We start from the raw sequence: 576716 nt of genomic DNA, 5'->3' as shown, positions 1-576716 counted from the left end.
TCTCTTCCAATATAACATGATTCCAGTGGCAGTGGATGTCCCTCTTATTAGGTCAGATGAAAGTGGAAAATTAGCACAATTCCCCCAGGCTGGGATTTATCCCACATCTCTTCCAATTAGCTTCCTGAGCTTCTGGAGATAATTGCAGTGTACAGTGCAGAGACAGCAGCTCACACAACTTTGCTGCTGCTGCATTCCCATCTATATTCTACTGTCACTTATGCACTTCCAGATAGAAAGACTGAAAAAAGAAACTTGGGGAACTGAGAGAGTAACTATAGGATCAACATCCCATCTCTAATCCAGCTTGTAGGCGGCCCCATCCCTTGAGCCTGTTTCTGTTAAGTACTTACATACGCTACCAAGAGTTTGGAGTTGGGAGAAGTTTCGCATGTGTTGTCATTTATAGCGCTATCATCTTTAATAACGGGGAGGGATTAGCGCCATTGCCTTTTGATCCTATAATCCGCACTGCTCAAAATCCCAAACTTTATCGGCTTGCCTCACTGCTGGACCCGCTGATCTGCCGGGAAAGACAGAAATTGACCTCAAATGAGGCGCTGTCCTGTGAAATTTCCGACAGGTGACAGCAGTAATTCACGGTGGCGAGGAGAACCGTTGGCCTAATGTGGCCATGCTAGATGAGCCTTTTGGCTCGTATGAGACTGTTGTCAAGGGAGATTAAAGAACTTCATAAATATGCCTTTCCATTTTGCTGTGCTGTATATCATGAGGCTGCATTAATCAGTGCTGCCCATCCATAGCACAGTAATTGCATCTGAAAATGAAAGCTGAGCAACTTCCATCTTCCTACCTGTACCATTCGTTGCCTCACCAATTTTTCTTATCTGATTTCTGTCAAATATGGAAACAACCATATGTCTTCCTTCCAGCACAGATATTTTTAGAAATGTTACATTAAAAATCTATACAGCAGAAGAGTTGGCAGAAAGAATAATTAATTCAGGAAGTCAGCATACCCACAGTCAGGACCACTGTTACGACTGGCTTCCGTTGCTCTCTTTATTAACATGACATGGACTTTCTCCCATCGGGTCCTCAGGATTGATGTTCCACTTTCATTTATGGCCCTCCCTTCTCCACCACCAAGCTTCAGATTGAGAATGGGCTGGTTTCATCGTTTAAGAGCAGTGGCTCGTGATTGCACACTGGAACTAATTAACAGGCTAGGCCTCCATTTATGTTAAGCAACGTTTTCAGAGCGGAGAACGACAGGAACTTAATTACATGGTGCTGGAGACGAGAATAGCCGCTAAAGGTTTCAATGGCAAAAGTGTGTGGCGTTGTAGGGGCTTGTGGCTCACGCTTGCATGCGCCGTCACTGAGGGGATATTAAAGTCGGGTGTCACATTGTTTCTCTAGAAGATTTGTGAGTTGCTTTGTTTTTTTGTTTTTTTTTGTCTTTTTTTGCTTGTTTTCTATTCTTCTCTCAACAGGTGATCCAGGAGATTTTTATTTTTTTTCTCCCCCCCTTTCTCACTGTCCCTCTCCCCTTCTGTTTTTCCTTTCCTTCCTCTTTCTTTCTCCCTTTCCTATCTCTCACTCATGTCTGTCCCGTCTGTAACATCTGAAAATAAAATATAATAAAAACAAAGATCGACCAAATGGACCAATACGGCAATGCCACGATGATCCATTTGGCAAAGTAAATCCATTGGGTATCCTTGTTGGTCTTCAGACAACAATTCTGATGGCTAAAGAACCAAATGGGACAGGCGGCAAAAAAAAAAAAAAAAGAAGATTTGTGAGTATCGTATTTCTGCCGGGACATGGATCAGATGAAGCGCATACAGTAGATTTATTCAGCGCTTTTTCTTTTTCAAACTGCATCACTAATGAGCTTCCCCACTGCAGGGGTGCTTACACTTGGCTTAGAAATAACTTAAGGTTAGAATTAGGAGGTCTATTCTTCAGTACAGAAACTGACTTTGTGTGCTGACTGTTTACTGGTTGTATTAATGTGTCTTCAATGCTCTGTGTCCATGCTGCATTGATACAAACAAATGTCCCATCCTAGTTCAGCTAATTCAGTACAGCTACCCGTCGCAATAATGCTGTTAATTTTGCTGATCATATTACTAGATTTGTTGAGGACAGCTTTTCCTTCCATCAGTATTGGGTAGTGTTGTATTGCAGCCTTTTTGCCCAGTCACATCAAAGGCAAGGGCACTTTTAACTGCTGCATGTTAAAGAGGATGTAATATAATCTACACACACACAAACTATTATTTTTGACAGTTGATTTGTAGGATCTAGACCTAACATGGCAAAATATGTTTTTTCCAAGAGGTGTAAGACTACATTGTGCACAAATGAATCCTTACTTCCAAATTTACTTTCATGGCCTGATCAGACACATCACATCAAACACTGCTGAAAGTTGAAGTTGGTCAATCCTCTCTCCAAAGCAGGGGTGGGCAACTCCAGGCCTAGAGGGCCGTTGTCCTGCAGGTTTTAGATGTGTCATTGATCCAACACAGCTGATTCAAGTGGCTAAAATACCTCCTCATCATGTATTGTAGTTCTCCAGAGGCCTGGTAATTAACTAATCATTTGATTCAGGTGTGCTGACCCAGGGTGATATCTAAAACCGGCAGGACACTGGCACTCAAGACCTGAAGTTGCCCACCCCTGCTCCAAAGGAACGTTTGTTTCAAGTGCCTCTTTAGCTAGCCATGGCAGGGCTTGCAAAATTTCAAAATCCCTGGTAGCCCTTCGGGCAGGCACTGTTCAGTTTTTGGTAGCCCAAAATAAATTGAAGTAGCCTGAATAAAATAAATAAATAAATAAAAAAAAAGGACAATTTTTTTGATTGATGTTTCGTTTCCTTTACAATATTATACATTAATCTAAAAATATTTAAAACACAAATTACAACAACAAATTACAATCATCAACTCAAATATTTGGTTCTAATTGAACAGAAACAGACATTATGTTATTTAGCTCGTCATATTCCAGCCACATAAATTCTTTTGTCCATGAAACCATAAAGCTGCGCTTTCCTTTTGCCTCATAGTCTGATTTGTAATAACTTTTCCGTTTTGTGGTAGGCTTTTCTTTGCTGTCCCTTCTTCACCCTGACCTGTCTTGTTTGGCTCTGCAGAACTAAAATACCTGCGTAAATCCATCTGCTTTTACACACATACTTACATAACGATCAGCAATTCTCTGCGCAATCAACCTCTATCACATGTTTAAGCTTGCTGCAGGAGATTTCACTTGTCATGTTTGATAGTAAGCTAACGATTGATAAGACGATGTCAGAGGAATTGGTGCGCAATTAATCTGTGACTCACCAATCAGTGCTGCCGCTCTCTATACACACTTCGCGCGATCGCAGAGTGAAAGTGAAAGCAAAAAACAAGCGCAAATTCAAACGCGATTTCAATGTGTCACATATTGACAGTGGCTCATCGATGCCGATGACATAATTACTCAGCTACATTTGCGAAAGAATGCAAAAGCATTGACATATCGTTCCTTCCTATGATAGCCCAACGGGCAGGGCTGAAATGGATTTTGGTAGCCCGACTGGAAAAATCGCTAGCCCCAGGATGTCCGGCTAGCGAGTTTGCGAGCCCTGCATGGGCTAATGTTCAGCTAGCTGTTGGTCGCAGTGTTGGGGAGTAACGGAATACATGTACCGCCGTTACGTATTTAAAATACAAAATATGAGTAACTGTATTCCATTACAGTTACCATTTTAAAAGGTGGTATTTAGAATATAGTTACTTTGTTGAAATAAATGGATTACACGGCGGTATTTTCCTGTTTCATATTGTCGCGGGTCAGGACCATTGACTGTTTTCTACAGTCAATGGTCAGGACTGTTTGAGTTTTCTTTGACAGCTATGTTCCAGGCGGCAGCGTTACGGTTGCCATGGTTACAGTGTGACGCTCTCTGCGACTGTGTGTTTCCTGGGTGAGAGAGCGCCTTTTTGTTGTTGTTGTTGTGCTAAGCTACAGAATGCTACAGGCATAGCCCTAAAGAATGTAGCCTCATGGGCAGTGTAGTCCATGCTGCAGGGAGAATGGACCGCCATACCCGTTATGTGTCTTTGAGCGCGAGGAGGGAGAAAAAGGAAGTAGAAAAGTACGAGCTGTCATCGAGCAGAAACGGGAGCTGGAAGCATGTAAATATAATAATAACCACTGCAGCCAAGAAGAGTGCCTGACGAGCCCAGTTGTAAGTAAGCTATTAAGACTCAATTGTACACTGTGTTCGTGTTTTCCTCCGAAACAATAAGTTCCGTTGGAGCAGCCTTTCAACGCCTCTCTCTGTCTCTGGCTAGCAAAGTTGACCGAGACAACAAAGTAAAGCTAGTTTCCAGCTACGAGCCCGACAGGGAACCCGACGTATTAGCCAGAGGTCCCTTTACTATGGTTCGGAGCCGCGGACCTTCAGTAATAGTAATAAATCACACAGCAATAGTACATTCATGCAGTTGTAAAAAGCATGATACTATGTTAAGTAATCCAAAGTATTCAGAATACGTTACTCTCATTGAGTAACGTAACGGAATACGTTACAAAATACATTTTGGGGCATGTATTCTGTAATCTGTAGTGGAATACATTTTAAAAGTAACCTTCCCAACACTGGTTGGTCGGTAGCGTTAACATAAACCGTTTCATTAACACTGGTGTATACGCTGTTTTTAGGAGTCTTTCCTTTGGGTTATTAAAGTTTAAAGAGGGTTTTAAACTGCACATATGCAGCAATACCTTCATAATTCATGACGATAATGTCTGTAGTAAACACCTGATTAATAAATTAGGTAAACCATTAGTGAATTTCCTGTAGTGGACCCCTCCCATAGCCACTGATATCAGTAGTTCTGATTGAGGACTAGCACTTTTTTTAGTACTTGTCTTTTATTCAGTCACTGGTCTCCTATATTAGGTTTTAGTACACTACACAGAATACTGCCTATTCTTCTACATCTATCCTCTGTTAGTAAATATGTAATGGGTATTTGCTGACCTATGTCTTAAGTTGCCTGACACTGTGATGTGGTAATGTTGTGTGAGAGTGTTTGGTCCACCATGTGTGCAACAGGACCCCCACCCAGCCTCTACCTCTTGGGTTATAAGGAATGTCTGCTAACCTAAAGACGGGCATGGAAAGGTTGACAGGAAGTGAGGATGGGGTTAGTTTGGGGAGCCTTCCAGAAAATGTAGCAGCCATAAAACAACACAGGCTTTTGAAATATTTAACTGATAGATTTATAAAGTTCAGGCTGAGGAAAAGTAAACTTGGTTTATTTGAAATGTTTTTTCATCTGTAATGACAAGAACCTCTCTCCATAAGATCCCCTCTCCTGTTGGACTCATGAAAAATAACCGTAAGACTGTTCCCACCACAAACACATGACCCTATACTGTGTTCTCTGGATCTGTTCCATTTTTGCACTGATCATCACCTGCATTTATGTATATAAGATAAGATAAAACTTTATTAATCCCTCGGGTGGGTTCCTCTGGGAAATTCGGTATATATCTATATGTTTAGCACTTTTAATTTTAATTTTGAGCTTGTAAAGGAGGAAACTATTAACAGAGGTTCATGTGATGAACTGTGAGGATGGCTTAAAGCCCTTTCTGGCTTTTATCGTTTTACACTTGAGCCACAATCATTTACCTAAAGCCTTACATTAAAATGCATGACACTCTCTGCACCTTTAGTTCTGTGTGTTACTGCTGTTGAAGTAAAATCTGCAACTGTTCTCATAAATTCACAGTAACAGTGATTTATAAGAGTTTCCACATTTTCTGTCGAACACTTACAGTAAAAAGTGGTTTCAGTGAGACCAGCAATTATAAGTGATTTATAATACAAAAAGATATCAAATGTTTTAGATAAATATTTTCTATCCTTTCCTCTAATGTAAGGAAAGTTGGTCTCACTTTTAACATGAGACTACGATACTCAGAACACACCAGACTCTCGGGAGTGAATGCTGACAGTTTAATCTACTTATGGAAACATTTTTGTAACTTTAATCCAGTGAAACCAATGAAAACCATATACTCACATATGCTTTATTTTGAAGATGTTTACATGGGTGATATACTATGTATAGTAAAGCAGTGTGCCATTACCGGGGTTTATGTTTGGCAGTAAAACCTAGACCTGTTCTGGGGCGAATATGGAATCGGTTTATGTGGAGGAATGTGGAAAACTCCAGTTGGTCACATGGTCTTGTTAGTCAGACACGTTTAAACAGTTTGTTATTTATGATGTTGGATTCCAGAGTTTTAGCACTCGCCATCCTCACCTGCTGTCTGGGTTCAACAGGAACCCTCAGACCATACCGGCTTTCCTCCAGCCATGTGTAATGGCAGGAGGAAAGAAGGATCATACGAGTTTCATATGAATCCACTATGTAGGCGCTGAGCTGAGGCCTGTAAATACTGAGAAACTGAGAGAAAAGAGCACTGTGCTATGGCTCTGGAAGATTGGTCTGCCTTTATTCCTGCTTGTTTTCCAACTAAGTGGCTGCTTTTATAGCCGCATATAGAATAAACACCGCACCATCACTGAATTACTGCATTTGCTGTAGTCAGGTGACCTGGACATTCAGGCGTTGATAGTCATTGTCTGTGGTCTACATGCTCTCTGGTTGGTTAACGTCCTTATCTATTATCGGACACCCTTTTACCTTACCACTGCATCACCATCACGAAACAGTGAGCTGCTTTGTCTAGCATTATGTGATCCATGCCCACTTACAGCTGTCAACAGAAAACCGCATGGAATTCCCCCGTGCTTTGCTAAATGTCACATGTGAAAAAAGGAAAAAAGCTCAGAGGCATGACTTTTTCCTCTCCTGCAATGCTACTGTGTGAGCTGGTTGTTGTGTCATTATAGTTGTGGCTCTCTGGTCCACAGCGCACAGGATGTGATTTGTATTTTTGTCAACCAGTGATCAGCAACCAGCCTAATTACATACTAATCAATCAAATGTAATGAGTCTGAGCCTGGCCGGGTGTGGCCCCGCTCCACCCCTAATCCACTGCATCTGTCTCGGGGTAATTCCACAACCACACTTGTTTAACTTCACATGCTACTTTTTTTCCATACATTTCTAGGACACAGGTCCTTAGCTTTGGCTGCAAGAAAAGTCTGGGTTTTACCCAATGTTACACAAATACTGACAAATATGTAATATATGACAAATATTTAAGATTATATTAGCCATGTGACACAAAGCAAACAGAAAAAAGCAATTTTTTTTAAGTTTTATGAAGTAAGGCTGTGCTTTTGGCTCCGTAATTTTCACTTCTGATTAAATGGAGTCTTTCATTTTTTTGTCTAGTTGGTGGTAAACTTTTTAGCTTCAATCTGGATCTATAAGAGAAACCTAACAGGTTTTATAGCCAAATAAAGATGGTAGCCTGTTAAACTAAGACTACATATCAGAACTGCTATGAGCAGGACTGATATGTTGCTGCCTACTGCTTTACTGAGCTCTCAAACTTCCTCCTAAATTTTTGTTCAGTGTTGTAAACATGTTGTTTTCCTGCCAGTCTGCAGCAGTCATATGTAAGTAAAATGTATTTATCTAGCACCTTTCTCAATAAGGATCACAAAGTAGCTTGTAATTTGCTATCCATTAACCAGTGTGAAGTGTTGTCAGCTGGAGGAGGCAAAGCTGACACTTTTGATATCAATACTGTGCAAATAGGCAATCCAGTAGAAATCTTTAGCATTGATTATGTATGTGACAGTTTTTTGAGGGCCTAATCGAAGATCCATTGACTTGAATTAGCTGGTTTTCCAGGTGATGTACCTGACTAGTGAACGGTAAATCACATTCTGTGAAAGGTGTTGGTCAGTTAATAAAGTTGTTCCTCTTTACCTTTAAGTGTTGCTGGAGTTCCTACGTTGTCAGTTTCTCATCCTCTCCATGCACCTTGGAAGAAGGTCGAGTTGTGCCAGAAATTTTTCTTGCAACATTTATTAGTTCAAAGTCTGACAATTGTCTCATAGTGTAAAAGATGTATGTAGTTGCTGTCTTGTGAAGTGCATTTGTGAAGCCTTAAACTGAGCATTTTCACTAGCTGCCACACTAAATCAAACAAGCGAGGGGTGGATCAGTGAAAACACATGCTCACAGGCTACTGACTTGTCAATCACTAGTCATTATCCTTTGACTGTCTGAATGACCATAATTAAGAAATTGACTTCACTTATGTTCCTGAAGTTGATCCTAAATTGAGATTGACCCCATAGTTCAGGTTTATCTTCCAAGCTGGGAGTCCACTGGCAACCACAGGTATCACCTCCTGGTGGACGTTACATACAATGCAGACACTTCCACATTCTCTTTACTTTTCAGACCCAGTAGCTATGTCCATCTTTTATACTGTCTATGGTCGCTTAGCATTGAAGTACTAGAAGAAGCTGAACACAGCATAGCAAATTCACTGTTTAACACTGACAACAGCTGAAGTGCAGTTTATTTTCTATTGGATTTTAGGTGTAAGGGTACATTCAACTATTTCGCAAGGAGCTGCTACAGTAGATGAATCTGCCTGTTTGATTTGGCACAGACTTTTTACACCAGATGCAGTCCTAACATTACCCAGGTATGTGTCCAGTACTGTCGTTAGACTAGTCTGTGACCCCTGATTGACTACCAGTCAGTTATATTTCAGAAAATAATCAAAAGATCCTAATTAGTGGTCATATTTTTTTTTGAAAGAGGAAAGCAGAATTGTCCAAGAAAAATTCTAACTGGTGCAGCTCTAGAAAAATGCATACTGTTCTGTTTTTAAGCTCAAAGTACAGAAAAGAATAAATGAATCTAAAAAAATGTCCCAGATTGGGGTCATTCAGAATAGAAAAGAGAGGCATTTTCTCCATTTCCAGTCATAAATCCCAAATCCTTTCCAACGTTCTACAAATCTACATGAGACAGCCTCTACAAGGTTCTCTTTTATTTTCCCTTTCTTTCAGCTCCACAGTTCTAGTGTGGTTCTTTCATGACATTTCAGTAATTAAAGCCAAATGGCATATCCCCCGATTAGCCCCGCAGCTGGTTGCATTTAATTTCATACAATCAAAGTGTCCCGTTGAGCTGCTCGCTGTCACAGCTACCAAAGCTATTTGTCACAATAGAGATAAAAGAAACCGTTATGACCGGAAAAGATATTGTGTTGTTTTAAGGCGCTAAGGCTTATTCAAGAAAAGAAAAGAAAGAAAGCTGTACAACATTTTGAAAACAGCGGTAGTTTCAGATATTGTTTTTCTACCCGCAGAAGCCACTTTTCACATGCATTTCTACGGAGAGTCACAAAGTGAGGTGTTTGTTAAAGTCAAACACAAGCCTGTTGGGAACCTTAGAAATGAAACCCTGTCAGACGTGCAAGAGCGTTTCCAAAGTTGACACTTGTGGAAAAAATACAACCCAAGTGTTACCTGATATTCTGCACCCCTGTGTCATAGGTTCCTCCAGATGGGCTTTTTTCCTCAAAACCCTGTGACCTTTAAAGAGCGGCAGTGGTGTGATCCCTTGAACACCCCCAAATGTCAGTGCACAAGCTTGTTTTTGTTTTTGGACCCGTTTCCTTATGTTTTGACTGGGTTGAATATGTGCCAACTATGAAGTGAGCTCATGCTTTTACATAAATGAACTCATCAGCAAAGCTTATTAGTGCAAGAAGAAATGCCCTACTTCTCAACCAGGGTCTCCTTTTTTCTGCTGCCTTCACATGTGCTGGTATAGAACTACACGTTCAGCTTTAACGGGGATTGCACGTAATCATAAGAACTTTCTTTTGTTGTTTTTTCTTAACCTCCTGCCTTGGTTACATCTGAGAAATACTAGAATACAGGGGTTATAGGATAGAAAAGCATATCACAGGAGGGAGGGTTGTCTCTCAGAATGAAATACATTTGTTTTAATAAAAACAGCAGTCACATAAAACTTTCCAGCCTCTTAAAACTGTCTCGTCTTTTCTTAACTGCAGGCAGTTATGTTCCACCGGGTAAGATTAATTCATTTCTTGGATTGAAATTGTGCCAAAATGATCCTATTTGTGGAGGACAATCTTTCAGTTGCTCATTTTGACTTTTTTTTGGGGGGAAAAAGATGCACTGAAAATAATGTAGTTCTTACTGATTATTATTTCCACTAGTGAAGACACAGAGCGATTGCCAGTCCATTGTATCGGATCCAGTAAGGAAACTTTCCCTCTTCAACACCAGGCCTGCCTTGTATCCTGGAGACAAGAGGCCTAAACACTTCAGCTTGAATTTAGTGCAATCGTTAAACTATTCTGAAGTAATTATGAGCCATTAAATGAAGAGTGGGATTGCACTGTCGCCGGTGGAGCAAAAAGTCACTCCACATGAAGGTGATTTCAGGAGACGCATGGGCCTGCGCGCCCTGGCTGCAGGCCGACGGGGTCTCAAAGCGGGCAGACCTCACACACAGACGCACACGCTGGAGCTGTGAGGGCTAATGACATGAATGTTCACCAAGGCTGCTTAACATTCAGGCATGGCTACATGTACAGGCAAGTAAGTATGCGCACCGCGATATGATTGCACATCTCCCAGGATATTATCTTAGAACTTGTGAAGCATGATGATTTAGTTCAGTGTCACATTAAGGCAACTCGCTCATCCTTTGCAGCCTGAATGAGGGTACGAGGCAGCAGCTGGAATGCACCACAGCAGGCTTTTAACGTTCACGCACCTACGACTGTAAAAATGTTTGAAATGTTTTCAAAAGGTTTGAACAGAAATAACAGAGATCAACTCATACAAATAAGAAGTTATAAATACTATTTTATCTTTCTCATGCTACTGGAGAAATATGACTTGGCAATGGATTAGTCGCAAGGTTCAAATTATAGGATTAAAATGCAGAGTAAAAATCATGATAATAACAAGAACGACTACAGAGAAGGCTGGGAAAAAGAAAGCCACCAGGGTAGATCCACTCACCACACCACCACACATCATTCCCGTGGTCCTGCCCTTTAACAAGCGCACATTTGCTGCACAAAGCAGTGCTGTTGAGCGGTAGAGTAAAGCATGCTGAAAATGGTACAGCCACTAACCCCACGACCAGTTTTGACCGGGGAGATGACGTCGGGAGTTTCAACCATGTTTGCTGGGTTTTTCAGTTTTCCCTGGTGATATTTTTACTGCTTGTTTTTTCTTTTGCTGTTTGTTTAGGTGAACACAACAAGATTCAAAGCTCTTCTGAGTTCATAGGATAAAAGGTGGATGTAGTCACTCTCATTGGCTCAGGTTTTAAAACAGGGCCTTTGGCAATTGGAAGGGTGATGGATTCATCCCTGGCTGATCTGTCCAAGTGTCAAAGTAGTTATGTTATTATAATTATTCACCTAACTGTGACTCTTAGGTGTAATTAAGAAGGCGGAAACTATCCATAGAGGCCAAAAAACATTTTTGGTACCCAGCTGAAAACTCCCTGTTTAATGCTGCAAAACTACACACTCTAACATAAGAGTCTACAGAAACCAATTTTTTTTCTTTCATTGTGTCGCCTTCATTTTCAGCTCTGGAGCATTTCTGCTTGGCTTGGTGTAATGAAAATACAGGAAAAGGTATCCGTGTTAGCCGTGGGAACAGGATATAGTTTCAGATCTACAGAACCTGAAAGAATTTGTTAATCTCTTGTTTTGGTTTTCCTGGTCTGCAGTGTTATTGTTTTGGTCCCCACTCAGCACTTGAGTGACATTTGTAGCTGCAGCAGATGCAGTGCTGTGAAAAAGGGCTCCTCAGGCTACATCACTGGCCCGGATAAATTTGAAAACGCCCTTTTCGTCTGAAAACGCTCCACGTCCACATTATCGTTTTCACAGAGTTGTTCATCCACATTGAAACGGCCGAAAACGCTTACAGTCCAGCGCATGCGCGAAACGCAAGAAGATTCGGCCTGCTTCATTTCTGTCTGTCGTTTATTTACTTTCCGGCTCTTTAAAACGTCGCGACAAAATGTTGAGGAAAAGCACCGAGTTTTTTAAATGGACTAACAATGAGGTGGTAACACAAAAGTACAAAGTTGCAAAAGCGAGTGAGAATTAAAGAGAGAAAAAAAAACTGTTGTATAATGCCCTCCGCTATCTTAGTTTAATTGGTCACATGACTGCATCACATGACTAAAATGCGTCATCGTTTTCGAAAAGGCTCCGGGTTTGCCGTCCACACTGTGACACGAAAACGGCGTTTTCAAATGTATCCGTTTTCAAAAGAGCTCAGTTTTCCTTGCAAAACGGAGAGAAAAGGATGTGTTTTCAAACAAAAACTTATTAGTGTATTCCTTAGTTTTTTGTCACACGTAATTTTTTTTAAAATAATAATGTATACTTTATTGATCCCCTTGGAGAAATTCCTCTCTGCATTTAATCCATTCATTCGGTGAAGCAGTGGGCAGCCATTGGGTGCCCGGGGAGCAGTGTGTAGGGATGGTAGCTTGCTCAGGGGTACCTCAGGGTAGCCGTTCAGTGGATTCAAACGCCCGACCTTCTGATGACAGGGCCACCACTCTACCTACTGAGCTATCAAACTAATTTTAATATTAGACAAAAATAACTAATGGACTAAATACAAAACACAGTTTTTAAATGATTATTTAATTTATTAAGCAAAATAAAATATTCAATCCTTCCTGACCCTTGTTAAATCATGAACTTTCAAGGACATTTTTTGGAAAGTTGAGTCCAATTTCACTGTCACACCAGGCCTGATTACTGCCAGACCTGCTGAATGAAGAATTAAGATAAACCTGTATGACAAAGCTCAAGCACACTAGTTTTGCCTCCTCATGCTTAGAAGAGAAAAGTAACTATAGACAAATTGTAAATGATGGTGGACAATTAAAACTGTCCATCATCGCCATTGTCTTTGCTTCTCATCCATGCTTCTTTTTATCTTTCATGACTATTTTTTGCACTTTTTTCTTGAAGCATTTAACTTACATATATTGTCAGTCTGCATGATCAGCTCATGGAGGACTGAACTGTACTGCAGCCAACAGTCTCAGCTAATTGAATTCCCACTGCCGTTTTAAAGCAAGGGTCAGCTGGTTTATCAAGACGTGATCTAACAATGACGTCACGTTTTTAGAGTGAAAAAGCAGTCCGACCCACAAAAAAGGTTTGGACTGACTGCAAGTTAAAATTCATGCTGCCATTATGAAGATATGAAAACTCATAACCTGACCCCATCTCATGCTTCATGAAGAACAGCAGGCCTTCGAATTAAAGCGTCAGAGTCGCTCAGCCTCAGTGTCAACTTATCTGACTTCCTGATCGCCTTCAGTGTTAGACACAAAGAAGGATAAACACTTCACTCATTCTGCCTCGCACCTCAGAAATACACCCTTCTTCCCCCTGTGGAGACGGGGGTCGGGTGCAGAAGCTGCAAGTGTGATCATCGTGTCCCCATGCTGACACGGCATTGATCACAGAGACGCTGATCCAGGCTCTTGGACAGATGTGATTCATTTAGCATTGTCTGTTGACACATCCAGTCTTCATTGCATGCAAAGGCAGCATTTCACAGTAACATTAAGAGCAGAGCCAGCAACACCAGAGAACCTGCACTCAGCAGTGCTGTCTTACAATGCGCTCTACTCAGCATGCATTAAAAAAAAAAACCTCAGCAGTGTTTCTGCTTTAGAAATGGTCATTTTGATACTTTAGCAATATGAAGGTCAAAAGTCAGAAGAGAGAAGTAACATTTTCTTTCTTTCTTTTTTTACGTGCAGAATGATTGTAGGGATGCAAATGACAGTATTGGAAAGCTATTGGATAGATCACCATAAAATTTTGTGTAGACTGAAATCAGAAGATCCCATTAACTTCTAGCAGCACTGCTCGGACTTCTTCAGTCAGTTTTGTATCCAATAAAATTAATTGTGTCTCTCAGTTGCTATATTTGACGGAATGAGAGTCCATCACCCACTCATTCACTAAGTAACAAAATAACAAAATATTGGAAAAATAAATTATATTTCAGGATGAAATTGTGAAATCGTATCTGTAACTGTTTGTATTCTAATCCACAAACCAATGCTGGGTTTAGACTACACAATATTTTTGCCTCATCTGTGTGTCATAAATTCTTTCTCAGTTCTGTGATAGATTACAATTTTTTTGTTCATAAATCACACGTTGCTGTCTTTCACAACGTTGTGATGTTATGATAAAGACGGTGACCAAGTAGTATAATCGTGAATGTAACTAAAGTGATTTTAGCCAGTCAGCCTCACACACACCTCACAATTTAGACATGAATTTATAAATAAAATTTCCATCGCGTAATCTGCATTGATTGTAAACTCTGCATGATCCCTCGCGCCTCATTGCTCTGTTCTGTTCTCCAGAGAAAGGGGTTGACTCACATATGTGTGGATGCTTTGGCTGAACAAGAGCTGACCTGCAGCGCTCTGATGTGGTCCAGGGAAGTGACCCACCCTCCCACATGCACACCTCCCCTGCTGGTCGCTCATGAATATGGCTCTAATTGAATTCACCGCAGACAAACGAGTGTTAATTGGGAGGATAACGATGACCGTGGCCAACTATTCAGTGGACTGGTCTTTAGAAAGCGGTAGACCTCCTACCCACCACAGTCCTGTTCTTCCCAGCAGGAGCGGGGAGGGGTTGTGGGGATGGGGGCTGCGGAGAGGTCGGGAGGGGATAGCTTCACAGTCTCTTGTGCTCCTTTACTTTGGGAGGAAGCAATAAAGCAATAAAAAGCCTGGGTAGTTGAGTCTTCTGTGCTCTTACTCCCCCTCTGAACGCCAGTGTGAAAGAGAAGGGTGGGGGTGTCCTATGACAGATCATAACTGCTAACAACTAGCCTGTGTGTGTGTGTGTGTGTGTGTGTGTGTGTGTGTGTGTGTGTGTGTGTGTGTGTGTGTGTGTGTGTGTGTGTGTGAAGTACTGTTTGACTCATTCAAATTCAAATTCAAATTTTATTTGTCACGTACACAGTCATACACAGTACGATATGTAGTGAAATGCTTGGACAACTGCTCGTGACCTAAAGAAAACAAAAAAGGAAAAGGCTATGAATAAGATAGGAAATAAATATGAAAAATTAAAAAGGGTAAATTTAACTAGGAAGGAATAAAATATAAATTAAGGTTAAAAATGAAATAACTGTACAACACAAATTAGAATGAAGGGTAAATTTAACTGGGAAAGAATAAGATAAAATATATAAATTAAAGTTGAAAATAAAATAACTGTACAACAAAATACACAATACACAATATAGAACTATATAAGAATGTATGAAGAAATCTAAATATAAATAAATATATACACAATAACAGCAGCTGTACAATTAACTGGAAATGAAGAATATAGTGACCAGTGTTGTGCAAAACCAAAGTCCAGAAAGTCCAGTGTGTGTGTAAGAACCATATGTGTGGGTCAGTACTGTGTGGTGGTGTGATTGAGAGACCGTATCGCCTGCGGGAAGAAGCTCCTCCTCAGTCTCTCTGTGTTGGTCTTCAGGGAGCGGAATCGCTTTCCTGACCTCAACAGAGAGAACAGTCTGTTGTTGGGATGGCTGAGGTCCTTCACGATCTTCCTGGCCTTAGTCCAGCACCGCCTGCTGTAGATTGAGTGCAGGTCAGGGAGCTCGGAGCTGATGGTGCGCTCAGCTGACCGCACAACCCTCTGTAGAGCTCGTCTGTCCTGCATGGTGCTGTTCCCGAACCAGGTTAAGATGTTTCCCGCCAGGATGCTCTCTATGGTGCAGGAGTAAAAGTTCCTGAGCACCTTGGAGGGCAGTTGGAAGTCTCTCAAGCGTTTGAGGTGGTAGAGACGCTGTCGGGCCTTTTTCACCACGGTGTTGATGTGACAGGACCATGACAGGTCCTGCGTGATGTGAACTCCGAGGTATTTGAAGCTGTCCACTCTCTCCACTGGGCACTCGTTGATGACGGGGGTCTGGTAGTTCCTCTCCTGCTTAGTGCTGAAGTCCACTATCAGCTCCTTTGTCTTACTGACGTTTAGAAGGAGGTTGTTCCTCTGGCACCAGTTCTCCAGATTCCTAATCTCCTTCAGGTAGGCCGTCTCATTGTTATCAGAGATCAGGCCCACCACGACGGTGTCGTCAGCAAACTTGATGATGGTGGTGGAGCTGGTAGTGGCCACACAGTCATATGTGTACAAAGAGTACAGCAGGGGGCTCAGAACACACCCCTGGGGGGCTCCAGTGCTGAGAGTGGTGGAGGCTGAGACATGTCCGCCCATCCTTACTGCCTGTGGTCTGCCAGTTAGGAAGTTGGAGATCCACTGACACATAGATGAGCTGAGTCCCAGATGCTCCAGCTTGGTGGTGAGTGTGGAGGGAATTATGGTGTTAAATGCAGAGCTGTAGTCTATGAAGAGCATTTTAACATAATTCCCCCTTCTAGTGTCCAAGTGAGTGAGTGATGTGTGGAGGAGATGAGAGATGGCATCGTCTGTGGAACGATTTGGACGGTAAGCAAACTGTAGTGGGTCCAGTGTGTCTGGTAGTGAAGAAATGATGAAGTCTCTGACCAGGCGTTCAAAGCACTTCATCACTACTGAGGTGAGGGCTACAGGGCGATAGTCATTGAGAGAAGCAGGGTGGGGTTTCTTCGGGACAGGAACAATGATGGACTCTTTGAAGCATGTGGGGATCACCGACTGAGATAAAGAGATGTTGAATATCTCAGTGAACACAGGAGCTAGCTGGTATGCGCAGTCTCTTAGGATACGACCTGGGATGCCGTCTGGTCCTGCTGCTTTCCTGGTGTTCACTCTCTTGAAGGCTCTCCTTACTTCATGCTCGGAGATGACGAGCATGTTTCCGGTGCTGGCAGTATCTTCCTGTCTGCAGCCGTTAGCGCCGCTAACACTAGCATTGTTGGAGACCTTAGCTGCAGCCTCGAAGCGAGCATAGAAAGTGTTCAGCTCGTCTGCCAGAGTCACGGCCGCGTTCGTCATACCGGTTGTTGGTGCTTTATAGTCCGTTATTGTCCTTAGTCCCCGCCACAGGCTCCTAGAGTCACTCTGTTGGAGTTGTGACTCTAGTTTCCTCCCGTAGCGCTGCTTCGCCTCTTTCACCGCCCTCCGCACGTTATATGACGCGGCTTTGTACGGGTCCATGTCCCCCGTCATGAGTCCCGTGTTGTAGGCAGCGGTGCGGGATCTCAGAGCGTCGCGGATGGTTTTATCCACCCACGGCTTCTGGTTGGGAAACGTTGTGATAGTCTTTGTCTCCACGGTATCATCCGCTAGTTTCCCGATGAATCCCACAACCGCTTCCGTAAACACGTTGACGTCATCGTCGGAGCTGTTTCTGAACATGCCCCAGTCTGCGTCATCGAGTGCGTCCTGTAACGCGGCCACCGATTGATCCGTCCAGCACGCGACCTTCCTCTGAACCGGAACTTCCTGTTTCAGCCTTTGTTTGTATTTTGGCATGAGGAAGATGGCGGCGTGATCAGATTTGCCAAACGGGGGGCGGGATTGTGCCTTGTAGCCGTCCTTGACCGTAGTGTAGCAGTGGTCCAGTGTCCTTTCACCCCTGGTGGGGCAGGTGATGTGTTGATAAAAGTTCGGCGCTGCGCGTTTGAGGTTGGCGCTATTAAAGTCCCCCGTCACAATAAGCGCAGCGTCCCGGTGTTGTGTCTGGTGCTGTGTGAGTGCCTCATGCAGCTCGCATAAGGCGGTGACCGTGTCCGCTTGTGGTGGAATATAAACGGCACTTACAATGACCGATGTAAATTCCCGAGGTAGATAAAAAGGACGACACGTGATGGACAGTAGTTCCAGATTTGGTGTGCAGGAGCGTGTGAGAGGAACAACGTTTGCACTGTTGCACCAGTTGTTGTTCACCATTAAACACACACCGCCTCCCCTTGACTTCCCCGAGTCCCGTGTCCTGTCCATGCGGTGAACCGAGAAGAACTCGGCCGGCTGGATGGCGTGGTCCGGCACCGCTGGGTTCAGCCATGTCTCGGTGAAGCAGAGGAGATTGCAGTCCCGAATGTCTCTCTGGAACTTTATCCTGGCCCTGAGGTCGTCAAGCTTGTTCTCCAGTGACTGGACGTTGGCGAGCAGGATGCTAGGCAGAGGTGTGCGGTGTGCACGAGCTCTCAGCCTGTTCCTGACGCCGGCTCGCTTCCCTCTAGGCCGCCGCCGCTTCCCTTTGTTCTCCCTCGAGATCTCACTCGGCCAGCTCGGATCCGGAGTTAAAAACTTCGAATTGTGAGTACATTGTATACCAATAGAAACAAGAGTGTCACTGTCATACCTAATGTACCCAATGGTGATGATTTTGCCGATTTAGAAACGCTGAAAACTAACTTAAAAAACAAAGACAAAGAAAAAGTGGTCGGAGCAGTCGTGACGGCAGCCGACCTCACCGGCGCCATCATTTCAACTTGTGCAGAAGTTTTTCACACCCAGAGAGCAATAATTCAATATTTTTATGATGCAAATGCAAAGTGGCTGTGGCATAAACATATCCATTATTTAACAGGCGTATGTGTCATCACCATGAACGTACACCCACGTACAAAAACAGCCTGACTATGATTATAAAGTATATGAATTGGCCTGCAGGACCTCTCCCAGATGCTTTGGATATTACTTTTTGTTTCCTTTATTACAGTCCTACAGAAATGTGTCAATATTTAAAAAGTATGAAGGCAAATGTCTTTACTCTCACTTTGCCTTTCATATTTCTTATTGTTTTGTTATAAATTTTTCATGAGGTAATATGATCGGAAATACGTCAACAATGGAAATTATGAGGAGGTAACTGCTGCCCGCTCCATTTATTTATTTACTTCAACGTTGATTATATTCACGAATAAAACCACATGATGGTACAATAACCGGTGCTCAAGGCCAGACACTGAAAACGTACTCAGTGGCTTGAATTTCATTTGATACTTTCTGAAGTTATACATCAATGAAGATTCTGCTTATCATATCAGCTGTTTAGATGCTAACGCTTACAATGAACAAAGATGAACCGTGAGAAGTATCGCTGTGCACTCATAGCATGCTAAGGCTTTTGTAAGCAAACACATTATTTCTAGCACTGCTAGCAGTGTAGCTCTGGCCATGATAAAGCTGGACAGTTGATAGTCCACCACTCTGGTCCTGACTGAAACATCTCAACAACTATTTAATGCACTACCATCATATTTTATTCATGGTGCATTTATGGTGCCTACTGTAGTTGATCGATTTTTGTGACCTTGGTGATCTAATGACTCTTCCCCCCCCCCCCCCCCCCCCCCCCCCCCCCAAGCACCACTTCTAGGTCATATGAACTTGGTTTTCAGATAGTGAACTGCACATTTTGCCAATGTGCAGTTTTCAGATTTTCTTCTGGCTCCACCACAAAGTTGACATTTGAATGATATCTGTTGGTTTACAATCAGATTAGTCAGTGACTTTTGTGGCTGTGATGTCATGATGTTATCTCCCTTTTCATTATTTTATTACTTTTTATTACTAAATATATGATGAACTGATGTTTCTATCAGCCTCGGTTCTACTTTGTCTGATGTTAGCATTTGGCCTACAGAGATTTAAGCAGATATTGAATGTTTTTAAAATATATTAATAAATTATAACTTAAAATGTAAAAATCTTTCCTTATTTCTCTTTTAAGATTGTTTTCTTGTGCATGTCAAGCCATTTTCATTGTGGCTGGTGTTTTTAGATCGGATCCTGTAAGTCAGCGTATTAATATTTGTACTTGGCCATCTTTCACTGGAAAGTTTTTATGTTAAGGATCATCACTGGTGGGTCTCTGGATATGGGCCAGAAGATTTCAGTTGAAGGGTACACAGTTGAGCCTGAAGATGGCATGTCAGCAGAAAACCACAGCTAGCAGCATGTTTGTCATTTTTTGACAAGCATGCTGCTAGTCATAGTCGTAGTCATTGACATTGCACTTGTGTGCCAAAGGGTGTTGAACCACCACTTGCTCAGCACCCTCCTTATATTGCAGGGGTGTGCAAGTGCAAGGAGGACTCTGAAAATGCATTAGAAGAGAACTTTGAAGGGAAGAATGGGCAAATTTAAAGCAGTAAGGTTTTTAAATGTTTTATTAACCTAGTAAGATTTTGATCACACTTTGTATATTGTCATCATCAGAAATTTATCTTGATTATGTTTATTCATTACAGAATCTATGGAGTTCCATGTGATCTTCGTTAGTACAGACACAAGTCTTATATAATGTAATAAAATTTTACAGATGGTAGGCTACGGCATGTTTTCTTTGATTCTTTTAAAAGCCGATGCCTTAGTGCACTGCAAACACCATGGTTTGAGGTTCTGGCCTTTTCAGATCATCTTCTTTCTGTTTGCTCGCTGAAAATAAGTTCTCATCCTTTTCCTGTCCTACGGGAGCACGGCAGCAGCACTTAATCACCCCCAGCTTGACCCTGGACTGTGGCAAGAGTTCAAAGCTACACTCAGCCTCCGCATCACCCAGAAGAATCTGTCCAATCACCTTGGTGTCCCACTGCCTCCCTCGCTGGCATCTGTCTTCTTTCCATATATCACAGGTGAGCTTTGGTCATAAAGGGGATTGCTCCACGGGGAGACTGTGCATCCATTTCCACCATTAAACTAGATTCAGCTGCCGCTTCTTCTGCTCTCCATAGGCATCCAGTGAGTAATGGATACCCCGGTGCCTCTCGCTGCCCTTTCTTATCTACTGTACAGCCTGCAGTCACACACTGACTCACACAGACAGAAAGACACAAGCACCCCCTCACTTACTCAAATAGAAACACTTAGTCACTTTTAGTTCTCGTCTGGAGGCTTTTATACCGGAGATCTGTGTTCAAAAGAGGAATTTTGGATCGTGACCCATTAAGTGATGGATTGGCCTCTGCATTGTACCACGTCCTTTATCGCCTGTCCTCTGGGGACTCTTAGAGATGTAATGTGCTCTCCAGAATTTTGCCATAAAGTCTTTGTGTTTAATCAGTGCTTTATTTCACTGATGTCTTTCAGGAGGTAACTGTGTTGGTGCGGGACTTTTTGAATGAGAACTGCGGTCTGACTTTGCCATTGGCGCCTGTACGTTGAGTAGCTGTGAACTCTTCAGCCACGTTGCACAGCTGGCAACACTTCATTGGTCTCAGTGTGCTAAAAGCCCATGTCACAGGGCTGTGTCTAAACACAGGAATGATTTTCACAGCTGAGGGTACGACTCTCCAAAGTAGCGTTAGCGGTGGAAGACGAGATGAAGTAACAGCTTAATTTGTCTGTAACTTCTCGTTGGCAGAAAGAAGATGGGCTAAAACACACAAAGGAAAGGACGTGGTATTATCCGGTCAGGACTGAAGCAACAGTGTTGAATTTTTTTTGCCAAAAGTCGCTCTCAGACAGAGTGAAAGCAGATTATACGAAAACACAGAAGAAGAACTAATTACCCTTATAAATAAAGCTTTGAATAATATTTACACTCATCAAGACATAATCCTAAAAGTCAGTTTATTCATTCTTTCTGTCTGTCCGTCACCCACTCATTCACTCTGTTTTTCTCTTTGGAATGACTTTGAAATGTTTTCAAATAGGATTATACATTACCAGCTGTACTCCATTTAGTCATCTAGGCAACATACGTAAAGCTATTACTTCAACAGTATTTTGCTAAAGTGGCATGTTTCATTTCAATAGCAACTAATCTCAAGTGAACACATGTCATGTTCTCTAAAAATACTTTTAATAATGTAGAATTTGTTTCAGTCAACTTCTTTGGTCCGGACTATTCGGTTTTCTAAGGTTTGCTGATTTTTTTTCTTTAATCTTTAGACTGAATGATTCAACACCCACTGCATAGATTAACTGTAAAAACACAAGGTTTTCCACAGTATTTGCTGTACCTGCAGGCATTTGAGTAAATGTAAATATGTCACCTTTTTGATAAATAATAATCAGCTTCCTCTCTGGTGACTCCTACCAGCTATGGACAGAAATTACCTTCTTAACCAGGGTCTGTTTTCTCCACATCTACAAGACTGGTAGTGTCTGCTCGGGTCCCAGTGATGTAAAATTTGTAAAAATTTGTAAAATTCCTGTCAGTTTTTTGTGACCGCGGACACATTCTTGCAGAATTTACATTACAATGTATCAACTATGCATGCTCCCCAGGCATTTTCTTTTCTTTTTCTCTGCAGCACTGATGAGCTCAGCACCAATTTTTAAATAAGTTTTCATATATGACAAGTTCTGGCTAGTGGCCTTACAGCTAGGGTGGATCTCCCTAGATCAGATGAAAGAATAAATTTGCAAGCTGCAGCCCAAGCCAGTGACCATGAATCCATCCAAGCGCAGGAAAATATCCTCTAAATTGGAAGTTGGTCAACCTGCCAACAGGAAATAATGAGCTACCTGGTTGATAGAAGCAAGAGATATTAAAATGAATGATCAAATATAACATGGCGGTGTTAAACACTTCAGTAGTGTTATGCTGGATATTCAGAATGGCAACGCGAATGGCAGCCTTTCTTGTAATACATAAAGCAGTTAGATGTTGTGAATCAACACACGGATTGAGCCGTGATAAAAATATAGACATAGAATATGTTCATGGCAATTCCATATACAGTATAATGACATTTACATGTCCTCACCACAACCTCTGGTGAAGGCTATAACTCAGAAAGCATGTAATCTTTCAAAGTCCTACTATTGTTAGAGCAACAGTTAATACCTCACTCTATTTAAACGTTACACAAAAAACCCTTCAAAACGCAAACATCCTGTTTTCACTCAGCAGGGAAGTGATCTTGATTTCAAGTAATCCAAAACTCAGGTAATGTGAAAGATACTTAACGTAATGGCTGAGATGAAATGCTGTCGTGCAATGTTGCCTGTTACATGCATCTGTCTACTGCATGAGGTCATGTCTGGTCAGGTTCAACATGGCTGTGGTCCCCAGCATGGAAAAAACTGGGTCCTGCTTGATTCCCTGCCAACGCTGAATCAAAAGCATTTAAGTCTAAATGTATTCCCACAAAGGCTCCACAGTGCACAAAGGCATTCTGTGGTGCCCAAAGTTAAAGTGAAGCCATAGAATTGGGGAAACTTTGATGCCAGAGTTTTGTGCACAGGTACAGGCAAGTGAAATAAAACCCTCCCCTGACGTGAAAAGTTCCAGAAGTGTTAAATTATTCCTCCACGAAACTCCATCTATTTTCCCATCATCGCACCGGTTGGTCACATTTGATCCTGCCACCCTCACTTTAAGGTTGTTCGTTTTGATAGGCTGCTTCCTCACAGCCATCGTAATTTTGCATCTTTTGCGTCTGAAGCACAAAAACTTTGATGATTGAACTATAGAAGATCAGAGATTGTCTGTCGAGGGGCACGTATTACTCATCAAAGACCTCCAGCGGAACCATAACCCTGCTTCAACAATGCACAGGCAAAGTTGAGGCAAAGGCTTCTGGGAGATATTCCATATTAAAACTTGTTTGAACACCTGAAACAGAAGGCAGCGCATCGAAATGGGAAATTCCCATCGCCAGAGAGGAATGGCGACGTATCCTCGGGGTTGTGGGGATGCAAGCTCCTGTTGTGTAATTACTGGACTGGAAAACACAGTATAGTTCAATATACCAGTCAGACCTCACATACTGTAACAGTGTTACAACAGAGTTGAGAAAAAAAGACATTTATTGCGAATGACAAATGAGGGAAGTATTAAAAGTACGTAAAAAAAAAAAAGCGGCTTAGTGTCACGGCAGGTGGATCAGACTTTATTTTATATTCATGAGGGTTTTTTCTGCCTTTGTTGCTATCCAAGAGCAGTACAGGTGTCGTTTAAATTCCTGCAATGTAAACATATGTGCTGTAATTACAGGTTTAACCTCTGTCTCTCTGAAACACACAGAAAAGTGCTCAGTGCTGTGTGTGAGTGTAAAGGTATTAAATGTAATGCTTTAAAGATAGTTCTAAAATGAAAAGTGTAATTTCCAGAATGTTATCCAGGCTACATCGATTTTAAACTGTTATTCAGTCAGTACAGTGTGTGTGTGTGTGTGTGTGTGTGTGTGTGTGTGTGTGTGTGTGTGTGTGTGTGTGTGTTTGCCTTTTTAAAGTGGCATCTATGTGTAAATTATAGATAGAATTTCTGACACACCCAACAAAAAACAGAAAATGTATCTCAGGGTATGTTGCACACTTTTTAAAGAAACGTTGTGGGAGGGGCATCATGGTTTGTGTAGTGGTTAGCATCGTTGCCTCACCGCAAGGGGGTCCTGGGTTTGAATCCACTGGCCACCTGGGGCCTTTCACCCTGTGCCAGTGTGGGTTCTTCCCAGGTATTCATGCTTCCTTCCGCCGTTCAAAAACAATCATATATTTAGCGTTTTGAGCGAGTTGGCAATTCTAAATAGATGTGTGTGTGAATGGCTGTTTGTGTGTTTTTATGTGTTAAACTTGCGATAGGCTAGCAGCCAGCCCAGTATGTGCTCCCCTGCCCCACTCCACACTACCCAGAATAACAGGTGGAATAGACTCCAGGCTCTGAACTGGAAAAGCAGAAGAAAAAGGATGACTTTTGCACATGATTTCAATGTTATCCCAACTTCTGCTAGATGTCTTAATGAACATTTTGGTGGATGGTCTACTGTGAGGAAAAATAAGACACTACCCACATAAGCAGACCTGCGATTCTCAAACTTTTTCTGACTTTTTCACACCTGTAATCAGACTTTACCCAATGAAGTTTGAAGCGCCGGAGAGCCTCTCACATTTTCAGATGAACTGTGTACAACAGTTTTCTGTCGATACTTGAAGCCTTACTCTTCACTCATCCACTGAGCACAGCACAGAGACACATAGTGTGAGTGCTGTTTCTTTGCCTGGAAAGGACGATGCTGTGAATCAGTAGAATACTGCCCATGGATATTTCACTTGCTCCTTCTGGTGGAAAAATTAATTAATTTTAAAATGTTAAAAAAAAACATCCTGGACAGGCGTGAAAAGTCACTACTACTTATATATATTTTATTTTCTCATTAAATGCCTTAGCTGAGAAAAAGAAATGCACCATGCTTCCATAATACTTGTAAAAATCTGGCAAAATTAAGCCAACAGTTTGTGTTAATTTGTGAGTTTCATAAATACAGATCCTCAGCCGCTTGTAACCTTTCATGCACAGAAAAAGCATGAATGCAGACTGGGTGCACAAGTTAGCAGAAACAGTGAAGCAGCCACTGCAATAGACACAAACTGCAAAAAGAATGTGATCTATATACACAACGTGATTGCGTTTGACTTCAAGAGAATGTGGAAGTTTAGTTAGTGACGACAGAAGCCGTGTTTGTGTATCTTACACTGACTCTGGGCCAAACAGAGGGGACACGGGCACCTCATGACATGTATGAGAGGTGACTGGATGACAGATGCTAACGGCGGAGCCGTGTGTAAACACGCCCATTGAAGACAGTGTCAATCAACACCCCAGATTAGAGCTCAGCCTATTAGTCAAGTCAGAAATCCTTCATCTCTCCTTCAACAAAACTTCAGGACGGCAGACTAATTGAAGTGCCGGCAGACTGACCCGACTCGCAGACAACAAAGCGATAACTCTAAATTATAGCAGATTAACAGAGACACTGGTTATGTAAAGCTAAAATAAGTTTGAGATAAAAGTTTTAACAAGAAGACGAGGCCAGATAGCTTGCATTAACTTTCAGAGCCCAGATGACATAATATTTATTCAAGGGCACTATAGGGGGAAAAAAAGTCAGTGTCACAAGGCACTGATTGCGAACACTACATTTCATACCAATCTGGCCCAGTCAAACAGCTTTAAAGTCAAACGTCCATGTTGGGGTGATAGATGTCGAAGCTGAAAGAACAGGGAAACCACTTGTTATTCCAGTTTGAGATTTACAAGATAGGTACTTCAAACCATCCATCCATCCATCTTCATCCGCTTTATCCGGGGCCAGGTCACAGGGGCAGCAGCCTAAGCAGAGAAGCCCAGACCTCCCTCTCCCCATCCACCTCCTCCAGCTTATCCAGGGGAACACCAAGGCGTTCCCAGGCCAGCCGAGAGATATAATCTCTCCAGCGTGTCCTGGGTCTGCCCCGGGGCCTCCTCCCGGTGGGGCATGCCCGGAACGCCAACCCCTTGTCAGATTCCCGAACCAGCTCAGCTGGCTCCTTTCGATGTGGAGGAGCAGCGGCTCTACTCTGAGCCCCTCCCGGATGGCCGAACTTCTCACCCTATCTCTAAGGGAGAGGCCAGCCACCCTTCGGAGGAAGCTCATTTCCGCCGCTTGTATCCGCGATCTCGTTCTTTCGGTCACTAAAATGGCCTGTATTTGTATAGCGCTTTTCTAGTCCCTAAGGACCCCAAAGCGCTTTACACAACCAGTCATCCACCCATTCACACACACATTCACACACTGGTGATGGCAAGCTACATTGTAGCCACGGCCACTACCAACAGCTCGTGGCCATAGGTGAGGGTAGGGATGTAGATCGACCGGTAAATTGAGAGCTTCGCTTTTACACTCATCTCCCTCTTCACCACAATGGACCGGTGCAGCGTCTGCATTACTGCAGCTGCAGCACCAATCTGTCTGTCGATCTCCGGCTCCCTTCTCCCATCACTCGCGAACAAGACCCCGAGATACTTGAACTCCTCCACTTGGGGCAGGAACTCATCCCCAACCCGGAGTGGGCACTCCACCCTTTTCCAGCTGAGAACCATGGCCTCAGATTTGGAGGTGCTGATCCTCATTCCCGCTGCTTCACACTCTGCTGCGAACCGTTCCAGTGCGAGCTGGAGGCCTTCACCCGATGAAGCCAACAGAACCACATCATCCGCGAAAAGCAGAGAGGAGATTCTGAGGCCACCGAAGTGAAAGCCCTCTGCCACTTGGCTGCGCCTAGAAATCCTGTCCATAAAAATTATGAACAGAATCAGTGACAAAGGGCAGCTCTGGTGGAGCCCATCACCCACCGGGAACGAGTCCGACTTATTGCCGGCAATGCGAACCAAGCTCTTGCAACGGTTGTATAGGGAACCATTGGCCCGTAGCAATGGGCCAGACACCCCATACTTCCGCAGCACCTCCCACAGGACACCCCGAGGGACACAGTCGAATGCCTTCTCCAAGTCCACAAAACACATGTAGACTGCTTGGGCAAACTCCCATGCACCCTCAAGTATCCTCGAGAGGATAAGGAGCTGGCCCAATGTTCCACGACCAGGATGAAAACCGCATTGTTCCTCCTGTATCCGAGGTTCGACTAGCGGACGAACTCTCCTTTCCAGCACCCTGGCATAGACTTTCCCAGGGAGGCTGAGGAGTGTGATCCCCCTGTAGTTGGAACACACCCTCCGGTCCCCCTTCTTAAAGATGGGGACCACCACCCCGGTCTGCCCCAAGCCTTCAGGAACTTGGGGTAGAGCTCATCAACACCAGGGGCTCTGCCACCAAGGAGTTGTTTAACTGCCTCAGTGACCTCGCCTCCAGAAATTCGCGGGTCATTCTCCTCATCCCCAGACTCTGCTTCCTCCTCAGAAGACGTGTCAGTGGGATTAAGGAGGTCCTCAAAGTATTCCTTCCACTGCCTGACAATTTTCTCAGTCGAAGTCAGCAGCGCTCCGCCAGCACTATACACAGTGCAGGTAGAGTACCGCTTTCCCCTCCTGAGACGCCTGACGGTTTGCCAGAATCTCTTCGAGGCAGTCCGAAAGTCTTTTTCCATGGCCTCTCCGAACTCCTCCCACACCCGGGTTTTTGCTTCAGCCACTGCCCGAGCCGCATTCCGCTTGGCCTGTCTATACCTGTCGGCTGCCTCCGGAGTCCCACAGGCTAACCAAGCCCGATAGGACTCCTTCTTCAGCCTGGTGGCTCCCCTCACCTCTGGTGTCCACCATTTGGTTCGTGGATTACCACCACGGCAGGCACCAACCACCTTGCGGCCACAGCTCAATGCAGCAGTTTCAGCAATGGAGACACTGAACATGGTCCATTCGGACTCAATGTCCCCAGTCTCCCTCAGAATGCTGTTGAAGCTCTGCCGGAGGTATGCATTGAAGATCTCACGGACTGGGGCCTCTGCTAGACGTTCCCAGCACACCCTCACTACGCGTTTAGGTGCACCAGTTCTGTCCAGCGTCCTCCCCCGCCACCTGATCCAACTCACCACCAGGTGGTGATCAGTTGACAGCTCAGCCCCTCTCTTTACCCGAGTGTCCAGAACATATGGTCGCAGGTCTGGTGATACGATTACAAAATCAATCATCGACCTGCGGCCTAGAGTGTCCTGGTGCCACGTGCACTTATGGACACTCTTATGTTCGAACAAGGTGTCCGTTATGGCCAAACTGTGATTTGCACAGAAGTCCAATAACAAAACACCGCTTGGGTTCAGATCAGGGAGGCCGTTCCTCCCAATCACGCCCCTCCAGGTCTTGCTGTCATTACCCACGTGAGCATTGAAGTCTCCCAGCAGGACAACAGAGTCTCCAGGTGGAGCACCTTCCAGCACCCCACCCAGGGACTCTAAGAAGGCTGGGTACTCTGAACTACCACTTGGCGCATAAGCGCAGATGACAGTCAGGACCCGTTCCCCGACCCTAAGGCACAGGGAACAAACCCTCTCATCCACCGGGTAAAACCCCAACGTACTGGCAGCAAGCCGAAGGGATATTAGAATACCCACCCCAGCCCACCGCCTCTCACCAGGGGAAACTCCAGACTGAGACAGAGTCCAGCCCCTCTCCAGGAGACTGGTTCCAGAGCCCAAGCCATGCGTAGAGGTGAGCTCGACAATATCTAGCCAGTACCTCTCAACCTCACGCACTAACTCAGGCTCCCCACCAGATAGGGGGCCATTCCATGTCCCAATTGCCAGTCTTGGCAGCCGGGGATCAGTCCGCCAGGGCCTCATGGCCCCATGGACTAAGGCCCGACCACTAGACGCTCGCCCTCAGGCACCCTCCCCGGGCCTGGCTCCAGGGCGGGGCCCCGGTATCCCTATCCCGGGCAGGGTAAACTGTTCCCTCAATGTTTTCTTCATAAGGGCCATTCCATGTCCCAATTGCCAGTCTTGGCAGCCGGGGATCAGTCCGCCAGGGCCTCATGGCCCCATGGACTAAGGCCCGACCACTAGACGCTCGCCCTCGGGCACCCTCCCCGGGCCTGGCTCCAGGGCAGGGCCCCGGTAACCCTATCCCGGGCAGGGTAAACTGTTCCCTCAATGTTTTCTTCATAAGGGTCTTGCAAACCATTAAATGAAAATGTAGACAAATCAGCTACATTTGCATTACTATGAATATTGTTGGAGTGGTTTTTCAGCAAGAGAAAACAAATGTTGGATTGTTGGATTCCTTTGGAAATTCCAGTGATGGTGAGCGGCAGTTATTTAGCTACAGGTGTGTTGACACTTTGCAGGGATGAGTGATCGAGCCAAATGATCAGATGACAATCCTATAGGGTAACAAAACATAACAGCTCTCCCCACTGACGTAGTTGGACTCATGTTATCATATTAGTTGTGCAAGGCTCACAAACCACCACATGCTTATCTGGTGATTTGTATCTCCCGCACCTTGATGCATCCTTCAGGATGTTAGTCTGCCTGCTGCTATTCTTCATCCAATTTATTGTCTTTTTTTCACAAAATAAATAGCTTCTACTGCTAAATTGCACCTTGCAAAGCTTTCAAGGGACTCGGTGCAGTCTTGTGAAAACTAAGTATATGATTCAATACCTTTTATCGCATGTATAACCACTTTTAGCAGCAGTAGCTTGAATTAGACGGTCAGGCTTTTATGTAATTCCTGTGGAGCAGGACATCTCAGTCAGTCACACCAGCAATCTACACGTCCAAGTTCACTACAGCCATGAATCATCTTGTGATCTTACTTCCTTATTTCCTACTGCCTGGAAGCTCCATGTTAAACAGCCTTTGCCAAACATATCCACTGTCCCTCCTGTGCACATCCATTGTTGAGAAGCATTTAATATACCGTAATTGTCGGGCTATAAGCCGCTACTTTTTGCACCAGCTTTGAACCCTGCGGCTTTTAGTCAGGTGCGGCTTTTCTATGGATTGTCCATGATTTTTGTCATATTGTAAGACGATTTGTTTTGATTGTTCCGGTGTTGTACGGCACTACGTTGCCTGGCGGAAGGGCATGTGATCAGACACACAGTATCGGGTTCAAGAGTGGTATGTTGGTCACATGTCCATCCGCCAGGCAACATAGTGCCGTAAAAGTAGTGCGAAAAACAAACTTCAAAGTAGTGCTATGCGTTCAGCGGGAGTCGTGGATGATGTGCGGCGATAAATGTGCGAAAAGCAAGTTATGCCCAACTCCACCGGTGGAATCTGACAGCGTGGAAAAGTGTAAAAACATCCATGATCACCAACGGATTTCGAAGGGCTGGACTGCTGCATGATGGAGAGGAGGACACCGCCACGGCCCTTCAGAGGGTGTTCGACTCTGACACTGACAACAAAGGAAAGAAGCTGAGAGTGGATGACGTAGCCATCCTGAGCCTGTTCGTATCCGACACTGGAGAAGAGGACTTTGGTGGTTTTAGTGCGCAGGAAGATGGTGGTGAATGACTGACTTTTCTTCTTGTTAAAGCCATGTCACTGCACCTGAGCCTAAAAGGTAGTCCAATCTATTTTTCTGGTGTGCCCTAGGTTATTGTTATGTACTACATTTGTTACTCATTTATGAAGCACAGTACATGTTTCCTACTTGTAATTACCGCTACTTGTACATATACCTAAAAAGTTATGCAAATATGTACCCATAACTTGTTTTTCAAAATATTAATAAAAGGGATGTGTCTCCAAACAGCCATCTCTTTCCTGACAATTCGCTTTGTGCATATTCTCTTACATATGATAAGTCAATATTGAAACACCTGCGGCTTTTAGTCAGGTGCGGCTAATGTATGTACAAAACAGGATTTTCCCCTGATTTTAGCTTGTGCGGCTAATATTCAGGTGCGCTTTGTAGTCCGGGAAATACGGTATATAGTTTAAGATTACATGTGACATAACATCACTCCTACGCTTTTGGAAGGATCTAGTTTCCCTAAGAAAGATGGAATATTTTCAACTTGGAAGTGAGAAGTGGTTGTGGAAGTTTGCAGAGGTGAATACTAAAGTCAGCATGCTAACATGCTCACAGTCACAATGCAAGCATGCCAGCACCTAGCAGGTATTGTTTATCATGTCTTAGCCTGGCATTTTAGAAAGTTGACACTTGCTAATTAGCACTAGTCGAAGCTGGTGGGAATGTTCTCACTTCTGTAGGACATATTTGGTGATAAATCAAAGTACTGGATGAAGCTACAATAATGTTTGGGTCCATCGGTGTATATGCTCCACCTGGGATCAAATTAAGGCAGTGTGATCAGTGTTTACAGCATCTGGTCTGTGTATGAAATCTGAAGGACTGGATGTCTTTAGCAGCTCTCCTGAGGCACACTGAAATCCACACTGCCAAAGACCAGGTGTTTGTTTAGAGGTGCCAAGATTTTCTTCTCTTTGGATCCTGGCAGCTTGAGAAGAAGAGTAATAAATTACCATTCAGTACCTTTTGTAGAGCATTGATGTTTGTCTGTCATACTACGAGAATATGAAGTTTAAATCTAGAGGATAAGAAAGCACTGTCTTATTTCCCCCTTTCTTTCTTTCACTAGATCTGATTTGAGAAAGAGTTTGCGGGGAAGCAAGGTGATGTCATGGAGATCTCTCCTGATGGGGGAGCTTATTTTCTTGTCTTGTCACACATCGCATACACCAAAGTTTATAAAACCTGCATGCCTTTATATTTTTCCTGGTAATCCCCCTCTGTGAGTGTTACGCCATGTTAAAGCCATTATTTTTGTTCACAGTAGTTTAGATTGGATGGGTAGAACGGTGTCATATAAAACCATGCTGGTTGTCGTAGAAAGGCCGCATTGGACTAATACGACGTTCGCAACCTCTGTAATGAAGAGCAAAACTTTAATGTTTGTTTAAGTTCAACATGAAACCGCTCCATGGATGATGTCATCACAGCAACCACAACCACAAGAGCCATATTCATTTTCACTGAAAACAAAGATGACCTGAAAGTTTAAACTACCAGCATGCAAGATACACATAACTGGGACACATAAATAGAGTACTGTACAGCATCGGGGGCTAAAAGTGCACATGTGATTTCTATTGTACCTAAGAGTTCTGGTTTACAGATCCTTTTTCACTCGTGAATCCGCAGCTGGCCTTTGGGTTTACATACATATATATATATATATATATATATATATATATATATATATAAATGTTTTTCTTTTTTTCTGCAGAATGTGAAGTCACCCAATTTATGCATGTATAGGTCACACTCCTGTGACACCACTCTCTGCGGAGGTTTTTACTGTGTAACCTGATGATTTGCTGTAGTATCCAGTGTCCATTTGAGGTCTTTCTTTATAGCTTCTTGAGAGACTATGTGACTGAGCTGTGGAATCTGAGATTGAAACAGGAGCACTGCATTATGGTAGCTTGTATTTTCCCATATCCAAAAATATCCAATGATCTCGTCGATTTTTTTGTTTTTAATTTGGACTCTAACTCTTTTACTGAACTAGCTGCAACCACTCAATTCACCGAGGGAAATGCACTGCATCTACTGAGCTACTACAATTAGTCCCAACACTTAGGTCTCATGGGATCCATCCATCCATCCATCTATCCATCCATCCAGGGGCGTAATTTCCCGGGGGGTTAGGGGGGGTTATGGCCCAATAAAATTATGAGTTATGTTGCATAAATAGGCTGTTGATTTTCTTTACTCATTTCAGTTATTACCAGCAAAATAGTTGCATGTTTAAACATCTGGGAATTTACCCAGATGTATTTATTTATTTAGACAGAGATCTTGACCCCCCCAGTGTTCTGCACAAAGTTACGCCCATCCATCCATCCATCCATCCCCTCTTATCGCTCAAGCTGAGTTTTTGCCCTCTTTGAGAGTAACAAATTTCAGAATATGTCTAGATCTGAATCTTTACACCGAGATCGTTGGTGTATCAAAGGTTAAGTGCCTTGCTTAAGAGAGCCTCATCAACAGTCATTCACAGAAGGGGGAGAGTTACTCATTCATGTTCTGTAGCCAAACTTTTTCTGTCAGAATGGATTACAGTGCCTGCTTTAAACAGCTTCTATGTGCAGCACTGCCGGCATGCAACCATGTGCAATCATATACAAACACTGACATTCCTGAGCCTCTGGAGGTTCTTCTCTCCTGCTCTACATGCTGAACCAGGATATGTGATCCACCGCTTATTAAACAGAGCTTACTTGTAATTAAGCTTCCCAGATGGGTTTTGCTTGAGGTTCGTGTTAAGCTTCTTTCTCCATCTGTCTCCCTAAAAGTGACGAGTGAAGAGTAATAGGTTTCAAAATGTGCCACAGAAAAATGACAGACTGTCAAAAAACAAGAGGTGGCCGTGAGAGCGCGCGCTCAAAGAATTCAACTTGTAATCATCACTGTCCTGATCTTACCCCTCTAGTGATGCCATATGCAAAATGATTATACAATGTAATTACAGCACCGGCTGCACAATAAAGACTGAAAAGGGAAACCGGAAACATTTCGAGTGTGGTTAGAAATACATTCTCTCATTGTTTATCCAAACACGCCTCCCGTGCAGCCATCTCCAAAGGCAAAGTTATGATGTAATAAACCTCAGAATGAGATAAAGTCTTTCTTCGGACTTATCGTTCCCATGTGTTTGATGCAATAATAAAAACAATTCTGCGTGATATCTCTGTTTAACACTGAACAAAAGCTGACAACATGAACAATATGTAACGTGAACAAAGCGGAATAGTCTGAGTATGATGTAGCACATGCCAGTGCACAGCTGCGCAGGGAAGCAGGAAGCCAGGTGTCCAGCAGGAGTGGTCCAGGATCCTGACGGCTCCCTCTGATGCATATATAGGCCTCCAACACCTCGCTATGGACCTGTGCCTCGCTAACTGCTTTTAAAGAAACATCTGGTAGGTGACATGTCTTTTGTGCCAATTAGTGTTTCTCTGGACTCCTCTGTGTTCCCATACAGTCCACACACACACACACACACACACACACACACTGAGTCTATATTCTCAGCCTGCTGGCTCCTGCCAGGTTGGACGCACAGGGAAGCAAAAACATGAAAAGAAAACAATTTAAAAGGGCTAATCTACCCATTCTTGAACATGAAGTTTATTTTTACAGTCTCCAGCTGGACTGGCTTCGAGTGTGTGGAAGCAATCAGGAAACACACAAAGAGAGAGGGAAAGAAATTATGATCACAGATTCAAATGTCACTAAGCCTCGAGGATAAACTATAGAAATGTATAAAGGCCCAACTGAAATGATCAGCCTACTTGGGCAATTGCCTCCAAATGGATGTCGCATTTTGTCTTTATTTGCTGAGATGGGGGGGTTGGGGGTGGCAAGGGGGAGGGATACTTTACAAAAATAGAAACATTTGGTTTGTGAGAGCGTGCAACGTGCCGATCATTACCCCTTAAAACCCACATCAAAGTGTGCTGGTGTGTTGATCGCTTAGTGGAGAAAAACAAGAGAAAGCTCTGATCGTTTTCATGTCTTTGTGTTCATTTGTTTTCATTTATAAAGTGCTTTCTCAATACTGTGCGCAGGGAATACGCACAGTATGGAACACATAGCAGGGGCGGTTGTTTTATTTTTATTTTTTGTTTTTTTTAACAGAATATTGCATGAACTGTTTAGGGATTAGAGCCATTTTTACACACAGTCACCCATTTTCAGAGCTTCAAAATTCATTGGTAAATTTCTTTTCAAATTTCGGTTTGTCTACATAAATTCTGTCTCATTTTTTGATTACTTAAAAGGTCTGGATTGTCCAGGACAATAGCATCAGATTTTTTGCTGTAGTTGCTGCAGATTTGTCGGCAGATCCATGATGTGAATCTCCTGTTCGACCACATCTCAATGGTGCTCCACTGGATTGAGATCTAATGACTGTTGAGCATAGAGAACTCTTTGTCATGTTCAAGAAACCAGTTTGAGACTATTTGATCTTTGCGACATTGTGTGTTAGCCTGCTGGAGGCAGCCATCATTAGATGGGTACACTGTGTCTGGCTCTGGGTGTACATAGTGACATAGTCAACCTGGAGCTGGAGTTGTTTATACCAAATTCTGACCCTACCATTGAATTTCACAGCAGAAGTTGAGAAATATCAGAAAAGACAACATTTTGCCAATAATCTTTGTTCACTTTGGTGAGCCTGTGTGAATTGTAGCCTCAGTTTCCCATTCTTAACTGGTAGGAGTGGCCACCCAGTGTAGTCTTCTGCTGCTGTAGCCCATCTGCTTCAAGGCTCAACAGCTTTTGCCTGCTGTCATTGTAACAAGTGCATATTTCAGTTACTCTTGCCTTCCTATAGGCTCAAAGCAGTCTGATGATTCTCGACAAACTTCTGGCATCAACAAGGCATTTTTTCCCAGAGAACTGCCGCTCACTAGATATTTTCTCCTTTTTGGATCATCTTCTGTAAACCCCAGAGATGATTGTGTGGGAAAATCCCAGTAGATCATCATAAGTTATTTAAATCACCTTTATTTCCCATTCTGATGCTCAGTTTGAACATCAGCAGGTCTTCCTATCCATGTTTACATGCCTAAATGGATGTGGTGATGCAATGTGATGAGCTGATTGGATATCTGCAAGTAGTATTCATAACAATGCGGCCAGTGCATGTAGATAACGGCACCGACACTACCAACATTTTATATAATTTCAGTAGGTAAGTTATAAATATCATCTTTATTTTTATGAGGTGGGAAATTAGCTTTTTTTTTTTTGCCTGTAAACATTTTAATTTCTTCTCTAAAGTTGGACATTTTAACATTTTAATCTCTATTAACTTGGACTCGAGTGGCAATGAAAAAACTGCAGTTAACTGCACTTGATTTTCTTCTTTAGTCCTGGAGTATGCTGCTTACTACCAACCTTGTCACTTTTCTGTCAGATCATCTACTCTTTTTGATTGTCTCTCTGAGTCTACACCAGCATAACTCGGCTGTTTTTTAAAAATTCTAATACTACTGCCAAGCTCCACCTGCAAATGCATTTAATAGTTTCATGGTATTATAGACTGTATATGAAGTATGAAGCCAGTGCCTAATGGACCATTATACTCACTATATTGGTCATGTTGTGTGAAAAACGTGACATCACCACAGCTCGATGGGCACGATTACTCACTTTGGAATGCTTTTCTCTTTCTGAAAGATAGGTGTTGCCGCCTCAGTGATGCCTATCATCTTCTAGTCATCTATATAATTTGTAAATCTCTGAGCTTCTGCATTCAGAAAACATTAAAATGGCAGTAAAATACAACACAATCATCCACTTATGTCTTTAACACGGCTATGACAACAGTGGCACCATGCAAGATTACAAGAAGAGAGGAAACTGGTGCAACTGAAGTTATACCGGAGTGCAATATGGTCCCATGGATGTGACATTACTTCTTCTTATTTGCACAAACAGTGAGCATAAAGGGCCCATGCATACCTTAACCATGCATTCTTTCCAGTGGCTGACAGGTATTGTGGTTGGAAAAACAACATCATATTGCATAGAATTGATTCTAATATTCACTTGTTTTATTAGCTCAGTAAATAACCTGGTTGTGGCCTTAGTTGCTCATCTTACTTAATGCACTATGATGCTCAATTTGTATTTATGTGGTGTAATGTAATTGTTGTCCCATTTCGAGCTAAATAGATATTATTACATGGTTTGTGGTTGACAACATGCTACAGTATGAGAGTGCAGCGTCCTTGGTTTCTGTCTTAATTTGGTCATTTTAATATTTCTTTGAGATCAGGTTAACACAGTCTTTAGTATTTCATAGTGTCTCTGCTGCTGAGAGTTGGAGGTTATATCACTTTTACAGACTTCTGCTTGATTTCTTTGTTCTTATTTTTCTGGAAACACAACAAAATATAGCTAGTATTAATAGATAATGTAATAACGTGATTGATTTAGCATAAAATGCCCTTATACATAAAAAGTAACAACTATGAGCTGCACAAACACACACTTCTGTGGTGTTTGTTAGGTTTAAACCTCTGTCTGACCAGGCCTATAGCGTTCCTTTGCCCTGTGGATGACTCTTCACTGCCCTCATCGTTTGACATGTTGCCCCTCTGATGGATGTTTGCCGTCTGGACAAGGTGGCCCTGTGCTTTCATCAGGCCCTCAGCAGGCAGGGAGATGGGCTGAGCATCCCATTCCTTCTCACAGGGAGATAAAACAACCTTACCATGTCACCATGCAGGAGAGAAAAAAGAGACTCCTCTTTACAGGTCATACATCAACATTATTCCATCTGACGCCAGGAAGCAGCAAAGCATGCTGGGTAGCTGACACACCTAGGAAGATGGATCTCTCTAATCTGAGGAGTAAACACATAAATTATCCACAGATATATTTAAACACTTGCATGGGGAGTAGGTTTCAATTTAGCTGAGATTTTTCTTGTCGCACACTTCTACATACAGTTTTTAAAGCTTAGATATAAAGATAGATATATATTTTTTAAACACACATCTCATGTCCTGTGACGTTTTTAACCATGGCGATATTCAGTGTGTGAGAGAGAGACAGTAACATGTCACTTACCTACTGGGACTACTGGGACTTGAAAGCCTGACAAGTACATATATAGCAGCTTCCTTCATCACACTCTTCATCTGGGAGTCAAAATGCATCATCTTCACATCTCCACCACGTGCTGCATGCGCGTGTCTCTTTAAGATCGACCGCACTGTGATTTTTCAGCAGACCTTGATGATCTTGTGCAGAGGAGGCAGAGAGAAATGACTTTATAGGTCTTCATCTTTCACCTCGGCTTACAGGCCATTTTTTTTCTGTGGCTCCATGCATTGCCCTCCAGGATGCTATAAACATCCCAATGACAGCTCACACTCGCAGACAGTTTGAGTTTGATCTGAGTTTCCAGTTGTGGCCTGACAAACACTTGACATCAGAATCTCATTGTATCCTCAGTCCCTCTTCGTGTTCTCAACCTTTCAAACCTGATTATTCGTGATTGTTCTCTTATCCTCGGAACATGCTGGAGCCACCTGTCATCCTTTTTACCACTTAACTAAATGTGGTTTTCATCTTTCTAACATGGTTTGGATTTCTCCTCCGAGGTGAGCTGCTTTCTCCTCTTTCCACCGCTGTGAACTGGATTATCATGTTCAGATGCCCGCTCGGTTGCAGGGGGAACTGTTTATTTGTAGAACTTGCTCTCTCACAGTGTCTCAACAACCTCCCAGTCAAGTGCACTACAAGCTTTAATGACAGGAGTTTGAAATGAGGCTCCATTAAAATGAATGACCTTCATTACAGCGGTATTAAGGGACAGATGCCTTTGTTCGTAGGCTAAACATGCAGTGAGAAGGAGGGAGCGAGAGCACTTGTCCAGACGTTCAAGTGCCTGAATAAACAGAGCAGCAGGTTTTTCTTTCTTCCACCCTCTGAGGGTGAAGCCCACTGCGACTACCATTGAGATTACAACCACCTGGCTGTGCGTCCTTCTCGCCCCTTACCCCAAACATTTTAATCATGGATGAAATTCATTTATATGTTGCGATAATTGTGTTTAATTGTTTCTTTGAAGGGGAGTGAGGCCAAAAGCATCTGGCTGACATATGGCTCGATGCTTGTGAGAGCAACATTGTGCCCAGCAGGAAACTGCGGCCCTGATCAACGCTCCACTGCCCATTTGGCCAAATCGCTGTGGTCTAAGTCATGCTTCTTAGGTAATGAAGCGGACCTGGTGGCTGAATTAGATTAGGTCCCTTCCTGCACATGTTTGGGCCTAACTGAATCTCTGCTCTTTTAAGCTGCACCGGTTTCTTTCAGTATATTGCATATGGCCTACAGGCCCAGTAATGGTAAGCACAAACAGACCTACAACACTTAAGTATTTGTGTAGTGTGCAGTAATGAACAAACAAAGATGAGTACTTCCATCAGACACACCTATCAGATCTTATGGACGATTCCGCACCTCACCATTTATTTCCAGTGCCAACTAAAAGTGCCATTCCAAGAAGCAAAGAGCTTTTTATGTAGGCCAAGCAGCAACCTCCAGGGCTGAAAAAGTCACCAAAGTCATGTGCCAAATAGTGTATTTCACTTGAGGCTGGCTCCAAAAGTGACAGTCCCCGTAGATTCTCGTCACCATGACAATAATATGTTTTCATCCTGATACGGGAGGAACAGGTTTGTCTTCTGCAACTATTTCTCTCATTCCTAACAACTGATCACGGCTACACTTTCTTATTATTCACTTAGTTGGGTTTTACTGGGGCTTAAAATTACAGGTGTAGTAGCTGTGATTGACAGATAAGTCAGCATAGGAAGCTGTAGCCAATAGATGGTGTCTGAGCATTTTAATGGGATAAAGTCAAAAAATAGCCATAAGGTACACCCCATAGAAGAATTGTGTGCTCCCATTTTCAATTTCAATTCAATTTTATTTATACAGCGCCAAGTCACAACAATAGTCACCTCAAGGTAGACCCTACAATAATACATACAGAGAAAAACCCAACAATCATATGACCCTCTATGAGCAAGCATTTTGGCGACAGTGGAAAGGAAAAACTGCCTTTGAACAGGAAGAAACCTCCGGCAGAACCAGGCTCATGGAGAGGCGGCCATCTGCCGCGACCGGTTGGGGTGATAGAAGGAAAACAGGATAAAAGACATGCTGTGGAAAAGAACCAGAGATGAGTTCTCCTGAGTTCAACTCCAGCATCAGGCCAGGGTCTTTCTGTGTGGAGTTTCCATGTTCCGTGTTTGCATGGATTCTCTCCAGGTACTCCGGCTTCCTCCCACTCTCCAAAGACGTGCACTTAGTGGGCATAGGTTAGGTGATCAGTCTAAATTGCCCATAGCTGTGAATGTGAGTGCGAATTGTTGTCTGTCTCTGTGTGTTAGCCCTGTGACAGACTGGTGAACTGTCCAGGGTGTACCCCACCTCTTGCTCTATGACAGCTCCAGCGCCCCTGCAATCCTAAAAAGGATAAGCGGAAGCGGATGGATGGATTGGACTTGTACAGTTTATGCAGCTCACTGATAACTTCACCCTCTGGTCTATAAAAACAATTCCAATATCATCGCTTCAAAAATGCTAAGACCAGAAAGTAATGGCTGGGGTTCAGGGGCTATACTGTATGCATCTTTTATACGATGTAGAGACTAATGGTTTACTAGTTACAGTCCTTGAGTTTTCAGCATCATTTCCCAGAAATATAACAGAACAGCCATTGTTGTTTACAGGGCAGCCAAACACGCTTTTGTTTTGACATTAACAATCAGATTTTATGCTGAACACGGTTTCAGTAGATTTCCACACATTAGCAGAACAAAGTAAAGTTATTTAGCTCCAATTGATCAGTAAACAATCCACTGTGGCTTTTAATTATTTTATTCATTACACCATTTGCAAAAATGAGCCTGTGTTTACTTCTAACAATAACATACATTTGCAACCTGCTAAATACTGAAATACATGCACACATCATTTGAAGGTAATTTACGAATGGAAATGAAAGTGAGATACAATAAATCAGAGCCACAAGGTTTTGGTTAACTGATGTTATATTGCTTTTCTGATATTCATGTTTGGCATTTTATCCATCTTCAGTTGTAGAAAAGTAAAGGTCTCTAAAGAGAGTATGATTTCTACATTAAAGACTTTGGCACCTTTATTTCATTTTCTTATAACTCGGTAAACCAACAGAGGATATTACATTGCCAATGAGATTTAACAGCTTCTTCTATTTTGAACTCTCAAGATTAAATTCTTTGGACCATAAATACAGCGCTCCAGCGTCAACACTATCACAAAGATACATGATTGAGAAGTGATTTTGATACTAAACTGTATCTATATATTGAATATACTATGTAATGCATTCCCTCGACCTAACCATTTATATTGTGTATACATAGGATATAAAAAGCCGTGTGATGGTGATTCTGTTGGTGTGTCATGTTTTCACTCACATGTTCTGATGTCATTTTCACATCACATGATGTCCACAAAACATGGACACAAACTCAAATGTAATCATTCAAATGTTAGCAGACATAAACACAGTTTACTATTGCAAAGGTGACTATTTTTCTCTCCTCTGGAGGGATATTTTCGATCGCGCCAAGAGCCCGTCAGTCACTCAACCCCCTACCCCCTCAACATCCTCACCTCGTCATTGAGTGTCTTTAATGCTGACATGTTACATCTGGAAACTCTTCCCTACATGTGATGCATAGACGTTTCTCTGCTCACTTTCCCCGTCCCAGGAGGCCTGATTGTGAAGCTTCTGTAATGATGTAGAAAAATGAGACTTGAGATTTGTACTTAACAGTTCTGGGCTAATGAATGCATTCAGGACACATTCCTCCCTCGATCTTACGGGATCGGTTTCCTCAGTAGGTGAAAAACACGGGCAGATCAAAATGGTAGCAAATGACTTTGAGACCCAGAGTGTTTAACACTTGGTGCTTTGTAGAATGTTAGAAAAGTGAAACCTATTTTTTCTAAGTCGACACAGATGAGGTGCTCTGTGGCATTTTTGATGGCATGCTAACATCCACTGTAAGCAAAGCATGAAATGTTCTGGACACTTGCAGCAAGAGAGCCTCTTCAAGTCTCTGTTTCCTGTGGAAAATGTTTGCATGGGCTGTACTGTTACAGAAAAGGGAGTTTCCTTGGCAAGAGGAGAGAATGAAATAATCATTAATATGTCTTAAGGGTAAATGATGTCATGCACAGTGAATATACAACTTGTTGTGGTAAAGCTGTGGGAGACATTTGTAGGGAGACTGATACTTTGGAATATAGGTTTTCACAAGCACGCTGAAATATATACGTTCAAAATATACGCACACAGACAACATAGGTGCACACCCACACGCCACACACACTCAAAGATATTTAACATGTGCAGCGTGGTCCGCTGATGAAGGTTAGGATGATCTGCTTCCAGTTAGGTCGCACACTGTTCCTGTTCGCTGGGTGTACAAAGAAACGGATCCAATTTCAGGACATGCTTTTAATGAAACTCAAACTGAAGCGCGTTTCTGATTGGAGAACAAAGAGGGGGGAATCGAAAACTGTTGCAGAGGTGACCCGGGCCGAGGCACGCTCGCAGCTTTAAACACCAGCTCTTCACAAAAGGCCAACTCCAAACAAGGCCCCACTGAAGCGTCCTGTTCCCGAAATACTGCAAAGCAGCCTGGCAAATGTAGCCAGACTTTGTGCCTTTGCTATCTAGAATTACAGTTTGTTTTGAAAAGTCTGTGACATATGGATAAACTACAGTTTAGTTTGCTTATTGCCTCCAGAGATGTAAGAACAAAAAACTGAGGCTACTGAAACCTTGAAACACTTTGAAGACAAGAAACAGCTTAAATATCAGTTGAATGAACTGCATCTTACTTTTGAATCAAAAGCTCTTTTTCTCATATCAAGTTAACCAGATGTACAAAAAAAACATTTTAACTTGTAGAATTTTTCTTTTAAAAATGGCTGTATTTAAATCAATAGCTCTTCCTTCTAGTGAATGCTTGGCTGCAGTCTTACAGAGATTTTAGAGAGGAAGTTGATATCACAATCAGAGACGCAGCTCAGAATTTCTTCTTTGCTTAGTTTGTACAAAAACTGTTTAAAAAATGTTGGCATATAATCCTCAAAATGTCCAAAAATTTCACCGTCATATTTGTTTTCACTCCTCGTTGCCGGTACTTGAAACACCCTATGTAGTAAAAACATCGGAAACAACAGATATTTAAAGCAAGATCAAAAGTAGATAGCAAACACACACCCAACTTTTGACACTGGATTTTAAGTATCATTCAAACCAGAGTTTTCAATCACTGTTTAAACTTATGGGTCAGGGTCAGAGGAAGGATAAGGCTTTGTCCAAAGGTCTATTTTAACCGAAACAAAAACTATATTTTCTGGTTTAAACCTAGAGCAGATTCTACATGCTTGTATTTACACAGTACAGGAAGCAGCTTCAGTTTAAAGCAACTATGGATCATTAAAACTGCTTCAGCAAATTACTTCTGGGGGCTCTTTTGTGCTTGGGGTACTCACAAAGTGTCTTAACCCTATAATGCCCTTTGTATCATATTTGATACACGAGTTTCTGAGACATCAACGTGATCAATATGTGCCATAATTTCAAAATGTTATGGACAAAACTCTTCTTTTTTGTCTAAAATTAACATTGTTGTTAACAAAAAGTTGCCAGAAATTCCCAGTGTTTCAAATGTGATACAAAAAAATGAATAAATATATAATAAAAATATATCATCCAAAAAATGATATAGCAAAAGAAAATGTGTATTTTGTTGTAAGGGTTAATAAACATCGCAGTTCCAAAAAATCTGGCTATTTGTAATGGGTTGGGTTAAAATCTTCTGCTTTACGTACAAGACTTGGCAGACTAATTAGTGTCGATATGATACGATATGATATGACATTAAAGATGAGGTTTTTCACACATCTAACATGATTTAAAAATAGTTATGTTTCTAATTCTCAAAATGGTTAATTTTAGTTAAAAATATCTGTATATTTTAAACTACATCAAGTTGTTACCCTTTAAAAGTCCTTATGCACATGCACCTTATGCTAAGGGAAGTCAACCTGCTGCTAACTCTAGGTTTCTGTATACCAGCATCTTCTTCTTCTTATCAAAGTTTTGACATGAAAGCCTATAAGTATTTTTTTTTCCTTAAAACAATTGGTTAATCCCAAGGTACCTGTAAGAGCCAAAGTCAATGTTTATGTTTTTCCTTTTTGTTTTGGTGGCACAGGTGTATAGCTTTACCTGCGTCTCAGGTGATGGTATGTGGGTGTGGTCACAGTCTATTTACCTGCGTTTGCAGCAGGTGTGTTGGGTGTTGGTCTGTTGACCGTCATTTTTTGGCACACCAGTTAATCCATGCGCTATTTGTAAATTGATTGAAAACGCAAATGTTTGTTTTTGTTTTGTTCTTAAAATAAATGCGCAAAGTACAAGTACGACTCATTATGGATTATTGGAGGCGTGTCACAGGGACACAACCAACTCAGCCGGCCGCGGCTTTATTTACGGATGAAAGTCGCAACAGTACCATTCCTTTGGACATTAAAGCTCTTTCAGGTGAAAAGGACATCATCCTTTCTACGTCAACATGACACACAATTCTTTAGGGAGCAAAAATCAAATTCAAATGATCCGTATCTCAGCCGCGTCCTCCCAGTCAGACAAACAGGAAGGTTTATTACTTTCCCCTCAGAGACTGCTGTGTTTGGTGGTCCACTGCCTCAAGGTCTCAGAGCTCAGCCTGCACCTGTGGCTGGTCGCGTACACAGCTCTGGAAAAGAAAACAAATACAGTAAATAACCCCTCCTCTGCTTAATGGAGCTTAAGATGGCCTCGCTCATTTGCCACAAGCAGAGGCTTTGAAAGGACTTGGAGCACAATGACTCCCAGATAGCCCTTCATAGTGTCAGCGGCTCTCCGCTTCTGGTGTGCTTACATAGCCTTGTGATCGTATCAGCTTAACGGATAAGGGGGATGTGAGACCAGTGGCTGTAAAGATTTGATGCAGAGGTTAAATATACGGGTTGCCCACATTTGCCAGGAGAAACAAGCGGAAAGTCCTACACAAACATCATTGTGTGCTACTGAGCCACAAAGACTAGAGGTTATATCATCAAAGGCTCATTCAAGGACACGGAGGTAAACTGTCTCAGACCTAACACACTCTGAAACGTGAGAAAGAAAGTGAGGTCTTTCTTGAGTCACTATCTAGATATTTTTATTTCAGAGAAAGAAAGGCTTTTTGTCCCTTTGGTGCAGGTATTGTCTCAAAAAGTCAATACTACCATGGTGTATCTGTAGACAAAAGCACTATTCTCTGTCTTGTGTTATGCCTTGCTTTTCATTGTAAATGCCAGATTTCACTGCTTCTCCCAGTTTCGCTCTGCACGGGGGATTTTATTTATAACAAGGATGTAATTTATGAGAATCTGAAGGCCCTGACTACTCCATAACCCAGGTCAGACTCACTCATTCTTCAGCTTGACAGGGCTGGGCTCCTGGAGTTATGGGATCAAGGCTGATGTCTTACAGAGCACCGCTCGGGGGAACAGGTATCTGCACTTCCTTATTTTATCAGCCCTCCAACAAGTGAACATGAACAAGGGCCACTATAAATCATTTGCTCCTGATGACAGCCGAGAGGCAGGAAGGCACAGCATCGTCTGATGTTCTACATGTGTGCCGTCATTTTTTTGCCTTTAAGAAATGAAGCATGACAGGCTGAGCCTCTCTTAGGGCTCTGTGTGGGTGTACACCTGCGTAGAGTGGGAAATAATTGACTTCTTAATTGGTTGATAGTTGCTTTATTATTTCAGCAATCGTCTTCTGGTAAGTTATACTAATGGAAATGTTTAAAGTTCAAGTCTGGTACCTCTGGTCTGTGAACTGAAGTCGAGTTAGCAAGTTCATCAAAGTCAGTTCCTTTGGTATCTCTTGAGCTGCACTTTTTTGGTGACAGTCTTTTTATTTTTGTTGTTTTTATTAAAGTTTGCGGGGGGAAATCAGTTGTTTCTCTTGTTTTAGATTTCTGTCAGTGTAGCAATAAAAAGCTACTAAAATATTCCACATTGTCTTCAAGGGTGTCATTATAGTAGGTGTGAAAGAAATAGTGGTGTTCTATCAGGGCAAGCAAGGCAAGAAAGGCACTGCTTGTCCAGTGAAATGTAAAAACAGACATCAATTTAACACATATTGCAGTTAAAAAGAAAAATCTCTTTCCTTTTACCGCAAACATTTTTCTTTCATAAAGAGTCTTAACTGTTTGCATTCATCCTTTAGATTACTGCCTTCTGTGACCACGGTTGGCAGTTGTCTCTGGAAGCAAGCATTAACTCTGCTTGACTGGGAGCCATAGGAATCTTGTAGCATCTGCCATTTATCATGTGCCTGTCCTGTTAACAAAGGCTTGAGCTGGTCTAGCTGTGAGGCCTGCAGCTTTTTCTGGTTGTTTGCAGATGCACGTTGTGGATAAACCTCTAGTCTTTCACAGGAAATTGATAGGAGACTAGTGTACTAGACAAGCTGCCACTTTCACTGTACTAAAGTCTAAACATAATATATAGATACATAAAATATATAATTGATTCTTTTTTTTTAAAGTCTAAAATCTTGACTTTTACACATTTTTACACCTTACATTGTAATCCCAGTGGCATCCGACGTGACCTTACTTACTTCTTCATTACACTAAAACCAAGACTTCATTCTCTCTTAATAATACTTTGTTCTTACTTTCTATATATAATTTATTATTATTATTTATATATGACAAAGTGTTACATTAAAAAGATCAATTTTTATTGCCTTCACATCATAAAAGTTCCAGATGGGTGTTTTAATTGAACAACTTAATAAGTATTTAAGGCTATAATTCTGTACTCTAAAAACAGAAATTACTACTGTTGATCAATAATTCAGATTTTGAGTAAAACTGCTACACCTTAAAAGTTCAAATCCATCTTGACCTTGTTGGATTTTTATGTAAAGTTCAATAGTTGTACTTGAACTTTTATACTTCTGCGACAGAAAAGGGAGCAACACATGTGCAGCCTACTTTCTTTCTATTGGACCACTGACTAGGTGACACCATATGTATATTAGGACCTGTTACAACTAATAAACCATCTTATAACACTGTCTATATGTGCATATTGCATGTTTATACAAACTACTGCTACAGCATTTGTTGACTCGGTGCTGAAACGGAATGAGTTTGGAAGTGAGCCAGCCATCTTTTATTCAAGTGACCTTGACGATCTGTCCACACCACCATGTCTTTTAAAGTGGCGAGAGAAAGAGGAAGTGAGAGTGAAAATACAAACATGCACTTTTTCTTTTTTGTTTGTTTGTTCTGTTTTGTTTTTTGAGCGCACATATATTGTACAATTGGGCCGTGTGTGTGAGGGAGAGACAGACAGGGTCACGGTCAACAAGGCAAGATCAACAGATTCATTACGTTTGTTTGATCAATAACTTCCTGTGGGAGATAGATGTCTTTTGGCTTGAGCAGCTGTTCGCTCTGACAATAGTCATTCCCCTCACATGATATTCCTGTGTGGTGAGGGAATTGTCATTCAGCGCATGTTTGTGCGTCATTCAGTGTATGTGTGTGTGGTCCGGGTGGGTAATTCACAGGGCCCAGACAGAAACCCCCAATTCCACCTCACACTTTTCAGAAGGGTCACCCACACTAGAAGCCCTCGCTCCATAAAGCAGGAACACAGTGCACGTTTGCCTGCGTATGCATGTGTGTGTGCGCACGTGTGATTGTGCAACGGACTGAAACTTAAATCAGCACATGAAAGGTGTGTATCTCAGTGTTGCTTCTCCTGCTGCTCTGACAGGAAACAGACCTTGGCTGCGGTGTATGGTTTCTCCAAGCTCCCACACAGGACTCGGTTTCAAACATGGTGCAAAATTTAAAACAGAAATGCAGCATGAGTGGGAACAATGAGGCCAATGTTATGTCACTAGTTAAATTTAATGCCACAGATTACTCACTTCTGTTCCAAGTATTTCAATTTTGCATTATGAAAAAAAAAACTGAGATAGTTTGCATATATCAGAGCCTCAAAGGTTTTTAAGAGTTGTTTAATTGTTTATTTTCCCTGTGTTTCGTATCTATTCAAACTAAATCCTCTTTACAGTTCCTATACACCAGGTTATTCACCTCAGCAGGAGATTGGTATTATTTGTGTGTGTAACGCAGGTCTCCCTAAACATCATGGATCATGAGGGCTGAGACAACAACTGCACAGGGGAGGATGAGCAGCAATCAGAACAAAGAGAAAGAGAGGAATTACGGCATATCTCTCAACACATTTGCACAAATGTTTTGGCTAGACTAGTTGAGTCTTCTCTGTCATCACTAATCAGCTAACAATAAATCCCCGAGCAGCTCTTGGTAGTGAAGTAAAGATCTAGAGAGATGACTCTGTCTGCAAGAGAAGGGTGCTTTTCACACAGCATTTTCAAATATTCACTGAATAATGAAAAGAATGGGTTGAATTTGGTTTTCTGGCAGTCCATCATAGAGTTTTTCTCCTCTGCGGTTCACAATGAACCATAGAATAGGTCAACATCTTATTGGATTTTCTGTTTTGTTGAACATTTTCTGCCAAGTTGAATTTCTACTTCGACAGCCGAGCTAGCTCGCAGAATTTGTGCCGGAGAGTTTTCTGAGCTTTTGCATTTACTCTGTTGCTACAGTGCAATGCATGGCCACGTAATGGACACAAGACGCTGCTCAGCATGTCTGAAGTGAAGACAGCGCTGTAGTTCCTAATGAGGCCGAGGAGTGATCGCTCACAGCAACAACGTGCTGACAGAACTGACCAACGCTAAAGCTCCAGAGGTGGACCAGCACGCTGACTGATCTCTTTAACTCTCAAGCTTTTCAAAATGAGCCTCTATGCTCAGCAACACACTGCAGGGCTTTTTAACGCGTGTTTTTCTTCACAATGAGGAAAAGTCAGCAAATTCCAATAAACATTCTTGTTTACTGGAATCATCAGCTTGGTTTAGGCTGAGCCGTTCTTACAGGGTTTTCCTTCCCAAAGAGGACAAAAAATGTGAAAATGAGTTAATTCTCTATTATTCTTATGGAGCATTTCCTGGCCAGCTCTTTGCTTTAGTATTCGGTTAAGTTATCGTCTTTCTCACGACTCGGTGTCCAAGGCACCATTGTGCTCCAGAGTTTTAAATGTGGTTACATTTCCTGAAGGCTGTTAAAACATAAACAACCAGGGCATGCCACTTCCCATACTTCTGGTTTTTGAATAAGATTTTCATGGATGGAAACACAATCAGATGCAAAATGACAGAACAGTAGATCAATATTCAAGCCAGTATGGAGTGATGTGTTTGGTGCAGTAGAAATAGGCTGTAAAACAAAACTGACCTATTAACACATTTACTAACAGAGTATTTCTAGTCGGGAAGAAAGGACTCTCTTTGAGGATGCCGATGTTCACATTTTGTACAGAGAAGACAGATAGTGTTAGAGAGGAGTAAAGGAGGCCATCTATATCCACTGAGAATGACCATCATTGAACTGAGGTGGTGGCTTACGACACCAGCCAACTTCAATGCAATCCTGAGATCCCTTCCCAGGTGTCTCAATCTCCTTTCACACCTTGCTTCAATTGACCTCAATAGCTCACCTGATGGCGGGCTGAGCAATGTCTCAGAGGTTTCACCTGTCGGCCCCAGTGATGGTAATGACCCATGCTTTTTTTTCACACCTTGGGTCATGTGAAGACTCGCTTGATCAATAGTGGGTTAATGACCCTCAGGACTGCCTGTTACGGGACAGCCCCCATTAGGGGTTAATTACCTGCGTCTCTCCACCAGTTGTTCTAGAACTGAAAAATCTTCTTGGATGAGAAGTGATTGTCTTCAAAAAACTAAAGAAGTCCAGATGTCTTCTTTTCAAGCTCTCAAGATTGTTTTGTATTCTAGCATGTGACAGACTGCTGCATCCTAGATGCATGAAGGAGCGTTTCCGCAGGTCCTTCCTCCCTGCAGCTGTCAGACTGTACAATCAAAACTACTCCCAACAAACATAAATGTTTACATCAGCGCTGTAATTTGCACTAATCAACCAAACAACTACTACTGTTATAACTCTTAGATTATTTTTCTCAGTTCATATAAAAACTCTGTACTTTAAACTTAATAACTGTACAGTACTGTTTTTGTAACTATTGTCCATGATGTAAATATTTTTTCTGTAAACTTTGTGTGTGTTTCTACTCTGTATCCTGTTCTGTTTTCTTTCTTTTGATTAAGTTGATTGAAAAAAGTAATTTCATGATGAAAGCTTTACCAGCCCTCATGACATTACACACCTTCTTCTCACTGTTATACTTGTACTTTTGTGGCGATCGTGGCTCAAGAGTTGGGAGTTCGCCTTGTAATCGGAAGGTTGCTGGTTCGAGCCCCGGCTTGGACAGTCTCGGTCGTGGTTTCCTTGGGCGAGACACTTCACCCGTTGCCTACTGGTGGTGGTCGGAGGGCCCGGTGGCGCCAGTGTCCGGCAGCCTCGCCTCTGTCAGTGCACCCCAGGGTGGCTGTGGCTACAATGTAGCTTACCATCACCAGTGTGTGAATGGGTTGATGACTGGATGTGTAAAGCGCTTTGGGGTCCTTAAGGACTAGTAAAGCGCTATACAAATACAGGCCATTTACTTTCTGTTAAGGGGAAGTTTGTCTACAACATTTTTTAAAGTCACCTTTATGACAATGTTTGGTGGGTAGTCTTGTTTGCTGGTTTATAAAACCAAGCAATAGTTTTAGTGTTACAAAGTAAACAATTCACAGGAAAAAAGGAAGGAAGAACTCATGTTTAAGTGCTGGGTTATCTTGAGTATGGTGGCGGTGGAGGGTTTGGTTTTTAATGATGGTCCCCTTCCTAATTTCCACCTAATGAAATAATTCCCATCTACCTGCAGTGATACACCACTTTTTTTGCCTGGAGTGGTGTTTGGAGATTAAATTAAAACCATCGTGTAAGTCACAGAGCGAGAAAGAATATTATGAGAATTGTGAGTGTGTTTTTTTTTTTATTTCCTCAGGCAGGCAGGTTTTCATCTGAGGCTCTTGTGTCAAGCATTTGACCTCTTTGCTGGTTTTTTAGTGTCAAGGATTTTTAGGTACTCAAGAGCCACAGTCTGCTTCCATGGAAATATGGCTTGAGGGCATGTCCATCACTGCCGAAAGGGTGACCCAGAATACCCAAACACACCCTGCCCAATCGTATTAAAATTCCTCTGCATGGCACACACATTCCACTTTATTCTAGTCTATAGACGGGAAGGGTACCTGTTGCTACGAAACACCAGCCAAACACACGGGTCAGACAAGCGTGTCCGTGTCATTCCTAACATGACAGTGGTTTGCCATAAATCTGTACCGGCACGGTAATAATACTCCTGCGCAGTGGGCGTGGCTGGTGTTTGGCTCTGTGATCGCTGGTTGGAGCCCAGTCTGGCCCACACTCACAAATGGGGAGGCAACACAGGAAACTGGGGCTTCCAGTAAAAACATGTAATTAGAAACACATTGACTGGGAGCTCTGGCATGATACACCCATCAGGAAGGGAGAGACACATGCAGGCAGGGATGCACGTAGGTTTTTTTTTTTTTTTAAGTGATTGAAGTGGAGGACAAGATCACTGGGTCACTGGGAAAGTCCCATGAGAAAATCCAGTGTTGTAAGACTAAAATGGAAAAGCAGAGACATGGACTGTGACATGTTGTTACAGACACAAGCTTAAGAGAGCAGAGCGATAATCAAAAGCAGGGACATCTCAACACCCAATCTGACCTGTCAGCCACTTTAGTTTGATATGTGGCAGACAATAATATTCCACTGCTGCAAATCCCTACTATTACTACTGTTTACAAGATGCAATATAAATGCCACTGTATTTAAGATTGCGTCAGTATGGCCTGGAGGCCTCGCCACTAAAGAGCAGACGGTGCACAGCACGAGCTTCGCGGAGAGCGTGGGCCTCAGCGTGGCCGGGCGGCTCAGGCCATGCCCTGCATGCCCATGTGGTGAACCAAACTCCAGAGGGAAAGCCAGTTAACCCGGCCACATGTGATCTGAGAATCCTCACTAACCATGCTCCCCTCGAAGCATGTCAGGAGCTCAGAGACACCCTGCAAGTTTATATTTATGTGCAGGGGAGCTAAAATGTAACTAAACACAAATACCTGGAATTAGTTAATAGTTTTAAAAAAAATGCACATGAGCTAAAATGTGAAGTTTACTGCAGCATACTGCAACATTTGTATGATTTCAGGAAGCCAAAGGCACATGTGGCAAGATTTACCAAGTTTGAATAAGACACACAGCTCTCCCGCTTCAGTACGATTCTCACAGTCATATCCTGGGATACCAGATAGCCTCTGCACAAGGACAGATGTGAGAAAGAGTCCCTACATCCACAGAGAGAAACCATCAGAGGCACTCTTTAGTGTGTGGTTTTACAGATCAGGCAAGTGGTGACTGTGGCTTCAGAAAGGGAAAAAAAAAAAGGCTTAATTAGCCTTCACTCCCAGCAGACTGCCAACCTAAGAATAGGGGATAGATTAACAACGAGAACTGAACACTTTTAATCAACTCTCAAAGCCTCTTTTTCCTTGTACCCACCCCCACCTTAATGTCAACAATCTACAAACACATAATTACAAAGAGTAGAGGAAATGGATGTTTCATAGGTGATGAGGTTTTATACATTTTAAAATACAAAGGTGTGAAGTGACAATTCACAGTCTCAGAATAAACTGCTGGAAAATGGGCATTAATCAAATGGGGAGTAATTGAAGGAGCAAATGGAAGTAGATGGAAAAAACAGAAAAGAAGTGCACTTTTATTGAAATGCATGAAGTTCTGGTTTGAACAATGATTTAAAAAAGAACAATGTAAACACATATTTTAAGGCACAAAACCCTTGGGACATTTATATGAAACCATACTCTACAAATCATTACCAGAATCAACAGAAACAGTACTTTGCATTTTTTATTTGCCCCAGATTTGGGAAACATTTGTCCAGAATCTGTGACACGGGTATGCTAACAGGCTTTAAGCACCGCTGGTTTTCATACAACAAGGTGTGGGAAACGAAGGAACTGCTCAACCCATTCCTCAAGGTAAAGATGAAGGTCACACCCAACACATTCATCCAAAAACAGATTTCAAGAAAGATGCAATAGCAATATGTTTACAGCTATTGTGTAAAAACTATTTAGGACCTATTTCAGATTTTCTAGGCATTTTCAGAACTCATAATGCTATAGCATGCTTCTAAAAAGTACAGTACATCTGAACAGGTTTGGACCCGTGCCTTGTATTTTCATCTTTACATATAATCTTCCATTTAAATCAGTAAAACATGAAGTGAATGAATGAATTTTTTGTGTTTATTAATTTAAATAAGACTTCTGGCCTGTGCTCTGTGTTGCTATAGGCACCATAAAGCTCAATAGAAAGTCTGCATAAAAAACAACTGACATGGACATCTTGACACCAATCATTGTCCTGTTTTAAGGCCTGTAATTCACCATTATGGCTACTAGAGTTTGTTATTTTTTGGAGCCAAAAACGACAATATTTGGGTGAAAGACTAAAGTGTTAAGTTGACATTCAAATCCATAGATTATGGATATCGATAATTAATAAACTACTAGATTTTACTCACCAAAAGTGAAATACACTTCTCTGCCACAGACCAGGCTGTGAAATTTGTCAGATAAATGTATTCAAATACTCAAAACAGCACCAACACCACAAATATGGTCAGAATCTAGTTTAGTGGCTCCATTTAGCTAAACAATTTTAGCCGAGGCCTGCAGTTTTTGTCACTTCGCTGGCTTTATTTTTCTGCCCTTGAGACCCATGCTTTGTTTTGCCTCCTGAACAAAAGGGTTTAGCCTCCCGACAGGAAAATATGTAGAAAGTGTACAGATAAAACTAAAGTGCACAGAAAAGTTTTTGGTCACAACTTGTCTTCATCATTTGGCAACTGGCCACAACTGTACAGTAAGGTATTCAGAGAACAGTGGAATGGGTCATGTTGTGGCAGTATGTACAGTAACACTGGTTAGAGTTCAGAAAGACTGGAGCAGACACAGAGGCTCCGGAGGCAGATCAAACATATCTGGGATTCTGTTTGTTCAGATCTCCAAAAACAATATGGAAACAGTATGACCGAAAGAAAGTACAAATACACAGTCAGTGTTTCAATTTTGAAATACTCGCCTTAATCTTTTCCATGTCCTACATGCATGTATCATTATTAGCAACATTTCTGCTATCTTTCTATCTGCATATCATCTTAGAGCACAAGACTTAAGTTTATCTGAAGAATAAGATCTCGTTTTTAGCCAGTGCTTCCTTAATTGGCTCTAACTCTCCGTTTCCCCGTGGACATTCTCCATATGGACTTTGAGGTAGTCGTTCCTGGTGAACTTCTTGTGGCACAGCTGGCACTCTGCCATCGGTCGGTTGGGGTTGTGCGTCAGCTTGTGCCTGCTGAGCATCTTCTTCAAGCTGAATGAAAGGTCGCAGACCTACAGAAAACAACAAATAGAGGATTATAGGAGTCATAATTACACTATTTAAACACACTTTATTTAAATCTGGCAATATCTGCTCACTGTAGAGCCTCGGTGCAACAAAAATGGGACACGCACTTGGCAACAGAAACGTCTCTTTTCTCCACACTGGTAGCAGGGGGAGGGGGGATGCACGTAACTTAACATCCATCTTAAATGAGGCATTTTACACTGTACAAATGACTTCAGGGCCCTCTATCAATCAGGATAATCCGCCAATGGCTGGCGTTCAGCTGCAGTTTAACATACAGCTTGGAGAATCGCAGCATGTGTCCTCCTCGCTCCATCTGCGAAGAACGTCAGCGCTATGAATTACATTCAGAAAATCTCACAGACAGCTTACATCTGTGGGTGAACGGCAAATATAGAAGCTATGAATGAAAACAGCAGAACCATCACATGATACCATTCCAATAGTTTATCAGGTGGACTTCCACATTTTCATTGATGCGCTATCATGTTGTCATTTATGTTGCTCCAGCAATCTATAAATCTGCTGCTGTGTCAGGAAAAATATTTTCAATTTTGCAAAGTGAAAGAAGGACAGCAGCTGATGAGAGCGAGAGAGAGAGAGGGGCCTCCACTTCTCATGGTATCCCAGATGTTGCTTGATGCTTCGACAACATTTTAATGCTGGTTTGACAGACGCTGCATTCAGAACCCCTCCAGCTCGTCTGGAAAATGTTCCTGGGACTGTGTGATCTCTTTGTCTGACTCAAAATCCACCCCAAAATAAAATCCACATGTTATTTCTATTATTTCTAATAGTTTATATGTTGAATTATTTCTTCCAAAGCTGGGAAAAAGGATCCAGATGAACGCTTGATGTTGCCGAGAGACACGTTCCAGTGATGCTTCACCGGAGATGAATGGGATACTGATTGTGTGTCCTCAAACGACAACTGTAGATGATTCTCAGTGAATATGGGCGCATATGCTGTTTTAGAATTCAATGATCTTGTGGATAGAGGATTAGTGGCGTGTTAAAGCTCAAATGATAATTTAGGAATCCAGACTGGTGCTTTAAGCTTTGTTTGAATAAGACATGCTTGGAATCTACAGTTACGAGCTTAAAGTACTCTGCGTGACTTCAGCGTCCACATCAAAAGTCAACAAAAACGGGATAACAGAAGTTGCATCAGTTTGAAATCTTCAGAGCTTTTGCCTTGAAGACTTTCAGCACAGGGAAAATCCATGCGAGTCGTATTATTATCATAGTTTTGGTTTTGTAGCAGTTTTAGTCAGTGTCTCTTTTTAGTTAGATCACTCACCTTATTTCTTAGTGTTGAGCTTTTTCCTGTATTTCCTGTGATTGTGTTGTTTTATTTTCTTTATACATAGCATAAGTTTGCTCAATATTTGCTTCAACTTGAGCCCAATGGTAGCATTTTTAGGGTCTACTGTAACAGGCCATGTTTTTGTTGAACTTTAGGCTAAAATAAATTTGCATAAGAAATAAACATTCATATTTCACAAGACTAGAATGATTTAAATATGCATTATCAACTCCACATGGAAAACTAGTGTAAGCAACATGAAAACATGCCATGGTTTATCTTTATTATATAATGCAGGTTACTAATTCTTACTGTTTCTCATTTCATATCCCTGTAGCCATTTTTGGCAGGTGGGGGTCAGACAGGCCTCTGCCGCTGACCACCACCAAATTCACCCAGGATACAGCCAGCTTAAATGACTTAGTGGTCAAATATCCAACCAAAATTCTGCCAGAAGTTTGTTAATGGCTAACAAAACTGTCTTGCTAAAGGGCATTTAACCAAATATTAGGGGGGATGTATGTATATATTGCAGTGTGTATCTATACTTTTGACCCTGTGTGGATTAATTAAAATCCCCAATAAATTCAAATTTGTTTTTTAGTAATTAATAATATATTCTGTATAATCATTCCACCCTGGAGAAAGCACAGTTCAAAGAAGTCATTAAAAGCCCCAAATTAACATGACATTCAGGCTCGTGATGAGTGTATGGAAACTTCAGACCACAACTGTGGATGGATGGATGAATGATTTGCTGACGCTTGCTGAAGCAGTGACGCAACCCCTTTGTTTCTCTGCCGTGGCTGTCACATGATCCTACTGATATGTCTCTGTCACCTAATCCTCTTACTGTTTTATGTATGTTTATATTTATGTACCAAGTTGCTGCACTTTTTAATACATCAATGTCATATTGATGGCTCCATTGTGAAGGTAATATGAAGGTAATGAAAGCAAAGAAAATAGGGAGTTAAGGGAGTTGTCACATGGGAAAATGGACCTGCTTGATGAGTCGGTGAAGATTTGTGTCATGATTTCGCTTTCAGAGTTACATTCCTAATTTTGAAAAAAGGCATTTTCAGCTCCTGTTTGTTGTGTACTGACGAATAAACAAGAAACAGTAACTGCTTTTCATACTGAAATCCCTTGAAAACCTCACAATTATTAGGCAAGTTATAAATAACATCTCTTTTTCTGTGATTTCAAAGAGACTTATGTATATTTATTCACGATAGACATGAGAGATAATGATGTTCTTGGAAAGTGTTAGTCACACTAAACCAAAAAAATATGTGTAGCATCTGTGTGTACAGATTGGACTGTTATGACTAGCAGAAGCGGCTTACATGAATGAGTGTCTCTGTGACCAGGTCAAATCAACAGAAAAAGCTCCAACAAAATAACTTTCTTTTCAAAGTCTGTAAACCGTTGCTTGGGAATAAAAAAGCAATCGCAATGTTAATAATGTTTAAAGGTGTCCTGCAACCCAGACCCCTGTATTGTTTAGCCAGCACCATAGTTCGGCGAGTTCAACTTCCAGGACAGTTGTGGCTTTATAAATGAAAAACAGAAAACACAAAATTGGACAAAAACAAAAGCAGGGAGAAAATTTTTCCAAACACTAAAAACAAATTCTGTCGCGTGTTCTCTCCTCAATCTCTGAGAATAATTATTACTCCTGCAGCATTATAAGCAGAGAGTAATTTCTCCCTCTGATCCTCTAAATGTGTTTATGTGAATCAGCCCACTGGGCCCCTCTAAAGAAGAAAGATCGCTATCTGCCTCTAACTGAGCCCCAACTCTTCCACACATCTGGCCCTATGCCAGCAAAACAAGAAAGAACAGACAGTGGTTGATGGTACGGAGGACCAAAACCGCCAAATTTTTTAAAAAGACCAATAAATTGTTTAAAATGTAATTAAATTAAGAATTAGATATGACATAAATTGATATTTCTGGTTTAACTTGTTTTTTGGGAAAATAAATGTTGTAATAACTCCCCCATTTATTTTCTTTTTGAGTAAATTTCCTTTGTATTTATTTTTATTAATTTTCCATTTCTGTTGTGATGCTCGCATCAGTCAACCAATAGACACAAAGTTGAAATAAATGATGAATAATTAGTTGAATTTATTTTTCTTTTAATTCTTTAGGCACATTTATAGCTATAATTAATTTACTGAGTCAATTTATATATTTTAGGCAGTTGCAGTGTTCCACAGAGCTGCGCACTCACATCACATTGAAAAGGCTTCTCTCCTGTGTGAGTCCTCATGTGCTCGTCCAGTCCTCGTTTCTGACTGAAGGCCTTGTTGCACTCGCTGCATTTATACGGCTTCTCCTGCAGTGAAAAACACACAAAGGCACAAATTTAAAGAGGGCACTTTGTCTGTCAGTGTACAGCAGAAAAATACATTAAACAATAATTCACCAGCTTTGGTCACATATGGACAAAATCTGGAGGGAAAAGTGTAATGACAGACATATGTACAAACAGGCATGCACAGCACAGTGGAAAACACAATAAGATGTGGAAACACATACATTCACCTTCACGCACTGATGTTTTCTCACTTCACACCACAGCGGTCTCCCTGTGCGTTTATGAAGATATGAAATGAAAGATTGTACAGTGCCTGCAGTAGAGAGGAAATGAGCACCATAGAGGCCATCAAAAACACATGGATTCCTCAAAAGAGAAAGGAAAACAAAGGAGAGCAAATCTCTTTGAACGCGTATCAGTGCACTGGCACTCTGGGGCTGTAGAATATCACTCCTGCGTCTCCACACCTCATCGGTTTACCGAAGAACATTTCCTCTATGCCTTTCGGAGGCCTGTCTCACTGTCAGTCAAAGCTGCTATATCACAGTGGGTGTGTTCACAAAAATCTCCCAAGTATGCCTGTGTGTGTATGTACAGTCGAACGGTAGGCGTGTGCTCCCCACTTCGAGGGGAAACGGCGGTGACACCTAAAAGACTTGAAGAGAAGTAAGACGCATGTAGATAGCGAGGAGCTGTTTCCCAGTGTCACTCTTTGGAAAGCTGTTTTTGACGAGTCTGGCTGATAGCAGCGACTCTACCCATTTAAAGCTTAGTTGTCATGGGAACAGGGTGAATGCAGGAAGTTAGGGTCCTGGGAAAGGCACTATCATGTGGGCGGGGCAAGGAGCGCCCAATGACACAGGACACAAAAGGAGGTAAAGATCAGGTCCACTGCATGAGCGGCTTTAAGTATGCAACAGTTTGTGTGAATGTGACTGAATAAAAGGGACGATAAAGCTGGATCTGTGTGTGTGTGTGTGTGTGTGTGTGTGTGTGTGTGTGTGTGTGTGTGTGTGTGTGTGTGTGTGTGTGTGGGCAAGAGACCGCCGTCTCAAGGAAACAAACTCTGTCTTGATCAGTGTGATGCAAATTTCCACTTAAACCTGCAGCCATAACAAGTTCACTTCTTTTTCCATCAGGGGAGGAGGGTTCTTCTATGAAAGACTGAAAAGGTCAGTGTTCAAAGGTCCCGAAACACATGGATGGACTTAGGTGATGTGGTGTACCCAGAATGCATCACTACGACCCCGGTAACATTGAACATCTGTACCTGGTGGCCTTCATTGTTCAGCAGCTGTTCCCCCTTTGACATCTGACCTGGCCATTCTTCTGGATCTGACCACTCTCCAAAAATGTGCACATCTATACATGCAAGGATGGAGTCTCGTTTAATTACTCCGACAGAGCACATCTTCTCGTATGACATTTGAAAAGCTGGTATTTGTAAAGCAGCATGCCAACGGCACGTTGTTGTACTCTATTAGGCTTCAGGCTCCAACCAGATATCAACAAACAGCCCATTGTAGGTTTGAATGGTTTTCAGACATGCTAGCAGCACGGCTCCAGGCTGTGTCAGTCTGCCAGTCTGTCTGCTTGGTTGTTTTTTTTCTCTCCTTTGATCGAGAACGGAATATCTTAACAAATACTGGATGGAGTGCCGTGTTCTTTTGTGCAAACATGCGCTGTCCTTTTTTGTCTAGAACCACAACAAGATTGTATTATTGTGGTTCACAGTGAAATACCAAAAACAAGAAATCTCACCCAGGTCTTTATGATATTATGGCTTTAATCAATATTAGTCGGTCCAAAAAATTTGCAAAGGTGCAGTGTCAGCTTTGAGTTAATGTGCAAAAACTGACTTGATTAAGATGTTGCCCAGAAAACAAGGAGAAACTGAATGTATTCAACATCGTTCATTTTGTGGTTTAACTTAAAATTGTTTTAATTATAAAGGTGGTGACATTATCAAAATGACAAGCATAGCTCTAGCTTTTTCTTGATCTCTACTAGAGTAGCTTTGCATGATTAATTATTAAAGTTATTCTTTATTTATCTTTTGAATGGAAGATGAATCCGAAAGATAAATAATTCAGAACCAGGACACGCTGGAGAAATTATATCTCTTAGCTGGCTTGAGAGTGCCTGAGTGTAGCTCCTGGATGAGCTGGAGGAGATGTCCAAGGAGAGAAAGGTTGAGACCGGCACTGTTAGTGGATGGATGAATGCGTGTATGAATGAATGACTAATTGAGCTTGATGCACCCACTCAGGTCATCCGCTATCTTAAACAAACAGTTTTAACTCAACTCCATTTAATTTTATTCATTTTTAATTCTATCTATTTTTTTAATGTACTGTATTTCTCACATTAATTAACTGTACATTTACAGACCTCACTTTTTGAAACTTGGCCATGTTTAGTATGAGCATCCACACTGGCAAAATACATATTAACAGAAACTAAAGAAAGGCATAATAGATCACCTCTGAGACTCACGCATGAATCAGGTAAAGCTTTTGCCTTTTGGGAAAAAGTGAAAGGGGCTAATTTCATGAGTAAACCTTAGTGTGACACATTAGTCTTATTAAACTTACATATAAAGCATTAGCATTTAGAAAATAGGAAACTGGGGAATTGGAAATTCTATTCCATATGGCTGAAAGATGACTGGCTAGTGTTTCTGTAACCACAGAACAAACAGCCATATCAGTTTTCATTGAAGATCAAAATTGTTTTAAAAATCCTTTAACTTCCAAAATATCGTCATCAGACGTGTTCCATTTTGGTTTGCAGATGATGTGGTTTGCGGTATAAACACAAATCACACAATCTCCAGTCACATCCATCTCACATCATCTGTACATTAACAGTGAGCTGCAGCACTTTCAGCCAAATGACATTAATTTTTCTCAACAGTGACTTCATCTGCCTCTGCTGTGTGTAACTGTTCAGCCCATTTCTCCGAGCGCTGTGAGCGAAGGCAGATCTGGGACGCTGGGAACAAAACATCAGTCAGTTTAATCAGCTGCACGCTACAAAATCATACCTGCATGTTCTTACGGAGTCACAGCAACCTGGGCAGGTTACCTTCATTATCGGCACAGTGTAACAGAGCGATGTGCTCTGGACAGCATTAAAGAAGAACAAATCTTTGAAATTAACTATGCTGACAGGCTTCGATTGTCACAGTCAGAGTTGTATAAACTGATGATGGAAGTCTATGATGAAACGCATATTAGGTCTCATTCGTCAAAAGTGACACTAACGCACACATCCAGATGGTTACAAAGAGCGCATGGAAAGTGTCGCTTTGGCAGAGAACTTTAGTGGGTTGAGAAATGACGCAGGAAAATGAGCCGTGTCCCAGCACAGGAAATGACCTCATGACATTTAGAGGGAAGCCTACCTTTTCTTTTCTCCATCCCAAACATGGCCTCATTTTGCAATTACATGTTCACACCATAAAACAAATGCTTGTTATGAATTTTCTACATCCTCAAACAGCTGTGTCTGTTTATAATGAAGTAAAAAAAAAATCTCTGAATGTGTTCAAAGCAAAGTGCAAGCATTATTTTTCCAATTCTCTCTCCTGTCTTCACTACACCACTGCTGCCTTTTTATCCATAGGCCTTACTGGACAAATTATGAAACTGGTGGTTATTGCCTTATAATTAAATTTACTGGGAAAGTCACATATGTTAGACACGGAGTTCTCACACTATCTTGCATTAGGCAAGGTGTGTGAGAGTTAATTCATTCTTCATGCAAACGTTGCACTTTACACAGTGGTACACAAAAGAAAAACCCAAAGTGTGCGCTCAAGGTAACCGTGGAACAGAGCCGGCATCCCATTCACTCTTTCTGTGTCTGCACCTATTCACTGTCTTATCATCCTTTATCTAATCCGTCTGAATTATGCATGGCAGGTCAAATGTCTATTAAGCAGACATCACATATGCTGATCTATTTACTTTTTGAGGTCAAAAAGAATAGTACCAGCCACCTGGTTGGCTTGTTAATAATATCAGTGAACCTAAAAAAAACCTCACAGACAGACAAGCAAAGATTATGTCTTCTGGAGAATGGCAAACCACTGACAGAGGTGTAATTATGCGTTAACTGGCAGCAGACAATGGCCTGACAAAGGCTACGTTCACACTGCAGGCGAAAGCGCATCAAATCCGATTTTTTTGATCCTATGCGACCCATATCCGATCATGGTGTGACAGTGTGAACGGCACAAATCCGATATTTTCAAATCCGATCTGGGTCACTTTCGTATGCGGTACTGAATCCGATACATATCCGATGTTTTAGAAAGCGACCGCTGTTTGAATGGTTATGTCGCATTAAATCCGTCTTTTACGTCACTGACACAAGACAGACGCTAATTATCAGCGCCGGAGAAGACATCGTGAACCTTTCCTGGCCATCCCGTGTAGATGTTAGTGAAACTGTTGGGAAGACAACGTGAACATTTTATTTGTACTGTATAATCTGCAGATTCTGACAGAAATCACCAACTATCCTTTGAAGCACCGCTCCTCTCTAAAACAGCAATAAGGATAATTATTAGGTTATTTACATTATTATGTAAATAACAAAATAACTTAAAGCAAAAATTGGGAAACGTAAAGTCCAAAGTCTTTATATTAAGGGCCATCAGTTAAATAATACTGTTTGCTCTGGGTCTAAACAGAGCGCGTTGTGAGTGACGTCTTCTTTTGCGCATGCGGGCCGCTTTGAGCGTTCACACTAGAGCGCGTTTGCTGTCGCATTTTATTTGTAGTGTGAACAAGCAGACAAAAAAAATCAGACTTGATCAAAAAATCGGAATTGAGCATTAAGACCTGCAGTGTGAACGTAGCCAAAATCTAGCAAAGAAAGAATGTTAAGGTGTCTGATGGCCGGACGTGGAGCCACACAACTCTGAAGTTGGGCAAAAGATTTGCTCTGGGATGTAGCACTAAAATATACAGCAAGTGCTAACTAGGCCAACCAAGTGCAGCTTTTTCATGGAAATTTTTCTCTGGCCAACTTTGAGACAAACGACCACTGTTTCAAAACTACAGTGGAACCCCGACTTACGAAATTAAATCGTTCCCGAGGGTCTTTTGTAAGTCGAAGCACCCATCGCTCCTTTTGAGTGAACGATAGGCTATAGGCTAATTGCTAACTGAAACAACAATACTTCGTTCAAGTGGAACAGCGAAGCGCAAGTACGAAAGCCAAGGGGTTGTCACATGATTCGGAAGGCATTCTGGGCTCAGCCAATCAGAGCCAGCGGATTTCGTTACGTGGGCATTTTGCCGTAACACGGGCAGAAATATTGCTGTTAAGTGCCTTCGTAACTTGAATTTTTCATTAAATGGAAATGGGGTATTCATAAGTCGGGGTTCCACTGTATCACTAAATATAGACGGTATAAAAGGTAGGCATAGAGATGGTGGCTTCTCAGAATTAACATTCGGTTGCTGCCATGTTGGTTTTATTTTGTTTTGGACTTAAGTTACCTTATAGGCTAGAATGCTAATTTATCATTTACCGCTAGCTAACTTGGTTAGCAAGCTGCATTCATCAACTATGCAGGTACAACTCACACGCACACATATCAACTACTTGATAACAGGCTGATAAAACTGCACAATCTAGGGTGACCAGATCCTACAAACTAAAATGTTCGTCAAACCCTGTTTGTGTGGGACAAAGTTGGACACGTCAACAAGGCTGAAAGAGTCTGAAATGTTCATATCTAACCTAAAAAAACCAATAAGTTGTCCATTTTACCAGACAGTCCAAATATATTATTGCTGCTTTTCTGTTTAATAACACTTTTGGGTTTCAGTGTGAAAGTATCCATAGACTGACACACCTTTTTTGAGCCATATCTAAGAATTTTATCCAATTATGACACACATATGCCGAGTCTCCTCACACAGTGCTTTCCCTTGTGTAAAACTGAAAAATAACTTGTTGTTTCCATGATATTCAACAAAATCTGCACAGCTTTTTTGGTTATTTGGACATTTCCTTGGTGGCATTAGACAGACTAACTTTCTGACTATAATAAAAGTACTGGCAGTCTGTAGTACCCCTCAGCCTCCTAGTAGATGCACCTATAGTATAAACTTCCAAATTCAAGGTCACTTCCTTCTCGAGATGCTGCATTCACAAGATTTTGAGGAGACTTTGTATCTGACCTTAAAGTTGAGTTCATTGAGATTCAAACATGTCTAACATTTTTAGCTGATACACCTAAGGTATCAATTTAAAACTTCTATGTTGTTTTTTGCCCAACAGGGTGACAGCTGAGGGGTAAAAAGCTTTCCCTTTATAGGTAAATAGGTTATCTTATTGTATATTTTTATTCTATTTTATTCTACTGTATATAGTATATTATTTTATTCTATTCTGTACAGCTGTGTACTGTATTTATTCTTATTGTATTCTAATTTTTGCGTCATAACTTTTGCACTGTCCACTTCCTGCTGTGACAAAACAAATTTCCCACGTGTGGGACTAATAAAGGTTATCTTATCTTATCTTATCTTATCTTATCTTAAAAGCCAGACTTTAGAAAAGTGCATGTGCTATAGAATGTCCCACATTTGAGAAAATTGGGGGGGATTGTCTCAAAATGTGGGATGGGACATATAAAGAAGGACATCTTTTGTTTGTGCCAGCCATAAATTAGTCATAAAAATACTACAAAAGGCAAAACAATACACGCAAACAAGGTAAAGGTCTGGAAACCGCTCTTTGGGCATCGCCATAATTCATCCATAACAGTCAGCTTTTGTCTGTGACAGCCAAGAGTATAACAGCTTCATTTCGTGTACAATGGTTAGTATTAACGAACAATACAAAACTAGGAAAGACAGGAAAGAAAAATTCAGTAAGAAATGGAAAAACTTACACGAGTGTGTGTGCGGATGTGCATCTTCAGGCCATCGTTCTTGCTAAATGCTTTGTCACAGTAAGGACACTGATATGGGCGCTCACCTAGGAAAGGAACACCATAATACATCATATATGTATATGAATTTGATATGGCATCACAGAGGAGTAAACAGTTTTTGAAACTCGTACGTATATCAGTAAGGCATCACTTGTAAAGAACCCCACAAAGAAAATATGAAAGAACACGTATGCTGCTCACTTTAAGGCTAGCGCTAGCAGCACAGAGGTCGGGAGATACAGCTACCATCAGTGCAAGAACTAGTGCAGTTAGTTCTTGCACATGCAAATAAATGGCATGAAAGTAACTACTTTGTGTACAGCCTTTAATTGGGACCATCAAACATGTGACTAATCTGGCCCAGTGGATGGCTTTGGAAACTGTGAAAACTACAGTGGAGTCATCAGATATCGACAGGTTCATTTGCCTAACTTGTGATTGATTTTAGCTGACAGGAGTAGAGTAGCACCAGGTGTTGTCTTCTCATGCTGTAGCTCATGTGCGTCTAGGTTAAATATGCTGTTTATTTGAAGCTCTTCTGCATACCTTGATTGTAACATGTGGTTATTTCAGTTGCTGTTGCCTGGCTATTAGCTAAAAGCAGTCTAACCATTCTTCCTCTGACCTCTGACATCAAGAAGGCATTTTCACCCAGAGATTTAGTCTTTTTTAGACTATTCTCTGTAAACCCTAAAGATGATTTACAGTAAAATTCGTAGTAGATCAGCAGATTCTGAAATACTCAGACACCAAACAGCCATGTCATGTTTAACCTCCTAAGACCCCAACTCTTACATGGCATGCATTTTTTAATTCTCTTTGCTATTTGGGCTGTTTGGGACCTGATGAATGTAAAAACAAAGAATTTCCAGAATTTTTTTTTTTTACCTGATTTTTGTCTCTGAGAAAAATGAGATCCACATAAGAGGACATTCATTTGAAATTTCAATAGAACAGTGGCAGTAAAATGTCCTCGTAAGTGGATATCAGGCCGTTGTAGAGCAAAATTTAGTATTTTGGTCTAGACATCCCAAAATGTGATGTCCACATTTGTCAATGCCAGGTCCTAGGAGGTTAAAATCATTTAAATCACTTTTTCCCCATTCTGACCATTTCTCGACGCTGGGTTTGATGTCTAAAACTACCCCTGCTTATTCATATATTCTGCTGCCTTTGTCCTATTCAGTAAACTGTGTTTTTGTCCTGCCCCAATACAAATTTGACCTGGTTACTGGTGAAGAACTTCTCATTCATTGTGATGCACACTGTCTTTCTACTGCAGAGCTAAAGCTTGTGTTGGCTCGCTATCTTAGCTTCAACTGGCCAACCATTTAGGAGCACATCACAGGCAATGTGGCTTCTCTTGGTTGGATCAAAAACATTTAAGCCAACCTCCTGCAGATCCTATCTGAGCACACACCGCTGATGACAAAGAGAAAGTGACAAGCTGTCAGTCAAACGGTTCACTGACACATGGATCTGTTTACCTTGCACTGATCGACGGGTCAGATAAGAGTCACAGAATGGATTTCTAATCTATAGAAGGGATATGAGGTAACCTATAGGACTGTGCTGAAATTAAAGATTCTGACAGGATAATACAGTACAAAAACTGACAAAAAATGCAGGTTCCATTATTGCCTAATTTAATTCATACTCTGCAAACTAAACATTAAATTCACCCCTATGTCTAGAAAACAGATACATCAGGAAATCACAGTGATCAGGATTTTTTTTCTCCATGTGAAACTTGGCTGAATTTATATACATATATATATATATATATATATATATATATATATATATATATATATATATATATATATATATATATATATTTCTGCCCGCAAGTGCTCACAGTACTATTTAATGAAACGCTATCAAAAACAGATACCTAAAGCTACACATTTGTTGTTCATTTCTTCACTACAAGCATCTAATTTCTTATCAGCTTCACAGTAATCTCTCTTTAGTGAATAATTGTTGAACAGGCAAGCAAGGAATTTTATTGATGGGGGAGATGTTTTACCCCTTTAAGTAATAAGGTTAATTAGCCGTGTTTCCGTGGGATTCAAAATGCAGAGATGCTTATTAAATCAGAAAATCCATCTCGGGAATAGACGAGTAATATTATCCTACCGCTATAAACAGGACTGTGTTGGGGTGATTTTGTGCTTCTGTTTCTACCATTAGGTCCATCTCTGTTTCAACAATGAAAGCTTGGGCAAGGTATGGCAATTTTTTTATATTATTTTCTAAAGACTAAGTTACAAAAACAGAAGGTCGAGGGCTTTATTCTTAACACATCCTACAAAGCCTGCATCTTTCAACATTAAAGCTACAGCAGCTGTCATGTGCAAAACATACAAATTGGGCTCTAAACACACCATAACCCCACCCACCCATCCGCAAGACAGCTTTAAAGAGGCATGAGGAAGAGCGCTCTAGTAATACAACGTGTAACCTCAGGTTGGTGTGCAAAGGATTTACGTGACATATGTGAACTGATTACACGTACTGAAACATGTGCACGAGGGCAGCTCGGCATTCTGTCCCAAAATCCCCTTCTGAGCAATTTCAGCCTCTAGGAGGCCTTTTGTTGACAAACAGGAAAATCTGAATCCCAGATGTGTTTTCAGACAAACCCTATGTCTTATGTAGCATGTGTGGTATCAGGTTAAGGCCCAGCGCTAGCCTTGGGGAGTCCTGGGGAAGGCATTAGTGTGCTAATAGCACCAGAGCACAGAGTGCTAGTGTACTCTGCAGCTTGGATCACATCCCTCCCAGGAGCTGGCTATTGTCAGCAAATATACAGCACAGACAACCACACCCTGCTAACACTGAGCGTTGCTACAAGTGCATACCAATTCACCTACTTAACCTATACATTGTTTGGTTCTGAACATGTGTGTTTCATCAAGAAACTACAAACAGATTAATTGATGGTATCCAATATTTTAAAAAGAGGTCAGTAATAAATATGGTCTCTTCAAACACCCTACTCAAAATCAGTTCTGTTCAACAGTCAAGGCTTTTCCAGGGTTTCAGTCTGATTGGACTAAAACAAGAACCCCTCAATCTCTTAGCGGAACAGGAAATAAACAAATGCTACTTGGAAACCAAAGCAGTAACTTTGGAACATTGGTCTCTATTATTCAGCGTCTGTTCTGCCGAGTGTTACTGTAACTAGAAACCCTCCACTTATTCTCCAGATTGAGCCAGATTGTTTGGGGATTATGAGGGGTGGCTGCAGCACTGAGCCAGGGCTTTATGTGTGTGGAGATGGTAACTGATTTAGCATGTGCTGAAACAGTACACCATCTCTTTGACCCTGGGTGTCTCCCCCAGCCCCCTGCTGTGGCCCTCACACTCCTTGTCTGCTAATCGATCCGTTTGGCACCCCTCGTGCGTTGTATATGTGTGCGCATACGGCCGTGTATCTGGTTAGCAGATGGTCGGCTTTGTCGTTTTGCCTGCCGCACGGCGTTCGTGTTATGGAGAATGCTTTGTAGCTTCGGGGCTCCAGTCTGAAAGACATTAGCGCTGTCCATCAGAAATTAATTCCTGGCTTCCTCCAGTTTGGGGGAGACAGTGGCCCTCCGCTGTCCTTCTCTCCGCTCTGTGCCACATGCCGACAGGGGCCAGGGAGGTAACGTGATATCAGTGTGTTAAAGATGATAAGAGATTGCCTTTGATGAGCCATAGGAACGTCCAACAACTTTTACACTTGACCTTTCCATTATAGCAAAGGGCTCAGAAGTTTTCACCACTTCCTCAAACAATTCGCTCAAAGTACCATACCAAGGTACCTCTATCGAGACGAGTCCGTGCCCGAGCCTCGCCACACATGGTGCAGATCTGATCCAGACATACCTCAAAACCAAGCCCTCAATCCAAATTAACCATCTCAACACCCATGCAACAGTGACGTACTATTCATCATCGAGACAAACAATAATTCACTACATGGTGATTTTGCTTTACAAGATTGTAACCATGACCACAGTCAAGACAAACAAAGTCATCTGTACGTAAATAGGTTCAGTGATTCCAGAGTTCTGCCAGATGTCAGTTCAGGGGCAGCTGTTCTGGCGTGAGACCGCTACAAGCTGAAACGTGTAGCTTTAAAAACATCAAAATATGGGCTGCATATAATTACTATAAAAAATGATACCATGATCAAGACAATTAGTAACCTCCAAGCTGTGCCAGCAGTATGGATAGTATAAGTTAAAACATTATAGTATTACTATGTGTATTGCTTCTAATATAATTTGTGGTCTCGCTGAGAAACTTATTTGTACAAAGAACAGAGCCTTTCTTATCTTGTGCCAGGGGGCAATCTCTATTACAGCAACCCAGTGTTTAAAAAAAGCACATTGAATATTAGTTTTCTGGCACGGCCATCTGTGTAATTATACAAATGTTACAAAACTCAGGTGGCAATGATTTACCAACGTTATACAGAGCACACAACTGCAGCTCACGCCTCTGAGTAAATGCTAGCATTTACTGGCCCTTGCTCTACATCTGTGGAAACCATATACAGAGAGCTGTATTTACATTATCTACTGTATACAACCTGTTAATATTAGAATGCAGTGTTTGGCACTAATGATTATCTGGTGGCCTGCATGGCTGAGATCTCAGGCTTTTCAAATTGTCGGCGTGGCAGGGTTCATCAAGCTGTTAAACATGATGACATTAACAGGTTATTTGTATGTAAATGTGCTTAATGAAAAGAGTAATCTCCATAAGCAGATACACACCTGTGAATACAAAGTATCTATTTGTAGCCTGTAGTGTGAGTTCTACTGACCAATCACGATTAAGTTGCATGGAGACGCACAATATGTGCGGTGAGCAAAAGAGGGACTGTGATTGTCAAAATGTAACCGCACACTGATTGGTTATTATCTGGCAATGATTTAAATATAACAATACAGCAACATTTATAACAACAGGTCAAACAGGAAGCTTTGACCACTGATATCAAAAACCTAAAAGTTGTCCCCAGAGACTAAGTTAGCAGACTAGATTACTGGCTCTCAGATTGTGGAAATAGATATAAGTCATACAGTAGAAAAGCTACAGTAAGCTGAAAAAATGTAATGTTATTGATGTTTTGTCACTTAAGCCTTAATTAATATCTATTATCAGCATGAGGGGCTAAAGTCAAGCTTCTGTTTAGCGAATCATTTTCATATTTTTAATGTGGATTATTAAAACATACACAAATGCATATAACCAGACGGTGCGCACACAAAGCCTGGCAGTGATTTAATCTATTTAGATCTAATTTATCCAACCAGATGACACAAATTAAAGCTAAAACTACAAAGATGAAGACAGCTATGGTGGTTTGATGCTTTTCTTAGTTCTCTGAACCGAGCTGCACCACAACCAGAAAATATTTTTTTTTAAGAAAAGGAGCTCTAAGAAAGATCCCTCTCTTACAAATAACTTGACTATTTGTTTTCTTTAAGCCGTACAAGATGATGCTTAAATTAGAAATCTGATTAGAGTAATCTTCTCTCCAATGTCTCTCTGTGTGCTTAACCTTGTTCTGTTCCAGTACTTGATTAATCTAAGGGTATTTAGGGCTAATGTGTTCCTTTTAACCCAATCGTGCTAGGTGACACATAGTGGTGTTGATGCATCCCATCTCATTTAAACAGGACTTATTGCGCTCACTTATAGCTCCAACAACAAGAGTAGTTTTACATGATTTTCAGTTCAAATTAATCCTTATTTATCTTCTGCTGTTCCCTGGCGTGCTGCAGCCACCCTTTAAATCCTTGTTTGTGGTCACCACATTAGTTGTTGCATGTGAAAACTATAATGTCTGTAACTAAGATAAAGATCTCTGCATCAGCAGTGGTATAGGAAAAGAGAAAGATGAAACAGGAAGCAAGATTATTCCATGTTTGTTCCGAGTTTTTTTTCCTCCTCACATTCTCAGGATGTTTCCAACTATGTAATCTGGGAATCTCTAGGCACCTACACTGATAGATAATTGAAACTGCGATAAATAACAAACTGGCTGCAGCATTTGTAAGGGTGACAACGGCAACAATAAACGTTCCTAAACGCCAACCTCCCTTTAAAGACATGTCCACACTAATACGTTTTCGTTTGAAAACACATCTTTTTCTCTCCGTTTTGGCCTTCCACACTGAGACGGCGTTTTTGGTCAAGGAAAACTGAGCTTTTTGAAAACGCTCCCAAAAGTGGATACATTTGAAAGCTGTTTTCGTGTTGCAGTGTGGATTGTGAAAAACGGAGGCTTTCAAAAACGATGACGCATTTTAGTCATATGATGCAGTCATGTGACCAATTCAACTAAGATGGCGGACGGCATTGTACGGCAGTTGTTTTGTTTTTCCCCCATTTTTCTCAGCCCTATTAAAGATTGATATCAGTTTGTACATGCTCCTCATAGCTTTTCTTCAAAGAAGACGGAATGTTAATTTCAGTGTATTTGGTACGTCTCCCAGTCTATATTCTCACTCGCTTTTGCAACTTTGTACTCTTGTGTTACTCGCAGCAAGAACCCCACCTCATTGTCAGTCTATTTAAAAAACTCGGTGCTTTTCCTCGACATTTTGCCGTGATGTTTCAAAGAGCCGGAACATAAATAAACGGCAGACTGAAATGAGGCAGGTCGAATCATCTTACGTTTCATGCATCCGCGGGGAAAGTAAGTGTTTTCAGTCGTTTCAGTGTGGATGAAAAACTCTTCAGAAATGACTGAAAACGATAGTGTGGACGTGGTGCATTTTTAGACGAAAACACCTTTTTCAAATTTATCCAGATTAGTATAGGCGTAGCCTAGGTCATCTTTCTTTGGATGGGCTACCTCTATCGCATGGCTTCTGCAAGCAGAACATCATTCCTCACTCTTAATTGGGAATGGAAACTTCTGAAATCTTGTACATATTCAAGCCAAAATCTTACGCAGAACCTTGAGCACACGGGTGCTGTTTAAAATGTACCCCAAAAATCCCACTAATTGACATCAAATAGAGCAAAACGGCAAGCATTTAGAGCACCTGAAGGCTCATGTTTTAGCTCACAGGGGATCCTTTGCACATAAGCTGACATCACTATTTAAAACTGGCCATTTTTACTGAGCACACACTATGTATGACAGAAAATGTGGAAAAGTCAGGTCAGCTTTAAAGCTCATGTTTTGTTGTCTTCTTTCTTCTTGTTAAATTTAATTAAAAATGTGCTTGTAATTAGTTGGTTATGTGGGTGATTATGAACTTAATTTTACAACACAATTTCCTTTATGGTCAAAAAGGAATGGTACACTGGAGACCAGTGCACGTGTCAAAAGTCTGACTGTTGGAGTGTCATTTTTAACCCTTGTATGGTGTTCGGGTCTGTGAGACCCGTGTTCAGTTTTTTTCAAAAGAAAAATTAAACAATTAATTATTTTTTCACGTGTAAATGTGTTGTGTCTTTCCACTCACTCCACTTGATTATAACTGATTTATTTATAACATTTTATATAAAAGAAAAACGAGAAGCACATTAATTCATAAATGTGATCTAACAAAGGTAAAGGGAAAAAATTAACCATGTTTGCTGTTCATATGTCTTGTAATTGGGATGAAGTAAACATCTGTTGAGTAATTTAACATAAAATTGTTTGATAGTGTTAATTTGGAAAGCCAAAACTCTAGCGGGTCCACCAGACCCATGAACACTGGCTGAGTAACAAAAATACGAACACCACACAAGGGTTAAAGGGTTAAAAATGACACTCCAATTAGTTGTTACGCAGCTCATGGGCTTACACTGCTCGTTGCCAACTTGAAATGTCCTATGATGTCAGTATAACAGCAAGTCACTGGGCTCTGTCAACATTTTCCCTTGGCACAAATAATTTTCATGACCCCACTATGGTTATTCACCACTTCATGGCACACGTGGTGGGAAAATCTGCTCTCACTGAGCTGTGATGTGGATTAGAACATATTCGCTCCATCACAGGGCCAAACAGAATAATTTAGAAAATGATAGAAACATCCATCATGACTACAGACTTCTACAGCGTCCTCATCCAGCTTTTTGACAGCTCGCATTTTATGGGTGATCTCATAAAGGGTGCTCTGTGAGAAGATGCCTGTCTTTGTGGCACTAAAACTAATTTGCCCAACATGATGTTCTAACAAAATTAAACTAAAACTAAATCCAAGTCACATATGCGCTACATCTCTTCCAAAACATTTTATGCTCTCAGGTTGATTTTCTTTCAATTTTCCCTTTAATCCATTTCACACTTTTTCTATCCTCGTTATTCGCCTGTTTCTCTCATAATGCTCCGTAGTGTTTGATGGTAAAGTGATACGGGACGGAAATCTCCAAGGAATCCTTACAAAGTCCTCTGTGTTTAGCAGGTAAACAATCAATGCTGTCTTGTTCCTGTGAAGCAGGAAAGACAAACAAGATCAAGCTTTCCCGCCTTCCATCCAGGGGAGCTGCCGATTTACAGGCATCTAACTCAGCTAGTGGCCTTCATAGGAGATCACCCATGGAACAGAAAGCGGTTGTGGAGATCTGTACTTACACTAACAGGCTCATTTTATCTATATATTCACAGATGAGCTACATGAGCTGTGTGAAATCACTCTTCACTGTGTGAGAACAAGATGATTCTTGTTAGTGTTGTCGCTCAGGGAACGACTCACACTGTTCACCAGAGCTTTTTTTTTTTTCCCTTTTGCCCAAAAACACAACAAATAACAACAACAACAAAAAACCCGGCCTATAGAATGAGGGGACAGATTTACAGCTAGTCGGGGTCAAGGGTCATCCGGCTAGATGCTTTCTTGGAGTGGTCTTTTCTCTCTTTCCTCCTTTCTTTCTTTTAGGTGTCCCCTAGGCTCCCACCCCTCCCCCAGCATTCCTCTCTTTTGTTTATTCTATATAAATACGATCAGACTGGGCTGCAGACCACACTGGTATACATTCACCCTTTCTGTTGGTTTGTCCTTCGCACATACACATGTACGCAAACACACAAACACAGCGCACGCACACACAGATACAAAGGGGGCTGTTGACAAAGCGTGGTACGCTTGTCTGTGGATGGCAATTCAAACATACATCAGGTGGACAGAAAGTCTAACAGGCTTCCACAAATATTCCTAAAATTATTTTTAAATTTGAGGAGCTAACGCTACAAGGAAGATGAAGCTTTAATGGGTTTAAACATTGATTACATTAGGTAGGCTTCATAAAAAACTGCATTTACTGAGTTTAAGAGGCTTACTACAGGTAAGGCTCAAATAGACAGACAACAATAAGAGGACACGGCTGAGGAAAAAATAGCAGTGGATGAAGTTTAAGTTGGAGTGAGGAAAAGAAGATTTCCAGAGACAGACAGAAAGAAGAAGAGGGAGTGAGGCCAAGAAGTGTGTGTGTGGCCGTGCCAGGTCTCTGCACCAGTCTGTTGGTAAGGAAACGCACAGGAATGTGTAGCTTTCCAGTTTAAGGCAGTTTAATGAACATGCAGGGCTTTATTTTTGTGGTGGTGCAAAGGATAGTGCAACCAGCGCTCCAACACGTTGCCATTTTCTAACATTAAAATGCACTCCGTCTCACTGCTTAGATGTAACATGTGCAGAGCGAAGGTGGGAGGACAGGAGCGTTTGGATCTACAGGATCTACGGATACTACGAAGAACAAACGAGGAACGGGTCTGTTTGTGAGACAACATCTATCTCGTGTGGGTGCATTCGATATAAAGCCACAGCAAGCAGATTATAAGACATGTCATTTGTTAATTGTGCACAAAAATAACTACAAGTAGTGGTTTTATGAGAATGTATGTGCTAGACTAATTCTTGGCTGTGAACATGGATAACATAAACAAAACATGTTCAGTTGGTGAACTTTGCAGGTGCTTATTGTTGGATTTTGTTACCATGAGACGGTGCCAGGCTGTTTGTCCTTAACTCCAGGGTTTATGTATGCTCAGCTTAGCTACCCAGCTGTTGGTTGTAGCTTCGTATTTAACTACAAACACGAGAGTGGTTTTGATCTTCTCATCTAACTTTGCGCTCAGAAAGTAAAACCATAAAATATGTGCATGATGTAATGCTTTTTTGCTATTTTCTGCTTTTTTTAATTACTTCACATACGAGTGACCTAGAAGATGGATTCATTTGCAGAAATCCTGACACCAAGTCATGCATGTGAAGATAATAAACAGCTACAGTGTGAACTCTGTTTTCACAATCTGACTTTAAAGCACATTTATATGATCTCCCAGGACATGCAACTCTATGGAGCAAGTTCTGCAAGGTTACATTTCCCACCTTCTTCCCAAATGGTATCACGTATGCCCAGTAATCAAAACTCTATGGACTCTCCTGCTTGCATTTGCTCCCTACCAGACTGCCTTTGTACTTCACAGGAATTTGCTTGTGGCTTGATTTTTATTCTAGTTTTTTCCTTGTGTATTTTCCCCACACAGTTCCCTGTTTCATCTCATTCTGGATTTAACCTTTTGCCTGCTCTTCGCTTGGATTCCTTGCTATGCTAGCTGTCAACCTGCGTATGACTTCAGCCTGTTGATTAAGCATTTGAGTTCTGAACAAGCACACACTTGCCTCTGATGTCCTGCTTTAAGGCGCTCGCCTCTTCTTCCAACCAATTCAGGAATAACGTTGGTAACAAATTTCCAACCAAACACTTTAAATAAACACTAACCTTTTTAATATAATCATAAATAAAGTAAATGAAACAAAGTTCAGTGAAATGAAAGCACTGCAAATTAATCAGTTTGTACTAATCTGAACTGATATGTTACTCTGCAACTTCCAATGCAGGTGCAGCGGCTGTAAAGTCGATTTAACAAAGCACTGAACCACGGAGGGCCGCTGACCTGTATGGCTGCGGATGTGGACCCTTAGCGTGCCGTTGCTGGCGAACTTTTGCCCGCAGTATGGGCAGATCTTCTCCTTCTCCCCCGTGTGTGTCTGGCAGAGAAATGATAAAAGAGACATATGGTGGATGTTAAGGAAAAAATTTAGAAAATTCACATTTTAACATCTTTGCTACATTACAAAGTAAAATGTGATCAATGGTAATAACTGGATTTCAAAGTCAGAACATGTGTCCATAACCAAGTTATCAAAAAAGATAATTAAGGGGCTTTTTTTCATACTCGGGTCTTAGAATACATCTGTTCAACCAAACACTCTCAGATTTTAGTGCTTTTTTCATTTGGTAAAAGCAACTCCAGAACTATATGACTGTGTCCAGAATAAACAAGTTCTCATAATGCAAGTAAATGGAGATGCTCATGTTCACATGACAGTTGATTCTGCAAGCTTGCTGGATCAAAGAATTCAGACGATACACATTTGCCAGGGTCCAAAACCCAAGAGACCTTTTCTTCTCCCTCTTCTTCCTCTCCCTTCACCTCCCAGCTGTCCACCGTGGTGAGTTCCATGGACCCATAAGGGCCGCACATGCAAACAGAGAAGAAGAACATGTGGCAAGAGTGCACTAGCTCCTCTACCTTTCCCCACCCTACCCCCCTCACTCCGCTCCTTGCTGAAAAGTACACTCTAAATTCTTCCTGCTGGCCTGTTGTAAATTCCCGAGAATAATCGTGAGTATGAAAGGCTCAAACTCAGAGCGACAGTTTCAACAGCAGTACAACAATGCAGGAACACCTCCTCTCTGCCCCCATCCTTTCCTCCGTCACCCCACTGTGTCCCTCTGACACCTCTGGTGTTTCGTTACAAAGGCTCCATCCACACACACACACACACACACACACACACACACACACACACACACACACACTCAGTCTCGCACAAACAAGCACAAACAAATCCATTTATATGAACACATGCATCCCAGATGGAGCAATGTTGCATTATTTAATACAAACAGAGAAAATACAATTCATATTCTACCTTTATAAACAGACAGCCCGCAGTGACGTCTGCGATTTCACATGGGAACATCACGTCTCAAATCACAAACGTGCAATTGGCTGGGGATTTCTTTTATGACAATGATTTTTATGTCTGTATCTATTCAGAGTAACCTGGCAATTTTCATTCATCTGTACATTCCTCCAGCATGCCACTAAAAGAGATAAGATTGCAAAACACACATTGTGTGCACATACATGCTTTCACGCACACACACAAGCGCACACACCCCCTATGTAGAACCTAAATTCAGGCTCACTGAGGATAAAGTATTTACTGTAATACAAGAGAGCTCAGTGAATCCGTTGTCCTGTTCTGCCAGATATGTACATTACTGTTCATTTACATAAGCTACCATTACACACACACACACACACACACACACACACACACACACAGAGTAGTGCTTGAGTCACCCTTCATTTCTTTATATTCTGCTTCAGAAAATGGGAACTAGGGGCAGCAATGTATTGAAACATATAAAAACATCAAAGGAAATAAGGCAAAAATTCTAATGAGCTTCAAAGTCAATCTTTCTGTGACCACTTTCATTCTTTAACGCAGCCCAGACTCTCTTAGGCAAGCCTTTAAGTAGTCTTCAGGAATAGTTTTCCAGGTTTCCCGGAGGACATTCAAAGCTTTTCTTTAGATTTTGGGTGGTTTTTATTCCATTTTCTGTCACTGCTTCAGTAATGGGGAGGCCAGTCCATGACTTATAATGTTCCATTGTGTGTTCCAAGGTATGTTTTTACTGCACTGGCACTTTGTTTGGGATCGTTGTCATACTGATAAATGAAGCTGTTGCCAAACAGATGCTTTCCTCATGGATAAAAATCTGATTTAGGCAAGATTCCCAAACCACTGGCTTAAAAGCAGCCCCAAAACTATTTCTCTATTTCTTAAGAACCTAAACATATCGTTTATCTGCTGCAAATAGCTTTTTAGGCCTGCCGCTTCCACTCGGTAAGTTTCCTTGGATTTTTAAGCAAAGCCTGGAGAACTATGGCTCAAGACCACTTTAAAATAGGATAAGAAAGTCTTACTGCTTGGAAGTACAATATCAAGAAAGAAGAGGTTGCTCGAGACATTTGCACTGTACAATATAAAATGAAGCTCAAATTCATGCCATCCATTCAGTTTTGCTTGAACAAGCAAAGAAGAAAAGAAAGCAAAAACTGTTTGTTTCAGCAAATCAGTGTCACTTTCAACCTTGAAATATTTGATTTTTCCTCCGTCTTGTAACATAAAATCTTGGTTCAGGTGAGATGACAGCATTTGTCAAACGAAATGTTTCCATAACGATTGCGCCGACTAAATAAACTCACACTGATTAACCCTCGAGGGTCAAGCACTCAACTCGTACTTTCCCTTGTTTCCTGTGGTTTTTGGCTACATGTGTTAAAGAAACCAAACACACACATTTCTTGTGCTTATTTAACTATTTCTGATACTAAGTAGAACTACAGCAATGCTGAATTCACTGAATTTAAAAAAACTACTCACTGAATCTAGTGAGTAGGGATGCACTGATTTAGAAATTAACAGAAACTTTCAACATGGGCAGCACGGTGGCATGGTGGTTCACAGCAAGAAGATCCTGAGTTCTGTGTGGAGTTTACATGTTCTCCTCCTGTCATCCGGCTTCCTCCCAAAGACATGCACTTATTGGGCGTCCTGTCCAGGGTTTACCTTGCCTCTTGAAATAAGTGGTTATATTCTTCCTCATCTTTGAATATTTAGCACAACTAATGTGTCACAACAGATAAACACTGTAAAAACATGACTTTATTTGGCATTATAACCTGATATATCAGTTTATATCTAATAGAAAGAATTGAAGCAACTACCAAATGACAACAGAGTTCAGGGTGTGGTGTTTGCTGTTTATGGCAAATTCTGGCTGAGCATGGGTACCTAATGACGCGGACGATGAGTGAAACTGATTCATTCACTTGATGAACTAAATCAAATTATTCCAGTTCAATGGCTGCTTCTGTTTCTGTTCTAAAAGACGTCAGATGGTGGCCAGCTTACAAAAACATAACCGGCAACTAGTTTTAATAAACAAGCAATTATTTTTGTGTGTGTGTGTGTGTTTTTAAGTTTAACAGTTTCTTTTTTTCAAAAACTCCAACTGAACGACAGTAATTGAAAAATATCTGTTCTAATCAACCTGCAGCTGCAGCCCTGCATAAACGCCTCATGACCTTGGTAGTTAAAAAAGGGAAGTAAGCTCTTACTGTGATCATAAGAAGTCTGACTCACACGTTTCCTGAGGTTAAGAAAGATTCGTATCCTTCTACATATATTTTAGATTCTCGTCATATGTTCCGAATTGTGAGCGGAGCTCCAGTTAGAGCGTGGGTGTGATAATTATTTGTGAAGCCAGGTTTGCAGAGACAAACAGTTGCATAGTATCAAAGTGCATATTAAAAACAACTTCAACAATAACGCGGCCAAAAGTGGGGTTGCTCCACGCGTGTAAACACAGTCGGCAAGTTGTCATCTCCTCAACAACCTGACTTTGATCAACGCCAGATTTCTCAGCAGCCTCCAGACACCCCGAGCACTGAGACAGTTCAACATGCCTGTCTTCAGCCCTACTGTTCTGAGACAACCTCCAAGACATTTTCTTTTGCCGTGTGCCAAGAAACTGTTTGGTTTCAATCTTGATCCATAACTGCACCGGACGTTGTCAGATTTAGGGCTCGCAATCTGCAGCGAGATCTGTTCGGGGCTCTGAAAGCCTGCGGCGCTAATGGACTAACTGCCATTTCTAATCAACATATGAACTGATTTCCAACTTAGGCAACAACGGTCAAGATGGATGTTTCCAGCAGATTCAATAGTCTGAAATATTAGTATAGTTAGAGAAATCAGTGTCAAGGGGCAAGGAGCAGGACAGAATGTGAAACAATGGAAATATTTTGTTAGAATAGATGTTCACCATGCCATTGATTTTATTACAATTTAGTTTGATAGCAGAGTGATGATGATGGAAAATCAGCTTTAAGCTGCAATTTAGCAAAGTTCTTCCATTACTTTAACATTTATCTCAAAATGGCATATAATCTTAGTAACTGTCTAAAATTTACTTTGCAAAGTTTCACAACTTATTTTCTAACTGTTATGTCTGTGCGCATTTCAAATAAATGCAACTACAATTGTGTTTGAACTCAATTTCAGGACAAAGCCCCAGCAGACGTGCAATCACCGCGTATGATTGAGGTCGTCTGGCTCCAGCTCTTTTCACCCACCTTCTTGTGGCTCTTGAGGACAGAAGGAGTGACAAAAGCCTTCTCGCACAGGTCGCACTTGTACTTCTTGTGGCCGTCGTGCACCACCTGGATGTGGACGTTGAGCGTGTCCTTCCTCTTGAAGGTGGCGTCACACTGGTCACACTTGAATGTTCTCTCACCTGCAGCAAGGAAAAGATGAACATTTGCAAGAGCCTCAGCTATTGTTAAACGTCTGAACACAGAGTCATCACGCACAACAAGAGGGGACCCAATTTCACCAGGGCTATTGTGTGGGCAGATAACTACAAAGAAAACCCAGACAACCATCTTTTAAAAAGCTCTGGTTGCCTTTTATTGTGTATGTGTAGCTGAACACACGCCAAAGTAAACAATAAAATAAAATACTCTGCCATATGTTTGGCCTGTACGTCAAAAAGTTAAAAAACATGCCCTATTTTATTAATCATTTCCCTGAACAGGCCTAAAACTCCAGACAGACAGCTTTTAGACAGTTATGTCAGCTGCTGGGATAGCGAAGCCTGATGTTTTCCTTCACGCCTCGGCTCTCTGCCTCCACACAACAGCTTCTATTGTTCAAGAAAAGATGTTTCAATTATATGGAGATCATTCAATTTCCACAGAGTAGTTTAGATGGAGGGAGCAAGTGGTTACAAGCTTGCACTCATTCTCCTATTACCAAGGCAGATGATGGTCAGCTCAGTGAAAAGGAACACCAGCGAAAGCTGAGGCTCGCTTTGTTTTTTAATTTAGATGGAAACACTCTCGTGATGGTAATTAACGTCAACGGCACACTCGCAAAGTGATTCCATGAAAACACAGAGCAAGGCTTCAGTCTGATAATAAGGTACTCACGCTCCTACATAAGCATGCACAAACTTTAATTTAGATGCAAACACACACACACACGCAGGGGTTATGCCAAAGGTCTACAAATGGGGTCTAAACACATAAATGTGCCCTACCCAAAGCAAGAACTACATACTGATTTGTCACGTTGTTACGAATACACTGCAACTTTAAAGTCGTGTACAGAAAAGGGCTAAAGAATGTGGGATTTAAGAATTATGATGACATAATATGAAAGAACCAAAGGTTTAAATAGAGCGAAGCCTGTGAGCCAGTTCAGGCAGGTAGCTTCAACTGCACTGCTTCACACACACTCTCATGTCAGGCACGTCATATGCCAGACACACCCTCTCAATTTGATGGTCCACATATGCTGCAAAATGTATAAGTATACATTTATAAATATGCTGCTGCTTTCTCTTCTAACCCCTCCACCACCCCAACATCTACCTATAATCTCTGGAATTGCATTTTTTAGATCTAATAAATAATTTCATATCTATAAAACAACTGAAAAATACTGAAACACATTTTGTTATTCTATCACAATAATAACCCCAAAATATGGCCTTTTTTGTTTCTTTTGGCACATTTACACAATAGTTCTGCAGTTTTGAGCAAAATGTGAGAAATGGGGGGTTTTTACACTTGGTTTTAAAGCGCGCGTGTACATGTCTTTTGTTATGTTAAATTTTACATCCTCAGCTAGAAAAGCAGGAAAATATACCATCAATGCAGGACTTAAAAAGTCAAGTCCAAAAATGGGCAAACTCCCCGAAACATTTTCTCCTCTTTGCTCAAAAATCTGCCACTTCACTGGTGAACACAGAGACCTCGAGGAAAGACTTTTGACCTTCTTATGGAAGCGATACTGATAGTAACACATATTAGATTCAGGTGTAAACACTTGAGTGTCTTGGTTCTCTGTCTGTGATCCAACTGACCAAGAAGCACTTAAAAAAAAGTCTTTGAAAATTACTCATTGGCCAATTACTGGATAGCTTTACTGGTACATTATTTCTGTTTTCTCGCCTAGAGCACAATGAAATCACACATCCAATCCTCAAGCCCTATATCCCATTGATACATAATAAAAGTCCTGATATTATATTGCTTCTTGCCGCCTGAGACAGCAGCAGGAAATGCCTTGAGCTTTACAATCCTTTTGTTATCTGGCACAGTTTGAGGACGACTAATGCATCCTGCCAAGACTCATCTGCAGCTCAACTGTCCAGGGAGAAAGTTTCTGTCAAAGCAAAGCATTCAGGGGGGACCAGACAATCAGACAACTGATGTCTTAACAGGGAGACTTTTGATGGGGTTACAGCGTCTGGAAATATCCACAGTGGTAGGGATGAGACGGCAATAAAAACAGTAAAAATACAGGACTATAGCCTGTAAAACTTAGTAGGCTGGTTTTAACGGGGCAATTTTATTTTAAAATGTTGTGAAAGAATGTGGCGAACTCGTCACTTTAAGATCAAAGATGTCTATGTTTTGTAAGGAGATATCTACTTACAGCTTCTGAGGCATTATAAGGAGAACACATGGAGCTCAAAGAATCCTGAACAGAAACCTGTGGGAGTAACTGTGTTTCCACTGCAGCTGATCACAATTAGCCAGGAAATGTATGAGCTGGTCATATTGCTGTACTCATGTATGTGCACAGGAGCAGTTTTCAGCAGTTTCAACTGGATAGTAGCAGATTTATCTACTACTATCATCCCAGATAGGGGGTTTCTATGTCAACAGTGTTTGAGGAGTCTGATGGACACATAAATGGTTATACTTACTATTGTGGATGAGAAGATGACGCTGTAAAGAGAAGGGGGTGCGGAACAGCGCTTTGCATTCCTCACACTGGAAAGGCCTTTCCTCAGAGTGCGTCTGCAAAGAGAATCGAGCAGCATGTTTATAAAGTGTAACACAAGCCGTCTCCCGCCTCGACGTGGACGTCGGGGAGGCTTCGTAAATTGATGCAGGAGGATTTTGCTTAAGGCTCCGTAGCCAATTAAGTTTGTTGACTTGATGAAGACAAGCAGCTTGAGGGGCTTTAGATTCAAAGTGCTTCTGTTTTTGCGACACCCGTCTGTCCCCCCCCACCCCCACATATCTGTCTGAGTGACAGCTCAATCCCAAAAGTAAACACAGGGAACCTCAAGGGTGGAAATGCCCAGAGACCCCACAGATAACAGCAACCAACGAGACCCTGATTGATCACAGCTTCACTAATAATTCTAGCTTTGAAGTGACACTGACTTTTAAGGAGTATCTCCTCTTTGAAAGCACCGATCGTCTGGATACAGTGGTATAGTTAACATAATTTACCTAATTATAGAACATAAAAATCTAAAGTGGATCTTCACATCTTATACACTTGCTCACCTTCTTGTGATTCTTGTAGACATTGCGGTGTGCAAACTCCTTCCCACACAGCTTACATTTGTACGGTTTGTCCTCGCTGTGGATGATCTTATGAGCCGTCACCTGGTCCAAACGCTTGAATGACCGACTGCAGATCTCACAGGTGTACGGTCGCTTCTCTGATCAGTGACAGATTAACAGAGATTATCTCCGAGAAGCAGAGAGAACGCATGAAGCAAAAAGGTCAGCTCATCGTTGCAGCGTCATCGTCTTACCCGAGTGTGTTATCATGTGGCGTTTCAGTTGATTCGTAGAGATGAACTTTTTGTCACAAGCGTGGCATTCAAATATTTCGTGTATCTACGGTACAAGAGCAAAAAACAGAGCGAGAGCATTTGAAGTTTTGTTCTTGCTGACCACTGAAAAAATTCAGGGGAAATGAGCTGCGAAAGTTCAAGGATCTCAGTGTGCGATGGTCAACTGAAACTAAATCTTGTCCGCTTTCATTAGACTGATGTCTACAGATGGAAAAGCAATTAAAGTGATGAAAACTTTCAATCCCTTTTCTGCTTCACAGCACAGTTCCAGTAATTGCATATTCAATAGCTCCCCGGCGTACAGCTACAATAGCATATGCTAATGTAACGCAGCTCCTCTTGTCAGCTGCTTCTGCAAAACCTTGTTCAGCTAAATGATGATAAAGGCAGTTTTTAAGCTGCTTTGGAGCCAAATTATCAGTATGGAAAGTTTGATTTCTCTTCTGTAAGAATAATACTAAATGCCCATTGGCTTTGATTGAAGCTATAAGAACATGTCAGATTTTTGTCAGAAATCTGACATATTTAAAATAACACTTTTAATGGGACTTGATTTTTACTGTAAAAAAAAAATAGGTAATTTATATAAACCCCGTGTGGTTGTGGCCTAAATTTATAGAAACATCTTTACTTTACTTTCAGACAACAGTGTGCGATTAGAAAACACATTTACTATAATAGAAGATGTAAAACTGGTACACAGACAGATCCAGAGGCCACACAGGAATATCACACACTCCTATTTTAAAACCCCTTGGAGATCTGAAACTGGAGAATACCGATGCATAGACAGGTGAAGTAGGTTAAATGATTCTCTGCAGAACTGTGTCACTTCCAGGTGACTTTACAACAGTTGCACGGTTTGGAAGAAGCTTGCTGATGAATGAGTGGACAGGGATGGAACAATGTCAGCTGATTAATCTGGATGATAGATGTTGACAGCAGAAAATTACATTTCACAATCACCAACTGGGATAATTAATGAATGACTTCTAATAAGACAAATTATTTGAGACAACTTGCAAACTAATTTATTAACCAACATCACTGAAAAGTGCTGTACAAAATAGGTTCTCAAGACTAAAATGAAGGGATAATTAGCACAAAAAACAGTAGACTAAGATATTATAGTTTTTCCTTAACACCTTTGACTTACTATTATATATAAAATGCATACAACTGGATAGAGAGCAGTTTGCCTAGTCATACAACATGACCCTTACACAAAAAAAGCACATGGTCTTCAACTGAAAATATTAAAGCAGCTTGATATTGCTGACAGCAGCAGGCTTATTTTATGCCTCAGACTTTTCTCTGCAAATCAAGATCTGGCTTGACCGGCGTGTAAAGAATGAAAAAAAAAAAAGGCATCTTTTTCTTCAATTGAATATGACTGAGCTCAGCAAAGATGCTTAAACAGGTTCAACTTGTGCTGGCGTATAAGACCATCTGGTAAGAGATTGTTTTGAGCAGTTGAGATTGTTTTGTTTTGAGTTTTCTTGCAGTCTGAGGCTGGTTCACATTATGCTAATGCAGAAGGGACACAAACTAGAACAGTCATAGATTCCCATGTTAACATGGCCAGCATGAGTATAACCTTTTTGGTCTCAACGGATAGTTTCCCCAAATTGATATTTGCATATATGCATTTTAATCTGCTATGATACATCGCAGCAGATCTCACTATCATCTTGTAAACAAAGGGGTGATGTAACAAATGACCCCTGGCACTCGTTTCCACCTGCTGCACCTCGGCTGGACACTCTTCCCCCTCGTGCGCTGACCATTGCTGTGGATGGTTGACCCCAGGTATTTGACTCATCCACATTCACTATGTCTACTCCTTGCAACTTCAGCATTCAAACTGTCTCTCTCTCATTCACACACATTTATTCTGTCTCACTTCTACTGACTTTCCTTCTTCTTTTCTCCAGTGCATACCACCACCTCAATTCAATTCAATTCAATTTTTTTCAGTTTTATTTTTATAGCGCTAAATCACAACAACAGTCACCTCAAGGCACTTCATATTGTAAGGTAGACATACAGAGAAAAATCCAACAATCATGCAACCCCCTATGAGCAAGAACTTTGGCGATAGTGGGAAGGAAAAACTCCCTTTTAACAGGAAGAAACCTCCAGCAGAACCAGGCTCAGGGAGGGGCGGGGCCATCTGCCGCAGGCTCTCTTCCACATGGTCCATACTCTCACTACAGATCACTATGTCGTCAGCAAACATCACAAACTATGTGATCCTGAACGCGTTTGTCTAATTATACTAAGTACCAGGGATCACTTTAATAACCAGACATGCTAGCATTAGCTAATAATTTAACACATCACCATCTGGTTAAAATATGTTCACAAAAAACAAGAACAGCATAGAAGAATCCAAAGTGCCAAAATCAAAGTTTCAAAACAGAGCTTCACAGCTAATGGGTAATGTCACAGTGGCTGTGTCCATTTTTTATATACAGTCTATAGTTTGACGATAAAAATGTTTAAAAATGTAGCAAAACAGGCTGGAATAAAAAATAAAATGACAATATCTAATGTCTTTACAAATATTGTGCACCATGTTTTACATGCCTTAAAGCCCATCTGGCAAATCAAGACATTCAGCCACATCTGCTCTTACTGCAGCATTTACACATAAATAGAAGAGAATATAAGCGAAAGCCAAATAGCTGTAGTGTGACCACGCATTTACTTTTTTTACATAAATACCATTCTCTAGTGTTTATCTTGGCATTGTCATAGCAAACGTTAACCCCTCAATCATGTCAGCTACATTATTAATAACTAGTTAATGCAATTAATTTAATAGAATGTAATTGCAAAGAAAATACATCTTTGGATGACCCATTAGCCTACTCAACAGAGGAATGTAGCTTGGAAAAACTTGTCTAATCGCATGTGTTAGACATAGAAAAATCATGTACTGAAAAAGGGTTTATATACACAGCAATAAAATTAATTTTAGCTGTATAAAAATGTTTTAAAGAACTATTTAAACAGCTAAATTCAAATCTGTAATCCATCAGTGAGAAAGGGGACCCTGTTAAAACCTTGTGCTTGGCAAGCAGAGCCTCGTCAATTTCAACAGACCTGTGGGATGAGCTAGTGAAAAAGAAACCGCCGTCCTCTCTCTGCTCTGTCATCCCAAATAAGTTTAAACCTGATCGTAAAGAGGGAATAAATGAACCCTAAAGCATGTGAAGCAGACGCAAGATTAAGAGGTTAGACTGGGTTACAGAAACAGTGGAGATTGACGGATACCACTGTAGAGCGAGAAACGGCACCAAAGAGACATCGCTGTAAAAATGGATCATGCAAAACTGCGTAAGCTGAGCAAATCCTCTCAGATCCAATGCAAAGTATCCGCCTGGGATAAACTGAGCTGTACAGAAGATGTTAGAGAAGCTCACCTTCCTGTGTTCTTGTAAATTCAGGGAAGAGGAGCATTTTCTGTTGCATATGGTGCATGTGAGTTTCCGTCGTGCACTCCCTATAAAGAAACAAACAAAGTGCATTACAAAACTCCACGTACAGAGCTGTTAGCAATGAACAACAATTTTGGTACACTAACACATCATTACGTGGTTAAAGAAAAACACCAAATGTTTTATTTGTCATTGAACTCCCTTACTCATAGCCCCAGTGATCCCACCATTTTGGGACCAGTGACACCCTCCCTTTATCCCCGTCTGAATTACATGACCCACATCTGTTGCGTCTGATCCACTTCCCCCTTCGCCCACACATTCACACACACACACACACCACTTAGTTCTGACTGCACTGGGAAAAAACATAAAGGCGCAGATCTCAGCTCCATCAGCCTCTCAGATTAATGTCTTAATCTCGGGTTGATATGTAAGGCTGCACAGATTCCCACTGCCCTACATCCCATCATAAATAGCTATGGAAGTCCAATTATCTGAAAGAGTGAGCTGCCCCAGCACACACAGGTCAGCAATTATGGAACACAAGTAATTAGAGATGTGTCTTAACATCGCAGAGATTTTAACTGATCGAGGTCATGCACTCTAACTGCAGTTCCTTGAGTGCTGAGGCTGCTAATGGACGATTATCTTTATTACATGAAAGTGCTACGCATGTGTACAACAGAGAGAACGAGGCAGTGAACATCACAGAGAAACACTGCGAAACAGAGAGAGACAGAGGTGCCAACCTGTGTGAACATTTCCTTTATGCTTCTTCAGAGCGTCTTTGCTCTTAAATCTTTTGCCGCAGCTCTCGGCTTTACATATAAACCTGGCATCTCCTTTACAGGCTTCCTTATGTTGTTCAAAACTGCACACACAGAGATATCAAAGATGAAAGGAGAAGAGGAAGAGTTATGAGTTACAGAGTAACAGTGGTGCAACTGCATGCTTTACACTGTCCTGTACTATGGTTTGGATGATGCATGTTACCTGGACTCTGAGCCGAATGTGTAATGGCACAGGGAGCACTGATGGGCTTTGGAGTCAGCTGATGGGTCTAGTGACTCAGAACAATGCAAAACACTGGGGGAGGATTGAAAATAAAAACAAGTCCAGGATGACTACCACAAATAATCAAGAGCAGAAAAACATCAGCGTAACATTATTAAAAGATTTTCCACTGAAAAAAGTCAAATTATTTTCTTCTTTTAAGTAAATTTAAAAAAAAAACTGAATTTAAACATTTTTTGAAACAGACTCTTCATTCAAATACTGCAAAATAAAGCTAAAGCTAGCACCCATTTAGCTTAAATTAGCATTAAGAGTTAAAAGAAGGGAGAGCAGTTAGCATATCTATTTCAAAAGGTAAAACTAGAATGAATGCCTCCACTAACCACTCACGTTCAAGCCTCTAGGTCTCTATGCCTGCCCAGACTAATGTTAAATATTTTGTAAAGACTTGTAATAGCCAGGCACCAAAGACTGTTGCTAATTCAGTTTTGGGCCAAAGATGAAATATGACATTAATTTTACCTGATTATGGCTTTAAATATTGGCCAGTGTTTTGTGCAATGTGATCAAATGTATTTACTTGATGTTATTATATGTTTGTGTTAGATTGTGTCAAATAATAGCGTATAAACTGTTGCTTTATGCCATATTAATGTTTTGTGGGGTCAAAGTGATACACATACTTCATCCTCGACTCGAAATCAAAAATTGGGCCAAACTTTTATCTATCTAACACATAATCTAATCAGTTCCCTGGATTGATTTAGCATCTCTTCAAACTTCAGACTTCTCAGAGATCAGAGAAACGTTGAGCATGAAATAAAACTACACTAGAAGTAATGAAAGAGTAAACCCACTGGCGCTGCAGAGCCTGTTTGATGGGAAACTTTTTGCCACAGTTCCTGCATTTGAACTCCTTCTCCTCTGTGCTGGGCCTCTGGTGCAGACTCTGGAGGTGGGCAGCCAGGATCTCTTCACTCGGAAAACTGCTCTCACACAGCAAGCAGGGGTGGTCCTCCTTCTTTATTACTAGTTCTATTAAGGTTAATGAACACAGTACGACATACTGTAGGGCAAGTTTTTTTTTTTTATGTGTGTGCTATAAACTGATCACCTGTAAATGTGTATACATAAGAAGGCAAACTAAAACATTCCACTGTACCCATTTCTACAAGGTGCTTGGCCTCTTTACTGTTCTCATCTTCATCTTTAATATCCTCTTCCTCTTCTTCTTCCTCCTCTTCCATATCACTGTCCAGGTAGCCTATCAGGAGCTCCGTGTCTGTCTCTATGTCATCCACAGCCAGGTAGAAGATGTTCTCCCCGTCCTAAAAAAACACAAACACAGCCTGAACATTGGCTGAACGTGACTCGATATATTTAACAATGTAAAAATAAAAAATTAAGCCTGGCTGCCCCTGGGGGGGTCCGGGACGGGCGTGGAGGCTTGGGGGTCTGGGGGTGCTCCGCCCCCTGGTCTGGGGTGCTGGCCGGGCCTTGGGGGCTTGGGTCCTGGCTGTTGTGTCGCCGGAGCAGTGGGCGGGTGGGTGCAGGGGACCTCTGGTGCATCGGCCCAACTAGGGGGCTCTCTAACTGGTGGGGAGGTTGTTATATCTTTGCAGGTGGTCTCCTCACTACAGGAGCTCACTCTGCAGGTGGGGGGAGAGATATAGGAGAGGTGGAGAATGAACTCAACCTGGGTGTCTATTGTCTTGTGTAGTTTGGGAGATGGTTGGATGATGGGGTGGGTGCAGTTTTCTCTGGGGTGGAGTCAGGTGGGCTGCCCCGGACTCTGTGGGGCTGGGCGGTGCTGCTGCTGCGGGCCCCGGTCCGGATGGGCCTGGGCCCCCTTGCCCTGGTGGGTTCCAGAGTGTGGGGGTGCCTACTGGGGTCAGCGGGGGAGCTTCATACCCTGGTGGACGGGGCTATGGCTCCCCACACTCCCTAGCAGATCGTTACATGGAGAAACCTTTGGAATACAAGCATGCTGATCCACACAGGTATGCACACAGGTGTACAGACGGGTGTTCACAGACGCGGACTACACCTTTCTTGGCTGCTGCCTCAAAGCACATTGTGCGCTGTTTATCTTGCGTGCTGCATAATATCGTTTAATATTTAGTATCTAATGTTATCTACTGCTAGCTAGTTTATTGTGATGGTGCTGCTTTTTTTATTATGTTGCTCTTTTTTTGGTTTGCTTTCTCTTCTGTTTTTTTTTTTTTCTCCATACAGGTGATCCAGGTGTTTTGTTTGTTTTTCTTTCTTTCTTCCCCCCTTTCTCACCGTCTCTTCTCCCCTTTGGTTTGCTTTCTCTCCCTCTCTTTCTTTCATTCTTTCTCCCTGTCCTATCCCCCAGTCATGTCTGTCCCGTTTGTAGCAACCGAAAATAAAATAAATTCATAATTATAATAAAGGTCAATCAAATGGACCAATATGGCAAGGCCATGATGATCCACTTGGTAAAATAAATCCGCTTGGCATCTTTCTTGGCCTTAAGACAACAATTCTGATGGCTAAAGATCCAAACGGGACAAAAAAAAATAAAAAAATTAAAAATTAAAAATTAAAAATTAAAAATTAAAAATTAAAAATTAAAAATTAAAAATTAAAAATTAAAAATTAAAGTCAGTTGCTAACAGTTTTAACCTTCTGCGGTAAGGCTAGCTGAACTTATTACACCCTGACAGCAGTCTGTTAATGCTTGATTGAGGCCACAGGTCAAACGGTGAAACTCTTAAAAATATTGTCATTCACTTCCCTGCCTTAAAGGTCATGTTAATAAAATCAAACTGTCATTTGGTTTTTAACTATGGGACCCTAAATATACATAAATAACGATTAAGAGGATGAAAGCTACACAATAAATGTCACCGTTGATGAAACACAGAGATTTAACTCACATGTGTGACCTTTAAAAGACCGATCACTCCGTGTATTCAACTATTAATGGCAGCAACTTGACCCTCAGACCTCAAATGTTCATCTTCTCTTCCTTGGACTTTCATTTTTCTCCCAAGATGAGCGGATAACCTCTTTTCATCTTTCACATAGAAGCGCAGAAGCTGAACTTTCCCATATCCACTGTACTGTATTCACAAGACTGTGAAAATCGACATTGTGCGTTTGGAAAATTCTGCATATTTTCCGATTCTCATTTCCCGCATAACTGTAGTTAACACATTATTTGTCAATATAATAACTTTATAAAAGCTGGTCTTGGAAATAAATTAAGAAAAGGAATTTTGCAGCTGCAAAATATTCCCTCAACAAAATCCAGAAAAATGTATAAATCCTAAGGACACCAAGGATAAAAACAGAGAAAAGAAACAAATACACTTCTCTCTTTCTCCAACTTAATGTCCTTTTTACGTTAATAACAGCCTTTAACAGTTTAAACATCTGGCAACAAAGAGACTTCGAGCCAACGTAATTTGTTTTGCAATATAAATGAACTCTGAATTTTTTTGGCAGAAATTTCCCTTTTTGCCTTAAACCTTTAATCATTAGAAAAACAATCAATTTTCAAGCAGTATTCCATTTCAGTTCAGCTTGTAGGTCTCCAGACTTTTTTCTTACCCGTGCTTTTTCTACTAACGTTGCTCTTTTGCAACTACTTTATCTCGCATGCACATCTGTGATTTTTCACACAACAAAAACAATAAATAGCTGCTGAAAAAAGCCTGTCATTTCGATCTTGTTTTCAAGGTTTTTTCCAGAAGAAAATAAGATTTCCGTATTTTCTGAGATCAAATTTGAAATAATTTACATAATTTCGAACTTCGGGTTTGGAGGTTTGACAGATGTCTGTAATATTTATCATTTTCTTTCTTTCAGGAAGGTCTGAGGGATTCATTGTCTGCAGAGTGGAAATGTACCTGAATGGCTGCCAAGTTCTTCTGCTCCTGTGAAGGCGCCTGATGGACAAACCGCAGCCAGTTGGCATAGCGGGGATTGCTCGCATCCAGAATATACAGAACATCTCCTTTACTGCCACGGACCTAGAGAGGGGGAAAAAAAGAAACAGCAACGACATGAGCTGTCAGATGAGAACAACTGATTCTTTTTCTTCTTCTTCTGCTCTCATTGCCTTCTTTGAAGGTTCGTCTTCTGTACATCAAAGCGTGCTGGCCTTACATATGAACACCAGTGTGGCAGCTACAGATAACTACATCACAGCGTTTCTACACAAGACGAGATAAGACTGACTTTCAGTCAGGCATTATGGTTCATTTGTCTGCAACGTAATTAAATGTTTCCTTTATCACAGAAAAAACAAGAATGTACTCAGACAGACCCACAAGCAGCTGCATCGTGTGATAAAGGACTGATCTGGGGCTTTTTTGCATTGAATTGTCATACAGGTTTTTATAAGAATATTTACTGTGTTTAGTTGTATTAATGCTACACAAAAACATGTTTCTTAAAGTTGTTATGTGTCTGTTTTCTCCGCTGCAGCTGTTTATGGTTAAACTGGTCTTAATACAGTTGACTAGCTGCTTCCACCAGAGCGGTTATTTGATTGGTTCAGTTTGTCTCCTTTTTTATACAGTACTGTGCAAAAAGTCTTGAGTCACCTTTCTATAAATTTAGCTTCCAGTGATCCAGACTTTCTTGTAATTCTTTAAAGTGGTCTTGAGAAATAGTTCTACAGACTTTCTGAACTTTTTATCTGAACATTGGCTGCTTTTTCACTCATTTTCAGTCCAGTCCTTGTATGTGACCATTTTTAAAGGAATGTTTTGGTTTAGTTTGGTTTGGTCAGCATTAAAACACTGACTCATTCAAGCATAAACAGGCACAAAGCTTACAACATAACTAAAAGAAGCAAAGAACCAAGTTTAAATTACATCTTTAGGCGCTTTAGTTGAATCTATGCGGGAAAAGCCAAATATAACACAGTTTGAAAGACATAAAATTGTTTTTATGGACCAAATAATAGCTCTCAAAGAGCTATTAGCTGAAAACTTGGCATGGGTTGCAGTGTTTCCTTAAAAAATATGTGGAAATAGGACAAGTGGAGAATAAAAGAAGACATGTTAGGCATCAGACAAGCAATATCTGAAAGTAATGACTTTAAGAAATAGAAAAAAATCCAGCAAAGACCTGACAAAGGACCTGAGAGGTGCCTCTGGCCCTTCAGTTGATCCATCTACTGTTCACTGAAGCATCACCAGAAATGGTCACAGTGGAACCGTGGCTGTCAGGAAGCCATTCTTAGTAAAGGGAACCAGGGAGAAAAAACTGAGGTATGCCAAGTTACACAAGACCTGCATCCAAACCTGTAATTTTTGGTTCAAATCATCATCAGTATTTATGGAGGTCAGTAGAGAGGAACAACACTGAGCGTCTGCATCCATCTGTAAAACGGGATGGAGGCTGTCATGGTTTGGAGCTGCATTTCACCCAGTGGCATTGGGAATCTTGTCAAAATTGATGGATTTTGACACCATCAGTACCATCTGTTAAGTGTGATTGGCAACAGCTTGATTTTTTCACGTGACAGTGATCCCAAACACACTTTCAATACAGTAAAAGCATACCTGGATTAAAAAGATGTGCAACACTATCAGTCATGAATCAGAGAGTGCTGACTGTGATGATGAATGAGGGCAGGCATAACAAATATTGACTTACAAAATGTATATATGCAATATATACTGTTATTTATACTGTATTTCCTTGTATGTTTGCACATGTTTCAATAAACTGTTACACCCATTTCCAAATTTCCTAGCAAAGGATAAGGAAATGAGGGCTGGCTATAGATGTTTGCACAGTACTGCAAGATTACTCATCCAGTTAGAAATGGATTTGAATGAAATTTTCACCAAAGACTGGTCTTGGCCCAATGTGGTTAACACTTGGAGTTGATCCCAATCCAGTGAAAGATTTTTTGGAATGATGCTTTGACATTGTGAGACTGCAGGATTGGGTACTATTTATTGTCAGGGGTGGTGACATTTTTTGACAAATGTATCTCTTTGGACTTTGAACAGAAATTTAAATGAAACCATGTGACAAGACCAACACTGACTTCTTACAGACATTTTAAACATGACAACAAGACACCACAACACCCTGATTATTATGGTTAAAAATCACAGGCCAAAATGCAGAGAAATACCGGATTAATCTTGAACAGGGTATTGGATTGCGGTATCTGTTAAATTCTTATTAAACATAAGATTTTATTCTGAAATATAGCTTGTAGCTATAGCTGTCGTGTTATGCAGCATCACAGAAATAACACTGTTGTAGTAATTGGAAAGATTCGGGTACGTTACAGCATTTTACATGTTTGGTTTTTGCTATCAGAGGTGCAGTCGTGGGAACTCTGGAGTTAAAACTACTTGGTCTGAAGGATGTCTGTCAAACTGGCTGAAGATTCAGCATTTCCATTCCCTGAGGTTTTAAATTTTTAAAAAAGAAGCGCATTCACCTCCCACATCAGCCTGGTGTCCGAGCTTTCATCCAACTCACTGGGCAGCTTTTTCTCACCAGCAAAGGGGCCAAACTTTTCTCCCTTTAACACAAACAGAGGGATCACTTGTCAAACACGATGCCTTTAAAGAAAACAGTGGCAGCCAAAAATGAATGACATTAAACCATAATAATACACCCCAGAGGACATGATTTCTGCACTGATGAGTGTTGGGTGGATGGTGGGCCCGCCTACTGTTTAATGTGACATGTACATGTGTCCCTCAGTACGGGACATTTTTCCTTTTGACTTCCCAGGGGGCGTGGTCAAATTGTGCCGCTCTTCTTGTTGTATTCATGTTCACACTCTGCAACTTTTACCACACATTTAAATGACCAAACATCCCCAGTACAGACACTTCAACCCACTCATCCTCCGCAACATTCCCACCTCCTTTTCTGCATATATGGCAACAAAGGGTGGGGGGACATGAATGTGAATGTATAAGTTATTTGGGGTGAACAGTTAAAATCTTTACGTTGGATTTAACATGGATGTCTATCCGCGGAACGAGCCTTCTTTGCAGGCAGGAATACGTGAAGTGAACCCGGAGAAACAGCCGGAGTTACTGTAGCTACGTGGCACTTCACGTCACAGACGCCTTGGCTTCTGGCTGAGATTTTGACAGCGACTATCAGTGGGAAAAGGCGAACAGAAAAAAGTTTCTACACCTCTGGGAGTCTCTTAAAAAGCAACACGAAACTTTTCCCGCGTGTAAACCTGGTTACAAAGTTGCCCGAGTCAGAAACTACAAACCTTTTTGACTCGCCTCGCCGTGTATAGACCGATTCCATCCTGGACCTTTGACGACTTCAGGGAAAATCTGTCTGGCACATACATGCCCAACATTGTCATCGCTCGGAAATGTTTCCTTCGGTGACAATTAGTTGGCTATCAGATATGTCAGCGGAAGTGAAAAGGCATTGTCAGTATGAATTTAGAGCAGATAGTTTCTTCGTGAAGGGGTCCAGGTTGAACTTCTGTTGCTCCTGCTGCAGGAAAGCGAAGCAGCGCCCTGATTGGTCCAAAGTTTGTAACCAGAAGCTACCTTTTCTGTCGAGCAACATGCTGCTGCCTGTTTCATTCAGCCTGCACTCCCAGCTTACCCAGTCTGACGATGGTTGTGCAGGAGTATCAGAGGAGCTACAGAAATGAAAGTAATGACATTATTTAATAAAGACAGCTCACTTAATGAAAGGCTCCATTAAGAGCTCATAGATTAGTTTAATGAATCTTTTAGCTTTAGGATTAGATAAAAATTTCCATACTTTTATCTAATGTTCTGCAAATTTTTAACTCTAAGTGGACATCTTATGCTCATTTCCACATTTATATGTTTATTCTTATGCATTACCACAGTAGTTTTTCATGATTCCCAGGTTAAAGTAATCGGTGGTTATCTGACACCAATACTTGGTGCAGTCCCTCAGATCGTACAAGCTGTTTTACCTTTGAGCCAACTTTGTTGATTGGCTATTACTAGCAAGAAAAAGGTTTGAAAAGCTGGTGGGTAGGACTCATGCGCCTAAATAATTTGAGTGATATCTACTCTCTTTGAGATCATCAGAGCTAAGACCAGAACAACCGCTGAAAGAGCAGACTGAAGCTTGAGCTTTGTGCTCTCAGGGATTACTTATACATACACTGACCTCATTATTTGAATCTTTGGCCATGACTAAATATGAGGTTGCAGCACTATCACTGTATTATATGGCAAGAATAAGGTAAAAAAAAAAAACAGATGTTACTGTTTGGTGGGAAATAATTCCCACCCAAAAAAAAAGAAGTAATATAAAAGAGAATACTTCAGAGTCATTTTGTGTAGTTGAGTAAATGTACTTAGTTGTATTTTAGCACTGAGTATTCTCTATATACAAATGCTGGATCTTAGTAACAATGTAACTACCATAAAGGGTAACTAGATGGATATGTTATTGAGCATCTGTTTGCCCATTTAAGTAAGACTGAAATGAATTCATACATACCATCCAATGAGAAAATATATTACACTAATGCAGTTGTTGTGTAGACTGTAGGAGCTTCATGTGCCAGTTTGAGCATCACTAAAACTACTTACCGTTAGCTCGCAGAGATTAGTTATTACATAGAAAAATGTTGCAATACACTTCAATCCTGCACTTCACATAGCACAGAAATACAGCCCCCCTCAATTTCTCCATTCTCCATTAACCCCAGAAACCTCACAATATTGTGATGTTCTGTGTGTTTTGGCTTGAACATATCTGTTCTGTAATTCAGAAACCACACTGTACCAACAAGCAGAAGACCAGAGGCCTGACAGACCCTTTCAGTCTAAAACAGTCCTAACAGCAGGCCAGAAACCACAGTTTACCAACAAACTCAGGCTGCTAAGACAGATTTCTAGATGTCTGTTATAGACTCAACCACAATGCTCAACAACCATGTGAACCAAACATTTATTTCAAAGTAGACAGTGTCCTGCAAGTGAGGATGATGGTTTTCCATTGTTGGTAAATGATGTCCAACATTTCATAATCTCAACGTCTTTGAACCTTTGTTTTATAATAATGAAATAAAACAAAATAATGGTACATATGTGTTTGGCCTGTTTAATTCACATCTTTCTGTTATATATAAATTACAAATCAAACAGATTATATTTCTTTTGATATGTTTTTCATTCACCGGCTCGTTTTTAAATGCTCATTAATGCAAATATCTAATTAGCCAATTACGTGGCAGCAGTTGTGTGCATTTATGAATGTAGACACAGTCAAAACAACCCACTTAAGTTTAAACTGATATCAGAATTGAGAAGACGGGTTATTTAAGTGACGTTGAACGTCCTGTGGTTGAATGCACAACATGTCGAACCTTGAAGCAGATGTGGCTACAGCAGCAAAGACAAAGAAACTGAGGCTACAGTTCACATGGGCTCAGTAAAATTGGACAATAGAAAGAGGAAAAACATTGCCTTGTCTGCTGAGTGCCAATATCTGCTGTGACCTTCAGATGTTAGGGCCAGAATTTCATGTGAACCACATGAAAGCATGGACCCATCCTCCTTTGTATCAACAGTTTAGGCTGGCGGTGGTGTAATGGTGTGGGGAATCTTTTCTTGGCAAACTTTGGTTCCCTTAGTGTCGACTGAGCATCTACAGCTACAGCCCGGCTGTGTATTGTTGATGACCATGTCCGTCCGTTTATGACCACAGTGTACCAACTCCAGCAGCTCAAATCACCTAAAAATGGTTTCTTGTGCTTGACAATAAATTCAGTGTACTCAAATGGCTTCTAGTCACCAGATTTCAATCCAAAAACGGTACCTCTGTGATGTGGTGGAACGAGAGAGTCCTATTATGGATGTGCAACCCACAAGTCTGCAGCAACTGTGTGATACTGTCACGTCAATTTGGATCAAAATGAATGTTTGCAGTAGTTCCAGGGTACAACCATATACTATCAGTGTGTACCTAATAAAGTGGCCGGTGAGTCATTATTCCTCAAAGGGAACATTGGATTATTATCTTATTGGTTCTGTTTTCCAGTAAAAGCAGCATTACTGTCCTATTAAAGTGCTGGTTTAACTATGTAATTGTAAAAATGTTCATTTAAAATGGACTGCAAGTCAAAACTTTACTTCTCAAAAAAGAAAACAACGTTGAATAGCATCACTATTATTTGAGGAGGCTGAGAAAATGGACTTCAGACTGGATCAGTGTAAAGCGAATACATGACATTTGAAATTAAAGCTCTTTAAAGTGATGCCAGATGACTTTTCTTTTGTTCTTTATCTGACAAACAGTTCAAGCAGCCAACACTGGATGTGGTTTCACAACAACCATAACTCTTGAATATGGTGCTGTGGAAACGCTGAAAGTAACAGACCTCGCATTATCTCCATTATGTTCTTTTTTTTATCTCCCCCTCACCTTGATTTGTTGACTTTCACCCTGCAGAGAGAGATTAGTATCATCTCTAATCACCGACTGTTTGTGTACATTCTTTTTCTGAACACCTCTTCAGCAAACGTCTCACCCTTTTAATCAGCAGCATGTCAGTGCTCTGTTGGTTTTGTTTACTGTGTTTATAGCCCGTGTTTATGCCACTTGCTTCCTGTTATGTTGTGGCTCTATGCCCAACTGCTCCATGATTGGTCCATATGACAAGCGTTGGTAGACGGCTACGAAGAAGACTGAATCATGATGTACGCGTTTACATCAGAGTCAATGAGCTGGTGCGCTTGAATATCTCGACTGCTGTTTTTACAGGATTTGCGCTTCAAAACGGGGATAAACATGTCCTTCAATAGGGATTTTTTTCCTCCCAGGTCACTTTTGTATTCGAAATGTTTTCATCAGTGGCTTGGAGTCATATTCCCAGTGTATTCCGGAGAGTTAAGCCATAGGAGAGGGTTACACTTGGGTGACAAGCCTGATCACTGCACTGAGAGGGTCTTTGTGCGTGCCTGCCCCACCCATGTGCTTCTTGGTACATTTCTGCTCCCCCTCCAACCCCGACCTCTCTGTCAGTGCCTTGGCCTGTCAGGGCAGGACGATCAAATGTCATGACCCCTTTTTCCCTCTGTGCCCTCTGAGGACCCTCAAACCCATTAACTTTCACTCGGCTTTCACTAAGATCCCTTGGTTATCCCCAACACCTGCATTGAAGACACAAAGAGGCTCGCAGAGGAGTCTTCCCTGAAAGCAGGGACACCATTACGTTATTTTAGGATCAGTGAGAGTCTGTGGTGGTCTGTACAGATAATTCAATATTTTTGGTGTTAGCGTATCTTGAGCTAAGTTTAGGCATACTGGAATCATCCAAAAATCCCATGGTCTAAGCAAGAATCTCAAAACATTTACTACTAAATGTGAGAAAATTGAATTTTTTCATGTTAGATTTTAAGTTGTCCTCGTTTAATAAAATAGTCATGGAGTTGCACAGGGTTCAGTGCCTAGATGTCATGCAGATGACATGAAGTTGTAGTCATCTATGAAGCAAAATGACATAAATCAGCTAGATTAAGTGCAGATAGTTCTTCAAGGCATAAACCTGCAATGCTCTACTAAATTCTGACCCCTCAGGTCAGAGTTCCAGTCAGAAAGTTGGAGAAGCCCCACCAACACCAACTTCACAATTCAAGATGGCAGCAGTTTGCATGAATAGTAGTAAAACTGTCAAACTTGTCATCTGTACTACTTTTTGGTATATTTGTGACTTGCTAAATAAGTCGTCTAAAAAAAACTGGCCAGGCTCTGTCCGTAAATGTGCTCCATCAGCGTTTTTAAGCACAAAAACGAAGGACAGCATTGTATTGCTAGCCTACTACTACTACACTGAGAAGGCCAATTTCACACATGCACTACACCTCTAAATCTTTCTAGACTTTACCTAGAAGTGCTGCATGGGTAAATACAAAAGTCTAATCCACTCTTGGACTCATTTGAGAAGAGTTCAGGTAAGTGTTCAGTGGATGCACAATGTGCTTGAGGCTGTTATCTTTCGAAGCTTCTGCACTCTGTTTAACAATCAACCCTTCCCTAAACCAAAAACAGTATTTCAGTGAGAACACATCCTGTTAGAGCCAATCTATAGAGAAATATTTTGTGTGATACCGGAAGTGTTAACGTTATTTGGCTCTTTTGTAAGTGTTTGCTAACTGTCAGTCTTGACGCCCTCCAATGAGGGGGCTGGAAATGTTAGAGCCAATCTACAGAGAAATATTTTTGATACTGTTTCAGTTATTATGTTACATGTATGATTTTGTATAATATGTGGTTAGAGAATATATGCACAGCGCATGTGTGGTAGCAGGTTAGAATGAGCCAGGACGGTAATGGAAATGTGCGCTGTAGCAGCAAATAGTTTATTGACCGTGATATCGTTTGTTTGTATGTACAAGTTAGAAATAAATCTGGACAGCTCATATTAAGAAGTGAAAGAATTATTTTTTCAAAGCTTGGGACAGAAATTCGCCACTACACATCCAGTCCAGATCTATTGTTGTATGCTTAATATAAGAAATATTAACAATATCCTGACCTGATTGAAGACAAACACCACCTTTAGTTCATATGGGAAAATTGCTCAGGACTCCACAGACATGCTAGCAGCTCAGTAAGGCATCACAGCAGAGCTTCAAGTTAAACAGTAGCACGCACACAAGAAATCTCTCTGCTGAAGTAGGCTGCAGATGTGTAGAAACTGTGGGTTACCGAGATCAGCTGATCTGCTGGGATTATGGCTGAGCTTCACTCAGTTATAGCTGGGGGTTTTTTGTTTTTCTAACAACAAATGATTTTTGTGAAAAGGCATAGTTTAATCCAAACAATGGTCAGGTCCTAATCTTAACCAGTTCATTTCAACTAAAAGCTGAAACAAAAGATGAAAAATAAATAAATAATCCAACTAAATTACAAAAAAGTCAAACAAAAAGTGTCTTCCAAGTGAAATAGATCAATTCCTCCACCACAGCCTGTTCCTCAGGATGACTTTGTTCCGTCATTCTGCCAGACCTAACTTAACACCAAACTTCCTCGTCTACATTTCCTCGGCCTGTTTCTTTAAAGTTGCAAAGTTGTGTCATTACAGCAACAGGACAGGTCAGTTATGAAAATGCTGGAGGAAAATCACCAACACACGATAAATGATGGACCAACCCGTTTAACCAACATGCCTTGCAAGATTAAAGCTATGAGAAAACAATGCAAAACGGGGGGGACTTTAAAAAAAAAAATACTGCCAAAAGAGAGGGTTAGGGTCGCCATAGGACATTCCCTTTGAACGTGAACGTACCCAGCCCTGGAACTGAGCCACTCATTGCTGTGCTGCTGGTTGAGACTGTGAAGGCCAAAAACTACAGAAACCACATTTAGGGCACAGTGAAGGAAAGCACTGCATTGAAATAAATACTCTCAGCATTCCTTTTTTTCTAAGTAAATATTTTCACTGGGGAAAAAGCCTCAGTTTGGCAAACATACAAATGGTTCCACACAAGATTTTCCAAATGGATGGGTGCATTTTTCTGAAATCTCTCAAACCTGATACTGTAGATTTAGGGGCCAGACCACCTTTTGTTTCATGTTTCACAAACCCCCACAGTTCCTTACCACAGCTCCCTATTTCAAGGCTGTCGTTGAATAGCCAGCAAACCATTTCCTGAAGCTCCGAGGTCACTGGATAAATGATGTTTTCATTTGACAACCCCAGGTCGCCGCTAAAGGAGGGTCTTCAGAGGGAGCCTTTTGAAATTACAGTACTGATGAAGCGTGAGAAATTACAGGCACTTAGAAGTGATTTCATGAGCACAAGAGAGCTTAGGGACCACCCCCATGCAGGCAAGAGGGACCGATGGCAGTGAGTACACAAACACACATGGCCTTGCATGTGCACAGTGTTAATATATAAACACATCCGCACACACACATGCCCCCCCCCACACACACACACATATCTCCCTCAAGTGCAGATGAATCAGCACCATAACAGTTTCCTCATCCTCAAATGCGTATCATGTGTTGAGGATTGTTTTTCTGTGTACGATAATAAAATTGACCTTACAGTTAAGTACATGGTGGAGTTAAATGAAAGTCATATTCAGGAGCCAGTCATTGTGTTTTTTCACTGCTTGAGTTATCCTAATGGAGATCGGCTGAGACGAGTAATGCCCGAGGGCCACTGGTCCCTCTCCACCCTTCCTGGGAATGGGCTCTTGGTCAGGATGGGTTTGGAAGGAAGCCTCCGATTTTTTTGCCTGGCCCTCTGCTAAATCAGAGCTATGTAGAGCTGGTTTGGACCTGAGCCTTGGTAATGATCTATCCCTGGAACTGCTGAAGTGGAATCATTTTCATCATGGTCTATGCCTCTTTAGTCCCTAGAAGGGGTTCCCTCTGTGTGCATGTGTCAAGTTTTCAAGCATTATAATTTCATTTCACACTGTTTACTTTGGTGATTTGCAGCACATTGCACCAGTGTGAAACTGAATCATTTAATTTAACCACCCACAAGTATAATACCAACCCAATAGATAGCAGAAGCCCTTCATTCACTTTGCTATTGAGTTTACACAAAACAGTGTTTCCCTACTTTTCTCTACAACAGAAGCTGGAGTCAAAGCCCCCCCAGCGTGCCCGTCTGGTTGCTGTCTGTCTCTGTTTGGATTCTGTTCGAGCCTTGACTCTCTTTTCACGATCTCTGTCCAAAAGTGTCACTCAGCTCTAAGTTGAGCAGCAAGTGCATTCATGCACACTTACACAAAACGCTCGCACAAATGCCAACTCCTGAAACCTCCCTGAAGAGAGGGTGATGGAAATTCTGCAACAAATTAACAGCTATAGGACTACAAAGCACATCTGTGACATTACATTGGCTTGCTCAGTTTAACAGTACAAACGTTTATTTTCTTAGGCCTCTGCATCTGCTGAAATGTTACACTACTTTAACAGCAGTTGAAATTCTTTTAAAATAATCTTTTTGCGTTTCTTGTTGAGAATGAGGTTAAATTATTCATTAGAGTGGCGATAAATAATCGCTGACTCAGTTGTTAAATTAATCTTCAAAAAGATCTGATTGGTCAGATCTGTTTATTTTCATGCAAAAAATCTGAAAAATAAATGCTGCAAATTCATCCAACAAAATTCCAGAGTCGGTGCGAATGGCTGCGTTAAGATTAGGTGAGTTCAAAAGATATTTCTAACATGCAAAATTTTCACATGAATTTTATGCGTCTTGTGTGTAAAGTCCTTAACAATGGTCACTGGTGAGCTTTAAAACTCTGGGAGGCAGTTTTATTTATCATTCTGCTAGCAACTGCTAGCTAGTTAGACTGGCAGTCAAATAATCATTTTGGGTAAAGGTATTTTTACAATTTTTAGTTTTGATTAAGAAACAATGTTAGCTTAAAAATCCTTTTGATGGTACACTGCCCTGTAAAAGTGAGAAGGGCTTCTTAGATCTAAGTTGGGTGAACACATAAAGCCCTTTTCCACTAGTACCTGGTCAATTTGACGTGACTCGACTCGGTTTATGTTGTTTTCCATTACAATCAAGTTCCACCTAATGTGCAAGGCAATTGGCCGATATTTCTGTGACATCATTTGTGCAACATGAACACCACAACAATGGAGGAAGTCAAGTCGATGGTGTACCTGCTGCTCTGCAAATGGCTTTTGACAGACTCAGAGACCACAGTGTTGCCATTTTTCTCAATGCCAGGTTTCAAAAATGGCGTTTTTGATTTCTGCGAAAGAGACGTTCATTAGACTCACTGAGTGATACCACTGCCACAAACTATGGGTCTTTAGCTAGCTATAAGAAGAACCTAGCTCTGTATTCTCTGTAACTACGATAAAACAGACGAAAGAAGACCTAGACTCCAGTCACAGAGGCATAAAGACTGGTTGGCGACCCCACCTGGCAATGTACAAAACCCTCCGTGTGAATGCTTTGGTTGCTAGCATATTGCCAAGCTTGCTCACAGTATTTAGAGAAGATAATGGCATGCCTGCACACACTCGCTAACCACCAAGCATGAGTTAAACTTGAAAAGAATGTTTGCTTTCAAAGTAAAAGTTTGAAGCTGAAAACAAGTCATTTTAAAAAGCCCAACTTTCAAACTGTGCAACCTCAGATCAAGTTGGGATATTTTAGGTGTGGTACCATACACCTCTTTGCAACAAGCAGGACGACTGCAGGAGGTTTGCTTGCGACTAGCAAACAACCTCCTACAGTTACCCACTTATCATCTGAGGAACACTAATTTTTGCATTTTCCCAGTGAAAAGTGGTTCCCTTTGTGACTGTTGCTTTAATTTCCAGAGGCTCGGCCACTAGCTAGATGTCTTAGTGAAAAGTAAGGGACAACCGTTGGGGTGAAGGAACCAAAAATTGCAGTTTCTTTAACTGTCACTTTAGGCTGGCTCCAAAAACAAGTTCTTCTCCGTAGACTCCATAGACTCTTCTATATGGATAGCTTCCCCCTTCAAAGCAGCAGTATGGTGGATGACTTTTGTTATTTCTCATCTATCTGGATACTGAATGTATCCAAATGGATTATGCGCAGGCCACTGTAGCTGATTTCTGTCTGCTAGGCCTCCGTTCCACAAATCAGTTATTCAGCTGGACCTCTCCACTGAATTCATGCTGTTGGTGCTACAGCTTATTGATGCAGGTTATTGGCTGATGCCTTTGAATTCCACCCTCTCGTCCAAATATGGTGGCTAAAACAATATGGTGATGGATGGATGATGGATGATGGCTCTGGCGACAGCCATCTATTTTATGTCATCACTGTTTTCAAAGGATAATATTTATGAAATATTTCAAATTAAAATAGGTCAGCTTTGACTTGAACACAGTAGGAGGGTTCATTTTTCCTCCATACAGGATTTCTTTTTTGTGCCACATAAAGCGCCTAAGCCACCAGAAAATTACCAGCAATATAATATTCCAGTGCTATGATGGACTGGTGGCCTGTCCAGGGTGTACCCCGCCTTTTATCCCATGACAGCTGGGATAGGCTTCAGCCCCCCCGTGATCCTGAATTGGGTAAGTGGAAGAAAATGGATGGAAAATGGACGGCTGGATTATTTTTTAAATTAAGCTCTTTGTTTAAAATGTTTGATAAGAGACATCAAAAGCCTTTGAGCTCAAACATCTGGCTCTATGGGCGCAACTAACATTTTATGACATTTCCAGCCACAGTTTAATTGAGGTGTTATGTACAGATTATTTGTTTTATTCCATACACTGATCACTTCACATAAGCCCCAGAATCAGAGCCAGCTCTTCCGTGCACTGCTGTCATTACTACACCACTTATCCAGGCCCTACATGTCTGTCTCCACTCCTCGTCCTACTCATGTACACACATAAATACAAAACTCATACATCAAAGCGCTGCACTCGATTCCACGCAAAAGATAAACACGGGAAGCCCTGCAGATGGTTAGCTCTAGGATAGAGGTTTCTCTGTATGTTCATGTTTGCATGAGTGTTTGTGAGGAGATCTCCTGAAAGATGTTAGAAAAATAGAAGTGTCTGTATATTTCTTTCCATCTTAAACCTCTTGGGTGGACCAAAGACGAGGACTTTTTTTTTTTTTTTAGCACACAGCAGATATTATTCACACATGTAGGATAACATTTGAGCAGAGCTGGCCAGCTTTATTAGTGGCAGTTTACAGGGATATCTATGACAGTCCCATAGCTCTCTGGAAGCTCCTTTACATTATTTCGGGGTAATGGCAGGTTAATGGAAGCCAGGTGGAGCCTCACTCCACCAGGAGCACTTGATTGACAGTGAACTGTGTTGATGAATTGGAGTGCAGCTACCCACAATCAGGGTCGGGATGGAAACATGGCAATTCTCAAACAACAGCTGCTTTTCTTGGCCTCAACAGAGGCGCCATTTCCACTCATCTAAGACTACTCAGTACATGTAGATATGGTCATGCATGTGCGTCTGGCTTTTCTCTTTGCTTGTTTGTGATTAAATGTGTCTATTGACTAAATACTATTGCACCAAGTCCCTCGAATTTGAAGCCTGGATTTTGAGTGTAAGCACTTAAAAAAATAAGTGGAAATGAACAGCGACATTGCTTCATAGAGGGTGGCCTGTTCAGTGTCACTATGTTTATAGTGTAGTTAAAACCATTTGGAAAGTGCGAAGTCCAGAGTAGGATTCTGATGATTGTATTTATGTTTATTTTGCTTTAGAGCAAGGCATTCCCCACTTAAATATAATCAAGATTACGTTCACAGAGTTACTTGGTTTGACTATTAGTGATAAGTGGCTAATTTTTGATAGCTATTATTGTAGCTAATTACTATTGTAATTAGTTTGTTAGTTTGTTGACGTCACCACTTTTGGGTTTATATTCTTTGATATTTTTAATCTTGACAAAATCAGTGCTGAAGTAGCAGAGCTACAGTCAATCTGAATCATTCATTTCAGTTCCATAAACTTGTTGTAGTAAGAAACTGTCCGATTAAACTGACACAAAAAGGCTATCCTGTTTGTTTCTTTCTGGCATATTTGGTTTAAATCATGTTTATTTTCAGATTGATTTGACTATAAATGAAAAACAGAGCAACAGAAAGTCAGTTGGCAAAATCCGACTCAAAATTAGCAGAGGCTGTTTTTTATTTATGATTCACCGAAAACATTCTTGTGTTCATGTTGATGTCTTAGGAAAAATGTTTAGTAGCAGACCAAGAGTTAGACTGCAGGCTATTTGTGTTTGAAATGCAAAAACGGGTGTCATTGGACATTAGAAGGTTAAATTTGTCATGATATGCATAAACCTTGCATTGACATTATTTGAAGTAGATCTTTGGGAGATTACTTGATGCTAAAGGGAAAACCTTTTGCTGTAAGGCCAAGTATTTCTATGGAAGGGTGGAATTTGGCCATTAAGGCAGCTTTCGGTTACACCATAGATATTCTGTTCTCATTAAAAAAGAACATAAGATGAAACACCAGATATATCATATCTATTATATGTCATATGTATGGTAATGTGAGCAGAACTACTGCAGTACAAATTTGGATTTTTAAATCACCCATCCGATGCTCAACCTATTACAGCTTTTTTTTTTTTTTTTTTTACATCATTTTATACATAAATTTATCACTTCCCTTTCATGGTTGGTTCATCTTCCATCAGCAAAGCAAGCTACATGCTCTCCATTTTCTTAAATTTACAGTGGCACTAGTGTACAGAACAACAACACTGTATGACGATTTTTAATTTATACTCTTTTTATAAAATTACAGATTACACGGGGACCACGTGATACAGATGGTTCATACTCCCACCGGTAAAAAAAAATCAGATCAGGCTCTTTGCAGATCATCAAGACAATAACTTGTTCTCCAGAAAAAATCAAGAAATACACTTGAAACTAAATCTATTAGGATATACGCTCATTTCCTCATTTAGCCACTTGTGATGATATCAAGGGGTGTTTTTATTTTTTAAGATATATGCTTATTTACAGCATATATCTTATCTGTTGTTGTTCTTTTGCTGTTGCAAATCTTTTAGAGGGTCATGTTTTGATGTCAAAATCCCTCTTAGTATTAGGTTGTGCTTATGCAGCCCTGATTTAGATGTCTGAGTCTATAATCACAATATGCTGTTCAGCTCTTTCTCTGAGAGCCATGATAGGGATGTTAACTGCTTGGCAAAAGAACATGACACCCAGGGTGACACGGGGATTACATGTTCTATATTTAGTCTTTATGTACATGAATATTGGCAGGACAGCTCTGTACATGTGACACACACACACACACACACACATACACACGCACACACATACACAGCGATACAGTGATAATAACACAGATCTCCAGCACAGAACACATTTACAAGATGGGCTCTAGAGCAAACACTGGCTGAGATACACACGGGAATGTCTGAGCTACGACAACTTCCTCATAAAACTGGAATTTTCTTGTAACAGTTACTATTGTCATCAATAAAACAGACAATTAAAAAGAGAGATGAAAAGTATAAAATAATTTAAATTCCTCCTAAAATGCGTCATGAATATGCGGTGACAGATCTATACAAAGCGGGCAGCTACTGTATCTCCTTGACACACTGAAACCGAAGGATGCAACAAATATGACAGACAAAAGCGAAAGTCATGCAGCAACAAAGGAACAGAGAAAATGAAAAAGGGGGATCTTCTTTGAAGTTCTGCCCTCCCAGTGGCAGCATGATGTCAAGATGACAAGCCTGGTAACAAAGCACCTCACGCTATGGGCCACCCAGACGTGCCACAATGAAATGTAAACATAAATATACAGGTTGAAATCTCTCTCTACAAACAGTTCAGTCCCTGCCACGGGCCCATCAGCTGTGTGAGTAGTCAGTCTGTATACACTCCTTAGTAGAATATCACTTAGAGTTAAATAAACTTATTTAATATATATATTTATAATAGATTTATTCTTTGCAGAGTCTTTTAGCAGTATTTCCTTGTTTTCACCAGTTTGTTCTGGTATTTTACTGAGTGGCCACTGTGTCCCACCACGTAAACGTCCAGCAGGTAGGTCTTTCCTGGCTCCAGACCTGTGATGGTTTCTGTGGTCACAGCTTTCTGCAGGTTCGGGCTGTGGAAGTACTTGCACAGGACCTTTTCTGACTTCCTGCGGGTCTCTGGTCCAGCACATTGATTTTGTTCCCGGCGCCGCTGCTCCTCGCCGTAATTGTCAGCCACTTCCTTGCGGTAAATGCAGTATTTGTTGCGGTCCTGCGTGCCCAGCCAGGCCACAGTGACGGAGGAGCAGGTGCGCAGCTTGTCAAAGGCCTTGATGCGTGTATCCTCCGGAAGTGAAGGGAAAGGCTGTTTGCTGCTGGGTCGGGTGCTGGCAAGCACCTTCAAAGTGGAGGCTCCTTTTCTGCTGCCACGGAAACGGATCAGGTATTTGGCTTTTGGCTTTCCCCGTAGCTGGAACTGCCGTATCCCCTCCACATTCTGGGAGAGCAGCAGCTTGCCATCTCGCCTCACCTGCACCTGCACAGCATCCAGACATGTGTGTACAAAAAGAGTGACCCTCTGGTGGGAAGACACGGGAGCGAAGCGCAGGAACTTGCTGCCCTTCCTTTTGATGAAAACCTCTGATACTTTGCCGTCCTTCAGCTCAACTGTCTTCTGACGAGCCTCCTCTTTAGTGCGGGCAAAGGTTCCCACATATGCTGTGCTGGTGTTGGTAGCAGCATTTACTGCAAATACATCAAAGTAGTACTGTGTGTCTGGTTTTAGGTCTGACACCGTGAATATGTTTTTATTGCCAATGCACACCTTCTGGATGTCTGATACCCTGGGCTTGGCTGCGTATGCCCGTGAGATCTTGTTACTTGTGAGGCCCCGGTCTTTGCCAAAACCATTGTCAAAGCCAAAGTGCACAAAGTCGAACGGGCTAAAGTCTCTGCCGGGCTTCGGAGCCAGCATGAATGCATCGTCAGTGCTGATTTTAGCCTCGGCAGCACACATGCTTTTGAAATTGTGCTCCTTGTTGATCACTACGCAGTACTGCACAGGCTGGCCCATCAGCAAGCCGGTAGGTGTCGGTTTCCAGGCCAGTGTGACGGTGGTACGGCCAAGTGCAGTGACATCCACGCGGGGGTCGTAGGGCAGCTCTGGGTAGGGCTGGTCAGACTCCGGAGTCGTGGTTGCGTACACCTTGAAGTTGCTGTCTTTCTCAGTGGACAGCAGTTCAAGCTGGTAGAGACCAGAAGGCGTGCTTGTGGCCACATAGGACTCCACATCATTGCCCTTGTAGGTGAAGAGCTCCGTCCCTTCATCTACTGTCACCTGCTGTTTCTGTTGGTCCAGAGGTTCAGGCTCTCCTGGAAGATAAAAACCAAACACACACAACATGAGCTGTTTGCTTTAGTCACCAAATTAGACAACCCTTGCAATATTTTCTTTTCTTCTTTGGCTTTGATGAAAGAAAATTTCCACCCAAACTGAAAACTGTTTAACGCTGCAAGATCATGACTAAGCCTCATGGATCATTATCCCACACCCATGGAAGCCATGTTTTCACTCCAAACATCCCCAAAGATCTCAGGCCAGCATTCACTCAGCCTTTCTAGGGAAGTTTTGCTACAAAGAGGTGCCTTGTAGCTTCTATGTGAGAGGGACAGTCTAAGCTCTTACTCCAGCTTGAGCAAGAAACCATAATATTATGTTTGTCAACCAGAGAGAGTGTGCTCAGCGGTGTACTAAAAATTAAGCTCAAAGATCAACTCCCAATAGAGATTTCTAGCAGGAAAAGGCTGCAAAGACAGGAAAGATTTCACTAGCTGCTCTGTTTCTGCACCAGTTTTCGTGAAGTCACTGCCACTGCATGAGTCCAAATTTGTCATTATTCTTCCAGCTCAGGATGAATTCTCTTCTCTTGAAGCGCGGTCAGTGTCCACAACAGTGTAACTACCCATTTGATCTGACAGGAACAAAGACACACATGCAGGTGCTCATGTCTGGACATTCAAATATATGCTCACATCACACATCAGTGCTCTAAACCACTGCTTTAGTCATCTGGCAAGATCTCCTCTGCTGAAAGGACACCTTCCAGATGGGAAAAGGTTTTAATGTGAAGCAGAAAAACAGAAAAAATGAAGGGAAAAAAGAAGACAAACAGACTGAGTGTAGCGGGATTTATCTTAAGAAGACCGAGGCGACCTAAGTAAAGGGATGTAATGTCTTTGATTCTTTAGGGTGACTAGAAAACCACTGAAATTATAGACATCAAACTGGGCCGAGTCAGACCTCATAAGTGGTCAGACTAGACACTACATCTGTGACTTAATTAAAACCCACGAAAACACAAAGCCTAACATCACTGCGTAGGTTAATTGTGTGTGGGGATAGTCATATTTCCAGATAACGTGTAATTAACCTCTTCCACTGCTGCCTTATGTCAGTTATACCTGATCCTCCTCCGCTGGCGTCTTCTGGCAGCTCCTGCAGAGTGAGTTTCCACTCCAGAGGAGCATCACAAGGTGTCACGGTCACAGACAGGGGTGTGTTGTCTTCTTCCACCACAAAGTAGTACCTGTGAAAATAATAGGCCAGATATAAGCACCAGTGTTCATCATAGTTTGACATTATCCTAAATAATATGTGGAGTAAAGGCGTGAGCAGACTATAATAGGTGAAGCACGTGGTGGCATATAGTGTTTTGCCTTGAGTGGAGAAAGACTTTCTCATCTATTATTTAGTTTTTGCATCAACATAATAGATCCTATTACAGGGTAACATCTGATGTTTCCTATCTATTTACAGTAAGTAGACATCACCAGGTTTAATGTTTCCTTCAATGATTGAAGCAGTCACCAGCACACGGTTTAACTGGCTCATTTTTTTAACCACCACCCTGATATTGTTTGTCTCACAGAGCTCTTACCTTTTGGGTGTGTCTCTGAAAAGATAGCCACTGATCTCAGCTCCGTCCGGTATGACTGACGAGTCGTGGAATAGCGACTTGTCTCTGATCTGCATCTGAAAAAGACCTTCATCTCTCGTAGGCAGTTTCTGGGCCACAGATCCCAGCCCCAACAGTACTAGCAGCACCACCACGCTCCAACCTTTACACTGCCTCATCCTGAAAGACACAGAAAATTGACTTCAGTTTCATTCAGTGTTTTGTGATTTTTCGCAGATGCTCCTGATCGTCTGAGCAAAGAATTCACTCTTCTTCTTCTATGGTTCTTAAATGAGGATGTGAAAACCACATGACACAAAGATGTCTTTAAGTAGCACTTTATTAGCCTTTTCTTGAGTATAATAAGTTAATCATTGCTTTGCCTGACTCCTTACAAATAAGAAACCTTTTCAACTCAAGGTGAGTCTGTGAATGACCTTATACCACAAGACAAATTCAATGTTAGCAAAAAGCTGATATGCTACAGGTGAATTTGCCCATTAGTTTAAATTTCCTTCATCTTCACATAACGTTTACTTTCATCATCCATGTTTCAGTCTATATGCCTACATATAGACACACCTATACATATATAACCACAACACGGACAACCTTGTCAGTTGCATTGACTCACAGGTGTCCCGAAACAGACAGCTGGAGCCAATCATTGTCTGTTAGTCCTGTCTCTGCCATTTGATATCAATAGACCGGATCGCTTCACTGTGTATGTGGTGGTGGTGCCTTTTGGAGCATTTTATCTAATATTATGGCTTGCTGTGTGAGTCAGATGATTAAAAGTTCATGCTTCAGCTTTGGTGAGTAAAAAAGGCGAGTAAAATTGCTTGCTCGGTAACCAAGCTTGCTAATGTTAGCATTCCACCCTTTTCTCCATATAAGGAAACTTCTGGCACAAAAAAACACACCGATACAGTGGCGAGATCAAAATGCTACAGCTGACACTTCAAAATACAGAGTCCATAACCAATGTGTGATGTCATAGTGGCTATGTCCCTCGATTATTGAGTTAATATTAGCATACAGACTTGGATTGCCACAAGAAATTCCATATGTGTCACAGTAAAGACAAAAAACCTGCACAAACGATTTTTTTAGCCGGGTTATTTTTATTCTTTTCTTTCTTTACTAAGCTAAACTAATCAACCGTTCTTCCTAAAATTTCTAATTATTAGTTTACAGAAAAATTAAAAAAAACTTTGATAAAAGAAAAAGTTTAAGCATTTTTATTTCACATTTATTCGATCTGAAAGTACCCTGGGCCACCGCTAACACTGGCAGCATTAAAGTACCATGCACAAGCTACAGAGGAGAACATACAAACTCGAAACCACCTGCTGTGAGGCAACGGTGCTAACTACTGAGCCACTGTGTTCCTCATTGAGCTGAGCTGGCTGCTTTCATTGTTTCCAGTCTCATTATGCTAAGCTATGCTACTTGACTACAGAAAAGGCTGAAACTTGATGTTTAGCTTACGCGCATAAAATTAATATCAATCTCTCTTCTCAGCAAGAAACTGTATACCACACTGAGTACCTCGTGCGTTAATGCACACTGTCAGGAAATATTAAAGGCTCATATTAGCTAAAGTATGTCTAAGATTTCTGTTTTTCTAATGGAATTTCTAAATAACCTTGTTTTATCTCTCCTTTTATTTTGACATTGGTTCAAAACTGCTGATGTTAATGAGTGTGAGCTGTGACATGCATACAGTGTTTTAGTGAGCTTCTGCTTTTGTCCGCAATGTAATATATTTTATGCTAAAATGTGCTTCTTATCCATGTTTTCCTCCTAGTTTCAGCCTTAATTAACATTTAACTTAAAATCCTGATCACCATCTGGGAACGAATCAGAGACGAAGAGCCCCTGAATGAGTGCCCAAGGCCACAGAGAGGAAGGGGGATTAGATTTAAACAGGAATGTGTGAAGGAAAAGATATTGCTTGGCACTCCGGGGACCCACGCCGTTTCATAAAACGCTTAATATAAAAATCCCCAAATCCATGTAGTTTAAGTTTTATTGACACTAATATAAAAATGTTTGGAGATGCAATCCACAGTTGGAGCTGCAGCCAATGTGGCTGAGAGGCTCTCACGTATCCCCTGTCTATTGATTTCTGCCCATTGATTGCAGCTGATGGGAATGCCAAATCCCCGGTGATTTAATCAGTGTAATGATGGCAGATTAGCCAGATACTTTACTGCCATTTACTGCAAGTGAGATGGTGTCCTTTTAATGACCCCTCTCCCTTTCTCTGCTCGCCCTCCTTTGTCTGTCTCCTTCCCTTGATCACAGTTTTTTTTTTTCATCAAATAATCTCTTTCACACTTGTACACACACATCCCCTCCTCTCGGTTCGTCTTTATGCTTTCTCCTCCTTCACCGCCTCCCTCAGCAGAGGCAGATAAGTAAAACCAGAGGACTCGGGCATGGACGAATATCCACACTACACACAGGGCTTCATTTCTACATTATAGTCCTTTAAAAACACAAGCAGGGAAAAAAGCCCATGACAGCTCCTGTCAGTGTCTCTGCTGTTGTCTGAGCTCAGCCTCCCGTCACACCGCCAGACTTCAGAGAGCAAAAGGAAAGCCGCCTAAGTGGTACTTTGAGGTTTGACTCACACAGAGACTTGAGATCCTTATCGCCTCGGCCTGTCTCATTCCACTTCAGAAACATGTCAGTTGGAACAAAGACATGTCTAATAATACTTAAGACAGCGCTGAGGTAGTACGCGCAGAGTCTCTCAGTAGCATGCACAGCATTTCTCAGAGCTGCCTTTCTTTCAAAGATCCCAAAACACTCCACAGACACAACGAGGGCCTCGTCCCCTCACCCGGCTTTGTCCGCCGCAGTCACACACTGAGGTTTTTAATCACCGCTGCCTTAAACATTTGATGCGTGCCTTCCTCGTGCTCTTCACATGTGACACCACATACTGTATATTGCAGGGAGATGACATCTAAATATCAGAGCAGTTGTGTTGGGTCACTGTGGTTGCATGGACCAGCGCAGAGTCAACATGGTCACACAGCCGGCGCTGGATGTGCTTTTACATGCAGGCCTGCACCATTCTCATGCCACAGAGTTCCCTTACGAAAATAACACATTAAAAAAAGCTGCATCTGGAACAAATAAAGTCTAATGTTTAATTAGAATGGGGAAGAATGTATGATCCCAATTTAGGGAATGGATAATTTTAAGGCAAAGTAACCCACAGTCGTGTCAACTTTGTTTTGCTTTTGCCTTTCATCTCTTTATTTATATATTTATAGGTTTTTGTTTCACTTTCATTGGTATTTGCCAAGTATTTTCTGTAGAAAACATTGTGTATTTTCTAACTGGCAAGCTGTGGAATTTAGAGAACTGTGTAACTGGATTAAAGGACAAATGCAGGAGTTTACAATGGGTGAAAATAGTCCCAATTTTCTTTCCCATGGCTGTCTTTGACACATCTAGAGTATCCGTCTTAAACAAATAAAACAAGAAAGGACCCCCACCTCCTTTCCCTTCCTGTGTAATCTGTAGAATTGCATCCTATCAATTGAGTTTCTACTTTAACAACTTTGACCCAGCTCTAATTTGGGGTCATTACAAGCAAATCATGTGCACAGCCAAAACAAAAATGTTCACACTTTGTATTTAAATCTCCCAGATGGATGCAATCAGTTCAGCGACATCAATCCGTAGCAGAATCAAAATCGTTTACGATCCACTGAAGATTAAAGTGAGAAAAATATCAATTACATGCAACCATTTGGCCACAACTTTCATCCACCTGATCGACTCTGTGTGCATGTGTGAGAGGAGCGTATTTTCAGCAAGAACATGGTGATTATAAGCACGTGATTTTCACGTATGGGGCTTTTTCTGATCACAAGGCAGGCTATATCCATGCAACCCCCAGCCTTGTCCTGCGTGCGTGCACGTATATGCTCACGTGTGTGTGCGCAAAACACCCCCCACCACCACCTACACTCTCTCACTTCACTTTGTTTCTCTCCTTCCCTCCAGCCCCTTGTCAAGATGGATAAGCCTCCTGCCTGCTGCCACATGGAGCTCATTAACAGAACGGGAGGGAATAAAAGACAGTTTAATTTCAACACAAATAAAGAGACATTTCGGATTCCACCCAACAAGACGCCTGGCATGAGCTCGCAGGACCTGAAGCCTCTGTGTGTTTTCTTAAAGGAAGTCTAGATTTATGGCGGGTCCTCGGTAGCGAGCTCCATCATGGCTGTCACTTCAGGGCCAATGTGGAGATTAGAGTAAGTAAAGTATATGCAGGAGCCAAAGAGGGAACCACACAGGACCTGGACCTGTTCTATAGGTAGGCCAAACCAAATCAGGTCTGGTGCTCTTGGACAGCTAAACAGCTTATTAATAAATTGGTAGAGACTGTGGTAAACGCTCTGATCCAACAGTGGAGATTTTAATCTGGTGTGTGTGTGTGTCCATACGTGCACACATATGCGGGTCCAAACCATTGCATTCCTCTGCTCCACTCTGTGTGTAAGTCTAAATCATCACTCAGGACCTGACTCCTCGCCATCCACAACATCGCTCGCAGTTTGAGTTTCTGAGCTATCCACATCATCAGAACCACTAAGGCTGGCACAATAGCATCATGGAAACCAGAGCCCAGTTTCCTTTCCTTCTTACCCTCCCCTTTCCTCTTCGCTCCTTTATATTTCATCTCTGATCCCTGCCTTTAGCTCTGCATCCTGGAAATTCTCTATGAGGGGGTCGCGGGGGCGCTTTCTGTGTAAAAACAACTCAAATAGAATTGAGGGTGGGGGAGTGGCAGTGTCTCTGACTGATGTGCTGGCATTGTGGCTGCAAGGGTGATTAAAGATTACAAGAGAAAATGCCCCCCCATGGGAAAGTCATCCACCCACTGCCCATCATCCGGTGTACGCATGCACGGGCCTGGCCCCGTCGTGGGAAATGAGTCAATCATGATCCGGTATGTTGTGCTTGGTTGAGGAGGCAGAGAAGGGGAGCACAGAAAGCCTGTTCAGCAGCTAGTGCGAGCAGGCTCTGCCTCTTCTTGTGTCCATCTGAGGGAGCATAATGAGGAGCTTTGCAATGAGCGTGCCCGGGCGGGGGGAGACGAGGAGAAGCGCATGGTGTGTGGATATGATGAATAATTTAACAAGGAAATAAAAACTTTGCGCCCTTAATCTTCCACCACTGACTCTGGATATGTGACAAAAGGCAGCGGAGAGGCGACTGTATATACACCACTGAAGCCTGTCACTTCTCTGGACGCAAAACGGCTATAGCAACACTGGCGGAATTCTTTCAGCCAGAGAGTTTTCATATGCAAATCATGGTTTAGTTACGGTATGCGACGCAGACCTTCCCATTTTAAGACTTTTTTGTTCATGATTCATTCTCCTGAGAAAGTAGAAGGGAGGCAGTGTGGCTTCACCCTGCTGCTAAATACAGTTATTCAAATCCCCACTCCGGGTATGTCTCTCATTAAACACCGACTGAGAGCCTCTCACATGGACCGAATGAGGAAAACAACTCCCAACACCAGCTAAATTATCATTAATCTGCCTGGAATAATTCTAATTGAAACAATGCAGACGGTGACAAGTCAAATAAATCCAATTTTTCACTTATATTAAAAAGCAGTTCTTCATTACGCGCTTCACTAAAGCCTGTCTGGGCTCTTACAGGTGCGTAAAAGGAACCCAGTAGTGACACGGTGAAACTAACATTTATCAAAACTGTAGTCCTTATATAAAACTTTTACATTTTACAACTAAAAGCGAACAGAGTGAAAACACCACAATTGGTGCACAGGTAGCTAGAAATACAGCATGTATAGAAAAATCGCCTGTGTTGGGTGCTGTGTCACCCCTGGGAGCATGGGAACTGTCGCGAGGCACAAAACAAGAGGATTTTCGTAAAGTTCATCAGCTCATCTGCCCCGTGTGATATAAAGCCCAAAACAAAAATAAACTAGAATTAAAAAAGCATGCGAGTTGTGGCTTGAATGAAATGCGTTTGAAACTTTTAACTTCCTGGAGTTGTAAACCGCAAACCGTTTCAAAGGCACCAGCTACTTTACTCAGAGAGTCCGACTCTGAATTCATGCGGAGCTTGCATGCATATTACAAAATAAATAAATAAATAAATAAAGCTACAGAAAAGTTTAAGAAAATAAAGAAGTTTTTTCTCATATAATTGCTCGAAGAATCGGACAAACCGCTACACTGCAGAGAAATCAAGCGAAAAATAAATGCATAATCTTTACAAGAGACAGTCTTACCTCTCGCAATATGAATCGACGACGTTATCTGCAGAATGGTGTCTGTTTTTCTTTAAAAGAAAAAAACTCTTACAAAAGTGCTTTAAAACTAAATCGATTGATGTAAAAATAAAAAAAAATAAAAACACGCGCTGTCCTCTGCAGTGTCCAGTATCCCCTCCTTTAGTTTTCACTTCTATTGTTGGTGTCTATCAATCGGATTAGACGACTCTGGTGCGTGCTTGCAGTTTTCTTGTGGATTGAACTGGTCTCTGGTGGGCAGGAGTGTGTGTGAGAGTGTGCGCGAGTGTGTATGAGTGGGTATCCCGAGTGCTGGCAGTGCGTCCCTCCCCTGCCGCGCCGCTGCTATTGAAACCTCCACTGGATTGGAGGCAAAACTAGTGCGAACTTCTTCTTCTTCCCTGCGCTCCAAGACAGAGAACCAGCCCACTCTTTCAGCAGCAAGCCACAAAAAATATCCCAGCAAGGACCAGACTGAGTATTACTCCCAGGTGTGACCGGCCCTCATACTGAAAGCATATAAGGAGAGGGAAACAAATCCACAAGCCAAAAATCTTAGATGAACAGAAGCAGTGTGTTGCTGAAAACAGCAAGATGCCACCTGAGCGTAACTCTAACTACTCGTGGTTTTTAGAGACCGGGGTTCCCCCCACATACTTTTATTTGCAAGCTGTTTACTGTGATGCTCTCTTTAAATTATTAGTTTAGGCAGTAGCGCCCTGTTGAAGTCACGCAGCCCTCGGGGCTACAGTGTGCAGGCAAGTTTCATCATGGGAATATGGATACCTGGGAGGGCGTGAAAAACATGATCAGAACACACAGCTTTAACGGCGTCACAAGAAACAAAACAAAATAAAGACATAACATTTTCTATGTGGAATGTGACAGTGAACCTGCACCAACACAGGGTTTAACTGTGGAAATTCCCAGGGAGGTATTACTGGAGTTGTTGTCTCTTCCTGGGTTGAAGCCCTGGGAAGCAAATATTTATCCAAGATAAGAGCTCTTGACTGTCTCGGAAATGAATTGTCCGAAATTTATGACTTGATGGGTGTCCGTGTCTGATGACAAGACAATAGATCTAAAGGAAGCTGTCGTTTCCTGAGCTTCCTACACAGGACCGTCTCTAAAGTGGTGTATCTGCACATCTTCACACATGAGCGGCTGCAGGTTTCGCGCTGCTTCCTGCTGGTTCAACAGTAGCACCTTCATCTACAGGTTGGACCAGACCTCCCATCAATGCTTCCTACTAGTTGTCGAAAACAAAGGTTTATGTTTTCATAGAAAACAAGTTTTGTGAAGATTTAACCAGTGCATGTAGCTGCACTAAGAGGCTTAATCTTTACAGAGAGCAAGTAAATTGTGAATGAAAAAAGAGACACCGACAAACATAAAGATATCATTTTCATAATGTTTTCTATGATTTGACAAAATTAGAAAAACAATCCTGGATTTAATGAGCATACATACTGGTACAAATTTGCTGTGTCGCAAACTCCTGGCAGCAAAAAGAACGACAGTTTTGGTACAACAGCGTCATCTAGCGTTTACCAGAATAAGGTCACACAGGACACAAACGTTTGTAAGGACATGAACACAAGTGACTGCACAGCACAGAAAAGTTTCAGTTTAGTTGTCATGACGATTATTTTACATAGCAGATTTAAAAACACAGATGCTGACAACAGTGGCACACAATAAGCGATTGAAACAAAAAAAGCATTTAAACTATTACATTTAAACAATACACACAAGTGGAAATCATTTCTTTAAAAAACAATATATACAGAGTGAGAGAAGATAAGATCATAAAAGTGCATTTTTCTGTGATGCAGAAACTGACACCACAGATGTAACCCACACAGGTGTGTGATGCCTGGGTTTATGATCAGTGTTGCTGTGACTTCCACATCCTTGAGATGAAAATAGATGCCAAATTCAAACTGTTATTAACCCCACCACAAAGCAGTGAAAACGAATCCACTCTGGGGACACGTATATTCACAATAACCCAGAATCACACACACACACACACACACACACACACACACACACACACACACACACACACACACACACACACACATGCAGTGACCCGGCTACATGCCAGAATCTTGAAAACATATCCACACCAGGGACAGTTTAGTACAGATGGAGGGAGGGGGTGGAAAACGCTCCTGTAATCTTAATCCCTCTGCACTATTCAACTACAGAGACTGAATCAGTCAAATTTTATTAGATTTACTAAACATTTGCACACAAGACACATTTTTGACCTTTCACCCTTTTCAGGAAGTCAGCGGAGCCACTCGTGCTCTTTTGTAGCGACGCCCTGTTTCACACGTGCACGTCTCATACAGTAGATGCACATATGCTCACTGGGCGGGTTCACTCAAACATTGGTGGAATTAACCACCTTCCTTAGAAGACATCTCAACAGACAACCTATTTTTGTGAACTAGGATTATTTAGTAAAATTGAAACTGTTAACTTGCAAAATCTCAACTCAGTGCATTTTAACTTGATCTGATTTCTTCTAAGATGAGATTGTACAGCCAAGCAGGCTAACATGGTGAAGTTAAGGAAGTAGAGCATTTGCTATGTTCACCAACTTTTACTTATGGTAATATTACATGTCATCATCTTTGTTTCTTTCTTTGATTTATGTATTTTTCTCTTTATTACCTCGCTTCCTGCAGGTATTTATGGTACTTAGTGTTTACTGTTTGCTTTCTTTTTATCTCTGTGTATCACCCCACTCGTCCCAGCCCGGTGAGGCAGACTATTGTTTTCAGTGAGTCTATAAAAGCATCTTTTACAGCAATAAATTCAAGTCGTTTTTTTCTGTATGACTATGTGCTTTATTCTGTAAAGATCCTAGATTATTAGAGAGAAAACTCCAACAATTTGGTGACAGTGGGAAGAAAGAACTCCCTTTAAACAGGAACAGACTTCCAACAGAACCAGATTATTAGGCTCAGTGCAGACGTTTGTACATTCTACATTTTGTTGAGACACAAATCAACAGATGTGGATGTATCCTTCCACCAGAACTTTTTTAAAAAGTGTAACAGAAAAATAGGATTGACCGCTCATTCATGCAGTCAGCAGCTGTCTCTGTGCATGTACTTGAAATCTGCTCAAATGACACATCACAGTTGGTGTACTTATAATGTAGTGTAAAAAAAATTAGTGAGATGGTGATCTTTGCGTATATCCTTTGATGAGGAATTTTACATTTCAGACTCTAGCAAACCCCTGCCAATTCCTGTGTAGAGAAGCAGTATGACTAGTGGGTCAGCAAAGACTTACCCTCTGGGAGTTCATGAATGCCTGCGCAAAATTTCAAAGTAATAAATCCTGTAGTTGTTGAGAATTTTCAAAACCATAGTGGTGAAAGTGTGAGCCAAAGAAAAACATTTAAAGCTTATTGTTGGAATTGTCCATAGAAACTGGAATAACATTTATGTTAGACACATTCTTGGTAAAACTGTATTTTTTTAATGGTGGTAAGTGAGAATAATGGCCTTTATAATTTGTGTGAACCAGGCTTTTATCTATGTAAGCTTAACCCGGTGAACTTCAGCAAGGATTAGTGGTTTATTATCAGCGTGAAACTTTGTGGGGCTGACATGTTTGCTTTTGGATATCAAGTCACACACTCAAGCAAACTTGTTTTCCATCCTGATTGTTTTCTCGTAGCATCAAAACGTCAGCAACTGGTGTTCTTTTACATTTCCAGCCACTGCCTTAGACTGAGGTTTTCTAATGGAAACTGATGTCTTAGGTTTATGATGTAAGAGAAAATGTGAAGTATTTTGTGGCTTAGGTCAGTCTAAACAACAGATGCATGTTGAGGGTCTTTATATACTGGACCCATCCTCAGTGTTTGCTTTGGGGATTACTCTGTCACTGATTGCTGCCTCATCTGACTGATCTCCTTACACTTCCCCAACGACTTAGGTAATCCATTAATGCAGGGAGGTTAGAAAGTAAAATCTTACTGGACTGAAATGCATTTATATGATGCTGAGCAGAGTCTTGATGGTGCAATCTGCACCACTCACCTCAAATCCATTTAAAGTTGTCTGGGAGGCTTTCTGTCACAGCTACAAAAAGGTGACAAGGTCTGCCTTTTAGCAGTCTGCTTACTTAAAACGGAGTTCATCATTAACTCAGCGGAGCTGAGAGCCTTCTCCAGATAAACCACTCTGTAAACATCTCCCCCCATCATTTTTTCCCTCTTGTGTCTTGTTAAGGGGTGCAGGGAGGACAAACACTGACCTAGCTAAAGATGGTACACATCTTCTCATTTTTTTCTAATAGATACAGTGGTCAAAGTATGCAGTTTTGCACACTGAGTGATACCGAAGGCATCATCAGAGCAAGATAGAGTGGGAGGAGAGGCAGAAGGTTACAGTTCAAGGGAAAGAATGAGGGAGGGAAGGATGCAACGGGAAGTTGGGCCGTGCAAATTTTACCACATCGTGTACCCACCTGGCCTTTAACAGATACCTTTATCATCTCGTACCAAATGAACCTATGAGTGGAGATAAGACAGACCTAAACAGGGATTTTATTACATTTTTATGTTAAAGAGCTCCATTAAATTTGCAAAGACAAATACGGATAAACCTACAAACATTTAGGTTTTGTGAGCAGTTCCAAAATTAGTCTATATGCCATCTTTTAACTCCCTCATTCACTCATCTTCTCTTTTTCAAAAGCTCTTTTGGCTTTTGTGGGAACAAAAAAAAAAAGAAGACTAAAAGCCACAACTGGAAGCAGATGAAAGGCAACAAGAGTAAAGAGCGAATGTCGTGTCAGCATCTAACGTCTTCTCATTATCCAATAAGAGAGAAGCAGTTGTCAGTGTCCAACTTCATCCTGTTATCCAGAGAGAAAGATGGATGGTAGTGGTGCCTGAAATACTCAAGGGACCTGGAGAAATAAACAAAGTGCAAACTTTTAGTCTCACGATCACTCACGCACCGAGGGAGATTCTAACAGGAGTCTATCCTGGGCCTTTTTAGTGAAACTCTAGAGCATAGCTGCTCCAGGCATGGTATTCCCATTGTAAACACAGTCATGAGGAGGCAGAGACAAGTGGAGGAGGATCTGCTCTCCCCAATCTGTTTTCTGTCTACAAGCGAAAGGAGGACAAACTAGAAACATTACATCATGTGTAACATATTACACAACCGGTGTTCACACTTTTGTCCTCTAAACAGAAACTTCAAGTGATTATCTTTAAGATGTCAGAGACCATTTAAGGTTATTCTATCCTCTGCCATAGTCTTTACATGTATTTACATTAGCCTCCTATATAAAGTAGTTGTTATTGTTAATCGTTGTCGCCATTACAGCCCTGCATTCAAATTGCCTACATATACAGTAGCTTATTTAGGCTACACTGTAAACTGATACACAAAGTAGCCGCTCAAACAACACTGGCTGCAGCATTGCACCAGAACTTGTGGTTATCCTTAGAGTGCATATGAAAGATATCTGCAGCTTTCATTTGTAAGAAGTGACATCATTGCATGTGCCATGAATCTGACTTATAACAAAAAGAGTTTAAAAAAGAAGATTGAATTGAAGTGTACTGGAAAAGGGCCCTTGGCTTTCCTGCTCTATGACACCGGTGGGCAACATTTTTGGGGGGGAGGTCCATACTGACTTTGGTAAAGAAGTGATGGTCCGCATTCAAAACATGGTCACAGTTTACATTGACACAATTCAAATAACATTTAAATTAGCCTACATCTCACCAGTTGATATTTACAACTGCACAATTCATGAGATTATTACAGTACCATTCATTATTCTTTACACAGTCAAACTTTAATGCTCAGGATGGATTTCATGCTAAAGAAGCCCCGTGATTTTGTACTGTTAGTGTCTTAGAAATGTGTCCAAGGAGGAGTAAACGCAGAGCGCTTCAGAATATAACAGCTGCACCCATAAGCATGCACATTTCATACTATGCATGACAGTGTAACATATGACCCTGACACATGTTTATCCATGTCAGACATTCAGGAATATGTTTACACTTTGGCAGATGTTGCATAGGAATGTCATGGTTTTTTAAAAAAAAAAGAGTAAAATAGGACAGTCTGAATTTGTTTAATCTTCACAATAACAAGACCATTTGGTAAGTAATAAAGTCAAATATTAAAATTATTCACAGATATCTGGCATATTTAATTCCTTGCATCCTTCTTCAAGAATGATTTGAGTGGGTTTTTCAAATGAAACCATCAAAAGTATCATAAAAATGCTACTAGTTATGAATATTTTCATTTTTGATCATTTGCTTTAGCAGTAAAAAGGGTTTAAGAAAATCTTTTTACATTTTAAATTTGCAGATTTACAAAGGCTCTATGTGTGCTGAGCACATATCTACTAGTTAGTGCTAATTAACAGACTAATGAAATGATAGAGTTTCACTTACTGAAACTGAAGCATAAGCAGGAAGCCAGATTATTTCCCAGATAATTCCAGAAATTGTCCAAAATGGTTCAAAAGGCACCAACAGCAGAGGTGAGGCCCCCACTACATCGCAGCTCCCTGTATCAACAGGGATATCAGCCAAAGCCTAATTTTAAACATTGCTGGTATTAAAAAAAAATCAATCACTTTAAAGTTATTATAAAGCGAAAACTATCAATAGAGACCAAAACTATTTAATGTACAGGCCAGAAACACACTTATTTAAACTGTATTTTAACATGCAAGTCTTACTTTTTGAGCCAGCCTCAAGTGGCCACTAGTGGAACTGCAGTTTTTGGCAGTTCACGTTGGCTTTATTGTCAGCCTTGGAAATTGCTGCTTGGCACAGAAAAGACCCATATATTTGCATCCAGATTTGCATCCAAACAAATTTCTGAACAGAATTTATTAAGGCAAACTAAGAAGTAGCAGTTTCTTGCTATTCTTTTCGAAACTGTAATGACTGAAAACAATCACCTCAATTTTCATAGAGTACAAAATAACATTGTCTAATATGCATCATATTCATTCAGCTGGTGTTTTTTGTTTTTCCTAGATCTTTTTATAGTAACATCTCATATCATACCACTAATTTCTAAATCTAAATTATGTCACATTTACATGCATCCGTTCACTAACTAATCAAGCTATCAATCATAAAAGTCATAATATGTAATATATTGTCTAGTAAATTGTATTTGCATAATAATGCGTTTATCACATAATGTGACACAAAAGGTTATACACTGAAGTAAAAGTACTTTTATACTTACCAGTACTAGCTCAATGATCTCTTTAAACCCATGCACATATTAATCAGGCAATGCACTGGATTTACATACAAACGCATCTGCAAAAATGAGAAACTGAGAAATTCCTCGCAAGTTTTGCATTTCAACTTAATCTGGTAAACAAACAGATTATCCTTTTATGGCATTGCTGTGCTAATCCAGTGTTTCTCTTTGTGCCAGAGTTTCAAAGGCACTGGATTTACATATCATCATTTATGGTGCAGCTAAAACTAGAAACCTGCATTGCATTTTCAAGTGGATAAATTAGCAAAAAAACAAAGGTATTATAATTCAGTGCTGAGTCATTAACTTGCACTTTACAAGGCATCATAATGCTAAACAAATGATGATAACGATGATTCAAAAGTCGATTAAGCACGAGTGTCACACAGATTTAAAGTTTCTATCATGCAGGGAATGAATGTTGCAATCACCACAGAGACCTGACAAAGCCCAGCGAGGTGCTCAGGCTTTATTAGATTTGTTCTGTGGTTGTCAAGGGGGACTTTCTACAAAAATACTGAACATTCTGACTATTGAGGAAGATTTTCAGTCGGTCCCTTAGGAGAAGTTGCAGGGAAAGAGCATAAAATCCTCTCAGAGAACATTCCTCCAACAATATCACAGCCTGCTGGAGCAAGCCAACTTTATAGCTCTGATATGAATTACTAGAGATGAACGAATTTACCCAGCAGACACACACACACACACACACACACACACACACACACACACACGCTTACAGCCGTGGAGAAATATTCAGATCACTGGTCTGAAAAACATATAGACGAAATGCATTATAAAAAGATGTCTCATTGACTTTAATGTGGGCACATTAAGAGCTGAAGTGGGATTTGAGGAATTTAGTCCGTGCTCTGTACTGTCACGTCTGTTAAGGCAATTTGTTGAACAAGATCTGAGATATCTGAAGGGAAACACTGCGCCCTGCTGGCCAGAGACACACACTGTATCTATTTTTGAAGTGTCACAATCATAATAAGCAGTCATTAGTTTTTCCTGTATAGTTTCTCAACAAATTACTTTGTCACAAAGTAATTCAGAAACTTTATTCCACAAACAACAATAGCAAAATCTACACCAATTAAGGGCCCATTGGATACAAGTTTGAGCAGTACTGACATAATGTCTCAAAAGATATCCAGTACATATGTGTAATATATAATATAGTCTCTGAATGTCCACATAATGTCATCTAAAACATATATGACCTTTATATATACAGTTAAATATGAGGGTAGATAATATTTTTCTTTTTCTATTTGATCCTTTAGAAATACAACGCCAAACAATCCTCAGTTCTACATAAATTTACCTGGAACTATGTTGTAAAGCAACATATAAAGTACATCGACTTCATCAAACTTCACCTCATTCTATATATCTGCATCCACACTGCTGTAGCTTCCAATTTCAGTATCTATGTTCAATTATTAAATATTCTTCTTTTCTCATAGTTTAAACAGTCCTTTGAAAAAAACAGTACACCCCCTACTACTTTCACAGGAATGAAGAGTGTAAGTAGCAGGCAGGTGCTGCTAATCAGACGCACTTTATTAATTAATCATCAGCAAGTTTGAGTGTCTGCATGAAGGTGTAACTGTTTGCAGTTTTCAGGTCTAGTGGATTCAGGTTTATATTAACACAGTGCCACAATTTTCCCAGTACTGGACATCCCAGAAAAGTCAGGCCTCAGCTGCCATAATAAACATTAAAGATAATGACGGGAGAATTAGACTGAGACTCAATAGGAGCTGCCATGAGAAATCCTCTTCAGTCTAAACAGAATCTATCAGCATGGCTTAGTGTGCGATATACTTTTACATTCTCTTTTTCACATGATGCTAATAGTAGAATATCAAGTTAATCTGTTACAGATTAAAAGTCAGTCTTCAAACTGATCTAGACTCTCAGTTAGAGAGACTTTTTATACACTTGGCTGTGTGCATAGTTGCTGAGGGGGGATATTCCTTATATGGTCACACAGCTCCTGCTGTGAACACAGAAGCCCCGCCCACATGCTGTTCCATAATTTTTTTGTTTGCTAGAGGCAGCCAATTTAAGAGTCTTTGTTGTGTGTAAAAAAAAATTGTAAAAGTTCCCCCGAAGCTCAGACAAATCTACGGGTTTCATCTAAAAACAGACTTTTTATGGCAAACTTGCCTTTCTTGTTTCCCTTGTTCCCCTGTGATGGAAACACTAAGAGAGATAAAAACAAACAAAACAACACTTATATAGGAATTACTTTAATTAAGGCTTTTTTATGGACAGGATTAATGAATACAGGCATCAAATATTCTATCAAGGTACTGGTGCTGGTGCTTGTCTATAAACACACTCAGTGTTTATCATAATTAATGACCCCAGCAATAGGTGTGACATTTTTTAAATCAAACCTTTGTTTCATTATGTGGATTTTCATACATCCACATTATATGTTTAAAGAAAGAATGATTTTTGTGGCAGGTGACAGGTGATGAATAATATTAGCTCTGTTTGTGTCTCTGACAGTGACAGGCACACCTAAAAGAAACCCTTACCTGACAAGCATTTAATGACTGTGACACTAATCTAGTTTTGACTGACTTTATCAAGGCATCTTATACAAACCCCTCCATAAACCTGCTCGGGAAACCATCTGGCTCAGCTGCTTTTCCGCATTCACCTTCCCCAACCTTCTCTGCACCTTCAATGGAGAAACTGTCAAGCTGAGAAGCTGACAAGTCAACAAAGCCAAAGAGAGAGGTGGGCTATTCAGGGAAAGAGGGTATTTACTATGTCAGATAAAGCCTATTTCTTTTGTCTGACCTTTCATGGCTGTCACCTGGACTGTGCATATTCAAGTGAGAGGTTGTTTTGGAGTTCTTCAAAATATTAAATTTGAGGGTATTTGTGAAGAGAATTTTGTGTTTGCACATGTCTTGTCTCAAGAATATAAAACAAACCATAAGTGCTTGTATAGATTGTATTGATGAGCTTTGGCTCAAATATTCTGAAAATTTAAAAAACTTAAACCTTTATCCTTTCCTCTCTTTTTTTAAAAGGAGGCTTATCAAACTCAATTCTAGTACAACAGTTTTTTTCTTAGACTCTGTAACTTCATGTTATAAAATGATACTTATTTATCGCATGATGGTGCAGTCCCTCAATTCATCCTCTGCCTGAATAATAATAATAACAATAATAATAATAACAATAATAATAATAATAATAATAATACATTTATTTGTATTGCATGTTTTTAACCACACAGTTACAAAGTGCTACATTTGAATTGAATAAAACAACACATTAAAAATAAACACACATTTTCCAGCACACGTACACACAATCCAACAAACAGTCTTACATTACAGTTTTTCTCAGTCGCTTTGGTGCGTTTCTCAGATCAGAATTGAAATTCTCATAACTATTAGTTCAACCTCCACAACACTCAGTCATTTGTGCACATCATAGTAGCAATTTCTCCTCTCTCTGAACAAACTGCAAATGATTTTGGACATGAATCAGTTGCTTCCATACATTTCCCTGCTGCTTTCTGACATTTCCATTTGCTTATGTCATGTCAGTCAAAAGTAATCATACCTATGGATGCTGAATAGTCATTCCCAATAAAACTAATAGTCATACATCCATTGCTTAAGTCATCACACACAAAATTGTTGAACTAGTTATCACATGCCAAATATTGGCCATCTGTCAAGCAAATCCTATACCTTTCTGTATCATTGTTCTTGGAAATGTCTCCGAAATTGAACAATTGATCTCAGGTGAATTACAGCTGTCACTCATGAGGAGGCTCTACCAAATGGGTGATTTTATGTTTACTTGTATTCTACAGTGAACAAGTGACTGTAGCATATTTTTCTTTTGCACAATTCTGTAGGATTACAAACACTTCTACACACTGGAAATGTGAAACGTACGTATTCAGTGTCTTAGTTACTCCCAAGACTCCCATAACATCTACAGTGACTTTACTGCACATTTCAGATGGCTGTACAGGTAGGCCATAGTGCTGTTGTCAGCATTTTCAGGTGTCACCAATTGTTTTTGCAATGGGAAACACTGAAATTATAAACTGTCATAGTGGAAACATGACAATGCCATTTGACTATCTTGTTCATAAAGATGGTGTCAAGACTTTTCATTTTGATGGCACTGACAGTTTCATTGACATGGATACTTGCTTTTGAGGTATGGATAATCAATTCTGTGCATGTGACGTGCTTTTGCAGGCTATCCACTAGGTTTTGCAGTTTGCACTAATTGTTTTGGGAAATGCACTAACTGCTGTGCAAATGTTAATGGTGTTCTGAGAAACGCACCAAAGCGACTGAGAAAAACTGTAATTACAACATCCATTTATTAGATGCTAAAATATTTGCATTGTGTTTCGTTGTAGCCAGCTTTGATGTGCCTGTAATCGGATATGAGGTTAGTGATGATATGTGGTATGGTAAATGGTCATTTGTGCACAGGCAAAGCCTATTAAAGGAAGGCAAGAACAAGTGTTTTTTACCACAACAAGTTATACCAGTTTTCCTCTGAAGATAGATAGATAGATAGATAGATAGATAGATAGATAGATAGATAGATAGATAGATAGATAGATAGATAGATAGATAGATAGATAGATAGATAGATAGATAGATAGATAGATAGATAGGACAGCGTTACTTTTTTCATAAACGAGCAATCTAACTAATTACTATTCCTATCGTTACAATGCCGTTACAGTTACTGAGAAGAAAATGCGGTCCGTTACTATTTTTTAACAAACAGACGGTTGTGTTCAGCTTACAGCATTTTATATCAGTTGTACAGAAGTAGCTGACTACTTAGGTAATCTGGACGCTAAAGCTTTAAGCAGCTGCGCGCGCTCCCGCGGACGGTCACGATCAAACCTAACCTAAACCCTAACGTTTAGCATGTTTGGAGCATGTAGTTAATGTGTTGTCTTGTGTAGTTAGTGTGTAGTGTTGTGGATAGTTTTGTGTTGTGTGTCAGAACAATGAGCAGACTGCTGTCTCCAGGTAGAAACAGGAGTGGTACACCTGCTGCTGTCAGACCTGCAGGTATCAGGCTGTGATGTTGTCCTTTATAGTGGACAGAAATTATTTTTTTGGAGTGGCACAAATAATTTGTGTGGCATCTTATTGAACGCAGAACAGCTGATTGTTCTGTAAATAGTTTGAAATGGTTATTTAAAAAATCAAGGTAAAAGGTAAATGGATGCAAATAACTTTGTTGTTTGCAAAACTTGTGCATATGATTTTAAAATTGACAATTTATATTTGCATTTAATGTTATGAAATATGATTCATTAAACATGTTTGTGGTTGAAATAGTAAAAAAAATATATAACTTTTTATACTCAGATTTTATGGTTTTTGTCTGATTTTAGATCAATTGTGTTAATACAGCATGTCAAAATGAAAACATAACTGTAAATTCAGACACGTGCTGAAAAGGATGATACCAAACAAGGCAAAGTAAATAGTTTTTAAAGGTAAAATGTAGAGGGAAAATCAAAAGTAGTTAAAATGGCCAAGTATATCCTGAACCCCAGAGGGTTAAACGTTTTTGTTTTGTTTTTTTAAGTAACCAATAGTTACTTTGCAAGTAATTAATTACTTTGAGATTATATTGTAAATCAGTTACTAACTCAGTTACTTTTTTGAAGAAGTAACTAGTAACTATAATTAATTACTTTTTCGAAGTAACTTGACCAACACTGATAGATAGAGAGAGAGAGAGAGAGAGAGAGAGAGAGAGCAGATGCTACTTATACCACTAAGTGGCAGTAATGTGCAAAGTTTCTCCTTCCTCACAACTACTGGGCAAAGTTATTCAATCACTTATCAGTGATCAGAATTATCCAGATTTCTGTGATAATGAATTTAACATCTCATTTCACTGTTTAGCCCAAACAAAACTATTTAAATGTTTAACCATTTTGATATATTTTTTACACTTAATAAAATCTGTGAAAATGTTAAATGTGTTGTTAATGAAAATAGTTTGTTGATGAAGCACAGCAGTTCCCCTATGATGGAATAACATCAACCCACATGAGAATTTTTCTGTGTGCACTTTAATTAATATTTATATAAATATATTAAGGTGGGTATAAGGTATGAGTGGGTTTATTGTGAGTTCGACAAATAAAATGTAGTCATGGAAATTTCTGATAAATCTGAAATTTATCATAATGATATAACAAAAACAACATTATTGCAGGGTTAGTCTATATACAATACAGGGTAAGCTTCCAGTAGAAAAGGTTCTGTACAGTAGTAAAACAAATCTAAAGAAGTGACGATTATTGCCATTTTAGCTGTGCAGTAAAGAGAACGTGGTCATTGTGTTCATTTTCCAAGGTCGAATTAAAATTTTCCACATTCATCCAGCAGGAGAACCAGTTTAACGATACATAACTAACTCCTTCCACATATTCCGTTTTTAATCTGGAATTTTTGTCCCAGAATTTTTAATGTGAGAGTGGAATTTATTTTTTCCAGTTTTTATTATTTTGCTCACTTATTTATTAATAATTAATTTATTTCGTATTTGTTGTTTTTTATTGTTTTATTTTGCATTTCTAAACAAAATTATTGTTTATTTTACATAAGGTTTGATTTATTTTCTTCTTTTTCCTTGTTTCCTATTACTGTTATTGGTAACAAACCTTTCATTTCCTTCACACTTGTCTCCAAAGTGTGACACACAGAAAAATTAATTTAGATCATTTTTCTTAGTAAAAGAACAAATTTATTTTTAAAATGATAATGAATGTTATTTATCGGGACATGAGAACATCAGATGTTAAAAACAGGAGCACTAAACCTAACATGCGCAGTGTTGTCTTTTATTTTCTTTCAGATGAGGTTTCACAAAATAAAAATGATGATCTTGTTATTTCAGTGACAAATACTACACCTGCTTTCTCTCCCCAAGACATCTGTAGCCCTGAGGCACCTGGCACTGATGACCTTTGACCCCCAGCTGTAGCTCTGTTCTGGTGACATCTGAGACGCTGGTTTACAATCTATGGAACACACATGCAGATGTACACGCAGACTGACACACACCTAACTGCATTACCTGCAATAATGCATTACAATGACAAACAGGTGCTTTCAGAAAACACAAACTGTGCGTGTGTGTGTGTGTGTGTGTGTGTGTGTGTGTGTGTGTGTGTGTGTGTGTGTGTGTGGTTAGGCGGGTGCCCTCGTTGTTTCTCTTTCAAACATCATTAAAGGCATCCCCATATGTCTGAGACCCCTGTTGAGGCTTGACATTAGCGTCTGTGTCCATCCTATTCATGTATTTGTGTGCAAATAAACGGTGGATGGAAAACAGAAGGCTGGAGGATGTTATCTAGTCATGCTAATGTTTGCTGTTACAACAAAGCTCTGGCTTCTGTGCAACAAGCCAAGGAAATCTACCCTGACATTAAGATAACTGCATCTCTTTCTCTCTCTCACACACACACACACACACACACACACACACACACACACACACACACACACACACACATATAAGCTGAAGCAAAGAGAACAGACAGATGTGATGTGGACATGATCACTGGAGAGCACACATGAGAATATTGGGAATAAGATTAGTGACAAGGGCCAGGAGAGTCTTAGACAAAGAAAACAGAATGGGGTTGATCAAATATGATAAAAGCTTTCATAATTTGAGGTTTTGAAGTTTGCTATATTGCTGCAAGGTCATATACAGCCTAATCTAGTGATAACACCCTGTCACACTTCTAATACGTTTAAAGCATGACAGATGTCCATGGTCTTTCTCCGGCCTTGGAGAAACGAGCCACCTAATCAGTGTGGCAAGCCTTCTGCAGTGGGTCATAAAATGCAAATATATGCCGTTCATAATACTGCCCTCATTCATCTCAGAGAATAGTACCAATCATAGATGGAGGACCGTTTTTGATTGATTCTGAAGAAACAGTGGCTACAAGGAGGTATGACCAGTCTTGAGAAACCCCTGCTTGGATACAAGATAAGCTTATCAAGGCATCTGTTATCACGCTGTATGTCAGTTTGTTTGTGAGTTTGTGATCTAACATGGATGTAACATCGTTACCAACACTTCTAACTGGGTGTTTGTGTTTGTCTGTGTCCACGCATGTGTGTGTGACTAAGATAACTGTTTGCAGAAGCTTTATCAGTCAGCAAACACAAAGAGCTATTCGGTGCACAGAGAGTCACAACAAAGGGACAATTTAGCGCAACAAAGAAACCTCCATCCTGGAGGCCATGCCGGGTGCAAATTGGAACGAAAGCCCTCCCATGTGCTGGTATTATAAATTTAGGATAGGATGCTAAATTGGAAGCATAGGTACAACAAGACAGTGTGCTCAGTTTCTCTGGTAAACAAGACAAATGTCAAAATAAAGCATCAGTTTGCCATAATTTTATTTTTTCCCTGTTTACACACAGTGATATCCAGCTGTACATGTGCTTATAATACTTACTCATATTTAGAGATATCAGCTGACACATTGCTTGCAAAGGTCCTGAAGTGTGTAACACAACAACAGGTGAAAAGGTCCAGTTTGGTGACTAGAACTCGCTGAAGTGGTAGTTCGGATTGACGCAGCATCTGTTGCAAAGTGAATGCTTTACTGCTCTGTTGTGGCAATTTACTGGTCGATCCACGTTCCTGGCCTCACTTATGACCATGAGCTGTGAGTTGGGACCTAATGAATGATATTGCAAATAGAAGCAGATGAAAGAAGTCTCTTCCAAGGTGTATTAAGACTTTCCCCCAGAGAGAGGGTTTATTTTACTTGGGAACACAGTGCTATTCCCTAAGAAGTGATGGATGGATATTTATGACAACCGCCTGTGCTAGTACGCCAATCAATACAAGTGATCTTACCCCTTTAAGCCTTAGATTAGCTCCAGAAACCAAAGATGCATTTTGTAACAGGCTGTAAACATATCATTTTCTGAATTAAAGTTGGGAATTTTAAAATAGTAGTCTGTGGAGAAGTGTAGCAGCTATATGAGGAACTGGAATTTGCTTCCAAGTTAGCTTCATTTTTCAGCCTTTTATTTTTCCATTTTAGAAGATCATTAAAATGTGCAAAAGGTTTTAAAGGATGAAAGAAGAGACTGATTCAGTTATATAGGAACATGTTATGGGACTATCATATAGGATTTTCTATAATCTGAGGCAGATTATCCAATGGATATTCTTGGCACAAACTCAGGGGCTCACACACAGTTGAGGTTCTTCCTCCTTTCATAATGAATAATTCTTTATTGTTATTAAAACAGTTTTTATTTTTTTATTTTTTTATCATAAAGTAATTAAGTAATTGGTCTCTGTTAGTCTCTCCCAAACTCAGCTGGGTATCAAAATAAATGAACAGAATAGAGGCTGGGTTAGCAAATAAAAGAGGAAACAAAAAAGAGGACAGGGTGGGGACTCTGATCTGTCATTTTTATGGAAATTACCAACTGACAGTTGTTTTGTTCAAAATCAGAAAGAAAAGATTGCAGTTCAAATTAAAGTTGTTATGGAAATGTTCAGCAAGACATCAAGCATGTTAATTCAGAGGCTCACAATTATGGTGGTTTACTCTATTATGAAAAAGCTTGGGAAGCTGATTTATTATTTAATACAGCTCTAAGTTCATGATATGGATATGCATGTAATGCAGTTCTTCTCAACAGATAACATTAAACTATCATTTTGGCCTCTGAAAGCACACTTGAAGGAAGTGGAAGGTTGACCAGTGTTTTTTTGAAATGCTTTTTTTGTTTGTGGATTTTTGTTGGTGGTGTTTATGGTGTGTCCTGCACCTCAGGGCCACTACGCCTTACACTTTAAAACCTCATCCCTTTCTACAGTCAGTGCACATATTGCCCTAAACCAAGCTACTGAGTATAATGCTAAGTTTTAGAAAGTTGTTCCAATGAAAACTGCCCGTGGCAAGGTCTTTCATTTAGCAAGATTAAAGAGGGACTGACTCTAGAAAGGTAAACAGTTGTTTACTTTTTTGCATTAAGTTAAATGCTGTAAGTAAGAGAAACTATATTATGCCAATCTTTTTATATTTTAGTAATTAAACAAATATTATATATCTTAAAAACTGCAACCCCCCCCCCCCCCCCCCCCAAAAAAAAATCATCTTTTTTGTCATTCAGATTGATCTGAATTTAATATTAGCATTTATGTATTTACAGATCAGACATGAACACATTTTGAATCTCCAGGTACTCACTGAAAAACAAAGGGTTGTTGGTGCTTCTGTCTAAGGAAACAGTTGCAGCCCTGAAAGAATAGTTGCGTGGCATGCAAAAGGCATACATCCTGTATGCTGGGATGGGATTATAAAACCTGAATCACACACACTCGTGACTCTCAGAATACAATGTCATCAGTGCTGATGAATGCATCCGTGAGATAGAATGAGCTGATCAGTGGCATCAGCCCAACCCTTCAAAACATACAGACTGAGAGAGAGTGAGAGCCCTGAGTCAAACAGGCTAATCAAGCACACAAAAGGAAATGCAGATTACCTGTTGCTATGACGACTGCAGCTGCAGTGTGACTGCCATCCTCTCTGACAGAGACCTAAATAGATCAAGCTTTATAAACATGGTGAAATTTGAGATTGCTTAGTGGGCCAGGTGCTTTCTCAAAACCTGCTTTGAATGAGCGTAGCTACTTTATTTTAGCCACATGATGCACCCTCATGATCCAATGACATATGCTTGCTTGTATCATTATACTTGTACTTGTTGGCTCGATGTTTCAACATACTCAGACAGTTCGATCTGAAAGTGAATGCAAATATGGAGAACTGTGTACAGTATTTGGACAGATGTGTCAAATTTTGTGTGTGTTGGGCCAGGTGAGAGTAACAGAAAAGACCCCCACCCCCTTCCCTCCTCTCTCTAACACCAACCCTGCCTCCACCCCATCTACCAGGGTAACCCCCACCGTGTCACCCCCCCCCCCCCCCCAACTCATCATCATCATCATCATCATCATCATCAGGCGCAAGCAGCTGGCAGCCTGCCCCATTTAACTCCCTGCTGCACTACTGGGCTTGGCTAATCACTGGTGCTCAGCTCCAACTGTGGCCACCACACCTGCCCCCTCACTGGTGGGATTGTCCCATCTGGGACCTTATCATAGGGAATTTCCGGGGGGGCTTCTTCTCTCTGCTGCTTTATGCCCAAAAGACATAGGTGCAGTGAGTAGGGGGAGGAAAAATAAGACATCAGTGATAGGGGTCAAGTGCTTTCAGTGATCACTTTCAGTCTTACTTTAAGTTCAGATTGACTGTAAAGACAGAGATTCACTCTCCAGTATACACACATACCAGTGACTGTAATAGTTAAATATATATAACGCTTTATTCAAAAATATTTATCAAGTTCTTGATAAAATTATGGAATTGGCAGCACCGTTTTCAAGCAATACGCTATGTGTCATGTGAGCTATCATCATTAGCAGGGACCAGATGGTAGGTCCATCATGCACATTGCTTTGCTACTCTGGTATTTGTCTACCTCGTTAAAAATCGCCTTCAAACAGTGATGCCGCGATGATTTATTCAGTTTCACTCTTTAAAAAAAGTGAAATTCTTCATCCATATTTGTGCTAACATAGAAAATGCAGTGGAGTAACACACTGAAAGTGGGCTTTCTGTCGAAATAAGAACGGATTTTTTTCCCATTTGTATACCTCCAATTCCCAACGGATGCTTGTTTTGTATTTTAAAATGAATTAAAGGCATCTACCACTCAGCTGCTGAGGGAAGAGACCATCTAAAACATTCTGTTGTTTCTGCCTTGTGTCCTAAAACACAGTCAGTTGGTGGCATACCCGGGATGCGCTCTCTCACTCGCTCCAAAAAGAAAAAGATTACCTAGTAGCCACATAGAGCTGCTGCTGGTGGCAAATCATATGTTGGGGTTACTTGTCAGCTTTGAGTTCAGTGCAGGCGAAGAAGATTCATCTCCCCTGACACGCGCTGACATAGAAAACTATATTTAGCTTGTCGGCGTACATGCGTAAAGTGACGCTGGCGCAGACGCACGCACGATGGTTGTGGACTGAATACTGATAGGCACGGGCGGATGAAAACTGTACAACGTGTACCCTGGAAATGCTTGAGCTTTTTTCAAAGCACTATTGGGGAGACATGCAGAATAGAGAGGCCAAAGTGGCGTTAACATCCAGTTCAATAAGAGTGCGTAATGTATCCTGGCTGGGCGTTTGAATTAGGCTTCTGAATGTCACTTTAGTTGAAATAAAATATTTCAAATTAACACCATGTATTGTGAAATATAAATACGAAAGGGTTATTGGCTCTTGAATAGTTGACGATGAATATGAATATGATAACTGACTAGTAGTTTGCAATGGTTGCTATAGGGTCACTTCGCTACATGGCCATACAAATTAGTCACGCGGCAGTATTAGTCATAAAATTATTGGTCATAATTAGGGCCACAGTCAGCCTACAGTGGCCTTTTTTTGCTGAGGGTTTTAGGCCTACTGCACTTTATGAATAATGAAAAAGTGACGTAAACAATGCGGTCCTCTTTGCAGCTCGGGCTCGAGGCGGGCGCACAGGCGTGATGCGGTCGTGACGTCGATTGAGTCGGGGATCTTTAATCCTCTGCCGCAGCAGCACAGCCGGTAACCAGAGGAGGGGGCAGAACGGTCGGACAGGAATGGACCGTACAGGCTAGGCTAGTGTACAAGGCCTAAAAAGCTCGGTCTTTAGTCAGATGATAATATCACCGAGTGAAACAGAGATTAGGCATCGAGCGAGCTGACTATTTGCACAGGCCAGACCCCCTCCTCTCAGCACTGTAGTCTGCAGCCTTTTCACACACACTCTTTGAATAGACCTCATTTAGGAACGCTGGTTAAATATATTCTCGTCGGCATTTCTTGCCTTATTTAAACGTCGAATTTAGTATTTTACATCGGCGGACGGATACTACGCCTCGTCCTACCGGTTTTCCTCCCTCTTTTCGCCTTTCAGCAGCGTCGCCTCGTCCCTGCTGTTTCTGTCAGTTGCTGCGCATCAGTAAAACATGCAGGATGACCCTGTGGGGGTGACAACCACACAGTTACCCCCGTCAACCACGGAAACGGACCGCAGCAGCAGCCCGGTCAGCAAACCCGGAAAGCAGCCGAACCAAACCGACAGGCACAACGACGGCCAGCTGAGCTCGTTCACGCCGGATTATAACCACGTAGAGCAGAAGATAGCTTTCCCTGATCATTTCTGCCCGACGCAGTCTATCTGTGACCTTCAGCACAGCAGAAAAATACATCAGCAGTTAGGTCAGCACACTGAGTTCAGCCCCACAGAGCCGACCCCACCCCAGGGACGTTTCAGTCACCTGCCGCAGAGGCAGCCCTTCTCCAAGACCAAACTCAGCGCCGCTGACCCCCGCGGCTCTCCAGTGGAAGAGGCTGAAGCTGATGCCGCGTCGCCATTGCCCACTTCCGTAAACCTAAACAAGATCCAAATGGACTCCCCTATCGCCCACCATATAAATAACGGCAATGGCAGCAGCAGCAGCACCGGCAACATGTTGTCCGGAGGTCTCGGCGCCGCGTTCCCGAACCTCCCCACCCAGGAGTTGCAGAGCGCCAGTGCGGGTTCGTCTTCACCTTCCCTCCCTGGGTTCGGCACCCCTTGGTCCGTTCAGACCAGCTCCTCTCCCCCGCCCGCACCCAACTCCATCAACCCCATCCACGCGAACGCCATTAACCATATGCCCAACGCGGACTCTGACAACAGCTTCTACCCAGGTATCCCCTCCTCCATCAACCCGGCCTTCTTCCAGAGTTTTTCTCCGGTGTCAGCTAATCCGTGCGCCGGGATTAACGTGCAGGGCTTCAGCGGTCCTTTCTCACCCCAGATAAACGTCCCTCAGCAGCCGCAAAGTCGCAGGTCCCCCGTTAGTCCCCAGATGCATCCCCAGCAGGGCGCCTTCCTGCAGCAGAGGAACAACTACAACCAACATCAGGTGAGCTGCTGGGGAGCATGACCGGGTCTCCTATTCCCATTAATGTAACTATCATAAGCGAATGTAGATATTAAGACTCTCCAAATCTGTAGCCAATCCATTAGGTCTATAGTTTTGTGAAAGCTGACTCTGGCACGTCCTTAGGTTGGGGATATTTTGTCACAATGTAGTTATAAAGCCTTTATAGATTAATGTGTGTATGTGAATTCATGTATAATCTTTACCTTGAATAATAAACTATTTTTATCTTGATGCATAATGACAAATGCATAATGCATTATGCAAGGGCTCAAGTCTACTCTTTAGGCAAAGAGAGGGAGGGGTGAACAGGGTTACAAGGGAGCATCACTGAATCTAGCTGTTGTTCTCTCCTGGAAGCTGGCTGTGGGATGTGGTCACATGGCACAGGGCCATCCCTGCCTTGTGGTGCACTCAGTGGGAATACAAAGGTTTGCAGGGTTTGTTGTCGTAAATGGGTGCTTATATTTGGGTGAAATGAAAAGCGTCCAGTATCTTGGTGGTGTGATGGTTGTCGGTTGCAATGCCCTGAGGAAATGCAGCAACAGCAGAAGCTCACATGAGCAGTCCAGTCATGCAGCAGTTGGGGGTTTGTAGCCTTCAGCTTCAGGTTTCTCCGTAATGCAATTTGCACATTGGGTGTGTGCATGGAAGTATGTATGTGACTGGGTGTGCCTGTAGTGCATGTGTGGTGTTCCTGTTTCACTAACCTTTAGCCCTTTGCTCTGAGTCCTATGTAAATATATTTTCATGAAACCAACACAGACAACCGCATAAAGGTGATCCCCACCATTACGTGCAAGTTCAATTTTAAAGTGAAAAACATAAGAAAATGCTGCATCTTTTCTATTTTGTTAGTTACTAAATGCATATTTTGTGAATCGTGTTTTTTGTATGTGAGGTTTGGTACATTCATTTCTAACAGGACTCTAAAACAGCCTCTTTTCATGTAAATGTCCTTCTAGAAGCAAGTTTTGGTACTCGGCAGCCATCTTGAAATGTCTCTGGGTGCTTATTGGATCTTTTTTGTTTGTTTGTTTGTTTTTTGGAAGCTTCATCTAAACTAACTTTAATTTCAGTGGCAACCAGGACATGGATTTCCCAACAGTAGCTTTAAAAAGAGCGTTCTTTCAACTTTGCTCATAGATTTTTCCATTTCCCTTTCTCAGAGTGCTGAGTCTCTCTCTTATGATTCTGCTTAAAAGCACTTTTTTTTTTTTTTTTTTTTTAGATTATTAACTCTGTTCCTCAAATACAGCACTATTAGAACATGGACGTTGCCAGTGAGTCCAAAGGTTTTCAGTTTACATTAAGCATTGAGTGCAGAAGAAACAGAAAGTTGTTTCTCCTCTGTGTATGATTCACATGTGAGATTAAGCACAATGCAATCCAATGCATGATGCTTAAGAGGGGACCCAAGGTCCAGGTGGAGAGAGACTGTGTGTAAGTTACAGAGGTGGTGTTGCAGCGCACAGGATACTTAGTATTAGTCTTAAAGCCCTAAATCTTCTTATCCAGCCACCCGTTACAGGAGCAGATCAAGCTGTGGCTGTGAAAGGAAAGAAAGGCAAGATAGGATGAAATGGATGTTGTAAATACAAAAAATATTTGTGTATTACAGACATGATAAAGCTCTCAGTTCTCTTTAACTCCATATTATCTTTATGTTTGCACAGCCCATGGTGAAACCATCTCCCTGGGGTAGTCACCAAGGCAATGGCTGGGGCTCCGGGGGGATGTCCTGGGGCCGGGACCACCGCAGAGGGAGCGGCATGGGTGTACCTGGCTCAGTCAGTCACGTCTCACCCCTGAAGAAGCCCTTCTCAAGCAATGTCATCGCTCCTCCCAAGTTCCCACGCTCTGGCGGATCACTGGGGCCTAAGTCCTGGATAGAGGAGAACATGTTTCGCACAGACAGCAACAGCAACACCTTGTTGCCCCTGCAGGTATGTTTTGTAGGATCATTGGTTTGGTGTGTGTGGGGGGTAACAGAAGGGTTTTTGTTTGACAGTGTGAGAATCAGTGGGTTTAAAGGTGGGAAAGAGCTGGCGACAGAGGTTAAATCAATCACACGAATTAGATGTTAGACAAATTAAATGATGAAGGTCTCTGAAGGGATAGTTTTACTTAACTTTACTTGATGAGGTATAAACTAAAAGGGGATAATAATTCTTTCTATCAACAGCAGAAACATAAGCAAGAGTTTTTAGATCTGAGGATCTCGGCTGGGCTGCTTTATTTTCAGGAAGTTAACGCCTTTTGCCACTAAAACTGCTCCTTTGCCAAACTTTAAAAGGTCATATTCCAAGTTGTGGTCTACCTAATGAAAGTATCAGAAATACAGTTGTTTACTTGCATAAAATATTCAGGTTTTTGCTATTATTCAGAAAGACAAGTGTCTATACTATGGTCTTTATATGGCTAATGAAAAGTTACAATTTCACTGGTACTTGCAATGAAACTAATGAAAGTTAAGTTTTCTAGGTAACAAACTCACTCCTTCTTTTCTTTAAATACCTTCTTAAATAGACTTGTTGTGTAATACAAAAGGCCTCTCGAAGAGCAAATGATATTTAAAAGTAGATGTGTTTCTCCCAATGACCAAAAATGTGGGATTTTCTTTTGGGTAGGCATCTGTAGCCTGGCTTGGCAGAACTGACAGTAAACAAGAACGAGGTCGTGTGGAGCAAATGACATCAAAAGAGTAAATGCACATTCCAAATGTTCTCTATACATGTCTAAACAACATATTACCACATCCATTCCCATATCTTCATCAGAAAATTGACACTACAATATGCTGCCTATGTGTCTAATTTCTGAATATTGTCACGTTTCTAACATTAATGATATATTTTTTTGTGTACTTAAATGAACTGAGGGACTCTATGATCATCAGTGCATCTACTTTCCCCTTTTAATGCTTCAGGGTCCAGATGGTCATCGTTTAGTCATATTTGAATCACATCGTTCTAATTTTCCTGCCAAAAACAAAATTCCCATTTGTTCACAAAATTGGATTAATCTTCGTCTCTTTCGTGTCGCTGATACAGTGTTTTTCCAGGCTCAGAATGGGCCTCTGTGGGATGACTAAGTACAGTGACTTACCTAATTTAACAAAATTTTCCTTTTTCTCACTATTTCTTAAACAAGAACGTCTGTTGTGTGTGTTAGTAAATGAAATCCCAATTCACAAAACTGATTTAGGAAGATTATTTTATTACAGTTACCTCCTGTGTAGGAAAAATGTTTTTACCAGAACTAAAAACATGAACTGATTTATAACCCCTGAAGACATTTATGTAGTGCCTTGTGCTCGGTTTATTTGTGTATAATTATCTTTAATTAATGCATTGAACCACACACAGAGTCATCCATTTAACTTTTACACGTTGCACTCAGAATGTATCACTTTTGTACAACACATAGCTTATAGCACATGCTTCAGAACCAAGGCTTGCAGCACAATTCAAGTGATGCCCCATATGTCACTTTATATTTTTCTTAAAATTGGACCCAGACACTTGTGATCGTCATAGTAACACACCTCCCGTGCACACACTGAATTAAACCTTGCCTGGAGTTTCAAGTTAGCAATCAAACTTACACAGAATGCAGAAAAAAGCAAAGTAACCTGATGTGGAAGATTGCGAAGCCTAGATCTTTGCCAAGTGTAAAGAGACGTCTGCGTGTGCCGTGAGACTGGTTGCTATTTTCAAAGAACATAATTTGCATTGTGATTTGATGTTTCGATTCTCGTGCCTGCAAAGAAATGGAGTCATAGTCAGGAAAGCCTTCAGAAAATCTCCCCCTGGGATACAGGCACTTTGAACAGTGTTTTACTTGTTTTGAATTGATATTACTGAGTTCTTAGGAACATTTATGAGGCAGTATTGTTCCCTGAAACTCCATGTTTAATATCATTTTTTGTCATAGTTTATCATTTCCAGTGCGACTTGCATTGAAAGAGCTCGGTGTTGCTGTTGAATTCTTCTATAAAATCATTCAGTTATAGGCTTCATGTAAGAGACATTTTAATGTTAAAAACTGCACAGCTTGGACACTCAAAGTGCATCAATTGATTAAAAGTTTAAATGTGCCTTTAAGGACCTCAACACACAATTAATATAAAATCAAATCCACAAAACCTTTCAGATTTGGAGTGACTTTGCCTGAATCAATTCTAAGATTAATGCGGGTATGGCCGTGACTCATTCAGACCGATCTAATGATATCACCTTATTAATGGTGTCACCAAATGGTACGACTGTTGCTATGAGCTCAAATTATTAGTATTATCAGTGCCAAGAAGTGCAGCGCTTCCTATTCCAGGAAACAGACGCGACTGCATGGATTGTTAATTTCCATAAACAGTGTCACTACTGGAATTTTTCAGATTCCAAGTCTTTTCCTTCCTTCCTCTCTGTTTAATGTTTGGCAGTCAGTGACAGACTGTATCTCTGCTGTGTCATGTTTTTAACATAACACAGAGGTAAACTGGGGACAAAAGGAACAGCACCTCTGCCTTCAGTTAGCCTTTAGTGGGACTAGTCACTTGTTGTTTCTCTAAGAAAGGCTGCAAGTTTCCTGCAATTAACTGATGTGATCACCCTAAAATACTATGACGCTAAAGAAAAAAGATCATCCAGCAACGTCAGGTTTCCCATTGCTCATTGTCACCCATTACATCAGTCTTCTTGTTAACACAGAACCCTCCAGAATCCTTGGCCTGTCATGAAAATTACTCAAACTAAATGATCAACAGTAAACAGGTTGCTGTTTAGCACTTCAAAGAAAAAACACGTGCACTATTGATGTGATGATAGAAATATCACCAAGATTTCTTCAAGCCTGGAATATTTACATGAAAAAATCTGTGAAGGAAAGGGATATTAAAAAAATTAAGCCAATTTAAATTAACTAGTGGTCCGCTGGCAAGCAAAAGGTCCTGGTTCAATTCCAGCTGGAGACACAAATCCCCTGAAAATCCCCACATCCAGCCTGAAATTTGGCCACCCATCCCCTTTGGCAAGGAAGCAGGCAAAAGTCGCTGTCCTTCGTCTCTAAAGTTGGCAGGTTTATGACACATAAAGACCAGTGTGAACCTGTTAATCATTCTCATAATGCAGCAGTGAAAGGGTTTGGTCAAAAAGTTCCAAAACTATTAAAAAGCAAAAAACACTCACTTTAAAGTTGGCCCCCTTCAGGATTGTCTCACTGTGAAGCTCTGCAGCGCTCAAGCACTCCTGCTTCATTTGGACCACTCCCCAGACTTGAAACAGAGCGCTAAAGTGAACCTCGATCTCAAACTAATCTGCGTTTTTACATCTACCTGAACGTTTTCACATGACAGTGCACTCTAGTACAATGCAGGGAAACCGTTTCTGGTTACACCAGCACAGTTGTCACTTATCATCAGCCGTCCTTGTGAAATTTGACTTCCTGTGATTTTGTCCCCTTACCTGAAATGAAGTTCAAGTTGAAGCTTGACCAACACAAATACAAGAAGTTGCATGCTATTGCATTTTAATTGTAAATTTTTTGATAGCATTTTGTATTTTGCGCAGTTACCGTGTGATCATTTTCTGAATTACTGTTGCTTACACAGAAGCGACATGCTGCTATTAACTATCATAGAGTTGGGACATTAGCCTGTCATTGTGCTGTGTGTTATAAGATGGACTTGGCACTCTGGCTAGAATAATAAGATGATCAACTTCACTGTTCTGCTGACAAACTCCCAACCTCCATCTCAGCTCTATTGTGAAATGCCGCTCCTGGTTTTAGTTTCCATTTTCTCTCTTTGTCTGCATCTTGGAAGCAGTCCAGAGAGCTTGGGGAATCCGTTGTGTAGGCTGCCTGTAAACTTACCTTTAGACTCCTGAAGTGAATAAATACGGAAAAAATGTTAATCCGAGCGTGAGGCGCATGTTAAGCCAAATACCCTGTGCTTCAAAGGTTTTATTATTCATAAGCCAAATCCCGAAGGTGTGTGAGAAACGTGAGGATTTATTCGTGCACCGTGACGTTTGTTTGTTTTGTCAAACTCTGGATGATTAAAAAAAGAAATGTCACCTGTATTTTTTTCAGGATCGCACCAGGATGTACGACAGTCTGAACATGCACTCCCTGGAGAGCTCTCTGATTGACATCATGCGAGCTGAGCAGGATCCGATGAAAGGTAAGCTGGCCTTTCCCTTTCAGTCTCAGTTCGTGGGGTCAGAGGGAGGCGATCGTGTTCGCGGAGGCAACCCGACATCGTGCAGGGAAGTGACAGGCCCATTGCTCCCAGAGCTGTGCTGTTTTTCCACACACCAGCTTATTTTCTCCGTGCTGAGAGCTTAATACTTGTGCCACCAGCTGCACATTTACATGACCTTCCAGCTCTGATCCTGTTCCTACTTAACCTGAACAGCACACTGATCTGACTCAGAGCTGGAGGTCAGGAAAAAGAGAAACCATGGCATTTTTCTTTACTAATATCAGAAAACATCTGTAACTGTCAAACATGTGTATTTTACACCTTAAAAATATATTAACGGATCTGTGTAACTGCTGAATTATTCCTCACTTCTTGGCAGGACCAAGCAGAGAATTTATCGTAGATCGACACTGTCCTGGCCTCCTGTGCTCAACTGCTGGACATCAGAGGAGCAGTGTCAAATAACAGCTCCTACTGACGGCTGCTCGTAGCTCTTTTACAGCCTGACAAGCCAAAAACACTCTCACTTTAAAATATTACAAAGAAGAAAAACTCATCACTGGTTAAAAGACAAACAGTTGAGGTTTGCAAACACGTATAAAATTTCCTGTGTGGATTTTCTCATTTGCAGTTGGCTAAGATTATTACTCAACCTGCGCCCTCCTTTCTTGGGCGAGTTTCTTGTTTTTCCTGCCGGAGCAGATGGAGAGGACACGGGCCAGTGTGCACAGCAAAGCGTGGGGGGTTGGGGGGGTCTACTCTAATTTTAGATGTGATCACACTTTCACACGCTGCATATGACAGCTAAGAGAGGTGAGATGGAAGGGGGGGTTGCAGGGGTCCGCTCTGCCATTTATAGCACTGACATGGTTAACACAACACAGCATTCTGGATAACGGCTCCAAATGTAGCTTCTCATAAGGCAACACATTTTTAATATATTTGTATCTTATTAGTGACTTAATTTATCTGACATTTCACAATGAATGCTGTGATCTAGAATTTGGTATTTGTGATTTTTGATTCATTAGTACGATTGAGAAACCACTGTAAAACTAAATATGATGGGAAATTGGGTTACTATAACAAGTGTTTTTTTTCCTCAATCGTTTCCAAAGCAGAATGTAAAAAAAAAAAAGGGGAGAAATTGTCTTGTTCAGCTCAGAACTTGCTAGGTCTTTGCATTAAAATGTTTTTTGTTTTTTTTTTTTAAATGGACGTTGTTATCGCCTTAAATAAAACAAGTAATTCCACTGTAGTTTGGTCGGAAAGCTGAAACAGTATGTGGTCATTTATGGGGGGAAAAAACATTTGCTCCTGTTTGTGCTCAACTTAGACATGTGAAAAGACAGTTGTTTTTTCTGTTTATGTGTGTGCGTGCATTTTTGTGTGGTTATTCCCATGTACATGCATTGGCTTTGCCCTGTCTTCTCCATCTGCTCTATGTCTCATTCCTATTTGTGTGTGTGTTTTCTGCGTGTGTGTGTCTGTTTCTCACATCAGGCCGTGTGGGATGCCCTAACCCCGGGGCTGACGGCCTACTCATGCTCAATGGTAATTATCTCCTAGCACCATCCTCCTGTGTCTGCAGCTCTCATGATGCTCCCACCATTACTCTTTAGCCTCATTAGACGCACTCACTGTGGTGCAATAAGGCCACGCAGTGTCACCTCTGCTGCATCTGCTGCAGAGTATCTGACAGTACCCGTTAAATGGGTTCAGTTTTTTTAACCAGCTGTTCAACTGTTTTGTTGGCATTAAAGTGGCTATGTGGTATAACTGAAAATTTACTGTGCTCGTTTTGTGTAGTACTTGAATGACAAAGGTTGTTCCAGGTTGCCTCCAATTAAATTTTCTTGTGTTAATTAGAATAATTGTTGCCCTGAATAGTCCCTGTGTTTTTGTTTTTTTAGCTTCACATTTGGAGACACATCCAGTTGTCAAAAAAATAAAACCGTGTTTTGTAACAGTATTAGCGAGACATAAATCGGGGTCAGACAACATTTGGGAGTAATTATGAGTGTTTTTAATAAGTTCTGGTTGCCATTTCCTCCTGAGACTCAATAATCAGAAAATAATTTTTGTCCCCTTTTCAACGCCATCTATGCTGCTGTGTGTAATTAGATTTCTTGTCCCTGCCAGAGCATATTTAGGGCTTTGGCCTTTAAACAGTTTTCCTTTTTCTGGTTTTTGATCGCATTTAAAACCTTTTTGTGCAAAATAACAACATTTGTGTAAATGTCATTTATAGGCTTCTGGGCTTTCTGTGTATTGCTTTCATCAAGTATATGACAGATGCAGCCCCTCAGGCTTCCTTGCCACAGCATTTAGGAAGTTTGGAAAAAATAATAATTTTTGTTTTGGGTTTCAGGAGGATTTAAGTCCTTTTTTAAAAGTATCTCAGTTTAGCTCATTAGTCGGTGACTTGAATAAAAGCTGGTTGGGTTGGATCAGCAGATTAAAGTCTACAGTTACAAATGCCCTCTGAGAAATGTTTCATAGCTGAAACTTGCACTCTTGTACTTTTCTACATGCAGCCAGGAGCTATGGGAGGCGTCGAGGTAAATTCAGCTTTCTCTAGCGTGTCTCTTTACTTGTGGCTTTTTCCTTGTGGCATGTGTTATTGCTTAAATAGATACCAAACTGAGGCCTTAAGTCTGGACTTAGACTTCACTGTTTTCTGCTTTTAAATTTGGGAACACAGAATTTTGCTCATCAAATTTCTGATTGACTATTAAAAAAAATATACAAAGAAAAATGTGTTGTTTCAGTATCCAGACATACATTAAGTTTAGGGTTTCATGTTTGGTGGTGTTTATAGCCTCTGCTCTATGGAAACCCAAAGTATAAATAAAATAGGTTAGCATGTAGCACTTTGTATAGATTTTTGACTGTGTGCTTAAAATAAGGTCTGTGTTTTACACAAACTTTAGATATTTTCACGTTTTGTTCCCCACTTGTGAATTTTGAAACTGTATCTCAAGTTTTGGTAGCAAACAAAGGAGGTTAGTGATAGTCAGGCTGAAGTCATGCTGCTAGGGTGCAGCTTATTTATACCTCAAAATATGTGTTTTTACTTCTGCCAAATGTATCCACACTTAAAAAAAACTGTGAAAATGGATTGAATATGTGAAGATTATCTTGAAATCACTCGGCACCTATAACGAGGAGCCGCGCAAACCTTTAAAGAGAACCTTTATTTCCCACAGAGCTTATTTTCTGAAGAAGTCCAAAACCCTGTAGAAACATCCCATTGGTTTCTAAAAATAATAAATTATTAAAATATACTAATCTTCTAAAATATTATTATATCATTCATGTTCATAATAACAGTGATTTTATTCCAAAACCCCGACACCACCTGTTTGTTTGAGAAGTTCTGTTATGGACCTCCGAGCTCAGTATTTTAACCATCTACATCTTGGTGTTTCTGAACCAGATGTGCTCGACTGTGAAATGGCAAGCTAACAGGGTAACGACTTGTCAATGATAAATTATTATCCTGAATAATCAATATGTAATTTACAATAAGGTCTTGATATTTTCTTCAGTATGACCTTAAACTAGCAGCTGAGCCCATAAATCCTGCAGGAAAGTGTTCTACTGAGACCACAAATAAAGGGAAGTGAGGGTTGTTGTTTTTTTTGTTTGTTGTTTTTTGATTTTGCAACCACGAGTCGCCCCCTGGTGGCTCATAAAAAGAATCCTCTTTTAAGCCACTTCTGTGATGGCTTCACTTTTTTGGCTTGTAAGCTGCGTCTGTCCTTATGCTCTGACAGAAGCAGCTGCTAGTTGAATCAGATTAATTTGATTGCTTTCCTTTGCTGGCTAAAGACTTTGGTCCAATAATTCACATTTTATCTAATATAATGCAAAGAATGTGATAAAGAAATCCCCTCATTTCATTTATATTTGCTATATAATGAATAACTTAATTCATTATTTATTCTTTTAAAATAACTTGTGTCGTCTGGTATATATTTGAACACTTTGGGACTCCATAGTGCTTAGCCATTATGTTAACAGCTTCGCTCCACTCGGCCTGCCTTTCCACACACGCTTTATCTGCCACGCTGCTCTGGGTGGAGCACACATGATTGCGTGTCCCAGTCTCGGATCTGTAAAAAAACAAATTGTACATAATCCTCACTTTAAGCTGGTGCTTGGCCTCACATCCACTCAGCAATAAAGTGCAATAAAAGCAGAAACATTATTTTATAGAAAGCCTCTCATCTCAGTACGTCCCTGTCATAGCAGAGATGTAACATTGCCTCAAGGAGAGGAAATGTGACTGGGATTGGAAACATGTTCGTGAGGGTTTCTGCTTGTGAATGTTTAATAGCATGCTTGACATTTGCTGTAGCCTTGCCTGCCTTTTTTTGTCCACCAGGCCGCTCCTCTCTCTTCCCTATTGATGACAATCTCCTTGATGATGGCCATGGCAACCAGGGTGTCCCAGGAGTCCTTGGCTCTCCCAACTGTTACCCTCACCAAAACGGGGAACGCATCGAGCGCTTCTCTCGTAAGGTGTTTGTGGGAGGTTTGCCTCCTGACATAGACGAAGGTGAGTAAAGAAATGATTTCATGATTGTGTTGTACTGCCAGTCCTTTAAAAAAAAAAAAATTCTATGATTTATCTCCCTACTCACGTGTCACATGTCAAATTCCCTTAGATGAAATAACCTCAAGCTTCCGCCGCTTTGGTCACCTTGTGGTGGACTGGCCACACAAAGCAGAGAGTAAATCCTACTTTCCGCCTAAAGGTATTAGCAAAAGCATCAAGCTCACCTATTTATGGCTGGTTACCAGTATTTACATTGAGCCTGCACAGTATTATGATATGATGCAAATAAGTGAATGTCATTTGAATAGTGACAAACCAAGGTGAGCACCTTTGTTATACCCTCTCTTGTTCTTATATGCATGTACACTGAAGCTTTTTATATACGTTTCCTAGGCTATGCATTCCTGCTGTTCCAGGAAGAGAGCTCGGTGCAGGCTCTGATTGAAGCCTGTATGGAGGAGGATGGGAAGCTTTACCTGTGTGTCTCCAGCCCCACCATCAAGGACAAACCTGTGAGTTTTTCAAAAATTGCTTTTAAATCTTTAAACACTTAAATAATAATAATTTAAAAGATGGGTGTAGCTTTTGTGTCTGAATAGTGATGCCAACATGGAAGTACCTTAAAATGACTTCATTGTGTCTAACAGCCAGAGCGAGGGACTGATTTGATTGCAGGCACATGTGGTTAAAGCAGCAGAAAATATAGCAATATCCATCTTTAAATATACTCTGTGGCACAGCAGTACCAGCTCGCTGTGAAAAGAAGCTACATGGGCACAATTTTCCTATAGGGGGGAAAGGTGATCTAATCTTGTTAGACTTTGACACCAGGTGCAAATTCGTCCTTGGAACCTGAGCGACAGCGATTTTGTGATGGATGGATCTCAGCCTCTTGATCCCCGCAAGACCATCTTTGTGGGCGGCGTCCCTCGTCCTCTGAGAGCAAGTAAATATAGCCAACTTGTTTCTCTACGACTAGTATTGCATCTCAATAGAGATGAATTCAAGCTATGCGTGCAATGATAACTTGGACTAAAAATAAGCTTCTGATAGCTTCTCTTCTGTTCTCAAATCCACATCTTGTATCTGTTTTTTCACATATTTAAATTCATCTTTTTGTCCTCTGTTCATTTTTTTACTAGTTGAGTTGGCCATGATTATGGATCGCCTCTATGGTGGAGTGTGCTACGCAGGAATTGATACAGATCCAGAGCTCAAATACCCAAAGGGGGCAGGACGAGTGGCTTTCTCAAACCAACAGAGTTACATCGCTGCCATCAGCGCGAGATTCGTCCAGCTGCAGCATGCTGACATTGATAAGAGGGTATGACCACCCTCCTTTCATTAATATTTCCCCCGTCTTCGACTTTTTAGTGTATATCAGGGTTTCAGAATTTTTTTTGTAATTAAATGTAACACTTTTTGAAACCTCAAGAAAAGCAGCACACTATCAAAGGAATGTGGTCATTTGGTTTATAGAAACCTCTGTGCTCAGTGTAGTGGTCAGTGAAGCACTTTGTTTCACTGTTCAGTGTTGCTGGTATTTTGCATCTGTCAATGGCAAACAGTTTTTTCTGCTACTGGCTCTTGTTTCTTCTCATTTATTGGATTGGATGATTAAAAACTAAAGAAATAAAACATGTTGGCAATTTAAAAATGTGCTAATTTAACAAACAGAGGCCCCTGTAGCATGTGGAAACACCAACCCATTCTACAATCAGCAATCATTCACTCAAATAAATGAAACCAATCGAACTTCAGTAGATTAAGGTGTTTGGCATTGGCAGAGAAGATTTAGCAAGTTTTTCATGGGCACAACCCACATTCTCAACGCTGCTGCCCCACCCTCAAATGTATGTTACTTAGAAATGTAGCACCGTTTAGGAGAAATAAACAGGTTTTCCCACTTGTTACAATGTAGACATAATCAGCCAAACTTCTCTAGCTTTAATGTTGCACATTTGTGGGTTGTGACATTGTATGCAAGAACATAAGATAACATACTAATTCCATAAAGGAACAAAAGATGGTAGGAATCTACAGTATGATACATATTTCACTAAATATTTTATTTATAAGCAGAATCTCAAAATTTTACTAACGATCACAAATAAAAGGCTTCGAGATATTTTATTACCGTAAATTAAACTTTTCAGACTTTAGGAATCAGTAGGATTCATGGTATATGACATAGTTGTCATGGTGATGTGTAATTTATGCCATTCGCGCGTGCAAGTGTGTGTGTATTTGCATCTTTTTGTGTGTTATCAGCATCCCTACAGAGAAGAAGGGGCTTGTTGTTATGATAAGCAAACGCTTGTTAGGGCTGGTTAAATAAGGTTTTCTCTCTGCCTGTGCTTCGTTAAGCTTGTTTCCTTCGTTACAGCTGACATTATGTCTCGTTAATGTGCAGGTGGAGGTGAAGCCCTACGTCCTGGATGATCAGCTCTGTGATGAGTGCCAGGGTGCTCGTTGTGGAGGGAAATTTGCTCCTTTTTTCTGTGCTAACGTCACCTGTCTTCAGTACTACTGCGAGTTCTGCTGGGCTAACATCCACTCCCGTGCCGGACGGGAGTTTCACAAGCCTCTGGTTAAAGAAGGCGCCGACCGCCCTCGCCAGATTCACTTCCGCTGGAATTAGAGATTGCGACCCCCAATTTCATGGTAACACAGTTAGGGGAAAGGGAAATAGGGAAATTAAACACTGGCTAACAGGAAAAAGAGCATCGCTCAGCCTCTCCTGCTTCCTAAGCTATCAGTATAATCAAGTACATAACACTATACAGTATATACTATATATCTATATATCTTTTGTAGCAGCCAAACACCACAAGCCTCAGTTTTTCACCAAAACCCCCCGCACATCTCAGGCTCTGACAACTCTACAACTCTTTTGTGGTACTTTCATCTTTTCTAAGAGGAGATTTAAAAAACAAAAAAAGAGATTGATTTTTGTAGCTTTTTTTATTATCATTATTTTTGTATGTGAGATTTAACGTAGATACGGGAATGTTTTTGCATGGGGGCAGCTTGTCTGTCTGTCTGCTGCTAGCCACCCCACGGTGCGTTCAGTGCACACTTGTTTCTGGGAAAACCTCGATTCTATAATGTTGACGCCTGCCCCGGGTCATTAACCAAAGGTAGAAAAAAATATAGGAAGCTTAAAATTGACACATTTTCTGCCACAAAGCAAACCGTTGTTTGTTTGTTTTTAACTTTGCCATGGGCTCTTTCTTCTTGTTAGAGAGTTTATTGAAATGTAAAAAAAAGAAGACACTAGGGTTATTTTTGCGCTCATACTGACCCGTAGAGTGATACCTCAAAATACAAAATCTGCTTTTCTGCAACTGTATTCAACATTTATACTGACCGAGCTATTTCAGAAGCTTTGCTGCTATATATACATATATATGAATAGATGTGTAGGTATTATATTTAATGCCATTTATAAACCTGAATCATGTAAAACGAAATGCAGTATGCACTCGAACACTTCTGGCCCCCATTGCCATAGAAAGATTTAAGAGTGCATATAATGACAATAGGCTTAGCTACACAAATAGCATGCTGGATATATGTCAGGAAAAAACAAACCACTGAAATAATAAATGCAGACAAGACGTAACAATTCTATAATGAGTAGCATGATCATCAAGTACAAATGCCTAAGAGGGGAAAAAAAATCAGACTAAGATAAATGAGTTAAAAAAACATATTTAAACTTGCATGCTTTGATGTTTCTCTGTTGTTTGATCTGTTTACATACTAACAATACAAAAAGTGATATTGGTTCTACTGTAGACTTAGTGGATGCCATCACGTTGTCACGTGGTGGCTTGTATAGCAAAAAAAAAACAACAAAAAAATGCCATTGAGAAGCAGAGTGGTGTTCAGTGGTTTGTGTTTGTGTGTCGTCCATGTGCTGTGTGACTGTTGTTAGTGTAGACTGAGGCTCTAGTTTAGCTATCAACAGATTTCGTAGAGAAGAATGACTCCACCTTCACTCTTCCTATCCATATCTTTGTGTGGTTCCAAAGGCTAATCTGGTGTAGCTTCACCAGCAGACCAGACGCAAATGAAAGACTTTGTCAGTTTGGCGTGCTCCGTGTTATTGAGCATTGTTCAAACACACTAAACTGCTTATTTTGTAATGTAACAGTCAGGCTTCCATGCTGTGTGGCTGCAGCTCCATAAATCCAAGGAAACACTGACGCAGTTACCGGAAGATGAAGCATCTCCACATCTCCTCACCACACTTGTCCATGATGAAGACAGTGACGCGTGGTCTTCGCTAAAGATGATCTTTTTCTTTTTATTGTTTGTTTAATTTCCTCCTCGACCCTTGAAAAACTCTTTAGGGACAATCTTTTTTGTGAGGACGGTCGCCCAGCCGTCTGTTTGGTACTGTACAAGTGTGTCGCTCTCGTGTTGTCGTGGTTTTAGTGTCTCATGCCCCTGTGTGTGTGCTCCTCGGTATCAGTGTTCAGGCGTCAACTGTGTACTGTTACAAAACCTTAATGGAACTGAGACTAGTTGAGTTGTGTAATTGAAATTGTTTGTGTGAACAATTTACTCATCACTGGCCCTTCAATATGTTGTTTTTTTTGGTTTTTTTTTTAATATATAATATACATTATGCACTACTTTTCTGTATCCCTGCTCGTTTTCCGTCTCCTTCACCCCTTGTGTTTAGAAGCGAATTATGAAAGTTTTCACCTATTTATAGGTAGAATTTATCATATTTTTTCCCCATAATGACTTATTTAAAGTGTAGCGTGGAGCAGTGGTCTTAAGTTAGCTATGCTTTGTGTGAGTAGAGCAAAAAGCAAATGTTTTCTAATATATTCTAAAATGGTCCGGGTGTTACGAGGAGCGGGAGTCGGAAAGGCGTCGCGGCCTGCAACCTGATGGGAGGTGAAAGCTAAAGACTGGGCTCCCGCTCTGGCCCCTCTTCCTCCTCGTGGCTTTGGTTCTCATGGCGTCTGATAATGTTTGAATATCGTCACCTGTAACACTTGACTCGTGCTGTTTTTGTGAGCTTCTATTTTCTATGTTAAACACTGTTACTTGGTTCTGTATGTGTCCTTGCTTTTGTAAAAATCATATTTATTTCACTATTTTTGTAGACGAAAAAATGAGTTGATTTTGATTGTATTTTTCTATTTAAATAGGACTGATATTTCGATTTTATTTACCCCTAATTATGTCCAAAAGTTTTGGTTGACAAAGAATCACATCATTAGTAACATCAAAGTTTTTGATATACAGCTGATTCTTATTTTGATACACATGACACGTTTGATTTAATGGAAGGAAACATGAAGGTTTTATTATATTCTGGGAAGACACTTGAGATTCTCCCCTGTTGCATCGAGGCCCCAGCTGCCTGTCCTCGTAGATGCTCTGAAACTTGAATATAACACATTTTGAAAGGCTGACTAACCTCGAATCTGTGTTGTGATGTGCAATACTGTTTCTAATGTTTGTATAAAAGTAAGAACTACAGTGTAAACCTTTTTAATGCAGATTTATTTTTTTCATTGCATATTTTGCAAATTTCTGATCCACAGTGTCATTTTTTACTGTCAGAAAAAGATACCCCGTTTTTTCATTGCAAGTATTTTTAAATCCAGATATCTTTGTACTGATGTAAATGATTGTAGTTATTTTGGATAGTGTTTTGCTAACAAAAGGAGAGACTTTTTCATGCATATTTCTATTTCTTTTCATCTTGTTTTTTCCCACATTTTCTTTTATTTGATAGTAGCAGGTTCTTGGAATAATTTTTCATATTTAAATGTCATTGGTATTATTTTGTATTTTTATGTGAAAAACACTATATATAATTTAAAGATGCTAATTGCTAAAATATTATTTTGAGTTTAATTATTTTTAAAGCTAAATATTTGTAATTTTATTGTTAAAGTGACTAATTTCTAAATCAGAGTTTGTGTGTATAGCTTCACAAAAGTCGTTTATGAGATGTTTGGATTGTAATTATTACTGAATGGTTCTTTGATATGCAAAATGAATATCATGTTTATTTTTATTTTTGTTTTTGTATTTAAATGGGGTGTTGATTACAATCTCTTTTTCTTTCTTTCACTTCCTGAATAAAGACCCATTCTGTTTGGACATGAGTTTGCTGGATATCTGGCTCTTGCAGACACTTTTTATACTTTAACTCGTTCAAACACATAATGACATGTAGTATCCAGTGTGTTATTGCAAGTGAAAAGACTATAGTTAGAGATTAAAGGTTAAAAAGCGATCATATCCAATAACTATTAGCTATTTTAGCTTGTCGTGCTAGCAGATTAGCATTTGCTAATTAGCGAAAACACTGACTATACTGAAGTTGGAATTTATCACCAAAGTGTCGCCTCTTTGTTAACTTCAGGTTGAAAGTCGTATTTTTAGCATTTTTGTGTTTTGGGGGGGTTTTTTTGGGGGGGGGGGGGGGGGGAGTTGGCTGAGAGGGTGGAATGCTAAGTCATTATTGAATGTTTAGCTTTGCTAGCATGGTATATCTATTGACAATGAGGCCTGCTAATTCATATTAATAAATATTTCACTCACTAAATCTGGAGCAAAGACATCTTAGAAAGGGTCTAAGTACAGTTACAGACAAAGCAAATGAACAGTTATATCTTCTGTTCATCAAAGGAGATGAAGGTACAACACATAGTATTAGGGTTGCCAACTCCCTGAAAAATAAATAAGGGACACCTCGTGGCCAGGGCCGGGCGACCCAATTGTCTTCACCCTTCCCAGTGTGGTGAATTTTCTAGCTCTTTTTTTGTGTGTGAAATTATTTTTTTAACCATTTGACTTGAATTTGATTTAAGTAGATGTGTATTCTTTGTGATATGAACACATGTGAAACAAATGATCATTTAGCCATTTATTTTTAGCTCAAAATGACAACATTAACACGATAAAACAGGTCTCCTTCTTAAACAGAAGCCTGTCATGCTTAACTTTTGAGAATATAAGTAAATCTTTCTTTAAAAGAACTCTGTCCTGCTTAACTTAAAATAATAGAAAACAATAGAAAGAAAAACATTCTTGTAACAGTGCACATTTAGTGCATTTAGTACAATTGGCTTCAGTTGAGGTATTATTTCAGCTTTTCTAATGCTAATCAGCTGCTCCCGTTTGTAAACCCACTTGCTCCCATGATTACGCATCTTAACTCATCATCATTATTCATCTATGTATTACTTTTATGTATTAGTCATCTATTTGTTGTAATCATCTATTCTTGCAGTTGTTTATTACACAAAATATATTATATTATCACACTTCTGGCCACATAGCGCTGATATTCACTGCACATGCCCATATTAACTTTTTCCAGCCAGGTGTTTTCCTTTTCCCATTCTTCCCTTTCTCTGAGGGGAACAAACATTGCTGCTCTAATGCTGGGCTTACACTGTGCAGTTTTAGGCCCATTTTGAGCCGATTTTTGAGTGATCGGACCGATTTTGGCCTTCATCGTGCATCGTGTAGTATACGTGGGGTAACGAGAAGTGATTAACACCTCACGACCAGCTCCCGATCATCAATCGCTCGTGAGGGTCTCACCACAGCCGCTCACACTGCTCGCGCGCAAACACGTAAACGTTGGTGTAAAAGATGGAGCAGCACGGCTGTGCAGCCTGTGATCTGGACACAAGCGATGGAGGCACAACTTGTAGAACTTTGGAAAGCTCATCCGAGCCTTTTCGATGTGGCATCACAAAATTATCACGACCACAACAACCGTGAAAATAGTTGGATTTACATTGCTGCTCAGTCACAGCTGCCCGATCAATGTTTTTCATTAGCAATTTAGCAAAGTTGATGGTGGTGGTGTGTGTGTCTGTGTGAGTGTAAGACGGAGAGAGAGAGCGCGACAGATTTTCTGTTATAACCTTCATTTTATGGAGGCACAGTGTGAGCACTCAGGTCGCATCAGAGCATCGGGCGGTATAGTGTGAGACCTGCATCGTGACCTACCAACTGCGAGTCAATCGTGCAGTTTGAGCAGGAGCTGAATAACGTGACTGAAAAAAATTGCACAGTGTCTGCCCAGCTTTAGGTTTACTGTCGTCCGAGACTTGCACCGCAGTGTCTGCGTTTGTTTCCCTGTTGGCCATGCTTCTTGTTGTGGTCATTTGTTGTCTTCCGGTATTTTCTCCGTAAGCGACCTTTCCTCGACCAATGAGATGAGTGGTAATCTGAATTGTCATACTCGTAAGTGTGCTGTCAGCTCATTGGTCACAAAGCAGGAGAGGGGCTGGGAATTATGTTTTCAAACAAAGCGTTAATTCCATTAAAAGTTATAGACTACTTTTGATTCTCACTGTATTACGGGACAAAGTGTGTCCCTTATTAGCTCAATACGGGACGTGTACTTTTGTTTCGAAATACGGGACGATTCCGTATTTTAAGGGACGGTTGGCAACCCTACATAGTATGGAATATCACACCCCTGCATGTTCTGGCTGAACATATTCATGCCTTTAAGGCAGATGACTTGCAATAACGTATGTGGCCCTGCCTACACATATACCCCCGTCATCAGTCATTCCTCAGTTTGATAGCTGCTCATCACCGTGCCAAACTCCTTCAGGGAACCAAAGTTATAGGCACAACTGTTGGTCTCCTTTCAGTCGATTAACGTGGTGCAACACATATAGCATGGGACATATATACATGGAATCAGACCAGCACCACATGGTAGAACCAGCAGAAAGGACAGAATAAACCACTGAATGGGCTGTAACATCCCAACAATAAAACCAAACAAGTGTGTGGTGATGATAAGCTAGCTGCAGTACAAATAGCACACTCACAGGGAACCCTTTAAAAAGCGCCCATGAAGTTGCCATTCCACTGGTGGAATGTGTTCCTACTCCCTGAGGCAAAGAGAGACATTTGGTGCCCTACACTAGGGAGATAGCTTCCATTAACAAGTGGGAGAGCCTTTGTTTAGACAGAGCTCTACTTCTAGCTGGATAGCAAAACAGAGAGCGACTGGTCACATAAGCACACATCCTGAGCGCAGTCAATATAGGTATGTAGCACAAACACACCAGACCCAGAGAATGCCACCTCAGAAGCTCAAATTACATAAAGGTACAAGCTGCAGAAATAACCTTTTGGTAAATATGTGCCATTTGGGTGCAATACAACCTTGAGACCCTCAGAAGAGAACTGTATGCATAAGGGGTGTACAAATAAGTCATGAAGGTGATTTGGTACCATATAGATAAAAATTTAATATAAGGTCACCCACTTCCTTTACACAAGCCAAAGCAAGAAGCAATGCAGTCTTGTATGAAATAAACCTCATATCCACAGATCTAGTGGGTTCAAAATGGCCCACAAAGGGCCTCCAGCACCAATATAAGGCAGTAAGTGTTGACCCTGAAGAAAAGAAGATCCCATACCTGGAATCACCCCACAGGGTGCACCCTCCATTCCTTCACCAGGGAACAAGGGTGGCTCTTAGTGACAGAAAATGAGTGAGACAGCTTTAACAAGGGAAGGGAGCATGTGCACATGTCATCACAGGTCATATGCCTCAAAGGTGTAAATACAGGTGCCAGGACACATGGGGACGTGATATCCCATATTATACGTGTTGTACCGAGTGAATCGACTGAAAGGGAACATAGTTAGATAAGTGCTTCTAAATATTTCACAAAACATCATCACAGAACTATTGAAACCCTGCAATCCTACCAGAGCACTGAGGTCTACAAACCAGCTGCTCTCAGACATTCTTAGATCCAGGCTTAAAAGCAGAAGCAACAGAGGCTTTTCAGTAGCAGCTCCTAATATTTGGAACAATTTACCTTTATACATAAGAGCTGCCCAGACTCTCAACCATTTCAAAACACTTTTTAAAACCTACATAATAACAGTAATGAGGGCAAAAGATTTTCTTAGAAACATTTGAAAGATTTCTTATTGAGTCAGTTCTTGATTTTCTGGCTTGATAGTCTTATTTTTGCATTTTATTTTTGATCTTATATTGTTATTTGTATGATGTATGTATTTAGCAGGATTACCACCTGTAAAGCAAATTGCCTTCAACACAGCAACGTGACAAAGAAATAATCCCAGAGGTCCGTCAACACACTCACATGTCGTGCTTGGTGCCATCTAGGGGTAAATGTCAGAAATACAATTAAAACCGAGGTCAACTAGACACAAATGAGTTCTGTCATTTATTAATCTTGAAGATTCCAGTTTCTGACTTTTACACTGGGAGTCTCACTCTAAAAGAGTCTTCATCAATGACATAATGGAGTTTTTTCTGTATGCACATACTGGGCTTGCCTGGCTAATGGCTGTTTGCCTTAGGACATTTATGAGGCAGAAAGAAGGGAGTGGATAAAGGGGAAAGAGGGAGGGATGGAGAGAGAGTTGCACTGAAAGGAGTCCTGGCTGCTGCTTGTGCTGCTGTACTGCACAAGCAGCTGATCTCTGCACATAGATGTCTGACAGTAACATGTTCAACGGGGACTCGAATCTTGTGAAAGATGAGAATCTGAGCAGATAGGAGGACGGAGACACTCAAGAGTGAGAAGTTTGACCTGGTTTGGGGATGAACAGCTGCCAAGTGTTGGGTAAGAACATGGATTAAATGTCTCTGTCTACTGGTTTATTATCACAAGACGTTGTTCATTCAGAATGTTTATAAAAGTGATGAAAACTTTCTGCTCAAAACTGAGTACTTCTACCCACACGTGTTTTCTAAGCTTGTATAGTCAGATTGCATTGCAGTGCAATAATGCAATGAAAAGAAGTTACATGTCTAAAATGTCTGGTGTTTGTTTCACATGCATCTATTTCTGACATCAGAAACACTTTAGTAGCTGTCGGTCAAAGTGGATGAAAACCTTTATTTTCAGTAAAGGACTTTTTTTTTTTGGTGCAAAGTCTGCCTCGCTCTACATGTTTACAAGAAGATCAAATGAATGAAAAGAGCTTTTTTAGATCTTCATAGTAAATAAACATCTCTTAGGGAGCGCTATGCAGCAGGAGCTTTTAAATAACGCATATTACTAATGCGGCTTAGAAGGACTGCGTTTATCTGTGTTTGGATGTGTTTGCATGCACAACACAGCTGTGTGTGTAAACAGTTGTCCACTTCTTTAAAGCCAGCGTTTTTACTAAAGCTGACATCATTGCTGCAGACTGGAGATGGCGGGCGGGGTTTCTCTCTCCCAGGACCTCACATTGGCTCTGTGGCCAGTTCATTACCCGCAAAATCAAAAACATACTACTCTTACAAGAAGGAGGAGAGCAGCCTGCGTGTATGTGTGGTGTCTCCTTCCTGTTTAGCTCATCATGTAGTATGCACCTAATTTGTCTAATGTGCTTGCATTGACAGACAAACCAAATGTGTAAAGGCAAAGAAAAACATGCCGTAATAAATTTTTTGAAAAGGCAGACAAGGGGATTATCCTTCTTTGTAGACCTGACACATATGTTCCAACGCCCCCGCTGACCAGAGACAAGCAGCAGATGCAAAACTCACATTCTCACGCCCACATGGGCAAATCTGTGTGTGTGTGTGTGTGTGTGTGTGTGTGTGTAATAATCAAATCTGCGAATCCAAAAGATTTTCACACAGCGGAAGACATTTTCGGTATGTTTCCATATGATTTCTTTGCTGTGGAATGTTTGATGTTGAACATCAGGATGCAGAATCACCATTAAGTGTTTTTGCTTTTAATGCCTGCTTTACGTTCTGTTACAGAAATAGAGGTGTGATCATGTCTCCTTCTTTTCTCTCTTACATGTATGTATAACGCCATTGCTTCATGATCGCGTTCCCCTGACAGAAATTGTTCTGGGTGTTATGTCATGGCTCGGGAATGTTTTGGCACAAAAAGAGACAAGACTTGGAGCAGACACAAAGATTTCGCTTGAAGTCTATTACATGCAAATCTGTGGCAGGATGAGAACATCGGCGTGTGAAAAGGAATCAGAAGCAATTGCTTCTCATTACAAAAATCACATCTGGCCTCATGCTGCATTTGATCACAAGTTTGATTCACTGATATGCAGTTTCTCTGTCTGACACCCTGACAAGAACGTTTTGAGTGTTTAATGGCACTGATCAATATAATAGGACCGCTAAGTGTCTGGACTCACTGATTCATTATTGTTCGTTATCTGCCTCCTTTGCCCAAACATCTGCAAACACAAAACTAACTTGAGAGTTGCTCGGAACTTTGTGAGTTAACGTGGAGACACAAACATCTATATTAATGTTCTCTTTTGGCTGTATATACAGGTTTGAAGATGTGGACCTTGATGGGATTTGTCTGTCTGTGGCCCTGTGTCTCGGGAGAGTTGTTTGACACCAAGCTCAAACCCCCACGACTGATCTGCAGTGTTCCTGGGTCACCCGGACTGCCTGGCAAACCAGGTCCCAGCGGGCCCCCGGGAGCAGATGGGAATGTGGGTATCCCAGGAAGAGATGGCAGAGATGGCAGGAAGGGTGAAAAAGGAGAAAAGGGTGACACAGGTATAATATGAAACAGATACAGTATTACTTTATGTCTGCTGATAAAGAAATACTGCCAGTGTGTGCGTGAAGTGAAAAGCTGGCGCATAGAGAAGATAAAATGATGTGTGTGAAAGTTATTAAATGATCTCTCCTACAGGACTGGAGGCTTAACAATAAAGGGGAAGTCAATGTAAACACACATCAGGTCTCCAACTCCTTCAATCTGATCATTACAGACAGCACTGTGTGTGAAATGCCAACATTTATTGTAATAAAAAACAAGAAAAAGGTGCACCTTTGCCATAAAGTGTATCAAGTACAGTTACTGCCACAGGTTCTGAGGATCATTTTAGGGAGCCAGCTTATGATTGAGAAAGAAAAATGCACACATGCAATACATTTAATTAGTGCTTGTAATGTGTCTGTCCTTAGAATGGTGGTTTATGTCGCTCAGACTCATTTTCAAATTAGCTTTATAGTTTTTAAACTAGCTTGAGATGGCAAATCCTGGGTGTAAACAGTTTGATTATTTTAAAGCAGATGCTGCATGTGTTGCAAAAATCTTCCATAATGTTATTACAAAATATTTGGAAGGGCTGTACCTGTTAGCCTCATCCAACAGAAATATTATCCTAATATCAGCCTGTGAAGTCTGAAATGCCATAAATCTGTCAGGGATAAATAAACGTCATTCACCTGTGTTTTCCATTATGCCTGGAAACAGGAATTCACTTTCAACTGAACATGGAGCCACTTATTAGGAAAAGCCCTGCAGAAAAAAAACAATCACAATCACAATGTTGCCTGTCTCCAGGGTATTTACTGCGACAGTGGTGCTGACTGAATGCACCGAAGGGTTAATCAAGCCAGTTTGAATGTCAAGTGACTTTGTTCAAAGGTTGACTTAATCCCTGACAATGACTGGGGAGCTGTGTTTCTGGTTTAACAGTAGTAAAACTGAATCCTTCAATTAGAGACTGATGTTGCAAGCATTGTGTTTTGCTTTCAGGAGTGAAGGGCAGGGTAGGCCCGACAGGTAAACTTGGAGAACGAGGTGACCGCGGCCCTCCAGGCAAACGAGGCCCTACGGGAGAGAACGGAGATGGTGGCTTGCTTGGACCTCCAGGACCCGACGGGGAGAAAGGGGACAAGGGCAAACGAGGACCGCGGGGCACTGCGGGAACCTGCAAATGTGGCAGCCTCATGCCTAAATCTGCTTTCTCTGCGGGAATCACCAGCAGCTACCCTGCAGAGAAAACCCCCATTAAGTTCAACAAGATCCTCTTCGATGAAGGCGGACACTACAACCCACAGACGGGCAAGTTCATCTGTGCATACCCAGGCATTTATTATTTCTCCTATGACATTACACTGGCCAACAAACACCTGGCTATCGGTCTGGTGCAGAATGGTCAGTATCGCATCAAAACTTTTGATGCCAATACAGGAAACCATGACGTGGCATCTGGGTCCACCGTCATGTACCTGAATCCAGAAGACGAGGTGTGGATGGAAATCTTCTACCATGACCAGAACGGTTTATTTGCAGATGCTGGCTGGGCTGACAGCCTCTTCTCTGGCTTCCTTATCTATGCAGACAGCAACTACTTTGACACACTAGCAGATGACTACGCATAGAGCCTGAAAAACTCAAGAGAGAAAACCACAAGCTCCTATTCACTGTCACACACACACATATAAAGACTATATTTTTATACCAATATTTGTATTGCTAGTTATATTATTAGAATGGAGACTTATCTATTGTTTTAAAAGTATATTATTTGATAAAGTCTTTATATGTTCATGATTTAATTGGAATCAAATAAACATTGTTGAAATGTAATAATGGTTTACATGTTTCCATTTGCAAAAAGAAGTAAAACTGAAACATGTGTGAGACAAAGTTATTGGACAATAGAAAGCTGAAAAGTGAAAACAGGCCAGCCATGTGTTTGTTATTGGTGATATTTCCAAAAACAACAGCTGCAGAGGAGAACTTCCTCCTTTGCTTTATTTAGTGCAAGAAATATTAACACAAAAAAAACATAATATGAAACGTAGAGACCATTCTGACGTGGTGGAAATGATGGCGCAATCCTGGCTACCTCAGATAGCAACAAAAACCAACTAAAACTATATCCTGGCCCCTAAAGCCAAACAAAAAAAAAGAAGAAACAATCATGTGAACAAATAAATAAGACACTGAAATAAAAAAAATCAAAGATAAAGTTGTGTACCAGAGTTTGTATTGGTTTTGGGTTTTTTTTTTTGTTTTTTTACTTAAGCTAGCTGAAAATATGAACAAAGCGTAAGATCAGCGAGATGGTCGTCAACTTCAGAAGAAAAAGGGCAGCATCCTGGGATGGGATGTTGGAGGAGTGACAAATACCTGGGCGTCCACAGCAACAGCAGGCCAAACTGAAAGACCAAAACAGAGGCTGCATACAAGACAGGGATGAGCAGGCTTTATTTCCTCAGCAAGCCGGGATCCCTTAGCATGTATAGCAAAATCTTAGAGCTTTAAGCCAATTGGTTGTGTCTGTGTGTGAAGTTTAGACAGCTTATGTGGAGGAGGAACTGTTATGCAAATTTTCTGCTGAATAATACTTTTGCTTGAATTATACTCCCTCTCCCTCTGTTTAAGAAAACTTTGTTCTGAATGGCTGTTCCTTGTAAACTGAGGAAGTCTAAACTTTTGGCTCACAGGAACTGCTTGTACACTGACCTTATTATTTGAAACTTTGACCATGTTTAATAGGAACATCTGGCTTTGTAACAGTATATATTTTGTCATGTGAAGATGTTTTCACAGGACTCTTCTGAAAAGCATACTCTATGATTCAGCAGCTATTGGATCATTCTTTAGCAGCAACAACTTGAAGCAATTATTTTCTCTGTTTTTATCAGTTTCTCATATTGGAGGAATTCTTCCCCACATTTCTTTACAATGTGACTTCAGTTGATTGAGGTTTGTACATGCACAGCTCTCCTAAGGTCATGCAACAGCATTTCAGTGGGGTTGATGCCTGGACTTTGACTGGGCCACTGGGCTAGCTTTAACTCTTGATGGTATAACATTTGACTCTATAATGCAGAAGAATTCATGGTCCACTTGGTGACTACAGTGATCAGACAAGCCAAAGAGGTATGAGGTGTATGTTGTGTTGATTTTTTTGCCAAACATAGTGCTGTGTAGTTTGACCAAATCTCCACTTTGGGCTCATCTGTCCAACTAAAACTGTACCAAAAGTCTTGCCAACATGCAAACGTAAACCATGCTGCCAACTTTTTTTTAGAGAGTAGAGGTTTCTCCTGGCTTTCCCCTTCCACATAAAATCCATACTTGTTCTGTCATGGTCCTGAGTCTTCAACCCAGTTTTTGTGTTTGTTATGGTCTATGTTTATGTCTTTTGAGATCAGTGTTCCCTAATCTCTCAAACCAGCTGGATGGAGTGGGTTTTTTTTCCCATTTCTCTGAGAATTTCAAGGTCTGACCTTATGGTGAATTTGCTGGGATGTCCAGTCCCGAGTAGACCTGAGAAGCGTTGTGTTAACACACACCTGAATGCTCCAGACCAGCAAACTGCTAAAACATCTGCTTTAATAGAGGTGCTCAAACTTGCTGGTGATCAATTAATCAATAAATCAACAACTGTACTTAGTTTTTCATAGTAGAAATGCATAGACTCCTGTTCAGATGGCTGTAAGCTTTCTTTCTTTATTAGGAAGGGTAAGAAAATAAGCATCACAGGTCCACTTTAGCAGAAATTAAATTTACTGATATACAAATTCCCTAGTATTGTAATGACAATCATTATCGACCAGAAACCAAAAAATGTTAAAAACCCAACAACACAATAAATAATAGTAAGAAAATCCCAACACAAAAATAAAGCAATTGAAAAAATAGACAATAACAAACTTAGTAGTTTTGTTTTTCACACTACATAAGATAGTGTTATATTGTGATATTATTTGTTCATACATTTGACGTTTTTATGGCAAAATGTTTTTTAAAAAAACACTTAATTTCATTTTCTTTTACCTCTTTTTTAATTAGTTTCGCTGTACCCGGCATTCTAAATGAGCACGGTGCAAAACAAAAAAAACGGATCTGTACCTTCTCGGACTCCGTACTACGCGGGTTCACGCGTCACTAAGCTGTTTGATTGACAGTCAACTAGACGAATGAAATCCAAAACTGCTTATAAGTTTAGGTTGCATCGGTCGTCTTCCAAGGTAGGTCGAGAAATAGTTTATACCGTTACTAGGCAGCGATAACGGAATTTGTTTGCTTAATGTTAAATATCTAATAATTGCGGGAAAGGTGCTTATGGATATCTAGCTGCAGTAAAGTAGTGGTTTTTATTTCAAACCGTTTACTATTGTTGAGAAAAAGCATCGCAAATCTGGCTTCCAAAAGGTAACGCTTCTCTCTTTGCTCTCAACCATAAATAATACGCCTGTGAGATGCTAAGCTAAGCTAATTTGTTTCTGTTTTAAAACAATTTCATTTCTGTTTCTGTTGCAGTGATATACGAGAAAAACTGCATAAGAAACGACGGGCTTTCCAAGAAACTCTAGTTAAGAAGAAAAATGAGGACGACGTCCAGGTAAAGTCACAGGCTTTGAAAACTTGGTTATATTTTTATTTATTTATTTTTACTGTGAAGTGACAGCTACCTTGTCAAGTTCCGCCAGCATTAAATGAGCGAGCGTCATTCTTTCCTGACAAGACACAACATGACCGGAGGAGCCAGGCTCATTTTGAACACACTCAACATCAGAAATGCACACAGGAGCACAGATAAGGGAGCTTGTAACGCTTTAGTAAATCTAACTGTACTCGATAGGCTCTGGTTCCTTCTATCAAACTGAGTGAAGAGGACCCACGAACTACAATGGAGGTTGGTGCCCTTAACTAGGTTTTAGCTGCTCATTCCTGCTGGCTGCTGAACACCAACTTCTTACCTTCTTCAGCCTTTCTTCCGGCTTTAGTGCGCTAAATACCAGCTTGGATGCAAGTTTTCATTTTTCTGCTATCCATATAAAGTGTATCTTTGTGTATGCCAGGCGCCTGAAGACGGTGAAGAAGATGAAAGAGAGGCTTTGAAACGCCATTTAAGAGCTGAGAGACAGAAGAGAAAGAAAAGGGTAAATCTTTTGGTATCCACCTCATTTCTGTGATTCCACTAATGGCACGGTTAAAAATTCTAACAGTTTTGATTGCTTCTGGCTTTTATTAGCTGCTTGAACAGTCTTCCATCCAGAAGTCCCGTGATGCTGATGATGTCAAGGATGTCACTTCCATCCAGCAGTACAGTGCAGATGAGGGACCATCTGAGAAAGCGGACGATTCAGTGGTTTTATCGAAATCTCGCACTGGTTCTCAGAAAGGTCTGTGTTTATGTCTTAATCAAATGTACCTCTACTCCTTCATCATACAAGTAATGAGTGATCTGGTAACAACACAAAACAGTACTCAACTGTTTGTTTTTTTCCCCAGGCTATAAGACCATAATAATGATCATCTTTATATGTAGTAGACGTTTCATACAAATATAGAAAACTTGTATTTTTTTATTTAATACAAAAATAAAACCTACAAGTCATAAAATCATAAAATTAAAGTGTCATGTAGAGAACAGAAGAATTTAGGGGAAGTTACAAAAATTCTTAAAGGGATTAGAAGGCAAAATCACTGTAAAACATACTTTGAGTCATTGTAAAAAGCCTAAATTGGTGTGATGTGATACCTTGATTTAGGTTTGGTTAAAAACTTTGCAGCTTAGCTTTGCATAGTCTAGAGGCAATTAAAACGTGCTATTAGAGATCAGTTCAGTTCACTTTATTTATATAGTATTGATTCACAGCAACAACCACTTCAAGATACTTTATTTTGCAAGGTAAAGACACTACATTGTTTGAGAGAGCCCAAACATTTTTAACTGTGAGTGAGAACTCAGTGACGTTGGTAGAGAAGAACACCTTTTTAATAGGAAGAAACCTTTGGACGAAGCCACCATCTGTCACTTGGGAGGTGCAGTGAAAGAGGAGGGGGAAAAAAGGGAGAGTAGAGAGACCTCAAACAACTAACAGTACAAACTCTGAGTGAGAGAAAAGCTGATAATATGCAATCGTATCATACAAATGCTTAGTTAATAATAGAAGGAAGTGAGGGCATGTATAAAGAGAATGAAAGCTAGTTGGCTCAGGTCACATACCTGTGGAGGTATGGCGATGTCTTGGAGAAAGAGTGGTTGTCTTTTTAGCCAGACAATTTTAGGGATAAATGAAGAAGAGGTGTACTGTTACCAGTTTTCAAGAACAAGGGTGATGTACAGAACTGTAGTAGGTACAAAGGGTATAGTTGATAAGCCTTACCATGGAACTATGGGAAAGAAATGTTGAAGCTAGGTTAAGAAGGAAGGTGGTGATCAGTGAGCATCAGTATAGCTTCATACACGGAAAAAGCACTACAGATTCTATGTTTGCTTTGATAATGTAGATATGTATAGAGAAGCTCAAAAGTTGCTGCTTGTGGATCTAGAGAAAGCATATGATAGGATGGTAGTGAATCTTTCTACGGTATATGGGTTGGAGACTGCCACATGGCCTAGGATTCTTAAAAAGCAAAACTCTTTTACCTGGGTAAAGAACTGAAAATTATGTATGATTTAAATCTGGAAACTCTTAATCAGACACCAGGTATCCAAATGTAAGCAGCATTTAATATCAAAATTTGACAGAAGGTAGTTGATGTTGTTTAAGTGAGCCTTAAACAAGTGCTTTGTGCTCTAGGTCTCACCTCAAGAACTCAGCACACTCACCATTTAGATGACTTTGTGAAACGACGCTTGGAAGAGAAACTAAAAGCAGCCAGGGTAAATGGAGTTTCTTTTTCTCACACACAGCACACGATCTGAGTGAAATTGTTGCTCTATAATCTGTGGCTTGTATTTCAGTCTAAAGGTGAGAGCCTTCAGGATAAGGAGGCCTCTCTCGAGTTTCCCAGTCGTCTCCATAGCCTCAGAGACAGAGACACCGTAACAAGGTTTGACAGAGAGGTGAGCCTCTATCTCACCTTAACTGGGCTCATGTATTGCTTTCCATTGGTGGAAGTTAATTCCTGGTGTTTCACAGGCTGATGCAGACAGAGCTGGAAGACGGGACTCCCCTCCACCCCTCAGCACCAGGGTCAGGTTCAGAGAAGCAGCAAGACAAGTAAGGCATGGATTGAGATTGAAATCCTGTATACAAAAAGCAGTTGTATAATGAAATTTAATGTATTCATTTTATTCTTTGCAAATACAGGTAGGAAAAGGCCTGCCGACAGCTGAAGAAGCATTCAATTTCTTCACGTTGAACTTTGACCCCGATCCACCAGATGTGATTGAGACGAGCAGCAGGAGAAGACAAAAACAGAGGAAAACAACAGATGAAGACGAAGAGCATGAAGATGTTGATGAAGATATTCAAGAAGAAAATGAAACCCAGGTAACAGGGCAACCAATATTTTTTTTTTTTTTGTCAAAATTATTTCTTACCTTTTTTCATTTGCATAAGATGGACTAACTGCCTCATCTTCATCCTTCTCTCAGAGTGAAGAAGCTCCTCTTGTACAAACCCAAGAAGATTTATTTGTCATTGACCAGTCACCCCAGGACTTCTTGGAAATAAGGAAAGCCGAGTATGTCGGGTACCAAAAACTTCTTCAGCTACAAAGCGAACTCCTGTTTACACCCAGCTTTCGAACAGGTATATAATATCATGTCTTAAATATTTTAATTCACATCTGCACCTCCCTCATATGGGAAAAAATTATATTATGCTTAATTTTCATAGTTCCAACCTCCATCAAACTGCCTGAAAACATGAAACCTCGATACCTGGAGGATGAGGGTCTCTATGTAGGGGAAAGGCCTCCCGTATCCCTGACCAATGAGAATATTCTGGAGAATCGGATTTTGAAAATGGAGGAGGTAACATCAGCTAAAAAGCCAAAATTTCCTGAGTAATTTTTAAGGTATTTTCAATTTAAAAAAATAGTTTTTTTTAATGTCATTGAGTGAAAGACGTTTTTGATCCCCACGTAACACATGACTTAGTAGAAACCCTGGTTAGCAAGCACAACAGTAAGATGTTTGTTATAGTTGGTCACCAGGTTTTCACGCATCTCAGGGAAGATATTGACCCACTGGTCTGACCTAAGTGTACTGCTCTTATATTAAAGTTTGTGTATAGCAGTGTAACAGTCTGTGTTGTTCATGTTTTTGGAATATAGTTTAAGGAGACACATCACTTTTTCTTGTATTTTGATTAGAGTGAAGACCTTCTGGGTTTTTGGTTGACATTCTACCTCTCTCCATTAAAATAAAACTACCATAAGAGACTTTTCATTACTTTGTTTTATTATATTATTATCTGTGTATTCATATCCCTACTGTGTTGTTTTTATTTGCTAAGGGGAAGAAGTGGTTTGGAGATGATGGCAGGATCATCGCTCTGCCTAACCCCATCAAGGAATCATCCACAAGACCCCCCCTTTTCCACATGGAGGAGGCCCTAGACCCTGCGCTACAGACTGTGTATAGGAAGGTCTGACACACACACACACCAATCATTTTGTTCATTTTCATCATCTAAAGCACTGTTTGCATTCCTACACTGAGGGCGTTGCGATGCCCTCTCTTCTTTTCTAACCTCTTTGCCTTTTAGAAAAAAGCAAAAGGGCAGTTTGGCATTTGGTACAAAGAAATAGAGAGGAGGTATGCATTTGTTATTGGAGGACAGATCAGTGATGGAGGCCAACACATCTGTGATATGCTATCTTCTCAAAATTTACAGCAACATCAAAACTCCAAACTCCATTTGTAGACGTTAAAAGTATTGCAAGCTGTGAAATTACATCTGAAGAAGAGCCAGCATTAAAATTAAACCCTAGCTTTTCAAGGCTTTACTTTTACCCCTTACTTATGATTTTTAAACAAGAAAGAAGAGCATGGCTGTACCTTAACTGTTATTTTATTATTTATTAATCTATCAAATACTTTGATAATTTTTTGAATAATAAAACAACACTTTTGAAGATCCCTTTAAATTCTTAAGTTAGCTGCTTTGTTTGACAAGCAGTGAAAACAGTTAAATATGTAATAGTTTCAATAAAAACACTAAAAACCTTTATTGGACTATTTTTCAGGGTTGTCCTTGTTCCCAGCAAGAAACGGTCGTCTTCAGACATGTTTGTCTTTTGTACTGCATTTCCTATCTAGTGATAGGGAATGGATAGGGTAGTGATACGGTAGTGACAGTTGCTAGGGAATGGCAAACATGATTCAATGCACACATACTTCCTACTAGATAGCTGACCGGTTAAAGAGGTGCATCTGAAATTTGTGTTGTCACATACACTTCTGTCAAGTGAAGTCTAGTTCATGGCTGCATGTGTTACACAGAGAAGAGGAGACACTGGTGATAGCTTAACTTGAGTTGAAGCAGCCTCATTACAATAATTTCATTTTAACTTATTAATTATTATTACTTTTATTAAATAATATTAAAAATCAACATTTTTAAAACAACAGTGAGAAGATGAATAATGGGGGGGAAAAATCACCAGTAAAAATGTTCCCAGCTGCCCTGACCTAACCGTGCTCACAGTTTCCATGGCTTACCTTCTCAACAAAGTGATGAAGCCTTGTGGAAAATAAAATGTGAAATAAATGGGTAAACTTGTGTAAACAAATTCCTGGATAATTTGAAACGGATGGATGAGTGTTATATTTCCTGTAATTCATTAGACTACATCCGCATCTTTATTAGAAGCAGTTGATTCCAGCCTTATTAGCATTTTACTGGTATGTGTGGTGTGACTGTCCAGTTAAACAAATATGTAAACCCTGAAAAAATAAGTTACAGATACAAAGGGCTTTGAGTTTAAGCACAGTCTTTATCTCTAGGGAAAACAAGTAGTTATCGTCTCTTGTTCATATTTATTTATTAAATTCTGGAGACGGGCACAGCTGTCATACGTGTTCATCCTGAAAACACAGTGTTCAGGGTAGTTAAGTTGGGTGTTTATAGCACATTATTTTCATGCATGACTTTGCATTACAGCACTCCCCTGATGGTGCTTTCAATCTTGCCAGCTATTTCATGCTTCCTTTAAACTGGCACATACTTGGAAACACACAGGCAAGGCACAAGTGCCAAGTATAATTCATAGTGGTTTTCATTTCCCAGGATAGTGCATGATGGATTGTGTTATTCTGTCTCCCAGGCGGTGAAGTCCAAGTATGCAAATCTTTACATTGCTGGTGCAGCAGATCCTGAGGGAGACTACCAGCTTGATGTTGATGTCTCTGGGCTGATCTTCTCCCATCACCCACTTTTCAGCCGCGAACACATCCTGGGCGCCCGCCTAGCTCAGCTGTACGATCAGTACCTAACCAGGCAACGCAATAATCTCACAGGTCACCTCACTGACAAGGTAAAGTGAGCTATGAAAGGGACTCCAGAGTTTATATGCAGCATTCAGTGTGTTTAGTGTCTTATTTTCTGCTTTAGTTGAATGGACTAAGGAATGCACTGCGGAATATGCTGGAGAGCCATAGTGGGCTTAACCCCACTCAGGCCTTGCAGCAGAGGATTTCTGAGTATAATCTGGAGGTTAGGTGAGTTCATCCCTTAGCATCCTACGAAGTCCTTGTAGCCTAAAAACATGCACTGTAACATTGACTCTTTGAGCAGTAGTGTTTTTCCAAATATTACAGGAACACTCGACATCTCCGAGACAGTGAGCAGGAGAAAGACAGGACTCTTCTGAAAAATATAGTTAAAGTGTGGAAGGAGATTAAAGCCCTGAGAGAGTTCCAGAAGTTTACCAATACACCCTACAAGCTCTACCTCAGAAGGTAACAGCTAAAAGTGACAGAAATTTCAGTGAGGCGGTAACAGTAAAATAATGTGTATATTCTTTATGGGGATGTTTTATGCAACTCCATAAAAATACTAAATGGGGTCTGTTTTGTTTGTCCAATTTTTTTTTTTTTTTTATTATATTTGTTAATTATAATTGCTAACGTTAATAATGGCCAGAGTTTTCAAAGTCCCAATCCCCGTGAGCCAAAATCTGAGACTTCCAACACCCTAAATTCTCCCTGATTTAAAATCTGGTATTGTTTTATCACTCATCCCTAATCGATATCAGCTGGATAGAGTAAGATTTGCTCTGTAGAGAGTTCTCCAGATTCTTGTCCCAGTGTCATTAATCTGTTGTGCTGTCTATTGCCTCTTCAGGGAGAATGTGGATCGGGTGTCAGATGAGCAGGACTATGAAGATGAAATCTTGGCAGAGGTTGTAGAATTAGAGGCAGAGACTGAGGAAGAATACCAGAATAAATTAGCTGAGTACAAGAAACGGCTGGAAGAATGGAAACTCTGCAGAAAGAAACAGGTGCCTACATTTTTACCTGCATTCTTCATCTAATCTTCCCCTGCATACGACACATTTCAATAAATGTTTTTTAATAAGGATCATGCATGCATTAAAAAAAATTGAAAATGTGGTTTAAAGGCAGTCCACCTGACTTTGTATGTCAAATCATAATGTAAAGATATACCCACACACACACCTCCTCATGTTCACTGTTTTCAGAAAGCCAAAAAGAAAAAGCAAAAAAAGAAGAAGAAAGGTCAGGCACAGGATGACACTGAAGGAGAAGATGAAGAACAGGATGTGAGTGAATCAGAAGGACCTACTGACGAACCCCCCCCAAAGCCGGAGCCCCCAGAGAGACCAGACCTTGGCTCCATAGAGCAGTGGGTGAGGGAGAAAGCCCTCAGGATACGTAGAAAGCCAGGAGAGGCCATCCTGATTCCTGAGCTGTCTGCATCTGCAAACATCACTGCCAGTGAACTGTGCCCCAGGTAGACACAGCAGAAACACAAAGAGGGTCTAGGTTTCTTCAAAACATGTATGAACCAATCAGCAAAGAGTAAATATTTGGGTGAGGGTTGTTTGTTTTGTTTTTTTATTAAAATGAGAAAACTTAATAGCAGAATATTTGTCACAGGTGGGAATATCACACCTATTTGCAGGTGTTTCAGTTATGATGATGAACTGCACTTTCACTGTGGTTTTGTGAATGTTTTCATCACGTTTGTTTTCTTCGTGTTTAGGGCCGAAAAAGCTCGAAGAGAAGATGTTGCCAGGCGCTCTCTTTTCACCAAGATCCTTTATAATGACAAAGAAGTTTCACGAACAGACAGTCGCTCCCTGAACACCGACTTCAGGGTGCACTTTGGACAGATATTCAATCTCAAGATAGTCAACTGTCCCCAAAGCATTAGTTTGCAGGTACAGTAAAGAGTGCTGAACATGCTGCCACTTTATGTATCCACGCATTTACTTGATAAATGACTGCTGTGATCTATTCTAACAATTAATTTTTGTGTTTACTGTGTGTGGGCAGGTGTTTGAGGAGATTGGGTCATCATGCTCTCTCCTGGCTCAGGTGTTTCTTCCAGTGCCAGAACCCTCTGTCGTGACAGGCAGCGTCCCTCTTGAGGAATTTGAGTTTAGTAGCAACCAGAGAGTGATGTTTGACCACGAGGGAGTTGGAAGTGGTACATTTTTTTTTTTTTCAGATATGAAATATTTGAATATTTCAAGAATACTTTTAATTATACTAACTTATCAACTTCTCTCTTACACTCTATACACCTTCTCAGATGTGCCCCTCTCCTTTGAAGCTGATGGCAGCAACAAGCAAAGTCTTTTGACTTCTGGGAAGGTCTCGTGCTGTGTTTCTTGGGGTATCGGGGACGATGATGTACCCCTTGCGCCTCCTATTTCTCAACAACCTGGTGGCGTTCACAGGTAGTATCTTTCTTGATTTTCCTAATAGAATTATGCACACCCCACTTTTCAGTTATTTATTTGTAAAAAATGTTTGGAATCATGTATGATTTTCGTTCCACTTCTCATGTGTACACCACTTTGTATTGGTCTTTCACGTGGAATTTCAATAAAATTGATTCATGTTTGTGGCTGTAATGTGACAAAATGTAGAAAAGTTCAAGGGGGCCGAATACTTTTGCAAGCCACTGTGTATATATATATATTACATACATATATAGTGCTGTCAGCGTTAATCTCATTAAAATAACGTTAACGCTCTAACTGCATTAACGCGGCAAATCTCCGTTGGCAAGTTAGCGCGGATCGCCCCGTGTGTGGGTTGCATGGCTTCAACGCGTTAGCACGGTTAGCTCACTAACATTTGTCAAACATTTTGCAGTGTACAGCAGGAGAAGTTTTTAAAGGACTATTTTGTGTTTTCTTACTGAAAAAGCAAATTTACACCCCCCCACCGAGACAGCATAACTTTTCAGCATGTTATAACTGAAGTGATCTGAGACAGCACCTATTCTTTGCTTTCAGGTTTTTAAAATAAAGGCTATTACAGGAGGCTGAGGAGCTTATTGTCCCTTCAGATGGTAAAAACTGTGATTGAAAGGAGGGAAAGCCAGATGCAACAACCACATACACTGAAAAGCAAATCAGAAAACTGAAGTGTATGACAGACTGTGCAATGGCCATCTCTATAAGACTATGGCGTGTCCTTGGGTTAGGATGAAGTGCTATCGTGATACTGATTTTCTGCCTGTTGGTTGGAATTGGTTTATTACTGCAGCAAAATATGCAGACATATGAAAAAGAGAGTTTTCACATGACTGGAGGTTGAGATTGGTGTCTAGGCATCAAGCTCATCACTCCTTATAAATATGTTGCATATAACATTGGGCCACAATGTGGAAATATGCCCTTGCAGGTAGATTCTGGCATGAAGGAGTTGAAATGGCATGAAGCAATGCCAGATCGGGGGGATGTGTTTGGTATATGAAGTTGTCAGTGTCAGTCCAACAATGTGTTGGTTTTTAAATTGATCTCTAAATGTTTTACTTTATCTTCTGTGCAATATAAAATATTACAAAATTGCTCAAAGACTTGTTGTTGTTGTTGTTTTTATGTTATTGTCAATACTGATCTGTCTGTGTTTCTTAGTGGCAAGGGCCATCTTGATGCTGTTAGCTACATTGGGGCATCTGGACTATATGACATGAAAAAAATTGGTGAGTGGGCCAAGCAGTCGCGTCTGGATCCAAACGATCCGAAAAATGCCTCCATCATGCAGCTGCTAAAAGTGAGTATCAGAAGATGGCTATTTTTAAGGACATGAACGCATCAAATGAAACATTTTCCCATGTAACTCTATGTGTTTTTTACAGGTGGCCAGTAGTGGAGAAGTAACAGCTCCAGAGTACTTCCGCCTGGAACATCTCCAGGAGGAGTTTAATTTTGTGACTGATGAAGAGTTAGAGAAGTCTGGAAGGTTTCGTCTGCTCAAGCTAAGGAACCAGGAAGTTGCAGAGTTTCGGAATTACAAATTCATTCCTGCTTTAGAGAGGGAGGTCACTGATACGGTTTTCCAGGTCAGCTTTTCAAAAGTGTATTGCAGAATATTATCAATGTGGTATAATGAAGATGCACAAGCTCTATAAAAGGATAATAGTTTTTTTTTCTTAACTTTGGTTAAAATTATTTCAGGAATATGAAAAAAGATTGAAAGAGGGAGAGGTAATTGATACCAAAGAGCATTTGGATTCACACAGAGCTTTAGTGGCCAAATACCTTCAGAAGGTGAGCTTTTTAAAAAAGAAAAAAAATTCATACGCAAGTATTTAGCACACAAGAGACTTAAGTGTTGTGTAATCCTGGCATTTGTCCACAGATCCGAGAATCAGTCATCAACAGGTTTCTTCTTGCCAAGCATCACTACCTCCTGTCTGATTTGGTGACAGAAGAAGAGATACCAACCATTGGGTAAATATGCACTGCTAGCAAAAGCTGAATAGCCTGACTCAAAATATACGAGCTTTTTTGTTTGTGCTGTGTATGTTATGTTTTCAAGTATGGCTATTTCTTTCTTTATTCACCTGTGGTGCAGTGTACATTCACTCAGGTACTCTCCTTAAGTACAGATTTAAGGTATTTGTACTGTACTTGCATCTTGTCATTCAACTGTACTTTTAGTCTACTGCTAATAATCTAATGATGTTGTGCGCAACTGACACAGAAGTCACTTTCCTGTATTAAGCACTTTTATGTTTAGTATTTAACACTTCCAGTGCAATACTTTCTTGCACCAGAGTCATAAACAGTACAGTATTAGTACTTTCAAAAAAGGAACTGATAAAAAATACTTCCCTCACCACTAAAGCTAAGGCTAGGAAATTTCACGTTTGCTCAACAGTCATCAGAAAGAGTTGCAGGGCCAGCATAAAATTACACGCTGATGTAACTGTGCATTTTGGCAGCTGCTGGGTTGGTGTATTTGATCCTTAACTCAACACTGCATTCGCCTGTCTAATTTGTTCTCTCCTCTAGAAGTTAATACATTGTTGTGCTAGAGCTGGTTTCACAACATGTGGACATGATAACAGAACATTTGAAATCAATTTCAGTCCTTGACTATTTTTAAGCAGATTTATATATTTAATAATGTACATCAGTGTCAGTCATGCTGTTGATGTACACTTTGTTTCATTTATTATTATTTTTTTCTATTTTTCTGCTTTTCTTCTTTTTTTCTTTTTTTTTCCTTTTTCTTTTTTTTGTTTGTTTGTTTGTTTTACAGTGGTGCAGGTCCAGGGTATGTTCTTGGAGTTTTGCTTTGTTTTGTTTTTTTGTCTTTTGTGTCTCTGTTTCTCCTCTTAGTTTAAACCCTGAATACGAGTGCATGAATGAATATAACAGACTGTTTCCAGTGTTCAATCCTCCCAGGGTTTTGTAAATAATGAAAAAGAATTTAGTCAGAATATGAAGCTAAAGATTTTAAAAGCTGTAAAATTTCATAGAGATTAACACCAATAAAATGGTAAAATATTAGAAGCTGCTAATATAAGAAGAATTTTAGCATTCTCTTGCGGCAGTACATTATACTGATGGATATCTTTATATGCTCTACTCTATTGTTTTTCTTCCCCATCAGGCTGCAGTAAATGGCTGCCCCTCCCTTAGCATGGTTCTACCAGAGGTCTGTTCTTAGTAAAAGGGAGTTTTTCCTTCCTACCGTTGCCCAGTGCTTGCTCCTACGGGATCATCTGATTGTTGCCATTTTAAGTCAGTCCAGTTAATTTTTTCAGATTTATTTAAAGTCATTTCAAGGCATCTTACATTAGGGTAAAGACCCTACAATATAAAAATAAACCCCAACAATCAGATGACCTCCTATGAGCAAGCACTTAGTAACAGTGGGAAGGAAAAACTTCCTTTTACTAGAAACGGACCTCTGGGAGAACCATTGTAAGAGAAGGGCAACTTGTTGGGGGTGAGGTAAAAGAAAAGACAGGGCGACTTGAGGTACTATGATTTACGACAATAGTAGTAATAATAATAATGGATTGGATTTATATAGCGCTTTTCAAGGCACCCAAAGCGCTTTACAATGCCACTATTCATTCATTCTCACATTCATACACTGGTAGAGGCAAGCTACAGTTGTAGCCACAGCTGCCCTGGGGCAGACTGACAGAAGCGAGGCTGCCATATCGCGCCATCGGCCCCTCTGGCCATCACCAGTAGGCGGTAGGGTAAAGTGTCTTGCCCAAGGACACAACGACCAGGACAGAGAGCCCAGGGATCGAACCGGCGACCTTCCGGTTACAGATGTGATTCCCAACCCCCTGAGCCACGGTCGTCCCAAGCTTTATCAAAATAGAAAGAATCTTAAAAGTAGAGTGAGTGTCTGTTTCCCAAATCCAAACTGGGAGGCAGATCCAGAGAGGGGCCTGATAGCTGATGGCTGTGCCTCCCATTCCACATTTAAATACCCTAGGAACCACAAGCAAGCCTGCAGTCTGAGAGTGAAATGCAGTGAAATTATATAAATGTAAATCTACAACAGGGCATTATCCAACTGATTTGGTAAATGAAATGATACTTTTAGAGCACTTTTCTACCTTTACAGAGCACTCAAAGGCTTCTGTGCTACATGCCTAAAAAATGCAAGCGCTTTTGTTATCTAAATTTATGATGCACATGCTCACACTCAAATGGATGCAAAAATAAAGGATACAAACAAATAAATCAATGGGATTTAGTATAAAGGACATGTATACGGTCGCTGGTTTAGCTTAGTGCGTTGAGCAGCCGGTGGCTGCATTACTTCCCCTCTCGCTCTCTCTCCCTCCACTTTCCTGTCATTTCTTCACTGTATCTATCAATAAAGCTGAAAAAGGCCCCCCAAAAAGGGACAAGGATATGTTGACAAACAAAGTGGAGAAGTCAGAGATTAAATCACAGTCCTTCCAACTGGTACTGTACCTGTGCTACATCCTGAATCATAGCCATTCTGTAAGATACCAGATTATATGCCGGCACATTTATACCAGGGCTGTCACAATATCCAAATTTGACTTCACATTTATCAAAGAATAAATTGTGATATTTATTACAATATCCGTATAATTTTGGGTGGAAAAAAAGTATTTAAAAAAAATTATTGAAAAATTATTATTATCATTGTTGATGTTGTTGTATCTTGTCTTTTTGTCAGATCAGTTAAACAACTGTTAACAACTATAATTATACAAAAGCTTGCAAAGGGAAGAATTTCTGATATTAACAATATTATTCTGTGCGTTATTAATACAATAACTGTTTATTTTTAAATATCACAATTATTGTTCAATACACACTTATTGTGATATGCCTATTTTAGACTTTAGATACAGGATAAGCAGCACAGTATGTTTCCAGCGGTTCTTGTTAATGCCATTAAAGCTTAAGTTAAATTTTCAATTCAATTCATTTATATAGCACCAAATCAGAACAACAGCGGCATCAAGGTGCTTTATATTGGAAGGTAAAGGCCCTACAATAATACAGAGAAAAGCCTAGCAATCATATATACCCCTATGAGAAAATGCTTTGGTGACAGTGGGAAAGAAAAACTTCATTTTAACAGGAAGAATCCTTAATGATATTGACATATAAAACTACAAATACCTGGAGGGACTGAGTACTGTTGGTGGTAACCCCGACCCAGAATTAGAGCAAAAAAGCTTTGTCATATTGCCACAAATTCTTATCTACATTACAGTAAGATTTAATTTTAAATGAATAGTCCTGCAGGCTGTTGACAAAGTGATTACATGTTTGTTGCATTTATCAGGATTTTAGGAATAAACCTTTTCAAGCTGGCTGAACCAAAACGACCACTGAAACCTCAGAGGAAAGAAAGAAAGAAGGTGACGGCCCAGAATCTGTCTGACGGAGACATCAAATTGCTTGTTAACATCATCCGGGCTTATGATATCCCAGTCCGCAGGCTTCAGAGCAAGTGAGTTCAGCCATTCAAATTTAGAAACCAGCATATATGTTTAGAAACCTTACTGGACACTGAACTGTGTTTTAATGGGTTTCTATTGTAGTAAACCAGGACAGACATCTCATAGTGCCCTTCAGGGCAGCATTGGGCTTCCCGACCAGGTACAGCACAAAGTCTAATCTTATTTTGCTTTACACAAGCAGCCGAGCATAATCTGATACCAATACAGAGTCTCTATAATCAGTGTCAAGTATGTGGAGTATTTGTGTGTCTAATTTAGATACAGGTGAGGCCATTTGTGGAGGTTTCCTTCCAACGCACAGTACTTCAAACAGCCACAGCCGATGGACCAAACCCATGCTGGAACGAGGAGCTGCAGCTGCCTTTTAGGTGAGTTGGGTTTTTCTTTTTTTGTTCGTTTGTTTGCTTGTTTGTTTTTTGGGGGGTGGAGGGGTGTCTCTTTTCCTTTGGGGGGGGGGCTTTGTGTTGAATGATCTCTCTGTTGGACTGTCAGATTTGTAGATTTCCACTATTTAGTGTCCCAATATAAAGAGGAATTCAGAATATAAATACCTTAGCATTTTTGATGCATATTAAACTATAAATATGAATTTCAAAATGTTGGACAATCTTGTTGATAAACTATAACAAAGTAATAATTTTCTTGTACAGGAAAAGGAAAATAAATAACGTTCTTACGTGTTTTGAAGGAAAAACTTTATATAAGACACTTTTCTCTCCATCCTACATCTTTATATCCTCAGGTTTATTACTACCAGCTTTTATAGTACGATGTGGGTGGTCTCACAGAAGTGCCGTGTGGCTGTTTACTTCTGTGGCTCTCACTGGGAAACTGCCATTTTACTTCACTTCTCTGCTAGTGCTCTGGGACTCAAACTGAGTCCATTAAGTCCCAGTTGTTGCAAATCCTTCAAGTCTATCCTGCGTTTGGAAGACATTTAGTTTCTATGCTCTGGCCAACTATAACTCTTTACAATACACCCTAAAGTGTCAGTTTACATTTATAGTTACAAGGCATTTAGCCTCAGCACCTGTTTTACTTGATGCTGTATGTCGTATAACTGATCGTAAGTGTATGTTATGTTTTATTGGATTCCTTTTTACTCTGCTTCTTTTATTATTAATTATCTCTTTTATTGTTTTCTTTTTTGTTTGTTTGTTTTTTTTGAAATGCCCATTATAATTGTAAATGGGAGGCTAGCCATGTGTGACTTTTAATTAACAGTTTAAAGATTTTCTTTTTGTTTTCCGTTATTCATCCACAAAAACTCAAGCATGCACAAAAATAGTTGTTGTTTAGGATCTCCTCATGCCTTTGTACCTGTCCTGCACAGGCTCCTTTAATCAGGATGAAACTGAGCTGGCTAATGCAGTGTATCACAAAGTGAAAGCTTGGTGTTTTTGACCAGATACCATTATAAGAGAGACTTTTTGAGCACTTTTCATCAGATTTGACTGGTGATTCTAAACATGCATTTTCCCATCATTGTTTTTCAAAATAACTGCCCAGCACAATGGCTGCTGAGTGGTGTTACTTACCTAATGTTCCTCTCTACAGCGCTCCAAATGGTGACTACAGCACTGCTAGCCTGCAGTCAGTCAAAGATGAGGTTTTCATCAACATATTTGATGAAGTGGTACATGAGACTGTGATGGTGAGTAAACACTGTTCACTTTGTCTCACTTCTCACATCCCTCCATTGTTTTCCTGTCAGGTTTAGATTTCGGTTTAAGATCCTGGTTTAATATCCGTGAATCAAATGGTAAAAATCGAGTTTATTTATATAGCACATTTCAAACTATGCTTTACAAACTAAAATGCAACTAAAATAAATAAAATGCATGACAGTGATGCAATAAAATATAAACGAGAAGGGATAAGACTAAAACAACAACAAGGCTGTAAAAACAAAAAATGTTGGGGTCATAAAAATGTGTCCTCAGTAAAGATTTAAAATGTTCCAGTGTTTGTGCAGATCTAATATTTAGAGGCAGACTATTCTAGAGTATGAGACCTGCCACAGAAAAGGCTCTCTCGCCATGACTATAAATAGAAGACTGGTACAGACAAGTACAGAGAAATGCAGTACTCCAGTCTGTATGTAATGAACAGATGAATAACACGTTTAAAGAGATTAGCTGGAACATATGGCTTTACTTTGGCTAGCTGTCTCAGATGGAAAAAGCTAGATTGGACTACTGCACTCACCTGCCTACACGGTTTAAAAGAACCATCAAGTTACACACCAAGGGTTTTAATATCTGTCTTACAATAAGATAAGGGGCCCCGAGCACTGTCGATGACAAAAATGACAATCTCTGTTTTGTTTTCATTTAATAAAAAAAAAGAAACTAAGGACATCCACTGTTTAACGTCTTGAAGGCAGCGTAATAACAGCTAACAGTGAGCGAGTCCCTGATTTTAAAGTCAGATAAGTGAAATAAAAGGTTATACTGTGAAAAATGGCTTATGTTTAATTTCTGTTAAATGTGAATTTCTATCTATGTAGACAGCAACACATGTCATTTTAGTGATATAATACAATTAATTTCTGTATTATCAGATATTGATGTAATTGCCAACTTGACTTTGGCCTTTATTGATATCTCCTAAAGACCTTTGTGACTATGTTTGTGGGTTTTTATGCTCTTCAAGAGTGAATCTAAAAATAAATTTAACAAAATTCTGCATCCTCACCCTCATTACTTGCTGCTTGAATTATTTGTATTTTTGCTCCTCAGAATGACAAAAACAGAGGGAAATCAATTCAAACCCACATAGAGAAGCGCTGGTTGGGCTCAGTCAAGATTCCTTTCAGCACAATTTATTCTCAGTCCAAGGTGCGTCTATGATTTAAGCAGACCTGATGTACACACACTAAATGGCTGTGACTGACTGGACTTCTCACTGACATTTCTCTTAGATTGATGGGACATTTAAAGTGAACACGCCAGCTGTGCTGCTGGGTTACAGCAAGGAGAAGAGCCACTTCACTAATAGTGGTTTTGATATCTTGAGAAGTCTGAGTGAGGGAACATTTATCACGCTGTTCATCACTGTCGATCCACAGCTGGTACCTGGAGAGTCTGTTAGGGAGAAGGTAAGTTTAAACGGCGACCTCAAGAAACCCCTAGTCATTCAGCATCATGCTTTGGTAATCTGACTTTGCAATGAGTCTTTAGAGAAGCTTTTCTCTCTCTCTCTCTCTCTCTCTCTATATATATATATATATATATATATATATATATATATATATATATATATATATATATATATATATATATATATATATATATATATATATATATATATATATATATATATATATATATATATATATATATATATATATATATATATATATATATATATATATATATATATATATATATATATATAATATTATATAATATTATATATATATATATATATATATATATATATATATATATATATATATATATATATATATATATATATATATATATATATATATATAATATTATATATATATATATATATATATATATATATATATATATATATATATATATGAAGGAGACCTAGTATGCTCATTTCTAGCTCCATGTTTTGATTTTATTATTAGTAATTTTACCTACTCACTTTTTCAGCCATTTTCCATCTGATTGGTGGGGCTTCTGTGCTCAAATACTGAACTATGTCCATGAGATAACCATGTTGGGAATATCTCTTCCCTTTGACATACAGAACCCAAAGAAGGAAAAAGAAAAAAACTAAAACCAAAGGAAGAGTTTTGGGTTTAAGGAATGCCTTTTAATAAAGGCTGACCTCTTAAGATTTATTCTTTGCTCAGAATAGGTCATAGCGTTGTCAGGTGATACATAAATGATACATAAAGTAATAATGAATGATTTATAGCCATTTGACAAACAAAAACGCTTAAGTAAGGAAGCCCCATTTTTAAAAAATTACTTAGTCTCACAATCCCGGTGATGTTCATTGGCGCCAAGTGAAATTTTCTCTGTGTAGGAAAAGCCCTGCTCATTGTTTGAAACTTAAGCAATTTTTAATGTAACGTAAGAAAATGAGCAAAGCAAAGTATGTCTGCTTAAGTGTTTAAATAGATCCTATACATTTTAGACACTTACATGCATGTTTCTTATTTTTGAAACAATTTGTTATGAATTAATTTCCTCTTATTTCTGTCATCCTCTTGTATCGCTTATTTGCTTTTGCTGCATGTACTAGATAAAGGAAATGAAGGTAACTGCTCCATTAAAGCATTTATCCTCCTTTAATCACCCATTCATGACACAACATTTGAAGTTACTTCTTTTTAGCTATCGCTCTGTGCCCTTATTCATTGTTCATTTGACCTTCTCTTGCAGTTTGACACCCAAGAGGATGAGCGCTTATTGCAAGCTTCAGAGAGATTTGAGAGGGACGCAGCTCAGAGATACCCAGACCGACCCTGCATTACCACAGTCATAGACCTCAGTGGGAAGACTGTCTTCATCACACGTTACATTCGACCACTCAGTCCCCCAAAGGAGCTACTGGATGAATTCCCCAATAACCCATTGGAAGCCACGGTCAGTGTGATATTACTTAATGTAGAAAACGTCTTCGGTAATTAGATATAATTTGCTGATGCACTGATATTTATCCCCGCACAGCCCCTCGTTGCTCGATTTGTGTCACTCATCCCTTCTCTGCCTGACCAAGTTTCATTTTCTGCAACCTGCGATCTTTGGAGCACCTGTGACGTAAGTGAACTTTCTTCAAGAAGCCAGCATTGTATACAGAAGGGCAGTGCTCATATTGTAGTACCTTTTGGTAGCTGCTTTTTTGTTGTTGTTTGTTTTTAGCAATTCCTAACCCTTCTAGCGGGTGATGAAGAGGAACACGCTGTACTGTTGTGCAACTACTTCCTGTCTTTGGGCAAGAAAGCCTGGCTTATAATTGGCACAGCCATACCGGAGGTGGGTGACATTTATTTCTTAAACCTGAAGACATTTCATGTGTGTCACAGTAACATTTTTAAGTAGAGCACAGCTTTAAAAACTTGCACATAGACTGTAAATAAATGTTGAAGTAATTACCATTAGCAAGCTGTATTCATAGACTGCTATCCCAAAACCAGAATAACTCATAAACACTCAAACACACTGCTGCTGCCTACATACCAAACAGGGGTAAGAGGTCCTTGCTTCAGTGTTAGTTTTGGTCAGTTCCATGTTAGTTTTTATTGGCTAAAGACAAGCAGACAGCTAGCGGCTACACCCACTGTGACCCACAGTCTCTAAGCAATATAGTTTAAATATGTTTTATTTTAAAAAATTCATAGAGACCAAAAGAGTTTTTGTTGGCTGTGAATATGCTTATCTTTGCTGTAAAGTTCCATAGTTTGATAATGGAGTCTATGGGGACTGACTTTTGCAACCAGTCTTCAGCCACCACTGCAAGAACAGCTATTTTTGCTGCTTCATTTTTCAGACTTGTTCTTGCAGCAGCACTAAGAGTTCTAAAATCTTCCCTCCTCAGGGACCCACGGCTTATGTCCTGACCCTTGAGCAGAACCTTTACCTTATCTGGAATCCCAGCAGCGGTCAGTTCTACGGGCAGTACGACACCTTCTGCCCACTTCAGGCAGTTGGCTGCTTGGTCAATGCTGACAATGTGAATAAAGATTTATACATTTATTTATTCTTCATCATTTTTACAATTTTGCATAGTTTTATATTCATGTCTGCTTTTTGTTGTGGTTTTTTTTTTTTGTTTGTTTTGTTTTTTTTTATTTTAAGGTTTGGTTCAACATTCAACAATATACATCACCAATGAGGGTCAGTTTTGACATCACAAAAGCTAATTTGTGGAAACCGTTTTTCTCCCGAACTTTCTCCCACCCTGGACTGTCTAGCATACAAGTAAGTGTTCAGTATTACTGTATAAACCTATTTTTACTTCTTTGTTTGTTTCTCAAAAATTTGTCATTGTCTTTAGCCAGAGGAGCTGGTGTATCGTCGCACAGACAGGGCAGCTGCAGCAGAGCTTCAGGACAGGCAAGTAAAACAGCAGAAACTGCTGCTTCTCAAAACAACCACGGGCTAAACGCAGCACATGCACCATGTCACTCTGAATAGAATCGAGAGGATCCTGAAGGAGAAGATAATGGAGTGGCGACCTCGTCAGCCAACCCGCTGGAACCGCTACTGCACTACCATCCTGAAGCAGTTCCTGCCCAAGCTGGAGCTGATCCGAGGACAAGATGTGGCTGAGGGACACCGCCATGAGCTGCAGAGCCTGCTGGGAGACTACAGAGTAAGTCTGAAAAAGGGTGTGCCTCCGCAAGAAGCTACTCTGAGTCACTGTGTTGTGTCATGGATCTTAAGTCCAGTGCTGAAGAAGTTGGCCGAAAGCGCGTGAGCTCACTTTGAAAAATTCATATCACTAACAGGTTTTTTTTGGTTTTCTCTTTTTTTTCTCTCTCTTTTCCTTTGAAGATTTCAGGATTCCCCCTCAATCTGGTGTTTTCTGAGATCCGGCCCATTATAGAGGCAGTGTACAGCACTGGCATTCACAGTGTTCAGGCATCAAATGTGGAGTTTGCCCTGGCTGTGTATGTGCACCCCTACCCAAATAACGTCATGTCAGTGTGGATTTACTTGGCCTCACTCGTCCTCACATGATGTAAGATCTGACTGTTTATCAAGCTTCAGCTTTATTAAAGCTGATGTTTAATGCAAATTACTGTAGATCAAGTTATCTTCATGATCTTTGCAATATTTTTTTGTACTTTTTTTTGTATTCAGCTTTCCATATGTGCTGGCCCATCTCACGATGTCTCCTTCATACTTTGAGTTAGCATGAATCGGCTGCCGATACCAGCTCATTCTACCAGCTGTGACAAGAACACTAGCAAAAAAGCACAACTATAGAATAATTAGTCAGGAGGGATAAGGAGAGAGGAATGGTCCGTGGAAAGCACTTGCAAAACGGTTCCCTGTTGCCTCTCCATTGCTTCCGATGTTACTTTTGTTACACCAAAGCAGCAGAAATGGCCTCACAGTGGTTTCTGCTTCCGAACTAGACAGACTGATACCCATAATTTTTAATCACATTTTTAAGGTTTTATTTATGAAAGCAAAAAAGACATTTGTGTTCATGAAATGGTCAGAAATAAACTGTAAAATGTATAAACATTTTCAAATAAGCTAAATTGTATTTGAATTAAATGCATAAACTTCTGTCACCACAGCTTGTTTGCTTTAAATATATCCAGACACTCTTGAGTCACGCCTCAAAGGTCTATATGTATATGTATCTATATATGGTAGAGCGAATTTAAGGGTGGAGCTCACTTATTCACTTCACAATTTCTAAACCTTCCAAACAATGAGTAAAAGTAATAGATGTTAAAAATTTCCATCTGGCTAGTGATTAAAAACCTGTAAACCAAAACCAAACAAAAAATGCTTGCTTATTAAAAGATTTATGGTTTACATTTTTCATGTGCTGTTTTCAGTCATAAGTTGGCTCCTTAAATTGGCACTAAGACTTTGAGAACCCCCCTTTAGATGGGTGTTACTTTCCACAGCAGGGCCCAGATGTTGCTCTGTGCAGACATCTGCAGATAGGCTCCAAGTGAAGCTAAGTAAACATATAGTTGGAACAACTATTCGTTCAAGGAGTCCAATCTCAGTGTTTGAGGGAGAGGTCGCTGCATGTGAGCAAAATTTCTCAGAACTGTTTTTTTTTATTGATTTTAATCTATGAAACATTCCTGACCTGAGGGGAAGTGGGACTCTTCCAGAATGATCTCCCATCAATACGATGAGGGGTTACCGAATGGGTTGAGTGTGAGAATGATGTGAATCAGTCTTCAGAGTACTCAGATCTCAACTCAAGTGAACACATATGAAAGACTGTACCAAAAACTTGGAGAGCACTCTTTAAAACAATCACCAAAACACCAGCTGAAGGAATTGTGTTCATCCATCAGACTTCCAGAGACTTGAAGAATCAATACAGAGATACAGGGTGCAACATAACCAATGGTCCTGTGGCTTGGTAAGAAATGTGTGTTAGTCAAGGTGACTGGCCAGCTGCTGAGGCAAATTGGCTTGAAACAAACCCTCACTAATAAGTGAGGGTTTGTTTTATTTTCCTTACAGTCAGCATTTTTATATTAAATTACCAACAAAAGTCCTTCAAACTGCCAGTTTATAGTTTAAATGTGAAGAAAAGTGACAGCATAATTAAATTAAGAAACTTAAAAAAAAAGATGCTTGTATGCAGACTCCTTTGTTGGGTTTGCCTTGACATTTATTAAATGTGGCAGATTTCTTATAAACATCCCTTGAGGCTGTCGGCAGCCTTTCTAGCAGCAAGACCTGCTGCATAAAAGAACATTTTTAAGATACTATATTTCTACTATGGAGTCATAATTTGTTGAAAGTCGCCAAGATGCACGGAGGATTTTCTGGCACTTTACTGACATTGGGTCGGCTGTAGCTCAGGTGGTGGATCAGGTCACCTACTACTTAGAAGGTTGGTGGTTCGATACTTTTTTGTTAACACAATAACAATAAGCAACTGCACAGTTTCTAACTCCAAGATGTTTTTATTAATTTGTTGTGAATTTTCAACAGAAATCATGCAAGGCTTTTGAACAGGAAAATAAATTCTGCTGCAGTATCATAAATGATGCAGTACTCTAGCTGGCCAAATACCCTGAAGACTTTTCCCAATTGACTATTTTTAATCCCGCTTTTCTATTTCTCTACAAACTCTTCAATCTTTCTCACAAGAACACTGGTCCATTTCTTTGCCCACTGGAGTGCATAAAGAAAAGTGAAAGCAAGAAACTCTTTCTGGACATTTAGTATCACAAATGTAAAAAAAACAAAAAAAAAAAGAGGGGGGGGGGGTTAAGGACTACACTGCAACATCAAGTACCAGTTCCTATGTCTGTGCATACTGTCGCTGTGCCAGCATCAACAGTGAACTGAACATCAATGTACGGCAGCACAAGGCAGCGAAAAAGAGTCACATGTAGGGACCTAACCATCAACAATCTGAGTGCCATTTGGAGCAGTCAGCTTCACCCAAAACTCAGACCACTTTGTTTCACCACACATTGTTATCAAATAAACGACGACGTTAGATTCAATTTAACAACAAAATTAACCCTATGCTGATAATGAGTTACAAAGTAAGGGGAGAAGCAGACTGGTGTAAATCTGTATCATTTTAGTGACAAAACAAACTTCGTTTAAACTACAGAAAACCACTGAGTTCTAGGTGTTCATTTTTTTCTAGGTTTTTACTTTTTTTAAACCAAAAAGAAAGAACCAGGATATTTGCAGACAGTTCAAATCCATTGTTACCCTTGTATGTTTTCCTTTTAGACAGCATTATTTCCATGAAATATAGACCGAAAGATTTAGAGCAAAATTACAGTTTCATCAAGAAATATTTTTAAGTGACACAAAATACAGCAAATGGTATTCCCAGAATAAAGTGCAATTAAAAGGAGACATTTCAGAATAGCATCGTTTTGCTGAATCACTCTCCAGAGCGGCAGCAAGCTCTGAAACCACACTGCAGGTTCTGGCAGCCGCTGGCCGTGTCTGCATGGGGACCTGCAGAGAAACACCACACTGCAGTTATCTACTGACCTGCAACCCACGCGACAAGTGAGAAACATCTGACACACACCCCCATATCCACAACATTTAAATATTTTCATTATGTTACTAAATAATTCAACTTTGTGTTACATAAAGTTCTGACAGTAAGGGCATCAATGTATTGTAATGCCTACTTACCTCCCCTCTCAGCGGCATCGGTTACTTACACTAGGACACATGCTATGCGAGTGGGGTTATTAATGTTTGTAATAGTTGCCACACACTGTAACACCACCGTGACATTTTATACAGTACAACATTAACACAGGCCTATGTCAAAACACATTACTAGGTGAAGAGCATGCAGCATTTTAGGTTTAACTTGTGTTACCGTTGATGTTGTCGCAATAATAGAAGTGCTCGTCATTGAGGGAAGGACAGGCCGACACCAGCTCCTGCAGCCCCACCTCAGTGATGAAGAGGCAGCCAGACAGGTTGAGATGCTCCAGCACAGGAAGCCCTCCACGCTGAGACAGAGCCCTGACACACAATGCAATGCAACCTCATTACAGCTACAACAACATGCAGACCAACACTGGGAACATCTAGATGAATGCAGATAATCCAGTCTTACCCTAATAAGAGCTGCACTGTATAATCTGAATTAGCTGATAGAAATGTTACTTGATATGCATTTTGAAAAGCACCTATATCTTTGTCTTAATTCAGTATAGTGGTGAGATGGCAGTACACTGAAATCTATGGTGGAATTCAAGAGCAAAAATAGCAGTAGAAGTATAACTTCCAGGAGGAAAAACCTAAAAACTCTGGAGCAAAGTCATAAATGTTTTTTATGACTAGTGATTTTATGTCCTCTTGACCACTGATATTAAACTTAATCTGTCGAATGCTTTAAAATGACTACATTTGAACTACTAGTAAGTAGCAGTTTACTTTTCATATGGCGCTGAATGTTTTTACCTTGTGAGTCTGTGAGAGTGTTTATCCCCGGACAAAGACAAATAAGGAAATGACCACAAGGCATTTCTTTGGGGTACGCTGGCAGGCGTTTATATTTCAGCAACCAAGGTTTGAAGGGGTACTGTGGCTGGTCTCCAGGTTAAAGTTTCATCAGCGCAATTTGACGAAATGTGGTATTTACAGTTGTTCACAGTAACTCATTCATTCCACTGTGTCATTTTAGTTTGCTACCAATCTTCAAAAAACCTACCTAAAAACAAGTCATTTTCATAGAGGGTCATAACTGCCAAACTAAATGTATATATTATTAAATTAATAAAAATAAAACAAATTTAGGCATTAACTCCTAAAATGTGACATAAGTCACTTCTGTATTTGACTTTGTATTGAAACTCATATTTAAACTAACTTATCTTTCATTAAAGTTGACCTTTTTTAATTTAATGCATCAGCTTTTCTTTGTATACAACACTCGTTTATTTACTGGAAACAAACAGGAATTTGTTTTTACACCTGTATTCAATCTTTACATTCCCTCATTTGCACCTAATTAAGGAAATAAGGGGCCCATTATTTAAAGTCACATGATGAGGTCAGATTTCTGCCTTTTGGTTGATCTAATTTTCCTATGTGTGTACAGTCAGGGGATTACTGGAGATCTGAGTCCTGCGGTAAGAAGTCAGTGGTTGTGTATACATTTTCTAAGTTTTGCCGTTTCGATCCTCTGTACAGATACTAAAAAATATATATGATGTGTTTTGTAGTTTGTTTGAAAGAGATTGATGATTTAACGTTACCTCAGGCCCAAGTCAGTGACTTGATAACATCCAGAGAGGCTGAGAAACCTCAGTGAGCGTTTCATTTCTGATTGATCAGTCCTGTTTTCAGGCTGGAGACACTGCAGGCTCCCCATTGAAGAGCATTTAGTCCGAAATTCTGCTGTGCCATTTCTGGTCATGCCTGACTCAGACCCAGTAAAAGTCCTGAGGGCCATGTCGCTTGTGCAGCAGGTGGAGTGACCGCAGAGCACTTCTGCAGACAAGGCATACTGCTGATGCAAATATGAGGCATCTGACCCAGTCCTGTGCCCCCGCCTCCTGCTCCTCCTGCAACAGCACGAACTTCCCATAAGTTGTGTCTCAACGAAGCTTTCCGCGTCAGTAAGCGGCATCCCACCACGTCGACTCCACTCTGCTGCGTCCTCAATATCAGCAAGGTCCAAAGGATCCAGGACCCATACTTGCGTGGGTGTGCAGGCGGCACCCCAGCGGCCAGCCCCCTGCTTGAAAATTATGGCCTGCTTTCGTCCCACTGGATGTAGGTTTCTCTCATCAACAAGCGTGATGGGACCTGGGGAACTCTTAAGAAGCTTGGCTCGCTTGTCTGAGCGTTTGTCAATGCAGGTGGAAGACATGAGGTCACCCAGCCCAAAAGACAGTTTCTTCAAGGTGTGATCAGTGATTTTCTCACACCCCGACAAATCCAGGTGCTCCAGAGAGTGACAAGCTCCGAGAGATGACCAGCTAAAAAGGAAAGGATAGACTCAACATAAGTTTTCTGAGTTTTATGTACATCCGCTTTGTCATAAACAGTTAGCATTTCAGTATTCATTTTTAATACTAACCTGTCAAATGCAAAGTCTGTAACGTCAGTCTGCGTCAGGTCTAGATGAGTAATATTGGGGCAGAAACTGAGGATTTGACGTACCTGGAAAGCAAGAACATTTATCTTACAACACAGCTCAACCAACGAGCTTTCTGAGCTTTGACATTGTGCTAGTACAACAGCAAAATAAAGGTTTGTGCTCCGCCTACCATTTTACTTGAGACTGTAGAGCTATATGCCAGAACAATGGACTTGACAGAAGGACCGACAGCTGGAAGAAGATTCTGGATAATCCCATTCAGAAGCCTCTTCTCCCGCTTAGCAGTGCTGATTGCAAGGGAGCCCTCAATTTGACCTGACACATCTGATGAACCATTGAACAACATGGGTGACACATTACAGAGCTTAAACTGGAGGTGGTATGACACATCTTTAGGCAACACTAGAGGTGTATCATACCATGATGACGCATAAAGCAGAGTCTGGGATCAAAAGCAGCAAAATACTTGAAAAGTAAATAGAGACGACTGGCTTCACCACATGTGAATGAATGTGTGACGCCCTGTTTAAAACTCTTAAACAGACACCTCTACATTTTTAATCTAGTTTTATTACCCAATATCAACAGGGCAAACAGTGAGGAACTATAAAAGTAGAGGTCAAAAATAGACACTAAATGTCTTTAGGTATCATATTTAATGAAGACTTGCCTTTTACACAGGCTGCATATAACCATAAACCTGTTTTACAGCCCTGTTCACACTGAACGTGTCACGTAGAACCAGTGCACCAAAACTGCTCGACCTGAGTGAGTAACTTCTGTAAAACGACACACTGTTGATTTCCTCGCAAACAAATATCTACATCAGTAGTCAGTTTTGGCTGGCTAATTTTATGCTGTTATTGAAAGCCAGTGAATTGTCAACGTTTTGAAAGAGAATGACAAGACACCCACAGATTGCAGTAGTTTATTTACCAGCCATTTTACTTAAACGGTGTGTTCAATGGGAACCGGGCTTAACATTACCGAGCATTTATAAAAGTGGGGGTTTTCTTTGCTTGTTTTTGTCACACATATCTTGCTAAATGTGGGCTGAATGGATAGGAATGACTGGGTAGGAACCTATAATACAACAGTACATCCCAAATGATGCCTTTCTGGCAGCTTGTGTCTGAAACATTACATTAGTAATAGTTGCTTGTGCTTTAAATACCACTTAAATCGCTATGAGACACAAGCCCTTTACCTAAGACAAAACCTCACCAGACTCATCGACATCAGCGTCCTCATCCCATTCCTGATAGGCACGACCCTCATTCTGCCGACTCTTCACCCACTCCTCATCTGGCTCCTGGTCAAGCTCCCCAGGGGGGCCATTATAATAATCACCTACATAACAGAGACAAAAATATTCATTAGTTGTGTACACACTTGAGTGAAATAATTCTTCACCAGTACATAAAACTCGAGCGTACCTCTGGCCCAGCGCACAGGATAAAGGTGCCTCCACAAAGAGCCGGTCTTAGCTAGCTCTGACCAGGAGCTGCACACTTGACTGCAGCGACACAGATCTTCAGGGCCTAAATAATGGAACAGCCTCAGCATAATTTCCGTGGGGAGCTGGGAGATGTGGGTGGAGGAATTCCTGTTTTTTTCCAGTTCTGAGGAAGAATATGGAATAGCTTTGCTCGTAAGTGTTCTCAAATACCAAAATGATGAAGTGTACCTTTTACAAATGTCAACCACTTTCTAAGACAGAGTGTTCTTTTATGAAGCTGGTGACTTTAACAGTTAAAACATTGTCCTGGTAGTACAGAGGTCCGTTATCAAGTATACATTTTTAACATTTTGCAGCAAGACAGACGCAGGTATAAACAAGTTAGTCATGCCTAAACTGATCATAAGAAATGCCTTAATGGACAGTCAAAATGTCTGCTGGACATGAGTTACCGCATTGCATTAGATCTAAAAGACAACTGATTGATATGCTTATCTAAACATGTCGTATATTGAACAGTGGGGTTACTTGACCAATTATAATGTGCTTAAGTACGAAGCACCAGCTTAAATATATACTCACTCACCATAATCTGTCTTCTCATGATCAGCATATTTGAAGGCTTTCTGGAGCACCTCCGCCTGGCTCCACAAACTGAAGCCTTTTAGCACCTCCGCGGCACTGTCCAATTGCTGTTGGTTGCAGTGCTGCGCTATCACTTGTTTCTTGATGTCCTTGAGCTCCTCATAGCTGAAGTACTGCATAAGCATAGGCTGAAACACCTGCAACGAATCTCCTCAGTTTACAAACAGCTTGCAACAGTTTAATTTACCTGGACACGAACAGACACGTTTTTATGATAACTTTCAGTGCATGTTTTTACCTTTTGTTGTTCAACATAAATTAGTCTTAATTGATGTCCCACACAATGGGTAATTAAAATATTATAAAAAAAAAATTTAAAAAAAAAAGAAAGGAAAAGAAATTTGAGCATCTTATACCTCCTCTTCCTCCTTCATGTGGGGCAGAAAGTCCTGTGTAAAAGCTTCTAGTCTCTCCTTCAGCTGCTGGGCATAGTTAAGCTGCTCATATTCACTCTAAAAACACACAACAATGATTAATTCATGGTCTGTGTCCAAATCACCCTTACTCAATCACTACTCCCTACATTGAGAAGTACATTTTGATTTTGCATCATCATTAATGGCTGTGTTGTGCAATAATTGTTGTACATTAAAATATTATTTTCTATTCAAAAATATTTTAATGTCATTACTACAGGAGTTGATTTACTCAGGGTTACTTCAGGGTTATTTCTCAGGGTAAATATCATGAACTCTTTTTTTAACACAAATGACGTTAATTCAATATAATTTAAATATTTAGGACAGTATTGTTTTTCCCAGGAGACAGTTTTCCTTGGGACAGAAAGCAGGATTACTCCTGAAAGCAAAAATAGAAAATGTTTTCTGATTTGCAAACTGGCAGCGGAAGTTCGGGTTTACACAATTGCATAATTCTAAAAAGGCCTTTATTTTTGCCTCTTATTTCTTGGGGTGGAGGTTTGCCCATGGCTTGACAGAACAATAACTCTTGTCTCTCGATAAGCAGATCACAAAAATAACCCTCCCTCTGCTCCAAGCAGTTCAACTTACTAACTTCATCCTTAATAACTTCATTCATCCTTTTTCTTCTTTTAAATGTGAAACTGTAACACTTGAGAACTGTGACAAAAGTGGATATCACAAATGAGTATTATTCCACACTTAAAGGAAGTGTAGTATGATTAACGTGCAGATTTCTCATGGCACAATGGGCCTTTAGGGACTGACTGCCCAAGTGTGTAAGTTAGCTAAAACTAATTCTCATTTATTATAATGCTGGTAATTTTGCTTCGCATGTGAGTAAAACCGCTTTGAAGAGGTGCCAGAAATTACATGTGTACATGAAAAATAAAAACCCTTGATGTCTTTGTATGTACTATAATCTTTGCGTTGCTGACATGATACTTATTCTAATGACTGAGTGGTACCCAACAATTGAGCACTGTACTACATGTTTTTCCCCTTACCTAAAGCCAATGTTTTTCTGGTTAGCTATTTTTAAAGTTGCATCAAGTGAAATATAGGATCATAGCATGTCAATAAAATGTGTATTTTAAAATGCCAGTCGATCGTTACCTTAATACTATGAAGCCCTTTCTCAAAGAGGGACAACATCTCTGAAAGTTTGTTGTCAGAGTGTACATTGTACACTGTGCAGCAGCGCTGCTGCAGCAGCCCGATAATGTACTCGTTCTCAATTTGCTCATGCATCTTGAACTCCTTAAATGTGGCGCACAGGGACTGGAGAAATGAGCGGAAATCATTGTTGTTGGAGAAGTTGGTGTTGGACAGCTGTGGAAGAAGAATTATCAAATAAGATCTTTGCGTTATTTCTTACAAAATAAATCATCACATAAGATCCATGTGATCTATGTTAGCGTTGCAGTTGGTAGGATTAGACACGTAACACGTAATACTATGTTTATATATACGTGATACGTATATGTAAACATAGTGGCTGTATGCCAGAGTGTCAAATCATCAGTGTTGTAACCGAGCTGGGGTTAGTGAAGCACACCCTTCGTGCATTAGCTGTTGCAGCTAAATGAGCTTACCTGGCTTGTCTTGTTAAGACACTTCTTATTAATATATGCACCACCCTTTGCGAGAACATTAGAAACTCCAATGTGGCACTTAAAGCACGTTATATAAGCTATCTTGCAAGTTAGTTAGGCTAGTAAACAGAAAAAGCTTTTAGCTGCGGAGACGAGTGGCTATAAAACTTTATTAGGTTCAGTCGGATAGGGTTCCACGCTGCTGGAAACGTGAATACTATCACGTAACGCTGACCACAGATCAACCAAAGGGTCTCAGTGTGGTCGTCAGACAGTCATCCGACAGTTCATCTCCTTCGACTGACTCAATTATTGCTGCTATTACGCTAGCTAGCTAGCTAGCATGCTAGCAGGTGTTCGCTTCACCTTCAGACACCAACCTCCAAAAAATTGTTCGTAAATCTGCAAAATAAGGAACGACAGTTAGTTGTACACACCTTTTCGCAGTACAGGCCCACCAGCTGCTTCATTCGCCAGTGTGGGCCAGTAAAAACATCCACCTCGTCCGGAAAAGGAGCCATGTTTACTGGACCTCACTGCGTCATCTGCTCACAGCCTTCGATACAATCAAACAAGGAGGCGTGAGCGAGCCGCCCGCGTCACCGCGGCTTGTAAATCCAGTAAATGTGTTTAGGAATTTAGTCTAAATTTTAAAAAAAATTAATTGAATAAAATAAAACAGAATTTTACATTGAGATATGTATTTTTTGTTGCTTAATCGTTTGCGATATTACATTTTTTTGAAAGACGAATACCTTTGTGAATTTCATTTTGCTGTGTTTAAACAGCCAAATTCCGAAATATATAGTATGCCAGTATGCTATACCTATTTACATATACAGTATACTTTATATATGACTTTCAGGTTTTTGTCAGGTTTTTATGTGGCAGAGCCCACATAAAGTACGGAAGACCTAAACCTAAAATAAGACTGAAATAAATTAATCACTAAATAAACAATGTTACTAAATGCTGTGAAAATAAGATTAAATTGGGGAAATTATTTCATTAAATGTCTGACCCACCATCCAAAGAGAACGACTACTGCAATTGCTGCAGGAGCACTAAACTAGTGTTTACCAAACAATTAAATTAAGTTCACACTGCAATAACTTATCCACCATGGTGGGTGTTTATGTTTTTCATTACCAAACTGTAATAATTGATTTAAGATATATTTGAAGTCAATAACAATGGAATCAATAAACCTTGAAGCCTATCCATAATGAACACTTTTAAAAGTAAATAAAAAAATGGAGAATTTTATTAATATTTTATAAATAAATAAGTAGACAATTAGATAATAAATACAGAAGCAGCTTTTATATAATTTATAATTTGAATCAATACTGTGGTCTTTCAGTTTGACAGTTACGGTATTCCATACAGGTAAGATAAGATAAGATAAGATAACTCTTTATTGTCATTGCACAGTCATACATAGTACAGTAGTACAATGAAATTGGAAAAACTGTCCTACGTCGGCACTACATATAACACAACACGATATGACACATCACAACGCAACAAACAACACAACACAGTATATTAACTTAGTATAAAAAAGAAGAATAAGTGTATGTGTATTGCACACTGTTATTATTAGTGATGGGATTTCCGGCTCTTTTTAGAGATCCGGCTCTTTCGGCTCCGAACCGGCTCTTCAGGTTGTTTTGTTGCTTTAATTAATTTATTATTAACAATAATATAAAATTATGCACAAAAGGAATTACTAACGTAAAAAAAAGTGGTTTTATTTATATATGTTTATATATAAATATATGCGGTGGCCCCTAGAGACAAAACACATACAAACTCCAAAACACATTTCTAGCATGAACTGAACTTCCAAAGCAGAGCTACTAGATCACTTAAATTACACAATTGAAAGCATGTGTGTATTGTTTGTGTATTTATACACAGGCACTCATATATATTCAAATAATTTAAAAAAAAGTTCATTTACCTGTTATTACCACACACCAAATCCGGTCGTTGGTACTTGCTGGCTTGTGTAGCCACAAGATAACAAAGGCTCAACACTGCGCCCGGCATCCTGGAGCACTTCTGTTGTCTTTTGTACGTGTTTTGAGTTTTTATGTGCTTCTGAGTTTTTATATGCTTCTGAGTTTTTACGTGCTTCTGAGTTTGTACGTGTTTTGGAGTTTGTACGTGTTTTTACGTGTTTTGGAGTTTGTACATGCTTCAGAGTTCGTACGTGATTTGAAGTTTGTATGTGCTTTGTCTCTAGGGGCCACCGTAAATATACTTTTATTTATTCACTCCACATAAAATGTAATAAATAAATCATATAATACAAAAATCAACTATTCACATTTCAAGTTTTAACTATTTAAATTTTCAGCTTTTTCCTTTTACAAATTTAAAGTGAAAAGAACACAAAACACTGCAAACCACAACACAATTAAATATAAATTATAATATGAAAACAAACAGAAGATGCACATTCTCTGTCATATGGACCTGCATGAATAAACTTTCTGAATCCTTTATCATCTGCAACCGAAAATAGTTGTGGATGATTACTATACCTTTCTAATGTTGTTGTCCCTGCCTCTCTTTCTCTCTCTCTGTCTCTGTTCCTGTGCTACTGAGTGTAACTACCGCCCCTCCCCCCTCTGCCCAGCGTAAAGCACAAGGCTCGCGTGCAGAGTGAAGCGGGAAAAAAGTGCGAGAGAGAGGCTGAGAAAAAAAAAAAAAAAACCCACGTGACGGCTCGCGATAAGGAGCCGGCTCGCGTCGTTCACGTCAAAGTGCCGGCTCTAAGAGCCATTTCGTTCGCGAACGACCCATCACTAGTTATTATTGCACATTAATTATTATTGCACCTTGTTATAAATATAAATATTATTGTTATCGTTTTAAACATTGTTACCTCCCCCCTAAAAAGTCCAGGGAGGTATCCAGTCAGGTCAGCTATTTACACTGATCAGGGCTATTGCCCTGTTGTAAAAGCTGTCCTTGAGTCTATTTGTTCGGGACCTCAGCAGCCTGAACCTCCTGCCAGACGGCAGCAGCTTAAACACCCGGTGTCCTGGGTGTGTGCAGTCCCGTAGGATGCTGCGTGCCCTCTTGAGACAGCGAGTGCTGTACAGGTCCTTCAGGGAGGGAAGAGGATGTCCAATGATTTTTTGGGCCATGTTGATGACCCTCTGGAGTGCCTCTCTGTGTGCTGTGGTGCAGCTGTAGAACCACACACCGATGCAGTACGTCAGCACACTTTCAATGGAGCAGCGGTAGAAGACGGTCAGCAGCTCCTTCTTCAGGTCCATTTTTCTGAGGATTCTCAGAAAGTGGAGACGCTGTTGGGCCTTCTTTAAGACCGCAGAGGTGTTAGAGCTCCATTGGAGGTCTGTGTCTATGTGCACACCCAGAAACTTGAAACTGGAGACCCTTTCCACGCACTCCCCGTTGATGCTGACAGGCTGCAGCTCGGACTTCCTCCTTCTGAAGTCAACTACCAGTTCTTTTGTTTTGGTGGTATTGAGGTCCAGGTTGTTATCTGCACACCAATCTGACAGCCTCTGAACTTCAGCGCTGTATGCAGTCTCATCTCCCCCTGAGATGAGCCCCACCACGGTGGTATCATCTGCAAACTTGATGACTGTGTTGTCTGGGTGGGAACTAACACAGTCATGTGTGTACAGAGTGTACAGTAGGGGACTCAGTACACAGCCTTGTGGAGAGCCGATGTTGAGGCTGAGGGCTGAGGAAAGATGAGGCCCCACTCTAACTCTCTGTACACGGTCTGAGAGGAAGTCTCTGATCCAGCGGCAGGTGGTGGAAGGAAGTCCAATTTCCAGCAGTTTAACTATTAGTCTGTCCGGGAGTATCGTATTGAAAGCAGAGCTAAAGTCAACAAAGAGCAGCCTGGCGTAACGGCCCTGCACTTCCAGGTGAGAGATGGTGGTGTGGAGCGTTGTAGCAATGGCATCTTCAGTTGATCTGTTAGCTCTGTATGCAAACTGGAGCAGGTCGAGTGTGGGTGGCAAGCAGGACATGATGTGACGTCGGACCAGTTTCTCGAAGCACTTCATTATAACAGGTGTTAGAGCAACTGGTCGGTAGTCGTTGAGGCTGCTAATGTTAGTACGCTTTGGCAGTGGGACAATTGTGGCTGACTTTAGGCACGGCGGGATGCAGGACTGGGACAGTGAAGTGTTGAAGATCTTAGTGAAGACCCCAGCCAGCTGGTCTGCACAATCTTTTAGGACCTTTGCGGTTACCCCATCTGGTCCGGTGGCCTTCCTGGGGTTCACTGCCCTCAGTGTGCGCCTCACCTCATATTCCTGCACTATGAGGCTTGGGCTGCTGCTGTCCGATGTTTTTGCTGCTGCTGCCTCTGGTCCCTTCACCTCAAAGCGTGCGAAGAAGTGGTTCAGCTCCTCCGCAAGCTCCGCGTTACCCTCAGTCAACGTGGTATTGCCAGGTTTGTAGTTGGTTAAGTGCTGAACTCCCTGCCATACCTGTCGTGAGTTTTTGGTGCTGAAGTGGTCTTCGATCCTTCTCTTGTACGCTGCCTTGGCCTCTCTGATGCCTCTTTTCAACTCAGATCTGGCTGCACTGTACTGCATACCATCACCGGATCTAAAAGCGGTGTCACGTTGCTTCAGCAGGACCTGGACCTCTTTAGTCATCCAGGGTTTCTGGTTGGAATACACCCGGAGACGTTTGTCCACAGTGACACTGTTGACACAGAAGTTAATATATGAGAGCACTGATGTTGTGTGCTCTTCAAGGTCCTGATGTTCGAACACGCTCCAGTCCTTGTTTTCAAAACAGTCCTGCAGCTGATGTGATGCACCTTCTGGCCAGGTTTTCAGTTTTTGTGACTGGGGGGGCTCTTCTCCTAATGGGAGTGTATGCAGGGATCAACAGCATGGACATGTGGTCTGACAAACCTAGATGTGGTAGAGGGGTTGCTCTGTAGCCTTTTTGGATGTTGCTGTAGGCTTTATCCAATGTGTTTTTCCCCCTCGTTGCACATTTTCAGAATCAGAATCAGAAAGGGGTTTATTGCCAAATGTTGAGCAGGTTTACAACATTAGGAAATTGCTGCGGTGCTTCAGTGCAAACATAGTGTCATAAATAGCACTTAAATAGTGTCATAAATAGCACTTAAATAGACATGAAAAAATAAAAGTAGGGATAAGAATTAAAAGTGCTACGTAGAAAGATATGTGCATGAGCTATACATGAGATATATACATGAGAATAAGAATTAAGAGTGCTACGTAGAAAGATATATACATGAGTGCAGGTGGTGATCAGTGCCAAACATGGAATGATGCAGTGACACAGCGTAGGGTCATGTGTTAGTGGTGGGAACAGTCATATGGTTATTGTTCATGTGTCCAACAGCAGAGGGGAAGAAACTGTTCTTATGGCGAGAGGTTCTGGTGCGAATGGACCGGAGCCTCCTGCCTGAGGGGAGCAGGTCAAACAGACTGTGTCCAGGGTGAGAAGGGTCAGCTGAGATCCGAGCTGCACGCCGCAATGTCCTGGAGGTGTACAGGTCCTGCAGAGATGGGAGTCTGCAGCCAATCACCTTCTCAGCAGAGCGCACAACACGCTGCACGCTGTTCAAATCTGGGGAATACTGACCTTAAATCAGCATGGTTGAAGTCCCCAGCTATAATGTGCACTGCGTTTGGATGGGAGTTCTGCTGGTTGCTTATTGTCTTGTGCAGCTCCTCCACGGCAGAGTTAGGTATTAGGAGGATAGTGTGTTACTAAATTTAGCGAAGCTCTGTGGTTTAGATACATAATATGAAAATACTAAATGAAGTACCTAAAAAATAAATACATTTTAACTAAATTAATCGCCAAACGTTACACGTTCTCCATGCTTCTCAGTTGGTTTGCGGTTGCTATGGAAAATGTCCACAGCAACGGTGTCATTGGGGGCGGAGACTGGTAAGCGTCATCCACAATAAAAGATGATGGACAGTCGTGTCCACCAATTAATGTTCGGTCTTGGTACATCTGACCAATGAAAACGTACAAAAAATGTAGCCGTAGTTAGATAGAGAGTGCGGGGATAGTATCAAGTACCCAAACCTCTATGAGAAAGGCAGCGAGAAAAGACTAATGGTAAGGCACACAGAAACGTATACGGCTACACAGTGAGCCGGTGATATTATATCAGTTAGAGTTTTGTACATTCACAAGGTAAATATTTTATGAAGCTCCCATCTTCTTCTAGCTTCTAAGTAACGGGAACGCTAGCTGTTTTGCTACCAGCTGTGTTGTGTCTTGCATCTCAGCATCACAGTCCGTCTCTTTCTGTCTGACAGCGGTCCACAATGGAGCTAACATTACATTTCCCGGACGACGCACAATTGTCATTATTAAGACTACCAAATGTTTGCCTTTTATAAAGCTTCTGTCACGGAACCCTCGATTAAAGCCTAGTTACACCGAGCAATAGCATTAGCATGTTCTTGATGTCTTTGTAGATCCAGCATGTGGAGCCAGTCATTCCAATAACATGGACAAGTACGAAAAGGTGAAGAAAATTGGGGAAGGTTCATTTGGAAAGGCTATCCTGGTCAAATCCAAAGATCATGGACACCAATATGTCATTAAGGAGATTGGCATATCTGGAGTAAGCTTCTGTGCATATTTTTTACACAAGCTTGGCATGTTCTTTTCAGCGTGCGCTTCATCTCGTTACCCTCCTCTTCATTACTTTGACAGATGTCCAGCAAAGAGAGGCAGGAATCTCGGAAGGAAGTTGCTGTTCTTGCCAACATGAGTCATCCAAACATCGTCCAGTATAAGGAATCTTTTGAAGGTATTAATGCCATTCAAATAGCTCATCTGTTTATGTGAAGAAACTATTATCAAATGTGCACTGTGTGATAACTACATACTATAAGTTTTTTTTATTTTATTTGTATTTTTTCCCAGAGGGTGGCTGCCTGTATATTGTGATGGACTACTGCGAGGGTGGAGACCTATTCAAAAAGATCAACTCTCAGAAAGGGGTACTGTTCTCAGAAGCGCAAGTAAGCCAGCAACTACTCAAGGCAGTCACTGTGCAAACAGTATACAGATATTTGGTTAAACTGATCACAATACATATGGTTTACTGTAGTCTCCCTTTTTGAGATCCTAGATTGGTTTGTGCAGATCTGCCTAGCGCTCAAGCATGTGCACGATCGAAAAATTCTCCACAGAGACATAAAATCACAGGTATTGTTTCATAAATCACAAGATTCCCTTTAAGTGATAAGTTGTTTGTTTGCATGTATTGGATTATTTACATGTGTTCTCATAATGCTTGTGTAGAACATCTTTTTGACAAAAGATGGAACAGTTCAGCTTGGAGACTTTGGAATTGCAAGGGTGCTGAACAGGTATGCACACTGTTGTCTAAATAGCCCTGCAGTTTTTCATTAAGCATAGATTCCAGACTAAAAGTTGAAGAACACTTTGCATTTCTGGTAATAAGACATTCTGTTTTACTATATTTAAAAAATATTATAGTTTATTTTGTTGAAGTTTGTTATTTGTACACTTTTTAACTGTTCTTACACAGAAATATATTTTGGTTAAATCAAATATGTCTGATCTTATAATGTATTATGTGTTTTATGTATTTATACATTATGTTCTGAGGTTCTTAGGTGCATTTATTATTGATGTTGATTTTTTTCCCTTTTTTACAGCTGTTTTTGCTTTGATTTATGTCATTGTTTGTATTTTTGCACATTAGACAGTGCTTATTTGAAATATTGAAGCTTTAATATTAAAATGTGCTATTTTTCTGTTTTTCAGCACTGTAGAACTGGCAAGAACATGCATAGGAACACCATATTACCTGTCACCAGAGATCTGTGAAAATAAACCATACAATAACAAAAGGTACTTGGACTTCTGGAATATCGTACATTGGTGTCTAGTTGTCAAGCAAATTCAATAGTAATCAATGGGACAAGGTGTCTCCCCACTGAATCTTGAGTCTGCAGGATTAGGTGGTGGCTACAGTGTAATGTAAGGAGATCACCTCGCCTTTTTATTGAGTAAACTTGCTCGCTTACATCTACAGCAGGAAGCTGGTATTGATTTTTCTCCTTAACTATTTTAAGTGTACATGCAATTTAACCCACTTTAGTTACAATGAGTGAAGTAAATTTAGCTCAGTCTAAATGATCTGGAGTTTTCTTGTCAATAAAGTCTTATTTTCATCTCAGTTTATAAAAGGAAAGTAAAGGGCATGCACTTGACTGTTGATACCTTATTGAATGAATAATAAACTTAACCCAGAACTTATCCCTGCCCACCCATTTGTATGTTCTCGCCTCTCATTTTCCTTGCTTTTCCTTCCTGCTGCAGTGATATTTGGGCCCTAGGGTGTGTTCTGTATGAAATGTGCACTCTTAAGCATGCAGTAAGTATTCTGTGTGAGCTGTTTAATTATAATTATACAGTATTTTAAGGTGTTTTATGCAGCATTTACTGTTCTCTCACATACTAATTTTGATCTCTTCCCTGTATATTCTATATGTATAACTGTAGTTAGATAATGTACTGTTAGATAATACACTGAAATTAATTTCCAGTATATTAATTCCTAATTTAATCTGTAATCCAGTACAGTCCCCACATTAAGAATCCCTATATAGTTCAATTGTCTTCAGTAATTTCTATGCAGTGGTTACAGCTGTGTGAGCCTTTGCATTTGTTTATTCTCAGTTTGAGGCTGGCAACATGAAGAACTTGGTTCTTAAGATAATTCGTGGGTCGTACCCTCCTGTGTCTTGTCACTACTCCCAAGAACTGCGATCTCTCCTTGCACAGCTGTTTAAACGCAACCCTCGAGAGCGACCCTCAGTCAACAGCATACTGGACAAACCTTTCCTCTCCTGCAGGATTGAGAAGTTTCTCACACCACAGGTAGACTCTGCAGCTGATTGTTAATTCTTTGGGGTTTTTTTTTTTTTTTTTTTTTTTTGCAAAAACTAGCTTGCTCATTAAATTTCTTACTCATTTCAGATCATTGCTCAGGAATTTCGCCATACTTTTCTTCACAAGCAGCCTAAATCGGGTGTGGCACAGGTGCCATCAGGTGAGCAAACTCGTCATGAAGAAGACTACAAGGGGTCTGTCTTCTACGGCTTGTTTGTAGATTCTAGAACTAATCAGCCACCAAGTCGGGCACATATTCATGGCATTAAAGAGGACCTTGACACCTTAAATCAAAACTGATAAATGAAGTATGCTGGACTTTTGCATCTTTTGTACAATAATCTGCTCATTTCTTTTTGATTTTTATTATGATGTGAAAATACACTGTTTATTTTGTGTGTGTGTGTGTGTGGTGCGGTGCGCACATTGGCTGACTAAAATACAAATTTTGTTAGTTTTTGAGTTTTTCTTCTAAATTACTTCTGGATATCTCATAATATCAGCCTCAGCCCAGAAGATTACAAAACCAGCCGCCAAATACGGAGTGCCTTTAACTGTGAGGAAGGTCCCAGATGGAGCCAGAAAGCCTGCAGACAAGAAACCAGCTGGAAAACACAAACCGGTTAGTACCGGTAGGCTGTTATTGTTGATGACAAGCTGGTATGACCGATCTTTAGTCATGACTTTTGTTTGGTTTTTTTTTAGGGGGGGGGGTTGCCTTCTTATGCCAGATGCTGTATTTGTTGTCAATGCTTCTTCCATTTGTGTGTGTGTGTGTGAGTGAGTGAGTGAGTGAGTGAGTGTGTGTGTGTGTGTGAGTAAGTGTTTATTGGTACATCATGTTATGTTGGCTACCTCTGAAGCCCAGTGTCATATGTTGCTCAGGCCCTTCTCCCAGCAACCCCCCAGAGAAGAGTGAGTCAAGTGGAAGAAGAGAGGAAAAAACACGAGGTACACTGAGAGCGCCATATTATATTCTCTAATAGGCTCCCTTTTTTTTTTTTTTTTTTTTTTTTTTTTTTTTCCTCTCTCGCCATTCACTTACACGTGAAGGTCCCTTCTTATTAGCATTTTCAATTTTGCTCCCTCTCATTGCGCTTGCTTCCCCATCTTCACCTGTTGTCCGCTCCCGGCACATTCGGAGTGCTCTGCCTGATATAGCTTTCTCTTTTAACCAAACTTTTCCTCCTCGCCCACCTGACCTCTGACAGAGCAGTCCTGCTGGCTCTTTCCCTTGAGGCGGGTTTCTTTAAGATGTCTATTTTGGGGTTTGAATGGTTTTGTCTCATTCTATAGGATGGAATCAGAAAGAAGAGGATGGAGATGATCGAGAAAGAAAGGAAACAGAGAGAGCAGGTGAGCATACTGTTTAGTTTCTATATCTCCATGCAAAAAGTTTTTATACCTTTCGAACTAAAGTCTTTCTTTCTTTCAGATGTTCATGTTGAAAGCGGAGCAGATGAAGAGATATGAAAAGGAAAAGGTGGGTGATTAACTGAGCTTGGGTGTGTGGTTTTTATTTATTTTTTATTTCATTAGTGAAGGAAAGGGGATCCTTTTTAGGACAAAGTTAAAAAAAAAAGTATTAAATATAAATTTTAATCAAGTAAAATTCTTACAAAAAGTCTATTAATTCAGTTCAGTTTCACTCTATATTCGTCCCATGGCCTAGAACACAGTTTGAGAACACTGAATGTATAGAAATTTATGGCTATGGCCACCATGACCCCAACTTTTTGTGTACTATAGTTTTAAGCTTCCTAAATGTTGGCAACATTTTTATATGAAGGAAATGATAAACTAACACATGAGTTGTCAAAGCACAGCCTGCAGGTCAGTGGCAGCAGTAGAGGGGGGATTTAGTCTGGATATTTTCTTTATCTTCTGCTAGGTGATTGATCTGAGCTCCACAGTGCATTTGTAGTTCACACACTCTGTACAGCTAAACCTAAATCTGAACCTTTAATCTCTTACAGATCAATCGAATAAACCAAGCGAGAGAACAAGGCTGGAAGCATGTCTTGAGTTCTAGTGGAGGTAGCAGCCCAGAGAGAAAGGTAATGTATATATTTTTTGTTTTTGTCATATAAAGAGTTATGTCAGGATGCCCTCAGCGAGGGTTGCGACATTGTTTTGTTCTCCATACTCAGTGTTTTGTAGGAGGTGGAAAGAGAGGTGCACATGTTGCTGCTGTTCAGGGTTCTACTCTAGCTCCTCTCCCTGGTAAAAGCTCTTATGAACACTACCATGCAATCCTCGACCAAATGGGTAGACCGACGCCTAAAGATGTCAGCAGGGAGAGCTCCTCAGCTGGGCCTTGCAGTCCCATTCGGTAAGGTTATTTTATTTATTTATTTTTGGCTGTTTATGTGTGTTAAGTAGTATTTGTAATGACATTGCCTATTTATGTACTGACTAGTGTACCAGCTGCTGCAGGCACAGTGCTTCCTAACAGCCCTGCTCGACGACTCGACCCTGACTTAATCAAGAGAGAACTCCACAGGCTGCAGCATGTTTCCAAACAAGCCCATATTAGCAGGTCAGCTAGTCACATAGCTGTGTTGTTGTTCTCAACGGTGTAAAAGTTGAGTACGAATATTTATTACTGTGTTCTTTTCACAGGCAGCGCGGTCAAATGGCAGTTGGGCGAGCCTTTCAAGTTGAGGAGTTTTTGCAGCGGAGGAGGGAAGCTATGCTCAACAAAGCCCGTGCTGAAGGACAGCTGGTACATATTATAACTACTAATAAGTATATAGCCCCCATCATGAAAATACTGCATGATAACCTGTTACTATACTGGTGAAATTTATATGAACAGAAATAAAAACTGATATTGATATTTAGTAAGAAACGTTTTCAATCTAACAGCTTAATTAAGCTCTATTTCTGGTCTCAAGATTGAATCAATTATAGACCTGTGACTGCAAATCACACTGAGAATCAAACGACTGCCTGCGAATGTTTTTATCCTTTTCTATTATTTTTGTCTTACACATAATCTTGTGGCAGCTAGCTGTTAGGGCCCGTGTCCTAAAGTGTGGTTAAATTAAATGGTAAACAGGGTACTCGGCAAAACCTGGCAGCAATCTATGGAGGCCGGGCTGGTGGTGTTCGGTGCAGGAGGTCTAAACCCAACAAAGAGGAGGAGGTAGGAGGCAAAGGCCTGAACGCCCAGCCTCACACTTCACCTTACTCACAGCACGTCTGGCTTGGCACGTTTCACACGTCTGCACAAAGCTCCCTTTGACCCGCCCACAGTTCAACCCAGCAGCTCTAACTCATTGCCACTCCTTGTGCAATGTGTGGTGTTCCATTATCCCAGTTATGGCTGCTGTCTCATTTCAAATAACCACCCGAGTTTTGAGTTTGGTCATAAATGTTTTGCTCTGAATTGAATACATCTTCATTGCTGATTGTAAATTTGTGTTGTCTTTTGTTTTGTTTTGTTTTTTGTTATTTTATCTAAATGGCTGATGCCTTTGTGTATAACATTTTTTTTTTATGTACAAGTCCCAACAAAGCATGTTTTGTTTTTTGTATGTCTGCTAATATCAGTACTGTACTCTCTGCTTTGTGTGTGTTCATTCAGTATGTAACATTTCTGTATTTGTTCTCAGGAGTACTTGGCAAGGCTCAGACAGATCCGCTTGCAGAACTTCAATGAGCGCCAGCAGATCAAAGCTCGACTCAGAGGAGAGAAGGTACATTATTCCACCTCTTCACAGGGTGCCAATAATGAAGGTAGTTTTCAATTTTTGCTGACATTTTTGTCTCCTGGGTGTTGATGTTGCTTCCTGTGTATTTCAGTATGATAGCGATGGTTCTGACAGCCAGGAGTCCAGTGAGGAGGCCGAGCTCAGGAGAAAGAAGATAGAGGCTTTAAAAGTGAGTCTAGAAGAAGCAAAAAACAATTGCATTTTCCAATATCCGATGTTTATTTGATAACTTCATTTGCAGAGACGTTAACAATGATTAAAATGACAGCAAGAGGAAGATGATGTAATCCTCTTCCTTTTCTGCTTTGCCTGTAACTTGTTGCTGTAAAGAGGCTTAAAAAGTCATGGCTGTCGTTTTGTCCTGAAACAGCACCGGAAAATATAAAAAAAACACTGTCATCAGAGAAGACATTGGATTTTGTACAGCCCTATTTTTAGTAATCATATTTTGATCATTGCTACAGCCCCTAAAATCCACGGCTCAGAGTAACCAAACACGTGAGATTTCACAAAACTTCCACAGATCAAAACATGGTTTATTAAGCAAAAACAGTGACTAACCCTAAACCTCGAAACAACCACCCAGTGGGTCACCGGTATCAATGTTTTCTCCTGAACTAATGTTTAGAAACAAAACTACTTCAAGCAAAATATGAAAACGGGACCATCGGTAATTCCCAAGTCAACTTATAATAAACAAAACTGCAAAAGACAAAGGTCTGTACTGGTGGAGGAGAGATGACCCTCTCGATTAGTGTGCATGCAGTTTAGCCTTCCCAGCCAATTGTAACTGGAGAAAAAAGGGAGAAGAGAGGTTAATATAATAAAAAATAATAATAGACAGAAATAATGTGTAACATTTATCAAAGCGTGTCATTGTTTTGTTCTGTTTTGCAGGCACAAGCTAATGCCCGTGCAGCTCTTCTGAAAGAGCAGCTAGAGAAGAAGAGGAGAGAAGCATATGAGAGAGAAAAAAGGGCATGGGAGGACCATGTAAGCATTTGTTTTTGGTTCATCCCTGTCTTGTCTTAGTGTGACCTTACTGGTGCATTAGTTAAAGTATAAGCTAACTTTGCATGTTGACTGTTATGGAAGCTTGCAGCACGAGGGGTCAAAGGTGGCATGGCGGGAGCAAATATAGTGGCCTCAGAAGCAGTATCGTCTACCTCTGATAGTCCTCTTCCACAGCCAGGCCCCTCTCAGCCAGAACCAGCTGCCAAAACTCCAGCCCTGCCTACACCCAAACCCTCCACCCCAGCTATATCCATGACTGCTGCCCTAAAGAACGTTGGAGCAGTCAGTATATAATTGATGTATAACACTATCTCTCACAGTACTTTGGGATATTTATTTATTAGCTACATGAATTTGGCTTTTTTTTTTTTTTACAGATGACGCCACTAAAGGAGAGCTTGCCTGAACCAGAGTCTGCAACCATGATCCAGGTGAGGTGATTAGTTGTTAAAATTTATGAAATCAAATAACAACGCCATTCGTTCTAATGAAAAAAAATACTGTTATGCAATCACTTCTGTGTAACAGAGTGAGAAGAAGCAGATTCTGCGCAGACTTAACCAGAACCTTAAAGCTCAAAGCCCAGTGGAGGAGGTGGAGGAGTCTCCTTCGGCCCCAGCAGAATCAAGTCCTGCTCCAACCCAAAACCAGTCTGATACAGACAAGCGCCCCTCTTCCAATGAAGACCGGAAGAAGTGGGAAGCAGCAGAGCTACCTGTACTTCCCGTGGCTCAGCAAACTTTAGAGGAAACGTGTGCCACAGCAAGCAGTGAGTTGAGTCTAACTAGAGATGAATTAAGAGGATTACAGTATGTTTTGTTTTGTTTTTTTTGTGGTGTGCCATGCCCTGACAAACAGAGAGAAGTCTCACAACTTGCAGCGAACTTCATAAAACGACTGGGCAGTTTTTTGAAAGCCCCGATTTGGACATAGGGTAACTGAGCCAAAGCTTAAGAACTGCATGTATAGAATCACCAGTCAAATGTGATTGACAGCCAAAAAAGGTTTGTTTTCCTCCCAAAAAGAAAGTTTATAAAACTCTTTACCCACAAACGTTTAATACACATATACAAACTCTAAAGCTTCATTAAAGGCTCAGTCTTCTTAAAAAAAGCAGTAAATGCACATAGTTGAAAATGTGGTGGACATCTGACCACCAACTGTCGTCTTTGCTATTTAGTGAGTGTGTTTATCATTTCATCTTTTAAATTTTAACCAAATAAAACAAATGAAATTGGCCTTTTTAGCCTGTATGAATAAAAGTTAACACCTGTCTGAAACCATGATGTCAAGCTAGAAATCGTGGCATAAACAGACTCTGACCTAAATTTTGACAGAAGCATTACGCAAGTTACAGTTGGCCTACAACCACATTTAAAATCAAAGTAAAGGATTTCTGTCTAAAGCAGGTTAGATTACTATAACAATGACTTCATAAGTCAAAAATTCAATGAGACAGCTGCAGCTCATGCAACATGCTAACACTAAAAAAATTGGATTACTTTAAAATCCTTGTACTGCTTTACAAAGCACCAAATGGACCTACTTAGATTTCACATTTATTCATACTTCATGAAACATCCAGACTTTTAAGGCAATTAGGACCAGGTTTACTCTCTATTACTGGAATCACAACAAAATAACAAATGCAGCTTTCAGTGTTTCAGCTCCTCAGTTCTAGAGCAAATGTCTTGAACACTTGATGTCAGCTAAAACTGCTGCTCCGTTTAAGTCATTGCTAAACTTTACTGTTTGAGGGGCCTACCAATAAAATCACACCTGTAACCTCCTAACCTTTGATTTGCTTTAATCTCATCTTTTGTTTGTTTGAGATTATGCTCCTTGCTACATTTCCCATTATCATCATGTTGTGTTTTTCATATAGTTTATTTCTGCAAATAAGTGCCTTGTATCGAAACAGATCAATTGAAATATATTTGTTTTGACATTATAATTCTTCAGTTGATTTCTATTCAGGATCTGTTGGTTTCTCTACTAAAGGGCAGGTTTGCCAAATTTCCCCTTCTGTTATCTCATTAGCCACTTCAGCATCTCCAGATGGTAGGCCGTCCTCTGGTGGTGACAGGAAGAAGTGGGAGGCAGGAGTTCCACTTGTCCTTTCTGCAGCTCAGCAAACTCTAGAGGATACATCCCTCATGACCATTGGTAAGTCCTTTCCCGCTGAGTCAGAACAAGCACACAGCTTTGCATATAACTGCTCTCTGAGTATTACACTCTCTCTCTGTCTCTTTCCATTTCTGTTTTTGGTTTGTTTGTTTGTTTGTTTGTTGTTTTGTTTTTATTTTTTTGTCTCAGAGCAAACAGCGGGCGAAGTTATACAGATGGCTGTGCTACAGGAAGATGCTCCCAGGAAGATGTGGGGAGCAAGTCCAGACTCTCAGGTGCTGAAGGTACTTAAGGAGGCAGAACTTCAGCCACTCACCCAGCCACTGGAGACTCTCACCATATGTGAGGACGAGTCTTCTAGTCCTGGTTAGTCTTACTTACAGTTTCTCACCTCATGATGATTTTTATTTATTTTTTTTATGTGTGTCAACATGAAACAAATTCAGTTTGCTTCTGGGCTCATGTCATGTCTTTGGGATTTTTTTTTCTCCCCTGACTCTGAGTTAATGTGGTCACAGGAACAGCAACAGGTCATGTTTCACTATTAAAAGGCATTTTTTGTTTTTTTTTATATTTCTAACAATTTGACTAAATTAGGCCAAAAACTTTGCTTGGTACTGCAGGAATAGTTTTGATGTGAAATTTAGAGAATATTTCCCTGTATTTGTCCCAAAGTTGCAGATTTATTTATTTATTTATTTATGAGAAACTACATAAATAGTGAGTTAAGGTAGAAAAGTACTGCAAGAGCATGTCTGGATTTACTTCAACACATGGAGAGATGAAGAGTCCTTTAATTTTTACATTTTTCTTATTTGGTCCTGCTTTAAATAATATGCGCTTGTCATGTACTATTATTATTGTCTCTTGGTTTCTTTCAGTTAAATTAAACCAGATGACAGCAGAAGCTGGCATTGTGAAGATACCTAAAGAAGTGTTACCCCCTGTAGTGGCTGAGAGTCCTACAGCTACAGATGTGGCCTCACATCAAGAAATCTCCATGGCTGCTGCAATAGAGAGCCCAACACTGCCAACCAGCATTACTGAGACTCAGGGTTAGTACCTGATATTGATCCAATCTTTTGCTGTTTATTTAAATTTTTATTTTTGTTGTTTTTCCCCAGCTAAGTCCAGTGATGCTTAAATTCCTTTAGATCCAGCAGACTTGGAGTCGGTGTTTTTAGAGGAAACCCCTAAACAGGCCTCACATCCTCCAAACAGTGTGCAGCAGGCTTGGGAGCAGGAAGGCCAACAGCAAATGTGAGTGTTAAATGAAATCCAAAATTTGCATTTTTCATACCAAAATGAAAATTGAGCTTTTTGTTATTATGATTTAAAACTTCTTTAAATAAATAAATGCACAAAGGCAACATGCATGTCTGTGAAGCTAAGCTGGATTTCTTCTACAGGCCAGCAGAGGGCGATATAAGACCAACAGGCAACAAAGAGGCTGAGCAGAGTGCAGACAAAGCTCCTGAGCCATCAGGTGAGATCAATGTGTAGTGAGCCAAGATTACTTTTTTCAGGGTAAGTATTATCTTAATTAAACCTGCCCCCATTTTTCCTCTCTACTGGTTTAGCTCAGCATGAGGAGCCCCTATTTATGAAACTGTGTTCCCCGGCCCACCGACGCACTGCCACCCTCGCTATCCTCTCAGCCCAGTCCTCCATGGATGAATCATCCTCCTCTCTGGCCTCTCGCTCACGCTCTGTCTCACCTCTACGCTCCAAACACCAGAATGCACTCCTCATTGGTCTTTCTACAGGCATGTTTGATGCCAACAACCCCAAGGTGATTACTAGCAGAATATAACACTTTTTTGTGTGTGTGCACGGACATTGTGTTACATAATAAAGGGAAGCTCCAAAGTTAATTATCTTAAGTATTAAACCCAGGACATTGTTAGCTGTAAGAGTGATCAGGTGTTTCAGGACATTTATCTCTTCTCCCTGGTGTGATGTAGAGGCTTGTGCAGTATTTTGGGTAGGATTTCAGTCTTCTTTATTAATGAGAAGGCTGAAATGAATCCATTAATCTCCCAGTCTGAACCTCCGCTGAGTCTTATATTACAGGACGAGCATCCATCAACCATTATCTTTCACGACCTTCATCAGGGACAATGAGATCTGCAGAGCTCAACATTTTTAATATGCATATAAAAATGGCTACGTAGAATAGGATCTTGTCACAGAGTCATGTCCTATTCTGGCCCCTTCTTTGCATATTAAGCCGTTGTTTATTGTGTCATATGAATTCCACTTGCAGTTGTGTTAGTCAAACACTCAGAATATTCTGTCACTGTGTTTGGTTTGTGCCCGCAGATGCTGCGGACATGCTCTCTACCAGACCTGAGTCGACTCTTCAGCTCTCAGCAGGACGTTACAGTGACTGGCGAGGCTAACGTTGCTCCAGACAACAACCTGGAAATTGAGGACCTGGATGAGGCAGGAAAAGATGATGACCAGTCTGAGACAGAGGAGTAAGAAAAGCACGAAATCTAAAAACATCCTAAGACATTTTCTGGCCCAGCTGTTCATGATTATGAGTAGTATTTTTAAGACAAAGTTAGGTTAGGTTCTAATTTTTCCATAGGCGTAATCAGAAATAACAACAACCTGCATCTGTAAACTATATAAAGACAGGTAGTTGTTACAATGACAACTATTGCAAGCAGCTTTATATTTAAGGTAATGACCCTACAATATTAGAGAGAAAACTATTGTTTTCTAAGAAACCTTGTTCTGTTTCTTAGTGCTTATGAAGATGAAGATCTGCGTGACATCAGGGCATCCATGGAGAGACTGCTGCAAGAGGAGGTTGGAGCTGGCGACTTTAATGGAAACCCCCCTGAGAGCAGAGACCAGGAGCTTTTCAACAGGATCGCAGCTGAAATCGATCAGGACAACAATCAGATGGCGGTAGACGATGATGAAGATGAGGATGAAGAAGAGGAAGATGATGAAGGCGATGAGGAGGAAGAAGAGGAAGAGGAGGAGGAATGCTCAAATGGAAGTCCTGCTGATGAGGAGGCAGGGGAATTGCTTACCAATGGTGTGGGAGAGGAGAACCACAGTAATAACAGGCAGCTCAATGAAGAATGGCATTCGGGTAAGGACAGAACATCACAGAGACTCAGACGTTTCGGTCTATTTTACTCAGGTTGCTTTAAAACATTACCTAACTCTAGTTTTTACATTTAGCTTGTTTTATGTTTGAAACTGCTTAAGACCTTAGAATATTAATTAAAGATTATATTTATATTCCTTCAGCACCTTCATAGTTTTCGAGACCAAAAGTTTGAGATTTTTATGTGAAGTGATTGGTTCTGCTCCACAACAGATGGCAGCGGAGAAGAGCAGGGCGGAGAGATGGAGCATCATGACAGCATCTTCAGCCGTCTGGAAGAGCTTCGGTTCAACCTAGAGCAGCAGATGGGTTTTGAGAAGTTCATTGAGGCCTACAATAAGATTAAGGTATGAAATATTCATTATTTCTCTTTGAAATCTGGAGTTTGTTCGTATAACTTCACAGTTAAAGTGACAATACAAGTCAAAATCAAATTTACATTTTTTTTTTTTTTTTTTTTTCCTCTGGACCGCTGTGCTATATCTGGAGTGTTTTTAGCATGAGGTGCCCAGTTTTGGACATTTCAGCTGTAGAGATGTCTGCTTTAATACTGCAGCTCAGCTTATAGGGGGTGTCATTAAGGTTTGTATCTTTTGCATAGTGATGCTGCTGGCATGTGTAGTTCTTTAGAAGGAAAATAGCTTGTGAGTGAAACCGCTTAGAGCAAGATTTGAAGATTATGTTCATGACAAAGTGCATCTTCTCCAGTGTGGACAGCCGACTAAGCAGCTACTTTTGTGGGGAGTTGGGGGAGGTGCGTATATTACATATTCTCTAGCATGTCCTGGTCTGCCCAAGGTCTCCCGGTGTGAAAAACACCTCACCTAAGAGGAGCGAGATGCTCAAACCTTTGCAGCAGACTCATTTTGGCTCTACTTTTCCTGCATCCAAGTGAAAGACCAGACATAGTCTCCCTCCATGAATTGTCACGTTCACATTTTGCGTGCCTGAGTGATCCAAGGAGCTTTGTTGTTGGGAGAAATTTGCCCCAATAATATGACTATAGAACATAGCTGGTAGTGTCTCCAAAGGAAAAATTGGAAAAATGTATGGCCACAATAAGTAATATTCAAAAACGACTCTATTCAAGAAACCTCATCTAAATCAGGGGCTTTGAGGCCCCACCCTGGAGCCAGCCAAGGGGAATCTCAGACTCTATGGGATAAGGTTCAGCCCAAGTGATCTGCATGGGCCCAGCATCCACTGGAGGAACCATTGGTGTCGTATTGGTGGATTGGACTGCAGTCAAGGGTGGTGGTTCAGTCTCTCTCTGCATTAACTGATTCTCCAAAATAATGCAGTCATATTTAAAACATATACATCTGTGCTGTCCTTTTAAGCGTTACATCAAACGACTGATAGAAGAGACTTGTTGTTGTTTTTGATGCTCAAGGCCATACATGAAGATGAGGATGAGAATATTGACCTGGGCTCCAGTTTGGTCCTAAGCATTCTAGGAACTGAGCACCAGCATCTGTATCCCAACATCCTTCATCTAGTGATGGCAGATGGCGCTTATCAAGAAGGTGAGTGACAGTTTTATCATATTATCATTTTCAGTGTCTCTGATTTAAATAAATAACATTTAAAATGATATTCTTTAATGTTATTACATGACACACAATAAAAGAGTTCAAATTAGTTTTTCACTTGGACCTGGTTCATTTTATTTATTTATTTTTTCTTTCATATAATTTTTAATTTTCACACCGTTTTCCTTCTGAGCCACAAACATCCGAGCAGGTTTCTTGTCATTGTTCTCGTCAGCGACAGCATCAGCACCGTGTCAAAATTCTGTCCTCTTTTCTCACGTTGTTGCTCAGTCTCTTCACCAAGTCGTGAAGAGACTGAGCAGATGTGAAAGACACCCTTAACTCTGTTTTCTTTGTCGTGCTCTGTGCTGAGCGTGTCGTCGGACTTGGGGGGCCACAGCAGAAATAGAAAGCAGTTAATCCCTCAGGATGGGAGCAGGCTTCAGATATATTTTCTAATTGAACATCTTTGTTTGATAGTTTGTTCGTTTTCTATTTTTACTGTCTTCTGAAGTAGAGATGGATGATGCAAATGTCAGATATCTCCCCTGAGGGCTCGTCTCAAGATCTGTTATCTTATGGCTTACATCCACGCAGTGGTGGATATAATTATATAATTTTGAAGCAGCAATCAGAGAGCAAACTGTTGTAAGGCAGCATAGTCTATTAATTGTGCCAAAATCTCAAGTTCTTCTTTTTTTTCCCCCTCCCTTTGGCTCTTCTTCTTGCCAAAAAGGGCAAATATTCTTACTATTGTCATCTCATACTGCGTTTAAAACTTTGGGAGGGGCAGCATATTAAAAACAGTTTAAAAAGAGAGAAGCTTGATAAGCTTGTTTTAGACAGTAGATAAACTGATGAGCTGCAACAGATCCAAATATGAGACCAGTACAGATTGGCAGATGGCTGCCAGTGACCTGGTGAGGTTAAATGTTTGGTTCTGTTGTTCATTATAACAATGCTGTCATTGTCTCTCGCCTCCTCTGTTGTTTACTTTTAGGAGTAATGGTCCAACTGCTTTGTTGAATTGTCGTGATTTTCTTTGTTGTCTTTCTTTTAGATAACGATGAGTAATGTTTCGTGCAATGGAGCTGCTGGCAGCTTTGACAATCTGCTAGCAATCTGATGTCTTCCTGTGACACACACGATCGGCAGAAGGATCTATGCATGAAGTGTCCCAGCCTCACATCTAACAGTGTTTCAGGCACACTTGCATGATGTATAACTAATACACTCAAGACTGTACTTCATACTTTGACTATCAGCACCTGACACTCTTTTCTAACCAGTGTTCTTTCAAAAGTGCATTATGGAAAAAGACATGTGTTGTTGTTAACCAAAGTTTACTGCAAAATCAAGTAAATGTTTCGTCCACATCTGTGAGTGAAAGACGCACATGGGTTGTCACGATTAAAAGCATAGACTTTGTTGTGTTTAACATTGTTGTTGGTTCAGTTGGACTCTTTGGTGGGTGAAGATCTGGTCCTCTCAGGTGCTCTCTTTCTGTCCCATCCTCAACCACAGCTTCAGAACTGGTGAGGATTTTATTCAAAACCAGTTCAGCCTCTTTTTCTTGTGATTGTTGTCACCAAATAAGAAGTTAAATAATATCTAAGGCATTTTCCATGTTTCGTACTGCTTGGATTAAATTAAGCAAAGTTAAACATTTTTGTGAGTGAGACTGTTGTATATGTTGCCAAGGAACTGTAGCAAGACTGTGGTTGGTGTGACGAGTGGAGCAGGTCAGAGTTGTACTGATGATATAACTTGTCATATCGACGCTAACAGTAAATCATTTTTGTTTCTAAATTTAAATACTGCAGAACTTTATATGAAATAAAAACCTTTTTTAAAGAAGTTGAAGAGTTATTCTATTTCTTCCCACAAAGAAGGGTTTAGACAGCAGACATCAGGCTTGTGATTTAACTGCCTTACAATTTATTTTTTTATTTTAAAGGTTGAGTTAGGTTGTTTTAAACAAACAAATTAACACATAATTTTTTGAAATCTGGTAAAAACGACTTCTTCGAAATTTGGTGACATCTTTGACCACAAGGTGGCAGCATTTTAGCAAAAGGTTCCACCCAACCAACATAGATTAGATTCTTTGTTAGAAATTATCTATTGCTACCCCAAAAGACAACTTTTAATTCATGCTTTCCACAAACTAAGTTGGCTAATTATGGTTATAAAATGTTACATGACCTCATTTTAACTTCAGTTGTTATCTCTGCTACAAAATACTCATCTTGGATGTAACATCATAGCTTTTGTTTCTTTATATTTTGTTAGTAGTTTTAATTAATTCAAACTGCTGTAAAAAGCTTTCAAAATATTCCTGAAGGCAGTTTTTGTAATTATGTTGTGCAGGTAGGCCTTTGCCTTTTGCCAGGTTACAGTTGTTAATAAGAATGACTGACTCACTGCACCATCTCCTGGTATTATATGATTGGTATTATATGAAAGTACAGCCTGGCCCTGGCTTCATTTAAGTTAGTTTCTCTTCAGTGCAGTACATGGATGTTTTGTGAGACTTGGTACATTTAGGTTTTAAACAAATCGGTGTACAACAAGTAACTCACAGCCCCCAACATTTTACATTATTTTTTTAAATTTAATGTGTCTTTATTTTTTCCTAAAACCATCTTTAGATTAGAAATGTGGTTGTGGAAAGAGAATCATTCTATTTTTCACAGGTTATTGGATGACTGTGCCACTGGTGAGGACACGAGGCTATTTTCAGCTACAACCTGTTTCAACGGACAACTAACACTTCCCGTCAGCTAGCAAGATTTATTTGAAGTCGTGATCCCTGTGGAATAATATAACACGAGGCAGTGTTCTAAGACCACATCTCATTTACCATGACAGGAGACTTCGGTATGTGTCCTACAGTATGGGTTGGAGTATACTTGAGTAGCTGACCTACAGTGCCATCCTTTCATTAAGAAAAAAATGGTCTCATACGATTTCCCCAGTAGTTCTAGGTCCCTATGTTTTTATTTGTCTGTAGTTAACATATCTTAGGTTTGAACTCGTCAGGACAAAGCAATGAATTATATTTTGATTAGTGCCACTAGTATTGAAGTAAAAGTCAGCCTGGTGATTAGGCCAGAAACTGAGAATGATAGAATGATGAGAATGAGCTGAGAATCTTCACATCTCTACAAGATGTTGCTTTTATAAATTAAATCTTTCCTAGCCGGTGATGAAGGACTGAACACTGATTTCTGACACCAGCCCTAACATAAATATGACACTACTTAAACTGCAATATGTCATTGCCCTGCATATGTTTCAAAGCTGAGGCGTGCAAAGAGGGTTACACATTGGATTTCATGTCAAATAATACACAGATATCCAGTGGATTAAATTCTCTTTACATGCATTTATTCCTTTTTTATTTTGCTTTTTTTTTTAACTGAAATTAATCTGAAGTTTGAGTCTTTGCACATAAATGCATGCACTTATGTGGGTTTAAGCCTCTAAATATATTTAGACCTTTAGTCAAGGGCCCGACAGGAGCAGCTCTTAACGCCCTTAAATGACGTCATTCATTATTTATACTGCTCGGTGTCATTGTGCTTGTTTGTTGTTCCATGTCTGATTTAGTTATTCTGTTTTAACTCCCACCATGTGGCTTGTATTATGCATGGGTGGTTGTTTTATCTCTGTAGTGATTAGCATTTTTACTTGTTAAGAGGGACATATATAGTACATGAAGGCAAGCAACTGTCAGTATAATCAGAGCATGAGGGACTTTGAAACAGCACTTATGGCTTTCTTTTAGATATAAGCGCATTATAGGCTCAGTGTGGAGTCTTGGTACAGCAAATCTAATTTTAGGTCTTGCAAACATAGAATTGTCAGAAAGTCACTTTAAAGTTTTGCCTTTATCTCTTCAGGTTTGTGGTTATGAGGTCTGTTAAGTATCACAGCTGCAGTAAAATGTATGGTGGCCCAGTGATGCCAAAATGCAACATCCAATTTCTTTAATGCAAAATTGAATTTGGGGTTGCAGGGACGGCGGGTGTGGGAGCCATCTAAGCTGTTAAAGTGCAAAAGGCTGGTACACCCTGGACAGGTCATAGCTCGCCATAGGGCGAATCCAAAGACAGACAATCATTCACGTTCAGATTCACACCTACAGACAATTTAGAACCAGTTAACCTAAAATGAACCATCCATCGATTCTCTTCCACTTATCCTTAACAGGGTCGCAGAGGTGCTAGACCTTATCCCAGCCACCGTGGAGCGAAAGGCGGGGTACAAGCTAGACAAGTCACCAAGCTGATGTAGGGCTAACACAGAGAGACAGACAACCTTTCGCACTTACGGACAATTTAGAGTTACCAGTTAACCTAACCCTACTAAGTGCATGTCTTTGGACAGTGGGAGAGAGCCAGAGAACCTAGAGAGAATCCAAGGAAAACTCCACTCAGAAGGGCCCCAGCCAGCTGGTGGGTTCAAACCCACAACTTTCTTGCTATGAGGCGACAGTACTGACCACACCACTGGGCCACCCACAGAAGAAAAAAAACACATTTCAGGAAATACAACATAACAGAAAACACCACAAAACTACCCAAAACACAGAAACATAACAGAAAAACACAATGTTACAAAAACCTCATCAAAACAGAGAAAGTGGAACAACAGCAAGGAAACATAATAAAATTGTGTTTTCTGAAACCTTATTGCATTTTTATTGTGTTTTCAGAGGGTTTTGTTTGTCTAAATGAGGTTCTGTTTGAGGCCTTTTGTATTTGTAATTTCACGATAATATCAACTCCAAGGCACTCTCTTACAAATATCAATACCTTCAGTGTCACCGTAAGGTCACATTTAGTCATGTTTAACCTGAATTGGTGGGTGGCACAGTGGTAACAGCTAACACTGTCATCACAGCATGAAGCCACCGGCTTGCTGGGGTTTTCTCTGTGGAATTTGCATGTTCTCCCTGTGTCTACGTGGGTTCTCTTCAGCTTCCTCTCATACTCCAAAATATGTCCATGTTAAGGTAACTGGTGATTCTTAATTGTCCGTAGGTGACGGTCTGTCTTTCTGAGTTAGCCCTGTGATAGACTCGTGACCTATCCAAGGTGTTCCCTGCCTCTCCCGTCTCCCCACCACCCCAAACTGGATAAAAACATGAACAGAGTTAAATAAATGAGCTAAATAGTTTCAGTCCCTCCCACGCAAAGCCCCTGACATTATAGTGAGGATGTAATGAATTTAATTCTTCTCGGAATTTTCCATAGGGCCTCCTTGATCCAAGCATGAAAAGAGGAAAAATCACCCCACAGAGAAACGTATGCGCTCAAGCATTACCATGCAGTGTTCGTTGACATTGAGTTTACGATGCCTAATCTAATTTGAAAGCAGGTTGCCTCAGGCTGAGTTAGTAAGTTTGAAAGCCTCATCAAAGTAATACAAATGAAGATCACTGGATGTGAGAGTCCTGATTTTAGGAGCACATTAGGCTTAAAGTGTTTGGGCTGCTTTCAATTAAGACAGTGAAATGTCAACTGGTGAGCAACACTACATATAATAGCTCTATAATCTGTGCTTGCTAATAAAAAAAAAGGCTTTCCTCTCTGGTATTGGCTGTATTTCAATACTTTGTGTCTCGCACATCTATTTACAGTAATGGACTGTACAAGAGAGAGCAATATTTCTGTCAAGGCCCATCCTTTCGTGGAAATTGGGACATATGTCTTGTCATGTCCTCTGCTGCTTTCCTCGTTTCCATTTATAAGCAGTAAGCAGTAAGTATAAGCACAGCTGTCCCCTTCATCGTGTGCAACTCTGCATGTGTGTGTGCAGTGATGGGGTTTTTTTTCTGCCCTCAGGTGCAGTCATTATGAAGGATTATTGCCTTTCCGCGTGTACAAGACATTCCCGTTGTCTTTCCGAATAACATCATTTAATGTCTCTGAATGCGAGTGTGTGGTAATGCACAGGGGTCAAGCTGAAAAGGAGGGGCAGGGGCTATTGTCTGGGAGGAGGTGGAGGGGCGGAGTGCAGCCTCCTTACGGCGAGGAAATATGACCTGCGGGCTTCTACCAGCTCCCGTGGGATTGCATGTGACAGAGGAGCGCCACCTCTGAATAAATCTCTTTTCTTTATTGCCTTTTTTCTCCCTCGCCTTCATCTCTCCCTCTTGCTCGATATACAGTGTCCTCCAAAAGATAAAAATAAATCACATGTTTATTGTCTGGCTGTGTCTCGCTTGCTCTTCTCTCCCTCAAGTAGTTCTATGTTTGCAGAGAAGGTTATCACGAGTCAGAGGTCCATTTCAAATGTACATCTTATAATAAATGGTTAAAGCAGCACCTCTGGAGATATGTCCTCCATCTCCCTTTTTTCTTTTATATGACTCAGTGATGGCTCCATCAGTTTGCCTTTGCCTCAAGAAAAGATAGGATAATATCATCCCAGTGTCATAAAACTACAGAAGCATCGGAACTTCAGCTCAGGACTAAAAAGTATTTTACATAAAAGTTAAAACAGAGGCGTCAAACATGCAGCCCGGGGGACAGAACCAGCCCACCGGGGGCTCCAGTTCGGCCCATTAGATGGCTTTGTAAAGTGTGAAAAATGCAATAAAGAAATTAATTATTCAATGTTTTTGAGTTAAATTGCTCTACCCCATGTCGGGATGAAGTGCCAACATTACAATAAAAACTATTTTTACATTTAGACAATTTGTTTGAATTATAAAGATATAAATTACTGTTGTTGTTTATGAAACTCTGCATGTGAAGCCTGGCAGAGATAGGAGACAAAAGATTTCTAAGACTGTAGAAATGAAAGTAGTGAGACATGTGTCTAAAGATCCCACAACGACTGCCAAGACACTCACGAGTTAATTAGTTAAGTCAGGAATTGTAGCCTCAAATAAGACAATGACCCTGCACAGGAAGAACTGTGAGGACTGGAGAAATCCACTTCAAGCCACTCTGAAGTGTGCTAAGGACAATCTAGAGAAAGATTATGAATACTGCAAGCACATCCTTTGGTCATACAAGACAAAACTCAAGCTCTTTGGCCACAGAAACGCTGCTTATTAGTGATGGGATTTCCGGCTCTTTTTAGTGAGCCGAACCGAAAGAGCCGGTTCTCTAAAAAGAGCCGGTTCTCTAAAAAGAGCCGGCTCTTTCGGCTCCGAACCGGCTCTTCAGGTTGTTTTGTTGCTTTAATTAATTTATTATTAATAATATAAAATTATGCACAAAAGGAATTACTAATGTAAAAAAAAGTGGTTTTATTCATATATGTTTATATATAAATATATGCGGTGGCCCCTAGAGACAAAACGCGTACAAACTCCAAAAAGCACATACAAACTCCAAAACTCATTTCTAGCATTTCTAGCATAGGTGATCTATGTAGCTCTGAACTTCCAAAACAGAGCTACCTAGATCACTTAAATTACACCATTGAAAGCATGAAAGCATATGTGTATTGTTTGTGTATTTATACACAAGCATTCATATAGAGTCAAATAAAATTTTAAAAAAGTTCATTTACCTGTTACTACCACACACCAAATCCGGTTGTTGGTACTTGCTGGCTTGTGTAGCCACTAGGTAACAAAAGCTCAACACTGCACCCAGCATCCTGGAGCACTTCTGTTGTCTTTTGTACGTGTTTTGAGTTTTTATGTGCTTCTGAGTTTTTACGTGTTTTGGAGTTTGTACATGTTTTTACGTGTTTTGGAGTTTTTACGTGTTTTTACGTGTTTTTGAGTTTGTACGTGCTTCAGGGTTTGTACATGCTTCAGGGTTCGTACGTGATTTGAAGTTTGTACATGCTTGGTCTCTAGGGGCCACCGTAGCCTAGCAACCATGATACTAACAGCTGGAAACGTGTCATACAACTTTTTTGACAGAAATGAAGGAGAACATATTTTTTTCATTTGTTTGTTTGTTTCTACAAGAGCTTTGTGTGATTTGATAAGTATCTGAGGCTGAGACCACAGGACAGTAAAACATGATTTTTGGGCTTCATTTCTGTACTGAACAGTCATTTAAGATTAGCTAGTAAATAACAATTAGCTAATGTTGTTCATAACACTAAAGTCATATCACTTTGGTAATGTAAATATAATATGGCCAATATTATGGTTATTATATTAGTCATTATTAGCTATTACAGCAGTGAACATGAACTCTGTGTCAAATACTGAGCTTCAGTACAGATTCAAGTTGCAGTTATTTACATGGCATCTGAATAAAACCTCTCTTGACATACCTAGATGACATTAAAGCTTGGTTGGCTCTAAACTTTTTAAATTTGAATGAAAAGAAAACAGATTTGTTGGTGTTTGGACCCAGTGGCCCCTGTGAGTCCTCTTCTTTTCATTTGTAACCCCTGGAGGTTTATTTTAAACCTGTTGTTACTGCCCTTGGTTTTAAGTTGGACCAGTCCATTTTTATCATTTAAGGCGACTGGCAAGAGTGAAATCTTTTCCTTCTAGGCAGCACTTTGAAACCGGGATCCATGCTTTTATTTCTTCCCCTGTAGACTACTGTAACGCACTTTATGTGGGGGTCAGTCAGTTGTTCCTCTGACATCTGCAGCTGGTTCAAAATGTATATTGACAGTGCATATATAGGTGTATCATATATAAGAGACAAATGTTGTTCCTTCAGTATGTTGGCATTACTAAATTTGGCTCAATGCTTACATACATGTGTAAAAAGAAAATGTACAAGCTGTGATAACCGTTTCTGATAAAATGAAGAGTAGACTGATGTATTAAATATTCCTTTATTGGGTGAGAAAATCAGACCATGTCATAACTGCTTTAAGTCATACAGAATATATATCAGAGCCTTAAACAGGCTGACTTCTGCTAAATGGGTCAAACTGGGCAGAAAGTATACAAACACATAACATCCTTATAGAATATGATGTAACACTATAGATCAACTTACCTCAGAATATATAAAGCATATAAACAATTACAGCAATATGATGCAACAAACACACAGTGCTACTAATCCAAAATACTCAAAGCTTCATAGAACTGAAACAAACATTTATTTTTAGCTCCATTCTGCTGCTGATACATACTTTAGGTTTCTGAACATTAAACTTGTTGCTGCCTTTCATAGTGTGTAACCTGAATGCCCTGAGTACTTTCTCCCACACTGAAAACACGGGAATGATAAAAAATTATTTGAACATTACCTAATAAGACTGATTCAGGACAGACAATTAGTTATTTTAAACTTTTCTAGCAGTCCTTCACAAACAGGGAACAGTCTGTCTATTCTCTCCATCTGTCAGCTGCTGCTGGCTCTTCCTCCTCCTCTTCCTCACATACTGCTGAGATTGTCCTGGTGGATCATCAGGGGTGCAAAGCCTCACAGATGATGTAATGCAGTGGGTCCCTCAGTCTGTCCTCACTCTGGACACTTGCACGTGTCACACATAGAAATCAAATGTGTGATAAGCTGCAGGATTCAAACACAAGTGTGACTTATAAATACATGTTCATACTTTTATTCCACAATCAGAGAGAAAGAAACAGAGAGAGAGTGCAGGACAGACAGACAGGTGACAGTCTCAGGTGTACACACTGCTACAAAACAGCACCAGAGAAGGAGGATTTAGTGTTTGTGTCATTACGAGTGCTAAACAAGAAGAGTTCCCAGATGGTACAGTGGACACATGTGTGACTCCTGTGATTAAAGCATCTTTCTTTCAGCTTAACGAGTGAACCGTCAGCTGACTGACATGACTGACTTTAATTACGCATAAAATCATCACATATTCTGTAAGATTAAAGTCAGCTATTGAACGGCGAATATTTTGAAGTAAAGGCTTTAAAACCAAGTTAGTACAAACGTCGCTAATGTCACATAACTTTCCCGACATGTTGCCAACAGTAATGTTTTAATGTTCTTCATTATAAAAACATTTGCGCATAAATAAGTGACATAATATTCAGTACTTACTTCTGAAAGTTTACTCTTCGTCCGCTCCGCTTCCGCCATTTTTTTTCGGCAAAATTATCCACACCACCGCCGCGCTATGAAGTCTGGGATATGTTGGGCCATGAAGGCTACACCGACCCATCCTTAAAATTCAGGGAAATTAAGGACGCATTTGAGGGCCGCATTTCGAGCAGCCTTTGAATTGGGACAGTCTTCGTCGTGTCGCTGTGACATAATCGGCCTTAAAATGCGGCCTTTAAGGCTGCAGACCCCAAATGACATGCATTGGTACTTCCTGGCTTGTGTAGTTACTAGGTAACAAAAGCTCAACACTGCCCCTAGCGTCCTGGAGCACTTCCGTTGTGTTTTGGAATTTGCATGTGTTTTGGAGTTTGCGCGTGTTTTGGGGTTTGCACGTGTTTTGTATTTTGTACGTGTTTTGTATTTTGCACGTGTTTTGTATTTTGTACGTGTTTTGTATTTTGCACGTGTTTTGTATTTTGTACGTGTTTTGGAGTTTGCACGTGTTTTGTATTTTGTACGTGTTTTGTATTTTGCACGTGTTTTGGATTTTGTACGTGTTTTGTATTTTGCATGTGTTTTGTATTTTGTACGTGTTTTGTATTTTGCATGTGTTTTGTATTTTGTACGTGTTTTGGAGTTTGCACGTGTTTTGTATTTTGTAAGTGCTTTGGAGTTTGCACGTGTTTTGGAGTTTGCACGTGTTTTGTATTTTGTACGTGTTTTGGATTTTGCATGTGTTTTGTATTTTGTACGTGTTTTGGATTTTGCATGTGTTTTGGATTTTGTAAGTGTTTTGGAGCTTGCATGTGTTTTGGAGTTTGTAAGTGTTTTGGATTTTGCAAGTGTTTTGGAGTTTGTACGTGTTTTGTCTCTAGGGGCCACCGTATGTACCTGTTTTGTAGGGATGTAAGAAAATATCGATACAACGAAATATCGCGATATTTCGCGCAATGATACTGAATCGATATTTAAAATCACTGTTATCGATTTTTTTAATTGAAAAATGACTGCATTTACTGTTTATTTCTTTTGTATGTTGGAATTCAAACTCCGGCCACTGGTTTGCAGTTTTCACCGCCTTTACTATGACGTAAAAACGAGGTCTCGCGATAACTGTAGAAGCGTCTAGTTTGCCAAAAGAACGAAGTAGAACAGTCAGTGGACGTGTGTGATGCTAGCTAACTGATGACTGAAGAGGAGAGGATACAGCCGGCCCCCGCAGCTTTCAAAGCTGATGTGTGGACTTATTTTGGATTTAGGACAAAAGAAGGCAGTAAAGACTATGACAAGAGCTATGCAGTCTGTAAAATCTGCACCGCCAGAGTCAAATATTCCGGTAACACAACAAATTTACGAACACACGTGTCTAGACACCATAGCGACGTAGCGTCAAATGCTAATTTTAAAACAAAACGAGGTGATTCCTCTCAACGGACAATTGAAGAAGTTAACTTTTCGAAACTACCAGCAACTTCAACTCGTGCAACAAAAATAACGCAGTCAGTACTTGTTTTTATTTGCAAAGACATGCGCCCCCTGAGTGTTGTGGAGAATAAAGGATTTCGTAATATGATTAAAACGCTGGAGCCCCGTTACACCGTTCCTTCTCGACAACACATCACGGACATCGCTCTGCCAAAGTTGTACCAAGAAGTCAAAGCGACAGTGCTGGACTCTCTCAACTCGGCTGAGACAGTTGCTCTGACATGCGACGCTTGGACTTCGAGAGCCACTGAATCGTACGTAACTGTTACAGCACATCACATAACAGACCAGTGGAACCTTCAGTCTCATGTACTACAAACCCGAGCCATGCATGACAGTCACACAGGTGAGCACATTGCAGCGTTACTAACTGACGCTGTGGCTGAATGGGGATTGAACGCAAAGGACCTTGTTGTTGTTACCGATAATGCACCAAACATGGTTCTCGCGGCTAGACTTGCAGGCATGACGCACATACAATGTTTTGCACACAGTCTGAATCTCGCCTCACAGAAAGCACTGAAAATACAATCCGTGGTGCGACTTCTCGGGAGGATCCGACGTGTAACAGCCTTTTTCAGGCGCAGCACCACAGCCAGCAACCAGTTGAAGCAGAAACAGTGCCTCCTTCAGCTACCAGCTCACAGATTGATCACGGACATAATTACAAGATGGAACAGCTCCTATGATATGATAGAACGATTTTTAGAACAGCAACCAGCCATCTGTGCAGCTCTGCTTTCTGCAGAAGTTAGGAAGAGTGAAAAAGAAATTTTCACATTAAGTGAGTCTGACATCACATGTGCAGAAGAAGTTGTCAGGGCACTCAAGCCTATGAAGGACGCCACCCTGGTGATGTCAGAGGAGAGTATGCCAACCCTGTCCATCATTGCTCCTCTTCATGCCAAGCTTGTGATGGGTGCACAAGAAAGTGTTGATGATACACCGACAGTAAGGGACATTAAGACTGCCATAGCAGAAGATCTGGGAAAGAGATATGTAAATGAGAGGGAGACACTATGGATGGCATCAACTGTTGATCCTCGGTTTAAGGACCTGCCCTTCCTGTCTGAAGCAGAGACCAGTGAGACCTATTCCAGAATGTTGGACACTGTGGTGACTGTGATAAAGAAGGAAGAAAATGTAAGTAAATAAATTAGTTTATTTGGAAAAATTCAACTGAAGTTATAAGCAAGTGAATAAAGTAAAAAGCAAAAAAAAAAAAAAAAAGCATATTGATGACATTTGTCATCAAATATTAGTGAAAAACAGGGTGAATCTTGGATTTGAATTTTGACTTTCTGACATTAATACTATTTGAATTTAATGTTTTTCAGCAGCAAAAGAATGAGGAGACTGACAAACAGGTGGAGGAAGAGAATGCCACAGAGGAGGCTCATCACCCACATATCAAAGACAACTTTGACTCCATCCCTCGGCCACCCCTAAAAAGACAGAGGACCTCATGTGCATTGGTGGACTTGCTCGGAGCTACGTTTGCCTCTACTAGTGACAATACTGCACCAAAATCAGAACATGATGTTGCTGCAGCTGAGATCAAGAGGTATAGAGATGAGACCCCTTTGCCTCTCACAGGAAATCCTCTCAGTTGGTGGAAGGACCATGAACAGGAATACCCTCAGCTATCCAAAGTAGCAAGGAGTTTCCTATGCATTCCTGGAACAAGTGTCTCTGCAGAGAGAGTTTTCTCCTCTGCAGGAGACATAGTAAATGCACAGAGAAGTGTCCTGAGAGCTGACCATGTCGATCAGCTTGTATTCCTGCACAAAAATCTGGAAATTGAAAAATAAACACTGAGAAAACACTACACATGTAAAATCTCTGATATGAGAATGTTTGACATTTTGGTTGAGTCTCATAAGCACTTATTTAGATGAGTAAATTCCTTTTTTCAGGTTGTACTAAAAGTGTTCCATTGATGGACACTGCAGAGCTGTACTTTATTTTATTAACACTTAATTGTAATAGCACTTTACATTTTTTGTTAATGTTTACTTGGATGGATTCTTCAAGCAATTTCATTTTTGATTTATATTTGTTTATGTTAAGGTCACATAAAAAGTGCTTTGTTTTGATGCTCCATAGAGCAGTTTTTGGATAAGTATTTTACAATCATAGTACTTAGAAAGACTTCAGTGTTACATGTTTACTTTTTTCATGTTAAAAAATACTTGATATTTCAGTAAAGTAGTTTTTGTTTGTTTATTTGACATGACTTCTAATAAGGCAGATGTTAATTTCTCCATTCATTTTGAACTTAGAGTGTTTTTGTTTCAGATGTTTCATGTCAAGCATTAAACAGTTTGGACTGTTTACTTGAGTTTTCCTAATTAAATTTAGTCCTACTAAACACAAATATCGTCTGGCTTTTAGTATTGCAATATATCGTATCGTCTACCCTGTATTATGATACATATTGTATCGCCAGATTCTTGCCAATACACACCCCTACTGTTTTGTATTTTGCACGTGTTTTGTATTTTGCATGTGTTTTGGATTTTGTACCTGTCTTGGTGTTTGCACGTGTTTTGTATTTTGCGTGTGTTTTGGATTTTGTACCTGTTTTGGATTTTGTACCTGTCTCGGTGTTTGCACGTGTCTTGGATTTTGTACGTGTTTTGGATTTTGTATGTGTTTTGGAGTTTGTACGTGTTTTGGAGTTTGCATGTGTTTTGGATTTTGTACGTGTTGAGGAGTTTGTGCATGCTATTTGGAATTTGTAAGTGTTTTGGAGTTTATACATGCTTTGTCTCTAGGGGCCACCGTACTTTTCTACTCTAACTCAAGGTATTTTTGGTAAGAGTCAAATTTCCTCTCTCACACAGTGGTGTACTCTGTTCCATAAAAACATTAAATAAAACATTAAATTAATGTAGTAAATTTTGTAAGTTTAAGTTTCATGAAGGAGGATAACTCAGGATGTGCTAAAAGGCAACCAAGCAATGCAAGGCTTGCTTGTTGTTTTGGGCACCAGGCCAGTAGTGAAAGGTTGCAGTGATAGTCTGAGATTCCTAACCTCCCTGAGGGGGCACACCTGAGTTCCCTTACTCCCACTGTAAGTGGCAATAACAATTCTGTTTAAACAAACCTTATGAAAGCAATGACAGTCACTAAGTGAAAATGAAAAGAAGTTATTGTTTTGAAAGTGAAAAACAAAGAAGAAAAAGAGAGAGTGGAGAAATCTAGCACCTAAATGCTGCCTAAATCTTATCTAACCAGCTGTGCCGTAACAGAGAGTTACATTCACAAACTGTTTTTTTTTGTTTTGTTTTTTTCTTTTTTTTTTTTTTTAGAATATTTATAAAGTAATGGCAGTAAAGGCTGGATGAAGGGGCCCCCTGGGAATTTTTGCCCTGGCAGTTTTTAGAATTATCACCGCCCCTGCCATGTTATTGGTCCCTTCAGTGGAAAAAGAAATCCTGCAAAAGCCCCTGGCTTTAAATTTTGTTGGAATCTGGTCACCTTAATGTGAATACTTTTTCCCAGTTATATATCAGCTATATCACCTTTAAGATGTGTATTTTCCTACTTCCATCTACTTTTATTGTGCATTGAGCCTCCATAATGTTCCCATTTCCGACAGCACCGGAAGGCCACTTCACTCCCTCCCCCTCTCGGCTTGTTCTAGCAGCAGTCCCGCAGAGCAGAAGTATCAGCATGGCGCTCGGTGAGGCTGGAGTTCCGTTGTCTCTCTTGTATTGTGTTTCTCATGTCAGGTTTTACTCCACTATCTGATAGAGGTCTGCGATTCCTGCGCGGTGTGCGCCTCTAAACAAAACCTGTCTGGGTAAAAACGGCAGCATTTTCCTGCTGGATACTCACAGAGAAGTGGTTTGTAGATATCTGAGAAGGCTTGCTAACTAGCAAGGAGGCAAAAAAAAAAAAATTACGGGAGATACAGAGCAACAAGAGGAGGAGTCCTGTTCTGGAAGAGGTAAGCTGAATTACATAATAATAGTAGTTGAAGTACTTAGGAGTGTATAAATATATTTGTTTGTGTCTTAAAGTTGTTAAAACTCTTTATTTTCCAAGTGCGCAAACTTAACTGTTTGTTGGGTATTTTTTAAAGGGGGACGACGTTAAAGCAGCCTTCTTGTTGTGAAGCGATACTTGCTAACAAACTTAGTTTAATTTGCTTTCTTGTAGTTCAGTTCGAGAATAATCCACCTCAAAAGAAAGTAGCTTAAGAATAATCAGTTACTGTTTAGCGTCGTTATGTAATGTTTTCGTTTTTTGTTACAATGTTGCGGTATAAGCGTAAGATTTTGTCATTTTAAAAAAAGAAAAAAAAAGAGGATTAATAATTAGTTTGTTGTGTTATTAGGATTTGTTGTTTTTTTTAACCAGGTTTACTTAGTCGTGTGAATCCTCCTGCATGACTCCGTTCTTTAAACACAAATCACTGCACTTCAGTGCTTCACCGCTGCTGCAGGTTTCTTTTTGTGTCTGGCTCGGCGGTGTTAACCGTACAGTCAGTTTAAAGGGTCCGATGATCCAAGATCACAGTTGCCAGGTGTAATTATCCGCTGTCGAGTAAATGAGATTAACTTGGCCTCCTGTCCCCCGCTAGGTAATCTAATGATAGACCTTAAAACTGTTCTTTTTTCCTTTTAATGTTTTTGCGAGATTTAGCAACAATTCTCTTATGCATGTTAGGTTTTAGTGCGGCAATTCATTCTGCATTACAGTGCGGATATAAAACAAAACGAAGAAACCCCATTTTAAAAACAGTAGGGTGTAGATCTCTTATAGAAAGACACATGCAGCAGTGTCTCCATGCCTTGGATTGGTACTAAATCTTAGACTTTATAAGCCCACCATGATTTCATTTTCAGAGGCACTAAGCTCGCCGATAAATTTATGCATGAGGTTTCTTAAAACTGCTTTAAAAGTATTGACTCCTGGAGCCACAAACATTTCTGTTGCTCTGAAAAAATCGAGGTCTCCTCCGTAATAATCTCATTATAAACCATTTGAAGTCTCCGTAGGCTTGTTTTTCGATACTTTGCCTTCAAGTGTGCAGTAAACAGAAGTGTTTAGTATGCTCTAAATGGAGACATCTTCATCCTTACATGCAGTAACCTTGGTAAACTTGCATTGCGTATAAATAGCCTTTAAAATAGGTCGTTTGATTTGCAGTTGCTATTAGAGACACTAAGGTTCTTATCAGAAGAAACGGGAATTTGATACAGTTGTCCTCTTTGGCTTTACTAAGAACGCTGTTATGGACGTGATATAATTCTCAATATAAGAGACATGAGCTGCTGGAGACGAGTCCTGTAAGATGGATGGCATTTTATTGGAATCAGTGCTGTTATCCATTCTTCCTATTGATCCTTATTGATCCATGATCAGTTTTCTGTGTGCAGAAACAAAGTAAGCTTACACAAATTTCCAGCTGCTTTATCTTTTCCAAATCTGAACACATTGTTTATAGAAAGTAGAAAAAGGACTTGAAATTCTCAGGTGTGCAGAAGCTCTGCTGCCCTGAGTTTGACTTCACTGCTCTGCAGTGTGCAGCTGTCAGAAGTGATTAGCTTGGATGAATGCAATACCAGTGGACTGGACTTTTTTGGAACTGGTTTTGGTTCGTCATGGCTTGATGCTCAAATTATGAAGCAACACAATACAGCTTCAGCCATATGTAAGCATGTAAGGAGTTTCCAAAACCACAGTTCAGTTCATAGTAGGAGTTTGCATTCCCAGTAAAAAGTACTTTGAATCAATATTCACTGAGAACTACGTGACAAACTTTGTGGATGTTTGTGTTAAAATTTAAGTCATTATCTCGTAATTGTTAGAGTTGTTACAGCCATCTGCGATGTCTGTTAAATATGTATGCCATGACCTATTTCTTGTGTATACAGTTGATAAATATGAATGTCTTGACCTTTTTCTTTTTTCTTTTTTTATTATTATTGTTTTGTTTTTTTTACAGCTGATGCAGGTGCCATGGCAATAGCCGAGGCATGGGAGTGACGTGACAGTACTTGATGTGCTTCCAAACAAAAACCTTATCAGCATCATGTTTTTCTGCTGAATTAGAGGCAGAACACACAGAGAATGGACGAGTCCGTGTTGTTGGATTTGCTCGAGTGCCCCGTTTGTCTCGAGCGGCTAGATGCCTCGGCAAAGGTTCTTCCTTGTCAGCACACCTTCTGCCGGCGTTGCCTCCAAGGTATCCTTGGCTCACGCGGGGAGTTGCGCTGCCCAGAGTGCCGGACGTTGGTGGATTGTGCCGTGGATGAACTTCCCAGCAACATCCTACTTGTGCGGCTCTTGGATGGAATCAAGCAGAGGCCACGGAGGGTTGGTCCTGGGGCGGCAGTCTGCACAAATGGTACATCTGGAGCCATGGCCAGGGCACATGGAAGTGGATCTCGGGACCAGGGCACCCCGGGAGCACAACCCCAGCGAGCTCAGGCTAAGAGCACCCTCGTCCGGGTTAGTATATTAACTACCTGAGCATGGCTCAGTGAGTACACATCTGTGTTTCCCATTGTTATGGTCAAGCTGAAACAAAACAGAGAAAATCTGTGTGGATTAAAAACAGCATGTTGCATTACTAGCTCTCTAATCCTTGCTGCGGATTAACGGTTATCATGGTGACCCCAAAGCCAGCCAGTTGACTAGCAGCCCAACATTACTGAAGGCAGTGATTGAGAGCAGTTAATAGTTAAGCCACCAAATGATCCTGCACTCTATGCCAGCAGTAGATGGACTTACTCCCGTAAGAAGAGCTCGCAGGCCTTTCTTAGTTGCTGACATTGTCATATGCCACAGACAGCCTTCCTCTTGCGATCCCTGCTGCAGTGTTGCTTGTGAAATTCAGGGTGGATCTACAGGGTGGTTGTTTTATCTGCAACACTGAGGGGACTTGTAAAGTGTATTTAGAGCAGAAAGAAAATTGTGAAAGACTTGGAGTCTGTGTTTCAGTAGTTTTATTTAGATACCACTGATGAGACACAGATGACGGTGAAAGAGTGAAAACAACACACAATATTTGTTTCTCAATCTCTAAGCCTAAGAAAACACGAGTTTGATGATGGTTTAATCTTTAAGGGCAAAATAAGCTGTTCAACCTAAGATGGCATGTGCTGTTGTGTCATGCCATATTCAGTGTTTGACATGCAGATTCCCAGACATGGATTATACCTAATCCTAGACTAAATTCTTTACTCTATGGGGATCTTCATTGAATTTTTCCTTTTAGTCTAGGACTAGGATTATCTATGACGAGGAAACTTGCTCATAGACTTTATTTGGGTGGGCTGCCCAGGTCTATGGATGGCTATCCAAGTATATTTTAAAATAAATTTTATTTATTTGACTGCCCCAGACAGCAGTGCAATCAGTTTACTCTCAGACAATCCCCTCACCCTCATTTTGGCGGTGCAGTCTGGTTGCTGTTGTGAAGTCCTCGATGTCATTCACCAGTCAGCAAAACGTTCTGCCTACAGTTGAGCAGACTTTGACCACCACCTTCTTAAACTACATTTGATGACTACAGACTGTTTATTTTAAAGCAAGTGCACATTTAACTCATTTCAGTTCCGATACAATGCTGAGGTATCTGCATCAGGTAATGATCAGATACCTGTGTTAATTTAATCAGCTAATCAGCTCCCTGTAGGGGAGCATTAGCTTGACTTACACGTTACTTTGTAATAACCTTGTAAAAGTATTGGTGTTGATTAGTAAAATGATAAATGAGAACAGGACCAAGATAAATAATTTTTTTATAAATATGGTCACGTTATTGATTTAATTTATTTTCACTGGTCACATTTAAGGTTGGTGTTAAGAGTCATTAAGCTGCTTCATACTGCTGTCATTCATAGTTGTGCTAGTTTCTGCTTTACTCCCTCTCAGTCTAAGTGGTCATCCTTGCTGCTCCTCACACACAAACACACATCATCTGTGGAGCAGAGCTGTCAAAAGACAGGTGAAATTAAATGACAGCGTTGACAACAGTGTATTATGTCATTGTAAGTTCAGCAAAAGCTTCCCAGCAAGAGTTACACTAAACCTATAGAGAGCGAGAAAGAGCTGACAGAAAGTCTGTCGGTGTAAGAATATATACTGGAATATACTTCCAACCTTTTTATCCTTTGTTGTAAACTTCCTGCACGCTGTAATGCTTCTGCTGACTCAAAGTGTCATAAAAAACAGATCTGGTGTGTTGTCACTGATATGCAATATCAGATCAGCACATCCCTATTCACTGTCACAGTGGGCACATGGTATTTATTTATCAATTAACGTAAAACAGCATAACTGTACCTCCTTAACATGGTTGTGCAGCCCTTTCCTTCACACTAGCACTCGTAGAATCCAGCGGGAAATTAAAAAAATGCAACTTTTCTTCATAATGTGTTGTGATTTATGCTATTTATGCTTTTCTCCAAGCTGCCCAGGCCTATTTACTATAAAATGACATGTGTGTGTTTTAAAATATGTTTAAAATATGTTTTAATTAACAAATTCTCTTTAGATTCTACATACACCCTTCTAAATACACCCATGACAGACCCGTGGGCCTTTCTTTGAACAGCTCTGGTCTCCACGAAGGGAGGATTGGGTAGATGAAAAGATGTCAGGGTCTTGTGTAGAATCACTGGAATGTCAAAGCTCTGATAATGTAGCTGCCGAGCCATGCAGGTATGAAGATCAGAGGCCTTGCTGTAAATTGCTGCTGGGGGACCCGCCTCATTTGCCAAAGTATCACTTCAGAGCTTTTGTGCTCATTTCAAAGCTGTTTGTGCTTTTTGGAATTTCCCCTCAGTGCTGAAAAGCCTGTTTGTTACAAAAAAAAGGGGGAGAGCGAGAGATGGTCATTCGAAACTAATACACTGATTCCCCTTTGAGGGTATGCTGCCCATGTCATCTATGAATACGGTTTTCTATTTTCTGAGCACTTCTATAGATTTTTCACAGTGTCATACTATTGACTAATGACCTCTCTCAAGTCTGCTCTCCTAAGGCTCTGTGCTGATAACAGAGAACAAGAAAAGACATGGCAGTGCAGGTGTAACATTTTCACAACATAAAAGCCAGAGATCAAAGCTCTCACTGATCTCTGGCCGGTGCTCCTTGGGGACTGAGCTGCCTCAATGCCCCCGGGTGACACCCTCAGTCCCACTTCTTTTTTTCTTTTCTTTTTTTTCTTTTTTTGTTCCCCTGGATTTTTTTTGATTTTTTTTTTTTGGGGGTGGGGGGAGATCTTTCAAGGCTTGATGCGGCTCTTGTGCCATTCCTCTGTTGAGGGAGAGCTCCACCTCCAATTCTTATATGGCCAGAGAATGGCTCTGATTGGGGACTGCCTGACAGATGCACAACAGGGTTTTGTTTCGGGTCGCGTCTGATCCTAGTGACTGACCGACACATGTAGAGAGTGTGTGTGTGTGTGTGTGTGTGTGTGTGTGTGTGTGTGTGTGTGTGTGTACACGCGCGCATGAACGGAAAGGCCACCAGTAACAGAAACTGATGAGTGTTAAGTGAAGGCGTTAGGACCAAATGGGACAAATGTTTCGGCTTTCTGCCCCTCCTCTTATCATCTCCGGGGTTGCAGCAGTTGTTTGACACAGCAGCCTGGCATTTCTCTGATGAGAGGATTGAAAAGGCTCATCTTGAATGTAGCTCTGTGGTTGTCTGGGCCCTCGCAGTCAGGTTGATGACTCACCTCCGTGGTGCTCCGTTACATGAGTGTTTTGTCTGCCTTTCTCGCTCGTTGACTCGTATAACATAGTATTTTGTTCATGCGGATTGAGAACAAATAACTCCTATGTTTTTGTTTTGTTTTGTTTTATGCATGAGAGCGAGTAAAGCTATTGGATCTGTCTGGAAGTCAAAGGTCAGGGTTCAGGTGTCATAGCAGTTGGGTCAGAGCAAAGGAAGGAGAGAGGGGAAGAATCGCAGAGAGTTTTTAGTGAATATCTTCAGCTATCATTGTCTCTCTCTGGAGAGTTGAGCCTGCACTGAGAGTATAAAAATAGACTGTCTTTCATGATAATTTCTGCCTTTGTCATAAAACTGTCAGAGTTAATTTTTAATTCAATTCTCCACTCTGCATTAACTACAGTTTGGAGGCTACATTTAGGAGGAAAATACATACAAATGATGCTTGTATCTTTTGTACGCTATGAAGGATTTGAGTGTTTTTCTTTATGAGTGTGTGCGTGTCATTATGTGATTAGCTGATGTGAAGTGAAACAATATACTTTCCTGACCTTTTTGGGATGTAATTAGGTCGTTGTCTCTTCTTTGGTAATGAGGGCTGCCTTTTTCTTTTTATAGGCCTGGTGTGTTTGATAGCCTTTTCTTCCTGGCATTATCTCACATTGTCCTCAAGGATTAATTCTAAACACACAGGAAGCAAAGCGCAGCCTTCTAATTTAGTATTATTTTCAGCTGATTGAAGGAAGTTGTCTAATATCTAGGTACCCACAGGACATTGGAAAGCGTTTTTGTTCCTCAGTTATTTTTGTAATAAAGTTGTGGCGTGTTCTGTCTCTTTTGTAGTGGATTTATTTCTTCAGAGAAAAAGAATGCTGTTTATGGGTTCCTTATGTAGAGAGATGTCATTAAAATTCCTGTGCACCTCCCTCGTCTGAGGTCGATGAGTCACGCTGGCGGTCTTTGATGACATCATATAGTTGTTGAGGCCTTTCCTCTTGGCCGGCTGGCTGACCTCTGCCTGCGCGGCTGAACCCCTTCATTACACCCTCACGCTGCCCACATACTGCAAACACATACTTACTGCTTTCCACTGGGAATTTTTCAAGAGGGCTTTGGTCTGTTCATTCCAGCTCTCTCAACACGCTCACACTTTTCTCTCGCCTCCTCTATATTTCCCACGCAGGTCTGCAAGTAGTTGCAACCTTCTGGACAGTGCATGCCGGGATTTTAGAGCCACCTGTAATTTTCTCTTATGAGCCACTGACACCAGCTGAGTTTTATTTTCTTTTTTGCTATATTTCTTCCATGTACCTCCTCCTCCCTCCTCACTGTCTAAATCTGTGCTGAAGCCTGTTAAAGGACTAATGAGATTAGAGTTTATTAGACACTGAGTCGGCTCTGCTCCCCGTTCTTTTACTCCCTGTCTCAAAGTGCTTTCTCAAAGGGAATTTTTGGGTCTGTTTATGATGTTTTAAGGTCTTGACCTTCCTATGTAAAGTGCTCTGTTAGGACTTTGGGATTTGGCGTTATATAAATTGAATTGAATTACTTTTGACTGCTGACTTTCATTCCTAGGAAACAAACAGTTGCTATCTAGTGAAGTAATCAGCGTGTCTTCATCTCTGGTTCCCACTGTGTATCTTTTAATACTCATCTAATGCACTTCATATTTTTTATAGTTTTTATACTTGTCCTTTTTTTGACTTTTGCACTGCTACAAAGATGGATGCTCATATTAAACATGAGCTTCGTGTTTGTTCAGGATTCAGCTTGCTCTCAGTGTTCAGTTTATTATAGTTTTTATGACGTATTGAAAGACCCAAGAAGGCTATGGACATTGTTTAACATACAAAAGCTACAACCCTTCAGCTAATGTATTTCGTTAACCTTTATAAACCTACTGTTCCTGTTAACTTTACCATATAGAAAAACGGCTCCAGATAACTATGGTAAAAGGACCAGTTCTTGTATTATATATTTTCTCAAAACTTTCAGTTCAAGAAGCCTCATGAGAAACAAAATTACAAGTTTAACAGATGCTCGAATTTCAAAAGTCAAGTTTTTTGCGTTTGAAAATTGTGGTTTCAATACTGAGTAGTCATAACCAGTAAAGTTTTAGGAACTAACACTGTTGCTCTTGCTCAGCTGAGGGTTGTCCACTGGGATTCCCTACATGTTACTGTGTCTTGTTGCTGGAAGGGGAAAATATACTCCCTGCTGTCTCTGTCTGTCCTCCTCACCTCCTTTTTACATAATTGCACATATGAGGCTCCAATTTCATGTCTGTACCACCACATATTCAGCAGTTAGTGTTATAGCATGTAGCGCTACATGAATCCACTGTGGCATTAAATTGTACCACTAAGCTAAACCTTCTAACCAGCTCTAGACATCCTTGTTCGTTAACACTTAATATTGCTGTCAAACAGACGGATCGCTGTCATGGAGGTCTGCTTTGCTGCGACATGTAGTTCCATTTCTATGTTCTTAGATTTAACACTGGTCTCAGAGGGTTAGTTTCATTGTGTAGGTTTTGTAAGAAGTGTGTTAATGTGTTTCTTTTATGTTGTTTTAACACTAGGTTTTGGGTGGTCCGTCAAACATAAAATGCCACAGTTGCTGGGGGGAGGGTTCTTTGGGGAAAAATATTTCACAGATACCTTGTAAGAAATGTCAAAAAATATCAGTTTTTCTTGTGTTTAGACTGCAAAGCTAGTCTAGTAAAGTCCACAAATATAAAGATGGAACTGTAAATGAGCAGAATGCATCCTCCTCAAAGTAAAAATTTTAGTGCCAGTTTGTAATTTTAAATCCTAGTAGTAGATGGATAGTAAATACACTAATCCACAGTCTCACAGAGGAATGAAGGCTATCCTATCATGCCTTCTACATAAAGACGGGAACCTGGGCAGCTTGCCAGTTTATCACATTACTGATGTCATAGGCAAACATGCTCATAATAATAACCGTAATCATCATTTTTGGCAATTTTCAGATTCCTACCTATGTTTTGGAACAAATGCAGTGAATAAGAATGCGTGGGGTTGCGTAATACGCAGGGAGAAGCAAAAAAGACGGAATCAAGTGAGATTAAGGTGCATCTGAAGCATCTTCATTGTAGGGTTTTACCGCTTCCGAGACAACAATGAGACGAAGGTGTACGTCTGCCTTTTGTGGTTTTTAGTCCATCAAGATTTTTAGTCGAGACGCTTAGAGGAAGAGACTTTTGTTCCGAGTATTTTCCCAGACAGGCGGGGATGTTTTGTGTCGGTGTGTCTCTGAGGAATGTCATGAGCACTTGTAGGTCACTGTTTCTCCTCTAAACATTGGGCTTGTTGGGTCTCGTCCTACTTGCCAGCTCACATTTACCCTTTTCAGTACATCTTAAAGCATCAACATGCATTTTATGTGCATCGTCTGCGTGTTTGCGTTGTGAGACATCACCTCTTTAAGGTTTATGTGGTGATTGTGGTTACAAGTCTGTGTCTTTCACAGTAACTAAGGTGTGTAGTTCTGTTGATAATCAGGCATGCAGTGATGTGCTTCTGCACCTGAAAGCCTCCAGGCAGACTTTATTTAAGTGGTAATATTTTGTTCCAAGGCACTGTCAGGTTTATACCACATGCAGGAGATGTGTCCATCATTTTCTTTGGGCTACCTTTTATAAATTCCTTATTACATTTCATCTTATGAGATCTGATTGCCTGAACTACCCAAACCCTGAATTTTGAAGAAAAACAAAATACATATGTTGAAAAAGATTTAAATAGTTTTTGATTTGTGGTGTGTGGAGGATATCGCCTGTGCTGGCTTCCATTTGCAAAGGCAGGGTTTTTCTTGAATCACAGTGCATCTTTAAGGGATCTTACAGTAAAGATAATGAGACTCTGGCCTTATTCAACAATTTTGATAATTTGATAGGTGGAAACGTCTTTTATGCTTTGTTAAATATTTTCCTTTGGCCAACTTTATTTACTGGGTCTTCATTTACTTGAGTGCTGCTGATTTCCCACCTCTGGCTCTGGATCACCTTTTTAAATAGTGGGGTGATCAGAATCTTTTCTATGCAGAAAAAAAAACCTTGATAGAGATTTGGTTCAGAGCGACTGTGGCAATCTCAGCTAAGCAAAAAACCTTCAAAAAGACTTTTATGTCACTGACTGTGTATTGATTGCTTGAATGCTTGCTTTATAATAACCTTGATAATGAAAATGAGGTGACAGTGAGTTCACTTCAAAGAGGGAAAAAAACCAAATGAAGAAAAAAGTGCAGATTTAACAAATTTAATAGCAAATTTATTTTTCTATTACATGGAAAAAAACAATTGATCAAAGCCTTACGTAGCACTTACAGACTAGACCGCACAGCCATGTTGTGGTAAATCTTATGTTAAAACACACATCACCCCCAAGATTATCAAGAATTACAAAAACAATTTTCAAAATACAGAAGTTTTTTTTTCCTTATAGCATGAGGTCATGGTACCAATGCCTTAAGCCTTAATGCGTTGAATCCCTGCTGTGTGTGCGCCCGTGTAAGTAAAACTAAGCTGTTCATGTTGCACTTGAAGCAAACACATTTTGAAGAAGTCACGTTTATTAAATCACAGGAAGGACCCAGAGTCTATATAGTGTCACAACCAAAAAATGAGGAAAAACAGCATGTCCATCAGTGTCCTTCGACAAGTCAATAATGTGTTTACACTTAAAATTGCTCAAAAACAGACCAGTCAGAGTCAGAGGTCTGCTTTGCTGTGACATGTAGTTACATTTTTAGTTCTTAGATTAGTGCGATAAAAGAAGCATCAGACCTCACAGGGTTAATTTCATTGTGTAGGTTTTGTAAATAGTGTGTGTTGATGTTTTTCTTTTATGTTGTTTTAACACTAGATTCTGGGTGGTCCTCCAAACATAAAATGCCACAGTTGCCAGTGGTCGTCTTTTTTTTCTGGTTTTTTTTGTCTGTCACATCTCCTGGCATGTCTGTCAGCATGACGATACTAAGACAAGCATCCACGACCTTCTTTACCTCAGTCCCAGTCACACCTGTGGAAGCTAACAAAAGCCTTTCTTTAGATCCTGTGTTGTGTGCGAGTATGTGTGTGGTCGAGTGGCCGCCTGGGTAAAGGCTCTTAGAAAAATGTTTTGGGGACCAACAACTTGTCAGCTTTTTGTTTTACAATCCTCTCAGTTGTGCTTGTCACACAATAATTCAGGTTATGTCAGCAAAATAAAAATGTCATCTAGTCTGTCTTGTGCGTGATGAAGTAACACTAAATTGTTTTACAGTTGTTTTCAGCATAATTTATCCTTTTGATGTTTTGTCAGCTGTTTGAGGGCAGGAGTCCCCCCTAACCACAAAGTATTCCCGAGGCACCTCTAATACCTGGCTGACCTTAACATAACAGTTTCACCTCTCACCCTGTGTTGTGTTTGGTGGGCCAGGATTGGTCATCCATGGACCGTTTGACTGCTGGCATGTTAAGTGTTCAGTTCCCATCCCTCAGGCAGAATCATGATTCGCTCAGTTTCATTTTCAGTTGTTTGACCTCTGACCCTGGGGCTATTGCTTGCTCTTAACCCACCTTTTAAGCAGCTGCAGAAGCCTCTGACTCACCTTGCTTATTTCCCAAGTGGGGGGAAAAAGTACATCAAATATTTGAAATGTCTGCTTAGGATTTCTGGTCTTGATTTTCCATGTTGGTGTTCTTGTATGTGCTGAAATGTTTCCTGTTTATTCTTCAAGGCCCAGCGGTGCAGTTAATCTGCATTTGTCCCTGAGAGACATCTCAGCAGTGAGAAGGGACTGGGTATCCAGATGATGAAGTGTTAATGATAAATGTAACTGTCCAGCCACATCTTTTTCACCACTGGATGCCATAACACATTTACTTGCAGTGTGAACAGTAATCGCAATCGGAAGAGGCTTGGAAAGTACAGTCTACTCCCCGAAGCACAAGATTATAGTTGAGTTTGTCACAAGTTATTTGGATCACAAAGTAAAACTAAAATGTTGAGGGAAAGTGAACTGCAGGATTGTGTACGTCTTGAAAAATCAAATTGCATGCTAATCACTTTAAGAGCTCTGGGCATAAAATCTTGATTTATGAAAATGCCTTTTCAATTTAACAAACAATCTGCATCTAACACATTTTCAGTGACAGCTAATTGAATAGTCATAAAATCTATGAAAATGTGATAAGTGGCTCAGGTGGTGTTTTCAGATTTGTTGGATTTGACAAACAGCCCGAACCACATATCATAAAAGACAACGTTTCAAGAATATCAATCTGTTTTGTGGAACAATAGTGTTTGCCTACCTTTCCACAAAGAGCCAGTCTATAGCCAAACTGAGAAAGATCCAAGCCAGTCATGGTGTGGTTGAACTTCAGTAGAAGCTGAACTTCAGTAGAAGTTCACCGGGCATATTTTATCATAGTAAAATTGTAGGGAAAAACAGGGTTTCGACTAGGAACACCTGGCCGTCTATCAGTGTTGCCAACTGCTCATCCAACTCACGGGGGAGGGAACTGGAGCCTATCCCAGCTCTCATAGGTGGTCAGTCTATCAGCATTTTGCACTAATGTTCACAGCTACAACCAATTCAGAATCAGCAATGAACCTAACCTAACCACTTAAGGAGGAAGCTAGGCTACCCAGAGAGATCCTTGACAAGCACAGGCACAAACTCCACACATCCCCATCCGGCAGCTGCATTTGAAGGAACCCAAGCAACAGTGCTAACCACCGCATCATTGTTCCACCTCCTTTTAGGATGGATTTGGGCAATTTCATTGTTCCACTAAAGCTCTTTGCTTATTATGTCTCTTGCTACACATAATTCATGTAGCACTTGCCACTTTCCATAACTCTGGCTTTGTTTGGGCACAAACGAAAGATAACTGTTTGTGTGCACCTCTGCAAACGGGAAGAGAAGATGAAGACTGAGAAAATGAGGGAGGTTATTTTTACATTTCCAGCATGAAGAGAAAGTAGTGAGTGTGTAAATGCATCAGCCAGGGTGAATTCAATCTTCTTTAAGCTTGTTTACATACAGGAATGAATAATTTAGCTTACCGTAAGTGATGCACAAAAGTGGACAGATGTCGGTTTAATACAAATTAAGGAAAATGTTGTTTTTTGTGAAAAAAATGCATTTAATATAATGGTTATTAGGAGCAGCAGGCTAATAAGATATATTAGGTAATGTAATAGTTGATGCTCTTTTCTTAAATCAGAAAAAGTGAAATCCAGCTTACTGTTGTGCAACAGTGCCCATGTTTAGTAGTAGTAAAAGCTGTGGAGGGGGTTTACTTACAATCCTCATTTCCTTATTTTTACTTATTTGACTATAAATGTAACTTTTATGTGTCATATAATTAAAAATATTTAAGTTATGGCTTTATATTTATTCGTTAGAAGTTTGGTCGTGTTAGATGAAATAACCATGTCGTGGAATTACTAACCACCTGACAAGACTAGCTTCTATAGATCTTTGCTGTAATGTAAAAAGAAAAAGCTTTCAGTGACTTAAACCAGGAAAGATGATGGTTAAAAAAACTCATTGTGGTTAATCATTTGTTTATTGAATACATTCTTTGAGCTCTTGCGTCTCTTTTCTGGTTCAGATGATTAAAAAGGAGTCTTATATGACTTATTTTGCAAGAAAGTTCGTCATAATATTCAAAACTAGGCTACTGGATGGCTGTGTTTTCAGTAACTCCGCGTGTGTGAGGTCTCACTTGCTGACAACACATGATTAATTATTGAAGGGGACTTGAATAGAAGAGAGATCTGACCAAGACTCATCCATTATATGCTTTCTGCACTCACATCCCACCACAAGCACTGACTTGAGAATTGCTTTCAACTTGTACCCCATCATAACTCTTCTGATTGGAGACAAATGTACATTGAGCCCAACCCCCCACACACACACACACACACACACACACACACACACACACACACACACACACACACACACACACACACACACACAGTACTCTATGACTGGTCTGACACAACCTGAGCAATGTTTGTTTTAATGAGTCACAGACTGAATTTAGATCCATGAGGGCCCATTATACGGTACACACCCACAAAAACACAGGTGTGCAGGCAGTACACAAACAGACATGTGACGGTTATGTTGAAATGTTGGTGCGAGTTTGAGCCGAGCAGTCTGCTTTTCTGTTCTCCTTTCTGAGAGGCTCTGAAATTCACGCTGATGATGTCGAGAGGCCAATTAGCTATGAATCTGGACATCCTGATTAGTTTCAGAAGAGCCAGCATCTGTCTTGCTGTGAGATGATTCACCAAAGCAACCTGGGATTTTTGAAATGTGAATCTCGTCAAATGTCTAATGAGCTCTGCCCATGTGTCTGCCCTTAATGGCAAATGTGGGCAGGAAATGTCAGCAACATGCTTATAAAAGAGATTTCTTGTTAATGCTTATTTTATTATATATTTAAAATGAAGATAAGTATTTATCGCCACTTGCCTGCAATTATGCAGCTCTGCTTTGTGCTGTCAAAACTGCTTCGATACACTATGCAATACATGTTCGGGGTCTGGTGGTGCCTGGCAGTGAATCTGGGGCTGGAAAACTGAGTCCATTGTGACTATTTTTGTCCTGCTGCTTTAAGGGCGTGCCATTGCTTGAAGGGGGTCTGCTTCATCTGCAGTGCCTTTTAAAATGTTGGGACTCAGAGTTTCCAGAAGCAAACTTTCATTGTAATGAGGTAATCGGTGTTACAGTCTTTACCTGTCTGTGGTTTTAATGTTGTGGCTGATCACTAAAACTAAGTTTGTACTTTATTAAAGCAGAGGTCTACAGCTTCAGGACTGACACAAGCTTATTAAATAAAGAGTGCAATGACCTTGTCAAGCAATACTGTTTCCCACACACTTGAACTGATTTGTTGCAGTAGGGGATGAAATGGGTGCGCCAAAATCTGCTGCCTCTATAGTTAGTTCTTTATTCCATGGATGAACCCCAACTCTATCATCTTGAAGTGCATAAAGCAACTGTAGTCACTGTTAGTTGAGTTGGAGTCCAGGAGAGACTCCCTGGAGAGCAGAGATATAAAATTCTGTATGAAATACCTTGAGGATCACCACAGCAGCTCCCGGTCAACTTCCTGGCAGGGAAACACAGGAAGGGCTAACCAGTTAGCAGAGACTGAACTTTAATAAGAGCTAAGGGATGGTCCACAGATAAGAAGAAGAGGAGAAATCTAAAATTCAGAAATGGGTTTCTCATGCAGGTAAACTGGGTTGTAGAGTACACGGGACTACACTTTCAGCTTATGCTAGTGAGGACGCTGAACTATTTACAGTTTTTCCCAGATTTGCTCTTTGGTTAGTTTGGGATGCCAGACACATGAAGGAAGGCTAGCAGTTACACGTTACATCTGCACTGAATTAGGGTGGACTGGCCAAATACACTCACACACTTTGCTAAGAAAGCAAAAAATGGTCACTGCTGTGCTGCTCCTTGACTCAGAGAACAGATGCAGTGTTTGTGCCTTGGCCTTTTTCCAGTACTATGTCAATATCCTGGCTTTGTTTGTCCACTGTAGAGGCGTACAAATATCAGCCAGTGCAAGCAAATGTTCTTCAGTTGACCACTGCTCTGACATACAACAGAGCAATTGAAAGATAAGCAGTTATATGAGAAACATGCACACATGCACAAACAAAGATTACTGGAACACAAGATAGTAGTGGTTATAGTAGAAAAGGTAGTCGCCCAGCTTCTTGTCAAATTTCCCTTTGCCTTGCAACACCCTGAGTAAATTAAAGTCAGCTGAAGCAGAGCAGAGCAGGTGGCTCACCCTGAATGACTGAGAGAACAAAAGGCTACAGACACTGCATGCTTTCACCAACACAGTGGAGAGTAATGTGAGGAAATGCTTAGTATTCAGCTCATATTGACTAGTACTCAATACACAGATACTGTGACATTTGCGAACTAATCCCGTTGTATCTTGGATACAAGTTGACTTCCTCTGTGCTAATCCAGGTTATTAATTATTATTATACGTGACAAAAGAAGCCTGTGAGCTCAAAATCTCACTAATGATTGAGTTGATTCATTTTAATCTAGTTAATGTGCTGATTAATGAGTTGCTTTCTCAGAAAATGTTATCATTGCGTCTACAGGAGACGACTTGTAATCCGTTTCAGTACAAAAATGTTTAAATAGTTTTACAGTGTAATCAGAGGTTGTGTAATACTGTAATTAACTTACGTGGACTTTCCTAACGTGCATAAATTTAGTTACTGTTTGACAGACAGCTTGATCTGGTCTACAAGACTGTAAAGAGCTATACACGACTTCCAGTAAACCATTGTAATTAAAAACACCTGCGGCCGTGAAACAAACTGCAGTTGGTTTGTTTATGCTAACAAAACACTACAGTGACTGGGAGACCATCATACATACTGTTGTTATTATACTGGCTCTCAGGTATACAAAGTAGACTTACATGAGACCATAGTTGGTATAGAAGATTGACTTATCTTTATAGTTTAAGTAGTGAAATGTCTTAAAGCTGCATTTTTCTTAATGGCCAACAGGGGGTGAAATATGTGGTTACAAAAATCTTTCCTGTGTATAGAAGTAAAGAAGTCCCTCAGTTTCCTTTTTGACCTCAGTAAACACGTTCCTTACAACTTTATGGGCCCGATTATTAGTTTAGTTTCATATTGAATAGAACCTTTTTCTCTATTTTATAAATTTTTTGCATTTGGTAGAGTCAGAACGGGCATGCTGGGGTGCCAGTTTAGCTCAGTAGGCGAGCAGGTGACCATATTCCACATGGCCAGAGTGCAGCGAAGCAGGTTTGAGTCCAACCTGCAGCTCCTTGCGGCATCCTGTCCTCCTCTCTTTCTCCCCACTTTCCTGTCTATCTTGACTGCTCAAATATCCAGTAAAGGCATAAAAATACCCTTTACATTTATAAAAATTACTTGAGGTAATGTTAGTGGGCGAGGAAGTGACGCTCTGCCTGCAAGCTTTAATCTGTATTTTAGCTACACTGGATCATCTGATGATGTCTAGTTCATAAACTTGGCTGGGGAAGTAATTTTAAAAAGACATTTTTAGAAACCATTCCCCAGAAGAATGACATTTAAGGGTTTTAGTTGATCCCACAAGCCAGATGAAGACCTACAGGAGTACCTATGACTCTGTTCATATTGGTATTGTAATGTCTGCAGGCTTTGCGTTGTGTACAAACATGCTTGTCTTTACTTAGAAAGACGGTTATTTTTTGATGTTTATGATTAGTGGACTCAATTTTAGAGTTAATGTTAGTTAGTATTGCTCACTGTTCAGGCTGGGACCTGAAAATAGCAGCAGCAGAGGACACAGGAGTGCATAGAAAGTCCAGCCCAAGTTCTTCAAACAGAGGCAAGACTGTTATAGGCAGCAGAGGTTCAGAAAGTCTTTAGTTTTTAAGTTGGAGTCTGCTGGCAATTAAAAGGTGTTTAAAACATGAAAAATGCTGCATTGAGCAGTTCTAATCATTATCAGATTATTGTTTTTGGCACGTCAGTTGTGTGCCCCAGTGATTTCTTGCCCCAGTTGTTTTTGCGTTGCTAAATTAGCCTGCTGACCAAATGGCAGTGTGTCTGTGCCACAAAGCTATATTATAGGTTCAGGAGGGCAAGCGTTTCTTCCTCTCTTTGCCTCATTTTCTTTTCAGTCTTTGATCTCGCTCTGTTTCTTTTTAGCTTACATTTTGCTTCCTCACTCTGTCTGCTCTGAAATTTGAGTGGGTTCCTGTGAGAGCCAGTGTTAAGCACAGTGTATGAACTGGCACAGACTTAAAGAGTTCTGATCTTTCAGTTTCAAATCAGACAAGCAGACTGGGTGATCCCAGGGCCACCCAGAACCAAGCTCTACCCCTCATATGAGGCCAGCCAGGTAAAGAAATCAGCCCATTTGCAAAAGGCTGCACAGAGAGACATGCCAGTTCATGTGCAAGTTGTTTTGTTTAAAGCCAGCACTTTTACCCACATGCGTAAGAGCTTCATGAAAACCGTATGTGTGGCAGATGTGCATTGTGTGTGTATATACCGTACTATAAATCCGTACCCCTTTACTTCAGAAATGCTTTCTCTCTGATGACTAATCTGTAGCTTACAAAGTGTACTTGGGCCAGAAACATCTTTTTGAATGTTTTTACAACCTCACTGTGATTACACCACCTTTATACAGAGATATAGTTCCTAGAGCTGCACATGGTATCCTTATGGAGTTTGTACCTCAACTCTAAAAAATATTATATTCTAGTGTCCAGATTCCCACCAACCCTAAATGTACACAGGAGGGCCAGGAACTGGCAGTAAACGGTATTTTGTTTGGGGTCAGCGAGTGGTTACTCCATAGATGTGTTTAGTAATTTGCATGTAGTGGGATGAAAGACATTGTGTCTGTAAATAAATTTCAGAAAAACCCACAGACGCTTTTGCTGACCTAGGAACAGAGAAGAACATGAGGAGGAACAGGAGGAGAGTTTCAAGGGCTTCTGAAAACTTCCTGTTCTTCTCACATGTGATCCAGGCCTCCATCTGGCCTCCAGACTGCCGAGTGTTTTCTTGCCTGTAGACAAATGTGTGGGAAGCAATTTGGTATGTAGCGAGGGAAACAAACAAGCTCAGTGAGTTGTTGTAGTTGTTGGAAAGCTTGAATGGATTATTGCTCGTTTCCTTCTATACAAAATTCAGCCATTTAGATATAGGATTTCTGCCACACCAGTGCTAAACACCACTTGAACTTTATGAATTCTGATTTCGGCATGTTGATTCTGGCAGTTTTTAGCCAGATATGAACAATTGTTTCTGGCTAATCCAGTGTAATTAGTACATACAGTTTATCTCATTTAGTCACAAATGTTACAATTTTTCAAAATTACAGAGCAGCTACCTAAACTTTACTCCCACAAAGGGTGATAATCTTGTTGAGTGTCGCACTTTCTGCAATGCTGAGTACTGTAGTTACTCTGAAAAAGAAGGTGAAAAATTGACTCTTTGGTGCAGTTCAAAAACATGAGCTTTAAAGGGGGTGGGAAGGAAACAGACTATTTTTCTAGGCTAGTTGAAGTTTCCAGCCTAAGTTTTTTTTTCTTTTTTTTTTTTAAACACCCACTATAAAGCTAGGACTTATTACTTAGATGAGCATTTTTCCTGTGTTCTGTCTCTATGCAAAGCAATGAGAACCAGCCAATGGCTGTAGTCTTGTACGATGAGCCAAGACATGAGGGTGACATTGATCTTTTCATCTAAACCTTGGCAAGAAAACAAACTGCATTTTCCCAAAACTCTCAAAGTATTTCTTTAAGGTGGTTACTTCCATTACTTTGCCACTATGCTGGGCCCCCATCTTCGCTCTCTCCCAGAGTAGGATACTGTCTGGAGTTTGAATGACTCTCTTTCATAAGATTCACTGCACTGTCAAGAGACCCATAAATAGCTTTAAAAAAAGTCCTCCTGTGTGGCGTTTCCATAGAAACTCGAGAATGGAAGTTTTCCTTTTGTCTCAGAGTGAGAGTGAGACAACAACTCCAGATGAGTAAGCTCTGTCATGAGGCTCTGGTGTGACAAGAACTCATCTCAAGGTCCCTGTGTGACGCCATTATTCTAATGTCAGAAAGTAAAACTTTGGCATGTCCTGCTTGTTACTTCCCAGTCTTCATTTTATTTTAGAGGTTGACCTGCCAAGTGAATTTTCTACATTTCAATATTATGTAATTGAGTATTATATATAAAAAAAAAAAAGAAACTGATTTGTGCCACTGGTAATTAGCATTACCAGTGGCACAGATTGGGACTATTCCCATAAGTAAAGCTAAAGACCTAGCACTGCTGGAGGGTAATGGCATGCTATTCATAAGCCTGTGTTTCTGTTTTAAATTTAAGAAATGATTTACGAGGAGACACACAGAAATTTAGACTATCATAATTAGTGGATGTATCTCGACGGGTAGCTTCGGTGTAGTCATCTAACCTCTCAGGTTCCAATTTTTTTTTTTTTATATTGTACAGTAGATCGTACAATAATAGATACAGAGAAAAACCCAACAATCATTTGACCCCTATGAGCAAGCACTTTGGCGACAGTGGGAAGGAAAAACTCCCTTTTAACAGGAAGACACCTCTGGCAGACCCAGGCTCAGGGAGGGGCGTGGCCAATTACTGCGATCGATTGGGGTGAGAGAAGGAAGACAGGATAAAGACATGCTGTGGAAGAAAGACAGAGATCAATAGCAGGTACGATTCAATGCAGAGAGGTCTATTAACACATTGTGAGTGAGAAAGGTGACTGGAAAGGAAAAACTCAATGCAGGCTACGTCTATTGCAGCATAACTAAGGGAGGATTCAGGGCCACCTGGTCCAGCCCTAACTATACGCTTTAGCAAAAAGGGAAGTTTTAAGCCTAATCTTAAAAGTAGAGATAGTGTCTGTCTCCCGAATCCAAACTGGAAGCTGGTTCCACAGAAGAGGGCCTGAAAACTGAAGGCTCTGCCTCCCATTCTACTTTTAAATACTCTAGGAACAACAAGTAGGCCTGCAGTGTGAGAGCGAAGTGCTCTAATAGGGTGATATGGTACTACAAGGTCATTAAGATAAGATGGGGCCTGTGGCAAACTTGATACACTCTTTGTGATTAGACATGTAAAAAAAAAATGTCAGAAGATGGAATAAACTTAAATTGTCAGTGTTGTATTATCTGAAAAATCATTTGCATCATGTCGGGTATAGCAGTTATAGTTGTTAGAGAAAAATGTGAATCGGTCAGGCTCATATATACACCAGATGTGGCAATCGGTGTCGCAATGGTTCTGATAGGTGTGTCATTGTGCATCAGTGCAGATTTAGGTTTGTAGACATGTCCCTCTCTATAAATAAAGACATACAAATTGAAGTTACGGACAAATAACTTCAATAAAGCTTGAAAGCAAGTGCTTGGTGTGAACCATGCCTAAATGACAACCTTCAACGGAGCTTAAATGAAGTGTTTTAGAGACGCAGAAAGCTGAGCATGGATGCGCATCAATTCATCCATACACAAGGAGACAAATTGACTACAGATGGAAGAATTTCAGGACTCTCATTTATAGTGGGCGTCCTAAAAAGATCTCACATAGAACAAAATGTGCCATCCTGCAAGAATTGAAAAAGAACTCATGAATAACAGCAAGACACCTGCAGGAGTCTCTGCAACTTGTGTCTAGTATAAGAAAGATTTGAATGGAAGTAGTATTAATGTAAGGATACCATGAAGAAAGTATTGAACATTGAGTATAAAACATTGGAGTACATTTCGTGTTTGCAAAAGATTACCAGGTTATTTAACAACTCCTCTGTGACAATGTTCCCTTCTCACACCAGGTAGAGGGAGCATCAAGATTTCGAGTGACTTTCTTACATCGGTGCATGATTGTCTTTTTGTTACCAAGAGAACAATTAAATTGAATTTATGTAACACATTTGACAGGATAATGTCAGGACAGCTGTCTGTGATCGGAAGATTAGGAGTGGTTGAAAGAGCACATAACAAGACATGGACTCAAAGCACCTGAGTAAATCAGCGACTAGTTGTTGAAAAAGAAGAAATTAATATTTTTGAATGGCCAGGTCAGAGTCCTGACCTGGATTAAAATAATTATGCCACATGACGTAAAGAGAGCTGTTCATCAGGATATCAGAAATATTAAACTGAAACAACTGCATCTGAGGAATGATCGCTGTTAACCATAAGAAGCTACAGGACACATCTAATGGAGCTCTTTGCTCAGGGAGGCTCTACAGGTTACTAAAGTCAGGTACTTTTTCTAGCTTGGAGTGTGAAAAGCAATGTGTGTGCCATTAACTTAATCTGTAGTGTAAGTGTAAGTTACTTTGATAGCAGTCAGCTGATCTTGGCAATTTCAGAAGAGCTGTAAATGCAAGATTTTTTTTAGGATGAAAACAGACCCACTGGTGCCACCAATAAGCATTTAATATTTGGAAGAAACCTTTAAAATGCACAGTCCATGGAAACACTGAAAGGAAATGTGCAGTAAAATAAATCTTAGGACAAAAAGTTTATAACACTAACAGCTTCAGATTTTCTGGATCAGATTGCTCACTCGTGTGGTTGGCACATTTTGTTTAACATCTTGGCTCTTTAACATCTCTCGTTCCTGGCTTTCATAAGCTTGACATCACTGCCCTTTGTATGCCCCTCTTTTTTTGTTTCTGCATTTCATGCCAAGAAACTCTTAGCCTTTTAGACATTATGCGGAAGCGGTGATAAAAGCCCACTCTGCAATGGTCATTAAAAAGACCTTTAGGAATCAATTTAAACTAATGGAAACAAGATGGCCTGAGAATTTTTCACTCCCATCATGTGTCAGTGCTTGTGCTGCAGCGTTGGTGGCAAGATCTTCACTTAACAGCAACTTGGTGATGAACAACAAATGTCCTATGACCACCTGGTCAGTTTGGCAGATGGAGCCTGTGCTGCTCTTGTAGAACGCTTGACATGTCTTGGCCTTGAAATATTTGTTGGGCAAACCAGACGGACAGACACCCCCACACTCCTCCCCACACCCCTCCCCTCATACACACACAGTTTTGGCAGTAGTACCCCTCTGCTCATTCTTCCACCTCCTGCTGAGAATCTGGAGGTGCCCATATGGGAGTGGAGTAATGTCTGGCACTTGCACATAGGGGGTAAAGGTTTCTGTCTGCTGTGGTTACACATAACCCTTGGACTGCTGACAGAGCAAAAGTTAGCTGTATCCCTGATGTTGCAGCTGTACACACAGATTGTGTACAACAGAAGCAGTTGTTACGCAGTGTAGAATTTTTCCTGCAAAAAGAAATTCCCGGAAACCCCAAAATGTAGTTACGAGAAGAAAACCAAAGGGGAAATCCTTCGTTCTACTTCAGTGATGTAATAAAATTATTTTTGTAATTAGGCCTTCACTTATTATGCTGGATTTGATTATATAATCAAATGTTACAAAGTTAGTTCTGATCTCATAATCGATTAATCTTCTAACAACAGTAGTTCCCTGGCTCCCAAGCACACAATTCAAAGATTGATTTATAGTTGGGGAATTATTGACCACTATGTGAAATATCACATACTGTGTGAGTCTAAGTCAGAACATCTGTGTATCGGTGAAGTTCCCACTCGCTTGAACTTCAGTCACGTCACTCTCGGTATGATTACAGAGTGATAAAGTGGTGAATGATGTAGACTTCTGTAATAAGCAAACCTAGATGGAAGATATTAACTGAACAACTATAGTGCCGTAACAAGTTGTATTTGTCTGATTCATGTTTTGTCCTTATTTTTACAGTTTTTTTTAATTGTACAAACTATTTTTGTCTGTTTCTGTTTATACGTACATGCGCGATAAACGAGTGTAGCTTGTGTTGAAAAAAAAACCCAAAACAAAACTCTTTTACAAAATAATCAGTATTAACAAAAAATAAAGGATTTTTTTGGTTAATATTAATCATTTATCAATAAGTTTTGTTACATTTTGCATTTACTAAAGCATGAGAGACATTATTGTTTATGAAATGTTCAAAAGTAACTGTTTTGTTTATTTTTGTCAAGTACATGTTTCCCACATATAGACCTTACTTGGGTAGGCAAACCCCTTGCTCTTATTTTGAAAGTCTTGGCACTGCTAACAATCTAGCTTCCCATCTCTTGTTTTAAATCCTGCTACCTGGCTGGCTAGGTCCTTGTTGAGGTGTTTCTCGTCATCTGTCTGTCTGCGGTTGGATGATCTTCAGCTCTAATGAAGTGCAGCTGGCATTCATAGTCCCTCCTCTCTCTACTGTAAGCTGGTGGACCAATCTAACCAGAACCTGCAGCAGGTGGAGAACTGGTTCATTCATATGCCACTCATCAAGGCTAAAGAGTAGAACAAAGAGTGCCGTCACCGTCTACGGCTCAAGATGGTGGAGTCTGAGTCTTTCCATGGAAAGAGAAAACTCAGTGAAGAGGCAGTTATTTGGTTCTCTATTATTTATTGTCACAAAGTGTATTCTTTATTAACTGCTTTAGAAAAGCACAGATGTAAAACCTTTCTCAAGTGCTCACACGTGCTAATGCATGAGTGCCCTGTGCCCCCCGTTACCTCCTCGAATACAGTCCTAATTCTGTGGGAAATGCTGAACTCACTGCCTGTAGTGTATGTGGACAATTATTCTCGCAGCTGTGGGTAGACACCCTCCAAACAGCGATTCTGAGCCAGGAAAAACCCTGCAGTACGTTTGATCATGTTCAGAGTTTATTTTTATTTTGGAGAGGTGGTTGATTGCATGAACCTTTTCGTCATAACAGTTTAACAGTGTGCTGGAACCATGTGCAACAGTCTCGCAGAAAGGTCTGCTATATTTTCTTTAAAACGTCTCTTGCAAACATGACATGTGTAAAGGCAAGCTGTTAGTACAATTATCCCCATATGACCTAGTCTTTCCTCCATGACATTGCATACATTTTATGCCTGCCTACTCGCTGGTTGTTGACGTGTTGCTGTGCTGTAGAGTAAAACTCGAGTAATTCAGTTATAATCCAGTGTTGTGGAAGGGAACACTATAACAGCTAAATCCCTTTAGTGCACAGGTCTAATTGCATTATCTGCAATACAAGAGTTATTGCTCACACCAGCTGATGCTCTGCACATTTGGGCTTGGCTCTCTCGCGTTCTCTGATCTGTCTGTACCGCTTTCCAGTGTATAAACACAGGTTAGTGTTCACAGCTTCTAGTGCAATTTTCCCCCACTTGTTACTGCTTATACATCACACTATAACATTCATGTTTGAAAACTGGGGAGGAACCACAAGTCCTACGTTTGTGTCTGATTATTCTTTTGGCAATTACTTTTAACTATGACAATTTCTTATCCGTTTCCCTGCTTAATGTTAATCTCATTGAGCTGCATTAGCATCTTACCCCCGTATCTCCATTGCTGCTCTCCATATATCTGTCACCTCGGCACCATATATTTTACAAATCGAGCAGCGAATTTTACCTTCCAGTTCAGTTGAGTCTTGTTTCACGTTAGTAATGTTGCTGTTACCTGGATCCTGAGGATTCAAGTTGAGTTTCTTTTCACTGGGACACCCTTTTTCCTTTGCTCTTTTCCTTTGACTTTTTTTTTTTTCTTGGAGCAGTTCCCACATCAGTTGATTTAGCTAGTTGCCTGTGCCTGTTTGCATGCCTTCCAGTTCAGATTTTAAAAAAAAGTGTAATGGAAGAAAATATGAATTCATAAAACCACAGTGGACTGGTGCAAACTGTGACTCTAGTTAGTCAGTCATTGTAAAAATACCCATAAAATGCCTAAAATTCAGTAGCACAAGAGGACAGATTCTGGGTTTGAAAAGTGAAACCTCAAGCCTTTATTTCTTATACTGACCAGCAGGTGGCGAGCACTCTGGTTGTTTAAAAAAAATATAGTTACAAAAATGTATGGTTTCATTTGGTAATTTCAAGTCATATTGAATTTAACATAATGTTATTTTGTAAATTATGATCCCACTAGACTCAAAAACGATAATAGAGTGGGCTTTACTGTGGGATTGACATTGAAAGCTAGCCTGTGAGCTTGTAGCCTCAGTTCAAGAGATGTCCTCTATAATGCAGACCTTTACATTTTCTTTTTAATTATTTATAATCTGCAGTGGTGCTTTGTTCACCAGAAATTATTATTTAAGTTTTGTTTTGGGGTAGCAATAACAACTACTACAAGTATTAACAACCTAATGCGGTCTAATGGGGTTATGAAACAGCTGCCTGGTGTAACTTGTGCTTTCTCAGTGCTCATACTGTAATTATTTATACGGTGTCTGCAAACCTAAATATTTCTTTCACCACACCACTTATCTACTATTTTAGCTGAAATTTAGCAGCTGGGTGGTATTAAATTGTCTCTAAGTAACACTCTTAGTGCTTTTGGTGTTGAAAAATTAATGTCCCTCAAATGTCTTGTGGCCTGCAAACTATCTCTTTTGCTTTTTGGGGGCTGAAGTGGGATTTTGCTGCTGTTGGTAATCATGGATTATAAATGTTTAAAGAGGCTAAAAGTCATTAGCCATCTGCGTATTCTTAGAGTAGCGACCTTGTGTTACAGCAACACGACAGTGGCTGCTGTTGCTGTATAATCACTTCTATAAACTTTCACTGCAGATGTTGAACAATTGAAGGCATGTAATGAAAAAAAGACGACTTGATTTGACCGTGTGTTGTAGATGGCTGTTCTCTTGGCTGTCTGGCAGTTGAGCTTGAAATCAGGACAGCGCTTTTTCCACAGCAACATTCATCCAGAGATGTACACTTCCCATCCTGCCCCCAGGGAGGGGTTAAAAGCAATAAAGATGAGAATGATTTGTGTGCACTTGTGTGTTTATGTAATGTGTGTGTGTGTGTGTGTGTGTGTGTGAGAGAGACTTTTTTTTTTTTTTATAGCATTCATGTGGTTGACGCTCTTTAGCTCGCCATATGTTCCTGTTAGAAGCTTCTTGTGCTCTCCAGGGTGATGTTTGGTCAGGGTTGATGGTGCTTCTTTATGAAAGTCTCCTGCAGAAACAACAGCACTGTCTCCATGGATTCACACCGGATATTAGCCCCCACCCCCAGTTTAAGACAGTCTTATGCACACTCTTGCATCTAGCTTCCAACAGCTTGTTTCTGGGAGATGATGAACTAAGTGGGTGCATTATAAAATAAATGAACATTTTTCTATACTTGAAATCATTTAACGCTACTCTAGTAGAATAAAAAAAAAATACAAATATGGAAGTAGAAATTGGAATAAGAGTGCCTCCTTTCACCAGGCATGAGGGGGAGATTGAAATCACAAATTGGTGGTAAAGGAAGTACCCCTGATGTGTGTCGCGGGTTTGTTTTCTGCTTTAAAATCATGCCAGGATTGCTTCAGAAGTACTGCGTTTCGTCTGCATCAGGTCCTTTATTTTGAAAGTTGACTGCACGCCTCTCCTGCGTTTGTCTTCCTCTCGGCCTTGTCTTCTTTAAATCTTCTTTAAGTTGTTTTTAAAACTCTCTTCAGAACTGAGAGCTACTTCTGTGTTTGCTCAAATCACGAATGTTATCCTGAGTGGGCACGATCAGCTCTAGTGGACAAATGAATGAAGTTTATTGTTATATTCAGTGAAAAGCTCCATCAAAAAAAAAGAAAGCTGACAAAGCATCCATTGCTAAGGTCCGTTGACCATATTATTAATTTATCTATGCATTTTTTTTAAAAAATGGTCCAGATTGATGGAATTATTTGGAAAATCTGAAATTTACATGGCTTTCAATGAGCCTCTTTCCAGTAGAGTTTTTGTACTTTATTAGCATGTTGAATGACTTTTACTGTGTACAGAAGCAATTGCATAAGAGTGCTGATTTTGGACACTGCGCTACTGCTGAAGGGTTTTTATTGAGTCCTGGCCTCAGTGTACAAACAAGTGGTTACAATTGTCCCAGTTTGAGGGGGACAAGCATTTTATATTTACAATGTAATTATATCCACTTGTTTTTGTATGGCTTGAACCTGTTCTGTCATTTAAAACAAAAATGTCAGAGTTTGCACTTTCATTTGCATTTTCATCACGAAACTCCCTGCCAGGCCTGGGTGGGCTCAAAAGCCCCGTTTCCCCCTGAAAGGAGGCCCAGTTCCAGTGCAGTGTGCAGGGGGCTGCAGCACCGCTCCTCCCCTTTCTCTGTCTCCCACAGGCTAGACCAGCAGAGTCGGAGAGCGATTGGCTCTGTGCTTCAGGCTGGGTGATTCTCTGCAGCAGGGCAATGTCACCCTGGCTCACCATCATGGTTCACTCTGTACTTTTACTCTCCACTGAGGCTTTAAACAGTTCATTAGTTTTTAACAATACTGCAGAGCTCCAAACTCTGCTTTTTTTTAACCCCTCACTCTCTTGTATCTACTTGAGTCTTCATTGCAGGCTCTACTCTGTGTATTTTACACTATCAGTTTTTTCCAGTCTGTTTCATAGCATTTGTGATTCTGATCACTCCAAAGGGAGCAGCATGATAAATGGTGGGGGTTGTCTGGACTGAAGCCTTCCTCATGGACACCCATCCTGAATAGAGAACATTGATGCTTCTCTATCCTCTATGCTGCTTCTCCCCCTTACTTGCTGTCCCTCTTTACTTGGATTGTCATTGCCTGAATGAGCCTTTCAGGACTCTGGTCTAGCAGGCTGAGATTAAAAAAAAAAAGTTCCTCTGCAAGATAAAGCGAGCAGGGCCCTGAGCCTTCTGAAGACGCTCTCTCCTCACAACCAGCCGCGGCCACACTATAAGTGTGAAAAGCACTTGTTGCTTTTCCTAATCTCGATAAACGGGTGAATATATGCGTAGTCCACAAGTTCTGTTTGATCAGGCTTTGATTGCATGCAGATTAATGGTCCTTTAGGAGAGTAGGTTTGTCAAAATTCAATCTTCAACCTTATTTTGAACTTGTTACATCCCTGAATACATTCATGGTAAATGGTAAATGGCCTGTATTTGTATAGCGCTTTTCTAGTCCCTAAGGACCCCAAAGCGCTTTACACAACCTGTCATCCACCCATTCACACACACATTCACACACTGGTGATGGGGCTGAATGCATGCTTGTGAGCTACATGTCCGCCACTGCTACGGTCCTGGTGTGGATTCTGTCCAATTTCCATTTAAAATGTCAGACTTTATTAATTTTTCTTTACCGTTTTTTGTTGTTCCAACTAAAGAAATGTTAAAACTACACAACAGGAAATGTTTTGGAGCATATATGGAATTTCACTATATTGTACAATAACATCCATCCATCTATCCATTTCCTGCTTAAACAGCTGAAAAAGATAAGTAGTCCTAAAGATAAGTAGTAGTCCCACTGGCTCCAGCACTGGGCAGAAGAGACTAAACAACCCGTCTGATTTCAAGTCAGACTTGACAGGATTGGACAGGCATTTTATTTACATGACTTCTCTCAGTTTTCACACCAGGACAATTAAAAAAGCTGTTTCGAATTATAATCATTTAAAATGTTATGTTTTATAACTATTGTGGTTGCTGTCGTGCACATTTTTGGTAAGAAAACAAGATTTAAAGTATTCTGTCTCATAAATGCAAGATGCTTCTAGCATCTACTTAAGAGTCAGTTAAAAATTCACACAAGCCATTATAAATTTAAACTGTGGATAGTCCTTCTGCCACGTTATTCATCATATATACATGTCATTTAGCTTTTTTTATCATGTTTTTTATTATTTATTTTTTGCATTAATAAGTAATGACTTCTCTAGATATCTGCTGGCTGCTGTGGAAGTCCTGAGAAATTGGCCATTGTCATCAGTACACTGACTTGTGTTTGTTGGCTGTTTGCTTTCATATTGATATTGACTCATGAAAACCCTGTCACTCTGCATCTTTGCATCATATAAGTGTGTTGTAGTTTCTCCTACACATGCTTCAGGCACAAAATGATTGAGCTTTATATGCAGCTGTCCACAACTAAGTTTTTCAATCTTTTCTCTCCCCCTCGGTTTTCAGGGCGTACCCCAGCTCCCGTGTGCCAAGGCGCTCTACAACTACGATGGCAAGGAACAAGGAGACCTCAAATTCAGCAAGGGTGACATTATCATCCTGCGTCGACAAGTGGATGAGAACTGGTACCACGGTGAGATGGGTGGAGTCCACGGCTTTTTCCCCACCAACTTTGTCCAAGTTATTAAGCCGCTGCCACAGCCGCCACCTCAGTGCAAAGCTCTCTATGACTTTGAGCTCAAAGATAAAGAGGCCGACAAGGACTGTCTGCCCTTCTCAAAGGTGAGGCGCAGCAGCACTGCAAACCCACACTTCTGCCACATGGTCAGTGTAGTAAAACAAAAATACCTCTCATTACAGTGACACTCTTTCTTCTAAGCTTTCATTTACTCAGGTTTTGTGTGTATGTTGGAATGTCAGGGTTGTTGACGCCCAGAGAAATGGTTTAGATTTTCAGCCAGACTTCTTGATGAACAGCTGTAATTAGGAACGTCTTAACTACAATAATTAAGCAGTTATGTCTGTCCAGCTGTTGGGTCATGGTCTGCTGTTTATTCTTTCATCAGTTTGTGCCACATGAGCAAAAACCTAAACAAGCTTACTAAGTATTTTTCCAAACACAATGACCCCTGTGTTTTTACTCGTGGGCATGTACCGTTTAATAAAACTTTGCACCCACCTCATTATTTCTGTTCAGTGTTTGTTCCTCAAGGATGAGCAACTCTCTTAGTTAGCAGTATCCTTAATGAGTGTTTTCCTGTCTGTCTGGAATTTCAGGACGATATCCTGACTGTGATCCGCAGAGTAGATGAAAACTGGGCCGAGGGAATGCTGGGAGATAAAATTGGAATTTTCCCCATCTCGTATGTTGAGGTAAGACGACTAACGGGACTCTACAGTGTCACCAATCGCTCCAGGAGCAGGTGTCTCACTAAGATCAGTTCCTTTGAACACCTTCCTTATATATCTCACAAAATATGTATGATACTCCGCATCCTTTTGAAATGCTTATGTTTCATTGAACCATTAAAAACGTCTTTGAAGATTTAGACAGTCGCGGTCTCACTGACAGTCTCGTGTAAAAGCTTTAGGAATAATTTAGACTGAATTAAGCAAATCTTTGCCCTTGAAAGATCATTTCATTTTCACTTGAAGAAACTGTTCACGTGAAGATCAAATAGGTGCGACTCGCTCTGCAAATGTCTGCCTCCTCTTAAATATGCACTCATTGACCACTTTATTATGTGCAGCTGGGATTTCCACACACTGGGTTCTGTAGAGTTTGCAGAGAATGATCAGTTTCCCAAATATATAATACGAAATGGAAATCGTGGATCCATCCTGCTTTGTGTCAGATGTTCAGGCTGGTGGTTGTGTTAAGTGTTCAAGATGTTTCATTGGTACATTTTGGATTAGTTATACCTACTGGGCTGAGCTGGTATGTTAGCCCTCTTCAACCTTCTTTTGATAGCAGATGTAAACCATAGGAAGCAAAAAACAAAAGTTTCCTAAATGAAACTGTTCACATTTTTGGATAATTGGATGATGATGTCTACAGCTGCTGACATTTTTTGTTTTTTGAAATTTGACCGCCTCAAGTCACGTTTTGTGGTTTAATTAGAAATCATGCACCTCTGTAGTCAGTATATCTCCAAAACTGGGCAACTCACCAAAATAATCTATATAAATTATTATAGAAACATTATAGATTTAAATGCATTTGGTGGAGACATGGTGTCCATCAATTAGATTGCGGAAGAATCTTGAGGTTAGTCTGTGCAAGTTTTTCAAAGCTGTGACAGTTGTTTTTTTGTTTTTGTTTTGGCATTTTTTTTTTTATTGCTGTTGTATGTTTTCTGTCCTTTTATACTCATATTTTTCTACACTGAGTGGGGGTTTTGCAGAAGCAGAATGCAGTGTTTCCAAGGCTATAAATCATTTTGTATCTTAACAACTGAAACTGCAGAATAGAACATTTTGTTGTCTTCTCCCCTCGATGCTAGGCAGTCGTTTTTCTGGTTTCATAAACAGTGGCAGAATCATAGCAAATGTACAGCGACCTAAAATGTTCTTTGTCTCTGCATAACCAGTGAATATCTAGGTCATAGTTTTTTTTTTCATCGCCTCAGGGGCTTTTTTTGCGTCTTCAGTTGTGCATATGAATTAATCTATAAAGTTGGCCTTATAATTTAATGAGATGAAGGGCTCTCACCTGGTGCTTTGCTCTTAATCCTGCATGTATATTTGTTAATGTGCTGACATGTCAGTGATGAACCTGCACAGGATCTGAGTGTAATGCATAGCTTTTATGTCCTAAGTAGACAGAGCTGCTTGGGGCAACCTGTGACAGCAAGTAAGCACACCCTGTGATTAACTGAACCCTTTTTAGTGTTGCTTCTTTGATTTATACCTCACTGTCAGTCATACATTATGGTGCCTGAAAGGGTTAAAAAGCCTGTGGTTTCATAGCTGGCTTTGAACCATCAACTCTTTCAGACTAAAGCCCCCTGCACAGAAGATGTATCATGAACAGCAGAAATATTATAATTTAGTATTTGTTTGTTCAGTTCAGTTTATTTTAATGTATTAAAAGTCATCCTTAGTCATATTAGTCAAAAAAAAATGTGTGCACAAACCTAATGCTAATTGTGTTGACAAATTTGACTAAAGGTAAAGAGGCTGTCTTCATATTGTAGTGTACTTTAGTGTGTTTTGTAAGGGAAAAATTGTCAAAATTATTGCTTTTTATTATTTTTAGTTTGGTTAAACCACAGACACACATGCCAGGAAGACATTCAGTGACCCCTGCCCTGTAACCCCCAGCCACTGGGGGAAAAATGCTTATTGTTTGCCTACTGGTTGGCGAGAGGTTTGTGGGGGGTGATTTCTGTCACTGAGTAAAATTGGTCACAAAGAAGGTACTGCGCCAAAGTCCTTGTGATTTCTTTGATTGCTGATCACTTTGATTGCTGTGGTCGGTCATAGTTTGTATGGAATATACCGATTTGTCTGCAAATACTGGCTAACTACTCCCTGACTGATAGTAAAACTAAAAGTGCAATTTAAACCAGAACCAGAGAACTGTCTTCTTCAAAGTAAAAATTGCACCCTTTAAAATGTGTTAGCACAAGCTTTCATCCCATGACAGGAAGCAGCCCCAAACAGCTACTCACTAACTGGTCAGGGGATCCGCTTTTTTTTTTTTTTTTTTTTTTTTTTTTTTTAAACTAGCGATCAAAGGTTGCCATGGAGTTGCCAACTGGTCTCTAGGCCTTTGTGACCGAGGCTTTAACTAAGACCTTGTTTTGGTTTTATATAGAAAAAATAATAGTTATCTTAATTTTATTTATATGGCATCTTCACAAAGTCCTTTTACAAAAAAGCAAAACCAGAATACTAAATTCAGATGGGCAGACATCAGGATCAAAAACATACAGAAGTTAAATCGGAGGAAAACATGACAGAGAAAAAAGTCAACACAGATTATCATCATCATCATCATCGTTTATTTATATAGCACTTTAAAAACACACAAGGCTGACTAAAGTGCTGAACAATAGAAACATAATAGATACCATGAGAATAATAAATACGATAAAATAATAAACATAGCAAAAACAATAAAATACAAGTCAGTCAACCACTGGGTCAAAAGCCAGTGAATAAAAATGCGTTTTCAATCCGGATTTAAAAACCAGCACTGATGTCGATTGCCTAATGTGAAGAGGAAGATTATTCCAAAGCTTAGGAGCCACGATCGAGAACGCTCGGTCTCCTCTCAGTTTCAGCCGTGATTTGGGGACTGAGAGCAACAGCTGCTCAGCTGACCGGAGTGAACGAGTGACATAGGGCTTCAGCAAATCAGACAGATACGCAGGTGCCAGACCATTTAAAGATTTAAAAACCAATAAAAGAATCCTAAATTCATTATAATACTAATAACAATGTAAAAGCATTTTTAACACAAAGCTGAACAGCTATTCATAAATGATGCAGGTGAGACGATAGGACTACAAAATATTGCATGAAAGCAAATATGTAAAAATGTGTTTTTAGGAAGTTTGTAAAGAATTTCAAGTGCATAAAAGCTTTTTTGTCTTAGTTAATTATAAGCTTGACAAGCAGCAACCTCTTTTGTGTCTGTAAAGGTGACAGTGCTGACATTGGAGCTTATTCATGTTTTCAAAGCTCTTGGACGCTGATACAGAATCTCTATATTGGTATAAAATTCACTTCTTGTGTTTATGGGTGAATAATTTGAGTTAAATTGAATTGTGTAGACATATGTAAGTTAGACAAATGTGAGACAGAGGACTGAAAATGTGATGTCCAACTTGGGCACGTTCTTTTCCTCACCCTCTCCAGTCAATACATTAAGAGAGACTTCCCATGACAATAAGATTAATTATAGAGAGTGACAGTTTTCGTGATCATTTTAATGCTTCTTCCCCCATCAGTCCTTCATTTTACTTACTTCCAACTCCTCTCTTCATAACCCTGCTGGCTCTCTTCCTCTCTTGTAGTTCAATTCGGCAGCTCGGCAGCTTATAGAGTTGGACAAGCCGTCCGACTCCAGTGGAGACTCCGGGGAAGGGGCCTCCTCAGGGCCTCAGACAAATGGTGCCCACCGGGTAGGGGAGAAGAAGAACAGCAAGAAACGACATTCTTTCACCTCTCTCACCATGTCGCACAAACCCATGCTAGCACCTCCCCCCCAGCGCCACTCCATGGAGATTAGCGGTCCGGTCCTCATCAGCTCCAGCAACCCCACGGCAGCAGCTCGAATCGGAGAGATCAGCGGGGGCCTCTCCTGCAGCGCACCTTCACAGGTATGATGCCATTGGGGAGTGCTGTTGCCTCTGAATGATGCTATACAAAATTTTTTAGATGGGTTGTACGTGCCCAAACATATGTTACACACAGGATTTTTCAGATAGTCAGAGCTGGAGCAAAACCCAGCATTATATAAACAAGGATTATTTTGAGCCATAAGTCATGCAAAGCTTCTCTAACAGAGTTCAAGAATAAGAATTTGCAGTTAGGAATGAGAATGAGAATAATGGGTCTGCTTTAAACACACAGAGTTGAAAAATGTACATTCCTCTTCACTCCATGATTCTGGTTGAGATGAGTCATTTAACCAGCTGACTTGTAAATATCCTGTTCCCTGGTCTGTAATTGCATAACTTGAAAAAAAGAAAAAGAAGGAAAAACAGAAACCAGCTTCAGCTCTTTTTTCCACAAGATATTTATTGCTTTTCAGAGGCTTCACTCTCCTTCTGTCAGCAATTAGGCCGACTTCCCTTTCCCCCCGTCATACCAAACAGGCCATTGCTCCATCTGAGCGTTTGAAATCATGGATGCGTGACTCCACTCATCCACAAAAATGACTCCAGCTTAGCCCTAAAGGTTTCCACACCAACCCTGACATGACGGCAGCTCACAGCTGCCTTGTGGTTGCCAGCCGGCTGTGATTGAGCTCTGACTTGGTGCTGTGCAAGACAAATGTTTTGTGGGTTTAACTTGGCCTGGAGCTGTCCGTTTCTTAAAGTTTGTGCATCTAATAATAAGTAAATGGTATTTGAAAAGAATTCAAATAGTTGTTGCTTATCAAAGGGAAGTAAAGGCTGTTAAATTGTAATGAATTCATTTCAAGTAATTTTATAAATGGTGCTGAACTAATCTAGTTAGTTTTATTAGGGGAAGGTGGATTCCCTGATACTTACTGGTAGTTTAAATTCCTCGGCATAATAGGAAGGGACCTGTTATGCCTTTTCTTATTTTAGTCATTAGCATCCACTATTGCTTATTTAACTGCTACTGAGTCTTAAGCAGCAGGTTTTCCCATCTCATTCTTAGTTTTTGGAAATCGTATCAAAGCAGATGTATCTGTGAAACCTTGGGACGGTGCATGCTTATTGGCTAGGGACTTGTCAGTCACACAGTGACTACCATGCTTTGTCCCGCTTGTTGATAGCAACGAGAACCATAATTTTAAAATTTGTGGCCATGTTGCATTTAGTATCACATAAAACTAATGATAGAAGACATAAACATATCAGGAAAGTGTTTACAAAAGTCACAGATAAGGGAGCCAGTTTGCCTGTAGACTTTATATAACTAGTTCGCTTTTGCGGCAGAGGAGTCGCCTCCTGCTGGCCAGAGATAATTCATGTAGGTTTAAGGCTTTGCTTTTCAGGCCTGTAAGAAATATTCATTTTTAAAGACACTGCATAGCTATAGTGGCTTCTTTCTGACAGAACATGAACTGAGGGGCTTCATCAAGACCCAGCACAAGACAAGTGGAAGGATTATTTTGAACTACAAATTATGCAGTAGTTGAATCCATTAATCAAAATATGGTAGAGTTGGAGGTTAATATAAGGCTTGTAGTTTATTATTATTTTGAGAGAGATTTTGTTGTTCTGGGAGTTGTCTGGGGAGCTTGCAGCTAAAACATTTTTTCTGTTACTTTCTGATTTTTATGTATTTGTTTTCTTCTCCTCTTTTTTTAACGTACTTACTTCATTGTCTGGTTGCTGCAGACTTTCAGAAATGCTACGTTCCAAAACCCCCTATTAAGCTCAATCATTAATCTTTCATCTGCAGTGAGTGTTTATGTGCTGCTTTGTGAGAGGGAGACAAGGCGAGCGCTTGTCTGCAGTAAAGCGGATATTGAGGATCATCCTGTCTTTTTTCTTCTTTTTTTTAAAACTAAAAGCTTTTCATGTAAATATGATTTACGTATCATCAAAGCCGTCTGTCTGTGCAGAAGGCATAATCAGGTTTATAACGACCTTATCCCAGTAATCATTATCATGATATTTCAGGAATAAAAGAACCTGTATATGTCTGCGTAAAGTGATCCCCCCCCCTACTGACAGCAGTGCTAATGATATGTGTGATTTATAGATCTTTGTTTAATAAAAACACGACAGAAAGAGTCCCCAGGCTTTATACGCACAGATTTTGTCTCCTGTCTCCCGTTTACCTTTTCTCATCTCCTCTTCTTCCAATTCCCAAACAATAGACAAAGGTAAGCCAAAGAAAACAGGCCGTGTTTGAAAGCCTTGACTACAAACCCCAAGGGACACGTATTTATTTAATTTAACATAGTGCACCCTCCTTGTATTTTGGCATTTATTCTTTTCAGACAGCCGTTTCACTAACAGTGCCACTTTTGAGTACAGAGTTAGATTTTTCTTGCCCTCCTTACTGAAAAATACACCTTAGGAGGCAGCTCTGTCTTAGGCAGTCATCCATGGAGAGAGACCACAGGCTACAGGGAGATATTGTGTGTCCAACAGTATGGCCTTGTTGCCAGCACACCATCATGACTCATGTGGATGACTGACTGGGAAAGCCGCCTCTCTTTACACGTCCAATGAAATGTCCTGCTGTGCAGTCACCTGATTTTTTTGTTGGCCTGTAAGGTCATGAGGCCAACTTTGTGGTTATAACTGGAATAAAAAGCCACACATGTGCGTCACTGTTTCAGTGAGAGTCATTTACACACAATGTGACAGGCGAGTCACAGGGTAATTTTTCACGTCAGTTTTCTCCCACACATAGACCGTAGACGTGTTTTTATAGAATTTTGTAGTTTTTAATCCGCCTGTTAGAACTACGGCATCTGCATTAGATTTACTAGCGCTCGTTATTGCCTGAATAAAAACTGGCCTTGTGGGGGTGATTATGCTAATAGGCACAGTTGAGCTGTGTGTAGTTACTACAGTGAGTCTCTCTTACCCTAATTAACACAAATGTTTGCCCATTCCTGTTGTTTTTGGCCTTTTGATAAGAAGAAAATGTGTCATATGATTTAGTAAATGAGATTCAACTGAAAGAAAAATGCTTAAAAGTATATTTTTATCATTTTCCTGGTGATTTTTATTAGTAAGACCAAAATCTTTTTGGAGAGCACCAAAATTATTGCGTGCAAGAGAAATCTTGATTGTTGACAATACATCCGTCCACTTCAAGGTCACGGGAGAGTGGAGGGTTGTAGGGTCCTGTCACAAGGCTTATTATCGACAGGCCCCTCACTTCTTTTAAAGTTCAGGCGCTATAAACTCTTTTCACTTTTTCCAGTGAGTCTCTTCTCTTTCCTGTGTTGGACTACAGCTGAAACAGATCTGGATATCTGCTGCTAACTAGATGGAATTTCTAACATGAATCTGGAGGCGGTGAAAACCTGCTTCATGTTGCTCTACGCAGACCTCACAGAGGCTGCACAACAAAAGAAAAACCACCAGCTGCAGTCCAAAGTCATGAATGCAGCTACTCGGAAACCATTCCAGTGGTCAGCGAACTGTTTATTGATATACACTCAGGTGTTTAAACTTATCATTAAGGGTACAGGGGAGGTTTTCCAATGTTGTGTTCATGGCAGAAAGACTGTGAACAAATGGTGCAATGCAACAAAGGACTAATGCAAACTGGTTTCAGGGAGATGGGAAACATCGGGCTACAAGACACAGCCGAAACAAATCCAAGATGATGAGACAGGGGAAGCGAAACTAGAAAAGAGGTCCCAGTGACAGAAACTACCAGTATAAAATGGGAAGTCATAAAACAATTAAATACCTAACACGGAAAGGGAGACGGTGAACACAGGATGAAAAACTGAAGCTCAGCTAATTATCTTATTTAGCTTATTATATTAACTTCTTACATTTTTTTTAAATTTAATATAATATAATTATTATATTTAAACTATATCTATTTATGAATCACAAAAGGAAACAGAACTGAGACAGGAAAGAATAAAATCCTGGAAAAGATAACAGGAGTTAGAAGCTCGAATACAAAACAAAATGACCAAAACAAAGGGCAAACTAAGAAGTAAATATACAGCAATAAACCTAACTAAAATCTAGGGTCAAAAACCCCAGTTGTTGCACAGTTATTTAGCTGTACTGACATCCAAATCTGTGCCATAAACACTCTGTGCTGGGATCAGCGGTGATGCACATATGTCCTCATCCTGTAGGTGTAATTAATCAGAATAGCTGGAGCTCATTTCTATTCTTTGTGTGTGAGGAGTCGTTGCAGTGTTTTTAATGGTCTACATTTGTCTTTTGTTGACAGGTACATATTTGCACAACTGGCCTAATTGTGACCCCGCCTCCTAGCAGTCCTGTTACTACAGCAACCGTCTTCACATTTCCCTCAGAGACGAGCTACACATCCATCCCTGTGGTAAGACTTTAAAAAAAAATTGCTCAAGACAGCATTTGTATGAATTTTAAAGTAAATGTTGATTGTTACTGGGGACTTAAGTGGTCTAATGATCATTGGTTCTCTTGTTGTTGGTTAATTTAGTAGAAAGACATCCACCCACCATAACCTCTTTTTACCCCTCAGCCTGTAAAAGGCTGATAGGGCATTGTTGTCAACCTGCCAGGCGGGCAACGTGGACACCCAAGTTTGTCAATATGACAACTAGAAAACGAAGCAACGTAGGAATTTGAAATTGATGCTATAAGTGCATCTACTAAAAATCTTGGACGACTTTGAATCTCAGTGACCCTGACCTCAAGGTGATAACTGGAGAAGGAAGTCACTCAGGATTTTCACATTCACAACTTAAGTGTATCTACTAAAAATTTCAGTGGCCGGTAGCCTTGATCTCAAGGTCAAAGTGTGAATGCACCGTCAGGCCTACCGGAGCTTAGATGGACTGTATTGCAGGGCTTGTAAAGAGTGGTAGAAGCCCAACATTTAGTACACTTCTTATGTCACTCCAGACTTTCAAAAACAGCATAACATCATCTGGCAATGGCATACATTATACCTAGTTAACTGATCCAGTAATCCCCTGAGGTCTAAGTTATCGTCTCTATCACCTGTAGGATTAAAATGTAGGTTTGCGGTTACCATCAATGAAGACTTAAACCTCAAAGCGTTAAAACGTGTTGCCGATGATTGGCCAGACATCCGTTTATGTCAGGGTCTTTTAGACAAAGTTTTGTTCATCTGTATTCTGTGCCGATAATGGTTTTTACAATTCTACACTTTGCAAACAACTTTTTAACAACACCTATATGTAGAGGGAAAAAGAATGAGTGCAGCTAAAAATGTCAAGAAGTTCCTGCAGCCCACACAAAGCAGCACGTACACTTCCTGTCTGTCTGTGTGTATGCTCTGGCATGTGGAGTTTCTGAATGAGCAGGAATGTGTACACAAAAGGTTGCGCTCTCCGCTTCACTTGGGAACCCAACATGATGTTTTTGTACAGATGATTTCTCCAGCCTGCAGGCAACCTAATTATCTCAGCTCAAGCGTCGGCAGCGAACCGAAACGCACATCGACACTCACACATACACACAGCCCGTACGCACACCGCAGGGCTGTCGGAGTGCCACTCTCCTCCCCCAGTGTGTCATGGAAGCTATTACTCTGCTGTGCAGAACTGCCAGCATTCGGTTTGGGAAGACTCATCTCGCTCCTGGATAGGAGAGTCCTCTTCAGCATCATTCCAACACACTGGGACTTCATCTGGGTTTTTTTTTTTTTTTTTTTTAACAGTTTACGATTTTATAATGATGTGTTGTTTTCTCTTTTTTTTTGATTATTTACTGTGTTTCATTTCCAAAGTTAATTATAAACCCGGATTAACTGACTCCAAAACTACGACTCATGGCAAAGAGAAAACAAAAGGATTCATAACCAAAGTTTGAACACAAATTATAACCGGTTAATGCCAATATATGTTGGTCCTGCCAGGTTAAATTGTTATTAAAAAATATGCCAGCCATAAGTACTAAATATATGCAAGTTAAAAGGACATTTTGTCACCATTTTGGAATGTAGAAAGAATAAAAGGGTTTGGGAAGAGCTCAAAGCGATGTGAAGAGGAAAAAAATAAGATGAAGTTTCACTAGACCCAAAATTAAATCTGTTTGATCTTTATTCAGAAGAACAAATTTCCACTAAAAAGAATATTATGTATTGAAAGATAACAAGAACATCTGTTTGAAAAGCTTCAGGGGCCATTTTTGCTGTTGTAAAAGAATGTCATTTTCCATTTATTTTTTTAAAAGAGAAAAACAAAGCTGTTAAAGACAGATCCTTCTATTCAATTTTGCTTATGTGAAGTTGGGTTTTGTTGGTAGCAGGCTAAGCAGGGTAACACTTTTTGCTTCCTCCTGCTCTTGAGGGGTTCCCAAGCCACATAAAACATTCTAGATCTATCCTAGACCTCCTTCAAATTGAGCATGCCCAATAATCTCCACAGGAAAGCAGCCAGAAAGCATCTTGTTTAGATGCTCCAATGATACCACCAAAGAGATGGAGAACTTGGGCGAGCACTAAAAAGTTTCCTCCTGGACCTGGAAGGGAAGCCTGTTGTCAAGCATCTGGTAGCTGTGATCCATATGGCTCAACTGAGCATATCCTGAATAAATATGTGTTTGCTGTCCTTTGGTTTGCCCATCCATCGTAACATATTTTAAGGTAGAGTGCAATGGAGGCTGGACAGCAGACAAAGGCAGACATCAGATAACAAGTTTATAATTTTCAAACATGAAAAATTAATCTTGTGAATTTTTGACTTCTTTCTAAAATTGTACTTCTGCTTTGTGTGGTGACAGAGGAAGTTGGTGACTTATATTTTAATCCTGTAATCCTAGAAGCACAAAAGACATACAAAGAAAATCCCCTAAAGGCCTCCAGTCAAAAGCTTGAGCCTCTTTTGACCTTAAAGACGTTCACCAAGGGAAAACAAGTGAGTCAAGATGAATCTACTCATGACTGGTTTGAGGGTTGCTCTCAAGTGTGCCAACAGACATGCTTTTCACTTCATATGTTCCCAATTAAATACTGCAATGGATTTAACATCAAGCTATGCGGTATCCTAGCAACAAACAAACAAGCAGAAAAGGAGATCCTCCGTTGCAATGGGACGTCGGGGACGAGACGACGGAGGCTGCCAAACCACTCTCCCTGGTGTTGACAGCTGGAGGGAATAACCCAAATGACAGATGATCTCTCATTCTTCTTCTTCCTTTGTTTCTCATAAACAAACTGGTTTCTGTGCTTATGCAACGTGCAGTCTGTTTGGTTTTTTTCTTCTTCCTGTGGTCCATTCTGCTTTTTTTCCTGATCTTTCTGATTCAAACTGAGAGGAAATAAGTGACATAGTGAAAAATAATGTGATTTTTTTTTTTTTCCTTTCCTCTATAGGATGCTCTCCCACCACCCCCACCGCCTCCCCCCCAGTCCTCCGTCGGTGGAGCTGCATATTCGCTGGCTGCCGGACAGAGACCCTCCCCCAGCATAAGCGACCAAAGTGGGAGACAAAGACCCACAGTGTGAGTAATAAAAACAGTCCCACATGAAAATATGCAGTCTTCTGAAATGTGCAGTGAAATGTCACAAGCGGTTTGTGCACTGATGGCCCAAAGCCTTAATGCACATGCTCGGATCAGAGGGAGGAAATCCTCATCTGTCTCTCACACAGCCCCCTCTTTCTCCCTCCCTCCTCCTCATCTGTCAGTTGAGAGTCTGCAGAGTGTGAGCTTCTGCTCAGGTGAAGGGGTCAAAGTCTGGGAGTGACAGTCTCCTGGGTCCCATTGGTCCATCCACTCGGTGACCCCTCACTTTTGACCCTTTCACCTTTTACCCTCATTACTCCCTGAAGACAAACCACCACCTGATAAGAATTAGATCCACTCATGCCTGTTTTCCTGCCATTGCATGCATGTCAGACTCATCCATTTATGTTCCCTCGCAGACAACACTGAAATCAGACTGAAAACATCCCAGCTGAGGCCTGTTTTTTTTTTGGCAGCGGCAGAGACATGACCCACAAATTGTTTTGTCCTCCAGTGCAGATTTTCTCTGGGTCAGAGGGCACTGTCTTTGCTGGAGGCTCCCAGAGGAGCTGATGACAGATGTACTGGATGATGGGATGAACGCAAAGCAAATGGCATGCTTTTATTCCAGAGGGGAGAAAGTCCGCCATGAAAGCCATCTATGTGTCTGGTAAATGTCTCATCTTTGTTTGTTTTTCATGCAGCTATGTGGCAATGTTTCCCTACACTCCTCGAAAGGAGGATGAACTGGAGCTGAGGAAAGGAGAGATGTTTCTGGTGCTGGAACGCTGTCAGGATGGCTGGTTCAAGGGCACGTCCATGCACACGGGCAAGATTGGAGTGTTTCCTGGGAACTACATGAGCCCCGTCAGCAGGTCAGGTTATTCTTATCAGCATACTGTATACACACACACACAGGTGCACTCGCTTTCACATCCTTTTGTTTATGATGCAAAGCTATAGCATAAAAATTCCTCCAGTTTGCTGATAGTGTAAAGTATGCTGTGTTTTATTGATAAAGCCACACCTGATGTTTATTCTGCACAAATGCTTTTTGCTGAGTTATTGAACCAGCTTAGCAAAGAATAACTCCCTTAAAAAATACATTTTGCTGCATAAATTCCTCATGAGAGTTTTTTGTTTTCCTGCATTCAGCTTTCAGTCTGACAAAATTGTAGACCTCATTTAAGGTTTTAGCAAGTTTTTGGTTTATGGTCAATTTAAACCATAACCGTGACTCTTATTAGTCACAGTTTAAGACCAGAAATCTTTACCTTCTTATGGCTAATGTAATTTACTAAATGCTACTTCAGTTCCAAACAACCACAGAGAGGCACACAGACTTAAAACTTTCCAGATTCTTTCAGGGTCAATAAAATGATTGGTACAGCTGCTCCTCCAGGTGCTAAAATCAAAAGTGTTGTCCAGGCATTATCGACAGAAAAGTGTTTATGAGGTGGATCGGGTAGTGGTAAGCTACTTAAATCTGGAAATGATCCTTCTAAAAACAGAGCTATGGTGCTGTGCATTTTTATTTGTCCATTTATAATCTTCCGCTTATCTGAAGTCAGGTCACAGTGACTGCTGGCGAAGCCGGGTATTCCAGACCTCGCTTTTCCCAGCAATGTTTTCCAATTCCTCCTAGGGGATCTCGAGGTGTTCTCAAGCCAGCCAGGAGAGCTGTGTAATCCCCAGTGAGTTCTGGGTCTATCGGTTGGGTACAGCTCGTAAACCTCCTAAGGGAAACATCCAGGTGGCATCCTTGTAAGGATGAGCGGTCTCCTTTTTGACACAAAGGAGCAGCATCTCCACTCTGAGCTCTTCACCTTGTGTCTAAGGCTTAGCCCAGCCACCCAGTGGGTTAGCTAATTATGTTAGCTTGTACCCGCAGTCTTGTTATTTTCAGACACTGCCCTCACCATCACTTTTAAAGATCCTGAAATATTTATACTTTCTTATTTGGGGCAACAACTGTCCTCCAAACCAGAGAGAACAATCTGCTCTACTGGAATATTTGGTTATCATAAAGTCAGGATCTTATATTTGATGTACTGAAATCTTAGTTGTCCAGGCTGTGATTAATCTTTTCTGAAACTAATATATTGGTGTTCTGGATGCTAGTGCACACACTAGAGCTGCCGGGCACACTTCACACTAAAGATGCATCTCATCATATAAAGCTGCACTGTGTCTTACACCTTTTTACTTCCTCTCTCCCTCTGCAGGACAGCGTCTGGGAGCTCTCAGCCCAAAGTGCCCTTGAGTCTGTGCACTCAGGCAGGCAGAGGTGTCACCATCGTCAGCCCTTCTTCTGCTCCCCTTGGAGCCATTGTTTCAGGGCCTGATTTTAACAAACCGCTGACTGTATGCCCCGCCGTTGCACCTGCCAACTCCCAGCCTGCAGCGGTGGTCACCACAGCTCAAACAGCCACAGGCCAACAGCCAAAAGTCTCACTGCACGTCACCTCCCAGATGACCGTGAATCAGGCTCGCAACGCGGTCAGGACAGGTAAACTCACTGGCTTAAAATGGATTTTGTCCTTTTGTATGAAGACAAATTTAAACCTTTAATTTTCATATATTGAATTTACAGCTGCATGTCACAGTCAGGACAGGCCCACAGCAGCAGTGACACCAATACAGTCTGCAACACCCGTGACGTATCTCCCACACCTCGCAGTGTGCTCGCAGCCCGGGTCAAGCCCTGCACAAGGCTGCACTCGAGTAGGGGTGGCAATGGGCTGCGCAGCTGCCTCCTTGACCCCACCCAATGTCAGCGCTGCATCTTTGGATAGTGACGCTTTGAGACCTGTACCTGTCCTCGCTGTGCCTGTCAACCCTGGGAGCAACTCCGCTCTCAATCCCACATCTAACAATGCAGCTCCTGCCTGCAGACTGGATAAAGACATCAAGGTTGGATTTGTTTTTAGACACTCTGGAAGAATTTAAATGGTCTCCAATTGTCTGTTGCTGTTTGTGTTTTTAATAGATACCTGTTTTGTTTTTTTCCATCATAGTAATGAATGTCTTCATTTGTAGCAGATGATTGAAATGCCCTGGGAGAGTTAATTTTTATTTAAATGTTAATCATGCAGGGACGATTCACCAGTAGGAACAACAAGGAGGGCTGTTATATATATATATATATATATATATATATATATATATATATATATATATATATATATATATAATTTTTTTTTTTTTTTTTTTTTTTTTTTTTTTAAATGTCTGCTTAACAAATAGATGCCATGTTTTTACACATCTACCTTGCCTGCAAAAATAAAAAATAAAAAATTGGAATTTGTCCCACCACAGTTTTTCGTTTGCGTAGGGAGAAACGAACAGGTCCAGACATTAGATTATGTCTGTCTGCGCGTCTGAAAATTACTTCTCATTGCCTCAGGGGTAAAAAAAAAAAAATGCTTGTCTTCATTTTGCAGAGAGAAAAGAAAAGTCTTCTGAAGCTGTTGTCCTCCAATAAGAAGAAGTCTCGCCCTTCGCCCCCCTCCTCTCCTACCCTTGAGGCTGAGCAGGCCGCTGCTGCTGGAGAGCTGCTACATGGCGCTGTGGGCCCTGACACCTCCCCTCCCTCTGGCCCAGCGAGCTGCCTGGACTCTGAACCTGCTGCTGCTTCTGCCTCGTCATCCTCCTCCTCCTCAGTCCCAGAGTCCTCCCATCGGAAGAGCAGTCCCCTTGATGGATGTGTTCCTATCGCTCCTCCTCCCCGCCAGCCCTGCTCCTCTCTTTTATCTCAACAGCATGACGCACGTCCCATCATATGTGAGAGGTAAATGCGCTGTTTCTTTGGACTGTTTCAGATTATTGTTTATCTGTACAACTAGATCAATCAATAGCCAGATTCATGAAGGCCTGTTTAGACTAGAACTTTGTGTCCATGTTATGGTGTTCCTAATTCAGTTCAGTTTGAGTGGGATATATACACTCAAATTTTTCCATGTGTGCATGTTGTTTGTTGTTTTTAAATCTGTTTCCAGGACACACTCATTGCCATTGTTGCAGTGTGTATCATTCACCATCTGCCTGGCTATTCTCTTTCAGGTACAGGGTGGTTGTATCATATCCTCCCCAGAGCGAAGCAGAGCTGGAACTTAAGGAGGGCGACATTGTGTTTGTTCACAGGAAGAGGGAAGATGGCTGGTTCAAAGGCACGCTGCAGAGGAATGGCAGGACGGGACTGTTCCCTGGCAGCTTTGTAGACATCATTTAATACACACACGTATACACACAAACACACAGTGATCCATCTGACTGCTGCTAGCCTCGTTAAGGTGTCACTGCTCCCAAGGTTGCTTGGACAGGTCAACCACGATGACACTTCAAGTCTTGAAATAGACCACTCGAGAGCGCTGCAGAGAAAAATCAATGAAAGCACATTGGACAGAGTTAGAGGAGAGCACACACTATTCATGAACTTTTCTTTACTTTTTTTTTGTTGGTTATTTATATCTTTGTAACAATTCAACTGTTAAATGTGTGCCTTGTACTGTTCCTCACTTTATTGTACATAAGGACACAAATATGATTAGTCCTAAAACATCCAATATGAACTGTTTATCCGTATGTTACACATTTTAACTTATTTCATAGATCAACCTTTTTGTAGTGCCACATGTTAAGGGGTTAAGTAAAGCACACGCCTTATTTTAATACATCAGATTTGCTTTTCTCTATATGACTGCTGTTCAGACTGTCAGAAGGCAGTTGTACTAGGTGGAACAGATCAGAACAAATTGTGCTGCAGAGTAGAAAATAAGATACTTCTCCTCCTCCGAAGGCATTATTGAATCCGGGGGATCCTAACAGAGATCTGCTGTATTGCACATTTGAGTACTCCGCTTTGACAAATTATTTCTGTGTGCCATTCACAGGCATCTAGTTTTTTCTCGCAGTGTGGTTACAGTGTAAAGGGCTGATACTGCATTGATCAAACATTTGCATGTGATTAGCAAAGCCATCCGCAGGAGACAAAGTGCTGCGGGACTGTTTGGCTCTGCCGTTTTTAATATGCGAAAAACACACTCCAAAATGGACTCAAATGATGCTTACTTTGTACCTTCTTTATATTTACTGACCAGAGTAGCTGCTCTCCTAACCTCCCTCGGCAGTAGCCAAACCTGGACAGAGCGCTCCATCACGGGAGCGACATAACATTTCAGTAACAGTGCACGGCCGATTCCTTTCAGTGTGTATTTATTTTATGTTAGCTACACATTTCAGAGACGCTGACACCTGCTGCTCGTAGAGAGAGTGTCATATAACTAATCGGACACAGTCGCCCCTCAACGGGCTCCGTTTGTGAACACGAACTCATTCCTAATGTGACTTGTGGCAATAAGAAACACTGCTAGCTAAAGCACAGAATGTTTGCCTAAAGTAGCATGTTGTATCACTCCACAGGAAGAGGTGCATTCAATCTGTTGAATCCAATCACAAGTTTTTATTGAAATCAATCACATTGAGCCCTTGATTTTTTTCCCCCCCTGTTTTTCATGGTTAAGCGATTCAAAGTTTGTTTCTTGTTTTTCTGTTAATTGTTGTACTGACTTGAATTACTATAAGATTTCTTAGTGATTGGAGGGGATTTGGCTGTAGGTTCGGTGCTTGTTGAACTGAAAATGAATTAGCAATTTTAGAATACTTTTAAAAAAAATGAAAGTGTAATCTTCATAAAAGATCATTCTTCTTTGCCTTGAAGTTGACCAGTTATGCTCATTTTTAATTTTGGACTCGAGTATTAGCTTTGCACAACTCACAGTTGGAAATAATCCTTCTTTATCTTATACTGGGCATTGGTGCAGCCTCTAAGTTCTTCCTCTGAAACAAGCAGTTTAGTTCCTCTACTTTTAAACCAGCTTTTATCTGATTGGCTGCACCTAACAAACAAAAGGCTTTTGATGATAGAGGAGCCAAAATTGTTCAGGAGGCATGCGGTTTTTCACTCTAAGAAGGTCCTGGGTTCAAATCCAGCAGTGAGTTGGGGCATTTCTGTGCAGTTTGTATGTTCTATGTGGTTTCTCTCCAGGTGTTCCAGCTTCATCCACAGTCCTTAGACTTCCATTTTTAGCTGAACTAGTGTGAATGTGACCATGAATGGATGTCTGTCAATCTGTGTTAAACCTGTAATAGACTGTACCCCACATCTTGCCTATTGACAGCAGGAATTGGATAGGTAGAAGGAAGTGGACAGATGGTTTCTCTATTATTATGTTAACAGTTTTAATCTGGTTATCTTTTAGTTATTAACTTAAAGAAATTTAAACAAAATGTGTTTTTATTGGGGATTTTCCTGAATTTTATATATTGTTCACATAATTTGGGAAGCATGGTGTTACAGTAGGAACTTCCGGTCCATCCGGCCGGTGTCCTCTGTGAGACGGCATCATTAGACGACAATGGAATCAAGAAGAGGAGAGGCGAGTGCAATGGAAAGCCAAAGAGTCGATCCAGCTGGCACCTCTGTCATACATCACTTTTGACAGAAACCTTTAGATTGATCGTGTCAACTTTAAAAAAAAAAAAACAAAACCCCAAACTCACTTCCAGTTTAGAGGACTAAACGTACAACAGTGTAAAAAAGATAACTGTGTTTGCTTGATTTAAAACACAATACATGAAGTAAACCTGCTAGTGAAATATGTGCACCTTTAGTTGTTTGATCCTGATCAATCAGATTTAAATTTAAATCCAATTCACTGCCCACCCCGTGGTGGGTCGCTCTGCTTATAGAGCTACATTGAGTCTACAGCTTAGCAGTTTGTGCTTAGATTGGATCACTTTTAAAGTCTTCTACCTGGTTTCAAGTCAGTATGATTAGTGTAGACACACTGGGCTCAGGTATAAATGCAAACAATGACAGGACCAATAAATAAAGCTTGAAGGATAGCTTTATTCAGAAGGACAGGACGCTGACATTTTACAGAGCCAGAAGTAGAAAAATCTGTCTGAAACCAGGAGTTTACTGCACTCTGATGCTCGAGCTTAATTGGTGACCTCATTATGTCAAACTTTGGCCATTTATAATAAAGCATCCACCTTTGTAGCAAAAGCTGTATCACAGAAAAGAAGGAAAAGCATGGTAGGTTCACTTTAAAAAGCCCTCTAAAAAATCAATGAAACCCTTTAGAGTAAACGCATTACTGTGAACCCACCCCCCACCTCCTCGCCTAAGGGAACCTCACATCAGTTAATGTAATGTGACTTATTCATCAGATTTTTTCAGGAAGTCGTTTGAGGTCCGTGGGGTGTTTAAACATGTTGAGGCAATCACTGAATCGTGCCAAATTTGGCTTTGAGAAGGAGTTTAACGACTGATTTAGACCCAGAGTTTCAAGCGTCTGTGATAATTATTTTTTAAGTCTTTTGTTGTTAATTGAGGGGACCACTGTGTAACTGACTGCTGGAAATATGTTGTCATTTGCTTGAAATTTGGAGCGAGGGCGGAAAGCGATGGTACAAATCACTGTTAGGGCTTCTTTTTATATAGAATTAATCTGATGTTTTCTTGTCGTCTTGGCCGTCACCACACCAACCTCAGGCGCTCTGCTCAAACTCTCCCTCATCGAGTGTCTTTTCATTTCACTGGGAAGCCTTTAATATACAGACATACTCCTACACAGAGGCACACAGTTATACTGGCGTACACACTACCGCACCGTTTTAAATCATACTGACGTCTCGTACATGTTTTTCATGCATAGGCTGCACAGTTTACAACTCAGAATATGAAGCATATTGAATGAAGACTAGTAATTATTTCTTAAAATAATTACTAGTCTTCATTCATCCAAACACACGGCAACATAAGTTTGCTCAATCCAGCTTAACAGATTTCTTATATGCCAAGGTGACTTACTTGATTTTTTTTGTTTTTTTAAGTCTGTCGATCATCTGTTATGTCTGAAAATGATGAAACTGAAATTGACGTGTTTGGCACAAATCTGTTATGTGAAAAACATTCTGAAGTATTTGAGGGAATCGCACTTTTTTTTTTTTTTTTTTTGTAAAAATCTCTAAAACAATAAAAGCTAATGGTTTCCATATTTTTCTGAGGCTTGGTCATCATTTTGTGAGGGCACTCTGGTGTTTTCTCCAGTGACTGTGTGTCACGTCACAGCAGATGTATCTGACCTGGTTAGTAATCAGAAATATGAAAAAGTAAAGTGCTGTTATTTATTATTATTTATTACCTTAAAATGTACGGGCTCTCCATTTATCTGAAAGTACAGCAGTGTGCAAAAGTCTTGAGCCACCCCTCACTTCTTTATATTTTGCTAGGAAAATGTGAAATGTATCCAGTGATTTATTGAAATGTAAAAAAAAAAACACTTGGAAATATATAAGGCAAAAACAGAGTTTTTAGTAATGAGCTTGAAGGTCAATATTTGGTGTGACCACCTTCATTCTTCACAGCCTGAACAATTTTAAGCTTTCCTATAGTTTCTTTAAGTAGTCGTCGGGTAGGATTCTTGTAGGACATTCAAAGCTCTTCTTTGGATGTTGGCTGCCTTTTGTTCTGTTCTATATCTACATGATCCCACACTGTTTCACTAATGTCGAGGACTGGGCTCTGGGGAGGCCAGTCTGACTGACGTGTGTGGTATTTTCAGGTATTTTACTGCATTAGCATCGTTGGGATCGTTGTCATCCTGAAAAATGAAGCTTTTACCAATCAGACACTTTCCAGATTGCATTATAAAGTGGTTCAAAATCAAGTGGTATTTTTCTGATTTTGCAGTTCCTTTAATTTCGACCCACAGCACCAAGATCACTGGCTGATATAGTTACATACAGTTCCAAACCAGCGCAGAACCTCCACAGTTTTCACTTTTCAAAATTTGAATTCTTCACTTCATGAGACCTGTTGGCACTGATTTTCAGGCTGGTTCTTGTGTAATTTGACTTCCTCTGCATTTTCCTTAAGAATGACATCTTGGCCTTTCCATTGAGACCATTCCTGGTGAGGCTGAAGGACTAGATCCATCTCTCCAGCTTTTGCTGGATTTGGTTTTACTATTTCTTAAGGACATCACTTTAAGATATTAATCATCTGATGTAGATATTTTCTTTAGGCCTGCTATTACTACTTTTTGTCCTAAATATTTATTTTTTATGGCTGAATGAGTCATAGGTCAGTGTTAAGTGGCTTAACAAACGAAAACTCTTCTGAATACTGTCCGGTAGAAGGACTCGACTAAAAAGAAGCAGAAAAAGGAGCCAATGTCCAAAAACAAAAAAACTTTGCCAGATCTTCAGAAAGCCTGCAGAACTTAAGTGTGACTTCTTGGAAGCAAAACATAAAGAAATAAGTGGTGACAGAAGACGTCTCCACAGTACTGTAAACACACACTGATTATTGCCAGGAAGAGAGATCTTTGTCCATCAACTGTATAAAAAAGATGGCCACCTTGACATAAACTGGCATTTCAAAGCCACAGTGTTAGCATTCTGGCTGCCATAGTGTTACCTTTAGGAGCCACATGTGTCTATATTTGGACAAGTAGTGAGAGTACAGACCCAGGTGCCTCCTAGTTAAAGACTAGAATTTGACTCACCTCAAGGTGGAGAACTTCTCAGGCAAGCTGCATCACACAGCAAACCACAGTGGAGAGGCCCAATTCAGTGACTGAAGTTAGCAGAGGTGAAGTCTAACAGATAGCTATTGAGTACAGCAGCTTCAAATAAAACTGAAAAGTGTAACTTATTGAAAATAAAAACTGAGCCTCTTTTAGCCCAGGCCTGTCACATTGTCATGAGAACTTCTACACTTCCCTTTCTGTCACTCTTCACCATAGACGGTATAAAACATGAATATAGTCACAGTGAAGCCACCTGCTGGTTTGTGAAGTCCTATTTTGAAGCCTAGAGATGAAACCAGGTGTGATGAGTGAGGGTCCGTCTGACTGTCAAACATAGGGTACATGTTCTTTAGCTAACGTCTGGTGAAAGCTGTTAGCCGATGACCTTTCTGACTTTTAAAATAACTAACATTTACAAAATTAACATATTTTATTCATTATAAGCCAAAATGCCTGACTAAGTCCATAAACCTCTCATTAAGATAATTACTGATGTCAGCACCTTAACTTTTTACAACTACAGATAATGCCCCCTGGTGGCCTTTATAGAGAATGGCAGTTTTAAGGCCAAAAACTGCTTTTTATCCAGTAGCTTTGTATTTCAGTTCAGAAGCTGACACTCTAGAGTAATCATATTCAGAAATATTTACCAGGATTATTTATTGAGTATTAAAGCATCTTTCATTTGTTCCACTTTATATTAGAAGTGGCTTATCTGATTAATTGAAACCAAAGTGTTTCAGAAACAGTGGCGTATTTCTTGGTGATCAAAGGCTCTTTTTTTCAGCCGTGTCTCAGACTGAACTAACGCTCTGAAAGCCTGGTGGTGTGGTGGTGGAGGAGGAGGGCAAGGAGGAGTCATGAAATAAAGAAAAGAACAGTAACAAGTGCAATACAAACTAAGCTGCATAACAACAACAGCAAAGAGCTGGGTGCTTCAAATTAAATCTATTTGGGTGCTCATTATAGTATCTGCTAATAAACGGTTGTTACTGCCAAGCAGTGTCTCCCATGACTTACAGCAGAGTAAAGAGAGGTGAGCCTTCCCAGAGTGTTCAGCTGGGAAATGTTGACAGGAACTGACAAGCACCCAGAGAGGTCATTGTGTTGCACACAGCTCCCTGCAGAGGATGGGTTTCCATGGAAATAAGTTACTCCAATATATAAGTATGAGACTATAGTGAGGAGGAATAAGGGGGAAAAAGTGTTTTGTAAGGAACATTTACACTTTAATCATTGTTTGTAATTCTAGGTTGTGTTATATCATCTGTCCACTTGGGTTGTTGTGCTTTAGTAGATTATGCACATGTGCTAAATCTGTTGCAGGAATATTTCAGGTTGACAGGACTGTGAGTTACAGGTTGGGTAGGGACTGTGTGTAAATATAGGCAAAGCTATGTATGCACAGCCCAGGTAAAATATTCAGAGTTAGGAGTGCTGTGTAGAGTTAAAGAATTAAGGCCCCAAGGTCAACAATTCTTGATAACGTTTAAGCACAAGGCGTGTGAGCTGATTCAATTGACTGCAGCAAAAGGAATCAAGTCCTCCTTGAACTTTTTAACAGTGCCCGAGGAAACGGGCAGGAGTTATGTGCTTGGCTTCTTGGAATAGATTTTCTGTGCAATTATACCAGAAAAGTAAACGTGTGTTTTTGTAGGGCATGAAGAAAATGTGACAGCATTTAAAAATAACCCAATGATCAGGCAAAATAGTTCCAGGAACTAAATAAATAAAGTGTTTTCTTTCTCTGAAAAGAAATTCAGTCTAGTGTCTCTCTGATGCACAAGCACACCTAATGAACTCTCGGTTGACAGGCTTAGAGTCACCACATTTAGAGAAATCAAACTGTTTGTAGTGTTTGCATTTTGTTCCTTTTATACTGTGTATGATTCACAGCGCTCAGGGCTACATATCCACTCTGGCACAGGTGATGAATGTGATTTTGCTTCAGCAAATCAATCTGGCAGAATAAGTCTCAGACTGATGAACTGTCCAGGTGTGGGCCAAGGCCACCCAACCGGTCTCAACATGATTCATTTTTTTTCCTTTTTTCTTTTTTTTGTGTGCACTGATGACAGATTTGCTTTTCTTCATGAGATATATTTCCACAAGGGAACAATGTGGAAAAATGAATGGCTGCAAATAGAAATCACAGTGTTATTTCACTGGCAGTAAGATAAAGATGAGGTATGCTGTATTTATTTGAAAAACGTTGAAGTTCCTGTGCTACATCAGTTAAAACAATAAATATAATTTCTAACAAAAAAGCCCATTTTAAAAAAGTAGCTAGGATGTAACAAAATAAAACAGCTTACTGAGATAACAAGCACTCTAACAGCTAAATCAAGGGAAGTAAATAAGCTAGATAAATAAAAATATTTTTAAAAATATATAATAAAACTATGTCAGAAGCTTTTGAATATATTACAATAAAGTGATTCTTTAAAGTAAAATAGATCAACAAAAACGAATAAAACGGTCAGACTAAATATAGCAAAACAAGCACAGCAAATGTCAGATGGCAAAGTGGGTCAGTGTACACACGGTGTAACGTACAGTGGACAGTGTAGGGTGGAACTACAGTGGCTGGGTAAAGGTTAAAAAAATCACCAATCAATCAAAGCAGTGCTGGTTCAGTTCAGCCAATCCAGCGTTACCACAGCGCCCTCTACCGACCAACAACGACCAGCACAATAACAACAAAAAACATGGCGGCGCCCATGACTACCCGCTCCTCTGGTATTCTTTATTTGTTCAGTAAATAACATTTGTTACATTTGTAACAGTGTTTCTCAAACGGGGTGTTAGACTCAGAAAAACGAGGTAAGTATCATATCGCTGCATAAACGTAACTGTACGATGACATTTAAAGCTAAATACGGCTACTATTTACCGGACAGCGACTGTGACTCTTAGCCTCACTGAAGTGACCCGGTGTCCTACTTTGTGTTGTGCTGCAGAGCATTTTGTCCCACATGTTAAGGCAGGGTGTCATGTTTTATAATCTTGGCTGTGTTTACTTGCCTAGACCCATACAGACAAACAACCAACCTTACCGTCACGTATTCATCCCAGCACGCGCGCTTCCGTGCACTTAAATAGATATAAACTCTGTGCCAAAATAATGGGGGAAAGATTAAAGGAAAATATATACTATACTATAAAATGAGTTTTTAAAACAAATCGCACATTCAAACAACCCGATGATGGCCGAAGAAGACTGCTCCAAATTTTAGGAGCTAAAAAAAATTGGTTTTAAAGTATAATCGCGTAGCCTCAGTGACAAGGTCTCTAAAGGTAGCCCTTTATAAATTAGCCGGTACCTGTTTATCTACAACTTAAGAAGAACAAGTGTGATATGTGAGCACCGGCCATCCCTCCTCTGCACATGTCCAAACCCTACCACCTTTGCCTCTCTCCCTTATTAACAGTGATGGTTAATCAATCTGTCCGTAGTATAGATAGAGCTGTCAAAGCCTGTTTTTCTGTTTGCTATCGCAGTGTTTCTTCAGCATCTAAAATACATTCAGACTGATGTGTGTTGACTCAAAAGACAAAAATCCCAGTAATCCCAGTGTTTCAGTCCTAAACCAAAAGAAAACTTTGTTAAAGCAAACAGGGTGTTATTATTACACATATAAGTTGTCATATAAATACATTATGCTTATATACTAGGGTGACCAGATCTCAACAAAAGATTGTTTATATGTAACACACATGGGACACATCATATTTGTATTTGTGTAACACTGAATAATAACTGACAAAAAATAACAATTTTTCTAATTTACTGTCACTTCATTTGTGGTAGTGTCCATCTGACACTGACTTTCCCCATACAGAGTTTAACCTGCACTTGACTATAATAAAAGCGTTCCCTACTTTCTTCAGCCAGACTTTAGAAAAAAGTGCCTGCAGAGCCGATTGAAATATGGAACAAGGGATAAAAATGCTGTGTGTTTATGCTGTGTAGCTTCCATTCAATAATCAGACTACACCATCGACTTATGAAGATCATAAAGGGAAGCAGGCATGTCTCTCCTGTGTTTCATCTGAGATAGTCCGGATGCTGTTCTGTAGCTGTAATTGAGCTGTTGCCTCTCCTGCAGGTCATCATGTCCAGACTGGCAGTAGTGTGTGGGGGTTCCAGAGGCATTGGGAAAGCAGTGTCCTGCCTGCTGGCAGAAAGAGGCTGCAGGGTAGCCGTCGTCTCCAGGAACAAAGACGTCGCCCAGGCAACTGTGGCATCTCTGCATGGAGGTATAATGCTGTGCTGTGTGTAATACAGTGCTTAACAAAATTATTAGATCACCGGATATAAAAAGAAAGCACAAGTATTTTAGAAGTCTGCGAAAAACAAATTAAATTACTGAACTCACTGAACTGAATTGTTGTTTTAATACCCAAATTATAACCAGCACACTGGACTTCTCTCAGAACTAAATTAATCAAGCAGAACATTCAACCACTGCTAGTAAAATAGCAATTTTTTTTAGGATTAAAAATATTATTTTTATTAACAAGCTTGCACAAACTGGTGCATTAACCATTACAGAAACATAAAAAATTACTTTGGTAATTACCAATAGTGTTGATTTAAGGTAGCTGTGGCGTAAACCTTACCCTGGATTTTGGACTAATAAATGAGTTAATGAGTAAAGTGTACAGACATGTGCCAGAGCTATTAGAGCTTTTCATTAGCGTGCTTTTTTCTGCACAACGGCCCTCCTCTAAAGGAAAATTACCAATTTTTATTTTCAAAAGTATGGCTTAATTTACTCAAGCTTAAAATGCAGATTTGTTATGAAATTGGCAAAAACAACAGAGAACAACAGCATATGTTGTCTTCATTCTTACTTACAACACCGAAAAGCCAAATTTTGAGAAGGAAAAAAAAGAATGAATTTCACAGTTAGTTTAAGTTTTTGTAATTTTTGTAATGTGGGGAGTATTTATAATTGAGATGTTTTAAGAAGTTTCATTTACCCACTAGATAAGCAGAAGAAAATGGAGTCACAGATACAGTTCAGATCAAACAGAGTAAATAAAAATATGCATCAAAACCTCCTTGTGTAGATTTATTCAAAATTACAAATAATAAAATTAAAGACTTCTCTGTATCATTTTGATTTAGTCTTTGCAAGTACACATTATAAATAAACAAGCATGTAGCTCCTTCTTTCTTTATAAATATGGGTGGGATATTTATTTTAAATAGTCTAGCTCTACACTGCCATCAACTGTAAGTAAAAGATGGACGTGACATTGGTATGATATCTCACACTGAGGGTTTTTTGGCTTTGAAACTAGATGTGACTAAACAGAGAGACTCTGTGCACTCTAGTAACTTGTCAGTCAGTCACATGTTAAATATCATAAACCAGGGGTGTCAAACTCAAATACACAGTGGGCCAAAATTCAAAACTAGAACAAAGTCGCGGGCTAACGTTAATATTTATTGAAATATATTTATTCCTCCAGATATATATAAGAATGAATCTTTTCTTATGGACTCAAACACGTTTTGCTGAAAAACTGAATATGGAACAAGCAAAGCTTAATACTAAACAATATATATTAGCTGTATAATACCAGTAGGCCAGCCCTTATAGTAATTTGGTATGGCTTCGCGGGCCAAATGTAATTAGGCTGCGGGCCAAATTTGGCCCGCGGGCCAGAGTTTGACACCTATGTCATAAACCATTAACCTTTGTATAATCCTTTGTGACTATAACGTCGAACATATTTTACAAAGACAACACTGTTTTGTATTTGGCAAGGCTTGAAATGAGAGCTTGAGAACATAAACTCATCAGTAAATAGTTTACTGAGGTCATAAACCAAGTTAGAAGATATGGTAGTTTTCTCACGGCAACTATACAGTCAGACTTTCAACCAGAGGAGTCGCCCCCTGCTGGCCATTAGAAAGACTGCAGGTTTAAAGCACTCAGAAGCTACGCCCATTTTTAATTAAATACAAGGTTCAGTGTAGACTTAGAGGACCTTTATAAACATACTGCAGTGATGCCGACAGTAGATCTGATGTGTGTCTTCTCTAGATGAGCACATTGCTTTTAGCTGTGACATCTCTAAAGAACAGGAGGTGCAGAAAACATTTGAAATGATCCAGAAGACCTGTGGAAACATCTCCTATCTCGTGAACGCAGCTGGTATCAACAGGTGAGCAAGCACTGAAGTTGACACCTCTACTGATTCTCAGCTGCATTTGCAGACATATTTAGACGCATGTAAATGCTGAACCCCTGCAAGTTGCTGTTGTCTGTTTGCACAGGGATGGTCTGCTACTGAGGACCAAACCAGAGGACATGGTGGCTCTGCTTCACACCAACCTGCTGGGCTCCATGTTGACCTGCAGGGCAGCGCTGCGCAGCATGCTGCACAGCCAAGGAGCAGCTATTGTTAATATAGGTACTTGATGATTCACATTAGTGGTGCGTCTTCAATTTAACCACTAGATGGCTGTGTTACTACTTTTATAGATTCAAGTCAGTGTACCCTTTAAGGAGGATATTATTTTGTACGGTGGCCCTGAGAGGCCAAACGGATTGCAACTTAAGAAAACACCAGCAATAAGAAAAACGCTGCAAAAGCACACAAAACACAATGGAAATAGGAAAAAGCAAAACAGAAATAGGAAAAAGACAACAGAAATAGGAAAAAACTGATTTCCAAAAGCACAAGGGAATTGTTTCTGGGGAGACAATAACCCAATGTTGCAGGGACCAAAATATGCTAAGAATTGCGCTGGGAGACACTTAAAAGAAGTGGAGGATCTATCGGTTTTGTGAGGAAAGAAAAGATGAGAGGTAAGTGTGTTAGCCTAACTATTCGCCTAAAAATCCATCATCAGTATTATATGAATCATGATAAAACACACCAAGCATGTTTTGGGTTCGTGCAACTTGTCCGTTGGGTTATTGTCTCCCCAGAAACACTTCCCTTGTGCTTTTGGAAATCAGTTTTTTCCTATTTCTGTTGTCGTTTCTCCTATTGCCATTGTGTTTTGTGTGCTTTTGCAGCGTTTTTCTTATTGCTGGTGTTTTCTTAAGTTGCAGTCCGTTTGGCCTCTCAGGGCCACCGTAATTTTGTGCTCATTTTAGTCCAAATAAAATCAGATACTGACAATTTCTTTGAATTCACGCAACAAGCTTGTGGATGTATGGTTTTACGTTTCTTTTTCCTCATGAACTGTAATCAGATACATTATGAGTGAGAGAGAGAGGTTACTAAAAGAATCCTGAATAGAAACCTCCCAGAGAAAAGATGGTGGCACAAGTAGGTGGTAAAGTTTGAGTTTCTAGTGTTCCAGCTGTTTTCTTTTTTTCTTTCTTTTGTTGGTACATTAAATACAGAAAATAATATGTATTTGTTGAAAAAAGCGGTTTGAGAGGCTAAAAACAACCTACATAATTTACAGGATAACGAATAAGTGAGTATAGAATATAATAAAATACTAAATGTAACAGAAAACAACAAGTTTAGTTAATGGTAGATGATATTAGTCTCAGTATTGGGGAAAGTGTAGTAAACGGTGCAGGCTTGGGGAAAAAAAGCTGTGAGGTGAAAGAACAGATGATTCTCTGCTAAACAGATGTGTGGAGTTATAAACATTACTGCATGAGGAAGAGATTACCTAAATCAGTCTGTTAGTGGAAGTTCTCTGCTGCCTGTTCAGTAAGTGGTGCAGAGGGTGGTCGGGATTATCCACAATGGATAAAAGTTTGTTGAGGGACTTCCTCTCAGAGTCAGCCTTCCTGGTCAGTTTATTGGTCTCTGATGTTGCAGACTAAAGGAAAGTATACACTGCACTCGTCACAGGGACAACTGAAATTAAAAGTAACTTGAATATACCTAAGTAACGGCTCAAGCTGTTTCAAGATGGTAAGACTTGCTCCTAGAAGGGCTTTGTTGAAATCTCGAATGCCACCGACACCTGGGACTGCAGCTCTTAAGAAGCACCGGATTGACTGCATCCTGTAAGAAAATCCAACCAGAATCTGAAACCACAAGCACGGCTATAATAATATTAATGTGATTTCTACCTCAAGGTTTACAGTGTTTATATTTCTTTGTAAAGAAAATCTATGAAATTATACAGACAGAGTAACAAATTCTTCATCCAGCACGCTGGGAGTCAGGTAATTTGATTGTGATTTATATTAAATGTGGAATCAAGTCATCTTAATGGATTTCTCTGGTCATGTCTGCAGGCTCTGTTGTGGGCCTGAAAGGGAACTCTGGCCAGTGTGTCTACAGTGCCAGTAAAGCTGGTCTAGAGGGTTTCACTCGCTCCTTGGCTAAAGAAGTTGCTTCACGTAATATCAGGGTTAACCTCCTGGCTCCAGGTACAGAATATGCTTCTGATTCTTTCACTTTTCTCTCTGTCTTCTCAATATCTGCTACAATCCACTGCTATCAGAGAACCACACTGAGCCCTTTAACCGGTCAGCGTTCAATTTACGCGTAGTGTCATTCATATCGAGGTACGTGTTGTTGGTTCCTTGGAGGACTGCGCGCAAGTGGTTGTGTATCTCTTTGAGTAGACTGTGTGGACAAATACCTAATACCAAACCAATGAGTTTATATACAGTCACTCATGCAAACAGACACAAACGCAGTACTGTAAAACAAACACAAATCTCTTGTTTACTTCTCCCACTCATGAGCAAGACTATGAGATACTTGAGCTTCTCCACGTAAGGCAGCAACTCATCCCTAACTTTCCTCCAGCTGCCTTATATTCCTAAGAACCGTGGCCTCACTTTCATCCCTGCCACTTGACACTCTCTGCTCCAATGCAACTTGCAGCAAAGATTAGATCCTTAGATTAGTGATTGGTAATTAGTACAAAGCACTGCTTGTGTCAGCCTCTGTCATCTCATTGCTGTTTTTTTCCCCATCTTTTGGTAGGTTTTATACACACTGACATGACTGCAGGGATGAGAGAGGAGGCTTTAGAGCGCTCCATCCCTCTGGGGAGATTTGGAGAGCCGGAGGAGGTAGCCCGGGCCGTCCTCTTCCTCCTGGAGTCCCGCTACATTACAGGAGAAACGCTGGTGGTGGACGGAGGGCTGCAGCTGGCCATGTAGGGAGTAACAGCTTCCTCCGGAGCTACTGTTTTGAATATTCAGTGTCTTATTTTAGGCATTAAGTGTCACTGTCGATTGAGAAATTTATGACTGATAACAAAAAGAAAAACTTTTGAACTTAAAGCCTTACATCTTAAGTTAAATCTAGAGCTCTGCCCAAACTAAGTTAAAAGTGATACCTGGTAAGCTGCTGGATTGTGAGATGTGTGTTTATTACTCGTATCAGATGTATTGCTACTGCAAAAGCCTTCAGATTAAAGCAAACATAATGTATGTTGTTAAAACTCATTTACTTTCTTCTGCTGAGTCACTCTGTTCAGCCACAGTGGGCGTGGCCTTTGAGAGTCAGTCATGACTAACGCTGCTGACTCCAGAGTGTCTGGCCTAGTCCAGACCTCCGTGCCCTGGGGTCCTAAATTTGATCAGTGAATTTAACGCTGTTGGTCTTTTTCCATGACTGTAAAGCACCCGCCCGCTTGCATGCCACTGATCCTTACGCTCATGTTTTGTTCCCCACGTCCCCCTGGGAGACCCCCTCACAGCCGCCACATGTTGCCCTCCACAGCCTCCTGCCTGCGCCCCCCAAGCCCACCTCTGGCGCGGCCTATAGAGCGAGGAGGCATTTGGGGCTGCAGCTGGAGGGAATTAAAGGTAGCGGTGGAGGTAGGGGGGTATTTTTAGTGCTGGGAATGTTTTGAGTGTCTAGTTACAGCTCTGGACCTGTACTGTGGATGTGTGGGGCTAGAGGTGACTGTCATGCTCACTGATGAGATTTGCAAAGCTGTTATCAAAACCTGGACTTTAAATGAGCTACAGTGTGTGGGGGGCTGTTGTGTGCATTTCTCCTCTAAGTGTTGTATGTCTTTCTAAACGGAGCAGCCAGCCAGGTAGATGGACTCAACAGCCATTTTTCAAGTCTATTTAAACTCATTTTAAACTGAATCTGGTCTACTTTTAGGTCACTATTTATTTTTTAGGTTACTATATATTTACTTTTTTTGCATCATCTGATGTTTGCTGTGATGTTCACTCCAGAAACCTTGGTTTTGTGTTAAAACCTGAATGCTCCAGACCAGCAACACACAAAACTCCTGCTTTTATAAAAGTGCTCACATTTCCTGACGATCAGTTAAGAGAGGAGCTTAGAGACCCAAGGTTTTGGGTGATGACACCATCTGGAACAGCTGCTCTAGACAGGACAAGGCAGCCTTTTCTGACAGGAAATGATTAATACAGACAGAACGGGTAAGTCTGCAAGGTAAGATTTAAACCAGCCTAACGCTGATCCAGACACACCCACTACTTGATGTAACCTGTTTAATGTGACTGTGTAACAGTGACGCAGTATCAAAAGCAGAACAGTGTAATTCCCAGCATCTGGACCCATCAAAATGTCATTTGTAACCCTAAGAAGGGCACTTTCAGTCAAATGTAATTTATAAAATTATAACTAAAATTTATAAAAAGTGTTATGCATTTCCTAAAAGGCTTCTCAGCTACAATCTTTTCTAAAATCTTTGGCAATTAAGGTCACCTGGGCTTATCCCTAGCTATAACTTTCCAGGTAAGGATAAATCCAGGTTAGATTTGAGGTTTTACAGCAAGGGTTGGGTTGAACAATAGCATGCTTATACCAGGTGTGAACAGAACCGATTAACATGAATAATAATATCAGGCCACACGAGAGTCGCAGTGACACAAAGTATATAAAATAGTTTAATTTTGCTGCTGAAATCAGTGAAACTTTCCAGATAAGGACAAAAATCACTAATAGAGTGAGTAGATTAAGGCACGACGCTTGAATGAACATGTTGTACTTTATCTACAACACAAACTTGAGCAGTAGTTCCCCAGAAATCCTGGCGAGCTATTGCTCAAGACCACTTTAAAAAAATTGCAGGAAGGTCTGGCTCCAAAGAAGCAAAGTAAAAAGAACTGAGGGGTGGCTTGAGACTTTTGCACAGTACATGTACCCCTTATTGGGAATCACTGTGCCAAATCACTGCTTGACTTTATAGCTTTTTAACGTATTTAGCACAAGTGGCATTTCCTGTGACCGATAATATGCCTTTTGGCATTCTTTTATTGTTTTAGAGAAGCCTACCAGTCCACAAAAACATTCACACTGTGCCTGAAGAGTTTGATTTTTTTATTAACATTTTATAACCTAAAATAGTATCAGGAGAACAATCCATATACAGGCATTGATTGGCATAGAAATGTGCAAACACAAAGTGTCAGCTGACCGAAGCTCAGAAAAAAGATGCCCACAAGGAGACAAATCGTAGATATAAATATGCTTTGCTGTTGATTTCTTAATGTTGAGAGTTTTTATTACCCATGAATACTGAAGGAAAGAAGCAGTTTTGTTTTTGTTTTTTTTAAATGCATCCTAGTAAAAGTTACTTGGCACTGTACAAGTGTCCAAAAAAACATGCAAAGAAACTGTGTTTGCATTAAGTGATTTAAGGCAGTAAATATATTTATAAAGCTTCATGATAGACAGGATTGTTTTATCGGTGAACTGAAGGTTGCAAATATAATTTATGTTAAGATTGCTTTGGAAAGTAAATAGCATTTTTTTTTTCCATACAAAAATAAAATGGACAATCTGTGATGTGTGTGACGAAAAACACTGAAACCCTTCACAGCACCCTCTCTTAAGTGAGAACGTTTCAATTCACACTTCAAAAAAAAGAAAGAAAAGAAAATCAAAGAAGAAGAAAAAGTAATCACCTAAATAACCCACCATCATTTTAGTTTTTCAGTATTACACTTCACATCCCTCCACTGACTTGCTTTTACTCCCATTTTCTCTTGTTAAAACCAACTTTCCTTAAGGTCTGCTGCACATACACATCCTTTTAACCAAACGTTAAATGTCTTCTGCCCCCCCAAAACAAAACAACAACAAAAAACACCGTTTTTAAGGTCCGGCCTTGTCCAGTATCTGATCTACAACCTAAAAGCGCAGATTGTATGATGCTTTAACTATCTGCACTGTGCTACATAAGCCCTCACAATAAAAGTGGGTGATCTCCTTCGTCCAAGCTACGATGCTTTGAATCATTCAGTCTCGTTTCCTCAGCTCGTGTGATTGCTACTTATAAATACAGTATTAGTTGGTGAATTGCAAATGGCACCACTTGAACATGCATAGTGATTTGGTTTCATTTTTTTGTATCTTTACAGAAAGAAAAAGGCACTTTAAAGGGTAAAACAGAGTCAGGCATACACTGAACAGTCTTTTCTTGTGGTAAACACCTCAATCACTTCCAGATCCAGTTAATAAAATGAAACTTGGGGAAACAACTTGATGAATTCTGTAATACATTAGTGTTGTGTCATCCTATTTAGAACAAAGAAACATGGCAACACCTTTCTCACTTTGCCCACCCAAGCTTAAATTCAGTATCTGCAGTTCATTGGTGGTGGACAAGAATATACTCTGCCTCTCCTCGTTAGGAGTGCCCGGATCACAGGCAGCTTTCTGGCTTTTCTGGGTAATCCTCACACCTCTGACTCGTCTCTACAGGTCGTCGCTTTCCACCAGGCCTCCGGGCTGCACTGGGCTGGAGTCGGGGAAGAAGGCCGCCTTCACATCCAGACCTCTCTCCGTCAGTGCTGCGTAGCGGCTGGTGGAGGGACGCACCTTTTTTGGCTTTGGGAGGTTAGGCTGCTGCCATTGAGCTAAAGAAGGAATAGAAGTATTTAAATAGTTTGTATAAAGGAAAATGCTGGATTCAGGGAGAAGTGTGTGATAGCTTAGACTTACTGTGGACATCAAGCCGAGCGGTGCTGGATACGATGCCGGCGTCATTCTTGGCTGACACGGTGTACCAGCCGGCATCTTCTTTCAAGGCTGGCTGGATGATCATACATAGGTAGCCACAGTTGTCCTGGTGCATGCTGGGAAAGAAGAGAAAGAGCATTGACATACATCAGATAACTGATATACATCAGATGTCAGAGACATGACACTTACATGAAATAAGGTAATATTTAAATATTGTTTTTCTTGGCGTACTGTATCTATAATATGAATTGTCATTGCATGTGTTGGTGCTGTGATGGCGTGATCCTAGTCCTCTGGATTGAAATGTTATTGAAACCATAACTGTGCACATGTTTAGGGCTTGTATAACTTACTGGGGAAAATGCTTTCTAAATCTCATTTTAGGGCAAAGTCACCAAACCAGTTTGGTTTACTTATTCCTGTTTACCTGATTCTGTCTGTGTTGTGAGTGAAAGACTCATTCTCCCTCTTCCAGAAGATCTGCGGATAGGGAACCCCCGTCACACGGCACTCCAGTCGCACAGGATGACCCTCTGCAACGCTCGTGTTCTGCAGTTTCTCGATGAATGAAGGGGCCTTGTGCATCTCTTTGGCTAAGGAGAGAGAAGGTGTTACTTAGATGCACTAATGAACCAGGACAGCAACATCTCCTGCTGGATGTTTATGGAAGCCATTCACAGTTAAAGTTAGTTTCCAGGTAGTTTCTAATTTAGACGTTATTAACCCTAGAACGGTCTGCTTTCCCATGAGTCCCTCAAATGCCACCCCATTAAAAAAAAAAAAAGTCTCTGTTCGTGCTGATCGTTCTGTTTACCTGCAACGATGAGTTCCAGGTTGAAAGAGTTCTGGCCGGCTCTGTTGCTGGCGATGCAGGTGTAGATGCCTGCGTCGCGGCTGGTCACAGGTTCGATGACCAGCGAGTGCACGCCGTTTTCTCTCACCAGCATCTTATGGGCAGAATCAGGGCGGATGGTCTGTCCGTTCAACTGCCAGATGAGGTCAGGAGTGGGCAGGCCGCTCACCTACAGGAGGGGAAAAACACAGAAGACATTACATTTGAGTGAATGCATGAATGCTCACGTCGTGCCTGTTTTTGTTGGAGGAATTTGATTGTTATCCGCATGTTCGTGTTTATTGGGAGTATGAAAACAGCTTAGTTAATCTTTGTTTGTCTGGGGGAGACTGGTCACCTGCATGCTTTGTCACGGGAATAAACTGGACTCGGAGAAGACATGTTTCTCTTTGCAGAGAAACCCAACACCTGCTCTGCTGCCTCTGGCCCACATGGAAAATGTGCCACTATTACAATGTTCACATTCTCACAAAACAGCAGACTAAGCAGTGATAAGTACTTCTGGAAGGAAACCAGTGCGCATTTAGAAGTTGAGACATTTTAAGAACGGAAAATCTAGAAAGCCTCAAATGACCTGCAAATAGATATTTGCTATAAATATCTTCGACATTAAGAGCTCTGAAGGAATGGAGACTCTGGGTTTATTTCTGAGAGGCCCAAAAAGACAGGCTTTTTATAGAGAGTTAATTGTGGGTCTGCTTTATTTTATTACATGCACCAGCTTTTCAAAGAGGTTCCTCGGTGCCTCAGGCCGCAGGGAGACGAGGTGAAGATGGAGGGGATGAAGAAAGAAAACGAGCACGGGTGGTGGGAGTGGTGTAAGGGGAAATAATTTTAGAAAAACCTGATACCACTTAATCCCTGAAAAATGACACCTGTGTGCCCTGTCTGTCTGTTGTGAGCCATTCATAAAGTGATGAAAAATCTTGTCTGCGCTAGTTCACTAGAGGAACTGGAATGCACGGAAAGGGAAATGCTTCCTTGGCAGCACTGACATGGAGCCTCCCTGAAAGCAATACAGACGCTGAATTAAAGGGTGGATTTGAAATGGTTTTTTCTCTATTACTATGATTAACATATTCTCTTTGGTGCGGGCATCTTTCTTTCTAGTCACGTCTCACTTATTTTAGACTCTTTGGTTTATCAAAGAATAGCAGCGATAGTGTGTTCACCTGCAGTCTATTCAATAAGCACAGCAGGTTAAATCAAAGCAATGGCTTGGTGAGTAGGGTTAAAGTTAAAATGACAGATTGTAACACACTGTAACACAGGGCTGAAACCACAGGCACATTAAAGTTCATAGCTTGACACGCCATACTCAACCAAAGAAAAAACACAAACCCAAAAAACAAAAAGTTTGTTTTTTCTTCTTTTTTACATCAAAAACGCAGCATCTCAAAACCAACTTTATAAAAAAGTTGGTTTTGAGTTATCGAAATTACTTTTTCAACCACGTGCAGCTTTTGATATTAGAAACTTCTTTTGTAAGAGTGTGCCAGGCCATCAACTTTATATGTTGTTTTTGAGTTCCTGAAGAAAACCTGGGTAAAAACAGGGAGGGTTTGCAATCTCCACATAGAAAGTTCTGAAATCAGGACCGTTTCTGTCTGGCAGCAGTGCTAGCCATATATTAACAGTTTTAACAGGGAAGACCTTTCTCAAAACAGACTGAAAAGAGAATCAGGCTGCCACTAATAAAACCTGCCATGTGCTATTACATCACATCAGTCCAAACACTGTGGAAAAACTCGATGCTTCCAGATTTGGACCATTTCATCGACTTGACCTCCTACAATAATAAAAGCTGTATGCACAGCACATTGGTATATGTATGCTCGTTTATGTAATGCAAGAAGTTCTAATCGTGAAACATTTTGTAACATTGTTAAAAAGTGCTGTATAGGTGTTTTTAATATTGTTATTAATTGACTGAGCAACCACAGTACAACCATAGTTCCTTCCTTCCTCTGTTTTATCACAGTGTACACCCATGCTGGCACATGTTACACTAGAGGTGTGTATTTACCTTGCAGTCCATTCGACACAGGCGGCCTTCCTGAACAATGAGGTCACCAGGCGCCTGCAGGAAGTGGGGGCGGAAGTGACGCTCTTGGATGTTATCGTTCTCATCACCGCTGTCTCTAGACCTGGACCTGGGCCTGATAGAGAGAGAGAGAGAGAGACAGACAAAGGGTTTCTGGGATTAAAATTTAAGCTCGGAATTAATGAGATGGTTTGGAAAAGAACAAACTTTTAGTTTTTATTTGCTGACTGTTAAACTCTCAACTAAGGCTACACGGGGAAGCACATAAAATCATAGGTGAAATCCCCCCTGTCAGAAAGAGTAGAATCAAGTCAAGTCAAGTCAAGTTTATTTATAAAGCACATTTAAAAACAACCGAGGCTGACCAAAGTGCTGTACAATAAAATACAAATATAAAATACAATAAAACACAAGTACATAAAACACCTCACTGATAAAACAATAAATTAAAACAATAAGTTAAACCTTGCTAAAAGCCAATGAGAAGAGGTGAGTTTTAAGAGCAGTTTTAAAAGTTCCAAGGATTGTGGAGAATCTGATGTGAGGAGGTAAACTGTTCCACAGTCTGGGTGCAGCCACAGCAAAAGCCCTCTCTCCCCTAGTCTTTAGTCTGTACCTGGGAACATCTAAAAGCATCAGGTCTGCTGACCTCAAAGATCTCCTGGGGCGGTAGCATGTACCGCCCCAGGAGAATACTTTAAAGAATACTTTAACCCTTTAAACCCTGACCTAATTTACCCTTTAAACCAGGGGAAGGCAACTCCAGGCCTCAAGGGCCGGTGTCCTGCAGGTTTTAGATGCGTCCTTGATCTAACACAGCTGATTTAAATGGCTAAATTACCTCCTCAACATGTCTTGAAGTTCTCCAGAAGCCTGGTAATGAGCTAATCATTTGATTCAGGTGTGTTGACCCAGGGTGAGATCTAAAACCTGCAGGACACCGGCCCTCGAGGCCTGGAGTTGCTAAAAATGCTAACCGTCATCGGTGACGGGTTAGGGTTTAAAGGGTTTAAAAAACCCTCCAGTTCTCTTTCCCCTACTTCCACTTCCTGTTTTGTGACATGTAAAAGTCTCTTTAAGACTTGTACAGCAGGACAGGACCTGGAGATGTTCTTATAACTATACTCAAACACAGTGACATCACCACACTGCCTGAATATCAGCCAAGGAGAGAAATAAAGAGAGCAGGAGACACTGATTGTTATCTGGATCTCTCTCCTTACTCAAAACATCCTTAAGCTCTAATTTAATCAGGGTGTGTTCATCTTGATAACAGATTACAGGTGTTTTTTATGTTCTGTAAGCGACCATAAGAATGTCTGCGATCGTCAGTGCATTTTTCAATATCTGGCCTTGCACGACTGCATACTGCATATACAAGACCATTAGAGCAATGAAAAACAGAGCCGTGCTAACAGGTGTTCCCTCTCATTAACACTGAGCTTTTCTCCCCCGAACAGTGGGATTCAGCTCACGGCAAACATTTGCTTAAATAGAAGCTCCTTGGACTGTTTTGAATCCGTGCGGAAATGTGTGAGCGAGCACAGAAGCACGTGCAGATGGTGAACAGCCTGCACCACACGCGCCAGACGGAGATTTTGTTTGTCTTCTCTCCCTCTGCTGCCAGCCTCACCTGCGCATGTGTCCAGGTGCTGAGCGCTGGCTGCGACCTCGCTGGTTCACCGCCTGGACCATCATCCTGCCAGTGCAGCTCACCCTGCCCTGAGAGAGGAAGAGAGGGAACTTATGAGGTGATAAAACGCCAGGAACGGCAAGTCTGACTGAGAGGAGGAAATGAAATGTGAGTGTTAGAGCTGGAAAAGACAGTTCGAGGGCCTGTTCGACATAAACTTTGGAACCTCTTCAGGGTTTTCCTGTCTCATTCAACCCCCTCTTCCCGTTCAAGCCAGAGAACATTATTTTTACGAGTGGTGACATATCAGACAGGCAGTCGAACATAGGTGTTTGCATCGTTTTTTCAACTCACCTCAGGGTTGCCTGCCAAGATGGTGTAGTTGCCGTCATCATCCAGTGAGGCTGCAGCAGTGTGCAGGGAGCAGGTTCCATCAGGATCTCGGCTGATCCTGTAGTGCTCGCTCCTCTTAGAGATCTGCTTACCATCTTTAAACCAGTAGACCTGCAGCACAAGATCATACAATTATCAGACAAGTTATGTTTTTCATGGACTGACTTTGGCACTAACATCGCAAAGAAATCACTTTTTTCCCCTAGCAATATTTGGTTTATATTGATGGGAATAAGGCAGACTGACTCCAGGTCGGCATTGGACTCTGCTACAAGTTCTGTTCATAACTTGTTATTTAAAGATGATATGATCCTGTTGGGCAAGCACAGTGGCTAGGACTAAAAGCAAAACTTCTAAGGACATTGTTCTTAGACAGAAAAGGATGGAGTGCCTGCTACAGGGGAGGAGAGCTGGAGATTGACAGACAGATTAAAGACATTGCTTTTGATTTACTGGGGAAGCTTTGCCCCAGTCCTCACCTGTAATCATAAATGGGTAATGACTTAAAGAATAAGATCGTAGCTACAAGTGGCAGAAAGGCTATTCCTGGAAAGGGTGAATGGGCTCATTAAAGACTGTAGGAAGACAGGAATAGTAGAGATGCTGCTCTACCATATCAAAAGGAGGCAGTTGGGGTTTTTTAGGATTCTACCAGAAACAAGCTGAGGAGAGATGGGTTTAGACATCTCTTCTTGGGCTGCTGCTCCCTGCCACCTGGTCTTAACTAAGCAGAACAGGATGGATGGATGAATGAAAGGTAATACTCCATGAATATTTGGCCCCTATGTCATTTCTTATTTTTTTCCCATTAAACCTGTCAACACAGTCTGATTAATACACACAGAGCCAACCAGCCAGTTAGTCCCAGAGTGTATTCCCGCAAAGAGCCTCTCCTTATCCCAGTGTACAATAAATGTACAGTATATACACTTTCCATCAGCACCATCACATATCAGGAACCCCCTCAAGCCAGGAATTTGAACCTTAATAAATGCTTCAGAATAACATATGAATCATCCCAGCTGTGTTTAAGTGCGTTGATGTTCTCTAAATTCGATGTAGACCCTCTCACCTTTGGTTTGGGGTCTCCTTTGATCTTGCAGGAGAAGGTGACTGGCATGCCCTCAAAGACTTTGTAGTGTTTGAGTTTCTGGTCGAAAGATGGTGCCACCCCTCGGCCACCAGAGTTCTCATCGTGCTCCACGTCATCGTCCGATTCCTCCACCGGAGAACGCTCCAAACGGTACTCGATCTCACTGATCAGACGCTGCTCAAAGCTCGACACTTTGTATTCCTAAATAAGTAAAAGAGACAAAAAAATAGATTTAGACAAACACTGCAGCAGAAACACTGCATTAGTGAGAGAGAGTGAGTGGTTTGTGTGAACCCATAGCGAGTGCAAGTGCATTTAAAAGCGTGAGGACAGCTATCGATACAACCCATTTTGCCCAATTTTAACTTTTTACAAACTCATAAAACTGTCTTCAAGGTTACTGAAACTACCAACTTTCTCCCAATTTCCTAACTGTCTTTACCCACATGAGGCACTCCTCTATCTCATCATCTTCATCAATCTTTCAGTGCTGGAACTCTGAGGAGGCAGTGGAGAACATCTGCAGAGCAGCTTGCTCTGATGACACATCACACAGATAATGACAGGCCTCCGGGCACAGCTGCAGAGCCAACATATATCTTCCTGAACTTGCTGTGCTGCTTAGGATCACAGCAATTATAGAAGTCCTGAACTGGCGAGCTATTATCCAGTAATAATACAGAGGCGGCTGGTTCCATGTTAAAATCTTTCAAAGTAAAGATGTGGCCTAAAACTACAGCATGCACTTTGTGATGGCAGCAAAGTGAGGACAAACATATGTGGTAGAACCAAATGTGCTGATTGATGGTTATGTTGCAATTAAGCTCTCAACATGCTTTAGTATCTAAAATTTATATTGCACATTAAATGAAAATAGGCAGTAAAAGGTGCAGATAAGGACAAACACTAAACACTCTTTTGTGAATATTTGCAAACCAACCGCAAAAAGCGACCAGTGGATATAAAAGCTGAGTGATCAGTAACAAATTCTGTATCCCTGTATCCTTTCTATAACACTTGTTTCCAAATAAGATAACTGTCACACCTGATCCCGCTTCAGTTAAACTGTACACGTTTATGATTTTTGTGTGCATAGCTTGACACAGTGATATTTTAGAGTGAAAGAAAAACCAGGAGAAGGTGTCAATAACCTTTTGAGGGTAAGAGTCTCTATCAGATGATTTGTCTTCCTGTTGGGAGAAAAAGAGGCTTTGTTTGTGTGTCTGTCATGATGGATTAAACAGGGCAAGAAACAGTTGTGTTTTAAAGTTTGCTGTTGCTAAATTCTTTATATAAAAGATGGAAGTAGCCACGGTGATGTGAACCACTGGTTTGTGGATTCCAGTTTGGGAGCCATCATCCTTACTTATTTTAATAAGCGAATCTATCTAAATAAAAAACTGAGGACACTAGCGAACTGTCAGTTACTACTAAGTATATTTTACTGCTTATTCGAATAAAAATCAGGATAACATATAGAAAATAAACATCATGCTGTATTAAAAGAGGCTTTAAACTAGTTATTGAGACCATAAATCCATCAGAAAAGTGTCTACTGGGGACACAGATGATTGGAAAAGAAGGGTCATTTTCTCATAGACTTCTAAAGATCTAACCTTTTATTTCCAACCAGATAAAGCGCCCCCTGCTGGATGTTAAATAATCTCAGTTTGAGGTACTTCCATATAGGCTACGTCCACCTCTTATAGTCTGGTTTGTGTGCATGTTCAAACTTACCTGCTCTCAAAAGAAAAAAAGAATACAAATACATGCAAGACACTTTATCAAATACAAAGTGGCATAATGCACTAGTGCTGATGCCTTTGCAAGCTTCGCCATGCAAACTAGCTGTATTGCTCTAATCAGCTGAGTTGCTCCGCATACAAAGAGGCAGTAGCACATAGGGGTGGCAGAGTGCTAACTCTGACATTGTGGACACAAGATGTGATATGGGGATGTTTACTGGCAACTTTCATGTAGTCTATGTGTGCATGTTGCTGAAGGATGATAATGCATCACTGTGATGTCCTCCATATAGTCTGATTTGAATCATTATTGGCTATCCCAGTCTAAAATGCTATTGAAATACACTGAAAGATCTAAAAAACAAATTAAGGCTTTGATTTCTCTTTCTTTGTCTTTGAAATTCATAACCAACTCTGTGGGGATGTTGTGCTTCTTTTCTGTTTCTCCAAAGTGACTATTTGGTGTCTAAGAGAGCCTTTGAACAACATGTTTGCAGCAACACTTGGTTCTAGGAGTTTGCATAAACAGAGCTTTTTATGGAGGGCTCTGGAGGACTTTGCAGTGTTTACACCCTGCTTTCATAACGTGCACTCAGCAGTGTTTACAGTGGCTTGGGGTGGAGGAAAGCCAGTGATCATGAGATAGGAATGACACCAGCGAAGTATCAGTGGACACACAGAGAGGTGCATGTGTGGTATGCATGCAGCAGGGGGATTTGTGCCGGTGTAGATATGCTGGTAAAACGGTTTCATGCCTGTGTGATTTCAGGTTTGTGCGTGTGCTGTTTTGTTCCTCCCTCCAGTGTGTGTGGATCCTGATAAAGAGCTGCCGTACCTGTGTGACTGGCTCCTCCTCTGTGTCCTGTGTGTTTAAGACCGTGGCTGCGTTGTCAGCACCCAAGAGCCTGCGAGCCATCTTCTCCTCATAGGTTAACCTCTGGAAGCAGTGATTAATGGGGTCAGTGCGGGTTAGTGTGCGAGTTAGAAAAACACACACTTTTACACTGCATTATTTGTATCTAAGCCTTGTGTCAATAGGGGATCGATTATATGTGGAGGAAGCATAATGAATTTCCTTGAGGGTGCATGAATCAAACGCTCTTTGAATTTTTCGTTGGTTGGATATGTTGGGACACTTGTTATTCCGTGTTAATGGTTACTGAACAAGCTCATTCAGTAACTGTCTGCAAACACACTGTTCAGTATTTTACTAAGAATTTAACACACCCACATACACCTACAAACACATACCTGTTGACCATTGCTGATGCGCTCCTCTTTGAAGCGCAGTTTTCTCTCCAAATCCTGGATGACCGCATCCTTGGATCCCTGAATGTCTGAGTCTGAGGCGATGCGTGGTGTCTTTGTGACAGAGGACTTCCTTGGAAATGCTTTGCTAAAAGAATGACAAAAAGTTGAAAATAACCTTTATTTATTATATAGGATGACTTGGTATTATTTCCACTGTCTGAAACAAACCGTTATATCCCCCTTACCCTTCCCTTTAAGCCCCTCGTAAACAGAAGTTTTGAACAGCAGGAAAGTGGCTGAGATCAATATAGGGTCTGGCCCCCCGTCACTGTGTGACTCACATAATCTCAGCACCTCTTTCCTCCATGGCTGCCCCACTTGCTTTCTAACATGAACCCTTATCTGGACATGTTCAGCTATAGCATTTCGCAGTGTGTCTTCTTATCTCTCACAAGTGCAGCAGGAATTCCAGGAATAGCAGGGGGAGTTCGGGAGTGATGAAAATTTACTGGCAAAGAGCTAAAAGGCGGAATGTCCTTGATGGAAGGAAAAAAAAATTACTCTCTTCAGGGACGCCATCAGACGAGGATTATCTACACACAAACAGATTTTTATCAGCTAACTCAATAGGCAGAGTGCAAAATCAGCTAGATACTCTGCAGAGTGATAGATTTTTTAAAAAAATATAAGCTAACGTTATTGTTTATATTAATTTCAACAAATCTTTCCGTCTCGAGGACTTTGTGTATATTTTTTTCCCCAATTGGGGTGAGGGCCTTGCACCTTTTGAGCAACTTTTGTTTATGTGTGTGGGGTCTCTAGTTGGCATTTTCCTGTAAACATGCTGCAAAAAAATGTAAACATGTCATCTTCCATCCAGCAGCAGACATTCTGCACTCAGCTGGCAGCAGTTAGTGCCTGACACACAGACTGTGCTGGCCTGATGCTGCTGACAGACTCTGTAAAAAAATATATGTGGTTAAAAGTGTATTTGAATGTCACTTACACAGTCCCGTTGCCTTTAGGAAGACCCATGGCATTGACTGTAGGGCTGCCAGGTGTGGAAGGTGTGGAGGGCAACACTGAGGAAAGGAAGCTGGAGGCAGGAGATGGAGGGACGGAAGAGAAAGGCGAGGACATATCTGAGTATGCTGGAGATGTGGCTACGGGTGGAGGGGGAGGAGGAGGTGGAGGAGGAAAGTCTTGGGCGGGACCTGATGGAGAGGACAGGCTGCCGGAGCTGAGGAAGGGCGGAGGTGGAGGAGGGAAGGAAGGAGAGCTTGGGGACTCGAGGCCGCCCGCCTTGGTGAAGGTGGGCATGGTGACCCTGCTGAAGGACTTGTGTGAGGTGGGTGGAGACAGAGGGGATGACAGGCTGGATCCAGAGGAGCCAGAGGACTGGGTGACGTAGCCCGCCCCACCGGGGCTCTGCGCTGCAATGAACTGCTTGGGCCGGGCATAGTTGAATGTGCTGGCTTGCATGGCTGTGCTGTTCTCCAACTCCTGGAAGGAGGGAGGAGGTGGGAGAGGTGGGGATGGAGGAGCAGGTGGAGATACTTCCTGAAGTGGCTGCAGAGGTGGAGGTGGGATTTCCTGATTCTGCTGCTCCAGCTGCTGCTGCTGCCAGTTGGCTGCTTCCTGCTGCTCCAACAGAATCTGGTCCTGCAGCTGCTTCAGCTGTGCCGCGTTCCTGTGAAGAACAACCAGTCATCAGAAAATAAAGTTTCATAAAAATGTTTTTTTTAAAAAAACCCTGAGGGGCAGATGATAACAAGGTAACAGTAAAAATGTTACAAAATCATCTGTTTTTAGTTTATGCATGACACAATAGCCTGGTCTCAATCCAACTGTAGTCAGAACAAAACTGGCAGGAAGGTTGGAGGCCAGATGTGAACATCATCAATGGAGAGTCAAAGTGTTTGGAAAGTCAAGTGAAGTTAGCAAAGATGTAAATTATTAAAGACGCAAAGCATTTTCAGGATGACATCAGCACTCGGCCGTCAGCCTGACAGTTGTCAGCAGGAGTCGAACTGTGTGAAATGTTTTTCCTCTGCTCTGAAGGTGATAGCTTGTCAGGCCAGAGGCTTGGGCAAAGTGTTGGTATGTGTGCAACTTCTGGGAGGAAACCACTGCACGAGCGGCACCGACTGATAGTTTATCAGCCTCTAGCCTCTAACAAAGACTTGTTAAAAACCCCGACTGTTGACAATACATCAAGCGTGGCACTGGAACCAGATGATAAGTGCAACAGTGAAGAAAACAGCTCTGTTCCTGTTGTTCAGCAGCGTTGAAGTGGATGGACAGAAAACTGGGGTATAAGCAGAGCTGTGGAAAAGTAAAACCCCAGGTGTGGCTCCTCAAATTTGCAGAATGAAGGGGAAAAAAATGCAATATTTCTGTGTCATTTTGCCAGGATCGTGATTTATTTTTGCACAGGCGTGGTCAATCAGTTCCTGTGTCATTGTGGAGGAGACGGAGGCTAACTCATAATGTAAAGTTTCAGTTGTCGAACCAGGAGGGTTTTAAAATGTTTTGAAAATCACAGGACATGAGTGAACTCTGAGGTGCTCTCCCTGAGGATCAGGAGGCCGTAGGTCTTTGGGAAAAAAGGATGAAAAGTTATAAACCTTGAGTCTACAGCTCACATGAGCATGTGAGACTGATGAGTTCTTCACAGGCTGCCTGCTCAGAATATACTGTACATCCCAGTGGTGCGTGTTGTCAAGAGTCCACCAAGTTCATGTGCCCAAATCTTTTCCAGATGTTGAATAATCAGCGGAGCGTTTCCACTATTTTTCATCTGTGACAATGCAAAGAAAACCCCCTTCCTCTCGGCTCGGGGTACAGATTTACAAATGTCACCAGTGCTAATTTGACAAAACTGATAGTCGTAGCATAATTTGACACGAGTCCTGCCAGATGGACTAAAAGAACAATTGTATCAACAATACCTCGGTTCAGATGTTTCAAACTACTTTTAGCTTTTGCCATCTACTCTCGGTGATTTCATTCAGCCTACCATTTATCAGTTGTAGGTACTGCATACATACTTTTACCCTTAATTGGAGATCATCACATAGACTGTGTCCTAGGCAAGTATTTTGGTAATACACTCCCAGAAGGGAATTCATTGGCTCAAATAAAAGTCAATAATTCAAAAACATCCCCTGCAGTCATTCCACCTGGTGCTCCCCTTACAGGACTCACTGAGCACACAATCAATTCAGTGTCCCCCCCCCTCTTTGTATACATTTTCCTTTACATTCCCCAAAGGTCTCCTGTTTGGGAGTCCACCAAAAGAGCTCTTTTACAGGAATAGTTTGGCAGCTCGTGAGGCTCACAGCTCTCCGCAGCGGTTTGATTCCTTTTTTGGCGGTGTTCTCGGAGGCATAAGCACCCTGCCCGTCTGCTCCAGCAGAGAGGAAACACTCTTAATTTCCTCAAAGCCTCATCCCACTCTCCTCGACACAATGCTTTACTGCCTCAGCAGGGGAAGACCTCAAAGACCTTTTTAGCATTTACCTACACTTTTGACACTCTCTTAGAGCTGAGTATAGTATTTCTGTTGGAGAAGTTAGTGTTTCCCCCCTCTTTTATGCTGTGTAAGTAGGATGAAGGGCAGATATTATCCTGTAACTGAGTTCATCCCTTTGTCTTAAAAAGAGCTCTTCACTTTCCAAGGGGTCTTCATTCATTATAAGTCAAACTATACATTACTACTATACAACAATATACTCCTAGTGTCAGTCAGCACTGAAATGCATTTCACTTCCAGCTAAATGCCATTTAGCATAGTCGGACTCTAATTTTACTAGATAAGACTGGACTCCGACTCCCATTTGGACATTTGCTTCACATTTGAAAGTGCATGAAAATGTTATGTTAGCTTGTGTTTGAAGCTGCACGAATAGTTTTATAGTCCACTCTAAAGTTTACATGAAGCAAGTGACCAGGAGTCTTCCAGACTTCTATGACCCTGCAGCTGTGCAGCCTCCAGCTCTCATCATCCGCACCGCTGTGACCACAAAGTGCATGACAAGCCACTACACAATGTCCGACTTCTTCATCCCATCTGCACTCCAGAAGAGCAGAATCCTTACTAAAACGTGACCTATACCTTGAGTAGATGATTACAAGTTGTTTAAAATGCGCCGAGAAGCAGAACAGGCTCCCATCACTCGCTCTTATTCTTTGTTCTTGCGGCGAGCGGGTCTGAATTAGGAGGGAAGTGTTCCTCTGTCGTCAAGCCAACGGCACTGTGTTTTGCTGTTCTGGTCTGAGCCAGCTGGCCCACAAAGCGCTCTGCTTCGCTGAGAGAAAATGCTCCAGCTCCTCTGTCTGTCATTCCAACTGAAAAGCAGCATTACTCTTATGTCTGTCTTTTTTTACCCTCTCTCTTTTTTGGTGGTATAAATAGGCAATAAGCCTTTGAGTCTCCTCTTATTTTCATCCTGAAAAATACTTTCCTTGGGCTGGATCCTGTCTTTAAATCCCTTTTTTATAAAAGGAAAAGGAGGGAAGGGTAAAAAAAGGGCTAAGAGGAATCCATCTCTGCAGTTTCTAAAAGCTCAATAAACAGACTCCAGAACAGCTTGACAGTAACTTAATTGAAGGACTCTTTTACAGCCCCGTGATGTATCAGCCTGCTAAACACTGAGATGTGCCAGATGCAGTGGGTCATTACCAGCAGCATGCTGCTTTAATAAATGAAGACCTCAACCTTCTAAATATCTGTGCTTGCACTGTACTGTTTGTTATTGTTCAGGAAGCGCAAACAAAGTGCGTGAGAAACTCATCCACTGTTCCACCGACTATCGAAGCAAGCTGGGAGCCATCCACAGGTTTATTTGCCGCCCATCTCGTTAGCTCTGCAGCTGGCTGTAAAAGACGGAGCCGCTTTATTAGACCCGTCCAGCTGATGACAGGAAGCGTACGAGGGAGAAGGGGGAGAACAGGAAGTTGTTGAGTGTACATCATCAGTAATGAGGGGTTTCCTTCTGTAAACAACAACATGAGGAGAACTGAGGCTGCAGTTCTCAGCAGCCTCAGCAGGAAGACTGAGGAATGGCTTTAGTGGGTATTATGCTTTCAGGCTACAGCAGACCCTATTGTGTGTTTGTTTCTACAAACACCTGTGGCTGGGTAACAGCACGGCTTCGCAGTCTGTAAATGATTCATAGAGAAATAGCGAAACTAAGCTCCGGTATCACACCTACAACTCAAACACTGCCTGGAAATAGTGTCGCACAAATGGTGACTTAAATCAGAGACCGAGTTCAAGAGAACTGTGAGATTAAAATCACACAGTTGCAGCACAAAAATGGGTATAGATATTGAAACACACATCTGGTTCACAGCTACTGTTGCTTATATTCACCGGTGAGCATTGCATCATTACTATTACGTGTGTCAGCACGAAGCTGTCCGATGCCCTCGAGCAAAAACACACCATCAGTCTGACAAAGTGACAGATTGACACACTGTTAGTAAGACTGTCTTGTTTAACTGTGCCGGAGGAGTCCCTTCTGACTCAAGTTTCCATTTGCTTACTTTTTGTGTTATCCTTCCCTAGAAAATGTGTCATGTTGAGAATTTCTAAACTTTGTGAGTACAGAGAAACTTGCAGTAAGTCTTACATGTACAAATCTGTTGTGTAATGTTGTGAAATTTTAATTTACACATGGCAACAGCTGGGAAAATAATTCTGACACAACACAAAGAAGCCTGCGCTCTTTTCATTCTCTCTCTGGACTCCCTTGTTCATATATGTCCACCTCTACTTACTTTCACAAGAGAAAACGAGCTAACAAAGAAACCGCTCCAATTTTCCACGAGCATTTCAGAATAATCTCACAGGGTTGTCTGACGCTCAGAATCCAGTCTGCTGCTGCTGCTTCATCTGCAGCCGCTCTCCATCATTCAGTTCTTCATCTCAGTGCATACGTTCTCTTTAGCTTATTTTCAGCCCCACTCTTCCCTGGTATACCTCCACCTCCTCATTCTCTTTGGCTCTAATTGCACACACACCACATAAAACAGAACCAGACTGTTTTCCTTTCTCCCCCTCTCTTTAAAGCGTAACACGGAGCATTTTTCTTATTCCAGCCACACCAAAAAAAAAAAAAAAAAAAAAACCAGCTTACGGCTGCCCGATCACACACTTCCACTTTCTCTCTGCCCTACTTTCTCTTTTTCTCTTATTCCCCCCCCCTCGCGCTCTATCTGGGCTCATATTTCATACGCAAGGTGAAGAGGCTCTCAACAATCAGCGAGCCCTGCTTTTCTCTATACACCTCCATCCATCTCTCCCTCTTCTCCCCACTCCTCTGGCTCAGCCCTGATTGTTTTTTTCCCCCTTTCTCTATAGAAGGAATGCTGAAGACATTCTTCGGTGGATTGAAGTGGGAAAGACATCGCCATCAAATGGGATTAACAGCAGGAGTGGAGGGAAAGAAGGGTAGAAGGAGGAGGCGGATGAAGGAAAAGGAAGAGCCAGAGAGAGAAAGAACTCAGTCAGTGAAGAGTTACAGCGGAGTAAGTCAGAAGTTTTTTCCACCTAACAGACTATTGTGTTAACTAATCCATCTGACTCCACAGAGGCGCTCTGCAAACAAATGAACCTCGCCACATAAACACAGTCGCACTGCTGGAAAGAAAACTAACAAACTAACTTCAGCTAAAGTCGCTCATAGTGATGCTACTCTTCTCCCCCCCCCCCCTTCTCTCCTTTTTCTTCTTTTTCTCTTTGCAGTCCAAACTCGCTGCCTTTCTAGAGCCTCCAAAATGAATGGTTATCACACTCAGCCTCCGTCTGCTCCTAAACCACACACCAGCTCTGACAACATATGATTTAAACATTAACATGTTGAGCTGGTAAACCCGGAGACTGTGAAGGAAAAAAAAGCTGCTGTTTATTCTACCTCAGTCGTTTGCCTCCCTTTTCTTCTCCTGCTCTCTATTTTTATTTTACTGACAAAGTGTTTCAGTCAGAAAATGCAAATAAATTCAAGAAATTCTGAGTTTTTGAAAGTTAATGAAAAGTCCCCAAGCTTAATTCAATTGAGATCTGAGTTTAGACAAGTAAAAGAAAAAGCTTTACCTTGAGTGGTAATGTCTGTGGTGGAGATATTTCCCTGCAGGAGAGTGGACTGCAACTGACTGCTCCACTTTCAGGTAGGAGACGCATATATAGCGGTGAGCGGCCAGACAGTGACAGACACAGTCTCTCTCTCTCTCTCTCTCTCCCTCTGAGTCAGTCTGTCTGTGAGCTCCTCCTCCTACACAATAAAAGCATGCAGTCTGCCAGCTGAAAGCCGGCCCTTTCAGAATAAACGTTCAGCACTGACCGCAGAGCTGATTTACTGTCATGGATAAGAATGAGAGAGACACCCATATCCAGTGTCTTTTGTTTGTCATTTTGTGTTTTAGATTTATAATGTTTCTTGAATGACTGAAGACTTGAGAGAGACAGGATGACTGAGAAGAGGTATAGATCTATGGAATTAATCATCTAAAGAAATCTCTCAAATTCAGGTGACACGAATGAGATTCATCCATCGTAAGGTACATTTTAAACTAGGCCACGTCTGGAAATAAAATCCACATTCTCTTTATGGCAGCAGAAACATTATCTATCTATGTCAAATGAGCAGGAGAGATATAATAGTTTCATGTAACGCACGCACACTGTTGTGGACCTTTGGAATCATTTAAACAGTGGACGCACTCCAAGTGTCACTGTGTATGTAAACACACCCATCACAACCACATAGATCTGGTTTCATTCACTGAAAGTATTCAGTGTAAAAAACAAAAACCTCTAATTTTTGTGGAATGAGTAATTTAAAAAAAAAAAGAAAAAGGAATTGATCATTTCTATTTTTGTGAGTAGTCTATTTTTAGAGGCCGGTTGAGTCATGGTGTGTTGGTGGGAGGAAAGTAGGAGGCTGGTGATCCGGTCCAGTGTAGTGTTTTTGTGTCTGTTTCAAGTGTGCGTGCAATGATTGGGGAAAGGTCAGGCAGTTTTGTAAACCGTGTTATCTACAGCAGTCATTCAGTGTATATGTAAGATACTTTTATTGTGAAAGGAAGGGGAAGAAAAGACGTCATTTTTACAAATTCAGTTTTTTGGTAAGATTCACACTTCAATAGGGTGAAACTTTCCCAGTAACCCTCATCGCACCCACAAACATGAAGACTGTGAATGTATGGTATTCTTAAATAAACCGCAAAATAGTTCAAACTAATCGAAAATAATCTGCTTAAAAAGAGTTTACAAGGAAATGTTAAAATATTTTTGTTAGCAGAGCTTTAGTTTTTAAATTAATTGAATCTATTTAATTTCAGTATTCCAGTTTACAGTGTGTTCTACTGTAGGTACAGATAGAAATGAGCACGGCCACAGTTTGTCTAACAAAAGGGATTTTTTTCTATAATTTTTAAGAGTTTTGCATATATTTTGTTCAGCAAGGCAGTTTTCACACAATAAAGCTGCTTTGAAAATCTTCTGAAACCCTTCACATCAGAGAGCTTTTAGATACAATGTATCAGTGTCACCTCAGCACTACGAAACCTGTTATTTCTAATGGCTTTTAGCAAAGTATCACCCAATCACTGTGTGAGGCTCTCGTGCACTGTGACCAGTAGCAACAAAGCAGTCCTAGCTGGGTGAGTAGGTACAAAATTCCAGTGCAGTGGCCAGCACAACATAAATTTTGGACCTTTTGCTCAACCTAGCAGTGCATAGTGTGTTTGCTTGTCTTCAGCATTCCTTCTGCTTGTCTATAAGTGAACAACACAGTGATGTAAACACCGTTGTATTTTTCCCAAAGCCATTTTCGTGGTTTTGGGTAAAATAAAATGAGATAATGAATCCCACATCTTTGGTTGGCATGGTTACCACTTTGTCTGTACAACATGTGTGGTATATACTTGCTACTTAAATACATCACTTACTTCTGCATTCTTACCTTAAATTTAATAATAATAATAATAATAATAATGGATACTTTATTGAGCCCCATGGGGAAATTACTTGTTTTTTCTCTGCATTTGACCCATTCACTCAGTGAAGCAGTGGGCAGCCCACTAAGCAGGCGCCCGGGGAGCAGTGTGTAGGGACGGTACCTTGCTCAGGGGTACCTCAGGGTAGCCGTTAAGTGGATTCGAACCGCCGACCTTCCGATCATGGGGCGACCACTTTACCTAAATTTACACATTTCCTTATTTTTTGTTAGTGAACAGAGCATGAGAATGTCTAAAGCCTGTGTTAAACTAGCGGTCCCCAACCCCTGGGCCTCGGACTGGTACTGGTCCTTCAGTTGTTTGGTACTGGGCCGCGAGATTTGAGGCTAGGTGTGAAATTTATGGTTTTCAGGGTTTTTAATCGTTATTTTTTTATTGTTTATATCGTTAACTCGATTTCCCTGGGTCTTTTCCCGTGTGTTATGAATAAATTGTTTTTGGTACAGGTACTGGTTTTAATTTGTTGTATTTATCCGCAACACCTTACAGGTCGGTCCGTGAAAATATCGGACATAAACTGGTCCGTGGTGCAAAAAAGGTTGGGGACCGCTGTGTTAAACACAGACCTTAGCTTATTCAAAAACACCCGCTGACTTTGAGGTAAAGAAACTGAAAAAACAAACTCTCTTATTCATACAGCACCTTACTTGGAGAGGGTCTCCTTGTCCCTTCGAGGTACGAGTCATTCCCTGCGACTCAACTCATTGACACTTAGAAGCGAGTCAGAGTGGGCCTCGTCTGCTCTCAGTGTCGTTTTCTTGGTGACAGCAGTGTACACATTATCACACCCTCTAATTAACATCCACAAGTGGAAGTTGTGTGGTAGTCTAATTGAGAGTGTGTTTAAAGAGAGATACCGTGTATGCCACACATGAAGCCGCACTCACCACTTGCACCACCACCCGTAGTCAGGATCTAATCACAGGTTGATTGACCTCATCCGGAAACAATTCTTCTCTCCGAGTGTATGTATGTTGGGTAATGTGTATTTATCTGTTTGTTTCTCAGTGTTTAACGTACCAGGCTGCTCTTTCCTGGGAAACACACTCTGCTTTCTATGAGGGGGATCACTGAAGCCGCTTAGTTTCCATGCTGTCAACTCCCAAGCATACAGCCTGTGCTCTTGCTCTCCTCATCCCTCCATGTGTCCTTTCATCACTCCCTCCCCGTCTGCTCACCCCTCTCTGTCTTCCAGCTCCCTCTCTGTGTTATGAAGGTCAGCTCCCACAAGTCTCTTCCTTATTTGGAAAGTTTCTCCATTCCATGCAGGTCACTTTAGCGCAGCCGACCAATCCAGTGTTTTGTTAGTCTAGTGTCTCAGCCAATCCTGTGTCTCCCATGTCCTTTTAAGGGCTGCCCATCTCTCACTCTGGAGGCCCAATTTGAAATTATCTGCTTTCCTGCTCCCTTGTGTCTCTGGTGACTTCATTTCAGCTTTTATTCTGTTGCTCAAACCTCGTCCTGTCCCCGATGAGAACTAACTTTCTGTGTCTGTCTTTTTCCAGTTGCATGTAATCAAAAACCTCTGTGGCCAGCAGTCTCTAAAATAAAGGTATACATTAGAGCAGTGGTTCCCAGTTTTTTTCTGACATACAGAAGTCCTCAAAAGCCTCTTGATCACCATCACCTCTCAAGCTCAAATGTGGTTGTTTCAACTCATTTTAAACTCAACTCTGGAGCAATTGTAACTTACTCTTACCTATTAGATTTGGCTTACTGTTAATCAGTTACAACAATTCACATCCTATTTAGACTATTAATCCACTACTTTTTGTTACTACTTTATTTAATAGCTACTAATTACGTTTATGTTTATCTACCTGTGACACTGGCTGGATGCTTTGTTAGGTATATCTGTTCAGTTGCTCAATAATGCTACTATCTACTTGGGTTATCACATGGCAGCAACTCAACAACAGTGCATTTACTGTAGGATTGTTGACACGGTCGTGATGACCTGTGGAAGATTCGGGATTTGAAAAAAAGAATATATCGTGTCAGTAGCAGTTATCTGGGCAAAAATACCTTGTGTATGTAAGAGATCAGAGGAGATCTGTTTCAAGCTGATAAGAAGGCAACAGCAGCTTAAATAACCACTCATTAAAAGGTCTGCAGGCAGCTAACAACAGGTAACTGAGGCTAACTTTCACACAAACTCAGCAAAATTGGATGACAGAACAGAAAAACGTGTACAATATTTTCTTGGAATATTTTCTCGGTACACTATGGATTGCAAAGCTCTAATCACCTCAGATGAGGTAGAAAACAGATTCACTTTTGGAAAATCATTTTTTAACAACTCTTTATCTAGGATGTTTAGCTAACATTTTGTTGTGTTTATTTAAACTTTTAGCTAACAGTTTTAGCAGTTAGCCATACTTTTAGCCACTTTCCAGTTTTTAATATGAATTTTATCTTTTTAAAATCTAGTATGTTTAGTTAACAGGTATTTGTTCTACTGTGCTTTTAGATATGTTAACATTTCTAGCCACGCTAGAATTTTAGCTCAATATTTCAACTTGTTTATTCAATTCAGTTTTATTTATATAGCTCCAAATCACAACAACAGTCACCTCAAGGCACTTTATGTTGTAAGGTAGACCCTACAATAATATATACAGAGAAAAAACCCAACAATCATATGAACCCTCATGAGCAAGCACTTTGGCGACAGTGGGAAGGAAAAACTCCCTTTTAACAGTAAGAAACCTCGGCAGAACCAGACTCAGGGAGGGGCGTGGCCAATTACTGCGATCGGTTGGGGTGAGAGAAGGAAGACAGTTTATTCATGTTTAGATGTTGTACGCCATTACTGCACATTACTTATTCAAGATGTTAAGTTAGCAATTTAATTGGTTTATCACAAATTTTGGCTAATGATTTCTGACTTTAGTTTATAATTTAGCTAGTTTTTTCTAGCTAAAGTTACAAAATGATTTCATTAGCTAAGAGTGTCTAAATTTACATAATTATAAAATGTAAATTAGTTGATGCACTCGGTAAACTATTTTATTAATTTTATTTACTTTTGCCCATTATATTTATGTATTAATTATTAATTTTCCTTTCTATTTTCTACTGTGTGCCTGTTAATTTTGCAGGTCCACACAATCTTACAGTAAATTAAATTGTAACTTTTGATTTTCTTCAGTTTAGCTGAACTAATTTTGACACATACCCACTGACCACTGCAGAAGTACCCCAGCTTGTGAGTTACTGCTTTTTATCTAGTCAGTGCTTTAGATGTTTGATGACGAAGAACCACAAGCAAAGATGTCAGTGTGCAGCTAGTACCATATGTGGTTCTTTAACATAAATGTTTCCACCACTTTCCATAAACCACAAGCAACACCTCGACAAGAAAGTGATTGTTAATACTTCATTAGAGAGTTCATGACTTGCACCTCGTAAACACAAACACACTGCTGAGAGGAAGCTCTGAGTCACAGCACAGATATGCGACATATCCTGGCAGCCCTAGCTCCTTGCTCAGCAATGCAGCACGGACAGAATGTGAATCCTGGTTTAAAGTGAGAAGAGTGAGGTTTTTAAAATGAACAAATGCATAAAGAGTCAATGACGACCTGTTGTGACACAAGTTTATTCTGTGTGTGTTTCTGAGTCAGTTTAGTGAGAGACTAATGAGGACTACTGAAGAGACGTTTGTTTGTGTCTTTGGTTTATACCCTGTTTCCCTGGCAACAACCTCACTGGGGTTATAGCGGTTTGGCGCAACTACGGAAGTCATTTAATCTCAGAGGTATGATAATTATTTCAGTGGACATTGACCTTCGTATACTTTTTAGTCTATCGGCAAGAAATACGGGCTGCATTAAAGTATATTAGTCCATTCTAATTTTATAACTATAGAATTCTATAGTAAAATTCTATTACTGCAGTATGTAAGCATGTCCTGTAAGCACTCTGTTGATAACATGTATGTAATGTCTGCATTTTGAGGTGTCTTTTTTTGTTTGTTTGTTTCAGAAGGATAATGAATGAAACTGAGTACCTAAAGTTGTTCTATAGACGGTATAGAACAGATGGATGTAGCCACCATGACTGCTGTCTTGTACAAAGTAACCACCTACCAAAATAAATAAATAAAAAAAATACTCAAACCAAAGTCCAAACTACTATCTGTACCAAGCAGCAAGCCAAATAAATCCATTAAAAAAGCTTGAAAAGTCATCAACACCACAAACATCTTTAAGTTGTATTATGAGACTGCAACTGGCTAAAGCCATACACAGTATAAAACACTGATGTAGCCTCCAGGTTTAAAAAATGAAGCTAACACACAAGTGCCTTAAACCTGCTTTTTTTAATGGCCACCGGGGGGCGAGACTTGTAATTGCAAAAAGAGTTTTGGTCCTATTGAGATGTGCACATTGTTTGAGAGTTGTCCGCCATTTTGAATGTGTTACAACCCAGTGTTGGTCAAGTTACTTGAAAAAAGTAATCAGTAACTAATTACTGATTACTTCCTCAAAAAGGTAATCCTGTTACTTTACTGATTACTTATTTTCAAAAGTAATTAATTACTTAGTTACTTAGTTACTTTTTAAAAACACGATTTACAACCTGAATAGGTGATAAAGTGATAGATCTTTCAGCCCTATTCCACTTTTTCTGCATAATCCATCATACAAAATGTAATTAAATGAAAAAGTCTCTTTTTAAAACTTGTTTTATTAGTTTTAATCTTTTAACTTTATGCATCAAGCAAAAATTTTATTATATGCAACATTCTCTGACTGGAAGAAAATAAAATATTTTTTGTGTTTACACTCACTCTTTCAAATAGATGCAAGTAAAACACAGCAGAAAATAAATAAAGTCAAAGACTCAGCGGTCCTGTTGCTCTATTTTCACCTGTAAAGCAGGAGTTGGGTAGGTGGGGGTTTGCCCTGGTGCAGGTGTGCTGCAGCGGTCAGTTCCGCGAGTTTCTCTGTGAATTTCCCATTACGTCGTTGCGCACTCGGTGCTTGCTCGGAAGTTTAGGGGTTTTTTTTCACTGTAAAAAGACGTTTTCTTCCCACGCACAACGGACGCTAATGTTTTTGTCACTTTTTATGGAATCAAACTCAAAATAAGGTCAGTACTTCCACGCTTTAAACGCTGCACGCTCATACTCTCTCCAGCACTCGATATATTATCCACTGTTAATCTGCACACAGCTGCTGCCACAAACGTCGCACTCGCTTACATCACTGTCACGAGACATTCTCGCAAAAAAAAAAAAAAAGAAAAAAAAAAAGAAAAAAAAGAAAATCACAGTTTTAGTAACGCAGCGTGCTTACGGGAAAGTAACGGTAATCTAATTACCGTTTTTGCAATAGTAATCCCTTACTTTACTTGTTACTTGAAAAAAGTAATCGGATTACAGTAAACGCGTTACTGCTCATCTCTGTTACGACCACCGGTTACTTGGAAAAAAATGTGTATTCCCTGATTGGCTGTCAGTGGTTCATGGCTCTTGCTGGGTGAAATTGATTCACAAAGATGTTGCTGTACCAAAAACCTCCTAGTGATTGCTTAGGTTGCTAGCAGACTGCCACAGTTGCGTGTAGTTTTTCATGACTGCTTGTAAACACTCGCTAACTACCAGCTGGGCAATGGACTTGGGCTTTAGCAATCATTTTCCTAGTGAAGGCAATCAAACCTCCACTAACCACTTACAACCTGTTGGAGAATGGTAATTTTTCCTTCACAACCAGTGCCTGTAAGATGGCCATGGACGGATCTCTATGCCTGTGTGATTGGGGACTTATTGACTTGATCACATGTCCAAAATGTCCAAAACAAATCAGGGTCAGATGATCAGTGATCATGCGTTTGCAAAACCTCAATAGTAGTCTATGAGAAACTGGTTTCATTATGAGAAAGAAGGATTATCTAGGGTCTGCTTTGACAATCACATGGTTTCCTTGTTTGTTACATCCAACTATGACACACCAAGATGGCTTCAAAACAGGACTTCAGAAACCAACTGGTGATGTCATATCTTTCATACTGTCTATGCCTGAGGAAATGCTGCCACACTCCTAACTTTAAGCTTTACAAGTATTTATATATAACTAAAAAGTTCACCTCCTTTAGAATTTAAATGCATAGCGAAATATCCACAGAGGCTAAAACCTTTTACTGTATCAGCCTTGAAAACATGCTTCATAGTTAAGCATTTTGAACGTGCGAGTCTGTGAGGATTGCTTCAACTGGCCATTAGAGGAGTTGCAGTTTTTGGCACTCCTTTTCTTGCTACATTTTTAAACCCTGGAGGCTGGTGCTTAGTAAAACTAGTCACTAGAATTCCTGTTGAAGTATACTCAAGTGAACTGTACAGAACATTCTTGTTAGTCTTAAGGAGGTTTAATTAATGTTGCCTTCATTTTTCAGCTGTTTTTTCTTGTGATATTCATGGTGTTTGGGACCACCCACCCTTTGTCTGTGTGTGTGTGTCTGTGTTAGGGTTGAAAAGTATTTGACTGTAATTGGAATTTTAGAATAATGACATGATCTGATTAGAATTTTTCAGACTTCTGTTATCCAAAAATAAATCTTATTAATATAACCATGATAAGCAATGATCGTGTGTGTGTGTGTGTGCGTGCATGCGTTAGGTCATGCCTTTTTACAGCCTGTATTGATCTACTTTCTTCATAAGGGAAACTTTTTACATACTGTCATCTGTGTAATTCCATTCAAATTTTCCACTTCCTCCCCTTTCCAGATTGATTGACCCCTGCTTTCATCATCCAGGCCACTTCTGCTTGCACTTAAAATATCAGTTCAAGACTCTTTATAATCAGGTGCTGTCACTGCTTACTCCATGTACAGTAAGTCTTTGGTCTGTTTAAAATCAAATACACAACTCGTGTTCCTCTTTCTTTCGCCCTCAGGCTTTGCACTAGCCACACACGCACTGCACATTATACAGTCAACCATTCATTATTACAGCATTTCTTTAACAAACCCACAAAAAAAAAAAAAAAAAAAAAAAAAAGCCCGAACCATTCTGAAACCTCTGCACAAACATCACGATCACTGTTGTGAGAAAAGTCTAAATTGAGGTCCTGCTAAGTGCCAAAGCTTGCCTGTTTTTCATCATACTGAGTAAAAATGAACATAATGTAGAGCTGTATATAAAAAAACAAATCCACAGCAGTACAGAGAGTTCAGCTCGCACGTACATAAGAAGCAGTTTGTGGAATAAAATCCATGCAAGAGAACAATTTTGACTGTCAAAGCCAATGCCTGGTCTTATGAACAAGAGATTAAGCTGTGGAATGGGTTTGGGGATAATTGTTACCTCTGCTACTCATGCTTGTTGTAACGCCCACCTAAACATTATGCGGTACCAACCTATAATATAATGCTTTGCCCTTAGTATCGCGGTCAACATCGTGGTGGTCACACCTTTTTAATGTTGCACTCTAGTGTCTCTTTCTGTGTCTTGGAGTCTTTCTTGGAGTATTTCAGAGTATGTAAGTCGTCGTGTCATATGTAGATTGTTAAATAACTTGTACATCAAAAGTAGGTATCGAAACTGCAGCTTCCCTTTGTTACTTACCAGATCCCTTAAGACAGCAAAGTGAGGAGAGAGGATGACAACTCAGCCCCTCAGCAATTTACCGCTGTTTGGCTAGCATCAGTCTTTGAGAATCATACTATTGATTTTTGCCAAAGGTGTCTCCAGACCATACTACCATCAACGCCAAACACACATTTGCTTGTAACTACACTTGCATGGTCATAAGGTCACAAGTAAAAAAGATAATGTAAAGCTCTCAAGCATGTCTTTGATATAAAGAGATGTTTAGGACATAAAGAAGCCTGAAAGTAAAGTCTTCCCTCTATCCACTGGGTCACAGAAAAACTAGCAAGCAAACAAAATCAGAAGGTTTAAGGGAAACATAACGATCAGCATGATTTGGTAGGGATAAGTAACATAAGTGTGCTTATTTTCAAGCATGTTTAATACTAACTTTGTATTTGGTTGCTCTTCTAGTTTTTGACTATTGATTAGATGTGAATAATATTTTATGGAAGAATAAGTATTCATAAATAAGTTAATGGGGAATATTCGGTCCATCCAGGACTGATTATAGTCAAACGAATGTGGGTATTTTCTTCAGTGGTAAAATATACAGTAGTATGGCTCTGTTTTGGGACCTCCCTGCCCTTTCATACCGAGTACTGACAAGGAACATTGAAGTTGGATTGCAAAATAGCTTGCAGATGAAGAGCAAGTTAAAGTAAAATAATCTGCACAATGTGATGTTTTTCGGGAGTAAGTCCAGAAGGTGTAAGTATAAATATAGAAGGCAAACAGCTGAGCCATCACCTGATGTGAGATAGCTGAAACCTGCTGGGACTGTGAGTGCAGCTTGACTTCATAGCCTTCATAAACTAATACAACCTCTGCGAAGATTTCATGTATCACGGTGTGACGATAACTTTTTCTTTTATGAGGTGTCTCAATAGACAAGCATGAACCTTTACCTGTAGGCGTATAAAGAAAACCAACCCTGGATACCAGCAACACTGACACGTCATCTGCTAATACATGTGCACGCATCTGGATTAGAGCACACAGATTTACAAGCTTAAGGTGTTACTCCGCCAGTCTGTCATGAAAGCACTTTACAGGTTGTCACGCGTTCACAGTTAAACCCTGCAGAACAGGTGAGACAATAACTCTTCCCATGATGGCCCTGTCCATATGTTTAGATGCAACAGATGTCTCACTGGCACGCAGTATTCCTCAACTGTTTAAGCTCTATATTTAAGGGCCTGCTATGGGAACTATGGTTTATTTCCCAGACAAGCACACACAATCAAATGAGCTCCAATGCCAAGAGAACTTTGGGTTGCCTTAAATAACAAATGTGCTTGAAGCAAAAGGTCACATTAACTAAACATTTTTACATTGTATGCTTAATCCTTAAAACAGTTTATAAAAAGACAAACAAAAAACTGTCCGTACATGTTTGTTGCTTGTTCTTTTATCCTGCTTGCAGTAGTCTGAAAATATCACATCCGTCAAATTCACTAAGTACTAAAGCACATAAATCAGCCATAATTCATGTCATTGTGTAGTAACGTTAGATGTAAAATAGCTGAATTCCAGATGCAGTGAGATAGTGTTTCTAGCTTGCTATCCATCACTTCACTGCCTTGTGGTAAAGAACTTTGCTTTCCATTCAAACACGAACCTTGGTTCAGATCTACCCAGACAATCTGGGCCTCTCCCCTGAGAATTTCCTATAATTCTTAATGCTGATGTCTGGCATCAACACCGGACATCAAACCCAAATGCCTACCAACCCAGCTCGCTGTTCCTTCAGCAGAGAGAAACAGCAGGTCTGTTTTCACAGCTCGGGTCTCCTGCAATCCCGCCTGCCTGCCAAGTCACACAGCGACTTCCTACATCTCATCAGCCCAGTATTATTAAAGCAAAAGTCATCCCTTACACAGGCTTCCAGTATGTTGTTCCTGTGATTTAGAACGTTTTATTTTAGATTTATGAATATGCTCTTTTCATTTGAAATAAACTCTAGCGATTTGCGATTATCTAGCAGCTGTTCTCTGCTCGATAATAGCCAGTGCTGTGAAAACACTGCATTTTTGGGAGCTATTTGCATGCACGACTTTCAGTAGTAAAAGCTTAAATGCACATAACTCCAGAAAACTAATGACGTAGCATGAAAGCAAGTAAGTCTAGACACTTATCCTTTAAGCTAACTAAACTGCTCACTCTGATAATTAAAGTCAATCCACACTGATCCTCACTGCCTTTGTGTACATACAATAAAACAAAAGCTATTTCACGATAAAACCTTATTTTAAATATACAAGACGTTAGTGTAAGAGTTTCCACACTGTGTCTGTCTGCTAACAAAGTGGTTTGTTGGAAAGTCTTATGTAAAAAAAACCTTCTGTAAAAAACAAACCCAAAAGTAATTAAAGCAGCAAAGTGGGATTACTTTTTAAAGTTGCTGCATTGCAGAATATTGCAGAGTATCTCAGACTACATGGACACTGAACAAACAGGACCTGATGAACTGAATGAAAAGCCCTGGGTGCTTTAAGCTGAGAGTGGTCAACCTCTGTTTATAGAGGCCATTTGAGGAAACGGTCTGGCAGAAAGATGACCTTTGGCTAATGGCATGGCTGCTGGTTTTACTGTGTAATTACAGATTTTAAAGGGGAGAGGGCAGGAGAGGGGTGGCTTACACTGCCTCACAGTTGGGAATTGATTGTTTCTAGTGGCGTACTTGTGATGTTATTGTGGAAAAACTCACAGAGAACCAACTTTGCTGATATGCTGCTAGTTGAAGAAATCCCACACATTTGTTAGAAATGTAACCCTCGTACACAAAGTTGCTGTACATTATGTTATACAAATTAGATTTGGAAGCTAAAGTCAGTATCATTGTCATTGGTATCTATAATATTAATCTCATATTCGTTTAGGAAAGAAATTTAAATGGAATGTAATGCCCGTTATAATCAAAACCTAAAATTCAATATGAATCATTTAACAGGATCTTCTGTTCCCATCAAGGTTTGAACCATTTTGGACAACAACCAGTTAGCTTACAACTAACTTGCTCTTGTCCCTGTAGCAGTGGTTGATGTTAGAATGATTTAGCCCTATGATTTTTGGCTTCTTTCTGGGTCTTTATGAGTCCAGTGGTGCTATTTTGGGGGCTTTTTTTTTTTACCCTGGGATTAGTTTTGATGTGTGTTTAGGTTGGAGGGATAACACCAGATCTTATAACCCTTAGTGGGATGGTCTGTGAGGCTTCCATCAAAGGGTTGTAAGGCCCTTTAGCCTTTTGCAATTCAGTGGTAATATTTTGCTGATTGTTCGGACTTCTGTTTTTTCTTTGTTGATAATAAATGGTAAAGTTTTTTGAAACTACTCAACTCGTTTTGGTTTTATTGGATGTCTTTCTGTAGGTTTGTAACATCATTTCGTGGCTTTTCTGGGACTGTCTGACTTGCTGATGTGAAGTTTTAATGAGTTTGATTTCTTGTGTGTCTACTATCGCTTTGCCTCTTTCATAGTTAAATTTACAAGGTCTACAGAACATGTGGCACAGCTCTACAGCATCGTCCTCATAGTCATATTTACCTGTAATTTTCTGCCTCCTCCACTATACTCTCAGCTCTGGAAGCACAGAATTAACAAGTCATAACATTTACATGAACACCAGATAGGAGCAGGTATCAAATCCAGCACACATGCAGTGAAACTGGACTGTGCAATGCAGGAATCAAGCTTTACTGCACTGTAATCAAACTGTAGACCACATGCAGACAGACATAAGCCACATCAATGCCACACTTAACCATCTGCTGTGGTTTTCATATACCAAATTAACTGTTTTATTTATATTTATATATATATATATTTGTTTGTTGCAAATCACCTTGTGGCTAACAGTTGGCATATAGTGGACATCCAGTCCGAGACCCAACAATGTATTTACCGAACTGCATATGTATGTCAACCAATGGTTTTCATTGGTAGTATCTTCAATGTCTCATCTCAAAATTGAGAACTGCTTTTGGCCGTTTATCTTACAAGAGGCTGAATTTCATTCACATCTGTTGGTGTTGTTCACCACATTTCCCCTTAACTTTTACCAGAACTAAAAAGATGAAATATTGCAGGTCAAATAAAACTAAAGACCATTGTGAGGGCACTTTTCGGTAAAACCAAAGTTCTGGCTGTACAGCATCTATCCATTAAACAGAAGAAGGTCAAGCAATTTAAGTTTGGTTTTTTTTGGTTTTTTACATATACTATTTCACTTTGTTATTTGTTGTGTCATGTGTACAGCACTTTGTTTTCAGCTGAGAGTTGTTTTGAAAGTTCTATATAAATAAATTGCTTGCTTGCTTGGTGTAGTACCTTCCTTGACAACCATACATAATTTCAGTTAAACCTTTCAGTTTTAAAGTTCCAGTACATGATAATTCAAGGATCATTTAGGTCATTAACTGGATTTCACTAGTGTCTTTCTGAAATTTGGAACCAATTCAATGCATCTGCAGGCTAGCCTGGGAGATCCGGGGCAGAAGGATCACTATGGTGATATAGGAAACCCAGTGGATTACCAGTATATGTTTCATTCAGCCTTTAAGAATCATCGGTGTCTGTGTAAAGTCTAATTAAAGTCCAATATTTGTTAAGTTCAGTGGACCAAACTGCCATCTTTAAAATAATTTCATTAGGATAACTCTAATGTGAATATGAAACAATACCAGTGTGGCACCCTGGAAGCATGAAGGGAGTGCTAACCACAGCTTCCCTGCTTTTAGGACAAAGGTGGAGTTTTGTTACATGTCCAAAAAAGAAATGCATCTGCTAGGTGGGTAAAACCCATGCACAAAAGGCTTGTTAACTGCAGACAAAACACAGGACTTTTGAAAATAAAGCCATACCCTGTCCAGCCCTTATCTAATAACCATGACATCCTACCTGATCCCTACAGAGCTGTCAGAAAGGTGCTCAGGAAAAAACACTATACTCTGTCCTGGGCTGGGCGTGCAGTGCGAGGTCAGACAGAAACAATAAGAGCCATCCAGCAAATGCCACTCTGATCTGTTTACAGGCACAGACAGACAGCAGCTCCCAGACTCACCCTGGCACACACGATGCCACACATAAAGGCAGAGGAATGCTTTTGTTCTGAAAAGGCCCCCTTTAACCCTCCTGACAAAACCGAGACTCAACACTATCATTCCCACCACACCTCAGACGATCATCCAAGTCTGTCTCCCTCCCTCCAGCAAGCCCCTTGCTGCTGAGTAGCATACACCGTAGGCACAAACACATGTGGACAGGACCGATACTTACAGCTTTGGTTTAGGTTTGGTAGGCAGCGGAGGCCCGTCTTTCCCAGGGGATGGAGACAGCTTGCCTGGTGCTGGGCATGAATCTGGTATCACAGGGGCTGGACTTTGAACTGGCATAGAGATATCTGTTGTGGGATCAGACTGTGGCAGAGGTGGCGGTGGGGGCGGTAGTGTGGTCTCTTTAGGAAGGCTTGGAGGTGATGGTGGATGCAGGGCTTGGCCATTTTGCACAGATTCTTTCCCTTTGTCCTCCATCTCTGTGCTCATCTGTACTGGAGGCATAGCTGACACACTGGGCCAGATCTCCAGCTCCTTGATCTGGAGAGTCTCAGCGCTGGGCTGAGGCAGCGTCTTGGGTGGCAGCTCCAGGAGGCTGATCTCGGTGGGTGGGGGAGGAGGAGGGAAGGCTGATGCATCCTCAAACCCTGAGCTATCACCAGACATGCCATTACTGGATGAGTCCTCAGCTGCTGAGGGAAACAAACAAGAAGAAGGTGGATTTTTGTTTTTTAACTTTAATGTTTAGTTTTTCTTCTAGCCATCACAGACCTTATAAAGATCACACACACACACACACACATACACTGCATCACTGCATATCTGATCTGAAGCAGCAGCTGGGTCCAGTCAGTTCAGTCTGATGCAATTCCTGTTTATTCAGCCTTTGCTTTAAACTGTGCGGTGAGTCCCATTCTGTACATACACAGTTCTGTCTGTGAGCATGTGTCCCGCTCCACTCACAAATTTCACCTTTCCCTCACATGCGACATAACAACAATACACACAAAAGAAGACAGTGATCTTCTAAAGACCTACCATGGCAGCTTTTATTAATGAATGTAAACTGTAAGACCTCAGGGGAACTACTGGACTATCAGTGCTAGTGCAAAGAGCCAGAACTGACTCCTTTGCCAGATTTCCTCTGTTTTGGAAAACTTCATCTTTATTTAATTTTATCTTTTGAAAAACAAGGATATTGGCGTAACTGTTTAAAGCCTAAAGCCTCTGAGGTCTAACTCATCAAGGTATTGAAACATTTTATTTTTACTGTTCTCCAAAGAACAATTAAAAACAGGATAGGGTTACAGTCATCTAGGTATGATTCAGACCTCACAGTGTTAAAGCCCAATAAGGAGAATATAGGCCATCACCAATGGATTTCTCAGAAATCAACCATGATTAAGATGCTTGCCAGCAAGTTCTGTTACTAAAGCCTGAAAAACAAAGTCTGGCAGCACGACAGCACCCAGAACCTGAAACTAGAATCATTGAAAGCAAACAAGTTAGAGACCAAAAAGTCTGGCCTTCAAAATTGCCAGGACACATGTAGGAAATTAGTTATTAACTCTGAAATTCCTCCGGATTTGGGGGATTTTCATGTGACTTCAACAATGGATAATACTGAAACCACAACTTAAGACAAGGATGTCAAACTGTCTTTAGTTTATGAGCCACATACTCCCCAATTTAATTCCAAATGGGCTGGATCAGTAAAACCAGTGAATTATAACATTTTTTTAAATCATTTTTTTCTTTCTTTCTGTGTAGAGAAGCTTGAGTAAATTCTGAAAACATTAACAATCAGTGAAGCATCCGTTTACGAAACATGAGACGTCTTAAGAAAAATAAGTCCATTTTCAACTGTAAGTTTCAGTTTTTCCACGTTCAGTCATTCTACTGTCATCGCAAAGAAACGCTATTGTTGTGAATAAAAGAAATGCATCTGCACGGCTCCTTGGCTTAACCAATCTGTGGTATGGCGGGTGATCAGTAATGTCTTAGTTACAAACAGAGCCGTAAAAGTGACAATGATTCAGACCTTTGGCTCGAACAAAATTAAGAGTTCTGAAAACCAGTCTCATGATATCATCCATTCCAACATCTCGCAACACAAAGCTTCCTGCAGATACAGTAGAAAAATCCAAACTGATTCAGTTCTACAATAATATTGCACAATGCAAGGTTGCGCAGTGGACCAGATGTAGATTGTTGGTTCTTGCTGAGAGGCCGTATGTTGTGACAGCTTTTTGCCTAACCCATATGTTTTGGAGATGGGGAACAATGTAGTCTTTTGAATTTTCCCCCTGGTCATCGAACATACTGGGATGGATTTGGCACCTTATGGTTTACATTGCATGACCAGTTACTGAACCTGAAAAATATAAGTCCGGTAAGCAACCAAGCCAGAGATAAAATGGTCTAGTTTTTAATGTAGCTGGTTATTGAGTCTTTGACTTTATGTGGGGAATTAATATGAGACTCCAACATCTCAAGGCACTTCTATATTTGCCTCATTGGCTTGTTAATATGCTGATAATGTTGTTCAGTCTGTTTCAGACGTACCTGGGGTAACGGTGAGTTGGGCTGTGCTGCTAACAGAGCCATAAAGATTGGAGGCAGTGCAGCAAAACAGACCTCCGTCCTCTGGAAAGGCCTCGGCAATAACGAGGGTGCAGATCTCCTCTAAAAAAACAAATAAACCACACCTCTGAAAAAAGTACATTTTTGATGATTAAGAGAGTTGAAGCTGAGAGACAGAATAAACACAGGCGTGAGACACTGAGACTTGACTTGTTGTGACTTGATTTGTTTGTGATGAGCAGAGTGACACGTTGACACTTGAATTGTTTGTAATGAAACATAATAGAGATATCAATATGGGGATGAATTACATACACAGAAGCGTGATGATTGACATGTCACGTAGACTGATGAATCACTATTCAGACACAGGGAGAAGATGAATAAGCACAGACGTAACTATTAATGAAGAACAGCCAGACACGAGTGCAGATGTTCAGGGATGTCTGAGTGATTCAAAGCCAGAAAGACGCACCTGAAATGACCCCTGAGTCACACAGGTGGAAAATATCTGACATAAATTAGTGTGTGTCATTGTTTATGTGTTGGAGTTAGCAGATGATGGGGCTTCAGGGACTCCCTGTGACTGCAGCAGATGCAATAATGAGTGTTGTGTCAGATTTATTGACTTGTGATCTTCTGTAGTTATGACCTAGGCTGCAGTTCAGCTTGAGTCTCCAGCCAAAGTTTATAATCCATTGCTAAATTTAACCACTGACTGCGGCTGGGAACATGAAAGCAGAGTAATTGATAGAGTAGTTCTTGGAGGAACTGAGGTGACATACCTGGTTCAGCTGCAGATCGAGGCTCTAATTTACAGCAAATAACAGACAGAGAGGAAGAGAACAAAGACATTATGATTATTAATGGATGTGAAATCAGTTTAATTCTAAAATCTAAAAATGCCTTAGCTACAACAGTTTGCTCAATTGTCTCACTTTTCTGGAGAATACGAAAATCAGGAGAGTCCTGGATCTCGTTTCCCTGGCGGTACCATCGGACCTGCAGAGGAGGACTTCCACGAACCCTGCACTCCAGAACCACTACCTGGCCCTCAGATGCCTGGGCATCCTGCAGGAGCTGCACACAGGAAGGAATGATAAGCCAAAACATAATGGAAAAAATAAGAGAGAGATCATGAGAAAAAGGAGCGAGTAATAGGTGACAAGTACAGAAGAAGGAGAAAGATGGCATGGCAGTAGCTTATATGCAAACAGCAAAGTGGATGAACTTAAGCTACAAGGCTATCAAAAAAATAAAAGCTTATTTTCACAGGACTTCCACTTTAGCAAACCAGGAGTCCCCTTTAATTGGCTCCATCTGGTCCCTTCGTTTTGTGCCTCAGGCAATCAGATAATGTACCTTAATCTGGCTGTTTACTCCATATATTTCATCTTTAGTCTAAAATGAGCATCCGTTTCCTTCCAAATAGCTGTCACCAAGTGCCGAGACTTAAAACGAGCTTAGATCACTTTGTCAAAATTGATGAAATTATTTCTTAAATATTTGGACACTGACAAACCGAATGTCCTTAAACAAAAGTCATTGTTTCCAACATCTGTTAATCATCATTGATATGGATGTGCACTGGAAGTTTTTGAAGCAGGATTTTTATCACATCACCCAACAATTACGTGATGGTTTTTGCTTCATAAATAATCTCAGTTCAAAATAATCCAAATGCATTTTATACTGGCCTTGGTGCAGCCATTTATTCTATCCGCTGCCTGTTACAACTTGTTTTAGCTCCCTTCACCCTCACTTTAAGCCAACTCGTCTCTGATTGGCTGCTCCTAATAGACATAAAATTTGAACAGTGGGTGGGCGGGGCTTCAGGGCAGCCAGAGTCCATGACGATATCTTCTCTCACTGATCATACAGAACAAAGAGGAGTAGGAAAAAAACATCCTGCTGTCTCACAGGGATTACTTGTGCAAACTCTGACCTCAATACTTGGAATTTTGGCCATTATAACACTCCTCATTTATAGAAAAGAAAGGCCTAACAGCTCCCTTTTAAGTTGGCTAACATAAGCTAGTACTTTATTAGTATAGCTTTTCTTATAACAGAATAAATTACACTCTTTGTTTGTTAATTATTAACCCGTCTAATATTTTCAGTTGTTTTAAGTTTGGTATAAATCGGGGATTTCAAGCTAATTTTAGTTCCTGAGTCAAAGCCCATTAAATCAAGTGACCCTAACCAGTAAAAACATTGCAATAAAATGTAGCTTTATTTTAGTGTGAGTAAGAAGAAATAAACAGTGCCTGTTAATGAACCATCCATTCACGATAAGTAATTGTAATATCAACAGTACGTCAGGTTAGGTGTGCACTGGAGTTCACAGTGAATCTACAAAATAGTTTTTTCAAACTAAAAAAAATTAAATAATTTGACAAGATCCAGAAAATATTTTTAACTTTTTATGCATTAAGTGCATATGCACATGTATGTGTGCTTTAAGGGGGATTAAACCCCCCACATGGGTGCTCTTTATTTCCCAGTTGGAGACCCTCCACTTTACAAATGACCACCTCTGTCCAATTAATCACACCACAGCTTATCAAGTTGCAGAAGTTAAGAAAAAACACATCCTTATGAGAGCTGAGGTAAAATCCACGGTGACATGGACTGCTACATCCCTCAACAGGAGGCACTCAGTGTCAGTGTGGATAAATGTGCCTCTCACTGTGTTTCTGGGCATACTTTGAGAAGAGCATGGGTTGAATGTACATCATGGGTGTGTGGGTGTATGGGTGCGCTGTAAGGGTGACATCACAGTGCTGACTTCACTACAGGCAAACATCCTCTCATCGAGATGATTAAAGCTTGCTATAGTTTTGAAAGGAGGCTGGGTGCGGGGGTGAAGAAAAACAAGTGACTTTTTGTAATGAAGTGCAAAATGATTTAGAGACTGACTGGCTCAATGAGAGTGAAAGAGACCTGACCCTTGTGGGTTTGGCGGGCATGTTTGAAGCCTCAACTCGTCTCATTCCTGCCATCACATGACCCACAGCCTGAGGAAAAGAGGGAGATGAGGGCTGTTGGAGGAGTGCTGAAGAGTCTGAGTTGGAAAAGGACGTCCTGGAGCCTGAAGAGGAGGAGCTCCCATCAAAGTCTATGTTTTATCTGACCCGCACTGCTGAAAGCCACAGCACTGCATGCTGTTATTATGGGAAGACAAAGAGTCTGAGGACAATGTTTAACAGGTTCTGTGTTTGTATGTGTACATGCATTGCATGCATGATGAATTGCATGTATCCTTTTTATGGTTTGGGTAACAATTCCCTTGTTCTTTTTAAAGGAAATCTTCATGGTATTGCATTCAAATATGTCAGACAATGGCAGGCTTCTAATTTTGCCACAGCAGCAATGAGTTAAAAACAGTGCTTTATGTATAGACTGTACATAAAAGATAGACATAGAAACCATGATGTCACCCATTGTTTTGTAAAGTAAAGTTCTGGGGCCTCTACTTTAGCCTTGTGGTTGTCATCTTGATGTTTTTTTGGAGCCAGACATGACGTATATGGACGAGATTTCAGAGTTATTAGCTAAACTTGGCATGCTTGGTTAGTGAGCTGCATCCCCAAACTATACAGGTACACCTGCAAATTAATGATGAATATCATATAAATAAAATCATTTCACTCACCAAGACCTGAGCACAGACTTCTTGGATGTGCTGTTAGTATAATTAACCACACACGAAGCCACAATGGTTGTCAGATAATTGTATTAAAAGTGCTTCAGGGTAACCAACACCACAAATGTTACCTAAACTTCCAGTTCAGTGACTCACATCAGTAACTAGCAACAGTATCGACAGCAACATAAAGCTCCCAAGCCTTTAGTAATGGTTAACTTTAAGTCTCAAAGCAATTCAGTAAGGGTAAAAAATTAATTAAAAAAGCTACTTTGGCTGGTTCCTTGCCTCAAGAGTTCACCACAGTGGGTACCTCTATATATTTAATTTTGACTTTATTTAATTTTACATCAGATGCCCTTCCTGTTTAAACTCCAAAAGAAATTTGTGTTTCAGTCTAGCATTGAAGAAGCAACCTTTCACTTGTCAAGCAAATATGTGTGTACTACACTGAAAAAAACAACCTTTTGAGAGAAATTAGCTATAGCTCGCTAAACTGCCTCAAGTGGCCATTCAAGAAATTGCAGTCTTTAGCACTTCTACCCTGGCTTCATTTTTCAGTCCCAGAGGTTATTGGTTATTGTTGTGGTTGATTATTGATGGGGTTTTTTAGCAGTCACACATGTTCATGATGTTTGCCATGTCTACTTACGTTTTGTGTAAAGTATGTTACACAAAAGTGTATGCACACTTACCTTGGTGAACAGAGGAGGGCCTGAGACTTCACCAGCATAGAGTGATGAAACTGGGCTCTGCATCTAGAAGACAACACACATTTACTTTTCCAAACAGATGAAGTTATTTAAAGAAACGGAAAGAGAAAGAAAGATGTTTTACCCGCTGTGGAGGCTGAGACAAGGACTGCACCAGGGTGGTGCGATGAGGTAGCACCTCAGGGGTTTTGGGTGAAGATGAGCGTATTGTTAGGGACATCGAAGTAGTCTTCTTCTGGACTCTAAAACAAGGAAAAACACAAACAAAAACTTATTTCTAGAAAGAAAAAAAAGAGCAACTTCAAAACTCTGTACGCTTTTATTTAAAATATAATGCTTGAAGGAAAATTGCCTCCACAGCAATTAAGATGATATCAGTGATCTTGGCTTCAGTGGGTAAACATTAATGGAAACAGAAACGAATATCAGGAAACAGTCCAGATGCAGGGAGATTTATACATAAGATAATGATGAAAAACATTTAGAAAAAGTGAAAGGACTCAGGGACTGCAAAAAATGCCCTATTGTAAAAATGGAATTGGAATTTCATGCCCAAAATGTCATTAAATTAATACATATTTTTCACGATTGGAGAGGAAATTGAATAAAACTAAAAGTTAAAGTCTCATGAATTAAAAAGTTTAACATTTGGAAATAAGTAAGAGACCAAACATCTCAGGTGATTTCCCCACTGTATTAACCCTCCCCAGGTCATTACTGTGATTGCTGACTATGTTCTGGGTCAGACTGTTGGCTAGCCTTTTTAGGACCCAGTTAACTAGGAGCAGGCAGCAGACTTGATTAGTCGCTCAAGGGCTCGGTTAGCCTGTTGGATAGTTCAAGGTTCACTGGGTCATAGTGTCAAAGGTAGTTGTGCAGGAATATACATACTGAGGCATGGCTCCTGATCTAGACTTCGATGCACCTTCTCCTTCTGAGTCTGATGACGACGCCCCTGCAGTGGAACACAATCAGAAGCTGCTGTGGTTTATGTGCTACAGAACATTATATAGGCCATTTATTTCCAATTAGCTTAACAGATTTACTGTTTTTAAATATGCAACTCTATACAATAAAATTATGACTAAGTGTTTCTCAAATCCGGTTTTGTGGAAGAAGGAAGTATTGGCTTTGTAATCTAAATTTTTGCTAGAGTTTAGTCACAAGTGTAAATGACTGCAAGGCTTACATTTATGGTGTTAAGATGAACACTGTCCCAGCTTCAAACACTTTTTCAGAAAATATAATTTATCTTCATGCAGTTTCTTCATCTCTTCTACCTTCATCTCTCCCTATCCGTATCCTTCTCTGCCACACCAACCCTCTGCATGGCCATCTTCACTACATCCACAATTCTTCTCTGTTGGTTCCTCTTTTCCTTCCACTTGGCAGCTCCCTCTTCACCATTCTTTGTCTTCTATATCCACTATCCTTTCTCTGCACACGTCCAAATGATCTCAACCTTGCCTCTGCACCTTTGTCTCCAAACCATTCAACCTGAGGCATTCTTGTGATGTACTCACTTGTGATCCGGTCCATCCGGGTCATGCTCAGTAAAATCTTAGCACCTTCAGATCCACTTCCAGGTCCACTTTCTGACATTTTGTTAGTGCCACTGTTTTCAAACCATACATAATAGCAGGTCTCATTACCAACTTGTAAAGCATTCCTTTCTCTCTTTTTGTTATCCTTATGTCACAAACCACCTCTGACACTAATCTCCACCCACTCCGCCCTACCAGGATTCTCTGTGTATTGCTTTGGATGGTTGACCCCACGTATTTAAACTCATCTACCTTCACTGTCTCTCTTCCTTGCAGCTTGACTGTTACACCTGTCTCCCTCTCATTCACACACACGTGTATTCTGTCTTACTTCTAATGACTGTCATTCCTCTTCTCTATAGTACACACCTACCCTCCCAAAGTTGTCTGAGAAAGAAAAAAAAAAAAAAAAATCACAGTCCAGTCCGGATCTCAGTCATCCGTTAACCTGCCCACCACCGCTGCAAACAAGCTGCACCTTCTGGCCTTATCTATACGTCTTCATCAACACTCTCAAAGCAAACATTGCATCTGTAGTGCTCTTTCTTGGCATAGCTTATCAAACCACAGCAATAAGATGAATTAAACAATTGGCTGTATTCTCCTGTAAGACTTAATATCAGTCAATACATTTGCAAAAGCATCTCTGTAGTCTCAGCTGGTCAGTTATTTGGTGTGTACTTTCATCTAACCAAATTTTCATTGGTTGGACAATTACTGTTATTACATCCATGGGGCAAAAAGCGCTATATAAATAGCCTTTCAATCTTTTGTAGCCTCCCATAATTTTTTGCATCAGAAGGAACAGATTACCTGTTAAACACCACCATGTTTTTCCCGTGGACTTCAGAGATGGCTACAAGCTAGATTACAACACGTCAAAGAATTTGCTAGTACGGCTGCATTTGCTTAAAACAGATTATTAAAAAGTCAAGTGTAAGTGCATTTTAGTTATATGACAACACACAGTCACAACTGCACCAGGCTTCAGCATCTGACCCAAGGAGCAACCCAAACAAAGCTGGATGTCTGTCTCAAATAAGTATAAAAGTTCCTTATTGTCTGTTGTTTTGTTTTCAGTTTGAAATAAGGTTTACAGTGTTTCAATGTGCTGCATATACTGCCTTTTCATGTGTGTATAATTAATTTAGGCTAGAAAGCATAACAGGCAGAGCGCATGATATACTTTGTGGAACATTTTGTTAATCTGCAGATAAAATTAACCCTCTCTAACCCTCCATTGCCTGGGAACAATTGACTACGCACAGTTATCATTTCAGGCAACCAAGACTTTGGTTGGTTGACAACAACCCCAAGAAGAAGTAATGAAACGATCTGTCTGACCTTCAATGTAAACCTCAGCTGAAGTATTATCTGCTCCGAGACTGTTGGAAGCCACACAGGTGTAACGTCCTGTGTCGTCCTCAAAGGCTTCAGCAATCACCAGTGTGTGCAGGTCACCATCCCTCCAGATTTGGATGTCAGGAGAGTTGTGCAGCTCACGGCCTTCACAGAACCACCTAAAGGAAGAAGTACAAGACAAGTTTGATTACCTCAACATGTTATAGTAATAATTCATAAGAGACCTAAATTAAAATCATTTTTAAGATCTTGTTTGCCTTTGGGTCAGTCTGTTTAGGGGTCTCCACAGCAGATCATCTGTGTCTAACTCACCGTTTCTTTAGCATCCTTCTCTGTCTCACCAGCTCTCTACATTCCCTCCTTCACTAAATCTATGAATCTTCTCTCCGGGTTTCCTCTTTTTATTCTGCCTTTTTAAAGACATTACTATTCCTTTTCTAAAAGGAGGTCCTGCTCAAAACAAATTCACCAATAGTATGCCATTTACTTACACAATCAGGTTCCTTATTAGACTTTGCAACACACAACAGCTCCATATTTTAAATGTTGGACTCTACAAAAGTATGATTGCGTCAATCACAGCTCAAAAAATCCTTATTCATCTTATACTGGAGTTTGGCGCTGCTCCTATCTATAACAATCCATTTAGGCTCCCTTCCCTTCCCATTAGGCTAACTTAGAGCAGTCTGAAGCCAGAGTATTTGGTTTACAGGGTTTACTCTTACATAAACTGAACTAATTTTTTTGAGACTTTGGTTCTATTTAAAATAATACTTCACCGCTGTAACAGTATATATGACAGAAAATAAAGAAAAGCATAACAGAGCACCCCCCGACCTTTATGGAAACTTAAAAAGAAGCCTATATTATAGACTCGTTTGACTCATAACAAAAATTTATGTCTTGTCTATCTGACAAGGAAAAGCCACAACTCATCCTGTCAAATACAAAAACTTAAATACACCTCTTCCAAATATGATGGAGGCCTGCCAAATAAATTAACATTAACATCTACTCATTCACACACACGCACACACATACCAGGAATGTCTAAGTTTCCATATCTGCCAATTGAGGCATGAACAAGACGCCGTGTTACGGGAAGCAGAAACACCCTTTCCCCCTTCCAATCAGAAGCCTGTGTGTCTGGATGGGCGCCTGGGCTCTGCACCACCTCCTTGGGGTTTTGCTAACACAGACTTTGTTCCCTGATCTGGGACCAAGGAGAGATGAGAGAGTCCACCACACAACCAGCTTCATACGTCTCATCACTCGTCACAGGGTTATGATTAAAGCAGACCCCCCTCTTCTTCCAGCCCTATGTTACCACATCAAATAGAGGATCAAACAGCAGGAATCAAATCAACCATCTCCTACAAAATACACACATTCAAGTCCTGGCTTCAAATGCCTCGATTTGTGGGGAAACTGTTACTTTTATCTGCACTTGTATCTCACATGAGCACACTTCATCAGAACCATACTAAATGGAAGTTGTGTATGTTCTATTCAGATATTGACCTCTGAATTGACAGGGAGAGGGTTGGAATTCCCAAAATGCCAGGAGAACGAACAGCTGTTATGTTCCTCCAGAGCCCAGACCTGAGAACATTCCTACTATCTGGGAGAGCTGCGTAAAAATTCCTGACATCCTGCCGTGTGGCCGTTACATGATTTTATACACCCTGGTGTGTCAGTCAAACATCAGGCCAACTCCTCTTTCAGAAAGCAATCAATCAGCCAAAATATCCAGACAACACTTCATAATCGGGGATTTACACCTGGGAGACTGGGTGTGGGTGGCAAGCGGAGAAAGTGTATGAATGGCAAGTACAGTAAGAGAAGGTGAATGAGCATGAGTCAGGTGGGGTCGGATAAGAAAAATTATACGCCCTGTCATGACTGAGACAGCTCACACTCAGCGGTTCATCAGGATCAGAGACAGACTGAACACTGCAGAGCTTTGTCTGCCTCTCTCAGCTTTCTCAGCCTTTAACACCAGCCACCTTCATAGATTCATAAAAGGATTTGGGGAATATTTGCCTTATTTTTCCTGTTACAGCTCATTTTAAAACATGACCAAAGTTTAAAAATTTTTTAGTTTGCATAAGCGCAAATAATCTGTAAAACCTAAAAGCTCTGGCTATAGACAGTTTTTTCTATCCTTGGCTCTGCGTGATGTCAAGAGATGGATGTAGCTGGGGCTGCCTTAAACTTGCATTCTTTCTGATAGACAGCAGGAGGCGACTCTTCTGGCTGCCAAACAACTTCAGCTGCATTAAGTCTATAGAAAAATGGTCCTAGTCTCCCTTGGTCTGTGACCTTTATAAACACTTTCTTGATAAGCTTACAGGCTCAGTTAATATTGTAAATTTTGATGTTCATTAGAGTCAGAAATCAGGATCATTCAGTGTATGCTCATTGAATGAGAATACTGAGACCTCAATGAACTTGAGGGCTACACCAATGGCGAGTCTATAATAGATAAGGATTGTTGACTTAAAGCTTATCTATAATAACTTATGTGGGATTTTTCCTCTCTCTGCAACAAAGGAAGCAGGTTAGCCAGGCACCAGTGTGTTAAATGATACAAAACAGACAATGTGGAATGACAGTAATGAAGAGCTACTCAAGGAAGGATACATTATCCACCGTCGTGTCAACCCTTGAAGCAACAAAGACAAGGAGTCATCTACCACATTTCAGACAACTAAAACCCAGACAGAAATGGCTGGGATGACACTAGATCCAGTTTAGTCCAACTTTGTTCTGAATTCTCATAATCTAATTCAAAATTGACAGCAGCCTGTGACTGAGAGTAAAAAGTTGACATTTTTGAGCAAACCAATATGTCTGTGTGGTTCTGGATTATAACCAGGCAGAGAAAAGGGAAAACAACTCATCTGTGTGACTGCAGTGTCTGCTGGGGATTTGCTTGGCTGCTCACCTCACTACTTTCTTTTAAGTCACTCGCCGTATTAATAAAAAAATGGTTCACAATGGACTTTGCAGCCATATGCACTACATCTGCAGATTGCACAATACAAATCCCCTTCAGTATAGGAAAATCACTTGGGCATTTCTCAAGTGCCATTAAATTAAACACACACAGGAAAGGGCTTGATGTAACACATGACATCATTAAAGTAATGACTATGGTTTTTGTGATGGAGGATATTAAAGCTGTCAGAGGCAGTGTAAGTGAGCATTTTGTGCATGAGTGTAACTATAGTGAACAGAGGCCAGCAAACAACGGGGGGATAGGTTTCCCACAGGGTGGCCTGACTCCATCCAGACATTTCCACGCAGCAACATGTGTCAAGCGAAATGAAAAAACAGAACTGCAATTAAAGCATTTATGATATTAGTGGTCTTAAGGTTTTTTTTTTTGCCTTCGGTAGTTTTACTTTGCAAGGGTCTCTCCTTAAATTTAAATCACAGGCCATGTACACAATAGACAAATGGAAATGGAAATTTGTTCAGACACACAGTTCTGACAAATCACAGAGCAAGGCAGGACTCATCAGCTCCTCTGAGGGTTGACAGAGCATAAACTGGGAAGCCAAGATCATCCCCAACAAGCACAACAATAAAAACCCTTATTAATCAACCTTAATGATCTACCATTATGCATAATTACTAAGTAAACTCATTTAGAGACAGACGGTAATGTTTATTTAATCTCCTCGCTATTTCTGTGGAATGCGCTGAGCATCATGATAGGCCTAAACAGCACGGGGATGGGGGGGGGAGACTTTGCTGAGTCCCATGCAGCAGTGCAGCACGCACAGAACAAACTGAGCTACCAGCAGGCTGATTTGGAGGGGAAGAAGGGTGTGTTAAAGAAAGCTGAGTGAAGGTAGAAATTTCTTGGCAGAGTGCAGAATCGCCACCCATTTCCTCTTAACACAATACTATTACAAAACACAAATATTCAGAACATGCATATAAAATAGCTGAGAATGAATGGGCTTCACGAGCAACGCCTCACCTCTTCATTCAACCCCTCTCCGCCCAAGGGCGCCAAGCCAAGAGGCTGATTAAACAACCCACCATCACCATCAAACAGCCTGTCACCAACTCTCTGAACAATGATAGCATGTGAGAAAGCAATTAGACAGATTTCAGTGAAGACAATTGAGGCCAGATGATGGCTTGAATAGCGCCGGGTGCTTTCTGTGCTAACTTAGCTCCATACAGAAGAAGAGAGCATTCCATATGACAGGCCAAACCAGAGGCTGTTGCCCTGGCCTCGATAATGCGTGCTGAGGGCCACACTCTCCTCGTTTGACCCTGTTGTTATTTGCCTCTGTTGATGGAAAATTTTATGAAGCAAAGCTCAGTTTCACCACAAACCCAGACAGATGAAGGCCAGAACACAGAGGGAAGAGAAAAAGAGAGAGAGGGGGGGTTCAATCACTAAGATGACCTTGGCAAAGATGAAGGAATGGCCAGCATGCAAAATGCACACAAATCATTAATCCATCGATATAGGGTATAAGGCATGGGCAGACTACTTCCTGACTACTTTTTCTATTCCTTCAAACTCTCAGTGTTAAGTTTCAAGCCTATAGACCACAAAATTCAGCCAAAGTTCAACTGGACAAGAGCAGCGGCATCTGGGCTGTCTTTATCCTTAATTACAAACTACAATAGAGGTCAACTGAAACTACCCACACTATAGCAAGCAGTGCTGATTTTATTATCCTCGACAGACAAATCTCTCAGTTTATGCAAACACTACATAGAAAGCATATTGAGTTTCCTTTCTTCACGGATGCCGACTGAAACCAGCAATCAATCCAGCTTTAAAGCTCCCAGCCAAAAGGCCAAAAGCACAACCTCCATAAATCAAGAACATTTCCACCACAGTACTCCTTAATACTTTAAATTATAAGATTCTCACATAACGCATCATTTAGCCACACCTCCAGGTAGCAGTTTGTACTTCCGGCAGTTTATTTTACCTAATGAATGAAATATTCAACCAACTTGATTTCTGGACCTTTCAAAAGTTTTGACATCTTTCATTGATGATTAAAAAAAGTGAATAGTTATGTGTCAGTTAGAATAATTATTTTAGCTGCTCCCTTATTACATTATAAAGACTTTTCGAGAACAATTAAATGAAAACGAAAATTACTTAATTCTGATTGTGTAGGGTTAGCGTTGGAGTTAAGTTCATCACAAATGATGGCTTAGAATTGAGAGGGTTAAAGCCTGACTCACAGCTATAATTGTTCAGAAATTTTAATCATACTAACAAGATTGTATTCATCTTAAAATTTATTTAATGCAATGGTAGATCTTACCAGTCTTATTGCTAGTTTTCCCACCACTTTGGTGCAGGGTGAAACACTAACAATTACATTGACATCAAATGTCATTGTCTACAGAGAATAAATCCTATCAATTTTATTTAACCTCTGATTTGTCCTCTTGCATCAGCTGTAAGTTGACAGCTTTGGTTTTTAGGTTTTTGGTTTTCACAGCTACTATTTGATGGATTAATTCTTGATGCATGCTCAATCATCCAGGTAAGTAAATCCCAAAAGGTTGATTCTGTTCATCTGGACGTAGCGTTTTCAGTGGGAGAAACATTTCGTCACTCATCCAAGTGACTGACGAAACGTTTCTCTCACTGAAAATGCTACGTCCAGATGAACAGACTCAACCTTTTGGGATGGATGGATGATATTTTTTCCCCAACAAAAAATGTGTAAAGTAATTGTGATGACATTAGAATCCGTAAACTGAGATTTGTTGATTCTGGAAGCTCAAATTGGTGAAACTCTTGCCATCTTTACCAAAGTCTGTGTCACACCCATTCGACGGGTTACACGTATCACTCAATTCTCTTTTATTTATTTATGTCTTCAAGTCTATCTGTATTGTATTTTGGCAGTAAGGGCAGCTTGAGAGGTGAAGCAACAGCTAAAACCGCAATCAGCTAACTGATCTGCTTCCACACACCTTGAATCTGGTTATTTGCTGCCCGACAGGTGTGTTGAAATTGCATGTAGACTGTGTTTCATAGACAATCTGGCAACTTGAGTAACACTAGACAAATATAAAACATGTGGATATGCATGCGCATGTATTCCAGTTATTCATTATAAAGTTTGAGGTTTGTGCAAATTACAGGACTTTCCCAGGAAAACAGCAAAAAGGGGAGGGTGCCAGGAGACTGTCTTAAAATGTGGGAGAAACCTAGAAAAACTGGGATTGTGGGCAAGCATGAACTTATCATCATAGTATTGTTGCTGTGAGAGTGTTCACATACAGTACTCAAGTTAGCATTTAGCTAGCGAGGTATAACCCAACAGTGCAGCTGGCATAGTTATATACTGTTAATCCTGTTAAATCCAGAATTAAATTCAAAATCCTGCTCCTCACATACAAGGTCTTAAATAATCAGGGCCCATCTGATCTTAATGACCTTGTAGTACCATTTCACCTTATTAGAGCACTGCACGCCTACTTGTTGTTCCTAGAGTATTTAAAAGTAGAATGGGAGAGAGAGCCTTCAGTTTTCAGGCCCCTCTTCTGTGGAACCAGCTTCTAGTTTGGATTCGGGAAACAGACACTATCTCTACTTTTAAGATTAGGCTTAAAACTTTCCTTTTTGCTAAAGCATATAGTTAGGGCTGGACCAGGTGACCCTGAATCCTCCCTTAGTTATGCTGCAATAGGTGTAGGCTGCCGGGGGATTCCCATGATGCATTGAGTTTTTTCTTTCCAGTCACCTTTCTCACTCACAATGTGTTAATAGACCTCTCTGCATTGAATCATATCTGTTATTAACCTCTGTCTCTCTTCCACAGCATGTCTTTATCCTGTCTTCTTTCTCTCACCCCAACCGGTCGCAGCAGGTGGCCCCGCCCCTCCCTGAGCCTGGTTCTGCCGGAGGTTTCTTCCTGTTAAAAGGGAGTTTTTCCTTCCCACTGTCGCCAAAGTGCTTGCTCATAGGGGGTCATATGGTTGTTGGGTTTTTCTCTGTATGTGTTATTGTACAATCTACTGTACAATATAAAGCGCCTTGAGGTGACTGCTGTTGTGATTTGGCGCTATATAAATAAAATTGAATTGAATTGAATTAAAAAATCAAAACCTCAAAGAAATTCTTTATCTTTCCTCATCTAAAATAGGATTTAGCATCTTTCAGGTCATTGTGTTGGGCAAGGTTTCAGTTTTAAGCTAAAGTGCTGTTGCCAACTTGGCAGCAGTGGGGAGGAAGAACTCCCTTGAGAGGACTGTTGTTCTGAATTGGTGCTATATAGATAAATATTACTAAACTGAACTAAATTAAATTGACATTAACGGTAACATTCCCCTTATTGCAGTGACAAATGTGTGAGAATGAGGCATGTTGTATAAAGTAAATAAAAGTAAATCAAATGTACTGATCATGTAAATACTTATGTGAGGCCATAACTTGTGAAATATTTATTCGGTTTATTGTTGGAGGGCTATTTTCAAGTAGTCAAAAAAAGTCTTTGTATATAATTGAAGCTGCGAAGGCAATAATTTTAAATGACATTCAGATTTGTTAAAGGATTTCTCAGAAACTCAGTGTTTATGCTTTAGTCAAAGCCAAAGTAAAGGATCATCTTCTATCTTGCAGCCTTTTTGTTTGAGTATTGTCATCTGGACTACAAAATAAGCACAACAGCTCAGTTTAAACGTTTTCCTGCGTGACTGAAGAACATGCATGTCTTGGTTAAAGATGATACATGGAGAAACCGAGCTTTACAAAGAAGCAAAAGGCCTCCATTGATGGAGCCTGGTTAATGATGGCACAGCATCAGGGGTCAAAGTTCACTGGAATATTCCAGCTAGAAGACAGCTGCAGTTGACAGTCAAAGCTCTGACCGGATGAAACGAATGATATTTTTCTCCAAGGAATTTTAACCAAGTCCATTAACTGGCATTGTCCACTGCAAGAGAGCAGAACTCAGTTTGGCTGTGCCAAGCAGGCAAATGGTTCAGTCTGAATCATCATTGTGAAATTCATACTGTGGGTAGCAGAAATAATAGATACTGAATGCTAACTGCATTTGTCAGTGCAGTAATTAATTGTTATAGTGACTGACGCGTGTGTCTGTTTGTGCGTGTTTACACATTCAGCTGAAATAGTGACGGACATTTGCAGCAGCTGAGCTACAAATGCACACACCTCAGCACTCAGGGGGATACCCCCCACCCCACCCCACACACACCCACACACATACTAACACATATTCCATCTAATTCTTTAAAGTGAGTAGCATCCCTAGAAAAAAATATGGATTGATATACATATGACACAAACAAAATCCGCAGTTTATCATGTGTTGTTTCAGAAAGCTACATTACTATTTTATTCAGTAAAAAGTTAGAAGTGTTCGTCTAGAAAACCCAAATTCTGATGAGTCTGTTACCCTTATTACAGTGATGTTCAATGAGGCTGAAGATCAAATCAAAGAAATTCATCACACAAGCTTGACTTCCATTTAATTGTAGCGACAGATGGCATCAAGGTTGTTTTTCAGACTTACCTGAGCTGCTGTGCTGTTCCCAGTTAGATAAATCAAACTTACACAGATTCCCTTGATCTTGAAGTTTTCACACAGTGCTTCTCCTCCTGACAGCGTGACACACACTGACACTCTCACACCAGGACAGCCACTCTGAGTCACGCAGTCATACAGACACACACACACACAACACTCGGGCTGAGCGGAGGGCTGAGAGGGAGGGAGCAGCCCAGGCTGCCAAATTCCACACAAGACAGAAGAGCAGAAAAAATACATTTAAGACTCATTTAAAACACAAAAACTGCTTCACAGTTGGCCACATTGAATTCATTCATATACTTCCAGTGGTTGGTTGAAATGTCTCCATGTTTTTGTGTTCTCTACACCAAGGATAAATCCTACCCAAACCAATCAAACTCTCTGCCACTCTAAAGCCTTCAAAGCTGGATGCAGGTAAACTTCCTCTGATGAGAAACATTTTGTGGCCTAAAAGGATTTTAACAAGTAAACCCAGTCTTTTTTTGTTATGTATTTCTGGACTCTGTCACCCAAACAAAGAGCAAAACTTCTGCTCCTATACAGATCCCGGCCACAGTCTGCTGACCATCAAAAACACCACAGAGAGCACTGGGTTTAAGCCAAATGACCCTGCCACCATGGAAACCTCTGGGCCTCTGATCTGTGACTGCAGGAAGAGGGATATCATCAAAATAAAAGATGACAGTGCTGCAATACACAATACAGTGTGCCCCAAAAAGAGAGGACACTAACTATACTGACCATTACTTAATAAATCCCACATGCCAGAACTAAGCAGGCCACTTAAAAAGCCTTGTTAGGCCTGCACAAAAATAACTTGGATAAGACCACTTTGAGTTGGCATCACCTGGCAAGTACAAGACAGATGGCTGTGGCTACTGCAAGCAGTGTGGGTACGTCATGATTTGTACACACCCATGCCGACACATACACACAATGAGACCATAATAATCTCAAATGCTCCTAGCTTCAAATTCACCTAGTTTGGCAAACATAAATGTGGTACTGGTGGTTTGTTTAGAGTCAGCAGATTTATGTCTGATGCACTATCCACGGCAGAATGAAAGGGTGCGGTGTGCTTCGCTCTCTGCGGGGGCTCCACTCAGGCTTCAAGGCAGGCTGAACTTGTGATATTTTGGTCGCTGCCAGAAAGAGCCTACCAGTAGGACGTGGCAGGTGGGCTTGTTTGTGGTGCTTGTTACGAAGATGGTCTGCTCCTTACATGTTTACATATGAAATTTTACCGGATTACATGCAAATATACAATGAAAAGAACCTTGCCGGGAGACTGCATATATATAAATATATCTTATCAACATTATAGTATCAGTATTTTCATATTGGAAATGTTTTCTTGTGGTTTATAGCGTTAGAAAAGCAAGACAGAGGACTAGAGCCTTTAGCTGTCAGGCTCCTCGGTTTGGGTTTACAACAGTCACCCTCTCTGTACTTAAGGGAACATACTAGCAACCACAGTAAAGATTCACACTTATATAACTGGACAAGAGGGGAAAAAAGCTTTTTAAATTACATTTTGTGACAAAATTGCCTAAGTTTTAAAACTGTTTTTATTAGACTTGAGAGATACTAATCTGAACATTTTATGGCCCAGTAACTACTGCAACTAAAGATATGAATTTCTCACCATTCATTTAGACAGGGGTTCCAAAATAACTGCCCAAACTCAATCCAAAATAGCTGCCAGTTTACAAAAGTTGCTTCTGGAAAGACTGTGCTAATGGCTAGGGCTGGATTTGGTGACTCAAAACCATCTCCTAGTTGGCTGCTATAGACACAGGTAGCTTTATCTAACCCTTAACTTAAAGCAAATGGTGTTTTTCCAAGGTTTTTGGATTAATGTAGAGAATAAACCTTTAAGGGACAAAAAAGGTTATGACGTAGATTTTTTTATAAATTAATATAACTTTCACAAACACATTTAGCTACTTGTTAACAAATGACTTCGCAGGTAATGGCTTCAAAATTCAGAGTGGGATATCACTGGGTTATAAAGTGTAAAAAAACCTCTAACCAAAAACCCATTAAGAAGAAACGCTGACTGCTTAACTAACGGTTTAACTTTTATCACTTTCAACAGCAAAGATGAGACATTAAGCTTAAAAAAGTATCTAGCACTCATTCCTGATCTACTCTCGTCTGGTAGAAGACCTCCCATGATGCACTGAGCATCTCCATCCTGCTTTCCTCTCTTTTACTCACCATGGATTTATATGCAGGAATTCCACATCATTAGTTTTTTGTCATTTCTCTCTCCTAGTCTGTCCGACCCTTCGTGCTCCAAGTCGTTTTTTTCCTCGCTCACTGGTATCACTGAGCTTCGCTCTATGACGTTGTAGCATCTGTGATTTGGCATTATATAAGTAAAACTGAAAGAACTGAATGTCCTGTCCCTCTTGCACAACCTGCCATTATGTGGTTTGTGAAGGAACTTGTTCTAATTTGTAGTGATAAAATCTGAAAAGCACTGTTCTTCCCCCTAAGTGACTATACAACCTGGGTTAATGAGAAGACCGGGTTTTACAGTCTCTGGATGTTCCCATTAATTACTAGGTATCTGACAATAGCCCTCGCAGACCCACTGCTATTGTCTTACTGTAAAGATGGCAAGAAATTTGCAAAATTAAGTCAACAACATAGCAGGCTGTATTCATAAACATCATATTATAAATCTCACATTATAAACATACAAACACAGGTTAACAAAGACACAAGGAAAAGCTTCCACACAAATCAGGAAATGTTAAATAATTTCCCATTCCTACCACAAACAACCAAACATGCGTATGCATTAAATCAGAGACTCACTTACACATTACGTCCTGTTTAAAAAGGTCTTGAAAGGGTCAGCTGACATCACAAAAATGTAGGCGATGCTGCCATGGCAACTCCTGTTTTTGCTCCAAGGAGACCAAATGACACTAACAAAAACAGAGGCTATGTCCTCTCATGATGTCATACTGTGATTGCAATAAATCGTCCAAACTTTCAAATAAATCCAGTATGAAAACCAACAAAAGTTACTTTCACAAGAGCCTAAAAATTAAACACATCAGCCATAAAAAATAAATGAGTACACATAATGTTGCCTGTACTTACAGGAAGTGGATCAGATGTCTAATTGGCCAGTTGTTATTGAGGTTACATATGTTTATGGCTTTTTCACATTTTTTTCTAAAACTAGTTATGGGTTAAAGTTACATTAATTGCAACTGGTGCGGTTCTGGAATTAAGGAAGTTAAGCAAAGTCTTTTCTCATGCGTTGATGGGAGTGCTTCTGTTAGTGCCTGTGCCATACTAAATTTCATTGATTTACAGAAGTTCTTTCATAACCGCAACTACTTATCTCCAACATCTGAGTAATTTCCGTTGAAGGCAAACCACGTAGTAGCTTGTGTCAGCACTAATTTTGGTATGTAGCACATATTTCTGGGAACAACCATTAGATATAGTTAATACCATATTCAAAGTACACTGAGCAGATGTGTTGTCATAAGTGTGGTTAAACAATGAGTCACCTACTGCAGTAGTTAAATCTTTTTTATCTAATGCCCCCACAGCAGCACTGTGAGATGGGCTGTAGAAAGTATAAGATGGATGGAGCTCCTCAGTCTGAAAAGTGGAGCTAGTGTGGAAGTGCATTAAACCCGCATTGTTTTTAATAGCCAGCGGGAGGCATTTTAAAATTGTATAGAAGCCCTCAGCTCACTTTCTCTATGACCTCAGTAAACACTTTCTGTTTATGAGTTTATGGGCTTAGTTGTTAAAATCAGATCATATTGAATAAAACGTAAAGTTTATTTTGCAAATTATGGCTCTACTTAGTTTCCAGAAAGACAAAAAGGCAATGGTGCTGGTTTCCAAATCAAATCCAACCCTCACTTGTCACTTCTTTTTTAAAACACCAAGGTGGCAATGGACTCTGATAACCAGCGAGTGACATGATTCTGGTTACTGCCAGCTTTTAAATTCAGTCTATAATATGGGCCTAGGAACCCCTTTGGGAACACAACCTTTCAAGTTAAAATATACATGTTTGAATTTGAATTTGAATTAATGTTAAGTTAGATTAAGACTGTTGCCATTAATCAGTCAATTATGGTTAGGCCCCAGTCACACAGGGCTAAAGACTGACTAGTAACCCCCTGGCAACCTTCAGTTGCTAGGGGAAAATATATAATTTTTATTGTTATTTCTATGGTTGCTAACAAATTGCCAAAAACCACCAAAAAACTGCCAACTACTCACTAACAGCCCTTTTCCTTGGACTTGGCTTTCAAAGAAGCGCACCCACAGCTGATGGGCCTTTTCTTGACCCAGTCTGCGGCAGCAGATCGTGTGGAGCGGAGAGTGAGGACCCAAAAGCTGACATTTGGGGGCAAAACTGGGTTTTAACAAAAAGCAGGCTGTTTATTAAGGCTGCATGAAAGCAAAGGGAGACTAAGGTAGTGGTAACTAAACTGGGCAAAACTAACACTAAGAACATGGAGGGAGAACTGACAAAGGAAGGAGGAAGACCGGGACGATGTGTACACTGAAGGATGATAAGGGAAGTGGAAACACATGGGAACACAACAAGAATGAATTAGACATAACGAGACGGGTAGCAAAAGTGAACACGCTGAACACAGGATGGGAGACTGTCAAAATAAGACAGGAAGTACAAACACTGAGACCACGGCGAAGACCTGTGAACTTGACACAAGGAGGAACAAGGGAACAGGTAAGGGAGATGAAATACAGACAGAGGAAGCGTGAGGGAAAGAGGAACACACACAGAGAGGGAGAGGGAGCAAGAGACAAGATGGGCTGGGGAGACTACGGAGCCCCTAAAGACAGAACACAGAGATAAAGACTAAGACAGATGGGATAAACTTAAGCATGCATAGTTCAAACCTATTTTGTATGGCTATGTATCAAAATGGCTATGCTCATCTTTTATACTTTCTATAACTTTAACCCAGAGTTTGCAAATCTTTTTTGGAATTTTAATTACTTGTTTCAACTTTTTATTCTGACAAAAACATGTATTAGACTTACAAGTATCTAACAGTTTCAAACATTTTAATATAGCTTTTTAAGCTCCTTAAACATACTTGTTTCAAGTAATTTCAAGATTTTTTTCTTTATTTTTAATTATTGTCTTCTTACATATTTATTTATTTTGGGTGTCTGTTTTTTTCCTCTAACTATTAATTTTATTTATTTTTTTACTTGTTTATGTCAACTGAATTGATTTTTTTTATTTTTATTAATTGATGGAATTTGTCCACGTACCCCACTGGCTTTTTTGAAAATATGCCCTACGATACTGGTTGGGGGTCACTGACTGACTGTACAGTTTCATCTTTCACAAGAGTAACTCATAAAGTAAACCTCTGACCATCTGTAGACCAACTCAAGTAAATATACAAGAAATAATAAACAAATGATTCCTTTTTTACCACTCAGCCATGACCATGCAACAAAATTACAAACATACAAAAACATCTGCTTCCGTGACAAATCACCTTAGTATCACCATGAATATTTACAGCTCGAAAGCAAATTCTTAGCCACCCTGAGACACTCTGTGAGGGTGGGAGTATGAGGAAAGCTGATAAGATATTTCACAAACTGGATGCACATGAGTCAGAAGTGAAACACCCTGCAATTCTGCTGTGTTGAAAACTGAAAAAGAGTAGAAGACATTTGCCGGCGGAGCCAGTGGCTGAAGTTTTTGTCGACATGGTCTGAATGAACTCTGTAACCTTCTCTCCTCCCGACAAATTTATAGACTTAAATTTGAGCTCACATCAGTTGCACCGAGAGCCCGACATTAAACATCTTCCTCTTTTCCACCTCCCCTTTCCCTTGATATGAAACCAAATCCTGCAGACCCCCCGCTACAAGTGTCGCCCCCTATGATATCAATCTCAGGCTTAAACTGAAAAGGGTGGAGAGGCAGGGATATTTTATTCAAGTCACAGGAAAAAAACAAACACGGAGAGACGAAGGAACGAAGATGCATATCTTGAGTTTCTGTGTAAGACAGTTTAACCTTCGCACAGCTGTTATCCTGTCACATGTACATGGGAAGGAAGACTTGAGCTTGTTTTTATGAGTCCCATTTGACCTCGTCTGCTCGTAAAACAGCCATCCCTGTGCAGACTGTTTTTCGCACAATACACTGCCAAGTGGACAGTACATGTACGCAAATTTTACAGTTTAAAGTACCGGCAGAGTCTGCTGCTATATCTGTACACATAATAACACTTTAGATGCACAAACTCTTATAAAAGCACGCACTAAATTCCACCACTTCAATATTGTCGGCGATCCATAATTGAATCGGGCTCAACTTCAAACGCAGCTCTTTGGCAGCCACACAGGAATCCAACATCCAGGAAAAATAACAGCCTAAAATATCTCATCAAAAGGCAGATTACTATAAGCTGAATCTAATGGCCATGCCTTATCAAGCATGATGAATAGTTGCGAGTCATTTAACAGGTGAACAGAGGAATGCAACCCGCTGCTTACTGTTCCACAGTCCAGCTGTGGAACAGACCCCGAGGCCCGGATGACTCAGAACTACAAATCTTACCTGAGAGCATAGACGCAGACAGCACCTAAGTGTCTAAGCAGAAAATGAAGTCCTTGTTACCGTCAGCAGACCTTTAGACCTGTCCCAAACGTGTGCTGTCAGTTTTGTTATATTATAGTGCAGAAGGAATTTTAAAGAATCAGAGGCTTAGTCTGAGTCTTCGTGTGTCACTGTCTATCGTAGACTTGATGGACTTGGTTAACGCTCATGGTAAGTGGATGCATGTTTAAAATGAGGTCAAGAGGCCTGCTAACATTAAAGGAGGAATAGAAGCTTCGGTACAGAGTTTAGATTTATGGAGTGTCCTCTGCCCATCCTCCTGCTGAACTTGTCTTGGATTACCATCCTCCTGCCGTGCATGACTGCTGCCTTTGTCCACAACAGACATGCTTCATATTAAATCTGGTATTCCACTTCTTCAACTGTCACTGATCCACTTATATAACTCCCTACAAATCTCACTCCACTCTCTTCGCATGTCTTATTTAACCCTTTCTGCAGTCATAGTTATTTTGGTGGTGATTTATTGACACTATTTAGGTTGCCCACATAATTGAAGCAGAATAAAAATATTCCTTCGTTATTTTTTACAGTAAATCATTCTATCAAATGATTTTTCATGGTATTTACCGGTAAAGATTCACCTACAAAGCATAAAATGTGATTTCAACATGATACTGAAAGTGAGCCCAGAATCCTCCTAGCCTTGTTTATGCTTTATGCACCAAACTAAGATTATTAGATGTTTAACTTTTTGGGTTAAAAGTTAGATGTTTACCACCCCTATTCCACTGACTCAGGTTCAGATTTGTGGTCAGTCTAGAACCGGTTGAACATGGCTGTGTTCTCTAAATGGACAGAACTTAACTAACCCAACCACCAGCAGAAAGCTGAAGTGAATGTATGCATAATGTTACCATTGATAAAACCAAGAGATAATTGCCTCTATAAGTATTTGGACCACTGCGCTAATGTACTCAATGCAATACTTTTGTGAATTAAAGCTGAAACTCTGCACTTCAGTCACATTCTGATTCAGTCACTAATTCTAAAATCCACTGTGATGGAGTACAGATGCTTAAAAACAACTGCTTAGATGCTGAGAAACTTAAAAACAACTACCATTGTGCAAATTCTTATGGAATTAACTGTGTATTAAAAACACATGTTACAAGCAAGACAGACCTGGTATGTGTCCATGACTCAAGCAAGCATCTATAACTGGATTAAAAAGATATCTGTGAATTTCACGACTATTTGTCACAAGCAGTGACAGTGACTCAGAAAAAGTCTCACCTTGTTGTGTGAAATCTCACACTCTGTCTCTAAGCCAGTTGAGGGCCAGAGGTACCGTCTAAGCGTGAATACTGCTGACGTCCATCAGAATTGTTTTACTTCTGTTATTTCAACAAGTTCATGTACATAATCTGTATTAGCCCAGATTTGAAAATGGAAGAATTAGTGGAAAAAGGTGTGTATATAGTCTTCTATGTCTGTGATATAGATTACACGAAAGCTGCTTTGTCTATTTATGGTTGCAACACAAAACTCTCTGGCAGTCTGCACTGGAAAAACTCAAATGTTCTTGGGTCTTGAATACATCTTTGCACACATATAACGCATAGTCATGAACACAGTTCAGTTGTCAGTATGGTGAGAACAGAATAATACGTCAAACTGACGATCTCACATCAACTTGCAAGATCTCCATTCAGAAAAGGTAAAGTCCCACCTTCCTAAATGTTTTCATGTTCCAGGAATGTTGCCGTAAAATAGTTCCCGTATCGTATTAAGTTAGAGCCTTACACCCACTCCAGGTTCTCTCATTATTTGGAGTTTAAATATGAATGACATCATGCTCTCCAAATGTTTTCTTAAAAAAGCGCAGGTATAAAAATACCAGTGCTTTTCCCTTTCCACTCCTCCTGCAGAGATCAATTGAGTCCATGAGGGAGAATTTAAAGTTATGGCTTTCCAGAAACAGGCCAAACAGTCAGCATTACAGTGGGACTACGTCATGAGTCAGCAGTGGGTCACCTGCTATGACCTCATTGCCAAGTCTGTTCCACAAAACATGGGAGGAAGGGCTACTGTTGCTGTTTGCTGGTATGATAACTACTTCTACAACAAGTAGCTGGTATCCCAGCTTGAATCTTTCATGTATGTCTGCCAGAAAGTGTAAGAAATTCAGTGTCAAATGGAAAAAACAACAGCCAAATCCAGAAGTTTAGCTAAAAACAAACCAGACTCACTTTAATAATGACAAATGATGATGACCACCTTTTTCTTAACATGTAATAGTGCAGTCATTGTCCCGTTTTGTCACAAATGCTAAATTTAAATACCTGGGGGTGAGGGGGACAAAAGACAAACTGTGGAAGAGAGATTAATAATGCCAGAGTTAAATAATAAAGTAACTTTTTGTACTTCTACTTCTACGGTTACAGAGTTTGCAAATTTAAGTAACCAAAATATATTGAGGATATATTTTAACACAGCTCACATATAACCTGACAGTGCAAACAAACCACCATTAATAAAAAGAAAAATAACTACAATGAAAAATACTTTGCAGAATATTTTTTAATGTGAAAAGGTAACAGGAAGTAGAAAGCAGGCAACACCTTGTGTTTGTCAATTTTGGCTGTGGGAGAATATACATTTTTTTTATCAAGCGGTTTGGTTCCTGAACTTCACTGAAACATGACTATTTAAAAAGCGACTATCACAAAGATTGACTGAATCACAATTATATATGACTGAAAATAAAGCGACACATAGTAGGTCAACTTTCATAGATGCTTTTGTGAGTATTTGGCCTTTTATGCCTTGACAACAAATTCCACCATCATTCAATAAAGTTTTGCCTCTTCTTGACGTTGGAGTGTCTTCTTGATGCTGCCTAGTGTAGATGTCTTAGCCAAATTCTTCCACAGCCTCTCAGCTTCCAAAAGTTTCCCCTGCGGTTTTGTGTATTTGGCTGAAACCAAGACGCCAAGGCTGGTCTCTACCCTCACATCTCTCCTCATTCAGCTCCAAGTGAAGTTTTGAAGTGCCTTGTTTGCACAGCATGCAGTTAGAGTAATGACATGAAAGAACAACAAGGCACGACACAATGGGAGATGGATTTTCTCTGTCACTTTTATAGTACACTGAAATAGCGAGACATCAGTTAGCAGCCACCTGCGGCGTGTTGGATGTTTCACACAATGAGACCTCACACTATCAATTTAGTGTTGAAATGCTCTCTTTAATAACACACAGGGGGCTTGGACAGACTGAATACATTGCCTAATTCTTCATGCCAAGAGCCAATCTAAACCCCCCCAAAACAGAGACTTGAAGAAGCCAAAATGACCTCACACTGAAAAAATGTGCAGGTTCGCATGGATGTAACTAACATGCACACAAATACTAGAAATGCATCATTAAAAGCTGGGCATTACATAAAACACTGTGAGTGAGGAGACTGAGGGCATGCTGAAGAATACCAGGCACTCAGCACCGTAAGATTCTCTGACCGAGACGAATTGTGGTTGACCACAAAAGACCGCGCCCAGAAACCAGGAATGCCTTCCAAAATGCTGGCATCAGCACATCCAGCACCAACTCATTAGCCTGAGAGAACGCGGAGGTGAAGAGGTGCATCACCTGCTCGAATTGGCAATTGCATCAAAGGCGCTGCCTGTGGGAAATGAACACTAAGTAGAAACGAGGCATTTGAATTCAACCTTTCAGGAATCTTTTTTTTTTAAACCTGTGCAACTATGCAACAGTAACCAAACATCAAAGAAATGCCTTGCAATACATTAAAAAAAAATCATAGGTTTCATGAAAAAACTTTTCCTTTTTACTCTTTAACTCAGACGAGCAACAGTCTTTAGAGGCCATATAGTTCCATATGTTCATCACATATAACTAGACTTGCAGCACAAAAATCTTTGTCTTTGCAGTTTCACCTTTTAAGCAGCTGCTTAAATATCTTTCACACTTACAGATGAAGATGCATGTCTGTTTTGAATGGTAAACAACTTGCTGCCATCTAGTGTTCACATTCAGTATCCAACGCAGGAAGTGATAGCCCTTGTGCATCGATTATACTGACTGCTTCTCACTTCAAGAGCAAAAAATCAGTAAGAAAACCTGCTGCTAGGATCTGCACTCACCTGCAGAATTTTCCAACTTATTACGTCACAACAACAACTCAGTTTGTTTTCTATGGCACAAATATCATAATCTTTCTGTAATGTTACAGTGGAAAGGTAAGAGTGAAATAAGTCTGTTGTTTTCCACTCTTCTCTGTTTGTTGTATTTGTTATATAATGGAGCTACCGCCGGTGTGTCTGGACTCTCCTGTTTCCCTACACACTACCTTCATATTTCCCAAAAAGGTGTTAGGAGATGTAGAGTCTGGTGACTGAAAATGCCTAGTCATTGCATTGCCTGCATTCCAGTGCCTGGCTCATGACTATTTATACAGCCGCAGAGGAGGCCCCCCATATCCTACTGGGGAGATTCATATCTTGAGCATGGGGCTTTATAGCTTCTTGTTACACAAACACCTCAAATGAAATTCCATACTCAAAAATCCCTTTAAGTTGACCTGTTATGTGTTCACTTATTTGGTATAATAAATATGCTGTTATAATACAGGATGCTCATATCAAACATGGAAAAGAGTTTGAAATAATAAGGTCAGTGTATATTTATTACAGTTTTTTTCTACTCTCTGATTTGTATGATGTCAGAGGGGATATCCATAATTTGGTCAACTCAGGCACATATTCAACCATCTGTTTATGAGATGCAGTCAATTAGAAGAAATATGACTTAAAGGATGACAGGATAAAACAGCTTGTTTCAAACTGTTAATAAATTTTTTAAGATACAGATAAGGAAAGATAAGGCTGGAAATAACTTAAGCGGAACCACAATTGGCTCTTTAGGATCAGGGATGTCAAGCGTGTAGCCCAGGGGCCACAACTGGCCTACTGGATGGCTTTACAAAAAAACTAAAGCCATCATATTTACAAAATATGATTGGCGAATGACTCATGCTGTATCAAATATGATGGTATTCCTGTTGCAGACGGATGGTATTTCTAGACGCCAAGTTGTTTGGATAATAAAGAAGTAGAATATTATTGATATTTCATTCCACTTTAGATCATAACACCTTTTCATCCTTTTGTAGATCCAGTCTGATCCATACATTTTAATGCTACATATAATGAGAACATCTGAATGTGGGAAAACAGGCACTGTTGAAATACTTATTTTTCTTAACTATTTGTTTCGTAAATGGATGATTCATTAAATACGGACAATGTTTTTGCCCATTTGACCCAATAATGATCAAATATAAGTCTGACAACCCTGCTTAAATTTTTTGTCATTAAGTGAAGCTGAAGTTGACGTACAGTAATGCACAAGACATCCAGATTTTCAAACTTCATGTAACCTTTGATAGCTTAATATAAGCAATAGAATGATTAAAAGAAGCACTTTGTGAAGTAAAAAATGTTTCTATCCAGTAGGTTAAAATAATCTTGAAGAAACTGTTCTAAAAATGTAAGTTTATTAGTTCAAATGTGAGAAAAGAAAAAGCTAAAGAATTAGAAGGATGTTGATGTTTCAAACAGACTGAAACTTTAATTACTTCAGGTATGTCTCTGTAGTAAACAGCAAATGTGTGGACTGAGATGTGAGAATGACTTATCCAGAAACAAGAGAGGAGTGTATTTTTAGTTTTCTGATGAACTGGTAACCAGGGGCCAGTGGTGCCGTCTCAAGAGCAATAACAGTTCATCCAGGCGTAAATTAGCAGCGTCTCTGCTTCATCTGGCACAGGTACCAAAGGACAAATGTGCTTACACAGAGTGGAAGTCCCCCCTGCTTGTCAACACATCGGCAACTCGCACCCCTCGCTCACCTTATCAGTAACAGCCAGGCCAGTGAGGCTGGATCCTGACAGTTGGTCTGTTGAGCATCACTGACACTGTGATTTAGACGACAGTTATATAGAGGTCAGTGCATTCTTGAGACATACTGATTTAACATCTTAGGGTCAAACTATCCTTAAAGGGTTATTTTAACCAAATTACAAAGGGCATGTTTGTTATACTTGGTGCTACTGATTCAGTGGTTTGTTTCATTTTGAGTTCTTGTTCTCTGAGATTTCTACATTTAAGATAATGAAATAGAGATAATAGGAACCTGTTTCTTTACACTCTGCAGCAACTGCAGCAGAGTAGCAACACAGCTAAGCTAAAGCGCAGGTTGGGGGAAGGGGGGGGGATTAGTTTTGAGAATATTAGAAGATATACTGAGATAAGAATTTTTTAATCCCGTTAATTGTTTTGGCATCAGCCCCAAAAATCCTGGATCAGTCAGTTTGCTATATAATTATATAGTACAGCAAATTAAACCAAGAAAACATCATGTTTGTGTAAGTGACCACATAAGTACCAAGGCAGTACACAGACTTCATACAACAGTTTTTACAAGGTAACAACTTGAGGTTATAAAATATCCAGAAAAACAAACCAGCTTTAATTCTGCTGGGTTTTCTACAGCTAAGGACAACTTCTAGTTTCTTTAGTCTCACCAGCCAACTTTAAAGGAATATACTTAAAATACAAATTATTGTCAACCGCAAGCAACTAAAAAAGAAGACAGTTCTTTTGAATCCTTGTCCTTATTCAGAAGTGCCTCAGTCCTTATTCAGTTAATGGGTAGTCAATACAACTAAAATCTACTTTTAAAAAGAGAGCTGGCTTAATAAATCTTAGTCTAATAGACACAAGTGGATCTTTTTTTTCATGGCACTAAACTTGAAAATCTATGAATTAAAAATCTCCATAAAATTAGGGAACCAAATACAATAATTATATACAAAATAGCAGGTACCCTTCATATGCAACCTGCACAATAAAATCCGGCTGACATCCAAACCTACCTGACCAATGGCAGGGGATTTCCTCTGACTCTGCACTCCAGACGAATGGGCCTCCCTTCTGCCACCTCCTGACTCTTCAGCTTCTGAAGAAAGCGAGGAGGTGACAGGGGTCCGTATACTGTTGGAGCTTCAGAATTTTGGTACCTTGAAGAAGCTGCCACTCCTGCTGGGACACCAGGCTGAGTGCCCGTGTCTGATTGGCTGTACTGTGCTTCCTCTTGTTGCCCAGGAGATAAAGAAGGACCAGAGGCTGATCCCTGAGGGACCGGCCGCTGGCTTCTTGGAGTCAGATAACCACTATCAGGAGAGGAGGAATCCTCCTCCATCCTTGCCTCTGAATGAGCAGGACCTTTAAAGATTGATGAGAGCTCCTCGATAAATGTGGCAGCTCTGCTGCAGAACTCCGTGGCTGAAGCCACTCGATCATTCAGCTCCAGGCTTTCATGAACCAGCCTGGGTTTATCCTGCTTATATACTGGTTGGATCGGTTTGTGACGTACAGCCTTCTCAACACAGGATGGAGCCTCACTGGACACATGTACAGGCTTACTGAGGGGGGCATTCTGGCTGGAGGAAACATTAACTGCTGCATTATCATTTGAGTTGGGGAATTTGGTCTGATGCTGCAGGTTTGGGCTTGAAGTGAGGTTTTCACTAGTTTGTGAGGGCACAGAAAGGGAGGGGACAGATTGGAGAGCCTGCTCCACTTCTGTTGGATTAGAGGGACCTGGATCTTCAGATTCGCATGTATCATTAAAGGCCTCCCGGGCCAGGTCCAGGCTACGATTAATCTCTTCAGCACTTAAGAAGGCGGTAAGATCCGGAAAGTCTCCATCTCCAGAATCCAGTTCTGTCACTGAGTCCAAGTAGAGTTCCCCATCAGAGGATGCCTCAGAAAATATGCCCCCATCACCCTCCAAAGTCGCGCCTGGTGGCGGGTCCTTTAGCAGCAGTGAGATGGGGAGTGGCTGATTCCAACTCCCGTCCTGCATCCTGAAATACACAGCAAATGTCATAACCAGCCATTTATACATGTTTACACAGCAGACAGTGCAGTTTGTAATCATCTGTAAAAAAAGAAAAAAAGAAAAAGGAAATGATAAGCTCACAGAAGAGAAGACAGCTTAGAAAATAGACTTTACTATGCTGTATCATTTGCTCACGCAGACATAGCAGGCAGCATGAGTCAAGCTGGTGTTGTTTGGACACAGTTGGTGGGTATTAGCAAAGGCCTTTACTGAAGTCATAGTGAGCATGACTGACATTTTTCACTCACCCCGCTCCTGTCAGGACATTTTATCCTGGGCCCCTGTTCTGTGTTATACTTTCCTCACACATGTTCCTTTGCCCCTCCACAGAGACTGCGATTGTCTTACATCTGTTAGGGCTGAAATACCTTTTATATTTGTTTTAAAACTTGTTCATATAATAGATATAAATACTAATATGAATACTCTTTTTATGAACACCAAGAGCTCATAAACCAGAAAAATGTCTGCCCTTCTAAACGAAAAGGTGAATTTAAAAATAATTTTTGTGGATACACTGATTCTTTCGACATTGATGTAAACATTGTTTGGGAGTTTAAGTAACAGTAGCATCAGTCCAATGATGGTATGCCAAAGAGCGATCAATAACATAAATGCATTTCCTGCTTATCCAAGGGTTGTGGGAATATTGGAGCCTATCCCAGCTGTCATGAGGTGAGAGTTGACAAATTCGTAAAATCGAGAGCTCATTCATATCCACGTCTATGACCAATTTAGAACCACCAATTACCCTCCACCTAAAAAATATGGTGCAGGTATGATATGCAAACTCCACAATGAAAGGTCGCAAAGTTCCATTAAGTTCAAACCATCATCCTTCTTACTGTGAGGTGACATTTCTACACATGCCACTACCATATTGCCATCATATGCTAAAACTATGAATGGATTAATGAAGGTATTGATGTTAAAAATCTAATTTGCTAGAATGTCAGTTAAACAGAATTGTAGAGCATTTTTATCCACTGACCCTCACCCCATCCCATATTATGATGATTTTTGGAATAGAAAAAGAAAAACAAAGGCTATCACATGAGACCATGTGATAGCCTTTGTAACTTTAACTTCCTATTATGCTTGTAAGAAGGTAAAATGCATACAAATTACTGTAAATACAGTCTATTTGTCGCCAGTCTACTCCAACTTCTCCATATTGTGCCAGAATACGTGATTTTTTTCATATGATGCTTCTTTATATGTGAGTTTGCTCTAGTCAAAACTGGAGCTTACTGGCGTCTATTCATGTGAATGGACAATGGATCACTTTCACATGTAGTTTAAAAGAGGAGTGTTGCTTCAGCTCTGATCTCTATGGCGACATCAAACCTAGATGTATGTATGCATATTGTAAAACTGTTGATGTAGTTACATATAAGACGCTGTGTAACACTCAGGGCCTCATGGCGTCCTGAAGACCAGCTGTTGTTATTTTTAATCCCCTGGGCTATGTTTCACAGCAACACTGCAACCCCACACACCCCAAGCACGGGGGAGAGGTTGCTACCTTTAAACACACACAGGTATAGCTGCACTTGCACAAAATACACTTATGGCAAAGGACTAAACCTGGACAGTGTCCCAAAGGCAACAGCAGCAGCAGCGCAGTGATAATTAAATATGAATAAACACTGGGTTTGGCTGACAAATGTTAATAACTGCCATTGCTGCCCAAGTTACTGCTACCTCCTTATCTTTTCTACAGTTCATGTTTTACATTATTTTACAATCTCACAATGGTATAAATAACAGCACAAATTCTTCAGAGTGAGAGGGAATCAAAATGCTCTTAAAAACATGTCAGAGGGGATACTGTATACATGATGCTTGAATCTGACTGAGAGACTATATTTAAAAACAGCTGTACTGTTACTGTCACTGTCAGATTAAATGATTTCAGTCACACACTTGATAAATAATAAAGAAACATAAACATAAAGCACCGAAAACAGAAGAAAGCATACCTTCGGGTGTTCTGTTCGTCCTCTGTTTGCTCTCTCCTGGTTTTGTGGGTCCAGGTTTGTCTTGTTTAAGTAAGAATGAGTCGAAAAAGAAGCTTCTCTTTCCAGAAGAGCAGCCTTATTAGTCAGGCAGGCAGCAGGATCTCTCGGGTTCAGGGTCCAATAGCGTACTGCCTCTGCAGTGGCCTGCTGTCCCATCTGTCCCGGTCCCTAACTGCTCACTGTGTGGGGCTATATTTGGCCCCTGGCTCAGGTTTCACAGCCAGAATACTGGCACGAAGAGATAGTGTTGAGGTAGTCCAGGGGAACAGGAGGCGGCGGTGACATTTTTATACTGAACCAGTATTTGTTAATTAAAAACTGTAAAGCCATGCTGTTATAATACTTCAGATTGCACACCTGCAGTGTACTCCTATAAGCCCTTACCAGTAGGTTTACAACACCAACTAATCTGTGTAGTCAAGATAAATAATATGCATCCTGCAGAGTATGTCATTCTCTATCTAGTAGAGCCATCTGACACTAAAGTGACTTGTTAGTGTTGCCTCTATGCCCAACTGAGCTGACCCACTGACCCCAGACCCTCCGCTAGCTGGTTTGCCTAGAGGCATGGCATCCTACAATGGTCCTGGGACCAACACTTGGGTCAAGCTCAGGGTTCAGCTTCAGTTTAGTCAAGGTCAGTACTGTAGACATAGCAGTAAAGGTCTAAATGCAAGTGATTGCTCCAAAATTCATAATTTAATTCCTTACATTTTAAGGGCATCAGAGAAAGATGGCAACTGCTTGTCACAGGGCTGATAGCCTCTACGGTAATGCCACCGTACATTTGACACAAGATACTGTGTCAAATGCTACAGGGTGGAGGTAAACAACATATAAGCAGATGTTGTTGCTTTTGATATATATACATATTGTTCAAAAGCAGGATGCACAGAAATATAAAACAGGAAACAATTGCGACCAACTACCTGCGTCAGAAAAATAAACAATATGAAATAAAGAGCAGCAACATTCTTACTCCTTATTTGATTAAACAAAAGAAAAACACTGTGTGGTGTTTGTGGGGTGCATCTAATTGCGTGTTTGCACCTAGCCAAACCACTGGCACTAATAATTACTTCAAAAACACAATTAACTTCACCTAGTATCTGCTTGCAACCTTGCAAGGTCCTGTAGCACACTGTTAACCTGCGCCCATGCATATGTTTCAGTTTTCAGTTTTATTTGTCATATGCAAGTTAGCACAGGGTCAACATTACAATGAAATGTGTTTGATGAGCAGCAGTCACTCAGCAGCATGGTACAGTAGAAGAAAATATAATAAAATAAAATAAAAAAAGAAAAAAAGAAAAAGAAAAATAGTAAAGAGCAAAATATTAGAGAGACGTGGTAAAAGAGAAAAGATGACTAAATATATATGTATCTATAAATATAAATATATGTACATATGTACATATGGGTAGTAATAGTAAAATTGCAGTTATAGCGACTAGTGATCATTTTGTGCTTTACTGTAATGGTACACAAAGGCACCTTTTAAAAATTTATTCAATTATGTATAGGAAATACACTATTTATATCCTGGTTCATTCACCACCTGCTTTGGATGTTATCAGTACATTCAAAGGACTTTATTAACAGTAATCAGCTCCACAGATATTAGCCAGTACACTTGGGAATGAACACGGGCATTTGTATAGTGCTTTTCTCAAAAACTCAAGGCTCTATTTATCTCATACACAAACCCACTCTTACTGTGTATGTGAGTGTAGAGTATAGATATATGGAGATCCATAATTAGCCCTAAAAGGTATATATGTGTCAACTGTGCCTTTAGAGAGACAAAAACGGAAAGGCCAGTACAGTGGGGTAGAAAGACGCAGACAGTGAAGGACCATGCAGCCTCACTTGATCTATTTATGGGCCACTATCACATTTTGTGCTCTCAGAGCTATTCTGGTTCTTCATCAATCCACTGATTACAGTCAAGAGTAGGCGATAAGTCTGGAAGGAATTTCCTCTGTAATAACTATCTAGTCTGCACGCACAGACACACCAGCTAATGAGTAATCTTACATTCAACTTGCTTGTCATCCTACCCCACTTAGCAATAACTTTGTAAGGTATCATTTAAAAATAACCACATTATTTAGCAATGACTTCTATGCATTACAGTTTGTGGTCTACTGTATGTAAGAATAGCCATGGAACATTTCCAGGAATCCTTTATAGGCTACCATGTGTGCAAAAGGTCTTCCATCATAAATTATATTTACAGTGTTTTGGTTATAGGTAAATGGTCAGACATAGACATCATTTGCTAATGCTTAGAAATATCAACACATCTATGTATAATTATGTAATGTCTAATTTTGTATAACATTAAGCCACTGGGGTAAGATTAATTCTTAAAGGGCTTCTAACAGCTAAAAACAACTTACAAAAGTACTTGTCTAATACAAAACAGCAATCCAGGAACACACAAGGAGTTTGAAAGCACACAGGGCCAAACAGGGACAGACAAACTGACAAGACAATACAGGACTCACTCAACACATGTAAAACGAATGAGGTCAAGGCAGACAATCAAAGAAAACAGAAAATGTCAGAAAAAAGGTAGGGAAGAAAACTAAGACTACGACAAAACAGATGGAAACAAAGACAAGGAAGTACATGAGACACTAGGAATAAAAGAAAGGATATTAAAAAAATCAGGAGCCAAAACTCAAACATGTGAAAGGAAACCAGAACTACTACACACATGAATCCAAAAGATTAATGCAACAGAGAATTAAAAGGTTGTTCTTTTGACACAAAATAATGAAAATGTTTCCCATAAGTAAACCAGGTATACACCCAGGAGGTCAAAAGCACCTGAGTTATTTATTACAGCTGAAGTGTTTCTACTGGTTCTACTGCTGCACAAAAACAGACATGTTAAAACGTGCATAAGTGAATGTGCACAACACAAAACAGTTTCTTTGCAATGGATTCCTGAAGATTAAGAAAGGCTAAAACTCTTCAGTGTCAATTTAAAATGGCTTTGCACATCTGTCTGCTTTTTTAAGTGCTAAAACTGTTTGCTTCAGTCTTCAGTTGTTTTTAGACTCATTAAATTCAATCATTAAACAATACAGACATAAAATTTACAAGTCTCTGCTTTTTTTTAGTTGTTTTATAACAATACAGAAAGAGCCATGTGTTGCATATAACAATGACAATGACAATTATATATAGCACATTTCATTACATGAAAAGTCGACATGCTTAAAATAGAAAATGAAAAAATATTAATAACTATGTAGGTTTAAAGTGCCCTAAGGCAGTGAAAACAGCAAAGCAGAACAAAACAAAATGTAAAAGAAAAATGTAAAAAAACAAACAAACTTATAAATTGTAGGACTGTGTGAATAGAAAGGTTTTTACTGTGTTTTTGAATGTGCATACAAATTGGTCTCAAATCAGCGGGTAGCTTGTTCCAAAGAATAGGGACACAATAACTGGACCTACCTTTAGCATACTTAGATCTGATTCTAAGAACAGTTAAAAAGTCTAAATCTAATGACCTGAGAGGTAAAAAAAAAAATTGCATTGCAATAATCTAACCTACCTGATGTGAACACATGGACCAATTTCTCAGACTCAGCTTGTGATGGGAATTTTCTAACCTTAGATATATATTTTAGTTAAGGTAACCTTATTGATGTGATTGTCAAAACTGAGATCATTGTCCAAAATTATGCCAAGGTTCCTGACTTGCTCACTGTTTCAGAAAAACTGATGACAAATAAGAAGAAAGTTTTTGTTTTTGACTTTTTGGACAAACAACACGTATTTGTGTTTGTTCTAAAAACATTTGATAAATCCAGCATTCAATGTAATCGATGCAGCTCATTAGTTTGTACAAACATTTTAAATCATCAGAGGAGATAAATGAGAAGTACAACTTTGTGCCATCTGCACTTTTCCAGTTGTCATTTCAAGTTTCATTAAATTGCGTTTCTCTCTTAGTAAATTTGTCCCTTGCTTTCCGCCGTCGCTCCGCAATGATTGGTTAAAAGAAAAAAAATGGCGGCGTCCGCGTAGTTGTAAAAACATCGCGAAGCCGTATTAAAATTAAAATTTCGGCGGCGCAAGACAATTTGGAACTCACTGTGGCGTATTATGGTTATCATATTTCTCCGCTTGTAATGTCCTAAATCATAAAAAATATTATCCATGGCCTTCTTTCTGCATTAGCTTGCTAGCAAAACCGCTAGCATAATATCAGTGGAACAGAAAGATCTCATCTGTCAGCTTTAAACGGTAAGTGAAGCTTCAGTTTAGTTTAGATTTAGGTTGTGGATTAGGTTTAGATATTTTATTTATTTTTATTTTTTAATGCCTGGCTGTTTTTAACAGAGATCATAAGAAGTAACCTCATGAGGTTCAGGAACCTGTCAGAAAACTATAAAGAATCAGTCCGTATCAGTCAGTGAATCTGTTTATCTTAATCACTGCACTATAACAGTGGTGTTTAATACGATCTCCATAATCATATTAGAGGTCCACAGATACAGATTTGTGACAACTTAAAGAAAAGTTCTGAATCTTTTGACACTGTGTTTAAGGGGATCTTTTTTGGCGTATGAGATCATTTTACGGGCATGGTTTGGCTCCACTTGCCCTCTTTGGCCTGGGTGTTAAGCATAACTCCCAAGGAACAGTAGTGACCCACTGGATGCCGTTGCAGTGGGTAAAAAATTGCAGTTATGTCAGAAATTACTGCAGTTTTTCAAAATACTCTGCTTTACTTTTTTTTTTCCTTTAAAAAGTTCAAAGTATTTTTAGATTTAGTTTCAGTTTTTTTGAATCATAAAGACATTCAATTTTAAATTCAATTCAGTTTTAATCATATAGTGCCAAATCACAACAGCAGTTTCCTCAAGGTACTTTGATATGACACCCCAGTACAAGGGCCAGTTCAGTATTCAACTGAAAGTGGCGTGAGTGTTATGTAGTGGTTACCACATTTACCTTATTTTAAAGCTCCCTGGTAAGTGAGAGCGTTACATCTGGTGCAAAATCTGCCAAATCAAACTTGTGGATTCATCTTGTTTTCAAGGGAGAAAAGGGGGTCACCAAAAGTTAAAAGCTAGTGGTGTGAAGAGGCTAATCTCCCCTGCTACCTTTTCTCAAAGACCCCTAACTGTCTTCTCCCCGAAATACCTGTACAAAAACTTTGGTTCACTGCAGAAACTTTTTCTTTGGACAGTTACAATGAGTATGTTATCTGCAGGCTATATGTTTTATTTAATTTTTTAAATAAACTAAGATACCTGACTTTAGTTTTTCCTTCAACAACACTAATAATACAATTAAGTAGCTAAAAAAATTGAAGCTGTTAATTAATTAGGTTAATATACTTTTTGCAAATAACTGATTGATAGTAGTGTCTGATTTGTGAATTGTAATAATATTGTTGATCAGTATCACAGTGAAAAATTTATATTTTTTCAAGGGAGGTAATGAACATACTATTTGTTTCTGCTGTCCAATAAAGAGTTTGACTTAAGCACAGTAGTGTCATTCTTCAACAAAAGCTCAGCTGATTTTTTTGGCTTTGACACAAATAAAAGCAAAACTGTACAGAGAAAACGTTCACGAAACGCTTAACAAAAAGTGTGTTTTTCAAGTATTTTTATTAACATTTTTTCAGCCAACAAAATGCCTGCCTTCCGGCAAGTAGGAGAGAAGCAACTTCCTAACCCTGTACTGTGTATGGCATGGTCTCCAAAGAGGGATCTGATTGCTCTGGCCAACACAACTGGAGAGGTAATATTAAAACAATTATTCTGAAACACAGCTCAGTATTCTGTGTGTGTGTGTGTGTGTGTGTGTGTGTGTGTGTGTGTGTGTGTGTGTGTGTGTGTGTGTGTGTGTGTGTGTGCTTTTTAATACTTTAAATACTTGGCTTATGTTTTTCCATAGTTGCTGCTTCACCGCTTGGCTGGTTTCCAGCGTGTATGGACCCTACCACCCAGTGAGTATACTGGCAAGGAGATCACAGCGATTGCCTGGAGACCAGATGGCAAAAGTAAGGAGTGACTGTGCGCATCTTTTGCTTTTTTTAGTCATGTGTTTGATGGAATCATGATGTAATATATCCTCTCTTCAGTTTTGGCATTCAGTCTTGGAGACACTAAGCAGGTAGTCCTGTGTGATGTTGAGAAAGCAGAGATCCTCCATGTGTTTCCTATGCAAAGTCCTGTAACTTGCATGCACTGGATGGAGGTGATTGAGGAGAGCAGGTATGCATCGATTGAGGCTCAGGAACCAAGCCAATGGTGTGGAGGGTGTGTAGAATAATGAGAGTGATTGTTTTGATGTGTTTCAGTGCCCTCAGCTCTTTTTACAACTCTGAGGATGAATCCAAACTCTTTCTTCCCAAACTACCAACTCTCCCCAAGAGGTAACTGCAATATTAATGGCACATGCAATTATAAGAAAACAGCTCCTTGGATGAATTATTAATATTTGTCCAAACTTTTTTTTCCAGCTATAGTACAACTTCAAAGATCTTCAGGTGGGAAAACATTTTAATAAAATGAAGCTGTTATCCAATGTGTGATTTGATCATTCCTTGTAGCAGCTGAGTCTATTTTTCTATCTCTTTCACAGTGAGGAAAAATCTGATGAGATACTTAAACTCCTGGGGGAAGTCCGGTAAATAATCAGTACATGAACAAACAGTTGTATCTCAAATGCACTGTGCTTTGTAAATGATTTCACCACCTTATGTTGTTTCCATGCAGGCTGAACATACTTGTTCTGGGAGGAAATGCAAGCTTTGTGGAGCTTTATGCCTATGGCATGTACAGGATTGCCACGCTGGAAGGGGTAAGGCTTTTTTTGCTTGTTTGCTTGTAAATCTACTTTACACTGATGACATTTTCATTAAGTGGCTTCCAAGTGAAGGAAGACCAAAGGACGCTTTTCAAAATGTCTTTTTATTTTGAGTTTAATAAGAATGTTATGATATCAGCAATAATCAGATATTGTGACAGCCCTAAATGATATAGATGTAGAGCTGTGCTAAGCATGCTAATCTGGTAAAAGCTATAAGTACATCAGATGGAGTTTATTTTTTTGTTCATGATCCAGTTCTGATAAAGTGAGCAGGCCTGTGAGTTGCTTTTGATATTCTGCCTTGCCAAAGAAAATCCAGAAGAGAAACTGTAGATCTGAAGGACTGTTACACCCCCTAAATGTAAGCGTATGTTATTGCAGCACCAGCAGCTCATATAATGTAAACATCAGCTGTGTGAGAAATGTAACGAAACAGAAAGAAATGTACTATTAAGCCTATATGCAATGCAGAAAATTGGTTTTGCCACATTATTAGCACAAGAGCTCCAAAGTGGTATGGATAGAGGTAAACCCTGTCTTCCTCACTGGGCAGGTATTAGCCACCAGAATTAACAATTTAACATCAGACTTCATGTCAAAAGCAAACTATTTTAGGACCGCTTCCCTTTAAGCCAACTTTCTACTGATTAGTGGACACTCATAAACAGACAGTGTGAACTATGCTCACAGCTCAGAACCAGGGCTTTGTGTCTGGGGTGACCATATTTCAGACATTGCCTCTCTTTGACATCATAAAGAGCCACAAATAAAAAGAAGACTGTCTGAAATGGACTATTAAAACCATGCTGACCTTATTATTTAAAACTTTGGCCTTATTTAGTATGGGCATCTACCATTACCAGTAGCTATGTGACAGAAAATGAGGGAAAGAATCCCCTATGGTCCACTTTAAATGGTGAAACAATAAATCCCACAAATTACTATCTAAATTGCACAAAAATAATATTGATTAAACTTTTGCTGCTTTTGTTGCCGTAACAACACCCTGCAGGTTTTGGGAACGTGCCGGAGCCTGAGTCTGTCCAGTGATCTTAAGTCTCTGTCTGTCATCACAGAAGTCAGATCTGCTGACGACAACCCAGAGATCTGCTATGTTCAGGTGAGACGGATTGTTTGACTTCGCTTTTCCATTTTCTGACATCCTCTCTGCTTTTACCTAAATTTCTCTTAAACCGATGTCTTCTTCTTCTAGCTGGACACAGGGTTGTTGTCAGATTGCCTGCCTGAGGTCACCAGGATGGCACGCAAGTTCACCCACATCTCCACCCTACTGCAATACCTGCACCTCTCACTTACCTGTATGTGTGAGGCGTGGGAAGACATCCTCATGCAGATGGATCTTCGACTCACTAAGTTTGTGCAGGAAAAGAACACAAGCACTCAAGTTCAAGATGAGTTTCTGGAGCTTCTACTGTGGGGGCAGTCCAGGTGGGACAGAATTACGTTTTTTTTCTGCTGTTTGGATTTGCAATGTCTAGAGTGTCCTGTAGATGGTAGCAACACATCTTGAGCTGCTAACTCAGCGTGTTGTTCTGCAGCAGTTTGAGGTAAATCATGCCAGACTGCTCTCTTTTTTTACTTGCAGCCCTGAACTGCAGGCTCTTCTCATGAACCAGCTGACAGTCAAGGTGAGGCTACAGTCCCTTTTCTTCATGGACTCTTCTGCTAATGTGGCAGCACATAAATGTGTCTTTTCCTATATTAGTTTCTATTCCTATTAGTTAGTAACTTTTTTAGCATTTTAGTAACAAAACTGTGAATGTGTCTCATTATATATACATTAAATGGTCTGAACAACACAAATTTCTGCATTTCAGTTCATATACTGGCATACATAAGTGATACTGGGTAAACTTTCAGTTTACCTCTGTACCTTGCTCCGTCTCAGCTCCAACACTCCTTCAAACAGTTGCTTTTTGCCATAATTTTCCCTCTGTGGACTTTGGACATGGAAAACTTTGAAGGAGCCAAACTTAAATACACTTTCAGTTGTGGTCAGAAGTATACATGGGGATGAATGTCATGGTAATTTTTGACTTTTAATGATTTCTTTGCACTGTTCTTTTTCCAGTGAGGAATGATTGGAAAGCATACGTCTTTAATGACTTAAAAAAAAACAAAAATCGGGTGTAAAATTTATTTTAGGTTTTCACACAGGGTCAAAATACATACAGACTCACATAGGCATATTCACTTAACTCTTAATAAGTGATGCTGAATATTCTATAATGTATTTTAACTTGAGGTTTATTAACCTCTTCTCAGCTATAACAGATGAAACTGTTATAGCTGCAAAGGATGGGCCGATATCATGTTATGCCCTGTAGGTATGGCCATATGCATGTCAAGGCAGATGAATTAATACTTTTGGCAGTACAGTATAAATAAAATAAAATTTTATTTATATAGTGCTAAATCACAGCAGCAGTCTTCTTGAGGCGCTTAATATTTCTCTGTATACAATACAGGGAAAACCCCCCTATGAGTAAGCACTTGGCGACAGTGGTAAGGAAAAACTCCCGTTTAACAGGAACACTACCTTCCAATTCTTCAGCTTCACCTAAAATCAACAGCTAGATGGTTGAAACTTGGGCAAAGTTGGGTGGTCCAGTAGGACAATGACCCCAAATACACATCAGAACTGGTTTTGAAATGGATAAAGCAGGCTTCTTCTGAAATGGCCTTCCACAAGCTCTGACCTGTGGAAAATCTGTGGACCTGCCAGGAACCCAACCAATTTAAAACGAACTGAACCAATTCTGACAAGAAGAGTTAAATCTCTAAAGTTGAATCTTTCCATTTCAGAAATATCCTTTTACAATGGCCAGCCACTCCCCAACGACTGGTATTATCCAGCCTTGTCCTTATTGTTTGTGTTACTGGGTTACCAGATTTTCTCATCTGGTCTTGCACAAATTTTCTTTTTGGAGTGAAAAATAAATTTCATCCTCCATTAAAAAAAAATTGTCTCCACTGAGCAGATCTGTAGGTGCTGGCACTTGTTTTACACATATTTAACCAATCTGTTTCCATCATTGTAATATTTGCTTCCATCAGATCTTAATGTATCATAGCATGTGTCTTAAGGGATTGCAAGCTGATTCTTGTTTTTTAAAGTTGTTAAAGATGTATGCCGTGTAATTACTCCACCCTGGAAAAAGAACAGTTCAGAGAAATCATTAAAGTCCTAAATTACCATGACATTCATGCCCATGATAAGCGTGTGAGTGCAAGCATCCCGGGGAACATATTGTTTTTCTTGAGAAGCCTGGGTTATTTGTGTATTGTATGCTATCTTGTTTATCTGTTGCACTTTAAATATGTCAATTGTGCATGGCCCCTGCAATGAGCAGTGCCATGTTACTTCCTGGTTAAATAAAGATAAATAAACAAATAAACCTAACACACAGACCTACCTAAACTCAGCTTTGCCATACATTTATGGTAAAGACAGTTTAGATTAAACTCTAGTGTTATTTTAGTTTTTTGCATCCAGCTGTTTCTAGAAGTCTTTCTCCTGAGCTTATAACAAAGCTGAAGTGTCACACAGCAGCAGTGTCTATTCAGAAGTGAAAGAATCATGCATTCTTTTACTTATCTGACACAACTCCCATGGCTTAAATAAATAACAAATCATTCCTAACATGGAGAAGGGATGTAACAGCAAATAACATTGTGTATATCACTGTCTGAGTCACACTCTAAGCACTATAATAAGCTGCCATGCTGTAGCTCATGTCTAATAAGCAAATTAAGTGTGTATCTGTATAGGCTGTGACATCTGTAATTTTTATAATAACCTACTACTGAAACTCTGACATGGTTAGATGTCACTTTCAGTACTCTCACAACTCATAGGATAGGTGTGAGTACTGTGTGCCATTCTCTCAGTGCTGTGAAATTATCCAAATCAAGGCTTCAGGTAAATTATGTAAAAAGGGGCTTTTTGTCCAGTTGGCAGAATACCGTCACCTTAACATATTGATGAAGCCAGCAATGTTTTGTCTCCAATGTCTAAAAACGGCTTAAGAAGCATTAAGGTATACGAGTTTGTGAGAAGTTGAAAATGATGGGGTTTTTTTATTTAAAATTAATTTCTATTACAGGGATTGAAGAAGCTTGGACAGTCCATTGAGTCTTCCTATTCCAGCATCCAGAAGCTAGTAATAAGCCACCTGCAGAGGTATTTTGTCTTTTACTTTTCATCATGGCTGCCCTACCCTTTGACTGGTTGTCATTTTAAATCTGTCGCTCTCTTTTGCTGGCTGCAGTGGCTCAGAGGCTCTGTTATATCACCTCAGTGAGGTGAAAGGAATGGCCCTGTGGAAACAAAAGTTTGAGCCCCTCGGCTTGGATGCAGCAGCTATAGAAGGTGCATTTCAGGACATGCACAATGATTTAAAACAGGTTTTTTATGTCAGTAGTCACATGTGTGTATTTTATTTTATTTTAGGCGCTATCACAGCAGTTGGATCCTTTTCCCTGAAAGCAAATGAACTTCTGCAGTAAGTTCAGGACCGTAATTGAGTAATGCACATGTTTTTTTAGAATTAGTGCTTCTGTTTTCAAGTATAATAACTTTTTTTGCCATTTAGGGTGATTGACAAGAGTATGAAAAACTTTAAGGCCTTTTTCCGTTGGCTGTATGTAGGTAAGAAATAAAAAAAAAAAAAAAGAATTGTTGATCTTGAAACATTTAAAATAATTATTGTGCATGTATGGTCTTATTTATAGATTTGAAATTACTGTTTATATGCTCACACACTTTTTGCTTTCCCACAGCAATGCTCAGAATGTGTGAGGAGCATGTGCCACCAGAACTCAATAAGGTGAGCTTTATTTTTTTATTTATTAAATGTTTACTAGAAGCAGTTAACAAACCGTTCCTCCTGTTCAATGTATGGTAATCTACATCCCAGCAAATTAATTGCACAAATTGACATAAGGAAAATAATGTTAGAAATAATGTTATTTTGATTTAAGTGTTCATGGGATTATTTTAACATCCATTATTTATCTAAACATGTTGTTTAACTCCTTAGATGACTCAGAAGGACATTGCCTTTGTTGCTGACTTCTTGTCTGAGCATTTTAGTGAGGTGAGCTCAGCATAATATCAGAAACATGCTAATAAGTTTAAAGACTTTTTTAACTTTTTAATTTAATGTGGTTTAACAGAATGAGGAACTCTTCGGTCGTAAAGGGAAGTACTTCAACGTAGAACGAGTAGGACAGGTAAATGGTTTTGTACTGTTTATCTTTAGCTGGTCTTTTTTTGTTTGTTTATTTGTTTGTTTTTAATGGAACTCCTGCTTGACCGCATAGTGGTTTGTCTTTCCTAATAACATTTACAGTACCTGAAGGACGAAGATGAGGACCTTGTGTCTCCACCCAACACAAAGGGGAACCAGTGGTTGAAGTTTTTACAGGACAGCACACACCTGAAAGGTGAATTATCACCTTTGTGCGTTTCGGAGTTGGGTTAAATTCTTTGTTTTGCGTGAAACTACTTAAATGTTGATTGTACTCAAAATACCTGTTAGTTACCTGATTAAATGTTTCATTGGTTTATTTAGGGAGCCCTTTGCTGTTTCCTTCATATCCCCAAAAGTCTTTGCACTTTGTCAAGAGGATGATGGAGAATGTGATTGAGGATTGTCTACAGAAACCCGCAGTAAGTTTTGTGCACTGTAGATTTCTGCAGTCATTCAAAATATAAGGCTGGCTGGCAATGTTGTGTCCTCTCTCCTCTTAATTGTTTTGTTTCTTTGTGTGTAGGAAGTAATTGGAAAGTCGGTAAAACAAGCCATCTTTTTGCCCTTGTACAACGTGCCAGAGAGGTATAATCTTATGTGTAAAATCTGTTGTATTTTAAATATAAGCCATACACTGAGACTAAATTTGTATTTACCTGTTTTTTAGCTCCGAAAACACTCCTCGGCTTTTTGAACTTCCATCTTTGTATGTAAAACACAAACATCATGCAGTTTTTTTTGTTTTTTTTTTATCTGTAAAAGCAAGATGGGGTTTTAATTAATGTTATTCATTTGTCAACCTATAGGTGGAATGACAAAAAGGCCAAAATGCATTATGTTGTGTTTTGCATGCCAGAGATTTCACCCAACAAACTCTACCTGTTACGCAGAGGAACTGACCCAAACAGGTACATTTCTGTAATTCAGTAAGTACTTTTTAGATATTTGCTTTTCATTTCTAACCTCATTTGTTTTATATTTTTGCAGACCTATCCCAAACAGCGTCATGTCGATTAATCTCACCCATCACCTTGACAGTGGGGATGATGGAAATGCTGCAGACCAGTGAGTCACGTTTATGTTGTTCCTTTACTGTATTAACAGATATAAATGCAAAGAAATGTGTTTATGTGAAAGGTGTTTATGCAAGGCCAAAAGATTTTAAGGTGTGTTTTTTTTTTTTTTTGTCAGGTCTCATTATTTTTACAGCTACCTGGATGCTCGTTTTTATGACGATGAAATGCTAACTGTGGTCTTACAAGGATCTGAAGAACTCAACGCCATGCGTGTCCTTGCTCAAATTCCAATTTCTTCCAGCTTAAGCTGTGAGACAGAATTCAACTGGGAGCCAAACCTGAGGTTTGTGTTTACGAATTTTTTTTGATTTATCTTCATTTAATAATTATAAATCTTTTTCTGACATTTAAAAAAAAAATGCAGATACACAGGTACATGACACATACATCATCAACGCAAACACTCTAGGAACACCAGCGAGTCCCATCCAGGTGCAGTCTGTAGGTTGATTACCTTTTTCTTGCATCCCAAATTAGAACTTGAACGGCCCACCTCAAATATAAAACACCCTACTTTTATTTGAAGTAAGGAATAAGTGGATTTGTAATTTTGTTACTGTTTGCTCTACAAAAGTAGTACCAACATTCCTTTTTGAACATTGCCTGGACAGCCTTCCATTGTTTTACTTTTATTAAATCAATTTTTAGATTACATATTTTCGCACACCAAAACTGAAGCACTGAACAAACTTCTTGGTCTATAGTAGGGCTGCTCGATTATGGCAAAAATGATAATCACGATTATTTTTACTGAAATTGAGATCTCGATTATTTGACGATATTTATTTAACCCTTTAAGACCTACTATAGAACCAAGTCCGCCAGAGATTATATATTTTTTTTTACATGTTGTAGTGCCATTTGTGGGAGCATTTCAAGTTGCTATACAACTGTTATAGCCCATATTTTAATAATATGTATGCATTAAGTCCATAGTAACTACATTAATTGCAAAAAAGTGCAATAAACTACAAAAAAATTGAAAATCGTTTTTGTTTTTTTTACATATATTTCTACTTGGAGAAATTTAAGAGGTTTATCCCTCAAAACTTTAAATACAAAAAAGTTGCACAAAATAGTTTACAACAACAGGAAACTTATTTTGAGTGTCTTCATAGTTTTATTTTGGAGATACACCAATTTTTATACACTGCAGGAAAAAAAAAAAACAATCCTATGATGCAAATTTGCAAAGAAAACAGCAGGTGCATCAAAATAAACTATTTCCAGCAGTGAAGTTTGAGTTCTAAGCATCCCAGCAACTATTCAGAAAAGTCAAACATGACCAGTATAGGCTTTTAAGGCCTACAAGTAAAAAACTACATTTCCGCGAAAATGACGTCACTTCCGGTTTCGGCCAGGAAATGGCGGACATGTGATAGTTCGCGCTGACATCTGTTTCAATGTGGGAAGTGTTACGAACAGCTGATCAGATCGGCAAAGCGTGTTTCTGGAATATTATGTTTTTGTTCCTGCAAGCGCTTTTTATGCAATTTTTGCAAAGCTATATGTGGAAGGAAACCGTGACCGAGAGCTGATGGCATCAGATGTAAGTACAACTCCTCCGGATTCATATGCAAAACAAATTATTGCACTAGCTTACACGGTTCAGGTTCTACAGGGATTTAAAAATAGTTACACAACACAGAGCGTGCTGCTCTGACCGGCTTTAAAGGGTTAACAATGACTTTAAAAAATAATATAAAATAGTGTGCAACACCACTGAAGTTTTTTTTACCTCTCTTTTCAACCAACGGCAGTCACTCTTCTCTCCAAATAACTTCTGCTTAGCTTTCCGAGCTTCCCTCGGATCCTCTTAATCAGCGGTCTTATACCTTTTTTGCGCCATGGACCGGTTTATGCCCGACAATATTTTCACAGACCGGCCTTTAAGGTGTCGCGGATAAATTAGGGAGGGGCTAATAATCAGCTCAGTCATTTTTAATGATCGTTGAAAGCCCAGATCGTAATCGTGATTAAAATTCGATTAATTGAGCAGCCCTAGTCTATAGCACATAACAAGCCACGATATTATTAAGATAACCCATGAAAATGCTCTAAAAATTACCAACAAGTACACACATAGTGAAGCGGTCCAGTTTCTTGACCAACAAAGCAGAGCTGAGGCATGTGAGACACTGATCAGCTCCTGCTGTTTTTTTGTCAGGACACTTGTCGAAGTTGCCGTACCTGTAACGCCACGAATCTATGAATGACTCATAAACAAAAATTCTCCCCACGCCCCGGAAATTGTCCAGTGCTCATAGTTTGATAATCACATTGCTCTCAAACCATAACCAATGACATAGCATTGCTGGTAGTCACAACCATGTTTGTTGTGTTTATCTAATTAAACCACCAATTTTAAGGTGCTGAACCTCAAAAGTGTATACATATATTATATCACTTATAAACTACTCGCATATTCACAGATTATTAAGTACTATTTTATTAAATCTTTTGGAAGTACTTAAATGTAAATGTAGTTGGTTTATGACATGTTGTAAAGCTAAAACTTTAACTTTAAAGTGCACATCTAACCTTGGCATATATTTACAGGCTGGACCAACAGAGCAGTTCCATCCCGTCCCAAGGCCTGGTGTTGGGTAATCAGTGGCGTGAACTGGAAAACATGAAAGCCCAGTTTGTAGCTGTTAATGGAATCCGCAAAGTGGCCTGTGTGGTAAGAATTCACATTATATTTAGTTTATGTGGATTTTGTTTCACGATATCATGAGTCATCTGCACTGCTGTGTTTTTCAGTGATCAGTCTAATGTCGTTTAAGCCATTTTCAGTCTTCTCATGTTTCTCCGGCAGTGGGGGAATTCCAGTGAATGAATATTGTGGACTGTGGCCAAACATTTACTTTTTCTTTCCCGACAGCTAAGTACCAATCTGAGGCACATACGTGTTTTTGAGATGGATGTGGAAGATGAGGATGAGGAGGGAGCTGACTCACAAAATGCCAGTGCTGATCAGGAAGGACTGGAAGCTACCATGAGCAGCCAGGGACAAGGAGAGGAGGAGAATTTGGAGGCTGAAGGTGGGGCTGGAGAGCAGGAAGAGGGAGAAGGTGTTTTTCAAAAATCTAAGGAGCACCTGGAATCAGAAGAGGCCCTGGATAGCTGAGAAGCTATCTCCAATAAATTAATCTACAGCTTTCTTTTTTGTTACTTACATTTTGCTGTTATTGTTGTAGTTTTTCACAGCATTTGTAAAAAATAAATAAATGAAGATGTAAAAATAAAGCTACATTCTCATGTTTGCTTTATCTTGACTAGTATTTTTTTAATGGGGTCCCACAGGAAGGGACCCACAGCGAGCATTATTTAAAAATATTTGGATCCTTTTTTTACATAAAGTTCTCAATTATACCTTAATAATAATACTTTAAAAGTTTTGTCATCAGATTATCAGAAGATGAAGGCTAGTATTTAATTTTACACTGCTATGTAAAAGTCTTTAACAATCCCTTGTAAGACCTTGTAATTTTTTGATTTTTAGTAATTTACAAATTGAGCAAAAGTTCTGAAGGCCTTTTTCTTTGAATGAAAAAGCAGCCAATGTCCAAGCATTTAATCTGTTCCCATTTATTAACTGATACTGTGAAAAAGGCAAAAAAAAAAAAAAAGACTGTTTAACGAGCATAAAATGTAAATTTATCTTGGCATAGTGTGCAGCATGTCCTTAAAAAAATCTGAGGATACTCCATAATTGGAGGGTAACAGAAGCAGCAGGCCTACAAAGCGATCTACATCTGATCAGCAAGTTAATTTTTTTTTTCAGAATTATTAGATATTTGAACTCTGTATCCCAGTAGTTATAAATGTATAAGACTGTACCCAGGCGGTTAGTTGTAAATATGTAGTAAATCACAAATAAACATTCAAAATCCTGCGTTTAGGAGTTCATTCATATGTTACAATGTGGTTTCTCTAGCCAAATTTTCGATCCATATCTATAACGGTGTAGTTATATGTGCACGCGCAAATAGGTGTTGGTTACGTGGTCGCTCCCGATATGGAACGTGGTGACGTGTGTTCTCCGCCGCCTGTTGGTCTTTCACAGTTGGTGACGAGTATTATGAAAATGGCCTCAACCCTACCCGTGAGCACGAATAACCGGAGAAGATGACGACGCTGAGCTTTTCAAGTCGGTTGAACACCAAAGTGTCTTCTTTGAACACCCATATAGCAGTGAAGTAAACAAAAACAAAGGGACTCTCGGCAAAGAAACGCCTAAAAATACCCCTGACCACCGCATATTTTCGTAGGGCTGAGAGGAGCCACTATGGAGGATATCAACTCTAATATCAACGCGGACTTGGAGGTGCGGAAGCTCCAGGACTTGGTGAAGAAACTCGAACAACAAAACGAGCAGCTCCGGAGCAGGTCTACGATGTTGTCTTCGTCCGGACCGATGTCAGGGAACCACAGACCCCTGAGCGCCGGATACGACTCGTCGTCCCTATCAGCAGGGATGGCAGCCGGTCTGGCCGGCTTCCCTGGGGTGGGGTTCGCTGGAACGGGCGGCTACGGTGGGCTGTTGGAGAACAACCGCTGTTTAAACCCCAGACTTTCTTATGACGGCATCAGTTTCAGGAGGGCGTATGAGGGTGAGGGGGCATCTGCTGCCACCTCTTTATCGAGTATGAACTCATTTTATTCAGACACTAGCAGGGGCTTCACGGATGAAGGGGAAACCTCAATTCTAGATGAAGTGGAAATCTTAGATCTGGAAGACATGGACTGTCTAAACGAAGACGAGGACAGCTGGTGAGTCAAAGCCTTGTCTTGGGAGGTAACTTGCCTGCTCCGCCGTGTTTTTGTCTTCGGGGCTGGGTGACAGCTTTAAATGCCTGGTCACAGCTGCTATACACATTAGCTGCCACCACAAACGCCTGGCATGAACAATCATTTCAGTAGCTTGTCTGAAATCTGAAGTCATCCCCACTGAAGGAGCCTCATTGTGGATTACTGACTGCAGGATGTTGTTTGGCAAGTCATATGGGCGATCCCAAGGCACTTCTGTGACTGTCTGAATATAAAAGACAGGCTTTGTCTTACAGTCGTTGTCAGACCGCTCTCCATTCTTTCCGTGCCTAGAGTTTGTTCATTAGTTTCAGAGATAGGCAATTAAAATCATCAGTTTCTTGGTGTTGTGATGTGACAGATTGCTTGGCTTGTCGTGTCAGTGTTGTACAGTAAAAAAATCAAAGTTGTTTTCCTGCCCAGCAGCCATGTGGGAGAGGTAGCCATGGTTATATTCCTCTTCTGAAATCCCTTTAGCGCAGCAGTTGGCACACAGCTACAAGTGCTCTGCAGCACCAAGTGAGAGATGTGAAATAGGACAGTTATCTCATCAACATGGAGAAATAAACGCTATGGCAGGGTCCTAAAGATGATTACAAGAATTGCATTAACAGGGGTTATAAACATAAACTGTTAATCTTATACACAAGAGAGTGTCTTGTGTATAAGATTAGCATTAGGCAAGAGTTGTAGCAGTTCCCTCAAACCAAGGTGTTGTGCATGTCCTGATGTTTTGTCATTAAAGTGACAAACAAAAAAGGGACAATGTTTTTACCACAGCCCAGATCATTAGATTGTGATTGCATCATGAACAAAAAGCAAGCTAAATTAGTCTGATGTATTTCCTGTTACCTCTAAGATCTTTAAATGTACTTTTTGTAATTTCCCCCCAAAAATAGAGACATCAGGGGGTTCGTATTTTAAATTTAGTTGAAATTTGCTTTTTAAATTTTTATATTTCCTGTTTAGATGCACCTATTGCTAATCCACCAGTTGTAATTAGGTCTTTCTAATAGCATTACTCATTTTAAAGCCAGACTTGGAATGCATAAAACTGATATTCACACAAGTTAAAAAAAAAAATTTCTATGTTAGGCCATTACAGTTTGACAAGGAATTCATGTTTCTTTGAAAGTAGTTGCCCTTGAAGAGATACCAAATCATACAAGAGGTGGTATTACACTGCAAAAATGTAATCAACGTGAAACATTTTGGATTGTAACATTACAGGCTAAAAATCTTTAAAAAAAAATATGACTTTCACTGTACTCACCAGACACTGACAGCAACACTTTAACATTCACAGTAGAGGAAGATAGAACCAATACAGTATTGTTGTTCTGCTTGTTAACTCCTATGTATTTCAATATCCTTTCCCGCTAGATTGTGCCCATATAATTTAACCAAGCACTGCGCATTTCTGCCCTTAGATGGCTTTAGAAAAGAAGTGCAGCCCGTCAAACTCCAGCCTAAATTGGATTTGACTGTTTTTGACTTCCAAGAACATCATTGTTGACTGGATGAAAATATAATGATGGCCCTTTTCTTCAGGAAATGGTTATCTATCTTATTAGGACGGGCTTATATGCATTGCTTCTGCTATGGTAATGATATTGTAGTAGGCAACACGAGGGCGTAACTCTTAATGCATCTTAATGGCAGTTTTTAAAAGCTGCTGCAATCAGGGCATATCATCTGTTTTGAAGTTGAACATGCGCCAAGTGCTTTTACATTTTTAGAACACTCCTAACACAAACACTGTTTCTTCAAGGGAGGATAAACACGAATCCTGTTAATCAGTTTGCATTTTTTGTAATTATTATTTCAGCTAACTCAGCTTTTCCTGTCTTGCTTGCAGCTGCATGCCCATGCCAGCTACTGAGCCCTCGGCATCAGACTACTTTCAGACATTGCTCGCTCATGCCCAGCCAAGCTAGTCTCATTATGCCCTGGCTGTTTGTCCATCCTCTGGATTAGATTGATATCTGGGATTAGCCTATAGTGCCTAGCTTTTGCCAGCTCCTGTCACAGACTCCTGTAATCCCATGAATTAGCATCAGAGTGGATTTAAAAAGGCTGCCTGCTCCTGCAGCACTCGGCCTATCAATAGATGCCCGTTGCGCTCCTGTTTCTGCATGCGCATGACACATATCATTGTTTCAGATGTAGTTTTACATTGCACTGTACCACATGTGAATGGCTGTCATTGTGTTGATAAACAATGACAATGTGCAGTATAAGTATAAGTATAAGGCCGGTATTTCTCTGCCCTTGCTTTGCCTGTAATGTTTCTGCTTTCATCTTGAAAGGCTTCCTCAATGGCTGCAACATTGCTGACAGCTGCTGACTCAGATTCCTCCTCTGAGTGGAAACTCAACTCTACTCTACTCTTCTCTTCTCTTCTCTTCTCTTCTCTTCTCTTCTCTTCTCTTCTCTTCTCTTCTCTTCTCTTCTCTTCTCTTCTCTTCTCTTCTCTTCTCTTCTCTTCATAAACATTTCTATTGCTTTTATAAATGGGGAACACAATTAAATTCAATTTTGATGAGTGAAAACATGTTTAGACTGTTAGAAGTTGAAAGCATATAAATTTTACAGCCACTGAAAGTGCCACAGTCACAATTCATTTGCTCCAATGCACTTTTTGACCTCATCTTAATATGGAAATGAGGCGAGACTGATAGCGCGTCAGCTATCTCAGGTAATGCTGTATGTACTTTAGTGTTATTTCTTTTCCAATGATCTTGTTAGGTTAGCTTATTTATGCATGTTCTATACCTTTGCAATCAAAAGTAACATAAATTTTGTCATTTTTCAGTTCAGCAACTTTATGAAGCCTTAGTTCTCTGTCTATGACTGTATTTCTTGCTGTCAAAATGACATCACAAATGTTATTTGTAAGCAGAAATTATGTCGTGGTAAACAAATGTCATTCTTTACACTCAGTAAAGCTGTAGTTAATTCAGTGTGTCACATGTGTAGAAATGGTAGATGTAGCCACCATGACATCATCCAGCGGTCCTGGACTCTGCATTTTGAAGATTCATTGTTAGTGTTTTGGCTGCTCCTATTTTGGTTTTTGCAGCCAGAAGTTACCATATGTGGAGAGAGGATGCAGCGCTAAGTTATGAGCTAATGCCGTATAGATTTGTTAGCAAGCTGCAAAAACTTGTATGGGTGCAGTGAACAGAAACAGATACCTGGTAACTGGTGCCAGGTGATGGTCTGAAAAAATACCAGAATTTTATTCATCAAAACTGGAGCCTAAACTTCTAAGCACCTAGCAGTCACTGACCAGCTCCAGTTGCCTGTCAACACCTCTCACCCAAAGCAGTCACACACCGCAAAAACCCCCAAACATTTTTGTACCAGGCTATAAATATGGTTTTTAATGCTGCTGAACATTTTAACACTGGAACCTGTGGGAATTGACCAATTAAAGAGCTAAATTTTTAGGCACTTTAACTTAATCTTCTAGCTCTGGAGGTTGCTCGGGTAAAATTATCTGCCTGCAGCATCAACTTTAAAAAATAAAAATAAATCCCACATTTTGTTTTTCGCTGGCTTGTCAGTTTGCATATGAGGTGTCATTGTGTCTCTCTGTTTAGTTTGGTGTGTGCACTTGGTTCTGCAGAGCAACTAGATGTGTGAGTGTGAAGTGATTTTCAGGCCGTATTTTCCCTGCAAGCCTTGAGTTTAACTTGAAGCCATATTAAAAGTGTTTGGCTATTTAAATGAGTACATATGATTAAGTATTGAGATTTATGGTCTTTTCAAAAAAAAATTTTAAGACTGTTTATTCTTAAAATTTCTTAAAACTCAACACATGCAACATAAATAAAAGGGTATTAACAGGGTATTTACTATATTTTTAGAGTCCCCTTAAATAATTAGCAAGGCTCAAGATTTTAAATATTTATGTCTGAAATAAATTAGCATTAAAAAAAATTTTTTTTTCTTTTTACTAAGAAAACATGAATTCCTTCCTGCCTCTCCACATCATCCACTATAAGGCAGCACTTTGTAATAAAACCAGGTCCAGATTAGCAGCTTGTTATCCTCTCAATCACATTTCCTCTTCAAGCTGTTGACTAACACCATATATGAGGTGTGATAGGAGTGATCTGTCGGTCATTATTAGAGGAGAAAAATAACTTGCTGTTGATATTTTTTTAGGTTATATGAGGCAAAGCTGAACAGTCCCCTGCAAAAAGCCTTGAGTCCTATCGTGTGGTGCCGCCAAGCTCTGGACAATCCGAGTCCCGAGATGGAATCAGCCAAGCGCTCCCTCATACACAGACTGGACCTCACCATGTCAGGTAAACAGGAGCATAGTTGTAATTGTTTCAACTGTAATTACAATACCGATGCACTTAATTTATCTTTCTTTTGGTATGTTAGAGGTCAGAAACAAATAACATGTGTACCAAACTATGTTATCTGGATCACTGGGCTTCTCTATTAGTGTCTGTATTGAGATATGTTCATTTGTGTTCACAATTGTCTGGCTGGCCTTCGAACAAACATGATGCATTTGAGCTGAAGAGAACCAAAATCACTGAACCAGCTCTCCTGCTAGTGCTTGCATCTGTTTTTTGGGTTGCTGATTTATGTTAAAATAGGGATGGGAATCAAGAACCGGTTCTTGTAGAGAACCAGTTCCCGGTAGTTCAGTTCCTTGGAATTGTTACTATGCCTGTTTATTGATGCCGCTTATTGGTTTCACTTACACTTGTGCTACAATTAGCTGATTTCAGTTCATGTGTTGGAAGAGGAAGGTAGTAACTCAGTCTGTGCTCCACAAGGTTCGTATGGATATTTAAGAAAAGTGTTCTGTGTAACATTTGTAATATATTACTTTTGTTTGTGTAATGACCCCAACACTGATCACATCAAAAAGGGGAAATGCATCCAACATTCAGAAACATTTGACCACACAGCATGCAATTAATTTGCATGAATGTAATGTCTTTGATGTACTGCTTAGCGATGGTGGTGACTCTCAAAGCCGTTAATGAAAACTCAAAGAGAAACTGATGTGATATCGATAACGAAATCGGAATCATTAAATTCTTATCAATTCCCATCCCTAGTTAAGAGTAGAGATGGACCGATCCGATATTACGTATCGGTATCGGTCCGATACTGACCTAAATTACTGGATCGGATATCGGAGAAAAATAAAAAATGTAATCCGATCCATTAAATATCACGAAAGCACCTCACAAAACTTGCAACACGCCGTAACTCACCTCAGAACGTTAGCACGTCGGAGCAGTATGCATCACGTGATAGAGCGGCTGTGGCATGCGGGACCTGTCGGTGGTCTGGATAGCATTTGGAGCTTCGCTAGCAACACGGCATTTCATCTCCGACAAAGTTATCCCGAGAGAAGTAAAGCAAGTGTGTAAGTCCATCTCTGAATGTTTGTAAAGCATTCCTGCATTAAGCTTAACAAACGATATATGGAGCGACTGCCTCTTCTTGCTGCTACTTCAATCATGAAACTGCTTAACGATCAGCTGATCGGCTTTTCTGTCGCGAGTCCGTGTCTCTAGTTTGCTTTTGGCCCACTTTGCACCAGAAAGAGGAAACCAGCGGCTGAACAACAGCAGCACGTTTAAGCTTGATCAGCTGTTGTTAGAATTTATTTATTATTACTTTCTACTCGAGGATCTTTTTCTACGTAGCTGACGCTGGTAACTGTGCAGGGGCGGATCTAGCAAAGTTTAGCCAGGGGGGCCGATAGGGCATTAACAGGGAAAAGGGGGCACAAAGACATACTTTTCTTTCTTATTCTCATTTAAAATGTCTAGCTTTTAATAAATAATTATCTGACACCCAAAGTTTTAATTTGATGCAAAATAAATAGAAGTCCATTACTGTATATAGTAACTATTAAGTCTAATATATATACCCTAGTAAGCTATAGTACTTTTTCCTTTGGGAAGGTACCATCTGTGCAGTCTGCAATTTTGTTGAAGAAAGATGTTGAATCTATTTAATATTTCTTGAAAAATAATTGATTTCTGTGCATTTTTTTTTCACACTGCATCAAATTAAGGTTGGTTACGTCGATTAAGCATCATGAGGTGGAGCGTGAGGGGTGGTTCCCTATTTTTTATTTATTTATTTTTGTTGTTGCTGGGAGTTGGAACCCTATTAGTTAGGCTGCTTAATATTTATGCTAAGTACTCTTTAAAATACCAGAATAGGGAGGATGGTGCAGGTTTAAGTTTATTAGATTGATCAGTATTGCTGAACTATGAAATATTTTTTTTTGCATACAGGTATAACAGAATAGCTTTAGTGTAGTTGTTGTTTTAAACTTGAGTATGAACTTATACAAAATGCAGCAAGATATTTAAAAAAAACAGTTTTGTTGATTAAAAAACACTATATCAGATTCATATCGGTATCGGCAGATATCCAAATTTATGATATCGGTATCGGTATCGGACATAAAAAAGTGGTATCGTGCCATCTCTAGTTAAGAGGCTGTTATACTTTCAGCCTGTTTGGATCCATATGTTTTGCTATTAAAGGGTGAACGCAAGGCTCTGATAGTAGGGTAGTTGATATCCACATGCCCTCTGGTTTTGGCACTTGAGGATGTGCATGCAGACAGCTGTGGACACTGCAGCTGTGTAGTCCTTTTTATATTTTCTTTTCAATACTGCTCAGAGTCTGCAAGAAGGGCGTATATGTAGTTGGCGCATTGTAGTATAGTGCCTCGATTGGAATAAAGGCACACTGTGGTCCACACGGAGCCTTGCATTCACAGTCTCTTGACAAAATTTACACCAGTAGGAGTCTGCCTTTCATGTGGATATCTGCTCGGCTGTTGAAGTCTTCAGCTGCCCTGGTCCACTAGTGAGCATAATGACCTGGCTGTGCCTTATGTGTATGTCATTTCTTATATGTACTCCTAAACTCTGGGTATTACAACTTAAGGAAAAGAAAATTGCTATATTGTCACTTGTATAGGAATCAAAGAAGTTGAAATGGATTTGATTTCTGCAGAATATCTCATTTCCAACTATCAAAGGATCTTCCTTTCAGTCAGAAAATAGTAATAATAAATCACTGCAATGCTGGTAAAGACCAACTTGCTCGCACACTTGTGTCTCCAACGAGGTTACAAAAATAAAGAAGTGCATGATTAACCAAAACAACACCAAAGTGTACTGCACAGTAGCAGTTATTATTTTCTGCTTATTTTGCTGGCAGATTGTATGAGGAGCTGTTGTGCCCTGGGACCTGCAAAATATTTATTATTTTGTGTCACGTGATAGTGCCTAATTGCTTACTTATTTATATTTACATCTGTGATTTTTTTTTTTTTTTGTATTCTTATTTTGCTGCTTTTGCAGCACTTTCTTCTCAAACAGCAGCACCGACAAACCTAAACTGATCCATACTGAATGGCCTGAGCTAACCAGCGGACCTATCAGTCTCTGGTCCCTGAGTGTATGGATTCAATGAATGAACTGCAGACACACTCAGTTTACATACATAAAGTCAGGTTTTTTTCATGTTGGGGTTTAAATCATTTAGTTGTGTATGAGAGTACGTAAAATAAGGAAAGATAGACTTATTGTCATAACTATACATGGAGCAATCGTGCTGACGTTTGCAGTCACTCTCGAAAGGCCCCTTCTTATAGTGAGAAGAACCTGAAAAAAGCAACTTTATATCACCCAGAGTTACCTAATTTCTTATGCCTGTAGAGTTTTTGATTTCACTAATTATATTTAACCTTTCAGTGAGGAGAACAGGGCTCCGTTCCTGAAAGTTAAACTAAGAGGCGAGTCATTTCCATTTTGACTGTGGTATGCTCATGTGATAGTTGGATCACGTTGAGCAACAGTCCAGTGAAGGTTGTCACTGGGGTCAGTGGGATTCTTTCAGCTGTTGTGAAAGAAACACCTGGTCACACATTTCTTCCCTCATCTGGGGATAGGGAAACTTGTTTATATGAATATTGTTGCATGGAGTAGTTATGTGTTGGACTGTCTTCTTAAGTAATGATAAGTCAGATCAGAGTGAGGCTTGTTTAATATAGCTTATTGCTCTTTATTGGCTGTTTATACCAGCTACTATGGGCTGGACTATGTGACCTTTTGTTGAACATTGCTCTTAGCCTTACCTCACCTTCCCTTGAGAAACCTCTTGCCTTACCAAACTAGTTGCTAATTATGGCCAATTCTGCTAACATTTCTCTTAATAATACTCACTGAATGGCTCAATTGTGGAATCTTCTTATACTCCTAAAAACTCATCTTTGGGAGCACAGTGATTTACTGCAGTACGTTAGGAGAGAATTGACCTCACTTTTGTATTTAAGTCATTAAATTCACACAATCTGTTAAATCCATGAAACCTTAATATGGAAGTTTGTTATCTTACTGTCCATTTGTCCGCCCCCATTGTTCCACTACTGGAGTCTGACCCACAGTTTGAGAAACACTGATTTAGGGAGTGGTGCTTACTTGTGGTGATATCATCGATGTAGGTGTGGCACGATAACGTCATGCTAAAAATACCCCCCTTGTCGCTAATAGCATCTGCCCCACCTCATTCATTCCTCAGATGGCACTGGTGGAAAGTGAAAGTGCACTATGGGGAGGCTTATGATTCACTGAGTAAAGTGGTTAAGACATTCAGATCTAATGAATTAAACACCAACATTGTGATTTTTAATAAAATATTTAGAAATTTTTCAAAGAAGACTTATAAGGTTACATAGTATCTCAGTGTCTGACCCAGACTCTCTATTAAAGCGAGGATCAGCATCAAGCAGTCAGTGTACATGCATTTACTTTCTACATCTCATCTTTTTACTTCTGCGAAAACTTAAATAACTTGATGAATTAGGAAGTCAGGTTGTATATCATCTGAGGGGAAACTGCTTATCCGCTCAGTGAACACTTTCCTGATTAGTTTATTGGCTCAGTCTCTAGTTGCTGGTTTTATTGAATGCAATGTAATGGTCATTTTCTAAACTGCGATCTTAGTTTTCAAAGAACGAAGTTTATGATGGCAAATTTGCTCAGCTTTACAACATGGATATGTTCAAATTTGATTTAGATTGTTGTAATCGAAAAATTCTTCACAGCGAAGTCAAAGTGAGAGTTAAATAATACCATTAAAACGTCTAATGCAGCTGTTGGTTGCAGTCAGCATCTGTCTTTTTGGGAAGACTGCACTGGATTCTTTGGTTAAACTCCCATAATCCTTCTCTCTGCATAGCCAGAGAGCTACGCAAACACAGGACCATGAATTTGGCTTTAAGCGCTACATTCTGAAAGCATTTGTGTCTGTGAGAGTCACCAGACAGGGCTTTATAGCTCCGGGCTGAATTATTTTTCATACCCAACCTCTAGCAGGAGCATGGAAATGCTGTTGCTATGGAATCGCCAAATAAACTCTTCACTTGCGGCAGATTGTTACCAAAAGTGTGTGAAGATTTCACATCTGTCTAAGCATTGTGCCATCTTCTGGAATAAGTGCATATTCAGATATTTTAAACATGACCTTCTGTGTGAGGAGTGACCCAAGCCTTTTGTATGCGCACACCCTGTTAAAATCTTCTCCACAGATGACGTGTCTCAGTTATATAACTAACAACAGGGAGGAAACTCCTGGGAGACATCTCCTTGAGTTGACTATACTAGTCAGACAGCACAACTTTATTCATACCAGACAGTTCAGATATGCAGTGGAACCACTTTGTTATTAGTGCTGTACAATTATACAAAGCTCATTTCCTTTGCACTGCTTTGACAGCTGTTCCACAGAGTACGTAAAAGACCCAAGAGGTCCCAACCACAGTCACATGGCTGACCTGCCCTGTTTTCAGCTCTCACTTTTGCACAGTTGTTGCACCTCCTTCTTGCATGTCTCTGCCAGTTTTATCCCCTTTCTTCTCTGGTGTATTTATCTCTAGCATACAATAGTTTTTCTATTTGCTTGTCTCTTGGATGTGCTTACAGCTCCGTGCTGCTGCTTTAACCCATTCATTCTTTTATTTTATTTTTGTATCAAATGGCCTCAATGAAAGGTTGGTCTTCTCTTTCCCTCCCCCTTTAAGGCCTTAAGCAGTCTGTTGTGTGCCGCCTCATTTAGTTTTATTTTTGCCTGTGGAAACTGGCCTGAAGTTTCCACAGACTGGCGCAGCACAATTTCATATCACAGTAAATGGAAATGACATCAGTCACAGTGGGCAGAAAGAACATTTCCTTTTCTTTCTACTGACTTGTTTCAGTACACGAGGGTGTCAAGGACACTCTATTTTTATTGGTCCCTGTGCTACTGATCCCATCAGATTGGTCTCATTCTACTGAAAGTGTGTTGCTAGGGTTGCTGTGATAGGCCAGGTCACCTAACCACATCTAAATCCTCTGAAACCTGAATTGGCCCTTTGAGCTGTAGCACCATTGTGATTTTAGCTTAGACCCAATACAGACTAAAGTATGCCAAGCTCTTCTGCTGTGTTGTACACAAACAGGCAGAATTATTTTTAAAAGTTGATGATCAACTTAAATGAAAAGTTTACCAGGTGTGGGGCTTAGCCTGACTTAGAAGTGATATTGAAAGAATGACTTCTTTCCCATTATGAGATAGAAATTGGACATTTCAAGCATATTGTAAAATAACAGACTGTGGATCCTGATATCCTTCTAAAATCAAGTTATGATACTTACAGAAACTAAAAGTCGATATGAAAAAACATTAATAAAAATAAAAATTACACAGAAAGTAATTAGAACTATATGGTGTACTTAGTTTTAATTCTTAAATTTAATCAAATTTGCCAGCAGAAACAGTTTGAGGAGGCTTTGATGTTTACTGAAATTGGGATGTCTGTGTAACCGTTACCTTGAAAATACACCAGCTCCAACATAGCCATCAGAACTATTTGCACCCACTCAGGACAGTGTTTGCAGTTCTGCCAAATGACCCACAGTGCATTTCAAAAGCTCGAAATGTAGCCTGGTCTATTTTTAACGGAAGCCACATCAAGTTGCACAGCGCAGAAGAGGAGCACAGGAAGTCGGATACAGGATTGGTACAGAAAATTTAGTCTTTTATTTTCAAAATAAAAGACAGTTTATAGGCTAAACATTCAGCTTCTAAAACAGTGAGATCTGAAGCTCTGTGAAGGACAGAACGAGACCTCATCTGAGATACGATGTCACACTCGTGGTCAAATAAATTTCCCCTTGTGGGACTAATAAAGGTATATCAATATCAAGTGTGGTATAGTGAACCTCTTGAATTTTGTCTTTTTCAAATATGTATCCATATTTAAATTCTAAAAAAATACTAAAAGTAACACTAAAAGTATTTTCAAAACAAAATCAAATTTAAATATAGGTTAGATATAGGAGCAGAACCATTCTGGAAACTGAATTTGAGCTGAAAACAAAACAATGTTATATATATTTTTTAAAAAAATATTTTAAAAAATCCAAAACAAACACTTGCAGCACTGTTCTGGATCCAGTAACCACTGTTTATGATTTTACTGTATGCAGTCACAGAAATATGCTGTTATATCAACTTTCTTGTGATGTAAACACAGTGGAGCTTTACAGAACATGCAGATTAGTATTTACTCTTTCATTTACCACTTCACCAGGTGAACTCTTTAAATCTGTTGACCTCATTGTTCTTTTCTGGAAAACAAAGCGTCTTTTGGCTAAGTGAGTGCAGCATTTCTGACTAAACACGTTCCAACGTTGTTGGCATTCCACAGGATCTGATCCATGTGGATTGCAGCAGAGGAGACATGATGGCGTTTTCTAAATAATGCAGGAGGACAGAGTGCAGAGCACGAGGTGGAACAGGAGAAAGTGAAAGGAGCGATGTGGAAAGAGCAGAGAGTTGATCTTAAAAGGCTGCCTCACCACCGAGCAATGTAAACACATCCAGTAAGAGAGATTAAAACAGAGTGATGATGGGTAAATTAACAAACTCGAGAGATGTTAACCATCTAAACCAATCAGAGTATCACTGTGACAGAGTGTCCAGAGTCTGATATCATAATTCAGACCAGCGACTTTGGACTGTAGCCTGTGACCGCTGCTTTGCTGAGTTTAACAGAGAATTGTATTGTGCTCTGTGCGTATATGGACTGAATGGTTTGCATTGTTAAGCGTTTGTCCCAGCTAATGATGTAGGAAGTCTCCATCAGGCCCACACTCAGCATACATTATAAGAGACTCAATCAGATTGAAAAGCTCTGCAATGTGCAGGCATAGATGTGCTGGCTCCGAGCAGACACTCCTGATGTTCATAGTCAAATGCTCAGAAGGCCAACAAGCTTCGTCAGGGCTTTTAAGGGGTTACAGCGTATAGATGGTGAATGAGCAGATTAAACAATGAACGACAAGTTTTGATCCCAAATTTCTATGAGTTGGATTTTAGACTTTCTCTAAACTTTCATTTCTCTAAAAGTTGTGATTCTTGGTAGAAACTATAAGATTGATAGCTGCAAGTTTGTTTTTATACGCAGGTAATTTATGAAGTTGAGGAAACAAAAATCCCCCTTCAGCAGGTATGCGGGGATGTTTATGTGATCGATGGTGATGAATATTTTTTGTTTTGTTGTTTTTTATTCTCTCTTTAGCATAAAAAAACAAATATTTTTTATTATAGTCTTTCAGCAATTCTTCATCTTTGAACATTCAGCCAACACAAACTTTATATTGCACAACAGAAAGGAATTTGCCACTGACCTGGTGGTCGCCTCCTCATTTGTTGAAAGGTTCAAAAGCAGTCAACAAGGCTGATGTTGGCCATGACCGTGTTTGGTTGACAGGTATTGTAGGATGAAGTGCAGATTTTATGATATCCTTTGAATGACAGAACCATTACTGAAGAACAGGCTGACTCAACTACCTCAAAACATTGAGACTGGACTGACTAATCAACACAAACACTGGACTTTTTGCACTAACTTCTTTACTTCCTAATTTTTGCTGCTACACTAAGGAATGTTTACTGTTCCTCCACTACCTCAACTCATCATCACAAAACCTTATTATTATTTTACGTTGTGTTTTTTTTTTGTCACACTGTCACTTTGTTGCTCTTGTTTGCACATTTGCACATGCACTTTGTTGTCTGCTGTCTGTTAACAAAAAAAAAAGAAGTCTTCCTTAGATAGTTAGTTAGTTTTTGTTAATTTATGTTGTAATTTATGTTAGGTCAGTCTGTCTTGTCTCTGCTAGCCAGCTAACTAGGCCTCTTAGTTAGCTAGTTTAGTGTTTTCTGTTAATTTATGTTGTAAATTTATGTTGCATGTAGCACCTTGGTCCTGGAGGAACGTTGTTTCGCTTCACTGTGTACTAACTGTATATGGTTGAAGTGACAATAAAGCCAACTTGACTTGACTAACTGGTCCCAGTTAAGAGAATATTATGGATTATTCATTGAGAACAGTCTTTCTTTTTCACCTATTAATGTAGTATACTTACCAGAAGAAATAGTGGTAAAATATGTTAAAAATAAGAAATCATATCACCTCAATAGAGTGATGAAATTGCTCAGGACACACATATTAATACTATTAGTTGTCCAGGACAAATATACAAGTACCTAATATAGTGAAAGTCTATTAGTTTGGTGCATTTGCTGTATTTCTCTGTCACATTTTCTTAGTGGTCAACTTTTAAAACAATAAAAACAACAAAACTAAATAGTTTAGTGGGTAATATTTGCCAGGTTCTAAATCTGCTTGTACAAGGTATCTAAAACATTTATTTGCTGACTTGTATAGATAATATAATAAAATGTCAAAATGAAAATAAAGGAACTGATGACAAAATAATTAATTGCAAGTAAATGTAATATATGATATAATTCTGTATTTTGATTTAACACCTCTACTTTCCCGCTTGAAAGTTTCATAGATTAGTGAATGAGAGGACGTGAAACTGCTTAACAACTCCACCACATGTAGACAGTATGGATTTTGCAACATGAAAACTTTATTGACAAGTCTTTCTGAGTCTCTCATGTGATGCTGTCTGACATTGTAGTTCTGCTTTTTGCCTCTACAGCCAACAAGCGCCGGAGCTTGTATGGAAGTCCGTACAACCAGCAGAGTTATGGAAGTCCTTATAGCACAAATGCAGCCAACAGCCCTTACAGCAGTGGCTTCAACTCCCCCTCCTCAACCCCAAGCAGAGTGCCCATCGTGCGACAGCAACTAATGCCCAGTAACGCAAGTATGGGTCTCTCTATAGTTCACTGTCTGTTTCAGGATATCTGTTTAGTTTATCTCTAAAACATTCACATATGATTTCTGCACCAGTTCATCAGAGAAACTCTGCAGCAGAGAGGAATCCTCCTGCAGTTAGTCCGCAGTCATCGGTGGACAGCGAGCTGAGCACGTCAGAAATGGATGAGGACTCAGTGGGATCCTCAACGACCTATAAACTCAATGATGTCACTGATGTCCAGATATTGGCACGCATGCAGGAAGAGAGTATGTATCCGTCATCCACAGCTTTATTCTTCAATTTTTTGCAATTACATTTTTTTTTGCACCACACCTTTTTTGCCAACAGGCTTGAGACAGGAATATGCTGCAACAGCATCCAGACGGAGCTCGGGTTCATCCTGCCACTCCCTGCGGCGCAGCACCTTCAGTGACCAGGAGCTAGATGCTCATAGTCTGGAGGACGACGAGGAGGCGGTGCACCCGGCCTTTCACCTGCCCTCCAACCGTTTCAGCCCCTCCCCTCGCCACTCTCCCCGTGCATCCCCGAGAAACTCTCCCCGCTCGCGCTCACCTGCTCGTTCCATCGACTATAGCCACAGCCGGGGTTCTCCTCAGCCCATCATCAGCCGCCTGCAGCAGCCTCGTCACTCGCTGCAGAGCCACGGGCATGACCTTCAGACTAATGTGGTGAAAAATGAAGGTAAGCAGTGGACATGAACAAGTTGCATGTTTCAGTTACTCCATTGTTTCACACATTAGGTCTTATTTTCATCACAAGTAATGTGTTTATTATCAGATGTATAATCAGATGGATTTTAAAGTCAGAGAGCAGCAAGGAAGCTGGGGATGGTTGTCCTTACTTTGTGATCTCAGTGAGATGGAGGTTTAGAACGACTGCTGTCACCAGAGGCACCAGTCAGTGGACACTGGACAAAAAATTCAAACAGCTGTTTATCAAAGACCGCCACTGCAGCGACTTGGCCAACAAGCCAGCCAAATAAAGACTGACTTTTCAGACCTAAATGTAGCTAAAAAAAATGAGGCAAACTCAGAAGTGCCCAAAACATGGGTTCCTTTTAGCTGACCCGCAGCCTACTTGCTCTGTAAAAATTAAATACTATTGTCTCAGTAGCTAGTTTCAAGGGTTTTCACTAGCTACTTGTCTGTAACAGTCGTTAGCCAGTGAGCATATCAATGAGTTTGGCATTTGGGATCCATGTTTTACTCGTTACCCCTGGTTTCAACACACCAAAATACCAGCATCCATTATTTTATATGCAGTCTATGGGAAAAAATAACAAGAGACAGAAAGGGTAAGGGTGATTGTCCATAACTTACCGTATTTCCCGGACTACAAAGCGCACCTGAATATTAGCCGCACAAGCTAAAATCAGGGGAAAATCCTGTTTTGTACATACATTAGCCGCACCTGACTAAAAGCCGCAGGTGTTTCAATGTTGACTTATCATATGTAAGAGAATATGCACAAAGGGAATTGTCAGGAAAGAGATGGCTGTTTGGAGACACACCCCTTTTATTAATATTTTGAAAAACAAGTTATGGGTACATATTTGCAAATGTAGTACATAACAGTAACCTACAGCACACCAGAAAAATAGATTCGGACTACCTTTTAGGCTCAGGTGCAGTGACACGGCTTTAACAAGAAGAAAAGTCAGTCATTCACCATCTTTCTCTTCTTCCTGCGCTCTAAAACCACCAAAGTCCTCTTCTCCAATGTCGGAAACGAACAGGCTCAGGATGGCTTCGTCATCCACTCTCCGCTTCTCTCCTTCGTTGTCACTTTCAAAACCAAAGAAATCCTCGTTGTCAGTGTCAGAGTCGAACACCCTCAGAAGGGCCGTGGCGGTGTCCTCCTCTCCATCATGCAGCAGTCCAGCCCTTCAAAATCCGTTGGTGATCGTGGATGTTTTCGCACTTTTCCACACTGTCAGAATCCACCGGTGGAGTTGGGCATAACTTGCTTTTCGCAAGTTTATCGCCGCTCGTCATCCACGCCTCCCGCTGAATGCGTAGGGCTACCTTGAAGTTTGTTTTTCGCGCTACTTCGTACGGCACTACGTTGCCTGGCGGACGGACATGTGACTAACATACCACTCTTGAACCCTGATCCTTCCGCCAGGCAACGTAGTGCCGTACAACAGTGGAACAAACAAAACAAATCGTCTTACGATATGACAAAAATCATGGACAATCCATAGAAAAGCCGCACCTGACTAAAAGCCGCAGGGTTCAAAGCTTGTGCAAAAAGTAGCGGCTTATAGCCCGACAATTACGGTAATCACATGGATAAGTATGTTACCAAATATGCTTAAACTAATACATGTAGGAGTACACCGGCGAGTAAAAGTTTATCTGTGGGAAACAGTGATTTGAGTTGACGCTGACTTTGATTCTGGCCTGTGCTACTGTTGTAGAAAAACTGCGCCGAAGTCTTCCTAATCTTACACGCACCTCGGTGGCCGCGGCAGTTCAGGCCCCAGAGCCCGTGAAGAACAGTCGCAGCTGTGAGTCCAACCTGCAAGTGCCAAACGGCGGCTCCCCCCGACACCAGAGCCAATCTGCCAGTGAGTACTGTAACAGCCACGGAGAGCATCACTTTTTAAGCCTTTTAGTTTGAATGCGAAATATTTATTAACTTGAAGCTTTAGACTGTCAGATTCATTACTGAAGTAACTTTTTGTTAGATCGATATTTGTTTTGCTCTCCAAGCGCAGCGACTGCACTGCTTTGTAGTGACATGGCTTTGGTGTTTGGGGATCCTCTTTTGTCTTTGATCTTTTTTCCTTGTAATATGTTTAACACACACAAACACACACACACACACACACACATCCTTCCTCTTATTGTCTTGGCATAACTTTCACTTCAAAGAAAAGCACTCATCCTGCAGAATAAAAGCATGATGCCAGAAACACTGACAATCCAGAGCGACTCGGGGGATCTGTGACACAAACATTGTTTTACATTTCATGTCCAATGGTTTTATGGTCTCTTTTAAGAGCTTAGAAATCCTCCTCTGCGAGTTAAGACTATCCATTTGATATAATCCTGTAATGGGAGATAAAGGTAATGATTTAGTCCTTAATCCAGAAGCTGTAATCTCTCCTCTGTTACTAGAGGCAGATGGAGGGGTCAAAGAGGAAGTTTCAGCGGGTTAATCATGTGGTAGCTGCCTCTTTCTTGCCTTAACCAGCTCCTAGTGTGGAAGGATGGTGTATTTGTGTGCTCCCTATGCATACATACAGAGCAGCAATTCAGTTTTTACCTCAGTCTTTATACATTTATCTGTGGTGACTGGTTTGTGTTTTTCTGAGCTTTGGCTGTACTGGACATGGGCACCTCTGCTGCCTCTATCACTGGCTTCTCTTCCCTGTAAAGCATGTGTAAACCATACACTCCTTTTCTCTGTCTGTGCTGGGATTGGTTGTTAAACCTGTCAAAGGCAGAGGGCACTTTGCTCTGATAGTCGTGCTCCTCCTTCACTATCTCAGCGTGTGTGCTTGGAGAGCCCTCTAGTGTCCTCAACCTGCACCTCAGGCTCAAATGGCCTCCAGTGCCAAAATAGCCCCTCTTTCTCCATGAATTCTGTGACAGATTGAAGTCTAGTGCTGACATGTTTCTGTTTTCCAGCAGCACCTCAGCTCCCGAAATACTTGACCCCTTCTCGCACCTCACTGAAACCCAAACAGCAGCTCCAAAGCCCCACTGCCCTACGAGGTAACAGCTAAAGGCTGTGAGACTGCTCTCTCACACAGACAAATGCACAATTTGTGACAACATAAAAGTCAGCTGAAGGTACAGATGACTGATGAGTTGTAATGATGGGTTGTTATGTTTATGGAGCGGAAATGAAAGTGAGGGAAGTTGCCAGCTCGTCATTTGAAGGGCTGAGAATGTAAAGCAACGCTGAGCACACGCTGAATTTAAGCCTTTTATTTTTGTTGCTTTCTTTGCAAGATGTTTAATACGAGGTAACCATGGAGTACGTTTGTTGTCAGAGATGAGGATGATCTTGCAACCTTGTAAGAAATGTGTGAATGTGTATTTTCTTTTGGTTGTGGTAATACTTTCTTTCTGTAAAGAATCATGCATGACAGGGTCAGTGTTGTCTCAGGTAGGTAACACCTTAGAATAGCCATTGCTAATAAATAGTAAACTGATAGTTAATTAGACTTCAGTTATGTTTTTTTATGATTCGACAGTTAGATCATAATAAAAATAGTTGTAAATAAACGTTGTGCATTTATAATATTTGTCATCTTGATAGCTGTTAGAAAGTTGCCCCTGATGTTCAAAATACTTGTTTTGTATAAATGGACGCACAGGTGACGCTGGCAAAAATCCAAAGGCTGGAGAGCGTGTACTGTTTCATTCACTGTTTAGTTTTCTTCTCTCTTGCTCTTTACCTGTTTGATGCCACACATACAAGACACCTGATGGCTTTCCTACGATGCAAGTCCAACATAGCCAGGCTTTCTTTGCGATAGCTGGCTCGACACAACGTAAAATCTCAGTCAGAGGTGGCGGGTATCACGATGGAGGTTTTTATAATCCAGGCGTTCTGCTTCAGGCTCAGCATAAAAAGGGATCGAAGCATCTTTTCACTCTTGGATGCAGATCTATAAAATCTAAAAACCCCAAAATATAATAAGAAAAAGAAACAACGTTCCTGAAAATCCTGTGAAATCTTGTGAATACATAAGTCAATACATATCTATTTTACTGCTAAATGTTGCCATGAGTGCTGCACGTTAGAGCCCTGAAACTTTAAACATGATACACATTATTACTCTGCATGTCTGGGCATAGCACTGTCCTGTAGCCTCATAAAATCCCCGTAGATTGTGGGCAGGTCAAAGTGAAATAAATGTTATTGATTGACTATTCTCAGTGATAAATTGCCAACAAACAGGCCGATGAGTTTTCTAATGTGTTCTCCGTTAGCTACAACCTCAGCAGTGTACAAAATGATTTGGCAGCAGATTGGGACCAAGCATAAATACAATATTACATTTTCTCCATGACCAACTGAATGCATGCAGTACACAGTTTGTCGAGCTGTAACTTTACTGCACAGCTTCCTTTTGTGATATTAGTAAGCCTATCAACTTGCCTGTATGAAATATAAGTCTAGAGAATCTGTATTGTACTTGCTTTAAGTGAAAAAAATCAATGAAAATCCATCCTGATGATTTTTAAAGAGAAGATCTGAACACAAACCTACTCCAGACCAGGTTATGTGCCTAGCCTAAGATATGGTGACCTAGCCAGGTACACAGAGAGTCAACTTCATGACAGAGCTCACTAACCCATTAATCTCGCTTTGTTGTGCACTTCCTCCCAGAGATGCCAGCAGCTTTCACTAAATAGCAGGAATAAGAAGGGCAATTACTAAGGAAGCAATTAAAACAAAACATTTGGTTGTCATTAACAAATACATAACATCGTTAAAGGTGGCCCCGAAGAGGTTTTAGTTATCCCAGCAGAAAATCCTCTCCTACGTCAGGTGTTGAAATTTAAATAATTTTTCTTACTGTATATTTAGGTGGGTTTTATTTAGTCAAAGGATTTTTCTTTATAGATAATTAAAAATTAGAGGAAACTGAATAGATTTCTGTCAAATAAGATGACAGACTCATTGCCTTTATCATGTGTGGCGTCAGCCCTAAAGGCCCATTTTGAGCAAAACGCCACATTACACTGCATGGTCAGCACGTTCCTCCCTCCCTGCTCTGAAATAAGGCCTGTCTCTGTTGTCTTCGTCTTTGTCTAGTCCCACTCTCCTGTTGCTTTGGAGAAGAAGGTGATTTCAGTGAGTATTCACTGAGAGCCTCCACCTTTTTAAATATCGTGATTGTGGTTTCCACGCCGTGGCCGCATCGATGTTGTGTTGTTGGTTTTTACTAGTAGAGTTTGCTCTGTGTGTTTGTATCATCTCATTCTGTCAATGCATCAAAAATCATAGCCGGCAGCTGTGCTAGTTAACCTTTCTGTTCATTTATTTATGTTTTTGAACTTATGTAGAAGTTTGTGAATTTGGAATGGATGTTGTTAGTAAAAGCTTGCATACTGTCTCAGATTTTTTTATACCGGCATCATATTTAAATTAACCTCACACCATCGTGGTTTTGATCATTACTTCATTATATAGATACTGTGTATGAAAGCAGTCCATCATAATCCACTTACACCTGACTTTTCTGCCCGTCTCCAGTTCCATCTCCCAGTAAACTACGGACTCCTGCCACCCCATCACCACTAGCCTTGCGGCAACCGGTAAAGGCCACATCTACCCCCAATTCTGCCACCTCCACCCCCACCCGCTCCCTAGCTCCTCCGCGCAGTGGCCTGCCCCGACCTAGTGCTTCTACAGGAGGAGGAGGAGGAGGAGGCGGTGGGATCCCTCTGCCTCGCAGCAAACTGGCCCAACCCGTGCGCAGGTATGTACAGACACGTCCTTATTGTGCACCTCTCTGTCTGATTAAAGAGGACGGTAACACTTTATAATAAGGGCGTAATTCCCCTGTAATTAAATGAAATTTCAATGGAATTCATTTTAAATTACAATGTAACTATATTTACCTACAAATACTTGAAATAAGCTGCAGCAGAATAAAGAGGTAGCAAGCAAGAAATAATTATACTTTAATTTAACCTCCTTTATTCCAGTGTGCCTACCTTTAAGTATCGCTAGGTAAATATGATTACACTGTAATTTCAGATAAAATACATTGAAGTTCCATCTAATTAAAGGGGAATTACACTCTTAGTCATGCAGCAGGTTATAAAGTGTTACCAGGCAGGCATATTGTGCTTATATATATATATATTTTTTCGCTCTTATGTGTACACCAGTGATGTTTCTGGCTGGTAATTTACTAAAAATTGACCAGTCTAATATCAAGACAACAGTCAAAGCTGAGCACAACAGACTAACAGACAATGTCTGTAATTACATTCCTCAACAATCAAATCGTAAATTAAACGTTGCTGAAATTTTTAGTTGCTGTCACATAATGTTGCACAGACAGTCTTATTGTATTTCCTGAGTGTAGCAGCAGCAGCAGCATTCTTCCCTTCCAGGTTTAAATAGCTGGCTGGTTATTTTACTTTGACCGAGAAAGAGAGAGAGAAATGCTGGTGTAGCCGCAGCTCCAGCTAGTGGTGAGTGGTTGTAGAATCTCCATCCACCACTAGCTCTTTTAATGTCTTTTGATTCCACTGTTCTTACAAATTCGTGCAGTTTTACTGTTATCGCCTGTCTTTTAATTTCTATAATTCACTTTCTGCATTCTGTGTGTTGCTTTGTGGTGGTTCCATTCCCAGATTGATTCCACTCTTATAAAGGTTGGCCAGTCTTGCTTCCTCCAAATAAGAACCTTCTAACTTTGAAACTAACACCCAGGAAAGGTTAATCCATCCATTTTCTTAACTGCTTATCCAGTTCAGGTTTGAGGGTACACTGTCATAGGACAGGAGGGGGGTACACTCACACACACTAGAGTCACACTTGTGGCCAAAGCTGCATCTCTTTGCCTGTGGGAGGAAGCACAAGTACCTCCAGGCAAACGCTGGCGGATTCGAACCCAGGACCTTCCTGCTGGAGAGCGACAGCGCTAACAATCACACTTTCTGTTCATTGTTATTGGTTTAATATGCAGACATTCACTTTGGAACAGCCTGGCTGGGAGTGCAAGGCTCGCAGAATTAATGACCAACTTTATATCAGTCCTTAAAACATATTTTTATGCGATTCCATCAGAGTCTGGCTGATGTCTTTCAGTTGTTTTGTTTATTATCTATTTTAAGTGCTTTAATGTGTCTGTGATATTTATTTTGAATTGTTTTCTGTCTTGTATCTCTTTATTTTTATTATTATTGTTGGCTGTTACAGAAATGCATTTTCCTTGCTTGCCTTTTCAGGTCCCTTCCTGGTCCGCGGACTTACAGCGGCGGCGGTGAGAACTGGAGAGAAGGTTGTTACTAAGGCGGGCCACCAGGGGGCTCTCCAGTCAAAACTATCAATAAAAGGAGGAAATATTTTAACATGGCACTTTATCTACCTAGATAACTCTTATAGTTCAGAAAGACCAAGCCCCCAAAAATACATTTGATTAAGAGTTTAAAAAAGAAAAAGGGAGAGGACAGAGTCCACATTGTGTCAAAGAGGACCTCTCATTGTGTCTCTCTGTGGGGACTGGCTCTGGAGGGGTCAGGCATGTAGTGCAGACAGCCCAGAAGATGCCAAAGAAACCAGCCCGACTCCAGCGCCCCCATCAGAGGACACGTCACCTGCCTTTGGTTCAACTGCAGTCATCCGTGAGACTGTCCATATCTCCACATGCCCAGCTTTCCTCCCTCCCCCTCCTCCTCGTCCTCCTCCCCCCTGTTCTTCTTTCACTTCCCTCAGGTTGAAATGTTTCCACGCATTTCTCTCTTTATGCTCTGTGTTTAACAGATGTCGGTGAGCGATCTCTATGATGATGCTGTGCAGGTGAACTGTCCCGTAACGTTAGAGAATTGTTGATGTCTTGAAACAGTGAAAGCACCTCTTGTGTGGGTTTGACATTTAAGAATCTTTCCTCTTTGTAAAATCAGCCAGAATGTATGCACAAGTTTGTTTTGGAAAATTATTTATTCAAAATTATTTAAGAAGTGTACATCCAAACATCCATATCAGTATTTTGTTTTAAAATTTCAGTTGTTTAAAATGTACGTTTTGAACCTCAACTGCAAAGCTAACTTTCCAAAGCCTTTTTTTGTTTGTTTGTTTTTGTTTTTAAAGTGTCAAACCGGGTGATTAAAGACATCCCAGCCAAAGCCTCAGTTCTGACTCGTACCACAGTTTTGCCAAGATTATACTTTTCCATTTAAGTGCTTAAAGTGGTCTGTTCAAGAACAGGGGCCAGTCTCACAAAGACGACTCAGTTCTAAAACCGTGTGTAAAAGATGGATTTTTGGTAAGCTGACAGCTAACGCTAGCATTCGTACAGCTCACAGATATACCTGCTGCTTCAGAGAGGAGGAACAGAGTAATTCAACACTAGAATTTTAAAATGCACTAAAGCTACAAACAGCAGGTAGGTTCAGTTCAATGACTCTGATTAGCAAATGTGCAGTCTGCTCCACGTGCATGTGTCAGGATTCAACACCCATATTTTAATTTAGTTTAAATTAGCGAGTTAAATTGGGGGGTGGGGGGGGGAAGACCCCAGGAGACTAAAACTAAGCTGTAGCTGTTTGTGCAACTTTATGCGTAAACAAACCAAAACAAAAAAAACCAACCAAAACACATGGTTCACCAAAGTGCTTTCCAAGACGGCAAAAAAAAAATACATAAATAAAATTTCAAAAAATACCAAAACACGTTAAATAAAATTAAAGATAACAATAAAACTGACTAATAAAAAAAAGAACTTGCTGGTTATTTTAAAACAGGAGTCTCTAGTGAGTTGCAACTCAGTGAACTGCAATTTTTTTCCCCAGCCCAGCAGCTTTCTGCTTGGTGACATAAACCAGTTTGTCCTGGACTATTTTTAAATAATTGAACATCATTTTATCAGCAGTGTCGCTGAGTGAATACATAATTTGAAGTTAGCCCTGGAGAATGGTGACGCTTTTGACCTAAAGGTACTTTTTTGTAAATCTTTGTTTTTATTAGTGGTTCAAAACAATAAAAATGAACCAAAGCTGTCAGAAGAAGAAGAAACAATCGTTCTAACTTTATGTCCACATTGCCTTTGAATTATGTTTAAGAGCTCAATCTGGGCCATTCTGTACTTTGAATTATGTTGTGGTACAATTTTGCACCACAAGATGGTGCAGTGACTCATCGTAACGTTTCCTAAACCTGACTAATCATTAGGAGGAACACGTGCTTATTTGCTCTGGTGTTTTGGGGAAAAGGGAAGCCTCTTGTATAAATAGGGAAGGGTAAAGAGAACTATCAAATTTAAAAAAATGGAACAGAAACATGAATGTGCTGCCCCCTGCTGGTGAAAGTTATAATTAGATTATGCAGATAACTACAAAAAGTACCTTTAGATAAAAGTCAGTGGTTCTTTTTGTGAAATTCAGACTAGATTACACATTGGTGACCCGGGCTTTTATTTATCTTACCTGCAGACAATAGCAGGCATTTCATTTATAATTGTTCATAATAGTCCTCTTTCCGCTGCAAGACCAAGCTTCAATTTGGGATCCACTCTGAGCTACTGAATTGTGCTTTTAATAGAAACACAGCACTTCAAGTAAGCACTTAAAGTTAAAAGCCCTTTCATTTGGGACTTTTATCACTGGACCTGAGCTGCTAATTGACTCTGTTGCAGAAATATGGCAGCCAAAGAGCACATTTTAGACCCTCGCACACTGGAGTCTCAGATCTCTTTGTGAAACTGGCCCCAGGTTAACATTAGCTCTGAGTTTTTACTGATGTCTGATTTAAAAAAAATGTTGAGAAAAATAGCCTGAAAGAGCTGTTTTGTCCCTGTTCACCCATTCAGCCAATGAAAACAAGGAAACTTTGATATTGTTTATCAAATCCCCATAAGAGATGTATCAGTGTGTATCATTCATACCATGAAAAAAAGGAATATGATGAAAATCTGTCTTGAATACATTTTAGGTTTTGATTGGCTTTTACCTCTTATGCTATGAGAATGAATCAAAAGGCATGCCAGTGTTCGGGAAGCTGTACCGGTGATTGATGTGGTGGGTGTTCTTAAACTAGTGCCTATAATTTAAAGTTTGAACATAATTTTGTTTGTATGTTTTCTTTTTTCTTGGTGCCAGTTTTTGGTTTTGCCAACATTGTTTGCAATTTTGCATCTGATTGCTTGATTGATTTGCTTGTTGCCTGTTTGGTTTTTTTTTTTAAATAGAATCAACACATTTATAATTGCTTTAAAAAAATGTTTTAAACGCGCCTTTGTATTTATATCTAATTACTCGCTCTGTAAATGAAACTATTTATTAAAGAGAGAGGTGCCTCTGTTAAAGCTCAGATTCAGTGGGAAGCTGTAGGACGAATGTTGCAAAAAGACATACCACACCTTTTGTGTGACAGGTTTTGTTATTGAAATTTTTTTTATATCCACAAACATGACATTCGGTTTCCCTGTGTAAAGTCACATTTCAAATAAAAGCTCAAAAGTATTCTTACATGTAGCTTTTCCTTTTTCTTGTTTGCAATTTTGCTAATTTGGAACTATAAAACTGTTTGTAAACACAAAGTGTACAAGCTGCACACCGTGGAGTTTGTACACATTTAAGGACAGTTTTTAAACCACATGTACACTGAGCAGACACTTTAATGTATCTAAAAAATAAATAAAGTGACTGCGGAGGCAGTGAACTCATCATCATGTTCAAGAAACCACTTCTGCAATATGGCATGTTATACAGCGGGGAGCAGCCATCTGAAGATGGTTCACTGTGGTCAGTACTAAGGGGCCCGAAATTGAGATCAGGTAATGTTTTTCAGAGGATGAACTGAGGGTGTGCACAAAGGCCCAGAAGAAGGTACATAAGGGAATATTTTTATGTTATTTATTTAGATTTTTACTTAAAACTGCCATAAAAAACACATCTTATATAGCACTGTAATATCTGAGCACTCAAAGCATTTTATACAACTTGTCACACTCATACAGGCTCTTTTTTTTCCTCCATGGTTTTAATAGGTTTAATAGAGTACACTCATATATTGTGTCAAAATTATTTCTGGGTATGTAAATCTGTCTCTGTGTGCTCTCACTTTACTATAACATTTATATTTTCTAAAAGAAAAAAGCAAACAACAACAACAAAACAATTTGCTTGCACTGTTCTTTGCTCTTGTCAGCTGTAATCAATTACAGTATTTATTCATTTTGTACTGTACTTTTGTTTTAGTCTCATACACTATGTCCAGCTGCTGATGGGGACACATTATGTATTCTGCACAGAGACAGCGTTACGTACCTGGAGTCACCCGCTGCTGCTGAGGAGGGGACATGGTGTGTTTCTCTGGGAAGGGGAGGAGATTGAAAGCCTGAGTCACCGACTGTTCTGTCCCCTCTTCAGCTCCGAAGAGTGAATTTATTTTTTCCAGACTCTCATCTTCGTGTGCTAGATTCACTCAGGATCATTTCCTGTGTGCTGCAGACACACAGAACAAAGACAGTTCATATGAGTGATGCTGAATAAGATAAACCATTATTGTGGAGAACACACTGTCACAGCAGCAGACCACAATATTTCATCGGTGCTGCCTATGCCGTCTACACAACAAAGGTTTAAAATAAGCAACGATCAAACCATTTACCATGTACAAGTTTTACCTCACTCATATTTAGGATTTCTGTTAAAAGATTTTCTTTGTCATATTGATGGATAAAAGATTTCAACATAAAAAATATTATGTATTACAGGAATTGAAATGTAATAATAAATATAGGCTTCAGGTTTATAAAAAGCAGATTCAGCAACAATATTCATCCTATTAGCTGTAATATTGTGTAACTGCTCTGCCCATTAAAGACCAAGGACCTCTGGGTGTGTCCTGTGCTTTCTGGCACCCAGGGAATCTTTTCAGTCCTGTAGGTTGAGGTGTGGGAACTGTGTGGTTTGCTCCGTGGCATCATGCATTTTAGGCTCAATGCGCCACAGCAAAATGTTTTTTAATGTTTATGAATCACACATGTCTACCTTATTTGAATTCAAGAATGAAAATATATGTGGGAGTGAGCTTGAGCCCGCTTTAATCACGTAAGAAATATATCAGACTCCACCAGGAGTACTTTTGGGAGCAACTGAATTATTTCAATTCCAGCTGATCTGACCAATATATATACAAATTCACTGTGATATATATGCTTTCAGGTTGGTATTTATAAAACACTAATCAGAGTTCCCAAGTTCTTGTTTGAGGTCAAACGCTGAAGTCTGATTTTAATAATAATAATCTACTGAACCAAAAGACTTATGCGCAACGTAACGTTTGAGGTGAGGACTCGTGCGTAATGCGACCAGCATGACCAAAAAAACGGGGGGGGAAAGAAAAGGGCGGGCGGATTTTCACAGTTTGCTGCAATAATTTAAAGATCAACACAGTCTCTGCTTACTCAACCTCAACAAGTAACTAACTTAGCGCAACTTACATTTCCCATAAATGTCAAGGATCTTTTCCATCCTTCTGCAGAACACGCGAGAGACGAAACAGCAACCACTCAACAGAGTCTCATTTTTCAGGATGGCAAACTGTCAGAGTGTAATAATAAGATTGAAGTTTGCGGGGTCTTTCTTCCTATACAGCGCAGAGCTCAGTGTAAATGGCAATTGTGGTAGTTATTAATTGGTCCAGCCACTCTTGCTTAAACTTACGACCCTGTGCTGTCTTTCCTCCAGCAGTTTAGCCCAGAAACAATCCGTGGCACCACTCAGACTCATTAGACTATCAGTACCATGGCACCATCACATACCCCGACTACTGGACCTTCCACAGTTTCTTATTAGTGACAGTGCGTCACTAGAGGAATCGTTTACGCACGAGCCAATACAGGCACAAGGCGACGGTTGAGATTTTCTGATCTCCTTTTGCGCCATGGAGAACTCCAGTCTGCCGGGTGGAAGTGCGCAAAGTGCTGGTTCGGTGGACTTTATTACTTTAAAGCAAGTGGATTCTCCGGAGGAGGGTGTCATGAAGGGATTAGGAGCGGTCGGTCGTGCAGTGTTTCTCCAAGGCAGCGGTTACAGGACTGTAGCCGAGTTTATGGCCGTTCTCCCGACGGAAACCTCTCACCTGATGCCTGCCTTCTGGGACTCCCCGCTCAGTCACGGCATCAATGTGTTCGTCGGACTGGTACTTTGCTTCACTATGTTGGGGCTGGGCTGCACGGTGGAGGTCAGCCAGCTCGGAGACCATATCCGCCGACCCATCGGGGTGCTCCTGGCTCTGGTGTGTCAGTTTGTTATCATGCCACTAGTGGCTTTTCTTTTGGCGCTAGCCTTTTCTTTGGATGATGTGGCGGCGATGGCCGTGCTCCTCTGTGGCTGCTGTCCTGGAGGAAACTTGTCAAATATTATGTCTCTGCTTGTGCACGGAGAGATGAATCTAAGGTAGATCCCCTTACTCACCTAAGCATGACTTGAAGTGGGTTTTGGTGTTAACAGTGTTTTGTGCGCAAATTCTGACATTAACGCACTGAAATAACAACACTTAAGAATAACTTTTAAGTTCTGCATGCTTTTTTTAAGCCATTGCTACATTTTCCTCAAACGATCCAACACCGTACGTGCTGCACGTCCACCATACTCCTTCTTTTCTCTACTCCTCCCAGCATCATCATGACCATATCCTCCACTCTGCTGGCGCTCGTTTTGATGCCGCTCTGCCTCTGGATCTACAGTCGAGCCTGGATCAACACCCCTGTGGTTAACCTCCTGCCCTTTGGGGCCATCATACTGACACTTTGCAGCACCCTCATCCCCATTGGGTTTGGAGTTATGCTTAGGTACCGCTACACGCGAGTGGCGGATATTGTTTTAAAGGTAATCTGACAACAATTAACTTTTATACATCCGTTCGATCATTTCGTTCCAGCCGAAGTGCTTTTGGTTAGGGGCCTTAGCCCAAAAGCGCATTGCGTATTTCTTGGTCTCAGTTATTACTAGTGGGGTGGCTGACCGCTGGAAGAGTGACATCAGAGGCACTATATCAGGAAGAGCTCCTCCCTGTGCTTTCTGATAAAAGCGACACATGAGGGCCTCATCAGTTAGAGTACACAGTTATGTTGGGCACCACAAGCACAACGAAATTATATGCTGTCCCCTTAGTGCAAAGAAAGCAGTCTATCTTAAACTTTTATTATATGTACACAATTTTTAAAAAGGAGTTTACAATAAATAAATAAAGCAACATAAAAATGTGATGTTATTAGTTATTATTGGTTGCGCAGATTGGATATTGCCTTTATGGTTCAAATGAAGAAAAAAACCGAAATTTTTTGGTTTTAAAAATCATGTCTTGTAGAAAGTTGCCGCCATATTTTTAAAAAAAATTCTCACGCTGAATTCTTGTGTTTGCAGGCTTCTCTGTGGTCTTTGTTGTTCACCCTGGTGTTACTCTTCATCCTTACTGGAGCAATGCTGGGGCCAGAGCTGCTCTCCACCATCCCGCCTTCTGTCTACGTGGTGGCTGTGCTGATGCCTCTGTGCGGTTACGCTGCAGGTTACGGGCTGGCAGTGCTTTTTGACTTGCCCCCCAACAGTCGCAGGGCTGTGTCTCTGGAGACGGGCTGCCAGAATGTGCAGCTGTGTACGGCTATCCTGAAGCTGGCCTTCCCTCCTCAGCTGATGGGGGGGATGTACATGTTTCCCCTGCTCTACGCCCTGTTCCAAGCAACCGAGGCTGGGATTTTCATCCTGGCCTACAGGATGTACAGGAGGGAGGTCCTGCATAAACCAGATCCCATGGTGGACGGTGAGGACACGGACATAAATTATCAAAGGTTTGAAGACGAGGACTTTGAACCGTCATATGGTGCGGTGACAGTGAGCGACCCAAACACTATCATGCTGGATCCTTGTCCTCCTGATCCAACTCCAGTTTAATCTGCATAAAAATAATAAAATAAAAAAAACAAAAATCGCTGCTCTTCTATGGAGGACCAAAACTGCCAAATTGAAAAAAGAAAAAAAAAAAGAAAAAACATATATATATGACTCAGTAACACAATTAATAGACATTAAATTATTACTTAAACACAGAAATGAATAAAGCTATAATATAAACACTTGTTTTTATTGTTTTCAACATGTCACTTGGTATTATAGTTATCCCACTTTATTACTTTCATTCATTTTGACTTTTATTTTACATTTATTTAATGATTCTTTTTATTATTTATCTATTATTTGACTGTATTTTTAGCCAAGTGGGAACTCCTAGGACTGAAAAATGAAGCAAATGCAAAGGTAATAAAACCTTCATCTAATACTGGTCCTTTAAAGACCACGTGAGGTTGGCTCCAAGCAGACATTATAAAAGATGGATCTAGCTACCGTGACATCACTTGTTGGTTTCTGAAGTCCAATTTTGAATCCTGGGGATGTGGTTTCTGCAATCGCCAGCTTAGTTGCAAAAATCCACATATGAAGAGATAACGGTCTGACTGTGAAAATGGATGCTCATTGGCTAACGCTCACTGACTTGTAGCTACATACCACAGATATCCTTCCATTCTGCTTTGCTTATAAAACAGACCTTGGTTTTTATTTTTAGCATGACCCGAAATGAGTGATTGAGACCATAAACTCAGCAGGAAAATCAGAAAATAATTTTCCCACAGAACTCTATAGAATTAAATGACTTTTCGAAACCACAGCTATTGCCATCTGGTGGTCTTCAAGTAGGATACAGATATTTTGGCACTTCTGCATTGGCTTTATTGTTAGACCCGAAGGTTACGTCCATCTTTGATACATGTGTATGATTTAAATTGGTTGATTGAAATTCGGGTGTTTTATTCGTTTCTTGCTTAAGATTAGCAGGGATGTGCACCTTTAGCTCCTCGCAGACTCTGTGCCGTGTTATTGTTTATGAGCTTTTGATTGGCCAACATTTTTTGAAGGTTGGGGTTATATCACCACCTGTTGCTTTAGCATGCTCTTGACTGCGCTCGAGATTGGTTTTGCATTTTCATGTGTAAGGAGACATTTTTTAAAGACAAACTCGGAAAAATCTTGTTTTAAAAAGTACCTGCGTAGCTAGCCTTCACACATAAGCTTTCCCTTTTCTAAATGGGTCACCCTCCCTCAACCCTCCCATTTATCCAGGCTTTGGAATAGCACCGGGAATCCAATAGCGTGTGACCTCGCCTTGGAAAAATGTGGGGGTAGGGCTGCGTTCTCCTAGTCTCAAAATGGTGATCATGCACATGTAAGGTGAATGTGTTAACCACTACACTATGTTGTTATATAAATCTGGAAACTTCAACCGCTGATAAAGCATATAATCTAATTACTGAGTCATTTATTGACGAATTTCTTTATTTTTTAATTTTGGCAGTTATGACCTTCCATACATACTATGACGCAGGGAAGCAGATTAAGGCGTTCAGATGGATTTATCATTTCATCGCTGTTATTCATAAAAGAAATGCCTGTAAAATGTTAACATGATTGCTAAAAAGGTGCTTTATGTCCTGAGCTTAACTCGTTCATCCTAACCACTGATGTCTCATTTCGTGATATAAAAAAAGCAAAAGAAACATGACTTCAAAGTTGCATTAGTGAAGCAGGACAGTGTTTCGTTCCAATGCTTTAAGTGTGTGTGTGTGTGTGTGTGTGTGTGTGTGTGTGTGTGTGTGTGTGTGTGTAAGAGAGACTAAAAGCCATTTTAAAAACATATCAGACTGATTCATGTGCAGTTTTCCCAACAAGCCTGTGCCAAAACTTTAGCTTACCTGTGCTCTACAGTCTGATCTTAATTGTACTGTAAAAATTGTGCCAATTAAAGACGTATAAACACAAAACAGGCACACCTCTGTCACGTGTCTACTTTCCCCTCCTTTCTTGTAATGAGACGTCCTACACCTGATCTTAATTAGGTCTAATGGAGAGCTCCACTCTATTTAACTAGTTACAGCAAAACCTCGGCCGGTTGAACAAACATGGCAACATATGGTGACGAGCCAGTGGACGCCTACTTCTATTCTTCTTACAATCCTTACATGGGCAGATACCCCCGGCCTAAAGACGCGGGGTGGAAATACAAAAGTTACTTCTCCCACTATGGAGACTCTTCTGACGCCTTCAACAACCACCAGCGCGCACAGCTGAAGTCCATCTTGTCCCAAATCAACCCCAAACTCACCCCGAGGCTCAGGAAGGCGAACACCAAGGATGTGGCAGTGCAGGTCAACCCGAAGAAGGACGCTTCGGTGCAGTGCTCCATTGGCCCGCGCACCCTTCTGGCCATGAAGCGGGACTTCCAGCGCAAAAGGAAGCAGGAGCCAGCGACGCCCGGCAGCCCCAAAGCGACGGGCGGTGTGCGTTACCCCCGCACCCTCGCCGTCTACTCCCCGATAGCATACAGGAGCGTCACCTCCTTCCTGGTCGATGAAAATAACAACAATAAGGAAACCTCCAGTGAGACGGTGCAGACCGGTGAGCCCCCGGGTGAGCCGCCCGAGCCCTCCGAGGACACCGAGGGGAAGGACGAAGACAGCCAGGCTGGTGGGGATGAAAAGACCGCAAAGCGAGCAGAGCAGAGCAAAAAGCTCAAGTCCAAACAGCTGGCCAGGAGTGAGGATGCGCAGCCAACTGCGGAGGACTCGAAGGGCAAAGCGCGTGTGCGGTTCCAGGTGAGTTAATCACGCACCGGGAGGTTCATACTTGGCAGTTTTTCGAAGAACGTTTGCGCCACAACTGCTTGGAAATTGCCTTGTATATTAAATGGCTCATTCAAGGACATGGGTTGGCGCATTTCTTTTTCTTTCAGAACTGAACGTCCAGTTTGGAAGCTGTAGTATTGTCCCCAAATAAGTGCGAAAATGGCACTAAAATACTCACTGTCCTTATAAACTAGTCTTTAATTTGTTCCACTTCCTGGATACTGTTTAGGTATTGCCCAAGCCTTAACGACCTTAAAGTTGTTCCCAAGTTGAGCAGCTCTTTAGCCTTGGTTTAACCAGACTTGAGGGCAGCATCTATCAGAGACCCGTCTTCAAACAAAACTATTGGCAAATTTCTGTTTAGAACATCATCCAGAAAATATGCTTCTAATTTTGTCAGTGTGCTACCTATAAAGTTTAATCTGTTTCAGTTAATTTGCTAATTAACAATCAACTCAAAGTATATTTGTTTAGCCCCCCTTTGCAAGTGTCATGATCATGGCTACTCGGATTGTTCTCCTCTCAAACAACATATGTGGATGGTTTATTTTTGGATGGATTCCTTCTAATGATTTCATTGAACTAATTTTGGTTTTTGTCCTTCAGTTTCTGGAACAGAAATATGGATATTATCACTGCAGAGACTGCAATCTGCGATGGGAGAGTGCCTATGTGTGGTGTGTTCAGGGCACCAACAAGGTGAGCAGCTCTGTTTAAGGTCCTCCAAAGATGAAATGTGCTTTATCAAGAGTCCACCATAGGAAGTCCTCAGTGCAACAATGACTGACTTCCAGAGACCTGCTGCCTAGAAAGTATCTGAGTCCTCTGCTTATCTTCCAGGTTTACTTCAAACAGTTTTGTAGAAAATGCCAAAAGGAATACAACCCATACCGTGTCGAGGACATCACGTGTCATGTAAGTCCTAATCTGTCTGTGTGGATTTTGAATGGCTTGTTAGTCTCCACTTAACACTTCCTCTCTCCTCAGACTTGCAACAAAGCACGCTGTTCCTGTGCAGTAACACAACGACACGTCGATCCCAAACGACCCCACAGACAGGATTTGTGCGGCAGATGCAAAGGCAAGCGGCTCTCTTGCGACAGCACATTCAGCTTCAAGTACATCATCTAAGGAGCGTCTCGACCGAACTGTCCTCAGTATGCTGGCACAACTTGTACGTGGGGGGCATCTTGAACCCACTGCTGGTGCAACGATGGCATCTTGGATGCAAAATGTATTTTTGATGTTTCTGTACTTTATTTCACACCAGTTCTCTTTGTGTTGATGAAACTGAAGCACCGCATGTGCTTTACGATGTAATAAACGGCTAGCTTGCATTCGGTCTGTAAGCATGCTCACTTAAACTGTCACTGATCTCAACTCAAATGCAGCACCTTGGAGAATCCTGTTGTCTAAAATCAGGCTGACATAAACCTGAACATGTGCAATAAACTAAGACTGACATCAAATTATTGGAAACTAGGTTGCCGTGGCACCAAAGACACTGAAACTGGTGGGTCGAAGACTAAACACTTGGCTTAAAAAAAAATAAAATCTGCTGTTCTGAATATCAGTGTATCCTACCCATTCCTTCGTAATTGTTTGCAGATCTGTTAGCCAAACGGTCACTGGTAGCTATGAATACTCACTCTGGCTATTGCTATGACTTTTGAGTGATGAGACCATACAGAGCCAAAGAGCACGGATTGGATTTAAATGGTTCATATGTACAGGGATTTTTACTAAAACCCTTCACCACTTTACCCAGTGTCTTAAGTGCTTTCTAATACACACTTGCACCACAGGGAATCTGGGTTTCAGTGTCTGGCCCAAAGATACTGGGACAGGAGAACCATCTACCTCCGGAGCCACAGACGCCCCTGTGGATTTGGGAATGTAGCTTTTTTTTTTTAAAACCTCCACACTGGTAAGCAGATGGGGGTGTGCCCATGCAGCACATCTTGTTTGCAGAATTTCAATTCAATATTATTTATATAGCACCAAATCACAACAGTTGCCTCAAGGTACTTTATATTGTATCTATTATTGTAGGATCAACTGTACAAATAAAAACCCAACAATTATATGACCTCTATGAGCAAGCACTTTGGCAACAGTGGGAAGGAAAAAACTCCCGGCTATCTGGTATTTTAAGATAATTAGTATATATTTTTTTAAACTTCCAGTGAGTCTGGCAGAGTCCAAGAAAAAAACACATGGAGATGGTGCTTTCAATTTTACTAACTGAAGATCAAGATCATTCTGTAAGGTTTTTATTGATCCAGAAAAGGCTGGTATGAGTGAACAAGGAAAAAATGTATAATGCAGCTCTACATTAAAATATCTTCCAGGTAAATAATCATTAAATAAGAACAGCATTCATATGTACCAGACAAGCAGGAGGAGAAAAAGAGAAGCTCTGAGGAATGAGTACAGTGACTGTTACAATGTGCCATGACAAGCTGTCCAAGAAGCATTCAGATAACGGTTCATGTCCTGCAGTCACAGCAGCAAGTAGGGGCATTGTGAGAGTACAGACACCCGCTTCCCCTCAGAAAATAAATAAACAGGATCAAAACGCAGCAGTGGATGAGCGCCGCTTTGCAACATGATCGACCTACATGGACAGATTCAAACCTCATCTCCTCCCTCGTAAGGCTTTAAGCAGAGCCTACGCTGCTAACAAAAAGATCACAGTGGAGACAAGGAATGCATATGTATGTGGGGCTTGGCTGGGTTGGTGGGATCCAGCAGAGGAGATGGAGGCTTGTTTTGATCTCCCATTCCATCGCCGCCAAAGGCGGACGGGTGGCTTGTCCCAAACGAGCATCGCTTCCCTCTTTTGAAACCACAACCACCAACCAAGGCAGCCTTTGGGAAATTTGTATGATTGGATGACTAAAGGTGGAGCGGACCATTAATGACTCAAACCTGTTTCTGGCTTTCTCATCACATTAGCTTTATACAGACATCCTAATCGGATGAACAGTGCATTACACAAAAGTACAAGGGGAAAAAAAAATACTGGTTTTACACTATACATTTTCTAAAATATATACAGAGTAAAATAAGTTATGTTTCCATAATGAGCTGTAGCCAGTCCGCACTTGTGTGCAATTATATGCATTTTTGTGTGTGAGCGTATACCAGAATATCCAATATATAATCACACAGTCAAGAGTCTCTAAAGGCATCTACTTATTTGGTTAAAGAGTGAGTTTTGCGTGAAGACCTGTTGAAGGGGACTCTCCTCTCAGAGCAGATCAATAAACAGATATATTTCTCTTTGTACACTCCCTGAAGGTAAACGTCTCCCACAGGGTTAACATGTTAAATATCCTAACATTTACAACCTAGGATGTTAGCTCTAATAAAAAATACATTTCTCAAAAAAATATTCTTGCAGTGCTTTTTCTCTTTCAGCATGCGTTTGAAAACTATTCGGTTTCTCAAAGACTTTCTGAGTTTGCTTATGAATCTTGATGGTGCGTCCTCACACATACGACACCTCCTCTGGACTGCCTCCCAGGCTTCGACGCCGACTCCCAGTCCAGACCCCGAGGAGCGCATCCGTTCGGTACGACGGGGCCCCTCGGATCAGATCCAGCGAAAAGAGAAAAACAAATAACAACAACAACAACAACAAAAAAAGTTATCATCCCACAGCGCCCTCTCTTATTCTTTCCCAGGCACGCCACCACATGACTTATTGCAACTGAATTTTGCGAGTTGGCTTAGTCTGGGAAAAGATATTAGCTTTAAGCATTCATACATGTAATAATATATATTAAGAGTCACAGTTATTCCCACGCATCCTTTAGCCCTTTATAGGTGGAGTCTCTCTTGTCCTCCGCCCCTCACCGTCTACACTCCAGCTGAGGGGAGGTGTAGAGGAGAGGGGTGTTTTTGTCCAGTCTAGTCCAGCCTGCAGTGCCTCAGGCTTACAGTCCGGTGCTGACTATGTCGGTGTGGGTCTGGCAGGTCTGCGCCTGACTCAGAGCCTCACGGATCTGCAGGTTGAGCTCCATGAGGCGGCTGCTAGCCTGAGACAGGTCTCTGCTGGGGCCTACGACCGCCAAGCAGCCTGTCTGACCCAGCGTCTGGTGACGGAAGTAAATGTGTAGAAGAGTCTGGACCGCGTCGTCCGTCTCGTTGCCGAAGATGTCGTTGGGCCACAGAGATCTGGAGATGAAGAAGAGATGTGAAGAAAAGGGGATTGTACCGAACACATTCTTAGCTGCTGGATAAACAGTTTTCCTGAGGTGCTTTGGGTTTGTTAGTCGACTCCTCTGAAAACATGTTCAGGTCTGTGAACAAATGCACTTTGGGCGATGTTGGGCAGTAGTTCACTGAGCTTTAGAAAGAACACAGTATTAAATTCTAGGCACTCATTGTTTAGGTAATGCTACAGGTGTGTACCATTGCACGGTTTTTGTTAGCAACTTTATTTCAAGGGGGTGTAGCAATTATTTTTATGCACAGTCCCTCATCTTCACAGACTCATGCCTCATCACCAGGCAGCGAGCCAAAGGTTTCACGACTGTTTACTGTGTGACTGGTGAGTCTACACGTACTGCTTTCATATCCCAGTGAACATCCAATCTCATCATTTAGATGGGATCTTCAAAATAACTGCCAAGAAGCATCACAAGCAGGCCTGCCAAGTCAAAGGAGCTTCTGCCTCTGAACATTTCAGTAATGATATGCGATAGAAACAGGAGTGCATTTTAACCTCCTTTTATCTTATATCTGGGCTTCTTACTTGAAATGATCATGCTGGATGTCCTAGTCCGAACTTAATCTGCAGCATCCAAAAATCGCAATATTAAAATATGTGACAGTGCCAAAGAACATCCTTATTATGTTAACAAAAAATGTTTTTCTGGAGCAAACTTGCAGCTGTCTTCCATGTTGTAGTAACCAAACTGAACGGATGCTGTGTCTGAGTGAACCCGTGAGGATCAGTTAGTAACTCGAGCCCTTAAGCGCAATGACATGAAGCACGAGACTGGAATGAAACAGCCAGGAATCAGAGTGCATTAAAAATAACAACTTTTTACTTGTTAAATAATGTTTGACTGGGCCTTTTACACAGGAGGCTTAATCACTGTATTGCCTTGTTATGTCACCGATTAAAGCCACTGTTTTGTTTGACTGTAGTGTTTATCTTACCTGAAGATTTTGACTTGTGTGAGAGCAGAGCTGAAGTCTCTGGCTCTCAGGGTTTCAATCAGCGACTGTATGGCTGTCTCGGTGTTCGTCTGGGCATTGTCTGACATGCACACATCCTCCTGACCATCATTTCCTGTTTCCGCCTCCTTCAGGCAGCTCTCTAAGATAGTGAGCTCGTCGGACATGTTGGTAACCTTAGGAACGGAGACAAAGGAGGATTATTGTCACAGCACCAAATAACACAAGCAGATCTTCCTCGGGAGGTGAACGAAATGAACCCAGACTAAATATTACCTGGACTAGCTGACCTCAGCGCTCAGTACGGGAAATAATTTAATTTTATTAAATGTCTAAATTAAATTAAAGCACAATTAAGATGCAGCTCAGAGAAGGATGGACTGCAATACAGATTTAGTAAAGCCTGTTTATCGATCCCGTGGGTAAAGGAAAATAATTATCCAATCAAATTGTGTTCCTTTGTTTTGCACATTTTTCATTGCATTTTCTGACTCCAGCTGTCTTTATATATATTTTAAGTTTTAAATGTATTTTTTCTCTAGTGTTACTGAAACAAGGAAAACTATCATACATTTTAAGGTATACTGTTTTGCAGTGGTTCCCTGTGGATTTGACAAGAAACTAGCACTGTCAGCGTTAATCTCATTAAATTGACGTTAACGCCATAACCGCATTAACGCGGCAATTCTCCGTTAATTCAGTTATGGCGTTAACGTAATTTTAATGAGATTGACGCTGACAGCACTACAAGAATCTAAATGAAAAACAAACAAACCCTAAAATTGAACAAGCAAGTCTTTACGTTCTCCATCTATAAAAGTGTACCCACACAACAAAGCTGAAAAGCTTTAAATTGAACGTCACTTTTCACCAGAGCCTCTTAATTTTGCTGAACCTCAGTAGCAGCAGCTAGTTCCTCCAACTATGGAATAACCCCCCAAAATGGATTATATAACAACGCACGGACAAACTTTTAACTCAGCAGACGCTAAACCTTGTGTCTCTCACCTCGGCCTCTCTCTTGATGGTGTCCACCCTGCTGATGAGCTTGCAGTAGGCCTGGAACAGCAGCAGCAGCTGAAAGTGCAATTTGTAGAGCCTCCGACATAACTCGAGCTCCTACAGAGACAGAAGACAGAAAAACACACTGTCACATCTCAGCAAAGCGATGATCTAACCTGCACTGAATCACTCTGATCACATGATTAGACAGATGGGTATCCTGGGTTAGAGGAAGAGATGAAAAAGTTAACACGGAGGGCCATTTGGTTTGGACCATGGTGAGTCTACTATAGGGTCGTCCCAAATAAAATAACCCAAATTGGAAAAATTGGTCCCACCTGACCTGAGTCAGCAGAATCAGATGATTTTATTTATTATATTAACTTTAGCTTATTTAGTGAAGGGATGCAAAATTTTACCTGCACACTATGAAGTACATGGAGATGGGTTGAAAAATGTCATAGCGTGCAGGTACATACTGCACAGCTTCAGATACCAAACAAAAAAAAGAAATCAGCTGCTTCTGATGGGGTCAGATGCGAAATACTGGCTGATATTTCATGGAATGACCCTACTGCTAGAATTAGTGGTGAAATCTTAAATTAGAAAACCTAGGGCATCATCTCATTGATCCCTCAGCATATAGAATTGATGAGTGAGGTGTGGGAAAACTAAAAGTTAAGCCCCTAATCTCGGAGGAAATGGGAGAAAATGATTTGAACAAATGGGAATGGAACAATGGAATCATGCAAAATGAAAGTGAATTCAAACCTAACAACACTGGACTCTCTAGCCATCATATCCTACTGATAACGGAGCAGCCCCTCTGAAATCAGGTGGCAACTCTACACTGAATACACATAGATAGATGAATTTATCTGCAGACACAATCAGTGCAACAAGCAAACAGAAAAAAATGCAAACAGGATAACACGGTACGTTATGATTGGGTGGGTGGATGAAGAGGTTGAGCTGGGTTACATGACCAATCAAGCAGAAACATAGACAGAGAAATGGGTGGGGGTAGAACACAGTCTGTTTCTGCACAGAAAGATGAGATGTCAGTGTTTTGTCCGGTTGGCAGCATTATTTAAGTCTATAATATGAGAACCACTTACTGCTAGATTTTCCATTTGCTAAGCAAGAAGGTGAGCAGGTCACACACACAAACAAACAAACAAAACAGAAGGAGAGAAAGACCAAGAATTAGTGAGCTTTAACATGACAGCTGAGACACAGTGACCTGACGAGCAGGAGCAGTGCTTTATCATCTTCCCTTCACACGGGTCAGATAATGTGAGCTCACGTCAGCAGTAACAGAAACCCTTATTCTGAAAAGGTGAACAACAGCATGTGCGATGACGGGCAGAAAAGACACGGTGGCTACGCAGAGAGGAAGGAGGAGGCAGTGAAAGACCTCTGGATACTTCTGATTGAAAACAGAGCGTCAGTTTAACCCAAGGTAACATCTGTGTGAATGTCAAACACAGAGGGAGCTCCGCAGATCTGTCCAAGGAGCTCGGTGTAAGAGAAACCTACAGACTAAGACGTGCAGTGAGAGATCATGCAAATACATCAAGGGTACAAACTCTGTCTTAAATCTTACATTTTTGAATTGAGGAAAAAAGTCTAAAAAAGTCCATCTGAAGTCATAGTTGCAATTATGTTGTTGAAGACAAAAGTTATTTACACATCTTCTTTAAATCTACTGTTAACATGTTTATCACCCAAAGCTATAAAAAATGGTTGCTGGCAAATTGTTAGAAACACTTCTTGCCCTCAGGGTTTATGTTTAACTGGCAGCTGACAGCGCCACTGCCACAGCAGTACAGAAATGTTACTTAAAGAATTTTTTTCCTCTGCTTGCCTTTCACAATAAAAGAAAAGCTGTTCCCCTATATCTCAAGTGGTCCCCACAGAAGATGAACCTGCATGTTTGATTTGGCACAGACATTATCCCGGATGTTGTTCAGGATGCAAACCTTAGATTTACCTGCATGAGGAGTACGCTAAATTGAACCGTCGATCTTTCATGTGTGTAATGTAAACCTTATGTAAGATATAGCTTTGTTTTTCCTTCCCACTGTTGTCAAGGGCTGCTCATAGGGCACCGTCTGATTGTTAGGGTTTTGTCTCTATAATTGTAGAGTGTGTTTACCTTGCAATATATAAAGCCCCTTAAAACAACTGCTATTTTGATTTGGCGCCACATATATAAAACTACGGCACTAGTTAAATGAAAGATCAAACATAATCTCAGTTTACCACCAAATAAACAGAATGACTGGAAAATGTTTGAATAAACTGCATAGAGAGGCTGTTACAGAAGTTCTTAATTATTCATTAAGCTAATTATTATCAGTAAGTACAATTTAAGGTAATCATTAACAACTCATGATTACATCAAACTTCCTTCAAAAGTGTCCTTAAAAGCACAGACAGGCCTAAATGAGTGCACTGTAATAGAAGAAATAAAACTCAAAAATAAAATTAATTTGCAGATGTCATGCAACTGTGTTTTAATGCAACACTAGCACTGTTAGTAACACTGTTACTAGAAATGTAACAAGAATTTTGCACATTTTCACAGGCATGTAACACAAATGGGATTTCCAGCGCATATCAGGCAGCAACTGGGAGGCTGAGCACTGGTAGCTGACTGAGACACAGGGCCATTTAATGGGAATGGAAAGTGCTGTTTGTGGTATTGAGGAATTAAAGCTCATTGAAACCTAAATGACTGTACTGATACATTCACATGCCTTTAATATGCTGCAGCTGAAGACCTAATTAGTGTAACGGCACATTAACGTCTCGGGTTTGATATGAACCTAAGTTTTGTAATCATGGTTTGACTCAAAATGATTAGCTGGTATGCTTTCTTCGCGCTGTGAGAACAACGACTGGTATAATTAGCGGATATGCGGGCCAAAAATTGAATTTCCTTAACGGAGATAAAATAAGTGAATAAAAAACGAAATCTTCAATCATCTTTACATGTTCATGGTTATCAAAGGCATTTAAGGAAATGTGATGCCGCCTTTTCTCTTTACATTGTTTACTCACATGCAACCAAAGCATGCTTGTACATAAATCCCTTAGTGCACTGCTGACAGTAACTGTTTAGCTCATAGCTAAATGTTCTACTTTGTGTACATGTTTCATTGATAAATAAATTTATCATTGCATTTTTACTAATAAGTAACTTGTAACATTATCCTGTATCCGCAGAAAAGCTGGTGCAGGTTCTCGCTTCTTTTAAACCAACATGGTTTTCTTAAAGAGATGCGCTTTGACTGGCTTGACGACACTTCGTTAATGTCTCTAATGTCTGTAATGCTGTGTAATTTCAGTTGGACGTTACCGATTCAGCTGCAGTGCAACACTTTCAAAAGTCAAACCGGTGAATAAGTATGACAAACAAATTCATGCATTGTAAAGTAAAAGTGTTCATCCCTACCTGTGCATGAGTATTGGGTCGCTGGCTGCTGTCTTTGTCCCCGAATGTTTTCCTGCAGTTCTCGAGCCACTGCGTAAACAGGCAGGAGACAAAACAGGAGAGAAAAACATAAAAGGCTTAGAGGAAGGAGAGAAACTTGGAAACAGAGGCATTTACAAGGCTTTTTTTTTACCCCATGGACATATGCATCTACATTTGTGTGTGTACATAATAAAAGGAGGAGATTTAATATGTGCGTTGTATTTAGCGAATTAAAGAAGGCCTGTTCCAGAGCATCCAGAGTATCTAGCCCTCCAGGGAACATTGCCGTCTCATTCAATTAGCGCCCCTGCATCCCAGAGCTCTCTGCAATCTCATCTCTTTTTTCCCCTCCCTTTTCCTCCCAGCTCCAACCCCTCACAGCTTCTCCCGCCTGGCCTTCTGTAACTGATTTAGGAGAGCTGAGGGTTATTTTTATCCCTTCAGCATGGTTTCTCACTGGTGATGCAGACACTAACGGCAGCTGAATGTACTCATACTGAACACTGATTCAGTGTCTGCAGCTGCTGATGAGACAGACTGGGCTTATCGTGTGCAACATCAGCTATTCGTCTTTATGTTCTCCTGGCTTTTTGCAGTGAAACTGCATAGAGATGAAAACCACTTTACGTGTTTTAAAAATAAAGAGGATGTGAAACAACATGTCTGGTGGGAAAAGGTTCCACAAGGATAAAGAGGCAGAGATGTGGATGCGGAGAAAGATAAAGATGGCTTACACGCTCTGCTGCTTCTCTCTTGGCGTTGTAGGTGTCCAAGTGTTCCTGCAACTCCAGCACACTAAACTTCAGAGTCTCCAACAGTCCACAAGAGACCAGCTACAACAACACAGGACACCACACATATTAAGCCACAAAAACATCCACTACATACACATAATGGCCCCAAGGCCTCGTGTTAGTGTTAGCTGGTCTCTCCTGAATGACAAATTGGTTTTCATTTGCTTTGACTGTGTTGCCGTTACCACAAATTTAAGCCACAGCCAGTTTTAATATGGTACCTATTCTTCTTTCACTTGTTGTACATAAAAATTAGATTAGATATTTTTTTGCTGTGTTGACTTCCCTTCTCATTTTTATCATAAATAAACTGGGCATAACACAAACTACACAAAAATATCTACACCAGGACACACACACACACTCAGCATGACATAAACCATTTATATAAAATAATCCAGCCGTGTAACTGCTACAGCATTACTGGAGTCTCGCTTTATCAGATGCATCAGAATGATTACAGACAAGCATGCGGGCCAGCCTCACCGTCTCTGCATCCAGCAACACAGTGGGACACTGCGAGCGAGACGTCATGACTTCCAAGGAGCTAAGGAACTGATTACCCATTCGTTGGAGCCTTTCCCCGAGAAAGCGAACAGATGCATGTGTAATGGAGCCAAACTTTCTCTGAATACTCTGGAAAAACACACACACAAAAAAGAAAACAAAGTAAGATCATTCGGAAATAAGCTTACTTGTACACAAGATGAAACAGATAAGGAGCAGTCCTATCAGTCAAAACTGCAAGAACATAAAAAAAACCCCCAAAAAATGTGGTACACATTTACCTGAAAGAGTCGGGAAAACACGTGGAAAGTATAAACAGCCGAGGACCCATCTGTGTCTGACAACATCTGGTTGACATGGCAACGCCAAGCATCCTCGTCATTGTCATAGGCAACTGGCTGGAATGCAGCCAGGATGGCAGAGAGGAAGGGCGAAGGGGGCGGAGAGGCCTGAATCTCTGGGAAGCCGTCTGCGTCACCTTCATCTTGGCTAAAACACACACGGGGGCCAATAAGCAGTCAGACATGTTATACCACCCCCCCCTTTCACTGAAGGACAAAAGTAAACATACACACGCGCATGTCGTCACTCGCAGCAAGTAAACAACCTCACATTGCTGCATCTCTGCCTCCCTCACTGAAAATTCTGCTGCAGTGCAACGAGAGCTAAAATCTGCTGCAGTGCTCTCACAATAACAGCGATTAGCATTTTAGCATTACACAGACGTGTCTGTTTCTCTCTCGCTCTCTCACACACACAGACGCACACAGATACTCACAGGCCTGTGGGACCAAACAGCCTGAAGAAGCAGACAGAATATAAGTATCTAAAGCCTGCGCTGCCGAGCGCTGCAACGGACACGGTCTCTGTCCTCATCCTAACTACCGCTTCTCTTTCCCGTACTCTCTCCCCTCGTCTGCAGCTCCACTGTTAGCAGCACTAGCGCACTGCACTCATCCCACACAGGACTGCAGAGAGGTCTATACAAGCTAGGCGTTTACACATACTGACTCACACACACACACACACACACACACGCACGCACACACACACACAGTACTGCAAGCAGAGCCAGCTCCCAACCCACTGAGGTAAAACGTTGCCGAGTTGTTTCATTTTACTCTCTCCCACTCACATAAATCCTCATGCACAGACACCTACACTAACTGGTTAGTGTCCTGCTGTTTTCAGTCACTCTAAGCTACTCACACAATTGCTTTCCATGCATGCGTGTCTCTGTTAATTGAAAGAACTTCAGTACAGTTACACATGGAGGCGAGTGAGTCTCTATTTTCTAGTTTGTTCAGCAGTGCTTCTTAATATTGCTTTAGAGCAGTTTAAAGCCCTGACTTTACAACTGTCCTCCAATCAGATTTGGCCCACCTTGAAGTGTTAGGAATGAACTGAAGCCTGCCAACACACGCATAGTTCTGATAGGCCACGCCAAGAAAGAAATTAGCTATCACACCATCTAAATCATGTCAAAGAAGTTAGATTAGTCATGCACTGTAGATTAGTCCATATCTTCTTCAGCCACACCTAAACTAGTCTACAATTAAAATGAAAGGTCAGCTGTTTTACTTTAATACATTTTTAAATGGGAGCTGTCTGACACAGTCTTCTTAAATGGACAGTTCCATTACTTATTAGTAAAAGGTCATTTGTAAAAACCATCTAAAAATTAAAGATTTTTAGACTGTGTGAAATTAAAATAAAACCAACTGTACAATGACTTGATGAGCTATCAGTCAGTTGCTCAGCAAATTGGTATAAATTCCACCATTTATTCAAACACAAAAGGAAATTAAAACTGTATGTCTTTGCATGTCTAAATGTCTCTTATCGATCAATATTTGCTTTTTGGGTTTCAGGTAAAAGGTGATTTACATGATACTGGCAAAACTGGCACAAAAGCCATCCAGCATTTTCTCAGATCTTCTCAAATTCTTTAATACAGTGGTATGAATTAGAGATGGCACGATACCACTTTTTAATGTCCGATACAATATCATTAATTTGGATATCTGCCGATACCGATATGAATCCGATATAGCTTATTTTGTAATCAATAAAACTGGTTTTTATGAATATCTTGCTGCATTTTGTATAAGTTCATACTCAAGTTTTAAAAAACAAGAGACTGAAGCTATGCTGTTATACCTGTATGCAAAAAATACACTCCACCCAAAACATTTTATAGTTTAGCAACACTGATCAATCTAATAAATTTAAACCTATACCATCCTCCCTATTCTGGTATTTTAAAGAGTACTTACCTACCTAACTAAGAGGGTTGCCAACTCCCAGCAAAAATATTAAGGGAACCACCCCCCGCCCTTAATCGATGTAATCAACTTTAATTTAATTCAAGTGTAAAACAAATGCACAGAAATCAATTATTTTTCTATAATAATTAAATAGATTCAACTTCTTTCTTCAACAGAACTGCAGACTGAAAAATATTTCTTTGTGCCCCCCTTTCCCAGTTAATGCCCTACCTGGCCCGCGATAAAACTTTGCTAGACCCGCCCCTGCACAGTTACCAGCCGTAAGCTACATAGAAAAGGATCCTGGTGTTATTTGTCTCTCAGAAACAGTTCATAACTTCCCTTCAACTCATTCATGTCACCTAAAAGTTAAACCCGTTTCTCCATCACCTTTTCAGCTCTGATGATTCAGTAAGGACGTCTCCTGGTTTCATATACATGTGTCCCTCTCACTACATATCCAAATGGATATCATGACCAGCAGCTTTTACAGCTGTGGCTCGGAGAGGGAGGGGGAGTGAGAACGTGTTGGAATGAGAGAAGTAGATGCAACTGCGCAGCAAAGACAGAATAACTCCAGCTTTGTGCCTATTTTTTTTTTTATTCTAGCTGAAGTAAGGGACAAATCGCTTCCTTTTCACCTTAATATGGAACTCCGATGGCCAGTCCAGCTGTGGCTCAATATATCAGTTGTTAAGCTTAACGTGGAAATACTATGCAAACATTCAGAGATGAACTTAAGACTCTTGCTTTACTTCTCTCGGAGGTCTGTCTCGCAGACAACAGCCGCTCTATCACGTGACACACACTGCTCCGATGCGCCGAGCTGGGTTACGCCAAGTAGCGCGTTTTGTGAGGTGATTTTGTGATACTTTGGATCAGATTACATTTTTTATTTCTCTCCGATATCCGATCCGGTAATTTACGTCAGTATCGGACCGATACCAATACGTAATATCGGCTCGGTCCATCTCTAGTATGAATACAAAGAAAGACTCTGAAACACCTACCTGGACATCCCAGAGAAGTCCGCCTCTTCCTCCTCACAGCGCTCATCCAGCTCTTTCAGCGCCTGTGTCACATCTTCTTCCCACACAGACCCACAGGTGCTGTCTGGATCTGGATCTGCATCCTGCTTCGTCTCTGATGCCAGACAAAGAGGCAGCACCGTTTGGGACTCGTCCTCACAAAGGAGCCCTGGTGGTGTGTCTATGGCCGGCGGGGGAGGGGGGGCTGGATCCAAGTCCTCCTGAGGGTCTTGAGTCTCCTGGTGATCCTGAGCATCCTGAGGGTCCCGTGAGTCTGGGAGGTCACACATCTCTTGGGGGTCAGAGGGCAAAGGAGGGGCGCTGCAAAACCCTGTGTCCTCGCTCACGCTGCTGCTCAGCTCGTCAGCCGCCGTCATGCTTATAGCATCCTGTAACATCAAAGCAGAAGGGGGGCTCAGCATGGCAGGTCCTTTCACATTACAAAACATCCATTAAAATAATATTTTTATTTCAACAGTGGCCGCCAACACTGATACATAAAACACAGATTCACAGTTGAGCCTCTCATAAAACTTGAATTAAGACCACTGTAGCCTATTCTCAAAGCTCACAGCTTTAATTACACAAGTGGGACTTTTAACTTTGTACCTTTTGCACTATCCAGTTTCTCTGAAATTGCTCTAGATGTCATGTCATAAGCTAATGTCTATTTAAAAAAAAAAGAAAAAAAGATCACCCAGTATTTATCACAAAAATGCCACTGAAAATTTGACGTCACTGCTAACAGAACAGCAACGTCGCCTGTCAGGGAGTGACAGGCCCACAAATGAATTAAATTAATCGGTGGTGACTCATAACATCTACATGACAACTGATTTATAGACAACTGCATAACTACAGAAACAACTAGTGGACTGAATTAGCAACCTAACAAATGAACCAAGTCATTGTAATAAATTGTAGGCAGACATCAAGCCAGGCCATAATTTATAGAAAACATTAGTATTACAAGCATCTAACTGACTCATATGTAAAAGGAGGACATGCCGATACATAGTTGGTAGACGCGCTAATAGGAGAGAGCGATATGTTCCTATGTGCTGATATGCTGAAGATGGCACAGGGGTATTCTAATTAAGAGGTCTTTGCTTTTTTTCCTTTTTGTTTTCCCTTTCTTTATTATTCAAAGTCCAGTGCATTAGGGATACTGTGCATGGCAGACAGCCAGTACATCACAGAGACAGCAGCTATATTACAGAAAGCTTTTAGAAGTGGTCATGGCCATCCCGGAGGGAATGAGCAAGACTATTGATGGTTTTATCTAGAGCTCATTACACTAAGAGCTGGGGCTGTGACGGGGGAGATGTCCTTGGGATGATATTGAGACCACTTGCTTGGTTGTGTTCCTAAAAGTTACAGAGGTCACTGAGGGATAGATAGGGGAACCTGATAGAGAACTGTTTTGCACTATACACACCAATGAATTTAGTGGTTATTCATATTATACGGATATAAAGCTGAAATATGTTAAACTTCAAAATGCCATGTACATGCAAATGCAAATCAGAACAAAATGATATACTTACCATTGTTAGTGGAAGTGATAAATGTCAGTAGCAGTAAATACAGAAGGCAAGCTATGGCATGTTAATATCATAGCAAATTTCATTGGCTAGCTTTTGAGTTAACTGCACTTGTAAAACTAAGACACCACTTATAAAGGACTCATACTCACACATGCATCTGCCGAGGATTAAGGAGCTGGTGTCTCTTTCACAAGTTTTTAAATGGAGGATTTAGTTGGAAGGGTCAGTTGCTGTGTTATTGTAGGTGAGGTGAGCAGTAACAGCTGACCTGAGGTGAGCTTTAATTTTTTAACCATTCCCAAAATCATACAATCAAGCCCCACTACTATTAAGGCTGCAAGAGCTACACAGTTAAGACTTCAGCAACCATGCAGAGCAAAGTAACAAAGAAAGAGCAAGAAGCAGCAGAAGCAGCAAACACAAACATGCACACACACGCGCATATATAGATCTTAACCCGACAGCAGCCAGACAGTCCCTCAGAACCAGCACTTTTACTCCATCCTGTCCAAAACCCCCTAAAGGTAGCTGATCGTTTGTCTAAATGACAGATAGGCCAACAAATACAGCAAAAGCAGATACGAAATGAACGAAAAGAAAAAGGCAGGCTAAAAAGCACCCGAGCACCACAGTTTATTGTTGCTCCTGATTCATCGCACCTCAGGCAGCTGACTGCTGGTGCTGTCTGAGTGGGTCATCTCCAACATGGGACTATCCAGTCGAGGGAGGGAGGGTGCAGAGGGCAGAGTGGGCAGGACAGTTGCCTCCTCCGTCATGGCACTGCTGGAGGACTCTTGGGACTGCTGCAAAGAATCCACATGGTTGGATGCAGTGTCATCCGTAGCAGAATCACTGTTGAGCTGGAAAAGAGAAACATGAACTGTTTGGCTTTTTTGCTGAGGGATGTATGAACACAATAGAGTATGATGTAAACCTTTATTACAAGTGTACTAATGCCTAAAGCCCTACTATTTCAAAACCTGAAGTGGACAACGGTTACTTAGGAAGGTCATTCAAAGAGGTACCTCAATAATAACATAATGGTCTTGAGAAGTTGCCTAAAGAGTTTGGAAAGAAGACGACTGGACTTGTTTAATCATGAGGTATTGTGGAGATACAGAAATTCTTTTATTGCTGCCATATAATCTGCATCATTATAATTGCATTAATAACATTCTTTACAGCATTATTTCATCTAATAATATTTCTCACAGTATTGATATTGCATTAAAGTTGTTTATTGAAGATGTTCATTTGAGGATCCTTCCATTATGTTCACTTTTATTACAGGTACGGCCAGAAGTATTTCATACACATTGCATAGTATTTGTGCTCATTAAGAGTTGTTGCTTAGTCTACAGACGGTCTTAAGCTTTGTGAAGCGCGACGTCTTCACAATCTATTGTGTTAAAGACTAGAGCATAGAAGGATAACTGCAATACATGCTTACAATACACATATAATCTAGAAATGTGCCAGGCCTGAGGCCTTAATTCATTTAGCTTCTAACTGCATTTTAGTCTACTTGGTAACAGATGACCGGAGTCAATAACCAGCCCTCGGAGAACCTGAAGGCTTGAAGTTATTACCTTGTTTGGAAGCTGTTATAGAAATGAGAAGTTCTATGTCTGTTTATAGCCATCTAAGATGTACCATTTACTGTAACTAACGGCTTTAACCTATTTTTGCCTAGGAGGGGCGGGTACCTCACTGCTTTAAAAGTGTTCACAATATGTATTTTTGTCAGAAGACATATGCGGATTTTTTCTCTCCTGTGTGTTAATAAACTCATCGTTTGACTGCACTCTTCTGGGCCTCCGTGGTTTGTGTCACTGCTCTACATTGATTGATTCCGCAACAGTATAAATACATGGAAAGAGGCCGTTTTAGGCTATAAGATTCTGTGTGTACTCAGTGAAAAATATTATTGTTACAAAACAAAAAATAATGGTCTTCAGCTTTGGAATAAAACAGTTTGAAAAACCTGTCTCACAAAAAAATAATAAAAGACAATAATAACAGGCAATTTTCTATAGGATTTTTCCCCATATGATTTCCACCAATTGATTATTGATTTCCCCCCCAAAAACCAATCACTTTGCAGTGGGATAACCATATTTACAAAATATAAAGTGACTTTAACATTTATTTTTCAAATACTGATCCTACCAATTACTCATACATTAGTCTACCCATTTAATCACTGAATTATTTAATCAGAGGTCCAGAATTAGTGCTGATTACAAGTTCTCGCTTTGGCACAACTGGTTTCTGTATGTATGTTAATTTACGTACGTAGTGTAAGCAGTAAAGTAATACTGCAAACTTAAATTAAGTCACTGCATGTGCTGAGATATCCCCAAATATCTTTATGAAATGCAGTAAAACAATCTCATTTGAGTATTTTCATAATAAACGAAATTAGATCATCAACATAAAGCAATAACATTTTAATCTTAGTAAAGCAGACACGCCTACAGATTAACTTTTGACAACTTACAACAACATCACCCCCGTTTCTTTATCAAGCAGAGCATGTTTAGTCATTTTAGTCATTACTGCATCTTCAAAAAAAAATTGGCTTCAGGCATCAGACCATGCTAGTATCAATAACATCAATTAATTTTATGAGCAGGTTAGCTCATTCAAAATTCTAGGGAAATAACACAGAAATACTGCATGCTCATTTTTCTAGTGTGTAATATTGTATGACTACAAAGTCTCGGGGCAAATGTCCACTAAAGCCAAAAGCTCATTCTCTCACCGTGCACTACCAAGACCAAGAAGAGCAGAAGAAGAGAGAAAGAAAACATCTGTATTAGACTGAGGACCTACATCTGATAATTATTAGCGTAATTAGCAGATGTAGATAAAGGCCTTGCTGGGAAAGCCAAAGAAAACAAAGAAGAGTTAAAGAAAGGCAGCCAAACTGTTAAACAATGCAAAAGAAACATGCTGGGTTTAAATATTTGATTCGTTTTATATGTAAAGATTTTTATTCAGAAAAATTTCTAATAAGTTTACAAAAAGTGTCCTACACTGCACTTACCAATCGTAGATTTAAAGGTCTAGGAAACAATGAAAGCATTGGTCTTAAAGCTAGAGGGAGTGGGCTGAGATTTAAAAAGGGATTCTACCACCAGCGAAGAAGCAAGCGTGTAGCTCCTGTCCGCACTGGAAGGAGGTCCAGCATAGTATGCGCGCGCGCACACACACACACACACACACACACACGCGCACACCATGCCAGCGGGCTGTGTGGGGAGCATGGTGGCTGGGTTGGGTGGGGGACCCTGATTAGAGTGAGACTTACAAGGCCAGAGCGGGTGAGAATCTGGCTAGCGCTCAATACCTCCTCCTCAGACGATTCGTCTGTGTCCTCGTGGTTGGTGAGGTTGAGGCTTGGCGTGCTGCCCGTGTATTGGCACTCCTGCAGAGACGGCGTGTCCCCTTTGTCCATGCTCTCCAGGGAGCGACGCCGCACACCCCAGTTGAAGTTGTCCATGCTCTCCCCCTGCAGGACAACCAAGTAAACGGCAATGAGAAATGTGGGAAAAATGATATTATCTGGGTTAGATATTACAAAACAAGCAAACAAAGAACAACACAAATGCAAAATACACAACTTAAAAAAATAAGACACTCATGTGATTGAGCGGACGACGTAATTTTGTCCATGGGATGGTAAATGATGCAATGATCTACAACTATAAAGGGTTCACAACAACAGGAGCGATGATTTGAAATCAAAAGGTGGTACTGCACTTTACTGGATGACAAAGGGAGACACCAGGGCACTGAAAAGAACAACATATCTCAGTAGCTTTCTTGGCTTCAGACTTACCTGCAGCTCCTTGTGGCAAGAGAAGAGAAGGAATATGTATGTTAGTAGACTTAAGAAGGACATAAAAGTTTTCTACTACAGTAGTAGGACAAGTAAGGCAATTTTAACAAACAAGACATTAATGTTAATCTGTCAAACATCTACTACAGTATGGTCAACAGAAATGATGAAGAGTGACTGAACAGAGCCCAGAAGTTCAAGTTCCCTACACTACATACAACTAGAAAACCTTTAACCTTTCTGAGCAGTCCCTTTCCACCTATAAGTTCCTTTAAATTACCACCTTTTTATTATGAGAAACGTATCATTTTCCACCTCATACAGGTGGGGCCATTTGAATGTGCTTTCTCACCTCAGCATCCTCCAGCTCCACATCTAAGAAGTCAAAGTCCTTAAAGACTCCAAACTGCTGCTCACTGCCTGTATCCTCTCCCTGCAACTCCTCCTCTCTGACGGCCTCCTCCACTGTGGGGATAAGACTGGTCTGCTGGTCTGCAGAGTCCAGGTCCTCATTGGATGAGAATACCACCTGCACGGAATGTCAGAAAATTAAATACAATTTTTATCAATCCATCATCATCATCTCAGAAGTCCAAATTAATCCAATTCTAACACCACCACAAAGACAGCCTCGAAGCAGAAGCATTGCTCATGTCAGTGATTTTACAGAGACCTTATCTGAAGCTTTAGAGTAGGAGAGGAGTCTTACAGATGGATTTTTTGGGATGCCCGATTCTGGACCACATAGAGATAGGACATTCATCAGCCTCTCTCTGGTTCTTCTCTGTAATAAGAAGACATGCAAGATGAGAAAATGACAAGCTGACCAGGTCAAAATTCTTTTAGATGGTCTTTTAACAAAAACAGAACTCACATCTACAGGCAACGCAATGAGAGTGAAATATGTTAATGATAGCAACAGACTGATCAGACTCACATGTGTTTGGCTTTTGTTTGCTTACAAAATACTATTACAACTGCTTAAAATTAGCCAGTATGCATGTAGTAAAAGTAATTATTTTTATGGCTGTGTGTGTAAAATAAATTGTCATGATTTAATTATTTTGTTGAGCTTCTTTTCTAGACACGTTAAGCTCGTTAAAGACAGATCATAGCCCAGGTCCGGTGTTGCGTCACTTTGAGTAGAGGCTGCTTCAAAACTCAAGGTTTGGATGATTTGTGTCAGTCTGAGAAGGTACCTGAGAGAGTTGTGGCCTCTTCCAGCTTACTTGGACCAGCCCATTGGAATTAGATCCAGATGATGTAGAGGAGGTACTTCTTGTGACAGCAATCACCTGTGGCTTTCCATTCCTGCCTGCTGCAGTACGCTGATCCCCATATTTATGCCCGATTATTGGTGTCTATAGAGTCAAATAATGCAGATTAGAGATAAAATCAAAGGTAAATCAATATGGTGAACATAGTAAACTTAAGGAAAGTAGGACACCAACCTCTGAGATGTCAAAGTGGAAGTCCAGAGTCTTCCCAGGCAGCTCTTTGGAAGAGTTGTTGAATATGCGCGTGAAGGCAATTTCTGGTGAGCTGCAGGACTCAGAACTGTAGGAGCGTTGCACATCTTCTGGAACAACAAGGCTGGCTGAACGGGATACAACCAACTTCAAAATGTTTTGGGCCTCTTTCCAATGTGGGCTCTGTAAAAAAAACAAAAAACAATGCAGAAATATAACGAAGCCACTGTGAGGAAGCAAGCTGTGTAGGTGTTTCTGAGGAATTTATGAATGTGAAAGGGCATTTCGGGTCCCAACCAGCTACTATTCATATGGCTTATAGTCATATTGGTAGAATGAGAAAGGAGGCTTAACACAAAAAGCTTGCAGTTCACATCAGTGCACATATGCTAAAAATCTCAATATGCACAAATACAATGTTTCTTTTTGTGGAATGCACAAAAGAAAACACTGACAGTAAGCTAGGATGGCCAAAAGTAGCTTAAGGCAGCCCTGGGTCAAATCTGGAAAAAAACAGGCTTCATAAATAGGTGTAATATAGCATCAAAATACCTCTTTACAGTGACCCTGAAACACACGTTATTCTTTCTTAGTCTCAACTGTGCTGCTATTTATAGAGCAGGACACCCCAGTATTTATTCACGTCAGACTAAATGTGAAAATATGCTGTTCTGAGTATGAAACACACACACTCACTCACACACACACCCTCTTACTAAACATAAGGCACACTGCATATGGATGGCTGGTGCTTTGGTGATTTTCTTGCCAACCACACGGGAGACCCTGGCTGATCCAGCAATAAAACTCTCATTCAGGCATATGTTGTCTGATAAAAAGCAAATCCCACAAAATAAATGCTTCTTGTTGCAAGACCTCAAACTAGCAGTAGACATAATCGCACACTTTACAATTAGCAGCAAGAGAAATTCAATGAGACCTCCATAATGCATTCCTCTTTTGACCCAAACCCTAAAGTCGGTCTGTCAGGCTGTCGAGTGACGTCAAGGCTCACCTGAACATATTTGCCAATGATCTTCATGATCTCAAGGTTGAACTGTTTGACAGGAGCTGCTGACAGGTCAATATGACTCAGCAAGCTATAGATGATCTGTAACAAGGACTGCTGCATGCTGGGAAGACCCTTCTCTAGCAGCTGATGGAGACAGAAATGGATACATTTGTTATTTGTCCATCTGTGACCAACATAAGAAGTGTGACCTTTTTCTCATATACCTCAGCCAAGTAAGTGACCAGATTCAAAGTTTTCTCTGCAAAGGCATCATGGAGGTAACGACAGACCACGTTGATCCAGTTGGTGTAGTCGCGGGAGTAGCTGTGTGTGCTGTAAAGGCTCATCATATGGGCCAGGTTAGACAGTGTGGCCGACTTCTCATCCGCACACACTTTGGCGATCTTATCGGCTGTCTCCTTACAGAAAGGAGTGGGGTTGTCAAAGTGCTGGATGAGATGCGGCAGGAGGCACAGGATGTTCAGAGGAAAACCTGCAGGCATGAAGTAAAAGTCTAACCTTAAAAATGTAAATCAATACGAATAAATAGAACTGGGCTAGGATGAGTTTTCTTAGGTCAATATGGGTTTATGAACAAGTCACAGTTCTAACTAAAGACAGTCTCTTTTATTCATTTCAGATTTTAAAAACTAAATGATTTAAAACTGTAAAAAAGTCATTAGTTACCTGCTACTTGTGAAGGGTCTACCAGTGTTTGTCTGGAGACACTGATGAGCTTACTGAGCAGGTGGATGGTTAGCTCCTGAGTAGCAGCAGAAGTGAAGCCCTTCAGGAAGAGTTGCAGCAGACCAGGGAAGTTGTACCACTTCAGCTTGTTTTGGACAGTCTCCAGACGTTCTCGGCTGTCCGCACGATCCAGGGGCAGCTGGCTCAGCAGCTTGTTGAGCAGTCGCAGAGCCAGCAAGTACTCAAACTCGTAGTCTGACTCGAGCAATGACACGGCGATCCAGAATACCGTGGCCATCAGATTTGAAGGGTCCACAGGTGGCATAGAGTCCCCTCCTGGACTTCCTGGACCTCCTCTGCTTAGTGATGATAAGCTCCGTGTGCGAGCCAGGTTTGCATAGCTGCCACCAAGTCGGTCAGCAATGTCCAGGGTGTTACTCCGACGCCTGTCAGCTTTTCGTTCACCCATCATCAGGCTGGCTCGAAGAGAGTTGCTGCGAGTGTGGACATAATGTAACAGACCACTACTGTTCATATTCAGCTGGCCTGTGCTTTTCCTGTTGGCAGCAAACTTGGCCCCCAACAAGTGGTCGTGGGTGGAGGTTCTGTGGAAAGAAATGGCAGAATTTTGTACACAGCTATTGCGAAATGTGTCAGGATGTTAGTTAAAGTAAGAAGAATTCAAACATTAAAATAATAAAGCTACCAATGAGAGGACTTACTGTGCTAAGGCAGTGAGGAGATCATAGTTTTTCACTGTGTCTGCTAGTGTGTCAATGCCAGACTCCAGCGTCAGGAGAAGCTCAATGACAAAGCCCTGAGGAGAAAAAGTAGGAGAGGTCAGCTCGTCAGAAAGAATTCACAGATAACAGCGAGTTAACACATAGCATCTATGTTTTTCTACAGAAACAACTCACAGGCCTGTTTTCCAGTTTGATGCAACACGTTTACTATATATTTTTGGCACATGATGTGCTTGACGATACAAAGAGTGGCCCTGGGAAAGTAAACTAAACCTAAACCATTGGGAAAATAATTTGATCACATTATGTTACTGCAGTCACCCCTCATCAAATGTAAAAGCATAACAAGATAAGAAGGTCGCTTCTTCATCAATAGTATTCATGCTTTCTTTAAACCTTTGTCTGTCCTCAAACATTAACTAAAAATGATATACTGATAGTAACTTTCTGTGCAGATGCTGTTAAACAAGAACTGGTTAACTATTTCTGTAGGAACAGGCTTTGCACACCTCTCATAAACACATAAAAGACAGAAAATTAACCTATTTTTCTTTTTGAGGTATGGATCTCCCCACACATATGAATGACTTAAATGCTGTTCTCACACTCAGTGCAGCTACTTTCATTGATTATAGTGGAAGTGCAATGCTGCAGCACAGATTCTGCAAATGCGCCATGTGTGAGGAATTCAGTGCAGCCACAGGGTAAAGGACACTGGTCTATGCATAGCCGCTGTATCACTGTTATACATTAAGTGTCAAAATCATGATGCTAAATGTGTGAATTTTACTGGCAAAGTGGCTTTAAAACCAAACAAAATGAAACCACACGCAATTTAAACAATGAACATTTGACGTTTTGCCATGTCCTATTAAAAACCTCATTCTATGCAATATTTTGCTGTAACACAAGCAGGAATGTTTTTAATAACTGAATGATCATGTGGTCAAATTAAATATAACCTTTAAAATGTTGTTTCATGTTATGCATTTTGACATTGCAGGTAAAAGACCAGACTTTTGCTAAAAATGTTCTGACCTGAGCTTCCTCTCCAGGGTCTCCTACAGTCTCAACCAACCGAGACAAAATGTCAGACAGTGTGGCAGGAGTCAGAGGTTGTTTGAGTGCCCTGAAAATCTGGAAAGAGCGACCGGCATAGTGGCGAGAAGAACAAGATAGAGCTGACCTTAAAGCTACTTCACTCAGCAATGAGTCCAATTGGAAACCTGAAAGGATACACAAGCACAAACAGGTAAATATGACAAAAGCACCTAATAAATATCAAGTGGCTGTGAACCCTACAGACCTGTCTGGGAATGCTTGAAGACTGTCACCACATGTCTGACAAAAGCACTCAGCTGTTCAGCGCTCTTAATGTTGGAGTTCTTAGGTGACACATCCTCGTGATTCCAGAGCGGACCGCGTTTTCTACAATATACAAATAAACACGCATGAACAAATGACCTGAAACACTATCAAAACCTTTAGTGTTATCACACCAAGCAAAGAAACTAACTCCAAAAATCAAACCCATGCAAATCAAAGTACCCCAGTCCTTTTAGACACTGCTGGAAGCATGAAAGCAAATCATTGTACACAATGAGTAACATCTAACAATGTGTTCATAGAAATGCCTACTAAACATGTGAGGTTATATATATTTTTCTAAATGCTAAAAAAGACAGTTTTTGCCAGCAGCAGGTAGTGACACGCATAAATGTCATACATTTCTGGGAAAGTGTTCTTTTTTTTTTTTTTAAAGTCTCTTCTCACCTTGAAGTTATGAACTCAATCAGAGCTTTGGCCTTCTCGTCATGTTCAACAGTGACATCTACTTCACTTAGAAGCGTGGGGGAGAGGTGGGACACAGCACTGGCCCCTGCACCAAGGCTTATACTGGACGACGTCGAGCTCGAGCTGAGGCCAGAGTCTGTCATCGGTGATGGCTGACAATCTGGCAAAAGCTCCTGTATTCCTATAGGAACAAATTGCAAACACATTGTCAGTTTTTCTGCTAGCATTTTACCAGCCAGGTGGCTAGCTTGGGCTAAACACAATTAAAGGTACAGTTGCTAATAATATAAGCAGACCATAAGTTGGTGTCCAAAAGTGAAGGTAGGCTAAATGATTTCTGTATAAAAATATGATTCACTGCTCTCCTTTTTGTATAGACACACATTACTTTATCTTAATTTCTGAATTAGAAAATAATAGGGTCTTTTTCAGGGAACCTTTTTCTATGGAACAATGATATTGTGTAAATCTGTCTATATGTGGGCAGGAGGTTGCTGCCACCCAGTGGTCAAGTTTGGCACTACACGTATATGTGTCCTGTTCCCTGTCCTGTTGTTTTCCCCTCATTTCAAAATAACTAAAAAGCAATTCCACAGCTGATAGCGAATCCGCACATGTTCCACTATAAAACAGCGATTCTCATTATTATTGCTCTCTTCCAGTTCTTGTTTCTGTAGCAGAACTAACCTGTGAGGTTGAACTCTTGAGCTACAGGCTTTACAGTCAGGACCCTTGGATCATTGTAGTCTCTGTTGCGTAAAAGCACCATAGCAACAGACTGAACACTGCTATTTGCACCCTGAACTATGAGCAAGTGAAGCAGCAGGCGTTTGCAGTGCTCATAGACCTCTGGGTGCTGGTGATCTAAACCTGAGAAAGACACAAAAGATAAAGACATTTGACATCATTCAACTGGAATTTATAGACCTAGTAAAGGGTTTTTTATGCAAAAATCCAAATATGCCTAAAACATTTTGCCTTAATGTATACAAACATATAAAACAGCACAAAAAGAAAGCAATTTACCTAAGAAAACTGCGTGTAGCAGGAGTTGTAGGTAGGCACTCCATTCTACTTTGACCCCATGGTCAACAATGAGGTCTGTGAGTAGGATGACTGCAATGTTACATCTGAAAAACAGAAAAAGTGTACTGGATTATAAAAAGAACTCAACACTGCAATGCTTTGTGAGACAAAAAGTGGACTTTGGTATACCTGTGGAGAGGTACAGCAGGTGTGTTTGTCTCTGGCAAATAGTCCACAAGAGGGGACCAGCAGCCTCCTGTTGGTGGGAAGGGAAGAGGCTCTGGCTGATTGTGATCCATCACTTTTAATCGCCAGTTAGCATAAAGCGGCATGGAGTCACCTGGAAAATAGAGAAGATTAGCAGGCATGGTAGTGGGTGGTATAAAAAAAATGTAGTGGTGAGTATGGAGAAGAAAAGATTTCCTGCTCACTCTTCTCATCTTCATAGGAGCCTCCAGAGCTGCTGCTGTAACGAGATTCCAGACGGTGGTGGTGGCGGTTCAGGTTGCTATTCAGACCACTGTAGATATCCAGGTGTGTGCAACTGTATAACAAACATGCATGTTTAGAAGGACAATGCCACTTTTCCTTCACTAAAACGTTTAATTCATCAAGCCACAGATTGAATACAAAAGAAGGATGCAGCCTGAGGGCCTATATAATAAAACCATTGAAAGTCCTTTAAACCTGTATTTATTTAGGGCGTATAATCAAGTGGCAAAAAGACTCTACAGGAGTCTGAGAAAACGATCTAACTGCTCAGTTCATGATCCCAGTAAAACATTTACTATGGTTGTATGTTTTAGTTTTAGTTAATACAGCATTTTAGTTATTTAGTGGAGTATCTTTGTCCACCATTATAAAAATTGGTTAATTTTTGTTTAAACTCCTGAATGGATGTACATGTGCTTTTTCGTGTCTTCAGCATAAAATATGACTGAACTGACATAGACATTTGTGTTTTTCCTATACTTATACCATCTAATAATAACAGAGCATTGCAGTTCTCTATTTTGTACCTGTCATCCATGTTTGAGTCTTTCATCTTGCTGTCATGATGAGCATCATTTCCTGGCACCATGGTATTGCTGCTGGAGGTTGTTCCTGAGAAAGCAGACATTAAACATTTGTCTCCTGGCACCAGAAACATAGCATATGACCTCTTGGCCTAAGCTGTGAACTTGGGCATTTATAATGCTCATTAACCTGAGGTGACTGAAGGAATCTTGTAACTGGAGCTGATGCGATAATAAGGGGGGTTGTCCATGTGAGTGACAGCTGAGCTGACAGGATCAGTCAACTCAAGCTCACACATCAACTCCTCCAGCAGCTGCATAGTCTTATCTCTGCCCAAGAAAACCACCACTCGTTTCACCTGAGGACACGCATAACATGAGGCGAAAGGTCATGAAGATTAAGTATCAGACACAAGGAAATGGCACATTGAGTGTGCTGCAACTTACATAGGGCAAGAGGCTGGGGTCACTGCTGACTCCAGACATACTGATGAGGAAGTGAAGAATGATTTTGAGGTTCTTTGGCCAACTATCTGCTAGTGTAGTCCAGACATTCTCGATCTCTGACAACGCAAACTCATCACCATACTGTTAAAAAAAATATAATAGTTTAATGATAAATGAACTTGCCCAACCAGCTTTTTAAGATGTAGATGTGTAGATCAGAATCAGAATCAGAAAGGGTTTTTATTGCCAAATGTTGAGCAGGTTTACAACATTATGAAATTGCTGCAGTACTTAGTGCAAACATAGATGGTATGTTAGCTGTGTCACCTTAGCGGTCATGAACATGAGGTTGTTTAGCACCATGGTTGTAGCACGAGGGGATCCCCAGCCCTCTCCACGGAGCCAGCGACGGCTATTGACCATCATAATTTCTCGGTCTTTCACATCCTCATCATCCTCGCCACTGCAGCAGTCCTCTGGTCGTCGTGGAGTTGGTTTGAAGTCAACAAGCTCCACATTATTCATCCAAGGTAGGAGGTAGTGCAACATTACTTGACGACCACCAGGATGTGCTGTCTGGATACGCTGACTCACCTCTGCAGTGTGGATAGTACAAACAAAGACATTAACACAGGGGTGTCAAACTCCTTACAGTCACGAGCCACATATGGCTCAATTAAAAGCTGAAGTGGGGGTAAAAGTATAATTTTCAGTGGGAAAAAGATAACTTTTTAAGTGTCATAGGCAGTTACCAGAGTGGCTAGGATGCCATTTGAATGAACTTAGCTATAATACTAAATATAATACAAATGAAAAAAGGACCTTGAATGGAAATATACAGCCGAATTTGAATGGGAAAATCGTGCTCATCTCCCCAAAAAGTCAATCAACAGCAAAAACAGAAACCATATTAGCCGACTATCAAGTTTTATGAGCAAAAATCTTTTCTCATAAAAATAAAAAAAGACCTAAAATAACTGGTTTCACAGTCAAAGGAAAGTGAGATATTTCAGTTAACGGAATACTTATCATATTACATTGATGTGTATTCATTCAGCAATGTAGCAAACCTGAGAAGATGGGCAAAGTGAGCTCTGGGTAAGTCCTTGCAAGCTCCTCAGACAGCTGGTAGTAAGACACAGAGTAGAGGTGTGGCAGCGGTGAGGGAGGGGTCAGGATGCCATCAGTCCGCTGAATCTCCAATTTGTGGGCATAACGGAAAAGCTTGGGCTCTAGGATCTGCATCACACAAAGAACCACAGATTATTAAATTAATGATTAAAGACCCAATTTTTTCTTTTTTGGGCATCTACAGTATGTGTAGGACAAAGAAATTCTGACCTGTAACAGCTGCATGGACAGTTCATAGATTTCCCTGGAAGAGTCAGCCGCCTTGAACAGAATCAGGTTGAGCAGCACCACAGTGTCAAACTGGTAATCCCTAAAAGAAATATAACACATACGGTATTTAATCACAAGTAGGTGGAACCTTAAAAAATGACATAAAGATGGCACCATGTGGTACCTGTTGTGAAAGACATTGGCAATGGCCCTAAAGCAGCCAGCAGCTACACGACGGGAGCCAGTGTAGCAGCGGTCCACAGCCCAGAACATGAGGTTGCTCTGGTCTGGATTCAGTTCTAGTAGCAACATCACAGCCTCACAACCCAGCTGGTGAACCTAAAGGAAACCACACAGCAACCGTTAAGAATCTCTCCTTCAGTCTACAAAACTCTGATGAGTTTTACACATAACTTCTTAATATCAAATGAAAAATACCCAGTATTAGAGTTATGAGACTGAGGTTTGCTGTTAACTGCAGAAAACTAATATATACTTTACAACAGCATAACTATAATTAAAACTTTTAAGAATTTGAGAATTAATCAGATCACTTTAACCTACCATTTCATTTTAACTAAGTGCAAGTCATTTATTGAATGTAGACCTATAAACATTTAGCAGGGCTTTGTTGCAGTACTTCTGAACACCACTGTGTGGTGCTAGTGTCAAATGAAGTAAATGTGTGCTACATAACTTTGACCTCATGAAGTCTTGCGTCACAGACTAAACTCCTGCTATCTGTGAGAAAACATCACCACTCATGCTTGGTGACTGGTCATAATACTGGGATTTTGTGGTGTGACATTTATTTAATGACCAGAGACATAATTATTATACTTTAAAAGTAATTAGCTAACATTTAACCTTATAAATATGTAGTGCATATATAAACTTGATTTAAATAGCTAATATAAAGTTTAACTGGATTATAAAAGGCATGATTAAGCTTAGGTTTCACCCACTGTTTAGGTTCAGGAGGAAACGATTGTGGTTTGAAATATGAGGAGATGGCATTCAGACTTGTTTCACTATTGCCACCATGCTTGAGTCACAGGTCTGACACTGAAGGAAACTTTTTGCATAGATCTGAGACACCAGTGGTTTTGACATAACAGCAGTAGTAATGAAACCTTCCTTACAAAATGTCTTTTATGAGCTACCCTGCAAAACACATTAGTTTAAATAATGCAAATTATTTTTATTACACAAACTCATTACATAAACATGGATTTTATAACATTACCCATTATAAAAAAATATTATTATTGAGAGTTTTATTGCTAAAGTTTAATTACTTGTGGATTTACCACTTGTTAATGATAGTTAAGTGATACAGTTTTAGTTAGAATAGATTCAAAATGGCAGAATTTCTCTGACCTTCTTGTCCTGAGAATCCAGGATATTGTCCAGCCACTTGTAGAGGTAGCCATCAGAGGAGAGCCCTACATTGTCAGCTACAGGTCCACAACATAACACTGCAGACATGGCCTGGAACAAACAAAAAAGTTTGCTGGTTATCAGTAAATGCATGACACAGTATGTAAAAAGCAGATTTTCTTGAAATTTTTAGATGTTGAACCTTTAGTGCACAGTACTGATGGCGGTTGATCTGGATATTTCTGTCACTGTAACGATCCAAGGGTGTGAACATAATGCTGAAGGGCCCAGCCCAGTGACTGAACAGCATGAACAGACTGTGTCTCAGTGATTGCTGGGGGAAGATGGTCCTCCTCTGGTTCACTGAAGATAATAAGTAAAGAAATTGATACACAAGGTTAAACTGAGAAAAATTGCTTAAAACAAATGCTTACTTTGTATGCTTACTTTATAAGCATTTGTCTTAATTAAGAGATATACCTGGGACATTCTGAATGATGTTGGCCACAAGCGCGCTGAAGTGACAGCGAATGTCCTTCAGAGTGTCCGAGTCTTTGTCATTCTCAGCCTCGAGCAATTGCCTGGTCAGATCAACATACTCGAGCAGCGTACTATTCAGAGAATGGCTCTCTGAATCCAGCCCTCCACTTGCCCTGTAAAAAGAAAAGTTTATAAACTGCATATATAAAAATAAATTCCTAATCATGTGGTTACTCTAGATGTTTGAGGATTACATACACTTGACTGATGACACCAGCATCAGCAAGTAGCTCAAATATCCGGACCAGCTGGACCCTGAGGATGTCACGACGCCTGCGTCGCTTCATGTTCTGCAGAGTAAAGAATATTTGAACTCAGTAAAGTGTGTTTCTATGCACACAGAAGAAATACAGAAAACATTTTCAAACCATCAATGAAGGGCACTTACTTCAGGTCTTCTCTCTAGAGCTTCCTTTATGATGGAATTTAGCTCCTCCATCAATTCTCTGCACAAGAAAACAATATATGTAAGCCATTAAAAAGTCTTTATAATTCTAAAAATGTATAGCAGAGTATAGTGCTCATTACCTGAAGACCATGGGGTTGGTCCTGCCAAGCCCCAGCACAAGAGACTCGGTGATGTCCATGCTCTCAGAGCGCATCATTGGAACAATGTGTTTGAAAAGTGAGGAGGGGGACGGAGTGCCAACAATCTGTTAACACACAGAGCAGAAATGTAAGGCTTAAGTGTTGCAATAAATTATTCAAAATCCTCTAATTTTTTACGGCTGTCAGATTTTTATGTGGTTAGTGTGCTGTTATCATTTGAGACTGTCATACTTGCATTGTGAGTGAATTTCATTATTTCATCCTTTGTGCAAAAGCTCCTAACCTTTCATTTTAAAATATTTATGAATGTGTGTGAAAACCTGGCATAGAGTGTTGCTTATGAAATTGCCACCTTTGAATCATAACTGTAGCCGCTGTCCGGCGTGGACGCCAGCGTCTCAGGCGGGGAGCAGCGGACGGAGCCAGAGGTGGAGGATGAAGAAGACATGGAAGGGGAGGGAGAGGCAGAGCTGCAGCAGAGAATCAGGTAGTTCCTCCAAAGACCAATGTAGGAGTCACTGCTGTTCAGACTGTTGACCTTCTTTGCATTGATGGGGCTACTGCAGGTGGATATTCAGTAAAGACAAGAGATAAATTTTATGTTGAGGGTCAACATAAAATGCAGCTTTAATCAGAATTCTTTTGTCATAGAATTAACCCAGTTAATAAGCATAAGAGTTATGTTTTGTAAAAAAGTACTAATTGCCTAAGTAAGCACATAATGTCATCATGTAGACATCCTCACCCAGTATTCAGAGTCAGACCATAATGAATACACCCACAATGACAAAGAAGTTAAGGAAACCTACTTAATGTCAACTTGTGGGGACAGTAGTTGCAGGCGAGTGTAGGCAAACATCCAGGCATAGTTGATGGTGGTGGGGCAATGTTTAGGTAGATTCTCCTGTCTCAGGTAGCTGGATAAGCTGATGACCCAGGGGTCCTGGCCCTGAGTAACATGGGCAAACACCCAAATGTGCGAGGGGCTCACTACATCAAACTGGTGGCTGATGGGAGAGGAGCTCCACTCTGCTAGCGTCTGCAGATCAATCCCACTGGGACAATACAGCAAGTTGGTCTACAGAGAAGAACAGAAGATGATGAGCAGTATGTACTTTTAAAGGTTTTAGGATTTTAAAAAAAAGAAAAGAAAATCCATTCATACCTGGTCAGCGCCTGTGAGGTGAATGAAGCTCTCCAACACTGATGCACTTAATCTATCCATTACATCAATAGCCAGTTCTTCATCTCCCTGAAAGATTAAGTAAGAAAAAATTGAATGCAATTGTCCTTGCACAAAATTATCATCATTTTCTTTCCATGCAGGTTTAAACATATTTTGCTTCTTTCAACATAACGATATCCCCTGTAAGCCCAAGAAAATTACCTTGCTAATGCTCAGTGCAGTATGAAGAGCTCTGACCTCCTTGAGGACATTGACTGCTAGCCTGCGCGTGGCAGGGCGGCAGCTACAAAGCACCACCAGTGCCAAACCTTCCACCACATGCACCACACCTAAAGGAAGGTTACGCTCCAAGGACAGAGAACGGCCACTGCTTGAGCTCTGTTAAAAATAACATTTAATTTATTTTAAACATGTTTGTCAGGCAACATAAAACCAATGAATACAAACTACACTGGTGATCCAAAAACCAACCTGTGAATCGTGGCTTTTATTGCTGCTCTGCACTGCCTGCTTCCACTGGATGATGAGCTGTAGAAGCATCTTTACTGCATTGTCCAGCAGTGTGGGATGAACGTCAGTCACCTCTCTGACTATGAAGTAGACAAAACCTGAGAGTACATCTTCTCGCCATTCTGGGAAATCCACCATCAGGGCCTGAAGAGTAGTAAAGGCAAGGCCACGCAGTTCTTCATCCATGTGGATGGTTAGTCTAGAGGAGGAGAGAGACCCAACAGGAAGATGGATATTAAAAGACATGATGTGTGCAGCAATGTGTCTGCAGAAAGGTTGGCGGGGATCAATTACTTGGCTAGAAGCTCTATTAGGTCTTGTCTGCTCATGCCATCTGGTATCAGTCTTGGGATGGCGGCCACACACGTTCGGAATAGATCGATCTTTGGCTTCCTCTCTCCCCTGCAGGACAGACAATTTATGAGAACCTGTTAATAGGTCATACAGCACCACTCAAAGTTTATAACTGGGTCAGGGTTTCCAAGCCTTTGACTGGAACTCTAAGTCCTACATAGCTGCATGGATGGCAATAGGAGAGCATAAAGCTGTTGTTACATACGTGATCATGTCCTCAGGCTCCTTGTTGGACATCTGTACATTAGTCATGCTCATGGAGCGTCCCACTTCCTTGTCCAGGTGTCGCAGGATGTTATCCAAGGCTTTTCGTACTTGCGGGTAGTATAGCGACATGCCTAGAAAAAAAAGATGGTGGACAGGTTAAAAGCTGCCTCACCTTCATCAAATGTTAACTCTTATTGTAAATGTCAGCTGTTCAAGACTCAAACCCACCTATCACTTTTGCTTCTTCATCAGTGAGGGTGGTGTTGAGGAAGATCTTTTTGACACGCAGGGTGTTGCCAGAGGGCATGATGATCCCTGTAGTAGGCATTGGAGGTTCCCCGTCTTTCTGCTGTAGGCTGTCAGCAATCACCAAGAAGGCTCGCAAACCGATATTCATCCTCTGGTTGGGCAGAGAGACAAAGCGGATAAGAGATAACATACAAACATTCCCTCATTACCAGAAGCTAAAGTCTTATGTATACATTACCTCTGGATTGATGGTAAAGGTTTTGTGAGACTTGCCCACGCACAGGAGGTCATAGATAATCTCCTTCATAGCAAAGTCCAGTCTTTCCTGTAATAATCAGCAAACCCGCAATCACTAAACCACACCTCATACTCGCCTAATTTTATTTATTTTGCTGTGACTTTAAAGTATGTCATAGTTTGTGCTCCAGGCTTACCTGAGCTATGAACTGGATGATCTTGACAAAGATGTTGAGGGGGGTGTCTCTGGGTACCACACTGCGCGAGCCTTTGGGGAAAAGTGCTGAAACGATGCTGAGGAGTCGACTAGCAAGAGGAAATGGGGAAACTGTTTTTTAGCTACAAGTATTCTCATACAAAGCCTCTTAGGAAGAGGACAACAGTAGTGGGTGGCAAAAAGACTGTTTGTTGGGTACTCTGCAACTGACCTCTGCGTGACAGTGTTACTCTCACACTTGATCCTGATGATATAGACCCACAGCAGTCTGTAGAGTGACTCTAGTGCAACACGGGACATCTTTGGGTCTTTATTCTGTAGATGTCAAAAAAGAGAGAGAGAGAGAAGGAAAGAAAGATAAGCCATCCATTCCATTTTGACACTTTCATTACTTACCTGAGAGAGACCAGTTTGTTGCTGTTGTCTGGAGAAACTTTGATTAAACACATTGCAATGGCATGCAAGAAACTGATGACAAAATTGTTTTGTGAGACTGCTGGTCACAAATTGATATGTGAGCACTGAACATCCACATGGTCTGATGAGCTTCATGCTTGGAGAAATTTTTAAGGTATAGTCGGCAGCAAAAGGAGGAAAATGCAGTATTACGCTGAGTACAAAGACAGTTACTGTAAGCCATGTAGAGTCATCACCGGAAAATTAACTGGGCTTTTGTAAGCAAGCTTTGTAAAATGCAAACATTCAATATTAAATGTAATTGTACATTAGTTAAGTCCTGGAGTACTCATTGTCCAGTAGATATTTCACACTTTTCTTTCTTCCAACTTGCATCCTACATCAGGTATCTATATTAACGGTATACATTTAAAGGGTCTTTGGTTCTTTAGAGCTACCAGGCTGAGAGAATGTGATGTGATCGTAGTGTGAGGGATTTTCCAGTTAATGCCTTTATATTTTTTCACATGATTAACATGAAGTTTTATTCGATATTTGATAAGTGGTTTTAGATGATTATGGCCCACACTTTTCTATAACCATTACGAAATGTCTCATCTCCCATTAGCTTTTCTTAATACACTGAACAAACTAACAAATCTGTGTATTTTTATTTAAAAACATTTAATTTAATATGGATTTCATTTTTAGTTAAATTAAGGATTCTTTATGCTATTTGTCAAAAGTAGCAAATGTCATACTAAATGTGACAAATGCTTTTGTGATTAAGGTGAAGTGAAACTTCCTGTTGTGCAAACACAAAATCTGTCACGCTTTTCGTGCCTCAATGATTGATCTAATCTTTGTATCATCTAGTCACTGAAAGACTGGTACAGTGAACGGCAGGTGACTCACAAGTGCAGCTAAAAAGAGCTGCTCAGTGTCGGCATTTTATTTTTTTAACAACATAAACTCTTGTGATAAGATGCTTTTAAAGCATGTGAATAAACTTTAATAGCTCTGTACTAAATAACTCCAATAAAATAATTCAAAAAAAACTCTTATACACGCACAACATCATCATCATTTTTTTTTCCCAGTCTAACATTTGGCACTGAACACCAAAGCCATAAACGACACAACAGGTGACCTACTATGGCATTTTTAAAATGTCTTTTACTTTTGTAACATAATCAAGATGCCACAAATCGAGTACAGCCAGTGGGGCAAGTACTCGATTTGTGTGAAGGATTGAAAAAGCACCAGTGAGACTACAGTGTAGCTGTCGCTACATAAACTAAAACCCAACCCAGCAGGCAAACTAAAGGTATCACTGCGATAATGAATACATCATTAAATGCTGAAATATATTTTCCTGTCTATGCCAGACCCTCTGGTAATATATACCAGAAACACATCACTTCTGACATAATGAAATCTTACATTAATATTTAACGTAATTAACAACAGGAGTTTGCATTTTATTGCAGCACTACCGTGTGTCTACTCTTCCTGCATATGCTGTAACAGCTTGCTTGGTATACATGTGAAAGAAAAAGAAGCCACACTTTAAACACTACAACACTGTGGGGCTCATATAGTCATGAACCAGTAATTACACCTGAATCATCCACATATTAAATACGCCTGATGTCTTTGATATCGTCACCAGTCTGATGACTACTATAATGTGCATTCAACGTGCTAAAAAGTACACAAATGTTAATAATTAACCAATTTTTTTTAAAACGACATATTATAGGTTAGATTCTTCTAAACCCTCTCATCACGCAGAAAGACAGAATAATCTCCACCTTTATCAACTTACACATTTATCCATCAACAACTTAAATGCAGTAACAGGTCACGCTAATTTATTAATAATATAAATAGCATACGATAACTTCCTTTACTTTGGCAATAAGTAAGTGTAGTGTGGTAGATGTCATTTCTAATGTTTTCCTTATCATATAAAAGAAACTTTTTCCGCAGGGGTTTTAGTTGTAACAGTGTTTCTATGCTGTGGCAACTAGCTTAAAGATTTAAGTACTTTTCCCACTACTGTGCATCTCACCATGCAAAAATGTATCAACAGTCAAAATGAAATTATTTAACTACAAAGACACGAAAGCAAAACACCACTGCTCATAAACACAAACCAGCTCACCCACAAAGCCTAAAGCAACAACAATAGCTTCAAGTGTGCCCTTCATTTACTGTTTTCACTGAGCAACGCTTCAATGTCACACCAGAGAACGATTAGCCTCTTCACAACTGCACTAGCCTACATCGTGATCAGGACCCTGGACCGTTAAAAGGAAGGGAGCATCAAGCTAGCCACCGTCACCAGATAACTCACCTGCAGCGTCTCAATCTGCTTTCGGATGCTGTTGTTAGACGGCATCTGGAGCGAGCCAACGTGAAAAAAAAGGGTCAAAAAACAGGAGACAAAGAATGTAGGGTTTGGGGAGGGACACATGCAAGTTATAAGCAAAAACAAAGACACAAAGCCTAAACAGATATGACAAGAGCAGATTAAAATCTCTTTACTCTTGTCAGTGTGACAGTATATAAATCAACTAAACCGAAAAGAAAAATAATGAACTCTTCAACATACCACTTGCATGTTGAGTAAAGTAACAGTTCATTTGTATTTGATATATTTTGATGTTATTTATTGGGAAAAAAGCAAAGTAAAATAAGGTGTGCTGTGGTTTAGAAATCAAACACACAGAGAGGGAAATTACAGAAAAAGGAATATATGCAAGGCGAACACAAGGACGGAAAAACAAAGGACAAAAAAGAAAAATGCCACAATATTTGTCCATTTCACCTATTAAGCCAATGAGCAGCAACGGCCAATTCAGTTATTCCGCACAAAATCCATGCTTAACAAGTTGTATTTTAACCATGTGGGGTTCAGATTATAAAACAGGGCTGCAAAACTACAGCATAATCTCTGGAAACGTTGTGTGTATTTTTTGTCACTCCATCGTGCATTTACTACATGCAGACATATAAATAAAGGTAAATAACTTGTATAATTATTCAACCAAGTAACATGAATTCTTGACTTTTCGCTTCAGCGTAGAGACAAAAAACTACCTCGCTCACCTGGTTGAATTTGACTTTTACCAAGTATTCAAATGATGCAATTTGTTAAGTGAAGCAGAGCCCTTACATTTACAGCTCTCAAGAGCAGCCACAAGGTTAAAAGCATGACCCGGCAAATCACTAAAATCATCACTACAGTCAAACCATAGCACGAACCCACAAGATCACAGATCTCAATCACAGAATCACTATCAACGCTTGGGAAAATTACTGATTATAATTTTTCAAACAGAGGAAATGCAAAACAGTCACTCTAGTGAAAGAAAATGCTGGAATGAGATCACTGAAAAGACAGACGGGCATTCAAAACCACTGGATAGCAGTAGAAAGTCACAAAGACGCAAAGTGTAATTTATCCACCGGAAGATCAAACAGTCTCCTCAAAGGACAATCAATGCAGAATGGGAAAGACAGTCATTAAGTCAGGCAGTCAGTCAGTGATTTGGTCAATCTGCCTCTGGGTTGAATGGTCAGAAACAGGTTTGACCCCTTTGTAATTGGTTTACGAGGAGTGATTAACAGACCTGAGTGAAAACAGCACTTGAATTAACATAGTATGCATTGTGCATTACAGTTTACATTTCATTACAGGTTTATTTTAAATGTATAGCATATAAAAGTGCTAGAGTCGCATCTTTGAAATTAGCTGTAGATGCACAACCAAATACAATAATTTTTGCTTACACATTTCCATTTTGTCCACTTTTGAGTATATATGGTCCATGCATATTATATACATTAAACAAAAGCTTTACTTTGCTTTACTTTGACATGATCAAATCAAGTGCTATTCCTGTCCAGATCTGGTTTATTGATAATGGAGGGGAAAGCACATTTTGATACTGAGACAGAACCACAGAGCACACCCTTGACAACAAAGACAACATCTTCGATCAACATATCAGTATCAGGATACCAAGATTTAGTTTACTTTGATAGAAATAACCTTTATATTAATTATTTTAAGAAAAAAAAAATTGTATGGTTCCTTTGCACTACCATAAAAACATCAGAATATCATTTTCAGACTTGAACTGAATTAGAAAAAGTGTAGTGACTTTAAAATACCTTAATATAAATCTACTGTTGAATTCAACCTTTGTGAAATGAACTGGATTGTAAAGGATGATGCTAACATTACCTTGAGGTGCGAGAGGCAATTTTGCAGGAAGATGTGCCAGTTGTTGAGAAAGAACTGCTTCTGACTGACACACAGCAAGCATGTCACCAGGGGATACAGAGCCTGGGGAGAAAGACGGTGTCAGAATGAAAATAAACTGGTTTTCTCACGAGGTCTGAATTTTTTTGTATGTGCTTCTGATCTGAAAACAAAAGGTCTCCTACACTAAACACAGACCAAAAGCAAAGACAGTATCACAAGCTGAGACCAAAAGATCTATTTATCGCAATCTGCACAATACTAAAACTGCTGGAAGCATCATCAACATAACATGTTACATTAGACAGGGATGAAAAAACAGAAAATCAAGGCCTGCCTTTAGAAAAGAAAATATAATGGACAAAGATGAGAGACTGTATTTATTTATTTTAAACATAGCATTATCTGGATGATAACGTCAGACTTGGTGGTCTGGGGGAAAAATAATGGTGTTGACAAAATAAAAGAAGAGTGATAAGATAAGATTCGGTTTCCAATAGCACAGCACCGACAGAAGTTAATATTATATATATACACACATATAAATAGAGAGACCTATATAAATAAAATATACGAAAGGGATAAATAGAATAGAGTGTGAGACAAAAAGAAAAGGAAGTGTTAAAAATTTGAAGTAAACAGGGTCAGGGCTGAAGAGGAAGAGAGGAAAGAATAGATGTCAGTGTTATTACCAAAGAGTGCTTCTTTCTAGAACTAAGGTCAAATGTTGTCTGGTAGAGCATCTCCACAAAGGTTTTTAAGCATGGCACGTTGACTTCATTTTTCACCGCCTGGAGGATGAACCGAACATTAGTTTGGCAAAATGAGATTCAGACTTAATGTTTACGCAACAGTCCAAAATTACACAATGCTTTGCTGGTTACTCACAGCAGCGACGGGGATGAGAATCTCGACAAAAAGGCCAGCAAGAGCGTGCTTTATGTCTTTATCCTTCACCTCCAGGAAATACTGGGCACATTCCTAGGAAGGATACCAAGGGCATGCATGTAAACAAGAATGCAGCGGATACAAACTAGCCAAACATCATGAAGACGTGTCATTACACTCCATTTACATGAGTTAAATAGAAAATTGAAAAATAAATAAATAAATAAATCACAGGCCTGGACCCAAGCAAAATATATAGACAGACCTAACCAGTGTGATAAGAAATGCAGTGATCAGACAATATAATTGGGTACAAGATCCTATGGGAGTAAAGGACATAAACCATAGCATGTTCCATTAAGACAGTAGGAAATTCTGATAATGGTACGACAGAACAGCGAGTGTTTTTTTCCCCCAACCACTGTATAAATTTTAATGAAAAAGCTAGTGCTCCATTCACAGCTCCTAGCAAAGCCTGAAATACATTTACACTCAATTCTTGGCAGACCTCACCTCTGATCGTTACTCATTTAGCTATATGAGCCATTGCTACAGAGAGCTGCTGAGTTTGAACAAAGGGGCAGCAGTTTAAAAAGAAAAAAAAAACATCTGGTACAATTCTGCAAACGCATCTAAGTTACACTTGCAGGTATACTCTGCATAAATAGTATTACTTACCTGCATAAACTGAAACGAAGCCTCAAAATCCTCCACAGGATACATTTTAACCCGAAAGAACTTCATGCCCATGATGAGACTGATAATGCTTTGGACTACGTGAGGACTCTGCTCTTTTTGCCTGAGCTCCTTCAGTTCTGTGATGAACTTCTTCCTCACTGCCTGGAACCTGAGCACAGAGGCAGAGATATATTAGCACTTACAAAAACCCTCCTAACAAGAGTTTGTACACAGTAATGTATATAGGCAACATTCTGCCTGGCAATGCACATTTAAATGCAATTACTAAAGAATGTAATTAAATGGTTTTAATTGTTCTAAAATTCAGTTGCAATATTTGTACAAACAAATGTCTAATCCCATCTATTACACTGTGCTCAATTCAGACCGTTTTCTTTTAATGAGAAATGTGAAAAACTGTAAACTATTTGTCCAGTCTTACGCTTAAAGGCACATTTCAGCTTACTCACTTTGACTGTGTAAGAACCCCTATAACCTCAGCGTACAGGTCTGCAATGATGTGCACGTTGCCAGTGTTGGGTCCACAGTACCTGGAAATTAATAAAGGATATGGCATCAAGTCAAACAACTGCTGAATTATTTAACATACATCAAAAAACTATTCACACAACAACAGAAGCACTTAAAGTAACTGTGTTTACTTGCGGTTGACTCACGATGCTGAACAAGAGCTACTTGTGCCTTGTTTAAATGCAAATAATGAGCATTGAGCCAGTCTGCTCAAACACACATAAATAAATGACTGACTCCTTACTGCAAAGCCAAAGAGGGTATATTCATCAGCACTTTTTAGTCTGGTCTTATTCATCTGTGTCACTTCTCTGTCTGGAGTTTGATGCTTACTTACCCCTCTTTGTGTTTAAAGTGCTTGAATGCCAGGTTTAGGACTTCGTGTACCAAAACATCTGGCACTGGATGAAGAGGAATCTGTGACGTAAACACGAAATCATTAGTCTTATTAGAAGCATTGATAGTTCTCATTTGCTACCATTCATTACTCTCCCTTCAGGAGCAAAGCCAAGGACAACTCTGCCCTGGTCCCTAGGGACTGGCTCTTAGTTCAGAATGCTGCTCAGTTCTCAACAGTCCACTTTAGAAACACACTCAGCTGGGAGTTGGTATGTTGCCACTGAATTTATTAACTTTGTGCTCCCTAGTGGGAAAGCTCTGAATAGCTACACTGTAGTTCACTTCTCCACCACAACATAAACAATACAAATATATAATAAAACTGACATGTTAGTCAGCAAATCACTGATGAGTTGAATCAGGAAAAAAAGTACAGTAATTCAAACTGTCTCACAAACGATGACACCAGAAGTTAATAGTATTATTTCCCATTTGTTCCATATTCTTATTCTTGGACTTCACTAGAGCAGCTTTGCATGCTTCACAGGTTTATTTGCATTACCAAGGGGCCTTAGTGCAGCCCCTCAGTGCATCCTTAGTATGAAACAAGCTGAAATAATCCTAAAAATAGGATTGCAACCTCTTCGCGACTAGGAAAAAAAACTGGTGGTTGCAGACTTGGTCTGTGAAGCAACCCATTGTCACAATAATTTTGGTCATGCAATGATTTCCAACCACTGTTTTTTCTAGTGTGACTTTACGATAAGCCAACTATTTTCTGATTTGCTGCTAATCTCAAATAAAGGGTTTGAACAGCAGAGCCAGAGCCAAGAGTATGAATAACTGTCTAAAACCAAGTGTTTTAACCAAGCTGCTTATAAGAGCAGAGAATAGTTGTTTCAACCAAACAACTGGGTGCAACAAAAAGGTGGATGAGTATACTGGCTATTTATGTAATAAAACTGTACTTCATAAATCAATTACAGTGAGAAGTCTTCAATTGCACAGGAAATGCATATCTGATATACAGGACATATATCCAAAGTAACAAGGCAGTTCTACATGCAGTAAAAATATACTGCATTCTCAACCACTCACTCACTAGTTACCAGGAAACGATCGTGTCAACAACAGGTCAAATAGGTGACTGCACTTCTTCTTCCATATACATTCGTCAACCCGACTGGTAAATTGTTTTTATAGGCAGTGTAAATCATTAAACACAGAGTGTCAGGTAACTCACCTGTTTTAGAACTTCCACTGAAACTAAACAAAAAATGAAATCTATGGCTAAGTCCCGACGCTCCAGAAGGTAATCTTTGTCCCGATGCTGTTCATCTCTGCAAAACAGGAAATATAATAAGTCAAAAGATAATCCTAAAGTAATCATTTTTGCCCATAATCTTTTTGTTCGAGAGAAGAAGGTTAAGAATGAATGAAACAATGATAAGTATCTCACCCTTTAGACTTAGTACTCGAGCGAGGCCTGTACTCATAAGACTCGTCTTCAGTGCCACTCTGCCGCCGGTACCAGTCAAACAGTGTGCGCAATAGGGAGGGCAAACAGTGTTCTGCTATTGAGCTCATAGAGCTTATTAACTGGAAAACAACAACATGCTTGTTATAACAGCTGGCTATTCCAACGAAAACTACACAAAATCAGCATTTGCACGATTCAAAAACTTAATCCTATACAGATTACAGTACGTGTGTAGAGAAGGCTGCTCCACAAGCAGTACTTATAACTAATGAGGAGCATTTAGGGTGAGTACAGAACACTAGTCTTAACTAAATTTCAGGGCCTTATTTAGATGTGTGACATAAACTTTTAGTTATTTCCTGGCATAATGCACCTTTGAGCATTTAAAGTGCAAAGACAGAGTGTAAGTGTCTAAGTCATAGTGCAGTGAGAGAAGACATGCAAAACACTACAAACATGGCTTTATTTAATGCAATATCAAATTACATCACTAAAAAAACAAAGCAGGACTGTATTTAAAAGCAAATCGAAAGGATTCCAAGAAGGCACACATGCTTCTGAGGCGTTTATGTCTAAGACCACAATAACTTGCAGATCTCAGCACTGTGATTGCGTCAGTGATCACGTGAGCTGGTGCCTTCTGCCTCTGCATTAACAGGTCAGCACGCATTAACAATTTAAGAGTATATGCACATTTGTGTGTTTAAGGTTCAGCACAGCATGATGAGGAGGGTGGTTGGATGACAAATGCCATGCAGGAGAGTTATACAATTCCTCTCTCTGCCCTTATGGTGCCAGGCAGATACACTCCAGCACCCGATGCTGATTTACTGCTGAGGATGACACAGCGTTTCTACACTCTCACTTTGGCGCTCTCTATACTCATTTTCTCTCCCTCACTCACAATGGGGACAGCTGGATCTATACCACCATATCCTCATTGGCTTTGTGTTGTGCTGAACAAAGCATTCTGTAGCAGGCGCGCCTATTGTATAGAGTCCTGCACCAGCTACAGATGAGGGACAGACGAACCATTGAATGAAGCATTGATTGGGTAGAGCTGGTGTTTTAAACACAGTGCGCACACAGAGGTGTGACTGTTGTTTGTCCACGTAGGAAATGAAACCGTCAAACTCATAATAAATGCATGACATAATCTTTACTACGGCTGAACTGACCTGGTCAAACTGTGAGTCTTCTCCTCTCTGGAGGGAACGGGACAGGGGTTTCTCCTGTTAAAGTATTGGAGAGAAAGAGACAGAACGAGAATTATTGTGTGACGAGCCCAGCAGGGATACTTTTGTTAACAGCATGATAGCAGATTGCTTAGCCCACTATTCAGCTAGTGAACCACGCTAAAATTCTTGACAGCAAAGTTAAGACTTGAGGCTGCAAATATTAACCTGACAGCAACCTAATGTAAAAGACATTAAATGTACAACAATGCCGTTGCTCATTTACAATAACATTTGCCTGACAGTTAAAGACTTGGCAGTTGGTTGCAAAACAGAAGAGGCTGTCTCAGCAGTATATTGCGTCACATGTTGTGCATTAAATTACATTTCCTGTGTTTCTTTACATCTACTTTACCCCCTGTGGACTCACCAGCGGTTCAGCCATCACCATCTCGATCTTCTTCTCAGCCAGCACAGCAAACTCAGCAAATAGACTCTTGATGACAAACTCCCCGGGCTTGAGCTCAGGGTCAATGGTGATGCTCGACATGGCGGCGATGTTGTGTTTCTCCCACGAGAGGGGGGTCACCGAGGAGGGTGCACGGCGTCTACTCACGCTGCTGCTGACTGGTGCAGAAGCTGCAGAGGTGCCAGAGGGTAGAGGTTAGGAAATAATACAGTGAGAGTCAAAGCAGCATGGTCATGTTAAGAACAAGACTCTTGGAAAAAATGCAAGGTCATGCGCTCGTTCTAATCCAAACACAAGCTCAGACGTTTCCTAAAGAGGTAAAATGACTGAAGTGATGAGAGAGCAATTGCAGCGCCGACTAGAACAAACATACAATTTCCATTTGAATCGTGTCTGTTTTTAGAAAGCTCATTTTCTAAACTCATACTGCACATAATGGGTTCAAATCACCTGAAAAAGCAAACACAGGGATAATCATAATTCCTATTAGAGCCATGTCATTAGTTATTGTAATCTATCCTTAAAAAAAAAAACAACAACTAAATATTTTGTTTTCTAAATCTAGAATATTACACACCAGCTCTTTCTGCTAAATTAGTCTGAAATGACTAGGGATGGGTACCGGTATCCGGTGCCATGACGGCATCGGTTCTGACATAAACAGACTGAAAAGCAGCGCACATTTCGGTGCTTCATTTCGGTGCTTTTTTTCCCCTGAGATGTGATACACTTTAGATTCTAGCCAATCATTTTACGTTTCCAAGGATAGTAGGCGAGCCCAGGTACGTACGTTCTTTTAGAGCAGAGCTACAGGTTTAAAATGCCCAAGGCGAAGCGTCAAAGTCTGGCTGTACTTCACAGCAAAAGATGCAAACTCAGCAGCCTGCAACAAGTGCTTAGAGCCGATACTGTGATACTGTGCAAAGGAGGTAACACCTCGAATCTGATGAAACACCTGGCGACGTGTAGCGTTTTTTCCAAAACCGAGAAATGCGCCGTATTTGATAGCTTGCTGCGAGCCCTCACACCGTGCACATTTATTGCGGGTGTGGTGCCTGTTATCGGACCGGAGTTAGCAACATCCCCCAAAAACCCGAAGAGGAGAGTCCTGGCACCTAGCCGTTCTTCTCTGCGTGAGTAGCCTAATGATGTTCGTGTGTAATTCACGTTGAGTACGCTAAACACTTTATTACATTAAAGCATGTAAGGTGAACTAGCAAACTAGTTACATGCGACTGTCTTCTTGTTTGATGGTAGATACTCCCTTCACCCTGGCCAAAAAGGCTAAAATGACCAAAGAAAAAGTGGAAAACAGTTAAACATGAGAGGTTTTTGGACAAAGTTAGTGTTTTTTCCATTGTTTAAGCACTGCTTCCAGCCAAGAGTGATACCTTATATGCCCTATAACTGCAGAAAAGGCTAACATTGCTATCTTTTTACAAAAAAAAAACAAAAAACAGCTAAACGAGAGGTTTTTGGACCAATTTTGTGTTCTCCATTCTTTAAGCACTGGTACCATTTCAAAAGTACCGGTTTGGTACTGGTATCAGATAAAACCTAAACGATACCTATCCCTAGAAATGACTATACCTTTTTTATACTTTACACATTTATTTATGAATCTACTTCTCTATTGTGATCAAAGGGAGCACACTGGCTACACACGACAACTTTAAGGCATAGTCTGATTGGGAAATACCCTGTGTTGCTTCCTTGCCAAGACATTAGATAAGGCTGTTGATAGCAGGCTCATATTTGTATGATAAACATGAAGCTGTATCAGCAGAAGATTAGCTAATGTTTTTACAAATACTAGAAAAGAGCTAAGTAGCCATCTCTTGCTTTTTTTCCGCAGAGGTAGCAAAATTCATAAACCACGACAAAAAATGCTTTCTAGCTCATTTTATTTATACATGCTGAAATGATAAAATCATTGTATGGGTAGTTATTTGTCAGACTAGCTCTACCTTGACTTGTTCAACAGAGGGATGAAAGCTACTTTTTTGTGATGGTCGTATAAATTCTTCTCTTGTAGCACAACATGTCCATAAGCAAATTCTGCCAATGTTTCATTAACACTACACCCATCTGCTTTTTAACTTTTATTAGCACACCAAACCTGTTTAAATACAGATTTGTAGCTCTATATGAAAGAGAAAAAAAAAAATCAGTATATTCCAAATATTTGCCACCACTGAGATTAAGATAGTTACAGTTAATACTGAAAATACAAAGCCAGTAATGGTAAAGTTGGAAAAAAAAAAAAAAAGACCAACTATGAAGTATCATAGAGGGGTGACTTAGATAGACAGATGGCCTGCTATACATTTACCACAATATTGACCTTTAAGGCAAAACTAAATAAATTGTAGTGGTATCTGATAGTGCAGTGGTGTTCTCCACATTTTTACGGGATTCCTTCAGTAGACCATCTTTCCTGAAACATATTTGACTTGGAAAAGCCAGGGCACTCTGCAGGTTTGCATGTGGCACAGAACATTTGGTTCTCTTATGCAAATGTTATAAGCAAATCTTTAGAAGAGTCTTAAGCTATGGCTGAAAAGCTAGAGCATGGATACACTGTCTGTCTGGCAAAAATAGAAGTGTATCCATGCTTAATGCAAATCCTATATACAATAAGATGAAATAAACACAAATCTCAAACTCAAAAGCAATAAATATCACAGCACAAAGGTTTTTACTCCACTACTCAAGGTTCAAATTATGTTCCATCTGACATAAATAAATAAATAAAAAAATCAAATGAACCAAAAGGTTTTAACAATCTCTATAAAAGGAACATATAGTGGTGTTTGAATTTATGCAACTGCTGGGACACAACTTCCAGTCTAGTCTTCAATGATCTCTGCTAAGTGTATAGTTGACAGTGAATGGCCCCTTAGCCTCTTTCCCTCCCAAGAAAGCCCTTGTTCTTTCTCGTCCTGGTTATGGCCACTGATCTTGATGCTAAATCACTAACAGGCTGATTCACGTCATAGAATAATGACAGCAGTTTTCAAATTACTCTTATACTGCAGCATAGGTAACCAAAATGTTAAATTATGCAGCCACCAAACACTACTACACTCCTGAATAAAACATACTACTTTTAGTCACATTTGCAATCATTGAGAATTTATTTATTCACTTGCTTTTGCAAGAATGCAGTACAATTTTGATGGTGAGAAAAAGCAAAACTTCCAGAGAAAATCTATAAGGAGAACAGGGAGACATCACTGAGCTGTCTCGCCAACGAGTTCCTCATTACTTGTACCGAAACCAACTCCTCCACCTTGAAGTGCAAGTAGTGATAGCAGTCCCTGTTCTGCTATGGGTTTGGTATAAAACCACATGAGCCAAGTTCCCACCGATTGCAGAGGTTTGTTAGAGAAGCCATCAAAACAAAATCCTCATTGGCTGGTGGGATGTAAATTTTGAGAGAATGTGGCACTATAATCACTTTATCTCACTTATCCTGTCTTAATTATCCGAAAATTAAACTTGATTGACTCTGTAAAGGATTTGAATTATATCAAAAACTCCCACAACAGAGAAAAGGTCTGCACAGAAGTGCTGGAGCTACCTGGTAAATAAGAGGGAGAGAATTCACTGACGGGGAAAAAGTGAAGCGGAAATGTAAAAAGATATTATCCACGCCAAGAGAGCCACTGACGTTAGATACGATGTAAGTTCAAACAACATCAATCTCAAACCTTCTGTGCCTCTAAGAGACTACCTGTACAAAGTTACACTGTTACATGTATCATTTACTTGATAAAAATATAAGGCAAATGTAGTTCACGTCAGTATGCAGTAGAAGGACCACTCTCCATCACATAGTGCAAAGAGATGTGTTGTAAACCAAAATCTGCAACCACCATTCAATGAACTGAGATTCCCAGTGTTTGTGTGTATGCATGTGTCTGACACACATTCCTTTAAGGTTGATCAAAAGAGGATTAAAAGGTGGGAGTAACTTGAGGTATGGAACAATGTGCAGGCAGGAAAATAGCAGGACACCGACCGTGAGCACTCATGGATGTAAACAAGGCTGGATTTTAAACACTTACTGGATTTGGCATTTCTTAGTCCTCAACTTTTGTTTTCTTACAAAAAAAAGGGAGAAAAAAAAAAAGAACAACAACTCTATAAAACTTAATAATCGTCTTTTTTAAGTGCAAATGAAAGTAGGGAGGTAGAAGAGGCAGCGTAGTAGCATGTATTGTGGTCATGCTGTCCAGCAGCACAGAGAGTCTTTCAAACATTTCCCTCTTTGTTTACTGTGCTCCACCAACACCCCCAGTGATGTAACACAGCTAGCTCCTAATAGCCAATCAGTGTTGCGTCCTTTACCCCCTCCATCCTTTTCGCTCCCCCCTCTCATTCTTTCTCCCTAGGACATGCCAGTCATTAGTAGGATGCCAGGCTATGACTCTCTGCTAAAACCAACAAACGCACAAATCATAGCAGAGAAATTGAACGAAAAACAAACAAAAAAAACCCCCCAAACTATACGGTTGTTTACAAACTCCTCCAGAATTTAGGCTAACTAAAAGTTTATTAACAGAGTTTTTGACTAGGGTAAAAGCCAAAGAGTAAGTGCATTGTGGTTAATGTACCTATTATTATTCAACTTTGATAGTGAGTAAACTGAATGAACTAATTGTTGATTTGATTACCACAGCTCTCTGAGCTCTCCAGCTTTTACCTCCTTTGGCTTTATTGCTCTTCACTGCAAGCTGGCTGATTTCACATTAACTTACACTGCTTTTACAAGAAGCAATTAAAGTATTTTAACAAAACATGGATATTTAGTGATCACATATTGCAAGAGGAAGCAATACAATAAATTACTTTATTAGTATTTTGTCACACCCTTTGCCCCGAAGTCCTGTTTCACTTCTCATTCAAAGCCAAATTTCACTTCTGGCAAGTCTAACTGTCAAAGCATGTTTAAATGTTAATCACTGGAGAGAAGGGGGGGGGGGGGGGGGGAGCAATACAATATTGTAGTATTAGTAGCGTTGAACCACATGTATATTCCATATCTCATCTGAATGCAAATGAGTTATTTTAAATGAATGTTCAACACTTGATGGCTCTGCAATTCCATATTTAATAACTAATGGAGAATCTCACTTTAAGTTTAGTTTACTGCTTTAGTTTACTACCAGAGTTATGTAACTGAACTCTGGTATCTCAGTTTCTAAGAACATCATGATCTCAGGGTTAGACAGTATTGCAGTTACACTTCTAATACGGAGAAATGTTGTGCTTCTGCTAAAACGCTGCATCAGAAAATGCTCAGCGTGTTTTGTTGTGTGAGGCCTATAAAAAGTGCTTAAGAAATTGAGCGCCCTGCAGGATTACACAACTATTACAGCAGTGGCTCCACCTTGTCACAGTTAAAATAAAGCCCTCCCAAACGCCTGCTCATGAACACTGGCAACAACAGCACAAACACACACATACGGTTGGAATGCAGAGCTGAGGGTGCGTCCTTTTTTCTTTTTTTTTTTTTGAAACAGAGACAAAAGACTTACTGCTAGGGTTTATGTGGTGCGGCAGTGCCAGTTCTGCCATTATGTCTCGACATGCCGAGTTTTTAACAAGTTATTACTGGTGTACTCTTCACCATTATACCTTCCAAATAAAAGGGAATTTGAAAGATACACTGGAAAAATAAATGTATCACCAGAAGCTGAGGACACTTCAGTTCAAAAGAGATTAATTGAGAAACCAATAATGACATGTTCCATCATGGATGAGCAATATTCAGCAATTAAAGGCCAAACTTTGATTTCATTGAGTGTTTTAATTAAATTATTACTGGATGTTGTAATGGAGAAAGCATCATACATGCATTTAACTTAGGAGCCCTTTTTGCTATGAATAATAGTAAAGGTAGAAAGTAGTTAAAAAGGGATAAATGGAACAAAGTTGTTTACTCAAAAGGTAGATGTTTTACTGCAGAGCCTTGTATTTCTGTGTGCCCTCACATACTTACAATATCTTGTGTTACTTACTTGTAAATTTCCAAGTAAGTAACACAAGAAAGACAACTGTGTTTAAGGGTAACAGCCCCAGTTAAATGCATTATAAACTCACATTTTCAAATACAAATTATTTTTGGGGGATACAATCTATAATTCTTCAAGTATTCTTCAAATACTTTTTTTTAAAAATATAAAAGTCTTCAAGTAGGGGTGGGCGATATAAACGATATACGATAGAAACTATATAAATTTGGCCAACGATAGAGATTTTGACTATATAAAATTTACCCGACAAATAGACTCCTTGGTGATAGATTCAAAATAGAAACTGATAATTGTGTTTTTTGTGAAACAGAAGAGGAGGATTTGGACCATCTATTCTTTTTGTGCAATTTTATACAAATATTTTGGTTGGATTTTCATACCTGGCTTTATTCCAGTGGGATTCAAATTACCCCATTTACCTTAAATATGATAATGTTTGGAGTGTTTTTGAAAGAAAAGAAAGCTAATTATGGTGTTAATGTGTTATTAATCTTGTGCAAGCAATTTATACATAAATGTCGTTTTCTTAAGACCAAACCAACACTAGCTTACTGGAAAAATGACTTAAACCTGTTGGTTAAATCTTTGACTTTAGTTAAAAAGAAAAAGGCTGCTTTTTTTGTTTCCTTTTTGGAAGATTTTGATTTAGTGAGTTAATAATCTGTTAAATTATGTGACCCCATCTTTATATTTTCTTTTTCCTAATATGTAAGGAATGTTTATTCTCTGAATGTGTAATATATGGTGCATTTTGTTTGTATGTAAATTTTACTAATATAAAAAAAAAAGAAAAGAAAAAAAAAGATTTTGACTATACCGCTCTATCGCGAAAGCGCATGTTGTTGATGACATCAAGCTGCGCCTGTTTTGGTCGAAAGCATCGCAGCGGCTACAACCATTATCGTCTGCAAATTATGCCGGGCGAGAGTGATAGCAAAGAGATGAAGCACTTTTGAAATATGGGGAAAGCCAAAAACTGCGCTTCCTCCACTTCTGTAACATTGATTCATTAATGTTGAATTCTCTTGCAGCTGCTCTATTCCCATGTTGTTGCCATATATTAATAACTAACCTGAATGAATAATCTCAGTTGTTCTCCTGACTGAAGTTTGCCCCATGTATAGCATCCTGCTATGCGATTACATTTGTCCCTGACCACCAGAATCCCTCACGTTAACTTTTATCGAGTGGAAAAAAAGTTGCCGTTCATCCCCCAGCTTCACTGTGCTAATGTTATGCTAACATAGCTGTGTCGCTAGCAATCACGTAGCATAACATTATATACCAGGTAGTCCAACTTCAGTAACCCTCCAAACACCACTGCTGTTTAGTTTCCTGTCTTCGTTTATGTTGGAAGTGACAGCAGAGCTGTACGTTTTAATTAGTTTCAAAAATCTCTCAGTCAGAGAGATTTAGGTGGAAACTAGCGAGCTAACTTCCTGTTAACTTCTAACTCCGTTAAATTTAATAAATTCTGTTTTCATGGATGCTTGGATGTTAAACTTAATTGTTACACCTGCTGAAGCAGCAACGCTGATGATTTTATTAAAGATTAAAGAATTTAGACCGTTTTTAACTCTCAGTGTTCGTTTGACTTTGGGACCTGAAACGGACGGAGTTTTGGACCCAGATTACTCCGCTAAGCTCCTCACTACGGCAGCCGTAATGCTGACAATCCATCAAAACATTTTTTAACAGATTTCTGCTCGCCAAAATCGGTTCGACATCAGTAAGCACAACCAGAATTCATACATAAGGCACACTCGATTTTTGAGAAAATTAAAGGATTTTAAGTGTGCCTTATAGTGTGGAAAATATGTTATACAGAAAAAAAGAATATATCGCAATATATATCATTACCGTACATGCTTCAAATTATATCACGATATGGATTTTAGGCCATATCGCCCAGCCCTATCTTCAAGTATTTGCTACCTTCAGGGAGAGGATTGAGACTTCCTGCAAATGTGTCTGGCTGGATGTTTACCATTCTTACATATTTCAAGGGGGGGGGGAACAGTTACCAAGGTCAAACAATAACTGCTATGTGTTTCATGAAAAATTTGTCTTGTGATCACTGCAACCACACTCTCCTCGATTTTATAACTCACATATCCGTTTCAGGGTTAGGGGGTTCACGCCTCTCCCATCACATACTGGGTGAGGAACAGGGTAAACACTGAGCAGGTCACCAGTATAAAGACATTCAGGTCCATGGAACATTTATTTGGTTAACCTGCAAATCTTCAGACTGTCTGACAGAATAAGAGCACCTGTAGCACTTCTGATGCAGACTCAGAGAGAACATGCAAGGTTGACAAAAGAAAGGCTCTTGAAAGGGGACATGTTTCTTTTCAAAGCCAATGAAAACAGTTAGACTTTGTGCATTCTACTTTTTACAGATGTAATGCTTTTTTCCTGCAGTGCATTTGTGACAATTTCAAAAGATAGAAGTTCAACAAGCTCTCGTCCGCCTAAAAAGCTAGAAATAACTTTATACATAATTTTAAAGGGAGTTAATTTCAACACATTTTGGATGTTGCTGATACAAGTTTGCATTCTAGAAATTTAAATAGCAAACTTTTACCTAGTAGACTAAAATGACTGTGGTTATTAAATACCTAGAAACTTGTGTTGTGGTTATGGCAAACAGAAATGAAGTGTAGGTCCAACCTCGACATTCACTTAGCTAGCTCAAATTGTGCAAAATAAAACATCAATTATGTTAAAAGCACTAGATTGTATATCTTCTGGCACATAGTGATCTAAATGGCTGGCTAAATCCTCAAATATACAGTCATTGAAGTGGGGTGTAGCACATCTGTTCATGTTCACTGAAGCTTAATACACAAATTTCTCTTTGTTGGCACTCTTTGTTTTTTGGCCAGCATGCCTTTGCCATAATACACGGAATCCTGACTTGCAGAAATGGCTCCCAATAACAAGAAAACAATTTAAAAAAATAAATAAATCAAAAACTGTGATATTCTAATGCATCGAAAATTGTTAGAACTAATTAAAATGAATTTAACTGGCATGCTGATCAAAATACATAATTAATAAGTCAGTATTTTGTAACCACATTGCACGTATCTAGAAACAATATCAAAATGCACAGCATACACGGCATGAAAATTGACAAATGTTATAGCCATCAAAACTGACAAATTCCACTATGGGTGTGAGTGGCAGAGAGAAACACCGGTAATATATTAGCATATACAATTTTTAAAAAAAAGTGTACGGCCCTATAATCAGTCTCAGTCTTTTCCTCATTTGATAATATAAACAGAGGCAATGCCATTTAGCATCTGCTACTGAAAAATTGATAAATAATGTGCAAATCAATCATTTAAGTCCAAACCTGAATGATACAAATCTAAATTTAAATTTTAACCAAAACAGAATAAGTCAGGTGATTAGAGCCCAGCAGATAAGCCTTTAAAGAGGGTCTAACTATTCCTCTTTCAGACAAAAGGAACAGTGGCTCAGAGGTTGTATCGCTGAGCTAAAGCAGTCTCATCAAACACTTTTGCGTTGACGAATAATTCTGTTGCAGCCTATGTGTTGTCTTTTGTGCATTCAAGGTGAACTGTTAAACTGCATAAACAGAATTAAACTACACAACAGTTATACGTGTTACTAATGTAACTAAAAGAGGTTCGTGAAGAGTGCAGTTTACTACTTGACCTCTTTGTCCATCCCTACCATTTCAATGAGACTGGAGAGACAATATCTTTTTGATTCCTGATATATTATGGGCTGCATGGGAAGCTAATAATAGGAGGCAACCAGAAGACAGATCAATAGTAGAGAAACATTAGCTGGCCCAGAGGAAAGGAAGAAGAGGATAGCGAAACTAGGAGGACGGGGAACAGAGTAGATAGGGGAGCACTCCTAAGGAAGCGCTTAACATAGTAATTTGGATATTAAAATCAGGGGTGCGTCAGCCGCATTTTAGTATTGGCGAATTTGCTTTGATGACTCCGGTGGCATGCACTGATGTCAGCTGCTGATAATTCGCTGTTGTGGCTCATAAATTTAGAAGTCCTTGAATCCTTGTGTTTTGAGTTCAATTTCATAAACTTGCAAAACAAGGTTTCTTTGTTCCCTTCGCACAGACGTGGGGAAAAATGAAAAAACATCTATATCTATATTGACTGTTACGCAAACTGTTAACAACAGCCAGCCGAAATAACAATATTAACATTGATAATATATCTGTCCAAAATGTATAATCAGTAAATGCAGATAGCAAGTTGATAAATACAGAAAAAGTAAAAGAAAGTTAGACAAGATCTTCAAAAGAACAGAGGGAATACTTCATGTCCATCTGTGTTATGTATCAGTAGATGCTCATCAATAGAAACATTATCTTTGGGACATCCAGGAGCCAGCAGAATGATGATGAGTGCAGGAAGAAGGGCACTCTGCTGAATGAAGACTTTAATTGCACCCACTTGCATACACATCAAACAAGGCCGACTAAACCTGCACTAAACATAATCTGTCATCTTGACAACTCCACTAATGGCCACTTTTCTTATACGGGAAGGAGATATAAGAAATCCACACATGGAACGCACAAAGACATGTACAATGCTGCACAGGCTCTGCTGGCTGCGTGTGGCAGATAAGTCTGGTGGCAGTAAGTGCGGTATGTAAACATTTGTGCAAGCTTGGAAAGATACTCACAGCTGCTACTCCAAGACTTGAGGAGAGATTTGATGCTGATCTCAAAGAAGACAGAATCCTGCAGGCTCAGCATGGTAGCTCCCAAAAGTTAAGCTTCCCCAGAAGGCACAAATTTTACAGGTTTCCTTTCACCTTTATTTCCCAAAAGCCAAACATTCCACTCTTCTCAAAAATAAACACCTTGCACTTATCAAACTTGCAGACTCCACCAGTAGGAGCTGAGTACTAGCCTCCACAGGTGCTAGTTAAAGGCAGCATCCTGAAGAACAGTGCGAGCAGATGCTGACGGAAAACCCAAGAAGCCCTACCACTTTTTCGCTTTTGCCACCCAGTTAGCTGAAGTAAAAGTGATCAGAAAGAAGAGAGAGAGCGCGCAGCCTGGCTAGTTAGAGAAGTATTCCACCCAAGAGCCTGCTGCCCACTTGCCAGTCCACAGAGTCCCTCATCCCCATTTCAGCAGAGAAAAATCCAGAAACCGAAGGACACAACTGCATGAGAACTTTTGTTCCTGAAATGAGGGAAAACAGCAGCAGAACAGTACGCGATAGAAGTCTTAACAATGTGCGGTAATATTCCTTCTCCCCTTCTCTTCCTGTGTGTATGTGTGTGTGTGCGTGCATGTGTGTGTGCCAGTCCTAGCCCGCTAGCACCGTCAGCCACCCTCCTCCTCCTGCCCCAAAAGCTCTCTCCCTCCGTGTTCGCTCATGGCCAGCCCCTCCTCTTCTGAGTGAGCTCTTGTTCTTTTACCGATGCCTTCTCTTTTCTCTCAGAGTGAGAGAGATGGAGAGAGCTTGTTTCAACAGCAAACAGGGAGGGAGGGAGCAGTGCGTGGGGGTGGTTGATGTCATCAAAATGCTGCGAGTGTTCCCTGGCCGTGGTTCAGTAATGCATACGCATGTCAGAGCTGCTACTGTGCTGCCTCTCTGCTAGCCTATCAAAGCAATACTTCCTGTAAGCTCCGCAGCAATACTGATGCGTCATTCCAAACTGCAGTAGGAGGGAAAGGAAAGAATGGGAGGTGGATGAGGGAAAGGAAAGAGGAAGGATAGATTGAACACACCTTAACTAGTCAACCAAAATAATAAAAATATGTTCCTAAATTAAATGTATTAAATGTATATTTCACTTTTTAAAACAGGAATATATATGACGTAATAGGAGTATGTTAATGCAACTCACTACAGTCAAGTGAGATGGATAGATGACTTGCTACCTGTTTTCTTTGGCATTATAGTGATCGAAACTAATCTTCTTGCTAAGCTAACTGCTCACACCCACAGGAATCATGGGCATTACATCACTGCCCTGTCTGAAAGCTACCAGGCATAGTAACACACAGAATGATACACAAACACACAACACACCCCATTAGTAAGAAAACAGCCCATTGTTTTTGTGTGAATGTGAAAGACACACGCACACGATTCAGCTGATATTTTAATCTTGCACTGACGCTAGTTATTCCTGCCCTGGCAGAGACTTTAATGCTGATCCACATGACATCAAGCAATTTGTAGTCAAGCACAGGATTAAGTTTGTTACCAAAATATTGTGAAGGGAAAAGCAGTGGGAAAGCTGCAAAAGACAAATGTTCTTTGTCTTCTTTTAGTTTAGTCTTCATTTCTCGCTCGCCCTCAGTCTCTCCCTCCGTCACATGTCCTCCACTACACAAGTTATGCAAAGTGAGGCAGAGCTCATTGCAAACAAACAACACAAGCAGATGCTTTGTCAAGCCCTGGCTGGTGCTACCCCGACGCAGGCTTCCACTGTGGAACTCTGCCTTGTAATACACAAACAGATTGTTTACAGTACCACTGCAAATTTGCAGCAATCACACTGTTTTATTTTAAGCCTTAAATCGGAACTTCTATGAGTCATGTTTAATCTTTCCTAGAGCTACATTAAAAGCAAGATACTGCCCCGTCTGTCTGTTCAAATCTGACCAACTGCATTTCCCCAAATGTCAAAGTATTACGTATGTGTCTAATTTACTAACCTAAAAATCCCCAGGATTACACTCATGCAGCAGCTTTACTGTGACTAATGGCCACAACTGGAGATGTAAAGCCATATATAGAAGTCTGTGAAGCAGAGTCTGATCCTGAATGAGAAGGGGAACAGCTTGCTGTTGCACAATTCAAAGACAATTTAGGAACATAGCAGGATGTTTCAAAATATCAGACAGTTTCTAAGTAATGAAGTAAAATATGTTTTGGGGTTATTTTGTTAAGATGTCACTAGATTACTTGTAGCCTTAAATTAGTTAATTTAATGAGGAAATGAAACTCTTGAGATTAAGAATTTCTTTTGTGAGAGTTCTGGGTCATGTCAGGAAACATGAGCCGACCACATTTTCAATGGGAAAAAAACAAAACAAAAAAAACCCCAAACCCAAGCATGCACAGGGGCAACATGCAACACAGAAGGACTCCACCTGTGGGGTTTTTTTTGTTTTTGTTTTTTAATCTTTGGTCCACCCTTTTTCTATCTGACACAAATGCAGTAAGTAACAGCACAGAGGGTGGATAGCTGAATAGTTTTAGGGATCAGTCAAGTTTGACTGTTTTCAAATATAACTTACTAAATGTGCTCCCTTTACATGCCTTGGCTCTAAGTTCATGTAGTGGGAGGACAACAGAAGAACTCATGGTCAAATCCTGTTTAAAAACAACATCTGGGTTAATATTATTGTAATCAACAAATGAGTCAACATAAAACAATCAGAGCTCTCTGCAAACATTGTTTTCTGTAAACCAGCTTTATTGTTTAAGGAATGCAGGACTGACCACACCGTCTCTCTGGGAACACTAGAGCTAAAAGCTACTGTCCGATGGAGCTGACGTAAACCGAGAACTTCAAATAAACACCATTATAACTCACTTCCTGGAATAAAGTCCTCACTGATCAAATAATCTCAACTAAATGCACAATCAAGGCAGGTTACTTAAACTTCATTCACAAAGTAGGAGCAGTGACTGACAGTTAGCCATCCTGGCTGCAGACAGTATAGAGCAGCTGCTCCTCCCCGGAGCCCATGGGGTGGAGGATGCATTTCCTGTGCTGGCCTCTCTGAAGGGCAGTGGTGGGAACAATAATCGATAGGAGCTGTAATTCAATCCCTGACCTCCCCAGCGATGCCTGGGCTGCAGAGGACACATCATTTAGATCCATCACAGCATTCTGAGTATGCAGCACAATTCTGCAACCTGCACATCTACTTACTTCCGCATGCTCCGTTGACTCAGACCCAGCTATTTCATTGCACTTCTGTATTAAACACCACACATTTAGACAAAGGTTTTACACAAAACTAAATAGGCTGGATTTTTTTCCCTTTAGTAGTATATTGCAGTTTAGCTGAATGACAGTGGATCTAACCTTCATATATAATGTGTTGCATAAACCATAAACGGTCAAATTCTATGAGACAATCTATTGATTCTGCTCAAGCTGAAAATGAGCAAACTCATTCTTTTGATTCGCCTAGCAAATTAAGACAGTCTAATTGGGGAAAAAAAAAAAAAAAAAAAAAGAGTATTTCTTAGGTCAGAAGCAAAAGCCCCCGTGGAATGATGAGCAGAACATGAGGAAAATCTGAATAAAAACACCTCTTAACTCAGGTTTTAAAAGGTCAGTTTATTACTCATAGAACCAAATGTCTTCAAGTTTATTCACTATGGAACAGCTGGCTGGAGAATGAGTATGAACAATGATTCACAGCATTCGTCGATATGACACCATATTCCCACTAAATGCAGGCTGCACTGCGCACCATTATGGAGTTTGTTTCACTATTGTTGGCTGACGACTACTTAAGAAATTCCATGAATAAGTTCATCCATCCTGTCTGGATACACACCCTGTGGAGTGTTTAGACAGAAATTTCACAAGGATCTTTTATTACAGAAGCACAACCCATCACTGCACCATTTTGTCACATGCTCCAAACACTCCCTAATCACAAACCCGCTGCACCCATTAACCAAATACAGTCCTAATCAAACGTATCCTGAAAACTGAACTGTGCATCAAGCAGTTGAATATTGTCTAAGCCTGCAAAAGATGACAAACGACAAAATGAAAAGAACAGCACCGCCTTAAAAGCCACAGACTATGCAGGTTCTTCAACAAGGGAAGTGTCACTCCACACGGAGTTAAAACTCAATTAAAGCTCCCTGACCTCATCTTAATGTAGCAATCACGCTACGTCTTGTAATGCATAACTCACCATTGTGACCCCTGCCATCACCAGCATGGTTCAAAAAGGAGACTTTTTTAATATGATGGATCTTTCCTAATAGGGAAGAAAGAAGGAAATGTTTGAAAACAATTTGCCCAGTCAACAGAAACTGTCTTTCAAAATGAACATCAGCCTATAGCCTGCAGTCTGAGCCAAGCACATGAACACAGACGCAACAAGAGTTTCATGAGCCAAGCTAGCAAAACTTTAGATTATCTTCACACTTCACCAAACCAAAATGAAGAATATCACTTTGTTATTGTGGGTTAGTTTAACCGGTTGAGTAATGTTATTCATAAAAGACTAAGAGGCCAAGTGAGTGCAGCAGAAGGGAAGGCTGAGTCATATTTTAGCCATGAGCAAATAGGGAGCAAGCATGCTCTGACAGGTAGCAGTGAGGGGAAAAAAGAAAATACCCTGAGAAGTTTACCAGTGTAAACTGGCTGACCTACATGAAAAATTATATGTACGTAAACCTTTAACTACTGTCACAGGCACAATATATCCCCTACTACAGAGGCATGACACTGGCTTTGGATGTGTCCAGGCGGTGAACGATTATTGAGTTGATGTGGCAAAAGATTTGTATTTGCTTCAGAGCAGACATGGTAGCAGCTGGTATACACCACCTTTTGTATCCTTTGAACTTAATGCTCCATAGAGCTCCACGCTGTCTCACGCTGTCTGGAATGACTTCAAGGTGCACAATGCGATGGATGTTTTACAATGTCAAACTTCCTGACTGGAAGCGACTGGAGATGTTGACCTTGAATAAGAGCTGGCCAAAAATTTAATCAAAGACCTTTGACTTTTATGGATCTGTCCTCAGAGATTTTTGATCACACCTTGCCTACAGCTTACCTGCCAAGTAAAATAACTCTGCACCGTTAAACAGACATAACCTGCATCGCAGCTTTCCTTTTATGTTGTCTGAAAATGCTTAAGATCACCAAAGCTCCAGCCAGAAACAACAAGTATGCTTTTTATCATCCAGTAAGATGTCAGATTGCTAGATCAAATGGTGACAAGACACCCAGAAAAGTCATGATAGTGGGCTTTCTATGGAAAGGCATGTTCACAGATAAAAGAGACTAAATAAATAAAACACTCTTTTTCAACAATCCACCATTGTGTATATAAGTAGCAGTATCTTAAAAAAGGAAAGAAAAATCAAGGAAGAAAGTAAGAAGTATTTGACACATATTTCGTGATGCTGAACTAAACCACCTGGGTAGGACAGAAATCCACAATCCACAAACACTAAAAGGGGTTACAAAAAAGGTTCTATTGACAGTAAACACATCAAGCGGACAGAGTAACCTTTAACACTTTTCTTTGCAAACGCTGTTATCATTTTGACTGGCTCGGTCACAAAAGACAAATAATTTTGTTGCTGTGTTTTAAACTTTTGACAACTAGGTTAATGGCAGCAGTGAATGTGAATAATGTATTAAGAATGCTGACCATGAAAACATGAAAACCAAAATAATGTTTTAAATTGGGCTTGGAAATTTACACTGTATGCAGTTCTTAAATATAGTCTGTGTGGGCACATCACAGCAAGCATTGCCTTTGTAAGCTAAAAGTGGTTTGGTAATATTCGTGAATTGTTTAAATAGCAGTCTGACAGACCACAGTCCAGCCTAAACTTGGCTTTCTTATGCTACTGCCATGTGCTGTCGCATTACACAGTTAAGAGGGCTCCACCTACACTACCTCAGTTCTGTGTAGCTGCTTCTGTTTAATACTGATGTGAGATCACATTTTGACAATGGATTTGGCCTAGAGCTGGGCGATATATCGAGTTTTTAAAACATATCGATATATTTTTATACGAGATATAAGATGTGACAATATCCTTTATATCGATATAGTCTATGTTACGTTATAATTATAGTTGTGGAGCCGCAAGTTTGCCTCTCTTTCGTCCACTTTTGTCTCTACGCAACGTTACTCCGCCTCGCCTTCACTGAAGACAACTCCCCCTCCTACCCCATCGCTTCACGTGCAGGCAGCGACAAGACGGACACGGCAAATCTCCGTTAACGAGTTACTGCGCATCGCCCCATGCGTGGGGCTGGACGGCGTCAACGTGCTAACGAGCTAAACATGCTAACGTGCTAACCGCGCTAACCCTAAAATCCTTTCATTCTCTCAAAAGTTGATAGCGCGCCTTATGTATGAATTCTGGTTGTGCTTGGTGGCCGCGAACCGATTTTATGTGGTACACGGCGTTCAGCAATCTGTCAAAAATGTTTGAGTACGACTTTGGTAAGCTACGGAGCTACACCGCTTGATAGATTGTCGGCGCATTACGGCTACCGAGGAGCTTCGCGGAGTGATACGTACTGTGCATCAACGTAATATTACCGTATTGTGTGTGTATAAGGACCATAAATGGCACCTGTAAGAGAGGTGGTTATGAAGCGGATTTCAAACTCCAGGCTATCAGTCACACAGTAAAACTTGGGAACAGAGCAGCTGTAAAATCTGTCTGTCTTTGTTATTACGCTCAGCGTCTTTTAGTTTACATTTTGACTGCACAATTGTGAGCTCTTTGTTTAGCACAAAAATAACCTTGTTTTCTTTTATTTATGGAGCATTATTATTTAATGAATGCTCATAATTTAATTTTGAGTAATTTTTCATGTACATCTGTGCTGTATGTTAATAAAAGTGCCTGTGTGACATCTGGGACACAGCTTTGACTAAGAACTCTTTTTGTTCTTACTTTATGGCTTAAAAAAAATATCGAGATATATATCTTATATCGCCATCCAGCTAAAAAATATCGAGATATGAATTTTGGGTCATATCGCCCAGCCCTAATTTGGCCAACTAGGCGAAAAACCCGTAATACACGCAATGACATCACTGCACCAATTCCAAATTCAGTATGAATTTTCTGACTTCACTTCCAGTGGTTTTCTGGCTCACAGTGAGTGGGGTAACTACTAACTAGCCATCAGGAAGACAGTCTTGCACATAGTAAATTAAAACTACTACTACTAATACTTTACTGGTATTCCAAACAAATTTTAAAGAAAAATAATTTTATGAAAATGATTTTCCTTTGACTAAAAGATTGGATGGGTGCCAAAAATTTTCCACTCTGTTAACAGTAAGTGAACTGACTGCTACGAATCATAAAATATTAGAAATCCTGCGTAGATAAACTTACTCAATATATACTATACGGTATAACACATCCAGGACAGGCATCTAAAGCAATTAAATCTCTGTTTTCCACACAATTAATTGGATTTGGATTTATTTATTTATTGCACAATTTGAGAAAAATGTATCTTACCACTGTTTGCACTTTAAACATTTAATAGCCTATGCCCAATAAACAAAGAAGAATATGAATAAGGAATAAAGCTTTTATCGCAATGTCAAATTTTTGCATATCTACAGTGTTATTTTGTGTATTGTATATGTTCAGATTGAAATCACAATGGAAATACAATTCATTTGTCAGCACACATGCCCCTATGCCACACTCTCAATTGAGCATGGATTGAGAGTGGTGACCACAGCATTTTACTGCCCTCCACAGTGAACAGAAAACACAGATAACCCAGTCGTATTTTTTCATACATGGTGTATGTAAGCATGTGTGCATAAAGCAGGAGGGTATTAAGCCAGTTTTTGGAAATATGTTAACAGAGATTAACCAAAATTGTAATCTATAGGAAGCACATAAAAAAAGCTATATATATATGAATTGTGTATTTGGGACATTTGTACCTTTAAGGCGGGTATGGTTACTGCGAGCATGTCTGGAGGAGCTTATCCCAGCATCTTGCTTTGTAACCGGATCTACCAGATCTTCTTCAATGGTCTGTCCCATGGTTAGCAGGCCCAGTCTTTTCACCCGGAGAAGCCGTGGGCCTGGCTCCCTGGGTTCAGTTCCCCCATGTTCAGCAGATCCCTCACCTGAGATCACAGCTGGAACCAGGCTCTTTAGAAAATCCATGGTCGATGAGACTTTAGGTCTTTTACTCTGGTGCATAGTCCAGTAGCCTGTGCCACGCCATTCTGACACAAATTACCTGCCTGTTTCACGTGCCCCATTTACAGAGTAGGTAGTCTTTATAGCGAGCTGCAACCTACATGTAGCCGTCAGACGTGCACTCACTGTAAAGTTCTTAAGCTGTGGGCCCTTACAGAGCAACGCAGAAACTCTCTGTCAGGCTCTCTAAAGCTATATAGAGAGCTCCAACTGTAGCTAGTTAACCTGACAGAGTGAGAAACTTTCTACACTGCACATTACCTGTCTGTTGACAGTGTAAAGAGAAAGCAAAAAGACATGGATCTTTTCATAGGCTGTGATGTAATTGCAAGTAGGCAGGGCTATATTTGAGTGCCAGGCACTATCTGGGGTGGGACTAGAACATGTTCCACAGGAGATAACACAAGCTTGGGCCTCTAGCCAATCACAACAGCGACGACACCAGCCACACCCTGCTGGCCTGTGTTACTCACAGGAGAAACACCACAAGAGAAGGAAGAAGATTGACAGGGACTAAAACAAGTAAGGAAGCGCCATAGAGCAAGCTTCACTCGCCCGCCTGCCTGCATTTACTGATAGCGCTTATCGAAGTCGAAATAGTGTCACTTTTTAGTATTCATGCACAAGCACAAATGCTCATTTGCTTTCTTGCTAACTTGCTTAAACAACAAGAGCACCCCTCCCCTTGCTTTCACTTCTGTTCAACTGTGCTGGTGTCTGAAACAGGGTGATGACAGACTGCTGTGCTCTGCTTGGCTGCACAGTTTGTACCTGCAGTGAACTCAAACCCTTCCAAATATCCCTTGCTGCAGAGTAAGGCTGTCTTATGCTGTGCTGACTCTCAAAAGCTCACTGCCTAAAGAAATCATCAATTTACAAATGCAGTGAGTGCTCTACAGCAACAGAGAGCTGGAAGCATTCACAAATTTCAGTGATGGCCACAGCACTAATGTGCAAAAAAAGATTAAAATGCTTAAGATGAACATTATATGCTGTTTCATCAATCAGTAAGCAGCATGATAAAGGGACTGTTCTAATGAAGACTCCAATAAGCACTTTAATATTAATAATGAAATAAGCAACTCTAATATAAAGAGGTTTATGGCACTAAAGTACTCAACAGGATTTAAAACCTTGCTTTACATCTTTAAAAGCTTATTCATCCATATTCCTAACAACTTATCCAATTCAGGGTCGTTGGGGGCTGGAGCCTATCAACTGCTGTCAGGACGAGAAGCAGGGTACACCTGCAGCATTGCTGGTGCATCACAGGGTTAACACAGAGAGACGGACAACCATCCACACTCACTTTCACACCTAACATACAGGTAGGCACAGGGAGAACATGCAAAGTCTCCCCGTTTTCTGGGCCTGACACTCACACTTGGATGAGTTTCGGGGTTCTCATCTTCCTCCTGATGTAAAACTTAAGTCCATTATTTTCCAGCGAGTCAAACGAGGTTTGCTAGAGCCCTGTACAATACAGAAGAGGGAGCTACTCCAAGCTGACATCAAAACCAAGTTTTTGCTATATTAGCTCACATTGATAGCATTATGCTGTTATGAAACACGAATGGCGAACGTACTCAAAAATTAACCGTGGCCTTTAAAGATTTTTTCTTTGTTCGACTAATGATTATAAGGAAACATGCACTCTGTGAGACCAGTAAGTGTGGTTAGGGAGTGTTTACACCCTCTACTGCAGTGTGCGAAAACGTCAACAGCAAGATGATGTAATTGTTGTAGTGTATAAACTATGTCAAAAGGCAGAGACAGGAAGTAAAAGCTAAAGACATCATCCTCTTCCTGTTTCTCTCCTCTGTGCTTTCTGTAAATATAACTGAAAAAGCAATACATGTAGGTATGCATGTACGTAAATATGCTTGAATGTGTTCTTGCATTGGCTGCATATGGTATAAAAAAAAACAAACCCTGATATACAAATAAGGTAGCTGGCTCTATATAGTAGGAATGTAAATATTGTAGTGGCAGGAAACGCCAGACACACTAAAGGGTCTAAGACGGCCCATCAATATGGCCCTATGTATTTATATTAAATAAAAGGGGAATTTTTACATCTTATTATGCAACAGTTTCTCTGGTTTGGCCAACTTGAGATCACACTCTGGTGTTTTTAGCACTTGATCTAAAATTAGTAGATACCCCAAGCTTTAGAAGTTTACAACATGACTACTTGACAAGCAAGCAGAACACTTGTTAAAGTGGGACTGTAGCTAATTAACACTTATGCCCGAAACTACACTACCAAAACATCAATTAATTAATTTTTTTTTAATCACACAATTTTTCCACTGGCATCAACATTTTCATATATAAAAAGTCATAAAATTGAATTAATTTACTGTTAAATCTATCAAAGTGTAAACCTTCACAATCCAGAAAAAACAACTGACACAAAAATGTTTTGTCCTCACTTAAAAGAACACCAGGAATTGAAATGTTAGTTCAGAAACTTCAAACCATTTTGCTTCCATTGCATATAAAGTGCAGCAGGCCTTTTAAGTTGCCATTTCCACTAGAGACCACAGATGTCTGCTAAGGCACAGGAACTAATTTGTAGTTCTAGTTTACATAGTCCTTTGAGTCTTTAGGAATTATATAAGAGTGAGGTAGCTAAATATGTCAAAGTGTGCCCATCTGACCTCTCATCTTACTTGCCAAACTGATTGCCTTAGTTATGGCATGCTGCAATTCATTAGGCTGGTAAAAGTTTCCAAAAGGAATAATTTGAAATCTAGATACAAAACTTGACAAATTATTAAAAAATATAATCCCAAATGTAAGCACAAGAGAAAAAGACTGTTTTAAGTTGCAAAGATTGATGTTGTTTCAGGACTACTGCCAGGCAAAGATGCAGAAAGGAGTTAGTCAGAGAAAGGGAGAAATGGATATGGCAAAGATAGCCATCATTAGGCCAGGGCACCACAATGGTCAGTGGAGGCAGCTGTGGTTAGCTGGGGCCAGGTCTGTGGTGCTGGTGAGTTAGAACAATACCCCTGCACAGGAGGCCCAGATCCCAATCAGCCCAGGAATGTGGAAGAGGAAACTCCGAGAACAATGTACAGCGTTCCTAGGCCATTCTGGGTCCCACCCATTTGTGCCTTGGTCTGCTTTCAAGCAGAAGAAAACAGGAAAACTACTGGGCCAGGGACCAGAAACCAGGGTCTGTTCTGCAGTCAGCTGAGGGGGCTGTCAGCATTAAACCTACCAGAGTCACTGTGATTGCTTTGTGCATGCATGAGTCTACTGCCCCACCTCTGGATGTGAGTAAACAGCTAGCATTCCATGTCAAGTAAGGTGAATATGAAAACAATGTTACACTGCCCCCTAATGGTACAAACAGCCACATCATCAAGCTATAACTCTGCCTTCTTATGCAAGACTCTCAAGTGTAACCTGAAATGATTCAGCCATAAAAATTGTGTTTTTGGACAAGTGTCTAACATATTGCTTGGGTGCAACTTCATCTTAATTTTTGCTTACTAACGGCTTGCTCTCCCAAGTTAGTCCCTATAAACTCTGGCTATTCAGATGATAACTCTAAATCTCTCAATTAGGAAACCAATACAGTTAATACGTTTGAAAATAAATATCAGTATTTCTTTTTGTATGCAATTTCTTATGGCCCTATTTGTTTTTATATTTACATAACTGAATCAAATTTAATGTATGCCATGGATCTATTTTTAATTTCCTGTACACAAGTTAAATTTTAAGGCTGTGTTTTCCATTGGTAAACACAAACGAAGTGCTGAACATTCGTACAGCGAGAGATCAAGCTGGTTCAGCCCAGTGCTGAATGGCTGTTGAAAGGCAACCCACAGAGAGCCTGGTTGTCACTGCTGAAGAATGTGAGAATGTGACCTAACCAGACCCAGTGTCAAAATTAACCTCCTTTCTTTCTTTTTTTGTGTCCAGACCAAGTGTGAGATGACACATCTCTCCCGGAGACCAAAACAATATGCACAACCACATATTTAAGCAGTCATGTGACACATGCCGGCATAACCCAACTTCACGACATTTACAGCTCACTGCTGAAAGAATAATTTCAACACTTGATTAAAACTTTTTTCGCCCCTTAAATATTAACACCATAGCTGCTACTGAGAGTCATTTTGAGACCTAAGTGGCAGAATTTGCCAACTCTGCCTCACACAAACTGTGGAACAGTGTTACGGAATCAGCCGTAACACTGACACTCAACATATTTTGAACCATTCAAACAAAAAACAGAACAGTAGGTGGGCTTCAGTGTAACTGGAGATTTTTTTAAGCCTTTTTTTAGTTGAATCCATTTTTTTATTATGTTTGGCACTGTCAAACATAACAATTACTTTATCAAATACTTTATCAATTACTGTCTTATGATGTTTGCTTTCTAAACATGCACTTCACATTTAGGCTTGATACACAACAGCTATGTCTGATTTAAAAATGCCCTGAAAAATACCTGATACAGCTTCCACTAGAATAAAATCAACTTTAGACAGCTAAGGGGGTCATTGATTCGATGGTATGGGAGAAAAAATAAAAAATAAAAGAATGCTTGGACACTGGGGCTTCCACGCAAACGCAAAGCAGGTGATGAAGCATCGCCAAGTATGTTTTCAAACCAACTTCATTCTAAGCCAATGACTAGAAAATATGGTGAAGCATATCTTCCCTTTGGCTTCACCTGCACAGGAGCCAAGGTAGGAGATTACAAGATTTTTGTTGTAAAACAAAGAGGAGCCTAGCAAAAAAAGTTTGGGAAACACTGCCTTAGGACTACAGTACAGACAAACACAGATGAAGTTAACCAAGTCAAACAAGAAAAGAAAATGCCAGCCAGAAAATACTAAATACTCTATTGTACTACTTTTAGAACTTTGCAAAACAAACACAGCAATTAATCCAACACCCTCCTCATTCCCACAGTATTTAGCTTGCATTTGCTCTAAAACCTAAACCACAGTACACAGTGGAACACAACCCCCTTAACCCTTGCATACTACCTTAAGGCCATAGAGCATGGGCTGGAACAGGAAAGTGACAGGAGGGCCCACAAATTTGCTGCACAGGAATCTGAAATGGAGTGCACAGAAATCATCCCTTTAACAACTACAAAGCAGAAAATTGATATGAAAACAGCATAAACAACCAGAGGAATAGAGAAAATACACTCTTTAATCTTAAAGTCAATCTACTGTGCTCATTTCATGCGTCATATTTTAATTCCTAGCCTAATCACTTTGAATGATTCCCAGTTACAAATAGTCCTTATTTATGTCATGCTGGGGCTTTGTACAGTCCCATATCTTAAAAAAATAATAATAATAATAATAATTTCAGCTCCTCCCACTTCAAGTCCCTCTTCCTTTAAGTAAGCTTTCTTCTGGTTGGCTGCCTCTCACAAACCAAAGGTTTGAACAACACATGATTGAGCTACTTTGTCTGGGATGACAGTATTAGACATGTTAGCTCACAAGGGTATTAGAATGCCAAGAATAAAAGGTTATAGGTCTGTGTTACCTTGCTTGACAGAAATCATTGTAAACTCTTGGCATTTCTGATCATCTGCTGAAAAGACGACTACCGCAACTGAGTAAGTGAAACCTTTGTCAACAAAACTGTCTAATTTTTTTTTTTTTTTTTTTACAGTGCTGCTGATTTTTCTTTAGCTGCGGCTAAAAACCTCTTCAGACAGATTCCAAAGATTCCTCAATGCAGGAAAAAGCCTGGCTGCTAGCTCGCAGAAAAACCTTGTGCACATGCTGACCTCCCTGTTTAAAACTCTAGCCATGTTTAATATGCGCACTAACATATCAACAGTATATTAAGGAAAGAACATTCATTATGGCTTTACATTAACATTGGTATAGATGCACTTACTTTTGAGAGTTGGGAAAACATTCACACATGTGTAACTTCACTAGTACAATCTTAAAGCTTTCAATAATAGTGTCAGTATTTTTAAAGATATGGTATAAAAATGTCTAAAACAGGCATTTTCTCACACCCCTCCACCCCCGATTCTGAGGCGCCAATCAGCAGGAAGGATATGAGCCATAATCATATTGTTGCGGTGATGCACAGAAGAACTTCATGGCCATTTTAGATATGTGCTGACAGACATCTACTCATTTTAGGCCATGAAAATAGGTAGGTACGTTTTGTTTTGTTTTTTTAAATAGTACATCTCTGTACACTGAAATTAGAATTATGAATCTCTTCACATTCACTCAGAGAAAAGCCTTAGAATATCCACCCAGAATCATTCAAGGTAGTCTACCGAGTCGTGAGATTTACTTCTAGCAGGACTTTGGCTGCACGTCTCCATCAATTCAGAAAATTCTCTCCACTCCACATGAACCGATTCCCTGGATACTTGGATAATGATATGTTTTGCTTTTTCTTGAGAACATCAAGATTATGCCTCCAAATTCTTTTTACTTCAATTTGATATGCACTTGTGAAGTGATGACATGAAATATTCAGTTTGGCCAAATTCTGAAACGTAAATAATCCTTCCAAAAATTCCTGGCCCCAGTTAATCCCTTTCAAACTTGGCCAGACCTCACTTCTCACTAAACGTTCACATAAGTGACAAACCGAATCAATCACACAGAAGTAATTACATGTCTGAAATTCGATTATACAATTTTTTAAATCACTTTCTCCAACACATCCTGTATAATCATAATGCGTTAAAGACAGAGTGCTGCTGAACTGTCCAGTCACAGTTTCAAAGTGATGGGTCAGCCTACTGTTGGCTTCAGCCTGATTTGCTCTGTGTTGGGACAGGATTAAAACCTCCTCCTGAGCAGAGAAATAATCTGAAGATTACCCACTACATCCAAGAGGCAGTTACATAAGCATTCAAAGCCTCCAAAACTGTACTTTCCTTCTATCACTGTAGCAGCTGAAAGAGGCTCCTTTTATAGTCAAGTAATCTCATATCCAGTCACACATTCATTGTTACTGTCTGGCTCAGAGGAGACAGCAGCAGTCATTTTAAAGTAAAAATAAAACGAAGGCTTGGTAAATATAATCCAATCTAATAGAAACGAATACTGAAAGTAAGTACTGAGACTAGGAACTTCAAACTATTATCAAACCGTAGTTCAACAAAGGAAGGAAGAACAAACCACTTAGTCACACAGCACCCAGACAGAGAAGCCGAGTTGTGAGAACTTCCACTCTTAACATTGCAGACGAATGGTGAGAACAAGTCAGCGGACATAGCAAGTCAAAGCAAAACAAAACCAATGACAGCCATAAAGTCACGTCACAGCGACATACCGTTACCAACCTTTTCCCACCCACCACAAACACAGCTTGAAAATTTCAACAAACAAAAAAAAAAAAAAAGTCAGGCAACATCACTCACTTCTCACACTGAAAGACCTGTGAATAATATATCTGACTTCCTGTTCCATCTCAGCGACTCCAAAACACACACACAAAAAAAAAAAACATGTGACCGCAGAAGTAGAGTAAGCCAAACGCAGAGCACCTCAAAAACGCTGCAGCAGAAATCCACCCGAGTAACAAAATCTCCTGCTCTGTGTTTAAGCACTTGAATCTAAGTATTTTCTCTGGCCGTGCTTAAACATATCTCAGTAATTCTTCTAACAAGCAGGTGCTTTACCAAGTCCGAGTATATTTAAGCGTTTAAACATTGCACGTTTTGACGTTGCTGCAACTTGTGCAAAGAGCTAAAGGTCAGCAGTAGCCAACTGATCTGATCAATGGTTAACCTGGCTTCATATATTAAAACCATCCTGCTCTTTCTGGTATGGGAAGGATGCTGCAAATAGGAGGCTGATACAGGAAATAGGAGATAACCCTGACAAAGACAAGACTGTCCTGTCACATGTCCACTACCCACAGGCTGCAAAACTAAAGCAGAGTTTTCTTACACAATCAGCATTATAATTTAGAAAACTAAGAAAGTATAATTCAATGCTTTTTTTAAGATAAGTATTAAAAAGGTTTGTAGTTTAAAACTGTTTACAGTCAGAAAGAGGCAGTGTCTACAGCAAAATAGACAAAAGAGGAAAGCCTATATCAAGCCCTGTCCAACAGTAAATGACAGGCCTGGCCTGTTGTAATCACTACCTCTTAAACAAAAATTTACTGGTTTCTTCCAAATGAAGAGAGAAGTGTGCAAACACACACCTTTTTTGAAAGATTCAGCAGATATTCCTCTTATCTTAATCTCGCTCTGGATTACATTCATAGGCAGAAAATATGAGGCATTAAAGTAGAGTCAACTGATCTAAACACAGAGGAAATGCTAAGAACTTAGCTGAGGCCGACTTGAGGGCAAAGACAGGGTGGTTTCTTTGGCGAAGGCAGACCCAAACATCAATTATGCTCCAAACCCTCTTTCCCAAAGCCAAGGATAATCTTGCTCAGCAGGGCTCAATTATAGGTTATTTCTAGCTAGACTCAGTCCACATTGTGCACTACATTATGCCAAGTCTTCCAACACAATCAATAAAATGTATCCCTAACTCAGAGTATGTAATACTATGCATTTATCAGAAAGCACAATGAAAAAGAAGAGGCTTTTGGAAGTTAACTTTATGAAAGTGCGACAAATGGTGACAGACTGCTAGTTTCAAAACAGCTACACAACTACTAGTAGCTATAAATGAAAACAAACAAACAACTTACTGTAACTAATCCTCCCAGTGTCTTCTAATGTTCCTTACCCATTATCACCAACATTAAAACTACCTATCTGTCAACTTTTTTTTTCGTTACAGACTCATGAATATTCTTATCTTCACAGTTTCACAGGAAGCCTTCGTTGTGGTGTGTGACTTTCCCACCAACAGAATGAAAGAAAACAGCGGTGCTGTTCAATGTTAAGCACTCTGGAAATATAATTTGCATTGGAGTTAATGCTCAATGCATTAGAATGTGACCAAAGACAGGTCCTAGTAGTAGGGTTGTGCAATTCCAATTGTCATTGTACCTTTCAGCACATCTCTTTCCTTTACTTCACACTGCTTTCTTTAGTTTTTCCAGTTGATTTATGATTAGAGTTTAAGGATAATTAATTACAAAGTGAACTTTTGTCTTTTTTCAGTTTAATACATCAATTTTTAACTCCATTTTTAAATAATTGTAAATAATTTCAATGTTCATAAGAGTGACCCAAACAACTGATAATATTTGTTTTTGCCATAACAGAACAGGCCTAGATCTCAGCAAACACACACACTAGGGGAAATGGTTAACTGAACAGCAAGGAGTTAAACCAAATTTGTGTCTGTTCCTTAGAATCTTCTTTCCTCACTTGTCCAGTTAATGATTTAGCTTTGTGCAAATACAAACACAGAGACACCTGGATCAAACCTATGTTTAGATAAGATGTCTACCCGTCATTACTGCACCAAATAAATGACACGTGGTATATTATATGCTATGCACACATCACATGAACTTTGGAGTCGTGTCCGAAATTGATATTGAAGGTGATAATATAAAACCAACCGACTACTAGGTCAAAGGATATCAAAGCTTGTGCTTAAGAAAATAACCTAGCTAAGCAAGATGTTTGTGCAATTCAAAGCCCATATCCAGGTGCCAACATGACAGCCATGAGAGATGGGTATAGATAATAAACCAAGAAAAAAAAAAGCTTCAAGTATTAAAATAAGCAGAAACAGAACACCCAAATATGGTAGCACCTGACCACTACTGCACAGCAAATACACAGCAAACAAACCCAAAAACTATGAATGACTTCGGTCAATAAGACACATCAAATGTTTTATGCTGCATAAGATTTTTATACACTCCACTAAAATGTTTATTTAACAGTTAATCCTTGCAGGGGGCAGCTTACTGAGAGCCCACTGTTGGGGCATTTCACAGAGCTTGGTTTTTCATCCACATACTCTTTAATGCCATTAACGTCTTTCCAGATTAAAGCAAACACACTAATTCACTGGAATTATGTCCCAGATAATCACAGAGAGATGGTGATCTGCAATCTAGGGGGATTCCCCCTAGTTGGTACACATCTGTACTGCCATCAGAGGCTTATCCTGGTAGATTTTGGGGCAGGGGCAGAAGAGCTGTAAGTCAGTTGCAAAGACCCACAGTCTAGCAGCCCAGTGTCAGTACATCACTACAAAGGGTTGTGTTTACAACATTTAAAGTAAGTGATGTGTGACTTTATAACAAGTTCACCTTAGCTGCAGTGCAGTACTTAACAGCCATTATACTGCAGTAGAAGCAAAGACATTAGATAACACTATTTTTGGTATCATTTCTTAACTTGAACTCACAAAACTCTTAATAAAGATTAAACAAATTCAGGAGAATTTAGACAGGGGTATTTTATGCCTTTTCTGACACACAGCAGAAGGTAGTCTATTTTAGATGCGTTCAGTGGAAATACTGTATGTGGGTTAGGTGAAGGTGCCTGAACAGAGTACGTAGGAGTGAATATGATGACCACTCACTGGAGGTAAATGCATCAGACAATCCGCTTGTTAAGTGTGATGTCTTTATGCTCCTTGAGTTCCCATTGAGAGTTAAAAATAATCTAGTGCAGCTGTCAGGGCATCTATGAAAAATGGCATTTAGTGGAATCAGAAGTTAGTAGCAAATTGTCTAAGTAGTCGACATCGATTGCTGAAAGACCATAATCTGACTTATGTAAAAAAAACTTTTGGATGGTCCCTTATTCACAAGGGGTCATCAAAGCAGGTTGGTTTGCTAAATGTGATTTGACAGATTTTTACAGCTGATGCTCTTCTTGATGCTACACCCCCCCTCCCCCCCAAAGGGATTTGTGCTTTCCCCTTAGCTGTGAATCAGGGATCATTCACTTGTGAGGCAAATCACTACACTATGGAGCCAACATATTCTAATTTAGTGCTTAGAAAAACTTGCATAGGTAGAGAATGAAATGTTTTGGTGGTGCTTCTCTCAAGCAAAGACCTCACTTGAAATGACATCACTTAACAAGCAGACTAGCGCAACCTGACATCTCACACACTTTGCAACAGGAAGATGGCAATTTAAAGCCAAGATAAAGTCCAATCTAGCTAGGCTGGACATTTATTTTTTTAATCAGGTGATGTCTAGAAAAGATTACTTGGCTAGCAGTGCATGTGTAAAACCAGCAATGCATTGCGTCTGGAAAGTTTTTACAGTCAAAATCTGATCTTTTTTTAAATGTTTCACAGGCAACTAAATGTTTAAATAAGAGTAAATAGACATTATTCACTCTTACTCAACTGCTTTTAGTGTAAACAAGACAAAAGACCATCCAGTAGTGGTCAGTTTCTACTACTACTGCCACTCCAGTACTTTCATATACTTCACCCAAAGCTATTCCTGTACTTTCTTGGTAATACACTTTGTTGGTATATAAACCTTTAATTCAGCCGCTCAGCACTCTGGAAAAAGGTTTTTACTCGGGATCTCTTAATTTTTCTGTATTCATCTTTCCTTCAGTCCTGATGGTGTACCATTGCTGTCACAGAATTCACCACAACATGATGTGGCCACCACCGTGTTCAACTGTGTAGAAAGTAATGTGGTGTTTGTGTCCAAATAGTTCAATCTATGTTTTGCTTTTTTCTGTCTGAGAGACCTTAAGGTGTCTTTTGGCAAACTCTCAGTGTACTGATGGTTGTCCTTGATAGTTACCATAGGGCTGTATTTTCAACCATGTTTCTCAAATGAGTCACAAAGTATACTGACAGCTGCCCAAGTATTTTTTATAGACAAATTTAACCCCCCCCCCGAATGGCACCATGAACAATTCCCAATGTCTTTCCCAATGTGAAAGTTCAGTCACTACTAATGAGACCCAACGAACTTCCGTTTCCCTCCCATATCTGACCAAGTCTTTTAATGCTGCAGAAACACCTTAGTATCCAAAAATTAAAACAAATCTTATTGTAGGAAGATCAAGGATCAGTGATAGAAGTATGATGCACCGGGATTCAACTATCACAACAAACAATGTGTCATCAACTCGACGTTTCAGTTGTTTATATGTTTGCTCTTGTTATTGTGCAGCATATGTGCAGACTATGTGTAAAACATAACCGAATGCGGAATTTTGAACATGGATTTGGCATGGATTTTTAGCATACATTCTATATATGCTGCATGTTTTGCAATCTGTGCAAATATGCATAACAATGTTCCTGTTCTTCAGATCACTGTCCTAATTTGTTTGAGCAAAGGAGCGAACACAAACTGGCTTTTCTTCTTCTTATATAGTTTGGCTATCTCCACCTCCAGCCAGACAGCAGACTGACCAGATTCCTTTCTGCCTGTATCCAAGTGTCACTGCTTGGGTCTCAACAGAAAAGGAACAAATGCTTCATTGTGGGTCTTGATGCACTCTGAACAGGGGAATGAAGTCCTCGCAGGGATGATAGATGCAAATCTCGAAGTTCTCTCATTGTTATGCCCATGCACATGAAGCACCATGCTTGAATATGATTATTTCCTTTAAGCCACTCATAGTCATAACGTAATAAAATAATGCATCTTTATTTTCCTGAATAATGTCCCAGATTTAAAAAGAAAATAGCGCATTAAACACTGTTGGTTAACTCTGTGCTCGTGTTTACTTTGATCACAGCGGGTAAGTATACCAAACAAGTTTCACAGCAATTTATTTCCCACGACATGAACGTGAAAAGCTATGCTAAAGATGATGCTAAAGATGTACATAAAAAAAAGACTGATGTGGCTAACATACAGGAGAATAAGCTTCAATGTAGCCTTTAGTTAGCAACTAGCCTGCTGTTAATACTCCACTAAGGGTACTGCTAAGCAAAGGGCTAGCTAGCAGCAGCAGCAGCCAGTTGTCAACTACAAGTTAACGTTCAACATGTAAGCTAACGAGCTGGCAGCGATAAAAGTAATGACAACAGGAATCTGATCGATGCTAAACTTGCAAGGTAGACAGGCGATTAACTCGCCCCAGCACAGCAGCCAAACTCCCTCTTTTAGCATGCTACGGCAGCCGATTTTGGTACCACAGTTGGAGAGCTAACCTCAACGGCAAAGTTAATCGCGGAACTTGGCATAAGCCAACGTTAACTACATTCGATAGCAACCTCCCGTGCCCTCATTCACCTCACTATATGTTAAGCCGACGTTACTCACAACTTTTGTTTCTTCTCCTCTTAGTTGAGCTAGGTGGCTAGCTTGCAGACGATCTTTTCATTCGCCGAACAAGCTTCAACATCCTGGCCCTTCTCCATTGGAAGGATTTGCGTAGTGGTGTGATTTTTTTTTTCTCAGTCGGTTTCTGTGGTGGAAGAGCCCCACAGCCAGAACAGACGGCAGCTTGTTTGCCCCGCCTTCTTTGTTCTGATTGGCTCTGATGGTGTACGCCTACACAGAACTCTACGTTCTACCGGACAAGGAAAGTGCCAATCTTGATAGAACGACCTGTTGATTGGATGACGTCTTCTGCGGGAGTTTCACACGAATCTACCTTTTTTTCCCCCTTTCTTTTTCAATCTTACGAGAGTACACCGGCCTTGCGCGGATAGGCGGGTAGTCGGAAGAGACGCAGTATGTCAGGTATTTTATGATTTATTTATATTTGAGCATTGCTGACGGCAGTATCGAGTAATCACAAAAATATCAGTTAGAAAGCTTCCAAACGGATACAGAGATTAAGTATTATTTCATTCTGCGGACTAAACAAACATTATATATTATTATGTTAAAATGTGGAATCAGCTGTATTGTCTCTTTTTTTAAACGATCATTTGGATATATTTGTTGAGGCGTGTGGGCATGTCTGCAGTGTGTGTCGTGCCTCTTATGGAGCACTTTGGTCAAATTTGACTGGATTGTCAGTTACCGATAAAGCTGTTCTGGTATCACTTATTACTCATAAAAATATATAAATATAACGCGGAGGGGACTACTCTATCTCTGTAAATAAACCAATTAAACCAATATAAAGTACTTAATATAAGACTAACTGTGGTACTGCAAAAATTGGGAATGATTTTGTTTGCATCACTATATGAAGAAAGTGGAGAAACCAAAGGCCAGCAGTTATGAGCTCCTTTCATAAACACTAACTGATATAAAATCATAAAACTGATTAAACTTCATATTTCAAAAATGACCAGCTGTCTTCATCAAAAGAGTCATGAAGTCCTTGTATTATTTGACACTTATAAAAATATAATTTTGGCAAAATTAAATATAAAACACGTTTCGTCATAAAAGGAGTATTTACTTCCTAAAAAAAAATCATTTCATCCCAAATATGATGATTTATTGCCTTAATTGTAGGTTAGCTGAGCAGTGCTGCTAACTTTCCAAAACAGATTCAGGTTCAGACTCTGGCTAGGACCCTCCAAGACTTTTTCAAATACACTCTGGTGTTATCTTGGCAGTATGATTTGTTGAAATATGAACATTCACAACTGCCTTTAAGCACTCTGAAAAGGGTTTTCACTCAGGATTGCTTAATTTTTGCTTCTCCCATTCCTGTTGCAGTAAAGCATTGCTGATGCTACCATCACATGTTTGACTGTACTAACTGTAAGGGGGTGATGCAGACTGCCTCATATTTCTTCATTTGTTTGTCTGCACACCACGTGATATTGCTTCTCAAGCTCAAGGTCTGAGAGTCCTTAAGGTACCTTTTGGCAAACTCCCAGCTCACTGTCACATGCTCATTACTGAGGAATGTCTTCCATCTGACCATTTTACCATCAAGACCTGATTAGTGGAGGCCTGCACTGATGTGAGCAGTCTGGGTAACTTTTTAAATCAGACGTTATATTTGTAAATGCCTCTACACATATCTGAAGTAAAATCACACTTAGCATTACTACAAGTAGTGACCAATTCTCATTCACAATAGGGTAAGAAAGCCACATCGTGTTTTTTTCAGTTATACAACTTTGTTAGTGCTTTCACTTATAGACACACGAAAGCACAGGTTTTAAAATGTTATGGCTGTCTGTTCAGCTCCAAAGTGCACCTTCTGTGCTATAAACTGTCAAAATTAAGACCAGATTTCTTAATGCTCAAAATGTGGAAAAGAAAACAAAGAGAAGCCATTATTATTATTAGACTGGTAAGTACCAAATATTAAAAACTCAAAGATATGTTCCCCGTTCCACCTTTCATTAAATTCTGTAATTTGTCATGTACAGATTAACCCCTTACACCTTAGTTGTTTTTGAAGGTAGCCAAGCATTGCATATTCACTGAGCAACCTAAGGTAGGACTACTGCTGCTGTTATGGATGTGGTCGTTACTGTACTCATGCCTGATGATTCAAGTTTGGCAAAACCTTTTTTTTTTCTCCATTGTCATAGGGCTGTTATTTATTTATTTTCAGATCTCATTCTTAACATTCAATAACTGTTTAGTTGTTGATAATTATGTCCAAAGACCTGGCTTTACCCATATATTCACCTCCCTGTATAAACTAGAAATTCTATAAGCGCTTGCTCTTTGATAGAAAGGATAGCAGCGCCCCCTAGTGGTTATTTGATAAAATGAGACGTGTTTACAAGTTTTATTTAAGACATTGATAAGAAGGTGATGAATTCATGCAGAAAATCTCTCCAACACTGGTGAGGATGAAAAAGGAAATACTTAAATAGGTGTGCATCAATGTACAGTGACACAAATTATGTAACATATCAAAGTTGTCCTTTTAAAAAAAATATATATATATTGTTTTTCATATTTTCTGATAGTTTATATTTGCACTAATCTGAATACATTATTTTTACAGTTATGCACACTGAATGTTACCGTACATCCGTCCTCACAGTCTTTAAGCCTGTCCAGCTGGTGCTGCTGGAGCATTTTTCTTACATTCTTCACACACATGGTGGCAGGGTCTATGAGGATAATGTTTGGGTAAGTGTCATGCTGAGGCGTAAGGGTATTGATCATCCAAAGAGAGGAGAAAAAATAACAATGGCTGATAAAAATAAGTATCTGTAACATTTTTAAATAATTGTTTTTATGTCATTTATTAAAGGTGGACCAGCACAATGACACAATTTCCTCTGGGATTAATAAAGTAATTTGATTCCGAATGACTTTTGAATGCTTGCACTGTAACTCTGGTGGTCAATAAACAAGACAGAAGAGCAATTACTCAGAGAATATTAAAAAAATAAAGTAAAATGAAATAAAAACAAATGGACAATCAAATATACAACGAAAAACCACAAAGTAAGTCTTTTTCCGATTATCAACACTCCTCTTCCCAGAATCTGCGAATATTACCACACAACATGATAATATTACACAAACAGAAATTCAGCACCTGCCCTCCCTGTGTCTGTGACCAGGGTGATCTCTCTTTGACCAGGGTCCAATCCCCGGTCCACCCTGAATGCCAAGCTCCTGGAATTTGCTCCGACAAGTGCCCACATAGGATGCTTTCCCCACTGCAAATCCAAGGATCCCTGCAACTGAAGAAGAACAATTATTTCATTAATCACAGCTGCCACTTACAAACTGAGATCCAAGATACTGAAAGACACAAACCTGCTAGTTTTGGAAAAGGACCAAATCGCTTTGATGATTTCCAAATACCTATGTGGAGGGAAAAAAGTGATAACTATAGAAACACCTGCTTTACTTTGATCAATATCATGTAATTTAAAGTACGGTATTTGAATGTTAATGCTTTACCTTGGTAGATGAGACCACCGGTGACAGCCATGCTGCCCACAGACAATGGAAGCGCTAAAAACAGAAATCAAGTCAAACAGAAGTTACTCTGAAGCTGATCAAAGCCACAAACTGCTGGACAGCGTTTGGGGAAATATTATAATAGAATCAGAGTAAAGTTATTTTAAAAAGCCAGCATTCAAAACAAATACATAATGCATAAAAGGTAAGTTTTTCTGTCTGTGATTAAATGGCGATATTTCCCATATGAATGAATCCACTAGAAGACGTTAATTTTGCTTTGTTTGCCTATAGTTCAACCTAAATGAACTTTGGAGTAATGAGACATATACCAAAACTCAACCTCATGTCCATCTAATGGGATGGAAAGGACGGATACAGGAAGAAGTGATTGCTGCCACTGCATGTTTACATAACTGCTTGATGAGAGAAGATGAGCAGCAGCTGTGTGGTTAGTGGTGAGAGGCCGGGCCAAGATGGAGACTAAAGACAACGATGTGTTGCCACATGAAACACCAATAATCTTCAGTTTGGGAATTCTTTATCTAAAAAAGCCTGACCACAATATTTTCTTTAGTGCAAGCTGCTCACAGTAGCTTATACAATCTTAAGCTTTTGCTGTGATAATTATTTTCTGACAGTTGTATAAAAGATGTGTGGGTGTGCATAAATGACTGATATATCTTTAAACCTCTTGTGTTTTTTTTTCTTCTACTACTTTTTCCAGATCGGGTGTTTTTTCCCCCCTTAGTTTTATCTAGAACCTCTTTTTTACCTCTGGACACTCCCAGCCAAGCTTCACCCAACCTTAACCCTAAGTAAAAGCTCTGATCAGGCAGGGCAGAGTGGTTATAGTATTTAAATGATTTCTTTAAAAGCAATGCATATATAAATAATCATGATCAAATAAACACATTGTAATCACAACTGAGAGAATGACGAAAGTATAAAATCTTACTATGAGTTACTTACCCTCTTACTGATCTGCCCCCCTTTTTTAAGACCACACACTGAATTCCGCAGTGAAGAATATAAACCCTCAACGGTAAGCTTGATTGATGACCCCTATCCCCTACTTCTACTACAAAAACCCTGCTTACACATCAAAGAACATTTCCAAGTCTTGTCTCTCACTGGGAGACATTTCAACAAATTGTTAATGAAAATTTGTGACACACGTGAGAGCATTTACTGAATGTCTGAAAGAGACTACCTCTGTACCAGAAGCTCTCCTCTTGGCACTCTTTCCAAACTTTTCTCACATCTTCTCTGTGAACATGGGCATCACTCAATGGGCACTGTAAGAAACAGAATAGAGGTTAGTTATCATATGTGACATATAGCATTGCATCTGGGCTCAAAATGTCTAGTACAAATTTGTTTGCCACTCACTTTCCACCCTCCTTTAATGGGAGCTGAACCTGAACCAGCAGCTGCCGGTTCCTCGGTCGGCACTGTTTGCCCACTTATTTCAGCACTCATGATCTTAGACCCTTCAGTAGTTTGTTGCTGGAGCTCTATTATGCTGCTTTTGAAGCTTCCCCTTGCCTGTGTCAAATGCAACAAGCTGTAATAGAACTTCCTGGACTAGACTTTTAACTCCGCCTTCCTAACAGAGCTCTGCCCAGTCAGATTTGTTTGAGCATGAGGATGACAAGCCAAAACAGGTCAGGTTCACCTCTGTATACCAGTTTACACGTCAGTGTTTGACACACCTTTTTTGCCTACAGCTTCGTGTTTGCTCTTTCATATCACTATTTAGTAGACCCACAAGTGTGGGTAAAGGTAACATATTATCTACATGTGTTTAGGCTAAAGATTCAATATACGCAGTCAAACTTCATAACAAGATCACCTATTATTGGTTATTTCATTGGACACACATCCCTATAAGCCAAAGGTCAAGGTTTTCTTTACTACCACTAATAAAAATGCAGATATCAGTGCTACAGTTTCTCTAATAATGGTATATATAATCTGTACTTAAATACCTTTCAACAGGTCACAGCTTAAGGAGCAAAGGCTCACTTATCCATGAAGCAAACACATTTGTTTTACTACTTATTTATTAACATCACTGCTGAGCATTAATTAAATAGTTTAAATTTTCTATATCCTAACAACTGCAACTGCACAAATTCTACAAAAATGCTCTGATTTAGAAAAAAAAATAGTAGCTGTTCACTAGTACAGAACTAATACATAACATTATTCTAAATAACGTATGACTAAAAAAAAATTAATTTAAAACTGATCCAGGCCAATGCATAAGGCACCGTATTTAATATGTGAGGTATTTCCTACAAATTTCTAAGTGTACCTGCCAAATAAATTTAATTAGGTTTAAAAAAAAAAGGGGGGGGGGGGGCTACATTCTCCTCCAAAATGTAGTTTAATAGTATAAAAATGAAAACACACATCAAATGCAAAGTAACCCACCTTGAATCCACTATTAAATGCCCATATGCTGTAAACTAGTGCCGACTAGGACTGTCAATGCATAAAGAGTGTAACTGGAAGGCAAAGGAACTACATACACGACTGTGCAGTGGACAACTCAGTAGGCCGTTTTACCCATTTCTACCAGTACAAAGTAATACAAATTTAATCATGGCTGTATTGAGTAAGGTGCTGTGGTTTAAATAACCTGGTGAGCTTCTCTATACTCACACGGGGTATAGTTGCTTAGCTAATCATTTAAACAGAGTCATGTGAGTAACACCATAATGTTACTGATATATAAAAAAACAACTTTGGGCCCAACAATGTTGCTACGTTTGCATTCGTTCGTCTTGTACAAAAACTGAGATTTATAGTCACATGACAAACAGGGCATACTAAATTTGACAGGGTAACGTAAATGAAGGTAAGTGTTCAGAAAGACTTTATTTATCCCCAAGGGGCAATTAAGAGTGGTATTTAGGGCAGCATCACTGCAAACATTCCGGAAATTTAAGTGCTGTCGTCCTATCCTTGGTAAAATCAAAACATAACTCACATTACCAAATACACCGTCTCCTACTTCCAACAAACGGCGTTGACTTTAAGCGAACCCAAACCGCGATTACACTGGGAAGTCAATTTAGAAGTAGAACTACCAATCAGATTTCATCGTGGGTTGGTTTCAATTTTGCACGAGGAAATTCTAGTGATTGACGTGCGAATAGCACGGCCTGTTTTGAGAACTATGACCAATCACATTTCGTTGAGGGAGGAGCTGGTGTCTTTTCCCTCCCTGTCATGACATGACACCTCGACTAGCCAATTGACAGCGAGCAAAGGCGGAGGCGAATGAGGCTGACCTTCAATCCACAGCTGCGGGCGTGGCTTACATTGACAAGGCCCGCCTATTGGCCGGTCTGCGGACTTCCCACAGACAGTTGTATGTTTCATAAAAATGCACTCTGATGCGGCAAGTAAGTAGTAACGTTAGAGAGGTTTTTCTGGATCAATTTGGGACCCCATAGCGCGTGTGGCACAGACGTTAATAGTCTTGCTCTGTTTTGAACAACAGTTTTGTCTCATGGTCGTGTGGCGTTTGATGAGGACGCGTGAATTCTGTGCTATTTGCTGCTCTCTTTGTATTTGCTAGTGCTGTCTTGTGCGACAACAAAGGGAGGATAGCTGGTGTAATTTTAGCTGTTTGGACATGTGGAAGGTTATATTTGACACTGAAGGTTTTGCGAAGTTAATTTTTCGAGTCGCGTTAGCGGTGCTCGGCTGAATGCGGCTGACGTTAGTTAAATTCAGATGGTTTTCGATGGTTAAACGGCGTGTTGAGCTGTTTATATTCATCTTCATGGGTCACGTACAGCAGGTATCAGCTCACATTTGGCATCCACGCAGGACCATTGCAAATCGGTCAATATTCTGGTCAACTGCGGACTCTTACAGGGAATGAAAATTGTGACGCAGTTGTGTAAAACAGCTTTCATTGCCTGCTGCAGCACTGCCGCCGGGTTTTGCGCCATCTACACCAGCTGCTGCAAACGCCTGTGCGTTGGTTTTGTGCCAGAACACATATAATGTTGTATATTTTTCAAACAACGTAAAATGCATTCAATCAGTTGGTGTAAATGTTGGGGGTAGAAGGGTCTGAGAGAAGTAGTTGTTTTGCAAATGCATGGGAATTGTAGTTTAGTATCCCAAACAGAGCTTAGCTTCCAATGGCCTGTTTAGAGGAAATGGACTACAACGCCCATACGTCCAAACTCTCCAGATACTTTGTAAACTCTGTGCAAGTTGCGCGTCTGCACTGCTATTTTAGGTATGCAGCTAGTGCTATCTGCTCGGCAGTGTACTGGTTTGAGTGTGGTTTTGGCCTCTGAAAAAACGTTAAAATCATCGGTGTTTGGTGACAGCTTTTAATCGACAGTGCACAGAAGGCTTGAAGCGAGAAGGTAGCATGCATGATCGTTCTCACGTCTTTAGAGGAATGCAGTCCCTCCCTCATTCGTGTGAGATATTTTCAGCAACGTAGATCTTTGAAAACTGGAAATCAAGCGATAGTAGTGCGTGCTCTGTGAATGTTGTGTGATTCCTAATCAAAGATCACCTGAGATTTGAGTCCAGTGTTCTTACTGGGGCTGTGATGATGTCACCTTCTTGTACCCTTGTGCTCATGCCAAGCATGATCAGGAGCATAAAGCTGAGTGTCACGGTTTAGTTTAGTTCTTTTCTGACGTTATATTTATTTTTTGGAAATAGATTTTCAGCTGAATTCCCACTTGACTACACTGGCCAGCATCCATAAGATCCACCACACCTTGCACAGGCTGGTAAATGCATATTAGCAATATGTTTATGTGTGCTTTATTTTAGCATGCATGTGCCCTGTACATCTGTGTCCTACTCACACATATTTGTTTTGAATAGAACTTGGCAGAAGACGTTGGACAGGACAGCCACCCCTCAGGTAACTATACAGCTGCTCCTTTTTTTATGTTTTTTTAAATCAGTTTAGTGTTTTTATCAGGCCAGATGTACATTAACATATCACTTTCTGAAGTGGACTCTCAGTGCTTGGCTAGTACTCAAATGTTTTGCTATAGAAAGTTGGCATATTGCATGTCGTTCTTAAAGATTTATTCTTTCATTTTCTCCTCTGTTTACTTCCCTAGCTTGTTGCTCTAAAGCCATGCCTCCTAGGAAAAAGAGGAGACCCTCTGCTGGAGATGACATGTCAGCCAAGAAAAGTCGCCAGGACAGGTGCGAGATCCCTTTAATTAAATATTCAGTGAACTTGAATATGTGCAGTACACAGTTTATTTTGCCATTCGTAAACATATAATAAACGGTGTACTGCACGTGTAGTATGGTTGAAATTTTCTTTTTCCTTCACAGCGTTTTCAGAAAACATGAAACATCCCAAATCCGAGAGGAGGAGATGTTTTCTAGTAAAAGATGCTTGGAGTGGTTCTATGAATATGCAGGTGAGCACTTACTGGACACACTCTTAGTTTCATTGCATTTGACCTCTTCTCAGTGCATACATGGGAAATTGCTGCTATTGACATTTGTTTATCATGAATAGGCTGCGATGATGTGGTGGGTCCAGAGGGCATGGAAAAATTCTGTGAGGACATCGGGGTGGAGCCGGAGAATGTAAGCGCATATTTAAAATCTTTCATATTTCGACATCTGTTTATCTCTCTGGCATTTTCTTTAATGACATCCTTTTGGAAGTGGTGACAATTTGCATTTCTGATCATTTCTGAGACTTTATAAAAGTCTATCTTTTAATCTGCATTCTCAATCAGCAGTCCTAGACCTTTAAGGTCATGTGATATGTAATGGATTGAGTATCTTGTATTTAAGAATATCTGCAACTGTCATTTGTTGCTTGTGCTCAGGTGGTGATGCTGGTTCTTGCTTGGAAGCTGGATGCCCAGAGTATGGGATATTTCACCCTTCAGGAGTGGCTGAGAGGCATGGGCTCATTGCAGTATGTCATTTACTTACTTTAGTGCTTTTTTCTTCTTCTTCATTTTTTTAAAATATAATACAGTTTTCAAGATTTCCTATCTAGATTGATGTGTTTTCTTAGTGTAACTTGCATTAAATTGGATCCTGTAACATACCTAAGCTAGTTTTCTGCTGCCGTCAGGTGTGATTCGACTGAGAGGCTGAGGAATTCACTTGACTACCTGAGATCTGTCCTAAATGACAGCACCAGCTTTAAGCTCATTTATAGATATGCCTTTGATTTTGCTCGGGTGAGTGGAGCAGTCAACACACAGCATTCAACAACCAGGTTAAATTCATTTGAACAAATACAAAAATCTCAGTAAGAAACAGTAAATATTGTAATCTGGCTGACTGACTTGACTGTCTGTTTGGACTTGTTGCATTGATTTGAGAAAGTCTTGGGTGTTCTGATTGTACAGGAAAAGGATCAGAGGAGTTTGGACTTGAACACAGCCAAATGTATGTTGGGGCTTCTTCTGGGAAAGACGTGGCCTTTGTTTCCTGTGTTTAATCAGTTTCTAGAGGTAAGCAGTTTGGTTGGTTGGGGTGTTTGTTTTGTTTTTTAAGAAAATCAGTCACAGAAGTCTCGTGGAGTAGTTGTATATACCATCATTTGTTGCCCATTTTAACCTTGGAAAGAGCTGTTGTAGCTAAAAAGCTATCACTCTAAAGGATTTATTTGTTATTCCTCAGCAATCAAAGTACAAAGTCATCAACAAAGACCAATGGTGCAATGTTTTAGAGTTCAGCAGGACAATCAACCTGGACCTCAGCAACTATGATGAAGATGGTGCCTGTAAGTGAGCACACATTTACGTGTAGCTGAGTGTTACCCAAATACTAATTTTGTAATATACTGAAATTTGTGCCTCATCTTTGTTTTTGTTTGTTTTTTTTCATTAGGGCCTGTTTTGTTGGACGAGTTTGTGGAATGGTACAAAGAAAGACAGATGTCATAACTGCAGCGCAAAAATGGGAAAGTAATACAACTGTGACAACAACGACTCTGAGAATCAATAACCAATAAGTAACCAATACAAAAAAAAGTAAAGGAGTGACTGTGGGTGCTTCCTGGGGAAAGGAGGGGTTTGGGCTGTGGGTGGGCTAGGGTGGGGTTGCTGGGTTTGCAGCCTGCATGCACGCTGCTCAGAGCGTGGAGGCAGGAGGGCTGCTGTGCTCCCTACCGAAGTTGCGTAGTGGGCAAGCTTGCAGCAATCTCCAGTGGCATTGCTCTCTCACTGTGACATGTCATATTGCTGTCTGTGTTAGGATAACGTGGTGTCATACATGGATGATGGAAGCAAAATGGTATTGTGTGGGAGAACCACTCCTCACCCCTTGTCTTCAGCACAGAGAAACTGAGAGAAGTGACCATTCATGCATTGTGTCTGAGTCTTAAATAGGGTCACTTTGACCTGGGCACATTAAAGTATTATACATCTGTGCAATGAACTTGAACTTGAGCTTTTCTGGACAGATAGCACTTAATTTTATTTTTTTTTTGTCATATTTTGAGTTTCATAGGAGTACTTCAAGAAGCACACTGTGTCAAATGGTTGATTGCAAGTTTCTATTCTATTGATTTGTGCCAGTTTGTAGTTGTTTTTTGTTTGTTTTCTTCTTTCCCCTCCAGTTTTGATTGCTTCAGCTTTTTTTGTTGTTGTTTTTGTTTTGTTTTTGCTTCTAGCTATTCATTTGCTAGCCCCCTGCAAAGGCTTCAGACCTCATAACACCAAACAGTTTAGCATTGCTGCTTACTAACTCTTATTACAGTACAGCGGTGAGCCACTAGTGCTCTGATCAGCATTTATTGGTCTGATGACTGATTTATGTATCTACGTTCTGTAGATGAGAGTATTACTGTGCCTCAAAACATGGAAGTCACTTTGTGTGTCCCACACACATACCAATAAACCCAAATGTACATACACGTGTGATAAGAGTACATGCACACAGACACACTGAGTGGTCAGGGATTATTTCAGGATGAACTCAGACTGTTTTGGCTGTGTTATAAGTTGACATAGAGCTAGTTGGTGTCCATTTTGTCTTGATATGTGGCATCTGTTTGTCTTCCTTAGTCCACTGATAGTTTCAGGTCTCCTCTTACCAGTAGCATCTCTCCCAACACTGACGGTGTTAATGTAACTGCAGTGGAAGACCGGTGACCCTCTCAGGATGAGGTCCTTTAGGCTTGAGTAGTAAGGTACGTTTGGTGAAAGTGTTGCTTTATACCACCCATAGGATGTACTCAAAACAGTGGACACTGACAGTTTGGAACTTTGTGATGATGCTATGCTGTTCTTTTCGCCTAGTATAATGTTCTTGTAACACATGTATAAATTTTTGTCTTTGGCTGTGATGTGATGCTGAATTGTCAGAAGATTTAATATTTGCATGCATGCTCCGACAGAGCCTTTTGTGAATGGATGAGATTTTTTGAAAACATTTTTCAAACTTTTTGTTTTTGTTTTGTACAGGTTTTTGTGCAAGTGTTTTGTGCTTAATTTCATAAACACAATCATGTTCTTTGAATTCTGATGATAAACATGATTGTGTCTATTAAGACCTGGAACACACCTGTAACCTCATGGTGGAACAGGAGTTCCCTCCTGCATTTACCCTTTGTTACACATCCTTACATATGCTGCAAAACTTTGGCAAACTGCAGGCAATGCAGACAGTAGCCTGTTTTGCTACTGTTGCACTACATTGTCATGACATACATAAACGCTTCCATAAATCCATTTCAGTTGAAAACTACACAGAAACCTTTGTCGTCACTACAATGCATCTACCATCAGCATAAACCTTAAGACTAAAGTAGTTGTAGGATTGCTTACCAAATACTGTGTAGAGATCAGTGGTTTAGTCTTCTCCCTTGATAATGCAGGAGGATGAACAGCCTTGTCCCAACTGTATATATGTATGTAAACTATGTGTCTATATGTCTGTTTTCACTATAACCTGTGTCTATACAAGTAAATAAAATGGTTTATTAACTTATTTATGGCTTATGTTCTGGTTATTTAGTTGATAGTTCGCCCTTGTTTAACCTTATAATGTCAAGTGTATCACATTTAATATATAGGATTTTGAGACCTCTACATCATCAGTTTTTGTACCTGTAATAGCTAAATAAATTGCACAAAAATCTGGGATGTAGCAAATATACAAATAAAAATGTATATGTGCAAATTGATATTTTTATTATTATTTGCTAAAATGTTCAATTAGAGATACAAAAAAAAATCTGTAAATTATTTTATGATTTAGTCTTTAACATCACTGAATTTAGGTTTTTATACACAAATTTGAGCCATCACACTGGACTTCCTTCAGAAGTCAGAAATTCTGTTCATGAATGCAAGTAAATAACTCATTTGGCATCTTATTTTGCAGAAATAAGTCAAACATGAAAGATAAGCATGGTGCATCGATAAAGACTGCATTTAAGTGCTCTGTGGCAGCCCTAGCCAATGAATGATTATAGCTTACATTTCATTCCAAAGTCACACATAATATACAATTCACAATATTTTTGACATTCACAGGATAACTTAAGCTCAGAGAATCATGCCTATCATCTGGGTGGCTTTTCAAGTGTTTAGCATGAATTGACTTGTCATTAAACATGACTGATGTTTGAAGTGTTTAAATAGATTGGTGGGTATTCTGGTGTAAGCGAAGAAGCAACAGGTTCCTCTGTGTTTTGTCTCTGTTGCTGATAGGTTCTATTTCCTTCCGAGCCGTGTTTCTTATTGTCCTGTGGAGATCTCCATGAAAGCCCAACGGCCTCCTCTGGCGGTAGTGTTACAGGAATAGGAGGTGGGGCAACTTGTGGTGGTTTGATGTCATGGCTCCTGTAGCGGGGAAGATCATACAACAAATCTGTAGCTCTTCTCTCATCTGGTGAAGCAGAGGGGAGATGTAATCGTGGCAGGGGTTTGATGTCTGGCTCAGACTTGCGATAATAAACACCGGTGTCAACTTGTGGACTGTGGTCATCAGCTGTAGGAGATACATCCCCACTGAAATCCACCGTGTCCCACATTTTTCTCTCTGATGACATGACTTTTAGGGCACTGAGGCCTTTTCTTTCCTTCCTATCAGAGAGCAAAAGAGGGCTTGGATTCTCATATGTGGTGTTGGGTGAGTTGTAAAGCCTGTGAAGAGCACCTCCGGATGCAGAAGAAGTACTATTGGCACTAATGGATGAGAATTTATGTGTTGGCTTTACATCTGATTTCCAACTGTCTTGCTTTATTTTAACGTCACTTTTGATGCTGGAGGAGTACAGCTGGGGAAGTTCTGGTTTTGCAGGTGAAGCCTGCTGTGGAGGTGTTGTATTCAGACCCGTCTTTAGTGCTGGTGTAGAGATTTTAGACAGATGATGACCAACACCAGTCCATTTTATCTCTGGTGGTATATCTGCATTTGCATTGTGTCTTTGTTCAGTCCTTCTCCTTACTTCATCCTCAAAGCTCAGACTGGATACTCTCTTTGGAGCAAGTGATGAATTTCTGTCCTTTTCACTTTCCTGTGCAACATTTACCATTTGGGTCTTGCCACTGGGGGAGAAAGAACTATCAGATAGCGATGAAGTTTTCATAATTGAACGCTTATAGATTGGAAAGTCAACATATGTCATGCCTGGAGGAGCTCTATTTTCTGTTATCTCATCTTCACTGCTGCTGCTGCTGGAAGAGGAATCAGAGGGTTTCACATGTTTGTTTTCAGGATTCAGAGAAGAGGAGTCTGGCAGAGGTGATGAGGGATATTTGGATGGTTGAGAACTCGGTGATGTGATTTCAAGGCGCTTTCTAAATCGGGAAAAACCAAGATTCATTGTGGCCCATCGTGACTGGAGCTCAGAGTTTATCTCTGGTGTTGTGCTGAAGTTGTCTTTTCGATTTTCCGTCAACTCATCTGTTATAACAACATACTTTTCTAATGTAATATTGGAATCTTTCTTTGAAATGTGAGGAAGCTTAAACAGTGTAGAAGTTGGAGAGCCTAAGTTGCTAGCCATTTTAACAGGCTGGTCTGTAGTCCGACCTTCACTCTCATCACTGCTGGAGGAGGACTTAGGTGAACGTGTCTTGATATCCAGATGCTTTTTGACATAGGGGATAGTGCTGAGGCCTATTTCAGGCAATCTTGAATCTGGTTTAATTGCAACTGGGCGGTTTCTTAAATCTTCCATCCCCTCCTCATCTGAGCTGCTTGATGTGTAAATAGGATCATGACGTTTGGTTTGAGATTGTTGAAACCCCGTTGAGCCCAAACTCTGCTTCTTTGTCTGGCCCCTTTTTTCATCTTCACTGTCACTACTTGAAGATGACTCAGAAGCTGATAATACTGATTTGATGTCTGCAGTATGATGAACATATTGGGTTTTTGTGTAAAGCAAATCAGTTTCTTGCCTTGGACTATATATATCTTCTTGCTCCTGTTTCTTTATGTGTTTCGTTGTTTCCTCCTCACTTTCACTGCTAGAAGATGTGTCAGAATCTACAGATGGTGCTTTGATATCTAGGCGCCGCTTAACTCGAGGAATGTGTAGAAGATCAATGTTAGGCCACTTTGCATTTGGATCGGGACTCTTTGTTTGAGATTCTCTGAATGGGCGGGGTGGAATGCCCAACTTTCCTGGAACCTGCTGCACTTTGTGGCCTGCTTCATCATCACTTTCACTACTAGAAGATGAACTAGAGGCTGATGAAGGTTCTTTGATATCTGAATCTTTCTTGATACTCCTGGGACGCTCAGGAGGAATGGCAGGCCTTCTTATGTCATGCTCACGACTGGCTTTTTGAGATGACCGATTTGGAAGAATTGGAATATGTACAGCTCCATGGTCTTGTTTCTTTACTGTTTCCTCCTCACTGTCACTGCTAGAAGATGTGTCCGAATCTACAGATGGTGCTTTGATATCTAGGCGCCGCTTAATGTGAGGAATGTGTAGAAGATCAATGGTAGGCCACTTTGCATTTGGATCAGGACTCCTTGTTTGAGATTCTTTGAATGGGCGGGGTGGAATGCCCAACTTTCCTGGACTCTGCTGCACTTTGTGGCCTGCTTCATCATCACTTTCACTACTAGAAGATGAACTAGAGGCTGATGAAGGTTCTTTGGCATCTGAATCTTTCTTGATACTCCTGGGACGCTCAGGAGGAATGGCAGGCCTTCGAATATTATCCTCTTGATTTATTTTTTGAGATGACCTGTTTGGAACAATTGGCATATATATACCTCCTTGCTCCTGTTTCTTTATGTGTTTCGTTGTTTCCTCCTCACTGTCACTGCTAGAAGATGTGTCAGATTCTTTTGATGGTGCTTTGATATCTAGGCGGCGTTTAATGTGAGGAATGTGTAGAAGATCAATGGTAGGCCACTTTGCATTTGGATCAGGACTCCTTGTTTGAGATTCTTTGAATGGGCGGGGTGGAATGCCCAACTTTCCTGGACTCTGCTGCCCTTTGTGGCCTGCTTCATCATCACTTTCACTACTAGAAGATGAACTAGAGGCTGATGAAGGTTCTTTGATATCGGAATCTTTCTTGATACTCCTGGGACGCTCAGGAGGAATGGCAGGCCTTCGAATATTATCCTCTTGATTTATTTTTTGAGATGACCTGTCTGGAACAATTGGCATATATATACCTCCTTGCTCCTGTTTCTTTATGTGTTTCGTTGTTTCCTCCTCACTTTCACTGCTAGAAGTTGTGTCAGAACCTACTGCTACTGATGATGCTTTGATATCTAGGCGCCGCTTAATGTGAGGAATGTGTAGAAGATCAATGGTAGGCCACTTTGCATTTGGATCAGGACTCTTTGTTTGAGATTCTCTGAATGGGCGGGGTGGAATGCCCAACTTTCCTGGAACCTGCTGCACTTTGTGGCCTGCTTCATCATCACTTTCACTACTAGAAGATGAACTAGAGGCTGATGAAGGTTCTTTGATATCGGAATCTTTCTTGATACTCCTGGGACGCTCAGGAGGAATGGCAGGCCTTCGAATATTATCCTCTTGATTTATTTTTTGAGATGACCTGTTTGGAACAATTGGCATATATATACCTCCTTGCTCCTGTTTCTTTATGTGTTTCGTTGTTTCCTCCTCACTGTCACTGCTAGAAGATGTGTCAGATTCTTTTGATGGTGCTTTGATATCTAGGCGGCGTTTAATGTGAGGAATGTGTAGAAGATCAATGGTAGGCCACTTTGCATTTGGATCAGGACTCTTTGTTTGAGATTCTTTGAATGGGCGGGGTGGAATGCCCAACTTTCCTGGAACCTGCTGCACTTTGTGGCCTGCTTCATCATCACTTTCACTACTAGAAGATGAACTAGAGGCTGATGAAGGTTCTTTGAGATCTAAATCTTTCTTGATACTCCTGGGACGCTCAGGAGGAATGGCAGGCCTTCGAATATTATCCTCTTGATTTATTTTTTGAGATGACCTGTTTGGAACAATTGGCATATATATACCTCCTTGCTCCTGTTTCTTTATGTGTTTCGTTGTTTCCTCCTCACTGTCACTACTAGAAGATGTGTCAGATTCTTTTGATGGTGCTTTGATATCTAGGCGGCGTTTAATGTGAGGAATGTGTAGAAGATCAATGGTAGGCCACTTTGCATTTGGATCAGGACTCTTTGTTTGAGATTCTTTGAATGGGCGGGGTGGAATGCCCAACTTTCCTGGAACCTGCTGCACTTTGTGGCCTGCTTCATCATCACTTTCACTACTAGAAGATGAACTAGAGGCTGATGAAGGTTCTTTGAGATCTAAATCTTTCTTGATACTCCTGGGACGCTCAGGAGGAATGGCAGGCCTTCGAATATTATCCTCTTGATTTATTTTTTGAGATGACCTATTTGGAACAATTGGCATATATATACCTCCTTGCTCCTGTTTCTTTATGTGTTTCGTTGTTTCCTCCTCACTGTCACTGCTAGAAGTTGTGTCAGAACCTACTGCTACTGATGGTGCTTTGATATCTAGGCGCCGCTTAATGCGAGGAATGTGTAGAAGATCAATGGTAGGCCACTTTGCATTTGGATCAGGACTCTTTGTTTGAGATTCTTTGAATGGGCGGGGTGGAATGCCCAACTTTCCTGGAACCTGCTGCACTTTGTGGCCTGCTTCATCATCACTTTCACTACTAGAAGATGAACTAGAGGCTGATGAAGGTTCTTTGAGATCTAAATCTTTCTTGATACTCCTGGGACGCTCAGGAGGAATGGCAGGCCTTCGAATATTATCCTCTTGATTTATTTTTTGAGATGACCTATTTGGAACAATTGGCATATATATACCTCCTTGCTCCTGTTTCTTTATGTGTTTCGTTGTTTCCTCCTCACTGTCACTGCTAGAAGTTGTGTCAGAACCTACTGCTACTGATGATGCTTTGATATCTAGGCGCCGCTTAATGCGAGGAATGTGTAGAAGATCAATGGTAGGCCACTTTGCATTTGGATCAGGACTCTTTGTTTGAGATTCTTTGAATGGGCGGGGTGGAATGCCCAACTTTCCTGGAACCTGCTGCACTTTGTGGCCTGCTTCATCATCACTTTCACTACTAGAAGATGAACTAGAGGCTGATGAAGGTTCTTTGAGATCTAAATCTTTCTTGATACTCCTGGGACGCTCAGGAGGAATGGCAGGCTTTCGAATATTATCCTCTTGATTTATTTTTTGAGATGACCTATTTGGAACAATTGGCATATATATACCTCCTTGCTCCTGTTTCTTTATGTGTTTCGTTGTTTCCTCCTCACTTTCACTGCTAGAAGTTGTGTCAGAACCTACTGCTACTGATGATGCTTTGATATCTAGGCGCCGCTTAATGTGAGGAATGTGTAGAAGATCAATGGTAGGCCACTTTGCATTTGGATCAGGACTCTTTGTTTGAGATTCTTTGAATGGGCAATCTTTCCTCATGCTTCTGGAAGATGAATTTGACTCCGGTAATGGAGCAGTGATGTGTGAATGCTCTTTGATTTGGCTTTTTCTGTCTATACTTGAGTGTACTTTGGAATCTGCTTCACTGTCACTGCTGGAAGAGGATGAATCTCTTATAGATAGTGAAGGTGCTTTGGCATCCAGATTCTTACTCTGACTGGTATCCGAATAGACATCATGCCACTTTGTCCGCGGCTTTGGTTTAACTTTCACTGTGCTATCTTTATCAATTTCTAGCTTAACTGTGTGCTGGTCTGGCTCCTTATCACTGTCACTGGAATCGGAGGAAAACGAGTGCTCTGGTTTCACTGCAGGCTTGATTTGCTGGTCAGAGTTGGCTTTGTAAAGTGTAGACTCATCCTCACTGCTGTTTGAGCTGGAACTGGACACAGAATCCCGCTTGTGTTTTTTGGAAGGGGTTGCCACAGTAAGTTTTGACTTATTAGAAGAACCAATTATACTGCCTGACCTGGGAGATGGACTTTGAACAGAATCACTAAATTCAAATAGTTCTTCATTCTCCTCTAAATAACCAGGGTCTGTTGTGTGTGGTGACCATGGCTCAGAGGTAAATCCAGGCATTTTACTTTTGCCTTCTAGTGATCTTTGTGGCACCTCTTCTTTTGTAAGTATTGAGAAATCAGTTTTCTGTTGAAAAGGGTCCTTTGTCACCTTAGGAGCCTTAGGCATTGTGTGGTGCTCTTTGAATTCTTTTTCAGATAGTGAAGAATCAGAGCTTGAAGAAGATAGGCTTCTCTTTTCCTCTAGTTCAACAGGATCTGGGATGGGTTCAAACTCCATGTTGTGCCTATGTCCAGCAGTAGTGTGATCTCTGCCATCATTTAGTCTACCCTCTGAATTGCTCTGATGTGAGCTACTTTCATTTCCTGAATCTTCAGGAGTATGTTTAATATTCTGAGCCTCACTAACTTCACAATCAATCACTACATCATTATTGATGCTTTCCGGATTGCCACTGACTACAGTATCATAGTACTGTACGTTGCCATGTTCTCTGTAGTCTACAGTGGTAAATGTGACTCTCCTTTCCCTGTGATGTCCTGTCCTTTCTAGTTCCTCTCCAGTGGAAAAGGCCTCATTGTCATATTGTGTTTGTTCTACAGAGACTGCAGAGTTAGTTTCACGGGACCGTGTATTGATGTTCTTTTCGGTGACTCTTTTCCAAAGAGCATCAATACACGGTCTTGCAAGGACTCCAAGGATAAAGGCAATTAGAAATGTGATGAAAATAGATAGACACACAGCCAGTGCCAAGTCAGACTGAGTAACTGCTCCAGCTCCTGGACTTGTCCCATTACGTACACTCTTTGTGGGGCCTGCTTGGATTATGTATTGGCTGGTTTCAGACAAACTTCTAGGTTTTCTTCTTGCACCACCTATTTTACTGATTTGGAGGTTAAAAACAGACACAACCTGTTTTTCTTTAGACACACACACATACAGTCCCGTGTCACTCTCTGTGATGTCACTGATGAGCAGACCACCATCAGACTGGTTCACAGACATTTGACCATTGGGCGTCCACCACACTGAGTCTGGAAAAGATCACATTGATATGCAGTATTATCAGTTTAAATTGCTAAATATGCATTAAACATTTTTGCATCATTTTGATGTATTACCTTCTGCTGAACAGGACAGCAGTATCTCAGAGCCCCTGTGGACTGTCACATCCTGATGGAGCTCTGGGATGTTACCAGTACTGAGGCAGTTCAGTTCATCATCCTGCAGCTGAAGCAGATCTCTGCCTGAGAGGGTGGATGGAGAAGCACACATGATGCTCCAGACCTGCAGGCCTCTGTTGCTGTCAAAGGCTATCCGCCGTCTTAGACTGTGCATCCTGCAGTCACACTGCCACCTGTTTCCAAGCAGCCTAACTTCTGTTCCAATGTTTTGCAGGGTGAGGTACATTAAAGGATGGATGCTGGTCAACATGTTGAAGCTCAGATCTAGGACCTTTGAGGGCAATATAATATTTATGATGAGTTTGACTGGCAAAACAAATTGCAATTTAGATATTGACATTATCAGTTAGTTAGAGTAGGCATCAAGGTTTTAAGTCTAGCTTTTGAACAGATATCTGAAAAACAATCACCTGTATTTACACAAAAAGGCCCCAAAATACAAAAACAAACAACAACAACAACAACAAATGGTCTTACTTTGAGCTGTGGTAAATCCTGAAACATCTGTGGATGGAGACTTGTGATGAGGTTATGTTGTAAGTGTAACTCTTTCAGTTGCTGAAGATGGCTAAGTTCTCCCAGTCGTAGAGTTGAGATCCTGTTGAAAGAGAGTTGCAGAACCTCCAAGGATTCAATACCCTCCAGCCCTGAATGACAGAAAATCAGAGTTGCATTTAGAGATTACTGGGTAGCTCCCATAGACAGCAAGACATGTATTCTGTATTCCAGATTTTCAGTAATAACAACAAGTTTGTCTGGCTCTTGTCCTCTCTGTCAATTTGCTTGCAGGTCTGCCATATTAACACGGCTGACATTATATAATGTGAAACATAAGCCTCAATCAGTGTGGAGCTCATCAATGAAAAACAAAATCAAATTGTTTTGTTTTCACAATGAATAGTGTTACAATATGTCTATTTTTGGCCATTTTCTGCTGGCTCCTCCTTTTCAGTAGAGACAATCTCCCTGAGACTGCTGTGCTGAGGAAAAGCACTGTGGATCTGTGCTTCATTAGAGAGGCACTGGTTTTGTGATCTGAATACCAAATAGAACAGGGTCTATGATTGTCAACAGAGCTCTTGCTAAGTAAATAGGCGGTCTATACATTCCATTAGAAGACTTATAGTGAATGGTTTCCTTTGAAACACTCACATGTTCAACCAAGGAGAAAGAGGAGAAACATGACAATGCCCAGGAAAAGTGGCATTGTGTGATTCACAACATTCCATAATTTCATTGTACATGTATAATGACACTAAAGGGCTGTTCTGTTGTATTCTATTTCCACCTTTTTAGGGAAATGTCGATTAACAACTGTGACTGGTTGGAGGCTGTACAGGGGAACTACGTGAGGTGGTTTATTTCTGCCTGGAGCAAAGTACTAAAGATAAAGCATATCAGTGGGGTGGTTTGTTTATATGAAAAGAACAGTAACTGACATGCATAAATCTCACAGATTTATTACACTATGGACTTTGAGGTAAACCCTCCTGAACATGGTGGCAAGGTGGACCAATCTTTCCAGTGTGACTCGTGGACATTTCTCAATGACATTCCATGAGGAAATTAAAGGTGTGCCTTTAAGGAGTGTGCAACTTTACCATTATATATTATTACCTAATATTAAAGATAACAATAAGTTATGGCCCAATTAACTAGTGTGAACAAATTGTCTCATAATCTGGAAGTCTGGAATCTGGAAGTCAAAACACTTTTAGATGTTTACAAGAGACTTGCACGACTAGTTCCATACTGAAGGTTAAATTTAATATGTCAGTTTTTCTACCACCTGTTTATGTTCCACCCAAGATAACAGTCAGCCATAGTCATGTAACCAACCTCAAAATGTACTGGGTGTGGTTTATGAATACTATGTAATATTGTTATATCGCTGCAATTTGCAAGACCAGTATGTTAGGATGGGTTGCTACTCATATTGGCTGAGAATTGTGCTGATATTAACGTCTAAGATTTTGTGATTGTAGTTTGTAGGATTATTAAATTCTGCAGTATGTGCAAGTTCAACAGAATTGTAAAGTACAGTAAGTATATTTACTAAAGCACTGTAATGAAGAACAGTTTTCAGGTAGTTTTACTTTTGCTTGAGTCAACCTTCTTCTCTTTATACTTAGATTTCATTACATTTTTGTGGGAAATGTTACACTTGTAGTGGATTGTTATAAACAAATGGTTGACACATTAAAGGAAAATCTTTAACCTTTGATCCTACTGTAAAACGAAAAGTGGCTTCTTACTCTGGGAGACGTATTTTGCTTACGTGGTTTGATTCCCCTTACTAGGAAGGTTTTCTCAAGAGAGTGATGTCTTTCAGGATGATAATATCAACAAAAAATGTGCATTATGGATGCAAAATGATACATGAATATTAAATGGATGTTAACTAAACTAATCACCAAACAATTCTGGAGCAACAGTGTTAGAAAGCATGCGCTGCTATCATCATTTGGACACCAAATGATATGATGGATTTAAAAGTAATGAGTTTTCATCCTTCCAATAGACACCTGTCGAATCAATGCTAAACACGTATATTTTTTTCCCTTACTAAGAAGCTGCCTTGAGTTTTACAGCAAAAATTAGCTACAAACTTAAACTGCTGCTAATGTTATGCACGATCTATTCGTGCTAAATTGTACTTTTTATCATTTTTTTCCAGTTCTTTCTTATTACAGCAGTTTAAATATTTTCCCTTGCATGAGATGAAAGTTTGATGAAAATTCACCAGAAAACACAATTCTTCTATAGAAGATGAGTGTTGTTGAAGCACCGGGAAATACTGCACTGCATATATAATGCTAAGTGATATTGAAATCTTTTAAAACACCTGCAGATTCACCTGGCAGTGAAATTACTTTTAAATGAAATTAATTACATTTTTCAGGTTTTCAGTTAGTGCTGACTGGTAGCAGTTTTTATCCGTGTGAAAATGTGTATGTTTATGTGCTTTGACAGTGTTTTATTTATTAGTTTACAACCATATAACACTGACTCACCCTCTGGGAGTTGGCGTAGCTGATTCATCTCAACAGAGAGCAGCTGCAGGGTGGGGGCCCAAGATACACATTTCCATCTGGTCCAAGGTCTTGAGCGATATTTATCTCTAAGATGTTGACCCCTGAGGTTTCTTCCAGTGCACAGGGACAAACGTGTGATACTGTTGTTTCCCAGCCACACACTCCTGAGGTTATAATGTGGCTGGTGAAATGTTACAGATTTGAGGAGGTTATGAGAAAAGTCCAGCTCCGTGACAGAGTCCTGGATGTGCTGGGGCACCGAGGAAAGGCCAGCTGAGGAACAGTTCAACAGGAAAGCACTCTGACAGGTGCAGGACTGCAGACATGCAGGTGAGGAAGAGGAGCAGAGAAGCGAAGACACAAGGACTAACACAGCGGCCAAAAAAGGCCCCTGCGGTGCTGCCATCACAAGCTGCCCTGAGAGTACAGATTGTCACATTGCACTTAGAAATAAATTAAAAAGGAAGAACTATTTTTGCTTCACAGATAGGTTTAAATTAGCATTCACGGCAATAAAAATGAAGCTATTACATGAACATGAGGTCTACGTTATAATAGGTGATGAGCCCAACCTAAACACTATGCAATCTGAATATGTAAGTTTATTTTTTTGAAAGACAACCTAATGGACACACATCTAAAAGTATTTATATATTTACCCATAAAAGGTTTTTCTCTTTTTCAAAAACCTCGGGTTACGCTCATCACCAGTGATGGGTTAAAAAAGGTTAAATATAAAAGTAAACACACAGTAAATGAACTGAAGACTCACCTGTGCATCCACTCTTTGCCAAACTGACATGAAACCTTGTGACTCTTCACACCCGGAGAGCTTTACTTCAGCTGTCTCAAGCAAGTTCTGATCGAAGTCTGAGGTGTATTTTGCTGCGTCTAGCTTAACACGTCCCTGCCCAAAGAAGCTGCTCTGCGATTCATACAATCATTTACACATCTGGTTAATGTCTTACTGTCACAGTCTTACTGTGATGGTGTAAGTTTATGGCGAAGACCAAACCTTCATACTTTGCATTCTATTAGACAATAAAGCGCTATAATGAGGCGCAGTACGCTTTTATGGTTTTAAATGACCGTGGGCGCATTTACTGAAACAATGATAACACTTTTCACATAGCAACACATTTCTTTATTGAAACAAACATGCCAATGAAACGTTGGACAAATTTCCAAATAAGGCTGGTCGCAATATATTTATTTCTTCGGTTTTTCTTCGATCAAATAAGCTGTTCTTTCATGACAGGCATGAAGTCTGTGCTCTGAGAACAACTATTGACGTTAACATCAGTAATCGTTAACATCAGTTGACAACAGACAAGACAATCCAAAGCAAAGTCAAATATTATATATTATATTGCACAAAATTCAAACAACCCCATATAGGTTGCACCCACAGTAGCTGATGAACTAAAATTCTCAACATTTGCATTAATCTGTAGCAGAATGTAGTGCACACTGTTTTTTCAATATTGTATTCTTCTGTTGTTAAAAAAGCTTTTGCAACAAAATTAAAATATTACACATATATCTAATGATATATAGTCCCTTGTATATCCATTGGCACGTGCATGATAAACAGCCCGAGATATGCAGAAAGAAACCTACTCTGCATCACTGGATGGCTTAAAATGTATCATGTATAACAATTTATCATTAACTCTGTGCATTGCATTACCTGCAAATTTTACATACATCATTACAGTCATGTAGTGTCTTCCACATGTCAGCTAATATGACAGAAAATATCACACAGCTGCCCGGAATAATGAAACGGCAAATGGGATCTTAGACAAACCCCATATAGGGTTTTTATATTATTAATACTGGATGGCAAGCCAAAAAAATAAATATTGTATCTGCTCATTACTGCTAAAGGGGAGTGAAAACAATAATAATACCAATAAAGCATACATGAGACACTACATGTATAAAGGCTAATTTACACTATCTCAAAAACTGACATAGATTTAACTCTGTCTTTGCAGAGGATTGAAGGAAGAACTATTTAAAGTTTACATTTTTTGATCTTGTTTAGCGCCATCTTGTGCCAGTACAGAACACGACATCACCGGGTTGGTTGGTTGCTAGGGGTGCAACAATACTCGTATCGATATTGAACCATTCGGTACGCATATGTATCGAACAATACAAAATTTTTAATTTATTTTATCAACTTTCCTTCTGACGATGCTGTCTGTGTTGAGCGCTCAGTGGATCTGCGCTCGACAGTGCAGCCTAGGCGGAGTAGTCAAACGCAGATTCACTGAGCGCAGGGCAAGCTAGAGAGACTGAAGTTAAGCTCTCGTTGCAACATGGCAAATTGAACCTCCCCCACCCTCATTCAGATCTGGCGTTTGGAACTATTTTGGTTCTCATGTGACGTATGACCCTGAAGGTAAGCGCGTCATGGACAAAAGTAAAACAGTATGTCGGATGTGCCACGCAATGCTCAATTACATTGGTGGGAACTAGTGCGTTAGCGCAGTTTGCTTGTTAACGTGTTGGCCGTCCAGCCCCACGCACGGGGCGATCCGCGGTAGCTCGTTAACGGAGATTTGCCGTGTTGTGGCGTTAACGTCATTTCAACGAGATTAACGCTGACAGCACTAGTGGGAACACAACGAATATGACTGCACATTTACGCCGACATCATCCTAGTGCAAAGACAAGTGGAAGCAGACAAAAACAACAAGCACGCATGCTACAAACTTTACTCGAGTCATTTAGACAGCCGTTAGCACATGATTCTCCTTATGGGGACCTGATATGTTTAATATGCTGCTGAGAGTATAGCCCAGAAGAAGCGTATAGTATAGCTTTTATTTTGGAAAGAGCCATTTCCCTGTAATAAACTCTCTTTTCCAAAGATGAGTGATTCCTCAATCAGATAGATGTATTTTTTTTACTTTGTTGTTTCAGCAACATTAAATTTAAAAACTGTACTTTTGAGTTAAAATATATATTTATAATTTTAATAAATGACAAATTAAAAAGGCATGAACATTTTTTTTGTATCGCAAAAATATCGAACCGTGATACCAAAGTATCGAACCGAACCGAACCGTGAATTTTGTGTATCGTTGCACCCCTATTGGTTGCAGCTTATAGACTTACATTAGCTTATGTTAGCTAACTAGTAACCAGTAACTCAGGTGAGAATAAGGACACTAAAATTAAAAAGCAGTCCAAGGGTATCACTTTTGTGCTGTCCCTGGCTGCAACAATAAATTTTATCAAAAAAAACAAAAACAAAGCTATATTCAGTTTCACTTTCTGTCTCTTAAGCAGTAAGTGGTTCCCTTGTTGTTTGGCTAGCTGCATTGAAACAGTAAAATCCTCCTGTTAGGCACAGTAGGTGACCAACACTCGTTTACAAAGGTTTATAAAGCACTTTATGAATGAGGACTGTGTGGAGGAGACCCTGTTTGAGTCAGGTGACAGGTGGTTCACCAGACCGACACACTGCTGTCCGATACCACACCGTTTCTTCAGTAGGTGAGTGTACCTAGAAGCACAATCAGCTGGCAAAACAGATGTTTGCAAGATGCAATCAGCACTATTTATGCAATAAAATAGTCTCTTTTCCTATGCACATCCAAACAGTTTACAACACAACATACATAAAAACATACATAAATTTTATTGCATAAATTTGATCGCAGGTTGTGGCCTTTAACTGATTGCGCTGCTAGGTACATCTGGCCAGACGAGGAAAAAAACCTGAGTTTCTAACACCAGCTTGTTGGTCTGGTAAAACAACCTGTTACTTGACTCAAACAAGCTCTCCTCCACTCAGTGCTCATTTAGAAAGTGCTTTACGAACCCAAACATTACAGATAACAGGTGGATTTTCCTGTTTCAATGCAGCTAGCCAATTAACGAAGAACCAATTACTGCTTTAGAGACAAAAAGTGAAATTGATCAGCATTTCCTTGGTTTTTTTAACATAAAATGCATCATTGCAGCCAGGGGCAATAAAAAAGTGATCCCCTTTGATCCCTGCTTTTTTTGGTTTTACTGTCCTTATTATCACCTGAGTTACTGGTTCTGTGATTAGTTAGCTAACATAAACTAATGAAATGCCCTGGTGATGTCATGTTCTATACTGGCACCAGATGGCGTTAAACATTTTCAAAAAATGTAAACTTGAAACATTTATTTCTTAAATCCAGCTTCCCAGAGAGAGTTAAATCTAGTTTTTGAGAGTAGGGCTCCATAGTGTACATTAGCCTTTGTACGTGTAGTGTTTCATGTCCTACTATATAGAAGTAACATAGACTGATATCATCTCAAGTTGGCAAATCTGCAGAAAAACAAAATACTACAGTTTTTATCTTTGGCCAAGTGGCAAAAATAATAAGAAACACAGAATTTGACACATGACCCACAGAGATATTATGCCCAAGCCATTATGAATGTCCTATATATTAGAGCTCCACACTATCAAAAATAAATTTGAAAGTGGTTTATCTGAATTCAGTGTGGACTGATTGAGATGCAATAGCAGATTCCAGTCCTAGTGAGCCTTCTTACATGGGTTATCTAAAGTCTGGCAGCCCATGTTGGTAAATTTCACCCGCACACGGAACAGAGTTCCATCTTCACACATGCAGAGCTTGTACCTCTCCTGACCTTCATTGAAATACAGATCTCCTGCAGAGTTAGGAAAACGCGTGGCATTGAACATGACCGATCCATTGAGCACGATGCTGTTCTCCTGCGAAGACAAATCATCATTACTCATCGATCTTCTGGCCCTTTACTCGATCGGCTTTATTGTAGGAAAAATTCCATACTCACAGCCCTGAGCTCAATGTTTCCACCCATTTTGAACTCGATTGTCCGACCCATGATGTTGACCCCTTCGTTACCACGAATGATGGCAGAGTCTCCTTTAATGTTCAGGTCAGATGCTGCATTACTGGTGATCTAAAAGTCACAGAGAGAATATGAAGTTTAGAATATAATGTTATGAACAGCAACACAAGACTGTTAACAAAAAAGTTAAAAAATCAAATCAAATAAAAACGATACTGTGAAAGACATTTTTAACGAATATTTTTTCCTCCACTTATTAAATGTGATGCAGCATGGCTGCAAATATCTCTTAAGGCTACTGTATTTCCACTAAGCAGTTTATTAGGCAGTATAATGTGAAAATAAATAGCACACTATGTGCACACTCTGTGCTGGGCCTTTTCCAGCTAGCCTGGATGAGGAGGGAACCCCCCGCTCAGCGCAGCCACATGTGCCTGAGGTGTGACCTGGGCAGTTAGCCAGTGAAATTTGCTTCCTCTGTGATGCTGGCAACTTTTCCATTTTTGGCTTGTGGCAATACAATTGTGTTCATTGTGGTCAACTGACAGTTTCTTGTAGATCTAGTGGCATTTTTATCAAAAGTTTAATCATTTACAAAAGTGTACACAAAAGTTTATTGTTACTAAATTTAACAAATATGCATCTTTTGACATCTTCAAGTTAAAAATTCATAGAAAATAAAGAAATATAAATTAAATCTTTTTTGCATGTTATTCTAGAAGTTTAGAAAGTTTAGGAAAAAAGTAAAAAAATAAATTTTTCTAGCTTTAGCTGTGTTTTTGGAACCTGCGTCACAAATATGTCGCAAACATATTTGTTTGTGATTATTTATTCTGAATCTTTTGAAAGGCACCACTGCTTGGAATTCAGCTCTGTTACGAATTTTCTTGAAACTTTGTTTAGCAGCTTTGCACACCTGTTTTTTCTGTCAGGTTCTCTCAGCCTCTGATAAACTGGAGTCATGGTGAACTGTAAACTTTATATCCCTCCATAGACTTTCTAGATTTTCAGATTTAAATATATTTCTTTAGAATAGTCCAGTTTTGTTTAAACTTTCACATGATGTGGCATCTATGAATGTTTAGATCTGAAGTAGATTTGTGAAAACAACTTTCACAAGGTTAAAAGATGAATTCATAACTGAGCCTTTCTTCTGTTTACACTGATGAAGTTCAGCATCTTCATGGGGACTTTTCCATGTTCTGTAAATATGCTGTTTTGCTTTACCTTTATGGATTATTAGCTAATGTTTGGTACAGGTTATAAAACACTGACAGGACTAATGAAATACTTTGTTATTGCACCCATCAGTGAGTTACTGGAAACCGTACACACCCTTTCTGTGGAAGCTTTTTTAACGCTGAGGACTTTGACTCCTTTGGGCAAATGAAACTCGTGGTTTTCAAAGTCAGTGCTGAAGAATGTGGTCTGGGTCCGAGGGTCTGTGAAGGATATGCCGACATCACTGACGATTGAGGTCTTGTCCTTTTCTACGCTCAGCTTTGTAGTGCCTTGCTGGAAGACTACCTGTAGCAACACATGTTAAATAAAAGAGGAGAGTTTTTAATGTGTGCGCATTATGGGCTTTTCTTGTCTTTTTATCGATACTCAGCTTTTACTAAACTCTGTAACACACTCTGTATTGCTCACCGGGTTGTTGTTACCAACAATGACCAGATCCTGGTCTTTACGGCCTCCTACTGTGCTCTTGTGCAGCGGGTGGACAATACCCATGTCTGCTTTCTGTTTGAAGCGCAGCAGGCCACTCTCATGGAACTCCATACTGTCGCAGCCATTCGGACCGATGCGGATCACTGTCCATATAACCAATGTGATCTGTGAGGCGACAGCATGCACAAAATATACAGATCACACACTAAAAAAAAGCAACACACAGACAAATACACTGATGTTTTAGGTACTCACAATTAAATTAATTAAGGCGAGGAGGAAGAGGATGATAATGATGCACACAGCCATGTTTCCTTTGCGTCCTCTTAGCCCTGTCTTATGAAGACGCTCTTCCTCTATGGGTACATAGCCTGCTTTGAAATTACTGTTGTGCTCCTTGTTGATAGTACGGCGTTCTATGGCTTTTTCTCGCATGGACTTCTTCACTGGCCCATTGGAGCTTTCCTAGAAGCCAGAAAACAAACTCTGAGGTCTAATGCTTACAGTCTTAATAACAAGTAATAACAGATAATAAAACCTGTAATCTATGGTGTAACTGTCCCACATTTACCACGTAACTCTACTGAATTACTTGAAGTACCTACTGTTTCTAAACGTAGCCACTTAAAATGTAGTTATAGCAAGAAATGGTAGTAACAATTAGAGAAACTAATTATACTGTAAGAACTTATAAATAAGAAGACCTATGAGTATTTTAACGGAGAAAGAAATGAAAGCTACATGCATGCATTTTTAAATTAATTAACACCTTCATGTTGTTTTAATGGAAAGTAAAAACAACCTTTCCTCTTTTTACAATGTAATTACACAGTTGTTAGGGTGTATTTGAGAGTATCCACTCATAAGCCTAATTTTATAGCTTTAGAGCACATATTGATTATTGAGATTGGTTTACCCAGAATCTCACGTTTACGCACCAACTGTTGTATTTTCTCGACTTTCTTTTCTTTTTGAATCGCCTCTACTTTCTTTTTAGGTTTAAATTAAAGTTTTTAGTTCCTCCCTGTTTTCAATGTCCTCTCTGCATCTGTTAAATACCCGCGACAGCCTGTCGCTGGCCATAACTAAAAATAAACTGTACTCATTTTGGCAGCAAAATGGAAATAACCTGCTCTCCGCTGTATCAATATTACACAGCTATAGTTTTATTCTCTTCATAGTGTTGTAATAAATTCGCTGTCAAACAGCAGGTCTAGTAAAAGAATAAGATTTTTATTTATTTCCATATGACGCTTTCGCTACCCATAGCAGAGGCCACTAATGTTTTCTGTTACACTGATATTCCGATAGAGCCCAGACAAAAGCCCAGTATGCTTTAAAAAAAAAAAATTAATCCAGTTTATATTGTGTATTATTTAGAAACATATATATAAGTGTTCCGTTAACTAAATGCAAAAAAGGCGGAGAAAAACGCAAGAATAACAACAAATACGGAACATAACGGACCTGTTCAGACGCCATGTTGACCCTCCCTCTTCTGCTTGCTGAGAGTTCGGAGCAAACCACTTTTCACAGATAAAGGGGACAGTACTCCATAATGATTATGTTTTTAGTTGTGGACTGAATGGTAGTTGAATATGACTTGACTATAGAAAACAAATACATACACAATAAATATAAAAAACAGATAAATAAAAAAAAATCTATCAAAATTTTTTTGATGACATTGAAAAATGGCATATTCCAAACTCAGCCAGCCAATGACAGAAAAATCCTAAAATAGAAGAAACGGTCCATTCATATTTTCCACAGGTGAACTGTCAGCAGCGGACACGATTCTTAAATAATAATAATAATAATGATAATAATAATGATGATGATGATGATGATGATGATGATAGATAGATAGATAGATAGATAGATAGATAGATAGATAGATAGATAGATAGATAGATAGATAGTAATAACATTACTATTAATTATATATATTTCATAGCTGTACATAGCATAGTGATCATTTTTTATCACAAAAAATTGTGATACAATTGTGATCATACACTCAAAAAGTCATATTTAGGATAACGTATTTAAAGGCATTAATTGAAATGATTGCTAAATTTGATCTGGATTACAATACATAAGTACAACACACATAACTATTCCAGTTATTATTTTAGATACAACAATGAACTGCACATTTAATTTAGTATGTCATATTATCGTATAATCGGATTTGACCCAACACCGCCACTCGAGCAGCACCTGACCCCAAGGGGGGTTAGTTAACTCCCTCGGTATTGGTTTCGTTTAACAGGATGTCATTACGATCGTATTTACATCTGGGGGGAGACCACAGTCTGCAGAGGCCTGACTGAGACGGGAGTAATTTATTTAAACCCTGCGTTCGTTGCTCCCGTCGTCTCCTCACTCGGTTGCCACAACTGAAGGCGGCGCTTGGCATTCGTGTCGCAGGTGCAGAAAGCTGCCGGTCCAGGAATTTTTACTACACTCCTCGTTAAGACGTACCCCCCTCCGCCTGCTGCTACTGCTGCAGGCCTCCTCCTGGGGATTTTTAAAACCTCCCGAGGATTGTGGATCGACATGGCTGACACTTTAAGGAGATTGACCAACACATCTTCATTCAGCGTCTTACAGGACAAGCTTGAGAGTTGGCACAAGGACTACCATGTAAGTTCATCAATAAGTCATGATTGACCTAAATCTGACCACACAACTTCATCCGTGTTAGCCAGTCCTATTTCCATGATCACTATCCACTGAATTGGTATATTTGCATACAGTTGAACCTTTTAGCCAAAGGGTTTCAGATATATTATGAGCATCCTCGTCTTCAGAACATGACAAATAGGTTTGTCTGCTCTCGTCCATTACTGATTTTTATTCGTTAAACCTGTGATTTTCATTTGTTTTGTTCCACTTTATTATTATAATCATAAATGAAACTGTTACAGGCAGTTTGGAAACGCTTTAAATCATTTTAAAAAATACAGCAAAGGAATGCATTTGTTTAGATTTGATTTCCCAGTGGAGTTTGGTTGGTATGGACGCCGGTTGCCATGGGTACTTTTAGACAGCTCCAAAGATATTTGCCTCAGGTTGAGATGGTTCACTTCCTCTTTCTTCCTGTAGAGGCAATAACTTCAAACGTAGGCATCAAATGCCTTCGAGTGTTTACAGCTAATACGAAATAAAGCTAATAAGAAACTAATAAGTAAAAATGAGTAATAAGTAAGTAATAAAGAAATAACCATCATAATATATATAATATAACAATATAGTACTATATCGATTAATTGATTATATATATTGATTTTTTTTAAGAAAATCTAGGAGACGTACCCTAACAGACCTAACAAACCTCCTAAACTAAATATTGTTTAAATAAATTTAATATAATAAATAGGTACACGGCATAAAACAATGGAGTTTTTTTGCTGAGCTACTTTTTGCTTGGCTAAATTGTGAATAAATCTTTCCTGTAACCTTCTGTCAGGAAAAGTGAAGCTTAAGAAATGAAATTATGGGAGAACAGGGCAATACCTTCGACTATATAAACGTGGACAATAACATTCATAACATTCACAGGGAAATGCTATTTTTCAATTGTTTTAAAACCCTAGTTTTGTGTCAGAGTCTGCAAACTTTTTAAGCAGTTTTTATCAAATGCAATTTTCCCACCTACAGTTCTAAAACATATATGTTAGTTTAATCTGTGATTCTAAATAAGCTTTAAGTGAATCGTTGTCTGTTTCTTTGTACTAGACAGCGTGTACTCTACCTCTGGCACTGTGACAGCTGGGGAAGGCTCCATGTGACTATGATGGATAAGTGGTTAAGATAATGGAAAAATAAATTTGTTTCCTTTTTTTTAACCCTCCAAGGTGATTTCTTGTGACCAGAATCTGAACAGATGTTGTGAGCTGATTGAAATCACCGCCAAAATCCAGGGCCAACTGTTTGCCATCCTCAACCTTACAGCTGCAGAAGGTACAAGCTTCATCAGTTTATTTATGTTTATTTTATTGAGCACAGGTTCTAACATTTTGTCACTAATCAGGTGGACACTATGCCGGAGTGGACACTCTGAAAACACGACTACTACCATGGCTCGGATCCTGTTTCTCAATGGCGAGGCCCTCAGTCAGTGATGACACCAGTCTACAGCTCATCCAGGTGACTCCATCTATCAGTAAACCAGAAAATCTGTCAGAGTGTTCATATATATGACATATATATCATCATTTTTAAATGTTAGGATTCAGCAGAGAAGGACAGAAAGATCAGGGAGCTCTCTGCCTCCCATGAGAATGACTTGCAGAAGCTGGAGACTCAGCTGTGCTCCGCTCGGCTACAGCTGGAGTCAGTCAGAGCAGAGTGAGTCTAAATTATAGATTAAAAAAAACTGTCAGACCTTCTTACCTCAGCTTCAATGGCTCATATTTAACTACACTTTGGTCAGTAAATACAGGTACCGATCTGTTTAAACAGGCTGCTTGATGCTCAGAAGGAACTGGATGAGACAAAGAGCAAGTCTACAACCACCTTTCTGGCCACTGAAGATGAAATATTACAACTGAAAGCTGAGTAGGTGATGTAGATGATTTACTTGTTTTAATATGCACGTATGAGTTTTTCTGTTAATATGAAGTGTGTCTGTGCTTCAGTTTGAGATCCGCACATGAGCAGGTGGACATTTATAAGAGAAAGCTGGAAGCTCTCGATGACTATGAGCGGCAGATTCGCCTGTTGAGAGACGAAGTGTCTTACCTGAGCACAGAGAAAGCCATGCTGCAAGCGAGGTACACACACAAACATTACACGCTCACACACTGACACCGTTCAGCGTCTTAAATAATTAATATGTTAGATTTTTTCTGTCTCTCAGGTTGGTGAGGAGTCGTTCTCCGAGCCCTTTGTCCAGGCACAGCCGCTCTTCCAGCCCCGGAAGGAGTGAGTCACCCACCCGAGCCCAGCTCACTAACTCCTCCCGCCACGCCCGCCTTGTGTCGCGCTTCAATGACCTATATGCTGTGGAGCGTCTGGATGCCCAGGCCCTGCTTCGCCGCTACATTTCTGACTTGGAGATGGTCCAGAGAATAATCTTTATTGCAGTTGTGGTATGGCTGCAGCTATTTTAGAGCTGTGTGTACACAGAGCTGATCATTTGATCTGCTGTCTGCTGCGATTCATGGAAATGTATGTATTGCCTGCTTTCCTGTTATAGGAATCCTTCAAGACAGCAAAACTGGCTTACCGTCAGTTCAGGCTACGAGTCAGAAAGACACTGTCCACATCTCACTTTGGGCCGGAAAGTCTAGAAGATGCAGCTGTGGACTACATCGTCAGAAACCTGGACCTTTATGATGTTCAGACCAGCGTCAATGTAGGATGATGCGTCTCATGTGTGCTGTGCAACACTCATGAACAAAATGCTGTAGTTCTGAGGGAAACCATGATCGTCTTTCATCTCTGCAGGATGTCATCAATGCTATGAATGTGAACCCTCGGATCTCCTTCCCGCCAGAGGTGGACTTTGTCCTCATCAGTTCGTTGATCAGAGAGGCATGCAGAGTGGCCTTCGCCATGCAGACACTGGACCCTCCACTGGACTTGGGCTTTGCCACTGATGGAGAACTATACAATGACATCAAGTCAGTCCTGTTTTTGTACACCCAGCAGTCATTTGTTCATTTTTTAAAGGGAAAGTTTTAAGTAACATGTTTTCCATGATGCAAACAGTCACTACAGAATATCACTCCTTGAACTTCAGCCTGTCACTGAAAGCCTCTACCAGTAGATGTCACCCACAACACTTAGATGCACACTTCCAACTCTCCCCTGTCTCTTTCCCTTAAGGTATCGGCGCAGCTACGACTCTGAGTTCACTGCTCCTCTGGTGATGTACCATGTGTGGCCAGCCTTAATGGAAGGAAACACTGTAATAGTGAAGGGCGAGGCTGTGACTAGAAGTGGTGCTCTGGTATTGGTTTTTTAATGTTTAAATATATCACAATTACTGGATGTTATTTAACAGGGTACGTGAGGACACGAAGATGCATACAAAGCTCGTGTGCATACTGGTGGTTTTTCTGTTTTTGCAGTGGAGCCGAAGCCGCAGCAGAAGCAGTAGTACCAGCCCTGTGCGCTCTCGCTCTCTCAGCCCAACTCGCAGCCTTGTAAGTCACTATAATATTAAATAGTCCAACCACACAGAAAGAAAAGCACAACTTGGGAGTTTTGGTCACACAGGGGATAATTTTCTTTTCCTGGGTATAACATCACTCAGCTACTCATGAAATTATGATTCCTTTCACTTTTTGTACCTAACAACGTGCATGCATACCCATGGCTCTAAGGGTATGTATTTCAGAATCACTTTTTAAAATGTAATTTGGTTTGTTTAAGCTTTAACTTACTCAAAAACTGGAAGTATAATCATCATCATTGTCTTTTTTAGGCATTTAACAGCAGAAGAAGCCTGTCTCCTGGACGTCTCAGAGCTAGCCACCTGTGACATTTGGCCACATGTGCTGAAAGTCAAATGCATGGTCACACTTATGCTTCTACCAAATAAAGCAATGAAACCGTTCATAACCTTACCAACCAAAGGCTGTGTGCATTGTTGGAAGGACGCTTTACAGGACATAAGATGATATAGATTAAGCAAAATTAGCCCAGTAGATAACTGAACAGTTGTTCTACTATATTTACTCTATTAATTTTTGACTAACAGTATTGTAGTGATGCTTGGGAACTTAAAGGAAAGGCATATTTCAGGAACAAAAAAGACCTGCACACTAGCACTTTATTGGTGCTAAAATTAGGACCCATACTCAACACTATCAGTCAACATTTCAGTGGCAGATTGTATTACTGTGCTAGTGATTGGTGCTAATTTAACATCCTCCAGTACTTGAGTTACAGATTTTTGGTCAGTGTTTTTAGTGTTTGTTGGATGCTGTGTTGTTATTCTTATTTTATTTTTTTATCCTTTTAATATTTTTCGTTAGTTTTGGTGCTGTTGTTCTATGTAGATACAGTGGGGCAAAAAAGTATTTAGTCAGCCACCGATTGTGCAAGTTCCCCACCTAAAATGATGACAGAGGTCAGTAATTTGCACCAGAGGTACACTTCAACTGTGAGAGACAGAATGTGAAAAAAAAAATCCATGAATCCACATGGTAGGATTTGTAAAGAATTTTTTCGTAAATCAGGGTGGAAAATAAGTATTTGGTCAATAACAAAAATACAACTCAATACTTTGTAACATAACCTTTGTTGGCAATAACAGAGGTCAAACGTTTACTATAGGTCTTTACCAGGTTTGCACACACAGTAGCTGGTATTTTGGCCCATTCCTCCATGCAGATCTTCTCGAGAGCAGTGATGTTTTGGGGCTGTCGCCGAGCAACACGGACTTTCAACTCCCGCCACAGATTTTCTATGGGGTTGAGGTCTGGAGACTGGCTAGGCCACTCCAGGACTTTCAAATGCTTCTTACGGAGCCACTCCTTTGTTGCCCGGGCGGTGTGTTTTGGATCATTGTCATGTTGGAAGACCCAGCCTCGTTTCATCTTCAAGTTCTCACTGATGGAAGGAGGTTTTGGCTCAAAATCTCACGATACATGGCCCCATTCATTCTGTCCTTAACACGGATCAGTCGTCCTGTCCCCTTGGCAGAAAAACAGCCCCATAGCATGATGTTTCCACCCCCATGCTTCACAGTAGGTATGGTGTTCTTGGGATGCAACTCAGTATTCTTCTTCCTCCAAACACGACGAGTTGAGTTTATACCAAAAAGTTCTACTTTGGTTTCATCTGACCACATGACATTCTCCCAATCCTCTGCTGTATCATCCATGTGCTCTCTGGCAAACTTCAGATGGGCCTGGACATGCACTGGCTTCAGCAGCGGAACACGTCTGGCACTGCGGGATTTGATTCCCTGCCGTTGTAGTGTGTTACTGATGGTGACCTTTGTTACTTTGGTCCCAGCTCTCTGCAGGTCATTCACCAGGTCCCCCCGTGTGGTTCTGGGATCTTTGCTCACCGTTCTCATGATCATTTTGACCCCACGGGATGAGATCTTGCGTGGAGCCCCAGATCGTGGGAGATGATCAGTGGTCTTGTATGTCTTCCATTTTCTGATGATTGCTCCCACAGTTGATTTTTTCACACCAAGCTGCTTGCCTATTGTAGATTCACTCTTCCCAGTCTGGTGCAGGTCTACAATACTTTTCCTGGTGTCCTTCGAAAGCTCTTTGGTCTTGGCCATGGCGGAGTTTGGAGTCTGACTGTTTGAGGCTGTGGACAGGTGTCTTTTATACAGATGATGAGTTCAAACAGGTGCTATTCATACAGGTAACGAGTGGGGGACAGAAAAGCTTCTTACAGAAGACGTTACAGGTCTGTGAGAGCCAGAGATTTTCCTTGTTTGAGGTGACCAAATACTTATTTTCCACCCTGATTTACGAATAAATTCTTTACAAATCCTACCATGTGGATTCATGGATTTTTTTTTCACATTCTGTCTCTCACAGTTGAAGTGTACCTCTGGTGCAAATTACTGACCTCTGTCATCATTTTAAGTGGGGGAACTTGCATAATCGGTGGCTGACTAAATACTTTTTTGCCCCACTGTATGTAATACCAGATCAGACTTTCAAATAAGATGGTGATGAGATTTTTCCACTAAAAACGTAAAGAGTTGTTCACGTCATCATTGTAAAAAACAGAAGGGTCAGTGGTAGTTTTTTGGGGGAAAAATATCCGGGTGCATTCAGTGTGACAGTGCGTGTCTTCTTATTTCAAACGGATTAAAGAAGAATTAAAACATATTGATTTTACAGTGATTTGGTTTGCAATGCGAGTATCCTTTAATGGTGCCTTATATCAGCGGTCCCCAACCCCCGGGCCTCGGACCGGTACCGGTCCGTGAGTCGTTTGGTACCGGGCCGCGAGAGTTGAGGCTCAGGTGTGAAATGTATAGTTTTCAGGGTTTTTATCGGTTTTCAGCGTTATTTTGTTATCGTTTTTAACGTTAACTCGGTTTTCCTGGGTCATTTCAGGTGTATTATGAACAAAACTTCTTTTTTTCGGTACCGGTACTAGTTTTATTTTGTTGTATTTATCCGCGACACCTTAAAGGCCGGTCCATGAAAATATTGTCGGGCATAAACCGGTCCGTGGCGCAAAAAAGGTTGGGGACCGCTGCCTTATATGATTGTTTTTTGTATTAAATGGCTGATGCAACTCCAAACTATTTTCTGATTTGTAATGTATCATTTTATATTGATTAAGGACTTTTTTCTGTAGCCTTAGTTCAGTGTAGCAATTAATTTCCTACAGACATTAAAAAAAACATTTATAAATTTCATCAATATAGCATCAGAATCAGAATCAGCATACTTTATTAATCCCTAAAGAAATTAATTGGGTTACATTTGTTCCATTACAGTAACAGTAACAGAAAAAGACTAGACTATTTAACAATACAATATGTTACAGATTTAAGAAATAGCACAATATATACAAATCACTCAATAATAAATATCAAGAATATTGACAGCAACATTACTGAGTAGAAAACAGCATGTACAAGAAGGATGTAACTGTTGCAGTGTTTACAGTGCATTAGATGGAGGGGTTGCACAGGGAGATGGCCACGGGCAGGAATGATTTCCTGTGTTGTTCAGTGGTGCTTTTTGGTAATCTCAGTCTCTCACTGAACATGCACCTGTGGCCAGCCAGCATGGAGTGGGTGGGAGGTATTATCCAACATTGTCTTTATCTTGGACAACATCCGCCTCTCCGACACTACCTTAAGGGAGTCCAGCTCCATCCCCACAACATTACAGACCTTGCCAATCAGTTTGAGTCGGTTGGCATCTGCGACCCCTAACCTGCTCCCCCAGCATGCAACAGTATAGAGGATAGCACTGGCCACATCAGACTCATAGAAAATCCCGAGCATAGTCCGATAGATGTGGAAGGACCTTAGCCGCCTCAGAAAATAGAGATGACTCTGGCATTTCCTGTAAAGTGCAGTGGCGTTTTTAACCCAGTCCAGCATGGTAATGCAGTTAAATCAGAAGGGAGAGTTTTCACCAAAACCATTTTTAAACAGCTGATGTGGTGTGGACAGCCAAGTTTGTGAATGTGATAACTCGAGAACAAAGTGACGAATTAGTTTAAAATTCATACCATAGGTATTTCTACGAGGTAGCTGAGGGGGCCCACTGGCCGTCGCCAATATTTTTTTTTGCTGCTGCGTCTTATACTTTTCAAATGGCATTACATTCCTACAGCCCGATCCGGCGGGGAGGTGTGGGAAGCTAGATCGGGCGCCCCCCCTTCCGGCTCTCCTCTCTGCTCTCTCCTATCTTGTCCCTTTTGTCTTACTTCTCTCCATCACCTTTTCTATCCCTTTGAAGAAATGAGGCTCCATAAATGCTAAAGAGGTAAGTATTATTTCTCAGTTGCAGTGAATAGATAGGAGAAAATAAAGAGTAGAAAACTAAACAGAAGAAAGAAGAAGAGAAATAACAACTTAACATGAACCAGTGACATACTCCGGGGCCTGATCAACCCTGGCAGGGCCTCCTTGGATGAGGGTGTCTAGTAATAATGGCGGAAGCACCCGATGAATCCAAGGTCCACTACTGACGACGTGTCCCAAATCTTAATATTATAATCTAGATCAGATCTCTAATTCCTCCCCCCCCCCAAAAAAATGGCAGATTAGCCTGGGTAAAAGACTGAAAGCTGAGGCACACAACGATGTGTGCTGCTGGTAAAGTTTCTGGGCTGCCTTTCCTCATAACAGCCATCTGTCAAGATTCTCGCCATTTAAAGCAATGCATTATCAAGGACTACAACATCTAGTCCTTTTAATGAATTTCCTACTACTCTGTTTGAACAATAGGGGATGCTGCTACTCCATCAAAGCTCAAGAAGTAAAAACACTGCAATGTGTGGAGCTCAATTTAAGTGTGGATTTAGTCCATCATTCAACACAGAATAAAAAAAACATGGGTTATCACATTAATTGTGCAATTTCAAAAAGCCTGAAATCATTTTACGACGTTTTATGAAAGTTGGAGGAGGAGATAAGGAGCCTTTACTGGCAAAAGCAAAGCCCAAAGTAACACAGAACTGAAGTCCAGCCAAAAAACAGCACAGGAAGCACGAGAAAAATCAGGGAGCACAACAGATGTCTTGACACAAAGGGGCAAAGACGTTATTGCATGTGCACAGTGTGCAAATACACTGCACAGGTGAAATCATCAACAGAAGGTGAAACTAGGCCAAAATATACGAGAAAACCAACCTACAAAGTAAAACAGGAAATAATTAAAAGACAATTAAAACTTTGTGCCTTTGCACATGAGGGCAAAGGCACAAACTGAGAAGAATAAAAACTAAATCCAAACAGTCTCAAATACTAAAACTCAGCATTATAACAGATAAACCCCTGGATTGTGGCAATTTAAATGAAATGTTTCTAATAAACTGCGCACTGAGTAGAAATACAAAACAAAACGTTATCCTGTTAAAGCAGTGTTTTTTTTAAAGAAGTGAAAAGTATAAAGGAATTATAGCGCTCAGACTGACACATTAATAGAGCATGGGACAAGGCGAGACAAACAGATACTTCCACTGATTGGTCTGTTTTCAAACAGCTTAGAAATAAATGTACTTCTCTTATTAAAAAGGCCAAATCTGAATACTTTTTGTCTGTCACCACTGAGAACCTCAATGATCCACAGAAATTTTGGAAAGTAATCAAGTCTTTTTCCGCCAATAAAATGACTCAAACCTTTCCTAAATCTGTTGTAAAAGATTCAGTCTCAATTAATGATAAAACTGAAATTTTGAATTGTTTTAATGAACACTTTCTATCAGTGGGTTCCTTGTTTGCTTCTGCAGAAACTTTTTTAACAAATACTTGCCCAGAACTCTCTATGTTTTCTGGAGACTGTTTTAACTTTGTACCTTTTAGTGTTTATGAAGTGCATAAAGCTTTAAAGGCTTTGGATCACAGAAAACCTCCTGGTCCAGACTTGATGGAACCTTATTTTTTGAAGTTGGCAGCTGATTTTATTGCAGAACCACTCTCAATTCTATTTAATTTTTCAATTAAAACCAAAGAAATTCCATCGGTTTGGAAATCAGCTTTCGTTTTGCCTTTATTGAAAGGAGGTGATCCATCGGTGTTGACTAATTATAGGCCAATATCAAATTTGTGTGTTTTATCCAAAATCCTGGAATCTCTAGTTTGTGACCAGTTGAAAGAGTTTTTGTACTCTAATGATATTGTCTCCAAATTTCAGTCAGGCTTCAGGAAAAAACACAGTACTAACACTGCCACTATTAAAGTGATAAATGATATTATTGTGGCACTTGATAAGAAATTGTACTGTGCGTCACTCTTTATTGACCTCTCAAAAGCTTTTGACACTGTTGATCATGCAGTCCTAAAAAACAGACTGCTCAGCCTTGGATTGTCAGAACATGCATTAGCGTGGTTCTCAAATTATCTGAAAAATAGAACCCAGTGCATTAAACTTGAAGGTCTTTGTTCTAAATTTGTTGCTGTCCACAAGGGGGTGCCACAGGGCTCAGTTTTGGGTCCCCTTCTGTTCCTTTTATATATCAATGACTTGGGTCAAAATGTCTCAGACACAAATTTGCATTATTATGCTGACGACACAGTTATTTACTGTTATGGATCATCTCTTGCTCAGGCCATTGAAACTTTACAGAAAGCCTTTGTTGCTTTCCAGCATTCACTTATTCAGCTAAAATTAGTTCTCAATGCTGACAAGACTAAGCTAATGTTGTTTTCCAAGTCAAAGAAGGTCCCGGAGCCTATTCCAGTGGTGTCCACCCTTGAAGGAAATGTCATAGAGATAGTTCATGAATATAAATACCTTGGTGTCTGGATTGATGACTCCTTCACCTTTAAACCACATATAGAGAGACTAGTAAAGAAACTGAGACTTAAACTTCGTTTTTTCTTCTGTAATAAACAGTGCTTTTCTTTTGCAGTAAAAAAACGTCTTGTCACTGCAACCTTTTTATCTGTGTTAGATTATGGTGACATTCTGTATATGAACGCTTCTTCTTCATGTCTTCTAATTTTGGACACGATGTATCATGCTTCCTTGAGGTTTATTACCAATTGTAAATACCTGACCCATCACTGTGATTTGTACTTAAGAGTAAAATGGCCTTCTTTGGCCATTAGAAGACAGGGGCATTGGTACACTTTTATTTACAAAGCTATGCTTGGATTGCTGCCTCCTTATATTTGTACTTTGGTCACAAGGACAAATAGTGGTTCTTACTCCTTGCGCTCAAATGATCAGCTGCTGTTGTCTGTTCCCCTTGTCCGCACAGAGCTGGGTAAGAAAGCCTTTGTCCACTCTGCGCCTTTTTCGTGGAACATGTTACAGAAAGACTGGAAACTAACTGAATTGTTGTCTTTAAATGTTTTTAAAACTAAACTCAAAGGCCTACAGGCTGCCTCAATAATGTGTAATTGTTTTGTGTAATTTTAACTTTGTTTGTTCGTATGTATTTGTCTTGAAATGTGCTGCCTCTTGGCCAGGACTCCCTTGAAAAAGAGGTCTTTGATCTCAACGGGACATTCCTGGTTAAATAAAGGTTAAATAAAAAAATAAAAAAAAATTATCTTTACACTTGGACTAATTTCTTTGCAGAATCCCAGCAGCAACACCCCAGTTCAGGCAATTTTTTATTCCTGAAATCTAATTAGCTCTCCCTGTCTGCTGGCCTTCTTCCCACCAGTCAAACCAATTATACTGTCAGCTCTTCAAAACCATATCTAATATCGGAAATCAAGTGTTAGTTCTGCTAAGCAGAAATTACACACTCACAAATAATTGCAGCACTGTGTGATGCAGTGTTGGCTGGCTATTTGCTGTATTATGTAACTTGCACTATTATCAAGAGTTTTTGATGAGAAAGCTGCTTTTGCTGTTTTGATTAGATGCAATCGTGGTGATTATACTCAGCTGCTGTGACCAGAGATTTGGTCTGTGTGGTCGCTGATTAAAGATTACATTGTTGTTTTTAGCATTAGCTTTCGTTTGTATGAAGCGTGTAACATTATCCAGTGGTTTTAAGGACAGAAGAGTTTTACATGTAGCTTTACTTTACATTACATTACATTTAGGGGCGATCGTGGCTCAAGAGTTGGGAGTTCGCCTTGTAATCAGAAGGTTGCCGGTTTGAGCCCCAGCTTGGACAGTCTCGGTCGTTGTGTCCTTGGGCAAGACACTTCACCCGTTGCCTACTGGTGGTGGTCAGAGGGCCCGGTGGTGCCAGTGTCCGGCAGCCTCGCCTCTGTCAGTGCGCCCCAGGGCGGCTATAATGTAGCTTGCCATCACCAGTGTGTGAATGGGTGGATGACAGGTTGTGTAAAGCGCTTTGGGGTCCTTAGGGACTAGAAAAGCGCTATACAGGCCATTTACCATTTTACCTTGCATGCCATTTCTATAGAGACAGGCAAATTTAAGTTTGCTCTCGCAAAAAATACAACAAATCCTTTGTTATGCCTCGTATTAGGAATACCAAGAGACTTTGAATGTGTACTGGAAAAAAACTGAAACCAGTGGGAACTTCTACTCTGCTTCCACAACAAATTTCCTAAACAAAAGCTGTATTGTCAGATCTATGATGCGTCTGAGAGGTCCTGGCTCCTGGAACGCATGCGATGGCCTGCTATGGAGCTATGCAGTGGACTGTTTCAGCTTAGTTGTCCTGTGAGTCTGGGGGGAATTGTTTACTCAGGTGTGCTGTGGTCAAATGTGGTCATGGACACAGGAACACCAGACTATGGATAGACGAAGAAGAGAGAAGAGAGAGATGTTCTGAGAGATGGCAAATACTCAAATACTGCCTTGTACATTTTAACTGATAGAGAGTAAGACAGTAAGCCTCTATATCTAGATTCAGTTTACTGTTTCCCTTGTGACTACAGGTAAAATCTCCATATATGCACCATTTTGGAAAGACAGTAGAACTTGGAGCTGACCCTAAACAGACAATAGAGAGGTGGAAATCCAGCCAAAGTTTCCACTTTTGTGGCAAAGGCCTGACTCAGAGCTGCTGGAGCATGCGATGTTTCCTCTGGTTCTTCATAGCCTGCTACGTCCTGGCAGCGGTCTAGTTTCTAGAGCGAGCTTGAGGAGTGCCCACCCTTATCCCACAGCCAGAAGGGAAATATTAATGAGGCTGTATGTCTGAGCACATGATGACATGGTTATGGGTGACCAGACTCCAGTTTGTAAATCAAAAGCAAAACTAAAACAGAGCATAGAAGGAATGACAGAAAATAAAGCAACAGTGACTAAATATGAAGCAATGATGGAGTCACTCTTCAACACAGGAGTCAATGAGCCACTGCAAGTCAAGGAGGCTTCTGAGTCTCCAAGAGAGGCAGTGATGTCTTAGGCCCGGAGAGCCCGTTGAACACATCTGGAATGGAGCAGGATGCAGGTTTTGCTCAGGAGGACTTCACAATTTATGACAGGAAGGACAAAAGAGAGGTAGCGAGCAAAACAGCGTTTACGACTGTGGCTTCATACATCAGTGTGTATGTGAATAACTGCAAGTGGACCTCATGGATAAGCAAACCCCACCCTGTTTTATCCCATTTCCAGCAGCACTGTAACACCCAAGGGCGACTTCCCTGGCACTAAGCAGCGGATGAGGTAGCAACGGGCTCTCTGCAGGCATCTGCCTCACGGACGCTACGGAGCGAATAGGCTGATCTTCTTCCGAGTTCCAGTGATATCAGATGTTTAGTAGCAAAATCCACTGCCAGAGATACCACGGATAAACGCTTCCTTCCTGTCTCTATGACGGCTATCATATCAAATAAAGAAAAACGACTGAGTCTGGACTCTCTTTTTCCCCGTGCAGACATTTGTCCAAACTGTTTCCCATTTATGCTCTGTTATCCTTTAGACATCTGGAAGAATATTTGGAAGGCGAATGATTTTCATTACGTTGTTTACAATAGTTTCTGGGTTTATGCCCGTGTCGATGAACTTGTAATCAGCAGTCACTCAGGGAGACTGAGATGTCCCGGTGACTAGGTTAAATGCAAAAAACATTCACATCAAATGATCTGCAGCCAAAGCACATCAGAGAGCAAGCTAACATTTTAAGGCCACTTCTATTCATATCTGCACAAAACGGCCTGTCAGCGAAGGCACTTTTGGCAAACCGTGTATGGCATCTGGATCGACGCTGTGATTTTCTTACTTCCATCACCTTGCCGCTCTTACAAAGCTCGGTAAACTGTCTTGGTGCCTTGTGCTCAGATTGATCCAAATATGTTTCTCTGAGAAGTAACTTTCTGTTTTCTAACAACAATTTCAAATCAAATTTTTTTCCCCATTTTTTTAGGTGGCAGGTCATCTGCACTGGTGGTTAGTTGTCATTTAAGCAAATCTTCCTCCATACTAATCTCCTTGCTGTCAAACCTTTTATGTGTCCGCGCATACCTCCCACCTGTGGAAGTGGCTGAACTTTCCTTTGACAAGCTTTAGAGGATTTTTTTTAAAGGGGAAATGAGCGTGGATAAATCTAATAATATATGATTTTTACCCAATCTCACAGCATATGTGCCATTTGGGAACTATTGTCCGCCTCTATTCAAACAATAACCATGTAACTGCTTTCTGTGATCTGCCTTTGATGATTTTAAGAGAGCGGTGACACAAAAGCAGGACCCAGAGTGAGGCGGTCTGGTTCATAATTTCCCACAGAACAGTTTTTAACACATCATTAAAGCCTTGGAAGCTGCCCTGACCTTTTCCCTGTTCTTGAGGATGGAAGAGATCAACTTGATGTCAGTGGCTTGGCAAAGAAAAATCAATTTACAATTCAAATGGAAAATTTCACAGCTGCAAAGTAAAGCTGTGACTATGTGACTATGTGCACGGTGGTGAACGTGACCCGCACCTTGTCCTCAAGCATTAACCCTCTCCTGAATGGTGGAATTCTCCATATAAAAAAATAGTAGAAAAACACATCTGGATGCTGTGATTAATGTGAATAACAGAATGTGAATCACATACATTTACATTACAGAGCAGCACTGGTAGAACTGAGTGCTCTGGCTGCAGGTGTGAGTTTTGAAGGTTATTGCTCCTCTGGGGCTTGTTACGCTAAGATTTGATACTCGCATGGAAACATGCGGCGCCATTCTTCAGTCCGACTGGCCTCTAACCTGAACACCCCCACCCTCAACAGGAATGGAAGAACTGAATGATGAAGAAAGAAAGAAAGAAAGAAAGAAAGAAAGAAAGAAAGAAAGAAAGAAAGAAAGAAAGAAAGCTAACTGACTATCTAACTGTCTACCCTGATTTTGTCTTTCATCTCTTTATTTTACAGATGTGAGGAGCTGAATCTGTCACAGGGACAAAACAGATAGAAAAGCAGATAGAAAATCACACAGGGCGAAAAGAGGCTATGTAAATGCAGATGGAACACATCAAATAGAAAACCAAAACAAGTAAATTTCATTCTTTGTTTGTGCTCAATCATACACGATCAAAGATGAAAAGCTGTTTGGTTTGAATGTGACTTTTCCACCTCATCTCGGATGTCCAGATCCTTGGGACAAATGTGGAACATGTTAATGATGCTGAAAGGTAGTCTGAAATTACGATTTTCTTTTCCTCTATCGCAGTAACTTAAACGCTCAAACGTTTTACCGTTATTTCCACTGCTGCCCTGTCTGCAAGGCATTTTTGGATTTTGGCATCGCCCGTAGATCAGCACGTCCCTTTGTGATTCACATGTTTTTGGTGCTCACTTTTGTAAAATAAAGCCAATCAAAATGTGGGCTGTCATCTCAATATGTGGCACAGCAGGGACACGGGAGAAAACGTACTGGTCACTGGTCTGTAACAGGCTTTCTTGGTCTTGTTCTGAGCTGATATGAAATGTAAATAATTGTTGCTTCTCAGAGTTCAAGGCCACGTAAAATGCTGCCGTTAGACCTTGAGCCACATTTTTTTTTTAAATGTCGGGAAAAATGACTCACAGAAAAATGTCTAGTGATGAAATGTGTACCTGCTATATTTGATGGCACCACTAGATGGCAGTTAGACACTATAAAATACTGACGGTTAAACTGTGGCGGACAAGAAATATTGGGGTCCTCTAGTAAGGTGAAAATAATAATTCTGTAGTGTTAAAAGTTTTACACTGAGCCATATATACTTAAAGAATATATCAACACACTGACACATTTTACAGCCTTGGGTAATACATACATTGCAGTGTAAACATTGCAGTATTGTAGATGGTTGAGTTGCAGCTATAGATGCTTTGCATTTAATCTTTCAACGTGTTAATGTGTCAGCTTGCAATTAGAAGCAGTGAACAACAGTCGAGTGTTTGCCTCTGAGTTCTTATGGATATAGAGTGAAGTCATTAAACAGTCATTGAATTATTACTGTACTTGAACAGGGGGCTTACACTGCATTCACTGCAGTGCTGAATGCACAATGATAAATAATCTTCTCACTTACGGGGATCTCCTCAGTTAACATGAGCTTCCTAATTGCACCAGTGGGATAAACATGTTCCAGCTCATCTCCTCTGATATAGACATTCTTGTCTGCTTGGGGCCTCTGAAGTAACACAAGTCTGTGTGGTGTCCAGGACCTCCTCACCCCCCATATTCCCAACTGTTCTCCATAGTCGGTCACAGAGAAAGAGCAGCAAGATGGGAAAAATAGAAGAGAAACAAATACTAATATTTGCTTGGCTACAAACACAATCCGCTCTTTGTTACCGGTCTGCCACCGACATTTGCTTGTCCTAGATTAAACCTGCAAAACATACTCTCAGACAATGTGAAGTGAAACGCTTCTATTTGTGTCCTTGTGCGTCTGAACCCGAGACTTCTGCCTTGTTTATTTTTGTGTTGTGCGCTTTATATTTGTGGCCTCATTTCTACTAAATTATCTTAATGACCTTGAATGGACTGTAGCCATATTTGAGCTCTTCTGGTGGCATTTCAATGGCTGAGAAAAAAAAAAAAGGTAAAATAAATGATAAAAATTCATAACTGAAAGGCTTGAAACCCCTCTGCTTTGAAAATGTTGGAATGAAAATTATTCACATTTTAACAGTCTCAATGCCACTCTGCACGTGCTTGAGAAGCTTTTCCCTTGAACAAGCTGTCGCTCATCATTTATCTGCATAAACAAAAATGCGCTGCAAATCAGGACAAAAATGCCACGTGACAAAAAATAGCAACAGGACAATAACATAGAGATGCAATTTTAGGTTTGAGGGGTTTTTTCTCCTACTTTACATTTCAAAAAGCCCTTTCATGGACAGTAAACTTGTTTTGTTTGACTGCACTGTTTTCAAAACCCCATTTGCACATCATTCTTTGCAGTATTTCTCTGTGGCACATGCAGCAGATTTCACAGAAACGAGCTGTAACGTTTATATCCTTGAATAGTGTAACTATAGCTATTTATGGCTCCAATGCAACACAGTTAGGTCCATAAGTGTTTAGCCAATGATAGATTTAAGTGCAGCTTTAATTCAAGAGGTTTAACAAATGCATTGCATTAACATTTTAGGAATTACATAAATTTCTATACAGGCTCAAACGTAATAACACAAAAAACCAATTTGAAATATGAAGAGTGTTTTTGATACTTAAGATGTCTGGAAGAGACAAATATATGCACCAAAGCACTACAAGCTGGATTCAAGATTCTTCTTTTTACATTAAAAGCAAAACAGACTCATTTCATCATTACACATCACAGACATTTATACCCAGCAAAATGACTGCACACTGAACAATGAACGGCAGAGCAACAATCATTTGTTTTTATTATATTACTCTTTTTATTATTGTATATTGTATATATCTCAAGTTCAAGCAGACCATGGCAATAAACAAAAGTGTTGTCTGCATGAAAATGACATCAACACAAAGGATTGTAGAGGTTTGCAAAATGATGGAGGTAGTAAAAGAAAATAAAGTGGAGTTTGAAAGTTTAATTTTTATCTCCCCTTTTCCTTCGCAGCAGTACGGTAGATTGGTGTGCCGTATCTACAGCGCACATTAATCTGGCTACAGCTAAGAAAAATAATCAAAATAGTGGGAAAAATATCGAGGCAATCTACCGCACAAAGATGACAATCCAAAACAAAATATAAAAGCTGAGGGAGAAATTCTGCACAGGGATAAAACCTGCAGTATTTTCATTGGGATCCTGGAAGTACAACCTATACACAGACATAGCTCCTCCCATTCCAGGAATTTAAAAAAGTATTGAATGATTGATTGATCTATTATTCAAAGACAAATAAAATAAACGAACAGCAAAGACATATATATCTAGTCATATCAAGTGAAGGAATCTGATGTCAGGGTTTCCTTTTCCTTGGCACATTCTTTCAGGCATTTCAGAATCAGAATCAGAATGGGTTTATTGCCAGATGTTGAGGTTTACAACATTAGGAAATTGCTGCGGTGCTTCAGTGCAGACAATAAGAATTAAAGTGCTATGTATGTGCCATAAAAGGAGCACAAAAGTGTCCAGACTGGATTGGCAGTTTCCAGGAAACTGTGACATGGTGCGTGACAAATAAATAAATCAAATAGAAATAGTCAGACAGTAACATTTTTAGTCAGACTTTCCTTAGAATTGCATCTAGCACAAACACATCTTGGCTAAAAGCATAGCGTGCTGCATGTTTAGGTCACGGGGCTTTCCCGTGACAAGGGTGTTAAGGTAAATAGGAGAAGTGGAACCAGGATTGTATCCTGGGGGGCGAGTATTCAGGTTATTCGGGCTACTGAAGCCTTCAGTGCTCTCATTTACAAGCAGGGAGACATGAAGTGCAAAATATAACTGTTGGGTATTTGGGTCAAAGAATGATTCATGCACTGTTCTGTATTAAGTAGTGTGTCAACACACCTACAATGCTGATAAAAATAACAAAACCGCTTTCCCAGAGATCACTTAAAACTAAACCCACACAAACTATTTACAGTTTGTGTTCAGCATTATATGTAGAATCTCTTCTGTTGTTTGTGTTTCCAGAAATGACTCAAAGACTATTTTTCATCATTTTCCATGAAATAGGGAACGTTTTTCTTCTCTTGATTTCTTCAGTAAAAGTGGTCCATCAGAGTTCCTGCTAATATGACTAGTGGCATCATTCATCAGTGACAACTGACCAAAATTCTGGGTGAGATCCTATCTGTTTACTCTAACTACTTCAAGTTCCTTAAAATGGCATGAAGGAAATTGTTTATGGATGTTTGTCATGCTCTTAAATCATGCGTGCTTTGCCATCAGATAAGGGTTTGCTACAAGTAAAAGACTGTTACTCCACCCAGATGCTTGGAGTTTAACTAGGCAGCTCTAATTTTTTTACATACTGCACAATGAGCATTTTGAATTCAAGAAAATTAACAAATTTCAAACAAAACAACCAAACAAATAACCCCCCCCCCTCTAAAAAGAACATATCAGATGTTGGTATACACTATGGGGACAAAAGCACTGGGAAACCTTGGCCGTTAACATCCATGAAGCTCCATGCATGCAGTTATGTGTTTATCAGGCTCTGATGAATACGTGACTCTGATTTCTATAGTTAAAACTTGCAACACTTATGCAACTGTGTCAACTTAGTTTTTAAGGTTGCGCAGATAAGGAGGCAGCTTGGATCTGATCAGACTGCCGGTAATGCTCTTACATCACCACATCATTTAGTGATGTGGTGGTTAGAAATGATCTGATCTCAAACCGTTCCATAACTGCTCCCACTGCCTGCAGGCCTTCGGTGATGCGCTGAAGATTTCTCCTCTGTTCACCTCTTCTTCTCTCCCCCTTGTTTATTCTCTCTGTTAGTTTCAGCCATGTCCTGTTTATCGTCTCTTTAAGCAGTTTTCTGGGGTTTTTTTTGTTATTCGCAGCACAGCAGATGGATGACCTCACTAAAAGTGGATTCATGTTTCTGATCTACACTGTAGGTACACTGCAATCTGACTTGCACCTTCCTGGAAACGCAACAGCATATCATGTAGATGCAGCCCACAACCACTGTGATTTCAAGTTTGGTAGTGTCATTTTCTCCTGTGAATTCTTCCTCTCCATCCCCACACTGTGCTTGGTAATACTGTGGTTCTCTTTATAAGATTATAAGTCCTTAAACTTACAGTTTAAAGCACTTGGAGGTGGCTCTTGTGGTGAACTGGTCCTGTATAAATAAAACAGAATTGAAAGTAAGTTGAAAACTAGGTCACGGGACAACAGAGGCAAGAGTTTATGGATGAATGATAAAGTGAGTGTGTGCTGATGAGGGCAGCTCTGGCTCCCATTAAAAGTTTGTGTACAAATGAATCAAGACTCTAAGAAATCCCAAAGTTACGCATAAACTGTTGTGAAGAGCGGAAAGCTCTTTTTTTCATTATTGTTGCACATCAGTTCAGTTAGTGCTGGGCGACTCCTTCAGCTATACTGATCAATTTAAATGTAGATTTTTAGTCTTTAATGTCTTCTGTGAGGTATATAAGGGAACGTGGACAGAAAACTGGAAGTTGCTGAGGCCTGTTTTGGGAATTTTCATCAATCTACTATTATTAGAGTACTCCACCAATGAGGTTATTTTAGTCATTTTTTTGATATAGTTGCTACCTAAAACAGCCGTGACTAAGGACTTAAGATTGCGCTGCATGGTTGCTTTCCAGTTAAGTGTAAATCAGGGTGTGCACTGTTATTTTCTGGTATTTAAGGGAAGTTGTGATATTCATTACAAAAAAAGGTGTATACACAGGAAGAAGGTTTGGATGAATGAAGATTAAGATACAATAAAAACATGTAAGTGTAAAACTAAAAGTTTGAAAGTTAAATTTAGTGTGAACAGGAGGGCTGAACACATGATGTGATGTAAAATGCTGAACAAAAGACCACGAATCTCAAAAAAGAAACCTGTCGAAAAGCAACTTTCAAAGCAATGTTTTATCGCGTCTTCTGGGAAACACAGTAATAAAAAGCTTGTGTAATAACTGCTGATCCTTTATAAAATTGCAAATTGTATCCTTTTTGTTTACAGACAGTGAAAAGAAAGCTGTTACCGCTTGCTTCCGTTACACTGACAAGCTCATTTCTTCCATTTCTGGGAAGACGTTGAAGGTCTCTCAAAATGTGCTGATAATCAAGACACTGTCATTTGTGTGTGTCCATGTGGGTGTGTGCATCCTTTTGTTCAGCTCTCTGTAGGAGGTGAAGTGTTTCCCAGAAGTGGCCGGGATCTTTTCGTAGAATCTGTGAGAGGTATCACGTCGGAGACCTCATGCGGGGTTTCGCCGCATCTTCTCCTCTAAATCTTACATCAAATTACAGGAAAAGACAAACACCCTCAGTCACCCCTTGTTTTTGTTTTGCCTCATATAAAAGCCAGTGGTTTCATAACAGGAAAGTCCACAGGCAGGCTGTACGATAACACTGATGGTCACTGATGCCACAAGTTCTACAGGTTTGTTAGGAACCTTGGGGTCATTTTTGACCAGCATATGCCCTTCAGTGTGCACATTAAACAGATATCAAGGGCTGTCTTCTTTGATCTGATCAATTCTGCTATAATTAAAAACTTCCTGCCTTTCCAGAGTGATGCTGAAAACTAGTTACATCTAGACTGTTCTGAAATCTCCCTGAAATCCTTCAGCTGATTCAAAACACTGCTCTCCAAGAAGGAGAAATCTTATTGCTCTCATATTAGCTTTTTCAAGCCTGACTTGAATTTGAAATTCTTCTTCTCAGATAAAAGAAAACGCTGAATAACCAGGCCCCATCATATCTTAAAGACCTGATGGTATCAAATTGTCCCAATAGAGCACTTAGCTCTCAGACTGCAGGTTTACCTGTGGTTAAAACCTTTTCTAAAAGTTACAGGGAAGACAGAATCTTTAGCTGTCAGGCTGGAACAGCTCCCAGTGAGACAGACACTTACTGTACTTTCAAAATTCAAACTTTATTTTATAGGCCAGATCACTGACTCTGAACTATCCCTTACTTATCCTGTTATAGGCTCAGACTGCAAGAGAACTTTATAACTTTATATATGCATACACATACATACTTGTTTTTAGTTGTTGTTCAATTGAGAACTGTACAGAATTCAGCTTCAGGTTCTAGGTAGAGGACTAATACATCAAACTTCACGTATTTATATACATCTTTATGTTTTTAAAATGAAATATAGCTATACAAAATGTGTATGCGTGATTATTTTTTGCTTATCAGAGGGAACATAATCTTTTTTGGAACAGGAAGGGATTATTTCCCTCTACAAATTACATATATATCTTTGTACTATCTACATGTGACTCCTATTATATAATGAGGATTATGGACACAGGCTGCCCACAAACAAAATTATTCTAAATCATTTATCATTTCTCTTGCATGAGTAGTTCATGTAATTTATCTGTTAGTCTGATATGCAGTGGGCTCTTCCTATGCGCATATTATATAATTATGCATAATTAAATAATTTGTGATTCACCTGTGTCCTTTGAAGCTCTGCAAAGGAGAAATGATGACGCACATACAACACAGAACAAAGGCTGCAAGAAACAATGATCAGCTTGAGTGGGTTTCAGCGTGAAAAAATAAATACTGTATCTATTTATTTAGTTTTGTTAAAGTGGATGCTTTTTAAAAGTTTTCTCTCCCTCTGTTCTGGATATTTTTGCTCTGTTTCAAACAAAAATTCCTTGGATGAGAGCAGGTTAATAAGAAGAGAACAACATCAATCTTCAGTCTGTTTAAGGAGTATTTTTTAAAATAGCCTCACTACATGTAGGTAGATCTGCTCAGTTGTTCCCTAACAAAGTATGTAATCAGCCAGTCACAACAATTCAGCACATTTAGGCAGGGTCAAGACAACCTGCTGAAGTGCTGAAACCTGCTGAAACTGAGCATCAGAATGGAAAAGAAAGGGCATTTAAGTGAGTTTAAGTGAATGTGGCATGATTGTTGGTGTTCTGAGCATTTCACAAACTGTTGATCTGTTGATTTTTCCACAAAAACATTTCTACGATTTACAGAGAATGTCCTGAAAAAGTCTTGTTGATGGCCAGAGGAGATATTGCCAGACGGCTTCGAGCCTATAGGAAGGTAAGAGTAACTAAAATAACTGTTTGTTACAAGCAGGAGAGCTTTAAAGAACACGTTAAACCTTGATGCAGGGCTACAGTAGCATATCACTTGGAGTGTCATAGGAAGGTGAGGCTAAAGTTCACACCAAAACTGGAGAACAGAAGATTGGAAAGATTCTGCATTATTTGGATAGAATGGTCAAAATCTGTTATGAATGGATAAACCATTGTTTAAATGGCACAGCCTGGCTGAATATGGTTGCTGATCACGTCCGTACCTTTATGACCACAGTGTTCAATGCCTGACTGCAGTGGGATAACGAGTCGTGTGTCACAAACCTCAAATCATCTCAAACTGGTTTTCTACAATCAGTTCACTGTACTCACGTGTCCTCAGCAGTCTCCAGATCTCAATCCAGAAGATCAACTTCGGGATGTGGTGAAACAGGAATGTTTTCAGGACCTTGTTCAGTCTTTGCCACGAAGTATTAAAGCAGTTCTGAAGGTAAAAGCTCTGTACATAAAAGTGGACTGAGTATTACTCTCTGAGACGGCTTTTAAACCCTGAAAATAACAATTTCTTACCATGTCTCTATTTTTAAAAATAATCTACGCTTTTTACCATCGAAATTGCTTCTTTTCAAAAGATTTCATGGTTTTAAAGGTTTTATGCTTCCGCAGACAAAACCGAGAAGAAATGAAACCAGGATTGAACAGGACATATCTATGTGATTTTCTTTAAAATGGAGAAATCAATTCCTTAACATTAATCCTATGATTAATTTAAAGAATATAGATGGATAGATGTGATGCTGGCTCAAAGACACTCACTTTAAGTGCTAATTGTGCTGTTTATCACAGAGCATGCAGTGACTTTCTGTGTAAAGAGTGAGAAGGCTGAAAATGTGATTTTCTGCAGTTCTCCTCCTGTTGCTGATTTCTGTCACCTGTCAGATTTGTTTAACACATTTGCTGAGAGCTGTGACAACAAAGTAAACAGTACTGAAGCAGAGGAGGATTTTGATCACCACCTGTGAGAAGACCCTGGAGGTAATAATAGCAGGACTGCAATCTCTCCAAAAGCATTGCAGTTTAACTTTCACTATTTACTTAGCTTCTAGCTTTTAGCTGCTGGAGCAGAGCTGTTGAGCAACACATCAGCCTCCAGACAGGAAGAGAGGGTCAACACGGTAGTCCCAGAAAGTCTGGAAAGGCTGGTTTGTTGAAGGCACGGTGGGTGGCAGGAACTACCATTAATTTCTTAATGCCTTTTTTGGCCAGTAGATAGTTTCTCAGCAAATAACGACTATTAAGACAGTCTTAAAAACAGAAGGCATCACTACCAAGGCAGCAGCGTGTTCTTTTATGGCTTTTGCCACCGCTTTAGTGCAATGTGGACTGTTTCAGCATTACAGGAGGAATGGTGTGGATGTGTTTGCTGTGGTGCGAGCAGGAATTCTCATTTGTCTTGCACAGATTGAGCAGCACTTTTCACTGCTTTGTCTCAGGAAAGAAGCTGCAGAGAGGTGTTTGCATGGCTCCTCAGTTTCATACCCCCATTAGTTTCTCGCGGAAAAGTCATGCAGTTACTTTGACACAAATATGAAAAGTTTCCACTTTCTGAGTCAGTGTGCTAATTTGCTTTACACCTCATTTTAAAGTCATTTACTCTCTTTCTCACTAATGCTTTCTGCGTCCAGGCTGCGTTTGTTATAAAAACACAACTGATGCCATTTTTGAAGGTTGCCAGCACATTCTGAAAAGGCCACCTACCACGCATATGACTAAAACTGATGTACGATTTGTTGAACTTCATTTCTACTGAACAAAATTTTGTAGTTTTAGAAAAGGTTCAGTGTCACCGGCTCATTGTTTCCTGGCTGTTATCAACTTTCATATTTAGACTTTCAAATAGTAGGTTACTGAAATTATCAGTATTTTATGGAGATTTTCATAGCAACCTCTGGACTGGTGTAATGTATAGTGCTTCAAAATTCTCTCAAGTTTCTGTCGTTCAGATTGTTCATTTGCTATATTAACAGTTTTTAGCTGTTACTGATTAAATCTGATTTTTGTTTGATGAGAAAAATGAAATAACCAAACTCTTAAAGGGCTTAATATGAGACTCTATGAGAGTTGTTGTGAGTGACCATCTAGCACAGAAGAATGTGAACAACCAGCACAAAAGAAAGCATCAATTTTAGTTTTTAATTAAAACATTTTTAAAATTTTTTAGCTCAAATTATGCACTAAATCAAAATAAATGTCAAACAGCCTTGAGACCAGTTTAAAAAAGAAAGAGCTTTTTGTCCTCAAGGATTCATAAACACCATCTAATATATTATGTAACAAATAGGCTGCATTTGTAGAAAAGCCCTTTATTATGCCTTTATTATTTTTGTATGTGTTGTAGTATTACGCTGCTAATGAATTTGCTGCTCTGCATCAAGTCACCACAAAATAATCAGTAAGCACCTACATGTCATACCGTGGCAAGATAATCTCTGGAAAATAAGATAAAGTTTATTAATCCCATTGGGGGAAATGTGCACGGCTGGATAAATTCTTGTACAGGCAGAAGTTATTTCAGGTGATCCTAAATGTAAAACAAACACTTGGAATTTAATGGGTATGTGCCAGTGGGAAATGACAAGCAGAGGTATGAGGTAAGCCAATTAAACTAATTAACAATAGCAATAGAATGTGGCAAGTGGACACAGATTAAGACAATTAGTATCATGTAGTCAGGATTGTGAGACGACTACATCTGGAACTGTACACCAACGGTTATGAAATACACAATTTCAAAAAGCCGTTAAGGAGACTTATCCCGCTAATTTTCTGCTCCCTGCTATTGTTCTTAGACTCTACTATAGCAGCTTTGCATGATTCATGGTGAAAATAATCCGTATTTATCTTATACTTTGATGCAAAACTGACACTATATTGCCAAAAGTATTTTCTCGTCTCGTCTGCCTTCACACATGTATGAACTTTGGTAGCAACCTATTCTTAATCCATAGGTTTTAATATGATGTCAGGCCACCAAAACCAAAAGGAAAGAGACATCCCAAAAACTGTTCCCACAAAGTTGGGAGGATGAAATTGTCCAAAATGTCTTGGTATGCTAAATCATAAGAATTCCTTTCACAGGAACCGAGGGGCTGAGTTAAACTCCTGAAAAACAACCCCACACCTTAATCTTCCGTCCACAAAACTTTATACTTAGCACAATGCAGTCAGACAAGTACCGTTCTCCTGGCAACCACCAAACCCAGACTCGCCACACGGAGAAGCGTGATTTAATGACTGGACTTGGTGCATCCTGAAAACAACCCATTCTTTGAAAAATGTTTGTAGAAGCCGTCTGCATGCCTAGGTGCTTTATTTTATATACCTGTGGCCATAAAAGTGATTCGTTTGGATGAGTGAGTGAATACTTTTGACAATATAGCGTAGTTTGTCTTTTAGTTCCATTCAGCTTAAGCAAACTTGTATCGATTGGTCAACCTTAACAAACTGAAGACTTGAACAGCAGGTGGGTGGAGGTGTCATGCTTACAACCAGAGCTGTATGCATAAGATTATTGAAAAATTGAGCAAAACTGAGCATTTAAACCAGTCTGAACCCTGAGCTTTGAAGGAATACCCGTCTCTCTGTTTATCTGTCGCATTAAATGTCTGAGAACCTCAAGTCCACACCAATTCAACAGAGGTGAATACACAGTTAGCTTATTAATATCAGTGTGTCATATCTAATAAAATACAAATGTCAAACATTTTATATAAAAGTTAGGCAACTGTGACACATTAGGCTGAACAAGTTAAACACAGGTAAATGCTGCAGCTGTCTCCTGTGTTTCCTCGTTGGATGCAGACTCACTGAAAGCAGGTAGGGAGGCAGAAGGAAACAAGTGAAAATATAAACAGAGAGAAGACTGTGCCAGACTGCTGACAGCAGCTGTACTTTGCCTCCCGAGGGATTAGCTGAGATTTCAGGGTGACTGAGAGGACACTGAGCTGATAGCTGGTTAGACAAGCGCACTGTCTAATTTTCAAAGAAAACCAAAACAAACAGGAAGTTTCGTTCAGACTAAGATATGATGTGGACAGAGCCGGCTACTGTAGAGGTGATGAGTGATCTACCCAATTAGTTTTTTCTTCTGATAAATATGTGGTATACAGGCCCATTGATCTCCGGGCTTATCTCATCGTTCATACAAACTGTTATCAGTTCTGTGGTCTCATATTAAATTATCACGTAGTAACAAATTTAAAGATGATCCTAATATTTTGCTAGATGGTAATTGCCATAACGCGCCATCGGCCCCTCTGGCCATCAGCAGTAGGCGGTAGGTGAAGTGTCTTGCCCAAGGACACAACGACCAAGACTGTCTGAGCCGGGGCTCGAACCAGCAACCTTCCAATTACAAAACAAACTGCCAACTCTTAAGCCACGATAATAGGTATGTCTAAGTAGCCTAAAGGGAATAAGTGCTTGAAAAAAGTGCTTGTATGAATGGGTGAATGGGGCAAGTAAAAAGCTCTTTGAGTGCATTTAGTATTATGACACCAGAGGAGATTTATTTTCCGCTCCTTCTGTAGAAATAACCGTATTTGTTTTGCATGTTTGTCCACCACTCTCGAACATTTGCTTGCTGAAATATTGAACCATGTCTTCCATGCAATAGCCATTCAGGTTCAAGATGTTTGGAGCTGTTATGCATATGCTGCCAGTCTGAAGCCTCTCCAGAACATTTTAGTCAGATTCAGCTGAGCCGAATCCATGACACTATACCTTTGTTCTGAGGTAGTCATAGATTTACAAGTGTGTACAGAAGTATGATCTTGCTGACTGTTTTTATTTGCCCATCTTTGCAACAATACTATTGCTCTGGTGTTATATTTATCCAGTTCAAATGACCTGAACTCTTGTGATATCTTGTGACACTTGTAATACAATACTGTAATATTTTATTTATGATATCGTTAGCGTGCGTAAGTGTCATTCTGTGTGTAAACACGATAGCCCGAAATGTTTTGAATCAATTCTGATAAAACTTTGTAGAAGCGTAGAGTGGGGTCATGTTAACAGTCCGTTAAAAATGGCCTTACATCCAACAAGGTCTTCAAGTTCAATGTGATGATTTATTGGTCAAAGATTGTAGATTTTTGTCATAGCTTGACAAAGATTTTATCAAACTATGATCCTTACAAGTGTGGTGTGTGTTGTCAACATATAGAAATTACCATGTAAAGATTTGATTTTACATTTGACCTCTCCTTAAGGGTTGATTAATTGAGCTGAATGTGAAAATGCTAATGATATTTAGAAAAAAATTAAAACTTGTTTACTTACTTACTGCTTGTATTTATGTTAAGAACATATAGGCCTACAGGGAGTGATATATGGGGATTCTAAATACAGTATTACGCAGGACCTCTGACCTCTTCTTCAAGGTCAGATAAGGTCAAACTTTTTTTTAGTTCAAAATTTTATAAAATATCTGATCTTTAAAACTCTGCTTGAAATTCTAGTGCCGTTGTCTTGTCAACATGGAAGAAATATATCTGTATGTGGGAATCCTAAATATCATGTCACACTGGACCGCTAATCTCAGTTTTACATTTCATATGCCTCTCTTTCAAGTTGATGAGTTGCCTATTTAGAAATATATTGTAGTGTGTTATATAATAGGCTCAAGTTATGTATGTCAAGTTATGTAAGAATTGATATTAATCATCCATTACCCAACCCTACATACTGTTATAGTGTAATGAAAGTAAAGATTTTACTGCACTACAAACTTATTAAAGTACATTTTAAAAAGAACTAAGAGGACATAAATAAATACAAAATTAAATACTATTACCTTTAAAGTAAATACTGACCAAAGAGCGAGCCATCTTACAGGAAGTGTGTGCTCTCTGGGTGCTTCTTGTTATAGCCTTTATGAATGCCTTATTTCTACCTCTGACAAATCATACAATTTAAGCATTTTCTAAAATAAAAACAAAACCTAAATAAGCAAACATACTCAGGAAATCCAAGTAAACTTAAAAATGGAATAAAAACTGATAAGGACTGGTCAGCTGACACGTATAGTGATGCAACAGAAGAATAAAACCAAACAATTCATAAACATTGTTGATAGCAATTTTTATTGAACAGAAGAAACTAACTCAAAGTGAGTGTGTTAGACTGTGGTTCATCATGTTAAAGCATTGAAGCTCATCATCGTCTAATAAAGTGCACTTTCAGTTAACTGCCAAACGGAGAGTCATCTCCTTCCCTCACACAAGTTCAGTCAGGTCCCACACGGTGCAGGACTCTCTGCACCTCAGCTCTTCTTGGTAGAACACCATCACAGTAAGATACATGAGACCAAGTGCAATGACTGAAAATCTCAGTAAGGGCGAGTGCATAAGTGTTAATGGAAGATCAGCACGTGAAAGAGTCTCTCTCATCACACCCGGGTCTGAAAAGTCTGCTATTCCAGCCACCGTTTTCTGCCCTGGCTCAGTTTAACCCAGTCGTTATCATAAAGCAGCAGATGGTGGCTTCTGCTCAGTACTCTGATTATGTAATCATGATTGTAAAACAGCACAGTATTTCTTTATTAACGGTTAACGCTAAGCTAAAATCTTTGCCATGAGCGTCTCTACATTATCAGATCTCAACTTTAAAAAAATATTTAGCTATTCCCAGAAGTGTTTCTCTACATAATATATATGTACAGCTGCATCTTTACAAAGAAAATAATGTTCTGTTAAAGACTGCTGCAAGGTCAGACTCCAGTTTTGGCACGTGTTCGTCATGACTTCACCCAGAAAACAGACTACGTGGATGAGACAGCAGAAACGAGCGCATTCAACACGCCTCTCATGTACAAACACAGACACTAACCTAACATAAATCCTATTCCTACGTCTTATTTATAACGAGATGTATTTGCAATGGTGATTCCCTCGGATGTGGAGCAAACAGGAATGTTGTTCACATGAAAACAAAGTGTTTGATGTTGCGCTCGAGAAAAAAGCGCCAGAGAGATCATTTACAGTACTGGGGATATCGTATCAATCACCATTAAATTTGAAGAGATTTTCAGGATTGCAGTGTGCTACATCAGACACGCACACATCATCAAAGTCAGAGACAGATTAAAAGGAAAATGCCTAAGCCATAATTCACCATAGAAATGGAAAAGAAAGGACAATGCAGTCCAAGGTTGCAAAGGGACACATAACAGAGGGGGAAAAACCAAACCAAACAGCACATCTACTACTCACAATTAAATGTACTGTATTTTAATCTCACCAGGAAACGTCACACTGGATACTTTCACCTCATATTGCACCGTTTTAGCTTTTTCAGTCGAAAGATTAGGCAGTAATGGGTCGTGTCTCTCTTGCGTCAAGTTAATCTCTTATTCCACATGTAAAATACAAAATTAAACCTAGCTTCTTTTTTTTTTTTTTTAACCTGTCCTATCAACTTGTGCGTTTCATGCACTTTATCCTTAACAGCCAGAGCTTAAACATACAGTATAAGCTCTCAAAAGAGCCTTTCACTTAATTACATTACTACTTTGTTACCAGCATTTCATATAAAAGTAATAAATATACAGAGTTCAATAAATTGGGGCGTTCCATGTGAATAACGTATAAAGATTCAGTGGATTTAAGTGAAAACAGCAGGAATTTTTTTCCCCAATGTGTAGTGTTATGCGTGTAGTGTTTAAGTACTGATTGCTTCTGGTCAGACTAACAGGACAAAATAAAATCTACTACCGTCAACAGCTGACAGCTTTATATTTAGGTAGTTTAAAGCTTGCGAGTTCTCTCCAATTAGTGTTCAGATATTGCTTGAGAAATTAGAAATGCGTGAAATCTCTCAATGCGTATTATACAGTGTTTGTCTCCATCTTCATACATTTCTCATGCACCCACTAAAGACATAAATACACCGAAGCTCAGTTAAGGAAGGGGAATAGCCCTAATGGAAGGAAGTATGATTGGGTGGCACATCATGGAAGTAGATCTTATACATAATGTAGATCTTATAAAAATGATAAAGTACAATTTCTGAAACTGTCTATATGTGCACCAAATCCTTCCTGGTTGAGAACACCAAGTGGCTGCTTGATGCAATACCTTTTCCTCCCCGATCATGCTGTTGAGCATTTTTGCTTTTCATATTAAAGTGCAGTCCAAATGCAGGTGGCTAAAAGACAAGAATCAAAATAAAGAGAGTGACAGAGAAAAGAAATAGACGAGGTAAAACCCAGAGGGTGAGACTGGGGCAGAGGATTGGCACATACTTCAGAGAGGTCTGACTTGAGGAGGAGCAGGATGGGATGGAGATGAAGAGTCTGTTAGGCTGAAGTTTAAAAAACAAAACAAAGTCCTTCCTATCCTTCTCCAGCGTCACTCCCTGGATTGGTAGAAGAGGATGTATCCCGACTCAGAGTTCTTCGAGATATCTGAGGTAAGACCGTAAAACTCCTCAATGGCCTGGGCATCAATTTTCTGCACAACAGAGGTAAGATGAGATTAAATGGCAATGCAAACAAACAGAGGAGTCAAGGAACAAATAGGCCAACACTAACAGTCACGCACCTCCACAATGTCATCATCAAACAGCAGCCAGAAGCCATGACTCTTCACTATAGTGATGTAATGACCTCGATTTGGGCCGCTGAGGAGACAAAAGACAAACATTGAAATCGTTAACTCTGCCCACGCGTACTTCCTCCTGTCGTTTGCACAAAATTAACCACAACTGGCCACACGTGCACTCACTGCCATTTAATAGTGATTTGGGACTTGGGAAATTCTGAGCAGCAACTTTATGTGGTTTGAGAGCTAATACCTTAAATCTGTGAAGATCTTGTAATAATATGAAGGAAGTGACTGCTCTTGGCCAGGTGCAACCACCACTTTTCAATTCATTTCTATTTATATAGTGCAAAATCACAACAACAGTCGCCTCAAGGCGCTCTATATTGTAAGGTAGACCCTACAATAACACACGCAGAGAAAAACCCAACAATCATATGGCCCCCTATGAGCAAGCACTTTGGCGACAGTGGGAAGGAAAAACTCCCTTTTAACAGGAAGAAACCTCCAGCAGTACCAGGCTCAGGGAGGGGCGGGGCCATCTGCTGCCACTGGTTGGGGTGAGAGAAGGAAGACAGAATAAAAGGCATGCTAATCTTTTAGGACACATTCACGCCAAGTTTTAAAGTGTTACACTGTCCAGTTTGATCGGAGTAACAGGAACAAATTCAGTCTTTACAGACGCAACAAATTTTAAATGCACTCGACAAAGTGTGCACTTCTACAAAGAGGAAGGAGAGAGCTGGCGACGCAAAGATTATAAAAGATGGACATAGGCACTGTGATGTAAGGAAGTCAGATTTTATTGCCTCAGTGTTAACATTTTGACCATCACTTAGTTTTCTGGAAAAAGAAGTGGTTCAGTTACCAGACAATCTGAACTTTGTGCGCCACAATCTGGTGGTGAAGCCCAGCAGAGAGTTCCCATTTACAGTTGCCTTTGTGGACAACCACCTGCCAGTTAAAGCAGCTACACCCACAATATTGCAAACAAGAAGACTTGACAGATTTTAAATTATTAAATTATGCAAGGTCCTTAACAGCTGCTGAAGAGGAAATTCGTTGCAGGGTGCAAAACTGTTTCTGTACAAGGCTGTAAACATGTTTACATCTGCTGTTCACTCCGATCAGCTGAGCAGCTGTTGCTCTTGGTCCCTAAACTAGCCGAGCTTTCTCTATTGTGGTCCTGAAGCTTTGGAATGATCCTCCTCTTCACATTAGGCAATCTACTTCAGTGGTGGTCTTTAAATCCAGGTTAAAAACTCGTTTTTATTTGCTGGCTTTGGACTCAGTGGATAACTGACACTGCTAATGCTTTGTTATTTTATTTATTATTCTTATTTTGCTTTTTTTTTAATTTTTTTTATTTCTCGTGTACAGCACTTTGGTTGGCCATATGTTGTTTTTAAAGTGCTATATAAATAAAATTATGGTATGTTGTGAAACTGAGGATTTGGAATGGGAGCCTATGGGACTGACTCAGTTTTAGTTTTTACTTCATATTTCACTTTTCAACTTGTGCTGGTTGAAAATTATGGCTGGGCCATATCATACCGTTCACGGTAATACCGATATAATGTTGGGCAACAATAAGAAAATGAAATATCGCGATAGAATATGGGTAAAACACGCATGCGCAGTGCCTTTGTTTTCATACGCATATGGCAGAAAAAGCATGGTGGAGAATGAGAAGGGTGAAAGCGGGTCGTTGAATGAAACGGATGAACCAGAACTGGTTTGTAAAAATGCTGCAACTTCAGTGGTGTGGAACTGGTTTAGCTTTCGTCACAACAAAGCACTATTTTTGGTAGAGCATGCTAGCGGGCCGTCGTTATTACCGCGTTTTTTGGAAAATACCACACACCTTAAATCAATCCTTTGATTTTTCTGAAAATCGGCAGTGCCCCTTATAATCCCGTGTGCCTTATGTTTGAATTCTGGTTGTGTTTACTGACCTCGAAACGATTTTATGTACACGGCGCTCGAAAATCTGTCAAATGTTTTAGTGTGACTTTGCTAAGCTACGAACCCGCACAGCTTGATGGATTGTCGGAGCATTACGGCTATCGTAGGCAGGAGCCTCACGGAGTGATACGTACTGTGCTTCAACATAATATTACCGTATTGTGTGTGTATAACCTCTTTTTAAGATTTATGGATATTACACATGGTTATCCTGAGGATCTGTCGGCCAATTTCCACTGGAAATGCCTTTTGGTTAAACTGTCAGCAAGGAATTTGCATTTTCACTGTTAAATTGTATATAACTTTAATGCACATAAAAAACAGCTGCTTGTTTAAGTTAAAATACATTGATGGTTTTTTTGCACTAATAAATTTGTGGAGTTGTAAAGTATTTTGTCTAGTGTCAATTATATCGTCAGCAGACTTCTTTTTTTTTTTTTTATAAATAAATACTTTATCTTAGAAGTATTTTATTTTAAAATGCAAAGTATGCTTTTTAAAATAAAAACCTATTAGTGTGGATTTACCCAGAGACCTGAAGCCTGAACTATAACACAGGATGTGGGACTTAGCGAGGTAACTGCAGGTTTAACCCCTGATTTTCAGGAAGATGGTTCACTTTTTACTGAGGTACATCTCTGTGGTCATTTGTGTTGCAGATGTACCCAGCTCTGTAGCAGGTTACGCTGGCAATAAGCGATCAACAGGCATGAAATCACCTCCTACTGACCAATTGATTCACCAGAAAATAACATCATGATTCCTGGAAGATCCCTCAAACGTCTGAGCGAGGATGTCAGCAGGGTCTAAAGTTTTTCAGCAGTTTCTAAAGTCTCTGTCTTTCTCTGATGACGCAGATTGGGAAAGCCTAGGTTGACTTACGAAGCTCTTTGAGTAACTGCTTAGCCTGATTGCTAACGTTGGGGCAGGTGAAGCCAGATAAGGAAAAATATCCTGGCAATGTTGAATTTGTTTCATAGTGCGGGGTTCTCGTTCCACTGCCTTTATGGGTCAGCTGAAAAAATGTAAAGTCTGATCAGTGAGTTGGTAGAGGCTTAAAAAAATGAACAGTGTTATTTTTTTAAATTTCAAAACATGACACAATAACAGCCTTACATATCTACTTTTACCAGGTGTGACAAGATCCATCACACGTACTTTTGCTATATGTATAATAATCAGTATACTATACCTTCCACAGTGCACCACCACAGCTACTAGATCATACATGCGATCCAGGTTGACTGCATCCCCAGACGTGTTAAAGAGACGGAGTTCTAATGGGAAAACCACCCGATAGGACAGCTTGGTGTAGCGGTGCAGCTGCTCCATGTACTTAAACCTCTTGAGGTGTAGCGCCAGGATCATAGGAAGTTTCTTCACACGCATCCTGCAGTGAAGAATACATGCTTAGGAAGGAGCCTTTCTGCAGGAACATAACACTGGTGGTCAAACGGAGTGCTTTACTGACCGTTTCTGTGCTTCCTGCTTGCTGCAGCATGTCTCACAGTAGTATTTGTATTCACTGCACAAAGTCTCTGTGTTACTAAAGTCCCTGGAGGAACAAGCAGACCACAGGAGGCTCAATTACTGAGTCTCACTCACACCAAAGGGAATATGTCAGCTCCGTCTGAATGTATAATAAATCAATACTACCTGAGACAGTGTGTTATTGATGTGTTCTGCTCTACATCCACAGAAAGATCCAGAAAATCCTCATCTTTGCTGCTCACCTGTCAGACAGCGAGAGACACCGATGTAACTCATCTGTTGTTACACTGACAGAGTCAGTGAGACTAAGCCTGCTGTTCTGTGACAGAACAGCCACCCACTCACACCTACACACACTCAGCCAGTCTTTGAAATGCTTATTTGACTGAATGGCTTTTGTCTCTGCACCCTGCATCGCCTTGGTGTTTTGCAGGGGTTGTTCTGGGGAACCTGTTTCACTCCTTGCCCTCAAAAAAGGTGAGGACAAAACCTCAGACGGCCCTGACGTAAACCGGGTGGTCAGAGCTCCTCAGAAGCTCTCACTGATTCTCTTTTTTTTTTTCTTCCCATGTCTCTCAGCACCTTTGCAAAGAGCTAATCCCCTTTTCAGACTTATTCAGGTGAGATCTCTTGTTCGTGCACCAGCAAATCCATTACCAGATAGCACAAACTACCTCTCTAATAAACTCACGGTGTAGAAAATCCAGGAGCATACATACTGTTTCACAGTTGAGGCAGCGCGTCTCATTGGTCAGTGTGCCTTGAAAGATATCGTGAACCCACGTGGGCTCCGTCTTGTTCTCCGTCTCAGCCTCGGTGGTGACGGCGGTGCCATTGTTCTTGAGGCGCCCGTTCTGCTTTTCCTGCTTTTTCTCCTCTTGCAGAATATCAGCCACGGTGTTCAGCAGGTAGTTGAGGAATTCGTGTGCATCTTGTTGCATGTAGTTGTCAAACAGATCTGGAAGGAGACAGAGATAAATGCATACAACTTCAACTTCCTGCAGAAATAAATAGAAATACATAATATTTCTACCACAATGGGCCTACAGGAGGCTGTTATTTAAACCTATGCATCAATTTAAACATCTGAAAGCTTAATAGATCAGTGCTACAGATAAAGGACTGGACCACAGCTATTCAATGAGCCCCCCAAAAAAGGACCAATAAGGTTGTAACTGTTACCATAAAGCAGGCGCTTGGGAGAAGCAGCTAGCCTAGATCTGTATATATTAACAAAATTTGCCCTAAGCCATCTCTAAAGCTAGCTTTTTAGCAAATTAAACCTTATTTTAAAAAATACGTTTCTGGAGCACGTTGCTCCTAACCCCTCAAAATATACTTTTTTTCTATAGAATACAGTAAAAACTGTGCACCAGTATAGATAAAGAAGTGGTAGACCAGTATCGACTGGTTCTTTCTATGTTACATCAGGGGAAGTAACAGCTGTTGTAGTTCTGAAAACTACAGGTGTGTTTAATAACAGTAATAACTGCTGGTTCATTGGCACAAGCAGAAAACAGCTGTCATTACAGTGATTTGTTACACCTGCATTACTCTCACTGCGATGCTGCACTTTGAAAATGTCTGCCTTGACATGTTGTAAGTAAAATCAGCAGGGTTTATTTATAATAAAAACATCCATACACATTCTTTGTTTTAACAGATCTGTATATAAAGGGGGAAATGAGAAGGGAATGGTGGCGGCTGCCGAGGGGGAAGAAAAAAGAAAAAAAAAAAAAAAAAAAAGCGTCCAGAGATGAGCCAGCTGACCAAAGCTGGGTCTCAACAGAGATTGCATTGTTCATGCACATAAAGAGCTTCCTCAATATGGACAGCAGTGAACAGTCAGCCTTTCTGTCAGCTCTACTCTGAATGACCTTACCACCAACACGCACCTGCCTTTCACTTCAAATATTCAGACTGTAATGTAGCTCAAAAGCACACTAAACTAAACCACAGCACTCAGCTCTCCATTTATGGACACGTGTGTGTGAAAGGATCCACATGACGGACACTTAAGTCATTCTTCAACACACTGTCTTAATGTTTTGAGCATATAAATTTTGACAAGAAAAATTACTCTTCTGAGAAATTATTAATGCGAGACTCTTCTTCCAGTAATCCAGCACATAACACCAGAACACTAAAACTGGGACACCTCAATGGGATTAACCCCTTTTTATTTATTTATTTATTTTTAAACAGCACCAGTGGCAGGCCCATTTTACAAGCACTCTATAAATGACAGTAACTCAGTTACCATTTGTGCTAGAGACACAATTCAAACGGTTTCGGGAAGAAGAAAAAGTGACCTTTAAGGGGATATTTGGTGTTTCATGGCAGCACAAAGCATTCACAAGGCACTGCTGTCTGAACACAGGAAGAAAAATCAGCTCGGCACAGAGATTACCATGTGCTTTTCATATTACTGTAACTCCTCAACTATTTCGAGCTAAAGAGAAAATTTGAACGGTTCCTGAAAGATCAGAAGTACTTTGTAACTTTTACAACCAAAATTGCAAAATAAGTCTAAGCAGCCTGTATGACACAAGGTTCATAAACGATTAACTGAGATGAGATCCAAGTGCCCTTAAACCCTGTATTATCAGAATATGGGGGTACTTGTTGCTTTGGGGAAGTGACAAATTAATTAGCAAATATTTATAAGGTGCTTCTCTGCAAATTAGCCAAGTACTTTGTGAACAATAACTAAAAAATATGCTGAGCTGCCTCTCCAGTGAGGTTTTCATCCCAGGAACAAACTCCAACTGGGCTGACGGTAGTCCTTGTTCAGACAGGAAGGGTTGGCGGACTTTGAAAAGTAGATCTTGAGGACTGTCCACTACTTAATCAAGAGTACATCTGGACATACATATAGAAGAATAAAGTGTTTATGCAATTCTTGGCAATCGGGAAAAAACCAAAAACAAACACACAAAAAAACCAAACATATGTTTATATTTTTTACCACAAGGTCCATTATCCAAAATATAAGGTTCGTGTAACTTCCTGCCACTGTAGATGGCGTAGACCTCACAGTTCTTATTCTTTTTCTGTGTTCATACAATTCCAGCACATGATATAACAAAGGCCGACTGTGAAACTTTCATTATGATGTATGCTCACCGTTCTCCTTCCGTAGGCGGGAGATGAATTTCTTGGGCGGTATGACGCCAACTTTTTTCTTCTGCGTGGCAATGGAGTGGAAGAGGTCAGCCAGGCAGGTGAGCAGGTTCTCCTTCTTTTTCTGCTGGGCTTTGTACGCCAGCACATTCTCCCGGAAAGGCCGGCAGAAGTACAGAGCCTGGAGCACTGAGTTACAGTAACACGTGTTTCCAAACTGAGGGAGAAAACCACAGGGAGACATCGACACAAAACCGTGATGAGGAAGCGATTTAAAACAAGGACTCGAATATTTCTTTTAGATTATCTGTTAATAGCTCGTGGAAAAACACCAGTGTGTTCTATTGTTGTTATCCATTTGGCAGACACAGTGTCTAGAGCGTTGAGAAACTTGTGTGTTTACATAAATGTCTCATTAAGGAAACAGAACATCCCCGTTTGGCCAAGAGTCTCACAAACAACATTGTTACCTCGAATACCCGCTGACCAGCCGAGGACATGACTCACTGCGGTCCCGTGGCATTTTGTTTTGAAAAATGACACCACTGTTGTTTGGCAATGGCTTTTGTTAATGCAAGCGAGGATTTAGTGATACTCACATTGACCAATCCGAAGTAGTGTTCGTTGATTGGGAATTGCTCCGGGCCGATGTCTTTCTCCAGAGCAGAGGCATTGGTGCCCTGAGAGGACAAAACACGAGACGCTCTGTCATCGTAATCATCTCATATTCCATTTGAATCATTTCAGTAGATTTCAGTGACAGACTTATTTGCTTAGTCCGGTGTGTGAATATACAGGCAAATGAATATGGAAATGATGCATAGTCAAGGGCCAGGAGCAGCTATACATCTGCAGCTATGAGGCAAAACAAAACTGACTTTTTCTGTAATTAATAAAATTATTATTTCTGGAATATGTAAAGATCTCAATTTTCTGCAGAAAGCACACACTTCTGCACATCTTGCTTCCTTTCGTCAGAACAACAAGTCATGTCAATGTAGAAAACGGATATAGTCTAAACAGGTAGACCCGTATCAAAAGTCGGGACTCTTGCTGCACCCAATTGCTGAGACAGAGCACTTATCTCTTGTCAGAGCTCAAAGCTTTTTCAAATGAATCACAGCTTTGTTGAGTGAACACAGCAGACAATTTAGGTTGGGGAAGGCTTTGACTTCTAATGACTGTCATTTCTCATCTGTCAAAGCAAACAATGGATACCCGTCTGTCCGGCTTACCACTTCCAGTCTCCAATGTTTTGGGAGACATGCAGGTCCCAGGAGAGACGAATTACCAAGGAGAATCCACACATGAAATATCACATCCAACCTTTACTGACATCTGAAACCACACTTTGAAATTTGAGCTCCTCCTGATAACAGGAAGCGGGCAGTGGTATTGTTAATTTAGAAAGGAATAAATTCTTAAAGGAGACATATTATGCTCCTTTCTACATATTTTTTTGATTAAGGCAGAAGCTTGAAATAACAATTATTCATCTAACACTGAAGGTGCACTGTTGCTTCACAGCAAGAAGGTTCCTAATTTGAACCTGTTGCCCTGCATGTGTGCAGTCTACATGTTCTCCTTACTCCTGCACGAGTTTTCTCCAGGTACTTCGGCTTCCTTCCACAGTCCAAAAACGTGCAATTTAGGTTAGTCGGTGTTAAGAAAAATCCATGGATACTAATAATAATAATAATAATGATAATATAATGACTGGTGCAATACACTGCAGCATTTTATCGGCCCATATCCATCAGTGCGTCCTTAACTTGTAACATCTCGATTAGATTACTTAGTTAAGATTATTTAATAAATAGGGTTAGGGACCTACTGACTGGGGGATGCGCCGATCTGATATTTCGATCAGGATAAAAAAAAATTATTATTATTATTATTTTTTTTTAAATTCACATGATGATGGCTTCCCTGTGAACTGCTTGTTCCTGCTTTATGTTTGGTGAAACATTTGTTGGGAGGCTTTCACTAGTGTAGTTATATATTAGGGATGCAACAATACTCGTATCGGTATTGAACCGTTCGGTACGCATATGTATCGAACAATACAAATTTTTTTATTTATTTTATCAACTTTTCTTCTGACGATGCTGTCTGTGTTGAGCGCTCAGTGAATCTGTGTTCGACTACTCCGCCTAGGCTGCACTGTTGAGTGCAGATCCACTGAGCGCAGCGTAAGCTAGCAAGACGGAAGCTAAGCTCGAAATTGAACCTCCCCCACCTTCATTCAGATCTGGCGTTTGGAACTATCTTGGTTTTCATGTGAAGCATGACCCTGATGGTAAGCGCGTCATGGACAAAATTAAAACAGTATGTTGGATGTGCCACGCAATGCTCAATTGGTGGGAACTAGTGCGTTAGCGCAGTTAGCTTGTTAACGTGTTGACGCCGTCCAGCCCCACGCACGGGGCGATCCGCGGTAACTCGTTAACGGAGATTTGCTGCGTTATGGCGTTAATGTCATTTTAACGAGATTAACGCTGACAGCACTAGTGGGAACACAACGAATATCACTGCACATCACCTGATGGACAACATCTCCCACCCCATGCAGCAGACTGTGACAGCACTGAGCAGCTCCTTCAGTGGGAGACTGCGGCACCCACGGTGTGGGACGGAGAGATTTCGCAGGTCTTTCCTCCCCACTGCTGTCAGACTCCATAATAAAGACTTTAACTGATCAAGCACACACATCCATATATATGCAATAATACTAAGTGCAATAATCCTTTCTGTCATCGTTGTATTTTTACTCAGTTGTATATAGTATTTGTATTCTATTTTTATCTTATTGTATATTTATTTTATTTTATTCTACTGTATATAGTATTTTATTTTATTCTATTCTGTACAGTTGTGTACTGTATTTATTCTTATTGTATTCTAATTTTTGCCTCATAACTTTTGCACTGTCCACTTCCTGCTGTGACAAAACAAATTTCCCACGTGTGGGACTAATAAAGGTTATCTTATCTTATCTTATCTTATTTACGCCGACATCATCCTAGTGCAAAGACAAGTGGAAGCAGACAAAAACAACAAGCACGCATGCTACAAACTTTACCCGAGTCATTTAGACAGCCGTTAGCATATGATTCTCCGTATGGGGACCTGGTATGTTTAATATGCTGCTGAGAATATAGCCCAGAAGAAGCGTATAGTATAGCTTTTATTTTGGAAAGAGACATTTCTCTGTAAACTCTCTTTTCCAAAGATGAGTGATTTCTCGATCAGATAGATTTATTTTTTTTATTTTAGCAACATTACATTTAAAAACCGCATTTGGTTTCACTGAAATATACAGAGGCTGCTGGAGGCTTCCCATGAGTGTTTCTTCTTCACTCACCTCTTTTCACTCAGTGTATTTATACAGCACTGTTCATTTACCCATGTCTTATTATTAATCTCAGCTCTCTCTTTCACAATGTGTCTTTTGTCTTGTCTTCCTCCCCACACCCCTCAACAAGTTGTGGCAGATGGCTGCCCTTCCATGAGCCTGCTCCTGCTAGAGGGTTTTTTTTCCTGTTAAAGGGGAGTTTTTCCTTCCCATTGTCACCAAGTGCTCATACTGTCTTTGCCTTACAATATAAAGTGCCTTGAGGTGTCTGTTATTGTAATTTGGTGCTCTATAAATAATACTGAACTATATATATATATATATATATATATGGATATGGATATGGATAGATAGATAGATAGATAGATAGATAGATAGATAGATAGATAGATAGAAAATATATATAGAAACAAAAGAAAAACACCACACATCCTGATGAGATATGGATTAATATATCAGTCTGTGCAATCTAAGAACTCTAGCAGCTCTGACTGACACTGCAGGCTTTTCACATTAGCATCTAGTCTAAATAAAGCAAAGGCCACTGGCATTAGGCAGAGCCGTTTAAGTCTGTTCTTACCCACTCTTCACTGCCCCTGAACACACCAGGAGCACAGATTAGTGCAGATTCCTGCTCTATGCTACCAGGATGTAACCGGTCCTTTGCTGCAGCACCACATTATGCAATCACACCAAGCTGTCAAAGGCAGCACGCTCCCCCATCCCTCTTGTCAATCACCGGTGACAACTATACAAACTGTACATTGTGTTGTCTCGCCAGGATGCAACACACAATGCAAACGCTCCACGTGTTCTGGGAATCCATCCTACCTGACAAACCATCCTACCCATTGTTTCTGCGTATGGGCACAACACAAATTTAAGTGGCGAACCGTCCTACCTTTGTGAATGTGACCTACAAGCATATTTTAACAGCTAAAATTAAGTGGCAAATCGTCCTACCTTTGTTAATAAGATCTAGAAACATACTCTGATGGGTAAAATGAAGTGCCAAACCATGCTACCTTTGTGAATGTGACCTACAAACATACTTTAACGGGTAAAATGAAGTGGCAAACCGTCCTGGCTATATGAATATAAGCTACAGCATACTGTGATGGGCAAAGTTAAGTGGCAAACCATCATACCTAGTTAAATTTGTGGTGGAATTACTCTGTGACAGCAGAAATGTGCATAAACTACTTATGGTAGGACGTTTTGCCAAAGGAGGATGGTTTGTCAGAACACTGGCAAGCTTCAGCGTGCAAAGGTGCACAAAAGGGGCCCTGTCTGAGCGACAACTAACTAAAGTATGGGGCCACGATTTAAACTACTGTGTATACTCGTTTTAAAAAAAAAACCTGCAGTGTGCACATTCTCTGGGTGCAGGTGGGAGGCGACTCATCACACACACACACAGGTTCAGCACAGTGCCTGCAAGCGGATCGATATCAACACGGAAAAGCAGCGAGTTACTCACCATATTACAAATGGAGGCGATGTTTCTGACAGTCATTTAGTTTACAGTGTCCCCTTCACCGCCATCTTTATAAAATAAACATAGCAAGGCGACGCTGAGCAATGAAGTTAATTCGCAGTCGCGGCTGGAGGCCAGACTGCAACCTCAAGCGTCAGAAAGCAGGCAGAGAGACACGGAGCACCATGCAGCCGGCACGGAGCTGAGGGGGACTCTCAGTGTGGACACGGCTGCATCCTCGCGCACATATCGAACACCCCTCAGCTGGAAAACGACAGTGCACGAGGAGACAGGCGAAAGTTGCAGGCAGCAGGTTGTTAGCAACGTCTAGGAAACGAGCCTGCTGTGTGAGGAAGCACTACAGTCCCGCCCACCAAGGGAAACCCCCGGACCTGATTGGTCCGGATTTAACCGAATTGATTGACGTGATTGAAGAGCCATATGCAGACATGCACAGTGGCGTTTAAGTGAGCCGCAACCAATCATCTGCGATGATTTTGAGCAGGGATTTGTAGTTCGTTTTGTGATTTATGAAATTTAAAAGGACTGAAGGGTTTATGCAAAAAGCCTTCTGGTGACATAAAGTAATTCCCCCATAGAGAAGTGGTGTGAGGCAAAAAATATGTTTTCAGGTCTAAAACCAGCAGCTTTTTTTGCTATATGACACCTTTTGCTGCTGTCAATACTAGGGGTGCAACGATACACAAAATTCACGGTTCGGTTCGATACTTTGGTGTCACGGTTCGATATTTTTTCGATACAAAAAAATGTTCATGCCTTTTTAATTTGCCATTTATTAAAATTATAAATATATATTTTAACTCAGAAGTACAGTTTTTAAATGTAATGTTGCTGAAACAACATAATAATAAAAAAAATAAATCTATCCGATCGAGAAATCACTCATCTTTGGAAAAGAGAGTTTATTACAGAGAAATGGCTCTTTCCAAAATAAAAGCTATACTATACGCTTCTTCTGGGCTATATTCTCAGCAGAATATTAAACATACCAGGTCCCCATATGGAGAATCATGTGCTAACGGCTGTCTAAATGACTCGGGTAAAGTTTGTAGCATGCGTGCTTGTTGTTTTTGTCTGCTTCCATTTGTCTTTGCACTAGGATGATGTCGGCGTAAATGTGCAGTGATATTCGTTGTGTTCCCACTAGTGCTGTCAGCGTTAATCTCGTTAAAATGACATTAACGCCATAACGCAGCAAATCTCCGTTAACGAGTTACCGTGGATCGCCCCGTGCGTGGGGCTGGACGGCATCAACACGTTAACAAGCTAACTGCGCTAACGCACTAGTTCCCACCAACTGAGCATTGCGTGGCACATCCAACATACTGTTTTAATTTTGTCCATGACGCGCTTACCATCAGGGTCATGCTTCACATGAAAACCAAGATAGTTCCAAACGCCAGATCTGAATGAGGGTGGGGGAGGTTCAATTTCGGCTAGCGTTGAGGCAGTTGCCATGTTGCACCGAACTTAGCTTCTGTCTTGCTAGCTTGCGCTGCGCTCAGTGGATCTGCACTCGACAGTGCAGCCTAGGCGGAGTAGTCGAACGCAGATCCACTGAGCGCTCAACACAGACAGCATTGTCAGAAGATAAGTTGATAAAATAAATAAAAAATGTTGTATTGTTCGATACATATGCGTACCGAACCGAAAGCACTGTATCGAACAGTTCAATATCGATACGAGTATTGTTGCACCCCTAGTCAATACATATGTTTTAAGAGTAGTCGCTGTAGCTCAGAAGCTAGAGTGGTTTGCAAAAGGTCAGTGGTTTGATTCCTGCCTCATCTGGTCTGCATGTCCAAGTATCCTTGAGCAAGTTACTGAACCCCGAGTTGTCCCAGATGCATCCACCAGTGTGTGAGTTAGTTAAAAGTACTTAAGCATAGAAAGAAAATTATGAATGGGTAAAGACACTGAATTTGATTCCATTTCAATGCAATTTGACATTATAATATTAGAGAGAAAACCCAAACAATCAGATATGTATCTATGATCAAGCAACGGTGAGAAGGAAAAGGTCAATTTTAACAGGAAGAAACCTGCAGCAGGACCAGTGTCAGGGTGGAGCAGCCATCTGCTGTGTCCTGTGGAAAGGAGCCAGAGTTCATGAATTACTAATGATTACATACAGTACTGGTGTATAAACACACGGGGAGTAAAGAAGACATCCCCATTGCATCAAGAAAAGTACCTTAGCAGCCTAAACCTATTGCAGCGTAACTTAGTGATGGTTCTGGGTCACCTGATCTAGCCTTTACTATATACTTTATCAAAAAGGAAAGTTTTAAGTTTAATCTTAAAAGTAGACAGCATGTTTGTCATTTCCAAAGAAGAGGGACCTGATAGCTGAAGTTAGTGCAGCCTAGAAGCAATAAATGCATGGACCAGCTTTTCAGCATCAATTTGAGACAGACTGTTTCTAAATATTAGAGATATTGTGCAAATGAATAAAGGGAGTTCTTTATATTTGTGCAATATAGAAGCCGTAAGAAGATCATTATGTACAACATTCACTAGTACTGTTTCTGTGCTATGATGAATTTTAAATCCTGATTAAAATGCTTCAAATAAACTGTTCCTTTGGAAATGATCAGTTAAAAGTCACAGTGATGGTTTAGAGGAAGACATTAAGTTAACTCAGAAAGATTAATTGGACAGAAAGCGTCTAAATAAAGAGTCAGAAAATATTGCGAAGTTGCACGATCATTTAAATTTTGAGAAAAGTAAATTAAGTCTAATTAAAAAAAATAACATTTATGTCGAGACTTTCATTTTCACCATCTATATCTGTGTTAAAATCATGTATAATAATGATTTTATCAAAACGGAGCACTAACTCAGATAAAAAAAAAAAAGTCTGAGAAATCAGATAGAAACTATGAGGTGAATGATAGATAACAAATAAAGCTGTTTTTTGAGTTTTCTGGGTCTTTGGTTGATTAATAACAGGGAGTGAAAGATTGCAGCCACTCCTCCTCCTTGGCCTTAGCTTTGAGGATTCTGACAGTCAGTATGACTCATTTAAGCTAACGTATTCATCCTACATCCTCTGCTTCCTGGTTCCATTTGACTATGAAGCCCACATCATGTTTTGGACACCCAGCATTTTAAGGAGAACATGTAGCTAACCATGTCACTCCTGGCATGAGGCTCAATATTAATTTTAGTGACCTCCGATTGATGCAAATGGGTGTCATTACTTTCACTGTGATTTGCAATCTCACTGAATATATGCTTACTTTTAGACAGCAGTATCAAATTGTCTCCAGTGTTGTCTGTTCTGGCCCTGGAATACAATTAACTATGGTTACTGGAGTCTCTAGCTTCACATTTCTAAAAGTGCTTTGACTGCTCAAATGGAGCAGAAAAGTCAATATAAGTATGAGTTCAGTTACTAGAATTGCTGTTTCGCAATTTTTCCAGTATTGTAATTTACACCCTTGTCTGTCCTGTCTCTTATATAGAGATCTGCCAGCAGAGATTACTGTCACCAGTTCAGTATCCAAAATAAAATATGATCACAGTCTCCCTTATTTCAAGGCTGTGAAAAGTGTTTTTACGTAATATTACAATGCAACAATTTTGACCTCTTGGTCAAAATTGCAAATTTCTTCATCATTTTATCCTGTTTTACATTTCTGGAAAATGTTGCCATTGTCATTAATTTAGGAATTCTTGAGTTATGGTCAAAAAGACAAGGTCACAGGCCCTTACACGCAAAGTTGTTTTCACATATGCACTGCACATTCCCGGGCAGAGTTAGGAATCCAAATGTCTGACTCACTTAGTTCAGCCAGTAAATGGATTTTAACCTGCCAACTCTCTAGCATAAAGACTGAGATATCAAATTAAGTCCATGTGTGAACAAAGCAGGTCATTGTCTTGTAAACTTACAGTAAGCGTATGGGTGTCATGTATTCTACCTCCTGCATGTGCTGCTCAACTATTCAGCTTAAATTAGATGAAATACTTCCAGTAGTAAAAATGCATCTGAAGCAACATTCTTTTTCTGCGCAAAATGTCATAACATTAACAACTTGAAAACAAGTAAAAACAGCCTGGGTGAATGTGATCATATTTAAAGAATTTCTACCCAACAGATATTGTGTTCAACTTGAAAACATACGAAAAAAACCATCGAACAAGGTGTACAAGAAAATTAATATTCAAATTTCATAAATATATGGCATTCACATTGAGTTTGTTTTATTTGTCCAGGAAGTGAAACTCTTGAGATTAATAACCTTATTGTAGGATCCTTCTGGGGCCAAGATAGTAGCGGTGCAACAATACTCGTATCGATATTGAACTGTTCGAACCAGTACGCATATGTATCGAACAATACAAACTTTTCTTCTGACGATGCTGTCTGTGTTGAGCGCTAAGTGGATCCGCGTTCGACTACTCCGCCTAGGCTGCACTGTCGAGTGCAGATCCACTGAGCGCAGCGCAAGCTAGCAAGACAGAAGCTAAGCTCGGTGCAACATGGCAACTGCCTCAACGCTAGCCGAAATTGAACCTCCCCCACCCTCATTCAGATCTGGCGTTTGGAACTATCTTGGTTTTCATGTGAAGCATGACCCTGATGGACAAAAGTAAAACAGTATGTCGGATGTGCCACGCAATGCTCAATTACATTGGTGGGAACTAGTGCGTTAGCGCAGTTAGCTCGTTAACGTGTTGACGCCGTCCAGCCCCACGCACGGGGCGATCTGCGGTAACTCGTTAACGGAGATTTGCCGCTTTATGGCGTTAATCTCATTTTAATGAGATTAACGCTGACAGCACTAGTGGGAACACAACGAATATGACTGCACATTTACGCCGACATCATCCTAGTGCAAAGACAAGTGGAAGCAGACAAAAACAACAAGCACGCATGCTACAAACTTTACCCGAGTCATTTAGCACATGATTCCTGGTATGTTTAATATGCTGCTGAGAATATAGCCCAGAAGAAGCGTATAGTATAGCTTTTATTTTGGAAAGAGCCATTTCTCTGTAATAAACTCTCTTTTCCAAAGATGAGTGATTTCTTGATCAGATTGATTTATTTTTTTTATTATTATGTTGTTTCAGCAACATTACATTAAAAAAACTGTACTTCTAAGTTAAAATATATATTTATAATTTTAATAAATGGCAAATTAAAAAAGCATGAACATTTTTTTGTATCGAAAAAATATCGAACCGTGACACCAAAGTATCGAACGGAACCAAACCGTGAATTTTGTGTATCGTTGCACCCCTACAAGATAGATATATTCCAAGTTGGCAATACTTATTTGTTCATTTTTTTATTTAAAAAAAAGAAGAAAGCACTCCTGAATAAAGTCCAGACAAGCACATATGGAACATGTAAACTCCGCATAGATGACCCTGCCTGAGTTTGAACAAGAATCCATGTACTGTGAGACACCAGTGCTAACCAAATTCACCAATCCAAAATCAGTTTGGAAATGGTAACATAATATATCCTGTTTTCATGATGCATCCCCTTGGGATCTTTCCTGGAACACTGCTTGCCTTTTAAACCTCTGCTTCTTTTAAATTTCAAATGGCCTGTTTGCAATCCAGGCCTTTTCTTTAAAAAGTAGTCCCCAACTCTTGATAATATCATAAAGAGATTTCTTTAGACTTCAGAGGAATCCTTTCTGAAACTGAGAGGCCTCAAAGATAATCCTTTACACTTTGAAAACGTATGTTGTGCATTCTTTTGCAAGGTGACATTCTGTAAATTATCATTTAATTTCCAGTTATTTGGTTCTCTATCTGCCAATTAGTTGACAATGAGGAAAAGAGAGAGGGCATTATGAGGTAAGGGCACCTCAGGAGTCCTGGGCCCTCGGGACTCTCTCATTTATCAGCAGCTTTGTTTGTGCTTTCAAAACATTCCCTCAGCAATTATCCCCTTAGCATTTCAATATGAACAAAAAGAAAGGAAAACAACAAATAATTATGACAGACATACTTCAAAAGGGATGGGAAAAGGAGAAAGGAATAAAAGTGTTAACAGAACAACAAATAACAGAATAACGGGGGCAGTTTGAGCTGAGGAGGATGGGAGAGCCACATTGTTGATCAGATGTTTTGTATGCACCATGTACTTACTCAGAATCTTGCTGACTGATGTTCTCATGGTTTATCTGTGAAAAATGTTTGATGGGTGGGGAAACAGTTACATGTGGTTGAAGCTCCTGGCTCTTGACACAAAACATTCCCAGACTTGCTTTCTATTTTGGTCCAGTCAGTATTAATAGGACAGAGACCACAGCAGATGCAGATGCCATGACTCATACTGCTTTTATTGTAATTTTTCCTGCTCTTTATGTTCTCAGTAAGTAACCATAAGAGCAAGAAAAATATGGTCATTGTAAAAGCATTTACAATGAAACCCAGCTCCTGTTCTGCATCTCTGATGATCTATTCCCGGCCTTGCTGATGAGATCAAATCAGTTTTATCTCCTATCTCTGTAAGCTTTGCAGGACAGCTCATGTATCGTCAGAAGGTCTCAGGTGAACCGAAAAGGGGGGGATCAATCGATCTGCGTTTATCTGGAGTTTTAATCTCTCTCATCTAGTGTTTTCCTCTTCATGTTTAGGTGAAGCTGACAGGACGTCTGTGAAAATGAACCTCAAAGAACCTTCCCTGCTTGCCTCATTTGAGACCAGAAGTGGGGCTAAATGTTTGGGCAAGCGAACACACCAAAAAAAATTTTTAATGTTGGGTTTCAAAAAAAAAAGTTTCCAGTAAAAGAGGCTGGCTCCGCCGCTAAAAGCACTGATGACCTTCCTGTTGTTTAGCCGCTACAAAGAGAGGCAAAATGAATTATGCATCACGAGGAAATAATCCTTCAGTTTAGGCACATTGGCATTGGCACAGGCTTCTGAAACATCAAGGTTAGGAACAGTTTATTAAGATTGTTGTAGAAAAGTTTAATCCCCTCCTCCAACCACTGTATGTGAGACACAGTGTCTATCTGTTCCTGGGGACTGACTATGTTATGATGACTGCTAATACCAGATGAGTCATAAGTCAAGTTTTTACAAACAAATTTTGCATGTTCAGAATGATTCAGTTGGTGTGACATTTCTTTATACACTTGTAGTATTTGAAGTGAAAATAAAAGCGTTTTGTGACAGACTTTTGCTCTGATCTCAACTTGTCTCATGTTTTAAGCCACAATTTGCACTTGCATCCCCAAAAACTAGTAATTAACAAAACTATCCGTGTGCATTCAAACAGTTTAGATATACATGTCAAGTAAATGTTGCTCCATCAAATAAGGAGCTAGACGTTCAGCTTGTGTGACAGTGATAGTGCCACGTCATATCGATGACTACTATTTCTTTTATTTTGTGATGGTTTCATGTTCAGAATTGAAAGCAGAAACAAAGCAGGTTTTAGTATCTTTCTGCAGCTGCAGGGCATCTGAAATGGAGAGGCAGGTTATAGTGTTTGCTCTATTGTATGTCAGAGCTCTGGATCTTATGTCCTGTCTCAAAAGCATGAGGAAGCCTTTTTCTTATTTATTATCTTGTTAGGCTTCTCAGTACAAAGATTTCAAAGTTGGCAAATAGGAAGAAGATGTATTAGGTGGCACCGCCTTTTTATAGTAATACAAAACATGGTGGGAAAGATTATGATGTATTCAAAACATGTGCAGCAGTATTAACACGTTGACTTTAAGGTAACTGATGTTCTTCATATTGTATCCAGCAAGAAAATCCTCTGCGTGACTGAATTCTATTATGATTAATTTTTGTCCAATCAGACACGAGCTCCCGTTAGAGTTTGTATCCCGGTCAAGTTACGTTCCCCGTTCCACGTTCGGAACACTTGAACCTAACAAAATAAACCCTGCGTGTGTTATATTAAGGGAGATAGGGAGAAAAAAACATTAAGAACTTGGCCACAACAGAGAGAACAGCAAAAACAAAGGGGGGTGAATTGGTAGTTGTGCATGAAAGCTTTGGCACGTTCATTGGCTTTTCGTACACACTGTTCCTAAAAATCTCTCGTTTATATGTACTACCCCCTCCACTATAAACAGAAGAGAAGGGCATGCTCATGCGCTCTCTGAACCACAACAGGCTCGCCACTGTATTATCACACAGGCGTGTAATATTTTTTCTGTGTAATGAGCAACTGAATGTGTAGAAATACTATGAAAAAGCTGTGTAGTGGTGTAAAAGTACACTAGAGCTAATATCCTCATTATTGATTGATCTATAGTCTCTATAAAGGCTAGATCAAAAGTAGTTTTACACACCTCAAACTGCATATACTCCAAAAAATATCATTTTAATTGGTTGATTATTGCCTTAAAATTTGAATCATGCAGCATGGAGTCACCCTGTTGACACTTTAATATTAGAGGTGAAAAGACCTCAAATGTAAAACAAACATGTGAGCCTAATTTGATATCTGCACAATGTTCATCTCATTTAACCATCAATGAAAACCTAAATGTTTACTTGAGTTTTAACCAGTTAATTAACTTCTTGTAAAAGAAGATAATTAGATAACATTCTAGCTCATCTGTTTCATCTTATAACTGCTCTGCTTGTACTGCTGCTCTTCGTCCTGCGTTCCTTCTACATGTTTGTGGGGATAATCACTCTATAATCAAATTCCTTGTGTTTCCAGGCATCGCTAGCTAATAAAAAATGTTGTGCATTAAGCAGAACAGAAACTAAAACAACACATTTCATTTACCAGAATCCTGAAAATGCAAATAACAAAAATGTTCTTTTAGATTATCACAAAAACATCCACAGCCTTTTACTGCTGTCACCATCAGCGAACCTAAAAATTCACCTGTTCTACTCTGCAACTTTCTGCCAGATACAGCAAAGCAATAGCTGCACTGTTTTCATTACAAAAGGCAGGAAGCAGTAATTGTTAACTGTAACCATGTAATTCAGGCAGCCCTAGATATGGTCTGCTTCTATACTTGTGTTTGCGCACGAGCACATTAATGTACGGGTGAGTCATAATACAATCCAATTGATGTAGAGTTTAGAGTGGGCAAATGGAAAGGATCGCAAATATTGTTTAGGTAATATTCACTTGGCAGTTCATTTAAACACTCAGGTTTATGGCAGAAGATCATAGTGCTAGTGGATGATTGTGGTAGTCTGACTATATAAAGGGCTGACCTAATTCTTATGGACTTTTCATCTTCTCCCACAAGCACAGTGGCATTTACAAACTTGTGTGATATCAGGTGACGGGTAATCCTGGATAATCATAAAATATGTGTGACTGTCGTTTATTTGGACATTAAAAGGAAAGTGAACTAAAAGAAGGAAACACAGGGAAGACAGATCATGCCCATATAGAGCCCTAAAATGGGTAATATATCAGAAGTATCATTTGGAAGATAGCACATGCGTTCATATACCATATCGCCTGCATTTTTTTCCCCTTACATCTCTCTGAGTGGCTCCAGATTCCTGGGCTGCCTTCCTTCTCACATGAAAGGTTAGGAGCACATTGTCCTGATCATGGTCAATAACAATAGATCTGTTTGTATAACTGGATGTCTACAGTGAGCTGAGCATGCTGCAGAAAGCACTTGAGCTTGACCCACTTTCCAGTCCTGTGAACCGCATTAAATCATTCTGCCAGGTGCTCTGAAAGCTGCAGGTCCACTTAGTGAAAGTACTATAGCCTTCTTCTGCTTTTTCCTCATCTTTTTTTCCCCTTAAACATAAGTTTTGGATTTTGATGTAACAAGGCATAATAATACAATGACTTTACGCATGTACAGATGTTTGGGACTTTCAGATCCCCTCCCAGGACGTTCGAAAATGTAAAAACAAAAACGAAACACACAAAAAATACAGTCAGTTAAAAGTACAGCATGTGCTATTTTTTTCATGTATTTACAAGCAATGTTTGAAGGGACAGTAATACAACTTAAGAAATCAGACTTTCCTAGTCTCTCGGTTGTCTTGTGACCGATTTCTATATGAAATTCTTGAAATCTAAGCATCATTGCCTCTCTTCCATTTCCCTACAGTGCAAATGTCAACAATGAGCGAGTCCCAGTGCAACATAGACTAAATATCACAAGGAAAACTAAACAAAAACTGATCTGGCTTCAGATAACATTTTGATAGCTACTCCATTAGTGAGAGAGTAATGGTTAGCCAGATAGCTGTACAGTATGTTTTTTTTCCCAGTGGCCCATTATGGACCTATAAAGTCTATAGGTCTATCAGAGTCTTCAGAGGATGCTGCATGTGCTGTGTTCAGGTCACTGTTCGAGAGAGACACGATGCAAAACTTCCCGTGGGACATCAGTCTTTTTTGATAATACCTCAAAAGCTTTAATAGATGTTTAAAAACACTTTTCCTACCCTGACATTGATACAAACTCACACACGTATTCTGTAATTCAGCTAATTTAGACATCAAATATCGACCTTTACTCTATTTTGCCTCCTCTGCTTAGAGTACTGCAACCTGAATGCTTCTTTTCAGTTCACTGAGTCAGCAGGTGTAATTGCTTGGAGCATGAAGATGCCTGCAAGAGCTCTTTAGCTGTGCTTGTGTTTTTCCATTCATGTGGTGTTAAAAAATAAAAAACGATGTGTTTCAGTGTACAATTTGTGCCATGTCCTGTGTGAAAGCACCTTTGGGAGGTTGAAGGGGCGGTGATAAGCATAGATTGTAGCTTTGTCAGACAGGAAACTGTGTTTTGCACTTGTTTAGCTTTTCATTTCCATTTTCCTTTAGTTTCTTCGCTTGATTTATACTTTTACTGATTGGAATAGGCAAAAAAAAAATCTACATAATTGGGTTTAAGGACTATGAAATGCTCGGTTTGGGAAAAGATTGGGGTTTTTTTGTTTTTGGAAAAAACACAGAAACAGTAAGCAAACAATGGCCAACCAGATATTGATGCCAAGGGACTCAACCTGCAATCGAATTCATGTTAAGTCAAACACTGCCGCAGTAACTGAGTACCACAAGGATTATCTGTTTTATTCTACTTGCAGCATGTTTTAAGACAGCCCTGACTACAAAAATTCAAATCAAACCTTAGCAACTTTTGATGCTCCAACAGCTGTGATGAAAGGGAAAGGAGGGATTTGACATTTTTGTGGCCTCTTTGAAAAATTGGAGAGACCCTTTAACACACGTGCATATTTTTTGCAAAC

At 40.2% G+C, this 576716-nt stretch overlaps 22 protein-coding genes across 55 annotated transcripts; 13 read left to right on the top strand and 9 right to left on the bottom strand.

Moving 5' to 3' along the window:
• Nucleotides 1-52605: 52605 nt before the first annotated feature.
• prdm5 (PR domain containing 5) lies at nucleotides 52606-95603 on the bottom strand. Of its 2 annotated transcripts, XM_086283922.1 has the most exons (16): nucleotides 95374-95603; nucleotides 94576-94659; nucleotides 92012-92134; nucleotides 89296-89461; nucleotides 88991-89168; nucleotides 88113-88205; nucleotides 87869-87990; nucleotides 87102-87181; nucleotides 83632-83716; nucleotides 83378-83535; nucleotides 82786-82879; nucleotides 80144-80304; nucleotides 75824-75917; nucleotides 64882-64967; nucleotides 57879-57983; nucleotides 52606-54317 (listed from the first exon to the last, which is right to left on the bottom strand). In XM_086283922.1, exons 1-16 carry the CDS (start codon nucleotides 95470-95472, stop codon nucleotides 54153-54155), a joined length of 1893 nt encoding a protein of 630 aa, XP_086140048.1. In that variant the 5' UTR covers nucleotides 95473-95603; the 3' UTR covers nucleotides 52606-54152. The 2 variants fall into 2 exon arrangements, 1 of the variants encoding a protein (XP_086140048.1); XR_015127267.1 differs by lacking the exon at nucleotides 64882-64967 and having other exon boundaries at nucleotides 54182-54317.
• An 11728-nt stretch (nucleotides 95604-107331) lies between these two features.
• On the bottom strand, nucleotides 107332-118479 carry ndnf (neuron-derived neurotrophic factor). The gene is made up of 4 exons (XM_086283748.1): nucleotides 117844-118479; nucleotides 111528-111725; nucleotides 111052-111176; nucleotides 107332-109962 (listed from the first exon to the last, which is right to left on the bottom strand). Exons 2-4 carry the CDS (start codon nucleotides 111722-111724, stop codon nucleotides 108575-108577), a joined length of 1710 nt encoding a protein of 569 aa, XP_086139874.1. The 5' UTR covers nucleotide 111725; nucleotides 117844-118479; the 3' UTR covers nucleotides 107332-108574.
• A 19333-nt stretch (nucleotides 118480-137812) lies between these two features.
• cpeb2 (cytoplasmic polyadenylation element binding protein 2) lies at nucleotides 137813-156111 on the top strand. 4 transcript variants are annotated; one of them, XM_086282042.1, is made up of 11 exons: nucleotides 137814-139192; nucleotides 140887-141156; nucleotides 145301-145391; nucleotides 146916-146966; nucleotides 147950-147973; nucleotides 149803-149976; nucleotides 150086-150175; nucleotides 150370-150488; nucleotides 150808-150922; nucleotides 151119-151300; nucleotides 152390-156111. In XM_086282042.1, exons 1-11 carry the CDS (start codon nucleotides 138248-138250, stop codon nucleotides 152615-152617), a joined length of 2289 nt encoding a protein of 762 aa, XP_086138168.1. In that variant the 5' UTR covers nucleotides 137814-138247; the 3' UTR covers nucleotides 152618-156111. The 4 variants fall into 4 exon arrangements, with proteins under 4 accessions (XP_086138170.1, XP_086138169.1, XP_086138171.1 ...); XM_086282044.1 differs by lacking the exon at nucleotides 146916-146966 and having other exon boundaries at nucleotides 137813-139192; XM_086282043.1 differs by lacking the exon at nucleotides 147950-147973 and having other exon boundaries at nucleotides 137813-139192.
• A 4331-nt stretch (nucleotides 156112-160442) lies between these two features.
• Nucleotides 160443-164686, top strand: c1qtnf7 (C1q and TNF related 7). Its single transcript, XM_086282746.1, has 3 exons — nucleotides 160443-160598; nucleotides 162275-162508; nucleotides 163500-164686. Exons 1-3 carry the CDS (start codon nucleotides 160577-160579, stop codon nucleotides 164126-164128), a joined length of 885 nt encoding a protein of 294 aa, XP_086138872.1. The 5' UTR covers nucleotides 160443-160576; the 3' UTR covers nucleotides 164129-164686.
• A 1942-nt stretch (nucleotides 164687-166628) lies between these two features.
• cc2d2a (coiled-coil and C2 domain containing 2A) lies at nucleotides 166629-188144 on the top strand. 5 transcript variants are annotated; one of them, XM_086283149.1, is made up of 41 exons: nucleotides 166743-166916; nucleotides 167025-167106; nucleotides 167347-167400; nucleotides 167567-167647; nucleotides 167740-167890; nucleotides 169295-169377; nucleotides 169459-169560; nucleotides 169637-169717; nucleotides 169808-169990; nucleotides 170095-170251; nucleotides 170339-170475; nucleotides 170960-171091; nucleotides 172773-172982; nucleotides 173060-173166; nucleotides 173266-173406; nucleotides 173792-173948; nucleotides 174150-174421; nucleotides 174674-174851; nucleotides 174967-175120; nucleotides 175226-175373; nucleotides 176562-176700; nucleotides 176786-176989; nucleotides 177105-177197; nucleotides 177289-177380; nucleotides 178195-178209; nucleotides 180733-180900; nucleotides 180992-181049; nucleotides 181169-181278; nucleotides 182468-182564; nucleotides 183652-183750; nucleotides 183834-184010; nucleotides 185141-185155; nucleotides 185281-185484; nucleotides 185569-185658; nucleotides 185761-185874; nucleotides 186437-186571; nucleotides 186697-186819; nucleotides 186896-186954; nucleotides 187036-187213; nucleotides 187396-187582; nucleotides 187705-188144. In XM_086283149.1, exons 3-40 carry the CDS (start codon nucleotides 167395-167397, stop codon nucleotides 187579-187581), a joined length of 4836 nt encoding a protein of 1611 aa, XP_086139275.1. In that variant the 5' UTR covers nucleotides 166743-166916; nucleotides 167025-167106; nucleotides 167347-167394; the 3' UTR covers nucleotide 187582; nucleotides 187705-188144. The 5 variants fall into 5 exon arrangements, with proteins under 5 accessions (XP_086139274.1, XP_086139275.1, XP_086139276.1 ...); XM_086283148.1 differs by lacking the exon at nucleotides 166743-166916 and adding an exon at nucleotides 166629-166732 and having other exon boundaries at nucleotides 187396-188144; XM_086283150.1 differs by lacking the exon at nucleotides 178195-178209 and having other exon boundaries at nucleotides 187396-188144.
• A 1346-nt stretch (nucleotides 188145-189490) lies between these two features.
• On the bottom strand, nucleotides 189491-197841 carry fbxl5 (F-box and leucine-rich repeat protein 5). The gene is made up of 11 exons (XM_086283159.1): nucleotides 197706-197841; nucleotides 196790-197005; nucleotides 195611-195706; nucleotides 195196-195391; nucleotides 194587-194772; nucleotides 194375-194500; nucleotides 193320-193474; nucleotides 193130-193212; nucleotides 192303-193028; nucleotides 190916-191064; nucleotides 189491-190536 (listed from the first exon to the last, which is right to left on the bottom strand). The coding sequence occupies exons 1-11, from the start codon at nucleotides 197787-197789 to the stop codon at nucleotides 190460-190462; spliced, it is 2094 nt and encodes a 697-aa protein (XP_086139285.1). The 5' UTR covers nucleotides 197790-197841; the 3' UTR covers nucleotides 189491-190459.
• Nucleotides 197842-202930: 5089 nt separating this feature from the next.
• On the top strand, nucleotides 202931-219890 carry nek1 (NIMA-related kinase 1). Of its 5 annotated transcripts, XM_086283153.1 has the most exons (36): nucleotides 202931-203382; nucleotides 203748-203896; nucleotides 203989-204085; nucleotides 204202-204299; nucleotides 204403-204486; nucleotides 204583-204650; nucleotides 205072-205158; nucleotides 205630-205684; nucleotides 205990-206190; nucleotides 206290-206362; nucleotides 206706-206824; nucleotides 207088-207153; nucleotides 207499-207558; nucleotides 207638-207685; nucleotides 208179-208259; nucleotides 208353-208534; nucleotides 208622-208741; nucleotides 208825-208927; nucleotides 209264-209350; nucleotides 209820-209903; nucleotides 210010-210087; nucleotides 210816-210911; nucleotides 211014-211214; nucleotides 211310-211363; nucleotides 211461-211701; nucleotides 212973-213098; nucleotides 213249-213425; nucleotides 213941-214114; nucleotides 214214-214319; nucleotides 214469-214545; nucleotides 214640-214851; nucleotides 215382-215539; nucleotides 215813-216168; nucleotides 216400-216533; nucleotides 217580-217712; nucleotides 218779-219890. In XM_086283153.1, exons 2-36 carry the CDS (start codon nucleotides 203780-203782, stop codon nucleotides 218790-218792), a joined length of 4167 nt encoding a protein of 1388 aa, XP_086139279.1. In that variant the 5' UTR covers nucleotides 202931-203382; nucleotides 203748-203779; the 3' UTR covers nucleotides 218793-219890. The 5 variants fall into 5 exon arrangements, with proteins under 5 accessions (XP_086139279.1, XP_086139281.1, XP_086139282.1 ...); XM_086283155.1 differs by lacking the exon at nucleotides 207088-207153; XM_086283156.1 differs by lacking the exon at nucleotides 209264-209350 and having other exon boundaries at nucleotides 218779-219889.
• A 9512-nt stretch (nucleotides 219891-229402) lies between these two features.
• On the top strand, nucleotides 229403-232009 carry LOC147301248 (E3 SUMO-protein ligase ZBED1-like). Its single transcript, XM_086282979.1, has 2 exons — nucleotides 229403-230317; nucleotides 230512-232009. The coding sequence occupies exons 1-2, from the start codon at nucleotides 229502-229504 to the stop codon at nucleotides 230983-230985; spliced, it is 1290 nt and encodes a 429-aa protein (XP_086139105.1). The 5' UTR covers nucleotides 229403-229501; the 3' UTR covers nucleotides 230986-232009.
• Nucleotides 232010-232838: 829 nt separating this feature from the next.
• sh3rf1 (SH3 domain containing ring finger 1) lies at nucleotides 232839-282932 on the top strand. The gene is made up of 12 exons (XM_086282631.1): nucleotides 232839-233129; nucleotides 235134-235639; nucleotides 262450-262725; nucleotides 263221-263316; nucleotides 266967-267272; nucleotides 271534-271644; nucleotides 274630-274757; nucleotides 275465-275635; nucleotides 276986-277269; nucleotides 277354-277673; nucleotides 278204-278550; nucleotides 278823-282932. The coding sequence occupies exons 2-12, from the start codon at nucleotides 235259-235261 to the stop codon at nucleotides 278989-278991; spliced, it is 2589 nt and encodes an 862-aa protein (XP_086138757.1). The 5' UTR covers nucleotides 232839-233129; nucleotides 235134-235258; the 3' UTR covers nucleotides 278992-282932.
• Nucleotides 282933-287027: 4095 nt separating this feature from the next.
• On the top strand, nucleotides 287028-299152 carry cbr4 (carbonyl reductase 4). Its single transcript, XM_086284642.1, has 6 exons — nucleotides 287028-287182; nucleotides 288469-288619; nucleotides 290419-290539; nucleotides 290652-290788; nucleotides 292591-292725; nucleotides 293291-299152. The coding sequence occupies exons 2-6, from the start codon at nucleotides 288475-288477 to the stop codon at nucleotides 293467-293469; spliced, it is 717 nt and encodes a 238-aa protein (XP_086140768.1). The 5' UTR covers nucleotides 287028-287182; nucleotides 288469-288474; the 3' UTR covers nucleotides 293470-299152.
• On the bottom strand, nucleotides 295604-363149 carry palld (palladin, cytoskeletal associated protein). 6 transcript variants are annotated; one of them, XM_086284636.1, is made up of 23 exons: nucleotides 362928-363149; nucleotides 359918-360910; nucleotides 337783-337958; nucleotides 335786-335849; nucleotides 335019-335136; nucleotides 334877-334939; nucleotides 331474-331615; nucleotides 331321-331344; nucleotides 330518-330637; nucleotides 328176-328644; nucleotides 326445-326480; nucleotides 307284-307967; nucleotides 306278-306422; nucleotides 305862-305963; nucleotides 304433-304471; nucleotides 303261-303482; nucleotides 302150-302299; nucleotides 301796-301884; nucleotides 300145-300277; nucleotides 298080-298287; nucleotides 297693-297858; nucleotides 297245-297378; nucleotides 295604-297159 (listed from the first exon to the last, which is right to left on the bottom strand). In XM_086284636.1, exons 2-23 carry the CDS (start codon nucleotides 360907-360909, stop codon nucleotides 296999-297001), a joined length of 4437 nt encoding a protein of 1478 aa, XP_086140762.1. In that variant the 5' UTR covers nucleotide 360910; nucleotides 362928-363149; the 3' UTR covers nucleotides 295604-296998. The 6 variants fall into 6 exon arrangements, with proteins under 6 accessions (XP_086140762.1, XP_086140763.1, XP_086140765.1 ...); XM_086284637.1 differs by having other exon boundaries at nucleotides 328176-328641; nucleotides 362928-363148; XM_086284639.1 differs by lacking the exon at nucleotides 304433-304471.
• A 3811-nt stretch (nucleotides 363150-366960) lies between these two features.
• anapc4 (anaphase promoting complex subunit 4) lies at nucleotides 366961-380003 on the top strand. Its single transcript, XM_086281748.1, has 27 exons — nucleotides 366961-367232; nucleotides 368626-368741; nucleotides 368898-369003; nucleotides 369085-369217; nucleotides 369304-369378; nucleotides 369466-369492; nucleotides 369588-369632; nucleotides 369722-369806; nucleotides 370828-370935; nucleotides 371029-371264; nucleotides 371422-371464; nucleotides 373943-374019; nucleotides 374108-374208; nucleotides 374290-374341; nucleotides 374432-374487; nucleotides 374619-374665; nucleotides 374879-374935; nucleotides 375015-375071; nucleotides 375191-375284; nucleotides 375413-375510; nucleotides 375615-375676; nucleotides 375759-375797; nucleotides 375898-375999; nucleotides 376079-376156; nucleotides 376283-376450; nucleotides 378727-378850; nucleotides 379052-380003. The coding sequence occupies exons 2-27, from the start codon at nucleotides 368634-368636 to the stop codon at nucleotides 379295-379297; spliced, it is 2424 nt and encodes an 807-aa protein (XP_086137874.1). The 5' UTR covers nucleotides 366961-367232; nucleotides 368626-368633; the 3' UTR covers nucleotides 379298-380003.
• A 203-nt stretch (nucleotides 380004-380206) lies between these two features.
• slain2 (SLAIN family member 2) lies at nucleotides 380207-403369 on the top strand. 5 transcript variants are annotated; one of them, XM_086281753.1, is made up of 10 exons: nucleotides 380207-380943; nucleotides 385153-385295; nucleotides 395046-395213; nucleotides 395300-395473; nucleotides 395556-395909; nucleotides 397648-397797; nucleotides 398867-398950; nucleotides 401007-401045; nucleotides 401448-401673; nucleotides 403157-403369. In XM_086281753.1, the coding sequence occupies exons 1-10, from the start codon at nucleotides 380459-380461 to the stop codon at nucleotides 403218-403220; spliced, it is 1887 nt and encodes a 628-aa protein (XP_086137879.1). In that variant the 5' UTR covers nucleotides 380207-380458; the 3' UTR covers nucleotides 403221-403369. The 5 variants fall into 5 exon arrangements, with proteins under 5 accessions (XP_086137879.1, XP_086137877.1, XP_086137876.1 ...); XM_086281751.1 differs by lacking the exon at nucleotides 398867-398950 and having other exon boundaries at nucleotides 380208-380943; XM_086281750.1 differs by lacking the exon at nucleotides 401007-401045 and having other exon boundaries at nucleotides 380208-380943.
• Nucleotides 403370-404177: 808 nt separating this feature from the next.
• slc10a4 (solute carrier family 10 member 4) lies at nucleotides 404178-412746 on the top strand. The gene is made up of 4 exons (XM_086281755.1): nucleotides 404178-404313; nucleotides 408620-409330; nucleotides 409552-409762; nucleotides 410300-412746. The coding sequence occupies exons 2-4, from the start codon at nucleotides 408816-408818 to the stop codon at nucleotides 410822-410824; spliced, it is 1251 nt and encodes a 416-aa protein (XP_086137881.1). The 5' UTR covers nucleotides 404178-404313; nucleotides 408620-408815; the 3' UTR covers nucleotides 410825-412746.
• A 112-nt stretch (nucleotides 412747-412858) lies between these two features.
• zar1 (zygote arrest 1) lies at nucleotides 412859-415175 on the top strand. The gene is made up of 4 exons (XM_086281756.1): nucleotides 412859-413577; nucleotides 414214-414306; nucleotides 414448-414522; nucleotides 414595-415175. Exons 1-4 carry the CDS (start codon nucleotides 412885-412887, stop codon nucleotides 414736-414738), a joined length of 1005 nt encoding a protein of 334 aa, XP_086137882.1. The 5' UTR covers nucleotides 412859-412884; the 3' UTR covers nucleotides 414739-415175.
• Nucleotides 415176-415864: 689 nt separating this feature from the next.
• Nucleotides 415865-490791, bottom strand: fryl (furry homolog, like). 11 transcript variants are annotated; one of them, XM_086281744.1, is made up of 63 exons: nucleotides 490613-490791; nucleotides 482470-482539; nucleotides 458422-458630; nucleotides 457995-458048; nucleotides 456796-456935; nucleotides 456580-456676; nucleotides 455335-455414; nucleotides 454937-455017; nucleotides 454467-454635; nucleotides 453789-453881; nucleotides 453593-453691; nucleotides 452883-452984; nucleotides 450987-451031; nucleotides 448443-448546; nucleotides 448212-448320; nucleotides 448016-448102; nucleotides 447757-447928; nucleotides 447527-447659; nucleotides 447262-447369; nucleotides 446929-447166; nucleotides 446659-446835; nucleotides 446437-446523; nucleotides 446081-446349; nucleotides 445624-445831; nucleotides 445251-445375; nucleotides 445111-445168; nucleotides 444921-445012; nucleotides 444663-444835; nucleotides 444385-444545; nucleotides 444183-444293; nucleotides 442987-443141; nucleotides 442803-442902; nucleotides 442532-442700; nucleotides 441789-442057; nucleotides 441462-441602; nucleotides 441205-441373; nucleotides 441018-441102; nucleotides 440430-440542; nucleotides 440188-440338; nucleotides 439999-440102; nucleotides 439660-439842; nucleotides 438952-439153; nucleotides 438485-438606; nucleotides 438217-438404; nucleotides 437158-437252; nucleotides 436436-437040; nucleotides 435973-436241; nucleotides 435752-435892; nucleotides 434719-434919; nucleotides 434467-434628; nucleotides 433941-434051; nucleotides 433620-433796; nucleotides 432737-432937; nucleotides 430083-430283; nucleotides 427859-428265; nucleotides 424863-425070; nucleotides 424561-424710; nucleotides 424015-424113; nucleotides 423260-423328; nucleotides 420918-420935; nucleotides 419806-419916; nucleotides 418780-418973; nucleotides 415865-417789 (listed from the first exon to the last, which is right to left on the bottom strand). In XM_086281744.1, exons 3-63 carry the CDS (start codon nucleotides 458539-458541, stop codon nucleotides 417549-417551), a joined length of 9303 nt encoding a protein of 3100 aa, XP_086137870.1. In that variant the 5' UTR covers nucleotides 458542-458630; nucleotides 482470-482539; nucleotides 490613-490791; the 3' UTR covers nucleotides 415865-417548. The 11 variants fall into 11 exon arrangements, with proteins under 11 accessions (XP_086137870.1, XP_086137866.1, XP_086137862.1 ...); XM_086281740.1 differs by lacking the exons at nucleotides 482470-482539; nucleotides 490613-490791 and adding exons at nucleotides 473425-473490; nucleotides 477187-477727 and having other exon boundaries at nucleotides 432776-432937; XM_086281736.1 differs by lacking the exons at nucleotides 482470-482539; nucleotides 490613-490791 and adding exons at nucleotides 473425-473490; nucleotides 477187-477726.
• Nucleotides 490792-492989: 2198 nt separating this feature from the next.
• On the bottom strand, nucleotides 492990-497203 carry ociad2 (OCIA domain containing 2). 2 transcript variants are annotated; one of them, XM_086283924.1, is made up of 8 exons: nucleotides 497139-497203; nucleotides 495533-495688; nucleotides 495354-495438; nucleotides 494141-494194; nucleotides 493994-494041; nucleotides 493770-493917; nucleotides 493247-493335; nucleotides 492990-493059 (listed from the first exon to the last, which is right to left on the bottom strand). In XM_086283924.1, exons 2-7 carry the CDS (start codon nucleotides 495620-495622, stop codon nucleotides 493269-493271), a joined length of 492 nt encoding a protein of 163 aa, XP_086140050.1. In that variant the 5' UTR covers nucleotides 495623-495688; nucleotides 497139-497203; the 3' UTR covers nucleotides 492990-493059; nucleotides 493247-493268. The 2 variants fall into 2 exon arrangements, with proteins under 2 accessions (XP_086140050.1, XP_086140049.1); XM_086283923.1 differs by having other exon boundaries at nucleotides 493252-493335.
• A 274-nt stretch (nucleotides 497204-497477) lies between these two features.
• dcun1d4 (DCN1, defective in cullin neddylation 1, domain containing 4 (S. cerevisiae)) lies at nucleotides 497478-503128 on the top strand. Its single transcript, XM_086283420.1, has 11 exons — nucleotides 497478-497556; nucleotides 498848-498918; nucleotides 499016-499055; nucleotides 499261-499348; nucleotides 499484-499572; nucleotides 499674-499744; nucleotides 499993-500084; nucleotides 500247-500355; nucleotides 500527-500631; nucleotides 500801-500903; nucleotides 501011-503128. Exons 1-11 carry the CDS (start codon nucleotides 497538-497540, stop codon nucleotides 501064-501066), a joined length of 843 nt encoding a protein of 280 aa, XP_086139546.1. The 5' UTR covers nucleotides 497478-497537; the 3' UTR covers nucleotides 501067-503128.
• A 187-nt stretch (nucleotides 503129-503315) lies between these two features.
• On the bottom strand, nucleotides 503316-514679 carry lrrc66 (leucine rich repeat containing 66). The gene is made up of 5 exons (XM_086283798.1): nucleotides 514589-514679; nucleotides 513796-514233; nucleotides 511259-511428; nucleotides 510719-511052; nucleotides 503316-510631 (listed from the first exon to the last, which is right to left on the bottom strand). The coding sequence occupies exons 2-5, from the start codon at nucleotides 514220-514222 to the stop codon at nucleotides 503736-503738; spliced, it is 7827 nt and encodes a 2608-aa protein (XP_086139924.1). The 5' UTR covers nucleotides 514223-514233; nucleotides 514589-514679; the 3' UTR covers nucleotides 503316-503735.
• Nucleotides 514680-514937: 258 nt separating this feature from the next.
• Nucleotides 514938-521912, bottom strand: sgcb (sarcoglycan, beta (dystrophin-associated glycoprotein)). Its single transcript, XM_086282835.1, has 6 exons — nucleotides 521788-521912; nucleotides 520576-520785; nucleotides 520300-520485; nucleotides 519985-520176; nucleotides 518632-518760; nucleotides 514938-518548 (listed from the first exon to the last, which is right to left on the bottom strand). Exons 1-6 carry the CDS (start codon nucleotides 521800-521802, stop codon nucleotides 518348-518350), a joined length of 933 nt encoding a protein of 310 aa, XP_086138961.1. The 5' UTR covers nucleotides 521803-521912; the 3' UTR covers nucleotides 514938-518347.
• A 634-nt stretch (nucleotides 521913-522546) lies between these two features.
• spata18 (spermatogenesis associated 18) lies at nucleotides 522547-527357 on the top strand. The gene is made up of 12 exons (XM_086282834.1): nucleotides 522547-522969; nucleotides 524184-524289; nucleotides 524360-524475; nucleotides 524558-524676; nucleotides 524791-524886; nucleotides 524967-525101; nucleotides 525188-525419; nucleotides 525527-525685; nucleotides 525778-525953; nucleotides 526159-526282; nucleotides 526404-526478; nucleotides 526760-527357. Exons 1-12 carry the CDS (start codon nucleotides 522883-522885, stop codon nucleotides 526814-526816), a joined length of 1482 nt encoding a protein of 493 aa, XP_086138960.1. The 5' UTR covers nucleotides 522547-522882; the 3' UTR covers nucleotides 526817-527357.
• A 24274-nt stretch (nucleotides 527358-551631) lies between these two features.
• usp46 (ubiquitin specific peptidase 46) lies at nucleotides 551632-565938 on the bottom strand. Of its 2 annotated transcripts, XR_015127141.1 has the most exons (10): nucleotides 565524-565938; nucleotides 561288-561368; nucleotides 560692-560905; nucleotides 558285-558523; nucleotides 557731-557807; nucleotides 557546-557629; nucleotides 557267-557464; nucleotides 554110-554188; nucleotides 553812-554019; nucleotides 551632-553714 (listed from the first exon to the last, which is right to left on the bottom strand). XR_015127141.1 is itself a non-coding variant. In XM_086282772.1 (9 exons), the coding sequence occupies exons 1-9, from the start codon at nucleotides 565557-565559 to the stop codon at nucleotides 553918-553920; spliced, it is 1110 nt and encodes a 369-aa protein (XP_086138898.1). In that variant the 5' UTR covers nucleotides 565560-565938; the 3' UTR covers nucleotides 551632-553917. The 2 variants fall into 2 exon arrangements, 1 of the variants encoding a protein (XP_086138898.1); XM_086282772.1 differs by having other exon boundaries at nucleotides 551632-554019.
• Nucleotides 565939-576716: the final 10778 nt, after the last annotated feature.

This window comes from Aulonocara sp. 'chitande type north' Nkhata Bay, linkage group LG23 (genome assembly GCF_057382095.1).
Source record: "Aulonocara sp. 'chitande type north' Nkhata Bay isolate Kocher_YH1m ecotype deep benthic linkage group LG23, A_spYH_male_GT1.1, whole genome shotgun sequence".
NCBI lineage: Eukaryota > Metazoa > Chordata > Actinopteri > Cichliformes > Cichlidae > Aulonocara > Aulonocara sp. 'chitande type north' Nkhata Bay.
The sequence above is the reverse complement of the archived record's forward strand: the minus strand, read 5'-3'. Positions and strand labels throughout refer to the sequence as shown.

What these genes read in the sequence shown, in the direction of transcription:
- slain2 (XM_086281753.1), top strand. Translation starts at nt 380,459, where the DNA reads ATGGAGGATATCAACTCTAATATCAACGCGGACTTGGAGGTGCGGAAG. An exon ending in TGGAGAAGAAGGTGATTTCA is followed by an intron (nt 401,046 to 401,447) that starts GTGAGTATTCAC and finishes GCCCGTCTCCAG; the next exon opens with TTCCATCTCCCAGTAAACTA. An exon ending in CTGGCCCAACCCGTGCGCAG is followed by an intron (nt 401,674 to 403,156) that starts GTATGTACAGAC and finishes TTGCCTTTTCAG; the next exon opens with GTCCCTTCCTGGTCCGCGGA.
- sh3rf1 (XM_086282631.1), top strand. Translation starts at nt 235,259, where the DNA reads ATGGACGAGTCCGTGTTGTTGGATTTGCTCGAGTGCCCCGTTTGTCTC. An exon ending in CTAAGAGCACCCTCGTCCGG is followed by an intron (nt 235,640 to 262,449) that starts GTTAGTATATTA and finishes CTCGGTTTTCAG; the next exon opens with GGCGTACCCCAGCTCCCGTG. An exon ending in GCTACACATCCATCCCTGTG is followed by an intron (nt 271,645 to 274,629) that starts GTAAGACTTTAA and finishes TTTCCTCTATAG; the next exon opens with GATGCTCTCCCACCACCCCC.
- prdm5 (XM_086283922.1), bottom strand. Translation starts at nt 95,472, where the DNA reads ATGACAATGTTGGGCATGTATGTGCCAGACAGATTTTCCCTGAAGTCG. An exon ending in ACATTCGGCTCAGAGTCCAG is followed by an intron (nt 87,991 to 88,112) that starts GTAACATGCATC and finishes CTGTGTGTGCAG; the next exon opens with TTTTGAACAACATAAGGAAG. An exon ending in CCACATCCGCAGCCATACAG is followed by an intron (nt 64,968 to 75,823) that starts GTCAGCGGCCCT and finishes TTCCTTTCCTAG; the next exon opens with GTGAGCGCCCATATCAGTGT.
- palld (XM_086284635.1), bottom strand. Translation starts at nt 360,984, where the DNA reads ATGATTACAAACTGCACTGTCTGCTGTGTAAACATGTATAAATGGCTG. An exon ending in TTTTCGTATTCTCCAGAAAA is followed by an intron (nt 331,345 to 331,473) that starts GTGAGACAATTG and finishes GCTGTAAATTAG; the next exon opens with AGCCTCGATCTGCAGCTGAA. An exon ending in GAGGAGGCAGAAAATTACAG is followed by an intron (nt 307,968 to 326,444) that starts GTAAATATGACT and finishes TGTTCTTCACAG; the next exon opens with GAACGCGGCACAGCTGAAGC.
- zar1 (XM_086281756.1), top strand. Translation starts at nt 412,885, where the DNA reads ATGGCAACATATGGTGACGAGCCAGTGGACGCCTACTTCTATTCTTCT. An exon ending in GTGTTCAGGGCACCAACAAG is followed by an intron (nt 414,307 to 414,447) that starts GTGAGCAGCTCT and finishes CTTATCTTCCAG; the next exon opens with GTTTACTTCAAACAGTTTTG. An exon ending in TCGAGGACATCACGTGTCAT is followed by an intron (nt 414,523 to 414,594) that starts GTAAGTCCTAAT and finishes CTCTCTCCTCAG; the next exon opens with ACTTGCAACAAAGCACGCTG.
- LOC147301248 (XM_086282979.1), top strand. Translation starts at nt 229,502, where the DNA reads ATGCATGACAGTCACACAGGTGAGCACATTGCAGCGTTACTAACTGAC. An exon ending in TGATAAAGAAGGAAGAAAAT is followed by an intron (nt 230,318 to 230,511) that starts GTAAGTAAATAA and finishes AATGTTTTTCAG; the next exon opens with CAGCAAAAGAATGAGGAGAC.
- usp46 (XM_086282772.1), bottom strand. Translation starts at nt 565,559, where the DNA reads ATGACTGTCAGAAACATCGCCTCCATTTGTAATATG. An exon ending in TCAATAACACACTGTCTCAG is followed by an intron (nt 557,630 to 557,730) that starts GTAGTATTGATT and finishes TTGTTCCTCCAG; the next exon opens with GGACTTTAGTAACACAGAGA. An exon ending in GTGGTGGTGCACTGTGGAAG is followed by an intron (nt 554,189 to 557,266) that starts GTATAGTATACT and finishes TTGTCTCCTCAG; the next exon opens with CGGCCCAAATCGAGGTCATT.
- ociad2 (XM_086283924.1), bottom strand. Translation starts at nt 495,622, where the DNA reads ATGAGTGCTGAAATAAGTGGGCAAACAGTGCCGACCGAGGAACCGGCA. An exon ending in GGAGAGCTTCTGGTACAGAG is followed by an intron (nt 494,195 to 495,353) that starts GTAGTCTCTTTC and finishes TTCTGTTTTTAG; the next exon opens with CGCTTCCATTGTCTGTGGGC. An exon ending in CACAGACACAGGGAGGGCAG is followed by an intron (nt 493,336 to 493,769) that starts GTGCTGAATTTC and finishes TTATCCTCATAG; the next exon opens with ACCCTGCCACCATGTGTGTG.
- cpeb2 (XM_086282042.1), top strand. Translation starts at nt 138,248, where the DNA reads ATGCAGGATGACCCTGTGGGGGTGACAACCACACAGTTACCCCCGTCA. An exon ending in ACACCTTGTTGCCCCTGCAG is followed by an intron (nt 141,157 to 145,300) that starts GTATGTTTTGTA and finishes TATTTTTTTCAG; the next exon opens with GATCGCACCAGGATGTACGA. An exon ending in CGGCCTACTCATGCTCAATG is followed by an intron (nt 146,967 to 147,949) that starts GTAATTATCTCC and finishes TTCTACATGCAG; the next exon opens with CCAGGAGCTATGGGAGGCGT.
- lrrc66 (XM_086283798.1), bottom strand. Translation starts at nt 514,222, where the DNA reads ATGGCAGCACCGCAGGGGCCTTTTTTGGCCGCTGTGTTAGTCCTTGTG. An exon ending in GCTACGCCAACTCCCAGAGG is followed by an intron (nt 511,429 to 513,795) that starts GTGAGTCAGTGT and finishes TCTGTCATTCAG; the next exon opens with GGCTGGAGGGTATTGAATCC. An exon ending in GCTGTCCTGTTCAGCAGAAG is followed by an intron (nt 510,632 to 510,718) that starts GTAATACATCAA and finishes GATCTTTTCCAG; the next exon opens with ACTCAGTGTGGTGGACGCCC.
- slc10a4 (XM_086281755.1), top strand. Translation starts at nt 408,816, where the DNA reads ATGGAGAACTCCAGTCTGCCGGGTGGAAGTGCGCAAAGTGCTGGTTCG. An exon ending in CACGGAGAGATGAATCTAAG is followed by an intron (nt 409,331 to 409,551) that starts GTAGATCCCCTT and finishes TACTCCTCCCAG; the next exon opens with CATCATCATGACCATATCCT. An exon ending in TGGCGGATATTGTTTTAAAG is followed by an intron (nt 409,763 to 410,299) that starts GTAATCTGACAA and finishes TTGTGTTTGCAG; the next exon opens with GCTTCTCTGTGGTCTTTGTT.
- sgcb (XM_086282835.1), bottom strand. An exon ending in TCGCCTTAATTAATTTAATT is followed by an intron (nt 520,486 to 520,575) that starts GTGAGTACCTAA and finishes GTCGCCTCACAG; the next exon opens with ATCACATTGGTTATATGGAC. An exon ending in AAAAAGCTTCCACAGAAAGG is followed by an intron (nt 518,761 to 519,984) that starts GTGTGTACGGTT and finishes TGTGACTTTTAG; the next exon opens with ATCACCAGTAATGCAGCATC.
- ndnf (XM_086283748.1), bottom strand. Translation starts at nt 111,724, where the DNA reads ATGAGGCAGTGTAAAGGTTGGAGCGTGGTGGTGCTGCTAGTACTGTTG. An exon ending in TTCAGAGACACACCCAAAAG is followed by an intron (nt 111,177 to 111,527) that starts GTAAGAGCTCTG and finishes TTATTTTCACAG; the next exon opens with GTACTACTTTGTGGTGGAAG. An exon ending in CGCCAGCGGAGGAGGATCAG is followed by an intron (nt 109,963 to 111,051) that starts GTATAACTGACA and finishes TTTATCTTCCAG; the next exon opens with GAGAGCCTGAACCTCTGGAC.
- spata18 (XM_086282834.1), top strand. Translation starts at nt 522,883, where the DNA reads ATGGCTGACACTTTAAGGAGATTGACCAACACATCTTCATTCAGCGTC. An exon ending in CAACCTTACAGCTGCAGAAG is followed by an intron (nt 524,290 to 524,359) that starts GTACAAGCTTCA and finishes GTCACTAATCAG; the next exon opens with GTGGACACTATGCCGGAGTG. An exon ending in CCAGTCTACAGCTCATCCAG is followed by an intron (nt 524,476 to 524,557) that starts GTGACTCCATCT and finishes TTTAAATGTTAG; the next exon opens with GATTCAGCAGAGAAGGACAG.
- cc2d2a (XM_086283148.1), top strand. An exon ending in AAGAAGAAAATGAAACCCAG is followed by an intron (nt 169,991 to 170,094) that starts GTAACAGGGCAA and finishes TCCTTCTCTCAG; the next exon opens with AGTGAAGAAGCTCCTCTTGT. An exon ending in CCCAAAGCATTAGTTTGCAG is followed by an intron (nt 174,852 to 174,966) that starts GTACAGTAAAGA and finishes GTGTGTGGGCAG; the next exon opens with GTGTTTGAGGAGATTGGGTC.
- cbr4 (XM_086284642.1), top strand. Translation starts at nt 288,475, where the DNA reads ATGTCCAGACTGGCAGTAGTGTGTGGGGGTTCCAGAGGCATTGGGAAA. An exon ending in AACGCAGCTGGTATCAACAG is followed by an intron (nt 290,540 to 290,651) that starts GTGAGCAAGCAC and finishes CTGTTTGCACAG; the next exon opens with GGATGGTCTGCTACTGAGGA. An exon ending in GGTTAACCTCCTGGCTCCAG is followed by an intron (nt 292,726 to 293,290) that starts GTACAGAATATG and finishes ATCTTTTGGTAG; the next exon opens with GTTTTATACACACTGACATG.
- anapc4 (XM_086281748.1), top strand. Translation starts at nt 368,634, where the DNA reads ATGCCTGCCTTCCGGCAAGTAGGAGAGAAGCAACTTCCTAACCCTGTA. An exon ending in CTGGAGACCAGATGGCAAAA is followed by an intron (nt 369,004 to 369,084) that starts GTAAGGAGTGAC and finishes TCCTCTCTTCAG; the next exon opens with TTTTGGCATTCAGTCTTGGA. An exon ending in AAAGCAAATGAACTTCTGCA is followed by an intron (nt 374,342 to 374,431) that starts GTAAGTTCAGGA and finishes TTTGCCATTTAG; the next exon opens with GGTGATTGACAAGAGTATGA.
- dcun1d4 (XM_086283420.1), top strand. An exon ending in ACAGGACAGCCACCCCTCAG is followed by an intron (nt 499,056 to 499,260) that starts GTAACTATACAG and finishes TTACTTCCCTAG; the next exon opens with CTTGTTGCTCTAAAGCCATG. An exon ending in AGAGGCATGGGCTCATTGCA is followed by an intron (nt 500,085 to 500,246) that starts GTATGTCATTTA and finishes TGCTGCCGTCAG; the next exon opens with GTGTGATTCGACTGAGAGGC.
- nek1 (XM_086283153.1), top strand. Translation starts at nt 203,780, where the DNA reads ATGGACAAGTACGAAAAGGTGAAGAAAATTGGGGAAGGTTCATTTGGA. An exon ending in CAGCTGGAAAACACAAACCG is followed by an intron (nt 206,825 to 207,087) that starts GTTAGTACCGGT and finishes TATGTTGCTCAG; the next exon opens with GCCCTTCTCCCAGCAACCCC. An exon ending in CAGGAAGGCCAACAGCAAAT is followed by an intron (nt 214,320 to 214,468) that starts GTGAGTGTTAAA and finishes TTTCTTCTACAG; the next exon opens with GCCAGCAGAGGGCGATATAA.
- fbxl5 (XM_086283159.1), bottom strand. Translation starts at nt 197,789, where the DNA reads ATGGCTCCTTTTCCGGACGAGGTGGATGTTTTTACTGGCCCACACTGG. An exon ending in ACATGAAGGAGGAAGAGGAG is followed by an intron (nt 195,392 to 195,610) that starts GTATAAGATGCT and finishes GATTCGTTGCAG; the next exon opens with GTGTTTCAGCCTATGCTTAT. An exon ending in ACAGACTTTGCATTTGACAG is followed by an intron (nt 193,029 to 193,129) that starts GTTAGTATTAAA and finishes TTTCCTTTTTAG; the next exon opens with CTGGTCATCTCTCGGAGCTT.
- c1qtnf7 (XM_086282746.1), top strand. Translation starts at nt 160,577, where the DNA reads ATGAACAGCTGCCAAGTGTTGG. An exon ending in GAACAGCTGCCAAGTGTTGG is followed by an intron (nt 160,599 to 162,274) that starts GTAAGAACATGG and finishes CTGTATATACAG; the next exon opens with GTTTGAAGATGTGGACCTTG. An exon ending in AGGAGAAAAGGGTGACACAG is followed by an intron (nt 162,509 to 163,499) that starts GTATAATATGAA and finishes TTTTGCTTTCAG; the next exon opens with GAGTGAAGGGCAGGGTAGGC.
- fryl (XM_086281736.1), bottom strand. Translation starts at nt 477,451, where the DNA reads ATGCACCAGAGTAAAAGACCTAAAGTCTCATCGACCATGGATTTTCTA. An exon ending in CCTTTACCATCAATCCAGAG is followed by an intron (nt 447,929 to 448,015) that starts GTAATGTATACA and finishes CTGCCCAACCAG; the next exon opens with AGGATGAATATCGGTTTGCG. An exon ending in CTCTAGAGAGAAGACCTGAA is followed by an intron (nt 445,013 to 445,110) that starts GTAAGTGCCCTT and finishes TTTACTCTGCAG; the next exon opens with AACATGAAGCGACGCAGGCG.